This window comes from Atractosteus spatula, chromosome 2 (genome assembly GCF_055471065.1).
Source record: "Atractosteus spatula isolate fAtrSpa1 chromosome 2, fAtrSpa1.hap1, whole genome shotgun sequence".
Classification (NCBI taxonomy): Eukaryota; Metazoa; Chordata; class Actinopteri; order Semionotiformes; family Lepisosteidae; genus Atractosteus; species Atractosteus spatula.
The window spans coordinates 43,525,275-44,038,874 of NC_142707.1; the positions used below are offsets into that span (position 1 = coordinate 43,525,275).

Genomic DNA, 513,600 nt, shown 5'->3' on the forward strand with positions numbered 1-513,600 from the left:
GCCAGCGGAGAGAGAGAACAGGGGAGGGATGTTGGTTTTGTATAAGGGGCGGGGCTATGGAAATGAGGTCTATTTGGGAATGTGGAGTTACATGTTCTGGCTGTTTGTGAATTATCATTGTTGAGTATGGAGTGTTGAGGTATTGATTTTGTGTAATGCTTTATGTTGAAAATTGAGGTGGATTTTGTCTAAGATAAAGAGGATAAACTGGGATGGGAGGAGGGTTTGGTTTTGCATAAGGGGCGGGATTATGATAATTGCAGGAATTTGAGAGAGTTTAATGGTTTGATATATTTGATTTTGTATTGTGGTTGTTATCTATGTTTTTGGTTGGTATTATGTTTATATGGTTGTTTTTGTTGGTTGGTCGTTATTATGGTTATTAATAATACAATCTATAGTTGAAATCTGAGCCTAAATAAAAAGAAAAAGCATTTTCAGAGAGCAATTACGCTCTGTTTATGTAGAATAAGTGATTAGGTTTATGAGCAATCTAATTACTTATTCGTTTAAAACGCTATATAAAATAAAGTTTATTATTAATTTGCTGGACAGAGTGGTGAACATTAATATGCATAAGACAAAGATAACGATTTACGTTAAAAGACATTTAATTAAACACGGGTTTGTGATTTAAATGGGAATGGGGATGACGGAAACTCTTAATCTAAATAAAAATAAAATGAATAAAACAGGTTTCAATAGTTAATAACCACTTTTTATGCACGAAACATGGGTGATTTTTCTTCCTCCTGATCAGTTTAGAAATCTGTGTACGCTGTAAGGTTTTTACTTCTTAATTAAACTTTTAAAATACACATTTCGAATAGAAAGAAATCCTTTTCCTGGTACAGTATGTATAGCAGACCAGCACGTCTTTTTTCTCCAATCAGAGGGGTGTCAGATGGTGTCAGCCAATCACCATTCTGAAGCCCTACCATAATCTCTGGTATAGGGAGAACCCAGAATTCTGTCCCATAGTTTAGATACAGTAGATGATAGATACTTTTATTGATCCCGTGAGGGAAATAAAGTAAATCATTTTCATTTTAGGAAATTATTAAACGCTTGGTTAAAAGCAAAGGAGATTGTCTGTTATAGTGGACATAAAAACAAGAGTTTGCTGCGGCGTTATTGGAAACCCAAATTAAACAAAAAATTGCTGGCATTATATCCTAGAAGACACAGACCGGCGCCAGACCGGGAGAATGCCCGCAGCGTAAAAGAAAATGCCTGATGAACTAGGGATTGGACAGTTTCCAAGTGCTTGTACAATCGATGGAAATGTTCAAATAAATGTGCAAAAGAAATAAACAAAATAATCATTTATTTCTTTATCATATTGGCTAGCTAATGTCTTCTCTTTGCTAGTTAGTGGCTGTGTTTCTGCGTTGGGTAGCAACGGGTGACTGTTCTCAGGCGGAAGATGTAAACAGCTTAATTTTCGTGTTAAATAATGTTTTTAAATTAAAATTCATTCTATACAGCAATCGCATATTTGGGTACCGTTTCATAAAACTTTCATGCTTAAAATGTTTAGGGAGAAATGGAAGACTGGTGTGTATTTTTTCTTTAAACTACCAAGACCAGCCATACACAGTACAGTTTACATACAGTAATGTTTATGTTCCTAAATTAATATCGTTTATGACCTTCAGATGTGTTATGCTCCTCTTCTTTTTATCCTCAGCTACTAAAATTTCCCTTAAGTGTTAAAATTCCATATAAATATTCAATACTAAGCAGATTAAAATGTGCACAGTAAAGAGATTAAATGATTATATCATTTCACTACCAACCAATGCACCACGAGTGCCCCTGTCAGTCATTTTGGCCAGCCAATCACTTACTGCGGTGCCCTGCGGTGGCTTGTGGGTAGTTTACCGTACCGCGGGTTTGTACCGTGCATTTTGAATGGCTGCATCTGTAATCCACCCGTTGTGCTGTTTCTGTCTAAAGTGTAGTGGTTAGCATTATGCTTTTACATTGTTTATTAAAAAATAGTTTCACTGCTGTGAAAACAAACTTAATAGTTTTGCTTAGAGGATAATGGTGACCACTTGTGATACTTTGAGAAAGGATTGAGAAAATGTTGTTCTGGTAATGAAAAGCATAGCATTAAAAGCAAACATTCATGTGTCATCAAATATGCCTCTGATGGAGGACATAGTGTTAAACTGTCTTGAGCAGTCAAATATACATGCAAACTCTCAATTATAATTATATATTTATGCAAGTCTACATATAAGCTTACTGGTTACATAATGCAAATGTTCTAATTCAGTGCCCGCTTTCGGTGTCTGCTTGGTAGAAGAACCAAAATGTTTAATCCTTAGTATCATAGTAAGAATGAAATCAACTGGTCTCCATCTTTGTTTTGCAGTTTTTGTTTGTTGCAATTGAGCATGCAGCTGGAGATGAGATGAAGCCATACTTAGTAGCATGCAGCTTAGTATGTACGTACAGTAGCTCTACACTATATCCACAAGTTCATATAGGATGGTATTTTACAGTCATCATCTCACCAAACAACACTGGGTCTGAATAAGATAACTTCATTTAATGATGATGTTAATACATTGACAATTTATTTTGAAAAACTAGTGTTTTTTATTTCTTATGCTGTAAAGCTTCCCAAACTTTTGGATTTATGTCTCTTTTTATATCAATTTGTTTACAATTTCTCTAAAATTAGGGGAAAGTAAATATTGACAGAGAAGACACAATTAAAGGGTTACAAGTAAATCATTACCACAATTTGATTACAGGAAAATTGAAAAAAAAATTAAAGTAAAACCATTCCTGCTCTCTAAACTCAAGCTAAAGTTTTAAATTTATTATCACCTCCTTTCGACACTTTTTTAAATCACTGAAGTTTTTTTTTCAAAGGGGCTTGGTAGGTAGGAGGAACAAAATACATCTGTTTCCATAGTAACATTGGCTCCCATTATGGAAGGCAAAGGCAAACAAAGTTACTAAGTGCAAATGTAATTTGAAGAGGGCTTTTGTTGGAAAACTGCAATTGGAGTTCAAACTATCCAATCAGAAGAATGCAAAATACAGAAATATTGTCTTGATCGCTAACCCCTCCTCTTAAGGGCGCTCCAGCCCTTCCTTGTTCCCTCCCATTATCTGCACCTGTTCCCTATTCCCGCTCCCCCTTAAAAGCCAGACGCAGACCTCACTCCGGGTTCCTCATTGATTTCCGCATCGTGAGAGCCCCGGGTCCTGCTGCACCTGGCTCTGTTATGGTTTTATCTTTTTGTTCCTGATCCCCTGCCCCGCCGGTCCCGACCCGGCTCATGGTTTTAACCCCTGGATGGATCTCCTGGCTTTGGACTCTTCTCTCCCGTTTGGATTCCCCATTTGGACTTTGGCTTTGTTTGTTCGCCCGGACTCACTTCCCCCGGACACCAGCTCACCTTGGACACGCCCCCCTGTATCCTGACCCTTTCCTGCATGACTTTCTCCCTCGTGTATCTTCACTACTCTGGATCGCGTTGTCTGCATAGGGCCCAGAAGGAACTGCTATGTGACAAATATGTTGCTGCCTCAATTATTTCTGTAGGGTTAAAAGATTCTGCTTAACGTTTCACTTTTTAGTACAAGCACCATGAGAGAAATGTTCAGACTGCTTTTATTTTACTTAATTGGGGTGGCAATTCTAATAAAGGTAGTCCTTGTATATATTTCCTGGTAGACTGGGGAGGAATGATTACAACTGTTTTGGGTTCTATGGATTCAAATAACTACAAAATATCACTAGATGTTAGAATTGACAGACTTAGTCATGAGGAATGTTTTGAAATCCATCAGAAGGTGGCAACTTAAGCCCATCTGTACAGTATATAGAGGCATCGCTCTAAAAATGTTCATAATAGAGCATTATTCTTTTTTTGTGTTCACTTGTTTCTTCTATTAGTTCTGAAAGCCTTAGACAAAATGTGTCTACCCTGGACCAAGGCACCGAGGTAGGGAAGCAAAGAAAGATACTCTGTTTTATTTTCCCTTCAGTGATGGAGGGAGTGAGAAGGGGACACCCTGGCTAGTGATCTAGAAGGTGATTCTGACAAGGTATGATAAGTATGGTATGTACCACCACAATGTTAAACATTCTAAATAAAAGAAAAAGTTCTATTTATCAGCAAAAATTCCACCTTCTCATTTTGAGTCTACACAAGCACTTTAAAGTGACAATATAGTATGTATTCTTTTGTTGTCTATATGAATTTTCTTTTCTTCCATAGCACATGCATGTTTTTGTTTTAGCAGCTGATGCACCCAATCCTGCCATGCCTGAAACTTCAGCTTCTCACATTAAAACTTTTCTCTCACATTTCCCTCTCTCTTATTGGTGTTTCATCTTCTTTCAATCTTCAGTGCACTGTCCTGGTACCTTTACAAATAAACAGAGCAAAAAGACATGATTATACTGTTTGAATGTGCATATAGTGTAAATGTTTGTTTTTCTGTGTGGTATTAAAACTTTGCTGGCAGGTCATCATGTATACGTACATCACTCAATGAGAGTTTGTAATCAATCAATAGCATTCCCTTTAAGACATAATAATAATAATTGCTTACATTTATATGGCACTTTTCTGGAAACTCCACTCAAAGCGCTTTACAGGTAATGTGGACTCTCCTCCACCACCACCAGTGTGCAGCACCCACCTGGATGATGCAACAGCAGCCATAGTGCGCCAGAATGCTCACCACACATCAGCAATCAGTGGGGAGGAGAACAGAGTGATGAAGCCAGTTCATAGATGGGGATTATTAAGAGACCATGACTAGTAAAGACCAATGGGAAATTTGGCCAGGACGCCAGGGTGATGCCCCTACTCTTTTCAAAAAATCGCCCTGGGAGTCAGGATCTTGGTTTTACCCATCACTATACTGGGGCATTAGGACCCACACAGACCTGACCTGACACACCTGACGGCCCCACTAACACCTCTTCCATTTCTGTGCTCCTTTACCTTCTCACTCACTTTAAGAAAAAACTACCTCAAATCATACTTCTGTACCTGTTTTTTATTTAAAATGCATAAAAAGTAGATTTTTATTATAGTATATTAGCAGTGCAGGCTCTCATTTCCTGCTGGATTCCAAGAGGACAATGCTGTTGTACCCTTGAGCACAGTACAATACCCAGATCACTCCAGCAAACCTAGCAGTATAAATATGTACAAATATTTGTATAAAAAATGGTAACTGAATTCTCTGGAAGTTGCTTTGAAGAGATTAATTAGCTAAATTGACTGCAATATAATACTTTTATTTTTTGCAAACAACAAAGTAATCTGTAGTGAAATTTGTAAGCATTTCATCTACCATCAGCAAAAATCAACCTACTAATGTAAAGTATTTTGACTTCCAAACTGATTAACTGGCTTAATGAGGATGAACTTCTTCGGGTTTTCTTTCCATCTTAATCATCGTATCCTTTTTATGTATTGCTCATTATGGTTGAACACTTCCTTTGAACACCCTCAGCCATCTGCAGGTTATCACAGTCAGCCGAAACAGCCTCGAAATCATCTAGCCAAGCTTATTCTTTTGCTTAAGTAATAACTCTGGAGAATTTCCCAAATAATATTCCTTGTTTCCTTCACAAGCTAAACTGAAACTGAAAACATTTGGTTTGATTCCCCACAATCAACAAATAATTAAAATGTACACAAAAATGTTAATATGTTGTTTCATGTGTTGCACGGTTAAATACATGTGCAAATGGCCCTGAATTCAGACACAATCAATCATTAACAGATACAGTCAAAGCAAAATACAAATTTGCCATCCTAATTGAATATTTCCCTATGCTGAATGTGGGACACCTGGTAAAAATACTAATTCAAGTGAAATCAACAGCAATCAGACAAACCTGTGATGTAAACACATTCCAATTAAATTCAAATTGACTGAATCCACATTAAAAAATAACTACAACATTAAAATCAAATAAAATATTGTAATTCTATACTTGATATTAAGTGATTAGTGCTCTTTATAAGAACTGTACAAGCTCCACCCTCATCTTGATGCCACCTACAGTATAGTATGATCTTGTGGTCTGTGTTTCTGTCTTCAAATAGTATTTCAGTGGGTCCTTTTATCTTCCAGTAACTTGTTGTAGAAAGAAAATCAGTGTAGATCAAAATTCCACAAACAAAAGAGTCTTCATGGTAGTTATAGTGAGATTTTTTTTTTAAATTACCAAACTGCATTAATTACTAAAAAGACATGTTCACCAGGGGCTGCAGCACCTGGCAAACTCATAAAGAACTCTGCTGCCTTAACTAGATCTGTTAGCCTACCAACTTATAATGTCCATCTATTGAAAAATGTTCTGCCATCTTTCAGAAACAGGTGCTTTCTGACTGTTCCAGTCAGATAAGTGACAGGAGATTAGTGGTTTTGCATTTACCCATTCATCAAAAATATTATTCTCATCTATCAGACTTAGAATGGGAATTCTTGTGTGGCAAGTCATAAGGCTACTTTGCATACAATCCCACAAAGGCATGCGTCTCAAAAGGGCCCACTGAAGCTGAAGCAGGCTTTCAGTGCTCCAAGTAATTTGAAGTTGCTGAGTTAAAAGTCTCAACCACATTGTAAATTTACTCGCTTTATTTGCCCACCCTCAAACAAATTCTTAAACAAATCTTGCATCACAAGATGTTTGTGTCTGATGTGACAAACTCTTTCAGATCTTCTTTATTAAAATTTAAAACTTATTCACATAAGAATTGTTTTTCTCAAATACCCCTACCATCTTCTGAAAAGTGACTGCTTACTGTCAAAAGTAAGCCACAGTTTTTTCAAGGGTCTTTAAAGACTTTCTTCAGCTGTATTGTGCATGTGCAGGCTCTTTTGACAGAACATATGCCCTGAGCCAATCAAAAGTCAAATGCTGTAGTCAAAGAGAAAGGAATCATAAACAATTTAGCTAAAGTAACACAAGTCTTTCATTTCGTTCTCCAGCACAAAGAATGTAAATGTGAAAGCATTTTAAATAAACTTTAAGGGTACTCATCCAGTAAAGGGGGACAGGTTGAACTCTATAATGGTTCAATACATTATCATGTATGTAATTGACTGCTACTGGGATCCCCCACAGAGTTACATGTTATATAGCACCACATTAATACTCTGTAAGCAACTAGGAAATGTTCATGCGTCATAACCAAATCTTGGACTGATTCCATTATTAATGAAATGTATAAAGAAATAGACAAACTAATCTTCTGTAGTGCCTTGCAAAGATAATTACTTTGGGACTGAACAATGATAAGATGAAGCATGACCAATGAAGAGAAATGATTCTTATCAGCTTATTTTTAAATGTACTGAAAGTGAAGTGAAAAATATATTTGTGTTGTAAATATTGATAAGCACACATAGATAGAAATGTTAGATGAGAAGATGCTATTCAGCCTATTTGTTACATTTTTTGGCTGTACCACAGTAATTCAAGGAAACTTTTTGAAAGAAGCCAAGGCATGGGCTTGACTGATTAGCTAGTTCTACCCTTTCCCTTCCCTTTCATGTAAAAAGACCTCAATGCTTTACCTTTGGTTTGTGTTTCACTTTCTATTTCTTGAACTCTATTAGCTGTGACTAATGCTTTTCAGTTTTGAATAACATCCCATCATAGATTTCTATTTCAAAGACTAAAAGGATTAAGTTTCCTTTCTTTTTGAAAAGAAGTTACCATCAATGGGATATCACCAAACTAAGAAAACCTCAGAGCACTTATACCAGCACTGCAGAAAGGGCAGCCAAAACTGAGACATCCTGCAGTAACTCCACTCATTCTCCCCAGGGAATTTGGAATAATCCGTTATTATACTTCTTTTTAGATATTGACATGAGTGGGCAAGTGACAGCCTTCTACTGTACTTGTGTTTCAACAAGTTTCCATATATCTGACTTGAAGCTGACTTTTCCCTATTTTGATATTTACTCTGTGTCTGTCTAGTGATAGAAAACTGCTAACAACTATTTTTTAGGGGGGCATGGGATTTCCTATGCTATTAGTTCTGTTTTTGTGCCATGTTTTTATTGTTGTTTCTACCCCTCAATCATTATACATTAGGTAACATTTGGTGACCACAAATGTACATGACATTCTAAGGGAGTGCATTATATAATTATAACATTACATCCTTTTATTTAAAGTCTACACTATCATAACATTTTGTCTTTTTCATTGTATTCATTATATGTCAATATAAACACCTTTTTTATATGTAGCATATTCTATCTCTGTGTTTTACATTTTGTATTTATAGTTTAAGTTTTTGCTACCTGTATATGTCACGATTGTAGTCCCTCCCCCTTAAGGGTGCTCCGACTCTTTCACTTCGGACTTGATTTTGTGCACCTGCCCCCTGTTCCAGCCTCCTTCCAGCCCACCTTAAAAGCCAGACGCTGACATTAATCCGGGCTCTGAATTGGTTCCCACATCATGCAAGCCCGGGACCTGGCTCCATTATGCTTTTAGTTTCTGTTCCCATTCCCATTCCCGTGCCGGTTCCAACCCAGTTCACGTTTTTAATCGTTTGTCTAGGATGGACCTCCCGACTTTGGACTTTTGCCTCCTTTTGGATTCTCCCTTGGACTTCTTCCTCGATAGTTTGCCTCGGCCACAGCTCCCCCGAACGCCAGCGCACCAAGGACACGCCCCCTGTCTTCATCCCCGTATCCTGCATGCTTTTCCCCCATGTTTTCCCCACTCATTCCCGGATTGTGTTGCCTGGATAGGGTCCAATTACTTTCTTTGCATTAACATTTTCCATTATTGTTCTGGATGCATATACCTCGTCATAGATGGGTTTTTTTTTGCTCTTGTAGAACTGAAATAACTTTTTTTTTTATTTTAGCCTCCATTGCAATATATTCTTGAGACAGGCAGTTTGTTCAAATCACTGTCTGAGAGAAAGAAGTTGTCAGTACAATTATGAAACCTGACAGCTGGACTCCTCCCTTTTTAAACCTGTATTCCATCATAGCATCAAAGCAGGTGTGTGTGGCAGCATGAGAAAGGCATAACACAGCATACCAAGGAACTTTACATGGTTTCTCCATAGAAATCATTTAAACAAGCCAAAAGTCCAAGCTGCTGAACTTGAGAGCTGAGGGGCTAGCCATAGAAGACTGGCTTTAGAGTGACCAAACAACAAGTCAATTGCTAAACAGTAAAGAATTCCTTTGTTTTTGTTGTCAGTGTCTTCTGGATTCACACTGTGAACATTTTTCTGGAATCCAAGCACTGCCAACTAATCCTAATACAAACACATTTGTAATTGAAAGAAAAAGTATAAGTACTTAAATGTCCCTATTTTCCTTCAAGAAAAGGGTGTGGACATAAAATCTGTCACTATGGGGATGGTCATATTTGATTGTCTGGTGACCAAAGAACAGGTTTCTCTTAAGAGCTTTGAGTGGAGAGCTGTTTTGGAATTCCAGCTGAAAATGATAAAAAAGAAAAAAAAGAGTCCATAATTAGCCTCTTTTTGTAGTTGCCTGTCAGACCTAGCTGGGAATGTATGTGGTCACTATTCTTTGACCTGATTATCAAGCATCAAATTCTTAAATCTGCATTGTAAAGAAGCACAGAAGAGTATACTAATACCAACTGGAATATATGTGAAGACGTAACAGTATATACAGTATGTGCCACTCAGGCAGACAGGAGAGGTAGAAGTTAACATCACAGTAGAAGTGGAGAAACGGAGGCAAACTGGGGAGCAAGGCCTGAGCAGAGTGCTTTCAGAGGCTGAGCAGAGCACACGCACTGGGAACGAGGCTAAGCGGTCTGAGCACAAACAGAAGCTAAGGCTGTAAAGAGCACGCAGACAGACGTAGTACTCTTCTCCAGTTGTGGTCATGCAGGAAGGGGTGAAAGCCAGAGTAATGAAACTGAACACTGTCCTAAGAACCAAGAGGGATCCATGAGAACTGTCAGGTTACAGCGAAAAGAGTGTCAGAACCAGAGAAACACATCACAAAAGCGTAGTAACAGGAACAGGCAATGTCTGAACCAAGGTAAAGTTGAGGAAGCCAGAAACACAGGGTGAAATCTGGGAGCAGATCTAAATAGGGGAGGTTACGATTTCAACCAAGGCTCGGGTTGGATAAGAAAGAAACAAGAGCACCAAACTAGGGGACACAGGAACTTGGAGAACTGGAGAACAAGGCTCAGAAACGGATTCTCTAAATGACTGTATGCTAGAGTCCAGAGAGCAGACCTTAAGCACTTTGCACCATCTAAGGCTGGAGTGCTCATAATAGTGCACAGGTGATCAGTCTTTCTGTCTGATTATATGTCCGTGATAACCAGTGTTGACAGGAGAGTGGAGGTGTGGCCTATTACCATAGTAATGTCAGCCCCATGATGACAAGACAGAAAGAAGTTCAGTCTTTGAAGAATGGGACCTAATTCAGAGGGAGGTATGGTTGAAAAGCTGGAAAACATGTACAATAATAATGCAGATAAGAGGGAAATACAAGATTCTCTTGGCAAAGCAGGGCACAACAGCCACTTACAAGGAGTATGACTAAAATGAGACTAGAGCAAATGCATTGCAACCTTTGGACTTTTGAACTATATGGGATTTTATATTGCACTTAAAAGAAGTGCTTAATATTTCTGTTGTGTTATATCAAAACAGGAAAAAAGAGCAAATCTGATATATTTGTGGCCTAGTAAAAGCCATTTAGTTAAAATTGTTGTAAAGGTAATTCACTTTAGATGTCAAAAATGTGAGAAGTGCACTTACATACTTAATATATGAAATAAATCAGTCAGGAAGGGAGCAATAATTCTGTAATAAAATAGTCATATTAGATAGATACCATTGGCAGGTGCTGGAAGTAGTAGTTTATGGAAAGAAGAATGAAGAAAGTGGGCAAAATTAACTTCAGTGAGATATCATAATCAACTTCGTACATGATGAAATATCTGATATAAGCCTTTGATTTTAAATGGAAGAACATTCATCTCTGTAAGACACATAGAATTTTATTTTTATCCTAGGTCATTGAGACTGTAAAAAATATTTTTAGCTTTAAGTAGGCAACCAGATTTTTCAAAAGCATGGTTTTGGGAATGTTTTGAGAAAAATACAATAGACTAAGCTTAATGTTTCTTAATATTCAATTAATTCCTTCTTATACATACCACAGCAATAGTCTGGATTTGTAACTGGAGAGTTGAGAGTTCCAAGATGAAGTATTGTTGTTGTTCCCTTGACCACTGTACTTTTTCATATAGCACATACAGTTAAAACAAAAGGAAACCAACAAATGTGGAATATATAAAAAATAGCACAAAGAAACATGAGGGATTAGAAATGTAGAAGATTCAAGGAGCAGATACACCAATTAAATAAAGGCATTTCTAAAGAAGAAGGTTTTGATCATGTACAGATGCAAACCCGCGGTACGGCAAACTACCCACAAGCCACCACAGGGCAAGGTAAGAAGCACAGAAGTGATTGGCTGGCCAAAATGACCGACAGGGGCACTCGTGGTGCATTGGTTGGTAGTGAAAAGATTTAATCATTTAATCTCTTTACTGTGCACATTTTAATCTGCTTAGTATTGAATATTTATATGGAATTTTAACACTTAAGGGAAATTTTAGTAGCTGAGCATAAAAAGAAGAGGAGCATAACGCATCTGAAGGTCATAAACGATATTAATTTAGGAACATAAACATTACCGTATGTAAACTGTACTGTGTATGGCTGGTCTTGGTAGTTTAAAGAAAAAATACACACCAGTCTTCCATTTCTCCCTAAACATTTTAAGCATGAAAGTTTTATGAAACGGTACCCAAATATGCGATTGCTGTATAGAATGAATTTTAATTAAAAAAAATTATTTAACACGAAAATTAAGCTGTTTACATCTTCCGCCTGAGAACAGTCACCCGTTGCTACCCAACGCAGAAACACAGCCACTAACTAGCAAAGAGAGGACATTAGCTAGCCAATATGATAAAGAAATAAATGATTATTTTGTTTATTTCTTTTGCACATTTATTTGCACATTTCCATCGATTGTACAAGCACTTGGAAACTGTCCAATCCCTAGTTCATCAGGCATTTTCTTTTACGCTGCGGGCATTCTCCCGGTCTGGCGCCAGTCTGTGTCTTCTAGGATATAATGCCAGCGATTTTTTGTTTAATTTGGGTTTCCAATAACGCCGCAGCAAACTCTTGTTTTTATGTCCACTATAACAGACAATCTCCTTTGCTTTTAACCGAGCGTTTAATAATTTCCTAAAATGAAAATGATTTACTTTATTTCCCTCACGGGATCAATAAAAGTATCTATCATCTACTGTATCTAAACTATGGGACAGAATTCTGGGTTCTCCCTATACCAGAGATTACGGTAGGGGTTCAGAATGGTGATTGGTTGACACCATCTGACACCCCTCTGATTGGAGAAAAAAGACGTGCTGGTCTGCTATACATACTGTACCAGGAAGAGGATTTCTTTCTATTCGAAACATGTATTTTAAAAGTTTAATTAAGAAGTAAAAACCTTACAACGTACACAGATTTCTAAACTGATCAGGAGGAAGAAAAATCACCCGTGTTTCGTTCATAAAAAGTGGTTATTAACTATCGAAACCTGTTTTATTTATTTTATTTTTATTTAAATTAAGAGTTCCCGTCACCCCCATTTCCATTTAAATCACAAACCAGTGATTAATTAAATGTCTTTTAACGTAAATTGTTATCTTTGTCTTATGCATAATAATGTTCACCACTCTGTCCAGCAAATTAATAATAAACTTTATTTTATATAGCGTTTTAAACAAATAAGTAATTAGATTGCTCATAAACCTAATCACTTATTCTACATAAACAGAGCGTAATTGCTCTCTGAAAATGCTTTTTCTTTTTATTTAGGCTCTGATTTCAACTATAGATCGTACACTAATTACTAGCAGTAAATACTAATGTTTTTCTCCCTCTTACCACAAAAATATTAAAAATAATGTATTGTAGCTGGGTATCCAACATGTGTCTGTTTTTCCGTAGGGGGAAGGGAATCTGATCTGCAAGGCCATTTGGCTACAAAAGTAAAAAGAAGGCGCTCTCTCTCTCTTTTGATTATTACATCCAATAATCAAAAATGACACAATAAACATAATAACCATAACAACGACCAACCAACAAACACAACTATTTAAACATAATACCAACCAAAAACATAGATAACAACCACAATACAAAATCAAATATATCAAACCATTAAACTCTCTCAAATTCCTCCAATTATCATAATCCCGCCCCTTATGCAAAACCAAACCCTCCTCCCATCCCAGTTTATCCTCTTTATCATAAACAAAATCCACCTCAATTTTCAACATAAAGCATTACACAAAATCAATACCTCAACACTCCATACTCAACAATGATAATTCACAAACAGCCAGAACATGTAACTCCACATTCCCAAATAGACCTCATTTCAATAGCCCCGCCCCTTATGCAAAACCAACATCCCTCCCCTGTTCTCTCTCTCCGCTGGCATTTGTAATCATTTTTATTTTTAAATACATTTTAGCAAAGTCATGTATTTTAAAAATCTTAAGATTTCTATATTTATGTCTTTATTTAGTGGTTTCATTAGTGACAAAGGCTAAACTTTCTTGGAAAAATGTCTTTTATGTAAACCATGTTTGCTATTAATTCATTTAGGGCTAGAATATGTTCATTGTCTTCCAATGAAAGAAGGGTTCCTTTCGCCATAGTCGGGTTGACATTAGTAGCTTGCCATGCCCGGACTGTTACACCAACGCATTAGCATGTTAAAGCGATTTCATTGAGGAGCCTAGCTTTCTTAACTAGTAAGTACTGTACTTACTGGGTTTTTGAGGGGGGGAAGTGTCTTTCGCTGGAAATCTTGCCCCCTTCTACTTTGAAAATACCTGTGAAACCGGTTTAATTCGCCACAGCCAGCACTCCCGCAGAGAGGGGGGTTGTACTTGCAGTGTATCAGTATACAGTAAATGGGAAAGCCAGACCCGACCGCTCTTCGTTAATGTCTAAGCCGGAACACATCATTATATCTCATTTTGTATTTCTTAAAAAAAAATCGTTTGCCCAGCCTAACACTATTGTTGTTATTGTTTTTATCCTGTAAAGCGCTTTAAGGAGCCACCTTTAAAGGCGCCATATACAATAAAGTTCATTATTATTACTATTGTTAATTTTCTGGACAGAGAGGTGAACATTATTACGCAGAAGACAAAGATAGCGATTTACATTGCATTGTGCATTGTGCTGCTGTAATACAGTTTTAAATAATTAAAAGTCTAAACAGTATCAGCTTTATTTATGGGTTTCAAATAAAGGCAATTTAAATCAATATAAATGTCTATATTGTAACGCATAGGTGACTATTCATTGTTATTAAAATGACTTAAATTCGATCATGTTGTGATATTTAGAAATATAAATTTGTTTGGTGCGAGTGAAGTTTTATTTAATCTCTGAGCCAGGGAAACGTTTTATTTTTTCAAAGAAATGTTTGTTAAAAAAAAGTCATGGCTCCACCTGGATTCGAACACACAACGTGTGATGTAGGAGTCAGGAACCTAACCCACAGCACCAGTGGCAAGGTCACATGAGGAGTGTTGAAAAAGCCCTGCAAACATTATCAACAGACATCATACAGCGTGTACTATTCTTGTGTTGCGGTACATGAATATAATTATATCGTTATTAATTTCTTTAGATATGCGATTCCATATTATATTTCCTTTTAATCAAATTCTTAAAGTATGCTTGTTGACTCCGGTATCACGTTAGTTAAAGACTTCGATGCTTAAAATGTTTAGGGAGAAATGGAATACTGGTGTGTATTTTTTCTTTAAAGTACCGAGACCAGCCATATACTGTATGTTTATGTTCCAAAATTAATATCGTTTATGGCCTTCACACGCGTTACAGTATGCTCCTATTCTTTTTATGCTCAGGTACTAAGATTTCCCTTCAGTGGTAAAATTCCATATAAATATTCAATACTTAAACGGGCACAGTAAAGACATTAAATATACATATACATACTGTATACAGTACAGTTTGCATACAGTAATATGTTTATGTTCCTAAATCAATCTCTTTTATGAGCATGTGAAAGGCATGGTGAATCGGAGATTCTCAAAAATTACTGTACTTTTCATGATTGGAAACAAATGTGTGATTGCGAAATGCTGTGGTGTTGTTCCTTGACAAAGACGGTCAATGAAAAAAAGAATGTGGACCAGGAGAAAATACTTTGAGTTTACAGCTTGTCCAAGGTCATTCATTATTAATACTATTAGTAATATCTTCGTTAAAGACTTTGATGGCGACAGCTCAAACATGAGAGGTTGAGCTTTATTAGCTCCACCTTGCGGAAATTCCGGATACTATTATTTTACTTGCGGTACTATAGGAGAATTTACGGTAACTCGCGGTAGACTGCGTAAAGCGCACCGCAAAATAATGCGGTATCACCCGCTTGTTTTGAATGGCTGCATCTGTATGTACAGTATAAGATAACATTATTTGAGGAACTGCAGCTAAAAGATAGAATAAAAACTCCATTAAAAAATGTACAGGAATACAACATTGAAAAATACATCTGTAACATCATATTGAAATTATACCTATGTGTAATGAATATACCCCTGCGTATAACAGGGATCTCAGCCGCCCGTGCTGGGGGAATTCTCCTTTAGCTCAGCTGGCAAGTTCCCTTGTCGGGTGACATCGGAGACCCAGGTTCACACCCAGGCAGTGAGAGACAAACTGGCAGGGCAGGAGTGGCAAGGGCGGAAACCAAAAGAACAATTACATATGATAATAGTGCATTCCAGGTGTTTAATTGTCCAGGACTGGCACCTCAGTACATCTGTGCAATTACTTCTTTTATATTATTCCTTAGCCTTCCTTTCTAATAGCTTTGATTACAAATTCTATTTCAGTGCTGAAAAATAAAAAATATTCACATAACACTTATAGCAATATTTTAAATACATTTCTTTTTTTCTTAAATCCTGTTTTTTTATAAATTACATAAGAAACTAAAAAAGGAAAATTGTAGAGAGTTCTAAAAATCATTCGGGATGTTAATTATTTTTTTATTTGGTGATGTTTTGAATTGTGATAGTAAAAAATACATTATTTATATTTCATTTTGTTACAGCATTGTCACGATTGTAAACCCCTCCCCTTAAGGACACTCCAGCCCTGCCTTGTTTTCATTCATCTCCAGCACCTGTCTCCAGTTCCAGCCCCTGTGTTATTTTAACCAGACATTCCTGCCTATCGGGGCTCAGCTTTGGAACATGGACACCCGGAAGCCCGCCTACCAGCGAGTCCAGGAGCGGCTCGACGACATAGGCTTCACTACGGTGTCCTGGCCATCCGGGTCCGGGATCAGGGAGCATCTGGTCCCGTTACCCCCTTTTATTCCCCTGACCCTCCACTGGATCCTGCTCCGGTTTTTAATTCTTCTGTGTGTCTGTCAGGATGTATTACCCGGCTTTGGACATTCACTTCATTCTTGGATTTGCATTGGACACCCTTGGACTGTTCGCCTCAGCCACACCTCCCCTGAACACTAGCGCACCATGGACACACCCCCCCGTTTTTCTTCCAGCCCCTAGCATGCCTCTTTCCTCGTGTATTCCTCACTTCCCTTCGGATCGTGTTGTCTGCATAGGGCCCTGAAAGAACTGTTCGTGACCAGCATGAAACGTAAATAAGAAAGGTTTGTCATGAAGTTATCTCTTACTTTTTTCTAATCTGAATCCAGGGATGAAAGCTGCTCTTTTAAAGATGAAGGAATTAAGAAAGTAATGCTTAGCAAAAAGTAAAAGAATAAAATAAGAATAAGGGCCTCATTCACTATTGGGCAGTAAATTTTCTTAAATGTTCATTAAAGTTTTGTAACCATTTTATCCTTAATTGGGTAAATGCAAATTGCTAGACAGATATCCTTTCTTCTACAAAGGCCAAAGAGTTTAGGGTTGTCAGTTACAAATCATTCACATAAGCTTTAGAGGTGTGATTTGAGTTGATATGCTTTAATAATGTAATTCACCTGGCTGCAGACAATACTGAACATGCCAACGATTAGACTTTTGGAATTCCCATAACAGAAGCACTAGAACCCTTCACCATGGGAAACAAGCACTTGTAGGCTTCTTTTGGTGTGCACCACACATGTACTTGTCTGCTTGTTGAGGACAGGGTTAAGGATGACTCATCGGGCCATATGAGATTTTTCCACTGCTTAGTAGACTACTGTAGTGCATGTGCTCTTTACACCACTTTATTCGCAAAAGTGTGTTTTTAGTTATGTAAAAGTGGTTTATGCACTGCAACCCAAGTGAGTAATCCCTCTCGGTGAAGTTCAGAATCGACTGTTCTTGATAAAATTGCCTGCTCGCACCTTAGATTGATATTTGCACTCAACAGCTCATCTGTTGCTCATCTCTTTTGACTTGCATTCTGGACCAATGCGTGGACATCATAGTTGAAGAGCATATGCTTTCTCTTTCCCTCAGATGTCCATGCCATCATAACTTTAGCCACTTTTCCTCATGAAACATCAACAAGTTGAGCAGTCTTCATTACTGAAGCTCCTGCCAGATGTGCCCCAACAATCACCCTTCTCTCTAAGTAATTTAGATATCTTCTAGCCGTGGTAGCCAAAATAGTGGGTTAAGTGGGTCTGCCTAGCATTTGTATATACTGTATGACCCTAAGATAAGATTTTAATTACATAATTAACTCAGGGAACACTACAAAGGTGCTTCTCACCTGTGTGAAAGCACTTATTTTTCAAAATAATTTGTATCCTCAATTTATTCAAGTGGTTCCATTATTTTGTAGATTGATTAACTTTGATATTGTAACATGGGCAATAATCACACAGAGAAGTGATAATGGAAGTGTTCTTTTATTGATTTGAAAGGCATAGCATGGCTATTCTTAAGAACCTACTCTTTCTAGCCAATAAGAGAAACACTACTGTAACAGGGAGTGAAGGTGCAGGGTCTTGACTAATACAGGCCAGGCAGTTCAGGTTGGGAACCCGAACTTCCTCCCACCCAAGTCCCAGATTTAATTTCCCTGATATCTTCCCACAATCCCAGACAGGTTCCCATCTATCCCATCATGCACTTCTGAGGCTGACATCACCATTGCTTGTCCATTCAGTGTCCCATCACCACCTGATGAGGGCGCCACAATACAAAAGGCTGATTGCCTGTTGTCTCAGGTAATACAAAGACATAAATAACATCAGGATTAAACATAAATCAACTATAACATGTGTTATGGCTTACTTCATAAGTTAAATTAGTCTCAAATAATTAATCACATTGATATTCTCAAAGCCAAAAACAATATTCAGTTACTGTCATGATCAAACATTATTATACATAAGTTTTTTACATAATATTTGAGATAATGTGAACATTAAAATTTTACTGATCATAGACCTGCTGGCTAAACATTACTTGTAAAGTTTAAATTTCCCACTAAAGAAGTAGCTGGGCTGAGCAATTCTCTGACCCCTTGCTGCTGGTTCTGTGCAAGGATCCAAGAATCGCTTAGATTGATGACAAAGAAGCTCCACATCGATGCGCTGAACTTGTTTTTATAACATCAGACCTGGATCCAAACACAATTGAGACTGGTGAGGAAAACTAGGTTTGTTTCAGGTTGAAGCACTATTACTGAATATACTCTGGTATTCAGACTTTCAACAAAAAGATCCCACTACATTATTTCAGTTGATCAAGCAACATTTACAATTGGTTTGGGAGACACAAGAATTGCCTTGCACAATTCTGTTTACGTACAGACTCATTCTCTTGTGACCTGGAGTCTTGATCTAAAGTTCAATTTAGACAAAATATTTTAAATGAAGCATTTAACACAACATGCCTTTATTTAAATTCTATGCTTTTATCTATGTATTCTAGTATTCTGATTGTCTTTTTTATTGCTTCCCCATATTGAGATGTACATGTACTGTAAATGATGTGTCAACATAAACACCTATTTTTTTCATAATTTACCTCTTGTAGTTCAGCTTTTCCTATTTAGCATTTATAATTTAAGGTTTTAGTACCTGCATGCAAAATGCCCCACTTGTTTACAATAAATGTCATCTATCATGTGTTTGCCCAGTCATGACTTTTATCTAAATGATTTTAAATTTCATTTGCTGTGCCAGCAGCCATATCACCCTGCAACTCAAAACTGGCAGCCCACTGAAGCTAAACAGATGTGAGCCTGGTCAGTACCTGGATGGGAGACCTCCTGGGAAAAACCAAGGTTGCTGCTGGAAGAGGTGTTAGTGGGGCCAGCAGGGGGTGTTCACCCTGTGGTCTAGGTGGGTCCTAATGCCCCAGTATACTGATGGGACACTATACTGTAAACAAGCGCCGTCCTTCGGATGAGACAGGAAACTGAGGTCCTGACTCTCTGTGGTCATTAAAAATCCCAGGGTGTTTCTTGAAAAGAGTAGGGGTGTAACCCTGGTGTCCTGGCCAAATTTCCCATGTCTCCTAATAATCCCCCTCTATGAATTGGCTACATTACTTTGTTCTCCTCCCCCCCCCCCTCCCACTCTGATGGCAGGCGGAGCAACACACCAGTTGGAGTATTTCTCGTTCGCAGTTAATGGCAAGATTTGGTTCAAACCACCAAATGGAGACTGGTGTGCCGACAAGCGGACCCTGCTGATGTGGGATTAACGTTAGGAAAGAGAGATTTTAAATTTCATTTGCTGCTTATACAGTGTTTGGTAATTCTCCTAATTCCTTATCATCTGCAAACTTGTGTAGTTTACTATTCTAGAATCTAGACCATTGATATGTATTAACAAGAGCTGTGGTGCTAATAAAGACCCCTAAAGTACTCCACTAATTACATCATCCCAATTAGAGTGAAATTGAGAACATTACCCTTTATGTGTATTCAGGGTTGGCCCTAGCCTTTTGGGGGCCCTAGGAAAGATCTTGGAAAGGGGTCCCTCCAGATCATGGTTCGTGCAGGCATTACTGTTATTCAGCACCCAAGGTAACCTTATTTTACTATTTAGAACAATTAAATAAATGAATTATATAACTAGAAAACATATTAACCAACTTTGAACCAGCTTTGAAGAACACACAATAAGTTAAAATTAAAAAAAGAATGCTCAAGTAATCAGTTTGCCTAGATTCCATGGGGCAAAATCATTGATAAAATACGTGTAGTTGACCCAACTGCATTATTGGTGCTCATGATGGCCAGTCCACTGAGATGGCCTTGTGCCATGGCTGACCTCAGGCATGTTTTAATCAACTTGAACTCTGAAAAGCTCCTCTCTGTTAATGCCACTGTCTCTGGGATAGAGATTGCAACCTGAAGGGCTACAGGTAGGGGTGTAAAAAGTACTAAAAAATGTACTTAGGACAGTCAGTTGTTTTTTTTTAATAATCAGATGGGTTATGTGAATTCTTCCTACAATATGTTGCTGCAGTGTACATAGTAAACAGAGTGACTAAACTACACAACCAGTGATGCAAATATTATTTTTCTTCTTCTCAGTAGTTGTACTTGATATGTTAAAAATATAAATTTAATATTCATAATTGATAAATCAAGTTCTTTTCTTATCAACCCAAGAAATTTGACAGAACATTCCAAATCCCTGAGATTTCAAACAGTTCCTTGCATTTTTTTTCCATCAGCCCCAACGTCCTTTATTTTGACAGGATTTTTTAAATTTTCTTAGTGGAATATAAACTTATATTTTCTGAGATTAACGTTTATGTCAAAGGAAGGGGTATTTTTATATTGTTTTTAAAATAATAGTACTACACTATATAAACCTATCATTCACTGACTTGTATTCAATTAAATATTAATTACATTGTTTTTATTCTGGATTTCTTTTTGCCCTTGAGCTAAGTTCTTAATTCCTAGTATTTTGGTTTAGCTTGTTGCTGAGATAGGCTTTTATTCAAATTATTCAATTGAAATTAATGGAATGGATAATTAAATCCTCTGATAATTAAACTAAACTAAATAAGTGCAATTGCTTGTTATATCAACAAATGTAAACACAAACTGAAAAAAATAAATCTAAGCAAATAGTTTGAGGTGAAATAGACATTATTTATATTAAAAAAATATATATTAAAATATATTTGAGTACAGATGCATTGATTTTTCACAACTCCTACCAGCTCACAAGTTGTTTCTTTCACTAAAATGTGATACAAACCATTCTAATTTTCACCTTTTCACTGTCCTTCTGAACTGCTAATTATAAGTATCACACTCACCAGTTCTAATAAATCTGAGTTGTCCTTGATATGGGCAGATTAAATTCTCTGAGAGCTCAGTTTAAGATGTGGTTGCTATATTGTTGTTTTGGAAATTTAACAGAAATGGGAACCATAATTTTTAAATCTTAAGATAGCATTTTATTAAAAACAGAGTGATTGTAAGACGTTTAACTCCATCTTAGTCTTAATTAAATGTGCAAGTGTCACCCTCTTAAGAGATTTCACTAAATCCATCCACTTTATATATATATTTATACTCTGATGCACTCAAAAAATAAAAAAAGACATGGAAAAAAGGACAATGAGAAACAGAGCAAGGTAAAATCCTAAATGTTTGTTATAAAAAACTGTTAATAATAAAATTCAAGCACAAGTAACAGCCTCTCCTAATTGCCACTCTTTTCCCTATAGAAAGGCTGAAGAAATACATGTGGGAGAGGCACATTTGTTGCCAAATGTTCATTTTTTTAATAACATTAATCTCATTGTTTCCATAGGGGAAGACTACCAGGGGAACTGCACAAATCTGTCCTGGTACCTGTCCAATCAGAGCAGAAATTGGAAACCAGCAAGATAACTGAATACTTGAAATCTCTAACAGATCTCTAAATAGAATCATTCCTGGTTCTGAAATACATTTTTTTGTTTCTTTTTTGATTTACCCACACACTCCACCTTTGGTCGAATCCTCAAAGTCCCAACACATTGGTTTGACTTTGTCTTTGTCTCTGGTCAGTAACTAGGTTATTCAGTAGCTGGCAAGAAGGAGGAAATGGGATGTGATGAGAATTTCAGTAAATTGTAGGGTTCCTAAATGTAAGTCAAACAGATACAAACATTCCTTTGTCCTAGTATCCATTAAAGCTGTCAACGCAAATGTCAAGGATAAACACAATTTTGACTCTAACAACCCATTTGAATGCAATATGTTTTGTGATTGATGTATTACAAATGTTGCATGTTGTTATGTGTTACACATGTGCAACAGAGTAATCTGCAAAGGTTTTCTTATTTTTTGTAATAGCATAATATGCAATCTACTTTTTCTTTTCTAGTCTAGTTTTCTAGTTTTTCTTTTCTCCTTCTTTTTTTTTGTTTGCATTCTATTTAAATGTACAGGAGTGCTGTGTGTCCATAAAAACTTTCCCTCAGGGAACAATAAAAATCTTATCTTAAAATCCCTGACAGAATACAAGCATTATATAAACGGAATAAGTTTAACAAAACAGAGGGCAGGGCAAAATGCAAATGTCTCAATGAAATGTGCTGAACACTCCAATTTACCACACAGGCCCCTGGTAAATTATACTGTAGCGCTCTCGGGTTCACATGGGTATGAGCCCTCGCCGCTGCCACCTCAGGTCAGCCCCCCACCGATGGGGACTCAAACCCAGGCCTCCGGTGTCACTCAACAGGGACCCAGCCAGTTGAGCTAAAGGGAGATCTCCCTACTGCCCTGTGGCTGCAATCCCTGCTATTCACAGGGAAGGGCGATGACGTCACCGCGCTGGTAAGCTGGCTCGAACAACGTGCAATGGTGACCGTATGCGTTACAATACTTACTTTTCTGTTCCAATCACAACAGCAACAATAAGAAGAAAAAAGTCACAAACACTAACAGATGTCTTCCAGCCAGGGCACGTCTACTTCAGGTAACTAGAGGTAAGGGAGAAAGGTTAAAAAAATACAATGACACAAGTGCTTTGTCTCAGCACTTGGCTTTTTTCCCTTCTTTCTGCTTTCTGTTCTTTTATTCAATAAGAAGGTGTAACATCTGATAGTATTCCTGTCTGCCAAGAAGCTGAGGTGCAAGCCACATTTTTTTTCTAGTTTAGTACTTAGCAATGTGATTAGCATTGCTTATTTATTAGATGCTGTCAATGATTTAGCGCAAAGAAAGTTTCTTCAGGACATGCACATTTGGTTAACCAGAGGTTTTATCTGAAAGCATATCACATGAAAAGAAGCTTTATTTTACATTCCGACACAGAAGGAGAAAATCGATCACTTTATAAATGTACTACAATTACTAATTAAGACATACACATGATAAATCCAAAAGTAAATAAAAATGAGCCAAAATGTATGGAATAATGAAAAACTACAATAAACATTATATTAATTACAATCACTACCAAAATATGTTGCAAGGATAATATAAAATGTACTTATCTACCACATACAGGTACTGTATAAGGAAGATCCTTTTTTTCTAAACTTCAATGTTTTTAGTTAACTTAGTTATACAAGTTTTGTTATACAAATTATTTTAGATCTAAGTCAGTTTTCAGTCCATAAGGCATCCAGGTATTTTTCAGTTCAGTTAAAAAATAAGAGCAAGGAATTGCCACCAATTGAAATGTAATGAAAAGCAGCAGTATTAATAAAATAAGGAGGTAATGCAATCAATAAGGAAATCAAATAAGAATCAGGTCCTGGCTCCAGCTTCCTATGCAAGCACATTATAAAGTGTAAGAATAATTTCACCCACTAAAGTCAGGGATCAGTGAGTGTTACATTGCAAATGTGTCTCTTATTACTGCTAATGTAATTACCCAAACTTAAGCAAGACAAAAATATTTATTAGCAAAAAATTATGGTATATATTACATACACTATTACACAATATACAACACTTACAATATGAACAGAAATGAACAGGTCTGTAAATTCTAGAGCCCTACCCTCTATATACATAAACAGCCCTAAAATATTGCCACTGTAATCTTAATATAAAAACAGTTTGTAAAGCAAAGATTGAACCTGTATCCTATTCAACAGAAACAGTCCTAGCCAAGACTAAATCACCCTCTCTAAACAGATGCTCGCAAATGAATACGTACCCATTTACCATTTAATAAAATAGGAGAGACTTTTTAAGTATGCACATTCCACAGTAAAGTAATTAGAATTTTCAGATAAATAAGACAGCAAATCTCTTTAATAATAAAGCTCAGAGTCTGGTGCTCTTTCAGTGTTCAGATCTGATTATTATGTTCAGAATCTGATTATAAGTCTGATTCAAAAGAGGAACACTCTTATAGCACAATCTTCTGATGGTGAGGGTGATGGATAATGATGAGGTCTCCCTGTTTTCCACTTCCTTCTGTCTGTTCCTCTACAGTATTTCTCCTCATGGAATCTAGCATAATGACCTTGTCACAACTGTAGTCCCTCCCCCTTAAGGGCGCTCTGGCCTTTTCACTTCGGACATGATTTTGTGCACCTGTCCCCTGTTTCAGCCTGTTCCCAGTCCTCCTTAAAAGCCAGGCGCTGACGTTGATCCGGGCTCTGCATCTGATCTCCGTATCATGCGAGTCCGGGACCTGTGTCCTTTCCCCCCCTGCCGGTTCCGACCCGGTTCCAGTTTTGATCTAGTTTGTTTTGGATGGACCGCCTGGTTTTGGACTTTTGCTTTCGTTTGGATTCCCCCTTGGATGTTCTCCCAGATTGCTTGCCTCGGCCACACCTTCCCCGAACACCAGCGCACCAAGGACACGCCCCCTGTTTTGATTCCCGTTTCCTACATGGCTTTTTCCCCTGTTTTTCTCACTCAACCCCGGATTGTCTCATCCGCATAGGATCTGGAAAGAACTGTTCGTTACAAACCTCTCTAGGAATGGTCTGATCACTGTTGAACATTGATGTTTTTAGAAGGGGAATTGCAGTTACTCAGACTAGTTATTACAGTAAATCCTTGTAACAAATGAATTGGTGGTATTACAAAATGTTACAAATTCCAAATTAAATGCAAAACAGAATTAAACATAAAAATATTTTTTAGACTTTTGTGAAAGTACTGTGTAGTCGCCATGTTTTGGAGAGTTTGCAAGAATGTAACATGAAGTGGCCCTTCCTGCTCACTAGTCACTGTAATGACTTATATAATGCTATATATGAACTAATATGTACAGAATGTGCAGCAGACATTTCACTGCAGAAATGTTTCAACGTGATCTGAATGCAGTAACAAAGTCAGGAAAACAATCTCGAAGTAGAGATTTCTATTGGATTAAAAGAAAGTCTGCTTGTTTACAATATATTAATAATAGGGCCGCTTAAAGTCACCTGAATCACAGAATACGGCACTGTGCTTACCTAGAAATTTTGTCTATTTTGTGATGCAAATTTGTCCACGTTACTGTGTATATTTTATTTGCATTGTGGATTGAAATCACTCATCAATGCCAATTCTTTCTAAAATCAAAATACAAAAAAGACATTGCCGCTCCCCTTTAATATGACTGACATAATGATGTGCGGTGCCCCGGGGGGGAATAGGTTTATGTAATAGTTACGAAAGTACTCACACCACACCCTCTTCTCTTATTTCCGTGAAGTTTTCTCCTGTTCTTCCGTTCGTCTGTCTTCCAAGTCAGTCCGCAATCCGTTTCCTCTATCCGTATTCAGTCCGTGTTCCAGAAGTCCGTAAAATCCCACAAATCTGCGCTGAGTCCAAATCACTAACCGTATGCTGTTATCCTTTATTTATTCCGTAAATCCGTTGTGCTTAACTCTTTTTCCACACCAACCAAAACTCCACGATCTCCTCCAAAACGTATTCACCTACTGGCTTCCGCGCCAGTTCACTGTTTCCAGGCCATATATATTTTGTCTCCTGATGAGACCCACCTGCGTCTCGTTGTCTTTCAGACTGAGTCCTTTCCATCTGCGGGTCAGCTGGTTTCTCTTAGCGGCCATTTTGGTCAGGTCTAAGTCAAGTATAGTGAGCAGATTGTTCCTAAAATACCTGTCCTGGATGACCCTTCCTCTGGCCCTCTTAGAGATGTAACAGTGACTTCATTTAATTTGAGTTGATTATTAGGATAATCCGTTTCTTGGACAATGCAACTGTGTAAATACAGCAAAACAATTTCCATTGATTCAAGCCTTCAGAATCCTGTATGTTATTAACCTCACTGAAACTTGGTTTCCCCCAGCCACAACAGTACACTATTAATATCACCACCACTCCTAGAGATGTGAACTTTCTCAATGTCCACATACCTATGAGAGAAAATTGCATGATTAGCTTCAACAAAATAAGCAGCCTCTGGGTTAGTCAGACTACAGCACCTTATGGAGCTACAGTGTTCATATATTCTTTATTTCCAATGAGATTATAGTTTTATCAGTGCTTGGTTTTCCACTTGAATACAATATTATATAAATAATAGCCTGTTTATTGCATTCAATAAATTCTTTATATGAATGTTTTTACTTGTCTGAGAACGTCTGCAGTATTCACATTTTATGGTGCTATTACACTGAGCACAAGATCCACATCAATAATAATCATCAGGCAAAGGTCCCAAACTGTTTGATTAGTTGAGATTAAGCAATCTGCCTTAATCAAATGATTCAATAAATTCTGTCTGTGTCTGAAAACCACCAATGGGCAATCCAAATATGTCTCTATGTCCTATCCGATTACAAGATATACAGTACAGTACCTTATAACACCTTCCGTATTATACTTAGTATATTAGTATTGGATATAAAATAATATACAGTAGTATATAAGTATTGAATAAAAAATCACGTTTAGTTTATAGAAGTCCTTCTCTCTTTTGTTAATTAATCTTAATTAATTAGCTTAAAGTTGTCTTTAATTATCTCTAAAAATTCATCTACTGTAGCAACTAATAAATAATATATATATATGCCCTAAAAGTTAGGATAGTTTTTGAGATAATATACAGTATAGAAACTAGAAAATATTTGTATCCTGTGCAATAGAACTTATTTCTTACATCCATCTTTTCTCTGATACTTTATCCAATCAAAGGTGACAGTCTTCTCGGAGACCTTTACTAAAATGAGTTAATTTTTCAGAGATGAGGCCACAAGCATGGGAACAGTCCTGCATAGGACCATAATTCACTGTCCTTAAATGTCACCAAGTTAAAGAGGTTTTGTAAAGGGGAATGGACTAAACTTAGCCAAACATGATGCAGGAAATGATGAACAGCTATAGGAAATGTTTAGTTTTTTACTCAGTATTATGTGCTCAGTTTGTGCTGTATAAAGTGGTGTTTGTGTTGCTTTGGTTCCGGACATGAAGTTCTTTTTTTTCAGCTCCTCTACAGTGGCTTAGGAGAACCAAACTTTTTTTTGTTTACAGATGCAGCCATTCAAAACAAGCGGGTGATACCGCATTATTTTGCGGTGCGCTTTACGCAATCTACCGCGAGTTACCGTAAATTCTCCTATAGTACCGCAAGTAAAATAATAGTATCCGGAATTTTCCCAATCATGCAAAGTACAGTAATTTTTGAGAATCTCCGATTCACCATGCCTTTCACATGCTCATAAAAGAGATTGATTTAGGAACATAAACATATTACTGTATGCAAACTGTACTGTATACAGAATGTATATGTATATTTAATGTCTTTACTGTGCCCGTTTAAGTATTGAATATTTATATGGAATTTTACCACTGAAGGGAAATCTTAGTAGCTGAGCATAAAAAGAATAGGAGCATACTGCAATGCGTGTGAAGGCCATAAACTATATTAATTTTGGAACATAAACATACAGTATATGGCTGGTCTCGGTACTTTAAAGAAAACATACACACCATAACATGCATGCTCCATATACAGTACTATATAAAGTATAATGGCTTTAAAACCATATAGTATTATACTGTATTTAAGGATGAATAAACATAAACACATAAACACTACAGATGCAGCCATTCAAAGTGCGCGGTACAGACACGTACCGGAGGTAATTGTGACGCGCGTTGACGCAAAATACCGCGGTAAGTGATTGGTTGACCGACAGGGGCACTCGTGGTGCGTTGGTCGGTCGTAGAAAGATTTAAATGTCTTTACTATGCCCGTTTTAGTATTGAACATTTATATGGAATTTTACCACTGAAGGGAAATCTTAGTAGCTGAGCATAAAAAGAATAGGAGCATACTGTAATGCGGGTGAAGGCCATAAACGATATTAATTTTGGAACATAAACATACAGTATATGGCTGGTCTCGGTACTTTAAAGAAAACATACACACCATAAACATTTTAAGTATCGAAGTCTTTAACTAACGTGATACCGGAGTCAACAAGCATAATTTTAGAATTTGATTAAAAGGGAATATAATATGGAATCACGTACCTAAAGAAATTAATAACGATATTATTAATGTATTCATGTACCGCAACACAAGAATTGTACACGCTGTACAATGTCTGTTGATAATGTTTTGTAGGGCTTTTTCAACATTCCTCATGTGACCTTGCCGGTGGCGCTGTGGGTTAGGTTCCTGACTACCATCTCACATGCTTGGTGTTCAAATCCCATTAGAACCATGACTTTTTTTTTAACAAACATTTCTTTGAAAAAATAAAATGTTTTCCTGGCTCAGAGATTAAATAAAACTTCACTCGCACCAAACAAATTTATATTTCTAAATATCACAACATGATCGAATTTAAGTCATTTTAATAACAATGAATAGTCACCTATGCGTTACAATATAAACATTTATATTGATTTAAATCGCGTTTAAATCGCCTTTATTTAAAACCCATAAATAAAGCTGATACTGTTTAGACTTTTAATTATTTAAAACTGTATTACAGCAGCACATTGCACAATGCAATGTAAATCGCTATCTTTGTCGTCTGCGTAATAATGTTCACCGCTCTGTCCAGAAAATTAACAATAGTAATAATAATGAACTTTATTGTATATGGCACCTTTAAAGGTAGCTCCTTAAAGCGCTTTACAGGATAAAAACAATAACAACAATACTGGGCAAATGATTTTTTTTTTAAGAAATACAAAATGAGATATAATGATGTGTTCCGGCTTAGACATTAACGAAGAGCATAACATGTGGGCGGCATAGTGGTCGGCTCTGGCTTTCCCATCTACTGTATACCGATACACTGCAAGTACAACCCCCCTCTCTGCGGGAGTGCAGGCTGTGACGAATTAAACCGGTTTCACAGGTATTTTCAAAGTAGAAGGGGGCGAGATTTCCAGCGAAAGACACCTCCCCCCCTCCAAAACCAATTAAGTACAGTACTTACTAGTTAAGAAAGCTAGGCTCCTCAATGAAATCGCTTTAACATGCTAATGCGTTGATGTAACAGTCCGGGCGTGGCAAGCTTCTAATGTCAACCCGACTACGGAGAAAGGAACCCTTCTTTCATTGGAAGACAATGAACATATTCTAGCCCTAAATGAATTAATAGCAAACATGGTTTACATAAAAGACATTTTTCCAAGAATGTTTAGCCTTTGTCACTAATGAAACCACTAAATAAAGACATAAATATAGAAATCTTAATATTTTTAAAATACATGACTTTGCTAAAATTTATTTAAAAATAAAAACGATTACAAACGCCAGCGGAGAGAGAGAACAGGGGAGGGATGTTTGTTTTGCATAAGGGGCGGGGCTATGGAAATTAGGTCTGTTTGGGAATGTGTAGTTACATGTTCTGGCTGTTTGTGAATTATCGTTGTTGAGTATGGAGTGTTGAGGTATTGATTTTGTGTAATGCTTTATGTTGAAAATTGAGGTGGATTTTGTTTATGATAAAGAGGATAAACTGGGATGGGAGGAGGGTTTGGTTTTGCATAAGGGGCGGGGTTATGATAATTGGAGGAATTTGAGAGAGTTTGCGGGCTATTTTTGGTTTGTATTACGAATAATTCGTACAAGATATTGAGATTTGTTGATAATTGGAGGACGGTTTTGCTTTAATAGTTTGATATATTTGATTTGTATTGTGGTTGTTATCTATGTTTTTGGTTGGTATTATGTTTATATGGTTGTTTTTGTTGGTTGGTCGTTATTATGGTTATTATGTTTATTGTGTCATTTTTTTTTCAAAGTAAAGTTTTTTTACTTTGTCTTCTAAGTATATTAATAAACTTTCAGCATAGCTTTCTCCCCGTTTAGATTTATTTTTCTTGGGATTTTGGGATCAAACGTGGAAAGATTAGATTAGTTATTGTTTTTATTCTGTAAATACATTTTAGAAAAGTGTAATCTATACTAAAAAGCTGTATTTATTTAATACCACTCGATACTTATATTAATGGAATTTAGTTGATACTGTTTAAACTTTTAATTATTTTCCATAATATTGCTATTCTAGGCAAAGAGCGCTTCACCCTGCCTGCTGTGGGAAGAGTTGGCTTATTCCTTCCCTGCCTCACCGAGGACAGACCCTGCCAGGCCCTCGTCGACACCGGTTCGACCATCACCCTGCTGCGGCCTGGTGTCCTGCCGGGCACCGAGGCAGCCGGACCCCCATGGCGCTCACCGTGCACTTTGGGGCTGCGAGGGTGAAACACCCCTTCTACCTTGCCCCAGTCTGTGTGGACTGTATCCTGGGATTGGACTGGTTGCAGCAGGTGGGTGGTTGCCTTGACTTGGGCGTGAGGGACAAGGTGCTGCGCCGGGTTTGGCGGGTACCGTCCAGAGGCGAGGTCAGGTGGCAGTTTGTGGTGTTGTGGTCGCTCTGTGGGGCAGTTCTCCAAGCGGTGCACGGCCAGCTGGAGGCTGCCAAGCAGTGACCTCGCCGCTGGAGGGCACCTGCCACCCCTGGCGCAGCACCCCGTCCCTCACCTCCAAGGCCTCCCACAGTGCACAGAGTGCCTTACAGACCGGGTAGGGGCAAGCTTATTAGGGGTCAGCTCTGGCACGCTCGCCCCGACACCCGCGGCTCCGGCAGGCCCAGGCGACGCACGCCGCTGCCACCTCCGCTTCCCGCTCCGGTCATCCCACACACCCCGGACACCTCCCGCCCCGCCCACCGCGAAACTGATTCGTTCCCCCTGCAACACCAACTCTCGCCGGCCCAAGTCAAGGCAACCACCCACCTGCTGCAACCAGTCCAACCCCAGGATACAGTCCTCACGGACTGGGGCAAGGTACTGTAGAAGGGGTGTTTCACCCTCGCAGCCCCAAAGTGCACGGTGAGCGCCCTGGGGGTCCGGCTGCCTTGGTGCCCGGCAGGATACCAGGCCGCAGCAGGGTGATGGTCGAACCGGTGTCGACGAGGGCCTGGCAGGGTCTGCCCTCGATGAGGCAGGGAAGAAATAAGCCCCGGCTGTGGCCAACTCTTCCCACGGTAGCAGGTGGGGTGAAGCGCTCCTTCTGGCTTTCCAGAGTGGGGGTAGAGTTCCTCAAGGGCGGCCTTCCCCTCTTTAGGTCACCCCGCTCCCGTTTCCCGACGGCCTCCGGAGTCCCTGGGGCTCCAGCGCCCGGTACTCCCGTGCGATGTGTCCCCTCTACCCACAGCGGTGGCAGATGACCAGCCGTCCTCGCTCTCCCAGCATCGCCGCACTGGGTGTCTCCTCCTCCCCATCTGATTCCCCGTGCACCCCTCCGTTGGTGCCCACCGGTCTCCTCGAATATGGCATCAGCCTGCTCAGCCAAAGCCAGGGCCTGCTCCAAGAGGACCGGCGCGGCCAGCATCACGTGGCACTGCACCTCAGTCGGCGCCAGGGCCCAGAGGAACGCCTGGAGCGCTATCTCCCGGTGGGCCTCCTCCGGGAGAGTAGGGTAACCCTGGCGGGCTAAGTAGGCCACGTCTGCGGCTGTTACCTTCACTGTTACCTGGATACCTCTTTTTTTAGAACTCACTCTTCCCCTTGCCTGTCTGGCTTCTTTTAATCCTTCTGTGCCCGGATTGCAGCGGGTAAGATATTTTTCCAAGAAAAAAAGAGAAATTAAAAAAAGAGAAATTTCACCAGAGCCCCTTCTCGTGTCTAATTTTTAGTTTAGAAGGATTCAAGCAGGATTTTGGATGAAAGGCAGCGACCTTAATTAAGCCCAAATCATAATTGAACCCATTCAGAGCCTACATTACATTTTAGCGTTTCATTCTGAGCAGAAGACCCTCACACCTGAAGAAGGCTTCCGTTTTCTCCTCTTTTAAGCATGTGTACAATGCTGTAATACAATTTAAAATAATTAAAAGTTTAAACAGTATCAACTAAACTCCATTAATATAAGTATCGAGCGGTATTAAATAAATACAGCTTTTTAGTATAGATTACACTTTTCTAAAATGTATTTAAAAAATAAAAATGATTACTAATCTAATCTTTCCACAATTGATCCCAAAATCCCAAGAAAAATAAATCTAAACGGGAAGAAAGCTAAGCTGAAAGTTTATTAATATACTTAGAAGACAAAGTAAAAAAACTTTACTTTGAAAACAAATTGACACAATAAACATAATAACCATAATAACGACCAACCAACAAAAACAACCATATAAACATAATACCAACCAAAAACATAGATAACAACCACAATACAAAATCAAATATATCAAACTATTAAAGCAAAACCGTCCTCCAATTATCAACAAATCTCAATATCTTGTTCGAATTATTCATAATACAAACCAAAAATAGCCCGCAAACTCTCTCAAATTCCTCCAATTATCATAATCCCGCCCCTTATGCAAAACCAAACCCTCCTCCCATCCCAGTTTATCCTCTTTATCATAAACAAAATCCACCTCAATTTTCAACATAAAGCATTACACAAAATCAATACCTCAACACTCCATACTCAACAACGATAATTCACAAACAGCCAGAACATGTAACTCCACATTCCCAAATAGACCTCATTTCCATAGCCCCCTTATGCAAAACCAACATCCCTCCCCTGTTCTCTCTCTCCGCTGGCGTTTGTAATCGTTTTTATTTTTAAATAAATTTTAGCAAAGTCATGTATTTTAAAAATATTAAGATTTCTATATATATATGTCTTTATTTAGTGGTTTCATTAGTGACAAAGGCTAAACATTCTTGGAAAAATGTCTTTTATGTAAACCATGTTTGCTATTAATTCATTTAGGGCTAGAATATGTTCATTGTCTTCCAATGAAAGAAGGGTTCCTTTCTCCGTAGTCGGGTTGACATTAGAAGCTTGCCACGCCCAGACTGTTACACCAACGCATTAGCATGTTAAAGCGATTTCATTGAGGAGCCTAGCTTTCTTAACTAGTAAGTACTGTACTTACTGGGTTTTTGAGGGGGGGAGGTATCTTTCGCTGGAAATCTCGCCCCCTTCTACTTTGAAAATACATGTGAAACCGGTTTAACTCGTCACAGCCTGCACTCCTGCAGAGAGGGGGGTTGTACTTGCAGTGTATCGGTATACAGTAGATGGGAAAGCCAGAGCCGACCGCTACGCCACCCACGTGTTATGCTCTTCGTTAATGTCTAAGCCGGAACACATCATTATATCTCATTTTGTATTTCTTTAAAAAAAAAATCGTTTGCCCAGCCTAACAGTATTGTTGTTATTGTTTTTATCCTGTAAAGCGCTTTGAGGAGCCACCTTTAAAGGCGCCATATACAATAAAGTTCATTATTATTACTATTGTTAATTTTCTGGACAGAGAGGTGAACATTATTACGCAGAAGACAAAGATAGCGATTTACGTTGCATTGTGCATTGTGCTGCTGTAATACAGTTTTAAATAATTAAAAGTCTAAACAGTATCAGCTTCATTTATGGGTTTTAAATAAAGGCGATTTAAACGCGATTTAAATCAATATAAATGTTTATATTGTAACACATAGGTGACTATTCATTGTTATTAAAATGACTTAAATTCGATCATGTTGTGATATTTAGAAATATAAATTTGTTTGGTGCGAGTGAAGTTTTATTTAATCTCTGAGCGAGGGAAACGTTTTATTTTTTCAAAGAAATGTTTGTTTTAAAAAAAAGTCATGGCTCCAACGGGATTCGAATACCAAGTGTGTGAGATGGTAGTCGGGAACCTAACCCACAGCGCCACCAGCGAGGTCACATGAGGAATGTTGAAAAAGCCCTACAAAACATTATCAACAGACATCGTACAGCGTGTACAATTCTTGTGTTGCGGTACATTAATATAATTATATCGTTATTAATTTCTTTAGATACGCGATTCCATATTATATTCCCTTTTAATCAAATTCTAAAAGTATGCTTGTTGACTCCAGTATCACATTAGTTAAAGTCTTCGATGCTTAAAATGTTTAGGGAGAAATGGAATACTGGTGTGTATGTTTTCTTTAAAGTACCGAGACCAGCCATATACTGTATGTTTATGTTCCAAAATTAATATCGTTTATGGCCTTCACCCGCATTACAGTATGCTCCTATTCTTTTTATGCTCAGCTACTAAGATTTCCCTTCAGTGGTAAAATTCCATATAAATGTTCAATACTAAAACGGGCATAGTAAAGACATTTAAATCTTTCTACGACCGAGCAACGCACCACGAGTGCCCCTGTCGGTCAACCAATCACTTACCGCGGTATTTTGCGTCAACGCGCGTCACAATTACCTCCGGTACGTGTCTGTACCGCGCACTTTGAATGGCTGCATCTGTAGTGTTTATGTGTTTATGTTTATTCATCCTTAAATACAGTATAATACTATATGGTTTTAAAGCCATTATACTTTATATAGTACTGTATACGGAGCATGCATACTGTATATGCTTCATGCATTCTGAATGGTTGGCTCTGTATTAGCTCCATGCAGATAGCACCCCAGGAATTGAACACTATTCCCCAGCAATGCTAATTATTATGTCACTGTGCCACTCTTGTTATCTATAGATTATTATAATTAGTAGGAGTAGTTAAATGTAAGAATTGTATTCTTCCCAATTGTAAAGTTAATAAAAGTCAAAACAAGCATTCAAAAATACAATCAATGCAAGTATTGAAAGGTAATGTAGTCGACTAAAATCTCAATACAGGGATATATTTGTGTAAAGACTCTGTAATCATAGGATTTGAAAACATGTCATCTGAACAAGAACAAAATTGGTTGATAATCAATTTTTGACCAAAACATGTACAGTAAGTTCATGTTTTACATGTAAGTTCATGCCTACAGTAAGGCAGTTATCTTGGGTTAAGCAGAATTCGCATTTTATCTGTTTGTCACTAAAATGATACCTCACAAAAATTTGGAAATGAGCAGCCAAACAGTTTTCCTCAGCAGTTTTTAGGGATGTACCGTATATTAACAAGAGACATAAATGGCGGTTGGTTGGTCTGGGTTATGCAAGAAAACAAAATTGCATTACATTTTAATTGTTTTGTTACTTGAATAATACAGCTGTCAAACCTGCATTTCACAGCAGGTTTATACAATATCCCTCTAACATGTGTGATGAAACCTGTGAAATCCCATGTCACTCAATGCACACAAAGGCCCTATATGGGCATATACTGTATATTTTGTGTGCATGTGAATAAAATCTGCTATAGAAGTCACTGCTGAATTGATAAGCATGTTGCTCTAGAATGGCCTCAAAATAAATTTTATTTAGTAAGAAATGTCAATGCTGCATTTGAGGCTCAATGACTATAAGGCACCACTGTTAAATCATCTTACGGATCAATGGACAATGTAGACACTACACTATATACTGTATTACACACATGCTTAAACATATTGTAACAAATATGGGGTTAAGTAAATGCAGAAAAATGTAAACAGGATAAACAACAATAATTAAAATAAATAAGTGTAACCCCTGAGTGCTAACTCCTTATGCCAAGAATTTAGTTGTTGGTATAATGTAAGGTACCTGAATACTTTATTCTCTGGCACTTAAATAAGCAAACTCAAATAAAAATCTTTATTAACATCAACACAACTACATGACACACAATGTCACACACATAAAATTTAAAGCTTAAAACATAAAACTTAAAGCTATTTACACAAACAAGGCATCTCAGAAGCCTGCATTCCTACAGTACCTCTCCGCTGTTAAATTTGACATGCTCTCCGACTAGAAGTTGTGTCGAGTCATGTAGTGTGACGCCAGCTTTAGAGAAACATCAATCAATATATTTTCTTAGAATTTAAACCAAGTAATTCAAATAAAAAACTAATGAACTGACACGAATAAGTGTCTGTAAATGTTTTACCTTATTGATGGAAAGTTAACAATAAAGCTATGAAATGTAACTATTTGTTTGAGCATTTTTTTGTTACTTTTGATTGCTTTTTAAGCTGCATAAACAGTATTTAGATATTAATGATTCAGTGTCTAATGCTTTAACTTTGATGTACTCTTTCCATCTTGAAACATATCTTGTGACTTTGGCTTCCCACTGTTATTCCCCCAGCACTCCACACGGTTTCTGATTTTATCTGTCCATACCACCTGTGACTCTGTCTGATTCTTTAAAATACAGTATTGCATAAAAAGTGAAAGCACCACAGGAAATCTGTTGCTATGCTCTTGACTACCATCCAGAGATAAATGTATACTTCTAAAGCTTTACCCTCTCTGGAAGGTGATGAGAATATTTTGTATTGAAAGGAATTGGAGACTTAATACTTCCAGATCACAAGCCTTGCATCTGTGCTGCTCAACTGGTTACATTTCCACCTCAATGCATGTTTTTTTTGCTCTCTTTTCCTATTTTAGTTTCCTTTTCTCAATAAAAAAATCTTAATTGTATAATTTATTGTTTGCAATTCATTCCAAGAATTGCATATGTGTAGAAAAAAATGAATTCATAAACATGAAGATATTAAAACAGCATTACATTTAATTAATCTTTTTATTATTATTTTTATAGTTTGAATGGGTCCCCTCTGTGCACCACATCACACACATGCATGGAAGTGCAATGGAACACTAAGTGAAATTTATTAATAGTTTTTGCCTGTAATTTTAATATATTGCTTTAAACTGACAACACAAATAAGAATATCTGTAGTTTTAGATGGAAATGATTAATTGTGTACAACAAAACTGACAAAACAATCTAACCGCTTTTAATTAGTTCAGAGTTAGTCAGTGCTGGATTCATGAGTGGTTACACGCCAAGTACTGTACTGTATATAAATTAACGATTACAGAAAGGAAAGAGGGACATAAAGAAAGAATAAAACGCATGAGCCATTATGGCTTAAGAGCAGCAGCAGGATCCAGTTGCAGAACACTATATTCAGGTTTTTTTTGCCTATAATGGTAGGCTTCACAACTGGAAAGAGAAGTTCTAATGTCACCGTTCAGAGGGGTACAACTGAGGAACAAATAATACCTATGTATTTTGGGTCTCATGCTAAGGAAATTGGTGCTGTTTCATTCTGTAAATACATATTACAATAGAGATTGAACCAATGTTGAGATTTGAAAAAAAAATACAAACAGAACAAAACAGCATCTGTAACTCTGTAAAGGTCACCAAAACTTGTGAAACGAAGACAGGCATTTTCTGTTGCACTTACTAACTGGGATTGTCTGAATCACCACATTTACATTTTAGAGGGAAATTTGAAAAGATTGATTAATATGAACATGCACCTGTTAATTTGGATGTGTAACCTCTTTATCTTAAACAGCAAGCTGATGCATCACTTTTTATTACTTAATAAGATGAATTGCTTTTTGTAAAAGGATAAAACTGCTTGGTAGAATTTGATGCTGTGATTTTTAACATACAGCAGATGAAGCCAATTTAATTATGCATCAATTTACAAAAATATACTTTAATTTCAGGATTTCTTGCATAAAATAACCAACAACAGAATTGTGATCTGTACACAGCTAGTGACAATGATTTTTTTTTCTGAATTTCAGAAATTGTTATGAAGTGTTTTACACAGACGTGCTAATCTGCCTTTCAGTCATGCAGTCCTTCAGACCCCCCCCCCCCCTCAGGTTTTTTACCACTTGCTCTGGAATGACGTGACAAAGACAAATGTTCACAATACTTTTGATTTTGTGTGGCATTATTTTACACTTCCAACATATTTTTAAAAGATCTATTTAAAACAGAACAGAAAATGTTTTTTTCTCAGCAGCCTTCCTTCTAATGAAGCAGTTGGCTTCTGTGTATGCAAACTGGACCCAATGCAGATAATTCAGACCACCAACTATAATTCAGCCCCTAAATCTGTCCAACCAACCAGAACCTGGGATAAAATTCTAGCTGTCCTTCACTAGTAGGGATTGCAGCTAAACTATCACAATGCTGTGTTGAAATCCTGTTTCTTTAGTGCAGCATCTGCTTTCACTCTCTTCTATGAACAATGTCCCAGAAAGGATCAAGGAGAGGGCAAATCCTGTGTTAAAGGGAAACTGACAATGCACTGCCTATCTATTGAGTTTGGTACATGCTTTTATTCTCTGCACTTTCTAGTGGTCCCTGTTTTATTTACTATGATCACCTAAACATTCCCATCTACCATTTAAGTTTTTTTTTATCTTAGCTCATGCAACCAGCTCCTAGAGAATGGATTGCCTGGCCAAAAATACATATATAAATATCTGAGCTATGCAGGTAAAGGATAACTTTTATTCTTATTCAGTTTAGTATGGTACAGATGGGCTTCTCTAAAGCTGTATGGAGAAATCAACATGTGTTTCAGCATTACCAGGATCAGGGGATACGCTAAAGAGACAATTGAGGTACTGTAATACACTGAGACTTTTTTTTTCTGGCTTAGAAGAAAAAAAAAACTTTGCCTGGAAGGTCAGAACTGAGTAAAAACGAGTGGGGAAATCTACTTTTGCATAGGGTCATCTGACTTGGGGTGAGAGGAAAATAAATTTGAGTACTAGGTGATGGTGTGAGACAACAGATCAAAAATAACCTGCAAGCTGGAGAAAGCAAGCAGTAAATGCAGCTATTTAGGTTAAATATGAATTATAGCAGAATATAATAATACTGTAATTCTAAATACTTTACTTAATAACAGGTGTATGGTACAGAGAAACAACCTACTTGCATGTATTGCAGACATGGGCTCAAGTATCTTACTTTACTGATGATATACATAAAATAGAGACTATAATAATACTTTCAACCTCTAAAGTGAGAGTCTGAAATTTATAATAATTTATAATTTTATAATATTTTTTATAATAATTTATAATTTTAGAAAAGCAGATGAAGAAATAATTAAACGAACTGGGAATACATGGTTACAGAATCAATATGAGAAGATTGGTCATACTTTGATAACAATGTTAAAGGCACAAAATTAAAAAAAAATAGAATGATGAGAGTACTCTATATACATACCATGTACTGTAAAAGAGCCCAAGATTTCTACACCACAACACGACCAGGTTACACTATAATATATTGTTGGAGTTTGTGGCTAAAAATAAATTTTAACTGTTTTGATACTTCAAACTTTATAAGATTAATTTCTCTTAATTGGTTTTAAAAGACAGGACAGACAGAGGCCTAATCAGAATGCATAATAACTTTCTTTTAATTAGCTACTGTACAAACCAGAGGAAAAAATAATAATACACAAAAATGTTACAATAAACCAAGTGAGTTAAAGGGAAAAATAAATGGTGTAAAAGAGAAAATATAAAAATACAAATAATAAGAATGTAGGCAATACTATAAGGACATAAATGATGTAAAGATAAAATGTAAAGATATAAATATAATATGAAATATTATTTTTAAAAAATCGGTAAAATGTGTTCTGTTATTATGGGATACAATTACTTAATTAACTAAACTAAACTAAAGTTTTACAATATAGTACCTAAGCTGTATTAGTGCTAGTCCCCACAAGCACTTTATGCAGTACACCTTATTTTGCCATTCCCCTTTTCTGCTACAGTTCAGTGTTTAAGTATGTTTCATTCTCCACAACTCTTAATTGTGTTTTATAGCTTGAAACGTCTTATATTACTGTATATAAACTTCTTATTATTTTTGCTGGGCAAAACAAAACTGCGTGGTTGTATATGACTATTAAAGAAATTAACTTTACAGTTCCATTTTTAATAGAACATCTATTATTATGTAACCTTATTTTCATAACCTCAATTTTGTGATTTTTGTGTTTTTGTTATTTTTGTGATTTCTGTGATTCTCGTGATTTGTGTGAGCTCGCGGAAAAGACATTTCATTGCCAGCAACTACTGCTGCATGCTGTATTGTTGTGCATTTGATAAATAAACTTTGATTTGATTTAATCTGTTTTGTTTGCATTTGAATTTTGTATCTATGTAAATTTTAAATCTAATCAATATGCTAACTAATTATAAAAACTATGGTGATAGTAGTTCTAATTTCTATTTGCCTGAGTTATTGCCACCTCAATAATAGTAATAGTAAAAGAAGAGGTTTTACTATTACAGAAACTCTCTGCAACATAGATAATGACACAGTAGAATTTTGAAGTTTGGCTTTCATATACTGGAATTTTAACACTAACTATATCAAGATATATAACTACTGTATATGTCACCGCTGAAAGATTGCTGACCCCTGGGGGTGACTAGGGTACTCCTGAAAGAATTAATCAATGCTGAGCATCATTTTAGAAAATATGTGAATGTATATTTTTCCCTTGAAAGTTATCATAGAATGCAGAGGCATACTCATGATGAAATATGTGTACTGTATATACATGTATAATTAATTCTGATTAAAGGAATATCCTGTACCAACAATATTGTGCCTGTATAAGAGTCAGACGAAAAGAGCAATGTATATTAATAATTAGTGTGCAACCACTTTCAGCTTGAGATCTATCTGTAAAATTATTAAAAAATATAGTGTCAAGCTAAATTTAATGACATGGAAGCAAAGAAGTAAAAAAATTCCAATCAAATTAATATCCCCAAGCTTTTAATTTACCATACTAACTGAATAAACTTCATGATCTGATTTTTTTTTCAGGCTCACTTGTAAAGGTAAGATAGCTGTAGGATAAATAATTAATATCCTATTCACTCATTAAAATGAGCCAGTAAAACCTATGACTGCAGCTTGCATGACACTGGGTTGTTTGTTCTGGTTGATCAGTATTTTATGACTTCAATAAAGGTTGACTTGGCAAAAAGGCTTTGTACAATGCATGGTTAGCTAGAACAATTTATGTATATCATTTTATTTCTAAACTATTCTTTAACTGTAACAAATTTTCATTAATTAGATAATTACACTGGGCATGGAAATCAAAGTCCTTGATTTAATAAATAAACAAAATTATTTTTCAAAATAGCATTCATGAAATCTAACACTAAGGATCATAACATGTGGTAAGAAATCTGGTTTTACTGCACTCAGTATTTATTTATTTACGGGTGTATTCTATTAAATGATTACCCCACATGTACAGAAAACTTAATAAAATTGTAGTATTTATTTTATCAATCAAATGAAGGAATCTTTTGTTTATCAAAGATCATGTTCCCTAAAGAGGGCATGTGTTTTAGTATTAACATATTGCAGTATACAAGGGAAGGGTGCTGTAATGGGACGTTTAAACAGGCATTAAACTGATGCACAAACATGGCCAAAAGTCAGTGCATCACATTTTCAGAGGTAATGTTTTCTCTCCCCAACATGGCAGAAGCTGATGCACTTCTTGAAAGCCTCAACGTATTCATTTGAAATGTCACTCAATCAATTGTCTTTGTCCAATTGGTTAGGTGACTAAGGATGGTAGATCATTCCCCATTGAGTTGTGGAGACTGTGGTTCAGACATCACATCTCCACTTACTACCCTCTATATATCATGCCTTGCAAAAGGCAGACCCTTCTTATCATTAAATAGCACATATTAAATTACAACATATTTCTTAAACCTGACATTTTATTCAAAACCTACAAAATTATGTGCTGTCCACCGAAGGAAATTAAAAATGTAATGATCATAAATCCATAATCGTTATTCATAAAAATGAGTGTGAATTTATGATCATTATATTTTTAATCTGTATAGTATATACTGTATAGTATAGTAATCTGTGAGGAAAATTGCAAAAAGGTCATGTTTTATATAGTGGAGTATAGTATGAATAAATAACGTATGTAGCCTAGTGGATCTGACAAAAAAGAGTAATACATGCCATAATTGTTACTCTGCAGAGCAGCTATTAGCAAAGGGATGGACCCTATGCAGGCAAGATATCGTGAATTACTGAATTAACAGAGAAATCCAAGGTCTAAGTCTAAGACTAACAAAAGGTCAAAAGCCAAGCCGAAAAGGAAAACTAGGTAAAAGATATCCAAGACAAAACGAAAAGGCAAGCCAAAAATAAAAAAAAAGTCTCAGGAAGGTATCACAAAGGAGAAGATGTGTAGCTCTCAAGGTTTAAACCAATACTGAGCACTGTGGGATCAGAAAGCAGGGTTTAAATAGACTGGAGAGGGGAGGTGTGGTGATGTTAGAGTACTAGGATTGGTTAAGGATGTCTGATTGATCTACATCTCCCCTGAGTGGATGAAGTAGGAGCCAATGGTTTAGGAGCCCTCTGGTGTTGGGAAGCTGGAACTGTAGCAATAATAGTCCAATATGTCCTATACTGTATCTACAGATGCAGCCATTCAAAACAAGCGAGGTATGCTGCAGTACAACGTTGTGGGCTTTGCATCACAACGCGTCATAACGCGTCATATCGCATCATACCACATAATAGCAGCTATGATAATAGTATCCAGAATCACTGCCAGGTGGACCTAATAAAGCTTAACCTCTCATGTACAGATTTTAAGCTCTCATCAGAAAACACCCAGTTTCGAATCTCGATCAATGCTGAGGGACAATTTTTATCCAGTTAAGAATTTAAGTTGTATACTCTTTAGACTTTTAATTTTAAACTGTGTATTACAGCATGTTAATCATTAAACATTAAAAAGTTGGTATATTTTATAAAAGCAAGATTGCTCAGTTGGACAAAAGTACACAGTCTTCCACCTTCATCATAAATATTTTAATTATGCATAAATATTTTGCATAATAACTTGGTAATTTCCATGGGTTCTGGCTTTAATGTACTTGTTCTAACATTATTAATGTAGCACTCTCGGGTTCTGATGGGTATGCGTCCTCGCCGCTGCCACCACAGATCTGCACCCCACCACTGGGGACTTGAACCTGGGCCTCCAACATCACTCAACACGGAACCAGCCAGCTGAGCTAAAGGGAGATCTCCCCTCAGCCCGGTGGCTAAGGACTCTGCTATCCACAGGGAAGGGCGGTGACACCACCACGCTGGTAAGCCAGTTTGCACAACCTGCAATGCCGGCCATATGCGTTACATTAAGCTTAAATTGTACTTCATAAAAAAGTTATAACGTTTTATCTATTTCCAGGAATACGTACAGTACAGTAGTAAGAACACCACTTTCTGTTACTGTAAAAAGATAAATGTTGTAGTGATTTAACATCACTTGATAGCTATATTAATATGGAATCAAGTAACTAAGCAGCTAAAGTATCACAAGTTATATGTAAGATATTACATAATTATATTGTTATTAATTTCTTTAGATACGTGATTCCATATTATATTCCCTATTAATCAAATTCTTAAAGTATGCTTTTGTTTACTCCGATAATGAGTGTATTCGCAGAAAAGGTTAAAACATTATCACTTTTCACAAAGTATATATACTTAATATCAGAAGGAGCATGTAAAAACATTTCAGAAATAACCACATGTAAAACTTTGGTGCTTAAAATGTTTAGGAAGAAAGTGGAATACTGGTGTCTATTTTTTCTTTAAACTACTGTGGTGTCTCCGGGGGAATAGATAAATGTAATAAGTACGAAAGTACTCACACCACAAACTCTTCTTTTATTTTTGTGAGGTTTTTTCCTTTTCTTTCGTTCGTCCGTCTTCCAAACCAGTCCGCAATCCGTTTTCTCTGTCCTCGTTCAGTCCGTGTTCCAAAAGTTCGTAAAATCCAACAAATCCGCGCCGAGTCCAAATCACAAGCTGTATACCGTTATCCTTTATTTATTCCGAAAATCCGTTGTCCTTAAATCTTTATTCACTCCAACCAAACTCCCCTATCTTCTCCAACACGTATTCATCTACTGGCTTCCACGCCGGTTCACGGTTTCCGGGGCATATATATTTTGTTTCCTGATGAGACCCACCTGCATCTCATTTTCTTTCAGCCTGAGCCCTTTCCATCTGCGGGTCAGCTGGTTTCTCTTAGCGGCCATCTTGGTCAGGTCTAAGTCAAGTACAGTGAGCAGATCGTTCCTAAAATACCTGTCCTGGATGACCCTCCCTCTGGTCCTCTTACACTACCAATACCAGCCATATATAGTTTACATGTTTATGTTCCTAAATTAATATTGTTTATGATCATCAGACCCATTATGCTCCTCTTCTTTTTATGCTCATGTCACGGACGTCCAAAGGGACTAACCGTGGAGAGCTGGAGAGCGGAAAAAGACCCATATGCGTAGCGGCAGAACGGGAAAAAGGCCCGGGCTCAGCAGTTCAGGAGTCAGGTAGAAACCAATGCCCTCAGGCAGCGGACGTGGGGCGACCTGGGTGGTTAGGCGGGTTTCAGGACATCTGAACGTCAATGCTGAGCGAGGGCAGAGTGCAAGACCTGGAGATATATAGCCCAAGGGAAAGAGAGGTTCTGGAAGGGCAGCAGGCAGGAAACTAGGGACAGGACAGAGTAGGAGCGCCCTCTGGCTGCAGAAGGTGTGACAGCTCAGCTACTAAAATTTCCCTTTAGTTGTAAAATTCCATATAAATATTTAATACTAAGCCGATTAAAACTTGCACAGTAAAGAGATTAAATAATTAAATCTTTTCACTAACGACCAATGCACCACGAGTGCCCCTGTCGGTCATTTTGGCCAGCCAATCACGTACCGTGGTATGCTGCAGTGGCTTGTGGGTATTTGCAAGCGGTACGGGTTTGTACCGCGCAGTTTGAATGGCTGCATCTGTATATAGTTTAACTCTAAACAATAATGGTACCTAAGAAGAATACAGTAAAACCTTGGTACTTGCAAATGAGGACTTAATACCATATGGGGAAAATAAGTTACAGTTCTACAGCTCCTGAAACAACCATTTTCATAGTTATATTTTTGTTATAACTATATAACATTTTCATAGCTATATTTCATAAATAGTGCCAGCAATTATTTGTAACTTAAAAAAGGGAAACTTAAAAAAAGCTTTTTCCCCTCTATAATTCAAATTCTTGCATGTGCAAACATTAATTAGATCACTGTTATGATAGTTTAGCTTACCCTGTATTACAGTTCATTTTCTTCTTTCTTAGTCTACTAAGAATTTCATCATTAGATCTTGTTTTATTATCATTATAAATGCAGCACTACTGTACTGTAATTACATTTATTACACATACTAATAACAGACAAGAAAGTAAATTAAGTGTACTCACTCTCCTCCCACTCAACAAACTCACTCCTGTGATTTGTCTAATTTTCTTTCTTATAATTTATTTTCTTATAGTTTTCCATGAGACTCAGGAGACCTCAGACTGTGATAACATAGGGGACCATGGAGTCTCATACAGGCATTTCTCTGATAAGAGGTTTGCAAACAATAGACATGTAATGCTTTCTTCAATGAAAATGAATAAAGCATAACCCATCTTTGTTAACCAAGCTATACATTTACTAAAAAGAGAGATGAAGATGGGGTTACAGTAGATCTGCAAGATGAACGTGCTGTGGAAGTGGACTCCCTCATTTACTCTTCTACTGCACAGCCAATGAATAAATGAATTTGGTCCTTGAAAAATGTTGCACAAGCTAGTGAATATTCAGGTTTTACTGTTCTTTTATCCAAAAATCTTTACGTACTCTTCAATTAACAAAATGGCTTACTTTTTTAAATAAAATGAGAAATTACATGATCATCAATCCTTGGACACTCTAGAATACAGGGTTTCAATAGCTTTCATTTTTTGTTATTATTTCCAAAAGTATATAGAGTAGTTTAGTTGTAAAACTGAACTGAAGCTGAATGATAAAGAAAATCATCCTACAATATAAAGCCACAACAACAAAATCTAATGGAAATTTCAATGTTATTTAGAGGATTTTATGTACTACATTTTAATATGTATAAGGCTTTTCTGAGACATGAAAGAGATTCAGTTTTTGGTAGCCACACATCAATCTGTAAGGGCTCACAAAACTCTTAAGGCAGTGCAATGAAAGATTTATGTTACAAAATGAGCCTATAAAATGTGGCTCCAGAGAGAATGTTAAATTAAATCACTAATTGACAAGAACATACATGCAAATACGTAGCTAAAACATATTCAGATTTTTGCCAATGAAGTTTACTACAAATCTATCAAATAAATAGCTTATTTTTTTTCTTTTTAAAGCACATGGCATGGCACAAAAAAGGCCTACATCATGTAGCACTCCCAGAGATGCAAAATACTAGAAAGAGTATTGTGTTCAACAAAAGACAGTTTCTGAAATACTGATGTTCCTAATAGATCTCTCCTTGCTTTAAATAGGCAATGTCACTCAATCCCAGATGGACTGTACAAAGAATTAGAAGCTTTTCATTTAGCATTCAGACTCAGGCTTATTTCCATTAACTAATTACAAAATTAGGACAGTATTTAGAATTTGAATGGCTTACCAAATCACAGTAGGTTCATATTCCAATTATTTCTCTATGCATAATAAACATCAAATGTGTTCTAATATCAGTAATAGATTGGTATTCAGACAACTTCTCATATCAATTGATTTAATACAGTGAAAGCATTTTTATTCCTGTTTCCTGCTACACCTAATTGCTTCAAGTCACATGTGAGATCTTTTAATCTCCCAGATGTTTATATAAAATCACAAAAATTGTGTTCAATATTTAATGACAGTAGCAATACCATTTTGCAGCCTGATCTTAAAAGAATTCAGATGCTAAGCTAGATATGGTGAAGATGGTACTTACATGCAAGACTTGTAAGGAAAATATCGTTGCTGCTGGAAGTGGTGAATGCAAACCTGTAGGTATCACTTTTTCTTTTTAACTGCAGTTTCTATCACCAATGTCCCATTATGGTGACTTGATACACTGTGCTGTATGAGATGTCATCCTCTGGATAGGATACTACACCAAGGCCCTGACAGCTTGACAATTTTAAGATCAAGTGCAAGTTCAAGTTTATTTGTCATTCCGGCCATATACAAGTATACAGAGGAGCGAGATATCGTTCTCCAGGTCTATGGTGTGAATACAGACAAGACACTGACAAGACAATGCTATAGACAATTTAGACATAGACATTTCTGACAGGGTACAGGGTACATAAAGTGCAATGTGCATAGTGAAATTTACTTTACAGGATTGTGCAAAGAATTGTGCAAAGAATAAATCAGACAGTATGCCTGACATTAGGCAAAAAAGAACTTAGTTTCCAGATTTGGAGTAGGTGCAGTAGGTACCAGGGTGTTGAGGAGCCTGACAGCCTGTGGAAAAAAGCTGTTATGGAGTCTGGTGGAGCTGGCCCATATCCTGCAATACCTTTTACCAGATGGTAGGAAGGCAAAGTGGTTGCAGGAGGGGTGGGAGGGATTGTCCAGAAATACCATGGTTTACAATGTGGCTTTGTGCGTGCAGCGTTTGTGGTAGGTGTCCTGAATGGACGAAAGGGAGGCTCCAATGATGTTTCCTGCCATATTGATAATTCGTCGCAGGGACTTGCGGTCTGAGACCTTGCAATTCCCAAACCAAATGCAGTTTGTTAAGATGCTCTTGATGGTACCTCTATAGAATGTGGATAGTATGTGGGGGGGTGCCCTTCTCAGTCGCTGCAGGAAGTGAAGACGCTGTTGTGCTTTTTTAGCTAGGGAGGTGGTGTTGATGGTCCAGGTGAGGTCATCTGTGATATGCACACTAAGAAACTTAGTACTTCTAGCTGTCTCCACAGGGTAGTCATTTGTCATTTGTCATTACAGAAGTTGTAGTGTTAACCCTGGTGTCCTGGCTATACAATTGCACTTGGGGTTTGTAAAATTTCATTAAACTAAATTACCCCCTTAAATAAACTGGTAAAGTAATGTCTTATTTCTCAGTATTATCTGATGTGTAGTAAAACTGGTGACACATACAGTAATGGATGCCTCATGTCACTCAGGTGTGTATTTGAACATCAGACATATAAGACTAACTGACATTGGCAGTTCAGAGAAGCTCCAAAGTCCATTGATAATTTATCAATTCTCCCCCCAAAAGATATAATCTCAAACACAAAAAATTCTCAAATACAGATGCAGCCATTCAAAGTGCGCGTCACAGACACGTACCGCAGGTGACGTCGCTCAGTATGACGCAAGATGACGCGTGGCACCGCAGTACGTGATTGGTTGACCGACAGGGGCACTCGTGGTCCGTTGGTCTGTCGTAGAAAGACTTACAGTAAAAACGTCTTTGCTGTGCCCGTTGTAGATATTGAATTTTACCACTGAAGGGAAATCTTAGTAGCTGAGCATAAAAAGAATAGGAGCATACTGTAACGCGTGTGAAGGCCATAAACGATATTAATTTTGGAACATAAACATACAGTATATACTGTAGCTGGTCTTGGTACTTTAAAGAAAAAAATACACACCAGTATTCCATTTCTCCCTAAACATTTTAAGCTTTGAAGTCTTTAACATGATACCGGAGTCAACAAGCATACTTTTAGAATTTGATTAAAAGGGAATATAATATGGAATCGCGTATCTAAAGAATTTAATAACGGTATTCGTGTGCTGCGACAGGGCTGTGTAGGGCTTTTTCGCCTGCCTGTTCATGCGAGCTGTCTTCTAGCCGACTGGTCTAGGTGCGTGACTAGCAACTGGGAGGTTGTGTGATCGAATCCAGCTGGTGCCGGACTTTTCTTTTAACAAACATTTCTTCGAAAAAATAGAATAGCGATATTATGGACAATAAATTGACTTTTATATTTCAAAATATTGCAACATGAACGATATTTGCGATATTTTGAACATATCTTCCCTTCTGACAGCGGTTCCTCCTTCTATTGTGTGTGTGTGTGCAACAGAGTAAATTTTTATAGAGAAATGGAGGCTGGACAGTATGCGTTACAATATAAACATTTATATTGATTTAAATCGTGTTCTGATTTAAATCGCAAACGCGTGTTTAATTATGTGTTTTTTAATCATAATCAGGCTAATGCATTTCTACATTTTCTGTATGAACCAGCTTAGAGGTTCATACAGAAAGACAGCTTGTGTTTAAATTGAGTGTAAGGTAATTTATGCTTCTAAAGTCATGGTCAGCATTTATTATTGTACTGTGCTGTAAACTTTTTCTGTGCCTAGTCACATTATTTTATAGCGTTTTTATTGCGTTATTAAATCCGGTGGCGCTGTGTGTTAGAGTAGTTTCCTGACTCCCTTGTCACATGGTCTGTGATTGAATCCCATAGAACTATGACTTTATTTTTTAACAAACATTTCTTTGAAAAAATGAAACGTTTCCCTTGGTCAGAGATTAAATAAAACCTCACTCGCACCAAACAAATTTATATTTCTAAATATCACAAAATACGTTCATTGTCTTCCAATCGAGTCGAGTTGACATTGGAAGCCTGCCACACCCGGACTGTTAAACCAACGCATTAGCACGTCAAAGCCCATCGAGGGTATTGAGCCAGTATTGCCTTTAGTATTCCCCCCTCTCCCCTCAATTCAATTCAATTCAAGGTGTTTTATTTGCATGACAGATGGGTACAAGCAGTGTTGGGTATGTATATTGTAACGCTTACGGCAGACAGGCACTGTGTAAGAGCCGGCGCACCAGAGCAGCGCACCGAGGGAGCGTCTGCATTTCTAACTTAGTTTTTAAAATTAGTCAAGCAATATGAAGCATCTCCTTTTACTTAGTGCCTGAGCATAAAAAGAATAGGAGCATACTGCAACGCGTGTGAAGTCCATAAACGATATTAATTTTGGAACTTAAACATACAGTATATGGCTGGTCTCGGTACTTTAAAGAAAACATACACACCAGTATTCCATTTCTCCTAAACATTTTAAGCATCGAAGTCTTTAACTAACGCGATACCGGAGTCAACAAGCATACTTTTAGAATTTGATTAAAAGGGAATATAATATGGAATCGCGTATCTCAAGAAATTAATAACGATATAATTATATTCATGTTGCAAAAGAACTGCAACGGACATAAAAACTCCCTTGCTTTTAACAGAGCGTTCCATAATTTCTAACTACGAAAATGCCAGGTGAAAGGATTTGTAAACATATTTTGTTAAAGCAAGTCAGAACCCATTCAGAGCCTACATTACATTTTAGCGTTTCATTCTGAGCAGAAGACCCTCACACCTGAAGAAGGGGGAGGTGTTTTTCGCTGGAAATCTCGCCTGCTTCTACTTTACAACCGGAGTGCTGGCTGTGACGAATTAAACCGGTATTACAGGTTACAATCACAGACCATGTGACATGGGAGTCAGGAAACTAACACAGCGCCACCAGATTTGATAACGCTATGAAAACGCTATAAAATAATGTGACTAGGCACAGAACAAGTTTACAGCACAGTACAAAAATGCTGACCATGACTTTAGAAGCATAAATTGCCTTACACTCAATTTAAACACAAGCTGTCTTTAGCCCTCTAAGGTGGTTCATACAGAAATGTAGAGATCCAGGCTCAGAACACACAGCTTCATTAGCGAATACATATGCAGGACAACTAGAGAAGACGTTTTACAGAGGATGGATTTTTAGAAACATCCCATCAGTGACATCACTGAAGTCAACTCCTAGGTACTGTAACTGTCGTGTGGATAGTTTCACAAGAATCAGACAAAGGTTTAAGCATCGCTTGTTCTAGATAAAACTGCAAAAAAAAACAACAACCCATAATGTACTTCTTTGCGGCTCTGTTTGCCCAAATCATATATTCACAACGTGAAATCTAGAAAATAATATTACGTAACCAAAATCCGCAATATGGAAACAGAACCTGTGTAATTGTTGATAGATGATGTACTCGTAACATTTTTTCAAGACGAACTACAACATTTAAAAAATGACTTGTATGTACTTGATATCTCTAATCAATCCACGGGTCCCAGCACGAAACGAAAGTAAAACGCATACCGTTTCGCGCTTCTTATTAGTTGCTCAAAAGTAATTTGACCGTATGAAATGCATAATATAAACCTAGAAACATATACGTGAGTAGTACTTAAGCACTGTAGTATCGGTGTTAAGACATACCTCTCAAATACTGTAAATCAAGTTAAAAATATCTCAAGATTCTGGTCATAATGAAACCATGTTTCGTGTATGTTTTCTTTAAAGTACCGAGACCAGCCATATACTGTATGTTTATGTTCCAAAATTAATATCGTTTATGGCCTTCACACGCGTTGCAGTATGCTCCTATTGTTTTTATGCTCAGCTACTAAGATTTCCCTTCAGTGGTAAAATTAGATATGAATATTCAATACTTAAACGGGCACAGTTAAGACATTAAATATACATATACATACTGTATACAGTACAGTTTGCATACGGTAATATGTTTATGTCCCTAAATCAATCTCTTTTATGAGCATGTGAAAGGCATGGTGAATCACTGTACTTTGCATGATTGGAAAAAAATGCGTGATTGCGAAATGCTGTGGCGTTACTTTTACAAAGACGGTCAATGAAAAAAAGAATGTGGACCAGGGCAATACTTTGAGTTTACAGCTTGTCCAAGGTCATTTATTATTAATACTATTATTAATATCTTCGTTAAAGACTTTGATGGCTACAGCTCAAACATGAGAGGTTGAGCTTTATTAGCTCCACCTTGCGGAAATTCCGGATACTATTATTTTGCTAGCGGTATTTACCGGTAACTCGCGGTATTTACCGGTAGCTTGCGGTAGACTGCGTACAGCGTACCGGAAAATAATGCGGTATCGCCCGCGCATTTTGAATGGCTGCATCTGTACATAAAACGTGTGTCCCTATCATGTAAAACAGTAACGATTCTGTGTTCAATTCAATTCAAATGTCCAGTCACATTATACATGCAAAGCTGTGTCTAGAAATGGCTCATCAAAGGGTTCCTGATATTTTCAAAGCAACTACCTATGGAATAACTGATCGAATAGGTAGAAATCACTGTCATTTTGTGAATTCTGACTATTCAGAGAATTAGGGGGGTTCTTAATTCTCCTTAGTTTTTTCCATGATTTTTGGGGGCTTTTTATTTATGCTGGTCAGTCAAGTGAAGAAGACAAAGCTTTTTGTCAATTTGTAAGTATAGTATGTACATATCAGAAGTATGCGTAAAAAGGGGAAAAATATATTCATATTGTCTAAGCACCATATACAGTATACTCATTCTAGCACCGCCATTAAGTAAATATAATTGTAAAAATAATAATGGATTTTTTATTTTTCCAATATTTTTATATATTTATTTTATTTTTTGGTAGGGAAAGAAAAGCATTCCAGCTCCAATCTTCATAGAAATACATGCAGACTTTTTTATACTTGTTATTATTTTTATAATCATTTTTTTTATCAAAGGTAATAGACAAATTAGAGAAGACCACAAAAGTGAAATCTACATCCAAGGTTGCACCATAACTTGAAAAATTGACATTTGAAGAAAGAAAAAATGTGTTGGTTTCTTTTTCCTGTTTTTTGTCCTGGATATTTCTAATGTGTACACTAATTAAGATATATAAAAAATTGAAGGTTCAGACTTGATGTCCAAGGGGTGCACTATAATTCAAGAGCCTAATTAAGCTTGTAGTATAGTTTCCAAAATAATTCAGGAATATTAAAGTGTATCCATTGAAAGGGAACATTGACTGTGGGTTCCATTTGGTCTAATTTGATGTTGCACTGAAATAAGTTTTTAGCAGTTCACACACAAAGTCGGAGTCAGGTCCAACTGAGTCAAATGGGTGTGGAGAAATGTGGTTTGCTCTCTGGTGTATTTATGTATATTCAGAAAAATCTAACCTTAGTTATTTTAGTGATCAAGCAGATTTGGATTGTTTGATGTCAAATTGTCAAGGTTCATTTGAAAGAGCAGGGAAGTGAGCTGTAAAGTGAGCTGTGCAGTACAGGTACCTACTAAATGTGGAAATTACTGTTTGTGTTTGGTTGTGATGTCTTCAGGTGTAGTGTATTTCCCAACTCTGTAGATTCCTGCCTGGTTGATCATCTTTTGGATGATTGACTATGGCCTGCAGCACAGATCATCAGCCAGATGTGATGGTATCTGTATCTGTATCTGTACACACAGGTGCCAAGGGATAGGCATCTATCATTAAGAGTACCACCCTGCTTTGTGTCACAGTCCCAGGATGTACTGCTCATGAAGGAGGCCCATCTCTTGCATTCCTTCAGGCTTTAGACACCAGGGCTACTCTGTACCAGGATTAATGTCCTTCCAATACTCTATAGTATATTATTTGGCATTGATTTGACATATTATGGTCATTTTTACCCGTAATATGTCCATGTCCATGTACATTACCAATGTATTCTGGGTTTTCAGGATTGTATATAATATACAGAATTAAATAATGACTTACTAATGACTTATCTTTATACAGTCGTAAGTAGTTCAAGTAGGTAGCTGCATCTGCATGCGTAGGCTGCAAAGGAAAATGTAAAGGTTTATTCCATGCTGAAAAGAGAAAAGAAACATAAATTTTAGGCTGTAGAGCCTTTTTCTGGTGTGTTATACAGTCAGATATTATCATAGTCATATACATCAAATATCACATATATAATCAAAGCTATATATATAAAGTTATATTTAATATAGTTACAAGTAATAGGTTTATTCCATTCAGAAAAGTGAAGAAAGAAAGAAAGCACAATGTTACGGCCATGGAGCCTTCTTCAGGTGTGAGCAATATTTCTTTTCTCATTTTATGTACATACTCACTATTTTCATTTATCATCAAAACACTTTCACAATATTTGATTGATTTATTAAAAGTACAATATTTTAATATTGTATTATTTCTTTTTTAAATAATACTACTTTAGTCTTAATATCTGAAATCCCTTTTTTATGACCTTTCTAGTTTATCTAATAGCCCCCTGATCTTTAATAAGTACAAATTTAGCATTTTTCCCCACATTTCCAGACTGCAGCATCAGCATTCAAAGATAATTTATATAGATTTATTAGCAATAATATAGGGTTATCATAGCAGTAAATATCTGGACTAATCACAGTTCCCTGAGGAGATCAATTTTCCATTGTAACCTTCTCTGAATACTCTTACCCTCACTTGAACTGCATGTTTAACCAGAAAGTCTTTAATACAACTGAACATCCATCCTTTTATTCCTAACTCTTTCATTTAATACAAAAGCCCCTCCTACCACATTGTATCATTGTCTCTTTCAATATAAATGTAAACTGCCATTAAGATTTCACAATTTGACAAGGAATAATGACATCTTAAAATCAGATGCTTTGTGAATGTTTATTGAGTATTTCTGTATGCTCAATAAAGTTTTGAGTAAGTTTTGGCTTAACCAGCTTGGTAAAGGGTAGCCTCTTGGCCATCAGATGAGGAAGGTCAGAAACCCGTTCAGAGGAAGTTAACCAAGGTAACTGCAAAAGTGGAGATGGGGTGGAGGTGAGATTAATGCAACACAAAAATCTGAGAAGAGGTGTGTGCAACAGTTCTATATAGCAAAAGTTTATAATGACTGTGATTTAAAACAGCTGCGTGAGGTTGGCTTTGTCATTATCCGTCCCAAACTTCAGTTAAGAAGTTTCATAAAGTATAATTATCCAACCTTTTAACCTAAAGTTTTTAACGAATTCTTCACATAAATGTGCACATAATTTTCAATGGAACATAGCAATAAAGCAATCAACTGTTATGATGCAAGATAATCCTTTCCTGGCTTTCCAACCAATTTTATGGAGGCACACCATTTCCCGAAACTAAACAATTGTAGAAAAACAAACACACTATCCTCCAGATGCCAAAAGACTTCATACTGAACTTAATCCCTACCTGGAGTTGTTTTTTAATATTGTGCATTGCCTGCAGTTCATACAAAACAAATCAGAGGATTATCACTATTTCACTTTTCTAAATGAAGTCCAACTAATAACCAAGAAAAAACTAAAAGTATTCAGGAAATCATAATTAATAGAAATCTTAGCAAATCTTAAAATATAGCTTTTACACAATATTAACAATACATTTTTATTTAAATAGGAATATTTGTGGCCTTATTTAATCAATATATTCTCTTAATATTATCAAATACATACAATACACTATATCTTTCACTATAGAATCACAATTCCTCCAATATATCTTTTTGCATTGCTTAATAAGTCAATGATGCTATGTAATGTACTGACATCCTGTCCAGAATATAATCTGCCTTGCCAAAATAGACCCTGAATTGGATGAAGCAGATGTATGAATAAATCATTTAATAAAGGGCTTTCTTCTTACAATGCACCAATTCATTAAATTGGGTTATAATAATAATAATACACTTACTGTATATAGGGCTTTTCTGGACACTAAACTCAAAGCACTTTTACAGGTAATGGGGATTCCCCTCCACCACCACCAATGTGCAGCATCCACCTGGATGATGCGACGGCAGCCATAGTACGCCAGAATGCTCAGCACACATCAGCTATCAGTGGGGAGGAGAGCAGAGTAATGTAGCCAATTCATAGAGGGGGATTATTAGGAGGCCATTATTGGTAAGGGCCAATGGGAAATTTGGCCAGGATGCCGAGTTTACACTCCTACTCTTTTTCGAGAAGAACCCTGGGATTTTGAATGACCACAGTGAGTCAGGACCGCGGTTTTATGTCTCATCCGAAGGAAGGCACCTGTTTACAGTATAGTGTCCCCGTCACTATACTGGGACATTAGGACCCACATGGGCCACAGGGTGAGCGCTTCCTGCTGGCCCCACTAACACCTCTTCCAGCAGCAACCTTAGTTTTTCCCAGGAGGTCTCCCATCCAGGTACTGACCAGGCTCACACCTGCTTAGCTTCAGTGGGTTGCCAGTTGTGAGTTGCAGGGTGATATGGCTTCTGGCTTCCAATCTTTAATAAGATTAATAAGTTGAGTTTTAGATAAGTTGTAAGTTACCCATAACATGAATACATACAGTATACAGAAATACCATTCATGACATGGGAGTGATCCTCTTTTATTTTCCCTAACTGCATCAGTGAGTGAGAGAGTGGAGACACAGGAGAGCAAAACTGCAAGCTCATCGGGGTTTATTTTCTTTTAATGGTTAACAGGTGGGTAGAGAACAAGAGAGATTAATTGGATTTTCCTGTAGTGGGCACGGTTTTGTCATTATCTGTGTGTTTGTACTTTTCCTCTGTGTTTGTTTCCTCTCCCTATCAATGTCTTCAAAAACAGAAACTAGGGCAAGAGCAAATTAACAAGGATGAAGGAACACAATGTTCAATTTCCACAACTTAACAGGGAGGTGATTGGTGGTGCTGAACAAGTTTGGACCAGACCTTGGGTAAAGGTGGCAGAGTGATAGGATGCCATGACTCCTGGAAATCTGCAAACTGACAGTTCTCAAACAACCCATATTGTTTTGCCAAGCTTTCTTCTGTAATCTGGACTCACCTACCCCTAACTAAGACAATGGCAAATCCCCACTGAGTAGGATTAGCCAGCCAGAGAGATTGCTCTCTTCTTGCCACAAACCCCTATACAGAAAACAGTCAGAGCAAGGGAAGCTGCTTTCTACAAGAGCTGAGGAAACAGGAAGAACTGATCGAGGAAAAGCCAAAGGGGACATTAGTAACAGAGGTCAAGGTACTGTGATGGGACTTTGTTTTTCTGGAGGCAAGGATCAAAGAAACAGGCCTGGAGAGCTGATACTGAGGCAACAGACAGAGTGCAGCATGTAGCCTGGGGAAGGAGTTGTAGTGCTGCCATTGCAGAAACTATGGAATATGGGCAATGCAGAATTCTTTTTTTTGTGAAAAAAAAACTCTTTCTACTAACACAGACTACTGCAGATCAATGGTGTCTTTCAAATACCTTTTTTCTCTCTGCCTAAATGGGCTGCTGACCCTCTGGTAACAAGTGTGCTACCAAATATAAGAAAATTACCAATTTCAATTGTATGCATACAGATCCAGCGGATCACAATGCGCGGAATATTTTCAAAAATGCATTAGGCATGGTGCATCATACCGCAGTATACCGCATGCAAATTGAAATAAGTTAATAGTATCTTTAAGCACCTTGTAAAACCTTGTAAAACGGCCAGGTGGAGCTAATAAAGCTTAATGTACAATCTCATGTACAGTATTTGAGTTGTCGCCAGAAAACACCCAGTTTTGAATCCCGGTCACTGCAGAGGAACAATCGTTTTCCAATTAAGAATTTAAGTTGTATACACTTTTGTACAACTAGACTTAACTAATTAAACAATTAGACTTGTAATAATTTTAAACTGTGTACTACAGCATGTTAATCATTAAACACTAAAAAGTCAGTATATTTTATGAAAGCAAGATTGTTCAGTTGGACATAAGTACACAACCTTCCACCTTCATCATACATCATTTAATTATTCATAAATATTTTATGCATCAAAGTCTTTAACTTGGTAACTTAGTGGGGTTTGGTTTTAATGTGCTTGTTCTAACATTATTAAGCTTATATGCTGTTAAAAAGTTATAACGTTTTATCCTTTTCTTAGAATATGTAGTAAGAACACCACTTACTGTTATTGTAAAAAGATAAATGCTGTAGTGATTTAACATCACTAGATAGTTCTATGAATATGGAATCGTGTGACTAAGCAGCTAAAAACTTTTATTGTCCTTGTAGTGGTAATGAACAAAGCACTACACCCAATGATTCAAAGTGCGATCGGAGTATTACTTTTGGTTTGTTTCTTATATAGTGAATACAGGCGCTCTGTTTTATTAAAAGACACTCTGACTCAAACCTGTGTTGTACAGTGATATAGACGTGGGTAATGTCATCCCCATTAAACAATGTGCTTATCGTGCAAATCCTGCTAAACTAGAAATTAGACACAAGAAGAGTATTATTGGATAATGTTGTGTGGCTCTGGCTCTGAGGAGTTTTGGAGGAGGCACGTTGTGTATCGCCTCTTTTTACACTTGTAAGAACATTCCGATGTTAATGTGAGACGGAAGATATTATTAATAACCTTTTAAATCTGAAGCTGTTAACTCTACTTCACACCTTCATGTCAAGATCACAGTTTCAAAATAAAAAAACATCAAACCTTTGATTGGATGAGAACGTTATGACTGTTTTGCAAGGATGTGAAAAGTGATAATTTGTTACAGTTACCATCAGGAGGAAAAAAAAGTTTATTTTTTTATGTATTTGTGGCTGCTGCAGTGGCTAGATAGTTAATACTTCAAAATTGCTTCATCAGTCTGTCCATGGGAGGAAGGGAGCTCTCCTTGGCAGCTGACACTCCTCCATACGCTTAAGTGAAAAAGTTATAAAAACTCTAATGTAAACGTCATATTTACAATTTGTTGAAAATAAAAACGTAAAGTTCTCTAAAGCTTTCTCAGTCAAGAATGAGAATTCACGTAGGGAGTTGTATAAGCATGCGTAGGCTGCATAAGATCAGCTAAAGAGGGAAGAAAAGGCTTTCAGAGAAAACAATGTTTCAGGTGTGAACAATACAGATCCCCAATTCAATTGTAGCCTAAACCTTTCCCCACACACTCTGCCCCCGCTGCGATTGGAATATACACAAACAAAGCACTTTGCCAATTCAAGGCAAAGACTTTTGAATAAGTGTATGGAGAATTAAATATGTAATTACAAGGAAAGGAAAAGATGCTAGAGTGATATTTAAAAGGTGCCATGTTAAGGTTATTTTTATTTCTCATTTTCGGTATGGCTAGTTTTAGATAGTGTGTTTGGAAGGCCTGGACTGAGTTAACTAACAGTGAAGAAACCTGACTTATTATCTAATACTGTCATAGAATTTGGATTAGGGGAATTATGTTTTTTATGGTCAACATGCAGCTAAAGGACTTGTATGACTTGTATGTGTTTTATTTTAAATTTAGCTTGGTTTGGGTTTTTTTTCTTTTCTTTTCGTGAATGGGTTATGGAGTATGCACTAGGACTGCATAGGGCAGAGTAGAAGGGTGTTATTATGTAGGCGTTTCAGAGAACGTAGGAGTTTCAGTGCCAGCCATATGATCTCTGTGGAACTTGAAATGCTACACATAGTATTTCAATAGTTTCAACAAATCAATTAGAAAAAAAATAAGGGAAAGAAAGCACTTTTTAAAAATGATTAATAACACAATGATCACAAAGATGGAAAAGATTATAGCAATGGATATAATAATAAATAATAAAAATAAACAAATAAATAAAAAATATCAAGTACTACAACAGAAAAAGAATCATTAAGAATTAAGTAAAATCACTACAACAATGGCAATTTAGACAATGAAAGGAAAATGTATATTTCATTCATGTGTTTACTAAGGAAGTAAGTATCTTGCCTTTGAGAAGCACAGAGTTCTGTATCAAATAGTATTAATGTCCATTATAAAAGGCAGAAAAAACTCAAAAACTTGGAACACCTAAGATTAATTAATCTCAAGGTCCCAATGGTATAGTAGTAATTGTACTCAAGGGAATAAGATATTATTCAGAAGTGATTGATACAGCACTTCTAATAGTCACTCAAGACAGTAGCAGTAACAATGGACTGGGGAATCCACAAAACAATTTATTAAATTGGATCAATTACTTATATACTGTACCAAAAAGTCTAAAATTCTATTACAAATAAGGTTATGAAAACTATTATAATAAGTAGAGGGTCTCCCTGAGAAAATAAAATGTTCTTGTTAAATCAACTTGTTGGAGTTCTTTGAACATGCAGTAATAGTACTGGATCATCAGATACAGCACATAATTGAATTAGGAGTGCATGTTTCAGTGGTCTGATACAGTCATTGGTTTGCAGAACCCTTTCGGGTTCCTGTAATGTACCAGTGGTCCGCTTCCAGAGAAGCTTGAACAGTGAATTCTTCAGAGATTTCATTTTCACCCCAGTTCCTCTTCTCCTCCAACTATTCCAATCTTAAATCTTCAGAAAAATACCAGGAGGGACATAACTGGTGCAATCCAATTTAAGGCTCCCAGAATAACTCTCCATTGCAAAAATCAACGTTTCATTATCCTGCCCTGGGACAGTCTTACACACTTAACCCGGCTTTGCCGTTTACAGTTAGGCTTCTCTTCTTTGGAAGATTCATGTTCCATGTTCCATTATGGTGTGCATCACCTAGTTTAGCCATTTTAAGTCCAAATTTCAACAAAGCTACACTAATCAACCTGCTCTTGGAGATTTGGATGCTCTGAAATAAATTTAAGAAATCTACTACTAGCAAATCATTTATACTCTCCTCTGGATCCTTCTATCACAAATGAAACTCATCCCTCTCAATGTTCCAAAACATTATAGAAACTGGACCGACTGGCTAGTCTGCTGATAGAACAGCACAAGAGCTAAATAATTACTCCTGTATAATCTAAATTCACTACAATTCAACCTGCTTCTGAAATAACATGAAATTATCACGTTAGAGATAAATAAGTATAAAAGCGTGTGAGTTGGTTCTTGGTGGAGCTGATTTTGTGACGGAAATAATAACCCATGTAGTCATTCACAGCATCAATGTTACATCTATGATGAGGTAAAAGGTCAACAGTAAAGTAGAAGAAGAGGCCTAGGAAAACCAGAAAAAAGTAAGAAAAGAGACAGAGCATATGAAAAGCAAATAGCAGGCATGGTAAGAACGACATCTACATTCTGTAGGCAGACACAGTTGGGAGTAGAGTACTTTGCAGTGTTAAACTATTTTTTCATAGCAAATGACAGAACAAATTAGTTAGAAAAGAGCTTTCCTTTTGAGTTCTGTAGGAATTTGAATGTACAATTTAATGATCAGTTTTATCAATGAGCAATCACACCAGACTATCCGCTAAACACCATTCCTGTCAATAAATTAGTTACCATAACAACATGCTATGGAAGACAATCAGTGCCACCAGTTAGACTGTAAAACTAGCTTTTGCATCCTCCTGTGATTAGTCTTAGTCCCTGATTGCTAATCCTAGCATTCTCAAGTTTCTTACCTTCCGTATCATGATTTTACTTGTTTTCTTTTCAATTTCCTGAATTACCCCTGAACTATGCCTTTTGATTGTTTCTGGTTTTGCCCCTGGCTTGTTTGTCTGACTTTGGCTTCTGATTTTCCCTGTGGTACTTTTGTCTGAGTTTTCCTGTGTGGACCTCCACCTGTTCCTGGCTACAATATTGGATTACATTTCTATCTCTTCAGTGAACCTGAGCCTGAGTCTCAGGCCTGACCAATTCACTGTTACTGTGAGTAGACCAGTATTACAAGTTCAATTAAAAAAAGAACAGAGGGTGCAAAAGATTGCAATTATGATGAGAACTTGATGAGAGGGTTTAGTTAGTTTGTTCCAACAAAAGGAGGTAGTTTTTGGAATATGAACTGACTTCCGAAAAGACACAAAGTATTGTCCAGGTCTTGAAAGTGGAAGAGTAGGCATGCAGAGAAAAGTGCACAAGTTGTTTCAAAAAGGTTGCAAGAGTTGTACGAAAAAAGGAAACTTGGAGGACAAACTAACACATGTTATTGGTGCAGAGGAGAGCACATGGCACAGCATTGTCATTCCAAAAGTGAAGCTTGTCACAAATGTAGAAAAAATGTGCACAACTTAAAATTAGTACTTAAAACGGGAGCAGCCACCAAATGCAGTTGGATAAAGGAAAAATTCAGAGGACACATCATTACAAAAAAACAAGAGGAATGGGAGGATGTTTTCACTATTTATAGCATGACTGATCCAAATAAATCTATGTTTAATTTTGAAACAGACACTAGGTGTAGTGTCACCCCAATTTTAATCTGCAATTAAAAATGTTGAGAATGCACATGAACATACAGTATTACTACTAGAGTACTCAGCACTATTACCTTTAAGTTGCACAAACTACGTTCAGCTTTCTTCGAAGTGAGCATCCTGACAGCCAGAAGAAAAGACTGACCTGCAACTGGTCTGTGGATACAGATAAAGACTCAGACATGACCACAACAGTGTGGTTGAAGTTACAGACCTTGAATCAATAAATGGCAAACTCTCAGTCCTCTAACTACTGCATCAAAATCTCAGAGATCTGAAAACCAGTATTGAATTTAGCCAATCACCGACGTAAATAGTCGAGAGACAGACCAAAGTGTTGTATGTGTCTGTCAAAATAAAGCAACAAAATAAACAATTTCAGACCTTCAGAGTCATGCACAAAAAACTTAATTTTCACTGGAATATCTGAACACTCACCAGACAAACAAGAAAATACAATCGAGGAATTAATGCCAGTATCAAACCTCCATCAGAAACTGTACACAAAATAACTTTCCACCACCATCATGCAAATTCATGTTTGCATGATTTACTTGATCTTTCAAGCACACTCAATGACAGAAAACATTGCAGTTGCCAGCATTACTAAGGTGAAGAGGGAGAACCCAGAAAACATGTTAAAGCCTTTTATAATACAGAAATTCCAAGTGTCTTAAGATAGTGTCTTTTTCAGACAAGTGTCATAGACAACTACTATACCTCTGTCCCCCAATGCCTCAGTGTTCATTGACTTGGATATAGGTAAATATTCTCATTCAAAGCAGAACTCGCATTCTTGGAAGGCACATGGAGAATAACAACAAACAGGCAAAGCTAATAAAACTACAGATGCAGCCATTCAAAATAGGTGGGGTATTTCACGGTATACCCCGGTGGGCGTGTCGCGTCAAAACGCAGTATCACGCGGTATATCGTGTCATTTGACGTCATGCCGGAAAGTATCCGGAATCACCTTGTAAAACCGCCAGGAGGAGCCAATAAAGCTTAACCTCTCATGTACAGCATTTGAGCTTTTAAATTTAAACTGTGTATTACAGCATGTTAATCATCAGTCATTAAAAAGTTGGTATATTTTATGAAAGCAAGGTTGCTGAGTTGGACAAAAGTACACAACCTACCTTTATCAGAAATATTTATGCATCAAAGCCTTTACCGAAGATATTACTAATAGTATTAATAATGAATGACTTTGGACAAGCTGTAAACTCAAAGTATTACGCTGGTCCACATTCTTTCTAACCGTCATTTTAAACGAAAATACTTTTAGTTTTTTCTTTGACAAACACCACAGCATTTCGTAGATCTACAGTAACTAACAAGGACAGGATATTAGCTAGCCAATACGATAGAGGAATGACTTTTTTTGCTAATTTCTTTAGCACATTTGTACAAGCACTTGGAATCTGTCCAAGCCCTACTTTGTCAGGCATTTTCTTTTACTGCAACGGACATAAAAACTCCCTTGCTTTTAACAGAGCGTTTCATAATTTCTAACTATGAAAATTATTTAAACTGGTACACTTATCATTCAACCAGAGCTCAAAATATCACAAGGATCCTCAAGAGTACATCAAAGACTGTATTAAAAGATATTTGTATCAGATACATGAGAATCCAGGCTTTTTTATCAACGCTTTCTTTTCCGTATACCAGATATTATGGAACCACTTCAGAAGGGTGTCAGCCAGTCAGATTCCAGGAATCGGTACTTTAAAGAAAAAATACACACCAGTATTCCATTTCTCCCTAAACATTTTAAGCATCGAAGTCTTTAACTAACATGTGAAATAGCGTGTAAAAAAGTGGTAGTTTTAAGCTTTTCTGCTAATATAATATGGAATCGCGTATCTAAAGAAATTAATAACGATATGATTATATTCGTGTACTGCGACAGGGCTGTGAAGGGCTGTTTCGCCTCTCTCTTCATGCGACTTCCCTAGTAGCCCACTGGTCTACGTGTCTGATTATTAAGCTACAGGTTGTGTGTTCAAATCCAGCTGGCGCCTTGACTTTTCTTTTAACAAACATTTCTTTGAAAAAATAGAATAGCAATATTATGGACAATTAATTGACTTTTATATTTCTAAATATCACAACATGATCGAATTTAAGTCATTTTTGATAACAATGAATAGTCACCTTCTTCCCTTCTGACAACGGTCCCTGCTTCTGCTTCCTGCTTCTATTGTGTGTGTGTGGGGGGGGATCCCTTTAGATCTCCCTTCAGATTTAAAAGGTTATTAATCATATCTTCGGTGTCGCATCTTACCAGTGCAGCTGATCTTTTGCTGTCTGGGTCAACTATCATAAAGCTTTAGAGAACCTAACATTTCTATTATCAACAAATTGTAAATATGACGTTTACATTGGCATTATTAATTTTTCACATGGGTGTATGGAGGATTGTCAGCTGTCACTGACAGTGGACCCCCCTCTTAGTCTGCGCACACGATCTTTTAAATTTATATAGAGAAATGGAGGCTCTACAGTATGCATTACAATATAAACATTTATATTGATTTAAATCGCGTTTTGATTTAAATCGCAAACGCGTGTTTAAATATATGTGTTTTTTGATTCACAATCAGACAAATGCAACATAAATTGATATCTTTGTTTTCTAAGTATCTTAATAAACTTTCAGCATAGCTTTCTCCCCGTTTAGATTTATTTTTCTTGGGATTTTGGGATCAAACGTGGAAGGATTAGATTGTAATTTTTTTTTTATTTTTAAATACGTTTTAGAAAAGTGTAATCTATACTAAAAAGCTGTACACCACCTGTTATACAGATACATATTGTAATACTTTCGGGTTTGGATAGGACGGACACAAAAACTCAGACTTGCGGAGTTAAAGGAAGTGAAAGCCTTTATTTTTCTTCTCCATCACCACCTGCTAGCCCGGCTCTCCTGCGCCCCTGCCCACCAACAGCGCGAGCCAACACACCGCCCGCACGCCCGAGAGAGAGAGAAAAGAGAGAGAGAGTAAGACCCAGGGGTGCAGAAGCAGGGAACTATTTACAAGGAAAACGGATACCTCCCCGGACTGTACGCCCGCTTCACTGGGGGACAGCCGCACTGAACAGCGGCCTTCCTAAACCCCGCCCTGACCACTTTCAATCCTGTCCTGCTCTTCCCCGCGCACCCCAGCCGGGCGCTTTCCGGCCTCTGCCCGGGGCGAATGTATATTTAGATATTTAGACCCAGCGCAGCACCTAGAGAGCGTCTGCATTTATAACTTAGTTTTTAAAATTAGTCAAGCAATATGAAGCATCCCTTTTTACTTTTAAGTCCCTTAATTATCATTGAGCACAGCTTTCTCACCACTTAGATTACTTTTTGATACCATCCTTACACAAAGCAGAATCTTCTTGTATTTTCCGATGACATACAAGTGGAAAGATTACAGATTTTAATCGTCTTTAATTTTGTTACGTTATACGTTTTAGGAACGTTTCATCTATACAAACACCACAAAACTATTCTCGATTGTATTTCTGAATGTTATGTTACACCTACAGTAGTTCACTGTTTTAAATACATCTAATTAAGAAAGTTAGGTGTAAGCACTTTAGATCTTTTTTTCTGAACCAGGGAAAATCTGATCATGTTTCTCTATAACAATAATAAAAAACTTTATTTTACATATCACCTTTAAAAGTGGCATCTCAAAGCAATACAGTAGATGTAAACCACAGATTACAAAGTAAATACCCAGACAAACGCAAATGCGTTTTTAATAAAATGCTTTTATTCATTCAGCAGAGAGAGAGAGAGACATCCAGCAGAGAGAGACGCACACACAGGTTTTCATTGACAAAAAGTAATTGTTTTTTTTACATTCCTCTTGTCTAACAGGAATGTTTTGTTTGTGGACAGACTTTCCACAAACGTGAGACTGTCTTTCTCAGACTCACATTCCCGAATGTCCCCCGCCCCGGTCACCAATCCTAGGAAGAACACAAAACAGCCTGTTAATAAAATTGTTACAATTTTGTTCGGTCAGTTCTTCCTCCCAGAATTTATAGATCGCATCGATCAGTTCCTGCTTTGTGACGGGCTTAGCAGTTTTCCGAACGTAGTCTTTCAGCGAATGCCAAACCATCTCTATCGGATTTAGATCTGGGGATTCGGCTGGAGTTTTCACCCAGTTCACTCCTTCTGCTACAAGCCTCGCCCTTGCTGCTGTGTGTTTTGGATCGTTGTCTTGAAAGAGACGGTGCCTTGATCCAAAGTGCTCCCTGATATATGGGGCAGCATGCTGTGTGACCACGACTTCCTCGAAGAATTCACGGTCCATAATTCCTTCGAAAATAAGAAGTGGTCCGTGACCTCTTCTAGATATACCCCCCCAGACGTGAACCTTCAGTGGGTGTTTGGGCTTTGGCTTGTCCACATATCTCCCCTTTTTGCAAAATGACATTGTTGAAAACTGTTCCAGAGCCACTGTTGTTTCGTCGGTGAAAAGTACATCATGAAATGCCTCCCCCTGTTCAATCCATTGGAGCGCTTGTTTGAGTCTTTCCTCTTTGTTTTTTAGCCTTATCATGTGGCATGTGTTGGTTTTTCTGTATCTCCATCCAAGCCTCCTGCACACTCTTCTTATCGATGTCGGACTAACGCTCACACCGAGGTCAGCCCATAGCCGTCTTTGGACTTGCATCGCCGGTAGCTCATCATTTTCATCAGTCAGTCTGTCGATAGCTAGCACAATAGGACTTGAAAAAAAAGAGACCAAGAGTTAGTTTTAAAAATAATGTGCGTAGTTGTATTTACATGCAAGAAAAGTATTTTTAGAAAGTTATTTACCTTTGAATCGTCCTCGGTTTAGATTCTCTTTGCCTCCTTTCCCCTTTATAATGTCATCTCACTGTGCTTTCACAAACGAAGATGTCCATCGAAGCCAAATGCTGTACAATGTCCCGTGTTGACTTCCCATTTCTTTTCATCTTCATTATTTGGTGTGAGAGAGTCTTCGTGATTTTGGCCATAGTCCGTCTCCTTACCAAAGCGATACAGTGGTGCAGCTTGAATTCTGTACCTGTATACTGTATAGTATGGTACAGATAAAACTTAAACCATACCGATGAGCTAATACCAGGGAAAGACACTCCTATTTTATTTAGAACACAATACGCCAGGAAATGTGTCTGATGCATTAGCAAGTTAAAACAATTGCGTCGAAAACCTGGGCATAACAGCTGTTACTTTTTCTGATCACTCGCTCTCTGGATACACGTCTCACCTGTCCTGTTCTTTGTTTTCCTAATTTGCTGATTATGCCTGCTGCGATCCACTCCTGCCCTCACACCTAAAGAAGACTATTTTAAATTTCTTTGATCGGTCCATTGTGCAGTTAATCCTTGTATGTGCTGTCCTTAAGGTGATATCACATAAAGGTGATATGTAAAATAATGTTTTTTATTATAGAGAAACATGATCAGATTTTCCCCGGTTCAGAAAAAAAGATCTAAAGTATACTAGTTTGTCACTCTTCTCATCCCCTCTTTGCTAAATGGCTTTTGAATAGAGTCACATGAAGAGAGAGGTGAAACAGCCCGACACAGCCCTGTCGCAGTACACGAATATAATTATATCTTATTAATTTCTTTAGATACGCAATTCTTTTAATACAGTCTTTGCTGTGCTCTTGAGGATCCTTGTGATATTTCTAGCTCTGGTTGAATGATAAGTGTCGCAGTTTAAATATTTTTTGTAGTTAGAAATTATGAAACGCTCTGTTAAAAGCAAGGGAGTTTTTATGTCCGTTACAGTAAAAGAAAACGCCTGACAAAGTAGGGCTTAGACAGATTCCAAGTGCAGTTTTGCAATTTACGTTGCATTGTGCATTGTGCTGCTGTAATACAGTTTAAAATAATTAAAAGTCTAAACAGTATCAGCTTTATTTATGGGTTGCAATTTACAAAAAGTCAAAAACCGCACTCAAAATGCAATTTAGAGCTTTCTGGCAAGAGGAGACACCCAAATTAATAATGTAACATGCCACTGTTTGTGCATGAACAAGGTTATACTGCTATTTCCTTAGATACGTGATTAAAAAAAAAATTTTTTTTTTAATCCCCGGCGGAACCGGGCATCCAATAGGAATCAAGTAATAGGTTTATTCCATGCTGAAAAAAAGAAGAAAGAAAACACATTCCATAAGAATCAGCGCTTTTATATATCGCCTTTAAAGGTGGCTTCTCAAAACGCTTTACAGGATAAAAACAACAATAACAACAACAACAACAATATTGTATTTCATTGCACTTTGACAGATCGTCCTTAAATCAATTGTTGACTCTTCTCTCTTTACTACTTGTTTGGAGTGACTGAGCTCCGCTCTGTACCACACAATGATCCCCCCAGAGTCTCTGCCCCGAGTGATTTGGGGTTTTTTGACAGAGGGCAAAAAACTCTCTCTCTCGCTTGCCCTCCCCCCTGTGTATTGTCTGTTTTTTTTTGTGCTGTTCTTTGACAAAATAAGGCTCCCCAGATAATGTGAATCGAAACCTGTTTTTCTACCTTTTATAGTCGTGCGATGTGTAAGCAGGAACACTATCTTACATATGAAAAATACATAATATAGCTCCCAAACAAATGCAAACATGTTTTTAATAAAATGCTTTTATTCACTCATAATCTGACAATTTCAGGAAGACTAAGGAAGGACTAAGGGAATTGTCATCTGTTGTTGAAGCTCTGTGAGCTCGGTGACTTCGAGACCACTTGCTATCCCAAGTTGTTTGAATCGCCACAATTCAAATAGAGAAAAAAGAGCTGACTGACAAGATTTAAGATGTGGCTGTCAATGTTGGATTAAAAAAAACACGTTGCCCGACGTTAGTTGCATTGCTTGAAAAATAATTTTATTTCGAGAGACTGGATAAGTAATTCAAGTGTTTTTTTAACTTCCTGAAAAACAAGTAATAATTTAACAATATGTGCAAACGTTTTATGATATGTCGCTGTTGTGAATGTCTGTGGAGTGTATCTTATTTTCCTGTCTGTCCTGGCTGTGCTCTCTCGCTCGCCCTCCCCCCCCTCTCTCTCTCAATTCAATTCAATTCAAGCTGCTTTATTAGCATGACAGATGGGTACAATCAGTGTTGGGTATTTACTTTGCTTTGAGATGCCACTTTTAAAGGTGATATATAAAATCAAGGCTTTAACTTGCTTTAACTCCCCAAGTCTGAGTTCTTGTGTCTGTCCTATCTGAACCCAAAAGTATTACAATATGTATCTTTATAGCAGGTGGTGTACAGCTTTTTAGTATAGATTACACTTTTCTAAAATGTATTTAAAAAATTAAAACGATTACAATCTAATCTTTCCACATTTGATCCCAAGATCCCAAGAAAAATAAATCTAAACGGGGAGAAAACTATGCTGAAAGTTTATTAAGATACTTAGAAGACAAAGATATCAATTTATGTTGCATTTGTCTGATAGTGAATCAAAAAACACATATATTTAAACACGCGTTTGCGATTTAAATCAAAACGCGATTTAAATCAATATAAATGTTTATATTGTAACGCATAGGTGACTATTCATTGTTATTAAAATGACTTAAATTCGATCATGTTGTGATATTTATTAATATAAATTTGTTTGGTGCGAGTGAAGTTTTATTATTCTCTGACCCAGGGAAAAGTTTTATTTTTTCAAAGAAATGTTTGTTAAAAAAAAAAGTCATGGTTTCGGCTGGATTCGAACAGTCACCATGTGACATGGGAGTCAGGAACCTAACCCACAGCACCACCGGCAAGGTCACATGTGGAGTGCTGAAAAAGCCCTACAGAAACATTATCAACAGACAATGTACAGCGTGTACTATTCTTGTGTTGCGGTACATGAATATAATTATATCGTTATTAATTTCTTTAGAGACACGATTCCATATTATATTCCTTTTTAATTAAATTCTAAAAGTATGCTTGTTGACTCCAGTATCACGTTAGTTAAAGACTTCGATGCTTAAAATGTTTAAGGAGAAATGGAATACTGGTGTGTATTTTTTCTTTAAAGTACCGAGACCAGCCATATACTGTATGTTTATGTTCCAAAATTAATATCGTTTATGGCCTTCACACGCGTTACAGTATGCTCCTATTCTTTTTATGGTCAGCTACTAAGATTTCCCTTCAGTGGTAAAATTCCATATAAATATTCAATACTAAAACGGGCACAGTAAAGACATTTAAATCTTTCTATGACCGACCAACGGACCACGAGTGCCCCTGTCGGTCAACCAATCACGTACTGCGGTATTTTGCGTCAACGCGCGTCACGATGCGCGAGGCCGTAGCCAATTACCTCCGGTACGTGCCTGTGGCGCGCATTTTGAATGGCTGCATCTGTATATACTCCAGAATTTTTGCCCCCCTTGATAAATATGTATAAAACAAATAATGATTTCATTAAGCACTGAAATATATTTCCAACATTTGGAATTAATTATCTTGAATTGATGAGTCAATGGAATCAACCAAGAGAAAGAACTATTACATTATAAATTATTTTCCCCAAAATAAATGAAACACAATTATTGGCACTCCTGCTTTTAGTACTTGGGGGAGCCTCCCTTAGCAAGGATAACAGTGATCTTTTCCTGTAATGCTTTTTATCAGGTTGGTGAACACATTGGGAGAGATCCTAGACCATTCCTCCACCATATTTTACAGTAGGTTGTGTTTGATTGTATTTGAAGGGATCTTGACGGGTGCAAATAATTTTGGCACCTATGTTTTTCAGGTAAAACAGCATTTTTTGTTGACAATTGAACCTTGAAATAAAAAAATTGTTTTAGAAAAACAGGACAAGTATAACCCTAACATATGAGTATTAAATACCTGTCACTACCTACGGTATGTGGTTTATTTTATTATTTTTTATTCATATTTATAAAAGGGTGCCAATAATTTCGGAGTCCATGATAACAAGACCACCATAATACTACATAGGTCACATGATTCCCCCCCTCACATCTCAATGCAGTGCAGTCTCACTAACCTGAGAGGTATGAGGATCCACTGCCTTCAGCTCTCCCCCCTCCTACGTCTAACCACCAGATTCCCTTCCAATACTTGTCCGTACCCTGTCTTCAAAGCCAGATTTAAAATATTTGAACATTTTACCTCCATTTCTTCTGTCACTTTCTCTATATATTCAACTATTGCAGTGTGACACAGATGCATTTTGAACGCCTGCAGCATCCTTTTCTAATTTCCCTCGAAAAGACTATTACAACACTGTCACAGGAAGCCAGCAATTTACCTCCCAAGGCAATCACAGCTGCAGTAGATTAGGACCTTACAAGCCACAGCTGTGATCTTTTTTGTGTAACAACCATTACTCTCTAACTATGGGTATAAAAGAGGACAGAGAATGGCAGGTAGAGAGCAAGGAGAGTGCAGGAGAAATGACCTGGACAGAGAGAGAAGAATAAGAAGTGATGCAAAGTCAGAAAGAAATTCATTTAGTTTTTTTTCCATTTTTTTTTTATTTGTTGTGTTACCCGTGCTACTGTTGTGTCAAATATGTGTCCAGGGTTGTCCCACATTCTGTATAGCCTGTTATAGGCACGTATGCATGCCTACCAAGTATTTTGCCTTCACTTCTAGACTATTATGTTATTTCAATTTCTCTTTTGTCCATTACTGTTTGGGTAGCCTCTCATTTGGTTTCTCTGTGGACCTCAAGACAATTTCCACATATACACTTTTGGCTGTTGCAGGTGTCCTAAAATATTCAGTACATTATATAAATTTATTTAATCTGAAAATCTCCATTTTGCATAATAACCACAATCTACCTACCACTCTTGAACTCGTGAGTGATTTTCTCCTTATTTACACAGTCTACTAAGACAAAAACTTCAGTTTCAGTTCAGGTCTGTTTTCATGAAACCCAAAGTTTCTCAGTATGGAAAACTCTAGGAGTTTGCTACATTTTTTGGGCATCATACCTGGATCATATTCACCAAATGCTTGAAATTGCAATATAAAAATAGCCATCTCAATTATGCCATGTCTACCATTCTTCAAGGATGTTCCTTTAATTCATATGATTCATTTTTATGCAACTTCTTTCTACCTAATAAATCCTCCTAATTTTAGCATAATTTTGGAAGTGCACCAACCAGACAATTCATGACATTTATTTTAATCTTATCCAAAGTTTATGTTTAGATATGATTCTTGTTGAGGTCTATCTGAGCAACACTTATCTAACACTAAAAAAGTGGATTGTGATGGAGAATTAATGCAACATGCAGCCCTTGAGCATATGGGCAGATCCGAGCATATTCCTATCTAATAGATTAAATGTCCTGTTGAAGATTGGAGAAGATTGTCCTTAATGCCAGCAGAATCCAAGCAATCACATGTGACAAACCTATTATAATAATCAATAATACAGTGTATAAATTGCTTTTTAATGGGGAACCTTAAAAAGTATTTTAATTGCTGTATGTATATGCTTTATCAAATGCATGTAGCTTGTCAGACTACAGTACATTTTAAGAAAAAAAAGTATGGCTACTGTCTTGTGTAATTATCTATATATCTAAGTTTACAAAATGTACTTATTTCTGGAGAATAGCTGTCAAAACTCCACATACATTTCTAATGAAATACAGATGTTGGTGTCCCATTGAAACTAATGACAAAGGAAATGTAATATTAAAAGTGAAGGGTAAAAACAATGACTCTAGTAAGCATATTTACATTTATTTTAAATACACAAAAATCAAAACCTTCTAGAAGATTAAAATCTTCTTTTGTGTTAACAAAATGCAGTGCAGAGCTACAGAAAACATTCTGCAGTGACACGTTTGACCTTATTTCTACAAATGGGTATGAATTCTACAGATCATTAATCACTCCTAATGTCTAAAGATTTTTAATTGAATTTGTACCTGAGTTCAAGGTGACATGAACTGGATGCATCCTAGTTTTCAAGTCATTTTGTAACCTGCACTATATACTTATTCTATGTACTATAGCAACCCAGGTCCAGAATGGAACCCAGCTCCAAACGCAGAACTAGGATTTGTTTTGGTTGACCCCAGTTACAGCTGGAAACTTGGCTCTTGTTGGAAGTTCTCATAATAATAAAGCATTAGGAAGAAATGCAAGACCTAACTTGTTAACCTAGTTTTCCACCTTATACTAGGCACACCAAACTGTAATATTAAATAATATATGATTATTTAAAATTACAGTTTACATACATATCATATATCATATCACTGTATGATATGATATTAATACAATCATTGTTAAATTGGGATTCAACATGCCTTTAAATCATTTTCAGATTTGATTGGGTAGGGTTACTTCCTGGAAAGGCAGTGAGAATGAAAAGTGTCTTCATTCAGCAGGAAGACTAAAATAATTAAACAGATTTAATTTTTTTAATGAAAACTAAGGGCTTTTCAGACAAATGAGAATCTTCTCTTTTTGCTGTTTTATGTAAACTTTAGATATAATTTTTGCGTAGTGATTTGTTTTCCTCTTTTATTATTCATCTTGATGTTTTCTTGATGTTCGAGACGGAAAAGCAAGACAAATCAAATATCTAGAAAACTAGTGGTATTTCAGCTCTTAATTCTGACAGACTTATTGGTTCTACTTAACCAGTTTTACCAGTTTCACAGCTGTCCACAAAAGTATAGAGGCATCAAAAATCTTTACAAATTATGAACAAAATTTGTTGAATAGATCTATTTAAAAAAACATGCATGCATTGAGTGCAGTTTTTTAGGCTACATCTGCACTCGAACAACTTTCAAAATCCATGCTTACACTACTAGTTTTAATTTTGAACAAATCAAGCATTGCCTCTAAAACCAAAAACATGAGGACTGGATTGAGGATGTCTGTGTGAAAACATGTAGAGTGCAGATGATTCACAAAAATAAGTCGGGAACTTTTTCTAGTTTGATCACAGTTATTCTCCAATGAAAACGTAAAGCATTTAGAACAATACATTTTATAACAGACGGAGCAAAATGGATATGCCAAAAACTGAAAGAGTTGGCTAACCTTCCACAACTCCTTCATGAATACAGAAGGACTGTCTGCCAAAAACACAGAAGTTAGTGTCCTACTATCTATAAACTCCAAATGCCTTGATGCCAGAATATCAGTCATCTCATCAAAGTTCTTCACAAAGAATTCTAAGTCTTGAAGAATATGTTTACAGATTACATTGCTTGGTAAAGAAAACCAAACACTTAAGAACACCATTAAAACTCTCACTATGCAAATGGATATTGTAATTAAAGAATTTAAAGAACTGAGAGAAATCATCCTTGACAAACAGTCATGCAGCATGCATGACAACCTAATCCTTTCAGGAATACCTTTCAGGAAATAAAATAAATTTTACTTGGTGCTCTGTATAGGGAAAAATACACAAACACCAAAGGAGCTGAGAGGAACAGATTATGGTCACAATTTCCATGAGGAATATATGAGAGATACAAAAAACTGTTTCAAATCAGAAAACAATTTCTGGAAAAGGGGAAGCACGCATTGATCACTGTGAATAAATTTGATGTCGATGGACAGCTTTACCAGGATAGAGATGTCACCCCTTGGTGGTCATAAACACTGACAACCATGTTGATGCCATTGACAATTATAATTTATTACTTTGGCCTTCTTAATACATGCATGTACAAATGCATGCACATACATACACATGTATTTTTAACAGACTTAATCTTGTAATAATGCTTTCAATTTAATTTGTAACTTAAATATTTGTGACACTGGTGCGTAGGCAAAAAAGTCCAGAATTTTCACTAATTTAAATTTTCATTTATACACTTAGTAAACAAAACTCACTTAGCAAAATCTGAACATCAGAAATTAAAAACCTTACAATTGAATCAAGCATTTCAGCAACTTACAATTCTAAGCAAAGAAACATCTCATAGTCTACTATTGCAGACCCAAATGGGTATATTATAATAAGTGCTTCCATTAAAACCAATATTGCCATTATAAATATTTACAGACCAAAATTTGATAACCTTCTTTTTTATACAGTTTTCTCATCATTAACATCAAAGGAATCAAAGGAGTATTTTTACTTCTTACTGCTTTATCAGTCATTGTCCTGTACTTCGTTTTCACCAGATGTGTGTATCTCAATGTCTATATCTGACATTTCAGATACGAAAATTGAAACTCTCACAATTAGTGATCTTGCCCCTGTTTTGTTTAATTCAAATAATAAAAAATATAAACAATCCACTACAAGATGGAGCTTTTATACATTGCTGCTTAAAGATGGGGGCATCCGTAAAGGATATGATTTTCAAGAAATTTCATCCACTTTACTTTGGGGAAAAAAAAATCAAAGGCCTGAATAATGCTGTGGCTAAAAATGATATTGAACAAATCCAAATGAATTAAGAAAATATAATCTTCAATTAAATGATATTTGATAAAAATCAGAATTCCTAATACAGAGATTTAGATATAATAATTTTGATTTATATAATAATAAATCAGGCAATTTAGCCTAATATTAAATTAAAATCAATTATTATTATTAAAATCCATAGCCTCTTATTGCTTATTAACACTGAGGTCAAAATAAGCAGCAAAACATTAGCCATCCGAATTGAAACCGTCACTCCATTCATAATCTATCCAGGATCAAAATTGATTTTTTCAAAGGAAGACACTCTTCAAGCAATATGCACTGACTATTCAATTTAATTAACTTATCATAAGGTAATATGAAAACAATTGTTACATAATTAGATACAGAAAAGAATATCTAAATTAAATGCTATGCATAACTTTTTGTTTAGGAATCATTTGATTTGATCCAGTAATTACCTTTTTTCATTCTACACAGGGGGACCAGGCAAGGATATCCACTCTCACCTCATTTGTTTGCAACAAGGGAATTCAAAGCCTTAAAACACCTCACAAAATGAGCCTTTATGCAGACAATGTATTATTAAATTTACCAGACCCATAAAGCCTTTAAACACATTCTCTAAAATATCTCATTTCTCTATACTGTAAACTGGACTAAATCCACAATTTTACCACTGTTGTGATGGTTGAAATGCTTCGACTCTTGGTAACCTTTACCTTCACCTTTGACAACATTAAGTATTGACATTTCCCCAAAACTGTCACACTAGTTTTAACTAAAACCTACTACTACCATCTGCTACTAAAAATAATAGGAGATGACCTACTGTGCTCCAGTGGTTGAAGGAGGAACAGTCTGTGCTTAAGTGGGTTGTGTTGATGGCCAGCATTGTGTTTGAATCCCCCTCAGATTTCAGCTTTGGACTTTCTAATCCAGACAGTGGGGCAATATTGGTAATATGGTAAATGTTGATGTATGTGGAAAGCAAAAAGGGCACTTTTATGATACTATTGTATGTCACTGGTCTGTGTGTGCATGGATGATTCTGGGAGATGAACAGAACCTGTGGTAAAGTAGAGGGGGCCTAGCACCCCGTTTGTGTTGCTAGATGGCATAGTCGTATACAAGGCAGCAATAATTTTTGTTTGGGGAGTCACTTACCTCTGTATATACTGTACAGTAATTGGCAGAATAGCAACCAGTAAAATGATAATCCTATCTAAAATTAATTCTCTTCACAACCCACCACTAACTGATTTTATAACAACTAAATTCTACTGGAAAAATAAAAAAACCTAGAAACTCAAAAAGAATTAGAGGCACACCATTTTAACAATTACTACCTGGCAAAATAACTACAATACATTACTAAGTGGCTCCACCCAAACCATCAGAATAATATTTGCACAGAAATAGAACAGTTAGAATGCAAGGAAATTTCACTCTCTAACTTGCCATTTCATAACACTACTATAAAACATTGATTTTTTAAGAACACTGTAATCTCAACAACCCTGACAACTTGGTGGAAAAATCAACAAAATCCCAAATTGACACATATTGTAGTAAATATCCTCCTACCTGCTTTTAACTTGGAAAAAAACATTTTTTTAGCCCTAGGAAACAAAACATATTACACATCTCGACCACATCTTTCAAAATAACACCTGTACAACATTTAAAGACTTGGATCAGAAGGACGATATTGGGAGACAACAATATCTTCAATACCACAAGTTAAAATCTGTGAATTAATCCAAAATTAATATAGCAATAATTTACAGCCATCTTTATTAATAGGAGAAGTAAAAAAACTTCTAAGAAAGACCTTTTTTAATTAAACCAACTATTATCTTGTGTTGACTCAACAATACCACTCCCAATTACAGAGTGGGAAAAAGATTTTCAATCATTCCCAGTACCAACTTCTAGACACAAATCTGCAGGAACACCTTTTCAATGACCAACAATTCCAATATACAACTTATTCAATATAAGGTAAAACACAAGTACAACTTACTCGGCATAAGATGCATAAGATGGGTTCATAAATTCAGATACATGTTCACACTGTACACTGCTCACTCCAGATAACTATCCATGTCACCTGGCTCTGCCCAACAACACATTTCTGGCAGCCAAATGTCCCTCCTTATGAGCCACAGCATTTGTCATCTCTCTGTTTACTTGTAGATGTCTCAGTAATTAATCCACAGATACATAACCCCTGAAAGATTCTCATTGTCTTTATTTCCATTTCTATGAAAAATTAGAAACACACTAAATGTTACACAATGGTTAAATTGTTTCACAGAAGACATACTATATTAATGGAGAAAACAACAGCTTCTATTAAAAATCAAACAACACATACATTTCAGAGAAATTTGGGCTCCATTTATTTATTTATCATTTATTCATTTATCAACTTTCAATGTTCTAAAGGCAAAATATCTCCATTGCCCAGCAGTGATAAAGAAAGCTTTCCATGACCCAAACAAAAATCTGGCTTGCTTTAGCTAGCAATCATACACCCACCTTTCAGAAGAGGTAATTGAGAAACAACTCATCTGTGACAGAAGGTGGCCTGCATATTCAGAATCTTAAAAATAATATTGAGAACTTCAGAGAAAGATTTGTCACATTAGCCATAAAGATCCTGTAGCAATATTTGTTGGAGTGTGGGGAAATTAAAACAAATATTACAGTGCAGTCTAACATACTTACTCAATTTTTAAAAGAAATTACATGGAGCCCAGAAAAGCTTGAAAGAGCCCTATTGAGAATCATGCCAATCTGGAATAATATACAAAGCAGCCACACAAGAATTCACACTTGGTTTGATAGATGAGAATTATCTTTTTGATGAATGGTGTGACACCTTGGGGTGCTGTTAACCTCATTCCAGCTCATTTTGCTTGATTTCTAGCATATGGAAGAGACGGCACACAGGTGCTGATAATTTAACTTAAACCATTGTTTTCTTTCTTATAGGCAGTTTTGTTTCTGGGTCCCTGTCACCAGCCAGTTGACTGGGCTTTGACTTAATTATAGGGAACTCTGTAACTGATCTTGGACTGTAAACAAAACAGGAATTTATTTTCCCTCAAGTAATACAACAAGCATTGGGGGATGGCTCACCGGAGCTCCTCCAGTGTCCACCTTCCTTTCAGAAATCAATAACTATATTCATCTTCCCCAGCCCCTTATATAGCGCCTCTCCCAGAAGGCCATTCTTCTTTAAAGAAGCTTCTCACATTTGTATAATATTGGTGAAATAAAATATCAAAGTATTTAATTACAGACCAAACTAAATTTGATTTCCAAGATTCATTTTTTGAATTAAAAAGCTTTGATACAATTACACAGAAAAATACCAACATTTGTTTAATTATACTGTATATGACCTCCTGGCAACTTTTTCCCTTCATTTCAGGACCCTTTTTATTATTTCATATGTGGCAGTTAAGTACGATCAAATGTAAAGGTAACTGGTAGCCATGTTATCTTCTCCCATTGGACTTGGAGGTAAACACAAACTCCAAGAATGATGGAGCACAGCAGTAAATGGGGGGAGGGGAGAAAGTTAAGTACCACTCACACTTCATATATATCACATACACCCACATAAAGTAAGGAAGTAATAGTCACATTTACTTGGTCAAAATGTAGTGATCCAAAGCTACAGACTGGGTCCATGTGCAGCTACTGAAAGCCAGGGGATTGCAAAATAATCCAAAGTCATGGTCAAAAACAAGCAGAGGTCAAACATAAAGAGATTTGGAAAAACAAACTATCAAGGAGAATCCATAACAAAGTCATTACAGTCAAAAACCCAAAAGTAGGGAAAACAGCAAACACAGTTCAAGGGAAATCCAAGAGCAAAATCAAAGACAAGCAAATTTCAGTAATAAAGTAAGTATAGGTAAGACACCAAGACCAGGCAAGACCAGGATCAAAATCACTAAGACTGAGCAGGGGCATGTGGTAGAGGTGGATCTTAAATACTCAGGTTAAGTGCATACCAGTGGGACTGATTTCTTTTCTCATCCAGTCGTTGAGACAAAGTGTTGAGTGACAGGTCTGCTGATATTGATGATTCTGGAATATTTCAGTGAGGGAGGGTATGACTGACGGTGCAGGAAAAGTCTTGGAGTATATATTATATTTTATGTATACAAAGAGATAGGCTACACTGTCAAAATCCCGATAGTAAATCCAGGACTTCAGTACTTACAAGAAAAAACATTAACTTCAAACCAAGTTCTAACTATCTTTTCATCATAATCAGATAATTCAATTACCAACTTTTAAAGAACATGGCATATTTTTTTTTTTCCTTTAAACTAAGAATAATAATTTTAGTAATTAGTAAATAGTAATTTTTTTTCTAGTTTTCTTACCTGATTACCAAACTGTGACAAATCAACAAGTCTCTATTAAAAGACTTTTAACTCTTTTGTTCCCCAGATTTTTGTACCCTAAGTATAAAACTTTATTGAGAAGACTTACCCCAAATTCGCACCCAAAGCGACACATCAGCATAGCAAAAGCATACTGTAAGTGACTGCCCGTCCAATCCACACCAACTCCGATAGTTGTGTTCCGTATTCAAATGCTACAGGCGGGAATAGAGGAACATCAGCTCTCGTTTGTTTTCTGGAAACAAGACCAGACTGGAATGGTCTAAGAACATTGAGGCCATCTACAAGAAGGGACAGAGCCGACTTAACTTCTTGAGGAGGCTCAGGTCCTTCAATGTATGTAGTAAGATGCTACATATGTTCTATCAGTCGGTGGTAGCGAGCACCATTTTCTACGCAGTGGTATGCTGGGGCCCTGGAATTAGAGCAGTGGATTCTAAAAGGCTGAACAAGCTCATCAGGAGAGCAAGCTCTGTCATTGGGTCTGACCTGGACCCCTTGGAGGTAGTGGCTGAGAGAAGAATGGTGTCCAAACTAGAGGCCATCATGGACAACATCTCCCATCCCCTCTATGACAGGCTTGTAGAAATGAAGAGCACGTTCAGCAATAGACTGATTCATCCACGGTGCGACAGGGAACGCTACAGGAGGTCGTTCTTGCCGTCTGCCATAAGACTGTACAACGCATCCACCTTGCGTCTTGGCAGAGGCAAGATCGACAGTGACCTGTTTCTGGACTAAACACATCTACACATCTACTGCTACATCTGTTCTCTTTCTTTTCTTTTCCCGTTTACAACCATTTTTTGTGCAATATATGCCAGGGACCCGTGCAATACATTTATATTTATATCTATATCTATATTTACATCTATATTTATATTCATATGTGTGATACAATTTTTCTGCGTACTGTTCTGTTCTAGTTTGTTCTTTGTGTGTCCGGACTGTGAGTAACTCTTTTAGTGCACCCCTCACTGTACTGATTGTATTGTATGTATTGTACTATTATTATTATTGTATCATTCGTTACACTGTGGCTGTGTTGTCTGTGTAAAGCTGCTGTTGCACTGCAATTTCCCTCACGGGATCAATAAAGTATCTATCTATCTAAAACGATATTTTGTGGTAATTTCAACGATTTCTGGACTACCTGTAAGTACAACACAGTGTAGTTGATTTAAACCCGGCATGAGTGGGTGGACAAACAACAGACCTTTGTTTATTGTGGCTAAACAACCACAATACTTTACCCGTGTCTGGATCATCAGCTGGTTAGTGTGCTCGTGATAACAAAGTGAAAAATTGCACTATATCAGTGGACCACTCTGAGCCAGCATGATCATAATATTGCTTTAGATTGTGCTTATACAGTTCACAGGGTATAGAAAATGTGAGTTTTGTGTGACTTGAATGGATCTCTATGGGATTTAAGCATCACTTACGCACGCAAATGGAAAAAAATAGACTCAGAGTGTAAAAATAACGCTGGAGGACGGAGGGGACGGATGTCTGGTGGAGTGTGGATTGAAACATCGGTTAAAATAGAAGCTTATCTGTTCCTTGAGTCAAACGAGAGACGGACAGCTAAAAAACGCTTCAGAAACGCTTTATGCTCAATTAACTCTTGGGAAATGGCCTTATTAATCAATGAGCGGATTAAGGAGATATGGTCATACTGTAATACTGTAATACTATGATGAAAAAGTAGTTAATGGAGTTGTGGATGTGAGTTTTGTAGGGCTCAACAGCATTCTTTACATTCAGAATACCAGTAAAATAATTACTTGCAGCAGCTCACAAGGTAGTTGTTTGTTACACATTTCAAAAAAGTAAAATGACAACAAGTCCACTGAGAAACTCACCAGAGAAATACTAAATACAGATAAGATATAATATAACACAGCATTGAGGTTCGGATGTCCTGAGACCCGCCTAGCACCAGGTCACCCTACATCTGTCGCCTGAGGGCATTGGTTTCTATACGGCATTCCCTGAACAACTGAGCCCGGGCTAACCCCTATTCCACCCCTACGCATAGGGTCTTTTTTTGCTCTCCTGCCATTCCATGGTTCATCCCTTCCGACATCCATGACAGTTCTAGCACAGTGACTAAATTCATATGAACTCTTTCATATGAATTCATATGAAATCGGAATGCCTTTTTTACTCAATAAAAACATACTAAAACTTAGACTTTTTTGGTGGCATCCATGCTTCATTACAGCAATGGTTCCAGGAAAATGAGGCATGTGCAGATTTCAGGTTTTGAATCCACATACAGTACAAAACATTCTTAGCTCTCTCCAAATTCAATTTCCAGAGTTCCAGACAAACTGTTCTTTTTTTTTTTGGTGTTTGGCTATGACAGATTTTTTCTTTTACCAGTACAACATGATGTAATGCTGTTCATTCAACAAACCTTTTCAAACAGATTTTGCAAAGTTGACTTTCTCATTGATAATGTATTAATAAACACCCTGGGGTCAGATTTAGCTGATTGACAGGCCACATCTGGCCCAAAGGCCATGTGTTATCTAGCCTTGGACTAAACCATATTCTGTAACTCAGTAATTACATTAAAGGTAAAACATATGACAAGGAAATTGATGTTTTTATACATTCTTTCCCATAAGATGTAAAAACATTTTACTGCTAACAAACGGTTAATGTAATAAAAAACAATTATCTTATCATTGCAAATTTGTGTCTCTAATATATTCATAATATATTTATATATATATATTAATAATATATTTAATTGTTTTTTAACTAATATATTTTTTCCTTTAGAGAGAAATATATTTAGCAAAAGGTTCAGGTAGCCTACAAATGGTATTTCCATGTGAGGAACAAAATGTTCACATGAAAGGGGAGAGAACATTGGTAACCAAGGTAACAGGCAAAGCACTTCATAAGAGAAACATCACAGGCTTATGAAATGAAGGTGGAAGTAACAATAAGCAAGCTTTTGAACACTAACAGGATCAAATCAGATATTTGAAAGATTACTTCATATTTCATGTTATAAAGCTCTTATTATTAAATGTCCCTATCTGGTTCATAAACATTAAGCTTGAACTACTGTACATTCTACAGGTATGGTTATATGACTCACTACAATTGTTATGCCTTGAAAGCTACAAAGATCTAGCTACCAAAGTGTTCTTTTTATTCACTGAAGTAATGGCCATATGGCAATGCTTAATTGATTGATTTACAGCATAAGATGTTTTTCAATTTATTGTACCATAAATGCTAATATTCCAGCAACTGTAATAGTATTTTTTATCATCGTCTTATTCCCTTATTCCCATTTCGAGATTATGTATTAAATCATGTTCTACTCTGATTTTTGACCCAGCTACCTACTGTATCATGATGATCTCACTATGGTAGATGTGCTGTAACAAGATAATGCACCACAATATTCACCTTTATACAGTATATGTATATATGTCAAGGAATTTTAAATTTCAAACTTCACTTCATCTCAATCATTTCCAGTTACATTTTGGAAAACTTTGAAGTTGTGCTTGCACAGCTTTGAAAAAAAATCTAAACTGTATGCAAGTTATTACATAAAGTCTTTTCAAAGTAAAATGTGATAACTAAGCTTTATAGTGTTTTTCTTTTGTAGTTGATACTTCATTCCTGATATATACAGTACGTATATAAGAAGATGTGACAGATACAGAACAGAGGAACTCCCTTTAGTTGTGATAATAGAGCATTTTTGTCTATTTTGTCTTGAAGTCTCTGTCTGAAGGGTTTTTACTATCAAAATGCCCATAATCTTCCAGGGATGTATACCTTTCTGTAGTCTTATTCTTATTCTTATATTCTCCATATTTATCAGAGCATCTAATACAAGATGATTGAATTTAGTTCAATAATTTTTGTATCACAATTTTAAGTCCCTATAATGTAGCAGCTGATTCTCTGAGCAGTCTTTGTTGGTTTATGCCACTGGAGTTAATAACACTGCTATAAATAGTGTCTGGGGACAAGTAAGTGATACTTTTCCCTCTGGACTAGAATTCCTAAATTGATGTCCCAGCATAGTGAATGGGAACACTGTTTCTAATAGATGAGATCTCTATCATTAACTTGATGGATACTTGATCAATAAAGATCTAATAACATTGTTGGTGAGAATTGGGGTGATAGGTAATAACCTTGGTATTCTGGCTGAACCTCACTTTCCTTGCACAAACTGACCTCCTTAAAGCTCTCTCTTAACTCAATTAGTGATGTTTTTCCACAGTTTTTACCTTAAATGTGTGCATTTAAACATTGTAGCTGCTGGCAAAAAAATGTATGAAGGTGAAATATATACTTTGTTAATCTTATTCTTTTCTTGAAATATATTGGGTATATAAAAGGGAATTACAAAATGTATTCAGAATGCAGGTACATGCATACTGCTGTTGAGACACAAGATATAAGAAATCGTAATGTTGATGCAGTTGTTGTAAGGTATATTGACAATGAGTTAAATAAAGACATACTTTTAGGTTACTTGGCTTCTGGGAAAATTGGGCCTGGTGTGAGTGTGTGCATGACTGTTTTCCCAGTGATGGACTGACATCCCATTCAGGGTGTATCCTGCCTTGCACCATTTGTTTTCCTGGATAGGGTCCAGTTCCTCCACAAGTACTGTATGTATTCCATAAAGTGGTTAGAAATGGATTGGTAGGTATTTCTGTTGGTAAGTGCTTGATGGTCTGGACAATATACATTTAAACATCTCACAATTCTAATTCGATGCAGAGGTGAATCTGAAAAGCTGGATATAATAGAATAGAATAAATAGATTAAATAGCAAATATGTTCTTTACTTTTTTCTCACAAGCTGTTGAAAAGAAAATCTGCTTTTATAGAAAGTTTTTTTTCTCTCAAAACTAAACCTCATCCATTTGTTTAAATTGAATGGCAGCAACTTACTCTACAATATAGGTATTTATGGTAGGACAGGAGGCCTGACCAGCACATACTGTAATTAACATAACAAAATGCCAAGAAAATATGTCCAAGATTAAGCATTGGCAAAATCCTGACAGATGTTAAATGTTGGTATTGCAACATTTCAGCACTTAGACATCAATTGGCATCAAGTATGCTCTTTCCATGTTTCAACTAAAAGCCCTCTGTAGTGAATTAGAGAATGCTCTATATTTGTTAAATGGAAGAAATTATTATTCATATTCATTGCATGAGGTGCACTTTACTGAAATACACAGAATATTAAGATTCCTAAACATGCAATGCATTTACTGAAATCTAATGGTGCTGGATTGAGACTTTACACATCAAAGCCCTTTTAATTACTTTTCAAGAACACAAATAACAGGTGCCACAACTGAACATTAAATTAATTTTTGTTGAATGAATAATTACATAAAATATATCTGTTGTAATAAGTGCTACTTGTAATATGCTGTATTCTTTGTTTAAGAACATAAGAACAACTGTAATTACAGCTAACATTACAGCCACTAACAAAGCATCTCATTTGGTTGCTAATAGCTAAATGATGTGAAACTTTCATGTACTCACTTCCTGAAAAAAGCCAGAGTATCTGCTTCAATAACATGGATGCATAGCCTGTTTCAGACTTCTGCATAATCCTTTGATTAATAAAATTGGCTGCAGGTCACTTGTTTCTTCTAGTTCTTATTTTTTGATGGTTCTGAGAAAGTCCAATGAGGCTTTCTCAATTCCTTGAAAGAGTGTTTTATATTGTTACAGACAGTGATTACAAAAATTGTGAATATCAGAAATAGGCTGAGTGGATAAATCAATAATTAAAATAAATGATCATAATTGTAATAATCATAACTCATAATCATAAAAAAAATATTTTTGCAAAGAATACACCCGAGTGGTTGATATAATTTGAGGTATCTAAGTGCTTTCTTTCTCTGGCATAGTTTGGTCAAAAATGTAATGCAGTAATTCAGACACACTGGGTTAAACAAATATTAATTAATAATGATAATACACACTAAACAACACACACCATAAACATACAACACACAAGTTACACTATTTACAAATTTACTAACAAAGTGTCCCAGAGGACTATGTCTTGACTACCCCCCCAAAAAACAGACTGCTTCCAGGTGTAACAAAACTTCAAAATAATGCCTACACAGGCCAAAAGGAGAGATAAAGCTACCTTCTAAACCAAAAGAGAATATGACATGTTGTTAAATATCTCTCTGTAAACCCAGTTTACAAAATGAATGGGAATGTATCTCCCTATTCTAAAAATGCAAAGGAACAGGTAAAGGTTTATTCCATTCTGAACAGAATAGAGACACAACGTTTTCAAGGTTCCACAGCCGAAACATTGTGTCTCTTTTCTTTTCAGCATGGACTAAGCAGGTTCCTTTGCAGCCTACGCATGCTGATGCAGCTACAGTACCTCCTTGAAATTTAAAAAATGTGCCCAATTACCAGAAAAGGCTGTTTTTAACCAAAGAATTCTTTACACAGCAAATCAAAGGTCCTAAAAACAACAGAATACCAAGGTCTGTTAACAAGATTCAAATACTTAACTCCAACCTGGTCTTTCCAGATGATCTGGACAAATACCTCATGCCTCTCACTTGTCTCTTGTTGTCTCTCCTGTTTTATTTCTTTTCCTTTTCTGTCTGTACCTGCCAGTTTCATGCTGTGCTCCTAGATTGTTGATTACACTCTTAATCATTTACCAAGAACTAAATTAACTAAGGTACACTTTACAATTGCTTTGATTACCGAATCTCGCACCTCTACATCTCATCAACATCTCCTTGCTTTGAAGTTCCAGAGAACTGAAAATGTTACCTCTAGCCAGGTGTTGCCCTTTGTATCTATATTCTAAATGACACTTCAACAGTCAAATTAGTTGTACTGTAGTATTATTTATATCAGGTCCTTTTTGTGTTTTGCATTTAAAAAGGTTCACTTCTTTAAAGCTATCATGGGTAGTGCAATCATTTACTACTCATGAATGTATCTGTTTTATCCAGATTGATTCAAAAGAGCAATATTTCTGTTTTAATTGTCTCCAATCTCCCAGGTAGAAATGTGGGCAGATAGAAAGTTATTTTCAATAAGGTCTTGCAGAAGCGACTCAATAGCAACTCAGACGTCATGCCGAGTAGTGTATGTTGGGGGCTGTTTCAGCTCTTAAAATTTGTTATTGTAACTTTATTTTTCTGTCAAGACTCTTTCTCTGCCATTTTTTTGTATCTTTGCAGCAGTTATACTACACAAAAATGTACAATGTCAAAAAAGAACAATTAAGTATTGAAATAATAATCAATATATAGTTCTACATGTATTATTTCTTCATCCTTCTTAGGCTCACTGTGCACTGATCCCTTTTCTAGCTAAGACTGGGTAAAATGCAGGATTATACCCTGGAATGCACACCATGAGAGAGCTAGAATCCTGGACGGAGTCTGAAATAGTGTATAAGAGTGGAGTCAGACAACTTAATACATGAATGGGTAAGGTGGTAACCTGGTGGTGTCAAGATGGGTGAAGAACATAGCTGTTACAACGTGCCACCCACTAGGATCATGGGACAGACTGGATGGTGTTATGGACCAAAGAGCAAGGGCATCACAGACCAGGGATAGTAGCCAGCGCTCTGCAAAATGGGTTCCACTTACAAAGAAGGAAACAAAATGGAGAGTTGCAAACATGTCAGGGCTGGTTGGTCTGCACCTGGAGCCAGGCAGGGCAGGGTGCACGTCATCAGGGTGGTCTACTGGGGATCACACCAGGAAGTGGGTTGAATGGTACATATGTTCTCTGGGGGGTCTCTTCCAGAGTGCACACTGTCAGGGTGGACTGGAGAAGTGCACCGGGTTGGGGCTAAGAAGTGCGTTCACTGGGGTCTGGGTCCAGTGCAGAGTCAGAGGGACAGTTCAGAACAAGGAGTAGGCAGTATGAAGCAGAGTCTAGACACAGGGCAGGAGTGCAGACTGGACGCAGGGCAGGATTGCTGGCAGGGAGCTGGGCTGTATGGAGCGCAGGTTTTTGAGCAGTCAGTCAGAGGCACACCAGGAACCAGTTTGAGTGTAACTACAGCAGGCACTTCCTTGACCACCTAAGGAATAGAATTGGTGCTGAATCCCTAGTGAGAAAGGGGAGAAGCACCAGAACTTAGGGATCCGACTTCCCAGAGTGTGGGACAGGGCTAAAGGGGCCACACCAACACTCGTGCAGGACAGGGCACACGTCGTTGGGGCAGTCAGCCAGGAGCACGTGTGCTTTCGAGGTGCTCTCGACTGGGTGAAGCAGTGCACTCATTGTGGTCTGGTTCTGATGCAGAGCTCTGGCCACACTGCCACACCTAGCAGGCTGGATTAGGTTTGGAAGGCACAGCAACAGATGGGGTCCCCAGGAGGAGTCTGGAATTGTTGGGAAACAGGAAAACAGGAACAGGGAGAACGCCATTGGAAAGTGCCAAATGATGGTTTGGAAGTTGAGTAATGTCAGATCGCCGAGGAGAGATATAAAAGGATTTTAATATCACAGAGTACCTGCTACTGTGTGACATTTTTTACTACAGCCAGGCACTCCGCAAATCCTGTCTCCTCAGCAATCAGTGGAGGATGAACAGCATTTATTTAATCTATTTGTTATATGTTCATAATGTTAACAAATTACAGAAAACATAGCCCCAAATATTCACTGGAAAATGGCAATTATTTCAATGCAAGCATGTTCTTTCCTTAACAAAATTTTTAAAAATAATTACATTGGTTCAGTTTCAATTTATTTGAACCCTTCAGAGAAAGAATGATCTGTGGGTTTAATTTGAAACACACAGACTTCTCTGTTTGAAGGAAAAGTGAAATTGATTTCTTATAGGCAAGTTCTTTTCTGCAAATGGTAATTTTTCTTTCTTGTGCTTTTCATCAACAAATAAAAAATATATTGCTGCATGGCAGACTCAGCTGACATTTTCAAAATTGGTACTGCTACTGTAGTTAAATGCACAGTTCCCTGAATTACATGGTAGAGGTGAGAGACTTGGTAGTGCCTATTACTGAATGCAGATCATATTCAAAATATTACCTAAGACATGACCAAATGCAGATCATAACAAAAAAATGGTATGGCTGTGAATTAAATGAGAAATATTAAAATGAGGGTGGCACAGTGATTACTATTGCTGTCTCGCAGTGCAGGGGGACTGGGTTCAATTCCAGACCTGGGTTGCTATCTGCATTGAGTTTATACAGTATGTTCTCCCCATGTTCATATTGGTTTCCTCCAAGCGTGTTCAGGTTTCCTTCCACATTCTAAAAACATCCTGGTAGGTTAATTGGCTTATGGGAAAACTGGCCCTAGTGTGAATGTCTGCCCTGGGATGGACTGGTGTCCTGTCCTGGGTCTACCCTGCCTTCTACCCATTGGTTGCTATGATAGATTCCGGTTGGTGAGTTAAGATTAATGCCAGGTATAAAAGCCAGACTTTGTGTATCCAAAGAGACCGTACCTACATTCCAAAATGGTAGGACTGAGCCTTAAGAACTGAGACACATTCAAAAGCATCAGTTTAGTAAAATGCAATTAGAAGGCATTGTATCCCCCCTGAATTACAGTGAATGGAGCTGATAGTCTATATACCGTACCTTAATCAGATGGAAGTTTAGCAATTTGTGGAGACCATAAGGTCACTGTAAAACTATGTCTTGAGTGATGATCAGTAGCAACAAATAAGACCATTGAAAGTGCTTAGGAATCTATTTGTTTCATATGGCCTGCCTGACGAATTAGTGATAGACAATAGTCCTCAAATCATTTATATTTCCTTTTTAGCTTTTTATTTCTTGCAACCAATGGATTGGCAGGAATTCTAGTGCAAAATTTCAAATGGGCTGTTGTAAAAAACTAAGCTATCAAAACATTGCAGCATTGCATTGCAAATGTTGTTTACAGTTATGGTTACACATCATACTACTGAGAAAATACCAGTTCAGTTGTTTCTGAGAAGACTGTTACTAGACTGTTACATTTAAAACTTTATTTTGTATTAATTTCAGGTCAGATAAAAAAGAATAGGGTCAAGAACACACTCCTTGAAAAGTTTTCACAGTTGATCAATCTGTGTTAGTAAAAAATCACAGAGGAGCAGAAGGCATAAATTGGTTGATAGCTGAAGTCAAGAAAAATCTAGGCCCAGTTACTTACATGACTGAATTAAAAGACTGAACCAGATGCTTGATATAGATATGGATAAAGCAAAATGTAACAATACCCTAAAATTTTTAAAATAAAAATCTGTGATGAATATACTTACAAATGTGCTTAGTTTATGGTGCCATCAACATTCTGCCTAAAAAAGAAGTAACTTCTGAACACTCTTCAGATTTGTAAGTTGTTAAAAGTAAGTTTAAAAAAAATCTAAAAAAAGAAATGCCTTAAAAATGGTATGAGAGTTACATGGGAGAAGCTGTAGAGTGTGCTATGATGTAAACAAAGGAAATTAAAATGACTGCTGTGGTGTGCATGGGTCCTGTTTTGATTGATTTTCAAATTGTAACATTCTGTATGGTGAGTAGACTATTATAAAAATGACATTGCAGGGACTCAGAACTCAATCCAGGAGCATGTAAGTTAGCATCTGTGTTGTCAGTGGTCTTAACTAAATGTTTTCTCATGCAAACTCAATTTGTGAGGAGGAAAGCGTAAACCGGAAATATATAGCCCCAGACAAAGACACACTGGAAAGACAAGCACAGCGCAGGGAAATTAGGAACAGGACAGAGTAGGAGCACCCACTAGCTGTAGAGGGCTTGACAGTTTCATGTATTAAATGTAACAAAACTTTTCGACAGAATATGTCATGCTTTATTTAATTTTATGTTTTATGTTAGTTATTTTTTCATGTTAATTTTATGCCAACATACAATATATCAACAATCTTTTTAGACATTTTTTTCATATAGAATAAGTAATGTCAATTTTATTTAGCAGAAATACAATTAAAAGGACAAATAAAATGTATAGTAATTGGTAATAAGTTACTACTGTACACACATGATGATGATCATAATAAACTTTATTTTATATAGTGCCTTTGAAGGTGGCTTCTTAAAGCACGTTATACTGTATAACAATAACAATAAAAAACACACATCATGCACAATGAGAATACTGTTACGACCACGCACGGCACCTGTTATTTAACGTAAGAAAAAATTGACTTAAAAGGAGCGTCTCACTTCATCCTTTTACATAACCAAAACCACAAAACCTTTACAGAAAAACTTTTATCAATCGAAAAAGGTTCAACTAGAGCTTCACAAAACCGATTTCAGAACTAAAAAAAACCCGGCAATTTAATCAAACTATGCTTGTGCGCCGCATAGTCGCAAGCAACCACGGTGTAAGTCAATATTTACTTTTAAGTCTTACGTCATATTTAATAGTTGTTTTCCAACAAAACCACAAAATCTTTACAAAACCTGTTATCAATTGGAAAAGGACAACCAGAGCTTTAAAAAAAACAATTTCAGAACCAAAAAACACCAAGGCAATCAATCACAGACACTTTTTATCTGATGATGCACTTCCAAACTTCCAAAATGCATCGATAAGGTAATCAATAAGCCAGCAAAACATGACTGCAAAAGCAAAAACCAGCAAAAAAATATATATCCCATGTTTTTACCTTATTCTGAAGCATGATATATATCCACAAAAGGCCAGACTAACCCACCTCCAGACCTGGAGGAAACTGAACGTTATTGGCTTTAGAAAAGATATTTGAAACTGGATTTCCAGAAATAAGGTGATCTGATTGTTGAAAAACGTTGTCATTCATTGTATTTTCAGCCAGTCAGAGCCCTTAGGGGGGGAGACTTCCTCTAGAAGCCTCAGTCTTCCACCTGCCCTCTAGCCATCAATCATTGACTCAGAAGGGGTAATCAATCAGTTTCTTATAAGTGGTCCTTTTTTCACACCAGAAGGCAACACTGAGATTTTTTTTCAATGCCTAACAGCAGAAAAAACGCTCTCTAGCAGTGTCTGAAGGTTTTTATAGCAATTGCAATGGTTTTTATTGTTATTGGTTTCAATATTTTTATGATTTATTTTGGGATGCGAGAAATTCTATTCCAGGTCCAGTCTTCACAAAATATTATGTCGATTTTTTTCAAATTGATCAATCTGTCCAAAATTTATATCCAAGCTAGTAGACACCTAGGAAAAGGCCTACAAAGTATTTTCAGCAATCTGACAGGCCTAGAATTGAAAATTCTGACTCCTGAATACCAAAACAAAATTTCCGCCTGCTGTTTTTTTTGTCGTATGTTTGTCTGCTGAGTGGACACATCAAGAAATATGAAGATGAAGGAAATTTTGAGTCATCCATGTTTTTATGTCGGAGATGGAATTAGATAGCGTAGAGACAGCCACATCAGTGCTGGGTTTGGTATGGATGTAGATTTGAATACTATCAGCATAGAAGTGATAGTTAAGGCCGTGTGATCTTAAAAGCTGACCAAGTGGAAACATGTAAATGCTGAAAAGTAGGGGCCCAGTATCGAGCCCTGAGGAACACCAGACTTAACGAGTCCAATTTCAGACTTAAATCTGCCAAGAGAGACAAAGTGACAGCGATCAGTGTGGTAAGACTTGAAACATTTGAAAGCAGTGTCAGAAACTCCACCGTCTCAAGACGAGAAGGTAAGACATTGTTAACAGTGTCAAAAGCACAACTGAGATCAAGAATAATGAGGATAGAAAGCGAACCAGAATCAGAAACTGTTAGAAGATTGTTTATGACTTTGACCAGGGCAGTTTCTGTGCTGTGAAGTTGTTGGAAACCAGATCAGAGGGGTTTGAAAAGACTATTTTCAATGAGGTGGTTATTTAACTGAATTGTAACAGCCCGTTCTAGAATTTTTGCAATAGCCCCCATGTCCAGAGCCATATTTGGCTTTTTTGGCACGGGGGTAATGGCAGCAGTTTTGAGGACCATTTGAACAACACAGAGGATGCATTTATTATACTGAAGACAATGGGGCAGAGAGAAGTGATACAGGACTTAAATAAAGTGGTGGGAATGGGATCTAATATACAGATGGTGGATTTCATGTGCAAAACCAGTTTATTGATGGATGCAGAGTCAAAAAGAGAGCAGTAAGAAAGAAGGGGACCAGTAGATCAAGCAGGGAGGAGGTGTGGAAATGATATGCATTGTGGAGAGAATGTGATCCTGGATGTTCTTGATCTTGGAGCTAAAGAAATCTAAACATGTGTTGCAGAGTTGCGATGAGGCAGCAAATGTGGTGGGGTAGTTTGGCTTTAGCAGTCTATTGATTGTGGAGAAAAGATGCCTGGGGTTATTATGGTTATTTTCAATTATGTGAGAGAAGTAGCTAGATCTAGCAGACTCTATTGTATCCTTATTTTCAGACAAGTAAACTTTTCAAGCCTGATAATGTATGTTTAGGCCAGAAAGACGCCATCTATGTTCAAGTTTCTGGAAGACTGCCTTCATTGATCACAGATAGGTGTACCAGGGGACAGATGGTAGATAAAAGAGTGCTATTAAGCAAATGTATTTTATCCTCTAGAGGTTCAGAGCTTGAGAAACAAGATAAGGAAGATAGGACACAAATCATGAACTTAGGCTGATCAACTGATCACCAGTTGTGAGAACTTAGGGGGAGAATTGAGGAGAGTGAGTGTTAGAAACATGTAATTCCAGATTGAAAAGAATAGTTAAGTGGACGTAGAGGCCTAGTTCAAGGGAAGAGAAGTAAGAAAGAAAAGAGTAATTTGCAATGGTTAAATCAAGGGTGAGTCCTTTACTGGGCTTAGAACAGGGTTAGATCAAAGCATCCCAACACAGCTAGAAAATTCTTAGCTGAACTGGAAGACTGTGAGTCAGTGTGTATATAAAAGTCCCCAAGAATAAGAATCTTATTACTGTAAATCTGAGGCATAAAAGCAAAAGTACAGGAAAAAAAAGGTACAGGTAGGTGGCAAACTCACCTACAAAGGCTTCATTAGGTTTGGGTGGTCAATAATGGCAGAGTGGGGAACAAAGGTATTTAAAACAAGACATTCAAAAGAAGAGAGAAGAGATATAGTAACAGGACTTATACTGTAAAGAAGATTATAAATAACAATAATGCCCCCACCTCTGCCTGAAAGATGAGGGAGGTCAAACAACCCGTTGGTTGAACAGGAGAACATAATTTTGTCTGTACCAGGTTTTGGTTAAGCTAAGAAAGAAATGTGAATCAACCTGATTTTCACTGAGCAATGGCAGTAGGTGAAACACTCGTAGATGTTTTTCTTCATACAGTGTCCCTCATTTTCAATTGAAATCATCTCTTAGTTTTCTTAGTTTGTGAGCTAAAAATATACTGTACTTTGTCTATTCAACAATAAAAGATGCCACTGTCCTTGTCAGCTTTTTAAATATATTTTAAAAATATAATATATTTCTTATACCCACCTGATTTAAAATAGTCAGATGTGTGTTTTTCATATCTAAGTTTGCAGCTATAATTCCTGTGACCACACAAATGTGGCAAAGAGCAAGTGTAGGCATTTATGTTTTTATTTATGTGTCACATTATACATTGCCCCATGCACAAGGTTTAGTGCAAATTGGAGGACAGGAGCATCCCTGACAGTTAACATTGCATGCTTATTGTCACAAACAGTTCTTTCCGGGCCCTATGCAAGTGAGTAAACAGTAGGAAAAAATCATGCAGATAAAGGGTATGGTGACAGGGGGGCGCGTCCAAGGTGAGCAGGTGTCCAGGGGAAGTGAGGAACGGGGAATCCAAAACAGAAGAGAAATCCAATGCCAGACAATCCATCCAAGGGAATTAAAAACCAGTAGCCAGGTCGGGACCAGCGGGGGGAATCAGGAACATTAAAAACCATAATGGTTAAAACCATAATGGAGCCAGACGCAGCAGGATCCCGGGCTCTCACGAAGCAGAATTCAATGAGGAACCTCAAGTGACGTCTGTGTCTGGCTTTTAAGGGGAAGGGCTGGAGCGCCCTTAAGAGGAGGAGTAGCGATCGTGACACTTATAAGCTCCCAGGAGGCCACAGGGTCTAGCCAGTAACATGACTCAGGCTGAAACCCATGATCATAGAGCTCATCCTGCACTTGGTGAGCTCCTTTACCAATTCTGCCTTAACATACTAAGTCACATTTTTTTTAAGATAATCATCTTAGCCCATTGGCAGATACCTTTGCTTAATTTATACTCAAAAGCAAGTACGTCTCTCTCGCTCTCTCCATATGACACTACCTAACCACCAACAACCAACCAAACTCTTAGGCAGAGGAGCCAGCTTAAATACCTTGTAAGCCCCTCCCCCTCTAGAACAAACAATTTCTCTAATTCAAAGTGGTTTTTCCCCTTTCCATAAATAACCCTTGAGAACTGGGGCTAGGTTTGGCCTTTTGAGGCCACCAAAGGCTGACTCACCCTGGAAGTACTGACACCAAACAAACAGTAAGTAACATCCATTTTGAGAGTGCTCTCCATTCACACAACAATACTCACTCATACCTGTGTTTAACTATATGAATGTATGTGAAATTAGGTATGTTTATGTACATGACTGTATATGAAATTAAGTAATAGCAGTTACTAGTAAAGCCCTGAGTGTGCACTCTCAGGAACTTATCTAGCAACCGCTCAATGGAAGGTGTATGAATGTTGTATTTTCTGTGCTATCTGTACCCCGTGACAGACTCCTCTGTCACACACTCATAGGAATTAAATTGATATCAACTCAGGTTCAGGTAAGAATTTCATTCTCAAGCCGTAATACAGAATGTTGAATACTCATCCAATCTGTGTGGATTCAGATCTACCGTGGACGCAAAGAAGCAGTGCAGGCTTGTTGCTGTGTCCAATCGGCGCTCTCTGGCTAGGTGCCAAGCAGTGGTGTTGTGGCTGGAGAGAAGTGGGAGAGATTTCTGCTGTAATGCGCTGCTGATGCTCTCTGAAGACCGGCTAGTTAGTTCTGGCTTTACTAGCAAGTTTGTGCACAGGAGAAAAGTAGGTCACACTCTTTAGGCAGGAAGAAGACAGTTTGTTCCTGATGTTGTGCTAGTCCTGCTACTCCTGAATCCTTAGATTCAGCTATCCACAGTTCCAACCGTAGTTCCCTTGTTGATCAGGTGAGCTTTCGCGGTGGGTTCATGAGGCTTGCTGCTGGGCTTACCTCGGGTGGATCCTTTGGTTACACGCTGGCGACCTCCGTTCTCGGCTCTTAGAACAAAGGAAAGTCCTGCACTCGGACATACTGCCCATTACGTGGTTGTCTGAGCTGAGTCTGAGGATGTTCAGGAGGCGCTGAGTCGAGAATGTCTGGAGGTGCCTCGAGCAGACCTATGCTGCCTGTTTTACCTGGAGGAGCTACGGTCGTTCATTGGTTGAAAGTTTCATGGGCATCCGAGACCCACGTGGGGTTAACCTGCCCTACCAGTTCCTGATTGGCTGATGATGAGTAACAATGTACTCTGACCTTAGAGTTGTAAACAACTTTGGATGATACTCTCTTGGAATTTCCCAGACTGTAAGGTGCCAGAGATGATCATTTTTTAGGGTGGCTGATGTGTCTCAGCTTTAGGAGTTGTTCCTTATCAGGACACTCTATCAGCTAGAAAAACACCTTAATTGTGAACCAAATGGAATGGCCTCTCTGTATCAAGCACCACTGAGACGAAGGAGAGAGGTACAGGCAAAGGAGCAGCAGACTTAATTCCTGTACTTTAATAAGCCTTGCTGCTACACAATATACATTGCCAATTCTCTTCTCTCATTTCTAAATTGGCTTCATTTTCAGTAATATATTTTAAAATGTGTCACAAATTTTCCATGGATTTTCTTAAAAGTCCAGTTTACATTGCCTGAAAAGTGTATAACAACAGAAATCATTGTCCATTATGATGTAAAAAAAACATTTTGCGAATATGAAGGTGAGGATTTTACCCTTTTTAAGTGAACGTGGTCAATGTGAGCGTTTCAATCAATCTCAAACGTTCATATCTATACATAAAAACACAGATTTATTTATTATCATTGTTGTTACGGGGGGGGGGGTTGAAAATGGTGTATTTCAGGAACTGACTCAGCAATATAGTTAATAAGTAAAATGATTATAACCCCCAACTTGTAAGTGATTTCTCCAGAATATACCCAAGCATATTCTTGGTCTAGTTAGAGGCATGTGAATTATTTTTATCTGGCTCAGCTTTAGTGAAAAGAGTAATAATCCAGGCACACTTGGTTAAACAAATATTTATTGCTGATGACAATAACACAAACTACACTACACACAACATAAACATACAACACAAATTCCTGCATGTACTGTATACAGTATGTACTGACAAGGCATTTCAGAGGCCTAACATTCTAATTACCCTGAAAACCCCAGACTGCTACAGTACCATGTAGTACGACTCTTAAACCCTACAGAGACCAAAATAAGAGAAAAGCTGCCTTCTAAAATAAATGCAATTCATCTTGCAGTTAAATCTCTCTTTGCAAACCCAGATACCACAAAATAAATGGGAGTTTGTCTCTATATTCTAAAAATGCACCTGCATACAGGAAAGGCCATCTTTAACTAGGGTATCCTTTACCCAGGAAACCCAAACACAGAACAGCAAGTTCTCTCCAGCAAGGTTCAAATACATAGAATACTTACAGTAACTCCAATTGGGTTTTGTCTAGATGATCATGAAGTAGGGGCTCTTGCCTTGCAGAAGCTTCAAATTCCAAGTCCTCCTGACTCCTCTCTCTCTCTTTTGGTTTGCTCTTCTTTCTTTCCTTTCCTTCTTCAGGGAAAATATTCAACCAGATTGTTCTACATCAACAATAAACAAAGAAAATCAGACCACTATACAGACATGGAGTACAATCAGATAAAGGTTTAACTAATGTGTAAATAATTCAGGGACCTCCTCCCTTTTAATTCTGGAATTCTTATAAACTTACATTAGTAAGTTTTATTGATAATAGTTTGGCAAGGCATTGAAGACAACATAAAATAGCATGAATTTAATATTCTGTTTTCTTATATTGCCTTTATAAAAAAACTGTTGAACAAAAATATTACATCTACAACTAATTTTCATTAAGTACTGGACATAATCAGTCATAAGTTCACGATTTAGACTGGAGTAGAGGTGGGACGGAAGGATTTTACACATATACACATACGTATAAAAAATCTTATACAAGAAAAATAAAAATTTAATAATTTTTAGAAAGTAAGATATGTTTTATTTTTTTAGATGAGGCTAAGAATCACTGTTTAAATCAGACCTACTGATTGTAATATATTACTGACAAGCAGTTTTCCACCCAATTTAATTAAGGACAGTCTTCTAATCAGCCAGTTATGCAGAATGTGTTGGATTCGTGGTAGTGAGGAGAATTATAAAATAAATGAACTACCAATCAAAAAAAGATGAGACAGACTCAATTAAATTTAATCTGCTTTTAGATGGTATGACACTCCTGTTGTACTGCTGAACAAGGTACTTTGCCATGCTAGTTCCACTCCACAGAACTCCAGCTACTGTATACAATACAGGGGTATTTGTACAGCTGGGGTATCCCTACAATGGACCAGCATCCCAATCCAGAAATCTTCAGATAAGGCAAATCCTGTTGAGCACTGGCCCAAGTATGGGTTTTATTTTTGCTTATACTATGGATTGCATAGAAAAATCTTAACATTTAAACAACTAAAGGGTTGAGGGTAATCATGAGCTATATGGAGATATTTTATCACCTTTTTCCAATTTCACTAGACTGCTTGGCTTATCATAATAGTCTTGAATGTAATACCGTATTTTAAGTAAATTATATTACTTATACTGACAGAATATTTTGCATTAAAACATGTAATAGTGTTCATGTTCTTTTATTCGTACCTGCTCCCATTGACACCTGGTTTGTGCACTTGAAGCACCTTGGCAACTGACTAAAACTCTATTCAACCTGTTAATTCACTGGTTGCCATGATTAGGATGAAGATCAACTCTACCTGTCAGTACTTAAACCCTTTCCTTAATCAGTGAGGTATTTAAGACCAGCCATGACAGTACCTCTCTGCTCAGTGATAGAGTCTCTACTCGTCTTGGCATTCTTTAGGTAGTCCTTTGCTGATAGTTTTCTCAAGTGTCATTACTTGGTGCTTGAGTTCATCCTCTGAATTAACCACCGTGCTTTGTCCATGATTAATTGTGCTTCAATGCAGCCTACTTTGACTACACTTTAGACTTTTTTTTTCTTCAAACCTGGCTTGTTTCTACCACTACATTTACAGATCATATGTGCTTTCGCCTTTTGAATTGTTGGCTTTGACCCCTGTTTCGTGGGCTACAGATTCAGATTGTTAGTTTGGCCTGCTTGTCTACTTTCTGATCACAGCACAGCACCTACATTTTGTTTTAGCCTCCTGTTTCAAGACAGCTGAATTCTTCAGGTTACTGCAGCAGTATTACACTTTATTTTCTCTTATAAACAGTATGTAGGGAAAACCATCAGGCAATAGAAGTTCAGACTTAAAGAAAGCCCATAACTGGAAACCAAAATAAAAAAAAGGATCCAGCTACTGTATACCTTTTGCTTCATGTTTTTAGTAATAACCTCCATCTAATGAGCTATAGAGATAGAGAAATGGAAAAAACAGGATAGGAGTAGTGGTTATATCCTCAAACATGTATTGTATTTAAGTACAGTAATCATTGTGGAATAAACTAGTAATTGGATTTTGTTAAATTGTCAATAATAAGACATCTATCCATCTATCATCTTCTGTAAACATTTGTTGTTTCTAGTTCATTCATCCAGACTGTGAACTGTGCATCTGATGGTTTAGGAGGGTTGCTTGATCATATACAAGTTCTAGGAGAAGCACACATATAATTAAACCTTAGATCCTATTGTAAGCACTTTCAAATTCAAGATCTATACCACGGGTCCTCTATTACAGGTGCTATTGAAATACTGAGAGAGAGTATAAAACAGATCTTGAGTTCAAGTAGTTGGTGTGTTCTTATTACTAATATTCTGGATAATATTCTAATATTCTGCTCTAGCAGACCAGTAGGCATCACCTGATACTTTTTTTGTTGTTGTGAGGTACACTGAAAGTGAGCATTGGAGATGATTCACTGTCCCAGAAGCTTTCAAAAATGTGAAAAAACATTTTTTTCTCCATAAACATCATAAGCGGGCTCTCAAGCACAGCCAGAAGTCAATGCAACTCAATGAAAAATTTATACTTCTCATTAATTTCTGATATTTATTTCAAATCTCTGGGAAGGAGGAGAAAATCATTCTGGGCACATTAGACACATTAGAGAAGACCTGGAAACAGAAATTTTCATCCTAGGTGTTCCAGTACTTGAGATATTGCCTTTTAACGAAAGACAGTAAAATGTGTTTCTTGTTTTTCCTGTTTTTGTTTTTGATATTTATTTCTACTGTATGTACTGAGTAAGACATATTCAAAATATGAAGGTTCAGAAAGGATCTCCAGGGTGTTCTCTTTAATTTAAGACCCTAACCTACTGTAATTGTTATACTTTTCAAGATAATTAAAAGTATTAAAGGATACATAAAACAGTGAATGTGGCATGTGAAAACGTTTGGGTCAGTCAGTACTTAGTAACACATCCTTTGGCAAAAATTACAGCTTCCAAATGTTTCTTGTAATGTGGACCTGTGGACCACTACTCCAGTGTCAGCTAAACCTTTCTGCAGGTTCTTTGCAGTGATATGTGGGCTCTACTTTGCATATCTGATAAGTTTACGAGAAATTCTATCAGAGATTTTTCTGGGTCTTCCAGATCTTGCTTTGACTTTAACAGTTCCCCTTAGTTTTCATTTTTTAATTATGTGTTCAGATATCTTTTTATAGCCTTCCTTTGCTTTGTAAGAGTCAATTATCTTTATTTTCAAGTCCTCAATCAGCTGCTTAGAGACGTCCACAGTTGTTCAGAGTAGGCACAACATCCTGAGAGGTTAGAAGGATTCGAGTATTTATTCAAGTCTTTATTCATTTTTTTGTTAAATTTAGGAAATAGTAATTGTGCATTAAAATATGGAGAAATGCAGTATGTCATGTTTTTAAACCCTGCAGAGGAGGTGTTAACTTTTTTTCACTTAGAGATAGATTTGCATACAATTGTAAAAACAGTGGTTGTAGACCAAAACCAGAGGTGTCTTAAATACCCTGACCTTTTTCTCCATACTTTTCTCTTTCCATCACTCTGGTACAGGTAAATCTTCGTCTCATCTGTCCATAAGGCTTCGTCCCAGAACTCTAGAGGCTTTTTAATGTACTTTTTTATCAAACTATAACCTAGCCTTTCTGTGGCCTTTCTTACCAGTGGTTTTTCATCTTGTGGTGAACCCTCTGAGATTATACTTGTGTATTCTTCTCTTTATGGTAGTCCTTGACACATCTATACTTACATCCTGGAGAGTGTTCCTGATCTGTTCAACAGTCGAAAAGGGTTTTTTCTTCATGATTGAAAGTATTTATCGGTTATCCACTACTGTGGTCTACGAGGTCATTTGCTATTGTTAAGCTCGCCAGTGCATTCTTGCTTCTTAACAATGTACCGTGCAGTTGGTTTTGACACACCTAGCATTTTGGCTATGTCTCTGATTGATTTATTCTGATTTTTCAGCTTCATGATGGCCCACTTTAATGGCACTAACACTCCTTTGGGCCTCATTTTGAGAGACACAGCAACAAACTCCAGATGCAAATGCCACATCTAGACTCAACCCCAGACCTTTTGTTAGCTCTCTTGTGCATGAACTAATGATGCAACAACACACAGCTAGCCAAGAAACAACTGAGCAGCCAATTGTCCGATTACTTTTGGTCCACTAAAATGGGAGGACTATGTATACAAAACGTTGTGATTCCTATATGTTTAACCCAATATAGACATAAATACCTTCAAATTAAAGCTGACATTCTGCACTTTAACCTCATGGTCATTGTTTCATTTAAAATCCAATGTGCTGGAATACAGAGCCAAAACAACAAAAAATGTTTCACTGTCCAAATACTTATAGACTGCACTGTATGTTTTATTTATTTTTTATTTTACTTTGTATTGTAAAATATCACCAAGGTAATCAAAATTTTTGGTACACGTTAAATGTATATGTTGTCACTTCAAAAGCTGTTATATGTCCAACACAATACATCTTTAATGTATTTTACTTGTATGGCATTTATGTAATTTACAGTAGCAATGTATTCAGGTACAGATGCAGCCATTCAAAGTACGCGGCACAGACATCGTGACGCGCGATGACGCAAAATACCGCGGTACGTGATTGGTTGACCGACAGGGGCACTCGTGGTGCATTGGTCAGTCGTAGAAAGATTTAAATGTCTTTACTGTGCCCGTTTTAGTATTGAATATTTATATGGAATTTTACCACTGAAGGGAAATCTTAGTAGCTGAGCATAAAAAGAATAGGAGCATACTGTAACGCGTGTGAAGGCCATAAATGATATTAATTTTGGAACATAAACATACAATATACTGTATGGCTGGTCTCGGTACTTAAAAGAAAAAAATACGCACCAGTATTCCATTTCTCCCTAAACGTTTTAAGCATCAAAGTCTTTAACTAACGTGATACCGGAGTCAACAAGCATACTTTTAGAATTTGATTAAAAGGGAATATAATATGGAATCGCGTATCTAAAGACATTAATAACAATATAATTATATTCATGTACCGCAACACAAGAATAGTACACGCTGTACAATGTCTGTTGATACTGTTTCTGTAGGGCTTTTTCAACACTCAGTATGTGACCTTGCCAGTGGCGCTGTGGTCTAGGTTCCTGACTTATACATCACACGTTGGGTGTTCAAATCCAGCCAGAGTCATGACTTTCTTTTTTAACAAACATTTCTTTGAAAAAATAAAATAGGGTTAGTGTTAGGGTTACTGTCAAACTTTAAATCAACAACTGATTTAAGGACGATCTGTCAAAGTGCAATGAAATACAATATTGTTGTTGTTATTGTTGTTTTTATCCTGTAAAACGTTTTGAGAAGCCACCCTTAAAGGCGCTATATAAAAGCGCTGATTCTTATGGAATGTGTTTTCTTTCTTCTTTTTTTTAGCATGGAATAAACCTATTACTTGATTCTTATGGATGCCCGGTTCCCCCGGGGATTCAAAAAAAAAAACATGGAATCGCGTATCTAAGGAAATAGCAGTATAACCTTATTCATGCACAAACAGTAGCATGTTACATTATTAATTTGGGTGTCTCCTCTTGCCAGAAAGCTCTAAATTGCATTTTGAGTGCGGTTTTTGACTTTTTTTAAATTACAACCTATAATAAAACAAAAATAAAACAAAAACAAAAACTATCCGACCAAACCAGAAAAAGAAAAAAAGAATCAAGAATAACGGACACAGCGCGAGCCTGCATTCTCTCCTTAACCGTCCACACCACACTTTTCCCTGGGTCATAGATTAAATAAAACTTCACTCGCACCAAACAAATTACCACACACTGATGTCGCGCTGTGTCCGTTATTCTTGATTCTTTTTTTCTTTTTCTTGTTTGGTCGGATAGTTTTTGTTTTTGTTTTATCAATAAAGTTGGATAATCGGCCAGTGAAAGCTCTGTTGTCCTTCACATGAATGCCTGAAACATTTTACCGAACCCAGGATTTTACAGTATTTTTTCTTTAAAATACCAATAACAGCAACATACAGTTTACATAATATGTTGATGTTCCAAACTTAATATCATTTATGACCTTTATGACCTTCGTTATGCTCTTAATGTCTAAGCCTGAACACATCATTATATCTCATTTTTTATTTCTTTTTAAAAAAAATAAAAATCGTTTGCCCAGCCTAACAGTATTGTTGTTATTGTTTTTATCCTGTAAAGCGCTTTGAGGAGCCACCTTTAAAGGTGCTATATACAATAAAGTTCATTATTATTACTATTGTTAATTTGCTGGATAGAGAGGTGAACATTATTATGCAGAAGACAAAGATAGCGATTTACATTGCATTGTGCATTGTGCTGCTGTAATACAGTTTTAAATAATTAAAAGTCTAAACAGTATCAGCTTTATTTATAGGTTGTAATTTAAAAAAAGTCAAAAACCGCACTCAAAATGCAATTTAGAGCTTTCTGGCAAGAGGAGACACCCAAATTAATAATGTAACATGCTACTGTTTGTGCATGAATAAGGTTATACTGCTATTTCCTTAGATACGCGATTCCATGTTTTTTTTTTTGAATCCCCGGCGGAACCGGGCATCCATAAGAATCAAGTAATAGGTTTATTCCATGCTGAAAAAAAGAAGAAAGAAAACACATTCCATAAGAATCAGCGCTTTTATATAGCGCCTTTAAAGGTGGCTTCTCAAAACGTTTTACAGGATAAAAACAACAATAACAACAACAATATTGTATTTCATTGCACTTTGACAGATCGTCCTTAAATCAGTTGTTGATTTAAAGTTTGACAGTAACCCTAACACTAACCCTATTTTATTTTTTCAAAGAAATGTTTATTAAAAAAGAAAGTCATGACTACGGCTGGATTCAAACACCCAACGTGTGAGGTACAAGTCGGGAACCTAGACCACAGCGCCACTGGCAAGGTCACATGATGAGTGTTGAAAAAGCCCTACAGAAACAGTATCAACAGACATTGTACAGCGTGTAATATTCTTGTGTTGCGGTACATGAATATAATTATATCGTTATTAATTTCTTTAGATACGCGATTCCATATTATATTCCCTTTTAATCAAATTCTAAAAGTATGCTTGTTGACTCCGGTATCACGTTAGTTAAAGACTTTGATGCTTAAAACTTTTAGGGAGAAATGGAATACTGGTGCATATTTTTTTCTTTAAAGTACCGAGACCAGCCATATACTGTATGTTTATGTTCCAAAATTAATATAATTTATGGCCTTCACACGCGTTACAGTATGCTCCTATTCTTTTTATGCTCAGCTACTAAGATTTCCCTTCAGTGGTAAAATTCCATATAAATATTCAATACTTAAACGGGCACAGTTAAGACATTAAATATACATATACATACTGTATACAGTACAGTTTGCATACAGTAATATGTTTATGTTCCTAAATCAATCTCTTTTATGAGCATGTGAAAGGCATGGTGAATCGGAGATTCTCAAAAATTACTGTACTTTGCATGATTGGAAACAAATGCGTGATTGCGAAATGCTGTGATGTTACTTTTACAAAGACGGTCAATGAAAAAAAGAATGTGGACAAGGGCAATACTTTGAGTTTACAGCTTGTCCAAGGTCATTCATTATTAATACTATTAGTAATATCTTCGTTAAAGACTTTGATGGCGACAGCTCAAACATGAGAGGTTGAGCTTTATTAGCTCCACCTTGCGGAAATTCCGGATACTATTATTTTACTTGCAGTTTCACGTGGTATTATGAGGTACTATGCGAGAATTTACGGTAACTCGCGGTAGACTGCGTCAAGTGGACTGCAAAATAATGCGGTATCACCTGCTTGTTTTGAATGGCTGCATCTGTATGCTGATGCTGATAAATTTAATTTATATTGAATTATGTTTATAAAAAGAATTTTCATTTGTAAAAGAAAACCTGTTGTATTTTTTTCTTCTATTTGGTATTTTTTACAAAAAAATTATAAATTCAGATTGTTTCCATGGTTTTTAACGTTTGTAGAGGACAGAGCAAAATTTGGAATGTTGATAGTCTGATTTTCATGTTTGATGTAACAGTTTTGTTACTTTTTAAAAGCAAGGATATTTCTGAAAAAATCTCTCAAAAATTGATTCATAGTGATTCCCTTAACCCCATACAGTAGAGGGATGGTTGAGGAATGCTTTTAATAAACAGGTGACACAAAATCAGATTGTGCAGGTACTGTATTTATCCTTAGATTTTGATAATGAACAAGTTGTATGCAAATTAATTTGTAATTCAAAAATCAAAAACGCTTTCAAATGTATCAGAAAGTGTCACGGATGTTGGAAGGGACAAAACGTGGAGAGGCAGGAGAGCGGAAAAAGAGCCATATGCATAGTGGTGGAATGGAGGATTAGCCCGGGCTCAGCAGTTCAGGAGTTGTATAGAAACCAATGCCCTCAGGCTGCGAACGTGGGGCGACCTGGATGCTAGGTGGGTCTCAGGACATCCGAACATCAATGCTGAGCGAAGGTGAATCAGTGACCAGGAAGTGTATAGCCCCAGAGAGGGAGACACTGGAAGGGCAGCAAAGCACAGGAAACTAGGGACAGGACAGAGTAGGAGCGCCCTCTGCAGCTGACAGAAAGTAATAAAAAAAACTTGCCTTTCAGTTTTATTATTGCTAACAATTTTTATGCAAAAGTAAATAATAGTGTATATCTTTCTAGGCTTTTTTGACTGTGGCACATATGAAAATATTATGCTCTTTTAGGTTTATTTTTCTACCACATTGATTTTTGTCTCATAACTACTGGACATGAACAACAGCCAAAACATGTGTAATTTAAATGAATGATTAGTTCTTCTAAAAATACACTGTTGTTAATGAGATTAAAATTCACTGTAAAATGTAGGTTACTGCACAGTGTGCCATAGATTCATTTTGAGGAAGTACAGGGGCTTTAAGAGAGTTTTTGTGACATAAATCAGCTTTATACATGTTAATCATTGTACTCTCAAACCATTAAACTCTATTAAAACCAGCCAATGCCAGGATTATTATGATTTTCAGACAACATTACCCTTTAAAGGTAAAGGCAGCTATAAAAGGCAACATAAAAATAAGACAAACATCTTGGTAGGAACTCAATATTTTAAACATGATATCTTAATGCAAACACTGTATTAATTTTAACAATTAATTTTAATTTTAATTTTGATGAGGATTTTAAGTTGACTTTTATTCTACACCTATGAACATGGTTAGGAAAAATCTAATATGCACAATATTTAAAATAATTAACATACATCTGTTGTTAATGAGAATGAATGCAGTTTCTTTCTTCACATAATAATATATTTCAAAATACTGTATATCTAACAAAGTTATGCTTCATAAGACTCCCTAACATCTGAGGAATGAACCAGGGAGGCTGAAACAACAGTGAAATTAGGGTAAAGGGATGGATGCTAGAACAGATGTGTGTAGGGTTGTGTGTAGCCCAGCTGTATTTGTACACATAGGAATGTAATGTATTATTCAAATCCTAAATGTTCAAACTGGAGACTTCTAAAAGTAAGATAGGTTGCGGTTTATCAGAAGTACATTTGAAATGACAAACAGAAAGAAATATGTTGGTTGCATAAGTATTTAGACATGTAAACTCAATAATGGGTGGAATCACTCTGGCAACAAAATTCTTTGAGTTAAAACTCTAACAACTTTACAATGTGCAAAGTATACCCCATTCGTCTGCGCAGATTTGCTCAGGCTTTGCTCTGTGCATTTTTCCTTCATTTGTAACAACTATTACACTGCCTGCTGTATTACAGACTGAAGAACATTTCTTGTATCTCAGCAATTGAAATCTGTAACTCTTCCATCGGCCTACGAATGACATCCTTAACCGTTTTCCTCTTTGCCTGGATGCTCAGTTAAGAGGGACTGCCTGATATGCTTTCAGTTGTTTGATAAGATAAGTTCACTTTATTTGCCATATACAATTTCTTGCATTAGGAATTCATCTTTTTGCATACCCCAGCTTTCTTTCCATGATGATTGTGTAGACCAGTGGTTCTCAAACTGTGGTACGCGTACCGGCAGTGGTACGTGGAGTGCCGCCAAGTGGTACGCCAAATGACCCTGGAACTGTGTCGTGTGCGCTGAAAAATCGGGACGGGTTTTCATATTTTGTATTTTAATACGTGTCGAATACGCAGCCTACGTACTACGATACAGTGCGCGCTAATACTTCAGTGGACACAAGAGATACTCTGTAATTCTATACCACTCTATAGGAATGCGTGCTACGGATGCAAGTGACCAATTATATTTAAAAAAAGCTACTGTATCTCCAGCAAATAGGGAGAAAAGAGAATGTGCGTGATTTCGGAACTATGCCAACGTTGTAAACACAGGAATGCATAGAAATACGTGCTACGAACGCAGGTAATCTTGTGAGCACACGAAAGCATGATAACAGAAAAATATTTAAGAACTGTTCTAATTTGAGAAAAATACACCGAGCGTCTCTGTGTTTCGCTCCCATGCGCATGAAATAAAAACTTTAAATAAATACGGAAATAAAAACGGAAACGCGGAAAAATCCAAGCTTGCGTATTGCTAAAGCAGGTAAGCTACACTATTTTTGAAGAACCTTATTTACCTTGGCAAAAGAGCTGACACGTATTATGTGTAGAGAAAAAGCTGCTAAACAGCTCGACCTGCTACCCCCCTCCCCCTGAAAGACACAGTCATTCATAGAATTATTGAAATGAAGGATTATATCAAAAGTACACTGATAGAGCGCGTTAAGATGAGCAGATGTTTTTCACTGCAATTAAATGAGTCTGTAGTCGATTTGGACAATTTGCTCGTTTACGTTAGGTACGAGTTTGAGGGCATGTCCCATGAAGACTTTCTGTTCTGTAAACCGCTACCAACAGGAACTACAGGAGAGAACATATTTCAGCTTCTGAATGAATTTATCGAAGAGAATGGCCTCGACTGGATAAAATGGGTCTGAGTTTGTACAGACGGTGCTAGAGCAATGACAAGCCGACATAACGGTGTAGTTGCACGAATTAGAGAGGTTGCTCCAGAAATTAATGTACGCATTACAACATCCACCGCGAGACCTTTGCCGTCAAGAAAATGCCTGACGATTTAATATCTGTTAGACTCTGTTGTGAATTGTATCAAAGCTCGAAAAATTAATTCACATCTGCTTTGCTCAACTAAACAGGCTCACCCCTCTCACTGAAATGGTGCTTTTTTATTAGTTGTTGTTAATGTTTTTTTTCTGTAAAACACTTTGAGAAGCCACCTTTAAAGGCACTATATCAAATAAAGTTTATTATTATAATATTTATTATATGTATGTGTGAGTGTGTGTGCACGCGCGCTCATGTTGGTCATTGAGAATTTCTGGGGTTCTTATGAGATCATGACTTGTAGGTGGTACTTGGATGCTTTGGTTGGATTAGGGGTGGTACTTTTCAATGACTTTATCCCTCACTTACTTTAAAAGATCCATCATGTTTAAGTCTTTGCTTAAATTCATTATCTGACCAAGGGACCTCACAAACTCAAGTAATTTTTTTTTTAAATCATAAGAATCACAATTATTGCACACAGATAGAGGCCACTCAACAGATTGAGTGTTCATTAAGTTAATTTTATGTACCTGGCTCTGGCACAGTAAAGGGAATTTAGAATTGTTTTGCAATCATGAATTTTGCATTTTTCATTCATTCTTCTTTCTTTTCTTTTCAATGTGAAGAGAAGGATGTATTAATTGATACTTCAAATGTCATGATTCAAAATTTCAAAAATTCAAAAAGGCAACAATTTGGGAAAACTGCAAGGGTCAGAATACCTTTGCAAGACCCAATAAATATATAGCACAGTGCACATTTTATAAATCAAATATGCAACTAACATTACTTGTTTTACTAGGTTTTGTTCATGTGCTTATGTTAAAACAATATTTTAGTTTTCATTTCAATGGTTTTTGAATTAACTGTAAGACCTCAGACCTAAAAAAGAACGTGAATTTTGTCAGTCAGTAAGATTAAAGTGGATGCTATTGAACAGTTTGATTTTACTCCATTTATCTTGCATTTTTTTCAGACTAATTGTCATTCCAGGAAAATATAAAACCTCATTATCTAACCCTCAGGCTTCAAACAAAGCTGAAAAATCTGTGCCTCTGTATTTGCATAATATTTACCCTAATGGTTTTTCCATTAAGAAAACACTCATATGCATAATAAAACATGATAAGATGGAAAATAATACGCATCTGGTGGGATATAAGGCATAATCCCTAAACCTTTAACTTGTAAAAATAAATTTGTGTATACCTGTTTTAGCATCAAATGCATAAAAGATGGGGCAATTTCTTCTCACAAAAAAAATAACTTAAAGTAATGTATAAAACAATAAACTTCTTTATTGTCTGTAGTATATTTAGAAGAGATTTACAATTATTAATTGTTATTCAGAGAGTTCATCTGATTAAATGTCATAAATAAGCAAATGATTTTAAACCCATTAAAGGTTTTAGTAGCATGCACTGTTTTCACCATCAATTATGTCTATAAGTTCTTGATGATTGTGCATAGGTTTGAAAATGGCATGAAAATGTTTAGATTTAATAGTTTTATTTTGTAAATCATCAGTGCAGCTGATTGATCCAAGGCTAACTTCCCTTGAAAAATGCTAGGGAGTCCACTTCAACAACATGGCTGGGAAGCTTGTTAGATGCTCCCACAGGTATTTGTGTAAAGAATTGCCTCTTGTTTTCAGTTTTAAATGCAGTTTCACTTAGTTTCCACTTGTGTCCTCCAGTTTGTGTTTGAGTCTGTTAGTTGCTTGAAGGCTGACTCTGCTAGTGTCTCTGTTAAAGGATTTTGAAGAGCAATTTTTAGTCTTCCCTGACTAAAAATGAAAGTGTGAGCTTTGCAACACAATATCTTCCAACTTAATAGGCAATATGTAAAAATAATATTAGGCACAGTGGTTTTAAAGAACATATAGCAACAAGAAAGTGGATATTAAATGTTTAATGCAACATATTTGCCATACAGACAATTATTCCATGTTCTTCTCCATAAACCAAAGGGGTTTCCCCATTTAATCATATTACAACTAAGAAAGTCATGTTCATTTTTCTAGAGTAGTAGAAAAGGATTGAGAAACATCAAAAGCAATCAAATATTGCTCTTTTTCATAAACATCAAAGCCCAGAAACAGACACTTGTGCTCTAACATTTATTTACACTGAGCTTACAGTGGAGTTACCATAAAACAATATAGAATAAATACATTTTTGACTTACACATTGTCTAGGTATTAACTAAATATTTATGAATCTTCTAAAATCTTGCTTACTTGTACATTCCTTAAAATATACTGACATTTTTAACAGCAAGAATTTGCACTGTTCGCTGAGGGTCATTTTCAAACATGCAAAATTCAGACAGCAAGGTTGCTAATTAATAATACTAATTACTTGCATCTATGTAGCATTATTTATCTCAGAAGATCCCAGCCCAATTACAAAGCACTTCAGGTACAGAATTGATAAATTACTAGACACGTTTATTTAAAGAAGTGGTTTAGGAAGGCTAGACTTTTAAGTACAATATAGTTTTCATGCAATATAGTGGAGTGATCACCACTGCAGTTTTGTATAAAACAGGAATTCTGGACACTATTAGTCCACTACCACCATTTGCAGCACAAATCTTGTACTCCTCTGGAGGTCTACCATTCAGTGTTAACTCTAAGTTGCACATCTGTGTGGCTGCACAGTAACGTTGAAGATTCTGCACACCAAAGCATTATAAGCTGCACAATTTAGGAGGTAACAGCTTCTAATTTCATGTAGGAAATTCTGATTTCTTGTACTGTGGAATCTTCAGACTAAAACCATTCACTCCTAATTGGTAATGCATTTTTAGAATAGGGAGGTTGATTTTCATTCACGTTTGAGTGAAGGGAGATTTAGTTCTGAGTTATTGTCTTTTATTATACAGGGTTGTACTCTTTTTGGCCCATTAAGGTAGTACAGTACATAGTGCTTTCTGAATATAAGGGTAGAATTCTGTATTTCTGAGTATGTAGGACTTATTGACTTGTACATACAGTATGAGTTACAGTACATATATATATATTATATATATCGTTTTTTCTCAACAAAGGAAGTCAACTTCCTACAATAATAAGAAAGCAAGATTTCTATTACAATGTTGAGATTACTTAGCCAGAATTGTGTATCCGAGACTAGTCAGAACAAAGTCCTCTCGCATAAGCTTATGGCATAAGCTTTGAGTAACAGGATAAAGTAAAGTAATAAATATTAATTGGTCTTATTTATTATAGAAACTGTAAACAAAATGATTCAGCTACCTGAATTCTACCTGAAGTTTTTATCTTTCTTTACATTTTTATGTTATGAAGCTCATTTTTGGATAATTGGACAAACATTAAAATATGCTTGTCTCTGCAGGGACACAACATCACTTACAGCATGTACTAAATTATATCATTTGCTCCAGCATTCTGAGTCTAATAAGTGATTGATATTTTTCTTTTAAAGTTTTTTTCATTTGTCAGAATTGGACAAATAGCTTATTTGTAAAGCCTTGTCAAATGAGATTTGAGGATTAATTCATATATCCTAATCAATTTATTTTTTGTATTCAATGCCCATTTATTGTATAGAGTAATGATCAATTTTGTAATAAAAATTATAGCAGGTAATGAATGTGCATGGAAAAACATAAACATAAACATCACCATTGCCCATTTGACCCTCAGATTCAGCATGTTCCATATTTCTATTTCTTTATCTCTGAAAATTCATTCTTACTATCTTACTTATAAAATCACAGATTTTAACTGTATATAAGTCTCTGATTTGTTTCTGTGATTTTATTTCTCAAGCTTAATGTTTTACAACATGCAGCAGGTACCTGCTGACAAAGACCCATATCGATAGCTGTAGTAATTTTTAAATATTGCTCATATCTATCAAATAATGTTCCACATTTTCCATGTATATTTTATGTCTCTTTCTTAGTTAAAAATACTAAGAGTCTGCTCATAGAGCGGTGGCACTGTGGCTAAGGATCTGCGCCTGTGGCTGGAAGGTTGCAGATTCAAATCCGTCAGCTGGCAGAGGAATCCTACTTTGTTGGGCCCCTGAGCAATGCGATTAACCCCAACTGCTCCAGGGGCGCCGTATAAATGGCTGACCCTGCACTCTGACCCCAAGCTTCTCTCTCTCTGCATGTGTTTCTCATGAAGAGCAAGTTGGGGTATGCGAAAGACAAATTCCTAATGCAAGAAATTGTATATGGCTAATAAAGTGATCTATTTTCACTGATCATCATAACTGTACTGTTTTGTATAGTCTTATCAGACTCACAATCAAGAGTTCAAAAGGTGATGCTGACCATTAAACCAAGAATCTTCCAGTATTACTCAATGTTATCTGTACTGAATTGTCAAAATAATAACAGGATTGCACGTTTATGATAATTACCATATTTAACTTAGTACAGTATATAACACAAAATATTGAATATTGTAAACTACTCAACATATGCATAACGCAGCCAAGATCAAACCAGTGCAAATGTATTTCAACCATTCATGTTTTTCAACCTTTTTTATCACTTCTAATTTTACTGTCAGGGGAATTACTTATTTTTTTGCTTTTACAACACCTAAAGCACTGGCAACATGTTTTGATGATATGATGATTAAAATTAAGGAGGATGTTTAATAATAAATGGCGATTAAACGGAAGCTTTGGAGGAGTCTAATTCTAATCTAGCACTTCCGCTTCCCTATGCATACAGTATATGTCCCTGGCTGCACTGATAAGTTGTTTCACAACTCAGAAGTCCAGGACCCTATGTGGATTCCAAGGTCAGGGTCAAGAGGTGAGCAGAAGTCCAAAGCCAGAAAACAATTTTAGTATCAAGCACCAGATACACAATCCAAAAGCTACGATCAGAAAATAGGCCAAAATCGAGAAGACAGGCAAGGAGTCCTGGAAGAATTCAGCAAAGGCTAGATCAAGAGCTCAAAGAGTTGACAACAATACTGAGCTAAGCTTGAACAAAGAGCAGGGTTTAAATAGGTTTGGGGAGGGGAGGCGTGGTGATGTAGGGACACTGGGCAAGCAGCAATTGGCTACTGCCGTCTGCTTGATCTGCACCTCTGCTGCACAGATGAAGTAGGCACTAGAGTTTTAGATGCCCTCTGGTGGTGGGATGCTGGGACTGTAACACACACATGAAGCTGTGCTCATCTTTTCTAGCGTTTCATTTGGCCACAGACAGATGTGTTTTGAGCTTGGCATTGCTACGACCTTTTCCTCATCGAGTTTGTCTCCTACAAACCATCACCAGAATTGCATACTTACTTCAGTCTCCAACCTCAATCCTCTACTGAATACAAGGGGCTTTGCTACTGCCATGCCATGTATGCTTTTCTTTCTGTTTTCTTTCATGTTTCTTCTTTCCACAGACTCCAAACAATTGTGGCCAATTTAACTACCCTTTTCACATCTCTCTATTCCTAATCCTGCTCCCTTTTACTTTCTGTTTCTGGCCAAGCATCCAACCTGTCGTGCTTACAGTTCCAGCCTATATTCTTTGTTCACCTCTCCCCTTTCCCAACCCTGCTTTACACTGTCCCTGGTAGGAGTCCCCTAATCGCTGACATCTACTATACGCAATGGGAGCAAGCATATTGGATCAGTATACTTCCCTGCTCATATAAGCTCTGTCCATATACTGTATAGCACTGTGCTCATTTTTTCTAGCAGCTATCAATGTACCCCAACTTTACTCTCCCCCAAGCATTAATGCCAAAAATATGAAGTACGCCAACATTATCATATTCCTCAGCTCATTTCGCCTATTAGAATTTGACCGAACTACTGAAAAATCACTAAGTAAACAAGATCGCAAGGGAAGCAACTACATTATTGTATTGAAAATAGATTTGTACAGCATAAAGGCAGGTATTAACACAAAAAAAACATTTAGCCTAGTGAGGGATAAGTTTGTATTTTATAAACTTGCAATGATCAATGCTAAAAAACATCCCATACATGGAGGTATTTAATGGGTATTGCTAAACTGATGTTCTAATGAAGTTATTATAATTATTATGATACAGATGCAGCCATTCAAAATGCGCGGGCGATACCGCATTATTTTCGGGTATGCTGTACGCAGTCTACCGCAAGTTACCGGTAAATACCGCAAGTTACCGGTAAATACCGCTAGCAAAATAATAGTATCCGGAATTTCCGCAAGGTGGAGCTAATAAAGCTCAACCTCTCATGTTTGAGCTGTAGCCATCAAAGTCTTTAACGAAGATATTACTAATAGTATTAATAATAAATGACCTTGGACAAGCTGTAAACTCAAAGTATTGCCCTGGTCCACATTCTTTTTTTCATTGACCGTCTTTGTAAAAGTAACACCACAGCATTTCGCAATCACGCATTTTTTTCCAATCATGCAAAGTACAGTAATTTTTGAGAATCGATTCACCATGCCTTACACATGCTCATAAAAGAGATTGATTTAGGAACATAAACATATTACCGTATGCAAACTGTACTGTATACAGTATGTATATGTATATTAAATGTCTTAACTGTGCCCGTTTAAGTATTGAATATTTATATGGAATTTTACCACTGAAGGGAAATCTTAGTGCCTGAGCATAAAAAGAATAGGAGCATACTGCAACGCGTGTGAAGGCCATAAACGGTATTAATTTTGGAACATAAACATACAGTATATGGCTGGTCTCGGTACTTTAAAGAAAAAATACACACCAGTATTCCATTTCTCCCTAAACATTTTATATATATAATATATAATATTGAATATAATATTGAATCGCGTATATATTTTATGAAAGCAAGATTGCTCAGCTGGACAAAAGTACACAACCTACCTTTATCAGAAATATTTATGCATCAAAGCCTTTACCGAAGATATTACTAATAGTATTAATAATGAATGACTTTGGACAAGCTGTATACTCAAAGTATAATTTCTTTAGCACATTTGTACAAGCACTTGGAATCTGTCCAAGCCATACTTTGTCAGGCATTTTGTTTTACTTCAAAGGGCATAAAAACTCCCTTGCTTTTAACAGGGCGTTTCATAATTTCTAACTACGAAAATGATTTAAAATGCGACACTTATCATTCAACTAGAGCTCAAAATATCACAAGGATCCTCAAGAGCACAGCAAAGACTGTATTAAAATATACTTGTATGAGATACATGAGAATCCAGGCTTTTTTTATCAATGCTTTCTTTTCCGTATACCAGATTTTATGGAACCACTTCAGAAGGATGTCAGCCAGTCAGATTCCAGGAATCGGTACTTTAAAGGAAAAATACACACCTTCCATTTCTCCCTAAACATTTCAAGCATCGAAGTATTTAACTAGCATGTGAAATAGCGTGTGAAAAAGTGGTAGTTTTAAGCTTTTCTGCTAATATAATATGGAATCGCGTATCTAAAGAATTTAATAACGATACGATTATATTTGTGTACTGCGACAGGGCTATGTAGGGCTGTTTCGCCTCCCTGTCATGCGAGTTGTCTTGTAGCCTACTGGTCTACGTGCCTGATTAACAACTTGCAGGTTGTGTGTTCAAATCCAGCTGGTGCTGGACTTTTCTTTTAACAAACATTTCTTCGAAAAAATAGAATAGCGATATTATGGACAATCAATTGACTTTTATATTTCAAAATATCGCAACATGATCGATTCTAAGTCATTTTTGATAACAATGAATAGTCACCTTCTTCCCTTCTGACAACGGTCCCTGCTTCTGCTTCCTGCTTCTATTGTGTGTGTGTGTAATAGAGTAAATTTTTATAGAGAAATGGAGGCTGGACAGTATGCAATACAATATAAACATTTATATTGATTTAAATCGTGTTTTGATTTAAATCGCAAACGCGTGTTTAATTATATGTGTTTTTTTAATCATAATCAGGCTAATGCAACATAAATTGATACAGTATCTCTGTCTTATTTTTAGTAAATAAAGTGCATTTTTGCACACTATATGTGCAAACGTTTTATGATATGTCGTTGTTGTGAATGTCTGTGGACATGTGCTGGCTGGACAGGAGGCTCCACTGTACACAGAGAGCTTAGAAGACAAAGATCAGACCTGGGCGCCGACAGTCAATCTGGACAAGACCAGTTATGGTTTTCCAGAAAAAAAGCCAGACCCCAGGGAAACAGCTACAAATTCACACTTAACAACACATTAACACCTAACAACGGGAGCAGGGACGAATTAGGCCAGTACCCACTATTGTTAAACATACAGAAAAGGATATTAAAGTATTGAATATTAGTATTGGCTTTAGTATTAGCCATACAGAACATTAAAGTGCCCCTTTTCCATTCAGCGGGTGCCTGAGCCGCTGTGTCCTATCTTCTGACAGTCGCCGTTGTGAACAAACATTTCTTTGAAAAAATGAGACGTTTCCCTTGGTCAGAGATATAAATATATAATATATAAATAAATTAAATTTAACTAACGTGAAATAGCGTGTGAAAAAGTGGTAGTTTAAGCTTTTCTGCTAATATAATATGGAATGACGTATCTAAAGAATTTAATAACGATATGATTATATTCGTGTACTGCGACAGGGCTGTGTAGGGCTGTTTCGCCTCTCACTTCATGCAACTGTACCAGGAAGAGGATTTCTTTCTATTCGAAACGTGTATTTTAAAAGTTTAAGAAGTAAAAACCTTACAGCGTACACAGATTTCTAAACTGATCAGGATCATTATCTTTGTCTTATGCATAATAATGTTCACCGCTCTGTCCAGCAAATTAATATTAAACTTTATTTTATATAGCGTTTTAAACGAATAAGTAATTAGATTGCTCACAAACCTAATCACTTGCTTTTTCTTTTTATTTAGGCTCAGATTTCAACTATAGATCGTATTATTAATAACCATAATAACAACCAACCAACAAAAACAACCATATAAACATAATACCAACCAAAAACATAGATAACGACCACAATACAAAATCAAATATATCAAACCATTATACTCTCGCAAATTCCTCCAATTATCATAATCCCGCCCCTTATGCAAAACCAAACCCTCCTCCCATCCCAGTTTCTCCTCTTTATCATAAACAAAATCCACTTCAATTTTCAACATAAAGCCTTACTGCTTGCTGGGTTTTTGAGGGGGGGTGTCTTTCGCTGGAAATCTCGCCTGCTTCTACTTTACGAGTACAACCCCCTCTCTGCAGGAGTGCTGGCTGTGACGAATTAAACCGGTTTCACAAGTATTGTAGGAAGTACAGTGTTAACTGGTAGATGGGCACCTCAATTAAGTCGCTTTAACATGCTAATGCATTGGTGTAACAGTCCGGGAGTGGCAAGCTTCTAATGTCAACCCGACTCGATTGGAAGACAATGAACGTATTTTAGCCCTAAATGAATTAATAGCAAACATGGTTTACATAAAATACATTTTTCCAAGAAAGTTTATAATAATGCGATCTATAGTTGAAATCTGAGCCTAAATATAAAGGACAAGCATTTTCAGAGAGCAATCACGCTGTGTTTATGTAGAAAAAGCGATTAGGTTTATGAGCAATCTAATTACCTATTCGCCTAAAACGCTATATAAAATAAAGTTTATTTAGAGATGAATGATCAGTGTCGCAGTTTAAATAATTTTCGTAGGAGGGCTTGGACAGATTCCAAGTGCATTTTTGCAATTTACGTTGTAATACAGTTTAGAATACAGTTAGTCTAAGCTTTTTCAGCTTTATTTATGGGTTGCAATTTAGAAAAAGTCAAAAACCGCACTCAAAATGCAATTTAGAGCTTTCTGGCAAGGGGAGACACCCAAATTATAATGTAACATGCCACTGTTTGTGCATTAACAAAGTTATACTGCAATTTTCCTTAGATACACGATTAAAAAAAATAAATTTTTTGAATCCCCGGCGGAACACACTCCATAAGAATCAGCGCTTTTATACAGTATATCGCCTTTAAACACATATATTTAAACACGCATTTACGATTTAAATCAAAACGCGATTCAAATCAATATAAATGTTTATTTTGTAACGCATAGGTGACTATTCATTGTTATTAAAAAGACTTAAATTCGATCATGTTGTGATATTTAGAAATATAAATCTGTTGGGTGCGAGTGAGGTTTTATTTAATCTCTGACCAAGGGAAACGTTTCATTTTTTCAAAGAAATGTTTGTTAAAAAATAAAGTGATACACCAATGCATTAGCATGTTAAAGCGACTTAATTGAGGTGCCCAGCTACCAGTTAACACTGTACCTACAATACTTGTGAAACCGGTTTAATTCGTCACAGCCAGCACTCCTGCAGAGAGGGGGTTGTACTCGTAAAGTAGAAGCAGGCGAGATTTCCAGCGAAAGACACCCCCCCTCAAAAACCCAGCAAGCAGTAAGGCTTTATGTTGAAAATTGAAGTGGATTTTGTTTATGATAAAGAGGAGAAACTGGGATGGGAGGAGGGTTTGGTTTTGCATAAGGGGCGGGATTATGATAATTGTAGGAATTGGGAGAGTATATTGGTTTGATATATTTGATTTTGTATTGTGGTCGTTATCTATGTTTTTGGTTGGTATTATGTTTATATGGTTGTTTTTGTTGGTTGGTTGTTATTATGGTTATTAATAATACGATCTATAGTTGAAATCTGAGCCTAAATAAAAAGAAAAAGCAAGTGATTAGGTTTGTGAGCAATCTAATTACTTATTCGTTTAAAACGCTATATAAAATAAAGTTTATTATTAATTTGCTGGACAGAGCGGTGAACATTATTATGCATAAGACAAAGATAACGATCCTGATCAGTTTAGAAATCTGTGTACGCTGTAAGGTTTTTACTTCTTAAACTTTTAAAATACACGTTTCGAATAGAAAGAAATCCTCTTCCTGGTACAGTTGCATGAAGTGAGAGGCGAAACAGCCCTACACAGCCCTGTCGCAGTACACGGATATAATCATACCGTTATTAAATTCTTTAGATACGCGATTCCATATTATATTCCCTTTTAATCAAATTCTAAAAGTATGCTTGTTGACTCCGGTATCACGTTAGTTAAAGACTTGGAAGCTTAAAATGTTTAGGGAGAAATGGAATACTGGTGTGTATTTTTTTCTTTAAAGTACCAAGACCAGCTACTGTATATACTGTATGTTTATGTTCCAAAATTAATATAGTTTATGGCCTTCACACGCGTTACAGTATGCTCCTATTCTTTTTATGCTCAGCTACTAAGATTTCCCTTCAGTGGTAAAATTCAATATCTACAACGGGCACAGCAAAGACGTTTACTGTAAGTCTTTCTACGACAGACCGACGGACCACGAGTGCCCCTGTTGGTCAACCAATCACATACTGCGGTGCTACGCGTCATCTTGCGTCACGCTGCGCGACGCCACCTGCGGTACGTGTCTGTAACGCGCACTTTGAATGGCTGCATCTGTATGAGAATGTTATCATATATCAGATCAATTTGCATTAGTTTAGCTTGTTATATCTCCAACATGTCAGTAGAATATCTCACTCACCAGAAGAAAGAATAATATACATCAAAGCAGAAGTTGCTCTTGGAGAATGAATCTACAGTCACTGTGTGTAGAATATGTGCAGCTACATATTTTAGATTGAGAAAATGTGACAAATATATTACTGATCTTCACATCTTAACATTTCTCTTATGACTAATAAAAACTACTTTACTGTTCTTCTGGTTCATATAATTAAGAAAGGAATTATAATTTGGTAAAGTCCAAATTCTTGTCATATAATTAGAAAGGACAATTTATTAAACATTCATACCTTTTAGTTTCATTGCACTCCAAGGTACAGTTCTACAGCAGTAAATTAAACATTATGAAGCTCAAGTGGGATGTATTGTTTAATTAGCACATCTGTTTTTCTTAAAGAGTAATAAAATTTGATTTTTAATTTTACTTTAATTTCATGTAAAAAAGGGAAAAATGAAGGCACTCAGTAAGGAAAAAAAAAGGAAGTAACTCAGTAAGATCCAATATGCAGACATAGAAAAGTGAAAACTGGCCAGAACAGCTGGTAGCACTGGGGTAGATTCTATAGAGTAAGAATAGAACCTCCTGAATTAGACATTAGACTATATTTAATGTCTTTTATATTTGTATGTTTTATAAAATGTTGTTTATAGAATAGAATAGAACACATCAGTGTCTTCCTGATCCACTCCAAGCCTGATTCTCTGTCAGGGTCTCTTTAGTCTGTAAGCTTTATAGTTGTACAAAGCTAAACAACTATTATATTCCTCCACGTTCAATTTACCATAATTTCTTTTTGATTGATGCATTTTAGACAAATAGAGCCTTCCTATGAAAATTCAGAAAAGACAATATGTCATAATCTGCTTTGTCTTTCAGGCAAATGCGATAACTTGCTCCTTATACTAAAGTACCCAGATGGCCCAGAGGTAGAAGATTATTTAATTTTATCCAATTTTAACATTATATATTTCAAAAATGCAAATTTTCATTACAATTTCAGTGCATGGTGCAATGAAATCTGCTTTACCAACATGTGGTTTTGTTACATCAATGGTGCTGGAATGGGTGGCCCCCAAGGAACACTAGCTTGCTGCAGTAAGTGGAGTTATTTGGAGCAGTAGAGGACACCCTCTCTTTTTTAACTAAAATTTCCAAATCACTGCCTCATTATGGTGACAGGGGATTTTTATGTAAGACCCGCCATCCTTCCAGTGAAACGTTAAGCCAAACTACTAACTACTTGGTCATTAAGAATCCCATGGAGCTATTAGTAAGATCAGAGGTGTCCTGGCTAAATTCAGCTTTGGGGCGTGCAAGTCTGGCTGCCCTAAATGTCCTCATTGATTCAATTTCTCAGTTCTCCACCTGATCTTCTGTGAAGTGGGGTTGCTGGTGAATGATAACTGCAGTCTAGTGGTAATTAATGCCTCTCCCTTTGGGATCCTTATAGAATAAAAAGCAGTGTACAAAGCAAACAATTATTATTAATTATAAATATTGTTGTTATTCAGTTTAAGCCTCAGTAGTACTTTTAAAATAGGATATACTGTATATTTTTATGTGTACTCAAAGTCTGGAAAAAACAATGCTTTTCCAATGTGCATGTGAAGATCATTGTATAAACATGCCATGCAGGATTTAAAGGTGCTTTTTTATGCTAAAATCTTGTCAGTTTGTTCATTAGGAATCATTTAAAATCTTTATAATCTCTGAAGGATCAACATAACATTATGTTAATACTCAATAAGCCACACGTCAGTAGTCAAAGAGATATTATAGAAGACAAGAGAAAGTGACAGATTTGAAGTCTAAAAGCAGTATAACATTTCTTCTAACATTTGATAACTAATTATACTGAATATACTATTTTTGACTGATTATTTCAGTAGTTTTCTATGTAATCTTCAATATAATTTACACAAAATTGGAATTCTACCTGATTATTTTAAATCCAAAATAAATTAAGAGATATCCTACATTCTACAACCTATTGATGTTTGCGTTGTCTGACTATACACTGGTGTTGTCAGTACCCTGTCCCAAATCAGTAATATTGGAAGACTTGAAAAGACTGAAATAACCCTGGCTTCTGCATCCCAATACTGTTATTCAGTCACAGTCTCCTCCTTGCAGAGTTTAGAGGCGTAGATAGAAGATAACAAAAACGATGGCACAGCCACAATTGCAAAGATGTGCAATGGTGTTTATTATGAGGAACTATGTTCCCAAAGTCCACACCCCAAAAAAAAAACAAAGTGAAAACCACAAACTAACCATAAAAAAAAACAACACAAAGCTATAATACGAAATATATACATTAATTACTGTACAAAAAAAAACACTAGATTGTTGCAGGCAGCTCCAATTCTACCCCACAATCCACCTTCTCCTAACTCCCCCCTCCTATCTTGAAGAGCCCCTTTTCTAGGTGAAACTCCTCCCCCTAGAATATTCCACTATAAATCACAAAAAATAATTTGACAAAATAATAATCAGAATTCTGATATACACATTTCTACATTAAATATACAACTAAACAATGAACATATTATTACCAAAAATACAATATCATACTCCATTTCGTACATAACTGTTATTTTAGAAAATACTACCCCCTTTTAATGGTACCTTCATACAAATCAATACACGCATGCGCAATCCTGAAACAGGCACTACTAAGCCAGCCCCTGTTGCCATGCCAAAGTTTGGGTCCTACGGGTTTGTGGGAGAAACCATTTTACCGGTGAGAAATCCAAACAGTTTATTTATTTGAGATGCATGAGTTGATTACCAATTCAGTTCATTTCACTTCTAAAACAAGTGTTTGGTTTGAGTTAATGATTAATTTTGATAAGACAGGAACAAGCTTACTTTGCTCTGTGTGTGCACCCACAGAGCAAGCAAAGCTATCCCCTAATTCCAGACTAGTTTGTTTTTATAGGAAACCAGTGTTATCGCCTTTGTTTTGATAGTGGAATGTTTGCATATGTGTGTGTGTGTGTGTGTTCATGTGGCTACCTCTAGAGTGCCAGGTGATCTGGAAATGGAGTCTGAACATGAATGCGATCCTGAACCTGAGACTCCAATAGTGGTCCCTCTTAACTCCTGTTGGACAGGAATGTGTTCTGTCAATGAGGACAAAGACCGAGCAGAAGTCTCCAATTATGACTGAACTGAATATCTGGATGTCATCAGGATGTTAACTGCAGAGAGGAGAAACATGCCTACAATGGCATTATACTTACACTTATTTTTTAATTATTCTGTGAGATCTTTTACATTCTACATTAAAAACATTACATCTACTGTACATTTTCATTTATTATTCATTCATTTTTCCTACATATAATATTCATTTTGATTGTACTTTGGTTTCTGTCACTATATTTTTGTTTAATTAATGTTTTGTTGTATTTATCCCCTACTCACATTTTCCTGAAGCTTATATTGTAGGTTACCATTCTTTTTCCTAAAATTTTCATTTGTAGCAACTCTCTCTCTCACCCTAGCGTTAATCCCGCATCAGCAGGGTCCGCTTGACGGCACGCCCGTCTTCATTTGGTGGTTTGAACCAAATCTTTGAGCCATTCTTTTGTTGCCATTAAATGCAACCGAGAATACTCCAACCGGCGCGTCGCTCCGCCTGCCGGTGGAGGGGGCGGGGGGGAGGAGAACAAAGTAATGTAGCCAATTCATAGAGGGGGATTAGTAGGAGGCATGGGAAATTTGGCCAGGATGCTGGGGTAACACCCCTACTCTTTTTGAGAAACACCCTGGGATTTTTAATGACCACAGAGAGTCAGGACTTTGGTTTTATATCTCATCTGAAAGACGGCATTTGTTTACAGTATAGTGTCCCCGTCACTATAGTGGGGCATTAGGACCCACATGGACCGCAGGGTGAGCATCCCCTGCTGGCCTCACTAACACCTCTTCCAGCAGCAACCTTAGTTTTTCCCAGGAGGTCTCTCCCATCCAGGTACTGACCAGGCTTACACCTGCTTAGTTTCAGTGGGTTGCTAATTGTATGTTGCAGGGTGATATGGCTACTGGCTCATTTGTAGCAACTGAATGTATAATTTAATTGTCATAAGAATGACATTGATCTACTGTTCTGAACAGATTTTCACCATCCTAAACGCAATAAATTCCAAGTTTTACATTCAAAAGACTGTATAGAGAAAAAGACATACTTTTCATTCTTTCATTGACGTATTGGCAATATGAAAGCATCTTTATAATGTACGTCACAGCAAAGAGCATTCTACCGAAATGCATTCCATTCCCATGACAGGAGAAAAGATCACTTATAGTAAATCAAAGATGTGAAATGTGGGCATGCATAAATACACACATTGCTGGTATTATGAGCATATTGAAAAGGGTTTTGATTCAGATGGAAGCCTTAAAGTAACAAGTCAGCTTTCTAGAATCTTACTGCTAGTCTTTTAACCATATAACATTGTTATTAAACAAGTACACATATTTTGTTTATGTTTTCTCACAAAATTAGCAACCTTATCCGTGTCCACAAGTCCAGTAGGTTAGGTCAAACCCCAGTTAAGGAGGAATTGAGGTATGGTTTGCACAGTGATTGTTACTGGGGGTAACTCACCTGGCCACAGAGAATGGGCTGTAGGAACCCCTTCCCTCTTTTCATCTTTTAATGAAGGATGAGCCAGGGAGCTGCTGCAAGAGCAAAGATGGGGTGGAGGGAGGGATTTGAAAGTGTAACATGGAGTCAGAAAAATGATATTTATATGTCGCTAGACAGAAGTGGGAAAGGTTAGCCCTCTCCCTGAGATTTTGTTTTAAATGTAATTTACGTTTATCATATGCAGCACTTTTGTTTAGAACAACATACAGTTTCATACAGAATGATGATATTAAACAAATCTGAAGGAAATCCCAGTTACCTAATAGAGGAGAGACAAAACATTTTGAAATTTTTGGTCTGGCCTTGCCAGGCCCTTGATCTTAACTGTGAAAAGTTCCAGAATGTACTCAAAGGGAGAAAGATGACTGCCACCAGAACAAATTATTACTTACTGGCTCTCACAGATTATTAGTGCCAATATACCACTAAGGCTGTGAAATATACAGTATTGAGCTTATATGAAGCAGTGATGGCTAATATGACATATATACTGTACAAACCAATGTTTGCAACAATATTTAGCTTTTTTTGAAAAAGGTAATATAATTTCCATATTAATAAAGAATTCATTCTTATTTTTTTTATTTTGGTAAAATCCAGCTTCTTCTGTATGGTTTACCATCAGGGAATTTATAGTTTTCCCCTAAACTAAACATAACCAAACCATGTATTAATTGTACTTAAAATGTATTTATTACTTAATCCAATTGATCAAATTGTTCTTTTTAATTTATAAAAATCTATTAAACAAAATAATAATTAAATGATATAAGCTTTTTTTCGACTCCCACATACAGCAAAAAAAGAAAAAAAACAAATGTCACAGATTTTGTTGTGGGAGTAGATAGCATTTAGAAAAATGTGTCCATGACACCATACTTCAATAAAATGGCTATCTCCCTGAGCATACATGAGAATCTAAATGTCATTTATCCATCGTTATTTTCTTCCCCTCACATTTTCAGAACTGACAAAGCTATAATGGTCTGTTTTGCTCCAATTATTTTTTTTCCTCCCGAATACCTCCTTTCCAGAAAGATAGCTTATTGCTGAGTATCAAATATATGGCCATGTTATGAGAAGTAAAATTGTATTGGAAGACAATATTGCCTAACACACTGTGCTATAAGCTATTAGTCATTCACCTTTATTAGAAGGAAAAACCTTGTGAACTTAATTGGATGAAAAAAATCGGGAAAGAGAAAAATCCCCATAGGGTTACATTCACCAATTAATTATATGGGGAGTAAAATGGATGGCCCCATAGTCTCGTTCTGTTCTAGTTACCTGGCATGCAGCCCTAGTCCCTGGTGGATGTGATTATTCTCTTCCTTTGAGCAGAGCTTTTTGTATTGATTGATGTACAGGCAAGCATGTAAAGGCTGAATGCTTGCTTTTGTTGGATTAGACCTTTGCGTCCTGTCAGTTACTTAGCGTGGTGTGATACTTAATTTTGGGATTGCAAGGACAGGACTTTCAGATTTCAACAAGTAGGTTAGCCAGTATGGCAGTATGTTGCATCATATGCCATTTCAGATTAGTCTTGCTGTGCATTACAAAATGTGACCTTTTTCTTAAAATATTATTGCTTTTGTTTTAATTTGTTGTTAAAGACTTAATTTTCAAATTGCAGTTTAATTAAATCTGCCATGCCAAGATACTAATTAAGATGGTTATGTTAAATAAAAATGGCATTTATCATCCTTAATTACAGTACATTTCACTGACCTTATGCAAATAATATTATTATGGTTGTTGATTATATAAAAAAGCTGTATTCCAAAGCAACAATAAAAATTATTAGAATATTTCAGATTCATAAGTGTTTAGTTGTTTATTGATGTACAGTAGTTATTGGTACATTTGGTGCAAATCAGCATATTGTTATAAAATAGTTGCAACCTTTGTAAAGCCTCATGATTTCTAGTTTCTTCCTAGTTTATCATTCTTTATGGGATAATAATAATACCAGCATTTATTTTTTTTCTAGATAATTTATGTATTATTCATTATTAATAAAAACAAACATTAAAATAGAGTTATTCAAAGAAAATAGGAATTGACCATAGGAAGACAATAGGAAGATATAATGCATAATATATCTTTCCTTTATAAGTAAAGAAAACTACATTTAGACCATGTTATAATTAGCTGTAGAGGTTCCAAAGACAAATTGAAATTGGGTAGAAAAATCATAGTACAGTATTGTGATGTTTCAATGCAGTACTGTCTGTAAAACTACAGCAAAAGACTTTATATATAACAGAGAAAAATAAAGTGTCCATATTAGAGAAGACCATTTGGTCTATTTAGCTGATTAGATTGCTTGTATTTGATTGATCCAAGGATCTCATTCAGCTGTTGTTTGAACAAAGCAATGGTTTTGGCTTCAACAAAACAAGTGGGGATCTTCTTCCAGACTCCCACAACACTTTATATAAACAAATGCTCCCTTTTTCTGAGTTTTAAATGCTTTTTTACAATGAAATAACTTTTTGATCAGAAAAGAAAATGGCACAAATATTTGTGCAGATCAAAATGATCCAGGTGATGGGAGCTTTCATGCATGTGAGTTTGTCACTTCAGTCCTATGTACAGTAATTCATTATTAAAAGATGCTTTTCACAATAGGAGATAAAGAACCATATTTAAGATCATACAAAACGGCTATAAAATCATTTTATTCCATAACTATATAATCTTGCCTTTTCTCATAGCAATTATCATGTTTTATGTCAAAAAACCCCAAACTGTCTACTTAAGATTGACAGAAGAGATTATAGATAAGGAATATCTTATTTTAGGAATAACATCCGCTAAATAAACTCTTTGTGACTTACTGCCTGCTACATATACTGTACATGATTTAAATGTCTGCCATCTAAAAATGTAACCACTGTCCACTTTTAGCCAGATATAAAAGTGATGTAACTCATTTTAGTGCAGGAGGAATGTATAATTCAGAAAGTATAAATGACACATTTCAATGCAATTATGAATTGAGCTATATAACATGTGACAGGTACTCTCTGTTACATCTGTTTCCTTTGTAATTGAAAAAAGTCTCTTATCATTATTAATGTTAAATTACTTTTTGTTTTACTGGATAAATTACTTAAAATAATGCACCCAGAGGAAAATAGAAGATGCAGTACAGAAAAACTTTGAAAAAAGAAAAATAACATGTGACTATTCTCCACCTGGAGGACCTTGTGCTTCATCACTTTCCAGAATACTTCATCTATATAAGCCAAAACCCATATTACTTAATCTGAATATTTCACTAATGGTACACTTGCCAGAAATACCCTTTGGGACATATGTGAATGATTCATTAACCCTGCTGATTGTTCGGCTTCTTTTGCTTATGCATCACTGAATCTGGCAATTTCCATGATTCAGCTGTGTTGGTAAGAAACATTAGTTTCAAGTTGAGTAGTATTGAATCAGCATCTCTGTCTTCCCTAGCCTTGTCAAATTTTAAAGCATAAATTTAAGTTCTGGCAAGTGCACAAAGTAGTACCATTTGTGACTAATATTTTGAAACTTAATGCTTTTATAAGAAATATTTTTTCTAAAAATTTATGCAGTTTTTTGTGTCACTGTCTTAAAATATAAACACATCTTTTTATATTTAACATGCTGTTAAACAGAAAAACAACTAAGTCTCATTGTGCAATGTGTGCCAGCTTTCCACTGGCACCGATAAAAAAGAAGTACTGTAAAATAGCTTTTATTTTCAGACATAATCAAGCAAACATCATAGTCTTGTGACAATGTAAAGAATTAATGATCACTTTAATCTCTAAATAATAATGAGTTGCTGAATTTTGGGGTGAAAAAAGTTAAATGTCAGCAAAACCTGCAAAAAAATACAATACATTGAGTGTGTAAATATTTACCCTCTTTATAGTATCAAACCTAAATAGGTTCAGGTGCACAAAATTACTTTAACAGGTCACTGAGACAGCTCTATGTTAATTCTTGCAGTCACAGCTGGCAGATGACATACTACTAATTCAAACCAGTAATGTCTGCAGCGTTGGCCCACATGACTCAGAGTGAATGTTCCCAATAGTCAACAGACTTGAAAGCCCACTAATAAAATAAATTTAAAAAGATAAAATGCATCCAAAGACCCTGACAATCACACCAGTTTGGTGTCATAAGTGTTCATCAGAGTATGACAAGAATGACCTCTGGCCTAGCACTCAGTAATGGTGAGCTTATATTCACACTTAAAATTAAAGGTGTGCAAAAGAAGAATGATTTCTGCTTTTTTACTGACTATGATACAATGAATCATAGGAATTATTTAAAATGAATTATAGCTAAAAAAATCCCTAATCCATAGTATCTCCGATAACCAAATCAGTTCAATTTATATATTTATTTAGAGAGTACTCTTGAATATACTGCTAGGCTACAGCTTAAATTCTGAAATAAACAAAGTATTACTGTATTTTGTATCGCCAAGCACAATTCACAACCTTATGAATTAATTCTCAACCATGTCATGAACAAAGTAGACACTGAGCTAGCTGTGGGTAATATAGAGCTTTTAAAATAATTAACATACATTCTCTGTTTTTAATCAAGGTGTCATGTATAGACATTAGACTGAATACTGTGCTTTGCACTTTCTAAAAGTGTTGTTGTTAAAATTAAAAAAGTACAGTGCATTGTAGTTTGGAAGTATTTTCTACTTGTAATATACTGTACATTGTGTGATTTATGGTTTTTATGTAAATTTTGTAAATTCAAAGTGAATTGTGTATATATTTTGAAAATTTTCTTTTCCGTCTGATGGCTTTTCAGCGGTTATATAAAATGGTTTAATCGCAAAGAAGCTGGTGTATGACAGCTTCCTCCATAATAACTGGTGTACATAATAAGTTTAGTCTTATTGGTGGCACAGCACTAAAAACTAATGGTGTTGGAAATTCTGCTAAATTAGTATTTTCTGAGGTCTATGGTGGTAATATTGATACATGATTTATTCTCAATTAATTTTTCTCAGCATTTGTATTGCTACTTTTGTTTTTTTTTTCTTCTTACTGTTGCTGATGTGATGGGTTTCTTTATATTTCTTTCATAGTTTCTCTACAGTTTTCAAACTGCTATAAGAAAAGAAACATGCAAAATGGGCCGAACAGTCTTGTTTGTGACCCTTCTTTTATTCTTATATTCAAATGTTTCTAGTTTCTTTTATGTAAAACAAATCTATCTTGTTTTTATTTGATTATAAATCCAATGATGCACAAAAAAACCTTTTCCACCGCCCCTTTCCCCAATCTTCCATCTGTCACGAGGCAGGAGCAGCAGGAGGTAGGACCCTGTGCACGGCTACTCCAGTGGAGTCTGGTCGGGAGGTAGATAGAGTTTCAAAACAGTATGGTACCAAACGAGAGACGAAGTCGTGGTCTTAAACGAAAGCGAGGAGTCAAAGCCAGAAGGGGTCCGAATAGATGAAGTACCAAAACGAGAGGCGAAGTTGTGGTCAAGAGGATTGCGCTGAGTCGGTAGCCAAAAGGTAACACAGATGAAAGGAGAGACTAGCAACTAGTTTCTGAGCTCAGGGAGGAGACTTCAATAGTGAGTGAGGTAAAAGAGGAGAGTGAGGGTTTAAAAAGAGTGTGGTGTTAATTGGTGCGTGGGCATTTAGAGTGACTAGAGGTCATGGGAATGCAGGAGCGCTTGCATGCTTGCGTGCAGTTCGTGATGCCATCACTGTTAACCCCTGTAATTTTTCCACAAAAACAATATTCAGATGACTAAAATTCTAAAACCACCCAAATTCTATCATATTTTTTTTATCTATCAGATGAAAATGTTATATCAAAATAAAAATGTAAGTCAATTTAATGGGTATCTTCTTTAAGTTCAATGTTTTCTATTTTATGTTAAAAGTTTGTTTGTGTTACACTTGTTTTGTCACTTGCTCACATACAGTATCATCTGCCCAGTGTTTGCCCCATCTTGAATTTTAACTTAAAACATTTAAATTTCCTTTGCATCATTTACAGTGTTTGCTAATCATCCTATGATATCATAGGCAAATGTGTCTAGTTTAAGTACACCAAAATCTAGATTATTGATATGAATTATTAAAAGTAATAGTCCTAATAGAGATCCCTGTGGTACCTCATTCATTTCATCACCTCAATTTGAGTATTCACTCATTTTTTTTTCATGTAGCAGTTCTTTATTATTTTATGCCACCTGTAATTTAAGAATCTGAATTTTAAATTCTTACAGACAGAAGAAGACCACAATGAAGATTGAGACACAATGGTTAACACCTAACTGGTGTCAATATTACCACCTCCTAGATCTTCAATCCAAGGGACATTTACTTAGTTTTGCTGGGTGGGAGAAACACTTATCAAAAGATTCTTCTGGTTTACCTTACCTAATTACTTAAATTCTGGGTAAATGAAGTGTCAATTAACAAATCAAAAAGACATAATATAAGAAGGAAAAGAGAGAGACCACAAAAGAGAAGAAGAAGAGAAGGAACTTGAAGCTTGTGCCAGGCGAGAGTCTCTACTTTATGGTCATCTGAATAAAACCCGATAGGAGCTAAGTATTTGAACCTTGCTAGAGAGGTGGCTATTCTGTGTTTAGGGAACTTTGAATTCTTAAGTCAGGAATACCTCGATTAAAGACATCCTTTCCTGCTTTGGGGTGCATTTTTAGAATAGGGAGATTGGCTCCCTTTTATTTTGTGGCATCTGGGTTTGCAGAAAGAGAGATTTAACTGTAGGTTGTATTGCATTCTGTTTCATTTAGAAGGCAGTTTATCTTATTTTTTGTCTTCTGTAGGCATTATTTAAGAGTCAAATACTTGGTAGCAATCTGGGGTTTTCTGGGTGGTTTGGTCATTAGGCCTCTGAAACACCTTGTCTGTACATACTGTAAATATAGTAACTGTATGTGTTGTATATTTATGTTGTGTGTACTGTAGTGTTTGTATTTTCATTGTTAATGAATATTTGTTTAATCAAGTGTGCCTGAATTGTTAGTCTTTTCACTAAAACTGTGCCAGAGAACATAAAATGTACATACCTCTAACTATATCAATGACATGGGTATATTCTTGGAGAAATCACTTACTGTACAAATTGGGGATTATGAATAGTTATTTTAGTTATTGACTCTAAGCCACTTGGTCACTTCCCAATTTTCACCATTTTTGTAACTCCCCCATTTGTAACAATATCATCAGGTTAAAGCAATATGTAATGTTAAGTATTATTAATGAAATAAGAGGCAGCAACAGTAGGATAATAGACAGTTTGAGCTAGTAGCTCCAAAGACAAGGTAAAAAACAAGGTAAAAAAGTCATCATTGAAAAAAGCTCAGTTATCCATTAAGATTATTTTTTTCTTCTGGTATGACATTTTAGTCATAACAAGTGCAACAATTCCTCACAAAACAATTCCACTTTTGGGAATCAAACCCAAATTCATAACTGCAAGGTCACATCTGTGACTAGGCACAGCCTAGATATCCTTCATTAGCTGTTGTCAAATGTCTGTCATGATTCCCTCCACTATTCTTCTTATGGTTGTAACAGAAAGCTGTAGTCCTTTTCTTTGCCAGTATATAAATAGGACTAACTACATTTTGGATCTGCTTTCTAGGCTTTTAGGTGGCATGAAAATATATCCATTATAGTTCAATAGTTCCATATTCATTGCATAGTGTTATGTAATTAACAATGTGATTCTGCGTGGTAGATTAATCTTAGAAATCATTCATTTGATTTGAAGACTGAAAAAATATTCAGCATAAGGTGCCATAATATTTGAAATAATAATCTTAAGGCTGTTTCTTGTGTATTAATTGATTTACAGTTAATGATCTACCTTCTACACAGTAAGCCTGTAATTACTGATTGAGAATTGAGAATTAACTCAATGCATAAATTGGGAAAAATAAAATCATAGGAGATGTAATTTTAATAGTAATGCTGTTCTGAGGTGAAATAAGACAGCACACATATAATACATAACAAAATCAGAATGGAAAGCACATGACAGTGAAGATAAAGAAACTGGAACCTGCACCAGGGACACCCTGAAAACAGAAAGAATGGAAATTGAAATCAAAGGGCTTCTCTGTCAGCAGCAGCAGAAATATTACAAACCTGAATCAAGTAGAATCTTGGGATGAAGGGTTAATGGGGTCATGTACTACAAGAGAATGAGTTGTAGCATAGTATATTTTCTAATACAGCAAATGTACAAATGTAGAACTGGAAATCAGTTTTAAATAGAAGGTGTCACCATGAGAACAGATCAAATTACAATCCTCAGATCCTCAGTAAGGCTTCTTTAGATGTTGCATAATCACATGGGCCAACAACATGACTGCAAACCTGAAATGAGCTACTTCTTACATCTTCAGAATAAGCCCATTATTGTTGCTTTTTCCTGGTGCACCAAAAAGTCTGTTTACATTGTTGAACTGTATTTCAAGGTTAAGGCAATGTTATTACAGACTTTTTGTTACTTTCTAGAAGTTATCCTTTTCTGGTTAATGGAGAATACGAAACTTTAGTTAAGGACGTCTTAATTACTTTCAGAACCCGCTTAGATCACCTTCATCGAAGTCCTTGAAGTTATAGTGTTAAAGTGATTTTGCAAATTTGCAGGTATCCAAAGTATAGAAGTTTTTTTAGATCAGTGTAGAAAAAAGTATAGTATATATCGGTATCTGCATTAAAATAAAAAAGAGTTTGTCAAACTCAGCTGTTAGCAGTTAGCAAGCAAAATCTGTGGCTCACAGTTCCGCAGAAAATAAGTAATTTAAATAACGTATGTATACTTTATGTGTATAGAAATGTTACAATTACAATAGCTATCTACTTATTTCAATGTGAAAAGGTATAGAAACACACAAAATTGTAAAATTGGCAGTTATTGAAAATGAAGAAATATTTTATTCCTTCAATGTTTTCTGAAGTCAGTCAAAAACCATTATTAAAATCAAAAATTGTATGCCAAAAACTATGTAATCTATCCATCTTCTAATGGCTTCTTCCAATACAGGGTCAGAGAAGAGCTAGATCGTATCCCAGCAAGCAACAGTCTCTTGCCAGTCCACCACAAGGCAGAAAGACACAGACACAGACATGCACATACTCACACCAGGGCCAAACTTTCCAGAATCCAATTAACCTACCAGTATGTTTTTAGACTGTGGGTAGAAACCGGAGCACACAGAAAATACCTAGGTTTGGAAGTAAACTCAGGGCCCCAGCCCTGTGAGGCGGTAATGCTAACCAATGTGCCACCATTGTAAAATTATTTTAATTATTTGACTATATAACAAGAAAATGTAAGTATAACTTCCTACATATTTTTCATATTCTGTCATTTTTGTAAAATATTGTATTCTGAGTCAAAGATCTGAAAGGTTTAAAAATATACCATTGTGCACTGTATGTCTTGCTTCTGAGAGACTACAGCAGAATGTCACTTTTCTTGTGACTGTAAATGTCTGAGTATCAGTGTGGAACCTCAGTGAACTGTGACACTCACAAGGACGGTGCATAACATGTGATACTGAGAACAATGTGCATGTTTATAGTTTTTGATAAAGAGGCAATAGTATATTTAACTCTCCAAAACGTCATCATTAAACAAGATACAAAACATTTCAAATGAACTAGCATACTAATATTAATATTAATAATCTTCCACAACTCTTTATTAAAAAAATCCTATTGTTTTCCATTTTAATTGCTGTTCTTCATAATTTGCACTAACATTATGGCCAGCAGCCATATCACCCTGCAACTCAAAACTGGCAACCCACTGAAGCTAAGCAGGTGTGAGCCTGGTCAGTACCTGGATGGGAGACCTCCTGGGAAAAACTAAGGTTGCTGCTGGAAGAGGTGTTAGTGGGGCCAGTAGGGGATGCTCACCCTGTGGTCCATGTGGGTTCTAATGTCCCAGTATAGTGATGGGGACACAATACTGTAAACAGGCACCGTCCTTCGGATAAGATGTAAAACCGAGATCCTGACTTTCTGTGGTCATTAAAAATCCCAGGGTGCTTCTTGAAAAGAGTAGGGATGTAACCCCGGCATCCTGGCCAAATTTCTCCACTGATAGCTGGTGAGTGTTCTGGCGCACTATGGCTGCCGTCGCATCATCCAGGTGTAAAGCGCTTTGAGTGGAGTGTCCAGAAAAGCGCTATATAAGTATAAGCTATTATTATATTGTTTATTCTGAAGAATACTTGCCAGTGACAATATTGTACTAGGGAGTCAAAATCAACTGGGTACTGCTGTTACATGCACACTTTGCATTTTGACAGGATGTGATTGTAAGTCGCTTTGAAGATTAATATCTGACAAGTGAATAAATGTAAATTTAACCCTCTCTTTTCAAATTAAAAAAAAATATTTAGTTCTTTTTTTATTTCATTCTAAGTTTAGGGCACTGCCTCAAACATGAGAACATATTTGATTACTCTGATTTGTATTAAATTAGGCTTTCTTTGTGCATTATACAAAGTTTAATCAAATCAAATCAAAGTTTATTTATCAAATGCACAACAATACAGCATGCAGCAGTAGCTGCTGGCAATGAAATGTCTTTTCTGCGAGCTCACAAAAATCACAAGAATCACAAAAATCACAAAATTAGGGTTAAAAAAATAAGGATACTTAATACTTAATAATAGATAGTAATGTAATAGAAATTGAATAAAACTCAATATGAATAGATCTGCTACGTGTCCATGGTGTATGCAATATATTATGCCCAAGTAGTGAGGTATGCTGAATACAATGAAAACTGTATGTCCATGTAGCCATTACAGGTGATTTGGAGCTGCAGGTTGGCTGTTTAGCAGTCTTATTGTCTGGAGGTAGAAGCTGTTCTGTAATCTGTTGGACTTTGACCGAATGCTTCGGTACTGTTTACCAGATGGTAGGAGAGAAAACAGTTTGTGACTGGGATAACTGGGGTCTTTGAGAATGGACCTGGCCTTCCTAAGACATCTAGCTGAGTAGATATCCTGGATGTTTGGTAGCTCACAGCCGTTAATGAGCTGCGCTGAATTCACCACCCTCTGCAGTACTTTGCGATCCCGGTTGGAACCGCTCCCATACCAGGCAGTCATGCAACCAGTCAGGATGCTCTCAATAGTGCACCTGTAGAAGTTGGCCTGGATATGTGACTGCATGCCAAACGTCTTAAGCCTATGGAGAAAGAATAAGCGCTGCCGTGCTGTTTTGACCACTGTGTTGGTGTGGTGGGTCCAGGTTAAATCCTCTGAGATGTTAACTCCCAGGAACTTAAAACTGCTGACCCTCTCCATTGCAGTCCCATTGATAGAGATCAGTGTGTGATCTCCTCCCTGGTGTTTCCTATAGTCTACAGTCATCTCCTTAGTCTTACTGATGTTCAGAGAGAGGTGTTCAGTCCCAGGTCTTGGAGCTTGATGACAAGCTTTGAGGGCACTATGGTATTGAATGCTGAGCTGTAATCAACAAACAGCATTCTCACATATGTTCCTTTCTTATCCAGGTATGAGAGGGCAGTATGGAGGGCAGTGGCAATAGCATCTTCTGTTGACCTGTTCTGGCGATACGCAAATTGCAGTGGGTCTAGGGTGTCAGGCAGTGAGGAGGTGATGTATGCTTTGGCCAACAGCTCGAAGCACTTCATGATAACTGATGTGAGTACAACAGGGCGGTAGTCATTCAGGCTATTTTAATATAAAATACGATTCATCAGACCAACGTTGAACGGTTCTTAACGCTGGCCTCTCCTGTTTAAGCTTCTGCTTGTAAACGGGAAGTAGCAGAATGGAGGTGTGATGGGATTTGCTGAAAGGAGGTCGGGGGAGGGCTTTTTAACCATCCCAGAAGGGAGTGTAAACATTGTCCAACGTGTTTGTTCCGCGCGTCGGGCAGTCGATGTGTTGATGTAGATTAGGCATTGTTTTCTTCAAGTTCGCACTGTTGAAATCACCCACTATGATGAATGCCCCCTCAAGATGTGTATTCTCGTGTCTGTTAAGGTGAGAGTGTAGTTCATCCAGTGCCTTTGTGAAATTGGCCTGTGAGAACTACCTATGTGAACTCCCTCGGTAGATAGAAAGGGCGACATTTTATTGTCAAATGTTCAAGATGTGTAGAATTTGATGTTGAAATTATCTCCACGTCTGTGCACCAGGAACTGTTTACCATGAAGCATACCCCGCCGCCTTTGCTCTTACCCGAATCCGTTGTTCTGTCCTGACGGTGAATAGAAAATCCTCCCGGGAGGATAGCAGAGTCCGGAACAGATGGGTCAAGCCAGATTTCAGTAAACGCCAGCACGTTGCAGTTCTTGATGTCACATTGGAAAGCAAGCCTTGCTCGCAGTTCATCCAGTTTATTGTCCAGTGACTGAACATTATCAAGAAGTACACTTGGGAGCAGGGCACGATTGCTGCACTGCCTCAATCTTACCAGAACGCCCGCCCATTTACCCCTCTTCCTACGATGTTGTCTTCTTCCCAGTACAGGTACAGGTGAGACACCACAGTCCAGATAGTCAGCAGTAATTATTGGTGTAGATTTAACTGCGCCAATATTCGATCTTATGTCTATAAGTGTTGTCAGTCATATCTAATCACCAAGCAAACAGTATGTGCAGTTAGCAGTACGAAAAACAACAAAAAATAAAGAAATAGACAAGGACGAATGGGAGCTCACAGGATGGCTGCCTTCCCTGTTGGCGCCATTATATTAGACATTATATGTTTACATTTCTTGAATTCCTATGCATTTAAAATATAATTTAAACTATTTAAAATTATATTTTAAATTAAAGTATATTGACAGTTGCTTAGTTAATTTTAGTTTCTATAACTCTACAAGTAGAATCCTATGTCTTACACCAGTGGTTCTCAAACTTTTTGGACCAAGTACCACCCCTGATCAATCCGAAGCATCCAAGTACCACCTACAAGTCATCTTCTCATAGGATTCCCCAGAAATTCTCAAAGACCAACATGAGTACGTGTGTGCGCACACACACATAATAAATATTATAATAATAAACTTTATTTGATATAGCACCTTTAAAGGTGGCTTCTCAAAGTGCTTTACAGAAAAAAAACAGGAACAACAACAAATAAAAATAAACAATAAAAAAGCCTGTTCAGTCGAGCAAAGCAGATGTGAATTCGTTTTTCGAGCCTTGATACAATTCACAACAGTCTAACAGATTTTAAATCGTCAGGCATTTTCTTGACAGCAAAGGCTTCGCGGTGGATGTTGCAATGCGTCCATTCATTTTTGGAGCAACCTCTCTACTTCGTGCAACTACACCGTTGTGTCAGCTTGTCATCGCTCTAGCATTGTCTGTACAAACTCCGACGTATTTTATCCAGTCGATGCCATTCTCTTCAATAAATTCATTCAGAAGCTGAAATATGTGCTCTCCTGTAGTTCCTGTTGGTAACGGTTTACAGAACAGAAAGTCCTCATGGGACGTACAGTATCCTCAAACTCGTATCTAACATAAACGAGTGAATTGGCCAAATCAACGACACTTATAGACTCATCTAATTGCAGTGAAAAGCATCTGCTCATCTTAACGCTCTACCAGCGTAATTTTGATATCATCCGCCATTTCAATAATTCTATGAGTGACTGTGTCTTTCAGAGGGGGCAGCAGGTCGAGCTGTTTAGCAGCTTTTCTCCACACAATACGTGTCAGCTCTTTTCCCAACGGTAAATAAGATTCGTCAAAAATAGTGTGGGGCTTACCTGCTTTAGCAATCCGCAAGCTTGCATTTTTCCCCGTTTCCGTTTCAGGAGTCTGTCTCAGAAGTTAAAAAGTTTTTATTCCATGCGCATGGGAGCGAAACACAGAGACGTTTGGTGTATTTTTCTCAAATTAACCTAGAACAGTTCTTAAATATTTTTCTGTTATCTATCACGCTTTCCCGTGCTCACAAGATTACCAGCGTTCCTAGCATGTATTTCTATGCATTCCTGTGTTTACAACATTGGCATTGTTCCAAAATCACACACATTCTCCTACCTCTCTATTTGCTGGAGATAAGTTTTTTTAAATACAATTGGTCACTTAGGTTTGTATCACACATTCCTATAGAGTGGTATAGAATTACATTGTAGCTCTGTGTCCACTCAATATTAGCGCGCGCTGTATCGTAGTACGTAGGCTGCGTATTCGACACGTCTTAAAATAGAAAATATGAAAACCTGTCCCGATTTTTCATCGCACACAACAAAGTTTCAGGGTCATATGGCGTACCAGCTGGCAGCGCTCCGCGTACCACTCCTGGTATGCATACCACAGTTTGAGAACCACTGTCTTACACAATAAGTGTAAGAATCATTAGACTAGAATTACTTAGTTTCATTTTGTTAAGAACAAGCACTAAAATTAGAAATTTTCTCAGACAATGGGTATTACCCTGACTGCTGGAAGAGTTTTCTTGACAGTATACTGTATGAATTACAGCTCTTGTTCCATTAAATACAATTGTTAGAATGCCATCAGAGCACTAGTATCAGTAACACTTCTTCTGCCTCTTTTATGCTAATACTTGTGAAATGCTTGAAATAACAAGGAGAGACAAAGAGTTTAATTCAAGAGGAGGTGGACTTTTCCTATTAAAATGTATTCATGTTTGTTTTTCTAAATACCCTAATTGCTTGTTTAATGCCATCAGATCAGCAGATTTACTTTGCATAATGGTTGTGTATGATTTATTTGCTGTTGACTAGGCCTCAAAACTATGTAATGAATGTGGTTATATTTTTAACCTAAAAATGAATACAGATCTGTAAAAATTTGGGGTTAGATTACAGATATAGAAAAATGCAGGGACTTTGAGTTGAACTCTCTGCTCACAGCAGTGTAGGATCCCTTTCAAAACTCTAAAATTAGGACTAAAGTAGAATTCTAAATTATTTTAGTACTGACTGATTATTGAAATTTTTTCATGTTAATCTATGGTCTGTTGCACACTGACTCATTACAGAACTTCACAAATAAAGTCAGATTTTAAAATTTTTAATGCACTATTTTGAACTCTTTGAATTCTACTCTCCCAGCTAAATGTGCTTTTATAAATATAATTACATTTGTTTACAAAAATAATGGAAAAACAGATACATTTGTAAAATAATCATTCTTTTCAGCATAAACACATTTATACAGTACACACCTCCCTTTTTTATGCAAAAATCTTTTGCTTACCAGATATGAGTGCTCCTCATACAAGTACAGTAGCTTAAGATGCTACATATTTATTCAAATGTAGCATCTGAATACATATACATTCAATATGTTAGCTAAATTAAATAGTAAATATATATATACTTTATATTTTGTGAATTTTCTTTCTGTTGTATCCACAGTATCACAACGCTTCTGCAATAGTTTCAAACCTTTCTAGCAATTTGTAAAATGACTCTGAGATGCTGATACAGATTCTACATCAGGAGAAGGCTACAAATCCTACATTCAAAGATTGTTGATCCCATCAACATAATAGACTTTTCTGCCTTGCTAAATGTGAAAATGAGATCTGAATCATTCAGAACAAGTACCATATTCCTGCTGAATAATTTATACTCCATTAATAAACATTAATTCAGTCAAGTGAGTATCTATTTATCTATAAGAAGGTAGTTTTTGTTTTTTGAATATATTTTTTACACATTTGTATGTTCCTTACTGTCTTTTATCAAAAATATGCAAAGCAAAATGAAAGCTTTTGTGTTTTTGTTTTGAGTATAATAGATGAAAAAATTATTGGATGAGTACATATTGAATCAAAATTTCTAAAGTTTTTTTAATAGGATAACTGAAGCATAATTGTTTGATTTGGTCTATAAATAATTAAAGTAAAAGAATTATACAGTGTGAAAAAACAATTCTAAAAAATAATTTAATAGATTTTTTAAAATAATTTTCACATACAATATATTTGAACTTTCAATGTAATTTTAAATGTATTATAGATGTATCATAGCCAATATACAGCAATCAATAATACAGGATAGTTGTTCCATAAGGAAAAAACAATGACATACTGTAAAAGATATATGATTTGATGACTAAAGGAGAAAAAAAGAACAAAAACAAGTAGCTGTCTGATTATGAGATGCAAACCGGACTTTTTGAAATTTGAGAAACTGCAATACATTCCTAACCTAATCCCATTAAAATAATGAAGGTAGGGCAGATTTTATTCATTTTTAACCAAATTAGGCAACTGGCAAGTAAGACCTTCACAGAAATTTTACCATGTGAGAGATGAACTTGATTTTTGTTAGAACCTTGCATTTGGTGTAGAATGAATTACTCCGCTTGTGTCCACATGCTATACTGTACAGCCTGTATTAATCAGGTGTGTTACTTACAGAAAGACATCCTCATGGTTTTTGCTGATGGCATTGCTCTTGGTCCACGGAGTCATGAACATTACAAACAAGATGACAGCTCAGATCAACTCTAGGTCTATTTTGCCAAAATGCTTAATAATGCAGGATTAAAGAGCATTTACCAGTGCCTGCGTAGCTTAATAGAAAGCTTGTTCCTCTCAGATTTTAGGTCTACCTGGTACAGTGAGGGTAGTAGTCACCCTATCTCTGTGTTTATCTCAACTTGAAAATTATTCAGTGTCTTTACCACACCATTTTATAATGGAGATGGATTTGGGCTCAATCTACTGAACAATCAATCCAAAGTAGCTGCATCACCTAGCTATCCAGCAATCTGTTGTGGTGGCAAAACATTCTACTTTACTGATAGCATGAATCAGATTGGTTTTAATGTTTATAGCAGCCTATTCTTGGTATGAATAGTAGGTCCTCATACTGAAGAAAGATATAAGATGTGAAAAAGGGGTTAACTGATTTCTTTCTGCACAAAGACTTCTTGTAACAAAAGAAATTCCATGCTTAGGCACCTTTGAGATCTGGAGATTTGGAGGGATGGGAGGTAACTGATATGAAATTCCAAGTGCAAGATAAAGACCCCCCCCACTAAGGAAAGATAAAACCGACCATTAAAAGTGTTTAAGGTCTTAGGAATGTCCAAACATAGGGACATTTGCTATATAAACTGGAAGTTTTGTACCTACTATATATTTTGAAAAATACTTCGGTCTAATTGTTTCTTGCATGAAATAAACTCAGTTGTTCAAACTTCATCTCTGGTTCTAGACCTTATTTGTCTGTTACTACAATATGGCACCTGAAGAGGGACCTCCAGGAAGCGCAGGGCTTCCCACCGGCAGGAGAGACAGTCAGCGTGCATACTACAAAGAGGTAAGGACTCCTCTTTTATTAAAAGTCCCAACTCTCTAGTCTGACCGATTAGGAAGTCTCTGCTCCCTCCAAGGATTGCCTGAGATGAAGGTATAAATGTAAGTTTATGGTTTCCTCTAGACCGGGGAAGACACCGGTGTATGTAATGGGTGGTTGGCTGTAAGCTTACAGTTTAGTCTAGCAGGCAACAAGCCGCGGTATAGTGGACAGGCATTCGAAACTGGTGTATGCCTTCATTGCGCGTGGAGTTTTTGAACAGGTGTCGGCCTTATTGCGGACCTTGGAACTGTTTTTCTTAAAACTGTTGATCTGACTCAGTTGTCGAATATGTTTACGAGGGGCAGTGTTATACACCAAAGGAGCCAAAAGTCTCTGAAAAAAAGGTTTGAGATAGGAGTTAACTATCACTCATCCTAAGGTTCCCATCAGACCCCAAATCCAGCACTTAACATCAAAAATGTCTAAGGAATGTTGAAATTGTACAATTAGTACAAAACAATCAAAACTGTTAAAAAAGGTCTGGGAAACTTATAGACATCAGTAGAACAAATTTTCTTAAAACTTTTGATCTCACTCAGTTGTCGAATATGTTTATGAGGAGCAGCATTATAAACCAAAGAAGCCAAAAGTCTCTGAAAAAAAAGATTTAGATAGGAGTTAACTATCACTCATCCTAAGCTTCATGAGACCCCAAATCCAGCACTTAGCATCAAAAATATCAGAAGAGTGTAGAAATTCTAACCCTAAACCTAGCTAGGGCTTCAACAGAGCAATCCTGCAATCTGTCTCTGAAGAGTACTAAGCACCAGATTTAAAAAAATGATCTTCAAACTAAACAAAATTAGTCCAAAACACTCAAAACCGTTATAAAAGGTCTGGGAAACTGACAGACATCAGTAGAACAGATTTTCTTAAAACATTGGATCTGACTCATTTGTCGAATATGATTGCGAGGGGCAGCATTATACGCCAAAGGAGCCAAAAGCCTCTGAAAAAAAAGTTTGAGATAGCAGTTAACTATCACTCATCCTAGTCTTCCCTTGGGACCCCAAATCCAGCACTTAGCATCAAAATGTCTAAGGAGTGTGGAAATGCTAAGCCTAAAGCTAGCTAGGGCTTCAACAAAGCAATCCTGCAATCTGTCTCTGAAGAGTTCCAAGCATCAGATTTCAAAAATGTTCCTCAAGCTAAACAATATGAGTCTAAAACAATCAAAACTGTTGAAACAAACTTTGGGAAATGAATGGACTTGAGTAGAATTAATATTCTTAAAACTTTCAATCTGACTCAGTTGTTGAATATGATTGCCAGGGGCAGCATTATACACCAAAGGAGCCAAAAGTCTCTGGAAAAAAAAGTTTGAGATAGGAGTTAACTATCACTCATCCTAAGCTTCCCTAGGGACCCCAAATCCAGCACTTAGCATCAAAATGTCTACGGAGTGTGGAAATGCTAACCCTAACCCTAGCTAGGGCTTCAACAGAGCAATGCTGCAATCTGTCTCTGAAGAGTTCCAAGCATCAGATTTAAAAAAATGTTCAACAAAAAAAACCGTATGAGACTTAAACAATCAAAACTGTTGAATGAAACTTTGGGAAACTAATGGACTTGAGCAGAATTAATTTTCTTAAAACTTTCAATCTGACTCAGTTGTTGAATATGATTGCGAGGGGCAGCATTATACACCAAAGGAGAAAAAAGTCTCTTTAAAAAAAAGTTTGAGATCGGAGTTAACTATCACTCATCCTAGTCTTCCCTTTGGACCCCATATCCAGCACTTAGCATCAAAATGTCTAAGGAGTATGGAAATGCTAAACCTAACCCTAGCTAGGGCTTCAACAGAGCAACCCTGCAATCTGTCTCTGAAGAGTTCCAAGCATCAAATTTAAAAAAATGTTCCAAAAACCAAAACGTATCAGACTAAAACAATCAAAACTGTCGAAAAAAACTTTGGGAAACGAATGGACTTGAGTAGAACAAAGTTTCTTAAAAAAAAAAGTTTGAGATCGGAGTTAACTGTCACTCACCCTTGTCTTCCCTTGGGACCCTAAATCCAGCACTTAGCGTCAAAAATGTCTATGGAGTGTGGAAATGCTAACCCTAACCCTAGCTAGGGCTTCAACAGAGCAATCCTACAATCTGTCTCTGAAGAGTTCCAAAGAACATACTAAAAAAAATGTTCCAAAAACCAAAACATATGAGACTAAAACAATCAAAACTGATGAAAGAAACTTTGGGAAACGAATGGACTTGAGTAGAACAAAGTTTCTTATAACTTCTGATCTAACTCAGTTGTCAAATATGATTGTGAGGGGCAGCATTATACACCAAAGGAGCCAAAAGTCTCTGAAAAAAAAGTTTGAGATAGGAGTTAACTATCACTCATCCTAAGCTTCCCTAGAGACCCCAAATCCAGCACTTAGCATCAAAATGTCTAAGGAGTGTGGAAATGCTAACCCTAACCCTAGCTAGGGCTTCAACAGAGCAATCCTGCAATCTGTCTCTGAAGAGTTCCAAGCATCAGACTTAAAAAAATGTTCAACAGACCAAAACGTATGAGTCTAAAACAATCAAAATTGTTGAAAAAAACTTTGGGAAACGAATGGACTTGAGTAGAACTAATTTTCTTAAAACTTTTAATCTGACTCAGTTGTCGCATATGATTGCGAGGGGCTGCATTATACACCAAAGGAGCCAAAAGTCTCATAAAAAAAGTATGAGATAGGAGATAACTATCACTCCTACTATTCTTCACTTGGGACACCAAATTCAGCACTTAGCGTCAAAAATGTCTAAGGAGTGTGGAAATGCTAACCCTAACCCTAGCTAGGGCTTCAACAGAGTAATCCTGCAATCTGCATCTGAAGAGTTCCATGCATCAGATTTTAAAAAATGTTCAACAAACCAAAAGGTATCAACCTAAAACAATCAAAACTGTTGAAAGAAACTTTGGGAAACTAATGGACTTGAGTAGAACAAAGTTTCTTAAAACTTTTGATCTAACTCAGTTGTCGAATATGATTGCGAGGGGCAGCATTATACACCAAAGCAGCCAAAAGTCTGTGAAAAAAAAGTTTGAGATCGGAGTTAACTATCACTCATCCTAAGCTTCCCTATGGACCCCAAATTCAGCACTTATTATCAAAATGTCTAAGGACTGTGGAAATGCTAACCCTAACCCTAGCTAGGGCTTCAACAGAGAAATCCTGCAATCTGTCTCTGAAGAGTTCCAAGCATCAGACTTAAAAAAATGTTCCAAAATACAAAACGTATGAGCCTAAATCAAGACTGTTGAAACAAACTTTGGGAAATGAATGGTCTTGAGTAGAACAAAGTTGCTTAAAACTTTTGATCTAACTCAGTTGTCGAATATGATTGCGAGGGGCAGCATTATACACCAAAGGAGCCAAAAGTCTCATAAAAAAAGTATGAGATAGGAGTTAACTATTACTCATCCTAGTCTTCCCTGGGGACCCTAAATCCAGCACTTAGCATCAAAAATGAGTAAGGAGTGTGGAAATGCTAACCCTAACCCTAGCTAGGGCTTCAACAGAGCAATCCTACAATCTGTCTCTGAAGAGTTCCAAGCATCAGATTTAAAAAAATGTTCAACAAACCAAAAGGTATGAGCCTAAAACAATCAAAACTGTTGAAACAAACTTTGGGAAACGACTGGACTTGAGTAGAACTATTTTTCTTAAAACTTTTAATCTGACTCAGTTGTCGAATATGATTGCCAGGGGATGCATTATACACCAAAGAAGCCAAAAGTCTCTTTAAAAAAAAGTATGAGATCGGAGTTAACTGTCACTCACCCTTGTCTTCCCTTGGGACCCTAAATCCAGCACTTAGCGTCAAAAATGTCTAAGGAGTGTGGAAATGCTAACCCTAACCCTAGCTAGGGCTTCAACAGAGCAATCCTGCAATCTGTCTCTGAATAGTTCCAAGCAACAGATTTAAAAAAATGTTCAACAAACCAAAACGTATGAGACTAAAACAGTCAAAACTGTTGAAACAAACTTTGGGAAACAACTGGACTTGAGTAGAACTATTTTTCTTAAAACTTTTAATCTGACTCAGTTGTCGAATATGATTGCCAGGGGATGCATTATACACCAAAGGAGCCAAAAGTCTCTGAAAAAAAAGTTTGAGATAGGAGTTAACTATCACTCATCCTAAGCTTCACTAGGGACCCCAAATCCAGCACCTAGCATCAAAATGTCTAAGGAGTGTGGAATTGCTAACCCTAAATCTAGCTAGGGCTTCAACAGAGCAATCCTGCAATCTGTCTCTGAAGAATTCCAAGCATCAGATTTAAACAAATGTTCAACAAATCAAAGCATATGAGACTAAAACAATTAAAACTGTGAAAGAAACTTTGGGTAACAAATGGACTTGAGTAGAACAAAGTTTCTTAAAACTTTTGATCTAACTCAGTTGTCGAATACGATTGTGAAGGCAGCATTATACACCAAAGGAGCCAAAAGTCTCTGAAAAAAAAGTTTGAGACAGGAGTTAACTACCACTCATCCTAAGCTTTCCTAGGGACCCCAAATCCAGCACTTAGCGTCAAAATGTCTAAGGAGTGTGGAAATGCTAACCCTAACCCTAGCTAGGGCTTCAACAGAGCAATCCTGCAGTCTGTCTCTGAAGAGTTCCAAGCATCAGATTTAAAAAAATGTTCCTCAAGCTAATAAAAATGCATCCAAAACAATCAAAACCATTAAAAAAAGGTCTGGGAAACTGATAGACATCAGTAGAACAGATTTTTTTAAAACTTTTGATCTGACTTAGATTTCGAATATGATTACGAGTGCCAGCGTAATTAACCAAATGCAGAAAACCCCTACAATGGAAATGTTTGCTATTACCTTGAGTTGATTGCTATGCCCTGGTGTTTTAAATGTGTAGTGAGGGGGATGATTACATTGTGAAAGAAAGATAGCTCTAGTAAGGAAATAGTGTGGCTGGCATCTATTGGCCAGTTAGAAACAACAGGTGAGCATGGGGAACCAATTTACTGGGAGACATGGTGTCTATCATGGTGTCGTTTCAGGTATTCTGAAACGCAACAAAACAAATTATGGTCATGACCGCCAGTCATTGGAGATCTACCTACAAATGAGATAACCTGTTCCAGCAGCAGATTAATCACAACAAGCACCACCGCACGTGTTAAACCATCACCACCCGCTGTACCATTTTTCACTCATCTTTATTTAAACCCTCAGAACTCTCTACTCTCTGCTCTGTATTGATTTCTCTCCTAGAAACCCTCAGAACCCCTACCTTGCCCTTTTTTCCTAACTTGGATTCCTTACAACTAAGTATAGTATAGTGTTTGAAGATGTAGAAATAGAAGACTATGTGGGTCTTGTGACTTGGGGCAACCTTGTTGTGAAAGGCGCTATATAAAAATACATTGAATTGAATTGTGAGCACGGCAGAGAGGAAAACAAAAACTCCTGTTGAAACAAATAAACTTATGGGGGTCCTGGACCAATGGGTGCCCCATTTCCCCATCTGGGCAGATAGATATACAATAGATTATGGACACTGCTTTTTTACCCTTAGTGAAGTGGAAAAGCAGTGTCCATAATCTACTGTATATCTTGCTGCCCAGAATTCTACCCTGAGTTCTGTGACTGGGAAAAAAAGATGCTTTGAGCTACCTGTGTGGAAGTATATGATGTGGAAATGGTATACTGTAGGAACCGCTTGCTGATGTATGCAGATGAGCAGGATGCTATTTTTGTGGATTCCGGTTTCCAGCAATTGCAGTATAAGCTAATTATGACATCATCTTCATTGTGTTTGTACTTTTTGCCATGGTTTCAAGTGTGTGTTGGTCTATGGAGCACTGTGCTTGCTTTTTGAAAAGTAAAGATGCATCTGGCTTTTCTTTTAGATAATGCAATAGAGCCTCCTGGCATAGGAGATGAGAAATTAAATAGAGACATGATCTCAATGTGCAGAATATATTATAAAGGTTTTGCCCTGTCTGGTCCACTTGATACCATTGTATATAGGAGAATTCCAGCAGAGACCCATAATAGTGAATGGCAGTTGTCTTGCGGGTAGATGGTAGACACAGTGCTGGTGAGAGCAGTTGATGTAAATGTGGACTCAAAGCAAACTGATGCTGAGTGTATACATTGACAGGGATCAGGAAGGAGTCATGATGATGCTGAGTAGGGTTGAACTTGGATGTCTAAGGCTGCCAGGGTTTGGGGGGCAGGGTTTTCGAAGGCCAGACCTTGCCGCATGGATGTGAGGTTTGGGAGGGGTAGAAAATGGATGAGTAACCTTAGTGTAGCCAGGGCCACATGGCATCAGGGATGGTGGAATTGTTAAAATGATAAGACCGGACTGGACCGGAATTTAGGCTCAACCAGAAAGGGGGGAGAAGGTGATGGTGGGGCAAACGAGTAGAGATTTTGGAGTAAGGATAAGAGAGCAGAGATTTTAGAGAGAAAGATAGTGGAAACGGCCTCAGTTGTTCCAGGGAAAAGTGACATCAGGAGAGCTGTAACAAAAAGGAGACAGTGCAGAAGATGCCATAAGCCCATTGTTTGGGACAGAGAGGCTGAGGCTGAAGAGATGCTTGTTTCAGCTAGTGAGGAAACTTGTCCCTTCCTAGTTTGTAGGAGGTCGTACTTGTCTGGATTTCCAACTAGGAAAGTGCTAGAAAAGTCAGCAAGCATTAGATAAGTTGTGTTGTGTTTTCTAACCGCAGTACACAACAAAATGTGACTGAGGTATGTGAAAGGGAGAACAGGATGTGAGACTTATAAGTAATATAGGAAAGTGGAAGGACCTAACCTTCCTCCCATATTTCTGTGATAAACACTATTAAAATCAGAGGTGGAGAAAGCCGTCATATGTTGACATGTACTTGAGTAAAGTCTGATCTCCCTTACAGTCTTCAAGATCTGCTTTCCACGGGGCATCTCTAAGACATCATAGACTGTATTTTGTCCCCTTAATTACAGAATAGGTATGCAGAAGGACGACTCCCAACAATCACACAAGATATGGCATGCGGTTTTAGTCCCTGGTATATGATCTTAATTTCTGGAACCAGGTCTGTAAATACACATATTCTCTTTTTGTATTTCATACTTCTTCTGGATGATAAATCTGATCTGATCATCTAATGGTGTCAGAAACAGGTCTGTTTGACAAGTCAGACTGCAGTTTAAAGGTTATTGGCTCTATTTTGGGAGCATTCATATTTCCTCTCCTAGCATCACTGAATCGTGGCCTATCTTGGTAATATTTATATAGAATGCTCAACTCCTAGGATGCATGGTGCCAGTGGGCAGACAATGGGTTTTGGAGTGCTTCTGCTGGTACAGTAAAAGCCTTGCAGAATGAATGTCCCATTACAGCTTTTTGAATTGAATATGTGGTTGCTACCCTTTCCATCCACCCATTCATTTTTGAACCTCTTTATCCAATATAGGGTGAGCCAGAGCCTACCCTGGCAAGGAACAGACTCATGGCAGAATATACTCTCAACAGCACACCAGTCCATTGCAGGTTACACACAGAGACAAACACACTCACACTAGGGCCAATTTTCTCAGAAGCCAATTAAATTTAATAATTTTAATATGCATTTTGTCCCAGTATCTTTGAATGTCATCAGATGAAAAAAATAGGGAAATCTAATACAATTTGATACAAGATTGAATTTAGCAGAAACTTAAAATACACAAAAAAATCATAGTTTATCAAGTATATTAATATTATATGCGTTTTCTATAAAAACTGTAAAATATACAAGAAGATATAGTTGCTTTTATTTCCATATATCAGGTATTAATAAGAACAACAATAAGATAGTATTTAAAAAACAGTTAAAACAGATACAGACTTCTGTTTGGGATGAAGTTGCAAACTGCGTGGGCCTCTGAAAAACAGAGACCTGATAGGCCCACTGGAACATGAGATAGAAGAATAATTTCCCACAATGACCAGATAAACGCATCAACCTGCCAGGTAATCGAGGATAAGCTGAAATAGTAAATTGCTTGAATGTTAATGCTTTCTTGGAGATAGGGTGAAGGAAAATGATATTCTCTGGCTGATCTCCTGACACAAGCCAGATTCTACAAAGAAACTTTGTATAGTATTCTCATGACCTTTCAGCTGCACATGTAAAGGACAAACTATTTAACAGACCTTTATTAAAATGTATTAACAATTGGGAGTGTTAATGACTAAACAGCAATAACCTATTAAGAACCAGAAAAGTCCTATAATACTGTGTATGGACAGTTGATATACAATACATTCAGTTTACCTACTAAAGAATACTGCAAATGATTAGGTTATTTTGCATAAAGCTTATATACTGTACTTCATAAAAAGTTGAAATGTTTTATCCTTTTCTAAGAATTCATAGTAACAACACCACTTCCTGTTATTGTAAAAAAAGTTGTACTGATATAATACCACTTGATACTAATCGAAAAATATCACAAGTGGATGTTTTGGAAACATTTTGACATTCGTTTTATTGTTTAAAAAAAAATGTATTTTATAGTGGTAATGGGCAATGGACTGTAATGTAGCGCACTGCCCCCAGGCGGTTCAAACCCTGATCAGAGAATTACTTTTGGTTTGATGATACTATAAATGAGTCCCTGAGGCATATCATCCAAGTTTCAGAATTATAAAAAATAAACCTTTGATGACTTTGCATGAGAGAAAAACGTACCTTTTCAGAAGTTGTGTACTGTGCAAAGTAGGTGAATTTGACAAACAGCTAATGTTGCTTACAGAATATCTGACTATACTGTCTATCTGACTGTACTATACAGATGCAGCCATTCAAAATGCGCGGGCGATACCGCATTATTTTGCGGTACGCTGTACGCAGTCTACCGCAAGCTACCGGTAAATACCGCAAGTTACCGTAAATTCTCCTATAATACGACAAGCAAAATAATAGTATCCGGAATTTCCGCAAGGTGGAGCTAATAAAGCTCAACCTCTCATGTTTGAGCTGTGGCCATCAAAGTCTTTAACGAAGATATTACTAATAGTATTAATAATGAATGACCTTGGACAAGCTGTAAGTGTAAACTCAAAGTATTGCCCTGGTCAACATTCTTTTTTTCATTGACCATCTTTGTAAAAGTAACACCACAGCATTTCGCAATCACGCATTTGTTTCCAATCATGCAAAGTACAGTGATTCACCATGCCTTTCACATGCTCATAAAAGAGATTGATTTAGGAACATAAACATATTACCGTATGCAAACTGTACTGTATACAGTATGTATATGTATATTTAATGTCTTAACTGTGCCCGTTTAAGTATTGACTATTCATATCTAATTTTACCACTGAAGGGAAATCTTAGTAGCTGAGCATAAAAAGAATAGGAGCATACTGCAACGCGTGTGAAGGCCATAAACGATATTAATTTTGGAACATAAACATACAGTATATGGCTGGTCTCGGTACTTTAAAGAAAACATACACGAAACATGGTTTCATTATGACCAGAATCTGTCTTGAGATATTTTTAACTTGATTTACAGTATTTGAGAGGTATGTCTTAACACCGATACTACAGTGCTTAAGTACTGCTCACGTATATGTTTCTAGGTTTATATTATGCATTTCATAAGGTCAAATTACTTTTGAGCAACTAATAAGAAGCGCGAAACGGTATGCGTTTTAGTTTCGTTTCGTGCTGGGACCCGTGGATTGATTAGAGATATCAAGTACATACAAGTCATTTTTTAAATGTTGTAGTTCGTCTTGAAAAAATGTTACGAGTACATCATCTATCAACAATTACACAGGTTCTGTTTCCATATTGCGGATTTTGGTTACGTAATATTATTTTCTAGATTTCATGTTGTGAATATATGATTTGGGCAAACAGAGCCGCAAAGAAGTACATTATGGGTTGTTGTTTTTTTATGCAGTTTTATCTAGAACAAGCGATGCTTAAACCTTTGTCTGATTCTTGTGAAACTATCCACACGACAGTTACAGTACCTAGGAGTTGACTTCAGTGATGTCACTGATGGGATGTTTCTAAAAATCCATCCTCTGTAAAACGTCTTCTCTAGTTGTCCTGCATATGTATTCGCTAATGAAGCTGTGTGTTCTGAGCCTGGATCTCTACATTTCTGTATGAACCAGCTTAGAGGGCTAAAGACAGCTTGTGTTTAAATTGAGTGTAAGGCAATTTATGCTTCTAAAGTCATGGTCAGCATTTATTATTGTACTGTGCTGTAAACTTGTTCTGTGCCAAGTCACATTATTTTATAGCGTTTTTATAGCGTTATCAAATCCGGTGGAGTTTCCTGACTCCCATGTCACATGGTCTGTGATTGAAACTTGTAAAACCGGTTTAATTCGTCACAGCCAGCACTCCGGTTGTAAAGTAGAAGCAGGCGAGATTTCCAGCGAAAAACACCTCCCCCTTCTTCAGGTGTGAGGGTCTTCTGCTCAGAATGAAACGCTAAAATGTAATGTAGGCTCTGAATGGGTTCAATTGTGATTTGGGCTTGATTAAGGTCGCTGCCTTTCATCTAAAACCCTACTTGAATCCTTCTAAACTAAAAATCAGTGTTTGTGAGTTCTAAATAAAGAGGTATCCAGGTAACAGTGAAACGGGCGGACAGTCTGGGGAGATCGCCCGTTTTCCATGTAAATAGTTCCCTGGTTCCGCACCCCTTGGTGTTTCTCTCGCTCTCTCTCGGGTCACCTGATCATTAGCTCGAAAGATTTGAGTGCTTTGTGTATATTCTAATGGTAGTGGGGGCAGGGTGTGTGGGAACAGGTTTGGTTGAAATTGCATTGGAGATCTATGTTCTTCACACCTGAAACATTTTCTCTGAAAGCATTTTCTTCGCAGTTTAACCGATCTTGTTACAGCATGTTACAGTTACTATTATTAACCATATTAATTTTAAGTGCTTAATGTAAAATCTTGTAAAAATATATTTTCATTGTTCAAATATACATTAAGTCTGACTATCATATAATAAGTTAAATACAAAACTAAAGAAAAAATAGGGTTAAATATAATTCAAAATATTTTGCTAACAATGTTAACTGTTTATGAATAATAAAATGTATTAGCTAAGGAGTAGGATGGCACAGTTGTTAGTATGTTTTTTGTTTTGTTTCTTTTTCATAAATACAACAGTAGTACCTGATGTCTCAGTGGCTTTCAAAATTAAATTATGCATGCAAACCTGTGAACTAGAAAGATAACTAAGATATCCATCCATTTATAATGGTGGCAAAGTGGTTAGCATTGCTATCTTGCAGCACTGGGGTCCTAGGTTCAATTCCTGCCATCCTGTGTGTGTGGGGTTTACATGTTCTCTCTGGGTTACATGGTTTTTCTCCATATGTGTGATATGACTCCCTCTCGCACTCCAAAACATACTGGTAAGTTAATTGGTTTATGGGAAAACTGGCCCTGGTGTGTGTGTGTCTGTGTCTGTCTGTCCTGTGATGGACTGGCGCTATGTCCAGGGTGTATTCTGCCTTGTGTCCGTTGCTTCCTTAAAATCTAAAATATGAGCTCTACTTGCCACTTACAGTACCAACAGTACCAGCTAACTTTAGTAGTGACATTTTCATGGATCTTTTTAACAATAAAATTTACAACATCAGACTTCAGACACAATTAAACAGGCCTCAAAAAAGTCTGGTACAAACATTTTCAGCATGGAATAAACCGTTACTTTAATGGTATAAACCTTAAATGGATTCATATTCTCAATACGATTTGGTGCTCAGTAACATGACTTAGAAAATGACAGAAGACATACGTATCATGCTTATCCTTCTATTTTTCATAATCGTAAACTCCTTAAGGCAGTTACATTTTCTCTGTTCTGACCTGGAGTTACAGAGAAATTTAAATTCTAATAAGAGATTTGTAATGAGGAAAGTCATACCAATCACTCATACAGTACCAGGATTTGCAATTACAATACAAATACTTTCTTTCTGTATGTGTTTATTTTGCAGTTTGAGTCTATGGCATTCCTTTGGGGGTCTATACTCCAAGGCATGACTTTTTTATGTATAAACATCAGTATTTACTGCTATTAATTACTGTACGATTTATAGTTGAAATCTGAGCCTAGATATAAAGTTAGATATAAAGTTAAAATCTCGACAAAGCAATGTAGGAAATACAGAGAAAATAAATCCTTTCTGACATCTAAAATCAGTTTCGATCAAGGTCTCTAAAACGAACAAGAAAAAGAAGATTTTCGGAGGGCAATTACGCTGTGTTTATATAGAATAAGTGATTTATGAGCAATCTAATTTCTTGTTCGTTTAAAACAGTGAAATGTCAGCTGTAAAAGATCGCACCAGAAACAGCACTCTCTCTGCCTGTCATAGACGTTCAGGAAAGGCTGAATGAAGTCATGTCAAGTACAATAATTCGGAGATCAATAATAACAGTTGTAGGACAGTATATAAGGAGGATAAGGATTTTGAAGTTGACTCGAAATCTGATAGGTAACCAGTGCAAGGACTTGAAAACAGGTGTAATGCATCCCTGATAGGATTCTTGCTGTCATATTCTGAACATATTGAAGATTGCTCAGTGTGGATTTAATTTCCTCAGTGAACAGGATGTGCATTTATTAATTCTAGAAAAAAACTAGATTTCTCTAGTTCTTAGTTTCTCTAGTTCCCTTTAAAATAAACTATTATTCCACAATGCAGAGTATTACATGGCTAGTATTTACACATGATATTTGTGATTTAAAGAAATTAACACAAGCAGCTTTTGGAGATTTAAGTGTTGGCTGAGTTATTGCAGGATAAAAGACTAGAGATGTTGGCAAGAAGAAGATAGTTTGGGGAAAGCTGAGGAATACACTTATAACAAGAACACTTCCTAATGGGGTTAGGCATACTTTTGATGAAGATGATGAAGTTAACAGACTATATGTTTACATAGATACTGAAATAAGGATTGTATTTTAGATTATGTGTAGTTGCTGGCATTGAACTGTGTTGGATGCACATGAATTGAAGGAATGGGCAAACATAGCTGATGCGGATCCACAGAGCCAGCATATTAAGATGTTTATAATTAGAGGCAATTTGTTTAAATAACTAGGTATGGATACTGATGTGCAAGAGAGGTGGAAAGGCTGTTTCCTTAAGATATAAAATATTTTAATAAAATAATAAAATATTTTATTCTCAGTGAGATGCTGCCATTTCATAGTGGGTTTCTAACACTGTGTATAGTTCCATCCACACAGTGCCTTTACTTCCATTTCTAATCTCTTTATCCAGTACAGAGGATTTGGAGCCTATCCCAGTAAGCGACGGACACAAGGCAGAATACACCCTGGACATAGCGCCAGTCCATCACAGGACAGACAGACACAAACACACACACACCAGGGCCAGTTTAAATCTAACCTCAGAACCTTTCTTTTCAGAAGACTTAGTGTCTGTATCTGCTTCATTTTCTAATTTTGGTAGCACCTCTAACTGCTTGTCTTTCTTATATGCATTTACTTTGTAATCTGTGGTCCTTTTATCTGTTTTTACATCTACTGTATTGCTTTGAGATGCCACCTTTAATGGTGATATATCAAATAAAGTTTTTTATTATTGTTATAGGGAAACATGATCAGATTGTCCCTGGTTCAGAAAAAAAGATCTAAAGTATACTAGTTTGTCACTCTTCTAATTCCCTTTGCTAAATGACTTTTCGTACTAATCTGATCAATCTAACTGCCAGTTTTCTGTGCTTTCTCTATCCTGCTAGATTTGCAATTATTCTGAAAATTTTCATCTTGAAATAACTCATTTCTAAATACCTTTTTCACTGTTAACATCTTGCAGCAACTCTGCGACAAAATATACACTCTGACAGTTCATCCTGCTACCAACATTAAATAGAACAAATCTTAAGATTTCTATATTTATGTCTTTATTTAGTGGTTTCATTAGTGACAAAGGCTAAACTTTCTTGGAAAAATGTCTTTTATGTGTTGTGGAAAAAACTGACTTGCTTTAACAAAATATGTTTACAAATCCTTTCACCTGGCATTTTCGTAGTTAGAAATTATGGAACGCTCTGTTAAAAGCAAGGGAGTTTTTATGTCCGTTGCAGTTCTTTTGCAACATGAATATAATTATATCGTTATTAATTTCTTGAGATACGCGATTCCATATTATATTCCCTTTTAATCAAATTCTAAAAGTATGCTTGTTGACTCCGGTATCGTGTTAGTTAAAGACTTCGATGCTTAAAATGTTTAGGGAGAAATGGAATACTGGTGTGTATTTTTTTCTTTAAAGTACCAAGACCAGCCATATACTGTATGTTTATGTTCCAAAATTAATATCGTTTATGGCCTTCACACGCGTTGCAGTATGCTCCTATTCTTTTTATGCTCAGGCACTAAGTAAAAGGAGATGCTTCATATTGCTTGACTAATTTTAAAAACTAAGTTAGAAATGCAGACGCTCCCTCGGTGCGCTGCTCTGGTTCGCCGGCTCTTACACAGTGCCTGTCTGCCGTAAGCGTTACAATATACATACCCAACACTGCTTGTACCCATCTGTCATGCAAATAAAACACCTTGAATTGAATTGAATTGAGGGGAGAAGGGGGGGATACTAAAGCCAATACTGGCTCAATGGGCTTTGACGTGCTAATGCGTTGGTTTAACAGTCCGGGTGTGGCAGGCTTCCAATGTCAACTCGACTCGATTGGAAGACAATGAACGTATTTTAGCCCTAAATGAATTAATAGCAAACATGGTTTACATAAAATACATTTTTCCAAGAAAGTTTATAATAATACGATCTATAGTTGAAATCTGAGCCTACTTTAAAAATAAAGGAAAAGCATTTTCAGAGAGCAATCACGCCATGTTTATGTAGAAAAAGCGATTAGGTTTATGAGCAATCTAATTACCTAATCGCTTAAAACGCTATATAAAATAAAGTTTATTTAGAGATGAATGATCAATGTGGTAGTTTAAATAATGTGAGTCAGGAAACTAACACAGCGCCACCGGATTTAATAACGCAATAAAAACGCTATAAAATAATGTGACACAGTACAGCACAGTACAATAATACTGACCATGACTTTAGAAGCATAAATTACCTTACACTCGATTTAAACACAAGCTGTCTTTCTGTATGAACCTCTAAGCTGGTTCATACAGAAACTGTAGAAATGCATTAGCCTGATTATGATTAAAAACACATAATTAAACACGCGTTTGCGATTTAAATCAGAACACGATTTAAATCAATATAAATGTTTATATTGTAACGCATACTGTCCAGCCTCCATTTCTCTATAAAAATTTACTGTTGCACACACACACACAATAGAAGCGGGAACCGCTGTCAGAAGGGAAGATATGTTCAAAATATCGCAAATATCGATCATGTTGCGATATTTTGAAATATAAAAGTCAACTGATTGTCCATAATATCGCTTACCTATTTTTTCGAAGAAATGTTTGTTAAAATAAAAGTTCAGCACCAGCTGGATTCGATCACACAACCTACCAGTTGGTAGTCACGCACCTAGACCAGTAGGCTACAAGAGAGCTCGCATGATCAGGTAGGCGAAACAGCCCTACACAGCCCTGCCGCAGTACACGGATATAATCATACCGTTATTAAATTCTTTAGATACGCGATTCCATATTATATTCCCTTTTAATCAAATTCTAAAAGTATGCTTGTTGACTCCGGTATCACGTTAGTTAAAGACTTCGAAGCTTACAATGTTTAGGGAGAAATGGAATAACGGTGTGTATTTTTTTCTTTAAAGTACCAAGACCAGCTATATACTGTATGTTTACGTTCCAAAATTAATATCGTTTATGGCCTTCACACGCGTTACAGTATGCTCCTATTCTTTTTATGCTCAGCTACTAAGATTTCCCTTCAGTGGTAAAATTCAATATCTACAACGGGCACAGTAAAGACGTTTACAGTAAGTCTTTCTACGACAGACCAACGGACCACGAGTGCCCCTGTCGGTCAACCAATCACGCACCGCGGTATGCCGTGTCATCATACCTGCGGTATCTGTACCGCGGTGTCTGTGCCGCGCACTTTGAATGGCTGCATCTGTAGCTCTCATATAATTGAGCAGAAAGTGACCTTGCTCACACAAGCTCTCTGTTAGAGTTTGTGTTAACACACTGCACCCTTTTGAATGGATTTTTATCACCTTTATCACCTTTGTCTGTCTGGGGCGTGGGGGTGTATCCCTTCCTCAGTTTAACATCTGATACTGTATGTCCCCAGTAAACTGAGAGACTAAAACCAGTCTCGATAAAACCATCGATAAAACATCTGCCTTGCGACATTTCTCAAACTGCTCCAAAGTCGGGCGCAGAGTAAAATGCTCTAAACTGAATGCCATGATGAACACCACAGTTACCAAATAATATCTAACAATAATAATAAGTAATATTATTAACAACCCCAAGTGAAGGATGTGTGAACCAAGGAAAAAATATTGGCTCCACAAAACAAATCAAAGATTCTGAACAAGCCCCCAAATATGCTAATCCCACTATAGTTACAGCAAGGTGAAAGTGGGAAGCTTTTAAAACATTTTTTAAAGAAAATAAAAAATAAGAAAGAATGACATGTCCCTGCCTAACTTACACATTGCATGACTTTAAAAGCTTAAACTTTAAACAGTAGAACCTAAATTATATTCACCATTGTATTAACAGTTGCAACAGATACTTAATGCAAATCCAAAACCTTTTAAAACAGAAGCTATTAATTCTACTTCACACCTGGATGTCAAGATCACGGTGTGCCCAGCAGTTCTTTTGTTTTGGATTACACTATGAATGAGTCCCTGAGGCATACCATCCAAGGTTAAAATTTTTTTTTAAATCAAACCTTTGTTTGGATGAGAGAAACTGGTATTTTTTGAGAAGTCTTGTACTGATTGCAAAGAATCTGATTTTGACAAACCTTAAAGAGCTAATTTTGCTTGAAGACTTTAAAATCTGTCTGCCTGACTGTATTGCATCTTATTTCATTGAACTGTTTGGACACCTACGGAGATACCCAATCTAAATTTAAGGTCGACCACCCAATCTACGTACTGTAAATTTCTGGTTCACAGCTCCCTTGACCGCACTCGGCAATCATCCCCACCAGTCACCTTCGCCTGGCACAGAATTCATTTAACATCATTTTTTTAACCCTTTACAATTTCTCGCATTAGGAATTATCGCTACATCACCTGCAAATACATATCTAACAACACGCTCATTCAGGGCCCCTCAGGTCAATCACCCAGACGACATCCTGTGCCTCCAGCAACCTCATTTACAGTATCTCCTGCAAAAAATGCCCAGCTATCTACATTGGGGAAACTGGAAGGAGACTAGGAGACCACTTCAGAGAACATGTTAAAGCAGTGAAAATTAAAGATTTCTCCAAGCCCATAGTTTTCCATTTCACCTCAGACGGCCATGATCACACTGGGCTCTCTGTCTCTGTTCTCAAAGAAGGGTTTCTCAACTCCCATAGCAGAAAAAAAAACAGAAACGAAACTCATCCTGAAACTAGGTTCACACCATCCACCTTCTCTCAATGACCGACTCCTTTTCGTGTAATCTTCTCTATTCTCATGCAGGTTTTGACTTCACACCTTTTTCACCCTTCCCCACTTTGCACTTCCTGAGTGGCCTCTCTGCCTCTCTGCTCCTCCTGCCTCCTCCCCTCTCCCATCTTTTGTTCTTCTGTGATATTTAATCTTTGCTGTCTGCCCTGTCTTTCTCACACCTGAAGAAGGCTTCACAGCCGAAACATTGTGTTTTCTCTCTTCTCTTTTCAGAATGGAATAAACCTATTACGTGTTCCTTTGCAGACTATGCATGCTGACGCAGCTACCCACCTAAATTTAAGGTCTGCTTCTTTCACGGTGTTGTTATGCATAATGTTTTTGCACTTGTTAAACTCCAAGATCCTGACTGATTTGACTTTATATTTGTCCCATTAAGCTGAAACAGAAAAAGAAGGCATTCTGTAGTTAATCTTTTTGAAATTCGATTCATTATATTATTTGTTAATTATTATTATTGTTAATATAATTTATAATATTATTATTAATAATATTATTATATTATTATAAAGCCACTAACATCGACACAGGTGCTGCTGCTGTTTATAGCCTCTCTTTAATTTAAAATGCACTGAACTCTGCCGCAGGGATGGGGACCCCAGTACACTGCTATGAGAACATGAATGTGAATTGAACATTTAAATACTGTGATAAAATTAATACCCTGCAACTATCTTGCAATGGCTAGATAATTAATTTCTTTAGATATTTCTCTGCAAGCTAGTCAAAGAAGTAGGTGACTCAAAGCTCGAAGCCCAGTGGGTGCAGCAGCAGTATTGTCTATTTCGCAATAGACAATGAAACGCTCATTGTTTGTAATGTAGGGCACTGTGACTGAGGTACACTTTGATACAGTACAAATAAATGTATGTCCCACAACCTGTACTGTAGTGGCTTTAAAAGCATACAGCATCACACTGTATGCATGTGGCACATCTTTGTTCAAGTTTTAAAAGAGTAAGGAAAAAATGAGTGTTTTAAAAAAACAGGACATTTGATTGCTGATTGCCTTATGTTGAATCACAGCAATGACAAGAGAAGGCATGCTACTGAAAATCCCATCGCCATTGCCCAAGCAAAGCTGTCTATTCTACATAACAAACACAGCGGGGTGTAACTGCAAGCCTTTGTGACAAATAAAATGTATATTAAAGAAGTGTGGAGCTGCCTTACTAATATCTTCTGTATAACATTAAAAATGTTTTTACAAGTGTAAATCCACCAGTTTAGCCATTTTCCTACCGCTTTAACCAGGACTGGTAGCAGTCTCATCTACACAATTTTGTTACATTTTTTGACAGACTTCAAAATGTTTCGACTAGTGCTTTAAAATGTAACTGTGGTGAAAGAGCTATTGAGGACAGAACATATTTCCACCTGTGAAAATATTTACATATGTAGTTTATTCTTATCTGTCTGAAAACAGGAAATACAATGGGAGTTTCACAAATTAAAAAAAGGTATGGAACACCATGTCTCAAAAATAGGTGCTTTAATAAGAAAGCGAAGGTTGTGAAAACAGTGACAAATCACCCCGAACAAAATACAATTTCAAAATACAAGCAGTTTGAAATTATTAGTTGTTATTAAAAAATCCATATTGTTAACAGTGGCTAAAGGACTGGTACATTCCTAACTAGTTAAAATGATGAAGAGCGCCAATGAAGTGATTCTTGAATTTTTATCAAGAATTACACAAACCAGAAATAGACATTTTCATGTAAAATGGAATATGATTTAAATCTGAAATTACTGTGCTTTTATATGTCAATTTGTGTAATTATAAGTATTCTGTTCCATATCAACGATATTTAAGCAGAAACTCGAATACAATATACAGTATGTGACCGCAGAAGTGTTTATCTTCTGTGTTCATAATTTTGTTACACATCTTGTTTTATGTTGTGATGTTTCTACCCAACAAGTCTTATTATGAATGATTTTATTATGAACAATTTAAATATCAAAATGTATGAAAATTATTTATCTGGTGCTTTAATAAGATCTAGATAAATCTAGATCATTGTCAAGTCAAGGTTGTAGTCACCTCCAAAATCACTGGAGTGAGGGTCCATTAGGACATTATAGTCACTTAATTTTCTGTCATTTCTAACAACAGCAATAAAAGAAGCAAAAAAAAGAATATAAATTACAGGCAAATGGGAATGTATCAGTTTAATTACTTTGTTTATTGGACATTTACAGAATATAAACTCAAAGTATTTGGACTGCAGCTGTTTAATTGTCATTCTACAGACAGCTGTGATAAGAATAAGATTTATTTATACAATATTCAATTAGGCATTTTCATTTTTGTCACCCTTTGTTTTTATAAAAATCTTCTATTTTTCTGTGATATGCAATTTTAGAGAAATTATCTTCAGAATTCTCTAAGCAAAAAGACCTGACACTGACACTGTTTTCAAAAGGAACAGATAAATGCTACATTCTTCTGTTTGGCTTTTGAAAAATGCAGTCGTGCCTTATTATAACAAAATGCAAACATTTTTCTACCTTATTTTAAATGTCTAAAAATATAGTCAATAGTTGTATACTCTGTTGAGACCATTGCAATGCAATGAGATGGGTCAGCTGATTTGCTTTTCCCCAACCAGTGGACAACTGGGACAATTTTGTGATTTCTTCTGGTTCTAGCCAAGGATATGGTAAGTAAAGACCATCATTTGTAAAGTGTAGGCTAGGTTTTTGGAGGCAGAAAACGTTTGTTGTGAAATCAATGTAGATGTCTAGAGCAAAAACTGATCATATTAAGTTGCTCAGCTTTTGGTTTAATTTATAAGAATGTGCTAAACCAAATTTTATTAATTTAAATACAAAAGGGAAAATAGTAACTCTCTAGGTAAAATAAGGAAATAAACAACAAGTAGAGTCAAGGTTCTTAATTTGAAGGATGCCGTCCAAACGTAAGTATCTTAAATCTGCATCAGTTGAAACACAGCTTTCAAACTTTGAAATCTCTAGCCAAAATTATGTGGGTTACTCTTACTCTATATCCATTATACATATAAACAGTCGTACATACAGATGTCATAGTTGGCACTTACTTTTTTCTCCTGGAACAATAATGTATGAGCTAACAACCTAGTAATGAAAACTTATTCAACATTATGTCTAGTTAGTGGTTGTTAAATCATATTTCTCCTGTTCAAACTGATGGTGCAACAGTTTGCAGTAGTGTTGGGTTGTATTCATATTTTCCAAAACATAAGGAGTCAGGGGCACCAGTGTCACAAGTGAGAATATATAAGGCTAGTGTGCAGATTATTTCTTTTGGCAACTTATGTGCACCATTGCTTACTCCCAACACAGATCATTTTACCCAATTTTCCTAACTGTCTCACTGGAGAAGTTAATAGTAGTAAAAAATTCTAATTACTTGACAAATTCCTTTTTGAGCATAGAACAGTGCTCTATTTGTGTACGGTACTTGCCATAAAAATAATGGAAATTATTAAAAGATATTTCCTTAAATAGTAAGGTGATAAGGGTAGGTAACCAAACAAAGGTCTAATCATTAATTCAATTTTTAATTTAATCCATGCAAAGTAATATACTGTATATGTTTAACAATGGAAGGCTGGCTTAATGGATTCATGTGTGGAGTTTGACCATTGTAATCACCAATATATTGACTCCACTAATTCCTCTAGAAAATACAAACAATTTGATTTCCCTTGGAAGTCATGGTGTCACATTTACTTCTTCATGGTTTTCAAACTTCAAAGTATTAAACTGGTAGAAAGATAAATCTTTTAGTAATGTCAGCGTCGCACTACACAACTTTTCCTAGGATTTTCAGTCGTGGCCTTTATTTACATAATCATAAGAAAACCACAGTGAGTTGTAGAGAGTCGCACCGCACGCTCCCGTTACAGTCAGTTGTGTAATGTGACCCCCAGTGACTCAGTCATAGTGCTCTTAATAGCCCCTATGACTCTCTGCAACTTGCTACAATAAAATCAAACTGGTTTGATTTTCTCGTAGTGAGTCAGAAGCTGTAGGGGTGGGCAGTGTGCCAGATATGTACTTGTGAGATAATGTGCCCATTATATTACGTTATAGCACAATACTAATTTGTTTACAATATTTGTTTTAGAGGTGTTTTATATTTTTAACTGTTTTATTTTTGTAAATTGGTTCTATATTTATAAAGAATAATTATATTTTTGAAGATGTTTATTTGTGGAAAACAATGTGTTACATTTTTCAAGATGTTTATATGCTTTTTCTGCATGTTGTTTGTTTACTTTTGTGCAGTGCTTCTCTTATTCTGGTGTGCTCCATGCTGATTGGCTGCCAAAATGAGGTGATTTCGTGGTACTTTTGCAGCGTAATACAAGATTTGGAGCCGTGATTAAAAGTCATGAGGGACTTTCACCCCCCGTCGTATAATCTGACACCCTCTAAGACAGAAAAGGCAGCGAGATTCAGCAACTGCAGTCCTTAAATTTGACACGATCTCAGACTAGAAGTTGTGTTGAGGTATGTAGCGTGACGCAGGCTTAAGAGGACCAAAAACAATTTCACCAGAACGTTGGACCTGTGAAACTATATTGTAGATTATACTAGTGAATAATGCGTTTCTATTAAAATAAATTATTTTAAACTATTTTTGGCTCAAGGTTTTGCTAGGTTTTGATAATTTAATTTAACAAAACAGAGTGCTGCCTTGGCCTGTGGCAGCATGGCACAAGTATTCACACTGAAATGGCAATCAAAAGTCTCAGCTGTGGTTTGATTCATAAAGATGAACTGCACCAAACCGAACGGAACCAAACCAAACTCACAGCTACTGTGCAGAGAGAGGCTTCAGCCTGCTCTTATTCCTAGTATAACATTAAATTATTGCAGACACACCCTTATATACAATGAAAACGTATATGACAATTTAACATTCCAGTCTAATTAATTATTCTTTCAGTGTGTACAGATAAAGTTATTAACAAATTAAGTCTCTCAGGCAATCTGCATAGCAGCCTCTAGTCGCAGACCCTGAGTCATAGTGGCTTTGGTTGTTTTGTCACAGATTAAATATTTTAGATGTTTTCTTGTTTTGTAGCTGAAATTCCCTATTACACATTACATATTGTGGGACTTGTACAGTATGTCTGTCTCGCTGTCAGCCAATGTCTTGAATATGACTGTAGGTAGGTGTTACATTTTACATACTAATATCAGATCATTACTAAAGAAAACCACATATTGAATGAGCATTAAAAAACACTGAATACTGAAAGGGGGAAATAAATTCTGATTTAAAATAAAAAAATATTTAAGATGTACAGTATAAATATTACAACAAAATCTCAACACAAATGTGTGTGAAAAACAATTCTAAATGTTCTTACAATTCATTATTCAGTGAAGGATTATTTATGATTATTTGGAAACATATGGCCTATGTAAACATTGTGGTTACTATCATAGGCCTTTTAAATTGGCATGTAATTTTAATAAACAGATGTTTTAAATTATTAAATATGTATTAGTTAATTTATTACAAAAAACTTTTAATGAAACAAGACATTTTAATTTCATTACCCCTACGTTACTGTCAATCAAAGTCCTGTACGAATTTGTGGACAGCTGTTATACCCACGGCAAAACAAGTAAGTTACTACCCAATACCAGACACATATTGTGAGAAATTAAACTGAAAATCCAGAAAATATGTTTTAAAGAGATATTATTTCATTTGTCTCGTAAATATTTACATGTAATTTTACAATTATAATAATTATACAAATTTGTAAAGCACTTTTCATTCAAAAGGATCCCAAAGCATTTTATACTGTATACAGAGTGACAAATAAGACAAATGACTGATGTGCAGCACCTACTGTACTTGGATGATATATACTGTAGCAGACATTACTGTTCTACAGCCCTACTACATGACTCAGATAAAGAAGTGAGAAATTACTGTGAGAATGATGTTTAATAGTCTTGCAAACAGTGCCATGAGATCTTCAGAGACCAAGCAGTCAGAACCTTGTCCACACTCACCATATTAGAACATGGGTTTAGAAATTCTAACCCAGAGGGGACAGCACCACCTACTGATTCACAAACATCACTTACAGTAACAACCTGTTTTCTTTAGGGTTCCACTCCATCACTGTTTGTTGAGAAACCTGGATAATGAGTAATGTAGGTTCAGCCCAGACAGGAAAAACTACAGACGATCTTCTTCAGACTTGGAGCCACTGTGGTTATACTATGAAGGCAAGTTAGAATACCTGCATCCTCTAAACACGGCAAATGGAACTCTTAACAACTAAGTCAGAGGCAGAACAGCAGTAATAGAATGAACCACCAGAAATATCTAATTAGAATATCTACCCTCATGTTATTCATAGCATTGACATTTTTACTAAAGAGATACTCCAGTTTACTCAGTGAAAAATATTAGATGGAACATCGATGCAAAATTTAACCAAATTCTCTCTACTTAGCATTTTTTGATTTGACAAGGTTGTTTTGCACTGAATCATGAGACACTCCAGAAGATCCTCCAAAATCCATTAGCATTTCTCACAGAGCCCTTTTGAAGTCCAGACAACAATAAAAAAAAGATTGTGTTATTACTGTTGTAACAGACAAATAAGTGCTGAACCCCGAGATGACGTTTAAACAGCTGAGTTTATTGCATGCAAGGAACAATAAGACCAAAGTATTGTTCGAAATATAGGTACAAAACTTCCAGTTTATATAGCAAATTTCAGCCACTTCTGACGCAAATTGTTACCATGGTAATTGGGGGGCCACCTGTGTTTTGACATTCCTAAGACCTTGAACACTTTTAATGGTCGGTTTTATCTTTCCTTAGTTAGGGGGTCTCTAGCTTGCACTTGGAATTTCATATCAATTAACTCCCATCCCTGCCATAACTCAAAGGTGCTTAAGCATGGAATGTCTTGTGTCACAAGAAGTCTTTATGCAGAAAGAAATCAGTTAACCCCTTTTTCACATCTTATATCTTTCTTCATTACCCTATCTCAATGTTGTAGGTTTATGAATCCTGGTGGCTAGCCAAATTCATGAAAGTCTTTTAAACTCCAATGACCCAAATTATAAAATAAAACTATCCCAACTTTATTCATCACACTCCAAAACATTGATGATGCTGCAGTATTTGCCTTGACAGAAAATGATCTTCAGATTATTACTGACATATTTAGTGAGGATTACTGTATATGAAGTAAGGACTTAGACTTAAATTCAGATTGCCAAATCATGCCACACTCCATCACCAAGGTCCAAATGCACACACCTCGGTGTTGATTGACATTCAGTGTCTAAAGATATATAGAGCACTTCATTTTGAAGTTATGTTTCACAGAAAGCTGATATTGCCAAAGCAATTCCATCAATGTCTGAAATATGCAAGTGTAGCCTTTGTTTACCTGCGGAATTAAGTTAAAATGTAGGCAATATATAGGTAACTCTTAAAATTGATTCATATCACTAATACTTGAATCAAGTGGAAGGACAGACACAGCAAAATCTATGTTCTCTCTCAAACAGGCACAAGTATCACAACTATGATCATTGACCATCATCTCCATTGGGTTTATCATATTGTTCAAATTACTCAACACATTAATGACTTAACTCCCTTTTCTCTAAGCTTCGCAAACGCAGGTGTTATCAGTGGAGGCCTTAAAAAAACATTTCAGAAGAAAAAATCTAGAACAAGGAAAATAACAATATAAGATCCCAGGAAATTACGGCACTTGAATGAATAAAATGGGGGAAGAATATTTGTGAATATGCCCTGCACGTTAAGACACAAATATATCAGAACAATGAATCAAAGGCATAACAGGGATTAAACAAAAGCAGATTACAAGGTGGGAAACTCAATTCTAACATATTGATACATCTCAATAAAGGTATTTTAATAGATTTACAGTATGTGCACTGAATATTAAGTGGTGAATGAAGAAAATGAAAATAAAAATACTGAATGCAAAATACACCTTTTCTGAATTTTTTACCTGCTCTGTGATATAAAAAATATACTACTAATTCGCTTTCTTCTTTTTCAAAACAAGAGTAGAATATTAAGTGACATTCACTCAGCGTTATAAAATTTATATGTTCAAATTGATTCATTAAAAAACTAGAATGTGGCACTACATTAAAAAAAAGTTTGTGCTCCTTTATAAACTGAACCCCCCCCCCCAAAAGGAAAAGCTTGCAATTAAATAGTTTCCAATGTCGAGCAGGTTTTGTTTAAAACATTCACTCGGGTATGAGTACCCAAGTCACATGGTCCAAATTAAAAAAATATTCAGTCTTCTTGCTGAAACTCACAGTTCTGAAAGAACTTATTGTTAAATCAGAGAATGGGCTATTATTGTCTAATCCCATACAAATAAAGCCAGCATTCCTATTTGTCTATCTGATGTACTCTCTTCTATACTACGGCACCGGCTGGAGACTTAGATGGAGACTGGAAGACCACATTTGTACACTACAATCAGAAAGGTTTTATTAAAGGACTTCTTGGAAGTGATGATGCTCACTACCTCCTCTACATTATACACATGCATCCTCTGCACCCTTATTACACTGGATATCAAGAAATATTTTAAGTAACTTGAGTGAAAATATATATTCATGATCATATAAACTTAGTTTTCTTAATATGATTGATTCACCAGCTCCTTAACACAATGGTGTTAACAGTTCTTTCCAGCTCACAGTTTTCCTTTGTTGTCTTGCATTTTGAAATTAGCACAAGCTATCTATAAATCTACTGTCTACATATCAATTTCTCAAACTGCATTTTGCTCTATATTGATGATGTGTTGCTATTTCTAGAGTCTGTTTCCCAATCAGTTTCTTATTTACATTTTTTTTATTAATTCAGTGCTCTCTCATTGTATAAAATCATTTGGTTAAAGTCTGCATGAATGTCTTACAGTCTGCAATGGAGAAAAATATCTATTGTGGTGCTGGTCAAACACTTATGATAACTTGGTACTGAGATGTATTCTTTTTTACATGTTATCACTATAAAAAAAATGCAGTTTTTTAACAGGTGGGAGCAGGCTTCAACAGATGGATGCATTTCCCAATTCTCTTGAAGCTCACATTTCCAAAATAAAATTTAATGTTATCCATCTTTTTCCCCTGTTAGGATACAGGGACAGACTATGCACTATGGTTTTTAAATTTATGTGGAAATGAAATCCACTAGATATTAAATCTTTAATTTTATAATGGATCTATGAATAACTTTGCACTGCCAAAGTTTTATTTTATTTGCATTATTTTGCTGTGCACTCCATATCTGTATCTGTTTTAATCCTGGCACATCTGTCCAATAGTGTGAGTCCAATAAGGTCTGGTCTCTATACTGTATATACTGTACACTCCAACATATAATTTAAAAAAAATAATGTATTGGATATTATAGATTGTATTTTGGTCCTATAATCAAACACTTAAAAACAACTTGGTATTTAATAGAACAATAAAATCCCAAAGATATCACAGTTCCACTTTTCCAACTATTCAAATGTTTTTGCTACTGTATGTAGCCTGATATCATCAGATCTCAGAAACTACCATAAGTAAATCTAGATCTGGTAAGGGAGACCTGCAAGGTAAACTATATTACTGCTTTAAAACAAGTGTTGTTGGACCAGTATGTGGCACTCTTCCCCATGGGCCAGAATTTCTAAACTGAACAGTGCAGAATGACTTTCAAAAATGACTGAAGTAATTAAAAATCCTGTGGGACATTTCAAAAGAAAGGTGTTAACTTTAATTTAAGGTGTCCTTGGGTAAATAATACTCTAGCCAAGTCCAATAATAATGCTACTTTCGAGGTTGAAAATGTGAAAATACATACATTTTCTAGAAAATTTTTCAGAATCAGGAAGGTCTTCCATTTTGATTTTAGCTCCTTAATTCTCTTTTCTTTGACATTTACAGATTTTTATTTAATTCTTGTAATTATATGTATTGTAATTTTACTAATATTTTTTTAATCATGGATGTCTTTAGTTTGTACATACTGTGTTGTTCCATGGGTGCAATGGTTATCCATGCACCAACTGCTTCATCTTCTAAATTTAGGAGACCAAAAGACTTCCTTATTTTTCTCTTTTAGAAGCTTCATATAAAACATTGTCAACTCTTCCTATTTGGATTAGGAATAGAAAATTTGCTACAATATTAAAATTAATTTTTCTAGAAAAAATATTTATGACCACATATATTCTGTTTCTAGAAATCCAGATTACTGAGTAATTAATTAAACCCTTCTTGGCATTGAAGAGTGCAAATGCTAATCTTGTGAAATTTCAGATTTACAAAACTCGTGTGACTTTGACCTTAATTGTAAAGTCTATTTATTTTTTAGCACAGTGTGAGTGAAATCAGACTTTTGTTTTATTTGACTGTCAAACGGATAATGAAATATTTGGAAGAAGGCTCACACCTGAAGAAGGCTCCACGGCCGAAATGTTGTTTTCTTTCTTCTCTTTTCAGCATGGAATAAACCTATTACTTGTTCCTTTGCAGCCTACGCATGCTGACGCAGCTACCCACCTGAACTATTTTTGCAAATAGTTTATTTGTATAAATAATATTTATATACTGATGGAAAAAAAGAAACATAACATATTCTGGAATGAGAATTCTATAGTTATAGCTTATGTACTTTCACAAAAAGTTGTCAATTTGTTTTAAGTCCTCTGACCAGCAATACAGCTCATGCAGTGAGGCATTGCAACTTGCCAATCACATGAAAGCTCATTAGGTGCACTTTTAGCCAATGAGGTCCAGGTGGAACAATGCCTGATCAGGTCAGATTTAAAAAGACCTTAATTCAAAGCTTAGGTCACTGCAAGAAAAAGGCCACACTTAGTCAGTTTTCTGTGCATTCCATAATGCCTCAAATGTCACCAGAAGCAAGGGAGATGGCCATTGGCATGCTGCAGCCAGGCATGTCATGTGCCAGCACTGCCAGACACTATGGAGTAAGACGCTCCACTGTGTCCCGACTGCAGAAAAGGTTTCAGCAGACCGGCAGGACAGATCCGGTCCAAGTCCAAGATCCGGTCGCCCTTGAGTGACCACACCAGAGCAGAACCGACAAATCAGACTGGTCCATCTAAGAGATCGTTTCAGATCTGACACTTGTACTGCTGCTGAAACTGCCAGTAGACACAATACCCGCATCAGTGACAGGGAAGTGAGGCTCCATGCTGCTGGCCTTAGAGCAAAGCGACTTGTCAGAGGCCCTCTGCTCACACCTCCTAGACATCACACCTAACTGTCTTGGGCCAGACAGAGGCTGTGATGGACTTGTCAGCAGTGGCATCAGGTCCTCTTCATGGATGAGTTGCTCTTCAGCCTGTTCCATGCAGATGGGAGGGCCAGAGTGTGGAGGAGGAAGTGTTGCGTTTCTTTTTTCTATCAGTATACTGTATATACTTCACAGATAGCTTATGAGTGTTTGAGGGTGATCTTGCTAAAAAAAGGAATCTTCCCACCCTTCACAACACTCTGCTGCAGAAGAACCTGATAACAGTAACTGTTATTCTATGTGATGATGCTTTTAGATGTCTTTTGAAAATCTGTTACTAAAAACTAGCTTAATGTTTATGGCATAGTTTTTCCCATACAACCAGCAGGAACCTCTAAGATTTTCTTAAGGACATCATATTGTCATATTGTCAAGGACATCATATTGTCATACATCATATTGAGTATTATTTAACATTTTTATGGTTCTCTACATGAACTACTAATTCCCATTATTAAAAACTAATACATGGCATAGTATATAGTAATTAAAAGTCTTACAACATAATGTTATAAAATTAGTAAAACAAATGGTAGAAAAAGAAAACATCCCTGATTACTTTGTTAAACAAAAGATCATTTTATGGATGGCAAGCCACTTTGTAATATTTTCAAGCTAAAATGGACTATGAAGTAAATTCGTATTACATAATAGAAGCTTTGGCAGACAAAAAGGGCCAAATCATCAAGCTACAGTGCACCAGATGAATTATGTATTTTGAATACAAAATGCATTATGAAGCTAAGCACATCTCATAACCTTATTCATTGTTATTCTGTATGGTTTACTTCATACTTCTGCAAACTCTGCATTTTATATTTTTCGAGGTTTGCAATAAATGAGTAAATACATTCTTATAGACGATTATTAAGTCCTTATTGTTCAGCACACTGTGATGATCAATGCAAATTTCACACATTATTAATTTAAACACCATTCAACTCCCCTAGACATTCATGAGATATGAAAACCGAGCAACAAATCAGGCAATAATATATTTAATATATGATAAGGATATATTCATTATAAATTGTTCGTTTTAATTAAATCTTTTTGAACTTCTCCAAAGGTCAACTGTGTATTCTGTCACTCATTTGGTAGAATAATGCTGTTTGTTGCTGAGTTGTCTCATAACTTACAATCTGTTCAAATGGATAACATATTCAGATCTCAGAAGCTAAGTAAGGTCTAGTCATTACTGGTATAGATGAGGTCTAAGGAAAATCAGGTAGGAGACATAAGGACTTTCCAAATCAATGTCACATTATTGTTACTAGAAATACTGTTTTGCTGGAGGCATCATCCATTAAATAAAGTCATAATTATGACTCTATGGTCATTAAAACTGCATGCAACTATTCGTAATGACAGGGGTGTTAAATCTGGTGTCCTGAAAAATTTCACCCTGGACCTGTACAGTCTTGCAAAAATTTCTCCCTTAATTCAACTGGCCAAGTAACTTCTCCCTGATATTGTTCCAGACAGCACCGATCCCAGGAAATGGGGCAGACACTGTAGGTGTTACCAACCCAAGAGCTAGGGAGGAGTCCACGAGGATTGGCTGGATCACTGCACCTCAGGTGCAAGATTGACTGGCAAAAAGCCTGTCCATAGAAGTCCACAACCACGGTTCGGAAGCAAGGGATGCATGCGGAGTTGGAAACATCAGATTTGCACCAGATTCCTATGGTCAGACTCCTGGGGGAAAGGGCCACTTAAGGAAGTGAAAAATCCTCTGGATGCTGGGACTGGAAAACAAGAGGGTGAAATGCAGAAAAAGCTGGTGCAGGATGTAGGGTGCAGGGTAGAGGGTTTCAAAGAGAGTAAAAACAATGTATGCACGGAGAGATGCTTACTGAGCTATAAGGGTCTGAGACAAAAGGAATCAGTCTAGCTTATCTTAGTCAATTAATTTCTTGGTATATCATTAAGAGTCATCAACAGTCCAGGAACACAGTATAATAGACAGACAAAGAGATAGGCGAGGGGGGACAGACAGCAACAGGAACAACAGAAAGACACAAGGAGAGAGAAAAAAAGCATGTCAGGGGAGACTTTGTTTGGATCAACATTTAAGATCAGATTCTAGTTTTTTTTAAATATTTGAACTTTTTTTAAGAGAGCTTGCCATTCTTATATTTAGAGTGCACTGATTTAGTTTATAAAGAATCACTAAGTTAAAACCATTCTTTCCTAGTAAGTTAAAACTATTTGTAGAATAGGGAGATAGGGTTCCATTTACTTTGTAGCATCCACATTTATAGGAAGAGAGATTTAAATACCTGATGCTATGCATACAGTATATTTGCAGTTAATGTTACAATTTTCATTCTCAAAAACAAAATATGTTTTAATCAATTTATAAAGTATCACAAATGCAAGTGATCTCCAAAAGTTTTTCTAAATACAACTATTAAGTTTGTGAAACTATTTTGTAATGAAGAAATTATTTGTATAACGTTGACTAGGACATATACTGTAGATACAGAACGTAGGTCTTTCTTCCAAATACGGTAATAGTTATGTGCTGTGGTGTGTTACAGTATGTAATTCACTGGCCAAAGATGATCAATAGTTGGCACTTGTGGTGCGTTAGAAGTTAGTGAAATGATTGCTTCAGTCTACTGTGTACTGTGCATGTTTAAATCTGCTTAATATGGAATATTAATGTGGAATTTTACAACTAAAGGGAAATGTTCGTAGCTGAGCATAAAAATAACGGGAGCATAACATCTCTGAACGTCATAAATGATATTAATTTAAGAATATGAATATACATACTGTATATGGCTGGTAGTGGTAGGTAAAAATAAAATATACACAACAATATTCCATCTTAAAAACATGTACTTTTTAGAATTCGCTTAATAAGGAATATTAGTATCACATAACTAAAGAAATTATATTAATTTATCTACTGTAAATATAATATATATATATTTATCTGACTGTTAGTAGTACCATATTCCACGTTCTTCGTAAATATTTGCATCGATTTCTTTGATGCATTCCCCCAATCACTTGTGATTATTCTGGAATCATTTTGACATGTCTATTTCAGCTACTGAATGATACCAAGCTGCGCTTTGATAAAGTAGTTTTACTGTGTGCCTGCATTCGATTCCCGCTCAGGGTACAAGTCTTATTTTTAACAAATAAAGACTCTTTCTCTAAAAATAAAATTGTATATAATATGTATACTTTATTGACTTTTTTAATGATTTTTATCAATCACAATGTGTTACATGTTAAAATGATTAATGTGAAAACTGTCAACGGTGGTGGTAAAAATCAGTTCAACTAGTTTAATTCATTCAATTCAAGAAGACAAGCCTTTACAACAAGCCTTAAAATGAAATCATATATATTATAATTATCATCATATTATTATCATAACAAAGTGGTATTAAAAAGACGACTGAAACCAAAGTATAATAAAGTATAATCTGATCATTATTAACAATATTAATTTATTAATACATCTATTCAATTTATGTATTAATAATAAATAATAATTTCAAACTGCTTGTATTTTGTTCAGGGTGATTTGTCACTGTTTTCATAACCTTCGCTTTCGTTTTAAAATGCCCATTTTTGAGACACAATGTTTCAGATGTCAATAACTTTGCAAACAAATGACACACAGCCTTCAACCCACAAGCATTTTTAAGGTCATGATTTGGGAATTTTTTTTAATTCAGTGGTAGGATTCTGTGCTATTATGCAAAAGAGTCCAGGTTCAATTCCAGCTTTGACCAGAGTTTCTTTTTAACAAATCGTCCCTTGGGCTTATTAAACACTCTGTGCAATGAACTAATTTGTAAACTGTAGTCACATTTCTCAATATTAACTTATAACATGAATGAACCTCCATATAAACAGACCAAACAACTCGAGGTTCCTCGTAAACAACAAGAGTAAAATAACTGACTTTTTTTCACAAATTGTCCTCCACTCATCCTTATCAAAAACACAGTTCAGATCCTGCTCCCACTCAGTTTTACCCTAAGCACATCCGTATTAAGTCCCAACAGTGTCTTATACGGTATATACTGTAGATGAAACATAACCCTTTACATGTCGTGTGCATGAAATCTTCATTTCTAATTCTAATGGAATAAAGGGCAGTAATTGGCCACATTGTTGCACCCTAATGTAATTCCTGACCTGTAAGTATTTAATGAAATGTGTAGTGTATACGTTATACTGAATTTCAGCTTCAGCTGATCAAAGGTTATAATACAAATTCCTCATATAGATGCCCAAATGGTTGTATTCCTCTGTTGTACCATATTTGTGTGATCCCATCTTTTGAAAATCCCATCTCCTGCAATGTGAGATTATTGTGAAAAGGTGTAAGTGCATGAATAAATTGCTGGGTTTTAAGCCTTTTATGAATCTCTGACTACATCTTACAAATATGTCTACTATATGGGCTATTATTGATGCTCTTAATGATGTGAAATGAAGTGATAAAAAAGACACCAGCGAGACATGTACCTGCTATGAGATATTTTTCCTTGTGTACCCAGGAGGGAGGGATTTTGAAGATTTGCTTTCCATATCTGTATAATCATACAGTAGATGGTGCTACCCAGTTGTGAACTTAAATTCAGGTAAACCCACCCCTCTTTAACTTGGGACTGACATAACACTTTAAGTGCTACTTCCCATCTCCATAGAAAAACTGAAATGATATTGTTTTAAAAACTATTGGGGTACTGGTATCAGGAGATTCCAGAGGAGATAAATAAGCTTTGGGATTATATTTATTTTCATGCAATTTGCAAAAACCATCTTTCCAATTTTCCTTGCACCTTTTTAAGAAGTGAAGTATAATTGAATGAAAATGTTTAATATATAACTTATTAGTTATGTACAATTCCAAATTAAGTGAGTTTATAATCAGACCATAAAAAGGTTTGTTCATTCAAGGCATACTCTTTGCAGCTAAATTGAATGCCATAACCACAATATTAATTATATTCACTTTATAGCCTGATATTTCCCCATGCTACTCTAATAATTCATCAAGATTTCTAAGAGATTCTTGAAGGTTTGTAAGATACAGCATGATGTCATCTGCATACAACAAAAAGGAAGAGTTAAGCCCCCCACTCATACTCTCATAAGAACAAATTGCAATGGCCAGATGTTCAATTGCCAATGCAAGCTAAAGAGGAGAAGAGGTGCATTCCTGCCTAGACCATTTTTATGTGACGTTAAAAAAGGGGTTCATTTCTTGCTTTCTAAAAAGCAAATTATGTATCATTGCAGTAAGAAGAAAAGTAACAGATTTTCTCACTTATATGTCAGAAATATATTAAGAACAATAACTGCACCCTCTGTCTCATTTGGGATGGGAAGGCTTTGGTCTAGCAAATGCGGTCCAAATAATAAGCAACATAAACACTTGTGGGGTTAATCACCTCCCAGGAGCAGAGACTGAAACCCATGTTACCCAATTGGTAACAGTATGATATGAGTTTCAAATAGGAAGCTGCATCATTGTGAGTGGGGTGGAAAAGGACAGGTAATGGTTAATTCTAGCAGGGGCTTTTTACTTCCAACAGGAAAATATGTTAGAATATAACAGGTGAGTAATAATGAAAATATTAAGTCGTGGCTACAGTGAAACATTCACATGCAGCAACACCGAAATGATTTGAAGTAATTTTGCTAGCACATAAACAGAAAACATAATAATCATAGAATGTACATCTGATAAAGAAGCAACATAAATCCATAGGCCAATGGTAAGCAATTCCCTCAGATTTGCATCACTAGAAAGGTTACAATATTTTCGCAATTACATGCTGGGCTTCTTGTTGTGTAGCCCTAAATCCACTGCCATATTATGGCACAGGCCTCATTCTAGAATAAAAAATAAATAGTTCACCGACCAAAGATATTCTCTTACTGATGATTTTGACAAAAATTCAATATATATAAATTGCTTATATTGTGTAACACAATGCCTAGGGTATGTGTAGATATGATGGCTAACAGCTGGAGGCAGTAAAGTAATAATAATTCATATTCTCCTGTGAACTTCAAAATTCTGTTTTAAAGCACAATTAATTTAATTCCCCTTACTCCAATGTGATCTGCCCTCTAGTGATTACTGTCTAAACTAAATATTGATTATCACTAAACTTTAAGCGCCATTATTTTCTCCATTTGAGGTGGCATTTCAATTATTATATTTTATGTGTAGTTCTCAAGGTGCTAAAGCTTATAGTATTTACTTCATTATTTTTCATTAAAAAATTAAGTACTGTAGGTACAGTAGAATTATACACAAGATTAATATGCAACATTTGTATTTCTTTGCCTCTAGTGCCTTATCTTATCTGTGCCTTATCAACGTATAACATACGTTGGTTTCTGAAAACAAATCTGAATATAAATTACAAAACAATTTCTTTCTCACAGATTTATTTTTTTTACTTTTATAAATATACAAAAATCAAACTAGTGATAGATGCTTTGATTGACCTAAAACATAGATTAAAAGAGTTATGATTGTTCAACAAAATTATATTAAATGGGCCATTAGGATACAACAATGAACATTAATATTTTATCTGCATTTATTTGAATGTCCACTTAAAGATGATATTTGCATATTCTTCAAAGGTTTCAAAAGGTGACTTGGAAAAAGTGGAACTGTCTCTAAGCACAGCACTGGCAGTATTTAACTTTCTGAGAAAAATATTCAGATAATAACATGCATTTTCTGTGAATCACCTACAAGTGGGATGCCATCTACAAAGTGTCAACAGCTACCCCATTAGGTACAATTTTACTGTGTGATGACAGCTGCCTTGTGACTATTTCCTCAAGGGCTATGTCATACGATTATGGAAGAGCTGTTGCAGAAAATTGCCTCAAAGCTCTAAAAAAGTATATAGCTGTATCGTGATGCTCTGTGTGGAAAGATCTGGTGAACTGTACACAGTAATCTGGTCATGGTCTGCATGGTTTAAGGTCAGCTTCACTCAGTGTAAATTCAGGATTATGTTTGTAGTTCAGTCTCACAGGATCAGTAGCTGCTCAGAAATATGTGTCACTTTCCTTTGAAATGCCCTCAAGAAAACACTACTCCAAAGTTTAAAGTTATTAAGCAACAGCATAGCTGTTGTGCTTTTTTCTTGTTTTAGACAGGAGAACTTGTGAAACATATTCACCATATTCAGTGTGATGGTCACATATTTCTCCAAAGCAGAGAGCTGAAGAAGTTATGGTCAACAAGAAGAAAATATGGAATACATTTCTTGTTTTTATGTTTTGCTAGTTTTAACATCCCTCACTGGTCTTAATAAAGCATTGCATTCTGCACAGAACCTTAGACTATTTTAATGTATGTATGTGTCTAATGATACACTACATTTCTACTGTAAATTTCCCTCTTATTTCAGTAATAATTATGCAACATTAATACTTTGTGATTTGGACGGTCAATATTATTGTGAATTGTCTTTTTCTAGATATGCTGATTTATAACCATTTGAGTGACAGAGCAAATGAATGGAAAAGAAAAAGAAGCTTCAGTATTTGGGCTCAATATGGTACTGTTAGACCCCAAGTGTCTAGGGGTAAAGGGGTGTAATATTTAGGATAATTGTTTTGGAAGCAGGTGGGTTCTGGTGAGGGACTAGGAAGCGTGATAACAAAGGTGGGTGCAAAAGTGATGATTTTAAGTTGAATAAGTGACTGGTAAGACACAATAACACACAGGGGTAAGGAACTAGAGTGGTGCCAAAGATAGAATAACAAACAAAATGGAGCTGGCTAGGAAAGTGAGGGAAAGCTAACCTGACTACAAAAGAAAACCCGAAACACACGGTCTTCGGCGTCTTCAACACCGTAGCTAACCTCCACTGACTACCCAAAACCATACAAGACAAATGGCACTCACCCATACTAAACTAGTGTGACTAATACAAAATCAACTAAGTGTGCAGAATGTACCCAACAACATAAACTAACCTTATACACAAAAGTTCACACAAAAACACAAGTGAACTAGAAATACAAATAAGGGAAATGAGAGTAGACAACAGGAACAGGGTACAAAAGAACACAAAGGTTGAACATGTAACACGTTAGGGCAAGGAAATGGCAAAACAAGGATAAACGCAAACAAACGAAAGTACAAAGAAATGAACAGAAACCAACACAACAACAAAGCCAAAGCTATACGAAAATACACACACACACAAAGCAAAACAACAAACCAACAAAGCTGAAGAAAAAGCGAAACAAAGCGATAACCAAAGCGAAATGAAGCAAAGCAAAACCAAACAGGACTGAAGTCAAACGAAAGGCTTCTTCCTTCAGAAAACCTCCATGTTATATAGTGAAAAAGATGTAGTCTGATTGGCTGAGAAGCTGATTGATCATGATGTCATACGGAACAGTGGTGTAATGGTGGGCCAATGGGGAAGGGAGAACAATCAAAGGTCAGCAGTGTGGAACATAACAAAAAAACACACACAGACCACACACTGGGATGTAACAGGTACTAATAGTGATTTTCCTATTAGTTCTATTTTCAACAAGAATAAGAGAACAGTCATTCTTGTGCAAGCCTTTGTATCTGAAACATAAATGACATGAAAGCCTGTGCTAGAGGTGAAGGTCAGTGGCATCACTAGATCCTTACTATGGTGTACACTTTGTAGTACAGAGTTGAGACTTTCATCTTCACAAATGCCTACATCTTACACAAAATGATAGATTTTACTTCTTATTGGCATTTTTTGTGACTAAAAAGCATTTTTATTTTGTTTTTGAACATTAAAACTATGTATTTGCTCCATCAGATCTTATTGGTGGCATACCCTTTTGTATGTATTATGATTTTATGTTATCATTTATGATTTAAACTTCATATGCTGATGACCTAGTGGAACAAGAAAAAAGTTTCTTCAAAAAAGGGTTTTCAAAACAGATTTCTTTTTGTGCTAGATACAATGCTTTAGACTGAACTTTAGATAAAAGACAATGTTTTTCATCTTGTAATTGTATGCTTTTTAAATGTCAGCTATGAAAAGTGTGTTCAGATTCATATGCTCACAAAACACTAGAGTTTTAAGTTCAGGTAACAAGTAATTACTCAGAACTCAAATCAAAGGGCTTTCTGAGTAGTTCAGACAGTAATAATGTTTGTTTTAAATGCAGGTTGAGTTTTACAGCCAGGTCAAATGGTTCATTTCTGGTGTATGACATCAGCTGACTGCATTCCTAAAGCATTAGTGCAAAAGTGGATCCATGCAGCAGGACTCGATGAGATTGATTTGGAGAGACAAGCAGCATAGCAGCTGTTGGGCAGCTGTGAGTTCTCAGTATTGTCAATTAGTTGCATCACTCCAATAATTGATGCGAAGTGTATTGTGGGATTTATATTGCAAATAATCAAGGATTATTTAAAATATGATTCAAATGACAAAGGAAAATCATTTGTGGTTCCAAATTAGAAACAAACTGGATATGAAACAAGAAAGAAATAAAATATAAGAGAAAAGTACTGTAGTAGTACAGACTGAAAATAACACAGACTGAATATCCTTGTTCACAGCTCCCTTGACCGCCCTCAACAACCATCCACACCTGGCACTTTCCCTTGCAACAGAACTCGCTGTATCACCTGCAAGTACACATCCACCACCACACTCATTCAAGGCCCCTCAGGACAATTCCGGATCACCCAGACAGCATCTTGTACCTCCAGCAACCTTATTTACTGTATCTCTTGCAGTAAATGCCCTGCCATCTACATTGGAGAAACAGGAAGGAGACTCGGAGACCGCTTCAGAGAACACGTCAGGGCTGTGAAGATTAAAGATCTCTCCAAGCCCATTGTTTCTCATTTCACCTCTGACGGCCACGACCACTCTAATCTCTCCGTCTGTGTTCTCAAAGACGGTTTTCCGAACTCATACATCAGAAAGACCACCGAAACTAAAATTATTCTGCAGCTAGGATCACACATTCTCCCTTCCCTTAACGACAGACTACTGTTCTTTTAAATTTTCTCCATTCATTGGAAGTTTCATTTCACACCTCTTTGCACCCATTCTGACTTCACACCTCTTGATTGGCCTCTCTTTCTGTCCCCTGCTCCCGCCTCTCACTCCTCCTCCCTCCCAACCTTTGTTCTCCCGCTACTTTACCTTTGCCTACTGCCCTGTCTCTCTCACACCTGAAGAAGGCCCCATGGCCGAAACGTTGTGTTCTCTTTCTTCTTTTTTTCAGCATGGAATAAACCTATTACTTGTTCCTTTGCAGCCTACGCATGCTGACGCAGCTACCCACCTGAACTACTGAAAATAACACTTTCTGTTGTTAGCACATACTGTACCTGCATTTTTATTTCAGTATTTTGTGCAGAGACATTCCCTGAAGATGTTGAGATTAAAAACACTAACATATGAATTATGCTTTCTTTAAGGTGTTTCCTTATAACATTCACACATTATAGCTGACATTATGTGAAAACACTGAAGCAGATCATGCTTGAGTGGTTCTGGATAAGCAAAAACACATGGGAATTAGTACATGGAAATAGAAATACTGTACCTATGTTGCTACTACCTAAATACTTTTTGCATATCCCTGAAAAGAATACAACAAAAGACACAGCGTTCCTAATGAACAAAGAGTAAGGTTTTCTTATTTCATTTAATTTCTGTGCTCTAACTGCAGAATGTAGGGGGTATTATAAGTGGGTGTTTATATCCCATGATAGCCAACTGAACTATTTTAAAAAGATCAACACCATTGTATTTAACCCACAATTTATTATTTTAAGATTATTATATCTTCTAAGTATTTAACTAAATCTTGACTGATTAACTGACTTTGACCTTGAGATTAGTATAATGCAAGAAATGGGAATAATTTATCTTTCAAGATACTCCTTAGTCCCTGTAAACCATGATAATTAGCCAATTAGCACAACATAGGTGGTGTGTTTGAGATCTCTTTCTTCCTAGCAGCTAGACTTTTAGTCAGTTTTTAGTCACTTGATAACTGGCTGATTTTGTGCATCTCAGACTAATTGGATCCTTGGCTATACTTTGGGAAAATGCACTAAATATGGTCTCCTAGGTGGATAGTACTGTTTTCCTGGGGAAAAAAAAGCTTTTTAATATTTGCATTAGGTGTTTGTATTATGAAGATAACCATTTTATAACTGAGTTGCTTATAAAATGATATGTCATTTGTGTAGATAGTATAACTTTCTATTAATCAAATTAATATTCAAGAAAAGTTTAAAAAGATACTGGTCTTGTTCCTCTGAGTGAATAGATTGAAATGCTTGTTTTAAAGAAAAACCTTTCCATTTCTAAACATAAAATTAAATAAAATTAATTTATTAACCCTAAAATAATGTCCTTGCTACAGATTTTTATTTCTTGTTTTCTGGCTTTCCCGTATATGGTTAAGAAAGGAAAAACTTTTATTTTCTCTCATTCAAACCCTAATCTGATTTCTAAACCCGTGTTTCAGATTCATCACCTGCTGATGTCAAGGGTCAACACAAAAGTGCCCTTGAGTGCTGACTCACACCTGATGGAACTTATTTCAGATTAGTACAGGCATATGTGAAAAAGGTTGATAGCTCACAATGGAGAATTACTTTGAAGGTGGTTCAGGTCATTGCTTGTTACAGGTCCTTGTTCCTGGTACACCTAACATGTTGGGATTACTGCAACCCCCATGCCTCCTTTTTAATAATGAGGTAAAATAATACTTATGGTAAAAATTATCATTATCATATAAGGACTGTTTTGCCTAGATGAATGATATTAAAATACAACTGTAATATTTGTCATTAAACTTTTAAGTGAAATTATTTAATCATGATATTGTAGTTCACATAAAATAAAACAATTCTCTTTTTTTTTCAGCAGGGTTTTCATGCTCAATGACCCAAAAACAGTAAATATGAAATGTCATAAATATGACTGATAATTCAGTTTTATCTTCTGTAACATTTTTACAGTCATGTTGTACTTGTAATTTTATGCTGCATTTCAGAATTATGGTTCACATGTGTTATACTGATACACAACAAAAAAACCCAAATTATTCTGTTTATAAAGTGAGGACATGGATTATAATCCCTTTAATTTATAATTATAATTATGAAATGAATAAGGAAGACTGGTTTAAAACTATCAGCAGAATTTATGTTGTTTCTCTTGTTATATTAGACTATTTTCACTGCTGTGAGTTATAAAGCTTAGCTATATAAACTGAAAATATTTTTGCATATGGCCATTTTCTCTTTCAAACCATTTGACACTAGAAAACATTCAATTTTCTGTATTTTCTGTCTTATCTGTAAGATATTGAGGGTGTTTACACCCTGGGCTTTGCAGAATGACATGCTTTTAGAGATGTGCTTTTTTAGAGATGAAAGTAAGGCATACATTTCCATCAGTTTAAAGAGTTTTGATGTGCATGATATTCAGTGAATGTCAAAACTCTTAAAACTTTGCTATAAATTTATGATAGAAAATGGCCTTTAATCGAAATTGGACAAAAAGTTTGCCCAAATCTATCATAAAGTCTACAGCATTTTTTATAGCTAGCACTAAATAAATTAATGTGAAGATTCCTTTTTATTTTCAGTACAGACTCCTTCACCTGATTTAAATGGAGTCTATATTTTCTTGTACTTCTTCATAAATTTTCCACATATATATGACTTAGTTTTGTTGACCTATTAATAGTTGACAGTGTGTCAGCAGTACACTATGTGTGCAATAACCCATCTATGGATTTCTGTGGAATGTGATTTGCCATATTCTGTGGAATTTGAATTATATTCTTGACATAATAGAAACTGTTCCTTTTGGCAGTTTTTGTCAAGTTACAACTTTCTATGTTTCATATTTGGTGAAATTATCAGTGCTGTCTCTCAAGATACCAAAATTGTTGGTAAAAAAATAAAAACATCAAAAATAAAACATAGACAACACGTAGGATTACTGTTAATTTTGATTTCTCAATAACTGTGATGATATTGTGCCATGTTTGTTTGAAAATACTGGAAAGGTTTTTCACCAGTATTCATTGGTTATGTTCTAATCACTGTCTTGCAAAAGTGTCCAAGCCCTTGCACAGATATCACAAGCTTTCAAGCTCACATTCATGACATGAAGTGAAGACTTCATAATTTACATGTTATATACACAACCTAATCCACACATTCAAAGCACAAAACAAAAATAAGTACAGATACAGCCATTCAAAATGCACGGGCGATACCGCATTATTTTGCAGTGCGCTTTACGCAGTCTACTGCGAGTTACCATAAATTCTCCTATAATACCGCAATTAAAATAATAGTATCCGAAATTTCCCCAAGGTGGAGCTAATAAAGCTCAACCTCTCATGTTTGAGCTGTCGCCATCAAAGTCTTTAACGAAGATATTACTAATAGTATTAATAATGAATGACCTTGGACAAGCTGTAAACTCAAAGTATTGCCCTGGTCCACATTCTTTTTTTCATTGACCGTCTTTGTAAAAGTAACACCACAGCATTTCGCAATCACGCATTTGTTTCCAATCATGCAAAGTACAGTAATTTTTGAGAATCGATTCACCATGCCTTTCACATGCTCATAAAAGAGATTGATTTAGGAACATAAACATATTACCGTATGCAAACTGTACTGTATACAGTATGTATATGTATATTTAATGTCTTAACTGTGCCCGTTTAAGTATTGAATATTTATATGGAATTTTACCACTGAAGGGAAATCTTAGTACCTGAGCATAAAAAGAATAGGAGCATACTGTAACGCGTGTGAAGGCCATAAACGATATTAATCTTGGAACTTAAACATACAGTATATGGCTGGTCTCGGTACTTTAAAGAAAACATAGACACCAGTATTCCATTTCTCCCTAAACATTTTAAGCATCGAAGTCTTTAACTAACGTGATACCGGAGTCAACAAGCATACTTTTAGAATTTGATTAAAAGGGAATATAATATGGAATCGCGTATCTAAAGAAATTAATAACGATATAATTATATTCATGTACCGCAACACAAGAATAGTACACGCTGTACATTGTCTGTTGCAACGTAAATTGCAAAAATGCACTTGGAATCTGTCCAAGCCCTACTTTATCAGGCATTTTCTTTTATTGCAACGGACATAAAAACTCCCTTGATTTTAACAGAGCATTTCATAATTTCTAACTACGAAAATTATTTAAACTGCTACACTTATCATTCAACCAGAGCTCGAAATATCACAAGGATCCTCTAGAGCACAGCAGAGACTGTATTAAAAGAATCGCGTATCTAAAGAAATTAATAAGATATATTATTATATTTGTGTACTGCGACAGGGCTGTGTAGGGCTGTTTCACCTCTCTCTTCATGTGACTCTATTCAAAAGCCATTTAGCAAAGAGGGGATGAGAAGAGTGACAAACTAGTATACTTTAGATCTTTTTTTCTGAACCGGGGAAAATCTGATCATGTTTCTCTATAACAATAATAAAAAACATTATTTTACATATCACCTTTAAAAGTGGCATCTCAAAGCAATACAGTAGATGGAAAAACAGTTAAAAGGACCAAAGTAAATACTAGACAAACGCAAACGCGTTTTTAATAAAATGCTTTTATTCATTCAGCAGAGAGTGAGAGAGACATCCAGCAGAGAGAGACACACGCACCGGTTTTCATTAACAAAAAGTAATAGTTTTTTTACATTCCTCTTGTCTAACAGGAATGTTTTGTTTGTGGACAGACTGTTAGACTAGAGGAAAAGAGCGCCTCCTTCTACGAAGCATTTCGTTGATCCGATCATGAATTCTTTTCCAGTCACACGAAGTAAGGGTTGAGAATCTCAGATTCACCATGCTACTAATGGTTTCCCGGAGATTGCAAGGCAAGGCACTTTTGCCTCTGGACCCATCGAAATTTACAGACGTGGTCCACCCCCAGTAAATTTCAAAAGTCACAAGATTTCGAAACACGGGGGCGGCGTAGCGGTCGGCTCTTGCTTTCCCGTCCAATGAAAGGCAGGTTCCTTTTGCCGAAGTCAGGAGACATTAGAGGCTTGCCACACCCGGACTGTTAAACCAACGCATTAGCACGTCAAACCCCATTGAGGAGCCGGGCGCAATAATTGTTTTGTCCCTTGATTTACTGATCTGCATTAATTACAGAAATCGAGTTCCTGCTCTTTGCAGACGACCTGGTCCTGCTGTCGCCCACAGAACAGAGGCTGCGGCAGAACCTGGCACTGCTGGAGCAGCACTGTCAGACCTGGGCGCTGACAGTCAATCTGGACAAGACCGGAGTTATGGTTTTCCAGAAAAAAAGCCAGACCTCAGAGAAACAGGTACAAATTCACACTTAACAACAACACATTAACACCTAACAACGGGAGCAGGGCCGAATTAGGCCAGTACCCACTATTGTTAAACATACAGAAAAGAATATTAAAGTATTGGCTTTAGTATTAGCCATACAGAACATTAAAGTGCCCCTTTCCATTCAGCGGGTGTCTGAGCCGCTGTGTCCTATCTTCTGACAGTCGCTGTTGTGAATGTCTGTAGAGTGTATCTTATTTTTAGTACTATATTTTTATATTATATTCCCTATTAATCAAACTCTAAGAGTATGTATCGGCTTGTCCCCCCCTCCTGCCCCTCTCTGTGTACAGTAGAGCCTCCTGTCCAGCCAGCACATGTCCACAGACATTCACAACAGCAACATATCATAAAACGTTTGCACATATAGTTAAATTATTAGTTGTTTTTCAGGAAGTTACAAAAAACACTTGAATTACTTATCCAGTCTCTCGAAATAAAGTTAATTTTCAAGCAATGCAACAAACGTCGGGCAATGTGTTTTTTTTTTAATCCAACATTGACAGCCACATCTTAAATCTTGTCAGTCAGCTCTTTTTTCTCTATTTGAATTGTGGCGATTCAAACAACCTGGGATAACAAGTGGTCTCAAAGTCACCGAGCTCACAGAGCTTCAACAACAGATGACAATTCCCTTAGTCCTTCCTTAGTCTTCCTGAAATTGTCGGATTATGAGTGAATAAAAGCATCTTATTGAAAATACGTTTGCGTTTGTTTGGGAGCTATATTATGTATTTTTCATATGTAAGATATAATGATATGTTCCTGCTTACACATCGCACGACTTTAAAAGCTAGAAAAACAGGTTTCGATTCACATTATCTGGCGAGCCTTGTTTTGTCAAAGGACAGCACAAAAAAAACAGACAATACACGGGGGGCAAGCGAGAGAGAGAGTTTTTTACCCTCTGTCAAAAAAACCCAAATCACCCGGGGCAGAGACTCTGGGGGGATCATTGTGTGGTACAGAGCGGAGCTCAGTCAATCCAAACAAGTACAGTAGTAAAGAGAGAAAAGTCAACAATTGATTTAAGGACGATCTGTCAAAGTGCAATGAAATACAATATTGTTGTTGTTGCTGTTATTGTTGTTTTTATCCTGTAAAACGTTTTGAGAAGCCACCTTTAAAGGCGATATATAAAAGCGTTGATTCTTATGGAATGTGTTCCGCCGGGGAACAAGTATAACCTTGTTCATGCACAAACAGTGGCATGTTACATTATTAATTTGGGTGGCTCCTCTTGCCAGAAAGCTCTAAATTGCATTTTGAGTGTGGTTTTTGACTTTTTTTAAATTGCAACCCGTAAATAAAGCTGATACTGTTTAGACTTATATCAGGATTTAGACTTATATTAGGATTATATACTTTGTGAAAAGTGATAGTCTTTTAACCTTTTCTGTGAATTCGCTTGTTATCTAACAAATGCATACTTTTAGAATTTGATTAACAGGGAATATAAAATGGAATTGCGTATCTAAACAAATTAATAACGATATAATTATATTCATGTACTGTCTGGCGGAATAAACTGAAGAGGTTAGTTAATGCGACACGGAATTACTTTCCACCCCCTCTACATTCTCAGAGTAGAACAGACTAACCTTCTAATGAAAGACGGTCCACCCCCCACGGACCGGAAAAGTGCCCACAGGCACTTAAACTTAATATGGTCGGTAACAGTAAACAGTAACATGGTCAGAAGGAGCACGTACAAACGTTTCCGAAATAACCACATGTAAGACTCTGATGCTTAAAATGTTTAGGGAGAAAGTGGAATACTGGTGTGTATTTTTTCTTTGAACTACCAATACCAGCCATATACAGTCTGTAACGTAGGGATTTCTATATGTCTTTATTTAGTGGTTACATTAGTGACAAAGGCTAAACTTTTAGCTTCAGTAACGCGTACATATCTCCCCTTTTTATAAAACGACATGGTTGAAAACTGTTCCAGAGCCACTGTTGTTTCATCAGTGAAAAGTACATCATGAAATGCCTCTCCCTGTTCAATCCACTGGAAAAAAGAAAAGGAGCATAAAGCGTCTGATGGTCATAAACAATATTCATTTAGGAACAGCATCAGAGATGTTTTTAACTGCACTGCATCAGAGAGAATACCATAGTGTGTTTTTTTTTTTACTCCCTGGCGGAAACTGGCTTCCATAAGAATCAGTATGGCTCAGAGATTAAATAAAACTTCACTCGCACCAAACAAATGTATATTTCGAAATATAACAACATGATCGAATTTAAGTCATTTTAATAACAATGAATAGTCACCTAGGCGTTACAATATAAACATTTATATTGATTTAAATCGCGTTTTGATTTAAATTGCAAAACTGGGTTTAAATATATGTGTTTTTTGATTCACAATCAGACAAATGCAACATAAATTGATATCTTTGTCTTCTAAGTATCTTAATAAACTTTCAGCATAGCTTTCTCCCCGTTTAGATTTATTTTTCTTGGGATCTTGGGATCAAACGTGGAAAGATTAGATTGTAATCGTTTTTATTTTTTAAATACATTTTAGAAAAGTGTAATCTATACTAAGAAGCTGTACACCACCTGCTATAAAGATACATATTGTAATACTTTCGGGTTCGGATAGGACAGACACAAGAACTCAGACTTGCGTAGTTAAAGCAAGTTAAAGCCTTGAATTTATATATCACCTTTAAAAGTGGCATCTCAAAGCAAAGTAAATACCCAACACTGACTGTACCCATCTGTCATGCTAATAAAGCACCTTGAATTGAATTGAGAGAGAGATTTAAACTGCGACACTTATCATTCAACCAGAGCTCGAAATATCACAAGGATCTCAAGAGCACAGCAAAAACTGTATTAAAAGTATGCTAGTGACAAACTAGTATACTTTAGATCTTTTTTTCTGAACCGGGGAAAATCTGATCATGTTTCTCTATAACAATAATAAAAAACATTATTTTACATATCACCTTTATGTGATATCACCTTAAGGACAGCACATACAAGGGTTAATTGCACAATGGACCGCGCAAAGAAATTTAAAATAGTCTTCTTTAGGTGTGAGGGCAGGAGTGGATCGCAGAAGGCATAATCAGCAAATTAGGAAAACAAAGAACAGGACAGGCGAGACGTTTATCCAGAGAGCGAGTGATCAGAAAAAGGAACAGCTGTTACGCCCAGGTTTTACGCTCTCTCTCTGCTGGATGAATAAAAGCATTTTATTAAAAACGCGTCTGGGTATTTACTTTGTAATCTGTGGTTTACATCTACTGTATTGCTTTGAGATGCCACTTTTAAAGGTGATATGTAAAATAAAGTTTTTTTTATTATTGTTATAGAGAAACATGATCAGATTTTCCCTGGTTCAGAAAAAAGACGATTAAAATCTGTAATCTTTCCACTTGTATGGAATTGGAAAATACAAGAAGTTTCTGCTTTGTGTAAGGATGGTATCAAAAAGTAATCTAAGTGGTGAGAAAGCTGTGCTCCTCAAAGCGCTTTACAGGATCAAAACAATAACAACAATAGTGTTAGGCTGGGCAAACGATTTTTTAATAGAAATACAAAATGAGATATAATGATGTGTTCCGGCTTAGACATTAATGAGTACAACCCCCCTCTCTGCGGGAGTGCTGGCTGTGATGAATTAAACCGGTATCACAAGTATTTTCAAAGTAGAAGGAGGCGAGATTTCCAGCGAAAGACACCTCCCCCCTCCAAAACCAAGGAAGTACAGTACTTACTAGTTAAGAAAGCTGGACTCCTCAATGAAATCACTTTAACATGCTAGTGCGTTGGTGTAACAGTCCAGGCGTGGCAAGCTTCTAATGTCAACTCGACTCGATTGGAAGACAATGAACATATTCTAGCCCTAAATGAATTAATAGCAAACATGGTTTACATAAAAGACATTTTTCCAAGAATGTTTATAATAATACAATATATAGTTGAAATCTGAGCCTAAATAAAAAGAAAAAGCATTTTCAGAGAGCAATTACGCTGTGTTTATGTAGAATAAGTGGTTAGGTTTATGAGCAATCTAATTACTTATTCGTTTAAAACGCTATATAAAATAAAGTTTATTATTAATTTGCTGGACAGAGCGGTGAACATTGTTATGCATAAGACAAAGATAATGATCCTGATCAGTTTAGAAATCTGTGTACGCTGTAAGGTTTTTACTTCTTAAACTTTTAAAATACACGTTTCAAATAGAAATCCTCTTCCTGGTACAGTATGTACGTATAGCAAACCAGCACGTCTTTTTTCTCCAATCAGAGGGGTGTCAGATGGTGTCAGCCAATCACCATTCTGAAGCCCTACCATAATCTCTGGTATGGGGAGACCCCAGAATTCTGTCCCATAGTTTAGACAGATGATAGATACTTTTATTGATCCCGTGAGGGAAATAAAGTAAATCATTTTCATTTTAGGAAATTATTAAACGCTTGGTTAAAAGCAAAGGAGATTGTCTGTTATAGTGGACATAAAAACAAGAGTTCGCTGGCATTATATCCTAGAAGACACAGACCGGCGCCAGACCGGGAGAATGCCCGCAGCGTAAAAGAAAATGCATGATGAACTAGAGATTGGACAGTTTCCAAGTGCTTGTACAATCAATGGAAATGTTCAAATAAATGTGCAAAAGAAATAAACAAAATAATCATTTATTTCTTTATCATATTGGCTAGCTAATGTCCTCTCTTTGCTAGTTAGTTGCTGTGTTTCTGCGTTGGGTAGCAACGGGTGACTGTTCTCAGGCGGAAGATGTAAACAGCTTAATTTTCGTGTTAAATAATTTTTTTAAATTAAAATTCATTCTATACAGCAATCGCATATTTGGGTACCATTTCATAAAACTTTCATGCTTAAAATGTTTAGGGAGAAATGGAAGACTGGTGTGTATTTTTTCTTTAAACTACCAAGACCAGCCATACACAGTACAGTTTACGTACATACAGTAATGTTTATGTTCCTAAATTAATATCATTTATGACCTTCAGATGCGTTATGCTCCTCTTCTTTTTATGCTCAGCTACTAAAATTTCCCTTTAGTGGTAAAATTCCATATAAATATTCAAAACTAAGCGGATTAAAATGTGCACAGTAAAGACATTAAATGATTAAATCTTTTCACTACCAATCAGTGCACCACGAGTGCCCCTGTCGGTCATTTTGGCCAGCCAATCACTTACTGCAGTGCCCTCCGGTGCACCGCGGTTGTCACGCCCTCTGCAGCCAGAGGGCGCTCCTTCTCTGACCTGTCCCTGGTTTCCGGTCCGCTGTCCTTCCTGTCCCTCTCTTTCCCTTGGGCTATATATTTCCGGGTCTTGCACTCTGTCCTGGCTCAGCATTGACGTTCGGATGTCCTGAGACCCGCCTAGCACCAGGGCGCCCCACGTCCGCTCCCTGAGGGCATAGGTTTCTATACGGCATTCCTGAACTCTTTGCACTATGAGCCCGGGCCTTTTTCCCGTCTCGCCGCTACGCATATGGGTCTTTTTCCGCTCTCCTGCTCCCCACGGTTAGTCCCTTTGGACGTCCGTGACAGCGGTGGCTTGTGGGTAGTTTACCGTACCGCGGGTTTGTACCGCGCATTTTGAATGGCTGCATCTGTATAGTACATACAAACTTAAAATGAAAATCAGAAAACACACATTTATTGCATAAGTATTCAAACCCCATTCTATGGCAAACCTAAATTAATTAAGGTGCACAAAATTAACAATTGATTGAGTGACCTCTGTCTGTGTGCAATAATAGTGGTTCACATAATTTCAGAATAATTACATCTATCTCTGTAAGGTACCTCAGTCAAGTAGTGAATTTCAGGAGTCAAGTCAGATGTTGTTCTGATAATCTTGTATTAATAATGTGTTATGAAGGCACAGAACAGGAGAAGGATATTAAGATATTTTCAAAGACCCTTAAGTTATTTTTCAGTGTGTTTAAATCTATCATAAAGAAATGGAAGAATGAAGGAAATAGGGCCAGAAAGCCTTTCTAGCCAATCCCTTTGGCGATCTGATACAGCAGAAGAGCACAGGGTAACTTTCCTGCTGAAAGGAAGAAATTGAAGGGTACCTTCAAATGACATGTAACTACACCACCACAGATCACCAATTGGAGCACTGCAGGGCCTTGATAGAGCCACAGAGCCCATTCACCACGTAGGATGTCACCTACCTGGAAGGAAGTGCAAAATGCTGTTAGGAAGGCAAGAGCAAGATCAGCCCAAGGGCTGAGTGGAGTCCCTTATAAGACATTCAAGCATTGCTGAAAGCTGTTATATTGGCTCTGGAGGACCTCATGTTGAATTACTTCAGCAAGTTCAGAATGAGAGTCACCACTAGGGAATAGCATCTGAATAACACAGGCTACAAAAAGGAATAACCATTGGTTGTACCATCTCAGTTATCCTGTTTGCTCTGATCATGAATTTACTCACCAAGGGCACAGTTGCGTCCGCAAGAGCTAGACTGGTCAGTGTTTCATCACTGAGCTATGAGAAGGCCTAGGGGAAGGAAAGACACAACCTGGTCTAGGAAGAAATGTGTACAGAAGTTGAAGAAGAATAATCTACCAGCATGTGTTAGCAGGGAGCCTGGACTAGGTGGGAGCAAGCAATGGACTGCAAAATGTCATGGACAGTGCTTTGGCAAGCACATCAAGTTCATGAACCAGGCAGCCAGGCCCATTCAACCTGTTCTATTGAGGTCAATCTGACTCTCCATCATGCCTGTTGTGCCCAAAGAGAAGAAAACTGGAGCACATCCTAAGTAGCTGTACAAGAACACAAGGCAAGGGCCAGATTCCATCTGTACTGGCATGACCCACAGCAAGTGACTTCACACAGCAAGGAAGGCCATAATATTTGTCAATGCACGGGAGGGGGCAGAACAAGCACCCAGATCCAGTACAGGACTCCTGGCTATAGGGCATGGCTGGCAGCTGATGTGTGATACAGAAACCCAGCTCAGGTTTCCAGTCACCATCACAGAGACATCCTTAACAAGTCATCTTGCTGGGACCATGGGAAAAGTGCATGCAGGAGGCCAATGAAAGGAAGAGGACCAAGTACAAAGATATGGTTGAGCAGTGCCGTTTGAAGGGCCAGAGGAAAAGGTGCATGCCCAAAGAAGTAGGAAGAAGGGGCTTTGCAGAAAAATCCCTGAATAGGGCCTACACTGTGTTAGGCATCACAGGTGGTCAGAAAGTGAAATCCATCAGAGCTTACACTGAAGCTGTGGAGAAGGCATCAAGATGGCTGTGAATCAGTAGAATAAATCTATGCATTCAGGGTAGTGATACAGTACTTGGATGAATGATCAACCTAGGTTGGATTGTCTAGGTGAGGGTATCTGATGCTGAAAGACCTGAAATAATCAATGAACACAGGAAACATCACCGCTGATGTGTCCAAGTGCATTGCAAGATGTATGATACCACAAACTGTCCATGCATCCTTTTGAAATTGAAAAAAAGAGACTATAGGACGGGACTGAATACTTTTTCAAGACACACTATAAATGTTTTTATTTGATATGTTTTACTTTACTTTGGGCACTTTTTCTTCCCTCCCTGTAATAAATTGCAGTTTGCAGATTGCGAAGCACCTTCCAAATTAACTTTTAAAGTGCAGTAGCTTCAAGCACAATTTGCAATTTGATTATGTTGCTTTACACAAAGCCCAAAGCAGCTGTATCTTCTTTTCTGTTTTGGTCTTTGCCTACTTGCTATGGCAGGTTTTGCAGTTTGTTTATATCGTTTTACAAAATGAATGTAGCAGTTGTCCTATTTTTTTTCTATTTTGGTCTTTGCTTTTTGAGAGTTAACCTTTTACAAGTTGAGCAATTTCCACAATACTGAAATAACATTTTGTTTTGCTTTTTAAAACTGAAAAGTGTTTTAAAAGTGAAATATCCTGAGGGTCTACAGAGGATGGTAGAGGGAATTCAGACATTTCTTTAGAAACCTGTAGATGATAAGTTAAAAGGGTATCCTTTTGCTATACTTTTTAAATTTGTCTAATTTCAATTCTCTATCATTTCAATTCCAATGGAAAAGGGTGTTATTATGTAATTCAATTTTTCGGTGAAAAGTAAGTACACTTCCTCATGGTTTGACATGTTTAGACATACGTCATTTTCATCTAATCCTCACCTAGTACATAAAATGAACCTCATTTGACAAATAACACACACATACATTTTATTTTGCCATTATTTATTTTAAAAAATAAATCAGCCCACATTCAATAGCTCGGTGTAAAAAAATTAAGTGTACCAGTAGTTCGACCATCTCAGTTAAGAGGGAATGTAAAATCAGGTACACCAAAACATGTGAGAATAATTAGATGATCATCAGTAAGTGATTTCTACCTGTATATAAAAACAGAAATTGTCTGGTCTCAAGCACTCAGGTTTATGGTAACACATTATACTGTACATACAGTAGAACAAAGAAAATCTGTGACAGTGTTAGTGAAAGAATTGTTGCTGTTGATCAGTTTGGGAAGGGTGACTGTATTTTTTCAGACCAACTAAGAAGGATTTGATTGATAAGGAGAATACAAGTTTTATATTTGAGATTAACATTTGATTAAGGGGCAAGGTTAATGGAATGGTAGTCTGAGATATTGGATTTCATATTTCCCTTAGACATTATGACATTATTTGGCAAAATTTGACATTAAACATTATGAAAAAAACATATACAACAAAAGCGGTAACTTATAATGTGCGTGATAAAGTTGGCATGTTGAAACAACTAGCTAGCTGTGACTGACATTGCTCAAGAGGTGGTACTGAGTGCTGCCATGCATACGGTTAGTCAGAGCTCCCAGACACTTGCAAGTATGTGATGTCTCTCTTCCAGTTTGTGTGGTACCTCAGATAAAGCGTTATACTATCTGTGAATTGTTCAACAAAGGGTAGCACAAAGGTAGGTAAGTTGGAGCAGTCTGTTTATACTTCCTCATTTTCTCCTGTGGATTTTGTAATACAAGGATGTGGAAAAAGCACAACTGGGTATTCCAGATAAAGTAGGGGAAACAACAATATATACCAATATATATAATCATGACACATTATGTACTTGATTATGATTGGTCAAGTTTTGACTGGGCTTCCATTACGATCGTCCACAGCAGCAACGGAAGGAGCCCCTAGAAGACATTTTTGACTCAATGCACGGCCCAGTAAAAACACTGCACTAGTCAGAAGGAATCTCAGCCTTATGCATAAAGTTTGAGTTTCTTTTAATGTTGAGCTAAGAAAAGCAGCATTAACAATGAATGTGATTGCAAAATATACCCTGTCTGCTGAAATGGTATCTTTCAAATAAAAATTATCAAGGAACCAAAAGGGTGATCTGTAAACTTTCAATCTCTCCTCAAAGCTCTAATATAAACTGGATCTATGAGGAAAAGTGTTTGTACTGTAGTTTTTTTTGCAGGGAAAACTGATTGGTCTGTGAGTTGAGCTCTTTATCACAAAGTCAGATTCATTTTGACTTTACCTGCCCCAGAGCTGGATAAGAGGATAAATATATATATATATTATAATTACTTAACTGGATACAATTCATTCCTGCTTTGTGAAACTGAAAATCCAGCCTTTTTTCAACTTTTGTTTACAAAAATCCGGTTAAAGGAATAATCTGTCTTTGTGCAACAGCCCCCATCGGTGTCCTTTCTGGTATTTGGTCAATCTTGTCATAGTAGTGTCTTAGTTGGTGAGAGAAATTGGTAACTTAGCACAGGTTTATCTCCATGATTTTGTGCTAATCTAGGCTATTTTTTTTAGTTATAAATGACCATATTATTAGTTGTGAATGTAAGTGAAGTAGTTTATTACATTATTACATATTTAGTAAACGACTCTCCACTTTGCCTGAGATTAAAATATAAATGCACTTCTTGTGATTTATAGAACATTTTCTATAAAACTTTCCCATACTGTATGTACAGCCGCACTGATCTCACCTCCTTTGTTATTGAGTGTACTTGGTTTTTTTTTATTTCGGCATAGTCACTGTATTTCCACAATTTCTTTCTATAAAAGTGCTGTAATTTGTAAGTTATGATTTGTTATAAGTTTGAAGTGACAGGGATCACGTTGATCGGCATTTTGTAGTTATTAATGTTCCTATTTCTTTCAATGTTAAAATGTTATTATTGTAAAATCTTTTATTCTTTTTCTTATTAGTAAATTATTTATTATGTGTTTGCCAAATATGGTTAATAAATATTTTCTAGTTATATAATTCATTTATTTAATTGTTTCAAATTGTAAAATAAAGTTGGGGTTAGAGCTAATGATAGAAGTGTATGCGTAAAGATAGGGCTAGACGTGGTCTAGAACACATTATTTTTGATGTTTCAAAGTAATTGAAACCTAAATCATATATTGATTCTCTCTCATGCTGTAAACAGTGATATCTATTTTTCTTATATTTGGACCAAAAGGGCGAAACTTTAACTGATAATGTGACAAAGAAAGAAAAAAATGTATTTTCAGTAAATGTGGAAAGTATTGATTACAAAAATGTTCTAACATTTTTGTTAGTCTTTAAAATAACAATCATCAGAACAGTATGAAGGAAGACTTTGTCAAGAACAACAGTTTTGTTGCTGAAGATCAAAAACAGCTCTTAAAATACAGTACATATTAGTAATGAATTTCCTGTTTAAAGGACCTTGTCCCATGAAAAAACATAACTAAACATAAATATGCATTGTTTAATGTTTTGAGCAAAGTAAACTTATCCAAAACTGTTGTTCAAACAGCTTAGCAGAAATTGTTTTGATCAGGGAAGCCTAACTCTCTGACTAGACAAATGTTCATCAGTTCATCAGATTGTTTTGTGTTTCTTGAAAGAATTAAGAAAGTAAATTAAGATTTATTTTTGGTTGAACTTTTCTCTTGAAGTCTTAAACTGTTGGTGATTAAGTTAACTAAAGAATCTTCAAGGACAGTTGACTACTTCAGACATGAAAGGATACTGTTGGTCTAGAAAATTAACATTAAATAAAGTGGTCCAGTCACCAAACAAAAATCAAAACATCTAGTAAATGTGCTTCTTTCCCTTACAATGGTCTAATGATTCTGTTATGGAGGAGCACTGTCAGTAAATGCCAGTAAATCTTTCTTGAGACAGAGGTAAAACCCACCAACTGGAAAATTGATAACAGAGCTCATCCATAAAAAGGACAAAACTGAACAAAGTAATTAGACCAATAAATCTTACTATAATTACAAGCAAGAATATGGTACTAAACTATAAAATCATCTGTATTGCATTAATAATCTTAAAAATAGTCAACACTGACTTAGAAAAGCTAAGTATCAATAAAACAACTTGTGATCTTAGTAAACAACAAGAGTAATTCATACAGAAAATTTGATATATTAGAATTTTTTGAAGGTCTGTGATTTTCCTGATTAAAAATTAATCTCAAATTGTTCTTTTGTTAATTGATTGAAGTGGTTAATGGGCAGGAAACAGAATTTACAGAAAAGAGGTACTGAATGCTCACATTGTGAATAATGTAATTAGTGTAGTACCTCAGGATCCTGTATTTGGACCACTGCTCTGCTTATTTAATATACATTTACAGTCGATAGATTTAGTATATTGACTTAGAATCTGGTATGGTTAGCAAACTAGTCAAATTCACAAATGATAAGCAGCTAGGTGGACTAGAAAGCAATATACAAGCTGCAGAAGAAATGCAAAAAGATTTAGTTTCTATTCAAAATTGGGCTAACACCTAATAGATGACATTTAATGGAGACATTACAAACAGGTAGAAAAAAGATCAACTACAAATATAAAATTTGAAATGACAGTCTGAAGAGTCTACTAATGAGAAGTAATATGGGGTCTATGAACACACATGGAGCCGTGGTAGCTCAGACGGCAATGGTGTCTAGCTCCTGACTGGAAGGTCCTGCGTTCAATGCCAGGTAGGGGCAAGTGATGTAATTGCTCTAATTTCTTCCAGACTGTTCCCAGGTCCACTCAGCCTGCTTTCCAAATGAGTACCGGGGCTTAAGCCTTCGGGGGTAATAGGTCAGCCGGAGCGTGATGCTGACCACATCACCTCCACCTCCAGTGCCTTTATGGCCTAAAAAGGGACCTACCTACAGTACAATAAGAAAACACAGTGTTGAGATATATAGTTAAAAGCATTGAATTCAATAAGCATAGAATTGAAATGAAAATATTATTATATATGTATATAATGCGTTATTGAAGTAGAACTTTGTGTGTCTTTTCATTATGAATTAGTATTATTAAAATAGTCACAGCTAATTGAGATAGTGTATTGCTAAAAAGTAGACTCAATGAAAAAAGTTTTCCTGCCTTATTTGGCATGTTTTGAAGATAATGATTTTGAAAATTGCAAAGAAAGGTCTTGAATTCCCAAGGGATAAGGAAGTAAAAGTATCCAAATACAACTAATGTAACTTATGTAATGAGAAGTACAACCTCATTCATTTCTAGAAATAATAGTAATAATTAATAATAATTAATTGTTGTTGTGTACAAATAAATATCTCAGGAAATGAGCATAGTTAAATTAGCTTTTAAAGAATATGGATCTTAGTGTTTGTATAAAATACAGATAATTCATACTGCCTGCATCTTAGTATCCATGTGATCAGAAAATTAGTGGAAGAAAAGGCACCCATAATGTACATGTCAACTCTTCAACAGAATCAAAAATTTTCAACAGAGAAAAAATTGTGTAGAATTTTTTAATGTTTTTTTAAAACTTGTGCATCAATTTCAAACAGTAAACTGTGTGCACTCCATTTTGTTTTCACGACGTGGTCAAAATTAGCTTTTATATTTTTTAGTTTTTTTTTTCCATTTTAAACCATTTACACACATTTGTTCAGCACTGTATACTATCAGCCTATTGGAAATCAGGGGTGTAGAATGATAAGCAATATTGGTAGTGCACCAGGGCCTTTTTACCTGAAGTAAAAATATTTTCTTTAAATAGGATTCCTTTACACAATAAAAATAAGTTTCATTGAAAACTGGTGGTGCATATGTACTACCAGGCATGCTTGACACCACACCCCACAAGGACACCCACAGACAAGTAGAGCCCATGTTCAGTTTTGTTGATAAAAATTATTACAAAATTGTTCTTCATACAAAAACTATTTTCATAGAAATCTTGCATTTCCACAAATAAATGTGAATATTTTTTTTCAAAATAAATAAAAACAACTAACAAAAAACTTGTGAGGATTTAGATGTAGTAGGAGTTTACAGAAGTAATGTAGTCAATAAAAATAAATAAACCAATAAATAATGAATAAATAATTAAATAAATAATAGTCCCATGTTTACATTAATTCTGAGATGTTTTAGATAAGCAAGCTCCAAGCCAAAATTTGGGGAAAATTATAAAGGGTTTCAAAAGCTCAGAGACTCAAATTATTTAAATTTGATGTCTGAAATTGGGCCACAAGTTCTTTGGGTCTAACTCAGCATCTTCCTGTGGGCAGCAAAACAGCCTGTCTACCTTTCCTTAATGGAGGATTACCAGCTAAGCAACACAAAAATGGCAAATCACATTGTTTTTATGCAGTATATTTCAAATTAATGATAATGTAACCAACACAACAAATGGAAACAAAGTATTGCCAAAAGTAAAAATAAATTTACACTTAGTAGGGGGAAAAGTAGCATGAGGTAAAACATTGGCGCAGTAATAATGTCTTTCTTCTTAACAAGGTCCAAATTTTTGAATAATTTGGACTGGCTGTTTTGTGATATCAAGGTAAAGATCTATTACCAACTTTATATGTGATTTCAGACTATAGAAAATATATTTCAACATATTAAGTTATTTTTAAAAATGTTCATTCCCTTTCACAGTCTTTCCACTAGTTTCTTTCTGTTTTTTTGTGTGTATAATGCATATTCTGTTGGTTTACTCAACAGTACTTGATGAAAGCTGATTGTTGAAAGATCACTGAACTTGCCCATGAGACCATCAGTCACCAATTCACATTGAAACATTCAAGAGAAGAAAAGTTAAACCCAAACTACACCTGGCATTACTCATGTTCCGATGTTCATCTCAAATGTTTTTCTGTATTTTTCTTTCCTTTTCCATTCTGAATTGGAGTCCTTTTTGATAAGTTCCAACTCTTGTAACACAGTCATCTTCTACTTATCAGATGCATGAGGTAACTCACTTGATTTTGCTCAGGTTGCATATTTCCACAGGAAACATTTTCTGGCAAATTGTTTTGAACAACGATGACAGTTTGTGCTCAGGGCATCTTTCTCCTCCCATTCCCAACCCCACCCCCAAAACAGTTATGCCATGGTCTCCTTGCCTGGCAGTCTTCTGTCATTAAATGTGTGCATGTTGATAACTTCTTCTGTTTTTACCACGACAGGGGCCTGGGGCTTGTGTTTGAGACGACGCTGACACTTCAGAGACACTCTTAGCTCATCCACCATGGCACTACAGAAGGACCTCTGTGGAAGAAAAGAAAGGTTTGAAAACAAATCCCTGCAAACAAAGTAGTGCCTCTCTGCCAGCAAATGCAACATCCCACTGGAACTGGTTCATTGCCTATGAGCAAACAGGAATTTGGCAAGATAGGGTTCCCAGACTCACACTGAGCCACTGCCTTCTGAATACTGTATGTGCAGCATAATAGCTAAAGTGATTTTTCCACGGCAGATTTCACTTTGTCACTGAAAAGTCAAATCTGCCACGCAGCATGACTTGTTTATTGATGCATATTACATTTTCACAGACTGAAATCCCATGTATCTGCATGCCCAATTAAGCTGCTTCTTCGTTTTTATAAAAGCTAAAGTGGCATTTGCAAATCCTGCATAAGATAATGTCCTGCCTGGATTTAGGTTGCTATTCTGGGAATCAAGCTTTGCAAAGTTAAAAAGAAGACATCTCTACCCCCCAGTATATATTTCTTAGAACATTAAAACAATCAATAATCATTTTTTTTACTTTAGTTTGCATCTGCAAGTGTTTATTTGGGGTTTATTATTTCTTATTTATTATTACTAAATTTTAAAAATGTAAGCTTTCTGATATAATGTATGAATAAAAGGATATAATCTATAAACAAAGCATATCTCCCTGTTGCAAGCTGTGGTACCACACACTTTGCATTTGTGAAGAAGCTTCCATGGAGGCAATATTCAATGAACTACAACATTTTCACTGAATAAAAAACTTCAGTTTTCCATATTGTTGTTATTTTAAACCAAATTTATACATTATAATATCTATTTATATTTCCAAATCGCAGATACTGTTTTATTTTGTGAAATATCACCCTTTATTTCCACCAATAGAAATAGTTTATCAGCAGACACATAGTTCCTTTGCTATAAATAACACTGGGCATCCTTGCCAACTTTCATTACCTGCTTCCTTGTTTGGTAAGCATTACTCGAGGTCTTGTTAAAAACTGCTTAAACCCATAATGGCAGTAATCCTGTATCTTATAGTAGATGTCATGGGTCAATTTCCTGCCATCTAGTATGACAAATCAATCAAACCTCTTTATATCTTTTTGAAGTTCAGTCAAAGTGGTTGAAAGGCCCAGCCCTGAGCTTCCTTTCTAATCAGTTTTTGACTCCTTATGCCACTTCCCTGGGGTGCTTGATTGATGTAAAGCTAAAACCTGTCAATCCAACAGTTTAGACCCAGAGGCAAAGAACTCACATTCTATGAAGACGTCAACCAGGGAAAGATGCAATCTCAGATGCAGAGAATTTTAAAAAATGAATAAAATATCACTGAAAAAAGAAGGTCTTTATACTATTTATTTTAGAGTAATGGTGGAAAACTTAGTGATCTAAACACACGTACACATAGTTTTATAAATTATTCATGCTTATTCATCTTCAGCATTAGAATTGAATTGATAATATTTGTAATTAAGTGAAATTATGATAAACACTATGCTACGGAATTACTGCAAAGCTGATTATGAATGAATAATCCATGCGGCTTTCATTTTTAACAGGGGCCAGTTCATTTTCAGAAAACTTCTTTAGTTACCATCCTAAACAACATGGCCAGATGCTTGATGTTCTAGTATAGGGAAACAAATAAAATGAAGGGTTGTGAACCTCTAATGAAAATGAGATAGTTCTGCCTACTGACATTTTATGCTAGGATAATCAAGAAGGTACTCTAGGAGTCAGAAAAAAACAGAATATTTAAATTGTCCTATTTCAGTTAATGTCCAGTATTAAACAAACATGTCATCATAAATTCAAATACAGAGAATCCTTTTGTTTTCTTTGTTATAAATGGAAGGATTAACTTTGATTTTGTTTTTGGTGATGGACAGTGCATTTATGAATACAAATAATTGTGATTTTCGAGCCTTTCTACAGCTAATCAAAGCTCGGGGATGGTAACTACACACAGCTTTACCACCTCCCCAATTTTTATTTTGCTTAATTTCTGACGACTAGTTGAAATACATTTTTAGTTTTTGTCTGCAATATCCAGCATATTGCACTTTGCACTTGAAATTGTGATCCATCTTGAAGATGAACCACTGAGGCAAAAACTAACAGTGATAGCTGGTAAAATATGACATGAATAATTACAGATGGTCTAACCTGCTAGCATTCTACAGTAATGAAGATGTCAATTTTTTTTTCTTTGACAAAGTGCACATTCACAAATAAATTCATGATAGACAACTGTTTATTAGAATGCTCTCATTAATATAAAAGGAGAGTAGACCTTTTTCCATGGCTTGCTCCCGTGAAGCACTTTCTGCTGTCTCTTCAAGCTTGATGACAAAAATAGATGAAAAAGGTAATGTGAACAAGAAATGAATAAATGGCAGTAAGGAGGATAGGTGTTGCTCAAGGCCACCCTCCACTGAGATGAAGGCCAGCTGCTTATGTGAAAGCAATGAAAGTCAAAGCTATTTTGAAGCAATGAAGGAGGACCATGGCATTAACTTTTGTAGTGCATGTTGTAAATGCATTTAATTAAAGCAGACCATCAAAGTTAAAAAATATTTATAGATGGTTAATCAAAAACATATCTTCTATACTTCATGTTTATATGAGAAAAAGTGACTCTAAACAGTGGTTCTTAAGACACATTTTGACCAAATGGATGTCTTCTCAGATTATTCAAAATCTCAAAAAGCATATCTTTAGTAATTTAAAGTTAGGTTTCCCACTTTTTTATATTTTAACAATAGTTTTATTCACATTACATTTTATTTACCATACGACTAAAGGATATAAAGATCTATTTGTCAACAGTACTTCCTATTTAATATTAGTCTGTACTCCTGTATTGTTGTCTTATCTGTAACTTCCAAAATACCATGCCTGACATTCCAAAAGCCATATGCAGATTGGAGTTTTGTTTTTTAATCTAGAACACAGAGGCATTATAATACAATTAGAATTTCATACAAATTAAATAGCATTGTATTGTAATGTGAAACAGCATAGATCTAATACAAGTTGTATGCTTAAAGTATCTGATGGTGAAATTCTTATATTCATTGTTAAAGAATGCAAAACAATTCCTATGTATGAATGCAACTAATATAGTTTCACACCTTAAAATTCTTAGTAAAATAGTTATGTTATGTGTAATAGAAGAAAACTAATTTAATATGGTTTTCTATCCTTTCAGGAAAGCATTTGCGATTTGGCATCTCAATATGGAATGAATAAATCTCCATCAAAAGTAGATTTATAATTAAATAAAATGTTATGAAAATGTTAAATTATTTGGATCAGCTTATATTTGTTCATAAAGTATTTAATTATAATATATTAAAGAAAAAAATAATATACAGTTGAATGTTTTCCTTTTTGTGTTGGATAACTGTAGTCATTTTCACTATGAGTCTTATCTTTGCAATATGGAAAAAGATAAGATAAATTCAATGAAGACCTTTGAAGAAGCAAGGAATTTTTGTCTGTAGGGGCTGTGGGGCATGTGAGGGGTATTCAGGCTGGTATTATATGGAATGGCTTTTTGACTTAAATGTATTCAACCAAAATAGATGGGGATACATTGTCCTCTGAAATGTAACTAAACCACAGCTTCAGAGGTGAGTGAACACCACATATATGTGTCTGTAATACAGGATTTGTCAACCTCTTCTCGCAGGGGCAACCCCTTTTTAAGAAATCACCCCAAATTAAAACATAAACATAAAACATAATTGAAATATCTTATTTTTAATAAATAATAATACTATTCATTTGAAATATTAAAAGGCAAAGCACAGCCAAAAGATTCACCTCACCTTTTGTCAGAACATATGCACTATGTGAAAGTGTTGATTTTACACTTTGCTAAAACTAGAGGTGACCCTCCTTGAAAGCTGCACAGAACCTCAAGGGAGTCTCAACATGGGTTTACTGATTGGAAATACAATAAAATGCCCTGTCTCTGCATGGTTATGTTACTTGCATTTGATTACATTTTGCTCAGTGCCGAATTTTTTTTTCTTGTAAAGTTCTGTTCAGTTAGATGTTTTATCTGTTGGCCTGGTATGGGCCTTATAATGTGAATGGGTTTTAACCCTTCGCAGCTTATTGAATTTCTTAGTAATTTAGGGTAGTACTTACAGTACACCTTAAGTTTTATATCTGATATTGACATATCGATGAATCGTTTTCTGGATATGCCACCATATAGCATGTCATCAGGATTTGTGAATGAAAGCCAAGCATGTGCCCATGAAATGTGTGAAAATGTCAGAAAACCTTAAGGATTCTACAGTATTTCTACCAGCACGACAGATACTAAATGATACAACACTTCTAGGATCAAATGCATTGAAGTTTTCTTTATCTTTTATTAAAAGTTTTAACAAGCCATTTGACTTTGCAGTCAAATGAAGATTACTTGCATTACAAAATGAGCAAAAATGAAGACTACAGTAAATACAGTTTTCCATCATAAAACAAGTCCTTTTGAATTAGTAAATAAACATTGCTTGCATTTTGAGGTTTATTGCTCATCACATTATATAAGAAAGTGTCTTTTAAAATAAACACAAAATAAAAGTCATTATAAAATGCAAATTGCAGGGTATTTACTACTAAGCATGACAAAGACAACAAAGGACTGCTTAATACCACAGTAACTCTCAAGTTGGTACTTTGACCAACACAGTGTGAAAATAGCCTCTTTTCTTTTAGGGCCTTTCTGGAAAATTAAAAAGATACACAAGCATACTTTTACAACACTTGTAAGTGTATGATGTATAACGTACTTTATAGAGAAATTTCCGCCAGCCATTTAGTGCAGAAAAGGAACATGATCTCTTACCATTAAATGCTGTTCAGAAAGTGTTTTATAAAGTGTGATTTTAAAATGTTTACTTAAAACAGAAAATTCTTCTTTTCAGTAATATTTTTTTCACTTTCATATATTCTGCACATTGTTTATGCTTGAGATCCAGTTATCATTAGAATCAACCTCAATATTCAAGTCAATGTATGTTTCATTGAAACCAATAACAGGGACTTTCCTTGGAACACTACTTCACAAGAAATATATGTGATGCATCAATAATGGCCTATTGTACAACCTCCTTTATTGAATTTAAAGTCAATAATGGTAGTGGAAAATGTCTTTTTAAACCAGACACCCTTAGAGGAAAAAGAATAACTCACAGGTTCTACAGTATATGATCTCTGATACTGTCCATGCATCAGGTATAAACGTAAAATATGAAAAACACATGTTGACAAAAGCTTACAATATTTTTATAATGTCAGATATGAGGAATGAATTTCTAAAAGAAATTTAAAGTAATTAAAATTGAAAAATAAAAGCTAAGGTGCCTTAATTGCAGGAGGAAAATAAAGCATTTCCTTGAGTTGGGTTTAACATTCATAGCTGTTTGCAGTGATTTTCCAAGCAATTGCTTAAAGGTTACTGTTCAACTTTGATATCTTACAAAACTATTTTCATTGCTGTAGTTAATTATTGCCAACCTATAATTTACACCAAAATAGTATTGTCAGGAAATGGTGGTTAAGATCTGCATAGCCTTTTACTTTATATGAAACAACATTGATTGAAATGTATTGAAAAAACTGACAACTGCTAAAACGATGCCTCTGGTAATCATGTCCATTTTCAGGGTTTGTGACAAGCCAACATAAACATAAAGGTGCTAATTAATAGGCACTGTGACTAAATTTAAAATGAACAGGGCTCAGCTTAAATGACAACCTCAGCCTACCCATCAATAACAAATTCCAAATGTGTCATTTGATGACAAGTTTCCATTCTGCTGAAACTCTTAGTATTTACTAAAGGGATAGTTTGGGAATTTGTGATTAATGAGTGAGTTGTGTTCTGTGCAATGTTGATTTACATATAATTATGAAGAACTATTGCTAGGTTACACTACTATGTTTATGAAAAATGAAATAAGGTTTAAAAAGTAAAACTGACTGGCCCTGCCTTAAAACACTGAAATTGTAGCAGGCGTCATGATTAATCACCCTCTTCACAAAAAGGTTTGTGTTGCAAAGTTGTGATGCTGACTTTTTTAGGAAAAATGTTTACAGTGTGTCTCTAGAATTTACATGCAAAGGTTAACTAGGTTTATCTATATATATATAATATAGTGAATACTGTTTTCAGAATAATAAAATGCTGTGTTAAATTTCTTCTTTTTTCACCAAAGAATAAAAAATAGAATATTGTATCATCTTTAGGATCTAATTATCCAAGACAAACTTAGCACAGCACTCAATTTAAGCAGCCTTAAGTGTATTTTTTGTCATGATAATACACAAATTACAAAGACAATGACAGATTACCACTTCACCATATAACATAAAGCATAAATTCTAACTATATTTCATCAAATAGGCTATAAGCATTTTTTTTGTCTTGTTTCTTGCTCAATCCATGAGGAGTATGCTAAGCAAAAATGAAAAGCTACTAATTGGTAATATAGCAAAATTCTCATATTAGAATTTTAAACTGAAAATTCAACACATTTTAAGGCATTTGGCACAATGTTTCCTATCTGAGGGGCACATATTTTGCACAAATTAAAGAAATTGGAATGTTTTGAATGTGATAGCTTTAGCTTTGTGCTTTTTTAATCGACTATTTGCGCCACCCATTACTTATAAAACGCATGTGCACATAAACGATGGGTCTCCTACTTTAATGCAGTCCAGAAATTAAAAAATGTTGTTTTACCTTTTCAAGTTGTGCATTTTGTTTGGATTTATACAAGAATTCTCCCACTGCCACAAACACTGAGAGAACGAGGCCTGCAGCAAGCACGATAAAGATCCCTCCAATGTTTTGCACTCCCAGAGCACTGGCTTCCTTACTCTCTTCTTCTGGACAGCCATTTCCTCTCCACCACTTCTCCTTCATCATGTGCAGCTTCCCTTCCTCCTGCAACTGCAGAATTGCAATGGTGATCTTATCCCGGTAAGGAGAACCTGTAGCAAGTGAAAAGAAAATGTTTTTAATATGATAAACCACTATAAACCACCATAACTCACAGCAGCACTCCCTCTAGTAGTTTCAGCACTGGATACCATTAAACTGATTTCATTATTTGCCTCACCAGTGTCTGAAATGATGAAAATACAACTATATAAGACTGAATTTGTTTTTTCTTAAGTGTAACGGAACACATAGAACACATATAAATTAATTAAATGATGAAAAGCAAAGAAAATAAAGCAAAAACACAATGTTTTGGCTGTAGACGCATCTGAAGAAGGAGCTTTTTTTCTTCCATTTTATTTTTCACTGGAATTACCCTCTACGCAGTTTTCACACTGGTGTAGCTCCTTCCCCACTCTAAACTCTTTTGACTATGCATATTGCAATAACACTACTATTTTGTTGTTTTTGTAATGGCAGATTGTACTGAAAATTCTTTGGTAGGATACAAGTTTAGGATACTATAATTTTTGTTGTTTTCTATTTGGCTTAAATAAGGCACCTCTTAATATACAGTATGGTACTTCACAAGTTTATATTGTCAGCATTCTGAAGCCTTTTTCAATGTCATGTGAATGTAACATTTTTATTTTCGACCCACTGAGATTAAAAAAATACAGCAGGATTGATCCTACAAAACAAAAAGCTTTTACCTCAGGTACTATAGCTCTTTTATAACAAACTGGTGTCATCTTAACCATAAATGTACTTTGCTATACTGTACACAACAATAAATGAAGAAGCCAGCATGGAGAAAAATATAAGTCTTGGTTAGAAAAGGCCCATAGGGCACAATTTGATGAAAGCTGAGAAAGATAATGTTCTATCATCCTGCAAATAGCACACGGCAGACGTCATTAACCTTTGATATTATCTTAGTCCTTTGCTTGAGATTACCACTTCAATGGCAGTGCTTCAGTTTTCACAAGCACATGATAAAATATGTGAGAGTATATTAGTGAGAAAAGTTAACAGTTGTGTTCCTTTTGTTAAATAGATTTATTTAACTATAGTCTTAACATTCAGTTTTTTCCTAATTATTGGAATTATACCTAACACTTTTAAGACAACTTCTCATTCTATTTTTAGAAGAAAGAGTGATACAGTGTTATGTACAATATATTATAATTTTCTTAGTCAAAATCCAAATCTAAACATCTCATTCAAAAGATCAACCATATTAAACATGTTTAAAAGGAGGGATATTTGTAAAGCTCTTTAAACTAGCATTAGTTTACAAGAGAACAAGTAATAGGTTTATTCCATGCTGAAAAAAAGAAGAAAGAGAACACAACGTTTCGGCCGTGGAGCCTTCTTCAGGTGTGAGAGAGACAGGGCAGTAGGCAAAGGTAAAGTAGCGGGAGAGCAAAGGTTGGGAGGGAGGAGGAGTGAGAGGCGGGAGCAGGGGACAGAAAGAGAGGTCAATCAAGAGGTGTGAAGTCAGAATGGGTGCAGAGAGGTGTGAAATGAAACTTCCAATGAATGGAGAAAATTTAAAAGAACAGTAGTCTGTTGTTAAGAGAAGGGAGAATGTGTGATCCTAGCTGCAGAATAATTTTGGTTTCGGTGGTCTTTCTGATGTATGAGTTCGGAAAGCCGTCTTTGAGAACACAGATGGAGAGATTAGAGTGGTTGTGGCCGTCAGAGGTGAAATGAGAAACAATGGGCTTGGAGAGATCTTTAATCTTCACAGCCCTGAAGTGTTCTCTGAAGCGGTCACCGAGTCTCCTTCCTGTTTCTCCAATGTAGATGGCTGGGCATTTACTGCAAGAGATACAGTAAATAAGGTTGCTGGAGGTACAAGATGCTGTCTGGATGATCTGGAATTGTCCTGAGGGGCCTTGAATGAGTGTGGTGGTGGATGTGTACTCCCTTGACCGCCCTCAACAACCATCCACACCAGGCACTTTCCCTTGCAACAGAGCTCGCTGTATCACCTGCAAGTACACAACCTTTGTTCTCCCGCTACTTTACCTTTGCCTACTGCCCTGTCTCTCTCACACCTGAAGAAGGCTCCAAGGCTAAAACGTTGTGTTCTCTTTCTTCTTTTTTTCAGCATGGAATAAACCTATTACTTGTTCCTTTGCAGCCTACGCATGCTGACGCAGCTACCCACCTGAACTACTTAGTTTACAAGAGTATACATTCATTTCTTTTTTAGTCTCAAAACTCTTACAAATATAGATAGTATTTTAACTAGACCTCAGATATTGATTATGTTATAAATATATTACATTTCATTAAATGTGCATTTTTATATATACTTGTTATGATGAAGTGAGGCATCTCTAACCAATTGCATTTTCAGATTAATTGCTTCATTTTAATTTAAATTATGTGTACTGCATGCGTAAATTGAAAAGGAAGGACTGGCAATATCTTTGCATTGTACTCATTTTAAGCAGGCTTTCCCTTGGATATTACTATTCAATTCAAAGAGATAACTCAAAGAAGATGAAATGTGTTTGCACTTTTATATGTATTTGTTAATACAGTACATTTAAATTTAGGAATCCAGCTGTCAGTTGCTGCTCACTACACACAACATAAGTGCCAATCACTAATGCATTCAATCTTTAAATTAAGAACAGTGTGAAATAAGTGGCAGGGTACAACAGATTTAAAATAAGAAACATGGCTGTAATCACAAAGATCAAAGGGACGTAATAGTAATCAAATCCCTAATGCAATGTCACTTCACAACAGCATCAAAATACAAATGAGATACCATTTTACAACTGAAGACACATTTGTTTTAGCATATTAAAAGAGATTTTCCATTCAAATTCAAATTTGCAGAGACTCTCTTATGTTACTATTTTATTTTTAATACCTTAAATGCTACTTTGTATTTTGACATGGACATAGTGATTTGAATGTTAAACACTAAATGGAGCAATGTACCAACAAAATTAGATGGACCTATGACTCAAAAGATCACATTCTCTTTAAAAGAAAAATAAATGAAATTGATATATTTTTTACTTATGTAAATTAGATGACAATTAAGTCAAAATAATATGTCATCAATTATTGGTTTAGTGGCACATAATTCATATTTAAGTTACGTAGAATTCCATTCTTTCTATAAATTCCAGACGGAAGATGAAAGGCACCATCTTGGCTCAAACCAGACCCAATGGCCAGGATGACTGCTGAAAGTAAATGAAAACAAATGGTATAGTAAACACACCTGGGTTTTAGGTGTAAGGCAATTTGATATTTGAATGGAATTCCACAGGAAAGGAACTGCTGGGATAGGCCTGTGTGGAATCAGTCATGCTCCTGAGTAATTAACAGCCTTATGTCCTTGTGCAGGTGTATTTAAATATAATTGCTTGAAACAACTTAAACTTTAACGAAAATACAGTAGCATAATCAACAACAGAACTGTGCTAATCACAACAAAACTTTTGAGGTTGTGATTCAGGATCACCCACAGGAAAACCTTTTTTATAATAAATTTCTTTCCAGGTTTCCTGGGGTAATATGTAATTAACATACTACTTTAAATTTTGTTTTCTTCAAGGGATTTTCATTCCTTGACCAAAAATGATGTCTGGTGTTTCAACACAATATACTTCCTCTCTCAAAGACTTTGCACAAGAAAATCTGTAAATTATGACATCACAACTTCTTCCCAGGCTATGCTAAAGAAAAAAAACTCCAAATAAATTAGACATACAAGCCATTCTTGTCCAAAGGAACAAAGGATATAACTGCAGAAAAATAATGTCTTTTCAACTGCCATTACACTGTTTAAACTATTCCCAATAAGAACCTGTGCATGAAAAATAAAGCAAATCATTTAACACATTACCCAGTTTATTTTTGTGATGCCTACATGACACATAACAACATGACAGAAAGTTACACATCATAAACTGCATGTGCAAATTGCACACCCAATGTATTTATTGGAACAAGTAGAGTTATTGTGCTTTACAAGAAACACAGATGAAAGTGTACCCCATACACATTCAATGATGAGTGGAATCAAGAATTGGCTATGCATCAAGCTGGAATGTCCTGGAAAGCTGTTGCAAGCATTTTCAGATGTCACTGGAACACCATTAGTATACTTCTGAGACATTACAATGCCAATCATGAAGTCAGTGATAGAGCATGTTCAGGATATTCAAGTGTAATGACGCAAGCACAACACATAAATCAGGGAGAGCAGATGCAACATTGAAAATGCACCAATGTGATAGCCTCTATGAGGAGCAGAATACTTATATAGTTATCAATGCAAATGTCACCAATACTGATACTGACTTTGTGACTTGTATTTACACCCACCATTAGACGGTTATGGAGACCAAGATGTACCAACAACAAATGGCAGATATGTTTGCACTGTCTGAGGAATGCTTCCTCCATCATAGAATTATATTTTTGTAATTCATCAGGGTTTTTTTTTTTTTTCAGCAGTTAAGAAAATGAAATAAAATACACAGTATAATGACTACAGTGGTATTTGCAATTTATGACAAATTAGATTAAACATTACATTGAATTAGATCTTTTTCAGCTGAATCAAATAATAATTAATTGCAAGTAATTTTTCTGTTGTAGAAAAAGCTAAATGCAGTTTGAGAGTTTGTTAAGTTGTAAATAGAAGTTTGAGAATATATTTTATTCCATTTTGCTTGCTTGGTTATTGGTAACATAATGGTCTGACAATCTCACTCTGCCATTTCTTGAATGGTTCCAAGAAATCAGCTTCAACGGCAGAGCTGGATGGTTTGTTTCAGAACCAAAACTCTGTGAAAAGAACTTAATCCTATTTTCAATCTAAAATGTCCTGTATTTCCTCTTCATTAGCACTGGCATCCCTGACTCTTCTCAGGATTTTAAAGATTAGTATAAATGACCCATGCTATTTTCTCATGAGAAAGGAAAAAACATCCATTTCCTTCTTTTTGTCATTCCATACTAACTGTTTGTTCAAATCCCTGCTGCAGACACTACTGCTGTTGTATGATTGAACGAGGTAATTTACCCCACTTGCTCCAGTCCATCCAACTCCATACTGTAAGTGTGGAAAAGTATTGGGTAATCCCCCAAGCAGACTGGCCTTCTATTGATGGATGGGTTTCCCATCTGCTAAATGCTGCAGAAACCCAGATGAGCTCTGGCCCAGTGAGCTGGTGTGGATCTGGTACAGACCTTCCTTTTTTTACAACATGTACAGTATATAGAACTGCTGTACAGTTGTCTGCATTCAACTTAATTTGACAGGTGTCTGAACACTCCTAAATGTTGAATGAAAGACACTTTTCAGATTTATGTATTGGACATTCTTATTTTCAAATCAATATATGATCTCATATCAACTTTAGCACATTTAGGAAGTCAAAGTCAAGATGAGTGTTATGAATATGAAGGAAACCAGTCCAGATCCCTGTGGGACCCTTCTAAACAGTATCAGATTCTTTTCCCTTAACATCTTTTTTCATTTCTCTACACATTAGTTGAGTCTTCATTCTGGATTTTAACATATTTCTGTTCTGCAAAACCTCAAAACAAGTCCTTTTAGCTAATTCCTATGTGATACTAACATTTAAATACAATACCACAGTACATGTATTACACTATGCAAGTCCTGTGTCCTGCAACAATGCATAGATCTGTCATTAAAGTTTTGCTCTGAATCTAAGGTTCAACGGTATTTTCTTGGGGTGTACACATGTAGTGTTAGTGTGACTATCTTCAGTAGAAGGTCTAATTAAATAACTTAAGTTTATTAAGAGAGAAATATTTTTGCCTAAAGCAGAGTTTATACAATTTTCTTCAGCAACTATATACTGTAATCACTCGTGTTTTCTGCACTAATGCAGAAAAAGTAGCAGATTAAACATGAGAGGTAATGATTTGTTTTTCAGAAATGTGACAAAGTAGCAAAATGTTATACTTCGGCCAAACCCCCTACATAAATGTACAGTAGATTAATGTTATTTGTAAAGCAATTTATGACTGATGGAACATTTTCTAAATATTTGTGACTAAGACAATTTGCTTAATCAAGATCAATTATTTTTTAAAGATAACTTAAAAAATACTGACACAAGTATGTGTTTAATCTAGAATTAGCCCTAGGTCACCATAGGCACATCTCACACAATTGTTATGACTGTTAGATTCATATTCTGGTTATTATTATGTATGTACTATATATACAGTACAGGTACAGTTGCAAGAAAAAGTTTGTGAACCCTTTGGAATTACCTGGATTTCTGCATTAATTACTGATGAAAATGTGGTGTGATCTTCAAATAAGTCATGATAATAGACAAACACAATCTGCTTAAAATAATAACACACAAACATTTGTACTTCTTCTTGTCAGTACAGAACACATCGTTTAAACATTCACAGTCTAGGTTGGAAAATGTAAGTGAACCTGTCACGCTCTCACATAATCATGTCACATAATTCTGATAAAGCCCAGCGCTTTCCCACGACCTCAGTCAATCAAACACCAGCCCAATCCAATTCCCGAAAATGACAGCACACAATCTCATCATTCTATCACGTCTCTCACTTCTCACCACACCTTCTGTTTAAACTTCCTCAACCCTCACTTCACCACTTGGAATTAAACAGTCTACTGTTTTCCTGAGCTCTTCACCTGCAAAACCTTTTTTGTGAACCTTCTCTTCAGCCTCCTGGATTTCGACACTGCCTGCCTACCGGACTCCGACTTCGTCTTGCCCTATTGGATTTGTTCGCTACCTGACCTGCATAGGGTTCTTCATACCATTCGTGACAGAACTTCTAGGCTAATGACTTCTCCAAAAGCTAATTGGAGTCAGGTGTTTCAAACAATGAGATGAGATTGGAGGTGTGGGTTGGAGGTGCCCTGCCCTATAAGAAAGGCACACAAAGGTTGGTTACTGACAGATTCTGCTCTTCTCAAGAAAGAGTTGTTCATGTGAACCATGCCCTGATCAAAAGAAATATCAGAGGACTTTAGAAGAAGAACTGTAGAGATTCATAAAACTGGAAAAGGCTACAAAAGTATTTCTAAAGGCCTGGGTGTTCATCAATTAACAGTAAGACAAATTGTCTACAAATGGAGGAAATTCAGTACTGTTGCTACTCTCCCTAGGAGTGGGCGTCCTGCAAAGATCACAGCAAGAGCGCAGCATGCAATGCTGAAGGAGGTGAAAAAGAACCTAAGGGAAAAAGCAAAGGACCTGCAGAAATCTCTTGTCTACTGTAAGAAAAACACTGAACAAGAATGGTGTTAATGGAAGGACACCACGGAGGAAACAACTGCTCTAAAAAAAAACATTGCTGCATATCTCAAGTTTGCAAAAGACCGTCTGGATGTTCCACAAAGCTTCTGGAAAAATGTTCTGTGGACTGATGAGACAAAAGTTAAACTCTCTGGCAGAAACGTGTAATGCTATGTTTGGAGGAAAAAAAGCACTGCACACCAACACCAAAACCTCATCCCAACCGTGAAGCATGGTGGAGGGAGCATCATGGTTTGGGGCTGCTTTGCTGCCTCGGGGCCTGGACAGCTTGCTATCCTAGAGGGAACAATGAATTCAAAATTGTATCAATACATTTTACAGGAGAATGTCAGGGTAGCGGTCCATCACCTGAAGCTTAATAGAAGTTGGGTGATGCAACAAGACAATGACCCAAAACACAGGAGTAAATCAACAACAGAATGGCTTAAACTGAAGAAAATTTCAAGTCAGAGTCCAGACCTCAACCCAATTGAGATCCTGTGGCACGACCTGAAGAGAGCTGTTCACGTAAGGAATATCAATATCAGAAATATCAATGTATTGAAACGGTTTTGTAAGGAGAAATGGTCTAAAATTCCTCCTAACTGTTGTGCAAGTCTCATCAGCTGCTAAAGGTTATTTAGGAGGTTATTGCTGCTAAAGGAGGTTCTACCAGTGACTAAATACAAGGGTTCACATACTTTTTGCAGCCTGGACTGTGAATGTTTAAACGCTGTGTTCAATATTGACAAGAAGTACAATTGTTTGTGTGTTATTAGTTTACGCAGCTTGTGTTTGTCTTATATCTAATACTGTGACTTAGATGAAGATCAGACCACATTTTTATGAGTGCAGAAATCCAGGTAATTACAAAGGGTTCACAAACTTTTTCCTGCAACTGTATATACAAGGTAACAGAAAACAATGCCCCGTAAAAATAAACTCCCTTTGCAGGCATAGTATTTTCAATGTGGTTCCTTCAATCACCTGAAAAACTCTTAATAGGTGCATAGTTCAATGCAGTACCTATTTCATAGCTCTACTTGGGCTCACTAAGTTTCTCCAACAGTCTACTATGAAATGTTAAGACACGCAGAGCAATAATCTGAATTTCTGGATGACTGTGTTAGCTGCAAATTTAACAACTAAACCTTTGCAACAGTAAAGGCATATACATTTTTAATATGAATTATCTTTTGTGTTTCTTAAGCTGAAATTTAATTATTTTGTGCAATGCACAGGTGTAAGCACATTATTGTGGTAAGCAACTTTTCGGTTAAAAGTTACAAGCTACAAACTTGTCAGTGTTTGACAGGTATTTTCTCCTTCAGCGTATAAAACTCCTGGATAACAATAAGGCAGGGGAACACAGCATACATATGGTAACTGGTAATAAAAGGTTAGAATTTGCAATTTTAATGCCCTTTTCTTGGCTGCAAGCAAATTCCTCACAGGGGAATAATGATGCTAACATGATTCTTTTTACAACAGGCTTCCAGCTATATACAATGTGTGTTTGTTAATAAAAAAACATATACAGACATTAAAATTGATAGCCACAAACTAAAATGTAATTTCTGCAGGCTGTAGTTATTCTGACTCACATGACACATAGAAAACATTCATAAATTAAATGTCAATGTCATTTGAAGGATTTACATCCTCTTGAGGAAAGGTAACAAGACAAGCAGCTCATTTCTGACCACAATGAATGGTTCATTAAATCACTCCTTTGCACAACCAGTGAGGTTTATGATAATATCATGCTAATCAAATGAAAAATATCATGTTGAATTGTTCCAAGTACTGATGGTCTCTTATGTCCTATTAAGATGGTAGAGTTGTAAAAAAAGGAAAGAGCAAAATCATATCAACAAAACTTCATGAAATGAAGTAATAGTTACTTCATTTTATTGCAAAAAAACAGAAACCTCTCAGGTATTCATCTTTATATATACTGAAAGTTAAATCAAAATCCACAACAAAAGCCTTATGGTACTGCAACTACTAATTCAGTTTATAAGCAGCAAGCAACATCTGGTCATCTACAGAAAATGTTTTCAACAACTTACTGCCTTGTTCGATAACACATTTTAACATGCTGGGGATAACCCTCCCCAGTAAAGAACATGAGCACTAGGAGGAGAAAAACAGTCAACACTTGTCTGCTTTGTGGTTTGACTGTGTGGTTCAATCCATTTGCATAGGCTGTAAAGATACTTCAACATAAGAAACTGACGGTGAGTTTCCTTTGCTTAATTAGATGCAGGTGCTTGTTTAATGATCTATAATTTGTTGTGGGAGTTGTTTAATGCAAACACTTGGACTGACATATAGCATTGCTCGATTAGATGGGTTTGATTTGTTCTGTTTGGAGTAGAAAACAAGCTTTTACGGCGAAGGGAGGAGGAAATATAATCAGTGCTGTTTTGCATAACAACCCTTTGAGGGCTGTCATCTCCCTTTTCTAGTGCTGGAGTTGGGTAGTCACAGCCTACAGTCAAGATGAAGTTACCAATGTCCTGTGGTCATAATGAGTGTCAGAAAGAATTGGCTGTCTTCACCCTTTTTCATAATGTGTTTTTGTAAATAGTCAAGATAAGTTGTTTTTTTATCTGGATTCACCTTTTCCAGTTAAACTCATAGTTAGAAATTACGTAAATTGGAACAATCTATGTACCCTTGTTTTCAGTTCCAACCTATAAGATGTTAAGCATCCAACTCCAACATAACAGATCTAAAGAAAAAAATAAGTAATTCACAAAAAACAGTTCCTATGTAATTAAAGTATATTTCTCATTATAAATTATATTTCTCAGGAACAATTAAAGTCACAATACAAGGCGTGTACTTAAACAATTGAATGTGATGGGTCAACAATGACTTAAGCCACAAATCGTTAAAAACAAAAACAAATATGCCCAAAATTCAATAATTCAGTATTGACAACGACTTTTATTGGCGCTAATTATGCCCGAAGGAAAAAAAAATAAAAACCCAAACTATACATTCCTTAAAAATATAATGTATTCTTCTGCATCTGTACAGAACAGCTAATTTGGAACTGTTTTGTACTAATTAATTCAGCATATGTACAGTATACATTTTTATTATCTTGAACATTACAGCATCTTCAGATCTAGGAACTCCTTAAATTTAGCAAACCGTATCATATTATATAAAATGTTAAAAAAATGTCCATTTTAGATGGGCCAAAGCTGTCCATTACTGTTAAGTATACTGGAGATACACGACTCTAGGTTTTTTTTGTCTTTCACTTCCATCGATGCTGCTTTTCTTTAAAGCATGAGTAATGCAGAATGTGATGATGTTAAATTGTAATTTTATTTTTTTTTAGATAAATTGGATTTTTTAAGTGTTTGCTGAGCAAACATTATTTTGACCCTCATACACAAGGTTGGCCACTTGCCTTCATGAAATGTCTTTTAAAAGGTCAACAAACAAAACTCCAATTCAACTTTTTCTTTGAACAAGCATTTCCTGAAATGGATATTTGTTCTTTACTTGCCATAAGTACCAGACTCTTAAGAGTCTGAACATAGAAATGCAATCTGCTTAATATAAAAAAAATGTTCTGTTTTGTATAATCTGATTATTCAAAACATTTAGTATGAATGTTTGTAAATTTGTTAAAATGCACTTAGCATTTGAGTGCATTTTCTGTTTGGTTCTGTTTTTTCCTGTTGTCTCATTAAATCTTATAACTATAAAGAAGAAATAATATTTATCTTGCATATGCTTTGGTTCCTTTGTAAGAATAATTAAGTAATTAATAATTAATAATAATAATAATAATAGTAATAATAATAATAATAATTAATAATTAATAATTAAATAATAAGACAAATTCAGTCTGAATCAATATAACCCAAAGATTAAAACTAGACTAGTTGTGCTAAGATATCTGCAAGTAATACTTAGAATATCATTTCTGAAAGGTACCATGCTAAAAAAAACAGCATACAAATAATTTTTGTCTGCATCTGACACTGCCCGGGGCTGCTTACATAAGGCGATTAAACAATCTGTTGCAGTGAGGAATAATCAAACTAGTTTTCTCTGAAAACTATTAAAGACAAAAGATCCAATCTTTCTTTTATATTTTCTTGCCTGGAGTCCTTCCTTGGTCAAACATTTAGAAAATGAATACATAGTAGGGGTCTAGAAATTTGAGCTGTTGCATAAATTCAATTAAACCCCAGCAAGTGTGTTCTGCTAAAAAGCCTATACAAACAGCTAATGGCATTTTGTTGCCACACTGCCTCTTTTATTAGTACTAACAATGATTAATGTAGGAAGTTCAAAAGTCTGACATATGACATACCCATGGGAGTGCCAACTCCATACGCCTTGGAATCTATAAGGCCTCCAATCTGTGTCAGGTTACAGTTCCGCTGTGTAACAAACTCAATGGTCGTTGACTCCATTAAGAAGGCATAATCAGAGGTGAGCACACGCTGGATACCTTCTTCATTGTTTTTGACAAGTACAGAATGTCTTCGGCTGCTCATAAATTCCCACATCTTGTCATAAGTTGATATTTTGGTTTTCTGAAAGAAAGAAAATAATTATAATAAATCTGCGCTATAAGGATCTCATATGACAACAGGAACTGATTAATTATATCACAAAAAGGCTATAATATATGTAATCATTAGGATTATTGTAAGAAATTAAGATAATTTTCTAAATCTTTAACATTACTTATTGTTGAGAGCATTGGATGTGCAGCATAGCACATAATTTCCAACTTTTCTGTTTATGGAAAATGTGTGAAAACATCTTCAATCCAGTGCATTATTTAGCGTACAATAGAAGAAAAATTGGCAACATTGTCAATATCTAAACTAGCATTGCAAAACTACAATGCATTTCACTGCTGTCAAGATGCCAGACACTAATAATAAAAGCATGTCTAAAATCACATTAAACAAAAACTGTTTTCTTCATTTAAAATTTAAAGCATGCTTTCAGTTGCTAAATTTGAACACAACATTAATTTTCAAACACTTATTTGTTTTGTCTTTAAATGATTATTTACATTTTCCATTTAAAATTCAAGTACCAAAATGTTCTTATCTGCAGTTATCTAACCAAGAATATACTGTAATAATTATAGTGTGAGCAAAATAGGGTAAATGCTAATAAATAATATTAAGAACTTTCTACAGCTGTTTAAACTCAACACATGAGAATGGTTGTAAATGAAAGTTGGCTATTTAGTCCATCACACCCATGTAGCTGCTAATAATAACAGTTTGACCTGAGAATCTTATTCAGTCCTTTCTTGAAACAAGCTATGGGTATCAAATTTGACAATATGACTAGGAAACCTGTTACTGCCTCCCACAACCTTTTGTGTAAACTGTGCCTTTTTTTCTCAGTTTAAATGCATTTCCCCTTGCTTTCCACTTGTTTCTCTCGGGTTCAGGTTTCACTTTTGATTCTGAAGAATACTGTTGGGTTTAATTTGTAAAAGCTTTTAAGAATTTTGAATAAATGAATAATTCCCCTCTTAGTCATCTGTACTAAAACTTATAAGTACATTTGGTTCTTTCAGTATGTTGAACATGGACAATTCTTTAAACCCAGGAATGTATCTGGTCACTTACTCTGTATTCCAGAACAGCAATTACTTCTTTTCAACATGTTGATTAAAATTGTATATAATATTGTAAATGACGTTGTACTAGTTCACCATGCAATTTTAAAATGACATCACTGATTTCAAACTCTACAAATTTTAAGTTTATATATACATATCCCAAAATTCTGTTGATTTCTCTTATCGTCTTTTCCATAATAAGATCCTTTAAATTCTTTTCAGTCTTATATTTATATAATCATTTAATAATTATATAATTATAATTCTATCTGCATTTGTTCATGTTATCTGCCAGACATTGGATGAAATGTCACTAAAAAGGCAAAATCTAATGTCAACAGAATAAACAGCACAAAACACACATTCAATATTTGAATTCAAAACAAAATATTCTGTCTGTTTCTTTTATGCATTTTTTAATTCCTTATATACTGCAAGTTTTCAGAGGGCAGTACCCCCTATGACTAGTAAAGAAGGAAGCTCTAGTATACTGTATACTTATCTATACTATTGCTTTACCTTTCTTACAAAGTGAAAATACACCTGCATTTGCGAGACTCTAAAGAGAAATCAAGTGAGCCTTTTCTATTTCTTTTGAAGTACACATGATTGGCATTATCTATGTTGAACTTATTCTTCTGCAACTTTCTTCTACAATCAGTACAATATAAATCAGAAAAAGAGTCTTTGTGTGGATTGCAAGGGACCTTTAAAAGTTATTTTAAAGCCAATTATGTCATTTATGTGTCCACCTCTTATTATTTTGTGTAATGACTTTGTGGAACTGATCGATATTTTAGATCAACCAGCTAATTTGTGAATTGCCTATTGGATACCTTTCTGCTCATCCTTGACTAATCAACCTATTGAGCAAAATGGCTCCAATCTGCCAATATCAAATTATTTACTTTGAATAGATGATTAAGCTAAATGACAAACTATTCTCAAAATCAGTACACGCAATGCTAAAGACTTTAAAACTGTTAACTGTAAAGGATCAATTAATAAATATTATCATAATTTATTTCCCTACAATTTTTATAATACAAAATGAGAGTTGGTCAATAATACATTTCCACTGAACTAATCTAAGAATTTAGAATTTGCAAATATTATTAGTTATATTATGCCTCCTCAAAAATTGCCTGTGCTTTGCTGAAAGTGTACTTATATCCTTTTAGCTGTTTCAAAACCTGTAACAGAAAGATAAATGTAGGCCAATATTCATAAGCCAGTTTTTCCAAATGTGTTGTTATTGAATTGCTACTTTGAAATGCTGTTTTAAAGCAAAATAATAATAGGAACAAGTAATAGGTTTATTCCATGCTGAAAAAAAGAAGAAAACACAACGTTTCAGCCGTGGAGCCTTCTAAGGCTCAAGAAGGCCCTCAAGAAGGCTCCCACATCAACAAGGCTCCACGGCCGAAATGTTGTGTTTTTTTTCTTCTTTTTTCAGCATGGAATAAACCTATTACTTGTTCCTTTGCAGCCTACGCATGCTGACGCAGCTACCCACCTAAAATAATAATAGTACTTACAGATGGGACTTGTAAACCAGAAAATAAAAGTTAAACTTATTTTCATAAAATAAGCACAAAAACTATAACCTCTCCTTCTATACAGCTCCTGTATTTGTGGCAGCAATCTTCTTGGCCCATAGAACACAAGTAAAGGAACACTATCTATCCCAAGAATAGGATATTTCAAGGCGTTGTTCACTTAATTATTCTTTATTAAAATGGGTATGTGTTAAAGATTCTAAGCCATGTATAAAACCTGATGGACTGTGGCCTTCCAGGACCAGGAGTGAATTTCACTGGCCTAATAGATTCCATGTTGCAATAAGGATGATAAATAACCTAAAAAGCATTACAGTAAGTATTAAAATTTAGTATTTGAACTCGGTATTTGTTGTTTTTTATTATTCCTAAGGATTTCCAGCAACAGAAAGTCCAACATTTGTTAATGACAGCATCTGGACCACATGTTTTTGGCACATTTCTGACAAACTAGTCAACTTGCAGGCAATATATTGCTAAGACACTTGGGTGCATTTACACCTGCATTACAGAATTGTTCCACTACAATTCAGATATGTTTTGTTCCAGAATTTGTTCCAGAACAAAGCTTTACACTTGGGTGTTTAGCTCAAAGAAAACAGAAACCAGAGCATGCACAATATAATGATGTCCACTGCAAATTTTCTCCAGTTGTACTAGAGTAAGTCATGACAACATGCATTAAACTACAATATATGCTTGCTAGGCAGGAATATACTGTATATTCAACATTTGAAAGAATGGCTGGAGTGGTGGCACTGTGGCTAAGGCTCTGTGCCTGTGGCTATAAGGTTGCTGGTTCAAATCCTGCAGCCAGAAGAGAAATCCTAGTCCACTGGGTCCCTGAGAAAGGCCCCTCACCCCAGCTGCTCCAGAGGTGCCATATAAATGGCTGACCCTGTGTTCAGACACCAAGTTTCTCTCTCCCCATCTGTGTGCCTGTGTGTCTCATGGAGAACAAGCTGGGGTATGTGAAAAGACAAATTCCTAATGCAAGAAATTGTATATGGCTAATAAAGTGATCTTATTTTAATGAGAAGAAAATCTTGCGACCAGAATGTCAGGATGGCAACCCTGTAGAGTTCCTGAAACACTCTTCATCCATTTTTATGATCCCCCTTATCTTTTTTCATTTTGTGTTTGTGATTCCTTCTAATGGCAAGGAAGAAGGTTGATTCTTAACAGTTGATTCTCCCTGTTTCCCAAATTAAGCAGAACTGAAAGAAATGGCTGCTCTGTTGCAGCAGTCATTGGAACATCAGGAGTTGCTTATAAACATGGATTGGGGTGCTAAAATGCAATAGGAGTAAGTGAAGGGGCAGGCTAAACTGATACTGAAATTGTATTTTGCTTCCTTCATAGGAATACATACAGTAAACAGTAATATTGGACTGCCAAAGAGAAGTGAACATAGCTATCAAGTAGGAATTTTGAAAAATTTTAGCACAGCGGGACCAGGGCATAAAAATAGCACAAAGAAAATATGCAAATTAATCACATGGAGGATGCAGTAAGCCCCACATGTTTCTTTTCCAATAAAATATAGTGAACAACTGGCTCTGTGTCATAAAAGTATAAGCATTATAGATTCAGGGAGTGGATTTGAGTTTACCAGTTTCTTAATTTTTTTTTTTGGGGGGGGGACCTTTCTAATTTAGCAGGGACTGTGTATTCATTCAAGATATTTTTCCATGATTAATGTTTTTATTTTTGTCATGGAATATACTGTATGCAGACTCAATTCTTCTACTCAACATACTGTTGATATTTATTATGATGAAAAAAGTTAATGCCATGATACAGGAGTCTCATTGCAAACAACAAGATACCTGTAGAATTGCCAAAACATATAACTGTCAGTATGAAAAAACAACTTCTGAAAAATAAAATGTTTTAATTGTATTACAATGGTATTTTCACATCTCTCTATTTGGGTTAAGGAGTGACGAAATAGTGAGACTGGCACATTTGAAAACAAATGAAGTTAAAAATTGTTTATTTTCTTTCAGTTTGTGCCCCCCAAGGCATCTGAATCTGAATTTTTAAAACTTGTTTAAAATTTCTGCTGTGAAAATTTCTGTATTATCCAATGTACAAATATGAAGGCAGTCATGACTTACATATACTTTAAAGATACAGTAGACTAAGTGATAAGTATCCAGTCTCTGAGGTCTATTGTTTCAGAAATAGGAGGTTCATTTTGTTGTGGTAGATCTATGGTGTATATTTAAGCTCTCAGCTAAAGCAATAGTAAAGACTACGTTTTTGACTACAAAATTTACTATCAAATAATTTACTTTTAAATTTACCTATATGTTTGACTTTGGGCCTTTTTTTCTGTAATATAAAATGTTTAGATACTACATGTGTTGGTATCAGATCTCAATTTTTAGAGATATGTGTGAACTGTTTTCACATGCCCACTTCTAGCATTTTAATACCATGCTTTAACAAACTGAGATGTTTCACATGCAATTTAAATGTAAATTGAATGGTTTACTTGATGTTAACAGTAGTTGAGTCGATGATCCTTGTTTCCTATGGGGCACTGTTTTCATTAAAGGCTTCATTATACATAAATCCGCATCAGTGTGAACAATCGGCAAGAGGGCTAGCTCTGCCAAACTTTCAGTTTTATTTTCACTGTCTGTTTGGTCCATTCCTGATCTTTTACAGTACATCTTGATGCCCACTAGAAGAGAGTCTCTCCATAAAGTCTTCAGCATTTAATTTATGTTAGCATTAGACATTTGGTAACACAAATGTTGTTTTTTCTTCATATTTATGAAATTACATACTGTATGACCTGGTGTTTAATGCCAAGACTCACAAAATCCTAGAAAACATGACATTCCCATTTTCCTGTTTTCCATAATCATAAACTCCTTACAGGTCATTCCCCTTTCTGAGCTTCTTCTTGGAGTGAAAAATTTAGTCAAATTCTAGAACACATTTGTAATGAAGACTTTGGTCTTCATTCATTATAGGATTTGCAATCTCAGTGTTACCTGGCCCCTCTTTTATTTATATAATATTTCCCCCACTCTGCAAAGTTTATCTATGAAGTCCCCAGGGGGTTGGCCTGTCTACACATTCAGTGCATAATCTATTTTACTTGTGGGGCAAAACAAAGGGATTAGTTTCACTTTATTTTTTTATCTTTTTTTTCTGTTAAAGGCTTTATATAAACCCTTTGAGGCTGTTATATATAGCTCCAAAATACACACTTTTGCCACTTGAAATTATACTTATCTTATTTTGGAGTTAAACTAGAATTTTCAGAAAGAGAGAAAACAGTAATGGAGAATACAATATAGAGAATAGAATACAAGCTATTGTTTTTCTTTTCCCATTTTTTTTCTCTTTTTCTAGCAAGTTATGTCACCAAACTAATAAAATATAAGGTAAATAGTTATAATGTATTTATTGGAATGAATTGTACTTTTCTTTTAACTTTTTATCCATTGGGCATTAACTCGATGGAACAAACAACTTTTTTTAGTTGACTAATACAAGAATACACATAATAAAGCATGGTTGGTCCCATTATAAATAATTTGTACATTCATTCCATTTACTGTATGCTCCTATTAAACCTATTAATGTGCTTGCACTAGTTACATTTTGGATTCTGAAACCTGGAAAAATGAAAACTACTATACAAATTACTAATGAAGGCTTGTTATTATGACCCGGATTATTTTCTTTCCCAAACAACCTTAGCAATAACATAAAAGAGAATCGTTACCAGTGGCTCTGTTAATCTGGAGGTCATCCAATGCATAGGGCCAGCTTCTTCTAACTTTTTTATTTCTTGTTTGACAGGATATATCTTGAAGTTTTTTGGGATATTCAAAACATTGTTTCCCACTGGGTGCAGTTTGTGTAGATAAATATAACTTTCCTGCCATTTATGAAAAAATCCCCTTTGTGTTTCCTTCCATTCAAAACACCTTTCTGAAAATTACCTACAACTAAGTATAGATCTATCCATACTTAAAACATTGGAATTATGGAAACATTTATGTCTTATTTTTGTAATAAGAATATTATGTATTTTGCTATACAGCTTTATCTATGTTTAAATTTGTATGTGTTACTCTACAATGCAATAATACTTTGATAAGTAAAAATACTTTTTTCTGCATTACGAACTGTCAGTCTGATAAAATAAAATGTATTAATAAAACAAAATGTATAAGATCTATTTAAAATATTCTGTTTTGTCCTTGCCATGTATTGTACATACAGTACAGTGCATGTTTTTGTTTTAACCTGAACCCTTGTACAATGAAAGGGACTTAGATTATTGCATGTATCATCATCATCATCCTATTTGTTTACAATATCAGGCAGGAAAAAATAAGAAAATCCCAATAATTCATTACTAGACTTTACAATATTTCCAGTCTTTTATGACACAAGATATTTGGCTGCAAAACGACAATGAGTTTGACTTTCTTGTCTAGACTTGAGTTTCACAGTCAATAGATCTTACTTTGGCCTAAAGGCAGTCTCACTGAGCTTTTCATCTGACAAGTGCTTGACAGCATTCAATGTTGCTGTCTTCAAATGATAAATACTTCTGGTGATCTTCTACAACTGGTCCATTAGAATTCTTGAAGGTGCAGTAATCTGTAAATAGTAATTGACAGTCCTGGTATTGTTGGCGCAAATAATCTTTCTGTTCTCTACTTCATATCATTATATACAGTATATACAAAAAGAATAACATGTTCTTTGAAAGAAAATAACTAATGAATGATATATATAGATTATTCTAAAGAAGCAACAACTGCTCCCTCTAAAATTAGCTTCCTTCTGCAGCACAGCAGAGTTGGCTACTATACCTTTGTAATACAGAAGCACAAATTATGAAATGAACCATAATAAAAAAGCTCTATTATTCAATTTGAGACAGTTGTGATTTACCTGTCCCTCACTTATTGATTCTGGGCTTGAAGTTTGCTTTATCTCAATATCTCACAACTAAGCATTTGTCTTTAAAGAGTTCTTTAGAGAATTCATTAAAAATACCTCCCGCTTCAAGAACCCAAGAAGATTTCTGTGACCTTTATCTTTTTCTCTGAAAATCCAATCTCCTTCAAGTACCTAACTTCAATTTTCAAATTCTCAGTTGACCCCAGCGGTACTGAAATCCTTATGAAAGCTAAAAGCTTCAGCTTAAAAAATGATGCTTACAACTTTAAATATGTCTCATATTTCTAAATGCTTTACTTTGAAAAAATGATATACTCGGAATATTGTAGGACAGTTGTACCTGTATTTAGTGTGCTTTGTTTCTACTATTTTCTCCAATGTGATCTATACAAATGATTCCTAATTCAAAACTGCATCAATATAACAATTTATCTTTTATTGATGAGGTTACATGGAAGAGCTGCATCAGTGTACTAGCTGTAAAAAAGCAGTTCATTCCATGCTGAAAACTATAAAGAAAAGGCACAATATCTTGGATGTAGTGCCTTCTTCAGGTGTGGGGGGAATAAGAAAGATAGAAATACAGTATAAGGGTAAGGCAAAGAAAATATGAAAGATGAAAGAAAATATGAGAATGGATATGAGGAGAAAAGTAATGGTGTCTGAAGAAGATGAAGATGAAGAATAAAAATCTGGGATTTTGGATTAATTCCAGTGTAAGTGTTGAAGGCAGAAATTTGTAAATTAATTGAGACATATTGAAAAACACGAATCAATCACAGAGAGCTAGGGAAAGATGTTAACTTAATTAGTACACATTTTTGAATCCTTGTGAAAGAACACAAACAAAAGATCTCTCTGACTGCATCACTTTTGACCCTTTACCATTCGTACTTCTCTTCATTCAGTTTCCCTACACACTTCAGCATTCCTCCACACTCCTAAAGAAGGCTCTACAGACAAGACATTGTTATTTTTCTTCTTTTATTTAACTTTTCAGCATGAAATTAACCTCTACTTAATATTTTATTACTGTACAGCTATTCATATAAAGAGATGCCAACCACAGGCTTAAAGGCAGCTACAAAATATATAATTAAAAAAATCTTTTGCAAATGTATGTATGTTCTTAGATGCTGCAGGCGCTAGAACAGGAGTCTGTGTCAGTAACTAGTATATCTCACCTCAAAGTTCCTTATGTCCTTTCTTTCAAAATCACAGGAGTAGCATTTTCAGTTTGTTCCCATAGTTCAATAAAGCTCCAAGTATTCATTAATACTTTAACTCACAATTTAATGTTTTTTAATTTTTCATTTTCAATTAAATCAGTATTCATTCAATTGAAACGCATTAATTTTCTTTATGATGTACAACCATAACAACAGTGAAACCCTAAAGCAAATTTGCAAACTACCTGCTGCTCATAAGTCTCTGAACAAGAGCTCAGCCCCTAAGCAGGCTTTCTGAAATATCTTGCTTTGAACAGCTGGCATCAGTATGGTTTATATCTCCTTGTTGGGGAGTGAAGTTACCTGTAGAGAATTTAAAAGGCAAATGCTCCCCTATACACTCTTTTCTTTTAAACTCTGCCTCTACCATAATTTTGTAATTTGCATACAAGCCCCCTACTGATATGAATTAAAGCAGCCATGTAACAGCAGCAGAACTCCAGTTGTGAAAGTGTTCCCTGGTAATTAAATCCTAATGCTCTACACAGAGTACCAGTTTTGAAACCCAGGTGATAGGCTTAAAGGTCTATGTCTGTGTTCTGTGAAATAATGCTACTATACCTCCTCCTTTGGAGAGAAATGCGTTCTGTAAACATGTTACAATGTTTATTTTCTCTGCATGTAAACTCCATTAAAATAATCATACTTTAAATGAGTAAAGTGTTTTAAAGCACAAATGCCTCAGAAGAACAAATCAATTGTGGATCTGTATAGTATCATATGTAAAATAACCTTAGTTATTGGTTATGATAGTATAATACATTTTTTTTCTACATAAGATGGACATAACAAAACACTTCTTTCTGATAACCATTGCACTCGCTTAAAAAGACCGTTTGATTATTTTAAAACAGACTGCTTTTAACATATGCTACAGTTATTCCACACACTAACATGTGCTGTACTAACAGAGATTCTCACCTAGATACAATGTTTTTGAATCCTTCTTGATGTGATTTTATTATGTTGGTTTTTATATTCTTTAGTTTTGTACATCCTCTTCTACTGTTTACCTTGGATGACCTCTGATAACACTTATTGCAAACATTAGAGTTTCTTGTGTGATCTTTCAATATACATGGAGTTTATAACGAAAGTTTGGGAGAGATGACAACAACCAAGCTCAATCGAACTCAGTTGTCAGTAATTAGCAATCGCTCCCATCATCCTTCCTCCACCAAACTCTATAAATAACATGATTTCCTACTCTCCCTTTCATCCCACCTCCACCCCAACTCCACCTCTGCAGCTACCCCTTGGTTACCCTGCATGGGGGTCCTGGCCTCCTTGTCCTATGGCCAGGAGGTCGGCCATCAGCCAAGCGGTTTATGCCAATATCCACTCCATAATAGTTAATCAAATCTTTTTGTCTGACGCACTCTCAAAATAACAACTTGTCTTTATCTAATGACCATAAATGATGCTTCATGTACAGTACATGGGGTGTTTCAGATACATTTGAGAAAGTTATAACAACACTAATAAGATTCACATTATTGTACAATAACTTGTAACAAATATGCCCAAGGTGATAAAGATATTTTTATAACTATGTTAATAATGTAAAGTCACTTACTGCTGCCCTTTTAACTGCTTTATGCTCCTTCACTTTGCCTCAATAAGTGGTCTATAATAGGAATACTGAGTTAAAATCACTACCCTTGCAGATGTTATGAAATGTAACTACAGTACCTTTGTATATTCTAGGACGTCAAATTGTGTTGTTATAATTGATCAGGTACCTATTTTTTCTATTTACAGCTTGACTCCATAACTTCAACACATACTGTACTTATGTTGTTCCCTAAGGCACTGAACTTCCATTTTAACCTCTCATTCAATTTATATGCCGAACTTAAAAGGCAGAACAATAGGGCTTAATACTTACAGGTTAAAAAATGTATATAGACTGTTTCTGATTAGTGCTAATTGGAATAATTTCCTCTTGGAAATTAATGTATTTTGATGCTGTTTGGGGTAATGTATGTAGTCTCTCAGGACACAACTACCAGATGATTCACAGAATACACTTAACCCATGGTATGTCAATGTCCAGTTTATATTTACCTATAGATCTTATGAAGAGTACTCCATGTGTTTCACTAGTCCTACTGGTGAATGATTATTCAACATAGTTGCACAGACAAACCAAAAGAAGAATGTGGCTTCTGGGCATACTCTTACAGAAGCTAAAATGATGAGCACCCTGTGAATGCAGATCTGTTCACTGTGTTGTTTCTTTCCCAGTTTAGAAATTAACCACAAAATAATCACAAAAAGTTAAAATAACCTACAAGAGTAAGATTGTATTGCATAAAAAGCAGTACATTACTGTGCTAGTGACCATAATAGTCTAATTACGCTTGAGTGAGGACCTCCATCAGTGTGCATTAGGTACAAATGAACAGGTTATGACTGAAAGGTTAACTCTACACTGAACAGGAGAAAAAAGAAACACATTGTTTTGGCTGTTGTGTTTTCTTCAGGTGTGACTAAAAAAAAATTATAATTAGCAGTTTATTTATTTTTATAAAACCACAACTCACCTCAACTAAAACTGCAACTACAACTACAACTCAGCAGAATTTGTCAGAAGCAGAAATCTACATTTTAGATTTAGAGGAAACTCTACTTTTCATTCATTGTCTTCCATAGTTCTAGCTAAATGTCACTCACATCTACTTTCATTATATGTTTATATTTATTCTGGCTCCTATCAGGATTATTCCACATGTTGCACTTGAATTTCTTATCATGCTTCTTTTTCTGGAACATATGTCATAAAGATTCATATCATCATCTCTTTATATTCTGCATTTTTACTGGATATCCTGAACATTAATCACCCATGCTGGTGTGACAGACTTCGTTCTCTAGGCATGGGCAATAATTAGTCTTATTGTGAATGAGAGTACTTTAAAGAGTTTAAAGGGTTTCTCTGTAAAAAAACTTAAGACACTCTAGACATTTTTGATGCAGTTCATGTTTTGGGAAAAAGAAGACTGAGCTCTGTCATGGACCTTTCTCTCCAGAATTCTAATTAAGTGATGGGAAATTTCACAGTCCTAAAAAAAATGAAACTTTTACATACATCCATTTGAAAAAATATATAAAGATCTCTGCTTGGTGTGCAAATAATAAAAAAAAAAGATTTAGACTTGACATGTGGAGTTCAGTAGCTATACAAAGCCAGTTGCAGCTCAGTTTTGACAGGACTGGCTTCAGTTACAATATCAAAGGATTTCAAATGCTGTTGTGATTGATTTAACAAGACTTTTCTTTTTTTTCTCTTCTGCCATTCCCTGTTCCTAACTTGTTTTACTTAATCTCTCTCAGGCTTCATTGTCCAACCTTATCCTCCCCTACCTCTACCTTGAGGTGTGCCTTACTTGAATATTGTCATATCTGATTTCTCCCCTAATCAAAGGAGAAAGTACACATACTGTATCTTGTAGCTAAGAAAAATACAAGACATTAAAAATGAAACACAATTCAGATACTAGAAGTGATCAATAAGGTTTTCAGGGTATACCCTGTGAGTATTATCTAACTGATACTGTGTGCCATTGCTTAAAATCTAAAATATAATGTATGACAATAAGAACAATAAACAGTGCTACTGTTCAGGATGCTTCCAATGATTCTGAACATACTGGTGGTGAAAATTATTTTTATTATTCAATATTTAAATATGATAGAATTCACTTTGTATTCTAAAAAGAACCCAACATTGTGCACACTGGGGCTTCAAAGGCAGCATCCCCAAGGTACAGCACTTCTGTGCTGCATAAAAATAAAACCTAAAGTACAACATACAAAAGGTACAAATCTGACCAACTTAAGTGCATACTACATGTTTAAATATTTAAACATTATAACTTTGAGCCTAATAAAACTATAGTTTTAATTGATCGAAGCTGCCTTCATCTCCAAAGAGCTCTGTGATTTTTTTGCTAAGGTTTGCTACTTGACATAACTATCAAACTTTCCTTTAAACCCGCTCTCTAAATTTAGGACTACATCTGGATCATTACATATTTAATCAGTCTTCCACTTATGCATATGTCTGCATAATTTTAGATACCATGGATTTTATCATAGGTTCTTACATATAATACCATTTAGATTAATCAAGAATTGAACATGAACATTATAAAACTAGTGTTAGTACTAATCATATATATATAATTTGTTTGTATATTATGCATTTCATATTTAAGATGTGCATATTCTACTAAAACTAGCAGATGTTTTAAATATCATGTTTCCTTTCTCAAAAGTGCAGAAGCTTATTGGTGCCATAGAGAAAAAAATTATCTCATTTATACGATAAAGTATTGCATTTATACGAGAGCATTATTGCTTTTATACTAGAAAATTATTGCTATAAATGAGAAAATTATTGTTTAAATGTAATAGTTAATTTAACAACATTGCCTACTATTTTAATATCTTGCATTATATATGCAATAATATCGTCCTGTACAAAGCAGTGTAGCGGCAATGCTTGTTAATAAGACAGAATTAAGTGTTGCTGTGCGTTCCCAAATGAGGCCTCATCTCTCCCTTCATCTCTGTGGTGCAGCCACAGAGAAACTATTCATGCAGGCTGATTTAAAGATGTTTTCTTTTGATAAGGGACAGCTCCCAAATGGGGATGCACTTAGCTAAGCCTGGCTATCATGATCAATGGTCATCCATTGGCGCCTATCTGTCTAGGGAGTGCCAGATGGACATCTGGATTGCATTCCTAAGTGTCAGGAGTAAGTGACTCATATCTCACCTTGATCAACCAATCAGGGACTGGTAGGGCCGAGTAACCCACGTGGGACTGATGCCCATGGAACTTTCAGCCAATGAACGAGCTGAAGTTCCTCCAGGTAAAAACAGGCAACACAGAGCTCTGAGACTATTCGGACAATTCTAAAGAGAATTCTGTGAACTTTTTCGAAAGACTATTCTAAAGGGAATTCAAAGGAGAATTCCAGGGCAGGACGGCCCAGGAGCAGAAGGCTCCCAAGGGCAGGACATTCTCGTAGCGCGCCTCCTGACCATCCTGAGCCTCAGCCCGGACAACCACGGAACGGCCAGTGTGTCCGAGTGCCAGAACTTTCCTTTGTTCTAAGAGTCTAGAGCGGAGGTTGCCAGAGAGTAACCAGAGGATCCACCCGAGGTTAGCATCAGCAGCAAGCCTCGTGAACAGGTCGGAACTGTAGACAGCTGAATCACTATTCAGAACTAGCGCTTCATCAGGAACGAACCGGTCTTCTTCCTGACTTGCTGGGACCCACAGTCATCTTTTCTCCTGTGCACAAACTTTGCTAGTTAAATCCAACACTAACTAGCCGGTCAGTGAACATCTGCAGCGCACCGTCGCAAGCAGCACAGCACAGCCTGGCACAGAGCCAGAGAGCCCGCAGGAGATCTGAATCCCCAGAGATTGGATGAGTATTCAACTTCAATGCATTACAACTTGAGAATTCAATTGTTATCCCAACCAGTTGATATCAATTTAATTCCTAAGAGTTATGTACTTGTTTTGAGTATCTAATGTAGAAGTTATAACCAAGTTTATTTATGAAACGGTCTAAATGAATGATATACCGAACGTATGTCCTCTTGATATATGTAACTCTTTGTAACTGACTAAATATATACCTTTTGTATTCTGATAACCCTCTCGATAAGATCTGTTAGGTTTATATGCATATTCTATGTATTAATAAATGTATCCTCGTGTATTAGTACCTGTGTGTGTGCGTTGTTTGAGTTATATCGCATGGTTGGATTCTAAAGCCATCAAAAGAATCAATTTTGTGATTTACTGCTACAATTAATAATTGTCCCAGTAAATGCCCAAACCCTACAGAACTGGTGCCTTCAGAGAGCACACTACATTTAATTTGGCGTCCCTGGGTGGGCGTGGCAAGACTGAAATGAGTCAACCAAGCGAAATAATTCATATAAAACGCCGCGGGTTTCATACACGATAATACAGTGTGCTGAAAGCCGAAAGAAAAAGTTCCCCTTGCTCTTTAAGCAGTGCTTGAGTGTTTTGTGATCTTTTGCAATCTACAGGGTTGACTGAATATTTGATCTTGTGGTTTTCTGTGGTAGAACTGTGATTTCGTACTTAAAAGTAATACTCTTTAAGTTTAACGATGGTTGCTAAAAGGTCTGAATTCGAGTCGCTATTAAGCACTCTCTCTAGCAGCGACAGGTCTGACCACGATCTCCGCCATAACTCCGTCAGCGGAGAAGCTAGAAGAATAAATCTCCATTCTCTAAGAGAGATAGCGAAGAACATAGAGAGATTTGACCCCGCAGTGTCAGAGAATAATATCGAGAGTTATATTCAGGACCTCAGGTATACCCTGCAGTACCTGCCAAACGCCACAGAACAGGAGAAAGTGTTTCTGGTCAGGAAAACTACCAGCAGAGCTGAACATGAGTGGATGGCTAGGCAGATGAAGAAAGTCTGTAATAATTTTGAGGAGCTGTGTCAAGCACTTATCCAAGAATACAGTGCGTTTATTGACCCGACTGCTGCCCTTAACATTAAGCACGAGAGAGCCGAGTCCCCTCGCGAATATTACGAGAGACTTAGACGAACTTATTTTACAGGGCGAAATGATGAGGGTTGCGAAGAGAACACACATTTCAAGGGTTTATTCATCGCGAATCTCCACCCGTCAGTCAGAAAGATGATCGTAATGCATACAGATGCACAGACCATGAAAATGACTGATATTAAGAGATTCGCGCAGAAAGCCTGGGAGTATGATGTCCAAAGTCGCTCTGAGCAAAAAGCTGCTAAAGCGACTGTGTTCGCCGTCAGAGCCAGCAGGGTTAACTCCCTCCTGCTCGAAGGAGCACAGGCTCCTGAGCTGGCTAAGCCCCGTTCCAAAGCAGGCACACAGGACCGCACCCAGCGTCCTAAGTGCCATGAGAACACCGAGGGAGGGAAAGGGCTAGATAAAGCTGAACAAAAGGATTCAGTAGCCGCCCACCTGGCCAGGCTTGAACAAGCTTTATTAGGACAGGGACAACCGCTCCCCAAGGCTGCCGGAAGAGTGAATGAGCTGATACTCTCCACTGGAGGAGGCGGAGACCCGCCCCCTCTCCCTCCCTCAGTCTATCTTATTGAGCGGAAGGATTCCTGCCTGGATGAGGTCAGCCACTCCCAAGCGAGTGCTGACTCCACCCCTGAAGTCACAGAGCAGGCAGTAAAACAGAGAGGAAAAGCAGGAAGCTTTTACCTCAAGGCTGCCAAGGGAGATGTCTTACACAGTGAGACACTGATTGACACTGAGGTTGAAAGGTGTTTGATGTCACACGGCAAGCTCAAATGGGTAGAAAAAGAAAAGGGCATGCAACTTAGAGAGGAACCTTTGGTAGATCACCAGAAAGGCAAAGTGTGGAAACAGGTAAAGGCTCCTAAGCCTTCTGTACAGAAGGAAAGGGGGGCCAAGAGGCAGACTGTGCTCACACAGTGCCCACCGAACACAGAAGCCTATGTGAAGATTCCTTCTGTTCCCTCTGGACAAGAAATAAAAATATTTTCTTGTTCCCCGGATATACAGGGAAGTCGTGTCCCGGCCGAGGTTCCAGAAGCCTCCCTGCCACAGGAGCAGTGCTCCGAGCAGCCGCCTGATCCACCAGGTAAAGCACACCCCTTTTACATCCCTAAAGAGGAGCAGATCTCCCCACCTGGCGATGAAAAGGAGCTTTCCCTGTGCACCCTGGCACCCAAGAGGGGTCAGCAACACCACCCTGCAGTGGTGGAAGGGATCCAGATGGCAGGAGAGCAGGTTGGTGATGTAGCCCTCACCCTTAGCCCTGAGAGATCCTCTATCAGTGAGGATCTGCTTGAGCAGCGGTCACAGGGCCACCGCCAGGTGCCCCTGGTGCAACATTCACAGGTTAGACAGAGAGCCCAGCTGGACACTGGGACTACTGCGCTGTGGACACACCTGATCCCAGATGCCGATTCCCTCTGCCGTGACCCAGGGAACCTGCAGTCAGGTAACATTATTTCTCACAACTACCAGGTAGTGAGTGAGACTGACCCGATTGTTCCTGCCTCAACGGCAGGGTTGCCAACACACCCAGTCCCCCAGAAGGGACAGGGAATGAAAGCCGAGCCGATTTTCTTACAGCCACCAGTTCAGTCTGTCAGTCTGAGTCTGACCAACAGTGGTTTAGCCAGACTGGAGCTGGATGGTCAAGCCACCCGCCTGCCAGTGCAGAACATCGCAAAGAGGGGTGTCAGAATCCCCGCCTGCACTGACATGGGCCTGGTGGGTGATAGCGAGTTCAAAGACAGTGAACTAGCTATCCCAGTGCTGGGGCAGCTCCCTGAACCCCTAGCGAGGGAAGGGGGGAGCGAGCAGGTGTCCAACACCCACGCCCAGCGAACGATTGTAAACATGCCGATAGAGGGATTCCTCAATCAGGAGGTGTGCAGGGTGGACCTGAACAGTGAGAATGGGGTAACAATCCCAGATCACTCAGGTGCTCCAGATGACCACTCAGCCGAGGGTCAGGCATGCTCCACCGCTGCACCGCCCCCTGCAGGGTTCCTAGAGCACAGGCATGAACAAATTGAAAAAGCAGATGCCCTGGAAATGGAGGAGCAGCATCAGCAGCTGCGTCAGATCTCCCCAGATTTCCAGGATGTTGGTGCCCAGGATGCCACATGGCATACTGAGAAAGACACCATGTACACACTGCGCCAGCTTAGAAAGGTGACAGTCACTCAGAAGGAGATGACTAGGATCAGCCACCCTAAAAGATTTTTGGGAGGACTGGTTGCTGCCGCCACTGTTGTACATTTGCTATTTCTGGTAGGTTTGTGTGCTACTGGCACTCTCCCCCTGACTGCCCCAAGAAGGCAGGTGTCAAAAATGCCAGAGGGTAGTGACAGACTGTATCGACAGCAGCAAAAGTTGGAAAGCCTAGGGAAAACCCTAGAGGCAACTTCCTATGCAACAGGGTTAAATCTTATTCCCCAACCAGTGGACATGATTGTCGGTGTTATACAGTGGGTTTATGCTTGTGTGCAACAGGCCAGAATGGTGACACAAGACCTGTTAAGGGAGCTTAGTGCCACTGTAGCCAGTCTAGCCATGGCACAAATCCCAACCCACTTGATTCCACTCTTCTCAGTAGAGGAGTATGTGACATTAACCCCATCGCTCGTAGCTCACCCAGAAGGCGATCCAAGATTGAATTTGGTTCCAAATCTTGAGATGGGTATGGCTACCAAAGCTATCCATTGGCTGTGTCTAAAAGATTCACCAATGAAGGGTGTAAAGCTACTAATGAGCAGAGGGAGGTTAATGAACCCCATGAAGAGCAGGTGGGAAGTAAATGGGTGGTCAGCACACCACATTTAACAGTCACTATGACTTGTGACAGGCATGATACAGCTACCACAATGCAGCTACCTAACCAACAGTTTCCTGTAAGTTCCCGAGGAGGCCATAGTACAGCTTGGTGACTTAACACTGTACTGTCTAGAACCAGAAATATAAGACCAAACTTGAGGTCGTGGATGCCTTCAGGTGCCACACTATTGAATTGGATAGAAATCCAAGAAACAGTAAGCCCTGAAGAGGTACAGGTAGTTGAGTTTGCTTTTAATGGAACAAACCTCCAAACCACCCTGGCAGGTGCCCAACACAGGTGTTGTGGTTCATCAGGGGGGCTGGGAACAGGTACCGGTGTTATTGTAACTGCTGCTGGGAAGCTGGATCATGACTGACAGTGTACTCTGAAAGCTGTACTCTTACATCAAGATGTACTCCGGGTAGCACGAATGAGTCAAAGGTAGCATGTCAAAAGAAAGGAAGTTACTTCTTCCCAAATATCTGCCTACAGAGGTATCAGATACTGACAGTGAACTTCCTGATGTGTAATGCCTAGACTGAGATGATGTCTCCTACCGTGTTTATACATACTCCAGATGTTATTCATCCTGTTTGTTCCCAATGCTGGTTCCTGTATGAGTTCTTGAGGAGTAATGTGGACATTTAAGGTTAATGTTCTAATGACAAGGGACATCACTTAACTCTGCAAAGGAACAAGTAATAGGTTTATTCCATGCTGAAAAAAAGAAGAAAGAGAACACAACGTTTCGGCCGTGGAGCCTTCTTCAGGTGTGGAAGAAGGCTCACACGGCCGAAACGTTGTGTTCTCTTTCTTCTTTTTTTCAGCATGGAATAAACCTATTACTTGTTCCTTTGCAGCCTACGCATGCTGACGCAGCTACCCACCTGAAACACTTAACTCTGTTTTGTTTTGAAGGCAACAATGCCTCAGGACCTCGTGACCTTCAAAAAGGGGGGATATGTAGCGGCAATGCTTGTTAATAAGACAGAATTAAGTGTTGCTGTGCGTTCCCAAATGAGGCCTCATCTCTCCCTTCATCTCTGTGGTGCAGCCACAGAGAAGCTATTCATGCAGGCTGATTTAAAGATGTTTTCTTTTGATAAGGGACAGCTCCCAAATGGGGATGCACTTAGCTAAGCCTGGCTATCATGATCAATGGTCATCCATTGGCGCCTATCTGTCTAGGGAGTGCCAGATGGACATCTGGATTGCATTCCTAAGTGTCAGGAGTAAGTGATTCATATCTCACCTTGATCAACCAATCAGGGACTGGTAGGGCCGAGTAACCCACGTGGGACTCTGATGCCCATGGAACTTTCAGCCAATGAACGAGCTGAAGTTCCTCCAGGTAAAAACAGGCAACACAGAGCTCTGAGACTATTCGGACAATTCTAAAGAGAATTCTGTGAACTTTTTCGAAAGACTATTCTAAAGGGAATTCAAAGGAGAATTCCAGGGCAGGACGGCCCAGGAGCAGAAGGCTCCCAAGGGCAGGACATTCTCGTAGCGCGCCTCCTGACCATCCTGAGCCTCAGCCCGGACAACCACGGAACGGCCAGTGTGTCCGAGTGCCAGAACTTTCCTTTGTTCTAAGAGTCTAGAGCGGAGGTTGCCAGAGAGTAACCAGAGGATCCACCCGAGGTTAGCATCAGCAGCAAGCCTCGTGAACAGGTCGGAACTGTGGACAGCTGAATCACTATTCAGAACTAGCGCTTCATCAGGAACGAACTGGTCTTCTTCCTGACTTGCTGGGACCCACAGTCATCTTTTCTCCTGTGCACAAACTTTGCTAGTTAAAGCCAACACTAACTAGCCGGTCAGTGAGCATCTGCAGCGCACCGTCGCAAGCAGCACAGCACAGCCTGGCACGGAGCCAGAGAGCCCGCAGGAGATCTGAATCCCCAAAGATTGGATGAGTATTCAACTTCAATGCATTACAACTTGAGAATTCAATTGTTATCCCAACCAGTTGATATCAATTTAATTCCTAAGAGTTATGTACTTGTTTTGAGTATCTAATGTAGAAGTTATAACCAAGTTCATTTATGAAACGGTCTAAATGAATGATATACCGAACGTATGTCCTCTTGATATATGTAACTCTTTGTAACTGACTAAATATATACCTTTTGTATTCTGATAACCCTCTCGATAAGATCTGTTAGGTTTATATGCATATTCTATGTATTAATAAATGTATCCTCGTGTATTAGTACCTGTGTGTGTGCGTTGTTTGAGTTATATCGCATGGTTGGATTCTAAAGCCATCAAAAGAATCAATTTTGTGATTTACTGCTACAATTAATAATTGTCCCAGTAAATGCCCAAACCCTACAGAACTGGTGCCTTCAGAGAGCACACTACAGCAGCATTGACTTTAACAATAGATTAATATCGTGACACTACTCTTTTTGGAAAAAACATAATATAAAGGAGCATGTGTACTGTCTTTTGTAAACATGAAGTAGAGCATAATGTCAGTGATCATTCCTGCATTCCCATATATATATATATTCCCATCTTTGCCGTTTCTATCACAAGTAACTTTCATGGCTTTCCAAATGTATAGTATATTACTCTTCATGTAAAACTGCAAAAACATGTACTGTACATAGATTTTTGCCAAAGGATGAAAACTATGTATTGAACAGAATATATATATGATGACTTGATAGTAAAACTTATACCAGCTGTTATTTTTGGTAACAGTAAATGGCAAACCAACAATGTTCAAACTGTATAACAGGTTGTGTACTGTCCTGGAATTCTTCCTCTTTTTTTTTTGCATTAATCTATCTCTTTACATTCACATCTGTGCAAATGGACACACAAATACTGTTTCTTCTCCCCTTATATTAGACCTTTCCTGCATTTTGCTGTGTAATTCCAAATTCAAATGTATTTGATGTCAGCATACTGTAGTCTAAAAGCTTTTGAGGTTTTTGTGCTTAAAGATTAAACGAGTGATCAACAATAACAGTAACAGTAAGCCAACAGTAGGTATATGTCACGATTGTCATCCCTTCTTTTAAGGGTGCTCTGACTCTTTCGTATTTTAGTTTATTACGGGCACCTGCCCCCTATTTTGCCTGTTATTATTTAAGCCTGGCGCTCCCACTATTCCTGGCTCAGCACTGGAATGGCGTCCTGATGGTCTGGGTCCGGGGCTTGGAGCATCTGACCTCGTTATCCTTTTTTTAGCTGCCTGTTCCTGTTCTGGATCCCGTTACGGATTTTAACCTTTTTCTGTCTTGGATGGGTCTCCCGGTACTTGGACCCTGGACTGCTCCCCAGATTTCCCCCTTGGACTATTTGGACTTGTTCGCCTGCGCCATATCCCCCGAGCACCGGATCACGCCCCCCTGTCTGTCAACCCATCCTGATCCTCATTGTGTTTTTCCTGTTGTCCTTCTCCAGTTACTTCTGGATTATACTGTCTGCATAGGGTCCTAAACTATGCTTCATGGGAGCCTGGACCATCTTCCGTTACAGTATAAGGCTGACTGTGAAGTCATCGTAAATGTAATTTGTTCACTGTTAAAAGAGTCATCAAAAATCTATGTTCTGTTTAAAGAATTATACAGAATTCTGTTTTTTTCTTTTTTAAATCATCCTATAGTATGAGGTTGTCAATAACAGAAGACTTAAAGATTACTAATTTAAGCTTAGGTGCTGTGAGAAGTAGCCTGCTGCTCCCAAGAAGGGTTCCTTAAGTATTTTTCTGATTGAAAAGAAGTGACAGGAGACTGAATACTGTACTGTATAAATGTAATATCAGTAGGATATTAAATGCAATTCAGCAGAAGAATAAAAGGCACTGAAAAGAAGCTCATGCTCCTCTGAAGAAAATCACTTTAAACCTTCCACAAATCATTCATTTTACATGCTTAAGATTTTTTTAAGAATTGAATTTCAGTGCCATCCTTGCTCAACTCCGCTCACCATTTGTTACAGCATGTCCCAAGGGGAAAAGATGAAAGTATCCATATTCACTACACTACTTCCCAGGGGGAAACAGCAATGAAGTAGTGACAACTATTCCTGTAACCAAGAGATTTAAATCCACATTGGTGTACTGAACTGTTTTTCCTAAAGAAACAAACAATCTTTGCATCAGCAGGGGACAAACTGAATAAGCACAAGATCTAAAACAAAATTAAGCACTGATAATTATCTTCATGAAAAGTATCTAAAATATATCTTATTACTTATTATAACGAATACATTTTTACATCTACGATTATGGTTTTAAATCTAAACAACAGTAAAACATACTTTACTTTGAGAAAACTGATATCAGCTCAACTGAATAGCTCAATGTAAACATAAAAGTACTTTAAAGAGAATTAGTTCCACTCCTGGTGAAACCTACAGTATAACCCAATTTTTTATCTGGTTGGATCTAAATTTCTAAAAGCTAGATGAAAGGGTTTCAGTTCTCCATTAAAAATTACTAGTAAAGCATGAATCTGCAAGATCTGTATTAATCTAAGTTTATGTTTCTGAAATGCAGACTCCAAATACAATATTTTCAGACTTTCACTTAATTTTACATTTACAATTCATATTTCTACCTGTCATTTGTATTTTTTTACCTTTCCTTTTTGCCACTTTAACAAAATGTATGTTTTATCATTTATCCAAAAAAAGTGGGAATCACTGGCTGTCTTCACATTTAGGCTCACAGTGATGACCACAACACCCATGCAGGAAGTACAGGCAGCCTCCAATTCAACACTTCTCATGTAATTTCTATGAAATCTACAATGACTTTCAAGAGGTTCCATGCTGACTGGAGGAGAGGCATGTCCCTTTTTGTCCTCACTATGATCCTAAAGCACCCAGGAAGTTGGAGCAGTCTCTGTTCTCTAATATACAGTAGCTTTGACTAAATCCAACTCTAGTGCCGACAGCACAAAACTGGTTGAATTGCTTTGGGAGTTCCTTGTTCTATCTCAAGATATTTATACATTGAGCTCAATTTCTACTCTAAGTAGTTTTACCAGTTGAACTAATGTGGAATTCAAGTCATTTAAAATTTTGATAAGCTTCAAATTATGACATTATTTTGTTTTGAAAAGTGCCTTAATCCACAATTCATTCAGTGGAAAAGGATTTTAAATTTCCTGCTCTGAATATCATACTATTATTAAAAACGTCATATGCTACTACTGTTCATGAGAAAAAAGGAAGATGTTTTTGGTGTTAATGTCTAAATATGTTGAGCTCCATACCTTCACTATTCTTTTATCCATTTGTAATTTGAGGGGTTATATTTTGTTTTTGAAGGATTTGCTCATACTAATTCATTTATATGCAATGAAATCTGTTACTAATTATAGCAGTTCTGTCAATGTTTTACTTGCAAAAAACATCAGTTTTGATTATCAAAGATTTTGAGAATCCCCTGTTCTTGCAATAATGTATCAGTCCTTTGGATGTAGAAACTCACAAATTCTAAGGGCAAAAGCAGCAGATAATTGATCCTTCAGATCTACACAATGTTCCTACTCCTAGCATCACCTACAGTATCTCTAACTTCTCACTGCAATATGTTTTAATCTATCAAGATGTTTCACACATTAACCTTTTAACATGGCAAAAATCATGAACATGAAGTTCTTTGCTGGAACAAATCTTGAGCTCCATGGAATAATACTGGATCCTAATTTTCTTTCCTGACCTATGAAAAACCAGTCAAAATGACTGTCTCTGTGTTCTTGTGTGAAGCAAAAGCTATTTTCTTCTGTCATTCTAACCATGCCATCTGCATCATTCCTTAGAGTTGAGCCATCAATATTACTACAGTATGTTTCACTGCACCATCACTATTTCCTGAAATCTAAGTGTAAGCTGGAACTAAGTCTCTGGCAGTTATTCTTTAAACAATGGAGCACATTATTATTCTTTTATGATGACTCTATTAGTCTCTGAGGACTGGCAACTTTTTACTGATGCTGCATCCTCAGTAGGCTTTTCAGGTAATTATCAAGGCAAGTGACTTGCAGCTGAATAGCCAACTGAAATTCTTCTTTTTCCTTTTTGATGTTTCATCAGCTCTTTTAAAAGTATCATTGTTCAAACTTTTCTCTGAGACTCTAATTGGAAGCAGAAATTAATTCTTATCCACTCTGATCATCTAAAGGTAGTTCACAATATTAATAAAAGTCATACTTCCTTGTTATATATAGTGATACTCCTTATATGTCTTGTTTGTCTATTGCTATGTACAGGTACGGTATATCTATTTGTTTTATGAGTTGCTTACATCCCAGGTCACCTAAAATGTATTGTTGATTCCCTGTCTTGTTTTACGTAGCTTTTAGAAATTCAAGAAATTAGTTCAAAGGGAATAGACTGGTGTTCTAGGTAGTATCACCTCCCACACACTATTCTAATTGGACAACCAGGATATGTTTCTTGACTGAAACACGTTTCTTCACTATAATTTAAGCATTCCTTTTCCTGCTTCAATCTCTTTACCATATCTACATTTTATGCCTTTTTCAAGTCAAACCTACAGATAATACTATGCAAAACCATTATTGATTAAATGAAGGACATATGATTGTCCTTCCATTTCACATTCTAAACTTACACTTCTTCTCAATGGATTACAAAGCTCAGGAACCCCCATTCCATCTAGGAAACTATCACTAACTCCGTGCATTCTCACACAAGCAGTATATCAAGACATTTTGATCAGGTTATCACTCATTGCAGGTAGACAAAACCCTTGAACCTTTATTTCTTCCAGCTTTCTTGGCTGGAATAGAATTAGATGTACTGAATGTATGATTTCTTCAACCACCTCCCTGCATCTTTGATCTCTCTATTCTCACTAGAGACACTTTTACCTTCTATCTTAAAATGAGTGAAATGAATAAATCCAGGAAAGTAACACTGAGGAGCTATTAATCTCTTTAAATTGGATGCCTACCTTACCTACCCTAGCTCTTACAAACACAAGTGTTTTTCTCCAGGTCCATTTATCTCAGAGGGCTTCACCCTATCACCATTCTTTACTAATACAAGCATACAGTACAACTGTTTTTTCTCCACCTGAGACAAGTCTGAATGAAATATGATTTCTTGGTAGAGACGTTTTTAAATCATTCCTTTTATTTAGGAGCACTCACTTAACAAAGGAAATGAGAACTACCAGACAGCTCTATTAAACATCTGGGACAATGGACTTAAAAAACTTCACATTTACATTCAAATGGACCTTAAAGGTGTTCTTTTTAATCTAAATCAACCCTATATTCGGGCAAGCTATTGTCCCTAAATAAAGTGGGACATGCAATGTAATGTATTTCTGAATTTCTTTGTCCTCACATGTAGGAATCAACTTCTAAGCCAACCAAGTTAAAATTGTGTAAATGAAATACTTGTAAAACGTCTTTCCTGAAATGCTCTACTAAAGCCACAATTTCTGCAAATCAGATCTAGAGTATAAATAAAAGCCCCAAGACCATTTTTTCTTGAAGTTCATCAAGCTAGTACTTTTTCAACAATGAAGCATCATCTCGGTTTACTGGAGATGGGCAGGGTTCATATGACCAGGCAGTCTAAAACTAATTGAGACAAAATATCAATAAGGATTTCTGAAATGTAATTACTGAAGTTTGTCTTTATTTTCTGAAAACTGCACATGATACTGCACAACTGTAAAATATTGCAAACTGTCAGGGATGCGGAGTAGCAGTTACTGTAGGTCTCTGGACTCACAACTAGATGGCTATAGGTTTGATGTCCAAGTGGACTGCTTTTGTACCTTGGAACAACATATTTCACACTGATTGCTTCAGTAAAATACACAACTGTTTAATTGGGTAGAAATGTAAGTCGCATTGGATGAAAGTATCACCCAAATAATAAGAATAACATAGAACTGGTTAGCATTTCAAATACTGCAAGACGAAGATATTTAAAATAATCTTGACAATATCCAGAAATGGGCAGAAACCTGGCAAATAAAATTTAGTCCAAAGAATATTAAAGAAAACATGGAAATATTAATATCAAATGGTTAAAATGGTATAGGGTAACTATAAAATGTGTATTTTTGCTAATGTTTGCTAATGTATTCTTTCAGATCAGTGTCTTCCCTTCCTGATTCTGGCGTATTCCTGCCTGTTCTGGTTATCATTCCAGCTGATCTCCTTCTTAATTAAGTGAAGATGAAACATTAATTGAACTATGTTCATGTAATTCTACTCTTAAATAGGTGGGTGGGGTTAGAAATTGGAATGAACCCTCTACCAGGTGCTTGTTTTAAGAACTACCATATTTTACAATCTTTGTTTAAACGATCAGGTGGAAGTACACCAATGAGTCTACATATTATTAAGAATGTTTATAGGATATTATTTGACAGTGTCATTCCTAATTATTTCTGTGGGATTTCTACTACATTTTGTTCTCGTTTTAAATAATCTGGGCAAGAAAAAAAATCATTTGACATTTATCAATTTCATTTAATGTCTAACTGCACCATACTGTTTTAAAGCTTAAACCTTTTTTAAATAATTGTTTTAGTAAATGTGAAAAAACTTAAGATGGAGGTCAGCGGAAATGAAAAGTAGAAGGTACATTCGAGGACCAAGATTTGGAAATTGTGATTTAGACAAAGCGAGAAAAAACAGCAGAATCTAAATGAAAACATTTAAAATCATAAAATGCGGCACAACAGTAATGTTGCACAAAAAAACTCAAGGACAGAATGTGGATTTAATTCAGGTACTGTGTTTAAAGGTCTGAAAGGAAATGATATACAGTACTGTAGTCACCATAAAGAAATGCTCCTTGTTCAGCAAGGAAAGTGTTGCAGGGAAACAAAAATATACATTCATGGAAAATACAGGAAGAAATAAGGAAAAACATTGCCTTAAGTGTTTGCAACGAACTACCAAATTATGTAAATCTTTCCAAATGGGATTCTTGGTGATATTCTACAATACATCTTGCAACAAAAGTAAAGATGGACTGAATGACACACATTTGTAATATTTAATGTCTTTTTGAAATATTAGAAAAATGTATAATTCTTAAATTCCCTCAGAGTTTTAAAAATGTTTTTGACAATGCACTGAGAAATGGAAAATAGCCAACTACAAAGTTTTACTTAGATAGGGTTTATTTGCACCTTATGCACTGTGTGAGCCTGCTGTCCTTTCACCCACTGCTTACTCACTGACTCCCCACCTTTTCAAACTTTGAATTACACACTTAGCTCCATGATTTGCTTTGGAATGTATACCCTTTTAGTTCTTTTTAATTAAACAACTGTCAAATTAAACACAATTCTATTCTTTTGAGAAATGAACCATACCATAATTGTTTTTCTTTTAAAAAGATTCCAAAGCATACCAACAGAGATGGTTGCTTTCCTGAGGACAAAAATCCTTCTAAAAACATTTTTTAAACATTAAACATATTTGAAAAAATAAATGATTTTATTTTTGTAAAGCACTCATTTATTCAACATTTACATGACTAACACTGATCCTGTCAGAGCCAGATCCTAGGGTGCAAAGTGGGACAGACAACAATGTTACCACTGGATAAGATGTCATTCTATTGCAGGGCCATGGAGAAAGGGTTAGTTAAGAATAGCCAATCAAACCTAACTATCACATGTTTGGGTCTTGAGATGAAGCTTAGCAAAGACAAACATAAACATGGGGACAACATGCAAAAGCAACACAGAGATATGCCTGAGGTTGGAATCAGGATCTGTGAGGTACATACAATATGCATTATTTAAATATCCAATAAAATGGATTTTAAAAGGCATTTATGCATTTTATCTCTGCAGAGGGGATATACTGTAATAGAAGGCTCCTTTAGTTCCTGTCTCCATATACTGTAGATTCCAGGTGACAAGATCTACAGACTCATTGGTCATTGTGCATGTGGAGTCATATCACAGGAGTGACCTGACTGAATTGTACATTAACATTGTATTTCTTTTTACATAGATAAGATAAAATTGCCTATGGTGGGGATCTTTCCCATGATCTTAGAATTAATTGTCTAATGTGCTACTGATTGAGCTACTCTGTTTGATGGCACAAATGTGACATATCAGTCTTTCTAATATCCCATTAATACTATATGCAGCATAAGGACATTACTATTTAATGTGCATTCATTATAGTGTATAAATGTAAAAAAAAAATCTCTTTAAATATAATATTAAAAATGCAATAGAAAAATGGCATTCCTAATCAAAATAAATTAATAATGAGACATGTATTGTATCAACTAAATGTAAAGTAGCATTGCTGTTATAAGACTGGATTATGATTAAATGACAAAAGTCAACTTTAAGCACAGCAATTTACTAATCTAAAAATCAAAAGAAGATTCTGTTTTATATCTTTTTTATAAATAAATTATTAAAAAATGACAGTGTCGCTTGCAGAAAATCAAATTGTGTTAACAAACACTTCCTCAGATCTCAGAAGGCTGGCTAACTCAAAATCCCTAGCATCAATAAAAATATGCATTATAAAAATAAGAGGCACAGCTTTCAGTCACTACAAAACTATGAAACTGATGTACAGTATCATCTGTCTCAGCTTTTAAATCCAAGCTGAAAACTAATCTTTTTAGTCCTTATATTAACTATAATATTATTGACAGCTTCCAATGTCATAGGTTGTCATGTGAGGAGACAAAATTATCAACTACTGCTTAAATCATTAATCTCCTGTCCTAATGTACTCTTTCCAGTCTTTACTTCCCACTCTGCTACCTATATTGTGGTCCCATCAGCTGGTACTAATCTCCATCCTCCATGACCAAGACTTGGACTATCCCTGGTTTCACACAGAACCTTGAAATCCTAGCTGGACCAGGACATTCCATTATGAGATTAGAGATCACACATCCTCTGCTTCTCACACTGCATACTGTATATCCATTTTAGAAAACTGACCCCAACAAAATAAGCACAGCCTCTCCCTACATGGCTCACACATACAGTATATTGTTATTCAAATAACTGCCTCACTACACACAGCTATTGCCTTCAGGCAAGTCAAACCAGCAGGCCAAAGCTCTCTGCACATACTTAAAATAAACTGTGAAAAGTATGAAAATAAACCACTAATTTTCTTTTAGTCCTGTGTTTCTTAGTACAGGTTTCTTAAGTTTCTTAATTCCAATTACAAATTTATGACACAATTGTATGGAAGATTAAACTAAAGAAGGAATTGTGTTTTGGGATTTTATTTTCATCATACCCAGACAGCTTTTAGTACTGAAAGATTGTTTTTAATCAAGAAATAAAATGTGTGTGTGTGTGGGGGGGGGGGGTCCAATTATGTCTTTTAAGGTGATCCATTGATTTCTATAGAGTGCTTATTATTAAGAATTTAATAAAGTCGCTATTTTGGGGAATTTATGTCTTGATTCATTTTTTACCTGCTCCCTGAGCTGGTACACTAGAATCAGTATATAGGACAAGGTTTTCCATTATAGTCACACTTCTTTCCAACACATGAAATACACTTGTTGAAATACCAGGATTTTAATTCACTAAGTCCTTTCGTATTTGTTTCAAACCACAACAATACCAATGGTAGGTGTTACTGGAGAATAAATTTAGAAAATAAGCATAAGCCCTGTAATTGTTAGATTTCAAAAATGTGCAATAAATAGTGATTTACAATGAATGAAAGTGTAACTTTTAGAGGAGTGTAATGCCTTAAGAAATTCATAAGATAAGGAGTACAGTAGCTTTCATTTTGAGTTAGATTTTGGTCTTCTAGAAAGTAAAAATGAAAAGGGCTAGACTGGCAATCGACAGATTTACAGTATTTATATTCATCCATTTTCCTATCTGCTTTGCTTGTTATTAACCTAAATATAACGAAACATGCTGCTTTCAAGGCAGCATTATTGATGGTTGTAAAAGCAACAACATATTATTATGACAATTACAACAGTAAACAGTTAGACCAGCATTTCAGTTTGGGCAAATTGCCTACATATTCTATCTGCACTACAAAATGTCTCATCTGCTTCGATGTTTGATATGATTGCATTTCTCTGAAGTATGCACTGATGATATTAAACATTTTTTTGATGTAGTATTAAAAAGCTAAATATTTACAGATTGTGTTTTTGGATATATGTACAGTATATACAGTAAGAATCCATGTTTAAATAATACTGAAATTATTAAAGTATTAAATTATTAGTACAGCACCAACACTTTAATATCCATAATCCTATGTTTTGTTTATATTATATTTTTTGATGTAATGCATAGTCTAAATGGTTGATTATTCGATCAAAGTATTCATAACAGACTAGAAGCAAACGTCTCACATAGCCTAGTTAGAAATCAGAATTCCACAAAATTAAGGAATGGTAAAAAACTTAAAATAATTCAATTTTGATATAAAAATAATGAATCATTTATAACATTGTTAGTATCAGTACTACTCTCTATCAGACTAATTTTTGAAAGTGTCACGAAGTGTTCTTTCCGGACCCTATGCAGACGACATGATCCAGGGAAAAGTGAAGAAAATACAGGGAAAATGTCATGCAGGATACAGGAATGAAAACAGGGGGGCGTGTCCATGGAGTGCTGGTGGTCGGGGGAGGTGAGACCAAGGCAAACAATCCGGGGATGAGTCAAAAGCGGAATCCAAAGACAGGGCAAAAGTCCAAAGCCAGGCGATCCATCCTGGACTGACGATTAAAAACTAGAGCCGGGTCGGGACCGGCAGGGGAAACGGGAACGGGAACTTAAAACCATAATGGAGCCAGGTGCATCCAGGTCCCGGGCTTGCATGATGCGGAAACCAATGCAGAGTCGGGATAAGCGTCAGCGTCTGGCTTTTAAGGGGGAACTGAAAAGGGGCTGGAACAGGGAACAGGTGCGGGAGATGAAGCAAACAAGAAAGGGCTGGAGCGCCCTTAAGAGGAGGGGTTTGCTATCATGACAAAGATTTGCTTGCCACAAATAAAAGCTGTATAAGCTTCTCTGTATAAGTACTGTATACAGTGTTTATGAAAAACACATAACTAAAACTGGAGGACAGAAAGAAAAATGCAAACTAATTTAAATTCAATGAATAAATGTCTCACTTGGAAGAAAAACATGTAATCTGTACCTTCCTATTCCCATAACCCACTGAAAATAAGGGTTTATTGGCAAAACTTACATTTCTACCTCATTTGCATTGAATTAATTTGTAAATACCCAAAGCATGCTGTTAATCACTAATAATGGTCTACTTTAATAATTAAGTATCTGTCGATTGTGTCAGAGGAGATATATTGATCTCACAGTAAAAAATATATGTAATAATTTTCAACACTGTTGTGCAGAGTGCACAGACAGATCATATGTAAAAGAACTAATCCAAACTCATTACTCACTTTCAATCTCAGCAAACCCATTGAATTTTAAAAAATCAATTTTTTTGGCTTTCCTTTCTCTGAAATGAATAAATTAATTAATTTACCGAGGTGTTTGATACAATTGTCTGTAAACTTTGTGGTGCACCTGGAAATTGAAGATTGTGAAAGACCCTGTTCATCTTAATTTTATGTCTGTAAAAAACTCTATGCATATAAATGTAAGGTATAGAAATGTGTTTTTCATTGTTGGTGAGTCCACATCTTAAAGCAAAATATTGCACAGTTTAACAATGGATTTTATATCTTCTAAGTATTTATGAATAATTTACTGCTATTTGAAAATTTCACAGACATGGAACGAGAGGTCTGTAAATTTTAATTGGTCGATATGGTCATCTTTGTCATTGTGCCTTTTATTAAGAGTTTTATTAATAAAACTTTGAATCCTCTTTTGTTCCATGAGCAAGTTGCATCTATAATTAGAAAGTACAGGTGAGGTCCATTACTTTAAAAATCATAAAGAAGGCTTACAACCAACAAATTATTTGGTGCAGTATCTCAAGGTGGAACACAGATGTGTGCAACTTCCAGATAAAAATGATGATGAGAGACAAATAGAGATGCAAGCTGCCAGATGCATAAGTAACTAAGCTCGTGAACTGTTAAAAATCTACCCCCTAGTGTCTTGCTTTCAGCTTATGAAAGCAGCAAATTCACACCATTAATTTAGCCTAAGCAATACATATATTTATCAAATTAACACTTTATCAGTGAACCACAAACATTCAAAAGCATCACTTTATGTTATATTACAGCTAAGTCAGTTTTGAGATTACCTAGGCATAAACTAGGGATATGCATACCTGTATGTATGCTGAAATGTATTATATATACATATCCATATACATTCTATATATTGTATGGTGATATAGTTAGTACCCTAGCAAATAATGCATTTCATTTTATTTAAATGAATATTTAGAAGCATGTTTAAGCTTCAGTTGTTTGTCTTGAAGGAGATAATTTTAAAGTTAACAAAATTTGCCGCATTGGCCACATGGTTATTGGAGTGTCACATGAAGAGGTAATAGAAGCACTTACAGATACATTTATATGGCCTGATGGCATTCTGCGAATTGCACTTACGGAAACAAGAAAAGGTTTTATAAACTTTTAAAAAAACATCAGACACTCAAGACTGGGATAATACACACTGGAATTTGTTAATTTAACTCCCACCCACAAAAACAATGACAAGATCAAAGAAAGTGAATATGGACCAATAACTATTAATTCTATTGCATGTAAAGTTATGTAAAATATAATACGAACTAAACTAGAAAATCATCTGTATTGCAACAGGATCCAGAGGTATATTCAGCCCAGAAAAGGTAAGACTTGCTTAACTAACTTTTTAAACGAGCAATAATGGATACAAACTGAGCATGGTATAATGTGGAATATTTAGATAGACTGCATTTTGATAAAGTGCTAAGGTTAATTATTCAATTGTAGACAGTAAGTACTCAAAGTGACAAGTTTGGATTAAGATCTAGTTAATGGTCAGAAAACAGAGAGTAAAGATAAGGGTAAATTGAAGGAATGATATTACTTGAGTAACATTTATTTTACAGTAGGACCACCATTCTTCCTAATTTGTATCAATGATCAAGATTTGTGTATACTTAATAAAAAGTTAAATCCACAGATGAAACCAAAATAGGAAGACAAGCAAGCAATTTAGAGGCAATCCAAAAAGGCTCACAATATTTGACTGGGCAAATACCTGGGAAGTGACATTTAGTACATAGGTATTGAATTCAGGTGAAAGATCCCAGTTCTAGATTCCTCAGGATCAAAAGTGAAATGAACTTTGGATTCTTCCAAATTTCAGACAATAAAAGATCGGGTCTATATTAGAATATAAGAAAGGGTTTGTATTCTGTAAACAGCAGACATGAAATAAAGAATAATAATTAATGCACACATAATAATTACATAAGAAATCTTACTAATAGTTTAATATTGGCCAACACTATCGGTAAACAAATTCAAATTTTCTTCCTTTTGCTTTTTGATGCTGTATTTTTGGTTGAGATACCAACAACATTCAGTTTACCACACCAAAACATTTCATTCTAGCTTTTTTGTAATATTTTTATTTGCAATGCATAATGTTTTTTGCTTTCTTTACCTATGGGTGTGCATCAGCAGGATGCTTAGACGTTTTGGTGAACACCATCACTGTGAAGTAAGAAATAGTAACATACAGTAATTTGTTTGGCTTATCACCAGTCTGCTGGGTTACATGCAGTATGTTTAGTTTTGTTTTTATATTATAAGTTAATATTATTATTATTCATTATCTAAAGTGACTTAGATTTAGCAAATTCTGAAGACAATGTTCTACATAAAACCAATATCTTGATATATTACAACAGTATTAGTACTGCAAAAGTACATAAAATTAGATGCCATCAAAAATATGGCAGTGTTTAGAGAATTACTGTACAAAATACGATCCTGAATGTGTATTGCATGCAGGTAGCTGAAACATAAATTATATATATAAGTTGGGAAACTTAGGGCATATGGAAATGTTCTATGAAAAATATGTTTCTCTATATTAACACATTTTTTTCTTCTACACCATATAGGGAAGCAATAAAGAAGGCTGAGAGTAATTTATTATATATACTGTATTTGAAAGAAAAAAAAATTAATGTTACTTTTATGTTAAAAATGATACAATGCACTAGTAAGACCAATTGGAAACTACAGGAAAGTGCATTTAAAAATGAGGCTAGGGAGCCCTTTTTTGCACAAAGGGAGTCTGAGGGAAGTTACCCTTGATAAGTCATTATTTTTATAAGTATATTACTTTTATGTGGTTATAGGTTATAGTATACATTATAATACAATACTTCAAAATCATTGGCATTGTGCCTCCTAAGAGTGACACCATATAAGAAATATTTTTCATAAATTAAAGGACTTGTTAAATGGCAAATTAATGGAGCCAAAAAACCTCAACTATCTTCCTCTTTTGTCCTTTCATTTGCCATATAATATGAAATCAATTTTTATTTTTCATATTTTAGTTGGATAAGTTGCAACATAATCAAATTATGTTTAATATATACATATGTATGTTTATTCAATGTTTTTATCATTCCATGACATTGTGTTTAATTGACATGTGGTAAATGTGTGGTGACTGATATGCAGCTAAATACTGTCTAGATAAATACTATATAAACAATATCTGCTTATAACAAATGTATTAAACCAAACCTTCCTTCAATTGTACATAGAGAAAATATGTAATCAAAATAACCATATTATTACAGAAAAAGTAAGGCCCTGGAAGTATCTAAAAATTAAAAGAAAGGAAATACCCAAAGACTTCACAAGCACAGCCTTGTGAGCTCAGCTGATTCCTGGTAGATATTGTAGTAATATTTAAAACTATCCAATATTTTTTTTCTTTTAGTCTTCAGGCTATGCAAGAATGTTTCCAGTACTTTGCTCCCTCCCTTAAAACAGCAAAACAACTTACTGTATATTTCTAACTTCTAGGTAATGTCTTAAGAAAAACAGTAAGCTTCTCACTTAGAAATCAACAACCAAGGGAATAAGAGTGAAAAATAATAGCATTTCTTGGGTCCTAATAAGATGTAATTATATTAGCTAATAAGTGAGACACACAGTGGTAGCAGTTATTAAATAATTTAGAGTTATTGTTGTAAGTCCATAGGGATGTTACCACCATAAAAAGAATGCTATTTCAAACTGCCTAAAAAAAGTATCCCATGCTGGCATTTTCATAATTAGCTATCATTAAAAGTGTATTTTCCCAGAACAAATCTGAGTCAATAATTACATAAACTGCAGGGAGCTTCTTTTCTTTTCTTTTAAGTGCATACAAAAATCTCAAAAAGATTCCCTTCTAGGTGTACAGTATGGCCATGTTCATAAAGCTTTTGGGGGTTAATAACCACCAAATAATGTCAATGATCCGATAGCAAGGTACTGTAGTCTGCACACATTTAAGCCACCCCTGCAACTTATAACTGCCAACCCACTGAAGCTCAGCAGGTGTGAGCCTGGTAAATACCTGGATGTGAGACCTCCTGGGAAAAACTAAGGTTGCTGCTGGAAGAGATATTAGAGGGGCCAGTAAGGGGCGCTCAGTGATAGGGACATTATACTGTAAAAAGGTGCCATCCTTCAGATGAGACGTAAAACCAAGGTCCTGACTCTTTGTGGTCGTTAAAAATCCCAGGGTGTTTCTCGAAAAGACTAGGGGTGTTACCCCGGCATCCGGGCTAAATTTCCCATGGGCCTTTATCAATCATGGCCTCCTAATAATCCCCATCTATGAATTGGCTTTATCACTCTGTTCTGCTCCCCACTGATAGCTGATGTGTGGTAAACGTACTGGTGCACTATGGCTGCCGTTTCATCATCCATGTGGGTGCTGCATATGGGTGATGGTGGAGGGGCATTCCCAGTACTTGAAAAGTTCTTTGAGTGGAATGTTCAGAAAAGCGCTATGTAAGTGTAAGGAATTATTATCATTATTACATTTTGATGAGCAATGACATACCATTACCAAGCATTGTTTAGGAATACGCCACTTTTGAAAACCAGCAAACCTATCTTTAATACATTAATTTATTTAATATCTTACCCCAGTCTGAAATAATGATGAATATTTACCTACAAAAATGAGAAACTGTGAAGTAGTTTCTAAAGAAATAGTTAACATGTAACAAAACTATAAGACATATACAGTACAGTATATATTTAAGTTCTGTCCCAGGCCTCACTGAAAGATTGGACCTAACTTTTCAGAATTGTGCATGTGAAGGTTAGATTGAATAATTCTGTGAAATGTGATTAGGTGTTTCAGCATAATCTGTAGGTTGGCACATGCAGAAAAAAGCAGAAAATCACGGGCATTGAAAAATTCTTAACATTTGTAAGGAGCACCCCAAGCAAGTGATCCAGTATCAAGGACAAATGAGTTGACAGGCCATTTCATACTGAATTTGATGGGTCAACCAAAACACTGTGCATTATGTTTATTGTGCATTGTACATAAGATGTTTTAAATCACACTTGAATTATGAAGATGTGTGGAGTAGATGCCTAGAGCACAAAGCAATGAAATATTAAGTGCACTTAAGATTAAAAAAAGACAAAAGATGGGAATAAATTTAGATGAACTGGGCAGACAAAAAGTAATGCATGCTAATATAAACTATACAAAATAGGAAACACTGAGCTAGAATACGCAATGTATGTAAAAGACTTGTTTATGTCGACAGTTAGCTTACATCTTCCGGGCAATGTGGGGAAGGAATAAAAAGGCAAAGAAATGATAGGCTACTGTATACAGGGAAAAGTGTAGAATTCAAATCAAAGCATGCCATGTTAAAATTGTATAACGCACTAGATAGGCCTCATTTAGAATATTGTATACAATTTTGGTAACTATGTTACAAAAAAGATATTGCAGCTTTGGAAGTTGAGAGAAGAGCAACAACATACATTCTGGGACTTCAAAGAACGTCTTACACTGACAGGCTGAACAAACTGAACCTTTTAAGTCTTGAACAGAGAACAGAGAATATTCAAAATTGCCAAATGCACTGAAAAAAACAACCCAGACATGGTGGACCTCTGCAGAGTAAACAATGATCATGAACAAGATGAACAAGTGGAAATTATGTGGAAGTGCACTGAAAAGTGAAAACAAGAGCCACTTACCCAAAGGGATGGTGGAGTACGGAACAAGCTACCCAGGCATGCAGCTAATAATCTGGTTTTATTTCAGAAACAGTTGGATGGGATCTTTGAATTAATTAGCTACTAACTACCAAATAGGCTAGATAGGCCAAATGGCCTTCTCACCCGTGTAACCTATTGTATGATCTTATGACTGAACTCAGGGTCCAAACAGTAGTACATAATCAAGTTGAAAGATGCTATGTTTATTTCAGGGCATCAGAATGCCTGTATATATTCATTTCAGAATGTCCTAATAACTACACTAAAAAACGAATGTGTACAGTGTATATAAAATTGTGATCTGAAATATTATAGTACCATCACCTAAACAATTTAATTTACCAATATTCCAAATTCGAATTGTGTAATTACAATAACAAATAAACAGAACTAAAGAATTGAAGAACTAAAAGAAGTAGAATGGATATTTATTATTAAAATGATAGTGCACGGCACATTATTCTTTCAAGATTCTAGCCAAACAATGCGCTTTCAAGATTCAGAACTGAGTTCAACACCGTGGACCACCTGAAAGTACTATATTAGGACAAGCAATCTGAACATGCAACGAGTATTAGGAGCTCTTATAATTACAAGAGAGAATACTTATGTTTACAAACAATTTTTGACACTTCACAGAATGAAGCACAATTTACAAAAAACACAACACATTGTAACACATGTAAGTCTCAGGCCTGAATAAAAAAATGATATGGAAGCAAAATGCTAATGTGATGGACACATCACAAAATAAGACAGTCTAAATAAGATAGCAACTTACTGTATAATCACAAGAGACCAAACACTAGAAGAATACATCCAGTTAGGTAAGAAGAATAACCTGATTAGGACAGGTACTGATAATGGTTAATGGAAGAATTTTGGACAGACGTTCATCTAGCTGTAGACTGACGACTAAATTGATGATATACTGTATTATTCGTCATTTGTGATTTATTTTACATTTTATGAAGATCAGCAGTAAACTGAGTAAGTATGTTCTAATGAAATTCATGTCCAACTTTCTCTAGTGTCATTGTAGCCAATTTTAGTCTTGCCATGCAGCCTATTTTTAAGATTAACTAATGGCGGTATTTAAGCTTGTTCCAATTTGTCTGTAATACAAAACTGCATGATAGGCAATTGTGATTTTCAACACATTTCATACTGGATGAAATCTGACTAATTTCAGTTCCAATATTAAAAGATCATTGTCCATGAATGGTTGTTTCTACGTAAACACAACAGGCTAATTGCAAAGGATATATTTTAGCAACAAAAATATTTCCCAAATTAGGAAAGATCTGGTAATGTTTTTAAACATTAAAATGTGAAGATCTATTTAAAGTTCATATGGCTTTTTTTTCATGTACAGTATGTAAAACCAAACAACAAGGTCAGTATGTGCCAAAACCTCACAATGCAATATGGATTGATAAGCACAGCAGTCAAGTACCAATTGTGTATTTATAATGAAAGCAATTAAAATGCCTGTAGCTTTTTTTCTAGGTACATTGTGCCAATTAAATCTAAGTGCAATGGGCATTACCTAACCGTTCTCCCTATAAGCAACATTTGCTTGGAATGTATTGCGGCACTGTCTCCTCAGGGTTCTGCTGTCATCTAATGCATATTGTGCTACAGGCCAAATAACATATAAACATCACTGTAATTCATTCTATTTCTATATAATTACTTTTTTTCTATACACAAAAAAGTATTTTGTTTGTAAAAAATAGCTAAGGATTAAACATAGCTTTTTTATTTGTCAAATATGAATACTTAACAAAACCGACTTGAAAGTATACATGCAACTTTGTGGCATTATATGTTTATTTTAAACTGCATTACCAAAGACTCCTCATTATTTTAAAATTTATCCAGATTCAAAGCTCAGTCTGCAAACAATGGTCCATATGCAAGAAGTATCAGTGACTAATATTCATAACCATTCTAGAGCCGACTGAATATTTAACTAAATTAAGGCTTACACCAAATATTGTAATTTAGTTTTGCTTTTTTTTTCAATTGTAAAACTTTTTGTAAATGTAGTATTAATGGTTATCAATAAAAAACAATTGGTAGAAAATTCTAAAGCCTGTACAAAGAGAAAATTCAAGGTGCCTTTCCATGCAAAAAATTTGTGATGTTTTCAATAAATAAAATGTTAATGTATTTTTGTCATATGGCTTCATAAGGACTCTTTAAGACTATTGTTTTTTTTTCAAATACACATTAGTTTTATAAATGCAAGTCTGTAACAACCTCCGTCAATTAATAAGAAGATTATGTTAAACGTGTAAATGAATTCTGATTTGACTGAACAAAATGTGTTGTTATAAACAAATGGCACATCTTACAGTATGTTGCTCTTCTCAAATTAACTTTGACGCCATTAGTGGAAATACTAAAAATAATTATAATAACAAAGAACAGCTGCTATGTGTCAAAACATTTTCAACACTGTATTGTAGAACACTTCACTTAACTAAACTGAATTGGTAAATGTTGTTATTCACAAGCATAATAACTGCCATCATTGCTTTCCGAGAAATACTGAAATACTATGTTCAAACATAATTATAATTGTTTTAATTCACAATCTCATTGAAGAGGGGATACAAAATTTAGATAATAAAAACATTTTTTCAGTGAACCAATTATTTATTCAGTACCTACTACAATATTGCAGCTTCACTAAAATACATAGTTGTTTAATTCATGTAATATGGTTGATACATGACTAAATAGATACATGGAAAGTTTGTCAAACATAATTTAAATCTGGGCCACCAAGCACAGTCTCATGCAAAAAATACTAGTTTTAGAAATACGTGTTTCCAGTGGTTTGAATAATAGTTCAATATCTTACCCTGTTAAAACTAACAGGTTAGCAATGGAACACATCTTATTGTTAAACTTCTATGGAAGAGTGCTGTCCACAAATCCATGATGCTGACAGACTCTTATTACTTTTATTTTTATTTGATATTATTTTATCCAAAATTACATATAGTTGTGCAAATTTATACTGCTGAGTACTATACTGCATCAATTTGAGTGAAACATTGTTAGATACAAAAGTATTTAATAAGTAATTTTTAGTCCTGTGATTACAACCTTCCCACAAAAACAATACCAAAAGGTGAAATTTATGAAATTTATAATTTCACAAAACAGGACACAATAGGAAGGGTCTGAATATGTTTGCAACGAACTTTAACTTTGTTTATAACAATGGAAAATGGAAAAACGTATTACTATAATATACGTACCTATTACATACTCTATTAGGAACTGTACTACAGTCCCCAGTTTTCTGGTATACATTATACTCAAAGTGCTGTTTGTTTCTATGCTACCATTTGCCTGTCTCAGCTATAAGACATTGAGATTTTCAAATGGATAGTTTAAAAGGAGGTAAGAGAGAAATTATTTGTCTTAAAAATTCCAATATATAGATATGGGTTTTTCATAATAATATCCCAAAGTAGTATGAAAAATTCTTAAAATGTGAGATTCTCTCTTCCTTCAAATAATCATACTAATATATATTGTTACAGTACATATTTCAAACAAATGTATGTAAATGTGACATAATGTGGATGTTAATATATCTGAATATTCATTCATACCTTCTTTAACAATAACTGTTACCAGTAACAATTACAGAGGTTTTGAAACAAAGCATTCTTACCCTGAATCCAGTTTGATGTGCAGGGATCTCTTCATACTGAAGCAATGTCCTGCAAAGTGTCAGGACATATTTGACTGCCTTTAAAAAATTCACAGATTACTCAAGTAACCTACCTTAAAGAAAGTCATTGTTGCTCCATCTTCCACTACTCCATATTCAATTTTGGTCTGCTTTGCCAAGTCATCTGCTGAATCAATTGGTGACTCCATGCGCTCCACTGTTAGAAAGGCTGCTAGGTTAGCAGTATATGATGAAATGATGATCAGTGTGAAAAACCACCAGATACCTCCAACAATCCTAGTAGAAAGGGCTTTGGGCATGAGCTCAGAACCTAGTAGAAAGGAGGAGATTTTGTCAACCAAATAGTTTCATTATCTCGTAAACATGAAACTGGTATTAAAATGACCTTACTCATAAACTGTTGAAAAAGTTGAAATGGACCAGTGAAGGAAAGAATCTTGTCAAAGCTGATTAAGACCAGACTAGATATGGTGGTTAGAAACAGACTGAAATCTGTATGATACCATTAACATTGAAAACTTGGAACTCACATTTAGTATACCATAATAGACTTAAATTACCCATGGAAGAACAGCTTGACCCAGTCAGGTCTAGTACATAGACAAGCCACTATGCTTTTTACTCACGAAAATATAATTTTAGTCATAGACAAGGAAGAGGCCCTGGAATTAGAGGTCATTGGTTTTCATTTTAAGAACAGATCCAAGATGCAATATGAAGGCATACCTTTATTCAATATTTTTGGTTATGAATAATGTAATTAAGGTCACATTATGGACCTAAATAGCTATCACAATTTTAATTCTCTTAGTGGTTTTAGTGATGATTTGCATATATTGTTTTCATTGCTTTTTTATATATTTAAGTCCTTGACACCCATAAATCAGTTAAAAAGAATTAGAGGTACTTAGACCAACACACCTTCTCTGGGTAATTAAGACATGATTTTTCAGGAAACTGTCTCTTACCTGCATGTAATGAAAATGTGTAAAAATCTGCATAAAGGATATCTTATGAAATTTAGTTTTCTGGAATACACACATTGTTTACAGACCACTATGACAGAATCTGCTGCAAATCCCAGATGCAGCACACCATATTCATTCATATTCATACCAAATATGGAGAAAGAAAAATCAGAAAAGAAACCATTTCAGCAGTAGTAAAATGTGAGTATCTAGCACAATTCAACTTTATAGTAGTGATGCTATTAAGCTTTATAATTGTCGATTTTTTAAATCTGAGCTGATAGTCCTCTTTAACAGAGAAAGTAAAAGTGTCAGGGAAACAAGTCTGACTTCTGATGCAATTAATTAAATGAGACAGAACGTAGAAGCATTACCTTGAAATGGAGATTGAAAATGGTACATTATAAACACCCATAAGCAGCCCAATGATTCATTAAATTGGTCATTTCTATGCAAGGCAGAAGGCGTGGCTGCCCTTTGCACTACGACAGTGCCATACAGAAGCATTCTGCATACACAGCTTTGAATTTCCACAATGTCATTCCCACTGCAACAGCGGGTTTGAGTCGTGCTGCAAAGTGAATCTATGCAATTTGTATTAATTAGAGAGCCATTTCTTTCGTCATGTACAAGGCCTGGCGGTCACATGTCTGGTGCCCTGATTCTATTAATCTGCATTAAAATGTTAAATAAGAAAGAATTTAATTCATTGCTTAGTAGCTAATCTCTGGATTATCATTTTTTATTGTCACTTTATGTTTTCATTGCATACAGCTCTTTGATTGTGTGTTTTGTATTTGAGCCATTAGAAACCTTAGAACCCACACCTTTTCTTTTTTGGGGGGGCAACCAAAAGTTCATCTCATAACTGAATATTTGCACGTTGCTCATACCACAGTCAAATGATTAATCACATCCTTATTTCATGATACAATTCAAATATTCAGGATAAATGATATACTGTAGTTTCAAAACTTAGTGAACACAGTGTAACTGTTCTGTACTCAGTGCTGGCTGGAGTTGCCTGCTCATGATGCACTCAAACTGAATTGTACAGTAAACAATTAAAGCAGATTGAAAGAAAACATACTTTTTTTGTCATCTCTGCTATAGAAGCTTTTCTTTATCTGAGAAACAAGAGATGGAGTTGTCTGCTCTCAATATAGTCTAACTATGTATTCTCCAGATGACAACTGAATCAAATTGAAAGAAAACAGATTATATACTTTGCTGTAACTCAGTAAATGTTTGCTTTGTATATTATTAATGTTGTTACAAAATTTATTTTTCTCACCAAAAATTATAGATAAACTTTGCGATAATTCAGTTTAGTTAATCAAATAGAATGAAAGCAGTAAAAGTACTTTTAGATCTTTGGAATAAATGTGAAAAACAATAAATATAATTTAGGATTAGTAAATATTACATGCAAGATTAATGAGAAAATATGAGTGGAGGAAGGGGGATTGTTCAATGGGGTTCCGTTCAAGCAAAGAGAAGCTGTTAGAAGTTGTAATCTTGCAATCTTGCAGATTTGTTCTTGAAGCAACAGGTAACAGACTGTGGTAAAGTCAAAGAATTTTATATTTTAGAAGATGTAAAAAGTAGAAATTGGTATAGGGTTTAATTCTGTCTTTAAGGCTTTCTCACAGTCCATGTTCCTGTTACTCAAGGAATGAGTTTGGACATGACAGCCAACTCCAGCTCCAGACTTCTGCCTAGAATGCTGTAAGGAAGAAAAGAAATATACCTTGGTTCTCTTGCTCCCTCGGCCCTGCCAGTTGCACAGTTAGACATGATTGAAAAGTAAGAACATTACCCAGGATGCTCAGCGGTCCACTCTGCTCATTGACAGCAGAACATTACAAAACCACAGACTGGGAAAGAAAGAACAGTGGGAATCTCTGATGCTGAGGTCACATTAACCACAAGTTCATATCTTACCCATGTACCTGAGAGATGGTATCATGTAGGTCACTGAAACAGAGCCTGGTTGGGGCTGACTGTCATGTACCCAAGGTAACGTCATGTCCAACACTACATCCCACCGTTTTCTGGGGGTTGGCAAGCCATGGACAGGGGGGCCTCTCTACAGTGTAGTCTTGTGCAATGATAGGCACATGCCAAAAGGAACAGTATCCTCATTTAACCTAGGTTGTACCATTGATGTAATCACATCTTCTCAACCTTTGTCCCTACCTGACAAATTGGACTATACATTCAAGATCCACAGATCAAAATACTAGGACAGACATAGTCAAATACATAGCAAAGACAGTATAGACCATTCTGACTTCCTTGTTTTTACATAGTTAATTTCTACATATACAGTATATCACAATCACTTCAAATTAAAATATTCTGAATAATAACAGTATATTTCCAGTTTACTGAAGAATAACACTCAAAATAAATATAATAATAATATAATATAATTATATAATACTTTAACGGGCAGAATTTATTTTGCTTTACTCTTACTCTTGCTTACAGATAAGCTTTGAATAATCAACAAAAATATTCTTTTAATGTGAAAAATTGACTTATTTGGTTTAGGTAAATTGATGAAAAAACATGGACTTTACCTTAAATATCACTTAAAAATCCAGACTGAGAATTGTTCACATAATTTGTAATTAAACAAAATATCTGAATGTTACTGCAGTAAAATAAGTTGCATTACTTGTAGCCTTAGCTTATTCAGATAATTGGTGAGTATCTAGTCTGGTTTTGCTCCTTAACGGTGATAAGCATTGCTTTATAATGTCTAATACGACAATCATACAGTCATGCGTAATTGCATTTTACAGCATGCATAACAGTGACTTAAATTGTTATTTGCAGTCACAAGTGGTTTTACTTATAAAAAAGCAGAATATGTTCTAAAAAGTTTTTTTTTAAACAAAGTTAAGAAAAAACATTTTATCTATAGTCAGGAGACTAAATTTTTAACTAGTCAGATATATAATTCCATAATCTTTTCAAAAAGGTGAATAACTTTTCAGTAGGTTGCATTTGATACAAATTAAAACAAAAATGCAACGCATTTACCAGCATGCAGCTTTGACATCAGATTTAAATGAAACCAATGTTTCATCCCAGTGATGTCTAATTATAGCTCATTAATTTATCAAAGACAAAAATGGGTTCAGAAGATGTGATTATTTTTTACAGAAAAATGCAGGCTAAGAAACAGTATACTTTTCCTTTCAGCTGATACAGTACTTACCTGCATTAAAAGAACCTGTTGAAAAAAAATGATGGCAGTGCATGCATGACAGGGGAATGAAGACTTAACTATCAGTAATCACAGTTTGAAACCATTTCCTTCTCATGTTACCTTTTGTGGAAACAAGTACTAATACTAGCTACATGCACAGAGGCACCCATGCAAGCATTATGGGCCTGAAAGAGCAGTTACCCCCAGCAAAAAAGTGGGACATGTGTCCAAAGGGAGGAGCAGGCTGAATCGTGTACCTTGCTGCATGAGAGCTCCAACTCCAAACCAGAAACTATTTAGCAAGGTAAAATTGTTTTCCACCACGTCGGAGTCAGGATTGCATGGGTGGGGGTTATACCATTCATAGGGACTAAACCTGTGGTAATTGACAAAGAAAAACACATTTTTAGCAAAAGAATAAACTGGTAGAAAGTCTGTTAGCCTTTCAGAAACAAGGAAAGAGCGAGCAGTTAAATGTTAGACAACATCAGTAAGAATACAATTGGTAATAAAAAAAACAATAATTGTGATTCTACACAGTAGCGCTGGGACCACAAGTAGTTTGAACAGATCGCTTTTTCTTATTATTGAATGTATTAATTTACACATATATTATTATCATTATTAAGAGTCAAGATATGCAAGTATGCAAACTGTCAGTTTCTACATTAGCATGTTCTGTAATGTATTTAATTATTTCCTGTAGCATTGCTACAAAGCTTTATGATGAAAATACAGGGACGAATGTATATAAACAGTACTGCTATATTATTTTAAAATCAATATTGTGTCACTCCATAAAGGAATGTAATTAAAAGAAGGGTCCAGTTATTCAGTATTAAGATAATATATGGAAGAACTCTAATATTTACAGGATACTGATGTTTGGGTACAGTATGTAGTATATTCTTTTTAACAGATTAAATTCAATACTAAAGAATATAATCCACTCCTATTGTATTTTGTGCACTAGCTATCATTAAACATATGATTAAATTTAGTCAAACAAAAGTGCTAAAGATAATAATATATTTAATGAGAAATTAAATAAACGGTAATTCATACAGGTGATCTAGATCTTGATTACCATACCATTGCCCTTTTCCTGTTTGTTATACAAATTTATAAAAAATATGAGAAATTACAAATGGGTTACACTGGTTAATATTGAACTAGTATCTTAGAACATACAAAATTCTTATATTGCTATAAGTAGTTAAGTAATTTAATTCAATCAGTTTTTCTATAGTTTTTTACTATTTATGGTGTGACACAATTGGGCTTTCAAAGGATGTATATTATTCTTAAAATGCAATAAATACTACAGAAAAATCAAATAAAATGTTAAAAGACAAACCTTTGAGAATTATTGGAGCCACTCTGTTACAGAAGAGAATGTGACAAATTAAAAACTATTGAATTGATGCAATTTGACTAAAGTCTGTCACTTCAAAAATGTGATCCCAGTTATATTTTCAACTCATTAAAATTCAGTATAATCAAACACTCCATTTTCATCATCCTAACACAATATTAGAGTACTCCTTTCCTTTAAGCTTGCACTTTGTGAGCAAAGAGATTTTTCATTTATTTATGTTAAGTAAAAGTGACATTACATTAGTAAAGGTTGATTGGGTTACAATTAAATATTGTGACCTGATTTCTTTTGTACTGGAGTGATAAAATTAGGAGTCTAGATTTTCCAAGGTGACAGAAATCCTCTCGGTAGTGTTTTTTTAGGGTGTTTGGAAGCTTTTTTCTATTTTATTTGATTTTCTACTATTCTTCTGGCCATAGCCTGTTCTGGACATTGTTCATTGGTATGCAGTTTGGCTACAAAATACTGAAATCTAATTAACATGCACAAAAAATATTGAGTCATAATCTTTGCAGAGTTCACGAAGATCTGAGATACAAGACAAGTGTGATGAATATAAAAGTAATCCTATTGTATGCAATGTTATATCACCGATTTTTGCCAGTACAATACGGAGTGATTATCTGTCAGTTTATTCTAGAAAGTATAGTCTTTGTTATCTTGGGTCTTTTGAACCACTGAAGCAATAGGTTGTACAAGGTCAATACCAAGATAACTTGTAACAGAATCAGCACTCACTGTTCTGCAGATCAAAATTGACTGTGAGATTTTTCTAGTCAGGATTAGTCTGCTACAGGGTAAAGTGAAGCTATTCATGATAACTTTATACGAACAGAACTGATTCCAAATAACTTTGCCAGAGAGTGGATTTAAATGTCATCTATGAAATTCCTTCTGTCTGCAAATTATACAGATAAACATACCTTGCTTTCCAAGTCAATTGGTAATCCAAACTAAACAGTGAAGTACTTTCAGTAGAGAAACTAAGAATAGATCCTTGTGATTTTTAAGATGTAAGATAACGTTTTAGAAGTCAAGATCAGTAATGGAGATCAATTAATTTGCAGATGACCAAAACAAAACAAAAGGATCTTAAAGGCTTTGAATGCAATAATTATTGATGTTCTTCAGGTATAATATTTAATAGGATTGTTTTAAAACAGCATAATAACAGAATTTTGTGCAATTTCTTGTTTTGAATTTTCAGATGACAATGTGAAAACCATGTTTAAAATCATTGTCATTGTCATTGTTGTGTTGGAAGCGGGATTTAAGACATTTTAAGGAGATTTCTGAGCAGCAGCGCTGAATTTTCTTCAAGGTTGTGATTAGGTCTCCCTGGTGAACATCAGTAAGTGTGGCGCAGCTATGCAGAATGATATGCTGATTGTTACATACAACAGACAAATCGATGGGGAGGTCAAAGTTTGGTCTCGGCAGAAGTCTCTAATTGCTACAGAACTCCATTTGTAGTTAGTGATTCAGCAATCTGACTACACCACATAGATCAAGTCCTGGGACCTAACTGTCCTTCCTGCAGGATCATCAAGATATAACAGGATTCCAGAAGGTTTCCAGATTCCAAATCCTCATGCTATTTGAGTAACAACAACTTTCTTTGTGAGATGAGGATATTATAGTAATTGCCCAACTTTAGAACCATTTGGTTTTGGTGAGAGTAAAAAAAGCTCAAGTATTGTGTGGGATCAAGGGCTTGTTGTTTAGGCTGTATGATAGAACTGAAATGGAATCCAACAACACATTTTTACTAATAACAAAACACGTAGAGTATCCTAAAACTGATTCAGATTCTTACTGACTATCTTTAGAACATCACCAAACTGCAAATATTTGTGTTTTGTTAAACAGCTGTTTTGTCCTTAAACATCTTTCAAGTGTTCATTATAAGATATACTGTAGATATTTTTTACAGTATATACATGTTTCCATTTCACCAGTTAATATTTAACTATCTTACACTAATCAGCCGTATTACAGGTGAAAAGGTTTGAAAATATTAATGTTCATATGCTAATAATTCACAGCAAGGACTTGCTCGTGTTACACCATAACCGGGAAAGTTGCCCCGAGTATGAGTGATAAAATTCTGGCAGTGAAGGTCTGTAAATACATTATTGATTGACACTTTGTTGTAACTGCCTGAGCTGGCCTAATTAGCTGATTAGGAGATACAAGAATGAAAGGAATTCTGCATTCTAATTGGATCAGTCAATTGAGGACCTGGGACAGACACAATATCACTTTAAAAGAGAAGTGGTTTACGTTTTCGTTCTGTCGAGAAAAAAACATGATTAATTTAAGTCAAATAATCATTTGATAAAAATATTTATGATGTTGTTGTCTCCTGTGTGTCTCTAAGTAAATAACTTGATCTAAGTAATTCCATTAATGCAAATGTTTCCTCTGAAAAATGAATGTTTAATCTACCCATTTTTAAAAACAAAATACAAAATAAAATTCCAATAATCAGCTGGCTTACATCACAGTGAAGTAGTCTCATTAGTTTCTTACCTTTGTTATTCAAGCATTGATATTCAGTAGCCTAGACAGTCACTGTTATCACCACACATGCTCACAAACCAATATTTGTAAATCAACTTGCAAAGCAAATTTGATTTTCATATGGTTCTGAACTAGCCGGATATAAAGGCATCCTCCCTGGGGGTATGTGCAGCTGCTATTTGAAGTAACTATCTGTCAAATACACATAACAACCATGCAGATGTTAATTTTAGTAAAAATGACACATTTATCATAAGTGTCTGCCAAAAAAGGCCACTGTTTATATCTAGTAAAGCTCTTTTATCTATATGGCTTCTTTAAAATAAAACAGAATTTAGTATTTGATAGTTGGACAGGTCCTCTATGAAACCTCTACATCTACTGTAGTACAAGTTATAGTAAACAACTTACTATAGAGATTATGCTCTGCATAATCTCTCAAAAATGTATTACATATACAATATACAGTATTCTCCCCTTTCGAATGATGTTCTGTTTCATTAAATAACAAATCATGTATACACATTTTTTTTTTCAATAACCCTATCCTATATTTGCTTTGAATGTTCCTTCCCCTTTATTATGTAGTTTTTGTTGGGAGTTGCACACAGGTGGTGCCTATTTAGGTGTGTCATTATACAGTGTTTTGTGTCAATCAGTGGCAAAAAGTCCAAATTAAATATATTATGATTCCATAGTGTAACACAATAAATTTTGAAATAGCTCCAGGGAGTGAATACTTTTGATAGCCATATAAATGCTTCATTGCAAACTTCATGTGGGATCTGAGAGTTTTTTTAAGAAATGACTTCTTTCTTCGCACTTTACTATACAGACCAACTTTAATTGATTTTTTCTCCCTTCTCAACCATTGAACACTGTATCTCTTTCAAAGTCACCAGTGATCTCATGGTAACATCTGTAATAAATTTCATCCTGCACTGTTTGGAGGTACAACCTGATCTAAACAGTGTCTGGGTGATATGATAAATCTTTCACTTTTTAATGATCACTTACATCATGCTCAAAGTGCTTGCAGAGCCTTAAAATTATTTTATACTCTTTTCCCGATCTGTGTCTTTCCACAACTTTGTCTTTGATTTGAATTGAAAGCCAAGTAGTCTTCATAGTTGAAACTTTGCTTGAAAATCACTACCTAACTGAAAGACCTTATAGTGACTTCAGGTGTATTTATTCTGAAATCATATAAACCATTATTGGAAAAAAACACACCATTCAACTAATTGCCAAAGCAATTTTGTGAACCTTAACTCTTTTAGGCTTGCCACAGCAAATAGAATTAGTGCATACATTAATTTATTTTGTTCTTTGCTGTTTTTGCTGACATTTTTTTCACCCATAAAAGTGAAAAGTTAAAGCACTTAAGGTTTGATTAAAATCTTTAAAAAATGTAGATATCATTTACATATGTTGTCTTGAGCTTGATTATTTTTAGTTTTTGGTGCTGGGGGCTTGGATTTTAGAACTAAATCTGTAATTCCCCTTATAGAGTGTGTTAGGGGAACAGATATAAATAAAGATATGCCTTCAAGACATATGTCTTGGAGGCATATCTGTATCTAACTTGCATTTTTTGTGCCATAGATGTACACACTATTTATACTTAAAATGGCAGCAATAACTGTATTATTTACTGGATTCATTGACAAAATGTAATATTTGTGTAATAATATGTACAGATTCCTATTGAATGTTTTTCAAATGCTGATGAAAAACAGTTTGTAAATGGTATAGATTGACTGTCTCTTATTGTCTCATAAATTATTAGCTGTGCTGCATTAATTATTACAAATAATTTTATTTCTGATTTTAACATAGAAAGCCTCATATATCGATTACAAAATACAAGTGGTCATTACTCTTGACTAGTACAGAAATGGAAAACACATTTCTGCTTTGTTGTTTGGTGTAATTTTTTTCTTTATATTATAATGTATGCTAGTTTATTATAATTTGTATAAATTATATAGTACTATATAAATTATATCATATCATTTATTTTATCTGTTTACTAGTAATCCCTCTAGGATATTTCCAGTGAGATAAGGTACACAAATGGATGTCTCAGTAATGTTTTACCAGGGGCTGCATTTTTCATAAATATCTTCTCCTGGAATCCTACAATATGAAAATCACCAGTCTGAATCCAGACTGCTGAACTCCTCAGCTGTGAGTGTGCCTCTTGACCCTGCTCCAAAATCAGTGAAGTTCTCTATTAATTATACAGGAACCTGGGGGTTCCCAGGTCATGGCATGACAGAGACACGTTACTTGGCATGTGTCTTCTGGGTCTGCAGGACAGGATTTTATCTTGTCCTCAATGTTAATAACGGGTACAGTCACTGCACAGCTGCACCCTTTTATCTCAAATGCATCTCAAATCCATTTAACGCCCCTGTTACAGTTTGTTTTTGACTTCTTTATGATTGAATGAAACTATAGTATTTTACTTTCTTGAAAACACTTCAGAACTCCAAATAAGCATAAAATCTAAATATAAAATACAACACAGGAAATGTATATATATAACACGGTAATATAACACTGTAAATTCCTGACAGTATCTCAGATTCAGGTGAATCTGAAAAATGCACTTAGAATTTAATATATACCATTATTTCTAGACTTAATAAGACTTAAAATCTACAGTTTTGATTTGTCACGTACAATCTCTTCAATATAACAGAGTGGCTTTCTGATAAGGCAAAATTCATGCAAGAAACAAACTAAATAAAAGATTGAGATCATATAAAGTAATAATAATATGCAAGAAACAGATTTTCAGATTTTACTAATCATTTGCGTTTCCTCTCAAAGCCTTCTTCCAGAGTTCTCAGTTTTATCTATACTGTAAGAGTATACTGTAGTTCAAATCCAAGGTATTTAAACCTGCATTTACTCCTATAGCCTTTATGACCTGTCGGAAAGAGTTTTGGGGTGACCCTGCTTGTAGAGGATTTAAAAAACAATATGCCAGGAATTAAATGCTCCACTAGAGCTTTACAAATCAATTTTCAGACTGGCCTTTGTAACAATTACTGCAGAGTTAAGCTTGCTGTTTGATTTTTTTTTTCACAGAAAATAATTACAGTTCTAGCAGAATTCTGTTTTCCGTAGCCCTTAACAATTTATTATTGAAACAGTATCAATTAACTTTTTGAATTGCCTTTTTTAAGGTTTTCATACTAGTTGTGATTTAACACAGCCTATGGTGTGTATGTGACACAAACATTCATTAGAATAGAAGAAATTGTATACAGTATGTGTGTGAGGTTTAAAATAACATAACCCAAGGTTAATTAAATTTGCACTTGAGTTCTTATGCCATACTTCCATCACCTTCCAGCTGGTACAAAAAGTGAATTGTTGTTTTTTTGATTGGTAATTTTGGTGAGATATTTCACTTTGTATATTCCAACTATTTTTATTCTTTCATGAGCATTATTTGTGTCCTAGACATATAGTAGTGGTGGTACTGTACATATTCTTCAGTTAAGCAAAGAATAAAAAATAATTCTCTAAATTAAAACTTATTTCATCACCACTGCAGCATATTAAGAACATTTTCAGGAAATAGACACATAACATAAACTAATAATGGCAATAATATTAGAATATTAATATAATATAATATAATTCTTGGTCAAGCAGAATCACAAAACCATATGTTTAAGATTGCATATACTACAGCTTTATCCTATTTATCCTAGCTTTTTCTCACTTTATAAATCACTAGGCATCACTACATTCTAAATTCCATTAGTGCTAATCTCATATACTTCAAACACTTTTATTTTATTAAATCTGTATGTATGTCTAATTCGTTTCAAGTTTTGTTTGAATTTATAAAAGACTTGAATTATTTACATTCACTTTCATTCCCTAAAGGACATGCAGTCTTGTTACAGGTGGTACTGCTACTACTCCTACTACTACCACTACTCCTACTACTAATACTACTGTTACTTTCATTATATAACTGAACTTAATATAATTCAACTTAAACTGTAAATTAGAACCTACCAAATAACACAAGCAGCTTAAAACTATATTTTTCCACAAAATTAAACAAAATACAAAAGTCACTGTAAAACATACTGTATAGAGTAAAGTGCATATAAAATGGCTAACTACATGTTGCTTGCATTTAGAACAGTGCTTTGGTCAATAAATGTTTATCTAATGCCTTATTGTCTGTAGTGACCAAGAGTTCCATAATTATCTTATGTGTTTAGATGTGAAATTGCATTTTTTGTGAAGATACAAAAATGTTAAAATAAAACAGTTAAAAAGGTCAGCAGGCACCATACAATAGTGGCAGTTTACATAAACTATAGTTAAAACTGTCTGAATACACTCTGCAATAGATTGGAAGTATGTTTGAAAGATAACTCTAATAGATGTACCTGAATGTTTTCCCAAAGAAGTAGATGAAATCAAATTAAAATAGTAGATGGTTTTAATCATTATTACTGCTGTTACTGCTCAACTCCATGTCCCCCTAAGCTGCAAAATGTTGCCATTTAATTACCTAAATATCTAAATGTACTGTTTATTCTTTGATAAGAAATCAAACAGGATACAGAATATGATAAATAATCCACATCAATGAAAAATAGTTCCCTTTCAGAATCCAGAAAAAATAACACACCAAGATTGGGACAAAAGACAAAATAAACAAGGTCCCATTGTGTGACACTAGTGAGATGAAACACCCACAATCACTTGCACACAAGCATGCATGCATGCACCTGCACACACAAATGTTCTTAATATGCTTCTGATTTTTTTAATTTCCAAAGGAACATTTTTTCTCTTTCTTCAGGAGAATGATATACTGTGCCAATGATGTACTAGGAGAATGTCAAAATATATGCATGAAAAGCATGCTACCATATGCTGTTTTAAGTGCCGTGCCTTTGTCTTGCATATAAAATAAAAAACAATTGAAGGTTAAATACTTAGAAACTTACCCAATTCGTTCTTAAACAGATTATAAACAAATAGGTGCATATTCTGAACCAACTTAGATGACAGTTGCAGCTTTTCTCTTTCATATGATCATATTGCCAGTAACATTGAAAAATAAAGGCATTAACTCTAGAACTCTCAGGCTTAAAAAATATTGATACCTTGACCTAAAAGTTCCAGTGTTAATGGAATGTTTTTTTTCCTCCGCCATGCTTCAAATGCTAACCTGGGATACTATGAAAACAGCAGTAAAAATAATCAAATGAGCAATTACATTTGTCTGTCAGACCCACTTTGTGGTTTCACGGCCACACATAAAATTCTTAATTAAGTACAAATGACTAAAATAATAGATGAAGAAGAGAGTTTCAGAGGTCTCAATGGATCTGATCATAAGGAAATAGCCAGTCTCAAGTTTACTCCTTTCCACAGCTAAGTTAATTAAATAGCTTGTTTTGACAGCTTAATCAAGTTTGGTTCCACAAACACCAGAGCATCACTGTAAACAATATGTGGGTGTAACAGTACAGACACAAACTTTTTTAGTTAAGAACTAAACACATTATGTCACACAAAATGAAATGAGCATAATTACAAAATGAAGAACAAAGCACAGTGTCAGATTTTACAGTTCTCTAAATGATTTTCACAACATTTGTTGTTCAATGCATCATAGTTTAAAGTAGTTTTGTGTCCATGTATTAATGTATATACAGTAGATCCATCCATTTTCTAATTGCTTTATTCCATACAGGGTTGTGGGAAAGCTAGAGCCTATCCCGACAAGCAACAGGCACGAGGCAGAATACCAGGACTGGATGCCAGGATGCCAGTCCATCGCAAAGCACACACAGATACTGTACAAACACATACGCTAGAGCCAATTAACCTACCAGTGTCTTTGGACTGTAGGAGGAAACCTGGAGCACCAGGAAGAAACTCATGTGAACATGGGGAGAACATACAAACTAAATGCAGATAGAACCCCAGGAACTCATCCTAGATGCCCAGTGCTGCAAGACACAAATGCTAACTACTGTGCCACCTTGATCCCCAATTTATATACAAGAACAGAAAAATATATGTAATAGAAATCTTAAATACTCAACAATTTAGAGGACAGTGCGTTATCTTCTAACTCCAAAAAAAAACTTAATCAAGGCTTTTGCAGTGAACAACAAAGTGACTGACAAATTATTTTCAGCTAAAATCTGCATTGTTCTGGGAAATAAAATAATGGTAGTTCAGATATTAGATTGGATTTGATCTTACTTAGGCCCTTTGTTTGCAATACTTGCTGTGGGATTTGCTAAACACCCACATTCAGATAGTGCATTAATCCTAACTGATAATAAAAATGGTCACAAGGATATTAGCAATTAGCAATTTGCTCACATGCAAAGCAGTAAGCACTGTCTGTGAATATATATAAAAATGAGTAATATAAAAATTAGGTCTTAAAAAATAAAATTTCTTACCACATTAATATCCTACACTGAGCTCTCTATTAAAAAAATATAATACATACACTGCCCAGCAGTACTGACAGGAAAAAGACAGCTGCAGTGTTTTTTCTGTATTAACTTTATATTCAAACTGGTACTTCCTTGAACAAATGTAGACCCTAACTGTAATAATTATTTTCCATGATATAGTGTAATATATAAACTAATGAAAAATGTTACAGGGATTCTGCAGCTTCATTTACATATATTAATAAAACTGTGGAAAATTAATCTGCAATAAGAATGCTATTTGCTCAACCTTTTTCAGTGCATACCTAACAAACCACTTAAAGATGTTAGATAAAATAATAAAGTATTAAAGATTAATAGTTGTTTCATTCAGTCTTTTTCACTCGTGGATGAGGTCTGCTTTAACACTGCATGTTTACAGGAGAATTTCATTTCTTAACAACCGTATTGTAAATAATCTGTCATTTCCAGCATGAAACAGCATAGGTGTCTGGGACAATAGATGATGTCACATATGACATGCCTCACAGACATGACTGGTTCAAGTCCAAGCTAAGTAGGACACCTTAACGGGAAAACTCTGGGGACACCAGAATCGGCCTAGTGCTTGGGCTTAATGTCTCTCTGTAGAAGAAGACCTGCCTAGCAGCTTGGAAAAATCCTTAGTAGAGAACAGAGGATTTTCCAAGGCAGTGTGATTGGGCTCAAGTCATGCTGTAGTTGAGAAGGAAATTTATAAAGGGCATTCCCAACCCAGCTGAAAATTGGCCAGTTAATATAATTTTACAAACCATAAAACTGCGCATATTTATTATGAATAAAAAGAGCTTTGTTGTAAGTTTTAATCATGTACAATTTAGATTTTAGATTTGATTTGTTTTATATATAAAAGGCTAATAGGTTAGGAAAACATCCATAATGCTGTGTATTTTTGTAACACAAAGCATCTAAAACTAAAATAAAGTCAAACAAAAGTAAAAATCAGCTACAAGAATTATTGTTCAGTTCTGGTGTGTAACCAAGGCATTATCACACCCACTGTTTAATGAAGCCTCTTTCACTTGGTTCTCCTACACTGCAATTAGCAAGACAATATTGTGTTGTTAGAATGTGGGTAATTTATACAAAAATTGAGTCTGTCTTCCTAGAATCATTACATTGTAAAAGGTGGGTGAGGTTTACACAGAAGCTGACATTTAATTTCCACATGACAACAGCCTTCTTGACAGCCGATTAGATTCACATTGAACATCACAGCAAAACAGTTATCCATTTTAGAGTGCATAATAATTCATTGTTGCCCTTCACCGTACATTAAATGTCACCTCTTCTTGTGACAAGAATATAAAACTGTTTGCAATAAAGTCAGAAGGTAGGTCTAAGTTATTAAAAGAAGCTATTGCACATTTAATTTAAGTAAATGCAATGCTCCAAATACAGACCTTCATACATATGCAACTAATAATTCAGGAAGAATAATTCATTTTTTATCTCTCCGTTTAATCACATTATGACAATACTAGTGAAAAGAGTAATTAAAGACTGCCACTTTATGTACTTATCACTTTCTAAATTTACATTACTAAGATTTTTCATATGCATAATTACTTGTGTCTGAATGCACTTTCAACTAGTTTGTTTTGGGGGTATAGTTACTTCAATCTCCTCAAGTCACTTCAATATGTTTTTTTTTGTCTTGTACTTATGTTTTGAAAACAAAATAAAAATATTAAACGGATCAGTCTCATATTTACAGTATGTTAAAAAATTTAAAACGCAGATATAAAAATCTAACATTTTCTTGTCTGAACCTGTTTCATCTCTAAACAAACCCATAATATCACATTTCTAGCCTCCTTCCTCTAAAAAAGCCACTGGATTTGAACGTCTTTGGCAAAAGAAAAAGAAATAAAAAGCCCTAGTCCATGCAGTAAGGACTTTTGATATTGTGTGTTAGCAGCAGACAATGACAACTTTTGACAAGCTACATATAAATAACCATGAAATTACCATTTCTAAAGGTTCTAGCAAAGAAACATCTGACAATTGCTGCTCCTCAAAATATTGTTATTTCTAGCCCAGGTGCTTTCTGTAGAGATGAGTAAGAAAAGATAGCAAAGGCAATCCGTTATTCACTAATCATGGTCAAACCCAATGATATACATACACATGATGAAGAACACATGGCTTCCCTGTCTGCTATGCAGCAATATTTGAAGCAAGGAGAAGGAAAAAAAAATCCTTATAAAAGCATTGGAAGCGTGGCAAGTTACCCCACCTGCAAAGCCTGATGTGATAAACTACTTTCTCAGTGCTATTGTGACTGTTTCTATACGCAGTGCCTAATACAACTAATTTAATGCCTCTCTTCAGATGTTTTCTGTTACTCTGCATTATCTTGTCTGGACCACTGTGTGCAGTGAGATGATGTAATGTGTAAAATTCAGTTAACTGCTTCAATTATTCTTTGAGACAGGATTCATCATTTAAATCATGTCAGCCTACACAGAGGGACATTTTGGATGGAGCTCCTTGAGATATTATTTTCTGGCACCCACAGCCTGCTTTACAGTATATACAAAATAAAAGGTTTTTCAGCATTTAAATTTCATAAACGTGCACCGGCTAGAACTCTGCCTGCAGTCTTTGGACCATTATACACTATAGACTATTCTTTAAATATACTGTTTGTTACAGTAGATTTAGATCTCTGCGTGTTAAAAAAAATAAAATTTTGCAATGGAAAGATACTGGGTTCTGTATGTTTTTGTAAAATTATTAATCTACATTTTTTATTAATACATTTTTTTATCAACACAATTGTTTGATTTGTTTATTAATGATTAAATTTAGAGAAATGTAAAATAATTATTTCAAATCTTACCCAGAATGTCTTTAAAATCGTATTCTCGTTAACATGTTTGAACTCTTTCTTATTTCTGCCCCTGCATAAAGGAGGTCAACTTTAATGAATGCAAAATAGAGCTATTTGTAACTTAAGGTCTGTCAGATAATTTAAATAAAACCTAAAAGCTGCAAGAAAAGGTGTTTCCAATATTTCCTGATGCCAAACTGAATAATTTACAGTGTGCAATAAAATCTAGTGGCTTTTAGCTCAGTTTGCATGTCAAGCAAGGAAGCCCTGATTTAATAGTGTTTAAAATGCAAGAGTGTCTTACATTTACTTATATGTGGAATGTGAATTTTTTAAAATGCAAAATATTTCTTGGTTTTTTTCCCCAAGTATACTGTTGTATCAGCTTACAGAATCTTGATATCACTACTGCATGTAGGCCACGTTCTAGCCAGTGCCAATTTACCCTTCTCTTTACTAGAGAGAGATTCAAAACGTTTGTGGGGAAAACCCACAAGAGATAAATGGTCATATGCAATTATTAAACAGTTTCTAAAAGAATCACTAAAGCTGACATGTTACCTGGCTATGACAAACAGCACACAACTGACACCCAAGTAAGCCAGCAGAATATACATCCAGATATCAGGGGAGAGTGGATTCAGGAAGGAGAAAACACCAGGGTTTGTACCATTGGGCTTGCGGTACAAAATACTTATTCCCAACGTCATGAAAGGCTTGGAGAAGTCAATGACCTTCTCCCGGACATAGGTGATAGCCAGGGGAGCAACTGCAAGATCAGCTTTCTGTCAACAAAAACATAAAGAGAAGAAAAACAGACCATAAGTCAAGTGTGGAGGAGGGGTAGAGGCAATCAAATTAAGAAAACAGGACTTTACACATGAGAAGACCTGTCCTGTAGTAGTTAAGTGGAAATTTAAAGCCTTTTTGTAAAGCACTTGATTTACCAGCTACTGTTTCAGCAGCTCTTTCTGTTATAATACTTTTAATCATGTACAAGCAGCCCCTGCAGCTAAGCACTGTGGGACTGTGAGCACTGGACCAAAAAAGTGCTTCTTATAATAAGATGGATGACTACCAATTCCAAACTAGCATCCTTGATAAAAACCATGACTTATCTCTTCTAAGTTTGATTCACTAGAGATGAAGCATGAGCCATTCTTGCTATTATTAGGCAGCTAGGCTCCCATGGTAGTTGATAGAAAAGTTGATAAAAATAAAACCTTGCGTTCTCTCTGGAATAATCAGGTGGCCTTAATAAACACACTGTGCTTTATGACATTATTTCATTTTTTGCCTGAATGCTTTAAGGTTTTAGAATTAATTAAATCTCAGTTGGTAAAATACAATATCTACAGCTGCCAAGATTATTTTTATATGTGTATTTTCCAGCTTTTAAATATATGGGGAATACTATGCACTATGAAAAACAAAAGTAACAATTTCCACTGAAGTATGTTAACAATCCTACATTTTAAAGATGGCAGTATGTTAAATTAAATACAATAATATTAGCATTTGCACCTTTATTGTTTTTGTTTCATATAAAAGGCATCATAGAGACTGTAATTTAAGTCAACAAAGCTATTTATCCATTTAAATCTGCAACACATTTTACAAATAATTAAACTACATAAGTACTCATTCTATCTTCTACTATGAGTGTGGACACTACCTGTCCATGAATGTAATTTAAATTAAAATTATTTAATAATTAATAAATACGTATATTTTATAAATATAAGAATTAGATAATACATATAGAATAGCATAATACATATCTCTAATAATACATACTGTATCTACAAAATACCCAAACCAATGTAAAACCTTATCAGAGTACATCAATCCATCTTACTACCTTTAAGATAGTTTCAGTAAAATTAATTAGGCAAGAAAACTAGTATAAAAGGTCATGTTAACGGAAGTTATAAGGGGACATACTGGATTTTATTGTGTTCTTGCATAAATCAAACAGAATATATAAGAGATAGTCAAGAAATTCTTGTAATTATTGTTGATATTTTTTCTGTTTCTATTCCAATCTTTATGATTTTGATAAAGATCTTTGTATTTCTTTTGTTCTCTGACTCCCAGAATCCTGCTGTTTCTCATCACTACATGCTGAGGGTGTAAATGCAATCTCTCCTCCATTTCAACACAAAAGATGGAGTAAGATCACAGTCATTGTTATTTTCATATCAGTGACTGGTTGGGTACCAGAGTATACAATGTGTTATAACAAATCTTTAAGTCAAACATTGATTTCTAAAATTAGAGAAAATAAAAATGACGTGTATACCCAAAATCAAACAATTTTAGTGTAGTCAACAAAAAAACAACAGCAACATTCATTTCATATCATGGTTCATCACTTCCAGTTTAGAAAGAGTTCTATAAGAGATCAACAAACAATGGTGCCCATGCATTGAAGGAGCACAAAATACATTAGATGTATATTCAATATTCAAGACTGATTTCCTACGTACTTCTGTAATCCACTTTCTATTTTGTAATAATATGTTACAAAAACATTTATAAATTCAAATGCAAATAAAATATGTAGATAATTTCAAATACAATACTTTATAAGTTGGTATATAAAATCAAATTTGTACATTATATAATACTATATAATATTGTATGCTTTTTAACAATTTTACCACCCTAAACGCAAAGGCAAACAGCTTAGAATGATTCCCTAACCAGCTGATTTTAACTGTACAGTACATGAAATTTCCCCTTGTGAAAAGGACACATGAATGGCAAATCTTCAAATATCTGATTTGACGGGGGAAAATGGATCTTGAAAACATTTGCTCAACAAAGGAAGTTATAAAAAAACAATCAATAAATCTAAATTCTCTGTCGAAAGAGAAATGGAGAAAACTATTCCATACACAAACAAAACTGTGCTTGAACCTTTGCGGCCCCATGGGTAAAACGTATGAGAGAAAACAAAAGGTGAGAGATTGTTAAAAGTGTGTAGTCCCTGCAGAAAAAAACATGTTAACAACATGCTCTGGAGTTGCAGGTGCAAGAATTAAAGTAAAAGTACTGTAACTTGCTTATTTTAACACATCACATCTCTTCAGTGCAGTGCACCTTAATGCACTATTCACTGTCTACGCTCAAAAAATGTTTTGCAAGTATTTTTGATTCACTGCCTCAGAAGATCCCTCAGACATTCTGAAACATCATATGACTTAAGTGTTCACACTAAATTGAGTTTGTTCTTTCAGTTTCTTCAGGGAGGCAACTCTTACATAAAGGATTCAACATGGTAAATTTACTAAACAAACAGACAATATTAAGTACTAAATGTAAATTTAGAACTAAATGTAAATCGAGAGAAAAGGATTTCAAATTGATGTGCCACCTTTCCAGTTGCCTTAACGCTGTCAAAATGATATGGAAAGAGCTTAAGAGAAGAGTGAAAAAATGAAATGATGATTGAAATTATTATGATAGAACTGACAATTAATAATGATGCATTGACTGTGCTCATGCATCATATATGCCAGAATAAAAGGCTAATTCATACATCCCTACATATTTCATATATCCATGTGAATTCTTATTTCTTAAACTGAAAGTCTTTAGGAAACACAATCTCAAACCCAATATTATAGATACCTTGAAAGGATAAAGTTTGATTTAACAAAGTTTTGTATGTGACATCAATTCTTCATTTGTAAGCATGTTTCCGACTTATATAATATGTTATCTTGAAGTCAAGTACACCTACGTGAGTGATTATTACCTTTTGCGTTCAATTGCAGTTCCAATACCAGTATATAAAGGAAATTGTATAAACTAGCAGACACATAATGACCCCAGAGATGTTCTTCCAATTGAAGTTGTTGCAACTGGTAGATAAGCAATATTATTTAGCAACAACTGACAGTAATATACTTGTCTACCAAGTTCATCCCAAAAGTGATATAACCTCTTAGCTTTTTAACATGACAGATATACTTGTTATCTTGAGCAAAGTTCGGAGAAGTCAGATGCAATGTTTGTCAACTTTAACCATAGTTGAGATTCACTTTCACCCTGCTTCTTATTTTGGATAGTATGATAATAAATCATGAAAATGGTTCACACAGTTACATATTAGTAAATGGCATTAAAAACGCACCATTTTGTCTGTAAGTTGTTGGTACTATCCAGCTCTTTGAATCCAAAACTCAAAACAAAAGTACTCTCTTTTAAATTCTGACTATAAAGTTTGTTGCCAGCAAGCTCCAACTAGCTCTTTTGTACATAATCGTAGTGGTCCAAATTTTCAAAATACAGTACCCCAATTTAACAGGTACTGTAAATGATACTGAACAAGTAATTATTTCTATGTTCAATTTGTTTATTGGATATTTAGGAAAAATAGATGTTTCTAAAAATTTCAGCATAAAAAAAACAGAAAGCAGTTTCTCCTCAACTTCCTTACCCTCTAATTCTGGGTAAAAAGCACTTAATAGATGACTAATTTATGAACAGACAGAGCTAGACAACACAGAAACAACTCAGAAAATGGTATAGGTTTATAGTAATTACAAATCCTATTCAACTTTTTAAGAACTGGAAAGAAATTTAAAAAGAACCCCCAAACACAAGACTGAAATTAATTAGCCTGTGATCAAGAACCCAGTTGGAACAAAAAAGCATAACCACTGCCTTATTGGATAAACAAGAGTTTAGCTTACTTTGTCAAACTGAAATGTTTAACTCAGCTTTGACTGGAAAGTAATGTTTAACCTGTTACCAAGAGCCAGTTAATTTTTAGGTAGAGAATCTTCAACTGTTGGTAATGTGACTAAAACCTTTTTTACATTGGTAAATAAAGCCTAGCTTTCAACCTTTTAGGTGTGTGAATATACTGTATTACATAGATATGCCAACTATGAGAACCTGGATGAATATTCAAAACAACCTGTGATTACTTTAGCCGTTCTTCTAAATAAACCTCAAACAACAAAGACAGTTTCCATTTGATGAAATTAGTGATTTTCATTAGCAGAGTTTAAGACATCATTCAATCTTCCTAGAGATTGTGGTAGCTAATGTGTCACCATAAGTGTAACAATGCACGCTTGTAGAATAAGGTGCCATTTCATGGATATGAGCCTTTATGTGGCATCCCATCATGGGCCATGCAAGGTTGATATTCAGTTTAAACTCAACAATATGTTCCTTCACAACCTATTGAGTAACTAAAAGTTGTTTGGTGGTTGTTCTTTCAGGGACTCCACGGAAAAAAAAAATACTTCCCCCTCCCATTGATACTTCATACTGTACTGTATATGAAAGCAGATCTGCAACTACAGTGTTATCAGTCACCTCTTGTTACTGCAATGCAGAATAGCTACTGTTCATTATATGCTTCACAAAGGAGTCTTTAACATAAACAGCCCTATCTTGAATTCTGTTTGAAAGATGATCATCAATTTAACTATTTTGATTTTCTTCTCTCCACACTATATAAATGCAAGTTCTTTAGGGTAGAAGGCTTTTTCCACTAAAAACATCAAGATATTTATCTTTAAAAAGGGCAAAGATTTGCCTCCACATTTCAGCAGAAAGCTGTAGGTTTCATTAGTTATCATTATAGTTAACAGCACTGCATAGCACATAGCGCATTGTAACCACGGTTTATCTTGGTCATCAGTCTACATGAAGCCTAAATCATTGCACCTTGAGTCATATTGTACCTGGAGTCTTACTTGTTTCACCTTACTACTATTACAACTTTAATCGGCACTGTTTTTTTATAAACTTGGGGCTGCCATTAAAAATGTATTTTATAGATGTTCACTTTCTGTAATTGCATGGTTGAATCTGAACCTTTGACTGATCTCATTGTTACGTGATTTTTTTGTTTTCTTTTTTCAAATATTGTGTTTCAACCACTTCTACAAACTTACTGGACTGTAAACTGTTAGATTTTGTGAAAAAGCACTGGATTCTACTGCACCCAGTATTTTCCACATCAAAATCATGACCAATAAATAGGCACAAATGTGGAATTTCTCCTTGACATACAGTAGTTGTCAGTAGATGTCTTCTTCATCATCAGAAAAAAAAATGAAATTCAGGATGGAGTATAGATCATATCAAACTGAGGGTGTCTGCATTAGATGAGTCATTAACCTTTCGTGAAGTACTGCAACATCAAATGGGTGTTAACATACTTTCCTATTTAATCAATGAGTTAACTATTCTTCTATACATGAGGGTTTTGATTTACCCTAGTCGTTTGTGTTTACTTTAAGTTTTGAGGAGTTGTATATTAGACTGTAAAATTATCAGTATTGGCACAAATCATAATTTTTTAATGTTTCACTAATTCTAAAACCAAAACTAGGACTCTTAGCACTCTGACAAGTCCCACAGTCCCCCTCATCAATCTTTATTATGTACATCTGAACACTTACATGGTCCATGAGTTCTTTGACCATGCCATTCCACTGTCCAGTTGTTTCCTCCTGAGCTCCATATTTTCCGTCCTCCACCAGCTTGATCTCATATGTGAATCCCAGGATATTGGCCAGCTCCTTGAGAAGGTCAATGCAGTATCCTTCAAACCGATCATTCCCATGGAGTGGTTTATCAGACTTCTTAAACATCACATATGGCTCCTCCTGTAGAAATGGATAATAGCATAAGGTCAATTGCACTTGAAAAATGAAAATTGCATTTCGGAGATAGCACCTAACAAGAAGATTTTTATCAAATTTGTCTCAGTAACAAAAAGGTTTTGATGCCTAAAGGTAAATCCTATTGACTTTTCTAGCAGAGAAAATAATAGTGTTTTAAATGCAGTGATGACCTGTTGGTTTCCCAGTTAACTGCGTGCCTTTAAGAAAGTAAACCTTAATCTTCCCCCTTTTTTACTAGCTTGTATTTTTTATTTATTTTACATACAGAGACAAAGTTCACAAATACTCTTACATTGTGTAGTAATTACAACTTGGTTTATAATGGATATTAATTTTCTTTTTCCTCCCTGTTTTTCTGTTTTCCTCCCTCTCAGAGTAAGTTTCATGTACACATACAGTAGATTGGCAGTCAAAAGTATGGGGTAATTTGATAATTTAACCAAATTCAGCAATACACACAGACAACGCAATGCTGTCAAAAACAAAAATGCAAAGAGTGCATTTTTTCTGTTGAAAATTTTCCTCCTGAAAATATTGCTCTTTGTCAACAATCAACTACACATGCTCTGTGCAGAGGTATTACCATCTATATGTTGCAACACAATCCCAACAATCTCCCAGAGAACTGCTTGCCTTCTTCTTTTTCACTCTTCTGTGAAACTCTAATGGTGCTGAGTTCAGGGGACTGGAAAAGTCAGCACATTAATTTCACATCATTGCTATTCTTTCTGATTTAAGCTGGCGGAAGAACAGGACACATAAAGTAAGGGCCTATTATCATTCTGTTTCCTAGCATCATGCAATACATCCAGGGATGTTGTTTGTAGTTAGAGGGTGTATTTTAAACATTTTTAACAGCCTCAACGTACTTCCAGACTAAACCTAATTACCTGAAAGGACAACAGTTTGCAATTGATGTGTAGGCATTGCCAATTATATGGCTAAGATTAAGAGGAGATTGAAAAGAAAAATCCAGCAAGCATACATTTGCTCTGCAAGATGATAATGATTGAGTAGAAACAAAAACAATAAAAACAGCTGAAGGTGTGTAGCCTTGAAGGTGTTTAACTGTGATTACAAGCAAGAGGATATTATCTTTAAACTCAGAAGTTGGCCATGTAGGCAATAAACACATTGAAGTTTTCACCATAAAACTCATAACTGTATGGTGAAAAAAAAACAAAAAATGATCAAAATATGAGTTTATACTGTATTATATACTGTATTTTGCAGAAACTTATTTTAATAATGAAAGCAGTATATATCAATCCCAGAAACTGTAAAGTACATTTCACACATTTTTCTTAAAAACGAATAACTGATTTATAGAATTGTTATATTATATTATTGTTATATGTGCTGCTTTTTAGAAAAAAGTACATTTCTTTTTAGAAATTATGACAAAACATGATGTTGTGAATTTATAGAAGCTATGTTACTATGGTAACAGAACTAAATCAAACACTTAACTCAGGAAAAAGCAAAATTTTAAACACTGAACTATTCTATCAAGAAAATTCCCAAATGTCAGCCACTGGAGATCAGAGTTTGAGTATACAAGACATTGCATTTCAATTTTAAATACAATATATTACTTTATCTATTTTAAAATGTCTACAAAGATCATTTTCATAGTTACCATTACATTATAATTATGAAAAGACTAGGTTTTCAATAACAGTAATACCTGAACTCATATTACTATATAAATTTGTGTAGTCACAACTTACATTGTCTGCATTTATCAACGATTACAAGTGTCACCATTTTTAGAACGAAAAAGTAATGAACAATTTGTTTTTAATACTTTTCTTTAATATGAATACTAATTCAGTCCCTTTTGACTATTTTATAATTGCACTAATGCATTATATACAAAATATATTTAAGACATATAAGCATACATATATTTGACAATATAAAACAAATTTTGACACATTAATTCGAATCATATTGTATTAGTTAATTCAAGCTGTTTAGAGCAATGATATACACCCAAGAACCTACACTAGGAGCCTCTTTTTATAATTCAAATATTAAATCATTTTATTAAAAAAAACACTACCATTCACTGAAATAATTTAAGAGAAAACTTCAGCATTCTACAATTTATGCAAAACCCACATAATAGAGATGTTAAGAAAAGAAAATATAGAACAAACGCAGAGCAAAAGAAAACTTCGCAACATTTAAAAAAATGAAACATAAATGCCACAAAATTAGTGTGGCAAAACACAAGTTAGATAATTTATTATTTCATATAACTGAGCAGATAAAATATTAAGCATTCTGATAGCTAGGGGTACAATCTAAAAATCTATTACTATTGATCAGATATCCTTATAGACCATAAATATCAGCAAATTCAATAATTCATGCAGTACCTAGTGAGATAAAAATAATTTATTTCACTTACATTATGATATTTTATTTTTTACATTCAAACCCAAACAAAATAACAATTATCAGCTTGATTTTATGTGCTGTATTGGTACTGAAAACATAAAGCTGTTTCTGTCAGTTTCTGGAGTTTTCATTAATCATACCATCAATTTTCAATTTTCAAAGAGTCCACCTAACATTTCAAGTAAACTTTGCCCCCTACTTGTAAGGAATATGATATGTATACTGTATACTATGTAGCCATTCAAAGTGCGCGGTACAGACACGTACCGGAGATAATTGGCTACGGCGTCGCGCATTGTGACGCACGATTATGCGCGGTACCGCGGTACGTGATTGGTTGACCGACAGGGGCACTCGTGGTCCGTTGGTCTGTCGTAGAGAGATTTACAGTAAACGTCTTTACTCTGCCCGTTGTAGTATTGAATATTTATATGGAATTTTACCACTGAAGGGAAATCTTAGTAGCTGAGCATAAAAAGAATAGGAGCATACTGTAATGCGTGTGAAGGCCATAAACGATATTAATTTTGGAACATAAACATACAGTATATGGCTGGTCTTGGTACTTTAAAGAAAAAATACACACCAGTATTCCATTTCTCCCTAAACATTTTAAGCATCGAAGTCTTTAACTAACGAGATACCGGAGTCAACAACCATACTTTTAGAATTTGATTAAAAGGGAATATAATATGGAATCGCGTATCTAAAGAAATTAATAACGATATAATTATATTCATGTACCGCAACACGAGAATAGTACACGCTGTACATTGTCTGTTTATAATGTTTCTGTAGTGCTTTTTCAGCACCCTGCATGTGACCTTCCTGGTGGTGCTGTGGGTTGGGTTCCTGACTCCTATGTCACACGGTCTGTGATCGAATCCCACTGGAACCATGACTTTTTTTTTAACAAACATTTCTTTGAAAAAATGAAACATTTCCCTTGGTCAGAGATTAAATAAAAACCTCACTCGCACCAAACAAATTTATATTTCTAAATATCACAACATGATCGAATTTAAGTCATTTTAATAACAATGAATAGTCACCTATGCGTTACAAAATAAACATTTATATTGATTTGAATTGCGTTTTGATTTAAATCGTAAACGCGTGTTTAAATATATGTGTTTTTTGATTCACAATCAGACAAATGCAACATAAATTGATATCTTTGTCTTCTAAGTATCTTAATAAACTTTCAGCATAGCTTTCTCCCCGTTTAGATTTATTTTTCTTGGGATCTTGGGATCAAACGTGGAAAGATTAGATTGTAATCGTTTTTATTTTTTAAATACATTTTATAAAAGTGTAATCTATGCTAAAAAGTTGTACACCACCTGCTATAAAGATACATATTGTAAAACTTTCAGGTTCGGATAGGACAGACATGAGAACTCAGACTTGTGGAGTTAAAGCAAGTTAAAGCCTTGATTTTATATATCACCTTTAAAAGTGGAATCTCAAAGCAAAGTAAATACCCAACACTGATTGTACCCATCTGTCATGCTAATAAAGCACCTTGAATTGAATTGAATTGAGGGAGAGAGGGGGAGAAGGCGAGCGAGAGAGCCAGGACAGACAGGCAAATAAGATACACTCCACAGACATTCACAACAGCGACATATCATAAAACGTTTGCACATATAGTTAAGTTATTACTTGGTTTTCAAAGTGCAATGAAATACAATATTGTTGTTGTTGCTGTTATTGTTGTTTTTATCCTGTAAAGCGTTTTGAGAAGCCACCTTTAAAGGCGATATATATATACAGTGGTGTGAAAAAGTGTTTGCCCCCTTCCTGATTTCTTATTTTTTTGCATGTTTGTCACACTGAAATGTTTCAGATCATCAAACAAATTGAAATATAAGACAAAGATAACACAAGTAAACACAAAATGCAGTTTTTAAATGAAGGTTTTTATTATTAAGGGAAAAAAAATCCAAACCTACATGGCCCTGTGTGAAAAAGTGATTGCCCCCTAAACCTAATAACTGGTTGGGCCACCCTTAGCAGCAACAACTGCAATCAAGCGTTTGCAATAACTGGCAATGAGTCTTTTACAGCGCTGTGGAGGAATTTTGGCCCACTCATCTTTGCAGAATTGTTGTAATTCAGCCACATTGGAGGGTTTTCGAGCCTTAACCGCTTTTTTAAGGTCATGCCACAACATCTCAATCGGATTCAGGTCAGGACTTTGACTAGGCCACTCCAAAGTCTTCATTTTGTTTTTCTTAAGCCATTCAGAGGTGGACTTGCTGGTGTGTTTTGGATCATTGTCCTGCTGCAGAACCCAAGTTCGCTTCAGCTTGAGGTCACGAACAGATGGCCGGACATTCTCCTTCAGGATTTTTTGGTAGACAGCAGAATTCATGGTTCCATTTACCACAGCAAGTCTTCCAGGTCCTGAAGCAGCAAAACAGCCCCAGACCATCACACTACCACCACCATATTTTACTGTTGGTATGATGTTCCTTTTCTGAAATGCTGTGTTACTTTTACGCCAGATGTAATGGGACACACATCTTCCAAAAAGTTCAACTTTTGTCTCGTCAGTCCACAGAGTATTTTCCCAAAAGTCTTGGGGATCATCAAGATGTTTTCTGGCAAAACTGAGACGAGCCTTTATGTTCTTTTTGCTCAGCAGTGGTTTTCGTCTTGTAACTCTGCCATGCAGGCCATTTGTGCCCAGTCTCTTTCTTATGGTGGAGTCATGAACACTGACCTTAACTGAGGCAAGTGAAGCCTGCAGTTCTTTGGATGTTGTTGTGGGGTTTTTTGTGACCTCTTGGATGAGTCGTTGCTGTGCTCTTGGGGTAATTTTGGTCGGCCGGCCACTCCTGGGAAGGTTCACCACTGTTCCATGTTTTCACCATTTGTGGATAATGGCTCTCACTGTGGTTCGCTGGAGTCCCAAAGCTTTAGAAATGGCTTTATAACCTTTTCCAGACTGATATATCTCAATTGCTCTGTTTCTCATTCGTTCCTGAATTTCTTTGGATCGCCGCATGATGTCTAGCTTTTGATGATCTTTTCGTCTACTTCACTTTGTCAGGCAGGTCCTATTTAAGTGATTTCTTAATTGAGAACAGGTGTGGCAGTAATCAGGCCTGGGTGTGGCTAGAGAAATTGAACTCAGCTTTCCAAAGATGTGATAAACCACAGTTGATTTATGTTTTAACAGGGGGGGCAATCACTTTTTCACACAGGGCCATGTAGGTTTGGATTTTTTTTTCCCTTAATAATAAAAAACCTTCATTTAAAAACTGCAATTTGTGTTTACTTGTGTTATCTTTGTCTAATATTTCAATTTGTTTGATGATCTGAAACATTTCAGTGTGACAAACATGCAAAAAAATAAGAAATCAGGAAGGGGGCAAACACTTTTTCACACCACTGTATATGTTCCGCCGGGGATTCAAAAAAATTTATTTAAGGAAAATAGCAGTATAACTTTGTTCATGCACAAACAGTGGCATGTTACATTATCAATTTGGGTGTCTCCTCTTGCCAGAAAGCTCTAAATTGCATTTTGAGTACGGTTTTTGACTTTTTCTAAATTGCAACCCATAAATAAAGCTGATACAGTTTAGACTTATTTTAAACTGTATTACAGCAGCACAATGGACAATGCAACGTAAATTGCAAAAATGCACTTGGAATCTGTCCAAGCTCTACTTTGTCAGGCATTTTCTTTTACTGCAACAGACATAAAAACTCCCTTGCTTTTAACAGAGCGTCTTCCAATTTTCCCTAAACATTTTAAGCATGAAAGTTCTATGAAACGGTACCCAAATATGCGATTGCTGTATAGAATGAATTTTAATTTAAAAAAATTATTTAACACGAAAATTAAGCTGGAAATCTCGCCCCCTTCAACTTTGAAAATACCTGTGAAACCGGTTTAATTCGTCACAGCCAGCACTCCCGCAGAGAGGGAGGTTGTACTCATTAATGTCTTAGCCGGAACACATCATTATATCTCATTTTGTATTTCTATAAAAAAAATCGTTTGCCCAGCCACTATTGTTGTTATTGTTTTTATCCTGTAAAGCGCTTTGAGGAGCACAGCTTTCTCACCACTTAGATTACTTTTTGATACCATCCTTACACAAAGCAGAAACTTCTTGTATTTTCCGATGACATACAAGTGGAAAGATTACAGATTTTAATCGTCTTTTTTCTGAACCAGGGAAAATCTGATCATGTTTCTCTATAACAATAATAAAAAACTTTATTTTACATATCACCTTTAAAAGTGGCATCTCAAAACAATACAGTAGATGTAAACCACAGATTACAAAGTAAATACCCAGACAAACGCAAACGCGTTTTTAATAAAATGCTTTTATTCATTCAGCAGAGAGAGAGCGTAAAACCTGGGTGTAACAGCTGTTCCTTTTTCTGATCACTCGCTCTCTGGATAAACGTCTCGCCTGCCCTGTTCTTTGTTTTCCTAATTTGCCGATTATGCCTTCTGCGATCCACTCCTGGCCTCACACCTAAAGAAGACTATTTTAAATTTCTTTGCGCGGTCCATTGTGCAATTAACCCTTGTATGTGCTGTCCTTAAAGTGATATCACATAAAGGTGATATGTAAAATAATGTTTTTTTTATTATTTCTATAGAGAAACATGATCAGATTTTCCCCGGTTCAGAAAAAAAGATCTAAAATATACTAGTTAAGAAAAATAAATCTAAACAGGGAGAAAGCTATGCTGAAAGTTTATTAAGATACTTAGAAGACAAAGATATCAATTTATGTTGCATTTGTCTGATTGTGAATCAAAAAACACATATATTTAAAAACGCGTTTACGATTTAAATCAAAACGCGATTCAAATCAATATAAATGTTTATTTTGTAACGCATAGGTGACTATTCATTGTTATTAGAATGACTTAAATTCGATCATGTTGTGATATTTAGAAATATAAATTTGTTTGGTGCGAGTGAGGTTTTATTTAATCTCTGACCAAGGGAAATGTTTCATTTTTCAAAGAAATGTTTGTTAAAAAAAAAGTCATGGTTCCAGTGGGATTTGATCACAGACCATGTGACATGGGAGTCAGGAACCTAACCCACAGTGCCACCAGGAAGGTCACATGCAGAGTGCTGAAAAAGCACTACTGAAACATTATCAACAGACAATGTACAGCGTGTACTATTCTTGTGTTGCGGTACATGAATATAATTATATCGTTATTAATTTCTTTAGATACGCGATTCCATATTATATTCCCTTTTAATCAAATTCTAAAAGTATGCTTGTTGAGTATCACGTTAGTTAAAGATTTCGATGCTTAAAATGTTTAGGGAGAAATGGAATACTGGTGTGTATTTTTTCTTTAAAGTACCAAGACCAGCCATATACTGTATGTTTATGTTCCAAAATTAATATCGTTTATGGCCTTCACACACTTTACAGTATGCTCCTATTTTTTTTATGCTCAGCTACTAAGATTTCCCTTCAGTGGTAAAATTCCATATAAATATTCAATACTTAAACGGGCACAGTTAAGACATTAAGTATACATATACATACTGTATACAGTACAGTTTGCATACGGTAATATGTTTATGTTCCTAAATCAATCTCTTTTATGAGCATGTGAAAGGCATGGTGAATCGATTCTCAAAAATGACTGTACTTTACATGATTGGAAACAAATGCGTGATTGCGAAATGCTGTGGTGTTACTTTTACAAAGATGGTCAATGAAAAAAAGAATGTGGACCAGGGCAATACTTTGAGTTTACAGCTTGTCCAAGGTCATTCATTATTAATACTATTAGTAATATCTTCGTTAAAGACTTTGATGGCGACAGTTCAAACATGAGAGGTTGAGCTTTATTAGCTCCACCTTGCGGAAATTCCGGATACTATTTTTTTGCTTGCGGTATTATAGGAGAATTTACGGTAACTAGCGGTATTTACCAGTAACTCGCGGTAGTCTGCGTAAAGGGCACCGCAAAATAATGCGGTATCGCCCACGCATTTTGAATGGCTGCATCTGTATGCTGGAGGTTAAGATTGGTTTGAAAAGCAAACTTAATTTTCATCAAGAAAGATACAATAAGTGGAATTAGTTTTAAAGGGAAAAGTGCCATTCCTTAGACATTCATGCTATGTGCATCTGGAGAAACAAAAGAAAAATCAGGTACTATAAAGAGGTACTGGTATAACGTATACAGTATGGTTGAATACAGCAGAGTGTAGCCCCATATGATGTGGTACTGTATATAAAATACAGATGCAGCAATTCAAAATGCGCAGTAAAACCCCGTACTGCACGAAATTATTTGCAGAATCGTGGGGAGTACCGCAATATGTGATTGGCTGGCCAAAATGACTGAAAGGTGGCACTTGTGAAGCAGTGGTTGTTAGTGAAACAATTGCTTCATTTAATCTCTTTACTGTGTATGTTTAAAACCACTTAATATTGAATATTAATATGGAATTTTACAACTAAAGAGAAATTGTGTTAGCTGAGCATAAAAAGAAGAGGAGCATAACGAGTCTGAAGGTAATTTAGGAACATAAACATATTATGTAAACTGTATATGGCTGGTATTGGTTGTTTAAATTAAAAAATACACACCAGTATTCCACTTTCTTCAGAAACATTTTGAGCATCAAAGTCTTTCATTCGGTTACATACTGTGGTTATTTTGGAAAAGTTTTTGTATTAAGTTTATATACTTCATAAAAAGTTATAATGTTTTAACCTTTTCTATGAATAGTTGCGCCTGTTATCGCAGTAAAAATATGCATACTTTCTAGAATTTGATTAATAGGGAATATAATATGGAATCGCGAATCTAAAGAAATTAATAATGATATCATTATATTCATATAGCAAAACTTAGTACAGTAGTACATAGTACACTTTCTTTAGAAACATCTGCATCAATTTGACTCATTCACCCATGATTACTTGGAAACTTTTTGCCTGCCCTTTCCAACTTTAGCTTAAGTTTTCAAGCTGCGCATTGGTGTAATGGCTTTGATGTGTGACTCGCATGCATGAGTTTTCCTTTAACATATAAACTTTTCTTTGAAAAACAAAAAAAGTAAATATTATGGACAGTAAAAGTCCATAAAATGTGGATAATAAGTAAATATTATTGAATTTTTTGGTATTTCTAAATATCACAACATGTTCAAAGTTAATGTATTAATAACAACTAATAATTTCAAACTGCATTTTAAAATTGTATTTTGTTCGGGGTGATTTGTCACTGTTTTCACAACCTTCAATTGATTAAACGTCTATTTTTGAGACAGGGTGTTCCAGACCTCTGTTTAACTTCTGAAACTCCCTCTGTTTTTTTCTGTATTCACACACATAAGAATAAACTACATATGCAAATCTTGCACAGGCGTAAAGATGTTCTGTGCTCAATAGCTCTTTTACCACAGTACGCATTATGCTACATTTTTAAGCATCAGTCGAAGCATTCTGAAGTCTGTCAAAATCGTAAAAAATGTTACCAAATAGTATTGGTGAAACTGTTACCTGTCCTGGATAAAGTGGTTAGAAAATAGTTTGAAACTTGAAAAAAATATTCCAATTTTAATGAGGTACGGAAGATATTATTAATAATAAATTACCTTGTAAGGTCTGTAAGCTGAAGATTTATAGTGGAGAAACGTTGAGTCTTTTCTTTTCAGCTTGGAATTTACATTTATCCATTACAGTATATTCCATTGCAGCCACGTTACATAACACAGCTCCGTACTTCTCACAAAGGCTAGGAGTGTTAACACCCCGCTGTGTAATGTTATGTAGAATAGATATTTCTTGGGGAATGGGAACAAATTTTCAGTAGCATGCTCTGTTGTCATTGTTGCTCTTTAACATAAGGCAACCAGCAATCAAATGTCCTGTTTTTTCTTAACACTAATTTTTCCGCACTGTAGTTTTAAAACTTGAGCAAAGATGCGCCACATGCAAACAGCGCGATGGTGTATAGTTTTAAAGCCACTACAGTATAGCTTGTGAGAAATACATTTATTTGTGCTGCATCAAAGTTTAACTCATTCAGAGCGCCCTACATTACAAACTCTGAGCATCTCATTGTCTATTGCAACAGTATCAACAGCAATGTAGTTAAAAGGAACGTATCAAAACGTTTCCAAAATAATCACAAGTGAACGAGTTAACGGATTAGGTAATAATAGAGAAATCATAAGAATATGCCTTAGTTGTTTCATGTTAATCATGCAATCCAACTGAAAGAAGGACACTGAAATCAATAAGAGACTATTTTTTCATTGACAGAAAGTATCATCACACTCTCTTGTTTAATCTGATTGTTTTGTTGCTGTACAGACTGTTAAACCAGAGGAAAAGAGCGTCTCTTTCTTCGAAGCATTTCATTTATCCGATCACTTATTAGTTTTCAATCATACAAAGTAAGTTTTGAGAATCTCCGATTCACCATGCCTATAATGTTTCCCGGAGAATGCAAGGCAAGGCCCTTTTGCCTCTAGACCTATCGATATTTATACAGTAGATGTGGTCCAAGCCTGGTACATTTCAAAAGTCACAAAATTACGAAACAGAAAAGCGGCACAACGGTCGGCTCTGGCTTTCCCATCTGTGCCGATGCACTGCACGTACAATCTTTCATCCTTCTTGTGTGCTTGTGTCATTTATTTCAGTCCCCATCACTCTGCCCAGTGATATAACTTTTATATAAACAAGATCTAGTACTTGGTTCGATTTTCAAAAACCTTATTTTGAATAAAGCGTATCCCAGGTGTAAGCGAGTTCATAAAGCCAGAATTACTCTCCTTACATCTGCGAAACACCTGACCATATACTGTAAAGCTTTCAGTGCTTTGTTTGTGTATATTCCAATCACAGCGGGCAGAGGGTGTGTGGGGATATGTTTAGGCTGCAATTGAATTGGGGCTCTGTATTCTACACACCTGAAACATCGTTTTCTCTGAAAGCATTTTCTTCCCTCTTTAGCTGATCTTTTGCAGCCTATGCATACTGACACAGCTCCCTACGTGAATTCTCGTTCTTGACTGAGAAGGCTTTAGAGAACTTTACAACCATTTTTCTTTTCAACCAATTGTAAATATGACGTTTACATTGGCGTTTTTATTAATTTTTCACTTAAGTTTATGGAGGACTGTCAGATGTCAAGGAGAGCCCCCTTCACTGACAGACTGACAAAGCAATTGAGAAGTGTTAACTATCCAGCCAGTTGCAAAGGGTGCAACTGCAACAGCCACAAACAGAAAAAAATAAACTTTTTTTTTCATGGCAAATTGTAACAAATTGGCATGTTTCACTTCCTTGCGTAACAATCATGATGTTCTCATCCAAACAAAGGTTAGATTTTTTTTTATTTCAAAACCGTGATCTTGACATGCAGGTGTGAAGTAGAGTTAACAGCTTCAGATTTAAAAGGTTATTAATAATATCTTCCATATCACATTAACATTGGAACATTCTTACAAGTGTAAAATGAGACAATACACAACATGTCTCCTCTATAACTTCAGTTTACAGAGAAATTGCACCAGAGCCACAAAACATTGTCCAATAATACTCTTCTTGTATCTAATTTCCAGGGAGTAACCCTGTTACAAAAGTGAACAGCGCATCGGCTCCGGACTATGGTTAAACATACATATGATGTCTGGTGGAGTTTCACCGTTCTCTTGTCTGTAATCTGTAGAGACACAACCCATCAGTGTTTGGTACCAAAAAAAGGGGGGGCTTCACGGATTTCCTTCTTTGAACTAAACTTTGCTCCAGTAAATAATGTACAGTTTATCACCTTCTGCAATGCTTCTAGTTAAGCAGGGTTTGCACAATAAGCACATTGTTTTACTTGCATTGTTAAGCGCTTTGGGGCAACCTTGTTGTGAAAAGCGCTATATAAACATAAATTGAATTGAATTGTTTAATGGGGATGATATTACCCACATCTATATCACTACGACACAGGTTTGAGTCGGAGTGTCTGTTAATCAAACTGCATGATTTTTTTATCCATTTCAACTAAATGATGGGAATATAGAGTCAAATCTGTCAGAATCTCGGAGTTTAATAAACAAGAGCTTATTCTTGTTCGCATAACAAGAACATTGGCATCTAGACAATGTACATTAGTAAACAACAGAGAGCATGACTGGCTCAATTGAAGGTGTAACCCATCTGTCTTCACTGTTATGGTGCGGTTTCAACATATACTGTAGATAAGCTGCTTTCTGGTCACTGGCAATTGTAAAAATAACCCTTCAACCCTTAAACCCTGTTTATCTTAGAGAATTCCGCAAAGAAATCCTTAATCACAAAACCATCACTTAATTTATCCAGATACACAAATTCATGCCGGAGCCAACAACAAGCTATAATAGTGGATTATTTTTATGTATTCACTATATAAGAAACAAACTGAAAGTAATGCTCTGATTGTGCTTTGAACCTTTGGGTGCAGCACGCTACATTACAGTGCTTTGTCCATTAACACTAAAAGGACAATAAAAGGTTTTTTTTTAAATGAAACACGTCAAAATGTTTCCAAAATGTCCACTTCTGATATTTTAGCTGCTTAGTTACATGATTCCATATTAATATAACTTTCAAGTGGTATTAAATAAATACAACTTTTTTTACAATTACAACAATTGGTGTTCTTACTACGTATTCTTAGAAAAGAATAAAATGTTATAACTTTTTATGAAGTACAGAATATAAGCTTTATAATATTAGAACAAGCACGTTAAAACCATAACCCACTGTAAGTTGCCAAGTTAAAGACTTTGATGCTTAAAAAAATTATGAAGAGGGTAGAATACTCTTGGGTACGTTTTCATATTTAGCTATCACTACCATCTACTGTGCGTACATTAGATTACTGTATGTACAGTATTACATTACAGTACTGTTTATTTCTGCTACCAAAATTTAACTTCGGATTTTCTCTATGTAAATATAAAGCTGAAAAAGGCGCATCACGTTCACAAGCTACAGCATAATAACAGTTTAAAATTAATAAAAGTCTAAACAGTGTACAGCTTAAATTCTATAATTAGAAAAAGCTTGTCCCTCAGGATAGACTGGGATTCGAAATCAGGTGTTTTCTGGTAACAGCCCAAATGCTCCACAAGTCCCATTAAGCTTTCATAGCTCCACCTGGCGGTTTTACAAAGAACTGTAATCACAGTACTAAAAATATCTAAAATGCTTCGGAGTCCCGCAGTCTACCGCAGACTCATGCATTCTCGCAAAGCTGCTCAACCACAAACTACTGCAGTATCCCTCACGCATTCTGAATGGCTGGATCTGTATGTCTCTTCAGAACATTTAAATCTTCATTTATAAAGTATATTATATTACAATTCATAGTGACATAAAAAAGTCACACTGTGAAAATTAAAACAATGCTAATTTTGGCCTATCCAATCTTTATTTACTTTTGCTTTTACTAAGTATTAACTAAGTTATTTTGTATGGTTTATATCACCTTTCATGTCTTTAAAAGCTGAAAGACACTATTAGTTCACAGCAATTTTTTCTTTTATTATCACACTGAAGCTCCTAGCATGTACATAAGCCATGGCTTTTGTGTGCAGCTGTTTTTAATGGCCAGTTTGATTTAGATATATAATTTTTTTCAATTTCAATATTTTTATAAAGAAGCTGTTACACAGTATTGAATATCTCAATGTCTCAGAGCAGACTTGATTGTTTGCACCTCTTTGTGGTGTAACTACAGTAGCTTGGATACTTAGTTCCTTGTCAATTGTGTTATTGTGATAAAAGAAGCACACTGTCTTCAATAGTTCAGCTATTCACACCTTGTTTATGGAGTGGAGTCTGGAGTTTATTATCTTTCAGTACTTTGTGTTTTCTTAATATACTGACAGTCTAGCAGCACTAGACAGGAGGTGCGAAGAAGGATTGCTTTTCTCAATGTTATTTTTAATTATGAGCTATGCATCTATGGCAAAGTATAGTTTCTTGCTTGGCATACCATCATAACTGCATTAAAGTTTTGCCAAATTTGCCTAGCAATATGATTCAAGTGTAAATTTTAGATAACAGGCACACAGATTAGAAGCTATTTATATTTAAAATAAAATGTGTTGGAATGAGATGAGACTGAATAAACATTGATTATTAGCAGTTGGTTGCAAAATGTACAGATGCAGCCATTCAAAATGTGTGAGGTATTTCGCGGCATACCCCGGTGGGCGTGTCACAGTATCACGCGGTATGACGCAGTTAACGTGGTGTCACGTGGTTAACTATCCGGCGTCGCCTTGTAAAACCGCCAGGGGGAGCTTAACCTCTCATGTACAGCATTTGAGCCTTTAATTTTAAACTGTGTATTACAGCATGTTAATCATCAGTCATTAAAATGTTGGTATATTTTATGAAAGCAAGATTGCTCAGTTGGACAAAAGTACACAACCTACCTTTATCAGAAATATCAAAGCCTTTACTGAAGATATTACTAATAGTATTAATAATGGATGACTTTGGACAAGCTGTATACTCAAAGTATAATTTCTTTAGCACATTTGTACAAGCACTTGGAATCTGTCCAAGCCATACTTTGTCAGGCATTTTGTTTTACTTCAACGGGCATAAAAACTTCCTTGCTTTTAACAGGGCGTTTCATAATTTCTAGCTACGAAAATGATTTAAAATGCGACACCTATCATTCAACTAGAGCTTAAAATATCACAAGGAAAAATACACACCGGTATTCCATTTCTCCCTAAACATTGTAAGCTTCGAAGTCTTTAACTAACGTGATACCGGAGTCAACAAGCATACTTTTAGAATTTGATTAAAAGGGAATATAATATGGAATCGCGTATCTCAAGAAATTAATAACGGTATGATTATATCCGTGTACTGCGGCAGGGCTGTGTAGGGCTGTTTCGCCTGCTTGTTCATGCGAGCTGTCTTGTAGCCTACTGGTCTAGGTGCGTGACTACCAACTGGCAGGTTGTGTGTTCAAATCCAGCTGGTGCTGGACCTTCCAGTTTTATTTATTTATTTTTTAATCACGTAACATAAACATATTACCGTATGCAAACTGTACTGTATACAATATGTATATTTAATGTCTTAACTGTGCCCGTTTAAGTATTGAATATTCATATCTAATTTTACCACTGAAGGGAAATCTTAACATAAACATACAGTATATGGCTGGTCTCGGTACTTTAAAGAAAAAAATACACACCAGTATTCCATTTCTCCCTAAACATTGTAAGCTTCGAAGTCTTTAACTAACGTGATACCGGAGTCAACAAGCATACTTTTAGAATTTGATTAAAATGGAATATAATATGGAATCGCGTATCTCAAGAAATTAATAACGATATAATTATATTCATGTTGCAAAAGAACTGCAACGGACATAAAAACTCCCTTGCTTTTAACAGAGCGTTCCATAATTTCTAACTACGAAAATGCCAGGTGAAAGGATTTGTAAACATATTTTGTTAAAGCAAGTCAGTTTTTTCTGCAACACATAAAATACATTTTTCCAAGAAAGTTTAGCCTTTGTCACTAATGAAACCACTAAATAAAGACATAAATATAGAAATCTTAAGATTTGTTTTATTTAATGTTGGTAGCAGGATGAACTGTCAGAGTGTATATTTTGTCGCAAAGTTGCTGCAAGATGTTAACAGTGAAAAAGGTATTTAGAAATGAGTTATTTCAAGATGAAAAAGAAAACATACACGAAACATGGTTTCATTACGACCAGAATCGGTCTTGAGATATTTTTAACTTGATTTACAGTATTTGAGAGGTATGTCTTAACACCGATACTACAGTGCTTAAGTACTGCTCACGTATATGTTTCTAGGTTTATATTATGCATTTCATACGGTCAAATTACTTTTGAGCAACTAATAAGAAGCGCGAAACGGTATGCGTTTTACTTTCGTTTTGTGCTGGGAGCCATGGATTGATTAGAGATATCAAGTACATACAAGTCATTTTTTAAATGTTGTAGTTCGTCTTGAAAAAATGTTACGAGTACATCATCTATCAACAATCACACAGGTTCTGTTTCCATATTGCGGATTTTGGTTAGGTATTATCAAATCCAGTGGCGCTGTTAGTTTACTGAGTCCCATGTCACATGGTCTGTGATTGAAACCGGAAAAACCGGTTTAATTCGTCACAGCCAGCACTCTTCAGGTGTGAGGGTCTTCTGCTCAGAATGAAACGCTAAAATGTTTGTGTATATTCTAATGGTAGTGGGGGCAGGGTGTGTGGGAACAGGTTTGGTTGAAATTGCATTGGAGATCTATGTTCTTCACACCTGAAACATTTTCTCTGAAAGCATTTTCTTCGCAGTTTAACCGATCTTGTTACAGCATGTTACAGTTTACTATTATTAACCATATTAATTTTAAGTGCTTAATGTAAAATCTTGTAAAAATATATTTTCATTGTTCAAATATACATTAAGTCTGACTATCATATAATAAGTTAAATACAAAACTAAAGAAAAAATAGGGTTAAATATAATTCAAAATATTTTGCTAACAATGTTAACTGTTTATGAATAATAAAATGTATTAACTAAGGAGTAGGATGGCACAGTTGTTAGTATGTTTTTTGTTTTGTTTCTTTTTCATAAATACAACAGTAGTACCTGATGTCTCAGTGGCTTTCAAAATTAAATTATTTCTCCCTAAACATTTTAAGCATCGAAGTCTTTAACTAACGTGATACCGGAGTCAACAAGCATACTTTTAGAATTTGATTAAAAGGGAATATAATATGGAATCGCGTATCTCCAGAATTTAAAGACCAGACAATCGCAAACTCGTTTTCAATAAAATTATTTTATTAATTCAGCAGTTTGTGAGAGGGACATCCAGCAGGGAGAGACACACACACCGGTTTTCATTGACAACATTGTTTTTTTTTCAATTCCTCTTGTCTAACAGGAATGTTTTGTTTGTGGACAGACTGTTAGACAAGAGGAAATTTGTCTAACAAATTAAAAAACTCCATCCCGGCCTCTCAGTTCACCACCGCGCAGGACTCTGTTGATGCTGTCCCCGCCGGCTATCTCCCCCCAGGAAGCACAGCGGAATTCACAGATGCCAGTGGGACGAATAATTCTCCCAGATGTCCAACTGCTACCCATCACCCAGGAGATGGAGGGGGGGTTGTACTTGCAGTGCATCGGCATAGACGGGAAAGCAAGAGCCGACCGCTACGCCGCCCTCGTGTTTCGAAATCTTGTGACTTTTGAAATTTACTGGGGGTGGACCACGTCTGTAAATTTCGATGGGTCCAGAGGCAAAAGTGCCTTGCCTTGCAATCTCCGGGAAACCATTAGTACGATGGTGAATCGGAGATTCTCAACCCTTGCTGCGTACGACTGGAAAAGAATTCGTGATCGGATCAACGAAATGATTCGTAGGAGGAGGCGGTCTTTTCCTCTTGTCTAAGAGTCTGTCCACAAACAAAACATTCCTGTTAGACAAGAGGAATTGAAAAAAAAACAATGTTGTCAATGAAAACTGGTGTGTGTGTCTCTCCCTGCTGGATGTCCCTCTCACAAACTGCTGAATGAATAAAATAATTTTATTGAAAACGAGTTTGCGATTGTCTGGTCTTTAAATTCTGGAGATACGCAATTCCATATTATATTCCCTTTTAATCAAATTCTAAAAGTATGCTTGTTGGCTCCGGTATCGCGTTAGTTAAAGACTTCGATGCTTAAAATGTTTAGGGAGAAATGGAATACTGGTGTGTATGTTTTCTTTAAAGTACCGAGACCAGCCATATACTGTATGTTTAAGTTCCAAAATTAATATCGTTTATGGGCTTCACACGCGTTGCAGTATGCTCAGGCACTAAGTAAAAAGAGATGCTTCGTATTGCTTGACTAATTTTAAAAACTAAGTTATAAATGCAGGCGCTGCTCTGGTGCGTCGGCTCCTACACAGTGCCTGTCTGCTGTAAGCGTTACAATATACACACCCAACACTGCTTGTACCCATCTGTCATGCAAATAAAACACCTTGAATTGAATTGAATTGAGGGGAGAAGGGGGGGATACTAAAGCCAATACTGGCTCAATGGGCTTTGACGTGCTAATGCGTTGGTTTAACAGTCCGGGTGTGGCAGGCTTCCAATGTCAACTCGACTCGATTGGAAGACAATGAACGTATTTTAGCCCTAAATGAATTAATAGCAAACATGGTTTACATAAAATACATTTTTCCAAGAAAGTTTATAATAATACGATCTATAGTTGAAATCTGAGCCTACTTTAAAAATAAAGGAAAAGCATTTTCAGAGAGCAATCACGCTGTGTTTATGTAGAAAAAGCGATTAGGTTTATGAGCAATCTAATTACCTAATCGCTTAAAACGCTATATAAAATAAAGTTTATTTAGAGATGAATGATCAGTGTGGTAGTTTAAATAATGTGATTCAGGAAACTAACACAGCGCCACCGGATTTAATAACGCAATAAAAACGCTATAAAATAATGTGACACAGTACAGCACAGTACAATAATACTGACCATGACTTTAGAAGCATAAATTACCTTACACTCAATTTAAACACAAGCTGTCTTTCTGTATGAACCTCTAAGCTGGTTCATACAGAAAATGTAGAAATGCATTAGCCTGATTATGATTAAAAACACATAATTAAACACGCGTTTGCGATTTAAATCAGAACACGATTTAAATCAATATAAATGTTTATATTGTAACGCATACTGTCCAGCCTCCATTTCTCTATAAAAATTTACTGTTGCACACACACACACAATAGAAGCAGGAACCGCTGTCAGAAGGGAAGATATGTTCAAAATATCGCAAATATCGATCATGTTGCGATATTTTGAAATATAAAAGTCAACTGATTGTCCATAATATCGCTTACCTATTTTTTCGAAGAAATGTTTGTTAAAATAAAAGTCCAGCACCAGCTGGATTCAAACACACAACCTGCCAGTTGGTAGTCACGCACCTAGACCAGTAGGCTACAAGAGAGCTCGCATGATCAGGCAGGCGAAACAGCCCTACACAGCCCTGCCGCAGTACACGGATATAATCATACCGTTATTAAATTCTTGAGATACGCGATTCCATATTATATTCCCTTTTAATCAAATTCTAAAAGTATGCTTGTTGACTCCGGTATCACGTTAGTTAAAGACTTCGAAGCTTACAATGTTTAGGGAGAAATGGAATACCGGTGTGTATTTTTTTCTTTAAAGTACCAAGACCAGCTATATACTGTATGTTTACGTTCCAAAATTAATATCGTTTATGGCCTTCACACGCGTTACAGTATGCTCCTATTCTTTTTATGCTCAGCTACTAAGATTTCCCTTCAGTGGTAAAATTCAATATCTACAACGGGCACAGTAAAGACGTTTACAGTAAGTCTTTCTACGACAGACCAACGGACCACGAGTGCCCCTGTCGGTCAACCAATCACGCACCGCGGTATCCCGTGTCATCATACCTGCGGTATCTGTACCGCGGTGTCTGTACCGCGCACTTTGAATGGCTGCATCTGTATGCTTTTGCATAATGATTACAGCTGATTTTCTTCTCTTTCTATCAGAAATTAACAAATATAGTCAAAATATAAAATATAAAAACCAGAAAGTACTGCATTAATTATGTGTGCAAGTCAATGAAGATTTTTTATCAATATATTTAAGCAATGTTTTAAGCAATATATCAATTATGTATTTATTAGTAATTATTTCTAATGGATCAACACTTTGCCAATGCTTAACCAATAATGTGGAGAAGAGAGAGCAAGATCCAGACAAAAAAGGAAGATGTGAATTTAACAGAGGTGGATGTTCACCTTGTGTATTTTTAGGGATAGAGCCACAACAACCATTTCCTTTTTTACGGTGTTAGTATTGTACAAATCCCTTTCTGATGGCTAACATACAGATATAAAATCTAACATTCAAATGTCACAAAAAATGGAAAGCAGCTTGCACCTACTGTACACTGTCTTTTTTAGGCTTACACTTCTTTAACACTTTAAATTCTGTGAGGTGCGACTGTGGCCATTTCTGCTATGTTAATAATGCTTTCTTTATGTCCTACTGACACATTTAAAACTGACTACAACCAAGTGATCCTCTGTTGCATCATCTTTTTCAGTTCATTGTTTTTTATCCTTTTCTTGTTCCCAGGGTGTTTGAATAAAGCAGAGCACCAGAAACTACTTACCATAAAGACACAGTAATGGCAACAGTAAGCCCCGCTTATTTATTTGGAGTAGTTGTTTTTTTTTTTGACACATCAAACTTACAGGCTTTCATAAAGAGCCAGTTAGCTCCGGCAGTGGGTGGAGAAATAAACAACAGCAGATGGCAGTTCACCAGGCAGGCTGAAGAATACAATTATGTTTCCACAGGCTTGAGATCATCGCAGGTATTTTATGTAAATTCAGCCCAATTTTCTATTGTAAACTTTCTTTTTTTCCAAATTATTGGAATTATTGTTTAAAATGATTTATTCTGATTTGTTAAGCAGTTCCCATTCTTAACACACAAGCTAATTTTTGTTCTGATCCGATAAAAGTTCAGATAGATGGAGTTTCCAGTGACATACTTCTCAATTCCAGACAGCTTCTTCTCTGGGTCAGTTTTCTCATGCTTCCCCATCTCGCCAAAGATTGAGACCTGCTATCATTTTTCCAGTAGTGAAACCTTTATCCTCATAACCATCTCTGTCAGTTTCCCCTCTAAACCACAGTTTCAGATGATTACATATGTGCCTTCGCATGTGCATCACATCCTCTACACCTTCCATTACTCCTTTTCTTGCTATTAAGAAGTGGACTAGCTCAACGTTATCAGATCCTCCACATATATGACATTCTATTTAGAGGAAATACCTTGAACAAAGAACTCTTTTCACTATATTAATCCAATAAACAATAAACAAGCCTAGGTCCTTCACTATACTTCCACATCTTGTGAGGACATCACGCACCATGTCGCTACATTCCCATTTGCTGCAAGGACGTCTGCGTTGCCTGTGTCTCCACCTGCTGGGCCTCAGGTCATGCTTTGTCCATCTATTTCTATTGCCTGTTTTTACTTCGCCTTGCCTGTGGTCAGTCTGGGTTTCCTTTACATATTTGTCCAGTGCTCATTCTAGTTCTGCTCAACCCACCTTTCCAAAACCCCAAGCCCATGAGTCTCGGGTCTCAGTTCAACCCCCTTCCTCCATGTTTATTTAACTTCTGCTATTTCTTCTGCCTCAGTACCCGGCTTCCTACACAGCCCAAAATCATCACTTGTGGTGTCTTTTGGGCCCTGTTTCATCTGTCTCTGACTCTGAAGCTACTGACAATCCTTGGCCCTTGCTCTGTCAAGCTTTCTACACTCAGCTCAGCCAGCAGGCTTCCTACAATCCTCTGTCACTTCCCTGCAGTCCAATGTCAAACATGACACCCCCTCCAACCCTGCCGTACAACAGCAAAATTCTTTTCTGTTCAGAATCCTCATGCTCCTCTAGTAGACAACTCAAGTGTATCTGATTATCCCCTTAATATGCAATATAATTTCTGCAAATTTGTTATCTTCACATTTGTAGCTGTGGGGGTGAAAATTGTGCCTGATCTGTGTATCAGACCCATAGACTACTTATGGCTAAAGTCGACAATAGCTTTATGACCAGCCCCATGAGGGTTTATTTGCACATTTTCCTTAGAGTGTGGTTCATAACTTTTTATTTCCAAGCATTAACAGCCTGAACCCCATTTCCAATTTTGCTCTTCGACCTTGCTATTTCCCATATCTCAAATGAAGAAGACATCTCCAGTCCCTTCAAAAGTACGTCTCTAATCTCTGATTTTTGCTATGTCTTAGGTGTATTCTAGCAGGAAAGAAATACACTTTGTTTAAACCTTGGCTGTAGGGGCAACTGTATATTTTTGGACACCCTAGCTGATGCCCTCTCCTAGATTTTATTACATAATTATTTATTATATATCTTCTTATTCAAATATCATATTCTAATCTTACCACCTTTCCTCTAATGTTTATATTCCTCTTTTCGATATCCTTATCATCTCCTCCTTGATTGGTTATTGCAAGGAAGCAGTTAAAGTGAGGATATCTACAATTAGAATCTACCTGATAGGAGTCCTTTATAAACCCTTTGCCACTACTGTCAATAACAGCTGTGAAATAGGGTTTGTAAAATTATGGTACTTTTTTATTCTAAGATCATTAGAAATCAGAACAGAAAAGGCATATGAAAGCTACTGAAATAAGGAAATGGCATTTATAAAATTTACAGGATGCCAGGAACCTTCACATAGATTTTAGGAAGGTGGTAATCCTAATTAACAGCCTTTCCAGGAGCCTACAGTTCTGATACAGAAGGTGTTGCAATTTAGTGTCTCATGGGCATATCTGAAAAACACTGGCAGGGCAACATGAGGAAATTCACACTATAGCACTGTAGTTACCTTCTGGGTAAATAATGCCTAATGCTCTACAGGCATCCTGTGAAATTCATCTCTTCCTCACAGTTTAAAAAATAGATTTTTAATGTGTTCATGTAAGACTGATTGTATAAACATTTGATAGTAATACAGCTATAGCATTTTTATATAATAAGTTCACAGACGGATACATTTAAAAAAACATCATTGAACATTTACTGTTTAAAGGTACAATTTCATGAAAAAAGTTTTCAGAACAACTTGCATACCACAATGAATGAAGAAAATCCAAGGTCAAAGAGAATTTCAGGTGTTCTTTCATGACAAATGTAAAAGACAAGCAGTCAGGAATTTAATTTTGAAGTGGGTAAGCAGCTCTTTCATGTGGTTTTCTGAACAGCAAATGGAATGTTAAAATGTAATAAAGGAACCAAGTTAGAACAACTGGCCTGAATATTAGGTTCTGCTTTTAAATTGATAAAAAAGGTAAAAGCTTTTGTAGCTTCTAACCCTTCAAAAAACAGCATTAAGTAATAGTTGTTATAACTGTTGTGTACTTGTAATATACTTTTTTTCTGGTTTTAGAGGAATAATGTTTAAATACAATACTGAATAATGTTTGAATACAATCATTACAGAGATGGAATATACTTACAGGATATAGAAAGACACTTTCTCTTTTCTTAGACAACAATGTGTGTTTCAATATAAAATTATTTCTCTTTCAATTTTCAGTCAGTTTATTATTATATTTCTGTAATGCTGACAATGTAGTAAAGTATCATTACCAAAAGCCTAGACAAAGGCTAGCAGTAAAAAAAAATCCCTTATACAAAAGCTGATTGGAAGATTATGTTGCATAATGAAGAAATGCATTTTTCTAGCAACACTACATTATTACAGTGCAAAATCAATAACAATAAAACAAAGGTTTCACATCTGTTGAATCAAACGGGTATCTTATGATCCCAATGAAACATAAAATCTATTTTGTGGTAATAACTTTCTGACTGCCTGTAAGAATAAATCAGAGGCTAAATGGTATTGTTTTATATTTAGTAAATGCATCTCTTGGGCAAAATTAATTCTTTATTGGTTTAATTAGAAATCTGTTTTCCCATTAAAAATATAAAGCACCTTGTCGATCTTGTTTCCTACAGGAATTTGTATAAATATGGTTCGGTGCATGGAGAATCAAATCATTCATGAACATTGGCTTGTCAATTTCATTGTTAAATAGTATTCCTAACTCCCTGTTAAAACATTTTACTGCAGCAAATAATTCAACATTTACAGAGATTATACATACTGTCTCTCTAATAATGACTTCTAATTCACGCAGATGAAAAGAGTGGTAAAATAGGATAAGTTGTCAGTAAGATAATTATGAAAAAAACAAATGTAAACTGCAGACAAACACATCATTTGTAATACCTGCAATTTAATAACCCCACACTAAAATGGTGTATTTTGATGCCAAACACATAAAATACATATTAAAATAGAGGCCTTTAAGTGATCCATATAATTCAGTCAGAAGATAAAAAACATTTACATGTAATCTTATACAGTATTTACAATGATTACAACTAATTACAAAATATGTGTCACATTTGTATGAATTAATTGATTTTTATACATATATAGATTTAGGATTATTCAAAAGTGTGACCTGGTGATGGGTAAGAGCCACTAAAAGATCTTTGATTCAAGCTAAATTCCAACCCATCTCTCAAATTACAAAACTTTAGTTTTAGTTTTTTTTTTATATCTTTTAATCGTTTTGCTGTTAGCAAATTGAATTGAATTGAAGGGCTTTGAAGTATGCTTTATGATTGTGTTTTCTGGTTCTATAGATACTAATGAATAGTAAGTCACTCATAAAAACTTTTTTCAACAATTCTGACATAGCAGGAAAACATAGAAACATTGCATTTCTTAAAATGTAATAATACAATTTCAATTTAATAATTTAAAAATGATAAAATACGCACTCCACAGGCGAAGCATTGTGTTTCTTTTCTCCTCCTTTCAGCATGGAATAAACCTTTACTTGTTCCTTCACTATAAAATATGACTTACAGGTACACATATTTTACACATGTAACACTATACAGTATACTTACACACTATAACATATGAATGATATCCTAAGTCAGAAACTGCATTTGTCAGATATGCATTAATCTTTATTTATTTGAATCATCAATTGTTTTAAAACTTGACTCTCTGGCAGCAACTCCAGTACCTGCACAAGACCTGTAGACCTTCTGACACACCCACCCATAAAGCCATTTGTCTTCTAACACACTGCAAACCCCACAGTGCCTGACAGGAGAGAGGAGGATAAGCACATCTTTCACAGACTTTACTGGAAGCCTGTAAGTCACAGAGCTAGCAGATGAAGCAAGAGCCAAGAGGACCTTGGCTGTCTGACACCCACTCTGCCTGCCAATTGTGTGCTGCTGCTTAGGGATTTGTGGTTCAAACTGGCGACATTAACCTGTGCTCTGAGTGAGCACAGTTACTGTTTGAGCCACTCAGGACCCCCAATATGCAGAAATCATGTGCTGTTTTTCAAAGGGGTAACGTCTGTTAATATGACCGCTTAAGTCCTTATTTTTTCATAGTTAACCTGGATTAGTCAGTATTAACCTCTCACCATTGCTACAATAATGTGGAGAATGTGTAATCTAGGTAACAATGGCAATATAATTCAAATAAGGCATGTATGGAAAAGGGATTTTATTGGCTTTTAAGATCATAAAACGTCAAAACAAAAATATAAATTGTAGTGTATTTTGTTTCAGATTAATATGAATATAATTGATTCATTTAGTCTTTGAATTGCTGGTTATCATTATGACTTGAATACAAAAAAAGGAAAATTTCTGAAAAGCAAAACAGAGTTGTTTTAATTAAAACAGTGTCCTGTAGTGTTCTGATTTCTGTTGAACTTGTGCATTCCCTTCCATCATGTTTAAAGTACCACTTCCAGTTTTCTCTGTTACACATAAGCCAATCTATTGGATGTCTTCTCTAAACGTCATCAAGTACACCCACTGCCTCTGCAAAATCAGTTAAGTTAAATGTGAACAATGTTTGAATAAGCTTGGAAAGAAAGTAGAATATGATATAAAGTAATAAACAATCATTACCAAATAGTGCATTAATGTGAATTTTAATGCTAAACAATTAAATGTGTATCTATGCTACCATTATTTCTATAATTGTATAAAACAGATTTATAACATACTTTTATATATTGTTTTTAATGTACATTTTATAGAACTTGTAAATACCTGTATAAGGTTGATATTTTTTTAACTTTCTATAACATAATCACTAATCCACTGGGTTTCCCGAATGAGTAAACAAGTGGAGTTACAAATTCAAAACGTCTTTGGTCCATCTTTGGTCCTATTTGGTGCCATGACAATAGTCGATTGTCAGTTTGGTGTATTACAGTATGTGTAACTTTGGATTTGACCATCTCCGAAGTTCTTCACAACATCCAACTACACAGTCCACACAAGAAGCAGATAATTCTCTGATTGAAAATGCTGACCTCCTGACCCAGGAAAGTGCTTTTGAGAGTGTTACAGTTAAATGCTGTCATTGTATTAGACTTATCTATCACTATAACTTGTTAGTCTGATATATACGTATTATAGTCAGCAGTAAATTTCAATCATCAATATTTTTGTCATTTGGCATTTTTGTTCAGGATTTTTAGTTGAAGTTGTTAATTTAATATGCAGAACATACAGTATCAATGCTACAGGACTAATGTGACATTCCTATAAATTTAAACACTACCTCATGTCTGCATTATCGATCCATCCATTATGAGAAAGCCATCACTCCTGGTAAGAACAGATCTCATTGTACAAAAACATGCAAACAATTTAGAGGCACTGGTTAATCTAGCCAGTTTGTGTCTGGAAGAGACAGGAATTAGGAACACTTGGTAAAAACCCATGTCACCACAGGGACAACATATAAACACTGTGGAAAAAGTGCCCCAGTCTCAAACGAATTCCAGGTCAATCTGTGAGATATCAGCACAAATTGCCATGATACTGTCCCTGCACATTATTAAATTAACATCAGTTTACTCAGTTGATGTATAAAGAATGTGCCCTATCTGAGACAAACTTTAAAAATGAACTTGGACATACCTGTATCAATAAATTTAATGGGATGAGAATGATTTGGATGTTCTAACAAGAGTATGTATTATATACAGCTAAGTTAATAAGCTTTTTGCAAATGTTTTAATATTTTTTAGTGCTTTAGCATTTAATTATCTTTCCCAGTTGCTTTTAGTTTCTATATATTACCATTAGGTCAGATTATTTTCAGGCATTGCATTAATTTTCATTTCCATGTTGATAACACTCAAATTATAGTTTGAGTATAATCCGATCATGCTATATCTAGCACTATCTACCTTATTACTACTTTTGCACAGCAAAAAACATGTCTTATACCATTGTAGTCAGATTTTTCACTCTTTATTAAAACTTAATTTTAACATTCTATTGAAGGAAAGTGTATTAATTTCTTATTATTTATGCCTTTACATTCAGTAATTATAGTTTTATTAAGATAATTTTATTCTTTGGGTTCTGGTGGTTATAGTGTACATTTCAACTACTACAACTACTGTACTGTACAATGTATTATCTTCAAGAGTTCATTGCTATGTTACTAGGGTTAAATAGGTACTATGTATTATTAATAGATATTATCATTCTTATTTTAATTGTTCAGGGTAGCTGGGTCAGCATGCGCAGACTGCAAAGGAACAAGTAATAGGTTTATTCCATGCTTCCATGCTGAGCTCACACCTGAAGAAGGCTCCACGGCCGAAACGTTGTGTTTTCTTCTTTTTTTCAGCATGGAATAAAACTATTACTTGTTCTTATTTTAATGACTGTACTTTCTACAATTATTGGGTTAAATTTTTACTTGGGAACCAGTCAGAGGCTTTTACATGGAAAGGAACGGTAAATTTTACTGCTGATTTCCAAATTTCTACCTTCTGAATAGCTTTCATAGAATTATGGAATTATGTTCTTACACCAAGGGATATCTGCATAAGCTTTTAATTTAGCTACTTTACTGTTTTGATTTGTGTACATGCGTATCTATTGTTTTTGCCTTTGCCTTGCACTATAAAAATAAAGATAATTTTTTTAACATATAATGACAACTAATTAAATGGGAGTTGTTTAATTAAGTTTGGGAGGGATAACAACAACAAGCCAATCTTACACAGCTCCACCTAATCACCATCCTTACCAAACTAGCCCCAGTACATAAACTGAACTCAAACACTTCCCTTTTCATCTGTTTCAAGCATCTCTCCTCCCCCACATCTCCAACTTGCAGCTACCCCTTGGTTCACTCAGTCTGACTGGGATTCAAGCCTCCTCGTCCTACGGCAAGGAGTTTCTTTACCCATTAACCAGGTGAGTTAAGTCAAATTTTTCTCACCAAGTATTCCACGTATTTAGAAAGCATTTCAAGTTGGATGATGTTGTCTGCAGTGAATTTAATGTTTTGTAGCAGCGAAAAATAAGACTTAGAATTTCCTCAGCAAAATAACAGGAATTCTTTGCACTTACCAAGATGGTTGAAACAATCAAGGATCGGTTGGTCAAAGAGTCAGTAATGTTAGCCATTTTTCCTTTCTGATTCTCTGTCATATTCAGGCTACTTGCAGGATCCCAGGTTCCGATCTATAAAAGAAAGGTTTATAAGGAATAAATACCAAGTTTTTACCCCCCTATATACTTCAGTATTACACATTATATATGTATCATTTGAATCATAATTTAATTTTAATTCTAAATTTTGATGCTGTACAAAATGCAATAAGATTAAAACCCAAAGTTAGAGCAAGCCTTTGTTTGATTTGCACACATAACAATGACATTTTTAAATCTTAAATTTTAATGTCAACAGTAAGTATATTAACAGTAAATTTAAAAAAAACAATACTTTTTTTATACTTTTGTCTCTTTACATTTTGACTCTCAGTGACGTCCACTGTGTCCACATAGGGAGAAAGAGATAGTGCAGACTGGCCCATGTGACCTTCCCAATAATTGAGTCATCTTTTCACAAACAAGCTCTGCAGAAATGTATAGGAGGTTTAGATCGGATGTCACATGAGCCTGTAGTGGTCGCCATTTCCTCTCATATCTTCAGGAGGGGCAAGGTGGGGAAACCTTGTGGTTGCCTGGGAAATGAAGGGACGCTAAAGGAAACGCAGCGAACTGACCCGTAGCCAAAGAGATTTTCCTGCACTTATTTTATTTTGGAGTTACCTGTTCAGTTTGGGAATAGCCCTTTCAGTACATTTAAAGGGCATTAATAGTTCTTTCCTTGTACATCACAGTGTCAACCTCAGTCACTCACATTATAATATATTGGTGGGTCATAGGGGACGCTGTTTTGCTGGGAGCCAAAAAGTTGACTGGGTAAGTAATTAGGCTGACTAAACCCAACCCTACCTCTATGGAACTGAGCCATATGCTCATAGTTTAGCTTGGGGAATCCTAATCGCAGTCGGCTAGGTACATAACCCAGTCTTGAAAGTGTAACAAATGGCACAGCTTTAATCATTAAACAAAAAAGTAACAAATATTCATCCCAGCTTGAGTAGTCTTGATATGTCATGATGACATCAAATTTTTTAGAGCAATTTATTATCTTTTTGCCTGAACCCTGTTTTGCCTTCCATAATTATAAGTCTTTTGTGACACAAATATTTTACAGTTCAGAAGAAAGTAATTTTTTCAAATTCTCTTTTGGTCCACAAAACCTAGTTATGATCTGGAGTTAATGACCTTGGAGCACTTGCATATAAACAATGAGACCTCTGACTCCAAATAGTATATCTTCTAATTAGAATGCAGATTACTTCACAAATCTCATCGGAGTTGACAGCACAGTTAGATAATTGTCAAAAATAAACTCTTTCCACAAAACAAAACACTTTGGATGCTTTTAGAAATGTTAAAGCTGTAAAACTAATTGCATTTCAACTCTTTAATTAAGTCTTCATAAACCTAAAGGTTTCTTGAGGGGTTATTTTAAGTGTAAGTGTAAATTGTTCACAGAAGTGCAAAAGCACACACAAGCTGGATGGAGGTCAGTCCTCAACAAGGAGCATAAATTGCTTCATCTGCTCTAAGAACTGTGCATCTACATACTGTAATCACCTGACTCCCCAAGAGAACACAAGACACATTTCAAGTACCTTTTCAAGGCCCTCTTCCTTCAGGCTGATCACATCTAAATCAAAATCTGTCCTCAAGCCATTGGTTTTGTTGAAAGTTATCCGTCCTGTTAAGCCTTCCCAGTGGGCCTAAGGTAGAGAATAAATAGTTTTCATAAGTAAGGAACAAAAAAATGAACAAATTAATTCCTGACAAGATGGAAAATTTAATTATTCATTACAATTTAATCATTTACCTCATAGCTATTTGAAGAACCTGGCATTTTGCGTGCATGTGTGAATATGAGGAATTTGGGGGGTCTCAAAATTATAGAGACACTTCACAAACTTTTGTAATACAGTTCAGAAAGCGTAACGTATTGATTTACTGAGAATGTTAAGTCTTATCAAGTAAAAAAAGGAAGCAGGGGATCTTTTATTAGGAAATTGTACTGTAACATTTTCAGGTCATAATGTCCCTGTTAATAAGAAGAACTGTACTGTACGTACTCTTTCTTCACATCGTACAGTACATATATATTTTTTTCTGTTTGCTTTGAATAATCTCTCATAGAGAATATGTGCTGTTTGTACTTTTTCTTCTATGTTTCTAAGTCAGATTCATCTGTGGTGACATTTCAAATGTTTCAAATGTTTCATTATTTAAAAAAAAACAACTAATCCTTCTGAATAATGTAATTTAGTTTTAGTCTTTTTTTTTTCTATTTAGGGCCATTATCCATGTTGAGAAACCAATATATCCAATATATCGAAATATATCTACAGTGCATGTATTTTTAGGATATTGCATGATGCTGAAAAAAAAATGCTGAAAACGTTCCGTAACACATAAACTTTATATTCATGAAAACATTGTCGGAAGTATGCCTGTAATTCTACTATGGTACAACAATCACATGTACCTGTTCAAATATCAACTGTAATCAAGTCGACATAATGATCCTGACCTTGAAACATGAAATCAAAGAGAGTTTGTTTGTGTAAAAATACATGCTGGTATTATCATCAAATTTCACTCTAAGACTATTTTTCTGCATATGTCATAAGATAAAAGTATTTTTATTGTATTCTTTGTTTGAAGAGTGCCTTGGATTCTTTCTGTGATATTTTTGGCCTGCTTGATTGCAGTTGATATTAAAGAATATAAGAAAGGTTACAAATTAGAGGAATCTAGTCCATTTGGATCTGTTCTGTAAGACCAGCAAACCATTGGCCAACGGGTCATTGTAAATTAATGTGAAGAATAATTATTATTTCGTTGACAGCAACAGTGACACAAAGCAGAGTTATGAGCACAGCAAAATAGAAATACAGATGCAGCTGCACAATTAATTTAGGTTGGGATAGGAAATGGAAGACCAAGCTGCCCCAGACCTAGTTGGGGACTTTATTGCTTTCATTTTGTATTCATATCACCAAGGGTTTTATGGGATCAACTTGCATAACCAAAAAGCTAGATAAAATTATATCTTGGCATGTACTGTATCATATAATTATCTAGCCAAGAAAAAAATAACAGATGTAGACATGACTAAAAAAGCCAGATTTTAGGAGCAGAAAAAAATTATCATACAGTATATACTATTTGACTTACAGTAAGTATCGAACACATCTTAATCAAAAAAAATTATTTATGCAGATCTATCAAAACAATTGTAGAATATTGTAGTGGTACAATGCTCCCTACGAATGTGAACTTTTTTACTCATTTAATATTTTAAAATAAAATTTTAAGGAAAACATTTTAGAATCGTCATTTACATTATTAATGTTCTATTCCTCTTCTAGAGCAGAGCAAGATATTTAAGGGATTAATTGGACACATGGTATGAATTTAAATGAACAGAAAACCCCTGTGTGACTTGTTCATGCTGTGGACATGACAAAGTCAGTGCAGGTGAAAGAAAGCAAAAGACGCACTGAACAAAGTTCAAAGTTAGGCAAGGAAAACGTGAAATGGAAGACAATCTAGTAAAAGTTTTTAGATGTAATTCAGCCTCCTTTCTCCTTCCTCCTCCTCGTTCTTTTTTGAGTTTGGAAAGTTGTTTTTTAACTGATTTCAACAGCAGTAACAAGTTGTGCAAAAGTTGGTTTAATTATTATAAGAAAATGCACAGCCATATGTTTTTAACTGTTAGTTTGTTTTTAACTTCTCTCTTTCAAATATAAAATTGTAATCTATATATGTACATATTCTACTCAAACAACATGCATATTGGTATTCAATGAACCTCTGTAAAGTGCACATGCACTACACAATTATTTGTTACAATTCTCTTACAGTAGCACATATGGGGTACTATTTGTGAATGTGAAACTCATGAATGTAAAACTCTGATATTTTAAAATATGACACTTCATATCTTTCTTTTTTCCAGCATTTTAAAAGTTCTCAGTTTCTTTTTTCTTTGTAGGCTGTGATATTTTTTACTTTGCAGGGAGTACTCTTTTTCTGTATGCTAATCAGCATGAAGCCTTATGACAGATCCATTTTTAGCTATTTTCCATTTATAAAGAGAGGTTTAATACTGGGTAATTTCAGTTCCTAAGTTTTTATAATAAAGTTGCCCTTTCCAATTATGGCTTTCATTGATCTAAGAATTCAAATTATACAGAATTTAAGTAGTTTTATTCTGGACCATTTTAAAAAATGCAATATTGGTGCAGACAAATACACAAAAGTAGTAGAAAGTCTCAAAAGCTTTAATGTCTATATTTAAAAATCAGTCTCTATTTATTACAGTTAGACTTCACAATAAAGAATAATTTGGTTCTAGAATGATGTAGCGGCTATCATGAAAAAATTCAGCACATTATTTGAAACATTACTGCACTAATATACAATACGTATAACATTACCCTGTAACAGATTTATATCAATAGTTATATATGAGCATATAATTGAACCAAATGTCCTACCATAGTGCACTGTCAATGAAAGTAAACAAAAATTCTAGTAATACTATAAAATGTGCTATTGTAAAATTTAGTACACTGCACCTGGAGTTTTATGTATACTGTAGTTTATATACTGTGACATTGCAGTTATCATGCAGAGTTTCACCCATCTAAGAAAAAACCCAACACTTCACCCTATCAAAACGCAAGTCCCCTAAAAAGGCCTGACAACACATTATGTGAAGACTTGCATCTCATTTTATTTTTTCCATAGAAATTATTGAAACTTTGAGTAAATGTCTCACATATATTTAATGAATTACCTGATGCAGATAAATCCTTTGTGTTTCTTTTTACCTATTTGTAATAACTCAGGTAATGTAATTGTATTATTTTAGTTCATTTTCAAAGTAACATATTCTATATTATTCTCATTCTAATATAGAAGAAGATATTTTAAAAACGGAAATATGGTAGATAGGATTAAGGATGTCCTGTGGGACTTTGGCAAGGGTTTCATAGCTTTGCAGAATGGGATGTAATTTGGCAGGGCACTCTCACTTTTTCAGTCCAGAAATGGTGATTGGTCAGATGACAGTATATAACAGGAAGACCAAGGCTTAGAGGCAGCTCCAGTTATGTGCTTTCTCAGTTTCTCACTTTGTTGCATAGCAGCAGAAGACCTCTTCAAGTGACCATGCAGTCCAGTACAAGACTGAGTTTATTTTTTCTGTTTAGTGTTTAGTGAGCTTCCTGATTTTGGTTGAACCTGAAGGAGTCCAGAGTCCAAAGCGCCAAAGAAGAAGCTAAGTTTTTGATTTGTTGTTATCATGAATGTTTTGTCAAAGCACTGTAAATAAATGTACCCCTGCACTTGGATTTAGAACAGCATCCAGTTATAGAAAAATAATATAATGAATAATGCAAGCATAAGTAAAATGGGTTATTGGAAAGACTAAGAGAGATAAAACAGAATATTGCATTGGAGGCTAAAACAATAAAAGTATCAGTATTATAACAACAAAACATTAAAGAATGAAGTAAAATATGTTAAAGCCCATTTTTCTAGTAGGTCTAAAAACCTAGAAATTCCCATATACACAATCACAGGCAGTCAAACTCAGAGGATCAGATAAACAATCTTACTCAATTTTATTGAACATAAAATATTTTGTATATATAATATTTTTAACCTCAGTAAATATTACCTACAGTTGATGTAAAGAAAAATAAATATTCAGTCTTGTACCAAGAAGCCTTAGTATTTTGTCAGAGGGGGCTAAGCAGTAATATGTGACATTCAACTGAACTTTACAAGACAGTCTTACAATGCAACTGCCTTGTAGTTCCAATACAAAGGAACTGTGTCAAGAAGTCCAAATAATAGGATCTTTAAAGTCTAGGGAGCCAAGATTTGAGATGATTTGCAAAGTAGATAGAGTTCAAAGTATGCAATCACTGTCCTTTAATGTGTCAACTGTTACACTGAAGTGTCCCAAGTTCAGGTCATCGCAGGGGGCTTATACTGTATCTTCCAATGCAATGTTGAGGGTTTTATGATTCCTGCTCTTCAGTAATGGAGGAAATTGTCAGAGTTATCGAGGATTGAAAAAAGCAAGCAAACAGTGGAATAATGACATGTATCCTGAAACTGAGTAATAGTAAAATTAATCAAACTTATAATGCTGAAAAAAATGTATGTTGTCTAAATGCTTATAAATTTTTTAGTCTGTTTTTATGAGACACATACCTCTTTAATAAGAGCCATGAAGCGGTTTCCAAAGCGCCAGGGCTTGTGTCGGTTGCACTGCAGTGAGCTGACAGTGATCTGCTGAGACTGCTGGACAGCCACGGCCACCACATGCACAGCATCATACATTAAGGCAGCATCAGTCTGAAATTAAAAATAAATTGTCTCACTCGTAACCAGATCACATACACATGAGGACAAAAAAGAGGCATACAACATCAGAAATTCTAAACCACCTAGTAGAAATGATGAACGTCACAAAGGAAGTTAAGTTGTGGCACTCTAGTGTCTAATGATTTCAGTGAGAAAATTTACATATTCCACAGATTTACAATCTAATTAGGACTTGTCTGGGATGTTGGTAAAATATGTTAGCATGGATATAATATTTATATATACAGTATATATTGAGGTCATAGATAAAGGAGTCTAAGATCACATTTTTATCAAAATAAATTATTGTTTAATTATTTTAAACATTTTAGTTGAATGTTTAAGACTGCTATAAATTATATAATTCTACACCCTGTTAATCATATATTGCACAATTCTCAGTTCCCGATAAAAATTACATTATTTTTTCTGGTATTTTATTACTCTCCTCGTAGTAAATGAAACTACAGTACACAAACTGCATTGACATAATATAATAATATAATAACTCAATATTTGCTTCTATCTTGTAATTGTTTTGTTCATATTCAGAAAAAAACAGATATCAGAGAAAATTAATTATCACATAGCCACGGATTAAAGGTTTGTGATACATTTTAGTATAATATAAATGAGAATTGCTAAAGCTGTACAATTATAAACTGGAGTGAATTTTAGAGAAGAAGGTGATCATATGACTGAATCCTGGGGAAACAGATTGATGGAAACAATTGAGGCAAAAATGATGGCAGGTACTTGCAGTAATTTGATGAACCCAAACAATGAAAAATAAAAATATCTTGCCACCCCATTAGGAATTTATTTGGATCCCCTTGGGGTCAGCTTGGTTTGCTTAGTTGAATGACTGTCAAAATCAAACAGCAGTAGAAAACTGAATGTTTCAATGCTCATTAAGCAGGTGATCATTTAACCAGTCTAACCCAGATGCCTATTTCTATTTATTTATTCTATTGTCAATATCTATCAGCTACAGTAGATGTGACCTATAGTGTTAGCTGGCAAAAGTCTCAGAGGGATCAAGTCCTGTTGTGCTGCTGTGCTTTCTTTGCTGTCATAGCAAAACCAAACGCTGATTCCAAATCACTGGTGATGGATACAAGAAAAAATGGAAATATATTACAAAGCACTGAGACTATTTGCACATGTTTTTAATCAGCCAGCACTTAACACATATTAACTACTGCATCAATAAATTTGTTTATTCTATTGAAAACATTTTTTTTTTATTTAGGCTTTGTCTGAAATGTTTTTTTTTTCTATTACACACTTACTGAAGTAAGATTAAGAGGTCTGTATGTATTCTAAATGTGCAAGGTGAATCAGTCAGGGAAAGGATTAACTAGATTGTCTACACCTTTAGTCTCCTAGAAAAAAAAACAGAAAAATGGTACAGATAAGCACACTTTCACTAAGGTTATCTTCTTAAATAGTTCTGTCACTAGTAAAGAAGAGCTGTTGGCAGTAATGAAATCCATTCATTATTGCTATCAATCTGAAATGGCCACCACTGGGCTGTGACCGGTTAAGAGACTCCCTTTCTGCAGCACAAAACAGAAGGCTGACAAGGTTAATAAACTTTTTTTTTTGTTTTTGTAAAATAAGCCAAATTTGTAACATGGACATGGCTCAGAAAATACCACAGCAATAAGATGATGTTATAAAAAATGCAATGCTAAATTACTATGAATTTGTTGGGGAAAGTGAAAGTGTAATGGGAAACGCAGGCAGCATTAGGCTGCCTGCATCAGTAAATATGCTGTGAGTCATGTTTATACAACATTATGGGCCTGTCACTCATCCAACTACTCTGGAAAAATGTTGTTAATCACTTCTGCAAAACACAGTTCTGCCAGTCAAGTGACAGAACAGAAAATGGCAGACAATCACTGAAATGATAGGAGAGGCAGACCTGCATTAAAAATTCCTTGGCTAGAAGGTGGCTGCTCCTTCTGCAGACTGCTAAAATGAGAGTTGTGTCAACGAGAAGCAGTATCCCATGATGGCCATGTCCTCTTTTTATTAATCAAAGCAATTTTATAAACAAACCATATTCTTTGAATCACTAGGGATGCTAAACTAACATTTTGTAAACAAACTAAGCTCTACGTGCTGTTTTTTATAAGGTTTATATTGCATTTAGTTATTTATAATCCAATGATGTACTGTACTAACCAAATAGCAGAGCAGCAGGAAGTTTTTTAGTATTCATTAAGATTTTTTAAAGACTTTTTTTTTCAGTAGGTAGTACTTTTGCTAACAAACCAGGCAGGCTTTCATTACAGTCAACCAAAATAATGGTACCACACGGTCAATATAGAGTTGTGAATTATAATTCTAAGTTATAAAATGTATTCATCTACTACAGATGATGTAAGGCTTAGTAGTTAAGATACAGAAAGAAAATGTCATGTCTAGTTTGTTAAGCAAAGTACAAAAGGCTTTTATCAGACTAAGAAAAGTCACCATAAGATGAATGCAAGAGGCCATTTGGCACAACTCAGGGTTTTGCTTTGATTTGCAAACTGATTAGCTTCAGTTTGAAGGAAATAACTATTGCGCAGATCAACCCTATAATAAGTACATGCCACAGGAATGTCTTTGGCTTTAATTTTCTTGGCTAAAGAGGTGACTCTTAGGCCATATGAACAAGGTGTCCAGCCCTAAATTACCTAAGGTCAAAAGTTCAGTCTAAAAAAAAAATAATCCTGGGTTGAATTTAAGTGCTGCTGCAATTAGGTGGAATGATTGTGAAGCAGTGATCGCAAGTTGGACTCATTCAAAGCAATGTTGTAGGTAAAATTGATAAGAAAATGGGGCTTGCCTTTTTCCTAAGCTTTCATTCATCAGCTATGTTTTGTTCCAGGATCTTTTTTGTGTTAAATTACATTTAAAGCACAATTGTGAGGGCTCTGATATTAATTAGATTATTTTATATTTACCAGATGCAACCATAATTTATTTGGAATTGGTATATAGAGACTCCTAATCCAAACATCCATCAATAATAAATATAACGGGATTTTAAATTACTGTTAGAAATTGTAATGTTGATATTAAATGTTGACACCTGTACATGGCATTGTTTAAATAGCAAAAACAACAACAATAATAATAATAATAACATGCTTACTGAAATAGTTCTGAATCCCCAAATTACCAAATGCTATTGTGCTTATTATGATTTATTTTCTGTTTGCATAACAGCAGAAGATGAAAACAGAACTGCAGTAGAAGCTGAAGAATGCTTTTCCCATTCCACAACAATGGAAATACTGTTATACGTTTTAACAACTTGAGCTTTCTCCTCATAAACATCTCATTAAAGACAATTATGTCATTGAATTAAATTGTAGCTAAATAGTTTAAAAGCTTTTTCTCCCCTATGTCAGCTAATAAAATATATTACTCCTGAAACCATTTTTTCTTAATTCACAGTTGCTCTCACATCCCACACCCAATTTTACAGAAAGATTTAATAAATCTCCCTGACCGGGATTAATTTTTACTGTTTTATGAACTGTTAAATTGCATTGTATGCTTATTAAAGCTCGTGTTCTCTTACTTCTCAACATGCTCTCTAGTGAACTCTGGAGTAAAATTAAATACAGTGTTGGTGTTCTTTATAATTCTACAGCACCAAAGTGCATTGGAATTCTTCTGATGTTTCTTTTTTCAACTTCCAGAGCGTAAGCCATTAATATCCCACATATCTTGCAAATGATCCAAATTATTGCAAATGTAAATGGATTGTTTAAAAATACATGAGTTATGAGTCTTAAAAAATCCAGCATACAACCAGATAGACTCAAAATCTAGTACATTAAGTCTCAAGAAATCAACACGGATCAAAAAAGAAATGGAAAAACGGCTTTATCACATCAGCAGTTTTACAATGATTTTGCCAATTACTTTAAACTTGAAAACAATTCAGGTCCGCACTCTGGAATTCATTGTAAAATGCTCAATGCACAAATGTCACAGCCAGTGACAGTGCTTTAACTTTTTAGAAATTTAAACAGCTCCGTAAATGAAATATACATTGGGGACCATAACATCCTGTAAGAGAATTGTGTAGAACACATTTCCAATCATTTTTGTACCCTAAACAAATGTCAGCAATATATAAAGAATTAAGCTTACATTCACATGGGAAATTGAGTATACTAGTTTGTTTGTGGAGATGTTTTTTCAATGTACAGTATAATTCAGCCTACACATTTGCTGAATTTATATAACCTCACCAGCACTTCTGCACTTAAACATTCTAAATTAACATAGGGAGAATGTGTGTTTTTTTCTTATGTTGCTCAGTTTCAGAATTCCATTTGTGATGTTTTAAATTCATACCACTTGTGTTTCTAAAATAATGTAATAACTAAAATGAGTTGAAAACAGACCATTTCCAAAATAAAATACTATAGGTTTTTTAAAGATGCAAACAATATTATTAAAACTGCTTTTTTAGTCATTTATGGAAATGGAAGAATAGTATCCTCTAATTTAAATAGACATTTTATTATTAGAAAAACATGATCTGATGATTACATAATTATTGTTTAGAACATGTTCATTACAATTGGTGAGTGACAGTTTGAATTTCCTGTCTGAAATATAGTTTGGTCAGGTTTTTTTCAAAATACATGAGTGCTCTGACATGCCCATAAGCCAGGATTCTCAATATTTAAGAGAGGACAGTTTTTCAAATGAGGCTCATAAATAAACTAGCAAATAGTGTCCAATATTGTAATATTTGATTTTATATACCTGAGATGATAAATTTAATTATTGAAATTAAAGTTTATATATATACTTAAAGTTTATACATATACTATACTTATACTCTCAACTTTTTATAGGTGTTGTGTGGAAGATTATTTTCCATACCACTGGTTCTCATCGTGTATCTTGATGGTTCCACTAAAGTACAGCTGCGTTCCTATAGAGCACATACATCACTTGTTCTAAATTCATCTCTGGAGACCATGAAATCACATCACTTAAATGAGTCTGGATTCTTAAGCTCCACAAGGATGAGTTCAGATCTTTGTGTAACATGCACGAGTGGGACTTGTAAAACTATAATATGTAAGGTACTTTCACTGGTGTGTTAAACATGTGTGATTCCTTCAACTGAAAACACCATTTTTAACATACAGATGGTATTTTAGAATCAGGAAGATTCTACCAATGTCAGGTACAAATTATAATTTAATCTCTGGCTGTTTAAGTGCTTTGGTAGCAATTATGATTAACTAATTATTTAACTATAATTTTACTTCCTTTCATAGAAAATACTTTAGGTCATTCCAGACTTTCTTCAAATCACATAATATTTTACAGATTATATTTAAAAAATGCATCATTACTCTAATATATTGTGATTCCACAAGGAGCCTCATGGGATGTTACATTCCCTGGGAACTCCTAGATTTTTCTAAGGCTTTTCCCAAACCTAAGATGGTTATGTGCAACTCACAAGTGACTAGATGCCAGCAATCACCAGAGAAGGCATCATCTGTGCACCCTGCTCTAGGTCATATAGTGTACTGAACCAGGAAAGATTAATGACGATCGGGAGAACAAGTCTGGGCGTAACAGCACCCCCACATTAGCCTCTGAAAAGACTGCAAATCTAGCCTCTGTGCTATAGACTCTATCTTTAACTGCTAAAAAAGCCAGTCTCAGAGTTGAAGAGCAGCTTTGCTGCAATTGCAACAGCAGCTTGCCTCAGTGCAATTTTCTTCCCAGCCTATCCTAAAAGAACAACTTTGCCACTACAGCAACAGCGTTTGCCACAGTGCAGCTACCAAGCTAAAAAGCTCCAACTGCTCGGCAACTGCTATACTGTATATACAGGTAAACCAGCCTCAGGCTGAAGACCAGCTAGACTACTTGATCCTAAGCAGTTTAACTACCAGCCAAGCTGCTAGAACACTGATACAGACACAAGGGTAAGACTACTGTCCAACAACGACCCACACCCACCTATGCTGCACCTTGGGGCCAATGACCACCCACATCTACTGTGCTGGGTAGAAGTCATAATCCACTTACAGTAGTTCCAGTCAATAAACCACTGTTTAGGACTTGTGTGTAGGGAGTGTCTGTGCTTGAAGCCCCACCTGAAAAGCGGTGCCTCAATTGTGGTCTGCCCCAAGCAGCATCATAATATTTCTAATCACTTTTTAAGCAATGCCTTGCCATGTGTTTTGGGGAAAGCAAATCCAGCAGGGACAAGATAGACAGTCCTTTTTAACATTTTTAGGCTTAGATTTAGGATTAGGGGTAGTCAGTGGCATTTATAAATGGCTTATAAATGGAATATAAAGTTTCTGAACACTCCACTCAAAGCTCTTTACAAATAATGGGGACTCCCCTCCACCACCACCAACGTGCAGCACCCACCTTGATGATGCGATGGCAGCCATAGTGCGCTAGAACGCTCACCACACATCAGCTATCAGTGGGGAGGAGAGCTGAGTAATGAACCCAATTCATAGAGGGGGACTATTAGGAGGCCACGATTGGTAAGGGTCGATGGGAAATTTTGACAAGGATGCCAGGGTTACACCCCTACTCTTTTCGAGAAACACCTTGGGATTTTTAATGACGACAGAGAGTCAGGACCTCGGTTTTACGTCTTATCCGAAGGATGGCGGCTGTTTTCAGTATAGTTTCCCTATCACTATACTGGAGCATAAGGACCCACATGGACCACAGGGTGAGCGCCCCCTGCTAACTAACACTAACACCTCTTCCAGCAGCAACCTTAGTTTTTCCCAGTAGGTCTCCCATCCAGGTACTGACCAGGCTCACACCTACTTAGCTTCAGTGGGTTGCCAGATAAGATAAGATCACTTTATTAGCCATATACAATTTCTTCCATTATAAGTTTGTCTTTTCAGATATCCCAGCTTACTCTCCATGAGACACACAGACAGGGAGAGAAGCTTGGGGTCAGAGCGCAGGGTCAGCCATTGTACAGCACCCCTGGTTAAGGGCCTTGCTCAGGAGCCTAACGGAGTAGGATTCCTCTGCCGGTTGCGTGATTTGAACCGGCAGCCTTCCAGCCACAAGTGCAGTGTCAACAGGCCACCTTTTTTCAGGTTTCTGTCCTTAAGATATCAAAGCACTGATAAATGAAAAAGCACAACAAATCCCTGTTTCCTGTTGCTTGCCACACTATCTGTCTTTAAGGAGCAATAAAAGGCATCATCAGCATATGGTTGCTGAATTAATAAAATCAGAAAAGGCTTGACATTTGAGCAGCTCTAACCATTACCAGTCACATTTCTAATTAATGTCAAAGTTATGAATGCAAATGATTGCTTTAATGCTAAACAGCCTCTGTTTTAATGAATAATTTGAAATGAAATAGTTGCCAGCAATTAGACATTCACAGTCCAAGAAAAGCCAGCAGAGCACTGTTTGGTTCATAGATTCCAAACACGTTCCTCTTTGGAACAATGATGAGTGCCCCTCGATTTTAATTACACCATGTACATCTTAAATCACACACTACATGAGTTACCTTCCTACAAGCATATCCTTAACAACAAATTCTAATGTCCTTCAGAAAATAAGCTTTTTTTAAAAGGCTCACAAATAGCACATTTAATTAGTTTTTTCCTATCAAGCTCATCTGAATCTTCGATGAAACGATGGAATGATATGTACTGTATCTCACTTGAAAGACACAACAGAAATAGCACAAAATACATCAAGATAAATCTGAAGTAGGAATTAAGATTAATAGGGATCTTTTTAGTAATTAAGTAGTTTTTGTGTGTTAACTAAAATATTTTTATTTTATTTATAAATTGCATTATTTTGTTTCTCACACTTGAGAGTTCAATTTTGCAGCCATCATAGGTCAGACACATACAGTATACTAACACACTGACATCTAAGACCAAATTTCCCAGAAGCCAGTTAACTTCCCAGTATATTTCTGGATTGTGGGAGCAAACCCAAGCAAACACAAGGAGAACATACAAACTCCACACAGATTTTACACCCATTCCATAAATGCACCCAGGGCCCCAGTGCTGCAAGGCAGCAAAGATAATCACTGCACTATCATGCCACAATATTTTTGTTAAAAAGATTTTTGCTCCAAACAAGTATTTAAGTGCTTAAATTCTTTATTATTCAGTTTGCACTTGTAGTGTTATGGAAAAATGATCATTTTTCCTTTCATTCATTTTTATTTTCCTTGCATTCATGTTTTCCTGCAATTGTAAAAATCTGTATCTGTTGTTAATCTGCTGTTGCACATTTCTCCTTTATAAAAGAACCTCTGCCACTGCATAGGTAATAGTCTGTATTACATGTGTCATAGCTGTCATTTTGAATTTTGTTTCTTACAAATTATTACATTTGTATTGCAGACAGTGTAATACTTTTATACTTGGGCATGCAAATTTGTAAATTGTGCAAACTATTGTATGCCATGTTCATAGAAACACATATATTAGTGAGAACCTTATGTTTGACCTAGGTTTGTTGAATATTGCAATATTACACAAACTAAAACTGCTTTCTCTTTTAAAGACGAATGTGCAGCAGATGCTGATAATAATAACTGAATTGTAAGATTTTACCTGCATTGATTTACCTGTATACATTTGCCCCAACGTTTACAGTACATTTGTGAATGCTTTAAATAACTGACACAGAGACCAAACTGCAGAAAAAATCAGAAGACATACACCTATATTTGCTTTTCCTGTGCCTGATTCTAAGCCATTTAGAGAAGCTTCAAAGGTGGTGAAATGAATTCAGTCAGTGAATCTTTGAGAACTATGTGATGGATTTATCATTTATTTTTTGGAAATCTGACACTGTTTTAAGTATTTGCTGTTTAATTCATCTCTATAAATTAACAATAGCTTTCACAAACAGATATTTATTTTTCAGAGGCTAAAATACAATTTGTGTCATGTTTCTGAAATTAAGAAAGCTCAGAAGACAAAGCAAAATACAATGTGAGTTATCATCCTTGAAAAAATACTTAATTTTAGATCCCATAATGTTTCCTTGTGTAAAATCCTTCCAAAGAAGATAAAACATGTAGTGCTGAAATAAAATTCTTCAAATGTCATATGTGTAAAAAAGTCCATTCTGATGCAGTTGAAATCCAAAAATATGTCCAGTTATTGGCATGACATATGATAAGTGATGATTAATGTAAATAACGCTGCTGCCAACATCAAGTGACCTACTTAGCTTTTAGTTGATTTTTGGCACCCATCTCTTATCAAGAACATTTAGCTTTTTATATCTCCACACATTGTATTCTTGACATTCACAAAGGTCAGGATTGCCACAGAAGTGTATATTAATGAATCAAACCACTGCAATGATCATTAATAATGCACTTCTAAGATGCACTAAATTTTGGTTTAAAAACTAATAAGTAAGCAAATCACTGGATTCCTCAACAGAAGGGATAGCATCATATATAATGTGACTTAATTCTAAGAGAATTTAGGTTTATAATGCAGCATACCTATGCAGTACCTGAATTATATAGCAGCAGCTAATTAAGTTCTGATAATTAAATACAATACCTTTGAGGGTTTAATTACCCATTAAGCTAATTATTCGCTGTTAACTGATTTTTTTAATTAGTCCTTTTCATTTCAGAATGAAGTTAAACATCTGTATTTTATATTCTAATATTTTGAAATAAATTGATTTTTTATACTTCTGATTATTTCTTTATTATATATCATGTGAAAGTATTTCAGATCATACTTGATTCTCAAAACAAGAAACATACTCCTTGTATTGTACAATTGTACGATTCCTCTTACATTTTTGTATCAATTTTTAACAATAATAAAAATTTTCTCTTGATGGTTTTATCCATCCAAGGTCAATCAGCAACACAGCATGCATTCAGAAAGCCTAGAAGACCAGTGTTTTTTTTAATTAATTTCTGAGATAAATGTACAATAAACCTATCATCCTTGTTTACGCCTCGAAACAAACTACTCTTTATACTAAAATAGCACTGTTACATTAGAAAGCTGCATCTTATTTCAGGTAAGACCCTTCTGGCCCTTTATCACATCTTATAATTGCCTTTAATTTTACTGGAGTCAGCTCCTCCTACAAAGTAGCCCCCCGTTAAGCAAAAAACATTTCTAAAACCTTGGGATACAGGAATTTCTCCGCTACATTTTTCTGAGATATCCAAGACAGATTTCTTCAGCCAAAAAAACCATGACTACCAATTTGGATGTTTATTGTAATTACAGTAATGTCAAAATGTTTTCCTCCAGAGAAGACAAATACATAGTATAATTATCATTTTGAGTAATTGCTTTATTCTTAGAAGGCTGTGGAGAGCCCACGCCTAACCTATGGGGCACAAGGCAGCACTACACCCTGGATAGGATGGAAGTCCATCGCAGAACACATAGTGGATGCGAATTGAAGGGACCATTTCAAAACACCAATTCAACTGAATAGCATTCAGTTCGGAAATTCAGTTTGGAAACCAATGCATTCAGGGAAAACTAATGTGGAGGGCATGAAAGTCCCCACAGAACATCAAAGTGGAAGAAGCAAAACTGGGATGATATGAAAGACAGCAGCTCTAACCACCTTGCCAGTGTGTCGCCCATAATATAACTAAACAAAACACAAAGTTAGCATGGTAGACAGATATACTGTACATTTTTTTCTTCAATATAGTTTGGGAATTTTTTGTTTGACTTTATGGTGTATGTCAGTGTATTTATCTTGCTTATTATGTAAGATATGGCAACACACATCACTGGACTGAAAAGTGGGTTAGCCAACAGGAGTGCTGATACAAGACTATAAATCAATCCCTTATCACATTATTGCTTGGAATGCTTTAAATGGGTACTTCACTTGTACCATTGTCTATGTGACAACAGCAAATGACCGCAATGTGTTTTTAATGTGTATATACTGTACATAGGCATGCAGAAGGAGTTCCATTATTTTCTTTCTTTTTGTTGTAAATGTCTTTTTGGTGTTTTTTATTGCTCACATTTTCCATAGTTTAAAGAGCACATACCTTCAGACGTCTTACTGATATAACTTGGTCAGGATAGTAGTAGATTTTGTAGAACATAAACCGTCAGCTTGGTATATATCTTGACTTTCTGATGTCCCATGAGAGAAGGTGAGGTAATGGTCCAGAATTCTCAAAGAGAAACTGACATAGCCTGTCCACTTTTCTCAGAGGGGTGTCTTTGTCAAAAGGATTTGTACTTATCTATGTGGTGGTATTTAGTCCTGTGTGACTGCAGCTTTTGGCAGCTTAGATGAGAGCTTGACTGTGTACATCAAGCATTGGTGAAATGACTTACATGAATTGCATTAAGAATTGAATGCAGTTCCCTGGTAGTTAAACAGAAAAGTGTTTTAATATGAAATATTATTTTCATATTATTATTTTATTTTCATATTTTCATGCAGATGGGACATGTGTCGAGATACAATATACAATTGAACTCAACACAATGTATTGCTTCAAGTTCAATTAATACAATTAAAATGTTATTTACAGTATACTGTATGTTCAAAAGAATCTAAAAACTTAACATTTACAGAAAGCAATGTCTTATAAAAAACTTATGTCAAAGCTACAAAAAGCATTAATTAACTATTTTATAAGGTTATAAATCTTTGATAACTTAAATAAAAATTAAGAGGTATTGTGTCCCATAATTAATGTATGTAATATACCCGCACAACATAATATAATATAATCCTGAGTTCAACATAATGCTAACATCAGAAATCTATTTACAGTATGTTATAAGAAAATATTAATTTGTATTTGTAATAAAATAAAGAAAATAGTTAAATTATTTTAAATTCCTTCAAGGTTCAAAATAGTCTTTGTTTTTAAAAAGGAGAGAGGTGATCAAGATTTGATAAGAAACTACCCGAAAGTTACATCTACCTTTACCCTTTAAGTTCTAAATAGTACTGAATCATATTTTGAATATGGTACTTTGTATAGTCCTATAGTACTTTGTTTTCAATCTTATTGATTAGAGGTAAGGAAGCATCAAACATACATCAAAATGTATTCTTGTCTTTATCCAAATGCCTTAATCAACATGGCTGAGGGAACACAAATTCTGCTATTTCCATCTGGCATCAACTCACCTATATTGTTATTGACTCTTAGTGCTACAGGTTGAGAAACCTAGATACACAAATCTTCCACACAGTCTTCCATTTGAAATAAAAGGACAGCAAAAAACAAATAATAAACAATAATACAAATAATAAATAATGGTATTAAACAAACTTGAAAAGATAGTTCTTTCATTTTATTCAGATATTAAAAGCTGTACAATAAAGTTTCATTTACCCAGGACCTTTGTGTTTGTTTTTCATTGAGAGGAAAAAAGACACACAGCTCCTAACATAATTATTAAAATGCAAAGTCTAAAGGTTAATGGTTCACTGATATATTTTGCGAGCCACTGTTTTTTTTTAAATTTAATTTAAAAAAACAGAACTAAACAATAACATGTTTCTCCACAGCCCACCACTCCTGCTATTCATAGTCCCCTCCTTCACATTTCATACAAAAAGCCCCAAAAATTAAGTCAAAATGTTATGATACATCTGCAATAAGGGTTTGTCCTAGTCAGGAGCAGTACTCTACAGATGCAGCCATTCAAAGTGCGCGTTACAGACACGTACCGCAGGTGACGTCGCTCAGTATGACGCAAGATGACGCGGGGCACCGCAGTACGTGATTGGTTGACCGACAGGGGCACTCGTGGTCCGTTGGTCTGTCGTAGAAAGACAGTAAACGTCTTTGCTGTGCCCGTTGTAGGTATTGAATTTTACCACTGAAGGGAAATCTTAGTAGCTGAGCATAAAAAGAATAGGAGCATACTGTAACGCGTGTGAAGGTCATAAACGATATTAATTTTGGAACATAAACATACAGTGTATAGCTGGTCTTGGTACTTTAAAGAAAAAAATACACACCAGTATTCCATTTCTCCCTAAACATTTTAAGCTTCGAAGTCTTTAACTAACGCGATACCGGAGTCAACAAGCATACTTTTAGAATTTGATTAAAAGGGAATATAATATGGAATCGCGTATCTAAAGAATTTAATAATGGTATTCGTGTGCTGCGACAGGGCTGTGTAGGGCTGTTTCGCCTGCCTGTTCATGTGAGCTGTCTTGTAGACGTGACTACCAGCTGACAGGTTGTGTTTTCGAATCCAGCTGGTGCTGGTCTTTTCTTTTAACAAACATTTCTTCGAAAAAATAGAATAGCGATATTATGGACAATCAATTGACTTTTATATTTCAAAATATCGCAACATGATCGATATTTGCGATATTTTGAACATATCTTCCCTTCTGACAGCGGTGCCTGCTTCTATTGTGTGTGTGTGTGCAACAGAGTAAATTTTTAATAGCGTTTTAAGCGAATAGGTAATTAGATTGCTCGTAAACCTAATCGCTTTTTCTACATAAACACAGCATGATTACTCTCTGAAAATGCTTTTCCTTTATTTTTAAAGTAGGCTCAGATTTCAACTATAGATCGTATTATTATAAACTTTCTTGGAAAAATGTATTTTATGTAAACCATGTTTGCTATTAATTCATTTAGGGCTAAAATACGTTCATTGTCTTCCAATCGAGTCGAGTTGACATTGGAAGCCTGCCACACCCGGACTGTTAAACCAACGCATTAGCACGTCAAAGCCCATTGAGGGTATTGAGCCAGTATTGGCTTTAGTATTCCCCCCCTCTCCCCTCAATTCAATTCAATTCAAGGTGTTTTATTTGCATGACAGATGGGTACAAGCAGTGTTGGGTATGTATATTGTAACGCTTACGGCAGACAGGCACTGTGTAACAGCCGGCGCACCAGAGCAGCGCACCGAGGGAGCGTCTGCATTTATAACTTGGTTTTTAAAATTAGTCAAGCAATATGAAGCATCTTCTTTTACTTTTGAGTCCCTTAAATACATTGAACACAGCTTTCTCACCACTTAAGATTGCTCTTGATACCATCCTTACACAAAGCAGAAGGGAGATTTTAGTGCCTGAGCATAAAAAGAATAGGAGCATACTGCAACGCGTGTGAAGTCCATAAACGATATTAATTTTGGAACTTAAACGTTCAGTATATGGCTGGTCTCGGTACTTTAAAGAAAACATACACACCAGTATTCCATTTCTCCCTAAACATTTTAAGCATCGAAGTCTTTAAGTAACGCGATACCGGAGTCAACAAGCATACTTTTAGAATTTGATTAAAAGGGAATATAATATGGAATCGCGTATCTCAAGAAATTAATATGCAATAACTGAGTCAAGGGACTCAGAGGATCCAAGGCTAGACTGAGTATAATAGGCTTCGGGCTTCTATTGTGACATCTACTGTAAATTACAGAAATGTTAAAAGTAAACAAAATAAAGTAACTAAAATGTGGTCTAAAATCACCCCTTTAGACACCCCTTTTACTTCACTGGTGTCAGATATGAAAGGCAATAGTCTCCCGTTCTGTCTGCTGTGTGTTGCAGCAGAGGGACTCCCTGCCGCTGAAAGGGGCAGAGTAACTTGCATGCCCTCTAGTACAGTTTACACATGCACGACTTTAAAAGCTAGCAAGACAGGTTTCGATTCACATTAGCTGGCGAGCCTTGTTAAAAAAACGAATGATAATGTAACATGCCACTGTTCATGAACAAAGTTATACTGAGATTTCCTAAGATACGCGATTAAAAAATAAATAAATAAAAATTTGAATCTCCCGCGGAACACATTCCATAAGAATCAGTGGTTTTACAGTATATATCGCCTTTAAAGGTGGCTTCTCAAAACGCTTTACGGGATAAAAACAACCAGAACAGCAGCAACAACAATATTGTATTTCGTTGCACTTTGAAAACCAAGTAATAACTTAACTATACAGTACGTGCAAACGTTTCGTATGTTGCTGTCGTGAATGTCTGCGTACCCATAAGTATCTTATTTGCCTTGAGTCTGTCTACAGTATCTCTGTCCCACTACCCCCATCTCTCCCTCAATTCAATTCAAGGTGTTTTATTTGCATGACAGATGGGTACAATTCTTGTTGGGAATGTATACTTTGATATTTACACCCGGCGCGGCACCGAGGGAGCGTCTGCATTTATAACTTGGTTTTTAAAATTAGTCAAGCAATATGAAGCATCTTCTTTTACTTTTGAGTCCCTTAAATACATTGAACACAGCTTTCTCACCACTTAAGATTGCTCTTGATACCATCCTTACACAAAGCAGAAGGGAGATTTTAGTGCCTGAGCATAAAAAGAATAGGAGCATACTGCAACGCGTGTGAAGTCCATAAACGATATTAATTTTGGAACTTAAACGTTCAGTATATGGCTGGTCTCGGTACTTTAAAGAAAACATACACACCAGTATTCCATTTCTCCCTAAACATTTTAAGCATCGAAGTCTTTAAGTAACGCGATACCGGAGTCAACAAGCATACTTTTAGAATTTGATTAAAAGGGAATATAATATGGAATCGCGTATCTCAAGAAATTAATATGCAATAACTGAGTCAAGGGACTCAGAGGATCCAAGGCTAGACTGAGTATAATAGGCTTCGGGCTTCTATTGTGACATCTACTGTAAATTACAGAAATGTTAAAAGTAAACAAAATAAAGTAACTAAAATGTGGTCTAAAATCACCCCTTTAGACACCCCTTTTACTTCACTGGTGTCAGATATGAAAGGCAATAGTCTCCCGTTCTGTCTGCTGTGTGTTGCAGCAGAGGGACTCCCTGCCGCTGAAAGGGGCAGAGTAACTTGCATGCCCTCTAGTACAGTTTACACATGCACGACTTTAAAAGCTAGCAAGACAGGTTTCGATTCACATTAGCTGGCGAGCCTTGTTAAAAAAACGAATGATAATGTAACATGCCACTGTTCATGAACAAAGTTATACTGAGATTTCCTAAGATACGCGATTAAAAAATAAATAAATAAAAATTTGAATCTCCTGCGGAGCACATTCCATAAGAATCAGTGGTTTTACAGTATATATCGCCTTTAAAGGTGGCTTCTCAAAACGCTTTACGGGATAAAAACAACCAGAACAGCAGCAACAACAATATTGTATTTCGTTGCACTTTGAAAACCAAGTAATAACTTAACTATACAGTACGTGCAAACGTTTCGTATGTTGCTGTCGTGAATGCCTGCGTACCCATAAGTATCTTATTTGCCTTGAGTCTGTCTACAGTATCTCTGTCCCACTACCCCCATCTCTCCCTCAATTCAATTCAAGGTGTTTTATTTGTTTGACAGATGGGTACAATTCTTGTTGGGAATGTATACTTTGATATTTACACCCGGCGCGGCACCGAGGGAGCGTCTGCATTTATAACTTGGTTTTTAAAATTAGTCACGCAATATGAAGCATCTTCTTTTACTTCTGAGTCCCTTAAATACATTGAACACAGCTTTCTCACCATCCTTACACAAAGCAGAAACTGTCCGATGACTCACAGTACAAGTGGAAAGATTACAGATTTTAATCGTCTTTAATTTTGTCTTTAATTTTGCCTGTGGAGTGTATCTTATTAAGCTCTAAATTGCATTTTGAGCGCGGTTTTTTACTTTTTTTTAATTGCATTTTGGGCGCGGACAGCACATACAAGGGTTAATGAACTGCGCCAAGAAATTTAAAATAGTATTCTTTAGGTGTGAGGGTAGGAGTGGACCGCAGCAGGCATAATCAGCAAACCAGGAAAACAAAGAACAGGACAGGTGAGATGTGTATCCAGAAAGCGAGTGATCAGAAAAAGGAAATGGAAAACGCAGAAAAAGAAAACGCTTTACAGGATAAAAACAATAACAACAGTAGTGGCTGGGCAAACGATTTTTTTTATCGAAATACAAATTGAGATACTGTACTGTATAATGATGTGCATGAACAAAGGTATACTGCAATTTTCCTTAGATACGCGATTAATGCTTCGTAGGAGGAGGCGGTCTTTTCCTCTTGTCTAACAGTTTGTCCACAAACAAAACATTCCTGTTAGACAAAAGGAATTGAAAAAAAACAATTTTGTCAATGAAAACCGGTGTGTGTGTCTCTCCCTGCTGGATGTTCCTCTCACAAACTGCTGAATGAATAAAATAATTTTATTGAAAATGCGTTTGCGATTGTCTGGTATTTAATCTGGTCCCTTTTAACTGTTTTTCGATCTACTGTATTGCTTTGAGATGCCACTTTTAAAGGCGATATGTAAAATAAAGTTTTTTTTATTATTGTTATAGAGAAACATGATCAGATTTTCCCTGGTTCAGAAAAAAGATCTAAAGTGCTACACATAACTTTCTTAATTCGATGTATTTAAAGCAGTGAACTACTGTAGGTGTCACATAACATTCAGAAATACAATCACGTATTTGACAAATAAAAACGATTATAATCTAATCCTTCCACGTTTGATCCCAAAATCCCAAGAAATATAAATCTTGACGGGTAGAAAGCTATGCTGAAAGTTTATTAAGATGCTTAGAAGACAAAGATACTGTATCAATTTATGTTGCATTAGCCTGATTATGATTAAAAAACACATATAATTAAACACGCGTTTGCGATTTAAATCAGAACACGATTTAAATCAATATCGATTCCATATTATATTAGCAGAAAAGCTTAAAACTACCACTTTTTCACACGCTATTTCACATGCTAGTTAAATACTTCGATGCTTAAAATCGTTAGGGAGAAATGGAATACCGGTGTGTATTTTTCCTTTAAAGTGCCGAATCCTGGAATCTGACTGGCTGACACCCCTCTGAAGTGGTTCCATAAAATCTGGTATACGGAAAAGAAAGCGTTGATAAATACAAGTGTCTTTTAATACACTCTTTGCTGTGCTCTTGAGGATCCTTGTGATATTTTAAGCTCTAGTTGAATGATAAGTGTCGCATTTTAAATCATTTTCGTAGTTAGAAATTATGAAACGCCCTGTTAAAAGCAAGGAAGTTTTTATGCCCGTTGAAGTAAAACAAAATGCCTGACAAAGTATGGCTTGGACAGATTCCAAGTGCTTGTACAAATGTGCTAAAGAAATTATACTTTGAGTATACAGCTTGTCTAAAGTCATCCATTATTAATACTATTAGTAATATCTTCAGTAAAGGCTTTGATGCATAAATATTTATGATAAAGGTAGGCTGTGTACTTTTGTCCAACTGAGCAATCTTGCTTTCATAAAATATACCAACATTTTAATGACTGATGATTAACATGCTGTAATACACAGTTCAAAATTAAAGGCTCAAATGCTGTACATGAGAGGTTAAGCTCCCCCTGGCGGTTTTACAAGGCGACGCCGGATAGTTAACCACGTGACACCACATTAACTGCGTCATACCGCGTGATACTGTGACACGCCCACCGGGGTATGCCGCGAAATACCTCACGCATTTTGAATGGCTGCATCTGTAAGTCCCCTGGCACCTGAGCAGTAAAAAACTCCACATGTATAACATCAAGATCAACTTTTCATCCATTATTCATTTTATAACTGTTTTATCCAAATACTGGTGTCTTAACCTATCCCAACTGGTGTAAGAGAGGATACACCCTGGATGGGATGCCAGGTCACACACAGACACAAACATATATACTGTACATTCACACCAGGCCCAATTTTCTCAGAAGACATTTAACCTACAAGCATGTCTTTGGACTGTCTGAGGAAATCGGAGCACCTGGAGGAAACCCACTCAAACAACGAGAAAACATACAAACTCCATGCAGATCCCAACCCAGGAATTGAACCCAGGGCCCCAGACTGCAAACCAGCAATGCTAACCTCTGCATCACCGTACTGCCCACTGTTTATTTCCATTTATTTAAAATATAAATGTAATTTAAAAAGTAAAAATATGTTATGCTGGTTGAATCATGGGCCTTCACAAAGCTTTAAGTAAATACCCACTAAAGAAGCATGCGTCCAGTTAGAGATGCAAGTAACTAAAGGTAAGTCTGTATTCAAAAAGGTAAATGGTGAATGTATAGAAAAAATAGGCTAGATAACATATGTAAGTGACACATACAAGCATGCAACTTATTAGCACAGATCATATCAGAAGACTGTCTAGATCAAAAAGAAAACCTGAAGAAAAAGGGTGTCTGAGTATAAAAAGGTGGTACAGTACATAAACAGTACTAACTATAAAGAACTAGGTAGGGATTCAGAACATGTGGGGGATTGTAGGAGACACAACCATGGAAGCATTGTTGATTAAAGAAAATAAAGTATTTACTGTAAGTATTGTTATTATAATTATTTTATATAACTAAAATTATATTTTAAGCATTGCTCTCTTTAAGAGTCTGTACTTTATTTTCTCGCTCTCTCCTTTGATGATTAAACCTTTCTCAGTGTTCAAATAAACCAATTGTGGTGCATGGCTGCTTTTTCTAAAATCTCAGCTCATTACAGCTGGTTGTCATCCATGTACGCACATTAAGAATGCCTTATAGTTAGGGCGTTCTTGTGGATGCATTATGCATACTGATACCCTCCTTATTTCTATCTTTTCACACAATTCTACACACAATAGTAAGTATTTAGCATATTCATCACATAGAAATGTTCACATCCTCTTCTTTTTTGCATGTGTGTATGCATGTGCTTATAAGGTTTTAAGAGGCTTCTTGTCATGGTTTGTGAATACAGTCTTTCATTGTGTGCCTCTTATCTGTGAACCACATGTTCCTAACTGCAATAGGAACTTTTACTGCAAAGCAAATGAGCCACTGTGGATCTGTTTGGTTTAGGGACATGAATTTATGCATCCAGCCTAAGCCAGGTGAACCAGCTCTGTTACTGACAAATTGTTCTGAAAACTTCACATCATAGATTCAGCAACAAATGAAATGGATCTTTAGGGTCCTATACAATTTCACTGCTTTGAGCATAACAGCAACAAAAAAAAAACAATCATTGCTATTAAAGGAATGACTGCCGTACTTTATACGTATACGAATTGCTTTATTACAGCTTGATTTACAATGCCTAATACACCCTTTAAATTCAGAATTAAAAGACAATAAGCTAGGAATTGATGTGATTTATTCTATTAAATTCCAGCAGCTTTATCCAGACACTGCCACTGGGCATTAACAAAATGAAGCATGAAACAAAGCAATACAACTCATTTAATTAGCATGCTCAGGTAGTTAATAATCTAAGCCAGGATTTTAACTGAGCCATTCATCTGAAAAAACAGGAGTTACCAAATAGAAATTAACTTCTTCCCTGACTTACTTTGTCTTCATATCTAGAAAAATATTTATTACATATAGAAATCTATCTGCCACTAACACAGACTAAGAGTTTCAAACGAGCATATTTCTTTTGGTGTGTGGGTAAGGTGATTAAAATGGAAAACATCTGTTGCAAACCAGGAAAAAATGGTTTAGAAAACACATTTGGCTAAATGTGATCTACCCTATTCTTCAAGCTTTTTCCTGAGCATCCACATTTCTCATGATATCATGCAAAGGAAATTAGCTAACAAAGCTGGTGTGATGTAAATGGCTCATGTCTGATAATTTAATACAATGCTTTATTCTTTCTTTTGCTCACATAATTTTTCAAGTAGCATAGCTAGAAAACCATGTATTTTTAATTGGGTGTTATTTTGCAATCTGTAAATTGTATTGTAAATTGCAATTGTGTAACTTATTGTATCCTAACGTTAATCTAATCCCTATAAATTCCTTTCCTTCTACTCTTCTATCCCTCTTAACAAGCTCGCAGACAAAGCATTTCATTGCCGACAACACTGCTGTATGCTGTACTGTTCGTGCATTGATAAATAAACCTTGATTGATTGACTGATTGATTGATTGAGTAGTCTATTCCTTTTTTTAGGAAGACTATGCATTTTTAAGTGGGTGTAATATTGAGTAGTAACAAGTAATAGGTTTATTTCATGCTGAAAAAAAGAAGAGAGAAAAAACACAACGTTTCGGCCATGGAGCCTTTTTCAGGTGTGACACTTCGCAGCCTACGCATGCTGACACAGCTACCCACCTGTAATATTGAGTAGTCCATTACTTTTTCATTAGCCGGAAGAAAATATCAAACTTCTATAATACTATATACCTCTTGAGATTCTTGTCAACATTATGGGGGCATTGCATTTTAGAGATCTGTGCTAAACGGATAATACTGTTACAGGTATTGGAAGTAGCTATTGAGTTTTCCTAAGAATCTATTTTTCCTAAGAATCTTAAGGCAATGGTCCACACCTGGCTAGCGCCATTTGCAGTTCTTCGGACACTGAGGTATCTGCTGAGTTGTTGGAGGTCTGAGACACAACAATCAAAGAAATCCTAAGGTTGCCATATGTTAGTTAATTAAGTTTACTTGGTTTACCTTGTTTAATGAAGTCTTGATTAATCATTAGGAGTCATCACAATTCCAACAGAACAGGATACAAAGGCAGATGAGAGAGCCAAAAAGCAAGGGGAGACGGAGGAGAGGACAGACAGCAATAAACAAGGAGAGAGTAAGAGGGGTGCCGGATGAGAGGTTCTGGTTTAAATCAACTGTAAAGAAGAGATTTTAGTTATATATTTAAACCTTGTTAACCTGTTGTTTTTAGGAAACTGATTTCCTAAAAACAACTTTTTTTTTGGTTGGTCAGAATGTAGGCCTGTGAGACGTCTTGTTTGTTGTGTTGTGCGTTGTTTAGTTTGTGCTGTGTCATCATTAATAAATATTTGTTTATCCCAGTGTGCATGATTTATTACTCTTTCACCAAAGCTATGCCAGAGCACAAGGTTCTCATGTGCCAGTAATTATACCAACTCCTTAGGTACATTCTTGGCATAATCTGCATAATTTGGGGGTTATGATTATTTTACTTATTGGTTATCCCACTCAGTTTATTTTTGTAATCCCCATTTGTAACAATACAGTCTTTGAATACTCATTTAATTCTCTTCACACTTCACTTTTTGAAAGAATGAAGAATTTTACATTGCTTTTCACACTGTGTTCTAAAATCAGTGGTCTAAAAAAGGTATATTGCTGTGCAAAGGACCTACATGTAAACATATTAGATGTAATCAGGAGTTACATTATATGTAGATCTTCAGCATCAACAATTTACTCAAAGTTTCCACTAGTGTTCCTGCAATTATAATATGTTTGTTAATAATACAGCTATTTTGGGTGGGAAGACACCACGCTGGTCCACCAACTGTTCAAGACTAGACAATATGAAATGTAAATAATATGTTTGTAAATGTAGCACATCCATTATATTAATCAATCATATTTAAGTATGTTATTGTCAAGTGTTCCTCATCAACATACATTGCTTATATCTTCACATTCATAAAGCTAAAAGTCTATTTTTATGCTATAAAAAGTACATGCACCTGGATTGATTTAACTTAAATCAAAATGGCAAACTTTTCTGTAAACAATTGTGTTTTTCTGCAGAAAAAAGAAAAAACAGTAAGAGCAGATAATAAAATGTACAAGACATCTGCACAGCAATGCATATCTCTGTGACTTGATTTGATGGGCTTCATGTCTTCTGACCCATAGACAGCAGGTTTGATTAGCATCAAATGCCAGTAATGTTATCTATAATAATTCAGAAAGCTGTATGCTTATAATATTTCACATGAAGGTTCCCAACATATCTTTCAAGAGATATTGATTTTTTTTAAAACTAGAAAATAAAACAAATCAAAGGAAATACCTTTCTGGGTGGAAGGTTAAGTGATTAGTGTCTATCATCACTATAGATTATGACTAAAAGGAAAGATTGAAAAGGTCAGTGCTTTGATTTGAGTCTATCCAAAGTCATTTGCATTTACTAATATATATCTTTTGATCTTTTTTTCAAGTCAGCAATATGGCAACCCACCTAAAAAGATCAAATTTCATTTAAAGGTTCTTTCAAACCTTAAGGCAGAATAACACCCCTCCATTTACTGTACATATCACAGTTTTTCAAACCGGATGTTTAAAATAAATATAATTCAAGTCAAATTGTTTTCATACTTATTCTGTGTCTTTTCCATTTCCAGTAAACCTATAATCATATTTTACACCCACTTTACATTTTATTTTTGTGTTATTATAATACTTCTATTTGATATCATCAATAAATGCCATGCATGACAAGAGCTTCTTAGTGTTTCACTTAAAAATAAGCCTTGTTTCAGCCCAGCTCCATATATCTGAGATATCAGCTAGCTGGCACTTTACTGAAATATTCTAAATTATTTCGATCAATATTTGTCTGAACAGAGAATTGTGAATAAACTAAATATCATCCCAGGACTGCATTTTTCATACAACTGATATTCATTGAAATATAAAAGATACATAAAAAGGGTGTTTAATGCTTCAGTCCATAGGTATAGTATGTATGCCCTACATCAAAATGCTCCCAGTGTGATCTGGGATATTTGAACTACAGTACAATATGACAATTACAGTGCAAAAACAATAGGAAGTTAGAAAATATATAATATGTTTTTTATATTGGATTTTCCACTAATTCTTCTGAGGTAGGCTGACCTAAGAATGTGACAAATATCATACAAACGAAAGGAAATATTTGTCTTTGTAATAAATTAACATTCCTACTGTTGATGTTAAACACTAGATGGATATTTTTCAGTGTGTTTGAGCATAGGGTTGTGCTTATTCACAAAAGAATTATGAAGTCAGAATAAATAGAAATTTTAAAATAATTCACAATTGTGCATTGCAAGGCAGAAAAAAACATTAGCAGCCTGTGCATGAGATTATTAACCCTGATTTTCTGAATGCAGTCCCTTCCTGGAGCTACGTGAGTTCTGAAGTATGTTCAGGAGGTTTATCTATAAGATACTCAAAGATTTTACACATAATTAAATGAAGCAGGCCAATGCTGAATAACTATCATATGTCACAGCTAGAGTCATGCACAAGCATTGCATGTTGTTCAATATTAGAAATCACAACAACCAAAAGCACAAAAAGCTGATGTGTTACAAGAAAATGGAAGGTAAAAATAAATTTAGCCTCCAGGTCTCAAGGATCATAACTAATAATTAGAATTTAATTAAGTGACTTGTTTAAGAAGCCAGACTAATTTCTTATTTCACTTCTTCCATTGGGAAATATCAAATTTAATTGAGTTCTTGTGGTACTTAGAAACTCTGTGTTCTCCATTTTTACATCACTATTAAACCAGGGCAAACTATAGTTTTTAGCAACATACTGTAGTTACTGCTAATGATCAATATTGGACATTTAAAAAGGATTCCATTGAAATGTACTCTATTACATAGATCTACTTTACACAGCAACAGTTTTTACCAGTAAAAACATTTCTCTGCTCTTTCATATTAATTAAAAAGTAATTCCTTACATAAGTAGCTACCATTGATGTTAGGTTTTATTTTTTAAAAGTAACTTTTCCTATCTCTTACTAACAGCATCTTCCAAGTGTGCAGCATCACCATACTTCTTTTACTTGTTGGTATTTTCAAACTATGGAACACAAAAATATTATTTCAGATTTCCAGTAGGTCTCACGGGTCACTAATCTTTGTAAATGCAAGTATACAACAGAGGCTATACTAGAACTCTAGCTAGATTAATTTTTCTAAGCACATCTGGTGCCTATATAGAAATCCAATTTATAAAAATGATTTAATGCACCATGCAAATCAATATCACTATACCCCAAAACTAACTGGCAATAATAACATCAATTATTCTACACTTTTATTTCTCCAAATTACAGTATGACTTATTAGTAATGGGTGCCTTTTTGAATTGGCATCATTACTCTGTTCTCCCCCCCACTGGTAGCTGATGTGTGGTGATTGTACTGGCGCACTGAAGCTGCCATTGCATCATCCAGATGGGGCTGCACATTGGTGGTGGTGGAAGGGAGTTCTCATTATCTGTAAAGAGCTTTGAATGGAGTTTTCAGAAAAGCACTATATAAGTATACAGAATTGTTGTTATTATTACATTATTGTTATTATGTATTATATGCTTCTATCACAGTTTACCATGATCAGTTTACATGATTATTGTCCTTTTAAGTCATGTTACTGTAGTTCATTTAATTAGCTTTATGTCTTCTTATGATTTTATTGTACCTGAACTGGGCTACACTAAACTGTAATTTGAATACCAGGATTTATTAAATGCTTATAGGGAATGTGATATCATCCATGTGGATCTATACTAATGAAAAATGGAATATTATGATAAGACAGTATAGAGTATAAAATAGGAAAGCACAATGAAAACAATGTAAATTAGTGTACAATAGAAGTAGAAACCACAGCAAATGTGTTAAATTACCTTCCAGATAGACCACCTTTTTCATCAAGGCTTAATTTATTCTCTTTCTGTTTAAAACTATAAAAATAAATCTGAATTTTCAATCAATAACTTTTTTTCCCAGGAGATTTACCCTTTCTAGCCCTTCTCTCCCCCCTTTTGCGTATTTAAAAGAGATAGTCATTGAAAGATCAAACCAAAGGTGGCAGTAAATTATAGTTGGGACTGAAACACAATTGCAAAAACCTTTATGTAGGCAAACGTTTTTCTAAATACAGTACTGCTAGAAAATCGAAGCAGCAGGAGTTTGATTTGTGCCCGAAACAAGGGTTACTTTTCATCATGGTGGAGGCATGTCTTTAAAAGGAAAGTCAATGAACTATTAAATAGAAACTCATCTGTTTTCAAATTCACTTTAACACTATTACTTTTCTCCAGTGGGCCGTTATCTATGTCAGGGTCTTAATCTACTTATTTTCTGGTGGAAAATTTCCATGTGTTTAGAAAAGCTATTCATATCATAATGTGCAATCACCCCCTCTCACAAAATTCCAACAAGGCCAATGTTTTCCCAGTGTGGTGCCTACATCAGTACTGCTAACTGCTCCTAAACTTAAAAGGCTTACCAACATTACAGCTTCCTATACCAATGGCTTTATTCTAAAAACAATGTCTTGAAGCATTCTGAGATTAGAAAAGCAAAAAACAAGAAATCCCAGTTACTCAATATTTTGGAAAATCTGTGAAGTTTAATCTCAAGAGGCTCCTGTGACAAAGTTTTATACGGTATATGAATTGCAGAGTGTTTCTGTTCTCTAATGATGTACAACACCGTACCCTTCCTGAACCCCACCAATATTTATCTACACAAAGAATTTCAATAATGCATATATCAAATATCAGATACTTAATGGCTAGTACTTCATAACCTCTCTTTTTAAGGCAAGCACTTCTAATAGGAATGTAACCTTGTAGAAAAGATAATTAATATGCAAATGTATGAAAATTATATTAATAATTTAGTGATTTCTGATTATTTGATGGCAAATAACACATACTGTACATAGTTTCCATGTTAAAGTGCAAACTAGGAATGCATCTGCATACTTTCTCCATAGTATTTTAGTTCTTTTTGGCATTATGGCTGCTTTCTATTAATTTTCCTATTGTCTGTATGCTTGTGTTACAGTACGTCAGCAGCACTGTGACCTCTAACCTAAGTGAAATTCCTACTGTTGAAGGAAATTGATTTAAAGGAGAATTAATTTGATGACGGGATGCTCTACAGGTGTGCAAGACATAAAAAGTAAGCCAATGAACAGAGATTTAAAATTGCATTATACTGAACATATAAAATCTATTACCATGTTATTTTATATTGCAAATTGTTTGTTTTTTTATTTTAATTTTAGTGTTTTACTACGTAATCAGGCCAAAATCTTTATTTTACAAATTCTGTGTGATGATATGATACAAAACATACAAGTGTTTCTAATGCTACATCTTATTCAATCCACTCCCCTTCATTTGGAGTAATAGCTCACTAGTGCCATAGAGTTGCCATGACACACTTTGATAATATTTTCCACTTCACCACAGCCATTCATGCAGGATCTCTACAGTTTCCGACCACACTGACCCATTGGCTGTTGCATCTTTTAAGATAGAGTACGATTATCTTACACTGATAATGATGCCAATCACTTTAAACTGAAACCAACAAAGTGTTTCAATGAAATAAGGAGTTGGACATGAGGAACTGATACTTTATAGACTCCTAAATTAATTCAGCAATAGTCACTTAATAGCCATCATGCTAATGAACTAATAGCATCTAAAAAAATCACTTAAGTGCTAAAGTGCTTCCTCCTGCATTCTACTGGAGGAAGAGCCACAAACCAAGTCAAACCCTACCACACACTCTTCCATTATTTGGCTGTCTGTACTGATGTGAAAAGGTGCTTTATGTTTCAAATCACCTTCAAAGAAAGGAATTGTTTTATATTATAAAACTGTAGAAATTCTAGAGTTTTTTTACAGACTGAGGGGGAATTTATGTGACCAGTAAATGCAGCATTAATGGTGCTTTCATGTCTTTGTTGCATTATATATTATGTAAGACCACACCTGGCTTAGAGTTTCCGACATGATGTACACTACTTAGCTCCCCAGCATGTTTCAAAGGGCTCAGCAGAATATGGAAGGTTTTCCACTATGGTTGAATGTCACAACAAATGCCCTGTGGAGAATTAAATCCCCCATTTTAGCTTCACAGCTGTTGACATATTCTGTAAATTGAAGCATGTTCATCTGCTTCAGAACATGATTAGGTTGTTAGCCTAATATAGAATATAAAGCTTTTAAAAACCTTCACACCTCAACAAAATTGTCATACTAATTGGTTAAGGAAGTCATTCATAACTATGAAATATAATTGAAAAATATTCCGTTCAGTGTTTTGGTATTCATGCTGAATATCATCTCACGGACATCTTATGCTGAATCTTAGCTTTTCACTTCCATACAGTATAGTATAATATTTTCTCTATTGTTTTCACTATATCACCTTCATCTTCATTTGATAATGAAGAAAAACATCAACTGTATTCTTGTCTTATTTTCTGTAAATGTTTGAAAGTCATATATTTAATTTTTCAGTTTTAAATAAAAAAAGCAAAAGAGAAAAGTTAATTGTATTTTAAACTAATTACTCACTATAATAAGATTTTAGATATACAAATGTGTTTCTTCAAATTCATTAATATGTACATGGTATCAAACGAAACCTACAGTAAGAGCTTAGAACGAAAACTCTTATATTACGAAGAGTAAAAAATACGTGTGGATCACTCAGCCCACCTTGTCCATCTGGTAGTTGCTAATTTAATTATTTGATTATCTTATCCAATTGTTTTCTGAATGGTTTTGGCTTTGACAGAAAATTGTTCAGTAGCCTTTTCCAGACATCCACAACCTTTTGAATAAAGAAGTGCCTCCTCTTCAGATATGAATTCACTTCACATATTCACATACAGTAGTTTCCACTTGTAACATCTGGCTTGATACTGAACTTCACTGAATTGTTTTTTTTTCAATGCCTTTTGAATGCTTGGACCAAGTCCATCATACTCCTCTCTGTTTGAGACTAAAAGGGTTCAGATCTGGATGGATCTAAATTGCTACTCAGATCAAGTCCTGGGACTTCACTTGCTGTACTTCCTCCTTGCATTTCATCCTGATGTGAAACCATTCCACCAAGACAAAACATATGTTCATTCTGCTTAAATCACAGAAGCTTCCTTGAAAATGTGAAACTCAGAATGCACTACTCATCAGATCTGAGCTCCCTTGAATATTTGTGGAATGAACTGGGACACCATGTGGGCTAAGAAAACAGTGAACACGCACACGCGTATCCAGGCTCTATGAAAGCAATAGGACAGAATATCACAAGGCAACATCTGCAGCATAAAAAGTTCCAGTAGGTAGCTGCATCAGCCTGCATAGGCTGCAAAGGAACAAGTAAAGGTTTATTCCATGCTGAAAAGAGAAAACCGACAGTTAATAAATAGGAGCACAGAAGGCGGGAGTGGAGAGGAGGCAGGAACAGGAGAGAAACAGTATAGACACTCTATAGGTGGAGGTGAAGTCGAGAGCGGTGAAGAGAGGCGTAAAGTCAAAAATGTGAAAGAAGTTGAGAGAAGGGGGAAGGTGTGAACCTAGTTCATTTTGAGGGTTTGGTTTTGGAAGTTCATGTTGTCACTGCAAAGTCATCGGAGTCTGAGGAACTGTGAAAAATGGAGGGAATTTTTAGTATCTTTGGGGTGAAAGGAGCTGTACAGAATATAGCTGTGTGACACCAGTATAATGCAGAGAATGGATCTCAGATGAACACCTTCTATTGGTTCTAATAGTTGCCATACATGTTGCTAGGCTGGGACTTTCCCAAAAGACCCTTTTGTTTTCAGCAACATGAGTTACCGTGTCGGTTCAATAAGAATTCCATTTTCCTAATAATAAATGTGAATTTTAGTTACAAGAAACATTTTGCGTTTGTTATTTTATGATGTTGTGTAAATGAGAACAAAATTATCAATTGCATTCATCATAAAAAATAAATAATGTACTGTATGTTTAGACTAGCTAGTTTAATTTAAACAAAAACAGCAACAAATAGTTAAGCAATTCAGAAATACGTCCCTTTCTTTTGACCTTGAATGGGAGTGAGGTCACAGTGAAATTATAAAACACAAAATATTTGAAAATGAACATCAACTGCAGATCATGAAGTAAAGATTATTGCCTCTGATTATAATACTTTAAGGACATTGTCACAGATGCCAAAGTAGCATATATACCTTATTGTTCTTGGTTACACATTTAAGCAGTAAAGTAGATTTCTACATTCATTATTCCAATTTGTTCAACCATAAACCTGTGCACCAACGTGGCAAGCTGATGGCATAATATAAAGCAAATTAAAAACAGTAAAAAAATAACATCATATAAATGATTTAAATTATAGAGAATTATAGTTTGCCATGGATGTATTGAACAATAATACATAGTGGTTTGATAAACCAGCTAATTATGTCACAGCCATGACCACCCTACAGGCAAAAGCTAGGATTGCAGCCTGGATTTCCATAGTCAATACTGGGGCAAGGTTGACAAGGTATGGATGAATTGAGGAGACTGTTTCAAAAGATGACTCAAAGGATTCAAAAATACTGCTTTAGTTAATGAGATGGGTTTCAAATGGAAAATATAGGGTTATACTCACTACTGCACTACTGGAACGCTTTATTATTCCTGGACTTCCTCTCAGGAACAAACATTTCATGTTAAATCAGCAGAATTGACCATCTTGTGTCTATATATAAAAAATGTCTGGCACCTTGTTATAGATTGAAGATGTTATTAGTTGATTGTGATGTGGATTCCCCAACAGACAGTACACAATTGGCTCAGCACCACTGTGGTTATGGCTGAGATTAGTCAGGCAAGTCTGTTTTAGCTCCCAATGAAACATTGAGCCCTGCAGCTTCTTGGGGGCCTTCAGGCTGACAGTGACATTATAATGTCAAAAGATACATTTGACATAAGGAAAAAGCAAAGCAAAGGTATCCTCACTCAAGGATACAGTAACAGTGTCTATAGTGGGAACTTGAATCTGCAACCTGCCAGTCATAAATTACCCTCTATACTACACCGTTCCCTTACATTAAAAAAAAATAATTGTGTATGTGAGATTTCAAAATCTACAAGCACAGAGGCTCTGGGGGGTTTAGGCAACTCCACAGTTGTAGTGCTTTATGGGAAAAGGTTATATTGTCCATTGAAAAGTGCAGAACCTTATTTTAAGTAAAATATGACCTACAGTATGTCAGTAGATCTCAGATTTAGTCTTGGAGTAAATTCATGCAGGAGGTCCTTGCTGAACCTGAAACTGTCACGGAAGCTGGGAGCTAGCAGTGGAGAGAGACCGGCAAGACAGTAGGACCCTATGCATAACGGTAGGAACGGAGCGAACGAGAGGGTTCGTCTGGGCTCAAGGTATTAGGTGGAGTTGGAGTGAGACATAAGCCCTCAGGTAATGGACGTGGGGCGACCTGGTGAGGCGAGCCTCTCGACAACCAATCCCAAAGCCGAGCGAGGGAGGAGAGACCCGTAAATATAAAGCCCCAGACACAAGACACACTGGAAGTACAAGGAAAGCACAGGGAAGCTAGGAACAGGACAGAGCAGCAGCGCCCTCCGGCTGTGGAGGGCGTGACAGAAACTGAACCTTTCAGTGCCTTATGTAAGCAGAAGTATCCTAAAAAAGTTTGAAACTTATCTTACCAAAAAGTTTACAATAGAAACTCTCTTTTCTTATGAACATGTATTTAATAAAGGGATGCCCTGAAACTAAAAAACTTAAATTCCTCATCATTTAGATATATTTAAGAAGAAGGTTTAAATCTTTGACAAAATGTAATCCTTTTAAAAACCTCAATCATACCTAGAGTTGTTTATTTTAAGCAATTCAATATTTTATCGTCTATCCTAGTGGTTTTCATTTTTGTTTCCTAATCGTTCATTTAAATTTAGGTTTTATTATGTAATTATCAACTGTGTCTTTACATCTCAACTCAAACTGACAACCCCGTGATGTACAGATCGAAAATAATGAAGCACAGACAGACTTCTCTCAATGTTTGGTTTGTAGAACTCTAACTGCACTCACAACAAATGCCTTTACCACCTATACTTAGGAGCCTCCCATACTAGTGTTTTTAAAGTTATTTATTATTTTATGTGATCATATGATTTTGTTTACATACTGTACTGCTTTATCTGAAGATATTGTAATACATACGGCCGACATTACAGATTGTGCGAGCCGGCTTACCAGCGTGGTGACGTCACCACCCTTCCCTGTGAATAGCAGGGACCTCAGCCGCCGGGCCAGAGGGAGATTTCCCTTTAGCTCAACTGGCTGGGTCCCTGTTGAGTGATGCTGGAGGCCTGGGTTCAAGTCCCCAGCGGTGGGGGGGCTGACCTGAGGTGGCAGCGGTGAGGGTGCATACCCATGTGAACCTGAAAGCGCTACAATATTCTTTATTTACTGTTATTCAACTATTAGACCTGTGTCTTATCTCATAATGTATTTACTATGTATCTTTTTGATCTTTCTAAACTGAGTCCATATTTAAGTTATTGTTTTACTGCATAGAATAAGATATTGGCATAACTGTATATATTATTTTACCACAATAACACCTTCATTACAGAGTGTTTTACATAAGTTTAAGTATGTACGCATTAAGTACTTATGCATTTTATTTAGACAATGCACAATGCACAAGCAAAGTGGCTGAACATACTAAATACACTGTATATTTGCTTTAGAAGGTAGAAAGTTTGGTTTAATTTGTTACTATTAAAAATACAAAAATGAAGTTGACTCCAGGTAAACCTAAAACATTGAATTTCAGAATAATTTAATTTAATATGTGAATGGTTCTGCATAGGAGTGTGTCTATTGAAGGGATGCAGTTGTTTATAGATTTGAACAGAAATCTTACTAATCCACATGACTTTCTATATTTAAAAATGTACTGTAAGTTTAATATTGCATTATATTTTATATTGCAATAAACTGTTTTTAGGAGCATCTTTCCAAACTCTTTGACATTTCCTATAATTTAAGGCTTTAAATAATTATATAAAACCATTATGCCAAAATGCAATCAAGTAGAATGACGTTAGTTCATAACTTGCAGAACGCCTACAGAATCCTCTGTTTTCTTGTAATCTTTTTGAAGTGAAAGATAGCAAAGGACCTTGATCTTTTAAAAGTGTGCTACATGTGTTTGTGTTTCTGGTGAGCTTCTGGTTTCCTGGGAGTCCACTAAACAATAGCCTAGCACTGCTTCAATTAATAACAATGTTTTGGACATGTAATGATAACTATGGGGGTGGATTATCATTTCCCTTGTGACTCACAATATCCAGACACATCTGGTCATTTAATGATATCAAACTCTGAAGCTCTGTGGAATTCTCCATTCTTTAACGACAGTGGAACCAACATAGTGGATTAAACTGATAGTAAGAAATAACTGTTTTTCACAGTACAATATTTCCAATAACGTTTAGCTGATCTCATATTGAAGAACTGTATAGTCAGTGTTGTTGTAATTCGATAGAGACTCTTAAAAATGAATCTTACTTCCTATTTTGTTTACCTAATGTAGAGAAAATAAACTTGAATCACAGCATGCCAGACTATAAAGAAATATGTTTTTTCAGGATGATTGACTATAAGCAAGTTTAGATACTTATATAAAATAAAAGTGATTTTTTGTGAATTATTTTGTTTTATATACATTAGCTTGTTTCTTTGGTTCCATCAGTATGTTGCTTGGAGCATTAGTCAACTAATGAACTGTGCAGTACATTGATATAGCCTAGATATAGTCATTAAATGCGTTCTCTAAGGTAGTTGACTCCTATGAAAAAAATTAAACTCTGATATATTGTGTGTTTTATTTTAAAAAAGTTTTTTTGCTGATGCACCAGAAATGACTTTGCATAACTCCCAAACTTTCTGAATTACAGTTGGAGAAATTGAAGGAACTTTAAATATCTACATCGACTTGACTTCCAAGATGATAACAAGCCTTAAACATTCAAAGGTAAAATTGAAGAAAAAAGATAGGGATTGTTTAAATGATCAAGATAAATCATCTGAAATCAGATGTGTTGCATGTCCAAAGTACAGTTAAAAAAGACCCCACAGTACCTCATGTGAATTGTGATTGAATTGTGATTCAACCAAAGACATTGATTCCACAAAAAAGAGAACTGATCTAACAATTTGAAGAAAAAGAATCTCCTTCCAAAATATTATGAATTTAAAACAGTTTTGTGGAAAGATTTAGAATACATTGGGTCAGTCAAGCAAAACAACAATGCAGCTTTCTAAATGACTGTATACTATTGACTTTCTAATGTTAGAACTAGACGAATACTGCAAAGGGTGGTGTCCCTGACTACAGTTTGTAAAGACTAATTGGGATGTCTGCTCCTGTGTGGATTTGATCTTGACTGATCCAGGTCATACATACAGTAGCAGCTACACTTTCTAAGCAGAGTTGAAATCTTGAAACCTGCAACAGTGCAACTCAGGAATGATTGGAAAAGGAAAGACAAAAAGGATAAACTGATGCTTCAAGAGTTTAAGAGGATATTCTACCCTTTTCTTTTTCTTGCTTTTATTAGCAACGTGCGATTTCAAACTTCTCTTCAAAAAAAATTAAAGCTAAGCCAAAACATCAAAGTGAATGGAATCAGCAGTGACTCATTTATTCCATCAGTCACAACTTTGAAAAATGTTACAGATAGTGTAAATTTCACAAGTAGATACTTTTGCCTTGTATTGTTATATTGTGTGTATTTCATAGAGATAATGATTACACAAGAAAGACTACACTGGTGAATTGCATTGATAAGTCTGAAGAATGTGGAAAGCAAACTGGTTAGTGTCGACTAATGGCATTTTGTTTAAAAAAAACATCTCACTGGAAGGAGAAATTAATTGTAATCATGAGCTATTATATTCATTGCACTCAAATTTTCAAATGGCATAATTGTTTCCAAGTTATTCACACCTTCAAAATGTTTTTTATATCACATTGAATTCAATATGAACTTCTTACTTTAGCACATACTGTATCTTAAAGATAGCTTACACTTTACACTGGAAACTGCATGCTATTTACCTTTCTAAGTGCTGAATTCATTTGGCAGGAGTACCAAGTTTTAAGGGCCTCCCACTTATGTACGTGCAATTTCAGTCTGATTAAGTGTGCATTTAAGAAAATCGTATCCCTATTTCAGCTATAAAGAAGCATGAAAAGCAGAAAATTATAGGTTACCAGGTCTCAGGTCCTTTGCCCCCTTTTCCAAGCATGGAATTTGATCTTGATTTAAACATAAATATGCTAGGTCTTAAGAGAAGCCTTTCAATTAAAGCACATGCTCTGCCCAGCACACAAAATGAACAAGTTCAGAAGCTTTCAATGATTGATAGTTTCGTGTATAGGCCTCAAATATTAATAGAGTACTTGACTAAAACCTGAAAACTTTACCAGCTGGTCTCTGCAGGTATAAAAATAATGTACTCTTAGAATTTAACTGTCACGAACAGTTCTTTCCGGGCCCTATGCAGACGACACGATCCGGAATTGTGAAGAAACACTGGGGAAAAAGTCATGCAGGAGAGGGTATGGAGACAGGGGGCGTGTCCAAGGGGTGCAGGTGTACAGGGAGAGTGAATCCGGGGCGAACAATCCATGAGTAAATCCAAATGGGTAATCCAAGACAGAAGGTAGTGTCCAAGGCCAGGGGATCCATCCAGGAGATAAAACCATGAACCGGGTCGGAACCGGAGGGGCGGGAAATCAGGAACCGAAGGTTAAAAGCATAACGGAGCCAGACGCAGCAGGACCCCGGGATCTCACGAAACAGGATTCAATGAGGAACCGGGAGTGAAGTCTGCGTCTGGCTTTTAAGGGGGAACGGAAATAGGGAACAGGTGCAGGTAATGGGAAAAAACAAGGAAGGGCTGGAGCGCCCTTAAGAGGAGGGGTTTGCGATCGTGACAATAACAGTTGATATTAACTATTATATATACTCTTATACTACTGTATATATACTATTGTATATATTATATTATTAGTAGTATATACAACTATATAAACTACTACTGTATATTAAATATTAACTGATACCATTAAATTAAATTAAATTCAACTGCATTAATTAATTAATTTTTTGAAGAATTCTTTAAATGTTTGTGGCAGATAGAGCAGCACAGTGTATAGTATGTTAATATTTATATTAATTAAAATTAAAAATGTATAACGTGTAAAAGTTTGGAAATTGCACTTCAAACCTATTGGACCCAAATTTCTTCTGGTTTTCATTATCAGTTCAGTCTGTAATTATTTGATTGAACAGACTGTTCAGTCTGTAATTATTTGATTGAATTTTATTACTCTCTCAAATAAAGAAATTTTGAATTACTTAAAAATTATACTTGTAAAAATAAATCTCCTGCTGCATAAGAGATTAAACAAGTTTAGAATATCCAGCAAAGTAAATTTTTAGTTCAATTGAATGTTCTTGGGTTAGGATTAGATAAGATGTTGTAAGAAAATAGGAATAACTATGGTTATGTTTTGGAAATTGACAAAAATGTTTTGACTACCTCTACACCACAGTGAACCTAGAAACAATGAATATTTATGCTTATGATGTTTCAATAAAATTTAATTTGTACAACTGCACTACAGTTGTTATTATCAATTGCTCAACAATTGTATTATCAATTGTTGTAGTTATCAAGTCCTATCTTATACTGTAAGTTCAATATCAAATTAAACAACTATTAGGCGGGTCAGTATTGTTCTAGCTTTCAGTAGTCTGTGATGACAACTGAAGTTTTAGAATTTGTTTTATACAGTCCTTCATGAATCAATTCAGTACAAAATTATTTTGACAATCTTCTTCAATGTTATATAGTACATACTTTGCAAAAATAGCAAATGAGAGCATCCATACCAAATAGGGATAGATTGTGTATTGTTGGCAACACCTCTCTCTTTAAGGGCTCTAATAATTGCCAATGGAATTGACTAAAATAGATGTACACTGCATAATCTTAAAAGAAGCATGAAATTCTGAGTGTCAGGTGAAAATGGGAATAGAATAAAATAAAAAGGAAAGTTAAGATTGAATCAACAGAGGAAGATTTGCTGTAGAAGCAAAGGGAAGAGTAAAGTTTTCAGTACTGTTATTTAATGTTGCAGTTAAACACACACGCAGGAGACTCAGCAATTACAATTCTTTGTGCTGAACAACAGAACAGAAATATATCATAAGATTAAATCATGGGGTGAAGATTTATTAGCTGTACTACTGGTAGCAGTTGTAATTTTTAGCAAAATGCTGAATATGTGAACATTGCCTCTGCTTGTCTAGTTGCTCTGCCTACCAGCAGATGCATACTGTACCTGTACCAGACAAATGGGAAAGCACAAGGGTTTTCTCAACTGGGGAGCAGGGGTATAATCTGCTGGAATTAAAATATTTTCTTCTCCTGTTAAGAATTCCGACAACACTCAAGAATGTCATATTTAGAAATGACAGGGTTGGACAGGCAGGTAAGTATGTGAGTTGGGTTGACTTCTTAAGCCAGCAGGAGCTGGAGATGAGCAAGTATGAACATACTGTAGAGTAGGGGAGACCAGTTGATTCTTTGTGCGGATGTGCTCTGACAGTCACCAGGTATGTACCTCCTGAGAGGTAATTATAGCAGGAGCTCTGAGTGAAAGAAATAAAAGTGGAGACTGCTTCTGCCAGTACTATATACAGAAATACAAGAAATTGCTCAGTCCTTTCTTATACAGTAAGTCTGATTTTTAATTTATTCTATCCTTCAGAAACCACTTCTACACAGTTTTTAACACAACATTGTAAAGTATTATTTGATATTTTACTGAAACAATGTCAGCTCCAATAGAAAAAATAATGACAAAATACACAAACATCTGGTAGAACATTAGTCCAACATTATCTTCAGAAATCATTATCACCATCAATTCTTTTTTCTTGGTACTAATTTGTTAATAATGAAAATCACCTATGAAGGCTCGTGCACTCTTACATTGTAAAGTATTGTAAGCCTGTCATTTGTGCCACTATGGGTTCAACTTTTGTATTTGTTTTATTAATTTTTTGTGAAATGTACTGTACAGTATAATCAAGAATGTATGGTCAAGAACGTTCTTGGACCAGACACAAAATATAAAAGATGAGCAGTCTTTTGTGAAACATGATCTATTTTCAAAGACACCATAGCAAATTCAATAAAGAAAAACTTTAATATTCATTCTGGAATATACTGACAATAACACAAAATTGTGGCCCATGCCATCTGGTTGCTTCTTCCAGTGTTATATCTTCGATCCAGACCCTGAGTGTGGTTTTGCCTATACAGTAGTATAGCTAGGTGTCTGTAAGTTAACTGTAGCTTCAATATATCAAACAAAAACAAACCTTTTTGTAACTATTTGCAAATCCATTCTTTCCGCTCCTCTTCCCTTCTGCTGCTACCACAAATCCCAACAAAACATGGATCCTTTGCAACAGGTAAGTGTATTCTGTATTATTTAATAAAATTGGTATGCATAGGTCTATCAGCAGAATGTACAGTACAGTGTTTGTAATCAGGTAGATGATTCCCATCACTGTTGGATCCAGGGGTGGGAATAAAATTTCATTAGTTGATTCTCTAAAGCATGTGATCTCAATTGTTTTTTGATCTTCACCAACTTACAACTACAAAGTCTTTCATATAAAAGAATGTTTTTTTTGTTTAAATTCTTTCTGGGCCCAAAATGTCCTTACTATTTTGTTTAGGACAGGGAAGAAGATGGGTTGTTATGAGCTATTAGACTATTCCATTTGCATTCACGTGTGGCTGTAAAAAAATCTACGGTTTGACTTTCATCTGTCACTTTTCATGTACACATGAACACAATTGAAAAAATGACAGCAGATGTCATTATTTGAAATTTCTGACTGACAAGCCATCAACAATACTTTGAAGTAAGATTATGTTATAAATTGGGGGTGTAATTTGATCTGTTGTAATTAAAAATAAATAGGTCCTTTTAGCTTTTAATTACTTCTGATTGTGTTTACCTGATTTTTATGATGAAACCCATCATTCCTTCAAAATAATATTTTCCTCATGATACACTAAAATATGAACAAGTAAAGGTTTATTCCATGCTGAAAAGAGAAGAAAAGAAACCTTCTTTGGGCCTTTGAGCATGTGACACCTGTGTGACACCCAAAAAAGGCTCCGAAAACATTGTGTTTCTTTTCCTTTACTTGTTCCTTTGCTGCCTACGCATGCTGACGCACCTACCTACTTGATATCCTAAAATAGTTTGGTGAAGGCAATATACAGTATAGCAGTCATTAAATAAAAATAAAGTTTTCAAACATTTCACCTTTTAAACATCCAGAAACATATAAATCACAACTTAATACAAAATGAAAGCTCTCACCAAGGCAAAATCTCCTGCCTATTAAATCTCAGTAGGTAATGAAAGTCTGTATGGTGTGTTCAATTTTGCCACAAAGTTTTCAGTATGTCACAGACACGATTTCTCCTGATACTGTTCAGCAGCCTTCTGCACTTGTGACAGAATTCCCCTTGATCTTACATTTAAATCAATACAGGCTGCTGGCAAGGCTTGAAATGGCAGTACTTGGCATTACTGTATGGAAATTCAATCAGATAAATGAACCCACAGAGAGTTAAGTATAAAGAATTTTCCATCACAAACCAATTACTGCTTGGAATAGATTATTTTTTCCTTTTTAATTATCTGAGCACTTGGCTTTGCATTGTCTTTAAACTTCTATCAATATGTAATGCATTATTAATAATGTGCAATCATGTAGATAGAGTGCAGACTACACAAACTGATCATAGATGATTTAAGGAGGTTGTAGCAGGTTTAGCTCCAATATCTTAAATAAAACAAATGTATGAAAATTGTTCAATTAAATGTAAAACCTTAACATGGCTGCTTCTGTTTAATTTTTAAGGTCCAGATTCTGAACCCCATAATAACTGCTCCCCTTGGAGATTTCAAATTGACATTGGTGAAATAACTTTGGATTTTACTATTTTTCATAAAATCGTTATATAATCTAACAAACTGGACTTGAGGGAAGGAAAATAATGGTGTAGTCTAGAAGAGAAAATGGTTTCTATAAAGTGTTCCTTTATAATAATATTTCAGAAAATTAAAAAACAGCATACTATACAATATGTACTGTATAACAGTAAAAAAGAATTGTTTACATTAAAAAAATTAAATCTGAAGAGACAGGTGTTAATTATAAGATTTAGTCATGTGTTATTTTACATGTTTAATTATTGCACAAGAATACTGAGTTTAAGCGCATCTTTGGTTTTTCACAGTGGTTTCTCAGAGCACGTTGTGTCCTGCAGTCCAGACTGCCAGTTTGAGCTGATGGTCAAGATTCCCCAGTGAGACCGAGGAACCCAGTTAGATAAGAAAGGAGCTCAGGGGTTAGGACACTCGTTTTATTGTCCAGGTGTTTGTGAGTTGAAATGTCATTGGAGATTATGTTATTTTATGAACATGCACAAAGACCTAAAGATTTATGTTTGACTCTTATCGTTGGCTTATAGGAGTATGGAACAAGCCAAGCAGCCATGTTGTTGAAAATGATACTCTGTTTTCTTTCAAGAAACATGTGACATAATTGCATCAAAAACTACTAACCACCAAATGAGCCAAATGGCCTCTTTTTCTTAACCATTGTAACTGTTTGTATGTTCTTAAACAATAACAGGATTGATTTGGTCAGAATGTCTTCACATTGTTGCCCAACAGCAAAGCCTTGGATTTGCACATGCTTTATGAGCTTGCAGTATTGTCAATGAGAGATTACACTTCTCCTCCAGTCAGTGATAACTTTCCTGCAATGTTTTGTGGAGCCTATTGCATGTTTGCTGATGAGTAGGAACTCAGGAAGCATACTTAGAAGAGAGCAAAACAAATATCTTTAACAAGGTAGTGAAGAGAGAACAAACTGTGAAAGACAATAGAAGGCTGGGAAGTGGCAATCCTGTTTTACTTGAGTCCTACAACAACATGGTAAGTTATGGGTGTAGCTAGCATTGGTGTTGCTGTAATCAGCATCTGCCCCATGGATTGTTAAGGTAAACTGGATGTAAGCGGCCCAGATTTGGTAGGGAGAACCTCCTGTCGATCTTTATACTATGTGACCCACTACAGACCTAAACTTGCTTTTGTTGGGTGTTTATAGCTCATGAGATTAACATATTCTCTTTAAGGTAATGCCACTTTTAAAGCCTGCTTATTCTCCCACTGCAGGCTAGATTAAATATTCTTATGATTCAAATTGTAAACATCAACAATAAAAAACTTACTACTGTTTGAATTGAGGTTTAGGATAGGTATTCAGTATGTACAGTATGTTCATAAACAGAAAATTTAGTACTTGCCAAGCACACACCATGCCAAGAACTCTGTCAATCATACGCAACTGTAAAGAGCTTTGATGAAAACATATTTGATTAATTTTTGAATATTATTTAAAATATAAAATATATAAGAAATAAATTCTTAAATTATTCTTTGTGTGGGAGATCAGCAGTCTGACATTGGATTAACCACACTTAATAGGTGTACCGTGAAAACCAAATTAATTTCTGTGGATAAAACAAATTAGGCTGAATATGCAAGCATTGTGTAATCTCATATCGGAGGTATTCATGATTCCGTAAATGAAGGGGAGTGTGTTTGTTTCATTGTCAGTGACTATGTTCATTATCACTGACCTTGAATACAGCAAAAGCAACAAAAATGCTTCATTGCTCATGCTACATCTAACTGATAAAATTACTATTTAAAAACAGATTTAGGGCTTAAAAACAGTCAAGATGCAGCATAATCTGATCAAGATTAAAGTATATGAAGTAAATTAGACAGAAGGTAAAGCAATTAGCAAGGAAAGAAATTATGTTAATGAAGCTACAGTGCTTGTTAGGTCATTTTCATTATGCATGTTATACTTTGGCTTAGGGCAGGATATTCCTGGGAAGATTAATAGTTGCATAAGAAAAGGTGTAAAATTAGACTGCATAACTCAATGCACATTATAAACAACGTACACCAGCGCTTGTTATGATAGGAAATACCATTTTAGTTATCATAAACATATTTTCTATTTTTAAAAACATGATCAAATTTAGTACTTGCCAAGCACAAATCATGAATAACAGCATACCAAAAACCTGGAACATGTAGAAAACTGTAATGTCTGCATCTTTTTTTTCTATTTTTATTCTGGTGGGCTTGAGAGAGCAAAGCATTCTGATCTAAGCACTTTTGCTATACTGCTTTAGGTTGTATGCAATAACTTTAAAGTGACAATCTTTAACTCACACAAACTGAATTCTAATTCATCATACCCTGAGTGGCTTTAAGAAAGAAGATAGAGAAGACAGAATAAAGAAATGATGCCTTAAAGATAGAAGAAAATTTGACAAAATGTATTGTGATGTCTCTCATCTTTCAGGTGTTTTAAGATGCTGCATACAACCACAAGACACACTACAAGAGTACTACTCTGTGTAAATATACAGGTAGGTGGTCATTGTTTTTAGTATGCATGTCATATGTGGCTGTAGGATTGTTTGTTGCAAATCTACCCCAATCATTGCTTCAAGAGATTAATACCAGGTAGACAAGAGAGTGTTCCTGTCCCCAATGTACACTTATCTCTCAATTTTCCACAGAGGCCTTTTGTTTTGATTGCAAATCATACCTTACAAAGGCACATGTAATTTAGGAACAAGGAAAATAAAACAACTTAAATACAAAAGGACAACATCCTTTTTAGAAGCCATCATTTTTAAATGACTGTAATCAAATCAGCAAAGTCAATGTTAAAGCCTACCTTTTCTTTTGCTAAGACTTACAATGATTGTCAACTGGTTCTGATCAAAGGTTTGACTGGAATGTGCTCAAAAACAACTTTGAAAAAAATAAAAATTGTACAGGCTCTTCTATATTTAAGGAATAAAGACTTTGTCTTAACTGATGATGGTACAGGCAAAACAATGGCATTGTAGTTGTGCAAATGTAAAAACTAAGTGGCAAACAAGTGCAAATACAGCTGCATTTTTCAGTTATGGAAAGAGAATCATAAATAAAACTCTGGTAGTTAATCACATTTAAAAGAAGTTGCTGTGCAATACACATTAGGGATTGAATGATTGCCATTTTCCAAATTAATCAATGCAAAGCTTTAACTCTCATTGCATTAATTCCTTGACAAGTATGCTTCCACTGAAACCACACAGGAAGAAATGATTTGAGATTAATTTAAGTGCATTTTTTACTTTACTTTCTGAAATTAGAAAATCTTGCTTGGGTACCAGGTGCAAAGGTTGTGCTGTTTGCTGATTTACCCTCTGACTCAGCTGGTTTGTTGACATCCAGTTTTAATTGATTGAATCTCAGATGTTGCTGCCTCATCATCTTTGACGCCATATAAAGCATTACACTTCGGGGATGGTAACTCCAGCTCATACAAGTGTATGTTCAGAGAAAATATTTTAAATAGAGTTTTAATACTTGATGCAAATGACTCAATATTTCTAAATAAATTACAGATCAAAGTACATTAGAAAACAGAGATAATGCAGACTCTGGTGCATCTTGCTGCACATCATATTGCTCAAACATATAAAAGATGACTTAAAAAAATAAGCTTCAATAATTAAAACAAAACTCCTGGGAATGAAGCATCTCAGAAATCATTATTGTCACATACAAAGAGATAAATGCACATAGAATACAGATAGGATAATGACTGATGCCAGAACATTCAACACATGGTATAAAAGCACTCATTATTCTGATACCTATTATTCTTATACATTTTTTTCTCAGCTCTCCCTTTGCCTCGTAACACTACAGTGTTAGCATCTATGCTAATTACCTTAGTCAGTGTCACTCGATGCGATCTGTAAACGCAAAACCTAGTAACATGCATTTTATTGGATAGAACAGAAATTTTACTTACAGTATGTGTTGTTGTAATAATCACCTTTGACATCCTAAAACTTATGTTATAGTTAGGGTGAAAACAGTCCCAAAACAATTAGTTAAAAGCACGGTATTCCAAAGCAAAAAATGATCACTCATTTCCTGAATACTGAAAAAAATTAAAAACTAATCCGGCAATAACATAACATAGGTAATGGACAAAGATAAAAATTATGTTTGAGTTTTTCTACTGGCTAGTTTTGGAAAAAATATTTATTTATATTTGGGAAAAGTGAAGTAAATTTGCTCTAAGGAAAATGCCTTGAGAGCTGCCCTGTTAGTGTGTTATCAAGGTGATGTTGATGCTCAAAAATTCAGGTCATTGGCTCATTTCAAATCAAGTCAATGATCATTGCTCACCAAACCCTAACTGGAATTAGACCAGTCCACAGCAAGGCAATTTTATCACCTAAACAGTTGTTTTGGCAGGTGGCCTAAAATGGGATGCTAATTTTAGTCTTTCTCTGAGCACTAAGTATTCCATATTGGCAGCATTCCCAGCCAAAGAGAGCATTAATGAAGGAATGCTGAATAACTGTCATTACTGCCAGTGCTCCCACCAGAGAGCATTTAAACTCTGCACTGGGAAACATCTGATTAATATTTTTTTTGCCCCAGATGTTCCCACTAGCCATGTTCAAACCCAGATTCTCAACCTGCCACAAATCAAGAAATGAATCTTTAATCAACAAGAAAGTAACACTATTTAGTATATTTTAGTAGTAAAGAAACCATTTATAAATTAGTTATAAGAGATATACAGTATATCTGTTTAATTTCCATGCCATTCATTAGTGTTACGTATTACAAGGTATTTGACAATGCAATAATGTGCTCTTGAAGAATTACAGGTTATAATGGTTTCCTTGATGGCTTCCTTGCAGCCCCTATAATGAATTACCAATATCATATATTCTGCAGTGTATTGTGGATAAAACATATTTACTAAATATCAAGTCTATTAATAAGTCAAAGCATACTGTACCTTTATGTGCTCTTCTCACTGTTCTCTACAATAGGTTTAATTACATTAATGCTAAAAGACTATTATTGCAATGCTATTGATTGAGTTAGCAATACAGTTCATGCAGAATTATTATATACGCACTTAAAATACAATCTTGACTGTAACTTTTTTCATAAACTCTTACAACCAAAAGACTTCAGCATGTAACGATTCTCCAAGTTTGAAATCATACCGTCATAAATCCATCCAGCAAACCGGAATCTGGTTTGGGTGGTGCTTGAAGCCGTTCCATAGACCATTTTTCAATTATTGAGGCGACTTGAGTATTTTCAGTGTTTAAGATTCGGAATCCTGTCATGTTAACACCACTGTAGCGGTATGGCTCCACATCAAGGGCAAATAGGTCCTGGAAGAGATGCGCTTGTGTAAAAATTTGTGTAAAACAAATTTCCTTCTTAAAACACCCAAGGGATACATACTCATACTGTATGTCCAAGATATTCTATCAAAATCAAAAGTTAAATATAGCAAAAGGCTGTTTTCTTTTGTTATCTTATGGAAGAAGCTCTGAGTATGTGGCTTGAGTACCTAATCACCATCCAATTTTCTATAAAAAAGTTCAATAAAAAATATATTAAAAACATATTTGTGTTTTAAAGGGTTGTTTGATGATTTAAAAATAATGTGATTCTGGTTACTCATAGAAAGTTATAGATATTTACAGGAAGATGATGGGTCTGACTGCAGAACACAGATCCAGTCTGTTTAAGGGGCTAATATTGTACCAGATTTAGTACTCGAAGAATTTAAACATACAATAACTGATTTCAATAGTTATTTAATTAACGAGAGGATTTTTTTAAGAAAAGATGTTTAGCCTCCCAAAAATCTATATTTAATATTTTAATTTTAATTGCTGTTTCAACTACCAAAGCTGACTTCAGTGTTGTCTCTTTTTGTAAAATCTTTTCAGGTAGGTTATTTTTTATAGTACTAACAATCACATAAGGAGACTGGTTGAAATACTTAACCATTCTTCTATTTGTATTTATTATAAGTTCAATGAAATATAAGAATATAAGAAATAAAAGTAAACAAAGATGTGGACTGTTCTGTGTATCAATAGAAAAAATCTGATTAAATAAAATACATAATCATAATACACAGATACCAGCATTGGTGAATCTAGTTCTTTCAACACTTTTACATAGGTTACAAAAGGTAGCTGAAGTTCCAAAACAAAAGGTTTTCATCTGAAATTAATTTTCACTCTTCTGTTTCACTTGGTTGATTCCTGTGAAATATAATTTTCATTTATCTCACCTAGAGTATCTCATGTGTCAGAGAAGGAGAAGGAACACACTTCAGAGTGTTAACAGGAAAAAATAAAGCCATCAAAAGAGGCTTTATGGCACATCTTCATAGTACTCTAATCGTATTTAGCCATAAATGTTAACTAAACTCTTCCATTCATACAGGATTAATGATAATATTCTTTTTTATTCTTTTCATATCCAGGAGTCTTATACAGAAGTCTACAGAAGTTCATAATATGCTGATTAATTGATAATTCGGGCATATAAACATACTGTATGTGGAAAATATTAGATTAATAATATACATTAATAATTAATTGCTAAGCTTGGATCATTCTGTGTTGTGTATATTCTCACCCTTTAGTGGCTGCTTAACAAAAATGATACAGGAGACAAATTAAAGGGGGCAAAATGATACTGAAAATTTAAAATTGTAATTTAATTACGAATTGAACATTTTAAAAAAAGATACTAAATGTTTGTTTTCAAGTAATATATGGTCCAACACACAACAAATAAAATGAAAAAAGTAGGTTTAGCAACTAAATTGATGATAACCGTGCTTTTTTAAAATGATATTTGTTAAAAAATTACAAGGGAGAATATCATTGCATATTTAGTGGCTTTGTCTCTTGCAGTATGTTAAAATCTTTTCCATTTGAATATATTTTTAAGATTTAAAACTTCTGGAATGGTAATCTAAACAGTATTGAAATCTAGCAATATTACAATTTAATTCACTTACCAGTGTTGTAAAAATGTAATGGTAATATTCCGTCATCATACCCATAGCCAATGCCTGTAAAAAAATACAACCAACTACAGTATGTTTTCTCACACTTACAGTATATATCTCATAATAAAAGGAAGCACAGATTTTAAAATACTATTTTATTAACTTACATTTTATATTAACTTGGTTAGTAGTTAATATTCAGCTGTTTATACAAACTACATGGAAGAACAAACTAATTTGACAAATTAAATAAAATTGTCACAGAAAAAGACATTTTCTCAATTTCACATTGTTTTGCTTTATTCTTTATAGGAAAGCTCAATACCTTCCCTACAGCACATACATTTATTACTTTAATCAGTTCTAAAACAATTTTTCCATGCAATTGAAGTTTTAACAAAAGTTTTCAGTCCATTATTAGTAGTAGCATTATACTTGACATATCACAGTATATACTGCATTAATTTGCAGCATGAGCCTATACACAATCCACAATACTAAATAAAATTTGTTTTTACTCCTCTATCATTAAAAAAAGTTCAGTCTTTGTTTTTTATTTAAATCAACGTTTTGCAGGTGTCTGTAAGTATTGCATTAATGATTAAAAACAAACGCTGTTTTGCAAAAGTGTTTTTTGTGTTTGAATTAAGCAGATGTATAAAAAAGAAAACTGCTGTTCTCCTTCAGGCATCTTTATGGTTGTTCACACCCACTCACATGTGAGTCAATCCTGGAAGATCAAGATAAGCCTAAAGCCACATATTGAATTCATTATATTCCCATCTGCAGTGCTGAGATTTTTTTGAATAATTATAAAAGGCTAAAATAATATCAATGTGGAATGTATTGTTTATATTTTTTGTGTCTCATAACTAAATGGTTATTTCTCATTTGAGAACATGTGCACTTCATTCCTTCAGGTTAGAAAAGCATGATTTTTCAGCATTGGACTTATCTCTAAATGAATCCCCATTTAATTGTAGATCTACCTCTTTATAACATTTTGCTGAATACATTAAAAATATAATTGTGACTAAGAGACAAATTATAAGTAGTATTACACTAAAGTGAATTTTAGTAGAAATACAACCAAATCTGGGAGACTTTTTAAAGTAGCTATCGCAGTAACTGTGAAGATTCAGTGTGAGCAAAAATCAATCGTTTAAGCTACAGTATTGATATCTAAAAGTATTTATAATAATTTACAGCAACTCTCAGGTATTAATATTTTGTAGTCTGTAAACCTGTACTTATCTAGGGGTCAGAAGCTTTGGGATCTTATTATTAGATCTCCATATCTCCAGCCATCAATCTCAATGAAATTTATGTAAAGGCAACATAACACAGTTATTTAATTGACAGCCAACATGAGTTCAAGAGATTCATTTTATCCAATTAAGGACATGAAGGTGACTAAAAATATGATTTTTTCTCATGTTATCAACGTTTTAATATAATTCCATGTGTACATTTCAAAACTCAAACTGGAATAAATCTTCAGTTTTAAGATTGTCTTTGTTTATTTAAATCTTTTTGAGATTTGTGAAAGTACATCTAATAAATTTACACTAATTTCAAATTAAATACAAAATGCATCTTGTTAATATTATGGATAGTGGTACAGGAAGTTTAAAGTAAAAATCTGAAACTATTCAGCAAAAACGTTGTTCATAAATAATAATTTGTGTTCAATACACGTGTGTCAGCAATTATTATTTATTAAATCAGTGGAAGCAGCTTCCTCTGAAATTGCAAATCTGTGATAAGAGAAGGACGATTATTTGAAAAATACAACTTTAAAATTCCTGTTATGTCATGTACAGATAATTCCCACCTACTTATTATGACTTTTGTAAGAAATTAATTTCTCCGACGGCTCATTAGGGAAAATTATCCTACTTGCAATTGATGATAGGTGTCCTTGACCTTCATTATTAACTTGCTATTTTGCAATTGATAAAAAGCCCCTAAATGCTTGGGTGAGTCATGTTATTTTTAATATTTAATAAATGCCTTTGAGCAGGAAACATGAATGTCTTTAATTAAGTTACATTTTATAATACAATCCAATTTTAACTAGGCATATTTGAAATCTTACATCTAAAACATATTTAAATGATTTACCTTTCTTCACAGAGAATTAAAATAATCAAGGGATCTAGCACTTTTTTTAAAAAAAAAGCATTTTGAAAAGCAAAGCTTTTGGCCTAGAAAAACAATGACTGTCTCACTTCTACGTTTTATTTCAAATGGATTAAATTATTACCTCTGCAACAATGGTATTAAAGTGTAAAAATCACTATGGGTATGAAATCTTTTAAGATATATACCTGTATGAGATAATGGTACATTTTGGCAAATGTTAAAGTGTTTTTCTCCCAGTCACTCCCACTAGCTGACATACTGTACTAGGTGAAATAACTAGTGTGACATGTTTGTGTGAGACACATGACATGGTATCAGAAAAACCTTTAGAACAAATATGCACATTTCTTTCAATGTCATCAGCTCAATTACCGTAGCTTGATGCTCCTATTCAGGATTGATCAAGTTTAGATTCCAGCACAACACATTGGACATAGATGACATAAAAAAAATATTAGGTAATCACCTGTTTTAATATACCAGCTGCCATTTCGTGCCCACAGTCAAATATTACATGGAACTCTTTCCCTCTCTTCATTTCCTTCAGCAGGGGTTTGGCATCCTTTGTGTCCGCTGGTAGCTGTCGGATTTTCAATCGAATGTTGTAGCGTGATGGAGCCTTGATCAGCTCTTGTAATCGAATGAGACCTTGTGGGATTAAAAAAAAGAAAAGGAAATGTAACAAAAACATATGGGACCTTGTTAAGAAATGGCTTATCGCAACATATACAATTTACAGACTTCAATCCTTTCTGTCAAGCATACACGGTAATATGATACATAGCTTCTTGTCCTTTTAGAGCTGCTGTAACAATTTATGGTCTCCTAGAAACAACTTGCAGTTTATAAAGCCCTTGATTTTTTATTCCACCTGGGGATCTCTGATTTTCTTTAGAATCCATTCATATTTTTTTTTATTTTTAAGGATTTCCTCCTTAAAAATATTTTTTAAAAAATATTAATCTTAATCCTTAGTAGAGCACAGCTATTATTTTTGGATTCCCACACTAAACTCAATAATAAATCCATGAACATATCATTATTTATCTGAAAACAAAAACCATTTATTTTAATTTCCCAGATTAAAAAAAAAACTGAATGAGAACAAATAACTGTAAAATACCATTCACACTTCAGCAATGTTACCATGTCTGATTTTCTTTCTATTATATTTCACATATTCACATTTTAGGTTAGTTCATGCCACACAAATCTGATTATCGGAGCATGATGTAAACATCCCATTCATTATTCGGCAACAATCTTAGGGCAACCTATTACATATGTTTGGATAAACATTGAAAACAAAGTACATTTAACAAATGCAGAGTTATCAAAACATACACACAAATGCCTGGAAAAACCCTCTCAGTTTTCCCTCAAGTTATCTGAAACCTTTGCAAAACAAATGGAATGCACAGCAAAATCTCAAATGGTGGGCTGCACTGGCTAAGACTCCTCCTGTAACAGAGTGCACTGATGCTCTGTATGTCTTCATTATTGTGAGCACCCCGTTGCACTCCAATGATGCCCCACAGTGTAGAGCCTTCAGCCGTAACAAAGTAGCTCAGTGGGTTAGCACTGCCTGTAAGTCCTCAGAATGGGGTTAAACTCCTTGTAATAAAATAAATGCTACAGTATGTGGAACAATAATACAAAGTAGCAAAGAAAACTGCTCTTCACACGATGCCCGAAAAGGGCAATACAGAACTGTTTTAATAACCTTGTTCAGTATGGGTATAATTTAAAGATGCACCATGTGCTTGCAATCAAACATTTACAGTATGTTTGATCAACCTGACACAAATCAATTATATTATCATATGAAAAGTAACTAAAAAAATGAAGGTGAAAATAAAATCTATTGGTTGGGTTTTAGAATCTCAAAGAATTTCAACAGAATTTTTTGTCTTTTTTCTGTTTTTCAGGTTTTGGCTTTTTTCGGGATTCCAGTAGTGGTAGCATTTTGTAAGAAATCCACAGAAGTTTGGTAATCAATCTGGAGTCATGAAACATTAATCAAGCAAAAAATATAATACAATAGAGTAAATCACTCACTGCTGAATTTGCTGGTTTCTTAGGTTTAACTTTAAATAATTAACTACTATTGTAACTAAAAAATCCACTGAAACTTTGCAACCTAACCCCTCAATTTGACATTGGATGATATGAAAAATCACCCAAGTAATTTCTGTTACTTACAAAATGTATGAATGATCCTTGTTTCCAAAAAAGCTATGGGGTTATTTAGCCTTAATTACTTACACAAACACGTTTTGTAACAGCAGAAATAGCACAGATTTCCTCAGACAGAAGTGAGACCTCTAAGCCTTTTGAATATTGAATATATTCACTCTATAAAACTATTTAAAACCAATATACAGGAAAAATACTAACTTATTTTAGCAATACAGAAAATCTATTGCTTTATATAAATGTGTGCTTCAGAAAAGTATAACATTTTCATACTGTAGATACATGTACGTACTGCACCAATATTACCAATCACACCTTAAATGTACTCTTAGCACACTGTCGCATAATATAATGGTTAAATATAATGGTGTATCTTCCATTTAATAACCAAAACCAAATTTAAAAAAGCTTAGTTCTAAAACAAAAGCTTCTTTTATCTCTATAACAGATTGTCAATGTAAAAGTTTAACGGTGATATATTGTGGTCCCCCATGAAAGGACTGCAGTAACCATAGGTTTGCCACTAGAGAGTGCCAAAAAGACCTCAAAGACATTAGTAAAATAGTTTCTTGGGGGTTTAATAGTCACTGATTGGGTTTACAATTGGGATTACTATGCATGCACTAAGACAAGGGGGAGTCTTAAGTACTTTTTATAAAAGGATATATCACAAGAGTTGAGGAAGAGTAAAAAAGGATCAAGTAAAGTGAATTCCACACTGCAAAGGAGAAGAAACAATACAATACAATTGTAGGGGGGTTGATTAAGAGACCAACTGAGTGGAGTTGGAGTGCTTGAAGGTTAGGAGTTTTATTCTTGTAATAGTAGTTGGAATAGTTAAGAGGTGGTAGTAGCCACCCTCTCTAAAGTTGCTTTTGTTATTTTTGTAGATGTCTGTTGGTGTGGTTTTCAGTTTAGAAAATATTTTACCAAACCAGGCAACTACCAGGCTACCAAAATAGTGGATCTGAAGAATATAAAAACAGAGGCCTTCTGGCCCATCTAGCTTGTTTGATAGTAGTTGATGGATTCAAGCATCTCATCCAGCTATTTCTTGAAAGAAGCCAGAATGGTTTTATATTCCAAAAACCCTTTGGGTAAAGAAGCTGGTTCTCTGTATAAATGTACTTCCTCAGCTGCACTTCAGGAATAGTTACCAGGTCTAATTATAATTTTGACCATCACCACATAATATAAATCTTTAATTCTCCTTTCTTCATTAGATGTTTTTCAGTGCAGTCAGCTCAAATGTATGCAAAGTATACTTTGCTAAAAAATTATTGCTGTGACAAAAGCTTCCAATAAATCTACCTTCAGTTCATTACTTTTCTCAGATCAGCCTCTTTAGACCACTTACCAGAGTATGTATATCTATTATCTGTCCTCCCACACACTGAGACTAAAAACCAAAGCCTTAGAAAGAACATTATCCAAACCCCAAGATATTTATGCTTACATTCTTTAAAACATCCTTTGCCTATTGCTCACATTTCAATATTAAAAAGCCTGTTAATTCCCCTTGCTAAATGTTTAAATTTCTATTTCATTAGTCTTAATTTAAATTAAGATGAGCATGTCTAATTTTATTGGGGTAAAATGCAGGGAGCTCACATGTCAATCAATAAATGTTTCCTTATAGGACATAATAAACATAAATATATGTAAAAACTAACAGCAGCAACTTCTTTCCACCTTTTGTATTTACAGTGCCTTCAGAAAGTATTCAGACCCCTCCACTTTTTCCACACTTCGTTGTGTTGTAGACTTATTTCAAAATGGATTGAATTGATTCTTTTTTGCCATTAATCAACACCCAATACCCCATGATGACAAAGTGAAAACAAGTTTTTAGAAGTTTTTGCAAATGTATTAAAAATAAAATCTGAAATCTCCTATTTACAAAAGTATTCAGAGCCTTTATTATGACACTCCAAATTGAGCTCAGATGCATCCTATTTCTTTTGATCATCTTTGAGATGTCTCTAGAACTTGATTGTAATCCACCTGTGGCAAATTCACTTAATTGGACATAATTTAGAATGGCACACACCTGTCTTTATAAGTTTACACAGGTGACAGTGCATAGCAGAGTAAAAACCAAGTCATGATGTCCAAGGAACTCTCTGTAGACCTCAGAGGTCTAGGATTGTGTCATTCTGTCAATCTGGAAAAGGGTATAAAAAAATTGGCAATGCATTGAAGGTTCCCAGGAGCACAGTTCTTCCATCATTGTCAAATGGAAGAAGTTTGGAACTACCAAGACTCTTCCTAGAGCTGGCCATCCGGCCAAATTAGGTATTTGGGCAAGAAGGGTCTTGGTCAGGGAGATGACCAAGAACCCAAGGGATACATTAACAGAGTGTCAGAGTTCCAGTGTAAAGATAGGAGAACCTGCTGGAAGGATAACCATCTCTGCAGCACTCCATCAATCAGATCTCTATGGTAGAGTGGCTAGACGGAAGCCACTCCTGAGTAAAAGGCATATGACAACCCACATGGAGTTTGCCAAATGGCACCTAAAGGACTCTGAGAGCACAAGGAGAAAGATTCTCTTGGCTGATGAGACAAAAAATGAACTCCATGTCTGGCGAAAACCAGGTACCGCTCATCACCTGACTAATACATTCCCTATGGTGAAGCATGGTAGTGGCAGCATCATGTTGTGGGGATACTTCACAGTGGCAGGGGCTGGGAAACTGGTCAGGATTGAGGGAAAGATGAACAGATACCAAATACAGAGAGGTCCTTGAAGAAAACCTGCCCTAGAGCACACAATCTTGGACTAGGGCGAAGATTCACCTTTTAGCATGACAAAGATCGAAAGCACACAGCCAAGACAACATTGGGGTGGCTTTGGAACAAGTCTCTGAATGTCCTTGAGTGACCCAGCCAAAGCCTGGACTTGAACCCCATACAAAATCTGTGGAGAAACCTCAAGACTGCAGTTCACCAATGCTCCCCATCCAATCTGACAGTTTGAAAGAATCTGCAGAGAAGAATGAGAGAAACTGCAACAAATCCAGGTGTGCCAAGCTGGTAGAAGCATACCCAAGAAGACTCACAGCTGTAATCGCTGCTAAAGGTGGTCCTACAAAGTACTGAATTAAGGGTCTGAGTACTTAGGTAAATGGGAGATTTCAGTTTTTAATTTTTAATAATTTTTTATAAAATTCCTAAAAACTTTAAAATTATTTTAAACATTTAAAATGATCAAACATGATAAAAATACCAGCTAACACTTGCATAAGCATATGAAATTGCTTGTCTAATAGTTTCAGTATAGATCAATACAACATGCTTGTGTTAAGAACACTATCTATGCCAAACTATGCCACTTGTTATACTTGTGTTCAAGCTAATGATAACAAAAGATATTCACTCGGTCAGGGATAACTATTAATGTATCGTGATGCATGGCTGTAGAATTTTTTCATTTATTCAGAATTTTTTTTACCATTAAATAAAGACAGTCCCTTAAGTTATACAAGTGTTCACAAATTTAAAAGTAACTATTCACTAATGTAGGTGTTTACTAAAAGGGGCAAGAGTTACAACCTGGAAATTTTGCAGTGATATATTTGACTGATAATTATAACACCTAAGAAATTTTTAACAGAGTCAATTCAGCTCAACTATGCTGGCCAAGCAAACAAATTTGATAGTGTTGAACCTCTTTATTTCAAGCAAAAAAGTATCAGGCCAATTAGCTGACAGGTTCCTCAGGTGTTTGTTGTTGGGTAATTAGACACACATAAAAGAGCTTGGCTCTCTTTGATTTAAGTGTTTGGAGTCCTTGATATAAAGCCAAAAAACCCAAGACCTTTCTATTAAAGAATAAACAGATAATTCTAAAGGTAAAACAAAAGTAAAACTCAATCAGAACCAGAAATGATATGCCTAAATCAACAATTTGGAATCTACTTAAGAAACTACAGGTTAAGTTATCAATCAGCAGAGACACCTGCAATTGATGACAAGAAAAGCATTAGAGTAGCATTGATGGAAAACCCCTTTAAACAACAGTCAGTGAAATTAACAACCTCTAGACTGCAAGCGTGAAAGTATCACAATTTGCACTTCACAAAAGACTGAGACAGCAGATTTACAGAGACTAGACTGCAAGAAGTGAACTTCTCATCAGCACTAAGAACAGAAAAAAAAACAAATTAGAAATCCATACCTTCAGAAGTATAAAGATCGACGAGGAGAGTTTTGGAACAAAATTTCATGGATAGATGAGATCAAGAAACCTTTATCAAAGTGATGAAAAGGTTAAAGAAATAAAAAATACAGAATACCATTTGTGAAGTATGGTGCAGGTAATGTCATGGCTGCCTCTAAAACTGGTTCTCTCATCTTTATTTATAGTATAATGTTAACTAATCATGAAAATGGCAGAAATAATTTTAAAATTTACAGAAACAATTTCTTTCACATAAGCAGACATGATGCTTCCCCAATTCTTTGGAAAAGCAAAAATAGGTTTTGACTTTACTGTCCTAGTATTATTGGAGGGCACTCTTACACACTGTGGAAGGATAACCCAATGTTCTTAAAGAAACTACCATCAACAACTACAGCTTATCAATAACATTACTAGTCCAAAAGCAAAAAATAACATCCAAACTGTACATACACCACACAATTTCTAAAATAGTTAAAGCAAAAACAGTATGCAGCAATACTTTTGGGTGTTTCTCAAATTTCTAGCATAGAAACAAAGTGCAATCTTACAATGGAACAACATCTTAACCTTTATAAGTGGCAAGCAAGTGTGCAAGATTGAATTGCAACATGAGTACACTCATACCCCGATATCCAAACCTAATTCGTTCCCGAAAATCTGTTCGGAAGGCAGGAGATCGTAAATAGAAAATAAAAATTCCATTATTTCTTATGGGGAAAATTCCATCCCTTTCCGAACCGAAGACAAAAACTACCCTCAACATATAATACCATACAGAGACCATATATGCTTATAGCAAGCTTAGTGAACAATTCAGTTCTACTCAAATAAGCCAACTTTAGCTGTAAAATAATTAATAATATCATATTTACATTTTTCATTCTTTTGTAATTGATCGCTATCCAAGCAATCAGCTAGAACGATGTGCATACTGTTGTTGACTATTACGCTAAAGAATCTTTTTCACTTCCTTAAGACCCCATAATGACCAGCAACTACAAAACAAACACAAAAAGCACTGAAAATGAGAGCATATGCTTTCATTGTGATTGTAAACAAAGGACTGCTGCCTCAAGGTATCCTTAACCATAATGCCTGTTGCCCATGCAGAAACAAACAGCTGTGTGGAAACAGCTAGGGTCAACAAAGAAAATGACTTTCAGATCAGCTCTCTTCCTTCATGCCAGTACGATATACCAGATATCACTGAATGTCAGACATGACGTCCAGTTTTTAATTTGTCTTATTGTTTCTACTTTTTACATAGAGAGGCGGTTGGGATGAAGTTTTAAAACATGTTTTTTCTCTGCCATTATCAAGAATACTAATACAATGGCCTTGTAAAAACTCTTAAGCTTTATCAAATGGAAATTAAATAGACACCTATAACCCTAAAACATAATGCTTCTCATAGTTAGGATCATGTGGTAAATTAATTTAATGTTAGAAGAGAATAGCTGAAGACAGACATTTGTGGAACAATCCTTAGGCGGTCTTTTTCCAGCAGTGTATAAATAAAAGCTGAAGATGACTATAATGAGGTGTCATCTAAAGATATAACCAATATAATTTGTACCTTAGCAGCTGGTTGCATTACAGGTGACTTTCCTTTTCCAGCATATCTGCAGGTTTTCTATAACTCTTTAAAGCACCAGTGACTGAAGAGCTGGCAGAAGCTGTTAAATTTGTCCAGTTGAGCTCAAAATGAACTGCTTTAGTTCTTCAGAGAACAGTTGGAATGAAACTGTTCTGCAAATATACAAGTCCTCCAGGACCAGTATATCGGCTGTATCTTGAAAACTTTGCAAAAAGAATTACCTGAAGCAGGCTGTATTTAAGGCTTTTATTATTTTTACTCTTAAAAGGATAAAAGGCAAATGTAATGGAATATAGAAACTTGAAGGTATCACAATCCTAGTGGTATACTACACACTAGATGTAGCGGATGTTTAGATTAAAGAAAAAGATTAGATGCAATTTTAGATTTTGCACCTAATGATTACAGATATGGATAAAATGTAGCATAATGTTATTTAGTTTTTTTAGTGTTATATTCATTAACATTTCGAGTGTTACAGTATATTCACTCAGTCATAGGATCAATCTGAAAGAGAATACTGGATATGGAGTACACTGGGGTATTTTGTGATATTTTCCCGTAGTGCTCAATCATATTCAAGGTATAACTTTATATTGGAACATACACAAAGGAGTTTTTTTTGAGTAAACATAAAAGCTATTGATTTTTTTGTCAGGTCTGACAAGAGGTTGACATGGTCTCTGTTGAGTTACATAGCACTTATTAGAAATAATATGGTAGACATAATAAATGTTTTAATTTAATTTCAACCTTATGAAAAGCTTATAAAAGGTCAAAAGTATGAGAGTAAATATAATGTACCACAGACCTTAAGATCTCCCTGGATAAAAAAAAAAACAAAAGTAAAGAAAGCCTCAAAATAGTCCTTCCTTTAAATATCATGACTGCTTTATAAATTGTTTTGAAATGATGCAATAGAATGTTTCCATTCTACAATATTATTTTAATGATTTGCACATTTACAACTCCATGCTACAGTCAGTGAAAATACTGAGATACACAGTCACCTTTAAACCAACACAATTAAAGAAAATGGTAAACACATAACTCAGTTAGGCATAGGTCACTTGTAATTCCATTAAGAAATTGCATTTTTTATAATCAATTATCCCCTGAGGGTAGAAAATCAGAATGTAAAAGCAACGACACACAATAAAAGGAGAGTTATTCAAAATTTAATTAACACGGTGTAAGACCACAATGGTCTTTAATGACTGCTGCAATCCAAAAAGGGACACTTTTTTCTACTTTTTGATGGATTGCCAGAGAGCACCATGCCATTTTCCCATGGCAGTGTCTGCAGAACAGTGAGAGAAAATGACTTTTGTGGTCTCTTAATGATTCGTTATTCCAGGGCATTCCAGCGGTGTTCAATGCTATTAGGACCAGGACTGTGAGCAAGCCAAGAACTGCTTATGGTTGTTGATATTGTGAGTGCCAGGTTTTAGCCCTGACATCCTGGTGCAATGTCTCTCACACTGTCTAGTCTCTACACTTTTACAGACAGTTACGCATACAATAGGGGTACGACTACCATTCCATGTTGTTCCATGTTGAAACTGTCACTCCTGTAATACATAGCTAATTTGCATGTTCTACCAGTAATATCCTTTATGTGCATTTGGACAATTACACATGGTCTATAAATAGCTTTTGTGCTAATGTATATCAAAACTGGACTTTCTGCTTGGACCAATTGTTTTATCTATAGTATACTGTACGTTTCACCTATGGTAAACTTCACTAGCTAACACTTTTGTTTACGTCATTTAATGTTTCCTTCCATGGAATCATGGCATTCATCACACTTCAGTGACATCATTGCCTGTATATTCATAGCCTTGATTAATGCTAGCTTGCTTTATATTCCTAGATTGAACTGTAAAAGGAAATTAGGAATTGTCTTTTGTTTTAAGACCCCAAAACTATAGAACTATTTCCCTCCATTTTAAGGATTCAGGTTTATTTGAAATCTTTAAGTCTTCATTCAATCTGCATTTTTATAATAGTTCTTTTTATCCTATTCCTTTTAGTCCAATTCTATTATGTGAGAAAAGGTTGTTTTATTTTGCTTTATGTGTTTAATTCTGCCTTTTGTAACTCTTAAAGATTATTAATTATTATTCTGTAAAGTGGTATGAGTTGCTTTGGCAGCAAATGTCATATTAATAAATAATATGATTTTGTCTTTTTTGCTGTTAAAATGTTAATCCATGTTTGCCCTGTGAATTACAGAATAACAAAAATTACTGGAGAAAATTGGTCTTAATACAGGATGTATGATCTTCCAAGCAAGACTGGATGTGTCTTTGATATTCTATATTCTTTTGTTTTATATTTCAATACATTTGTTTTATATAATTTGTTTGTTTTGCTGATACATGTCTATAGTGTGTGCAAGTACTGACATGTCAACAATGTAGCATTTTCTTTCAGCTTTGTCTTTGGAGATTTACTCATTATGTCAGGTCTATTGATTTCCCTGTCTGTATGGTTTGGCATGTCCCAGAGTAGTTACAATTTCATTTTCGCTCACTCTTTGGGTTTTGTGTTGGGACTATTTCAGTGGAACAGATACTGTAGGTCATATTGAAAACACATTTTCTAATGAATATACAGTAGCCTGCTGCTTTGTTGTGTCTTTTGGTGTATGCAGTTTGGTATTCATTATTCAGCTTGTGCTAGTATGCAGCAACCTGGGGTTATGTGTTCAATACTTTTTTTTCAGATTGGTTGCATAAATCACACATTGAATTGTTGCTGTCCTTAATTATGCTATTTCAGAATGAACATGTTTTTAAATCTGTTGCTGCTAGGATGAACCCTTCCTTTTCAGTCTTTAGTCCACCACTGTTTAATCTTTGCTTTGCTTTTTCATTATCTACAGTATATCAGCCCTTTTCTATTTCTTATGGGTAAGCACCATAACATAGATTATCTTCCCACTCCCTTGACATTTGTTACTGTAGGACTTTTCTTCCCTCTTGTATTTTCTGTCCTTCTCTGTTTCATGTAAATTATGTTGTTCGTCTGACATCACATCAGTGTTTCCATGATATTTGATTGTCTCGTTGGTGATTAAACACGTATTCTTGTTCAGCTGATGCTTAGTCTGGAAAAGTTCATCCTTCTTTTCATAAAGAAACATAAGGAATCCAATAATAGTTGTGTTGTGTGCGTTTTCAATTTTATATTAGGGTTCTTTTTCCTTCTCAGTCTTAGTGTCTTATCTGGAGTATGGTACAGTATATGCTGCATCATCAAAACTTATTATTTTCAGTTTAGTTTTTGTAAATCTATTTCTATCCAGTTTATGTTAATAAAACTGTATGCCACTATGTGGATAACAGTACTAATCTGTTTGTTAACCTTTTCCATCTGTACTACACCTTTTTTATTTTTCTTTCATGAATCCATTTTGAATTGCACATGTTCTTTAACTCCTAAATATTTATACAGTTCTTCAAATTTAAGATTTCTTAATAAGCGTAAGCAACACGTAAGCAGTTGTTGTTATTTGTTTTGGTAAATCTTCCCACATGACATAAAAATGCAGATTTTAACTGTCATAATTGTATTTTTATACACCCTCATACATATACAACAGAACAGTAATGTTAAATCAATAGCAATTTTCTTTAAGTAAGTAATATAACTATCAGAATATATCCATTCTTATAAAAACAAATGACTATTATGCTTAATGGTAATTACGTTTGTTGATTAGAGAGCAGGCTTGCCTAAGTTACTGTATATTAATGCATAATGCATCGATGTGGTAAATGTAAATTTTTGATAATCCAAGCTATTTATCTACAGGTAAGAAACCTACTGCATACATAAATGATTCACAAAACCCCCAAATTTTCAGATGTATAGTATGAGAGCTGCTCAGCAGGTGAGTGATTGGTCAAGGGTTCATTTCGGAATTATTCTCATAAGATCCCTCTAATTTTAAGCTTGCGACCATATACCAAGTCACTATTAACCTCAGTCTGAAATCATCGTGTCCATTTACATTTTAATTAACAGGAGCATTAAGACGAACAAAAATCAATTTCACTTCAAGCAGAGTTAATAACAGCACTTTGATGTCAATGCATGGAATCCTTCTGGCCCAGATCAAAACCAGCAGCAAGATCACTGTGAGGACAGTTAGAATTGTGAAATATGCACTATACTACATTTCTAACAAGCCATTTTATCTAAAAACACCATTTTAGCGGAACATTTTTGCTCTTTTGGGGAAAAAAAACAGATTATTGAACAATATTAATTTACAGGAATAAAACAAAACACAAGGATGTATTTTTTTAGCACCTTCGTCTTACAAAATATACTTAAACATGCCTTACCTGTGCTGTCATCATACACCACTGTGACTGTTCTCCATTTGAAGAAGTGCACCAAGTCCAGGATGGCTCGACTGAGAGATGAGAAGTCAGGATAAAGGCTGACGTAGAAAGAGTCCCTGTTGTCTGAGACTTGGTGTTTCCATTTTGTCTGAATGTGAGGAACTCCAAGGGCATTGCAGATGGACTGTACAGCGTTGGCCGATGAACTATGAGAGGGGCCAAAGATGGCAGCAACCCCAAGAGACAGCTGATCACAGGCTGAAGAGGAGATAGAATTCTGTCAATGATGAGAGAAGAAAAACCAAATGTGCTAGCAAGTACTATTCAAATCAAGTATGTTATTTACCAGATATACTAGATCATTTTACTTCCCATTACCTAACAACTGATTAGTGTTTGCACAAAATAACTGTAGACATACTATTTGTATACTGTTAAAATAATGCTTTCCATAAGCTATGACAGGAGTTCAATATATCATATACTTAATTTCAGAACAATTATCTGAAACCAATTGTCTGTTTTTATTTGCGTTTAAATATATTTTTTCTGTAATTTGTTTCAGTTACATTTGATAAGCCTGACTAATTTAATTAGTACTATACCCTGCAGTAACTGTGGAAAATGAATATAAAATAAATAACTAAATCAATGTGACTTCAGCATTTAAATGTGTAAGATAGTTTATAGCTAACACACACTCAGAACACTCAGCAATTTGGTTGAATGGCTTTGCCAGCTAACACATAATTATGTTACTACATTCCTATAGTTTAATAAGGTCAGATATGATTTGTTGTAATGTTTTAGTAATGACAGACGACAATGCAAGGCATAAATATTCAGACATTATTTGTTGTTTGTTTAAATAATGCATAACTGTTTTCTTATGTTGGATTGTGAAGAGATCATTGTATATCTTTAATTACCACATTGTATTTACATTTCAATAATTAAAACCAGGTAGTAATCACATATAGCCAAAACAATTAACTTAGGAATGTGCATCATCCATGGCATACAGGATAATAGAATCTGAAAAGGAAGAAGTCACATAATATATTAGGTTATGAAGCATTACAGTCTACCAGGAAATGATCATTGTCCACACCTCCTGTGTAGGTATTTGGATATTTCAACATTATTGAGAGCATATTTAATTATAGATTTGAAAAAGATAATTAAGTGAGTAATAATTACTTCATAAAATACATATGAAAATAATTAAATCAATATAGTGCATAGTCAAAATAAGTTGCTGATTTCAGTGTCAAATACTGTATTGTATATTTCCTGCACCCTTCTAATTAAATATTAAGAACAATGCTAGACGGCTGTGCAGAAGTTTCATAGTGTTTGTTTTATCATAATTATGAAAACTGAAAGTCTCACAATTCCTTGATAGGCATTTTTTATTAGTTTGGAAGAATTAGAAGGAGATGCGGTGATTACAAAATAGGGAAATATGTTTCCATCCATCCATTTTCTAAACACTTTGTCCAGTACAGGGTTGAAGGAGAGCCACAGCCTATCCCAGCACCAAGCGACGAGCACAAAGTGGGATAAAAAAAGTGGGATAAGAGGACACATGTGGATGACATTTGAACAGAAATGTATGGTCATCCTTGAATGTTTTACCTTATGCTTCATACACAAAGTTGTTTAACTGAGTATTGTGCTGTATGTCTTTTAGGTTGTTTGTGCCATTTACTTCAAGCAGTTTTGAAAAAAAATGCCTTGGCACACTGTGATATGGATATAAAAAGTATCTGCATGATTTCTGAAGTAATCAGAGAGCAATTTTTAAGAAATAACTGGAAAGAGGTGGATTGCAGACACTCAAGCACAAACTGAACAAGCCAGGGGGATCTCCATAAAAAGCTCTGGATGACCTCCAACCTTTGACCTATTCCAAAGCACAAACCAGTGCTTAATTGCAGAATTACTTTGCACAGGAAGAAGCCACCTCTGGCAAAGAAACAATGTTACTGTCAACGGGTTTATGTGGAATGTTGTTGTTATGAATTACATCATAGAACAGAAACAGACCATTGTGAAAATAAAAGCACATTTTCATAAATGTACAGTATAACCAAAAAATGCACAGTACATTTAGAGTTTTTGTTTTTATCAAAAGCTCATAATGTACCAGAAAGGAAGCATTTTATGAAGACTGAGAATTGAATGTCCTGTGTATTTTGTTCTAAATACTTATGAAACAAATGACATTCTTTTAATTTTTAGTTGTAGGTTCTTTTTAATTTTGGAGCTCTTTTTTAATTTTTACTCTTACTGAACAAATGGCTGTACAGTATATTTAAAGTATCTCATGCGGTCTAAAAAATGAATAACACTGGAAAAATTAAATTAAATGCTGCCAAATTAAATAAAGCATGTAGTGCCACAATGTAAAACTATTAAAGGTATGCTAAAGCTTAGGCATTTAAAACATATGTGTTTAAATTAACTGAATACACATAACATTGTTGCATAGTAATTATCTTTAATCAGCATCAGTAACTAGTCATATACAGTATGTGTATTTGCAGTATGTGCATATTGTATATACATACAGTATACAGCCAGAGAAAAGAACAAAATACAAAGATGACAGTAAATCAGAACGGCAATTTCATTTACTACTCATAAAAACAGGGGTAATTCAACTACTATATGTTAAATATAATATTGAAAAAGCCAAACAAAGGTATGTGAATGAATTCAATTGAGTTGGAGTATCATTATTTACTTGATATCGGTGGTGGGTAGATACACTGTCACTAACAAGCCAGGCTTGTCATGTCATTGTTTTTATGAATTGAGCCAGCTGCACCTTTTGTTTCAGCAACAGGAAAAGTGACTGATTGCACATCCTGTACATATTGCTTTATGCCTATACAGGATTCTTTGACTTGTGTTGCATGCCTTTCACCATAAAAACCAATATGTAAGAAAGCAAGTGACACTGAGGGCTGAGAAGGGCTGAAACTTTTTTCTTTCCACCCTGCATTTACATACTACTATATATGTTGCATTGAAAGTAGACCTCTTCCAAGCATTGACAGCAGTACACATTTGGAACAAAGTTATTTAAATTAACAATAAATATAACCTCATCAGATATTAAGAGTCAAAGTTGAAAATCATCCTACTTTACCTTTTCTTGAGGCTTCAAAACTGTCGTAGATGTTTATCCTTTGGATGTCATATGTAAGTGTTGTGTTTGGCAGTAGTGTCCTGTTTCTATTGATTGTGTTTAAAGCAAATTTGAAGGCTAATTCCTCTGCTCCTGAAGGACCACTTTCAATGGATTCAAATATTCCCCCTAAAAAGAAAGAAAAATGTAGCATTAAGGCTTGATATTTTGAATTTCACCCGGATAAACATTTGTCATCATACAGAAGACAAACACAGTGCCTTGCAAATGCATTTGGATCCTTGCAGTTTTCACATTTTGTTGCTTTAAAGTTATCCACACAATCTACACCACACATTCACAGCAAAAAAGTAAAAAAGTAAATGGATAATTGATACAAAAGTGGGAAAATCATGATTGTAGAAATATTCAAACTTTTTCCTGTGTGCACAATTAGTTGAGTGGCCATTGTCTGTGTGCACTAATAGTGGTTCACATGTTTCCCAACAAATGTACCTGTCTCTGTGAGGTTCTTTAAGTGGAGAATTTTTAAGCAATGATTAAATCATGAAGACCAAGAAGTTTTCCAAACAGCTCTTTGATAAGTTTGTATAAATGCACAAACCAGGAGAAGGGCCTAAAAACATTTCAAAGACCATTAATATCTTTTTGAGGATGGTGAAGCAGATTATAAAAGAACTAGAATCTGTATCATACCACACACATTGCCGAGATAACGCATTATCTCCTAACTGAGCAGCTGGGCAAGGAGGAAACTGGTTAGGGATGCAATTCTGATGCCAATGGTGATTGTGAAAGAGCTCAGTGACTGAAGTAGGAGAAAATGTCGACAATATCCCAGTCACTCTACAAAAGTGGCCTGTATGGTAGAGTGGAAAATCCATCCCAAGTTGTCAGAGTCCTGTCATGAATACGATAGAGGAACTAGAAACAATTTAAAACTGCTGTCCATAAGCAATGCCCAAGCCACATGAGAGAGCTTGAGCAAATCTACCAAGAAGAACAGACAAGAATTTCACCAAGCTGGTGTGCAACATTAGCACACTTACCCAAACATACTTGTGACACCAATTGTTGCCAAAGGTGTTTCATCCATTTATTGAGTGCATGGGCCTGAATACTTATGTATCAATATATTTCAATTTTTTTTTCCTTTGCTAAGATTTACTGTAGCATATCTTACCGTCTTCTGTTTGAGCATTCTAGCATTGACTACAATATTAATCAGACACAAAGAAGTTTATGCATTATTTTGTAATACCACAAAATGGGACACCATAGGAATGGTCTGAATATTTTTGCAAGGCACTGTATATGTGTAGAGAGATTCTGACCACGCTTTTTAGCAGCTGAATAGCTGAATTGTCCTTCAGTATTACCAACATCATGATTTAATGGATATTTCCAAAGTTAGTTCTAAAAAGGCATCCTTTCCAATGGGTAATAATCTGCTGAATTTTTCCACCCATTAATCTGTCAGAAAATAGTCTTATTTTCCAAAGTGATTCTCCATTTTAATGCATAATTTTCTGTGATTTGTAGGAGCTTACATGAATAAATAATAAGCAATTTCAACCATTTCAATCTGCCAAAATAGTGGTTCAAGGTCAAATGCGCAATGTTCAATAGCACCATATATCCCAAAAATATGGAAAAACTGGAAGAAAATGCAAATGCAAACTACAGGAACTAAAGAAGAAATTTTGAGTTGGAAGGTTTATTTATTATTTATTATTTTAAATATAAATGCTGATGAGTGAGGATATAAGAAGACCAGGAATAGTCAAATAAATGCTACAAGTAGATTAGCTATGTATACAGTATATTCACGTACAGCACAAGTACAGTACTGTAGGTTGATGAAAAATATATATCAAGGAGATTTAAATTTATTGTATAAATTAAAGAAGATTTTCAAAGCTATAATATTACCAGATTACATAAAGAACATTGCTGTAATGTGTATATACAGAATATATATAAAGAATTTACTTCATAAAATACCAATTATAGTGATTTAAGTTATGGTTAAACCTGGGACTCACAAAAACTACTAAAGATCACTAAATGGAAGAAGTACATTCTAATATTGGTGGATAATCATCGACAGTAGAAGATGGAAAGAGCTTCCCAGGTGCTGAGTGGATGGAGGAGAATTTCTAGACCTACCAACATCATTTTAAGATGCCTAAAGAGGGAAGCTAAAGCATAAAATATACAGGTAGAAGTATGTTAAAGCAAATGGCCCAAGAAAGACAAGAGCAGTGTGTAACCTGATATTTTTCAACATAACAGCTTTTACTGCACATAGTTCTTAATAAATTATTGACATTCAATATACCAGATTAATGTCTACTGTGTCAGATTTTCACAATAATAGGGGGTTCACACATTCAATGCATTAAAACCAAAACATAAAGACATGTGGTTTACTCTATCCTTCAGAACGTAGTGCAAGGACAGTTAGAAAATCATAACTGTGTGAAAGAAGATGACAATACAAAGGCTTGAGGGGCAGCTGTCCCAGAGGCTAAGGAGAAGACTAATGAGGACCTAAGTTTGAACTCATGGTCTTGAATGTTGACTTCTTTTGTAGGCAAGTGTTTCTAGACAATTGTGAAAAGGCAGCCTAGTACTTTTATAAGTTAATTTAAATAATTACTTCAAAGTAAGAAATGAACAGTTCATATGGAATGAAAACTAGAAACCTTTGCCAGGTTTGATCCTTGAATGCCAGAAAATTTAAATCTGTCACTCAAAGATCAAATAGAACTTTATGCCATCTAGTCCTCCTGTGTTACATATACCATAATGTATCAAAAATTCATTTCTGAGTGAGACTCCAGTTTCCTTTAGAGGTGGATGATTTGTAGCAAGGCATAGACTTACACAGTTAATGGGGAAAATATTTAAGAAAATGTCCTCACAATAACAGAAGCACATGGTATCAATTTTTATAACCAAATGGCATCACTTATAAAATCTAAGTCTCAAAACTGTTTTTGGGTCTATTTTCACCTTGTGTCCAATTATATTCTGGTAGTGTACAGTAATAAAAAACAAATGGGAGTAATGGCAGTCTCTACAAACCAAAAAAATAAATGTACAAATGTGTGTGAGACGTCTTTATTGAGCTCAGGGTGGTTCATTCAGTGACCTAATGAGGATGCTAGTTATGTTCTTTTCTGAATGGCCAGTCACATAATCAATTGGTCATTTGGGACAGACACAGCATTATGAACAGTGGCCTGAAAGGTCAGTTTTGTGACCTTGTGCAGTGGTTGTCAGTGACTACCTTGGAAATAATTTAAATTTAAAATCTTTCATAATTTCATAAGAAAATAATAAATACAGTTTTTTTTTATGTAGAAGCTTGATTAGCAATTGTCTCTGTCCCAGATTTTTTAATTAAAATAAAAATATCTAAACTTCACCCCTCTGTTAAAAACGAAAATTGCATCATTAGTAGACACAGAGGAATTGTACAAAACGCAGTGCAGGGAGCAGTCAAAGGGATATCTGATCAGAGCACCATATAAGTCTATTCATAATCCCACTTAAATGGGAATACACAATCAGCACATTTTCTAAAAACATATTAAAAATATTCAGAAGTTGTTTATGCATGATGCTAATATATATGGTGTAAGCATCTCTGCTTTCAGGTTAGAAAACCAGGAACAACTGGAGGCAGTAAGTGTGTGGTACACTTTATACTCATTATAACTCTGCCCTTGGGAGCTATCTATTTTGCATGTCATAATGAGTTCCAGGTATTAATAAATGTCAGTTAAATAGGATTTAATGTCGTTGTGAGCCCTAGTGTACTAACCCTATTTCATACACAGATGTCGAGTTGCAAATATATGATTTATTACATAAGAACAACATAATGTTTAAAAAAATACACTGCTAGATAAACAGACATATGCAAAGGAATTCAAAAAAACAAAAGAGGAACCCAGTCATAGACCCTCCAGTTTCAGTAACTCCAATGAATTGTAAATGCAAGACTGACAGTCCAGGTAGGCCCATATATAGGCTGTGTAAGCATTTATTATATTCGACTAAGGTGTTACTTAAAGTGACAAGAACAACCAGTTCTTGACCAGTACCAGTACTATGTAATATAGTTGTTTTTTTTCAAATTCAGGAAACCAACACTACCAACAATTTGGCATGGTGTCAGATAGTACAATATGAACTCTCCTCATTTTCCTTTGCAAAGACAACATGCTACTGACCAGTACTGTATAGTCCTGTCATTGATTCTAAAACACAATCAAGAATGGACGGCATACTACAGTGATTCTTTGAAACAGCTTAACATCCATCAGAAAAGGCTTTTGTGGTCACTAAACCTTCTACACTTGTAAATTGTGTGCAGACCAATGGTGCCTACGTTTGCCATAAATTGCTATAGGTCATAGTAAAAGCTGTCATAGCTCTTGGATGTAAATGTTTTTACTTATATAGAGAACACTTGATTTGCACATGATACCTGGAATTGAGTTGCACAATTAAACGCTAGAAAGGAACAATTCTATTGCTATGAAATAACATTTCTAAAAATCAGAGTAGATTTGATTGAAACAACTACATTTTATACACAAATGTCAATAAAAATAATACTAAGCCATTTATGCCCTGTGTTTGTGCCAATAAACACATTTAAATAACTGGATGTGCAAAGTGGAAAAACAGTGCATTGCTATCATTATGCCATCCACATTTGAGAGCCAAGTCTATTGCCATGTTATGCTTGATTAATAATTCATATCCTGTAAATTTTGTATTGATTATGCATTAGCGGGTATGATTTATTAAAAAATGAGCCCCAGGTGTCTGTTGAGGCTTTTAATCAGCTGTCTTTGATGGATTTAAAGGTGAATGCTAACAACTAGGCACTTTGAGAATAACTGACTTAATTCACCATTGTTCTGGTACTATTAGATTTTATTTTCTCAGGCAGGGTGTTTTGATTAAAATGTAACTTATAAACCACATTAGATGTGGTGAAAAGTGGGACCAATGTTTTCTGCTTCACGCTATGGTTTAATTTATCTATGCACAAAGGGTTTCACAAAACTAAATGACAGATAAATGTAATGAGAAGCAACAATAAAAATGGCCACAGATGGAAACAGTGTTGTTTTTTTTCTCATTGTCTTTCTACAAATTGATGACAAAGCCACAAGCCTTAAACACCAAAAGAAGTCATATGCTTCCTACGGCTATTGATATCTGCAGAAAAAAATGAAATCATCTCTGACTCTTCCTCCAGGCAAAATGCAATTAGAACAAAGGCTCAGCAGAATATAAATTTCCTTTTGCTTGTAATGTGCATTTAGGTTGACCAGAATGTTAAAGCTACAAAGCAGTAGGTGTTAAGATAACATTCCCCACAGAATCTTGATAAAAAGGCAGAAGAAATCTAAAAAGCATTAAAGGATATGTTTTATCCTAAAAAGTATGAGCTAGCCAATACAGTTCTGTAAAAAAACTCTGAAATTGAATGCTATTCTGTCCTCAGCAATGTGGTTAGTCTTGTTACAGTATATGGTTTAGTTAGAGGAGATATACTGTATGCTATAGTACATATTACATGCACTGTGAACCTAAGTGATATATTAAAAGCTGTTTTAGAGATTTTCCTATGTACCAAACATGAAATCAATGTAAGACACTAAAAAAATGCCCATTTGATTTGATTTTCTTAGACAGCTACATAGTTCCCTGGTATGCTAATTAGTGCAGCTATTCCGAAGTGCAAAATTGGTACTGGCATGAATAAATGACAAAATGACTTATCCAAAAAGCTCCTGGCCAGTTGGGTGCAAAAAACTGTTACATTGTTTCTCAGTGGGAGATATTTAATATTAATTCATATTTCGTCTCAGTAAAGAAAAGCATTTTTGTTGAGCAAATAGCTTTGCAGTTTTTCACTAGAGTAGAATAGATTTAGAATTGATAGTTTTTCCTTGCATCCTTGAAATGGTTGAGAGCTATCTTCAGTATCATAGAACAGAATGCATACTGTTCTGTCAAGGGTGAAACTAGAAATGTGGATAATATGTACAGTTTATGTATGTAATATTTGGAACTCATGAAATGTGAATTTCTGCAGATGTTGAGTTTGTTTCATGGTAAGAGAATAAAAAATCCATTGTGTTGATAGAGTTTTATTTTGTAATGAAGCCTTTTAAAGGACATTATTGGAATGTCAGGAATGCCATTGGTGTCAGAAAGAAAAAGAGATCATTTTACAAATAGCAAATAAAGCTGTTGTAAAGCCTAAGCTGTGAGACAAAAAGAAAAAAAATAATTTAAACTGAAGTAGGGAGTTGTGCATAGGTATAAATAATATATATATAAGGATTGATGGGAATAAATGTCATTTTAATATGCATTTTTTGAATCTGTCAACGATTTCCATAATAGAATTGAGTATCATAGGTGTTGACAATTTGACGGGTAAGGATGTCAGAATATCACTGTTGCATAGCGCACTTGTAGGGCATACTAAATCTTTATTAATAGTGAAAGTGCAGTTCTGCAGGAACATACTTATTAGCCACAATCCTAAGTAAAACAAATAACATTTAGCACTCCAAGGGCTTTTAAAAGGTACTAAAGGCACTTTACGGTTTGAAAGCATCATGTTCTAAAAAAAATCACTTGAATAAATTGGACATGCAAAGTGCACAGAAAAATCTATAATTGTAAAGTCATTAAGGTTATTGCTTTATTACAAAATGTTTCTCCATTTAAGGCAATAAAATTAGGAAACGGTTTTGATTTCGAAGAAAGGAGTACTTTGAGTCTGGTCTATTAATGCCTTATGACGGTTTCAATCAATAGCAAAACATTTGGTGACAGTCATTCCAACAAACTGCAATGTAATAAACTGTGGGTATGATGAGAGTGACAGTTCTAAAACAAAGTGAGTGTTAACTCGCAAAGTGAGTGTTCCATTTAAACAAATGGACCGAGATTGTGCAAAAAAGGCTTTTCTGACATTAAAACACAAAGTATTGGAATGACACCAGAAACAAGCCTAGTGGTGTCTAAAAAACTATGAATACTTCACAGGCAGGTCCATGAACAAACCATGACAGCAGTGCACAAGAAACAACACCACATTTGTAACTTTGATAAGGAAATACCACTCACAGCTACATGCAAAATTAAATGACATGGATATTTCATTGCTGTATCAGGTTTAGGAGCTATTTTTACATAATCAGAAATATTAAGTGTTGGCAATTTCTGTTTAAATCAAAATCTGCATAAATAATATTGACTATTAAAATAAAATCACTCATACCTCATAACAAATAACCCCAATTTAGACTTTGTTTCGTCCGTAAATCCATAGAGCAGATTTCTTTCTATAGATTGCTAATTCACATATGAAACACCTACTGCAGCAAAATAGCTTCTATAAAGACCTTTCCAAAAGGATTTGGATGAGCTTTTTAAGAGAAACAAACTGAAATCATACCACACAGTGAAGACCATAGAAGACACACAATTTTCAAGCTGGGCAGTGCTGATGTATTTCCTCAGTCAACATTTATTCTCATTTTGATTAGAAATTCTTTTTCAGAAGGTATTTTTGATGGAATACTTAACAACTGAAAAACCTTTATGATGAATTCTGAAAGATTTGCAATTCATTTCAGTGTTTTTGGTTTCTTTCTATTACTGGTACTGCATAAGGCATCCTAAAAACAGATACTTATTGATTTTAAAAATAATAGGGGTGATAATACACATATTTTACAGTATTTAAACTGATGTAAATACCAGGTAAGGAATACTATACCTCAGAATTTACCTAATCCCATAAAAATTTACATTACATTTAAGGAAAGATATGGGTGCTAACGGCAGCAGCACTAATGTAGTTGATATTTTGGGGAATTTTCCATCCACCATGTTCCAGTATGAAAATTTGTTTCTTAAAGTTTTATACAAGATTAAAGTTTTGAATTTTGATTATGATGGCAATAATGACCACATGTAGCATTTTCTAACTGACCAACTTCAATATATTTCTACTATCCTATTTACAGTGGTGTGAAAAAGTGTTTTCCCCCTTCCTGATTTCTTATTTTTTTGCATGTTTGTCACACTGAAATGTTTCAGATCATCAAACAAATTGAAATATTAGACAAAGATAACACAAGTAAACACAAAATGCAGTTTTTAAATGAAGGTTTTTATTATTAAGGGAAAAAAAAAATCCAAACCTACATGGCCCTGTGTGAAAAAGTGATTGCCCCCCCCCCCTGTTAAAACATAAATCAACTGTGGTTTATCACATCTTTGGAAAGCTGAGTTCAATTTCTCTTGCCACACCCAGGCCTGATTACTGCCACACCTGTTCTCAATCAAGAAATCACTTAAATAGGACCTGCCTGACAAAGTGAAGTAGACCAAAAGATCCTCAAAAGCTAGACATCATGCTGCGATCCAAAGAAATTCAGGAACAAATGAGAAACAGAGTAATTGAGATTTATCAGTCTGGAAAAGGTTATAAAGCCATTTCTAAAGCTTTGGGACTCCAGCGAACCACAGTGAGAGCCATTATCCACAAATGGCGAAAACATGGAACAGTGGTGAACCTTCCCAGGAGTGGCCAAGCCGACCAAAATTACCCCAAGAGCGCAGCAACGACTCATCCAAGAGGTCAGAAAACACCCCACAACAACATCCAAAGAACTGCAGGCTTCACTTGCCTCAGTTAAGGTCAGTGTTCATGACTCCACCATAAGAAAGAGACTGGGCAAAAATGGCCTGCATGGCAGAGTTCCAAGAGGAAAACCACTGCTAAGCAAAAAGAACATAATGGCTCGTCTCAGTTTTGCCAGAAAACATCTTGATGATCCCCAAGACTTTTGGGAAAATACTCTGTGGACTGATGAGACAAAAGTTGAACTTTTTGGAAGGTGTGTGTCCCATTACATCTGGCGTAAAAGTAACACAGCATTTCAGAAAAGGAACATCATACCAACAGTAAAATATGGTGGTGGTAGTGTGATGGTCTGGGGCTGTTTTGCTGCTTCAGGACATGGAAGACTTGCTGTGGTAAATGGAACCATGAATTCTGCTGTCTACCAAAAAATCCTGAAGGAGAATGTCCGGCCATCTGTTCGTGACCTCAAGCTGAAGCGCACTTGGGTTCTGCAGCAGGACAATGATCCAAAACACACCAGCAAGTCCACCTCTGAATGGCTTAAGAAAAACAAAATGAAGACTTTGGAGTGGCCTAGTCAAAGTCCTGACCTGAATCCGATTGAGATGTTGTGGCATGACCTTAAAAAAGCGGTTAAGGCTCGAAAACCCTCCAATGTGGCTGAATTACAACAATTCTGCAAAGATGAGTGGGCCAAAATTCCTCCACAGCGCTGTAAAAGACTCATTGCCAGTTATCGCAAACGCTTGATTGCAGTTGTTGCTGCTAAGGGTGGCCCAACCAGTTATTAGGTTTAGGGGGCAATCACTTTTTCACACAGGGCCATGTAGGTTTGGATTTTTTTTCCCCTTAATAATAAAAACCTTCATTTAAAAACTGCATTTTGTGTTTACTTGTGTTATCTTTGTCTAATATTTCAATTTGTTTGATGATCTGAAACATTTCAGTGTGACAAACATGCAAAAAAATAAGAAATCAGGAAGGGGGCAAACACTTTTTCACACCACTGTAGCTTAAATGCCTTGCTTCAACCCTAATTAACCCAGAAGGCTGCAAATTACACTCTTGAGTTGAAGGCCAGTGGCAACAGGAAGCAGAGATAAGGTAAAAATGGCTTTATCTAGAGAGAAAACTACCTTTCTTTAACAAAGGCTCATTAGAAAAATAAACCCATAGTGAGTAGCCTGTGAGAAAAAGCATTTTCAGTAAAACCTCAGTATTCACAAGGGTTAGGTACCCTGAGGTTTCAGCAAATGTTGAATTCACAAATACAGAACTTAATACCTTATAGGGAAAGTATTACAGTGCTGTTAAACTGTGAAAAAACACTGCTGTCGTATTTTTTTTTTTCAAATGCCAGCAGCTATATCACCCTGCAGCTCAGAGCTGGTAAACCACTGAAGCTCAGCAGGTGTCAGCCTTGCCAGTGCCTGGATGGGAGACCTCCTGGGTAAGATAAGGATGCAGCTGGAAGAGGTATTAGAGGGGCCAGTAGGGGGTGCTCACTCTGAGGTCTGTATGAGTCCTACAGGGTAGGGGTGTTACCATGATGTCCCAGCCAAATTTCCCATTGGCCTTTACCAATCATGGCCTCCTAATAATCCCCATCTCTGATTTTGCTTCATTGCTCTGTTCTCCTCCCCAGTGGTAGCTGATGTGTGGTGAGCATAATGGTGTACTCTGACTGCTGTCATATCATCCGGGGGGAGCTACACATTGGTGGTGGTGAATAGAGAGTGTTCAGAAAAGTGCTACAGAAGTGTAAGGTATTATTATTATTAAGTGTTAACTATTTCAGAAATAGTGTTGGCAAGTATTGGTAGTAAGTATTTTTAATGAAAATGAGTACTGGAAATGGGAAAAAAGCATTATATTAAGCTTTATATTTTGTGGAGAGAAGTGAGAAAAGGTGATAGATTAAGAAGTAGTGTCTTATCAGTAAAAACATTACATGTGATAAAATAAAAGTATGTGTAATGTGTGTTTCTATCACCATAATCACGGGATTTTGGAATAACCAAAAATGTAGTAAATTTAACATATTTTAAGCTCATTAACCATCTTAATTAGAATCTCTATAGCTGTAAAAGATACCACATTGTGATTTACCAACCTAGACAAATGGTCCCAAAGAGGTTGACGACCAAAAATATCCATTTGGAATGCATGTTGGTCTTTTTGTGGAATATGGGCTCTTTAATTTACTTCAGGATAAACTGGGCACCAGACATCGTTATGGAGTGGTACACAACTGGCTAAGGGCTGGTTTGTTTAAAATTGGCACAGGTTTCCTTAATTTGCTACTGTATATGCAGATTGAGTATTGTCAGAGCTGCAGGGCCTTAGCTCATCTCTTTACTCTGCAGGCTTGTGTAATGTATGTATGTTGTTGATAGCATATTGAGGTATAGTAAAGTACTCATTTAATGTTATACAGTACGTTAAAGCTGGACCATGACGCACATACTGTAATAAGGAGTATATGATTTGTCCCTTTTTTCAGGGATACCCAGCTCCAGTCCTTGGAGGGCCAAAAATCTTCTGGTTTTCAAACTGAGCCCTTAATTACTTAATTAAACTAATTATTTGTTAAATTGTCCTTGTTCTTAAGAAGATATAAAGTTAAATGGATGTATAAAATACGTGGAATTGCTATACAGTATATAACATACATAATATTTAATATACATTGTCTAATCAGAAGATTTGATTGAAGAATTAAAAAGAAATACAAAGACAATGTATGAGTTCTATATACCTGTACACCAGATCTTTAGAAGAAATTAGAAACATATTTTCAGAACAGTTTGAAGGTGGGTCCCAAAGTATTTCAAAAGTGCAGCTTGATCAAAAATGGTTGAAGCTAAAGGAAATGAATGTTCAATTTAATTAGCGGTTTATTTCACAGTGGGGAATAAATACAGCTTTCTACGCAAAGCCAATATGTTTTCCCTTCAAAGGTAAAAAAATGGTTTAATTTGTCACTAATAAAAATACACAAAAGAAGCTGATTCCAGATAAACCAAGAACATCAGATTTTGCAATACATTTTTTTAAGTTACATTTAAATCTGACTGTGTAATATTGATCCTACACTGAAGTTTGACTACTGATGTGGTGCAGAATGACTTACTTTATAGATCTGCATGGAAATGAATTTATGACTTTTTATGTATATATGACTTTTATTTGTTATGTATGTATTATGTATATATGAATTTTTATGCTTAAAAAGATCCTTAATTAGTTAAAAGGAATAAGAACTTTAATATTTACTGTTCTAAAATTGCAGAAAATATAAACTTTAAAAGCACAAATGTATAAGTGCAATATGTAGCTGAAAATGATGATTTTAGTTAGGTGCTGCGTGTGAAAATGCAATATTTAAGTGTTAAAAAGGTGTCTCAAATACTTCAGAACAGCATGAATATACTCATTTCTGCAACCGAGATTAATGAGTAACAGGAAGGAAAGTACATGCACCTGCCTAGTGAAATGAAGCATGACGTTTCATGCATTGTTAATGCTTATACTTACACATTAATTTTGTATGTTCATATTTTGAACAGACAGAGATTAATTAAGACATGCATTTCTAATAATCTAGAGTTAAATCTCTCTATTTTGGCATTCTCGGCTTTGAGTCAGTTCATGAACTCTCATGCCTAATTTGGTCAATAAAATGTTTTTAATGCTCAATGAAACTGCCTTGCTTTGCTTAAAAGTTTGGTTTATTTCAAAATCTATAACAACTTAGCACACTACTGTAAATCAAATGCAAATAGTCCACAAATGTCGGGCAGTTAGATTTGCTATGTTTTCTTTTGCAGAGAATGAAGATAGAAAAAGGTATTCATTCTTCATTAATTCAGTGTTTCAAATTTAACATTGTGGTTTCCAGGACCCTGTCTATATAGACATACTTCCATAAAAATAAATAAAAATTCTGCCCTAAATAATGGCCTTTCAAATCTAAGACGGAACATTAATACAAGGCTGGAAAATAATAAAAAAACAAGTCTCACTGAAAAAAATGTAGCACATGTTATTTTTGTTATCAGTGACAGTTCACTTCACTGAACACAAAGAAGAAAAATGGTTGAAGACAGTTCAACCCTTAAGCTATAAGATTCTGTTTGAATTACACCATTAGTTGGATAATCCATTGTAAAACAATGCTGTAAAGAAGGGCTTTAATTCCACTTTCAAACCCTTCTTAATTCTATACACTCATAATACAGTGTAATAGCTCTGGGCTAACCCTGTTTAGCGGTTTACTGCATGAGCAACTTGAGATACAGATTTGGCTTCAACTCAGTTGGCTGGAGGAAAACTAGGCTGGCCATCGGAACAAGAACATCAGAACTCCCCACAAGGTGGAATGAGCCAAGGAGCTGAAGCAGGGACGATGATGGAGATGAGCTAGGAAAGCAAACCAATCAACACTGCTGTGACGGCCTGTACCAAGGCTGTCTGCCCACACAAAACTCACAATGATTCCAAAACGTATAGTCCAGAAGGCTTTATTTTAGGCCTTTTCAGGCCATAAAACAACTTACAAAAGCACTTAGAAAAAACTCCCCAAGACCAGTATCACCATGCACACCCTAGCGGCCACTAGTGGCAGGTCAGTTGTAATTGCAAACCTCTCTAAACCTGGCCTACCACACCAATATTTAGACTTAATTTAAAGATGAGATTTTGAAATAAAAAATGTGCCAGTTTAATACAAAAGGCATTTTAAAAGGCAGTCTATATCCTTCCTGCAAAAAAAAACAGTTTTAGAAATAACATTTGTGAGGAAATCACATTTTAATCACATTTAAATTAAGTTTAATGTGATTAAAAATCTTGAACTTTTTAATACATCCTCTTACTTTCCAGTTTAAAAAATGATCAATTTTAATCAGTTCTTGAAGTGGAAAAAAGAAGTGCCATTACCTCCGTCCCCTACTCCAAGAAAATTAATGTTGGTAAAATCTTTGCCCAAAACAGGCCTGCTTATTAGTTAAACGCCAGTAAAAACAACAAGAAGTACTCTCTTTGGCTATGGACTGTAAAGATAGAAATATGTTTCACTCCATCATAATTTGTCCTTATTTATCAAAGAAACACTGATTGCCATACTCATGCTCAATTTGAGAAGGGCTGGAATTCACTATGGAAGCATTATAATAACTGGACAGGAAAGAAACACAGGATTTTTTATCTCAACTCAATGAATTAATGTACAGGATTAAAAAGCACACGTATACTATAGAATTCCACATTACAGATCATAATCAGATCTGTTTATTTAAAATTGTAAATGACAAAGTTATCAGAGAAATTCTTTAGTTCCATTATTATTAAGTATCAGGACTCAACAAGAGGTGTCGGTATGCAAAAACCAACAGTATGTGCCCAATTCAAGCACTGATTTTAATGACAGCTCCATGGAGGAGGTGCAGATCAGGTTAAGATTGGCAGGTTAAGAACAAGAGGGAACGAGAGTAGGTACGAATTTTTGGGTTATATACAGTACTCTGGGTAACAAGAACTGTTAGAGAAAGAAATCTTAGCAAATTCGTAATCATTTAAAATAATTAATATTCTCCACAAAAATATTTATTCATAGCAATACTCATTCAGATAAAAGTTTAAAAAATGAATCAGTGACATTAAAATCTCAAAAACCAACTAAAAGACCTTTCTTTATAAAGAGTAAGACATTTATTTAAATTATTCTGCTGTTCAGCATTTTCTTTGGCATTCATATGGCTTTGTCAAATTAAAACATAAAAAAACTTAGGTTGGTGGCTTATGTTAATAAAGCAAGCTTATAAAGCAAACTGGAAGCAGTCTCATTTTAAAAAAAAGGAATGAGCAAAGGTTTTCAAGAGAAAAAAAACAACTATATAATTAATTTATGTAGTCTTTCTAAAGATCACAGTTTCTCAAATGGTATATCTCTGTAAAAAGGACTTCCACAGCACTTACCTTAGAGACAGTTTGTGGAGACCATGTACAACAAATTAAAAGGTCATGTTATACAATAAAGCTGGCAACTATTTAAAGCTTAGCCTTCATTAAGGCAGGTGTGATGGATTCTGTTGGTTCCTTCATTTGAATACAAGAGCAAAGTCAATGTTAGCGCATTGTGACTAATGACCATCAGAATTACCCCAAGGTCAAGACCGAGTGGGACTCAAGGCACCAGTGTACCCTTTGAAAAAATCACCAGGGATCCCAAGCAAGGTTGTAGCCAGCACCCTTTCTCAACACCCTCTCTAAAATGATCTAAGATTCTTCAGACCCGGATTCTTTTTAAAAGTTTAAATGGTAATAAGGATATTATATACAATACAACCAGCTGCTTCATCGATTGAAAGTATTCTGTTTTTCAGATTTTGCCGATTTACCCAGATACCCAGAAAAAAAACCCCATTATGTTCCCCACTGTTGGAGATGTTGTGTTTTGTTTTCTAATCTCCTAAAAGACAAACATAAAGTGAATGCTGAAAGACCTCTCTGAAAATTTTTAATTTTCTTTACTTGAAATATCTGTCAGCAAGAGGTAGCATTCTCCTGCATTTGACTAAACGGTGATTAATAACAAATGTCTAGCCATTAATATATATTTCATATATACATATATTATATGTAGTATACATTTTTAAAACATTAACTTCGAGCATCTGTAATGTCTGTAATCACAGTTCTTAATTTAATTCTAATGCTGTATATGAGTATTACATTTAATCACAAGCTGCACATTCCATCGTTTTAGTCTGCTGCATCTGGAAAATGGTCAGGAATGCAGTTACGCTTATGCTCTAGTGCCTTCCTATTTGGAAGTGTGAGCTTCTGATCTTTATGCACTTTGGGAACAGGAACGATCACCAGTGAGAAAACGTGATTACTAGGTGGCAGGGGGGTTAGTGTTCTGTGAATGCTGTTTTAATTTGTTTGGCACAGCACTACTGGAATTGAATTGCTGGGTGGGTGGGGTGTTTACAGTACTTCAAAGGGAAATGTGTAAATGGAAGAGCTACAATTTTCCAAAACTATTAGACTTTTATAATTCCATGGTGTCAAGTTATATTATCTTCTTTCAAGGCTTATCCTTCTATTCAGATTCCCATTTTCAAGGTTAGTATTTGCACAAAAGATGTCAAATGTCTCTGTTCAGGCACTTTTTATTATATATTTCAGCAAATAAGACTGTCATCCTGTTAAAAGTCAGCTATAACAGGACTCTCGTAATACTGTATGTTATATTACTCTTGTAAGTAATGTGAAACCTTATTTTATACACACACCAAGTACTTACATTTCTTCTTCTCTCTAAATTCCAGAATTACGACATGAGCAATTACAACTCACAAAATTGTAGAAACACCCAAAATATGACAGATAACTGATAGTGCAGAACAAGTGTGGGGAACATTTTCTCCACCAAAGGAACAGTGGCAGTGAGTTTTGATGGGTGTCATGGTGGTTTGGTGATTAGCATAACTGTCTCACAACTTCAAAGTCCTGAATTTAATTCCAGCTTGTCAAACCTGTCTATGAGTTTGCGTGTTCTTCCTGAGTTCATGTAAGTTTTTGTCAGGTTTCCCAGTTTCCCCCTCTTACCTCCCAAATGCATTTAGGTTAGGTTTGACTGGCTAATTTCTAAATTATCTAAATTCTCCCATATACCCTTATCTGGTTATTGTACCAAAGATAAATGGAATCAAATGATCTTAGTGGTCTCCTATAGTGTTTTATTTTGCTAGGTAATTATTTTTGAAAATGGAGTCTTTTAAAAAAAATACACACACAATGTAGTTATGGATTAATAACCTGGAGCTACATTGTAGGAATGATTATGTTGAGCTTTTGTAAAAAGGAAGTCGATGCTGAGCTCATCACAATCTATACTTTATTATCGTACATATTATGAATTTAAATAAAGCGAAATATACTTCGTGTATTTTACTGTCATAGCTTCAGCACAAACTTCCTTCAGGATGTTTGCAGATGTTTCCAGGTATTAACTATTAAATCCATTAAATCAATCTAATATATTAAAAGAAATTTCAAACAAAATGAGAAAAAGCAGTGCCCTGTACCCCAGAGGGAATGGGACATCTGTTGTAATAACTAAACCAAATCTTATTTTTATCATCAGATGCATCAAGAAGTACCTCCAGCGAAATTTAGCCAACGATCATTTACTTTCCAGCACAGAGTCTCAACATATTTCACCGAAAAATATGTGTAGAAACATTATAAATTGTTTCATTTGCACTGAAAAAACCTTTAAGGGAATCTCATGATGAATAAATTACTCCCACTTTCATGGTCTTGGCTTCTTTTTAAATGAGCCATCTGCTTTTAAATTGTGTTCAGAAGTTACCCAAGAGCTACATGACATGGTTAACCCTAGCTCAAGCATACTGTTTTCTGATTAAAATGACAAGGCTTCGGGAAAAGTTTTCAGTGATCAACTATTTAACATAAAACATTATTTTTTGGTTTCAGAATCCAAAACAAAGTGAATCTAATTAATTGGTGGAAATTCTGGATAGCAAAACAAAAGTTTAGAAACATAAAAATAACATCCAAATGGAATGTTAATGGAATAGGCAAATATTCCATGACTCTTTTTTTCAACTGCACTGAACTGTTTTATGCATGAACTAGTCAAGCACAGCAATAATATGATAATAATACGACCACATATTCACAGGATTTTTTTACTATTTTACTAAATTGTTTCCTCATATCTATATAAACTACATAATGTGTATACTGTATTAATGACAAATGCTAACAGTCTTAAAACAGACATTATCAGTACTACCTATATGGATGGATCTTTATTATACCTGACAAAGTTTTTGAAAAATTATTGGATATTCAGACATCTGTCCTCTGTCTGTCATTACCTTTATTCTGTTGGAAAAATTAACTATATGAATTATCTATCAATATCTTTCTCCATAAGAAATGCAACACCTCAAATATTTTTAAACATATATTTGTTTCAAAATCAAAACATTTTCAATTTATTACATATCATTAACTACTTTTAAAAGAAGAAGAAATTAGGTTTTCTACAGAAAGAAGATATATTTATACATTTACGTCATTAATTGTAATCAGAAATCTCAGGCACTAAAACTCCTGATGATTCATTTCTTTAAAAGAGGCATTTTAAATGAATTTACAATTGGTAGTTGTTCTTTCATGTACTGACAAAAAGCTTTGATACATACTGAAAATTATCTCACTGAGAATGGCACCACCAAATTATGTCTGCTAATTTGTCTTGATATAGTACAATATCAACAGCTCATTAGGCATCGCACATCCTCTAAGTGTATAATCAACATCTAAAATTATTATCAGCTCCTACTGCATTAGTTCTCACCTTTTCTCAGTTTCGGCACATTTAAAATTTTCCCTGTCAGCACAGTGCCATCTGGTGAAAAGCAGACAGAAGATTTTAAGAGCTAAAGCTGATGTGTTCATGATATTATGATTACAGGTGGAGCACTCTGTGCCACTGATTGGTATCAACAGAGAAATGCTAAATGCTGTATGTTTTCAGTAGTAGTGCTGCACTCAATACATGATTGTAATAGTAAATCTATTCAATTATCGCACCAATGAAGAAAACCTGGCAAGCCTCTTGTATTGAGGTTTTTTAAAATGCTAATCTATAGATTTTATTCAAAAGTTTTTTTTGTGATTGTCATTTGATCATTCTTATTTTAAAAACCAGCTACTATGAAAATGTTATCACATTTTAACATATTTTAAATTCATGATTTCTGACAGAAAACCTAACAGTGACATGATTGAAAAATGCGTATTTAGCTCCATGGACAATATCAGGTATGAGGAAATACGGGGAAGTATGACTATGAACAGAAAATAATAATGAACTGCAAAATAACATTTGCAATGTAAAGCCCATGCATGCTGTAATCACAAATTTATAATAAAATAAGGAACCACAATGGTGATATGTTTTGCTTTCCTTTTGTTCTTTCCTCGTTATCTGAATTTTCATGGAAAAGAGCAACTGCAGAGTATTGGAGATGGAGAAAAAAAAGACAGTTGTATGCAATAAGTTGTTTGGCTAAACAAGAATGCCATTATTATTCAGTACAGTGGAATGCATCTGAAGTACTGATACTTTTGAGTTCTGCTTGCTTTGTTCTGATTTTACAGGTGAGGAATTTTTATTCAGAATTCTGAGTGTGCAGAATAATAATTGAGTAAGGATCTCCATGTAAGCAAGCATTTTGCAGAAATAAAAAGGTATATCAATGTATCTGTGATGCTCGTATTATATTGTATTATACCGATGCGATCCAAGTATTGGGGCAGAAAGTAGAGGGAGGAGATGCTATTTTTAACCAGAACAGAAATAGCCCTTGGCAAGGCTGAGTTCAGGTTTATTTTGCACAGAAAGAGGCATTACAAAATGGCAGCTTAATCTCATAGCTAATTAAAGTCTGGGTGGGGGAGGGGAGACCAGCTACTCTGGTCTACTCTAGGTCTTGGCTTTTACCATTCACGCATCAACACAGAGCTCAAGAACGCTACCTGTTTTACCTACTTCACTTGTATTGAAACCCATCTCTGACTCCAGCTACCCATTTCATTTGGTAGCCTCAGCATCCCTGCATCAATAAAACACAACATCAGCGACATAATCATAAAACGTACCAGTTAAAGTAGGGGCAGCCAATCCACAATTCAGTAGTTTGGTCAAATTCAAATTAATGTGACACAATGGTAAATAAAAAGGAATAGCACGCTTACAATGTTTTGTGCATAAAAAATATTTAAGGATATTATTAAGTTTTAAATATAAAGTAACTGTCTTTGAAAAGAAGCGTTTGCCCTATGCATGCTTCATCTAATGAAAAGTCCAAGAATTCCTTTTACACAATAACTAGGAACAACTTATGTCTACGAATTGTGCTAAAGCACTTCCAAAATCCTTGTATTCTGAATTGGTGGATATGAGTTTAAGTGAGTATTTTGGATGAAGATGAGGAGGGGGTGGGTGTATAAAACTGTGCTGCAGAAAAATGTTTTAAGAAAGGAATTCAGCTGACTGTTGGTATTCAACGGCTCAGCTTTAATTTATGTGCATGGTGTCTGCAAGAACCTTTTAAGAACAAAAGAGGAGCAACAAAATAGATGAATATCTTTTTAACAGCATATCATACTGACCCTGGAACATCATTTTGTTAGTTGTTGATGCCATTTTAATGAATAGACGTCAGAATAAAGGAATTGGCCAAATATACATTATCCATGAAACATTTTATCTCTTTCAGATTTTTTTTTAACTATTCTAAGTATATACTGTATATATTATATACAAGTACAGATGACAGATTTAAACGTTGTCATCATGATGAATTTGGCAGGTCCACACTGGCAATATCGTGCAATTAAATATTAAATTTCCATTACATTTAACTAATGTTCAATTAGTAATTCTTTTTCACAAAATTATTATGTTTTCTACTGTATTATTTTGTTTGGTAATAAATGTGCTTAAAAATATAATTCCTAAAATGATTTCTAAAATGTTATAAACGGCCTCTGTAGTATGTAATGGCACTTTGTCAATGTTGTGAAGTAAAACACTTCACAACATATAGTAATTGTAATAATTCAGGGCCTAATTACAGTTAAAGCATTTTTACTGCTAATGAAAGTGCTTTTTCATTCTTTAGCCCAGAGAGGCGCCATTAAACGTTACAGTACATTAACAGGGACAGATTTTCCTTCAAATACTATTAAATAAACACTTGCCGAAGCGATTTTGACTTTATTGCTAACTAGACTCTTTGCTGTGAGGCAGAAACTATCTGTCCATACAAGCTTTAACCAGCTATTTCAAAGTGCTTCAAATAAATAACTAAGAGAACAAGCAATTCCATGCCTAGACCCTAGCAAACCACTAGAAGGGCAGCAAAGTATTCTAACATTCTTGAAGATGAGTGCATGCAGTAGATAAAAACACAAAAATAATACTTTTATTATTTTTCATTCATTAAAATTATAATACTATCATTATAATTTTTAAAAGGGAAATATGATTTGCATGTTAATGTTACCTGCTCAGAGACTGATACATTTTTCCTAAGTTATAAACATGAAACTGAATAAGTTTTTAATTAAAACTTAATATGTTTATGTTACATTATTATCTTATTGTCCTTTTGGTGTACACCAGCGAAGAAATATACACACTTTTGCATTCTTACAAAATTCTTAACACAATTGGAGGAATTCACAGGTCAGTCAGTCTCCATCTAGACACATAAGGCATCCTGCGGTAGTGCCACTGGCAGTCCATATAGTCCAAAAGCACAATGGAAAGCTTGGTCACGCCATCCATTTTTAATGAATTGACCCAATCACAACCAAAGAAACCATTGCCATTCCCTTTGAAGAGTGATGACTAATTCAAATTCAATTAAAGGAGAATATGGCCAGGTGGTACATGCACCAAGCTAAATTTAGCCAGAACACTGGGTTTAGCAATTGTACTCTTAGAAACAGTGCTATGGAATTTTTAATGACGAGTTAAGAACCATCTACTGGTCGACAAACAACACTGAAATCACTGCTAAATCTGACAAGGCCCAGCCTGGTTCTTGAGAGATTCTGTGTCCTTAAAAGCCCAAGCAAGGCTTCATTCTTCATTCTTCATTCTTGCAGAGGCTATGGGAACTACATTTCTCAAGTGGCCATGCAGAGCAAGTCTACACATAAGAGAGACACCTTAAACCCATTGTGTGTCAGCCTGTGAAAATTTAAGGTTGAGCCATGTGAAGGATGAGGCATGTGAAGCCTGACTGTCAGATCTGTGGAAAGATTGTGTCAGTGGCAAAGAAAATGCCTTTGAAAAGGATTGAACACTCTTAGCAATAACTCAACAGAGTTAACATTGTAGAATTGAAAGTACCCTAAGAGCGTGAGCAAGTTCAGAGAAAAAAGTGACAAAAACTGAAGCAAGTCTGAAGATTTGAGAAATTAGAAAGAAACAATTCTGTTTAGTGTTGAGTGTGGAAATGGTTTAGCCATCTACCCGTTAGATTGAATATAAGCTAATAATGTTAAGACTTTGAAAAAGGTGTTATTCTGCAAACATAACTAAAGTTCCTTCTTAATTCAATTATTTCTCTTTCTAATGTGTTATGCAGCAGAGCTACTTGTGCATACCTATGCATCACCGAGGACATAGTCACACTACAGTGAATTATGAATTATGTACAGTATTTCAATTCTTTTAGGATGAAAAGTGGTATAGACCTGTACCTTTTAAAATACTTCTTGGTACAATGCTCTGTTTATGAAGAAAAAAAAACCAAAACCAAAACTAAAAAGGAATCTATCTGAAAAAAAAACCAGTAAAATCTAACAACAAAAATTAAAGTTGTCGAAATATTTAAGAGAAAATACAGTACTTATGAGGACTATCATTTCTGAAAATGAAATGATATCTCATGAAAATGAGAGTGTTAAGGCACTAAACTAATTTTGTTTGCTTTGACATTTTGCTTTTGTCTTATTATCAATTTCTTTTTTGCATTTTGACCCATAACGTGGAAAGACAGCTTTAACTAAAAGGCAATGCAACAGTATGGATGTTAAGATGCAACCTATAAGGTGTGTGTGGAGGCTGGTGAGCATCAGGTTGATACTGGTTGCATGTTGGGTATGGCAATGTCTTACATAAGAACCCTATGCAAGAATAAGAATAAGATAAGGGCATCTGTGCAATCCTCTTTGGATCCTCTTTCGTGGTTACAATGAAGACCACTCATTCTTTGTCTTTATAAATATTATACTTTATAAAGAGCTTTAAATCATTTGCAGACTGCAAGAACACCTTCACCTACCAACCAATAAAGTGATCTTATATATAAGAAAAGCCAAAAAGAGCCCTGCTGTGAGGAGCAGGATAGCTTGACAATCACAATGGCTAGTTCTCCTCTGTTGGTGGTTTTCACCAAAAGGTGCAGCTATTTCATTAAGCATCACTAAAAGTGCACAGTATATGTAATGTACCCAATTAAAAAACATTAGTATTGGGCTATTCAGTTGAGGGTGTTTAAATGGTTGTGCTTTTGATGACATGTGCACATTTCAACATCTGAAGGGACATTATTGCTTCCTAAGTTTTCCTGTTTTAATCATGGGATACCATGGGACACTGCTTCACCCTCTCACTTAGTGACTGTTCTAGTCTCCACCATATTAATTTCTTCTCTCTTGAATTCAGTCCCATCCCTGTTACCATTATATGGAAAAGGGAACCAGAATGGTTCAAGACAGTCCTGACTGAGATGCCGTCTGGATTGTACTTTTTCTTTGAAAACATTAACACTTTCTTGGTTTTAGCACTAGAAAATGCTAAGCTCTAAGGCTGAATGAACTATTTTTTTAATACATTTCTCTTATGTGTCTGAATTCCATCTCAGCTATTTTATATTACTCTGATGACCAGGTACAGCAGGTCAACAGTTAGGCATCAGCATGACCTTACTGTAAGTGATGTGCTATACCGGGCAAGTCTGAATGATTCTGATATCTACATAACTGTGACTAATACATATTGCTAGTCTTGAGTCCCTGCTGGCAAAATAATTGGACAAAAGGGGGTTCTTGAGAACAAGATGTAAAACATTAGAAACTGTGCAAGTGGTATATTAATAATTCAGAGCATTGCTTTGAAATTTAAACAGTCAAGATGACTTTTTGAACATACTATAGTATAATATTTAAGTCTATTCTCTCACATCTATTTCCATATCAAAATGCTGAGTGCTATCCATAGCATCAGAACTGCAATTTGCCACAGTTTCCGTTAGCTAATTCTCCTAGAGCTCTTTTTTTAATGAAAACTATGACTATATGATAACAATGGGGGTGTTTGGTAAATCTGGATCTTTAAATGTTAAATTGATTTAAATAAAAGAGGCTTTGTCATACTTTAAGTAGGTAGAGTATGTACTGTTTCTGCATCAGCATGCTTAGGCTGCAAAGGAACAAGTAAAAGGTTTATTCCATGCTGAAAAGAGAAGAAACGCAACATTTCGGCTGTGGAGCCTTCTTCAGGTGTGCCATACTTCTGCCACACCCTTCCTCTGTACCATCCATAATATTGCATTAATTATCATAATACTGCAATTAATATTTTATATAGAGAAATGGACACAGTGTCAATGACATTGGACACTGTGAAGAAAACTAAAATCTCCTTTGATGACCTTTTCTTCCATTACACATACATAATAATTCCTAATGGTATTTCAATTTCTTGGTCTATAACATACTCATTACATTTTGTGTTTTAAATGTGTTTATAGAATTATGACACTGATTCTAAGACATTTGATTTATCTTAAATTGCCTGTGACTGCCTGTGAAAAGTGAAGTTAGAGTTGTAGTAACAGTGACTTGTTCCTGTCAAGTTACTGTTTAACAAGAATCCTAAATCAATCATAACAATTTTGGATATTTCAGTTATGATTTAATTTACTGGAAGAGATTGGACATGGACAGAAAGACCATAAGATTATTAATGAATACCAATGAGTTGAACTGATGCTATTTAATATCTGTATACTCCCACAGCAGTGTTTAAATATATTTCTAAATGAAGAATGACAGCTATGGCTGAACCAAAGCTACAATTTGGCAGCAACATTGTAAGTGTTGTGCATGCATATCTGCATATTTTAAAAAATATTATGCATATATTACTGACCTTTTAGTCTTTGTAATTTTCAGTTGGATTAAAATATTTCAGTTGTACAATGTGTACAGTTAAAACAAGACTGAGAATGGCATCTGTAAAAAGATAACCAGAATTTAAAACATGTAAGGTTCATACACTTATGCATTTAATTAGCAACGTAAAAGCTAGCCACTCATGCCTGATTTATAATATATGACACAGTACAAACACTTTTGGCCACTCTTGGCCAGTCTGTGGTTGTTAAATAAGTATGTTACACGTTTAAAAACATATACTGGAAAATATTAGATCCAAGTACAATCGAGAAAACAGAGCATTCATGTACACAAAAAACAGTCAAATTAGGGTTGTTTCTGAATAATTATTTGGCATATATCTCCTATACTTCTATCTGAGGTGGGTTATGCCTTAAATTACACATTTAGGTATGGATATGTATCCTCTCACAATAGTTTTTAAAAATAAAAATTGGACAACAATGACAATTTCACTTAAAGCCTACGAGACCAAAAAGGAGCGCATTAATATAAAATATAATATACATGTTTGTACTTAAGAAACTGACAATTGCAGATGTTGTGCAACAGCTAAAGCTCTACCATAATTTCATTCAATAATGATATCTCAAAAAACACAGAATGTCCTAGTAACAAACTTCGTGAGAGAAGATATATTCTGCCACAGCTCTGAAATGGCCCAAATGCTCATCAGCACACCATTATATGCATATTAACCATCAAATGATTTGCTTAGCTCTTTCATACTTGAGAAGGTGGAATACTTGCAGACATGTGACAAAGGACAAGAGAAAGACAAGATGTGTACAGCTAGAGATATGCTTGTGGGGCCTGAATGCATACCTAGCAACACTGTACAGTGTAAATTCACGGCAGATTTCAATGAAAATACATGAAACCCTCCCCTGTACGGGTGCATGTGTATGCTGTTTCTTTTTATTAATCTTTTCTATTAGAAATTTAAAAACATCTCCAGTGGCCCCACAAGTTTTAATCCATGGTTGATTTAGGAAATGTCCTCCCACCAGGGCAATGTGGTACTCATATTCACCATTTTTATTTTTAAAATAATAATGGTCTAATTGACAGTACTTGGAAAAGGTAAAGAAACAAATGCACAATCCCACTGACTCACCTCATAGTTGAACTCAGTACAAGAAAATCAGACTAATGTACAAGAAAAGCATGTTCACTGATTGCTAATTCCTGTTTCTCATCTTATTTAGCAAATGTGTAAATAATATTTATACACTTGTGAAGTACAAACATTTTGTGTTCAGAGATAATAAAACCATAGGATAAAATCATACTGTTTTAACTTTGTTAGAGATATTGTAAGTGAATGATGTGATTTATTGGTTTGACCATAAAATAGTTTTTTTGATTGATTTGTTTAAAGTAATTATATTGCAATCTCAACTCACCTACTGGCCAAAAGCTCATCGATGGAGACACCTTCACGTAATGTTTCTATTTATATTATTGGTGCTGTAAGGGTTGCTTTTCTGCTTCTATACTCTTGCAGGAGAAATCATGGTATGAGTACTGTTTCTGACTGTGAACAAAAAACAGGAGCTTTTTTCCTTCTACAAGCATACACTTTGTAACTCAAAATTATAACAGGTCCTACAAATACAGAGTGGCAAAAACAGTGAAACTTATTATTACTTTTGCTTTTGCAATCTGATTCTGATTGAAGACAGATCTTGATAATTTCTAATTACTACAGGAAGCTAACACTGTACATTTTTACTTAGCTAGAGTTCCAAATTTTAGCAAAGGTCTCTGTTCCAATACAGATGAAGCTGAGGAGGCTTACAGCATTAAGCACAGAGTCATGAGAAATAGCACCGCATCTCGCCCTTTTTATTTTGTCAAATAATCTGATGCAGGACTGTAAAACTGCCAGGTGGCACAGTGAATCCTTAAAGTACTGCAGCCTAATGTGGTTATCACACAAATCGTTAGAGTATTAAATGTTTATTAACCTATTAGTGCTTTCCTACTCTAATCATACTGTATGTGTACTGTCCTAAAGACAATTTCATCAACAATGAGTACATTGTTGAGATAGGATGTTGTTACCAAGTTACCACCACAGCTCTAAATGGCATACTGTACAGTATGCCACAATACTGTATAACGCTAGTATTGTCACACTCCCGTTTCATAGAATTAGTATTATTTAATTACACACAGTATACAGAATTAAGTAATTGTGCATAAATAGTAATGAGAAAACATCTCATTTTAATTTAGGTCTTGATTATAAAAATATATTACACATAATCTGTCTTGGCTTTAGATTCCGACAGCATCATACTACAATTACAAGCAAATAAACATGTACAGTAAAAGACCAAACAGAGGTCAGATTAAAAAAAATGATTTGAATTACTTTGTCAATCGTGTACTATACCACAAGGTCTGCACATTTAGATCTGGATATTTAAATTGCTCATGTCACAAATTGTCTTTGAGGTACTATACAGTATGCTCAGCTAACAAACATTTATGCAATATAATTTTAATGATCACTTGCTGTACAGTATCTCTGAACTTGCTTTCTCACCACAAAGCTCTCCTGACAGCTGATTGTCAACCAATGGACCAGTAGTATAATCGGTTCCTGGGACAATTTACATCATAAAGACACAATAAAAAACGCTGAATGAAACCTTACACGAAATTCAGTGAAACACACTAAAACAGCATATTATAAATCTAAAACATTAAATAATTTTAAAAGTATATTTTATAAGTTTATTTATATAACTTATGTTTGTTCAAATATATGATGCTGACATGGGACATGAAGTTTAAACGGACATGTTAAATGTTAAACGGTAACAACGGAAATGTAGTTAAAACAAGCACAACAAAACTTTTCCAAAATAACTACAGCAAGTTACCAAGTTAAAGAATTTGATTAGGAACATGTTTATGAAGAAGGTGGAATACTGTTTTATACTTTTTTTTTTCAGCTAACACTACCAGCTATAATGTATACATATATTCATAAATTAATATATACTGTAACAACATTCAGAAATGGTTATTTTTATATTCAGCTACCCGAATCTCTCTTTAGTTATGTGATTCCATATTAATATTCCATATTAGGTAGATTTAAAGAAGTAGCACAAATGATGCTACCATTTCACTAACATCTAACTAACCACAAGTGCCACCTATTGATCTTTGAGCAGTTCAAAGATAAATTCAGCAAACCAAATCATACCACAATATACCACAGTTTGCTTATCACAGACACAATGTGTTTTCTAGTAAATACATTCTGGATGGCAGCATCTATATGTCTGCAGATGTACTATTTCAGGAGACTGTGGTATAAGAATGTGACAGGCCAGGATGTCTTTTACAAACATTAATGAGTTGGTGTCCACTTGAAACATTACACTTGAATGCATCAACCTTCTGCACCCCTACAGCTAAGAATATTCCAGCCATAGCAGGGAGCATAAATATTGAGAATTCAATGTGCTCCTGGACTAACTAGTCAGTCATCTTCTTCTATAATGGGGAGCAAGTTAGAAAGTGAGAAAAATGGCTAAAGGTTCTTCCCTTTGTTCTTTGCAATGCGCAATGCTGATCCATGCACACAGAACCAAATTAATCATTGAACCCAGTGATAGGTTTTTCTGTAAACCTTCCGTCTGTAAAGTTTTAAATTTAAGTCACTGTATTTGTGATACACTTGGCAATAGCAATTCAAGTGATGAAGCTGAGTGGTTTGTGCATTTTCAACTTTGCTGTGTACACATAGCAATATGTCTCTTTGGTAAAAAAAAATCTTCGTTAGAAATAAAAACAGATGGCTTCTTGGCCTTTTCCAAATAGCTTAAAGTTAGAGAATTGATGTAAAATTTATATTTTATTAAAAATAAGTTCAGTCCCACTGTAAGAATTGTGTACATCAAAATACATTAAATGTTCAATGAAGTCTATCTCTTCTTGTCTGTTCTCCAACTCTCTATATGATTATCTGTCTCGATGCTGTCTTGATACTTTACATGGAAGGAAAGACTGAAAGGCAGAGAGAAAAGAAGCCTAATTGCTTCCTGAGGGACAGTACATTCTCAAAATAAGAAAAGCCCACAGCTCTGAAAGAATGCAGATACAAGTGGGTAATGAAAAGTCTTCCTTGTGAGTTTACTAAATAAAAAAAAATAAATATAGTACACTAAATCCAAAGAGCTGGTTACTCCTTAGGCCCTCTGAAATACATGGGCAATTTCAAACCCTTGACAATTGCAACCATTCTTCAGTTGATGCATTAAAGATGGTTTGACTACAAAAGACCAATTTATAATGACAAGGTACAACTCTCATACCTAAACAAAAACATAGCCAAAGGGATAGAAAAGAATGTTCAAAAATATTAAGATTTGATTTAATCTGTGCTCTTATCTTCCTGGGAAAAGCACAATATACAAACATAAGTGAAAATAACCTTCTATCTTGTTGCATCCATATCAGTAATAGCTGTTCCATCCTATCCATTTCACTTCATCAGTTTTATCCACAGCTACTTTTTCCTAAAAAGGGCTGTGGTGATCTGATCCCATACCAACAGACACAGTGTGCAAAGTGGGACTACAGCCTGAAGAAGACCCCATTCCATTATCGGCCACGCCCCCTTACAGTACATAGGGACTATTTAGGACACAAGCTAACCTGCATGTGTTGGATGGTGGGAAAATACAGAGCACCGGTGAAGCACTAGTACTAGATGCCACACCAGCATGTTGTCCAAATATCCTATCACACAGACATGAACTGATGTCACAAAGCTGAAGAAAACAATCATTCCTGTGCAAGTATTCTCAGTGGAGCAAAATGTGAAATCTAACGACCAAACAAGATAATAGAAATGCAAATATATAAATAATTCTATATATGTAATTAAAGGATTATTATTTTGGCATATGTCAAGTCTTGCACTGAAACATTCAGGTTAATAATTCAGCTTTCATTGCAGGTTTCTAAAAATATTTTAACCTCGTACAGCTTTTAAACATTCTCTAAAGGAATATTATGTCACCGTTTGAATAAGAGCCACTTCATGTTAAACTACATTGTGAACCTGGATTCTATTTCAGTTTTTTATGTTTGTGTTGATTTCTACCTACCAAAATGGCATGCAATGTGTACTGGAAATAATTTTGTGTAAAGAAACCCGCAGTTAAGTCCCTGGCAACAAATGACATACAGGGACCCTTGCTGGTATCCGAAACTTGCGTAATCACTATAAAACTAAATTATTAAAACCAAAGTACTTTGCACTTCATTGAGAAACCGGTACCACAAAAAATAATTTCATATGTTATTTTGTTTACAATTTGTTAAAGAGTTCCTCACATGCCCTGACAACAAAAGCCTATACAGACTTCGAAGGATATACGGCTAGATTAGGAAAAAATAACCTGAAGAGGGGGGTCACGTGGAAGAAATTTATTCAGTGATAATTTCAGATTTACTTGGTAAATATCAGACATTTAAACAACACATGAGTTGAATTTTGACATAGGCCTTCAACATATTTTATGAACTCTTTTTGTGTTATATTTGCATGCTTAGCCTGCTACCAAGATGCCACAGGCTTGAACCAAGTGAAATAACGAAACAAAAACTTCCTGAATCAATACAACGCAACTATTGACAATCATGACATGAGTTTTGAAACATTCCTGTAGGCACTTTTGAATTTAGCAACGAGTTGAAAGAGTTTAGGTCACAGTTAAAGATTCCTATCTGAGTACAACTAGTGCAAAAATTCTTGAGGTGGATTATGTTTAATGTCATTGGAGATCAGTAAAGAAAAGTAATATATGTTGTATTTTTGAAGTTTTAGAATCTTTATACCATGTCTTAGTTGGGTGGCACAGTGGTGCAGTGGTTAGCATTGCTTTTTTGAGCTTTGGGGTCTTGGGCTCAATTCCAGACCTAGGGAGTTACCTCCATAGCGTTTGTGCAGTATGTTCTCCCTGTGTTTGCATGGGTTTCCTTCAGGTGCTCTGGTTTTCTCTTGCAGTCCAAAAGCATGTTGGTAGATGAAAAGGCTTTCTTGGAAAATTGGCCCTGGTATGAGTGTGTGTGTGTTTGTGTCTGTGTGTGCCCTGTGAGTCCCGTCTAGGGTGTACACTTGCGCCTGTTGCTTGAGTTGAGCTCTGGCTCCCCTTCTGACCCTGAATTGGATAAAGCAGCTAGAAACGGAAATGGATGAATAAATAAATTTGATTGAATTGGGACTAAGATGCAAATCTAAGGTGTGACATACAGTAACTGCTATGCCCCTGATCAAGATACTTCCCTCAAATTGTTCCAGTAAAATGAAAACTTGTACTATATAAATGTATGTAGCATGAGATAATATGTAGCATGAGAGTCAGCTAAATAACTTAGTAATAATAACTAACAAAAATATCCATAGACGAATGAATGGACATTTATTATCAGGGAACTGGGGGCATGGGAGTGAACAGTGTCACTCTTTCCTGTTTTCAGCATTGGCAGGTACTGTTAATACAATGGAAAATATCCTCGTTAACATAAAATAAGAGAGAATTGCAATATTTCAGTGCTTCAGTGTGTGGTATTCTCTGAAGCAAGGAATTACACAAAAACATATTTCACATTTACTACATATGAATCGAATTAATTTTCTGTGCTCGACATGTGCAGAGAAAAAAAAACAGAAAAATAAAAATAACTCATGGTATCTACATCGTGTTTTTATTGTTTTGACATTGCCACGATTGGTCTTTCTCTGAACTAATTTTGATGTAATGGAAAAAAAAACAGTGTGACAGGCTGATCAAAATGATCACCAAAACTTTACCTTTTACATATCTTCCAATGTAGATACTCACGGTGCTTTGTCATTTTGGCCATTATAATTTTAAATGTTTAGGACAATACCATTAGAATCACGAGACCACTGAACATCCGACACGCATCATCTTTACTATCAAAAGGTGTGTGTCTGCTCGATTAAAACGTTCACGCTCATATAAAATGACACCATCACCAAGAATTCTGAAGAAAATCCCAGAAGACTCCGCATTTGTATCAATGCATTGTGAATTATATTTGAAATGCTAGTTTGTAATCCTTTGAACACTTAAGGGTAACCAAATAATAATTTTGGAAGTAATGAAGCATAAATACACTTTAAAATCAAACTCAATGCAATCACTCTGAGTGTTACATAGCAACAATTATAGTTGTTGATATTACTGTACCAGCTTCAAAACTGATTTATCTTCTTTAGCAAGTACTTTTTTCAATGCTATCTTATCATATTATGTTTATCAATTAAAAGGAATCTAAAGTGAAAATATCTAGAAACATGGAAAAGTTTTTTTTTACTAAATGTTTAAATGATTAAAGAACAAGATTTTGTTTTTCAATCCATATTATCTCTGGAGGATATTTGAAAACATGATTGTACTCAAAGCCTTGAAATGGTTTCAGGAAAAAAAAATAATAATCTGTACTTGTAGAGCTGTATCTCAGAATACAGAGTTGTTGTTTCTAATAACTGGCATGGCTCATTTATAATATGTTGTCATGATTTAGAGTAGGAAAACATATCAACTTGCAATCTGCAAAATCTGAAAATGTGGAATTACTTGAAAATGATAAAAACATCATAAAGTTTGCAATCTCTCATCTACTTTGTTTGTTAATGTGCAGTAGTTGTTCTATACTTCCATCAATATTTATGTAAAGAAGAATCTCCTGATCTCATTTTTATGTATACAAGCTCCCTGAATTCAGTTTCACCTCAAGCACTTCTTCCTTAACCTGACTAAAAAATGCAGTCACATTGTGCCATATAGTAAAAGAAACATTCAGGAAGCCTTGTGAGATAAATGTAAAACTAGCTCTACAAAGAAAGGGTGTCAATACATGGATATTTCATATAAACATTAGTTAAAAAGATGTTATCTATCAATGTTTAGGTCAGTACAATTTCTTTACTTGCAAATACTCATTTAAAAAGATAATGTTTTCTAATCATTTGTTTCAGGTAAAAAGATTGGATATATGTCTGCCACTGACAGGGTATTAACACCACAGCTATCAAAATTCTTATCTCATTTTCTTTGCTTCAGAATATTTCATCTGGACAGGCATGATCTTAAATACCAATTACAGACACAGAAATAAACAGCTATATGTACTGTATGAGAGTTCAGCCTTATTTTTTTTTTCAAAATTGCTAAAAGCATCAAATACATAGAAAAAATAAATATTATAGCTCTTGTTACACTATCAGCTCTTGGTATGTTAGATGAAAAATGCTTGTGTATATAACAGTAAAAAAAAAGAAGCCATAAAAGATGAGCAATACAAAGAAAAATGGATTAAAAATATCCCTTTATAAAATACCCAGACTCATTCTCAACCTAGCAAATCAATTGGCAACATGTGTTCAGTAGTGAAATGTTTTTCTTTTAATTGGACACTTTTTTTGTACATAAGAAAAATGATTCACACAGCCCACTGCTTACCACTTCTGCAAATTTGATACTGGCATTTCCAGGTGGCAGATGGTGACCTTATCTCAATGCTTTTTCTAAAATGATTTTTATTAAGCTTAAACAAGTGAGAGTGCTGCTAATTTCCTGCAGCGGGTAGAATGTAAATGAGTGGATCTAACATTCTGAAGAGTCCTGCTTCACCATATGGAATGAGTGCTCCTTGCCAACACAGACGTTTGCTAAGTACTATGCTCTGAAATATGTGGAAACCACAGGGACTCCTTGCCCTAGCCCTCTCCTCACCCTTCATTTTACAGTTTTGCCTAAAGGATATTTGCAGGTTTAAGTCACCTAAGCATGAAGCCTTTGCATCTTATTATTTTCTTTCTTTCCAAAGAACTCACAAAGAGAAGACAGCATTGCTTTATCTCTGTGCCTTTGTTATCAGCATATAAAAGTTTGCCAGGTATTGCATGGGAAACAAACACAAGAGGTAACAATCACCAGAGAGCTTAAAAGTAATGAAAGTCTACGTTTTTCTTTATAATTTTGTTTCTTGTGTGCTGGTGGATTACACATTCTCATCCCTGAAGGTTTTATCTGCAACTCCCAGGTGAAATACTGTTATCCTAAACGCATGTCAACTTTCAAATGTTCTGTTATCAGTTATCTGAGGCAGACAGGAAAAAGCCAGATAATGCTTACTTTAGGCTCCCTTTTCTTCTAAAATGCCTTGAGGAAAAGCTTTCTCTAAGATGACTGGGGCAAAGGTTACTTGCTCTGGTTATCGGCAAAGAGAAACGACCTCTGTAACAGAGTTGTGAAGGAACCCCTGTACAGAAATACAACAAAGAAGGGCTGGATACTGATTACAGAGGTGGTGGAGATACTCTCTGTAAGCCACTTAGGTGACAATAAAACCCTAGCAGTGCAAGTGCAAAGTCATCTAGCTCTCCAGTTTAATAAGAGTGTATAAATGAAACAGACTGTTATAAAAGCCAAATAGGAAGTACTTAACCATTCAGATATCGTATTCATAAACACAGCCAGAGATCTTAAGTCTTTCACTGAGATATTAAAAGCTAGGCACATTCCTCTGCTTTACTGATTAGGTAGGATGTTCAGCATGGGAATTTTTTCTCATCAAAGATGTCTATTGTACATTTTTTTGAAGCAAAAAAAACCTTTTTCCTATAACTCAGAAGACGTTATCTTGATGAAATGACAAAGGTCACCATTAATTTCTTAGCTAAAGCTCTTAATGTGAACAATACTCATTATAACAGTTGCTGTGAGAGGAGAACAGAATGCTGCCTGAATTTGACTTTTGTGATAATTAACTAGGAAGCCAAGGGCATTAAATTGTGGGGATAATGAATAGGTAGGTAAACGAAGGAAAATGCCTGGCTTAAGATGCCCAGGGCTGATTTTATATTCTGAGACATAGACTCTGCCTTTATTCTACTGTCCTCTTGTAACATCTTAGCCAGTTACACCTTTTACATATTACCTAGGAATTTTCAGAGAATACATTGTCCTGGACGTATACATCATAACCATGACATTAAACAGGTGCATTATATTACAGATTTATAAAATAATCAAGATTGTTCTATCAACATTCTTAGGGGAGAGCCAAAAGAATAATATTATAATTAATACACAATAGTGCAAACAATATTTTTTCAAATGTTTCTGTTTCAATGTTTTTATTATTTCTCTTGAATTTCCTGCCTGTTTAGTGCGCTAGCATTTGCTGAAAACAGTCATCCCTCGGTTTTTGCGGGTTCGTACTTCACGGTTTCATTTATTCGCGGGTCGCACCCCCCCCCAAAAAAAAATTCGGGGAAGTACACGGCAGGCAACGGCATTTCCGCGAACCCGCATGCATTGCGTATGATTCCGCCTTTGTACCTTTTCGTGTCTGTTAACTCTGTTTCGTTGTTCAAGTGAAGTTTTTTGTGCCCCATATCCATTATTTTTATTAAATATGGAACCTAAACGCGCTTCTAGTTCTTGTGCTAGTAATTCTGGACCTAAAAGAAAGTCCTCCAAGAAAGTGATGACTTTGGCAGAGAAAGTTGCACTTTTAGACACTTTTAAAAGAAAGAAAATGGTATTAGTAATTTGTTACCAAGAGTTTTATGCCTTTCCTTCGTGTCCCCCCTCCCTTTCCATGTGTCAAAAAATGCGAAAATTAAGCAATATGCTCTCAAATATTCTCTTAATTACCCTCGATTAAAGAATATTAAAAATGTTGTTTCTTTGGCACCAGGGTTGTTTTGGAGAGGGCGGCCAATTATATATTTTTGTTTTTCGCGGGAGGTCTTGGAACCTATCCCCCGCGAAAACTGAAGGATGACTGTACAGTATATACTTCTTGGCATGACCTCATGCTTACCTAGCAAAACTGCAAAATACATCTGGACATGTATTTCTTATTAGTTATCTTGTTGATTTCCAACTGCTTTGATGTTCTAGTTTTAAAGCTAGCATTAGGAATTCTGCTAATTTACGCGTGTGAGAAGTGGGTAATTTGTCTTGATTTGCTGGTAGGTAAACCATCCTTAGAACGTCCCATTTTCCATAATACTTTCATTACTTTGTTTCAAAACTGGGCCCATAGATCTTTAAAAATGTCACCGTATTCTCTGTAGCCTTGTTTATGACAGCACTTAGAATGCTAACAGGAACCAGTTACAACCCACTGATTTTAATACACACCTAGATTTGCATCATAAACATAAGGCTATTAGCAGTGTATAGTGCAGCTGCAGCACCTTCACCCGTCACCACTTCATGTTTATTTGTTCAGAAATCTGTGCCATTTTGAGAAATTATTTTATGAATTACCAGAATTGGGAGTATATACACATCCTCCAATTGTATTTCTCTGCTAAGAATCTCACAGCTGTATAATGTTATTACGCTGCCTCAGAAGAAACATGAATAAATTCAGTGCTTACCTACAGTACAAAAGAACATGGTGTCACATGTACAGTATTTGCTCAGCTGTGGGAAGAGTACTATGTTTTACCCTAAACCAACATTGCTGGTTTTGCAGTTATTGAGAAGATGAGTTCTTTAATGTTTTAACGACTTTCCCGCTTCATAGAAAAGTTAAAGCTCTTCACAATAATTTAAAGGTAAAGACAGGAAAAAATGTAAGCAACACTCAAATGAAAAACAAACATAACATATTCCCAAGTGATGACAAAGATATGTTAATATTGGTGCATCTCATGCAGCTTTTGCTGCTGTAATCCACACTAATTTTCTTTTGGTTTCATGCAGAGAACACAACTTTGTGAAAGCATTTCTTATAATTAAAAAAAACAACAGGATGAAAGATTCTCAGGCAAGCTATCACAGAGTAAACCACTTGTTTTGAGCTCACAGGGTATCTTATTTAAGTTTTATGAGTCTCAGCCAGGTGCTAATCAAAATTAAGGAAACGGCAGTAACTAATCAGAGCAGACAATAGCCTGTCTCTTTCATGCTACTGTGCTCATTAAAAAAAAAATCTCTACCTTGCAGAGTTATGTGTTGGAGCTTCATCTGCTGTCACAGTACACATACAGGGTCATGCACAAAAAGCAGCATGATAGCGTAATATTGTTTTTATTTTGTATTGTTAACAATACAGTGCATCTAAAATGGAGCATGTGCAAGAGAGCACGTGTAATAATAAATAATAATAATAAACTTTATTTTATATAGCGCCTTTAAAGGTGGCTTCTCAAAGCGCTTTACAGGATGACAATAACAATAAATAAGAAGAGTATAACAATAAATAAGGAGAATACATAAGATAAGACACAATTACAATATATAGAGGAGTGGTACTAAGGAGTGGATGGTGGTACTAAGAAGAGCAGAGGGGTAAAGAAAAGAACCAGTTAAGTAAAGGCTTTACTGAAGAAGAGGATTTTGAGTCTGGATTTGAAGGAGTTTAGAGAAGGTGACTCTCTGATATCCTTGGGCAAAGAGTTCCAGAGTTTGAGGGCATAACAGGAGAAGGATCTGTCACCCATACAATGTAGACGGGCTTGGGGGACAGTAAGGAGGGCAGAATTTGAAGAGCGGAGGTTGCGAGGTGGGGAGTAGGGCGATAATAGTTTAGACAGGTACTGAGGTGCCAAGCCATGCAGAGCCTTTTAGGTGAGCATGAGGATTTTAAAGTCTACACAGAATTTGACCAGAAGCCAGTGCAAGGACTCAAGGACAGGAGTAATGTGAACACTTGCACTAGACCTGGTCAGGATTCTGGCTGCTGAATTTTGGACATACTGCAGTTTGTTCAGAGTAGATTTTGATACCCCTGCAAGTAGAGCATTACAGTAGTCAATTCGAGAGAATACAAATGTGTTGATCAGCTTTTCAGCCACAGTTAATGATAGCATAGGGCGTAGTCTTGCGATATTTCTAAGGTGAAAAAAAGATGTTTTGACAGTATGCTGCACATGTGGGTCGAATGTTAAGCCAGAATCGAATATAACCCCAAGGTTTTTCAATTTTGATTGAAGCTCAAGTACAAAGCCATCTACAGAAAGGGTTACAGGACTGGCTTTACGAAGTTGATGGGGGGTACCAATAAGCATGACTTCAGTCTTGTTGCAGTTGAGATGAAGGAAGTTTTGAGTCATCCAAATTTTTATGTCAGAGATGCAATTAGATAGAATAGAGACAGCCACATCAGTGTCAGGTTTGGTATGGATGTATATTTGAGTATCGTCAGCGTAAAAATGAAAGCTGAGGCCATGTGATCTTAAAAGCTGACCAAGAGGGAACATGTAAATGCTGAAGAGCAAGGGGCCCAGTATTGAGCCCTGAGGGACACCAGACTTAACAAGACCAATTTCAGACCTGTACCCATTAAGAGAGACAAAGTGACAGCGATCAGTGAGGTAAGATTTGAAACATTTGAGGGCAGTGTCAGAAACTCCAAACACAGTCTCAAGACGAGAGAGTAAGATGTTATGGTCAACAGTGTCAAAAGCAGCACTGAGATCAAGAAGGATGAGTATAGAAAGAGAACCAGAATCAGAAGCTATTAGAAGATCATTGGTGACTTTGACCAGGGCCGTTTCTGTGCTGTGAAGTTGACGGAAGCCAGATTGGAGGGGTTCAAAAAGGTTGTTTGTCATGAAGTGGTTATGTAACTGAAGTGTGACAGCACATTCTAGAATTTTAGAAAGAAAGGGTAAGTTGGAGATGGGTCGAAAATTGTTAACATTGTCGAGAGCCTTGTTAGGCTTTTTTGGCACGGGGGTAATGGCAGCAGTTTTGAGGACTGTTGGTACAACGCCAGTGCTCATGGATTCATGTAAAATATTGAGGACAATGGGACAGAGAGAAGAGAAACAGGACTGGAATAAAGTGGTGGAAATGGGATCTAAGATAGATGTGGTGGGTTTCATGCATGTAACTAGTGTGTTGAGGGATGCTGAGTCAATAAGAGAGAAGCTGGAGAGAAGGGAACCAGAGAATTTGGATGAGGAGGGAGGAGGTATCACTATATGCATAGTGGAGAGAATGTGATGCCGGATGTTGTCAATCTTAGAACTAAAGAAATCTAAGAATGTGTTGCAAAGTTGTGATGAGGCAGGTAATGTGGTGGGCAGTTTGGCTTGAGCAGTCTGTTGATGGTGGAGAAAAGATGTCTGGGGTTGTTTTGGTGATTTTCAATGAGACATACTTTGAGAAAATGTAACATACTTTTTCATCTTAGAGAGCTATGGTGTGACATCTCTGGTACATACAGTACCTAATGGAGTTTTAAATGAAAATTCAGGAGGTGGTGAAAACCTAATCTAGACCACTTCTACCTACATACTTATAAATATTAAGCTTCTTGCTCAAGCTTGCACCTTTTACTTTTTACACCCCTCCCTCTGCTGCATCTTCACCTTTGCTGCTGCTCAACTTCATTTAGGGGGGGTGGGGTTGGGTTGGGTTGGGTTGATAGCACCCTCGTTACAAATGGGTTGTCATTCTCCTCAGCCAGGAAAGGTACCGCAGTAAAGCTGTCCTATTCCAGTCATGCCCCTTCTCAACCTCATTTAAGGATTGACTAAACTATTGAAATGCGAAGAATTGAACACAAATGCATACCGTGGCACAAATATGAAAGTGTACTAATTCAACATCACATACTTGTGCACATAATTAAGATTATTTACATTTACAATAGTAAGAAGACACTGAGCTGACACTCAAGGCAGCGATATAGCTTTTAATCTTTTTAAATTGCCACAGTGGATGTTAATTTTGAAGTTAAATGATAATTGGTGAAGGGTTCAATAATTCATATTCTCACACGCGTGTAATTAATTTTGACTTTGGTATATACAGTAAAGGGTGTGCATGGTGTTGTTGGTTGTTGGGTTATTTTAAACAGCAAAATGTCCTGGACTTAACGTCTCATAGCCATTCTGGGTTTTGAGACAGATATTATAGATATACTGTATATGGGACTATCCTGGTTAAAAGGGTAAAATCCTCAACCTATGAGTTAAGTTACAATAGATTTGTTGATTGCTTGATTGGTATTATTCCTTGTGATAACAAATACTAAGCACAAGTCATATGCTTTCATATAAATGCTGAGTTTTCATTGCTTACTACAGTACTTGAGTTCAGTTCAAATCACCAACAGCAGCTGATTCTATATAAATAGCTATTAAGAACGACAGGAGTTTAATTAACTCAAGAACAGCAAAGGATATGCCCGTGTCTCCCTTGAGTAATAAAGATTAAGAGTATGACCTCCCTGAGTATTGCTATTAAGGGTATTTGTAAAACCAATATTTATTCCAAATTAAAATGGTGCTGTGCCTTAAAATTAACATCACCTTCTGATAATTCCAAAAAATTGTATTTAGAGAACTTTAAGGAAGTGCATTAGGGAATAAAGCATGAGCCATTTGACAAATCAAGGGATAACTTCAGCATGGGAAGTCCTTTTTCAAGGGCTTGATCTTGCTGTGATTCTGTCAGATTGCCCTCAATGCTGTGCCTATCTTGACTGCCAGCAGGCAGGCACATACAAATGAAATGTCACAGAGGATCATGGATGACCTCAAACTTGGACTATTTATGTACATTTAGATGCATTGCACTACTGCTCTTTGTAGAGTGAAATTATCATTGCGGTGTTACTGTAATTACCCTGCATGTGCTCTTTGGCTGTTTATCTGTGCTTCTGATGTTTATCTCTATACTGGGTGGATAGGTATTTGCTTACATTAATTGTGAGAGTCAACCTGTTCTGTAGGGAGCTGACCTCCCTTAGCCTTAACATTCTACTATAATTCTCTCCCTGTCTGTCTCTCACAAAGGGCAAAGAGGAGAGCTACCTTCTAACTCCTGGAGTTTAATAGTCTGAACATTAGGCTATGATTAATTCTTCCAAAAACAGTGAGCTTTCAATCTGTTGCTTGTTTCCATGTAAAAACTGTTTCTGAACACTATAATATTATTGGTTACATATAAAAAAAATTGTTAAAAATATTCTCAAGAGGGAAAATTGTGAAATAATGATCTATTTCAATTCAAAAGCATTAAAACTACACAGCATTGTGTTTTAGGGAGCAAAGTACTGCACAATGTTATCTACAGTAACTGATTACTTTTTTGATGTCTGTCCTTAGCATTTTACTTATCCTGCCATTGTTAGGGGCAGTGCCAGTCCAGATATTTCATCATACTAAAATGCTTATATTTCTCCATGGATTAAGGCATCCCCTCTATTTTCAGGTTGAATGTGTTCTATTTCCATGCTTTTCCCTAAATAATACTTTCTGTTCATGAATTACAGCAAGTGCTATTTGGTTTTTGAAACTCCACACTTATTACAGGTGCTGTAAATGTGTTTATTAAAAGGATTTTGTGCTGAACAATTGCAGAATGTTCTAGTAAAGAATGATAAAATGATTCCAATGGTGTCAGAGAAATTATCAAATTAATCTTGCATTTTAGGATAATAAAATATTACAGCATTGTAGCATTCCTTATAAAAACAAGTTTTATATTCATTTTGCTTTTATCTATTTAGACTACGGATTTTACCGTCTTCCTTGCCTTTGGCATAAGATTTTAAAAAATAAACTAATAATGGTCCCAGACTTATCACATATTTGTAAAATATTTGACATTTAAGATGAATTAGAATAAAAAAAACATTTACTCCAATCATAAAGGTGACGCTCCTCTTATCTTCAAAACTTAAGTACACTTTTCTTGTCTTTATTCCAATATAAATTACCCAAAATAATTCAAATTTTTAGTTACCTCTAAGAGAAAAGGTCAAGCATTCAGCCCCATTTCAAGTCAGCTTCAAGTCAAGAGTCATAAATTAGCATGATGTTTGGAGAATGTATAAGGTACAACCAAGCGCATCACCGAATCACTGCCAATTAATACAAAAACTCTCTTTGCTCTAATGGATGTTTATCAGTACAATATATAGATCCTGTAGACCAGAAGTAAAAGTTTACTATGAAATTCCATACATAACGTCACATCAATGAACCTCCCAAATAGCAATGCAGGTTGAGCCACATGGCTCAGACATTCATCATGTGAGTCTGGGTCTGGTCACTAGCCAGCTGTGACTGAGCTTGCCCAAGCAGTGGTTAACAATTGGCTGAGCACTGCCAAGGGAGCGCTGGTATTAGTCTGCCAGGGTCCTCAGCTTTCAGTAAACTGACTTCTGTGACTTGCCCGATACCTGATGGCATGTGGTGATGTACAACACTTCCAATTGTGCTAACTTTCTTGGATGTTGCTGTGAAGTTTGAAGCTTGTCAAAAGATGACTAGATACTGTATACTGTATGTAGTGAGTGTGTTGGAGGTGCTACTGGTCCATCTACTCATAAAACCAAATTTTACAACATACTGTATATAAGAAAATCATCTATAGACTACATACTGTATTTTAATACCTTACTGATTAATCGATATGGAGAATACTGTATATGGTTGTGAAGCAATATTGCCAAATGAAATTTTCAAGTTTGGGATAATAGAGGTCTTCTAATCTAATTGAACACAGCTCATTCAGACAGGCAGCTATCTGCAGGTTAGATTTAAGAATCTAATACCTTTAGAATTAAGTTTTTGAAGTGCTATTTTTTTTTAATTTGGTGGTGAATAGTTTAGCTAGAACACCTTGTGACAAAACTTGTCATGTTTTGTTATGCATGTGCTTTTCTTTACACTAGTCTGTGGAATCATCTTTTGCTTGTGAGCCACACCTTCATGATGGTTCTAATTACTGTATTTACTTTTTTGAAAAACGAAAAAATACTCTAATATAGATCATGCTGGTTCTTATAAGACCAATAAGCTACTGTACGTAAAACTGGACAGACAAGGTGAAACAAATAACCCATGTCCATTTTTTTATTGTGAAGATGTGGCTTATTCCTAAAGATATTTGATACTGAGGTGAGCTACAGTCACTTCACTGGGAATATCGTGACTCAAATCTAAAGCCAGAGGCAATATATTCCAGTGGAGCATTCACGTTTTAACCCAAGAAAGGAACGTTTTCCCTACAACAAATACAACACACACTATATATGTGTATTATTAAACCATAAGCTGCCTTTTCGTGTTTTCTCTAAAAATTGATAGGTCATTGTATTAACTTGAGGAAATATATCAAAACTAGTTTTGTAGTAGAATTCAATTGGTTCAAATGTTAGCAGTTCAATAATTTCTAAGTGTAATACTTGTTAAAAAGTTCAAAGTTAATAAGAATTTAATTCTTTAATTTTACTTGTGTGCAATTAACCTACAACTAAAAAATACTTAAAGAAAAGTGTTAAATAGCACTGCATAAGTACTTTATGAACAGAAATTAAAAGGGTATTTAACTTGACAAACATACTGTGCAACTGAAGGTTGACATTTCTCCTACTGTACATGTCAGGTTCTGCTTTAAGTTCCAGAATGTATTTGTATTTTAAGGGAAACTTTGGCTTCACTACAAGAATTATTAAAATAGATGTATGCAAACATATTCACAAATAGCCAATTTGATCCTTTTTTATGATACTGTTCACAGGTGTGCTAGTGTTTAAGATTTAAGTGTCAATTTTAAAAATAATTTAAGCAGAGAAGTGAAGGTTTTGGTTTGTAATCATATAATTGTCATCCTAAATTCACAGGAAAAAATCTCATTTGAGCTTTTCAACAAACTTTTCAAAAACTGTGATTTGAAATTAAATATGCATTGAAATATGACAATGCTTGAGGATTAGCTTTGCTTAATTATATTGTAAATTACTCATATCTTTAGTATATCATAACATCAGAGTATAAAAGCATGGCTCTGACTTGGGCAAAAATATTTACCTATTTTCACATACAAGAACTGCCAATTTTGACTGCACATGATTTTCATAATGTTATAAATGTCCTCGAAGGTTTTCAAGTATAATATTTGGAAGTGTTTAAAAAACTGCAGAAAATCCCAAAAAAGATAGAAAAGGAACATGAAATAGATTAAATCAGAGCAATATGGCATGTTCTATACTGTGATGTATGACAGCATTATAATATAAAAATTATAAATAGTAATTATAAATGGAATTTATAATTACTTTTACTAATAACATAGCTCAAGGCTCTAAACTGGGTTGTTAAATGCTTTAATTTGCTCTTGCTGTTTGTTCTTGATGAAAATAGTGCACCGCTGTTTACTTGTTGTGCAATGTTCACTGTACCAAGGAACCAGAGTACACTGTCATTTACTAAGACTAATACAGCAGAAATATTCCATATATATACCACGAGTTTTGCAGTGCCCGGTAATTTACATGAGCTTCAGTTAGATTCAAACAAATGAATTAAATGTTTATGATTTATGTTTTAATAAACAGATTCAAAATACCAAGTAACTCACCGGAAAGAGTAATTTATTAATAATTGGGACTCCCCAATATAATTTGAACAAGGAGAAAAATAAGATGAAGTTCCCTCCTACCAGGGATAAACTTTAATATCACAAGTTTTTATTCTAATTCTCAGAGGTACTGATTCTACTAGAAACTCATTACAAAGTCACGGATGGATAGTTCTTGAGTTTGCTGACCAATAGAACATGCATGTGTTAGTGTGTATGTGAGAGGGAGAATTTGGGTTCACTAAGCACTGAACCTATAATATAAATATTGTACTGTATATCCTCTTATTTGAGTTCTTATGAGACATAATACTGTATATATAATGTCTATAAAAGTACAAATATAAAATTGAAATGTTTAAAAGGTACTGTATGTATTTTTTTACATCGTTCCATATATATTGAACCTCAAAAATGACTTGTAAATGCTAGAAATTCAGAAATTAATTATTAGGATTATGAAAAAAATATATTATTGGACCAGATTTGTTATTTTTTATTGCCCACAGTTTTAAGTTTTGGTTGCTAGATGTACAACAAATAGTTTGTTTTACTGAGGTGTGACTTGATGCTTATCCTAATTAACCTCTTTTCTTGAAATCTGTTTGAATATAGATATATAGTGTTATATGTATAAGATTGTAACTTTTTAATTTTTGGATTCCATGTTCTTTACAGTATGGTTGGTTTCAGTATATCTCTTTATAATATTATGCAGCTATTGAAAAAAAAGCTTTCTTTTCACTTTGGATGGCTTTAGCTGCTCCAGTTAAATCTGTAAGTGCTATTAAGAGCTATTAGCAGTGAAGTGCTGACAGTACAACTTTTCATTTTTTTCTTATGTGAGGAGTGTGCATACATCTGAATTCATCCCTCTTCGACATTCTGTAATAAACACTGATTTATTTCAGATAGTGCCCTCAGGTTTTCCAAGTAATTGCATTTGATGACATCCTGGACATGAATTTTTGAGCATATGTTGCCTATATTAAACTCAAAATCTAATTGCAATAGGTTTTAACATTAAAGGATCAGCGTGTGTTAGAGAATTTTGAGCAGAGGTGACTAACTAATTTCTTATTTTTTATGAAAATAGATAAAGAAGGTTCTATATGGGAACTTGAACTTGAACGTGGTTAGCATTGCTGCCTCAAAGCGCTGGGGCCCTCGGTTCAACTCCTGGTGTGCTGTGTTCACATGGGTTCTCCAGGTGTTCTACTTTCCTCCCACAGTCTTAAAAAATACTGGTAGATTAATTGGCTTCTGGGAAAATTGGCCCTGGTGTGTGTGTGTCTGTGCCTATGTATGCCCTCGTGTCCAGTGGAGGGTAGGTGCTGCATTACGCTCTTTACTTGCCAGGCTCCCCGCGACCCTGTATTGGATAAAGCGGTTAGAAATGGATGGACTGAAACATAAATTGATTGGTTCTATATATTTCCACAACTCCTCAGACCTAGAGAAGCATTTCAGTAGTTCAGGTAGAACCTAATAAATGCCCAAATGACACGCTCTCACATTATCAGTCACATCATTCAGATAAACACCAGTGCATTCCCACGACCTCAGTCATTTAGACACCAGCCTGATCCAATTCCCGAAAATGACGGCACACAATCTCATCATCCTATCACATCTCTCGCTTCTCACTGCACCTTCTGTTTAAACTTCCTCAACCCACCGCTTGGTATTAAACAGTCTACTGTTTTCCTGAGCTCTTCACCCGCAAAACCTTTTTTGTGAACCTTCTCTTCAGCCTCCTGGATTTCGACACTGCCTGCCTACCCAACTACCCGACTTCATCTTGCCCTGCTGGATTTGTTTGCTACCTGACCTACCAGAGTATGTAGAGTATATTTGGCTCTTAGCTAAAGGAACTGAAAGCTTCTCCATAAGAGCAAGAAAATCCATCCCAAGCAGTACTGTGGTGTCCATCAACAAGATGTTCAAGGTTAATAGAATGCCAGGAAGAAAACACAGGAAATCCACAGGTGCTTTTAAAAAAGTGGTTTCAAGGATAGCTCACACCCAAGGACAAAAATTGGGAATCTTTAAAGAACTCTAGCACGATCAGCCCAGTATGTCCAAGACTAGCACTTCAGGCTGACCTCATGAATCTGGGATCTGTGGCAGAGTTCCACGTTAACAAAAATAAGACACTTTAGTCAGGAGAATTAATGTTTTGTCAGCAAGAATTTATTATGTAATTTGTTACATTGCCAGATTTAGCCATTATGCCCCATCCTTTAAGACACCCCTGCCCCTGTTGAGATTAGAATGGAACAGAGCCAGGAAAGCAGGTGTAGGCTGGGGAGGAGGGGGGTGAATGTAAAACTATTGACACTCAGCACTATTGATTACTAGTGGTACAGTACCTCTCAAATATCTTATCTTGTCATTCATAGGGTGTGTTTAAATTATTTAATTAGTGTTATTAACTTGTATGGGGAGTGATGATGCATGGGAAATGGTTAGTGAAGTGGCACGGAGTGTGTTTTAATATGGTCAAATAAATCCTCTACAAGTAAAGCTATTTCACTCAAAAGTAAAATCTGTCCACATGAAAAGGCTGGTTGAATCACAAATTTAGTTTGTTGAACAAATCATCTTGATTTGTACACCCAACCTTAATTTTACAGTATAAGCAGAAAAAAGCTGATTTCAGGTAGCCAGTTCTGGAGGAACTGGAGAGGTACTGCATGGAGAAGTGATCATTTGAAGTTTAGCTTAAAAACCTTTTCATCCTTTATGGCATGGATTTTTGTTTCCATGCAAAGGAAACAGTAAGATATGCTCAAATTGTATATTGTAGGCCTCCATTGACTTCGAGCTCTTTGGGAGATGAACTCTGGCCAGTGTCCACCCTGATTCTGCAGTCTAATGCCAATTGTCTTCACTCCCTGAGAATTTTGCCTTCCTCCTCTTTGAAAACCAGATTCAGAGTTTTTCTACTGATGGGACTTTCAAGTGTCCATGGACCATAAATGGTTACAAAGCCACAAGAGATACGACCTCAATGTTACCAAAATCAAAGGAGTTTTCATAAAATGCTCATTTCCAGGTTGTGAATAAGATTGAACATTCTGTATTTAGAAAGAAATTAACTGATTTTGATGTTTTATTTATAGACATAATATTGACAGTTATACAAGTATTTAATTTTTTATATGCTTCAAACACAAAATGCAAATCAATACCTGTATTTTCATGTTAAATCAACTTTTACTTACAGTTCATTGAAGATATACATGTATTTCTACTAGTCTGTATGTAGTATCAGTATATACTGATATCAGTATATGGAGATTAAATCACAAAAAAATATTTAATCTTTTTTTGGTAGCCCCATACCCTCATAAGCAATTAAAACATTTAGGAACTACAGACTGCTTTTGCTCTTGGGGCTCCTCACTACTTCTTCTGCTGGTTTTCCTTCATTTCAGCTGTCAGTTCCAGTCATTGCAAAAGACAGAAAAGATTGTAAATAGATATCAAGCAAGTCTATATACTGTATAAAGGCCATGCTCAGCTTAAGTACAACAACAGACACTTAAATAGTCCCGTGTGGTAATACTTATCAATTATTAAAAACACTGGTGGCATACAAATTGAGACACAGTGTTAAAATTAAGAAGAGAGCAGCCTCCCAAGGTGACTGACTGAGTAAAGTGAAGTGAGCCAGTAAAAGTGCCAAAATGCAGGTTGAGCTCTAAGATTCAGAAATTGCACATTGGGGCTTGGGTCATATCACAACCTGTACATTGCTATATTGCCTGTGATGGAATACACGATGAAAGTTTCAAGGATGTACAGGTCTGCCTGTACTTTCATCTCCCAGGTGTGCAGTTACAGGGTTCACAACCACAAGCCACTGTGTGCAACACAAACTGGCACACAGCATACCGAAGAGAGTCTCCCTGTAACCAAAGCAATTCAGGATTCCTTTTTTAAAATAAAAAGCTTAGAATAAGTAATCTTGTAAAGAAAAATGCTAATGTTAAAACACCAAAAATATCACAGGCCAATCATGACCACACTGTATTAAAAAGCTTCAATCGCTCTGCCCAAGAGCTATATCATTGTTAGCTTTATGTTATATATATATAATAATATTTGTGTTTTCTAGGAGAGTTGGTTATTTTTTTAACACTTTCTCATCACCCTTTGGAACCCTGTATAATTAGCTTTGGGATCTGAATCCAGACTTAAACAAATATTGACATGAAGAAAATTCAAATCCAATCCTCAGATATCACCCGTAACACAACAAAATTAAACAATGCCTGAGTGGTCATTTCACTGCCGTAAAGAAAAGCACTGAGGGGGTATTGTAACTCCACTTGCTTATACCAGTTAATTGAAAAAGACAGAAGAGCCTATATTTAAATCCATGGAACATAAAATACCAGCAGCAGGGGACAGGAAAGTAATTAACAGGAAAACCTGCAAATGTGCCTTTCAGTATCACACCAACGGTAAAGTGTAATGTTAATTTAGCAAGCCTCATTTTAATGGTAAGAAAATTAAACAAGTAAAGATCTAAACCAACCACAGCACTGAACAAAAGGTTATAGAGTTTCTGTTTTCTGTGAAGGAAAAGGTCCATTAATTATTCAAAGAACATCAACATTATCCCGTGTTTTCAATTAGGATAATTGTTTTCTGTAATAGTCAACAGTGAACAGTTCCTGTTTCTTTAATTGTTTATTCATTTTCTAAATAATTACTTTCTGATAGAATTCGTTATCACTTGTCATTTGCATCAGGTAGCGATTAGGATAAAAAAGGAGAGACACTCCAATATCCACTGATCCTTCTACAACCCACATGCAATCAGAAACTTCAGTTCTTACATATTTGACACAAAATAAAACAAACTGTACAGATACATTTCAATACAGATTTAGAGAGGCTGCTGACTGGTTAGACCAGCAAAGTGGAGTGGAGGCTGACCTCTAAGACATCACTTTCTCAAGCTTTACTGTGCGTAGGCCTTCCTGAGTGGTAAAGTACAACTAAGTAGTTAAGTGCTTCCAAAGCTGGGCTGAGTAAGGGAAGATTGAGTCAAGGTGTCCTTAGCTTACTGTGACAGAGAACCCTTAACTTGTAGGCAACTGCGACTTTGCAGTATTGTCGCTGAAAGCCACATCAGTCTCTTCTCCAATCGATGTCAACATTATGCACTGTTGGATTCACTATGTGAAAAATGGTGGAGAGCTCTTACAAGGTCATAGCCCCCCTCAGAAGATCTACAAAGGTTGCTGCAGTAACACTTATAAGCAATTTACTATTGCAATTAAAAAGAGTATAAAAGTAACAGAAATTGTGATTTTAAATTATATAGAAATCGTACCTAGAAACACCAAGATATACAGACAGTATACTTGCCTAACTGGCATTCTGTATAACTGTATATAATATTGCATTTTAAAATATAAATGTCATAAATATGTTAATCATTAAAGGAAAACTCCAATATACAATTTTTAAGTAAGCCCACCTTGAGGTTTATTTACTGCAGACAACTTTTTTTTCCCCCAACTCTGTCCTAAGGTTCTGGCATGTTCTCCACAAGTTATCTTAATAAATTAAGATAAATTAATAAATTAAGATTTATTAAGTTATCTTAATAAATGACATAGTTGACTTAATTACCAGATAGTTAACCGAACATTTTCAATTGTGACCACTTAATTTTACAAGTAATTTTGAATTTTCAAAATGATGCAGAAAATAATCTTAAGGAAATAATTACTTCTACAGTCAGGTGGAGTAAAAGCTAGGAAATACAGTGCATCTTGAGGATTAAGCTTTGGACAAAAAAAAATGTTCCTGTAGAATCATACACAGAGTTAAAAATGAATGAGTCTGTGTCTGTGTATTTCCAGACCCTGTAAACAAGATATAAGGCAGAAAAGCACCAAGGTCTCTCTGATTATATCTAGAGAAAGAGCTCAAATGGGCTAGATGAGGCGGATGGCCTCCTTGTTTGCAATCCTTCTCATGTTCTCAACTCTAGCCACAGTCCTCCTGGGGAATAAACCCTGGGAGGACAATTTAGAATTGTTAGTCACATCTAATGTAATATTTAGGAGGTGGAGTGAAACCACAACACAGAGAAAACCCACATGAGCACAGTGAGAGCATGCAAATTCTATAAGGACGGTCCAGAATCAAACTTTGCACCCTGGAGTTGTTAGGCAGCACAGTTAACTGTCACACCAATGTACTATTGAAGACACACGACAAACAGAAAACAGTATAGAAGACCAGATGATTCTCATTTTGCATTCCCAAGTTATGAAGAAACACTTCAAGAGAAACAAAAACATGAAAAAGATATGTATTAAACATGTGGGACTGAACTGTATGAATCAGAAAATCCTGCAGTAGTGTCACTTGAAGCAAAACTCAGGTTTCACACAATTTAATATGTAACATGACAAAACAGTTTCTCACAGGACCACAAATTAACTTGAAATCAGATTTTTAAATTTCCTATTTCATATCATATTCATTTCCCCCAACTTTTGAAAAATGTATGTCTCAGATAAAATATGTGACCATTAACAGACTAAGCCATTTACTGGAATATCTGTCTCTATGCTTATCATTTAATATATACAATATCAAAGTATAATTAATATCTAAAATGTAAATGTAATTGTCATTCACAGCAGACTTTTTGTTCTTTGTTACAAATGCAATGAAATGCGTTTATTGTACCTAAGTGAGATTATCAATGGAGCAGTACAATGGATCAGTGGTACAGCACTTCTTTCTACACTGTAGAAAATAACTCAGCCCTGCCCTTCAAGTCTGTACGGCACTAACTCTGACTTCCCACGAACAGTGACAGTCTGCATCAACTGGGAATAAAACTAAAGAACAAGGAGAGAAAAAAAAAACATTTGTCACTGTCATCAATGTATTTTAAATTCACAGCTTGTCAAAGAAAGCTCCAAGGAATTCTGCTAACCTTTAAGCAGAATTTGTACCCAGACTTGTGGATGCTATCTTAAAAAGAAATAAAAAAAAACAATAACAAAATACCAGCAATGTAAAATACTGGTTTTAAAAAACAATCATGCAAATTGGCTACACTTTGAATGAACTACAGAACCAGGTACTCTTTTATGCATACTTTTGCTACAGCTCACATACTGTAGATTGAGCCCACTGCACTACTGTATATTCAAGGCTGTACTGGAAATGTTTATACTCCATTAAGGTTTTACGTTTTTGGACTCCCATTTGTTAGGAAGAAGTATCCATTATACAGTATATGACAGACGTAGACACCTTAGACAAGATCGAAACAAAGCACTTCAAAGTGACAGGAAAAATTAGATGAAAAGGAAACAGGAAGACACACAAATGCAACTCCCACCTTGACACTTGAACCATGCACTGGTGTTTCTAGCAGTCACAAAGGATTAACATTTTAGCATTATGTTACATTAAGCACCAGACAAAATGTTGCAGCAATAATCTGGATCCACCTATTAAACTATTCTGAAAACTAATTGAAAAACAAAAGAATCTTGCCGATTCCCTATTGCAGACAAAATTCACCAAATTCAGCAATATTGAAGTTTTTTTCTCGACATAAAACAAATGTGCAGAGAATTGAAAATGATGTAAATATGTAACATTTAAAAGAAATCTTGGTGATCTGTTGTCAGATAACTTTTATACGTAGTCCTACTGTTAGGACAATAAACGGCATAATGCCACAGTGTCACAAGAGTAAAGTGTACTCATTTTTAAGGAGAATCATTATTACTGGTAAAAGGGTTAATTATTTGTCTTTAAATGTTTTGTAATTAGAGATTAAATTGCAATAATTTTAGTAATGAATAGTAATAGCTTAGACTTGTAATCCATATCCCTCCACATATTTAGAAATGCATAAATATATTTTAACTGACATGCAGTTGTCTAAATCATTTTCTCTTTACAGAGGAGAATATCATGTGCTCAAAATACAATAGTTTATTATATTGTGTTCAATGTATTTAAAAATCAGCTACTGTATTTAGATGTAGTGCCTAGAATACAGGTACGGTACTGTATATTTTGGTTAATTTATTTACTCCTTAATTTCTCCTAAACATAAAACTAATACATGATACACCATGAGGATCTGGATCTGTGGAAAATGTTAATAACAGCAATCATGATGATCACCCATATTTGTTCCTGAGGAAGCTTGTTTTTGTGGGACCAATTTTATCAAAAATAATAAAAAATTGAATTTGTCTATTATTATATTGTAACGCATACGGCCTCCATTGCTTGCGAGAGCTGAGCCGGCTTACCAGAGCGGTGACGTCACTGCCCTTCCCTGTGAATAACAGGGGCCGCAGCCACTGGGCTGACGGGAGATTTCTCTTTGGCTCAAGAGGCTGGGTCCCTGTTGAGTGGCGCCGGAGGCCCGGGTTCGAGTCCCCGACGGTGGGGGGCCGACCTGAAGCGGCAGTGGCAAGGGCGCCCACGTGAACCCTGAAGTGTTACAATATTTATTGTAGTACAGTCTAAAGTAAAAACCTCATGAATGTCAGACAATTTAACACCACAAAATGGCATTATGACATTGTAGCTGCATCCTACTGTTTAATGTCATTTTTATATTCCACTAGTAGTTTTAGTAAGGCTCTACTGGTTCTACTTGGAACAGCAGTATGCCTTCAATCAGCTTCTTCACCTTCAGTAAGTCAATCGGTTTCTTAAAGTTCAGAAAGAGTTGAGAAGCTTCCCTTTACGCCAGGGGAAATCAAAGCTCTGCTCTCTTCTTTACAGGCAGTATTAAAGCTTGCTGTTGACCAGCAGTAGGCTTTAGCATCTTTGACAGCCCCTGGCTGTTTTGCGCCACAGTGACTTCTGGATCGAAGTGGAAAAAATAATATTTTGTTTTCTGTAGATACGAATCACTATGGATTTGAAAAATCAGATATAAACTTATATGTTGAAAGAGATTAGTAAAAGCATTATTTAGAATGCAAAAATAGTATTGTGATCATATAGTTTTAACCAACTAAATTAAAAAACATCTGATCTTTGTGATCTTTGTTTACATTGTTCCAAACACATAGCTTAATGTATTCTTAGTGTATCTAAAGTATGTAAGATATCAAAATTAATTTAAAAAGTTCCAAATTAAAGGTAAACGTTTGTTAATAGCAAAGATTTTATTAATAAAAAGAAAAGTTTTATGCTTTTAGCTAATGTCATGCCAGTTTTAATCCATGTGAGCATTTTTGCACCAATATGAATTTTACAATTGACCTGTTTTTTTGTACTTTCAAACAGTATCATTAGTAGCACAATGACACTATGGAGGAAAACGTCTTTAACTACAGTGTAAAGGAGAAAAAAGAGATCACAATCACAAACCTTACTAGTTCAAAACATAAGAAAAACATAAACTTATAAACCAATTTAAGAAGTTAACAAAATTAAATCTTGCCAAAAAAGCATTCAAACCTTTTCGGGACAATTTATCAACATGTTTGATGAAAAATTTTAATTATGCCAGAAACATACAACAAAATTTTCATAGACTTTGATAAATTAAAACTATAACATACATTCCACTTTGATTTTAATTACCCACAGATTTTTAGAAATTGTCCATGTAGATTTCTTTTTCCAAATGATGCCTTTAAATTACCACTTATTTTCTCACTTGGAGGAAATATTAAGAAAAATATGCAATCAATCGACTCAGTGGCACTGATGCTAGTAGTCTTATTCCCTTCAATGATAATTATTAGAGTTGAATGAGAGACACAGACATCAGATTGCAATTTGATTAAAAATACAAAAAACAGTTAGGCATGGGGATATATAGAAATATATGGAAAAATTACAATTCAGCATAGGTTGGGTGATACTAAATTTATGTAGCAGAGTTCCCTTGGAAAACAGAAATGTGTACTATTCTATTGATTACTTAAATATTTTTTTAGAGACATTTATAGTACTGTACATACGCAAATGTTTCATTCCCATCCTAACCTGTTATTTATTCATGAGATATTTATAAGGGACAGGAGATATAAATCACAAAACAGTCCTGACTAGACAGTGACTAGGTGCTGCAACATCATTTGAATGCCAAAAAACATCCCAGGCTCTGGATTTAAAGATATTGAGGCATCAGGTAAATTGGAGGTAGAGGAGGAAGATCTTAATATGGAGAAAAAATACACTCTATTACTACAACATATTGTTTGAATGTGAAATAAATTTCTTGTTTCTTCAATATTTAACAATTTATTCATGTTAAGAGCAGGTGCTGTGTCATTTGCAGTTCACATTTTGATTGCATTATTGAAAGACCGGGAAAGCCTAAAACAATGGGCATTCTCTGAGGTGTCTGATTAGCTATACAGTATATGGGCTAAGAGGCAGGTAAATGCAGATGATCAAGGGGGTTTTCTAGTGGTTTATTCTGGTTAACCATAATAAATGACAAACATTCATATAGCCATATACAGTACATAGCATGAATGCAGAGAAATGTGAGAGAGAAGCAGAGGAGAAAACACAAAGAGGAAGCAACATTAACGTCATCTTAATCATCCTCAAAGCTTGTGCCATGTGGTAAAGGCTAAGCAATCTGATTATTTTTTAGAACTTGTTGTCTTATTTATGTTGGTAAACACTGATTTCCTGTATTGTGGAATCCTCAGGCTAAAAACATTCTCTCCCAATTTGATTTTTTTTTTTGGAAAAAGGACATTGATTCCCATTCACCTTTGGGCATTCAGGAATGTAGGAAGGAATATCTCATTCTGAGTTGTTGCCTTTATTGGTGTCACGATTGTGCTCCCTCCCCCTTAAGGGCGCTCCAGCTCGTTCACTTTTTAGTTGATTTTGTGCACCTGATCCCTAATCCTGCATCTCTATAAAAGCCAGATGCTCACTCTGTTCCGGGCTCTGCATTGGTTTCCTGAACCAGCCGAGTTCGGGACCTGGAGCGCCTGGTTCCGTTCCCCCTTTTTCCCCCCGACTCCTCGCCGGATTCCACTCCGGCTTTTAACTTTGTTTTGTTCATCTTGGATTTTTCACCCGGCTCTGGACCTTTGCCTGCACTGAACTTCCCTTTAGACTCCCTTTTGGACTGTTCACCTGGACCACGCCCCCCGGAGCACCTTCGTCACGCCCCCCCCCGGTTCCTCTACCAGCCCAGTTCCTCGTCTCCTCCCAGTGTGTGTTCACTCCTTTCCGGAGTGTGTCCTCTGCAAAGGGTCCTGAAAGAACATTTCGTAACAATTGGGTTTCTGGGTCTGTAGGACATACTGTAGGCTTCTGAAACACATTGATTTGCACGTGTTAAAACGTAACTGGTATATAAAATCTTACATTGTGTGTTATATAGGTTGTGTAATCATTTTACATATTTTGATTAATTTCTCCAGTGCTATCACCGGAGCTGTGCTGGAGAATATAAATAACTTGTGCAATGTCTCACATGCCTTATTTTACCTAACACTTGGTTTATTATTTCCTTTCCTGTTCTCTTATTTATTATATTAATAATTATATTCACAGTCCACAACATTAAATGTTTAATTTACTGTAGCATGTTAACATTACAAATACAAATAACAACCATAATGTCTAATGCTATAATTGGTTAGACTACCACCACTTACTAAAATATGTCTACAATACCTTTTAACAAAAATACAAGTAAAAATGCATTGTTAGAGCTTTGGTTGCTACACAACAGCCCAGAAAAAGATAAAGAAGGTTCTATTTACTGTATATTTATAATATTTAGATTATGACCTTAAGCTGCTCAAAACAGGTTGGCTTTTGAATTACATGACTTCTGTTTGGGTGAAAAACAAAATTACTGTATACTGTACAGTACCTATTATGAAATGACAAACAACTTTGATTTTTTTAACATCCTACTGAATTTGAAATAATCTAGCAAATATACAGTAAGTATAAATTCTAATGAGCTACATAGTGGCACAATTGGTAGCACTAGGACCATGGGTTCAATTTGCTGGGTATGTACAGTAGTTTGAATGTTCTTCATGTGTTTGCATACCTAATTGGTAATTGGTTTGTGGGAAAAAATGGCTCTGTTCTAAGCGTGTATGACTATGTGTGCCCTGAGATGAACTGGTGTCCCATCCAGGGTGTATCCTGCCTTGCACCCATTGCTTGCAGGGAGAGATTCCAGCTCCCCCACAACCCTGTCTTGAATAGTGTTTGAAAATTAATGAATAGATACAAATTCTAATGTTAAAAAGAATATGTAAAAAGCAATTGTACAATATTCCACTTCTATATCCACCTATGTTCTGTTGATAATATTGCAATTGCTCAAAATATGTTAAATAGTGCAGGTTATAAAATAATAATGTTTCCAATAAAAAAAAGTTCTAAGTTTGTAATGAATTTTGTTACATTTGAGTAACTCATCAATTTGCTGCATGGCTCACACAATGTCACTGTCTTTCGGCTTAACATAAATTATGTCACTTTAGGACACATCCCTGATTCAGAGTCCTGCAAGTGCCCCAAGTAAACTGGCAGTACAAAGTGCCCCATAGCTCTATTTTCCTCTGCTGGTGGACAGTCTTAAGATATTTCTGCATGATAAGAATATAAATGTAGGATGCATAACATGCTATTGATGGCATATCTAAAGGCTGACAACACTGAACATCATATAAATATATTATATGTTATTTGCCTTTTTTCAGATTGGTACTGTACATTCCTAAGTGGTACTTCAAGTACCTCCCAAATGCTGTGTGTAGGTATGATACATCCCATTAACTTGTTAACACAACAAAGACAGGAAAGTCACAGCTGAACTTAACAGTGTTCCCCCAATTTGTGAAGATGATCACAAATGATGTAATGAAACTATTTGATCCACTAGGCGTTGTACCCAATACAACTTCTACACATACAGTAAGCTCTTGCATTTGTTTGACAGTGAAATCAGAGTGTTAGTGCCAGTGGCAATTTAGTTTTACGCTGCTGCTTAATAAGCATTATGAACTAATCAAATCTTTTAAATGCACTACAGCATGATTTAATTTACCAGACAAGTCTGACAGAAAAGGCATAAGAAAAATAATGAATACCAGTGACTTGAACTGACATTTTACATTTCTGATCAAAGACAGACATCTAACAGCAGCCTAATAAGTTAACATTCCAAAAAAGCTGTACAGATACCATTAAAACTTACATGTATACTAATTTATAAAGCTGGATGTTTCACCAGAGTATTGTTTTGGGTGAAGTGCCTTAATCAAAGGTACACAGGGCAGTGTCTTACTCTGGATTTAAACCCACAACCTTCCGGTTACATATCCAGAACCCACACCTCCACAATGCTGGCATATACTGTACATACTTCTACATGTCTTTCTCACATGTTATTTTTAAAAGCTGAAAACTTCATATTACGGTAGCCACTTCCTTATTTGTAAGATAAGGAAGGTTTGCCAGACATAGGTGTTTTAGAACAGCTGATGGTCAGTATTCAAAAGGTGTATCCCAACTCTCTGAAAGCTCCTAGAATTTGTTTTATGAGTGTACAGTTATGCTTATGTATAACTGTTGCTTCAGTGAGTGTATAGATTGATGCGATCAATTCCATTTCTAATTTTTGAGAAACCTTCTTTAAAAAGAAAAGATCAGTTATAGTCTTGTAGTGTGAAATGATCAGAGTCAGATTTACGCAATAAAAGATTTGAATGTGTACTGTAATTTCCACATGGTCCCTGGCAGTTTGCTTTTCAGTGACGGTCGGGTTTGTCTAGTCAATGTGCATCTTATGTGGTTATCCACATATAGTAGCTAGATGATGAATGAGGTCTGACAGGGAATGACTGCAGGGGAATTCACCGCTAACTCCTTACTGTAAATCAAACTGGTTGATTTCTCAATGAGCCAAAAGGTTTCACTGATACAACAAATTAATATTTTCAAAACTAGCACAGAAGAAGTAATGCTGGAATAGTTGGAACAGTAGTAGTAGTCATAGTAAAAGTACTCATAGTATTAATGGTTATGGTTATCATGCTATTTTACAGGCCAAAAGATGAATTGTAACATTCAAGTCTCAGACATGGCAGTTATATGAAATATTATTAATCCTAACAGTTATTTAGTTATACAACTGTATATTTATGATAACAGGAACTTGTAACAGCATTTTATCATTAAAATATCAATCCATGAGTGTAAGCATAAAAAGAGAAACAGCAGATAGCCTTTGCAGAATAAGTCATAGAAATGTAGAGTGTCAAAGATGCACAAGCAGGAACAATTGTGAGCAACTGTTTTTTGTTTGTTATTGTTCCTTCCCTAAGTTCCCATTGCTTGTCCTTTCAAGTAATTTCTTTGTAAAATCCTGTAGTAAAATTATGCTCTTAGACTAGAACCCCTATCTTCTGTAACAACTACAGTGAATTCCTTCCTGTCCTCAGAGCAGGTCATCGATTTAATGTCTGATCTGTTAGAACAACACCTCCAAGTGAACTGCAAGGCACCTTTCTCAAAAGGAAGACACACTGTGCTATGCTCAAGGACAAGATGAACCTGTGACTTATTCCCCTCCAAAGCAACTGTACTGCCTTTGAAATCATGCCAGATCTCATGAAAGCATTTACTTTGCCATCATTGCAAACAGGCGTGCTATTACATTTTTCCAGTAATATAGAGCATTATAGAAGTTCCTTAGCTATTTTGTCACAAGGTATGTAACATATATACCTGTCTCAATTAAATTATTTTTCCATAATAACATTATATTAAATTCTGATTCTATCATTAAAATATTAATACGAATGTATAATGGTAGATATGAAAATGTGAAAAAATCTTAAATTCGAGAAAACTAATTTAATTATAGATTTTACCAATTCCTTCAGGGATAACAAAAAGAGCATTGAGCAATTTTCTTACTATGGACTGCAAATTAAGGATCACTGAAAAAGACTGTCACGTACACAACCGCTAAAGTCAGCCACACTCATCTAATTTTCTGTTATTGATTTCTAGTGCAGAGAAGTCATTTCCTCAGAGATTTACATCAAGAAACTCATAGATGTCTAACTTAACCTCCAGGAAGATCATCAACAAAATTATCTCACCCCAATAAGTTCTTGGTGTTTAACACATAATGAGCTGAAAGAAAACATGGCCTTATGTTACATTAATTAATGAAAACAGAAATGCACCAGCCATAGAGTCAGGTGGAAGAGAAGCAAAGTGACCTAAGGAGAAGCCAAAAAAACAAAAGATAAAAAGCTAATTTCATTCCAAATAAATATTTTACTGGTATATTTTTTTAAAAACTGAAGTCAAATACATCAGTAACATTCATTCTTTAATTTTATTGTAAAATAATCTTTTTAGTTTTGGAAAATTAAGTAAAGAAGCAAAATTTATTTAAAGAATAATGCTAAAATGCTAAAAAAATTCACATTACTACATTGTAGGGCCAAACAAAAGTTCAAATGGTTTTGATAGTCGTTGTATTTGCATTTTCCATTTAAAGAATACTGTACATTTTTCATAACTTTTGGATTCTATGGGGGTATGGTGTTTATTTTCTGAGATTTTTTTTACTGTGTGACTTCCTGGCCATAAATAGTTTCACATTTCTATAAACCATGCAATGAGTGAAACATGAATATTTTAAGCAGCTTAGCAATGATTTAAATATATTTGCTGTGAATGTGCTGGCAGCAGTCCAAGACACAGTGTAATACCCACAAAGCTGGCAATTCTAAACTCAATTTAAGAAAGCTGATAATGCAGACTGGCAGCACTAAAGCAAATAAAGTCAATTAACTAAAATATTTTTGAAATTCCCCTTTTCCTGTCTTGAAATTAAGGGTAGATAAAGCTTTGCAAATAAACACAATACAGAAAAACAAATGCAGGAAATTGTAGAAATAAAATAATAAACACTGGGCACAAGTGGAATATTGTGCAATTGCTTAAGAAGAAAGCAAGGCTAATATATAACAATATCTATAGTACACAATTGTGGGATAAAACTATTTATTTATTTAAATCATTTGGACTTGCATTGTTACAATAAAACAATTCAAACAGCAGCTACTTGTAAAAACTCAGAGCAAAGAATTTGAAGAAGCACTATGCAAGTGATTAAACCAAATTTTTTTTATAAAACAACAGACATTCCAGTTAGGCAATTTTCTCACAATAACATCAATTATGCCATAAATCTGTCTGGTAAACTGCAATATATTTCATATCTACATGCAAAAATATTCTAAACAGCATTTTCAATTGTTGATTAATATTGGTTAGTGTCCTTGATATATGAAATAAGGTTGAAACACTTGCTCTCAACCAAGCTCTTCAGAGTTTTGCCTATTACAGATGTCAGGGCCCAGAGAACTCCATTTTCACCATGGACATCACACTTCTTTACTCCATCTTTCGCCAGTAACAATGGTCTCACAGTCCCCTAGCACACTCTTGATAAAGATGCAGCGCTTGATCCTCTTACCAGCTTTGTCCCTGACCACTACGAGAGATACATCAATGACTATGTCGATACCACCCCCTGCTCCAACAATAAGCTACAAAAAATTCTGCATCATTTCACCAAATTGTACCCATCTCTAAAATTGTATCATCCACCACTTTTCTAAAGACATGAGTCTCTTCATTAACTACCTGGAACTGTCAACTTCAGTCAACTGCAAACCAACTGAGTCATACAGCTATCCTCCTTCACACATCCTTCCACTTCAAACATTCTAAAAACTCTCCCTTTTTCACAGTTCCTTAGACTATATCAGTTATACTGGTGGCACTAACACCTGTCATCATGAAGTGCTTCGAGAGGCTGGTCATGAGGCACAATAAGGACACCATTCCAAACACATTAGACTTGTACCAATTTGCCTACCACCCCAACAGATCCACAGATGACGCAATCTCCATTGCCATACACACTGCCCTATCCCATCTGAATAAAAAGAACATGTACGCAAGACTACTATTCATCGACTGTAGCTCAGCTTTTAACACCATCATTCCAAAGAAACTAGTCAAGAAACTCAGTGCACTGGGTCTCGACACCACCCTCTGCAACTGGGTTCGGGACTGACAGGCAGACCTCAGGCTGTCAGGCTTGGAAACCACACATCTGGCATACTTACTCTGAACACGGGAGTCCCACAGGGGTGTGTGTTTAGTCCATTGCTACACCCACGACTATAAGGCCAAACAACACCAACTCCATCGTCAGGTTTGCCAATGACACCACAGTTGTAGATCTGATCACAGACAATGATGAGAGAGTCTACAAGGAGGAGGTCAATCTCCTTACAACGTGGTGTGAGGACAACCTCAACCTCAACGTCAGCAAAACCAAGGAGCTGATTGTTGATTTCAGAAAACTGCCAAATGGACATGCCCCTATCCACATCAATGGGACTGAAGTGGAAAGGGTCAGTAACTTCAAATTCCTTGGCGTCCATATCACCGAGGTCCTCACATGGTCTCTTAACGCCACCTGTCTGATCAAGAAAGAGCAACAGCGCCTGTACTTCCTAAGACGGTTGAAGAAGGCTAAGATATGTCCCCAGATCCTCACTAACTTTTACAGATGCACTACAGAAAGCACACTGACAGGTTGCATCACAGTATGGTATGGCAACTGCAGTATTGCTGACCGCAAAGCCCTTACAGTGGGTGGTGAAAACTGCCCAGTCCATCAATGGGGTTGCTCTCCCATCCATCCAGGACATTTATGACAGACAGTGCTTGTGGAAAGCTCTAAGCATCATCAAAGACCCCAGCTACAGACTGTTTGACCCTCTACCATCTGGAAAACGGTACCGGAGCATTCGGGCCTGGACTACCAAACTCAGAGACAGTTTTTACCCCCACACTATCAAACTATTAAACTCCCAGCCTCTCTCACCTATGATCTGAACCCTCACAGTGCCTTCTCTCTTTATCAAAACTCAAACACACATTGAAATCTACCTCTACCTTACATGTCAAGAAGCTCACTCCCCATAATTTCCTGTCCTTTAATTAATTCTGCTGATGTATGATTTTACACATCTGATGTTGTTTTGCACATTGCCTGTTACCTGTTGTTGTTTTGCACATTGCCTGTTGTCTCTGTCTTTCTTTTCTTATACAATTGTATTGTTGTTTTTTTTGTACTGCTTACCGTCTGAGAGCTAGCTAAATAGCATTTTGTTATACCATGTACCTGTATATGAGTATAATGACAATAAACTTATAGGTTTAAAATAGGAATTCACAGACCCAGAACCATATTCCACTTGTACTTACCTTCCACTGCAACACAATGTTTATACCCTGGATAATCAAAGTTAGCTTCTCTATTTTAGAGGATCACCCTGCCACATGAATATTTTTACCAGACATCCTTGTCATCTCATATTTCTGACCACCTAAACTGTGCAACTTTTTTGTCCACAGATACTTTAATGATCAAAGCCAATAGTTCTGCATTTCACCTCTCCCATAATTTTAATAACATTTCTGTCTGGATCCCTTTACATGGATTTCAGGATTTCTATTCAAGAAAACATTTGAAGTTAAAACTATCCTGAAACTTGCATCACACCTTTCCCCTATGTCTCAACATTAGACTCATTTTTTTAATTCCCTCTATTCATTATTCAGACTTTAGCTTGCCACATCTGTCCCTCTGATGCCCTTCATGTTCTTATACTGTACTTTCTCACCTGGATGTCCATTCTCACCTCTCCATTTTACACACTCTCACACACCTAAAGAAGGCTCTGAAACATTATGTTTCTCCTTTAAATTTTTCAGTGTGGAATTAACCTTTACTTGTTCCGTTACAGCCAATGCATGCTGACACAGCTGCCCACTTGAACAATTTCAACTTTAATGGACTAAATAGTAAAGCAGTGAATTTTAGTTTTCATATTGTGCATGTGCATTTAGCTACACACTTCACATTATAAAGAAGTGTATAACAAGAGAATGTATGAACCAATTATAATACTACTAACGCTACTAATAAATGCATACACAATGTTTGGACAAGAATGATACTAATACTGAATTTTAATGAGGATAATGTGCTTACCCATGTTGATCTACAATTGTGTTACTGCATAAGTTTGAACAATCACTCATGAATATAATATATACTGTATATAGACTAAACAAAATCTAAAATACCAAAATGGTTAGTTAGTAATCTAAATTACAAGTGCGGTTGTTAGTTTGTGAACCACAGCAGAAAGAACTGTATTGAAAAAAACTGTGAAATTACACTCTTCAGCTATAGAATTATGTTTAGATTTTGACAATACATTATGAAAACTCATTCATCCAGGGGCATACGAAGATTCAGGACTAATCTCCTTTTTTTCTTCAAAGGTTCCCCTCCACAATTGTCTCATTAAAAAATACCCCTTCAAGGATATAGAATATTCAGTCATCCCCAGATTAACATATTTATTTGAAATTATCTTTTACTTGTATTTTTATCCATTAAAAAAAGGATTAGGGGGCATTTTAAGTCTTGCATTGGATCACATAACTGGAAAAGAACTGTGCTGATTAAAAATACTTAAAAAATAATCTTATAAGAAATTTTAGAGGAAAAGATTTCCGCTGAGATTTGCATTTTCTTTATTGACATGTTCTCCAGGTCTTTTATTTTCTAAATATATTTTGATCACCTCTCAAACAATCCCAAATCTTAAAAATACTGAAAACTGATACTGTATATAAGTTACAAACTACAGTATTAATAAACTGAATAAGCTTCAAGGTGTGAGATCCCCTTTTAAATCAGTCTTCATAGAACAATCCACAAATGAGACATGGTACTTATAATTGCAATCACTTCTTTATTGTTTCTTTATTGTGTGACTCACACAACATCTTTTGCTAATATCCACTAAGATTACCACCCATTCACACATTTTAGCTCAAATAGGATAATGAAACAGTGAGATACAGGAAGAATTATTCTGATATACAATAACTATCCATGGATAATTGAACACTCAACTAATGCAACTGTAAGCAACTAAAATGTGAATTACCATGATTTGTCTATGACTGTGCTGAATGTTTTTTTTTCTCACACATTAATCTTATTATACAAGCACATTCTATTTTTAAAAAAAAAATACTTCTCCTGAATGATTTAAAGCCCTGCAAAATTAATGGGCGAAAAAGAACAACATGACTGACCAACATTAAATCCAAATCATAGGTTGTCGATAAAGTCACCCAATGAAACTTCTGTAAACAAGAATTAAAAGAGCTATGTCCGTTTTATAGTTGTTCTGCTGGCACACAAAGCTCAAATCTTATATCCTTTCTTGTGAAATGAAGAAGAACCCATTCTGTCCTACACATACTAAGTACTTGCACAAGATAAATATAGCAAATGCTAAATATGCTTTGTTTCTTTATGTTAAAAACAAAAACAAAATAATTAAATCTAGAGGACTCTTGGCTATGTTTAAGGAATCCATATTGTCAGATACAAACATCTGTTACCAAACTCCACCTTCTGATTTTCCTAAAACATTTTATTCCGTAATTGTTTTCTAAAGTACGTCAGTATCTTTTGGTATATTTTGTATCCTTTTAATGTTGGTCTGTTGCAGTTAAGCTTGGCCTTTCAAGACATCAATACATCAGTGGTAGAACATTCATAATTAGTACAAAATTTGTTGGTTTAAAATTATTTGTAAGCAGGTTTCACTCGACTGCATGTTACTTGCGTTTTATTGCGGTATTGGTCACAAAACCCATATTATACAGTATGGTCATGACCATTAAAGATGACAGAATTTGAACATTTGCATGCTAGTGCCATAATTTACTCATAAATAAAAATAATACAAGAGTATTTTCTCTAAAGGAAAGGTTCAAATTATTTTGCCAGATGCTTTTGGCTTCCAAAAAAAAAATACAAGTATTACAATACTGAGTGCAAGAAAATGGGTTTAGTAAGATATGTACTGTATGAATAAAATGAAGGAAATTGTTATGCTTCTAGAATACCAGCACATTGCATAGATCTTCAATATCCTGCAAAGGAACAGGTAAAGTTTTATTCCATGCTGAAAGGAAAAGAAAAGGGACATTTTGGCTGTGGAGCCTTCTTCAGGTGTGTGGTATTAAAATATTCTCAAAATATGAAAATATGAAGTTTAGCGTTCTCACATACTGTATGAGAATCTTTCCCTATTCAATATTAAATGGTCCAAGCATCATTGAACACCTAATGGCGACCTCCAAATTTCTGATCTCTGAAAGTTATTAATACTAGTTACAAATTGCCAGCATTTCAATATTGTTTAAAAATTCTATAGCTTATCCAGCACGTTATGCCTCAGAAATTGTATCTTGAAGCAAGTGATTATTATTTATAAACAAAAATAATGGGTTCTGAGAATTGTACGCTGTAAACAAATCCCTGGGGATCCATGTTTCCTGTAAATATTGTGTTAAAAATATATTTAGTAAGGAGGATGAAAAGAATGAGATTGAATAAGATTTTAACTGTTTCTCTAACTGGTATTGAAAATGCTTTGCATAGTTTGATGGCAACCAATAACTGTCACTCAACTATTTTATTGAATTTAGTCTATTTGATTCAAAGATTATAAATGTTTGATACAACTTGTTTAGAGCTTGATAAAGGTTTTCATTAGCTGGCTACAATTTATCCTACTTTGCAGGACAATGGGAAATAAATACAAGAACGTGAAGAATAATTGAGAGAATGGCACATTGCATTTTTTATTTTAAATGATTTTTCTGTTGTTTATTGCTACTACTGTAAGTTAAAGTGCATGCCTTGATTGGTACAAGAGAATTGCTAAACTAATTATATGAAATAGTTGAACAAAGAAATTTCACGTAATTTTTGTATTTCAGAATTGGTAACGATTAGTAGATTGTAGTTGATAAATGAGAAAATAAAAGACAATGATCTATAAGTTACCATTAATTATACAGGTGCAAAACATATGTTCATACAGTTCATACACACAGAAAAATAAAGCACCACATGCCAATTAAAAATGGGTAAATTCATTATGACAATGTTTACAGCTTTTAAGCTCTAAAAGAAACTACACACTCCTTATCAACTCAAACTATGCACATGAAATAGGTGGTTAAAAAATTACCACATCGAAGCAGTACATGTGCATACAGGTATTGAACATGTTACAGTATCAAGCATCTATTTAGAAAGTGCACCTTTTCAAAATATATAACTTCTGGACAGACAGATTTTATAAGACAACGTCCAATCTTAAATATTTAGCATTTATTTTTTAGTTTATATACTTTTAAAATATTTAGCAGTGAAAGCACAAACACTTATATTCATTACAACATAAAGTGGGTGAATTAATCAATGTCACAAGATTTAACTGAAGAATAGCTATTTCTTTCAGAGATCCGTAGTGTAAATTATTTTAAAATTCAGAGATAGCTACAAAATAGCCTAAGGCAATGTATACCATGAGATACTGAGGTGATCTCATGTATGTCCCACTGCTGCATGTATGAAAAATATGAAAGAACTGCTATAAATTAGTAGTTTAATCAAAGATGCAAAGAGACAGACACATGGAAGTTCATTCAAAAGGTTACGTCTCCCAGGCTTTTACCATACAGTACATCAAAATAGATATCACTTCTTGGTTGTGCTGTTTTACCTTTTCAATTGATATGAGCAGGGTGGCCCCTGGACATAGGCAAACTAGGCGACTGCCTAGGGCCCTGGGGCCACCAGGGGGCCCCTTCAATGTGCAACACAACATAATTGTAACCAGAATACTCAAATGTGAGTGAAAACTTCTCTAAGAGGCTCTTTCAGTTGATGTTCAGGTGGGTAGCTGCGTCAGCATGCGTAGGCTGCAAAGGAACAAGTAATAGGTTTATTCCATGCTGAAAAAAATAAAACACAACGTTTCGGGCGTGGAGCCTTCTTCAGGTGACACCTATATGCAAACAGGTGACACCTGAAGAAGGCTCCACGGCCGAAACGCTGTGCTTTCTTTCTTCTTTTTTTCAGCATGGAATAAACCTATTACTTGTTCTTTCAGTTGATGCTGTGGATCAAAAACTGACCAATCACAATCGAGTACGTAATATGTTTCTGAAGCGAAGAAAAGAAGAGTGGGATGAGCAATCTCAGAACAGAGGTACGTCCAGTAAAGTCACTCTAATAATGTATAAGACACATAATATTGTATTTCATTTGGTTTTGAGTCCGTAAGACCCATGTAACTAGCAAACGGCAGACTTCCCACATTTTCAAACTAAGTACATAGACTACTTGAGGTGTTTTAGTAGAAGTTAACAGTTTTCCGCAATTGCATACATACTATGTGGGTCTCCAGGCTAAAAATTGGCATTAAAACATCTTTTTTTTTTCTTTGCAGTTTCTCCCAAGAACTCAACCCGGAGCCCTTCGCATGGCAATCTCTCTCCCACTGACAGCGGCGGGACCAGAGAGGAGCTTTTCAGAGCTCATGTTGATTAAAGCGTACAGGAGGTCGAAAATATGGGCAAATTGACTTATGGATTTTTTTAAAATAAAACTTTCCTATCTGCTTAGCCTTACTGATCTTACACCCTTTGTTATTGAGTGCACTTGTTTTTTCTTTCTTACTTTTATCTCTCTTACGTTTCATACTTCTGCAATTCCTTTCTACAAAGGTTTCAGTGCAGTGCTTTTCAAGTCATGATTTGCTCAAATTTGGAAGTAACAGACATCCTGCTTATCATTATTTATTGTTATTATTGCTCCTTTCATTACTTTCATTGTTAAAATGCATCATCATTTTACCATTTTGTAAAATGTGTGCCATGATTAATTTATTTTATTGTTCTAAATAATAAAACATGGTCATGATGGGAGCTAATGATAGTACTGTACAAATCGTGATCTGGAGGGGCCCATTTCCATGGTCTTGCCTAGAGCCCCCAGAAAGATAAGTCCGGCCCTGGAAATGAGCAAATCAGTTCACAATGGATTCAATAAAAATGAGACCTCCTGTTTACAGTTTCTTCATTTAGCAATAAATGGACTGAGATGTCAAGACTAACAGTTACAGTGCTGAGCAACTTAATAATATCACCTTCAATAAAATAATGCATGGCTATTTTTATCAATGAAATAGTTCTGGATCTGAACTTCTGCATGGTTGCATTCTTTAATTTTCTTGGACAGAGAGTATGAGTCTTGCACTCTCACCTCAATATAATGAAAACATCAATGTTATTACATATTACATAATATAAGATTGATGAAAAACAAGAAAAGTATTTTGAAAAAGAAAACATTTTTTTTTTAGATTTTGCTACTTGGCTCTCATAGATTTTACAGTGTATTTACAATAAGCACAATGTTCCAATTGCAAAACTGTAATATATATTATAAAGCATATTAGTATATAATATTTTTTCACTGTATTTTTAAAATTACATTAACGAGTAGATTTTAGCCAATACATCCTCTTCAAAGATTTAGTGGAATTAAAAACATTATCATTATTATCAAAACTATTTTTTACTATAAATGTACTATATATTTTGGAATTAACAAATATCTAAGTTAGCTAACCAAAGTTAATTTGTAGTTATTTTTATAGAAATATTAAAGATGTTCCAGAACCTTCCAAACTGATTCTCTGGCATCTTAAGCTCTATGCAACCTTCTGTGCATCTCCTAGTGACACCAGCTAGCTGCCTTTTTTATAGGATTTTGTTAAGGGTAACATGTCTCATCTAAAGCAGGGTCTGTGCAATTGACTACAATTTTATACATAATGTGAATTTATTCCAGCCAAGAAGGATTATAGTATTGGCTCTCAATGCTGTCAGCGAGACTGCAAACTTTGTAGAGTCGTGTATGGGTGACAGAAAATCAGACATGGAATACAAGACATGGAATGCATTCTGTATTTTTAGTAGTTTACACAATAAGGCATTGCACTGTACATTATTCTGTACTGTAGTGTTTTGTCTTTATATTGCATGAGTTGGGAGGTAAAGATCAGACGGTAATATCAGACAGGTAAAATAAGACAAGCTTATCTGGGGCTACATTTTAAGTTCTTAACTGGAAAAGAATGGGGTCACCACATCTCTGTTGTTACAAATAGTTAGCCTGAATGGGGGATATGACAGTGAGATGACTGACTTGAGAAGTCAGTCTGGGTCAGGGAGATGGAAAAGGACATTGCTAGCACAATCAATGTAAATAAATTCACACAAAATATTATATATATACAGTAAATCCCCTGTATTCGCAAGGGTTAAACTGTAGGTACCTTGAAGATTTGAAGTTTCTGCAAATCGTAAATTTGAGAATTCGGGACTTAATACTTCATCGGAAAAAATAGGGGTGGTTCCACAGCTGGTGGAACCAGCAATTCTGTAGTAATTCTGTGTAATATTTTTGTTTTAACTTTAAACTATTTCAGAAATAGTGTTAGTAGTATTTTTGATGAAAATAAGTATTGGAAAGTCAAAAATATTGTTTTCCCCTATAATTCAAGTAAATGAAAGGACTTCCATCCCATTCAGCCAACTCACTCTCCTGTTCCTGCCATTTGTCTATTTCTCTTTCTCAATCTTTTCTTGTCTTTTTCTGGGAGACAAACAAGAATTGAGACTGTGATAATTTAGGAGATACCAAGATTGTTTTTATTTAACATTTATTTTATTTTGCAACACCGAGTCGCAGGCAGGCATTACTCTGATAATAGGTCTACACACAATGCACATCTAACACTTTCCTAAATGAAACCACATAAAACATTACCCATGATGCACCCCTAAATAAACATGTTAACTCTGTTAACCAAGCTATGCTTTTACTACTACAAAGACCAGTTCAGATCAGATTAAGTACTGTAGATCCGCGAGATGAAAATGCTGGGGAAATGGGTATCTGTATTTACTCTCCTACTGCGCAGTCAGTGAACAAGCAAATTTGGTCAATGAATGTGGAAATAGTGGTCACTAAAAAATTACATGAAGAGGCAAAATTGCAAATACAGAACTTGTGAATATCAAGGTTTTACTATATAAACAATCAATATATGGTAGTCAGAACTATGAGCTACTGGTTCTTTAAAATGATAAGCCTGAAATAAGGTAGAAGAGGAGGATAAATTAAATGAGTTACCATGGTTCCAAGGAAGGAAATAAAATGTATTAAGCTTGTATCCACTGTTGCTCTTCTCAAGGAAGTACATGCTTCGGAGACAAATAATGGCTTCTGAAAACTCAAGTGAAAACTGTCAAGTACAGTGATAGCAGTTTTCTAAACTGAAAAGTGTAAATAGCAGTATTTCGTGTAAGAATAAAAAAAAATGTATATTAGTTTAAGCTTGTACAGTGATACAGTACAGTGATAGCAGTTTTCTAAACTGAAAAGTGTAAATAGCAGTATTTCGTGTAAGAATAAAAAAAAATGTATATTAGTTTTTTAGGGAAACTAGGAGCACTGTTAATGCTTCCTGAAATGGAGTATAGATCACAACCAAAGGTATAGAATAGTGTACAGTTATAAAAAGTGACCAAGGCCAAAGGAAAAAAAACAACAGCAGCAAAAAAGAGAAGATTGCAAGACTAGTCATTACCAGGACTCTGTGTACTGCTAATTTTAATTACACATTAAATCTCATCATGTGAAAGATAACATAAAGGAGATTCTTTGAGTAACTGGCAGGGTTACAAGCATAGTTAAAAAAACTTACAGTTTATCAAAAGTAAATCAGGTGAAAACTTGCAGTGCAGTGCAGTGATAGGTAACTAGAGGACCGGGGGGTGTTTAAAGCTTACACAAACAACAGATCTAAAAAACGCCTAAAATAACCATCCTCAATTACCTTTACCAATATATCAATTACCTTAATCCTAAAATGACTTAAATCTTAGATGAAATATGATCTGGACAATGGTCAGAGTTATTATTATTATTATTATTATTATTATATTATTAGCATCATAAATACAGCCTAAATAGCAATACATTGTGCAAATTGTTAACAGAATACTATAGTATTCAAAACTGGGATTAATAAAACAGCACATTCTAGAAATCTATATGTGTCCCATAAAAAGTGTATAAACCACAAAACTTTATTTCTGTGACTACATCAGTTTTGTACACTGATTTTGTTTTTTGATGATTTCTTATCTGCATCAAATGCAGTATACACCTACCACAACAATGTGCGTAACTAATAATTGATTGCAACTTTATTTCTAAGCATTATTACATGGGTTTTGTCAGAATGGTGATTGTCATGTCGTATTAACACGGATCACTTGAAACTTGTTTTTTCTGATAAAATGAGACCTTCTGGTTATATTTGGTTCATGTGCTGCATTATTTAAATTATTTACTAATCCATGCAGTTTTTAAGATGCTTTCATTCCCTGTGTAGATAGTTATTGTGTGATATTTACAGTCTGTAGTTATTCAAAAAAGTATTTTTTCTGTTCATTCCAGCTTGTTACTTAATGCTTCTCAGTGTTCATGAGCATGTGCATTTTTTGTCTTTCACACACTGCCTTGGATACGTTCAAATGAGAGGCAATTTACAGTACACCACATGCTAGTTTTTATTCATACTAATCAAGATTTAACTTTTTTCACTCAAATGACTAACATTTTTCACAGTTTCAATTCTAAATACAAATGTGAAGAAAAAATGTTCCGGATTCTTGTGGTAGGGTCACTGAACAAATGGAAAATAGTTTTTGCATGTAAAAAAGAAAGTAAACAAAATCTAATACAATACACTGATTTTATCAATTCACTAAATACAGTAATTTAAACAGTACTTTGTTTTTACTGAGAATCACATGGAACCTCTTCGTATTGATGCTTTAAATATTTAATGGAATTCCTTCTAACAAGACATGTTCAAATTTATACAAAATGTTACCATGACCATTACTGTTACCATTATTCGGCTCTAGTCTGCAACTTAAAAAAGAAAATTAAGACAGATGAATACGAATACATCCTTATAAAACTGAAAAAAATACTACCTATCATAAAACACTGCTGACTCTTTCTTAAAACCAAATCTCCATTCAGAAAAGATAGAAATGATAATAGTTACAATGTTAAAACATATTTATTTCATTCTTTTCATCAAGCTCTTTACATATAATATACTGTAACATGGAGGAGCAGGAACACAGATATTACGCTGCTCCAATCAGCTTTGCAAGAAATGATATTGTCTAATACAAAAGCCCATAAAACAATAGTAATGTTGAGTATGGCTTCAATAAATTATATTGAAATTATATCAAACAAAAGCTTCCATTTTGAAATGTACAATGTTCCAGGTTAGGCACTGTCTGTACATGAATCATCTTCCTGGAATAACAGACAAACCCCATCATCTGCAAGGACAAACATTACAACTACAAATTGATAAATGCAATGTTTACTTACAGGTAACATGGAGTTGAAATATTTCAAGATATCCTGTTGCCTGGCTACTCGGTGATTAGGTATCAACATGGTTCAAAAATTGACACCAGCAGAGAAGCCTTGTGAAACCAGTTTGTTAGAGCTGCCAGTATACAATCTTAGATCAAGTAGCATCTTTGCCTGTCAAAATTTGATCCCATATGTGACTTATACATTCCTTTCCACATTCATATTCCTGCCAAGCTTTTTGGTTATATTTAGTGCTTGAAAGAACTGATCCCAGTTTTATATCATATATATATGAAAACAAAATATAGGTTTTATATCAATAGTTGACTGAACATACTATTTTCATTAAAAACTGAGTAGATTTTTTGATTATTTGAGTAGTATTGCACCTTGTAATAAAATACCTGGCTCATGTCTTTGACACAATAAAATACTAGTTTTATTCAAGGTAGTTTTAAGCCACTGAGTATTCAGTATTTGGTATTTAATGAGATAATCTATATCCCTAGGGTCTCGACAGTATATATGTAACTTTTCAAAAATACATCATTTTAATTAATATAAGAACAGCAAATGACCAGGCCTCATTCAGTAATTAAGAATGCCTTGTTGTTATTTTTGTGAATGATGTTGCCTGGAGAATGACGTACAGTATTTAGCTTTAACAATCGGCTCACTATTGCAGAGAAACCAGGAAGTTGTCTCTGTAAGGAAAAGCCCCTCCCTGAAAGACAGCAGCTCACATCACCAGTTCAGTAGTGTCGTGCCTATCTAATTGTTTTCAGACTACAGTGGCTACAGAATAAAAACATTCTAGGATGAAATACCCCACAAATCCGAAGAATAACCGTAGATTGCCATCTTCATGAAAATAATACATATGCTTAGAGGCCATCCAGGGGTACAAAGTAGACAGAAGAAAAACAAAATTGCCAACTCGTGTGTACTACAGCATCATGGGAAGGGGTAAGAGTTATAATTCAGAGATGAATGCCATTTTGCCTTTGACAGTCCTAACAGAAGATAAATTGTGCAGATGTCATGGTGAGCATTATGCTGACTGTTGCGTTGAGGGCAACTGTGCTGCTCAGCAGTACACTGGCAATGCCCTTGTACTGTACATTCCTATAAGCCAATCTAGAATTTTAGATTTTACAGTAGGAAAATGCACAGTAAAACCGCAAAGTGTGAGAGTTACAGTGGTACAACTTACAGAAAGAAAATAATGATGAGGACTTGCCATGGCCAAGCTTTTCACTTGACCCGAATACAGAAAAACATCCATGGTCTCAACTTGCCATGCCATTCAAAGGAGATAGCTGCAACCAACCAACATTTGTCACCTGGCTACAGCTGCACTAGAAGTTTGTCAGAATACTCCACTGTAATGTTTAGATTTTGACAGTGTTTCATATTTCTTGCTGATCATGTGTCTTGATTCTTTGAACTGTATTTTTGCTAAACTTTCTGTGATTTTGCTTGATATCTAGATTTCAATTTGTTTACTAGATCCATTAGACAAGAGAGTTGTATTTGTTTTGTGCAGCAAAAATAATTTCAGACTTGTAAATAAAATGTAACAAGATTTCAGAGTACTAATATAAACACACCCCAAAAATAAGCTGAATTGAAGAATGTATGCTTTTTTCTTCATCCATTTTCTTTTAACTAATTCATTAATTCACAATTTCATTAGAAGTTATGACTATAAATCCCCAATCCATCTTTTTTTCTGTGTTCTCACGTCTTAAAGTTTTGATGAAAACATTTTGATCAGATGTCTCAAGGGTGTGTTACCTTTCTTTTCATTTAGGTTTCTCATCTTTAGTTTTCTCTTTCATATTGAAAGTCTTTGAACATAGCATACAGATACACATTTTACTGAGGTCTGTCTACACATAATTCTGATTTTGTGTAAAAAAAAGACTGCTTGAGTTTGGGACAAATGAAGTAAAAATGTGGAAAAAAACAAAGTAAAGGATAATTCTGGATTGAATAAAAGGGGAAGGAGAAAAAGCATACTGTATTTCAGTTGTGAAATGTTCTTTAGCTGTTTGGGAGAAAAGGTATTATATATTTGTAGATCTATCTTTCCTAGCGTTAATCCCGCATCAGCAGGGTCCACTGGTCGGCACACCAGTCTCCATTTGGCGGTTTGAACCAAATCTTTGAGCTGACGTTGCCATTAACTGCGACCAAGAAATACTCTAACCGGCGCGTCGCTCCGCCTGCAGCCGGAGTGGAGGGGGGGAGAACAAAGTAATGTAGCCAATTCATAGAGGGGGATTATTAGGAGGCATGGGAAATTTGGCCAGGACGCCAGGGTTACACCCCTACTCTTTTCAAGAAACACCCTGGGATTTTTAATGACCACAGAGAGTCAGGACCTCGGTTTTACATCTCATCCGAAGGACAGCGCTTATTTACAGTATAGTGTCTCCGTCAGTATACTGGGGCATTAGGACCCACCTAGACTGCAGGGTGATCATATATTTGTAGATAATCTTTGGAAATGGATTAAGAAATACTGATAATAATCCTTAAATTTCTAACAATTTAAATAAACACTTAGTCCAAAACAGGGTTACAGTTAGCCAGATCCTAATTCAGCTGAAAATAAATGCAGGACAGGACACACCCTGGATAGGATGCCAATACATATTCACATGGGGAACAATTTAGAGAGCTAACCTAGACAGGTCGTGAAAACCTGTGGACTCTTTGAAAACCCCCACACCCACTGGAAGAATGCAAAATTAACGTGGTATGATGCAGTAATCCTAACTTCCACAGCCCTGTGTGGTGACCCCAAAAGTGACAAAAATGTTTTAAAGTTCAAATTCATCCTAAGTAACCAAAGTGTATTAGAATTCACTTGTATATTATTCTCCATTTTGAAAACATCGTTTTAACCTATATTTTTGTAATTACTTGATTAACTGAGAAACGATACTTGAAGTGATATATCTAAGTGCAGCATAAAAAGTAGAACATTATATAACAAGAGAGAACCTCAATATCAGATGCTATTACAGTATTTTATAAAACCTAAACTTTTTTAAAATTTCATCATTTCATGTTTTCATGGAAGCACTAGTGAAGTGCTTTATAGTAAAGACCAAGTTCCATTGAATCTCGGCATATTATAACAGTTAAATTAATTAAAAAAAATAAAAGCTATTTTAGCAGTTTTAAAGAAACTTAGAATGACACATTCATAAATAGGCAAAAAACATAATGGTGCATGTAAGGTTCTTCAAATAAACATTACTAGATTAACTACACCACAGTATTGGTAACAGTCCTTTTACAAAGTAATTATTCTATTTCCCCATACATAGCAATAAAGGGAGTTAATTTGTATTGACCTTTTAATTAAACTTATCCTGGACATTCTCTTTAGTCAGCGACAAGTACATATCATTAAGATTCTTATTACAACAGAATTGCATGCAGAATTGTTGTTTTCTAAATCCTATTAAGTCGAAATGGTCTTTATCGCCACAAGATCATAGTGACTTCAATCAACCAATTTAATTACTTTGTAAAAATTGTTAGTAGTGTTTCTAACAAAAAAACAGGAAGGCCTGTGATGTTATCACTATCCCTCTTTAATATCAGGCAGTCAATAGCAATACCTTTTCACTGTTTTCCAAATCAGATCTGTCTGCTTCCATAACATGCCCCTGTACAGCCAAGGATTAAAAACTGACATGCATTATATACATGTAAGTAATTACCCTGAAATGTATTTATACCAGCATTTCATCAGCAAGATATACAGTCACTGACATAAATATTGGCATTCTATATATTTAACAATTATATTTTAGTGTATAATAAATATTGCTTGTTATTAATCATTTGCCATTTATATCTCTAGTTATATAAATATATAAAGTTTATTTAAAAGTCACATATCTAATAAATTAATTATTCCTACTGGTAGAGATATAGAGTACCATATCTTATGACAGAATGTCTTAACATACTGTAAAGTATATACAGAAACACCTTGAGCAAAGTACAAAGTACATTTAAAATAAACATTATATGCTATAGCTAGGTTTATATAATCTTTCCAACTACAAGGTTTGAAATGTATGCATGGTAGGGGACACATGCAAATCAGATACTCCTATGTAAGTGATTAATATGAATTGTCTCTCATTGGAAAGACCTTACATCATTGGAAAAATCGCCATGATGTTTCTGCATTTAGTTTTTAAAGTAACTACCAGTAACTATCAGCAGAATTAGTTGAAACTGGCTTATGTATCTACCCAAATCATTGCACAAGAGCTTAAATGACTGTTTTATAGGGGATTAGAGGGGGAGACATGTTGTATTCAAAGAGGAAGGGTTACTTTGAAATTGCAGTTGCTATTACAACATGTAGAGCATATGTTAGAAACTACTGTCAACACAATACTGTCCAGTCACAACATCACTTGATGACAAAAAGTCAGTTGTTTCTAAAGTCTGTAATGTGGCCCTCTACATCTTTATGCTACTGGCACTAAACCAATGCTATACCTTTCAACATACCTCAGCAAACAATTTGTGTTTAATCCTGTATGTATATGTTGCGTTATACCCAAATGAGAACAGACTGAAATTCAACTGCCCTTTACCAAAATGCAAGATTGTCACTCATTTGTATGTCCAAACTAATGTTTGGTGGCATTGAATTATGCCATTACCATTATAGAACATCCTGATAACTACACTAATGGATCTTCTGTGATAGTTGTTGCTGAACAGAAGAAATTCATCAGTTGTTTCTCCATTTAACGATGCTGTCATTGAGTCATGACATGTGGTTGGCCAAATCTGGGTTGATCACAGCTGCCTCCTGTCAGCTGGTAACATAGCTGGAGTCTAGTCATGGGGGGTGATTGGACTCTGAATGTCTTAGTGATTTTACATTGCAACAGTCCCGTTGGCAACACTCCCAGAGCCCCTTCCATCTCTCTTTCACAGAGAAATTGCATTGCATGGCATAGCTGCAGTGTGATTAAAACTGGAAAACCTTCCTACCATTTATTCATGCTTCTATCTACTTTACACATACAACTTGATAAGCTCACATTTCTTGGTACAAGAGCTCCCACAGGTGTTGCTATTTCATACCCAGAAGTAATAAAGAGTGAAAAAAGTAACATTTTCTAGAGGCACATTAAAATTTCTCACAATAGTATGTTCAAATAGGTGAATCCATTGACATGGCTTAATTAATATTTTGGGGTGAAATTGTATTCTATGTTTCTAAAGTGTTTCAGTGTGTATTTTCTCTTTAAGTAGCAGCTTTCCAATATTTCAATGTGCATAATGAACTATATACAGTACATAGAGCCCTCAAGCATTGGATTAAGTTCATGTCCCCAGAAGCAGTGAAATAACCACTTTTTTTGGTAGTTCTTCTACAACCATAAAATAAACATCAGCCTTCTGTATAACTAAGTTACTAGATATGGATATTTCTGATCCAGTTAGAGCTTGTATTCTCCATAGTTGTATTACCTATCTGTCAAGACTTCACATTTAATTAGAGCAGTTCTCTGTTCATATACAGCGGTTGTGGATGTCATGGGGACACCAGGACAGGCTTACTCAAATTCATAAAGGTAAGATACAGTATGACTGGTAATTTGGCAGAACACAATGTATTAATATTCTCTCAATAAAACGTAACAGAGATGGTTCTGGCATTTTGTTGTAAATGATTTTATTTATTTCAGATATGTCACCCTTCTTCTCCTTATCAATCATTACTGCACATACAGTACTGTACCCTGTCAATCTGTGGCACCTGTCAATCATTTTCTGTTTATTAATGTCTGTTTTAGTCACTTCAGTCAACATTTTTTTCAGTCTTCTGTCAAGACCCATAAACATTTAATGAATTGTGCAAGAAGAGCATTTTGTTTTGCATTTTGATGAGTGCAGACCACCATTAACAGATGGAGAAAAATGTACCTCCTCAAGTGCCTTACCTCTGTTGCTAAAGAATGCCAAGTGTGTGTGCACCAGAGTTTGTGATCAAAATGTATTTTGCTGAGAAAAAGTCAGCTTTAAAATGCCCGAAACACCATATCTTCTTTTGCATTTTGACAAAGTAAACAAAAGTTCATAAATATTTACAGCATTTCCAACCTTCCTTTCTTGTTTGCATTTGTCTGTAATTTTCACTGGCAATTTTACATTTAAGCAGTCTTAAATGCTCATGCAGTCTAACTCTGTGATGGTTTGAGTTCGGATGTCTAAAGGTAACTGTTTTAAGTGATTAACCTGCCTTCTCTGGTTGTTACGCATTTGACACTGCCCTATGGCTTACTGTTGTCAAAGCCTTCTTTGGACTACAATCTCAGCTCATCATTTTTCATGGACTTGCTTTTTGGTGTTATTTATATGCACGCCTGTCCCTGGATTCAGGTGTTTTTAATACGTCTCATGAGTTCAAAACATGGAATGAAGTAAGGTGAAATGTGTAATACACTTATCACTGTAGTGTTTGCCTACATTATTCACCATTTAGTAGTGAATACTTACGGCTTCCTTGCCACAGTAGGCATTTATTTGTTCATACCTTGTATGACCAAACACATGTGAAACAGATTATATCCCTTCATATCTAAACCTAATAGGCCCGATCACTAAACCAAGTTGGGAAGGGAATTATAAGGAAAATGTTTTTGATGTCTGCAGAGTGCCTTTCTAAAAATTTAAATTAATTTTAAAGTCTTCAATAACCTTTTAGAAAAACAGTGGTTGTTTTCTTGATTTGACCACACACTATATAAATCCCTATTGAAAACCATACTCTGATTTGAAAATATGCACTGCTAATCAAAAGTCACTGATTCTGTTAGATGTGACCCACCTTCCGTAGAAATTTTAGACATTTTGTTTTAAGCTAGTTTAAATGATACCTTTTGATACTGCAGTACAAAAAGCAATTTTTTAGCTTTCTGGTTGTGTGGATCAGAACAAATGATGTTAACGACGAGGAACATCTGACAATGAGTCAATTACATTTGAATGGTAAATCTGATGGATTAGCTACTATAACAGTTCATATTGGCTGCTTGGTTACAGTGTACCCAGAGTTGCTATGATTGTGTTTTTGAAGATTCTGAATAATGAGATTTAAAGTTGGCTAAAGGATAGTCTCATCTAAATCTAAAATAATAAAGCTGTTGTAAACATCAAAAACATTAGTGAGGCTTTGATTGAATTGTTGCTCCAATTGTTTGTATAACTCCTGAAAGTGCCTCAGATATCTAAGATACACACTAGTATCTATGTATTTGAATGTAGTTTTAGTTTATATTTCTTCTGTTTCATTATAATAGTAATAATTGAAAACTAGGAAAAGAGCAAAGGTGCAATTTTGATGAAATCTGGTTACACCAAAAGCAATTTCCCATTAAATATGCAGTATTTGGTTAAAACATTATTTGTACGTTGATATACAGTACTGGCTACTTGTTCCTATGGTTATATATACTACATAAATGTATGTTAGTGGCTTAATGTATCCAATATCCATTCTTTCCGACTAACATCTTACTATTTTTGTGCTGTTTTTTTGTATTCCATATACACACTAGTATTAAAGTACGCTTAGGCTAGTTTTTATAGACTGCTAAAAAAACATCCTTTATATATCCGTGATGTTACAATGAATTTCTCTTGAAAAGAATCGCTTTCAAAACCTTGAAAGAGTTTTTTGAGGGAGAGACAAGTACAAGAACCGTCTATACAGCCGGTGGAAAAATGGTTTCTAATGCGTATCGTGTACGCCATTGTGAAACGTAAGCTGCTTTATCATTCTAAGACAGTATGTAGTATTTACATCTTAATCTACCTGTAAACACATTGGATTGCATTCCTGTAGAGTTGAACACAATGCCTTCTGTTTCTGATGCCTTATTATCTTCCACGGGAAAGAGTACAATATCTCAGCGTTTTACTTGACGGAACTGCTATTGTTGTTTTTACTATCTTTCGACCCGCTGTGCAGCATCCTTTCTAATAATCATTTGGTTGTACGTTATAAGGAAACATTGGATATGGACTCTAGAATCAGAGGTAGAGACGCGTAGTCACTGAGAGTAACAAGCAGGCATAGCGTGTGTCCAGCTCTAAATAAAAACAAAGAGCAACCACAAAGAGGCATAATGGAGAAACAATATTTTCTCCATTAGGTTCAACAATCTAATGAACAAGGAGCAGCGAGTCACACGGTTTGCTCTAAAAGCAAAGCTGTGGGATCTTGACGCATTCTGACACGTGTACAAAGTTCACTGCAATAATAAGATCAAATAATTGCGAAGACTCGTTGTTTAGACTAGAAGTCTAGTGTTAGTCATTAACAAAATTAGCTCGTAGCGCAGAGAACTTTATTACCTATCTTATGTTGTATTTTTTTGCAAGGCACTTAGAGAATGTTTGAACTGGCTTTGACAATCTGCGTCTTATTTTTTTTCCCCCAGCAGCACTCTAGTGCATACCCTTTGAAACTGACGGCATATGATATGCTAGTCCACAGATCGCTCAGAGTTAAAAGGCAGACTGCACTATGGTGACGAGAGGGCTTTGTGTAGAAGTACAGTAGCCCTTCCTTAGAAACCTAACGTTAAATAAGGCCTGTCCTTTTCTGTCTGTGGGACAAATAAAACTGGCAGCTTTTAGTTTCTATTTGTGAACATGAATGACACTGAAATGGCACATAAAAACAGTGCCATTAAAAAACAGTAAAAGGAAACGGATTGTGATTATCCGACTTCGACATTATGATGCAAAATTCAGTTTTTCGAGCTAATCTGTTTTTAATCCAAAACAATCATGAAACAGTGGATTTTGGACATTAGCATTTAAAAGGCACGAAATATTACATGTGTAACAATCTTGATGTCGCTTATGCGAAGCGCATGTTCCTAGTAAAACGAACAGGAATACGCATAGTTAGAACAATACATTCCTTGGAATGGTTGCCATTAGCAACGTACTGAAAGCAACACCTTAAGCAACCAATGGCTGAGAGAAATCGCTCACGTCTGTGTGCGTGTTCTGGCTACCACAACGAAGCAAAGAAAAAATAGTCTTTCTGAAGCAAAACTGTTCCTTTCATTTTGACTGCTCCAGAACTATGTACAGAGATTTCATAAACAGTACATGAGGCTTAATAAGGTACATAAAAATAAGCACACGGGCAGCATCACCATCTTAATCTACAGCAGCCTACAACATGTCTCGGAATGTACAGTAGAAACAGAAAAACTGCAAACATTATTCAATCAATGTTTAAACACACCATTTAAGCACACCTGCTGCACAGTTATTGCAACCTTTTGGTCATTGTGACGCAACTAAAGGAACACGTTAAATAATACACAGTGGACCCGAATTATTAAATGTACAGTAGTAATTTCAGACATTCGACATTATAAAAGTAAACACTATTCTTTTCTAACAATGGAAACATTTGCATGAGTCAGAATGAACGGTGTATCAACACGAAAATCAATTCACTTTTGGTTGTTTTACGTCGAAATTCCAAACTACAAAACGTTGAATCTTTTAAGTGCAGTGCATACAAGTGGGTTTTAGAAAACTTAGAGGAAAACATTAAAAGTGTTTTCAAACCGTTTCAGCAGCACTTGATCGCCATTAACGTAGGTCTGCCTTAAAATAACGTTATTTACTTTATATTTATGGAATTATCATTGAGCATCTTGTGTGAGGCTTTTACGTCTTTGACAGAACATTAATGAAGTTATATTTAACCTTGCTAAGTGTACACTAAAGGTCATAGTAGGCGGGATACATTTTCACCGCTAGCATGCTGTTTTCACTGGATCACGCTTTTAGCAAACTAAATGGATATCACTCTAACTCTATGTACAGTATATATAACATGCATATTAATAAAAAGAACTTCTACATATTCTACAAAGGATATTTGTCTACCTTGCTGTCAGGCGTACCCGGGAGTGTTTGGTGTTACCTCTTCTGTGATAATGTGTACTCGCTATATACAGTATTATTGGCTGAGTGAACATAAAACATCTTTAGGCAAGAGGCAGGAGGAAGCGTTTAAGAGACGTGCTGCACCACAGCCCATTTTAATATGCAAAATGCGAAGGGGCAACAAAGGGGTCATGGTTACATCTAAACTGTGTTTGAACACACCAGTTATGGCGTCCAAAATCATTCAGTCTGAGTGCATTCTAATTCATGAGTAATATTTTTAAAGAAAAAGAGTCTTACCAAATCTTAAAACGTGCGGCATCCCCTGAGAAAATCCCACACATAGTAATATCAGCAGAAGAAGCCTAACGGTGCACCTGAAGACCAGATTAGTTAGAATTGGGGATATAATCTTCATGATGTTTGTATAATGCACAGTGCTTATTCCCTGTATTGTTAGATTCCCCGAAGTTGTTTTATTGACGTTATGCAGGGTAATGGCCCTCAGTGAGGATCACGGCATGGTCACTTAGAAAAGAAAGCATATGCTTCCCAAATCCATTAGCAATCCCTGCATGTTCTTGTTTCACTGCGCCAAGAAGCAACCTTCCGATGCAAGGAATGGTGGGACATCCATGTTAGGCTGTGCAAATCCAGAAGAAATCCATTCACAAGCAGTCTGAAAAAAAGAGAGGATCGGTAGATATCCAAGCAACACAGTCTAAGGAAGACTAAACCACGGACGGCAAGATTGCAATAGCAATCTATAGGCAGCGGTTGTCTATGCTACCATTCTACTGCACTGCTGCACAGCGTCTGACGTGGAGCCAAGATTAGTGTGTGTGAGAGAAAAAAAGATAGCTTATTTCACCGGTGCTGACCACAAAATCTTCCGATTCCTATCTGGCACCCGAGTGATGTTACATCTTTCCTTTTTCTCGCTATGGAACTGGGGAGTTTCGTTTATTTACGTATCCACACTCTTTGTTTCTGCCAACAGAAGTCCCCACCGGTGGGAATATAGTGTGCTCTTCTGTAAAATCAATACATGAATTCTAATAGCTGGCTCGGCAGGTCGAAATCTGTTAGCCTTGAAGTTGTGTAAGAGGTATGTACCAAAGTTATGATAGGAACCGGAATGTTGCAGATAATACGAAAGAAAAGGGGGCTTTGTGTGAACTTTTAAGAGCATAGTAGCGGAGCTCTCTAGAAAGACACTAAATATTGTTATTAATACTGTTTATATTTATACCATCTATTAAACCCTGCAAATTTCAGTGAAATTGTATGAGGCTAACTTTAAGGAAGACTTTCATAAAGATTTACTTTATTCATTGCAGCAATAGAAAACTGTATCTATACATTTAATGTTGCCACAAATCGTAGAGAGCTAAAAATGCCTTTTTTTGTTAGTGTAGACCGAAACAAATAGCCATGAGTGTCGATGTACCTTTTGCGGTTTTACTATTAAAGTTATTTAAAGTTTTTTTGTTCTAGTTATTTTAGTCTATCTTTACGAAATCAAAATGGGGATGTAATACTCATTAACGCTAGTTTTACTCTTTATCGCCGGTTAAGAGTAACCACTTCTACTCGCTTTTCTATGCAGATTAATACTGAGGCTGATATTCAATGACGCTTTAGACTGCAGAATATAACATGGTTTATCCTACTGCAAGCCATATTTTTAGGAAATGTGCAACATCTTTATGTTTAGTATGAAGTAGAAATATTTTAAGTCGCTTTAGTATATAGCCTGTATACTGTACATATCCCATTAGATGTACAGTACTATATGAAATAGCGTCACATTCCTGTAATAAGCACTTCGAACGTCAACGACACATTTTTGTAAGCGGCGTGTCATTTATACCTTGTAGTCAGATAATCTAGTTTTAGCTTATCTTTAAATTGACTTTTAACAATATTTTTTAAAAAACTTTTTCAGAAGTTTGTTATAAAACCTATCAGGTCTTTATTCTAAAACAGACAATGTTGCTTTAAATTGAAGGCAATTTCGTGTTCCTTAAGACACCAGGCAACTCCGTTCGTTCAAATGAAAAAAACTGGTTTCGATAATCTACCTCATATGCTTTTAATCAGTTTTCACGATCAAAACCTCTTATGGCATTAAACACTATAATCCAATTTGAGTAGCCAGTCTAAAATTCATTACGTGTTTATTATCACAGTACTTTGAGAGTTTTATGAGAGATTACCATGGGTGCATGTTTGTGTAGATAAAAAGATTTGTAATCAACACGTCTAATGGAGACGGTAATTCCGAGACAATACGTTGTTCTAGTGAACTATCACTCGAGTGTCACAAGGCGTTGCGCTCGAGTACATGCACCAAACTTCATTATTACGGTTTGAACATGAGCTGGTGATGGAAGTTATGTTCAAAATCTTTTCGTAAAGGTACTTCTGGTACACTGTCTTTTCACATTAAATGCTACTGAGGGGCTGTCGAGTGATCTATCACAAGTCGCGTTGCGTTCCTTTTATGTTTTATGTTTAGTGTTAATTAGATAAACCTATATGCTCCACTACTTTATTTTTTTTCTGTTTCTTGATTGTATCTGAATAGGTCAGGATGTTAGAAATACAACCAACGCATTTACTAATATGACGATGATACGGTTTGTGGATTTTACTTATCCAATTGCATTCTGTATTACATACTGTAAATAAGTGGAATTTGGGTTTCAGCACCGCGAACAGCGACGCGTTGACTGGTATTTCTAAAGTAGTAATATCATGTCTGAAGCTTTCCTATTTTATGTTTTTGGCATGAAAGCGCTCCGTACTTATCAGGGCTTATAATCACTTACACGGCTTTATGAATCTCTTCATTTTTATTCGGCTAATAATAAACTACACTGGCACTTTTCAACAATTTACTTATAACCTGCTGAACCGCAGAAATCTGAGTTTAAAATCTTAAGTCACATGAAGTAGTTTTATTACAGTCTTTGCCTTAATGTACTGTTAGGGGCTTGATTGGTTTAACAGCACAGGCCAAGCTGTCAGTAATATTTCATTCAAGCCAAATCCCATCTTCAAACTATATCAGTTTGATTGAAAGGTGGACAAATGTCTATCCTCCAATCAATAGCTCAGGGTAAACATTTCCTGTTTCAATGAATAATGTATACATAGTTTTTCTCATGAATAGGAATGCTTTATCTTTTTTTGCTTAATGCCATACTTTCACCTCACTCCCTTTGGGGACACCCGATTGAAGAGATCAAATTATTGTTTCCTTCCAGAATCAGAAATTCATGCATTTTACAAGGAAAAGTTTTAAAGTAAACTTTTAACAAAAGCTTTACACTCAAACAAATATCACACATGCTTTTTAAGGTCATCCGCAGGTTTCTGTGTAAGGTTTAAGGAAAATACATTGTGTTTTGCCTCTCTGTGCGGTAGGGGGTTCGGAGGGTGGGGGAGGGGTTAGAGGGGAAATAACATTTAGTATTACAGTACGCTTTCCTTCTTAAACTTTCTAATAACTTGCTTTAAGCAGGTTAAATTTAATTGAAATGTTACATTCAGTATTAATTCGACGCCTTTCGCTTGAAATACTTAAGTCATACACTTATTACCTACATAGTATCACTTACTTTTTAAACTGTTGCAAATGGATGGTACTGTTCTATATTTGCTTAGTCTATACCGACGATTAATGAAGGAAAACTGGCAATTATGTTTCATTGTCATGTAGCAACTTGTATTGTAATTAAAGTATCACACAGTTGAGAAATTAGCTTTTTTTAGACATAATACTTTTAAACTATAGTGTGGTTGGTATTTATCTCATTTGGTGAGATAACAGAAATATATATATATACTGTTCCGTTAGCTTTTCTTCCTTTTTAAGTACAGGCTCATGTTTCTACGACCTCTACATTGTCTATGTAATGAAGTTTATATTTAAACCAGTCATGGATCCATACATTCTTTTATATTTATAAAGAACAATCCAAGAAATGTTTGGAATTTCAAGTGAATTTCTGAGCGTTCGTATGATGAGCCATACTACCTGTTTCTAAACTTGATTCCATATTGCGCACCACGTTAACACGAACGTCCCCTAGAATTTATATTGCAGACAAAACGATTCCTAACGTCTTTTAAGCAGCACAATACCAAGTGCATTAGCCCTGCAAGCAGAGAGTCGGAAGAGACATGCATTTTAAATAGGGGTCAAATGAAGACACAAGAGGTCATATCTCAACACGCTTTATTAACTAACAAGTCGTAACCTTTTAGACATTTACAACGGCATTCATGCCAAAGATTAACATGAACCGTGCCATATACGTATTTGCTAAAACGAAATATATAACACTCATTTATCAGTATATCGAAATTATTTTTAACTTTATTTACATTTTATGGTTTAACTTTCTCACAAAAAAACATATTTCCAACTTATTTTTTGCTATGGCAAAAGATAAGATAGAATTTTGACCATTTTAAAATAACATTTGTTGAGAGTTCTCGTCAAATGTTATATCACTACAAGACAAAAAAAATACATAACCACCAAATATTGTAACGTTCAAAATTAAAAGACTAAAAAAGGAGCGGAACATGACTGAGTTATAAAAAGGAGACAAGGTCAAATTAATTCCAATAAATAAAATGTTTTAAAGCCTTCTTACCTTCGGGTTTGAAAAGCAGAATGAGCTGTTTAGTGTTACAAGAGCAAGAGAAAGTAGTTCATTTGTTCCAATAGCTCAGTGGAATCAGTCCTACAGACTAGAGACTCGCTGTGTCTGTGCTGTGGAGAAGACACGCCTCCTGTCGGACAAAAAAACTCATTGCTTAAAGAAACAGCATACATCAAACCGAGGTTTTCTATCTTTAATCTGGGATGCTGAGGCGTTTTAATCTGTATTTCTTAAAGCATTGTTGACTTCTGTAGCACGAGAAATCATGTAGCGTTCACTAGCGTGTTTATAGGTGTACTTAACGCGGAGGTTCAGCACTCCTTCGGAGAACCTCAGAGACCCCCAAACGCATTAATAATGCCACTAGTGTGGGAAATGGAACTGTGACGAATTGATCAAACTTGTTGGGTGGAAAACTGTGAGTGAGGCACGGCAGAATGGAAAAGGTTAATTATTTCAGTAAAGAGGAAGTGTTTTTTCGGGAATTGAGCATTTGTAACAATTTAACCTTATATTTTCCCACGTTTTAATAAAACCTTTCCATCGTTAGTACGGATGCATGTATTTAAATATCAGTAATTAAAGCCTTCTAGAACCACTTACTCTGTTTAAAATATCTGTTAACTGTTTAAACCGTTTTATATAATTAATTGTTATCTACATTTTGATCTGTTTGGAGCATCATTCTAAGTAGGTTGTTGAAATTTACATGTATAGTTATTCAGTCAAAAGCTCATGTTATCTGTCTTATCTGCCAAAGCATAAACAGTAATATAACCAACACAACGACCTGCGACTCCTGCTTAATTTAATAAAAAACAGCCTTCCCTTTTTATCACAGACTATGAAACAATGCCTGCAGTTCAATGTGAACTCTGTCAGTGTGAAAACAGTTCAATAGCAATAAGAGATAGTGGTGATAAGAAATTATATAAATTGGTGGGGTTGCAAAATGAAAGGAATCTTTGATATGACCTCTTTCAGTTAACAGAATCAAAAGTGTAGTTGTAAAGTCTAAAATAGTCAATGAGGCCATTGTGAACTAGAAACAAGACAGTATAGATGTGCTAGTGAGTCTCTACAATTGTATGGTGTGACTTGCAGTTCAATTGGCACACACTGCTTTCTTTAATTACAGGCAGTCTTCCATGTCCAACAGGAAATTAATTATTCACCTAATCTGCCTGTGGAAGTAATACCCATAACCTGCAAAATACAAACAAAATGTTGCATAAAATCAGTTTTATTGCCAAGGGAGACAAAGTAGAAGAAAGTCACATGTATCGTGTAATATAGTAAATACACTGCAAGTTTAGTAAATGATTTGGAAAATTAATGTTTATTTATTTTGTATGAAGAAACACTAATTTTAACTAGAATAACACAATTACAGGTGGGCTGTGGTCAGACAATAAAACATTTGTGGATGTCTGAGCTGTGTTAAACAAAGCAGGAAAGGAACATTTGCTATTTAAAACATAAGAAAAGCTTATTATATTACATAAGAATAATTCATCCATAATATTTGCTGAAACAAAAGTGTTTCTGGTAAATGACAGTGTAAACTCCACATTTTATGGTTTTCTGCTGCATTTAATGACAGTTTTTGCAATCAAAGAGAGAACATCTCTCATGCTCAGCAGAGTATAGTTCCTCAATCGCTCAAGTGATTCTTGCACATTGATTTAATTTGTGCCTTGTTTTATTATAGTTATTTTCCAGCACTCATATTAATACTGTTTCTCAATGGTAATGTACAAATTAATCCACTGCTACAAAAACTCTTATTTAAAAAATATGTAAACTGATGTTAATTGTAAATATAGTACAAATATATCTACTATGCCTAAAAGAACAGCAGTACCAACCATTTGATTTTAGAGTAATTAGAACCATCCACTTCTTGGTAGCTAAAGCCAAAACAATAATTGTTTTTTTAAGCACAACAATGGAAACTTTAGCTACACTGTTTCTTTAAAAAAAACATGGAGTAAATGGATATGAAGTAAATTAACTACACAATCTACTGACAGTGTATAGTAAGCTACTGATCTTAATATCTGCTGTATGTAAATATATCTTATACTTATATAACAATCTGTTTTAGAATAGGTAAGTATGTGGCATCTTGGAGAAAATGTGAATGTTTCATAGCACAATAAACCAGTACATGAAAACATTAGTCTTTGTCAGTCTAATTTCCTTTTAAAATGTAAATGATAATGACTAATTTTAAAATGTCGCTGACAATCATTTGTTTAAATTAAGTGCCTAGACTAAATCAAAACTATGACCCACCCACTGAATGCAAATTTTGAGCTCTGTACTTTGTGGTGATATTTTGTGTGCAAGGGGATTTTTGTTTTGGGCCGAAAGAAACTCATCAACAAATGCTACTTTTTAAATTTGTGATTAGTAAGTGGATTGAAGCTCTGAAATAAAACTGTTGCACTTTCTGAAATGTTAACTTTAGTTGATAAGCAGTTTATTTGGATTAAAAATGAAGAAATAAGAATATGATTTAAAAATAAAAAATATATAAAAACTGAAAAACTGTACATATGCCTATTTACATATTTTCATAGTGGTTCAAAACTACCCTCCAAGAAGTACTATTTGTAGTATAGAATATTAAAATAAATAGCAAACTGGAATAATTGAAAATAATGGAATTTTACATATTCTTTATAGGCGATATACATTTTATGTAAGGATTAAGTTTAAGAAAAAGCTATTTGTTTTAGTTTAGTGTAATAGCAAAGGAAACACTATATCCAATCATAATAGAAACTGGTATTGTTACAAATGATGATTACTGAGCCATTTAGGGACGTTATCATTTTATAACGTTGTAATTTATTACACTATTAATCTGAATGTGTTTCATTGACTTTTCAGCAGTTGCTTTCAGGCCTTCTATATTTAGATACAATTTAGATGAATAACCCTTTTTTGAAGGGTGAGTACATTATTGTTGATTCTCACCGAATATCTAATACAAATGCCCTGTTTTGAAATGTCACAGATCTTTTCAGATCAGGCTTTCGAGATCCTGGAGTAACAGGAATATTATGCTAACTCTTCCTTTCAAAACTTTGACTAATTCTGCTGTGCAATTTCACATATAATGGGTTACTCGCTTTAAAATATAAGATCATAAAAAGTTGCAAATGAGAAGAACTCATTCAGCACTTCAAGGTGATTTGATAACTTAGTAGCAAGGGGAATCCAAATTTCCACCCAGCTGTTTCTTAAATAGCTTGTTTGGACCTCAACCACCTAAATCAAAAACCTATTTCAGATGCCTATAACTCTTTACATAAAGAAACATTTCATGTTCTTCATCCTAAATGAATTCATTTTTCTTATTGTGACAATGTGTCCTTGTTTCACTACTGAGTGTGAAAAAGTTCTTTGGATTGAAACTTTCTGTATCCTTAGGATTTTGTATATGTGGATAGAGTCTCATATAAATCTTTTTTTTTTTTACACTGAAGAGATTTAGCGCCATTATCCTGTCCAAGAGCATGAGGGAGCAACGTTGTTTGGGATAGCCAGAACTGGAAAACATGCTTAAGAATCACCGGGGGACTACATGTAGGACAGAACTACTGGACCGCACTATTTTGGGACATTTATTTGCTATCCGAAGTCCAAATGGGTACTTGCGATTGTGTCTGGAACGCGTGCCCTTTGGAATTGGTTTTTTATAATGTGCCATGGGATCGAAATAGACAATGTTAACTGTTGTATTGCTTGAAAATAAAAAGCGCACTAAAGCCAAACTAGTATCTGTTGCTGGTCTTTGTGTGACGGGTGGTTTCGGGAGATGAATAGAATCTGTGGAAAGGGAAGGGGGGTCCTTTACAATTGCAAGATGCATAGTCATCTACAAAGTAAAGAAATCCCTGATTTTGGGGGTTACTCTTATTGTGACAACACCTTTTGAAAAATGTACATTTCTGCCATACAGAGCATTTGAGTGTACAATGCAACATATAATTCCATCAGCAATCATCAGAAGCAGCTTTATTTGATATAATACTGGATGAAAGCCTCTAGGAGATTCTTCCATCTTTCCAAGGTCTTCTGAAATCTTGAAACATCAGAACACAGGATCACCACCAGTGAGGGGAGCCTAGATACCACAATTCTTTATAATCCAGAAGAGCTTGTATCTCACCTGGTTACTAGTGATTAGATAGTTTTGCAAACAGAAGCCTGAGGCTGAGACTGAATCGATATTATGCTGACTAGTGCCCCTGGCTGTACAAAGCCATGTGCTTAAAACTGTGAGGTAAGTTGATAAATACATGACAATGCATCAGCTAGCTAGATCTTGGTTGCATATTTTGGAAAAAGTGATTCTGTGTTCAAACATTTGGATTTTTCACCCTATAAACCAAATGTATCCCAGAGTGGTAAATGTGTTTGGCATGCTGTTACTGAGCTCTTAAAGGAGCAAAGGTTCCATTATCAGGGACTTGCTAGCATGAAAGGCTGATTTGATAAGTGCTAAGTGAATTGAAATGAAGGGTGATTACTGTGATGGACATAGTAAAAACTGGGATTTTGTATTTATTTTCGCTTTTGTGAAACTAAAATTCAGTTCTGAGGATAAGAACCTCCAGCCTCTGGTCCTCTCCCAATCATTGTAGATTCATCTCCAGTTGATGACAAAATTAAGAGGATCTCTAAAAAACAGTTAAATGGGATAGTGTGATTCTTAGGATTTCTAATTTTTAAACCATCCATTCATTTTCTATCCCCTTTATCCAGTACAGGGTCATGGGGGGTTGGAGCGTAACCCACAGCAATGGGTGCAAGGCAGGATACACACTGGACAAGGCACCAGTCCATCACAGGACAAATATGCACATATTCACACCAGGGCCAATTTTTACAGAAGCCAATTAACCTGCCAGTATGTTTTTGAACTGTGGGAGGTAACTCATGCAAAAACAAGGGAAACATACAAACTTCATGCGGAGAGCACCCCAGGAACTGAAGCCAGAGCTCCAGCGCTGTAAGGCAGTAATACCAACCACTGTGTCACCCTGCCACTCGTTCTTAAATCATTTTTCAAAATTAATTCTGAGAAAATAACACAATGCAACATTAATTGGGCAAACCTTGATAATAACAAAAAACATTCGATTGTGCTGTCACAGTTCTTAATCTAGCAAAATATAACCTAACCACATTTATTTCCAAAAGGCCAATTTCTGTAAATGACTGCAACCAAGTGTGATTTAAGGGGTTTTCCATCCAGCCTTATAATAAAAACACTGCTTTTAGAGCCAGCAGTAAAAGACATCATGACTGAAAAATAAGTAGTCAGGGGCTCAGCTGCACAATCACACCAGTCACATCTGAAAACGTATTAGTCAAATACTGTATATCTTAAGGTGCACATTACAGGATATTCCCAAAATACATGTCTATGCAGTAGATATATTGGTACCATAGGTACACCCACGAGCTCATCTGTAGCAGAGAGGTTTGGGATCTTAATGTCGAACCACTGGAATGGCATTGTGCATTTAAAAAGGAACTGGAGTCTGAATTTCTCAGACCAGTTATTATTTTGGTAACAAAATAGACTAATTGATGGTGTTGCAAAATTTCACAAATTCCAAATAAAGCACAAAATTGTAAACTTTGTGAAAGTACTGTGTGGTTGCCATGTTGTCCCAAACCATTTGTGACATAAAACCGGCACTTCCTGCTCACTTGTCAATGTAATGACTAATGTCATGTGATGTATGAGTAAAAAAGTAGAGGTTGTGCAGCAGACATTTCACCTCAGAGATGTTCCAACCTGATCTACTTGTCAGCAAAACTGTCTCAAAGTCAAGAGCAATATTTCTATTGGATAAAAAGAGATCTATTTACAAGCATGTTTGTTTACAATGGAATAGAGACAGTACAGGGTAGATAAGAGAAGAAAGTCTAAGATGAGAGAATATACAGACTTCTTGTGGACTTCTTGTCCAGTGACAGCTAAAATGATTAAATCAGATGTGAGGGTGGCCCATGGCCTCGTGTTAGTATGATAAGGGATGAGACTGAAATGCATAAACCCAGGAAAACCCAGGAAATGAGACTAATGAGCTCCCTCAGATCCTGAAAAATGTGCAGGCCACTATCATCATAGATGTCTCTGTAAGGATGAACATTTCTTGTAGATGAAGGTAGGTAGGTAAAGGGACAATAACTAGTTTATAAGAGGAAGTTAATCCATATTTAGGTGAAAGCTATGAAGCTTCACATTTTGTGAAGCTATGAAGAATGTGGTTGAATTTCCTCCATGTTTCCTGTGAGTTATCAATTACACAGCCATGCAAAGGTTGATAGCCAGGAAAATAAAAGATCTTGGAGTTTAATTGATTTAATTAATGCTTCCCCATTTGGTCTCTATGACACTGAAGTTCAAATTCCAACCACATCTCAAGCACCGTCAAATGAAAAGCCCAATAATACAGGGTTAGTCAAAATGTTGCCGACGAGTATAAATGCCAATTATTTTACTAAAGCTTCGTTTTCTCCTCCACAGATGGCGAAGGATTGTAAGGTAACTGTTAGAAACTTTGATATTTATGCTTTCATTTGAAACCTTTTTTGTCACAGTAACCCATGCAATTAATTTGTAATAAACTGTCAAAGCTGTCAACAGCATTTTGACTAACCCTGTATTTAAAATTAGGTAGAGCCAGACAACTACTTTTAGAGTGCTGTGAGGTTTTCAACCGTATCTCAGATGTGTGTTACCTCCACGGACGCTGACCCCGTGGACTCTGTATTTATAGCTATCTACTGGTAGATGGCAGATCCTCTGTGTGCTTCATTCACCAAAGGGAGAAGGGCCACCTTGGTCCCATGCTGCCAGCAACTGGTTTATAAGAATGTGTTTGCATGGCTTTTTTAACACATACTGTACCATACAATGACTGATAGACAATGTACTTTGAAATCTGACTTTGGGCTTAACATGTACTGCTAGTTTGATGTGCACTTCTTGTTGAGCATTATGTTATTTCATTCAAGTGGCTATTGCCAGTCTTGAAGTAATAATTCTACCAAATAACTATTTTTATAATGCAGTTACTATAAACACCAGTGGAAACACCCTGTAGTTTCATAAATCTGCCATTGTTGTTTGTTCCCAAACCACGGTTTTTTTTAGACCTTCTAGGAATTTGTGGTTTTACTGGGGAAAGGTAGGGGGCAAAGCCTGACAAGCTGCTAATGATATTCCTTATTTTGTGGAACTTAAATGTGATTTTCTGACCTGTTTCCAGGTTTATTATGCATACAGTATATGTAGTTTTTTCATTCTTTTCTCTGTCTCTCCCTCCCTCATATTTTGTCTATATATTTAATATACTTTCAAACTGTAGTTGACTAAAAATGACATAAGGATATATACTGTATGTTTTTCCACTGGGGACATGAATTCATGAACTAAGTATAACAAACGACTGAAAAAGACAAAATAAGCAAACAAGTCAGAGACCACTTAGCTAAGAGCTGTTAAGTTGGATATTTCTAGACCTCTGTGCTATCTATCCTCCTGTTCATCACTTCATATTAAACCCCCTTCCCAAAACGTCAGTCACTGTGCCATACTGTCAAGATGTTGTTTTCTTCGTAAGTAATTACTATAAAAGATAGAATTATTCAAACTGGAGAAAATGGAACGAAAAATAAATTCTCTTTAGAATCTGTAGATAATTGTCTGTTAATGGGGAATAAATGAAACATTTAAAGTGTTGAGGAGTGGTTGGAGATAGAACATCTACTGGCATTTTTCATTTTGATTTCTGTACATTTATGCCAAATAAAATGAAAATATGACAGTCTGGGCAAAAACTTGAATCCTTAACAGTCAATTAGCACTGAGCTCATTGCAAAACTAATCGGAAACAAAAAAAGCATCCTCTATCACTATGCCAGGTCATATAAGAATGGAACCTGAAAGCACCACAGCACCTGTGGAATAGCTAATTATAATGCTTTTTAGATGCAAGGGGTGTAACCCCGGTGTCCTGGCCAAATTTCCCATGCCTTCTAATAATCCCCCTCTATGAATTGGCTACATTACTTTGTTCTCCTCCTCCCCACTCCAACGACAGGCGGAGCGACGCGCCGGTTGGAGTATTCTCGGTCGCATTTAATGGCAACATCAGCTCAAAGATTTGGTTCAAACCACCAAATGGAGACGGGCGTGCCGACAAGCGGACCCTGCTGATGCGGGATTAACGCTAGGATGAGAGAGAATGCTTTTTAGATGCAAAGTATCCTGTTCATTAAGATTATTTTCTGTACATGGCAGGGGTGAAAAGGTGGGTGAGGTGGATTCAGTAGGTAACAAAAGTTTCCTGAAAAAATGCATATACTGTAGATGTTATGTATTAAGATCAAACGTTTTTACCAAAAACAGAAAACAGCAATAATGTCACGATTATAGTCCCCCCTCCTTAAGAGTGCTCCAGCCCTTTCACTTTAGACTTCATTCTGTGCACCTGATCCCTTTTACCCAGCCCACCTTAAAAGCCAGGCGCTGACGCTCTTCCTAGCTCTGCATCTGGTTTCCGCACCATGCGAGTCCGGGACCTGGAAGCGCCTGGTCCCGTTGAGGTTTTACCTCTGTTCCTGTTCCTAGTCCACCGGTTCCGACCCGGTTCATGGTTTTTAATTCCTTGTTTTGATGGATCTCCTGGCTTTGGACTTACTCTTGTGTTTTTGGATACCCTCTAAGGATTACTCTCTTGGATTGTTTGCCTCGGCCACACCTCCCCCGTGCACCAGCACACTTTGGACACGCCCCCCTGTTTTCAGCCCCGTATTCCTGCATGACGTTTTCCCAGTGTTTCCCCACTTCTTTGGATTGTGTCGTCCACATAGGGTCCGGAAAGAACTGTTCGTTACAAATAACTCATCACGATAAATGAAGACAGGTCTATTGACCTGACACTTTGTCTTGAGTCACATTGGGTCAACACATTTCTGTCTTTCAGTTCATGTTTTAATAAAGATTTATGTTGCTCCTTCTGAGTAATATTAATTGACCTTTTAAAAACAATATATAAAAAAGTGATTAGAGTTTCCCCAATTAATAATTGAAGAAGCCTGGGTTTTGTCAACAAAGTAATTAGATGTTTCTAAAATAAAATGTTATGAAGTTTCTTGATCTGACATTATGGTTTCTTGATTGTCATTATGGTGGAGGGTGTCTCACATTATTGACATTGAGACTATCAAGGAAGCATAGGGTGCCAGTCATGACAATACTGTCACAATCGTTACTCCTCCTCTTAAGGGCGCTCCAGCCCTTCCTCGTTCTGTCCCATTCCCCACACCTGTTCCTTATTCCAGCCCCTCTTTAGTTCCACCTTTAAAGCCAGACGCAGGCGTTTGCCCGGGGCTTCTCATTGATTTCCGCATCGTGAGAGCCCGGGGTCCTGCCGCGTCTGGCTCCGTTATGGTTCTAGTTTCCTGTTCCTGATTCCCTGCCCCGCCGGTCCCGACCCGGTTCTGGTTTTAACTTCGGATGGATCCCCTGGTCTTGGACTAAACCTCTCGTCTTGGATTCCCCCTCTGGATTTACCCTTGGATTGTTCGCCCTGGATTCACTCTCCCTGGACACCTGCACTCCTCGGACACGCCCCCTGTCTCCTGACCCTTCTCCTGCATGACTATTTTCCCAATTGTATCCTCACATTCCGGATCATGTTGTCCGCATAGGGCCCGGAAAGAACTGTTCGTGACATTTGTATTTCTTTTCTCAGGTGCTGGTAGCCTCTGTATTGTAGATGGATTTATGAATGCTGCAGAATATATTTTGTATTCTTATGCCGTATGTTACCCAGTACTAGCAATCTTATTGGACAGAATTATATCTTTAAGCACAACAATTGACCTTTGTTTTAGTCTGTTTTGGAAAGGGTGAAACTGCAAAATTTGACATTCTATACCATAGCCTAAGCAAATAGAACCAGTAGTTTCCCGTAGGCTCAATGAAAGGCTATGATGAGAGTAATACAGCAAAACCATAACTTTTATTTCTACTTTACATTTTTACTTCACAAACTATCTTTAAAGGAATTTCTTAAGAACATGAACCATTTCTTCATTTTTACATGAGCAGCTACAGAAACTGTTAATTAAGGAAAATATATGTTTTTTTAGACACACAGACAGGGAGAGAAGCTTGGGGTCAGAGCCCAGGGTCAGCCATTTACAGTATACAGCACCTCTGGAGCAGTTGGGGTTAAGGGCCTTGCTCAGGGGCCCAACAGAGTAGGATTCCTCTGCCAGCCGCAGGATATGAACAGGCCACCTTCCAGCCACCGGCGCAAATCTTTAGCCACAGAGCCACACTGAATCTTCATCTGGGGTATTTTCCTGCTGCTACCTACTACATTCTACATGGAATGTGTTGTGCAATGTAGTGGATATTGCAGTATCAAAAAGTGCAGTAAGTAGGGGGTAGGTGAGTTTCACCTGAGATTAGTTTGCACTTACAGGCTTGATTTGCAATAGAAAATCAATAGATATTGTGCTGCTGTCCTTGGACCATGAGGCAAGTAAACATAGATAATCAAAAGAAGTCCTTTAAATTAATGCAGATTGAACAAAATAACTGTTAAATGATTAATTCAGCCTTATTAAAACATAAATATTAAACAATATTCAGACCATTATGAGTAAGTTCATTAAGCTAGTATGCATGATCCAGGAAAGGATTATAGCATAAATAAAGGAAAAGAAAGGAGAGAAGATAGAACAGAAGGAACATTATCCATAATGCTCTTCTTCATAAAAAGCTTTAACAGTGAGAGAGAGTCTCTTTGAAATTAGACTTGAAGCTAAGCTCTGCCCAGGAAATCTGAATTCTGAAAGAGTACTGGTCTCTAAGCTTTGTTATAGAAGAGAGCTTACTTGATTTAATTAGAAGTTCTGTTTTTAAAATATCTTGGTTGAATCTTTGCTAAAATTCAAAAGGAAACTTACAGAATCAGGCATAAGAGTAGAAACTTTTGAAAGTTCAATGAGAAATATTGAACATGGTTTTCAGAAATGGATGACTCAAGAAATGATACACTTGTCATGATAGGGCTTGGGTAAGTCGAATCTGAGCATGAGCGAAACTTTAAAAAAAGCTTACAGAGATGGTTTACCAGCAAGACACACCCAACCACACCACAAAGTAAGAACGCAACTGTACCAATAAATTTACAAAAATAAACAGGATAGGATGAAATGATTTGTAGTCTCAATACATTAACAAGTTTTTATATAATCACAGGGTAAGTGCACACTCATCACAGTTTGGCTTGGAAGCTGCTATGTATAATGTATTCACTCAAGATTCGTGTATTCTTACTTAGCATTGGTTGTAGTCTCTTAAACCTGTGCTTAATTTGCACTGAAGCTCACTGAAGCTCAGCTCTTATTCCTCTTAACATGAGACTGTCCACACACTAGGACCTCTTAGCACAGCTCCAGTATCACCCAGGGTAGACTTAGATACAGAGTTGGTACATAAGTGGAGCACCAGATGGAGGTCAGACATGAAGAAAGCTATTCAAAAACTCTATTTTTTATTTGAGCTTTAATTATGAATTTGAAACCCTGATCATGTAAAAAGTTCTAAAAGCCAGTCACATACAGTATATTGTCTTTCAGTAAAACTACCAGAACAATGTCTTATAAATTTGAACTACTATCGTTAAAATTAATAAAGCCCCAAGCAACAATCAGGTGGGGATTCTGCTGTTGATATATTTGCAACTAGACTTAATATGCTCTTACTAAAAGCACAGCTGTGGAAAATAAGGATTGTGTTTCATCAAGTAAAAAATATTTAAATCTGATTAACGAAACTCAGGTGCTTTTGAACGTTTGGACTATTAACAAATTCTCATTCTCAATCTCATCAAACCAAACATCCATGGCTAATTATAAAAAAGAAAACAATTCTTCAGCTGCATAATGTGTTGGAAGGTAGGCTCTCTGGGTCTACAGAAAACATCAGCAAAAATTTCTAATTGTTTCAGTAGATTCAAATTGACATATCACTACAAGAGAAAAACCAAATTTTTCAAGATAGGACGACAGGTTCAGACAAGATGGTAGTTCTTCTCTGCAATACATTCCCTGAAAACTGTGGGGAATGACCTGCCTTCCTGGGTCACTTAACTAATTGGTCAGTTGGCATTTTAAAAACCAGGATAGTGATAGAGTGGTACAGGGATGTGGAATACCATAGTAGAAAGGCCAAGATGCCCATATTTATAAATTAATGAGCCACGATTGACAGGAATTGAATTGTAAATAAAAAAAACTCCACTGGAGACAAGGCCAAGTCCTTTAAAATGTTCCATTGTGATATTTTTTGGTTTTCCTTAAGACATAACTTAATCGTGTTTCTGTCCTATGACTTCAGAATATATTTCAAAATTGTAGGGCACAAGCGTGACATGCTATTGTGGAATTATGCAAGTGGACAACTGAAAAAGTTTGAACTTTGAGGAATCTCACAGACTCCTTCATATTAGCAATCAATGAATAGACAAAGCAGGGATAGGTAATTTCCTATATTACATGTAAAATGTGTAGAATTAGAAGTGAAGGAGTCTTCCTGAAACATTTAAACTTAAAAGAGAACTTTAAATTCTAAATAAATTTAATATTAAATCTTTAGTGCATTTCTCAGAACAGGTTTAACAATTTTTTTGCCTTCACTGACCACACTATCTATGAAGTACTGTACTTTAAATATTCACCCCTTTGATGTGGAATTTGAATGTACTTTGTTTGACCATACAAGTTGGTTTTACAATTTCCTTTAACAATATTCCAATTAAATCCTTAAGATGGCATTTTAATACATCTCTATTAAAAGATGAGGAATTTAATTCATTTTAAAAATTGGACTGACATCATAGAATTGAATGTGACACCCCTGAATGTTTACCCGCACTGCTCTGGAGGACTGCCAAGGTGGCTTTAAGAGGAAGTATCATATCAGACATACTGTACCACATAGAAGCTGGGAAAAAATAAACTAAGCTTTCTGAATCTCCTACAATTGTAAATAAAAAAAACCTGTTTAAATGATAAAACCGCTTGAAGCAGAATTTAATAGAATATATGAGCAGATTGAATTTATGTACAAAACTAAGGGAAAATAATTTTGAATTTGGTAATAAGATGATTACTTGCAAGTCAGTTAAAAACAAAAATGGAATCTAGCTAACCTACTTTAAGCAATGAACAACACACTTATTTCAGTATAATAAAACCGAAATAAAGCTTACTTACTATGTTGTAGTTATCAGCCCTTATGTCTTTTTAAAAGTAGGGTTAATTTATGGTAATCAAATGTAATAGTTCAACATTTACAAAATCTTCCACATGGTGTAACCCAGACATTACAAATGTAGGAAAATCCTTTCTGTTTAAAGCATGGCTACAAAAGGGTATTTCCCATTTGAGACACATCTTTCATGAAGGAGTAAAGGAAGACCACTCATTCAATAAACAGAGGGAAATATGCAATACCAAGGCATTCATATTACCAATATGTCCAGTTAAGAGAAGCTTTGAAGCCAAAAATCAATAACCAGTCTGATTCTCTGCTCCCATCCACAGGAGACAGGGACAGAAATTGAAACAATTAAAATACCACTTCCAAAATATATAAAAACTGCCAGTTCAGATGAATATAGCTATGTTTCTAAAGACAAGTAGAACAGGGATTTCAATAAGCCAATAGAAACGGATAGCAATTTGTCTTAACACACTTACTACTGTATTTCAAGGAAGAGTAAATAAACTTAATCTGATTTAAAATACAATGGTACATAGAGTGGACTACACAGACAACATATGCTAAAGTACCATGGGGATGTCAAAAAATGACATGCCAACAATGCTCAGGACATAGTACTGACCATTATACTGTATTCACACATTTTGGTACTGCCCAATTCAACAATTGTTGGTCCAAATCTTGAGAACACTGTCCAAGATTCCAGTCTCACCATTTTTTAATTTAATTTGTGACCTCTTACCTTTCATTCTACCTATTAAATTTTTTTAAATAAACCTGAAAACAAACAAATTTAAAACAGCCTTAGTGGGATAGCAGCTGAACAGGTAAGGTGAGTGTGACAGAGGAGCCTGTCACGAGGTACAGGTAGCATGGGAAATACACTATTCATTTACCTTCCATTGAGCAGTTGCTAGATAAGTTCCTGAGGGTGCACACTCAGGGCTTGACTAGTAACTGCTATTTCTTAATTTCATATACATTCACATACATAAAACACATACTTAAATGCAGGTGTGAGTGAGTGAGTGAGTATTGTGGTGTGAATGGAGAGCACTCTCAAAATGAATGATACTCACTGTTTGGTGTTGGCACTTCCAGTGTAAGTCAGCCTATGGTGGCCTCAGAAGGCCAAACCTAACCTCCCTTCTCAAGGTTTATTTATGGAGATGGAAAAAACCACATGCATGTGAAGAGAGGGAAATGTTATTGTTTGTTTTGTTTATTTTCTGTATTGTTTATTTGAACTAGCATCAAAAGAACTGTGTTATTAAGATATGTGATGTTCTTTGGTTAGAAAGGAATTAATTATGAATGTATAGTTGGTGAAATTATTATGAATTGGAGAAATGGTTTGTTCCAGAGGGGGAGGGGCTTACATACTATTTGAACTGGCTCCTCAGCCTAAGAGGGCGTTGTTGTTGGTGGTTGGTGAGTCAGGTCATATGACTTAAATCTGAGAGAAAGCACTAAGAAAAGGAGGATTTCTTTATTTGAAGAACTATTTGTGTTTCTTTTTGGTGTTTTGTTATTCTGGTGTGGGGGACTGGGAGCACTAAATAAACTGCACTTTATTTGTGCTTTGTGGCGGAGCCATTCTTTTATAAAATGGACTTACTTTGGCCTTCCTCAGGCCATTGTGTGACAGTGAGAGTAGGCATTCAATTAAGGGGGAATTTTAAGGGGACATTTTAGGTAGGCAGTGAAAATCCACAACGGCCTTTGTCTGGGCATCAAATAGTAGTATGGAATCACTAATGATCAAGAGTCAGGACCTCACTTTGGCATCTTATTGGACAACATTTACTGAGAGTCATTAAAAATGAGTATTGGACCCATTAGTTGTTTGTAATGCCTGTCAGTGTACAGTAAAATCATTATATTTTACTATAGTATTATAGTCCCCTGTATGTAAGTTTTAAACCAAGACAAATTCTAATGGATTACAAACAACATCCTCTGTGAAGAGTGCCTGAATTGTTTTGAATGTTTGGTGGCTGGTGAATAAATGACTCATACATTAAAGCCTATCTCATGATGAGATCAGAAATTCCAGAAATTGCACTGCTTTGCTCTCTTTAGAACCAAAAAGAATACAACATTTGTAAGACAAATCTAGAATTATTTTAATTCTGTAGGGCTCAAACTATGATAGACATTTAAACAAAAGCTGCCTGTTTGAACTATCCTCAATGAACAATAAGACAGAATAACCATGAATGAGTCATACTACTCAACACCAAATTAATCAGCATATCTATGTTAGGGTCACCAAAAGTGAATTCACAAGGAGCATAATTCAGGTTTTAACTTGGGAAACTATCTCTCCTTAAACACTTATTTTACTCCAACATAACAAAATTACATACAGGAGATACATTAAAATTAGTATATAACAAACTGTGTAATATTAAGAACACAAAACAAATAAATAACATCAAAAATCACAAGACAAAATTGTTTTTCTTAATAAATGAAGGCAGAAAGTTATTTATCTCATTAATACATTTCACAGGCCTCCTAAGTATCTCAGTAAAGGTGCCTGTTTCACCTACAAGTTGGTTTCTGTAGTCCAGTTTGTCCCAGTTGGCTGTAATCTGTCTGTGACTTTTGGGAAAGGGAAGGCTCATAATGGCTAGGGCTCCACAGCCTTCAGCTTGCTGTGAAAAAGTGAAATGTGTGGTTTATCAGATGCTTGGGAGCTTTAAGTGTTATCCAGTGTCCTCGCTCTCCTGCTGGAGTGGTGATTTTACAGTGTGAAACAGACATGGACAGCCTGTATATGTTTCGGAGAATGTGTGTTGTCATCACATCTCTCTGCTGCTAGTAAAAAGACTGTAGACGTGAACAGAGATGATTAAAAGCTGATGTTTCCCAATTAGGAAAAAACATGCTAATTCTAAGTTTATATTAGAAAATGTCAAGTCAATAACTTGAATTAAAATTAAGTTATCAAAAGTATACTTTAACAATTAAGAGGTTTACACTGCAGTCACAACACAGGTCATCTTCTTGTTTGTTTGCTTTTTTATTAGTATTTTTTGCACCATATGTCATTACAAATTGTTTGAATTTTTTTCGGTGAGAACTCCATAATTATATAGTCACCATGACTACATTTTACAAAAAAAAATCTCCATCATCCTGGAGTTCATCCAGGTCATATCTGTTATCTCCATTCTGGGAACGCTGCATATTCTGGAATGGGTCAAGCAAGAACCTGTCCCAGCAATGCAAGCCAGAGACTATCAAGGAAGCATAGGGTGCCAGTCGTGACAATACTGTCACGATTGTTACTCCTCCTCTTAAGGGCGCTCCAGCCCTTCCTCGTTCTGTCCCATTACCCACACCTGTTCTTTATTCCAGCCCCTCTTCTGTTCCACCTTATAAGCCAGATGCAGACGTCATCCAGGGCTTCTCATTGATTTCCGCATCGTGAGAGCCCGGGTCCTGCTGCGTCTGGCTCCATTATGTTTTTAACCTTCAGTTCCTGATTCCCCTCCCTTTGCCGGTCCCGATCCAGTTCATGGTTTTAACCCCCGGATGGATCGCCTGGTTAAGGATTTTTGCTTTTGTGTTGGATTCCCCGTTTGGACTTTACATGGATTGTTTGCCCCGGCCACACCTCCCCGGATCACCAGCACTCCCCGGACACGCCCCCCTGTCTCCAGACCCTTTTCCTGCATGACTATTTTTCCCCTTGTGTCTTCACAATTCTGCATCGTGTCGTCCGCATAGGGCCCGGAAAGAACCAGATCGTGACAAATACTGTATGTCAGGGCCTCAGCACTTGTTGATTTTCAGCAATTGTAAAAACAGTGGAACACAAAAGGATGATATTATATTGTTGTTTATATTTCTTTCTGATGTGGTCAGAAAAGGGAGCAAGCACAATTTAATTTTCTTAAAATAGTTGTACGAATTGATGTCCTGTCATTCAATGATTTCTGGAACTGGCATAGTGGGTTGTGACACCATGCTTTCATCAATCGATCAGAAAGCTCAATAACCCTTCCAGTATTGAAAACCAGAATATATTACTTTCCTTCTTTCCAAGGACAATAACTTGCAATGAAACAGAGGACATAAGAAGGAAGGCTCTCCTCTCCCCTTATGACCATACCCCACTGTAAACGCTGAATGTTGTAAGTGATAGCACACCACACACCACAGACTCATACTCCACTATACATGGTGGAGTACAAGCAATTCTGTAACATCTCAAGCCTCATTTTATTGTGGGTCTAGAACAAGGTACCCAAATGTGCTGCTAAAGCTGGTAACCTGATTTCATTCAATCAACAGCTGGATAAGATACTAAGATCAAGTTAGTTACTAGAAGCTATATGGGCCACATTACGTGCCCTCATTTGTAACTTTTCTTATATTCTTGAGACCTGCAAGAGATGTAACAGAAAAACTGGACGATTCCAAATGCAAAACTAATATGAAGGGAACAATTATTACAAGAGCCCATTTACTTTCACTGCAAAGAAAAGTAGGACTTCAAATACGCAATGAAGATTCCAGCTTTACAATGCACAGCATATGGAATATAGCTTTGAAGGGAAGTAGACAAGAAGAACTGAAGATAGGTATGACAATCTCTTTTAATTGGACACCAACATCTCCACCATGCAATTTAAGCACACTTTTTCAACACCCTTTCTATAAACCTATACTGCTTTGATGTAAATTTGAATTACACTATGTTATAATATGCTCTTACAACATCCACACTGGTACTGTAGATATGCTTCTCATAGTTAGCATGCAGTCAGTTTAATGTGAAAATAGAGCAGGGCTGAACTGTGAAACAGTGGCATTTCATGTTTTATGAAATGCGGGAGTATCTGATTGAATGAACACTGCTAGAAATTTTGTTCTTCTCCTATGAATATTATATTCAAGGTATTTTCTGATGTTCAGATGTATGGAAACCCCATGTGTAAAGGTTGAAGGAGATAATGTTATTGTTTATTCTTCTTCAGTGTAATTCCCATATTAACTAATTCCTTGACAGAAAAAAAAATATTTTGTAGTTTAGTAATTGTTCAATAAGCTGTATACCACTGCCTTTCACATATGCAGTGAAAACTACTGACATACTAAAATTAAAATTTAAATCATTTTCATGCACTCAACACCCACACCAATCACACTTGATAACTTTTTCGCATACTCAGGGCCATTCAATTAACCTGCTGATAACACTTTAAAAATAGAAATAGTGAAAATTGCCAAAATATGTAGTCCTGGAGAAAAAAAAAAACAGCTCTACAGTGACTGTCATTTATGGTTTACAATTGTTATACTTTGTAGGAAACATTGTGCTTACATGAAAGAGCTGCAGCTAAGACTAAATTCTAAATGCCACTGCTACAGTACATGTAAGGATTCACACCACATACTAATAATGTGAGATTTATTATCAACAGACATCTTTAGACTTCTGACACAGAAGAAATTCTCTGACCCTCTGTCATTCGCTTTGTTTCTGTAACTGTTAATTTGTATGAATGCCAATTTGTACAACACCAACAACAATAATAATAATAAGGTACCTGAAGGTGACACCTGAAGAAGGCTCCATGTCCAAAACGTTGTGTTTTCTTTCTCCTCTTTTCTTGTTCTATTACTTGTTCCTTTGCAATCTAAGCATGCTGACGCAGCTACCCACCTGAACTACTTCAACCTACATCTGCTGCGACCCACTATGCCTCCCTACAAATCTTTTTCTAGATCTCTTCATCATTCCTTCTCTTCCTCCCTGGGTCACTTGCTTCCCTCTCTTACTAAACCAATATTCCATCTCTTCACTCTAACCTTCTATTCCTTTACAGATGCCTTCAACATACAGTAATATCAATCCTAAAGGATTTTCTTTTGACTCTGATACCACCCAGAGTAACACTCGGAGACTTCTACTACAATTTTCTAGGTAACTAATGCTTTCTACCATTTTCTCCCTGAAAAAACAGATTATCCTTTCTGACACACCTGAAGAAGGCTCCACGGCTGAAACATTGTTTTCTTTCTTCTCTTTTCAGCATGGAATAAACCTATTACTTGTTCCTTTTCAGCCTAAGCATACTGACACAGCTACTCACCGGAACTACTATAATAATAATAATAAGGTACCGTAAAAGACCTTTGAAAATTATATTTATCAAAGTGCACATGTTTTTAAAACCATAAAAAATATATACTGTTTGTGATCATGTAGAGAAAATCATTGGACATTTCTTCATGAAAATATAATGGGAGGTAATCATCTTAATGAGACCATGCCTTTATAAATTTATCAAATGAAGTATTTCTTTTCAACTTTAGAAAAGGGATGTGTACACATTCTAGTTCTGTTTACAGTATTTTACAAAAAGGCCACACTAGATGCAACTTATATTCTCTGTTGATTTGCAAATAATTAATTTCCTTACAAGTTGTTAAGTAGAACAAATGCTCAGTATACTGTTTAAAAACATTTATTGGATAAAATATAATATCCTGTAGGTTTCACCCACAATTGCAGTGTTAAAAACATGTTATCACTTCCAATTTGGGGTCGCATACTATAAAGAATTCCTAATTAGTGTAAATGGACACTAATTATAACTTTCAGAGGAGCGTTAAGATTTGTACAACAGAAAATTGAAAGATATTTTAAACTTAAAATAGACTCTCATCTAATTTGTTGTCATAGGAAAAGACAGAACTGCTTGCCCTTGATCTGTATTGGTATTTAAAGCAATTATGTAAAAGCTGTATCTAAACCTTCAAATTAATTTAGTCTGGCCTGTTTAGCTTTAATTGACAAAAAATATGACCAGTGTTGTCCACATATTCTGAATTCCTTATATTTTTTGCAATAAAAGGAGTTATGTTTCATGTGATATTACTACAAAATGATTCTAACCTTGTTATAAAAACCCAAAGATATTCATGGCATTTTTATAATTTTAGCTTAACTATTGTGTTGACAGAAACACCAGTTTATTTTCCAGGCCCAGAACATCTGTTTGTATCTTTCTGTTCCTACTTCTGATGCTATTTTCATATAATGTGTGACTTCTCGTTTGTTTCCGACAAGGCCATCAGGCTATAAATGAGTAGTCTGAAGAATATGGATTGATAGAAAATACATGTACTTATGTTTTATCTTTCCTACAAGCAATATTCCACCATACAAGCTTTATGAAAGAGACTGATACACAATGTCCCCATTTGGAAATTAAGGAAATTAAACAAAATAGCTTACGGAAATGTTTGCTTTCAGGCCTGGGCACATCCACAAGAAGCTAAGAATGACACCTTTCTTCCTCCAGTTGCTTATACATTGTAAAAATGGCACTCCATTTTCAACCCCAAAACAATTTAGTTGTGTACATAAACAAAATGTCTGTTTTACCTCTTACTTTGGTAATGTATTTGTATTACGCAGAGAAATTATGTTTGCTGTATTTTATTTTCTAGAATATGAAAACTAGGAATAAAATGATGACATGACCATGTTGTTTCAATATTTTAGCATAATACTCTATGAAAACCTTTTCCATGAAAAACTAAAAGATTATTCACATACAATGAAAGTGAAGTACATACATAATAGCATAACTGTGAAACAAGCATAACAAATATTTTGATGCCCTAAGAGCCATGTAATGAAGTGCTTTAAATCAAATTAGATTTTCATTGTTCTGTTTCTTACATGTTGTGGTGTTATATTGAATTCTACTCTGTCATATACACAGTATGTCTAGACTATGGAGGCACAGTGTACCTCACAGCTGCTGGTTCCTGGAAAATTACTTCTCTCATCTTCTTAAAAATCCTGTATAGCCACAATGTTGTTTATAATATTGAAAAATAAATGTATCTGTGAAAATAAAACAAGTCTCATTTGGTTTCAGAAGAACACACAAATCGCTGTTCATGCCAGTTCACCTACTGTAAATCTGTAAGTGGAGTGCCTGCTGTATTTAGTTAGCATTTTCTTCCATGTACACATGGGTTATCGTTGGGTAGTCTTCTTTGATGGTGTCTCTGAATTGGCTTGTGTGTGTGCGTACAGTATGTGTGCACTCGCTCTGTTTTCTCGTTCACTGTAGTTCTGCCTAACCTTCTGATCCTAAATGTGGTTTTCTGATAATGGGTGGATGTTTAGAATATGAATAGTTGCATTTGATTTGATAAGCCATGCTATATCTGGCACTAGTACTCTTCAGATCAAAAAAGAAATGGGTTTATATGGGCTAAAAAACTAAAAATGCTGCCAGAGTCAGAAAGAAGAAAATATGTTGATTAAATGTCATATTAATGAAAATAGCTGAGGTGGCAATCTTTAAGACTCAGATCAGTTTCCAAATTGTTTAAAATGTAACACAAAATTTCCCCCAAAAAATATATATAGTACTGTATACTTAATGACATATGTAATACAAAAGCATTGAAAAATTGGTAGAAGCTCCAAGGTGTTTTTTTATGCAAGCACTTTGGTATCCTCACTCTATATGCAATTATCCAATAATTCTAAAATTAAATGCTTTGATTAATTGCTTTGTAATATTTTCCATTTGGTTTCCTACATTTTATATGTAATTTAAAAATAAAGTCTGTGCCCTCTTTTCCCCAATACATTTATTAATAATAACAGGAAGATTAAAAACCCTCCTTATTGCTACGCCTGAAATGAGCAGCATCTATGTTACCCTTCTGAATAAATTGAGTCATTTGCACTGTATTTTTCAGTTATATTTTACTTTTTTCTTCGACACACCATTTTTTACAAATTACAAATCTTGGAGAAAATGCTATACATTCTTTGAAGTTAATGGGGTTTGCAAACACTTTAAGTCCCCAGATTCACATTTGTTGTGGTCATGTTACCATGCATGGTAAAATATTATTTTATTATTTATTATTATTCTGATTTACAATTTTGCATATACTGTACAGTACTGTTCAATAGTGACTTCTACAGCATCATGGTTCTTTTCTTAGTAACTCATGAAAATGTTGTCTTGCAATAATTGTTTGCATGTGAAGTGCAAAGGGCTATGCTTTTTTGTTAAGACAGTTTAGAGAGCCCCAGGTTAGGCTGGGGGCTTGTTCTGAGTGTCCTCTACAAGTATCCAACAATTACATATCTGTCACTATGGCAAACCTGGCCTTTTAATGACCTAAGAGGTGAATAGGTATACCAGCCTGGAGCAGCTTAAGCCGGCATCACACTACATGACTCGACACGACTTCTAGATGGAGAGAATGTCAAATTTAATGACTGCAGTTGCTGAATCTTGCCGCCTTTTCTGTCCTAGAGGGAGTCAAATTATACGACTAGGTATCATGGGGGGTTACTAATTACACAATTCCCTCACAACTTTTCATCACGGTTCCAAAACTCATATTGTGCTGCGAAAGTACAGCGAGGTTGCCTCATTTTGGCAGCTAATCAACATGGAGCACAACAGGAGCACCACACAAAAGTAAACAAACAACAAGGAGGACAAGCATGTAAACATCTTGAAAATTGTAACACAGGCATTGTTTTCCACAAATAAACATCTTCAAAAATATAATTCTTCTTTACAAATCTAGAACAAATTTACAAAAATAAAACAGTTAAAAATAAACAAATTAGTATTGCGCTATAACGTGTAATATAATTGGCACATTATCTCACAAGTACACATCTGGCTCACTGCCCACCTCTACGACTTGCGACTCGCTATGAGAAAATCAAACCAGTCGTAGGGGCTATTAAGAGCGGTATGACTGAGTCGCTGGGGGTGTCACACTACACAACTGCGACTCTCTACAACCAATGTGATTTTCTTATGATTATGTAAATGAAGGTTATGACTAAAAATCTTAGGAAAAGTCATTTAGTGTGACGCCGACATAAGATGCCCAGGGCTGATTTTATACTGTATATACAAAGTAGGCCTACAACTTATTTTGGCTGTTGTCTCTCATCATCCTGAGTGGGAAGAAACAAGATATTGTAAGAGTGTTCTACCTGCCAAAAGGTCAAAAACAGCAGCATTTCAGACTAATTGTTTTAGACTAGAAAATAACAGATATTTATCATGGTTATGGCTGTGCTATATTATATTTGAGGAAAGATTTATTTCGTTTTAGTACCCACTAAGCAGAGTTTTATATCACTGGGATGTATTAGCTGTTTTAGTGAAATGGTTATCATAATAATGCACCAGTTTTGCTGACTGTCCTGTAGAAGTTTTTCTATTATAGAGAAATCAGTTTTTCCTCCCTAAGCCACAGTCTTTTTTTTTTGTTTACAGTAAGGCTTGTCCATAAACAAGGTGACAAATGTCAGTTTGTAAATATTTTTCTTTTACATTTGTGCTTCTTCATTGCACTGTATTATTATTGTGCCAAGGAACAAAAGAAAACACATGATCCATTTACTTGTTTTTTTTTCCTCATTCATGACAATGGGAGCATGTTATTATATATTTTAAAATATATAAAATATATAAAAAATATATATAAAAAATTGTTTTTACTTTACACCTCTCATTTGATACAATATTTTATCCACATAATTTGAGTTTCTCTCACGGTCATATTCCCTCCTCTAGAGAGCGCACTGACCTTTTATTATTAGTTTCATTATTACATGCACCTGTCTCTTGTTTTACCGGTCACTATATAAGTTATGTGTCTCCTAAGCTCTGGGGTCAGCATTGGAAGATGGATGCCACAAGGCTTGCCCGTTCCCCAGGCTCATGGGTAGCCCAAGGGCAGGTCTTATTCCCTGGCGTCCTGACCATCTGGGTCCGGGGCTTGGAGCAACTGGACTCGTCATCATGTTTTTAGCTTCTCAGTTCCTGTTCCTGTTCTGGTCCTGACCCGGTTCCTGGTTTTTAACTGTTTGTCTTGGATTGACCTTCAGGCTACCTGGACTTTGCATTTCACCCTGTTTTACCCTTTTGGACTCCCACTGGACTTGTTCGCCTGTGCTCCCCCTTGCACCTGGATCACCGTCGGCACCACCCCCGTCAGTCCTCCCATCCATTCCTCTCCATGTTTTCCCTATTGTCCTTCTCCAGTCTCTTCCAGATTTTACCATCTGCATAGGATCCTAAATACGCACTATGTGGGAGTCGGGACCAGCTCCCGTGACAGTTTCAGTCAGTTTAAAAAGTGAACATACATGTACATGTAATATAGAGTCTAAAGGCAGACTAGTATATGATGAATCTGATATTTAAAAGAAGAATGTGAGAACAATTTTGTTTTTCTTCTTATTAATGTATTTAAAAAACGTGACCATTTCCTCTTTGGAAACATCAATGGGACAAAAGCTAAAAGCTTTATGTCATCGAGATATCCCTGTTATTATTATTTTTCCTCCTCAATGTTGTTCAGTGTGATATGTGTTATGTTTGGTTCTATGTTGTTTTTCTATTTATGTTTGACATGGCTGCTAGTTACACTGTGGAAAGCAATTTATGAAAACACATCTTAAATCTGATAGCTAGAAAGTGAATTGGTGAAGTACATTAGTATGGCACTAAGTTCAAATGTCCTTTGGAGAAGCAATCTTTGTAAGCTGTCTATTCCTCAAATTTTCTTCCCTTTATCTTCGAGAAAACATTTCAGACTGTATTTGTTGGAATAGTCTGTTACCATATGCAACAAACAAAACCAATATACAGTAATGTATTTAATCACACAAATGTATGCAAAGAAAATACAGTATGCATGATTTTCAGAAAAATAAATAACCTGTTTTATGAGATAGAAATATAGATGTCTGTATCTTTCTTTTTTACAAACTTTATTTTTTTTTAATTTTCAAAAAGGAGCAAAACAAGAACAATTCACCTCACCAGCAGTGCTATCACTAAACACATTTACTAAATGTGTTTATTTACTAAAAGGATCCTGAAATTAAAATCAGACAGCTACAATAAAAGGACCAGCTAGTACCTTGGGTACAAATGGTAGAGAGCTCCATATAAATAATGACAAGACATGAGAGGACCCACATGCTAGGGTTGGGAATGTGGAGTCTCCCAACATATTATTACTATATCATTGTGCCACATTTGGAAATCAGTTAGGAATTGTTTTCTTGAGAAACCCAACCAATCTTGTTCAGGTACCTCTTGTAATCCCATAATCCAAATGTTATTTCACCTTAGTCTATCTTCCACCTTGATTACCTTGTGCTTCAGACTTTATAAACATGTTGGGCGTAATCAATAACTTCTTTGAGTCCATTGCTCATTAGATCTAAAGAGCAATTGGTGAATAGCTGTTTAATGATTAATTAAAATATAATTCATGTTGTCAACTACAAAAACAATCTGGGATGTCGCCACCACCTTCTCCGTTTCCACTAGCTGCTGCCACAGAGCATCCATCTTACCCAACTATTTTTTAAATTTCTTCTTTGATGAAGAAGAAATTGGAGATAGGTCCCTGTCATTTTAGGTAGACCAGGTTCCAAATGTAAAAAATACTCCCGCAGGGAAGCAGAAATGAAACTAATAAAGGGTATCAGTAGCTGGGCAGTTACAGCCATCTAGCAGCAGGTTCTTTTCTCATGCCATGTTTGCACATAACAAATATTCATTGTAATGAGAACCCTTTGAAGATTACTGTAATATATGACATAAGTGAAATAATAATGTTGCAACTGTTGCAGTTTTAGGAACGTCAAAGCAAGAAGTAGGGACTGAAGTGTTCTGAGACACAATGATCAAAAGGAGTTAGCTGGTTTACCTTGGTTAATTAAGTTTTTAGTAAATCATTAAGAGTCATCAACAGTCCAGGAACAGAGGATAAAAAGAAAGACAGATTAATAGAGGACAGAGGACAGACTGAAAGATACGGGGAGAAAGAAGACAAGAACAGTGCCAGGTGAGAGGTCCTTGTTAACATCAAGTATTTGAACTTTGTTAAGAGGGCATATCATTCTGTTGTTTTTAGGAAACTCATGTTCTGCATAGAGAGTCCCTAGGTTTAATCTCTCCATTTCTCTTTCCTGGTTGCATTTTTAGAATAGGGAGTTAGGTTTCCCATTCACTTTGTAGCATCCAGATTTATAGAGAGATCTCTGATTTCCTTTATAAAGAAACCCCAGGTTAAAAACGGTCTCTCCTTGATAGTGTATGCATTTTTTAAAATGGAGAGTTAGGATCCCATTCACTTTGTAGCATCCTGTTAAAAGAAGAGAGATTCAACTATACAGTAGGTCATTTTCTGTTTAGTTTAGAAGGCAGGCTTCTATCTCCTGTTGGCCTGTGTAGGTGATAAATAGGATTTTGAATACTTGGCAGTAATCTCAGGTTTTTGTCTGGTCATTTTCTCAAACCCCCTTTTTATAACATTAAAATGGAAGTAAAACTGTTTTGGGAAAAGCACTTTAATGCTGTAAATTAAGGTCATAAAAGGCAACTGTGTAGACCGCTCTTCCCTTACTTACATTCATGTTGCCAGCATGTAAAACCAGGCAGAAACAACTGGATCAAAAGACTGGAAAAGGACAAAGCCTAGGCAGCATGCATGTAGGCAGTGCGGCCCACCCAGGATAAGAGTAAACCCAGAAAGGTCTTAAACTGACAACATTAACAGGAATCACAGAAGCATGTACACGCAGATGGGCATGAAATACAAATGAACAATCAAATGTTAAGTGCAGTGCGCTGGTTACAATAGACATGCCTCTAAAAACTCACACACTACAGTCATTTGCTACTTATCTGCATATCAATTAATTACAGGTTTAGACAGGATCAGAGCCCAATTGTCAGCACATCTGCTGTAGAAGTTGTATTCACAGCTTCAAGTGTGAACCAGATTGTATTAATCTATTCATAACAATTAATAAACAGAATTATGTATTTCACAAAGCTATACTAAATGTCTTCTTATAAAACCTAGTATTTTCAGTTTAGTTCAGAAAGCAGGTTTTATATTTGTCATTTTCACTTTCTGATTTTGTTATTATGTTGTCCACAATTATTGGTTAATTTTCTAAGACAGTCTTCTCCAAGGGAATGCGTAAATCAATCCAGTCATTGTGTCCTGTGGACTGTATCAACGGAACACTGAAAACCCACCTTTATATTTTTTTGTAAAATGTGGATGTTCCTGAGTCAAAGTGCTATACAATTTAGTTTTGTTTTCTGAAGTGGGACAATTGATTTGTAACCTCTTTGTCTTTGTTAACAAAACTGTTACAGAGGCAGGAGTGTATTTAAGTATTTATGAGTTTATGTTTAACTATACTACATTATCATCATAATTTTGTTTTGCAAGCAATAAACATAACAATTAAAATACACTCAACACAAATACAGTATACCCTCTTTAAGAGTATACTGTATACATGTTTCTCACTATGGAATCCAGAATGTAGAGTTTCAGAATGTTCTCTTCACAGAGTAGACAAATTAGTTTAAACTTATTGTATATGCAGTTTTAACGGTTGGCAGGAGATTTCTGGCAACATCCACATAAATGGAACTTTGAACTTTGTGTGGCCAAAATCCAAGATCCTGAACCCACTGCATCCTGAATAGGCTTCTGCACCTAGTGTGCAGAAAAGGTCTGCAAAATGGCAAAGACAACTCCCAGCCTCTAATTCAGGGTTAATCTATTTCAGTCAAGGTCATTCTTCCTAGTGATTGAAGCAGTTATCTGATGGAAAAGCAACAAGACTGTTAAATGGAATGTCAGATGTTTTCAATTTTTCCACAAGGATATCAAAATTACTTGACACTGTATTCCATTTCCTAGTATCTAATAACTTTTCTTATTTCATCTCACATATTTCCAAGAGTGCAAAATAGGAAAGACAAGCATTTCTGTGCTTGTTCTGTATCTAAGCAAAATGAGAAAAGGCAGGCCACACAGGTTACTTTCACCTCCCAGCTTGTTAGCCTTTATAAGACATTTCCAAAACACTCAATGTGGTTTATGTCATTAAACCACATGCAAACTCTTTTATATAAACAAGGTAGAAATGCTGTGTTCTCCAAATCTTATAATAATATGAATTGTTTCATTACAATTAGTTTTTTATGTATAAACTGTATATGTACTGTATACTGTATATCTGGTTCCTAATTTGAAACATGGTTGATTTAATGTTTGTAATTTCAATATAAAGTGAAATAAATATTTTCCCCTCTTAATTATTACTGTCTCTAAGTCTTGACAAACCTTACCTTCTAATAGTCCATAAACATCATTTCACAGACTTGGATGTTTCACTTGAAATAATGAACAACAACCCCTATTATTTCTACATGCTACTTTAGGCTCAACACATTTAATCACACTGTATATTTTAATTAAAATATTAGCATTTCTTTTTGCGACATGTACAGTAACAAATGCTTTAACTACACTCATGTTACAGTAGAATTTCTTTTGACTGTTACGTACACTATAATTTCAGTAAGGGCCAGTAGGCTTTTGCCTGTAATTTCATCACTGTAATTTGGTATACTGTACAACTACTCAAAGCTTATTCCTTCAGACCTTAACCATGAAAACAATATCTCCAGCTTCTTTCTTTCTAGACAATACTATGTTCTGTGAAAAAAAGTAACTGAATTTGAATATAGAGTTAATAGGTGGTAGATTCCTACAAGATTGAGATTCTTGAATGAGCTACCATCCTCAGTCACCAGACCAATTAGCCAGGAAGTTAGTTATGTGATTGTACCAGAGGGCAAGGGAGCAGACAAAAAAAAAACAACTGACGAGCTCTTGGATTTGAAAGTGTGAGGTTTGTTTTCAGAAGAGTCCTGGAGGGCGATTATCTTTTGGAAGAGTATTTTTGAGAAAATGTTTGCAAGAAATGTATTTTGGAGCCAATAAGCAGCTTAACTGAACATACAGTGTGTGCTGATAGAGGGGGACACAGGAAAAATGTAGTAGCTCAATTAGATGTTTAGGTGTTTATTGTGTTTTATAGTGATTTAATAAACTATGGTTTATTTCTGTCACTTTGGGATAAGCTGAGACAACATGTGGCATCTAGGGTTCAAAGACCAGAGCAGTATGGTATGTGCAAGTCAGTATATGCAACCTGGTGCAAATCATGCAGATAAATGCTTGTGTTTCCAAAGGTGGCCAAACATATTATTTATCCATGGCTTTCCCAGATTTTATTTGTTTGAAATGTCTTTCTTTGAACCTCCATTTTGTCCAAAATGTTGGGTCCTGTACTTAAGTGTAAAAACTATGATCAGTGATAAACACCATAGTCAAGCTACTTTTTCCACAGTAAAGCAGACATGTATATGCAAAAGTGTGAAAATCTGCAGAGTCCAGACAATTGCACTCATACAGTTATCATTCCCAGCTGAAATATTTTCAATTCCAACTTGCAATTGCTTTTGTGCCGTTCTTTGTGGCAGCATCTAGTGGTCATGGTATTGTTATTACATCACCTCTTCAGGAAAATCTGTCACAAAATACTGTATATATACAGCACATATGTGCAAATACATACAATATACAGTGAATTTACCAATCTCCTGCACAAGTGTACTATGATGTTGATTAGAATAAGCATTCCATTTCGCTTTGACCTTTGTGTGGATAGGAGTCAAATAGAATTGCTTGAACAGGGACAATAGAGCGTACTTGTATTACTATGAGCCTATGAAGCCCCCTCATAATATGCTTCAAATTTAAAAATGGTCTTTTTCTTAGCCTGTGCACTACAGTGTCAATTTATTTGGAGGAAGCATAATACAGAAAAATAAAAAAGTAAAAAGTACAGGAAGAACAGAAAATTCTGTTTGTAAGCAGTGGCTTTAAACATTTTATTCCATCTGGCAAGGGGAAAATTCTCTTTTCAGTTGCTTTTTTTACGGTCTCATCCCCAGCATGTGAATATCCTTAGAGCTGGTGTCTGCACTATTCCATCCTCTTTCTTATAACAGCTTGGCAGAGTTTCTCTGATAGATCGGGTCTGAAGTCCTTCTTCTCTAAAGCCTCTTTGATTGTCTGTTGGTAGGGGGTGTTCCCTGAAGGTTTTGCCGTCATTTTTTTCTTCATTTCAGAGAAGAAGCACTTGTTCACCTGGTGATCCTCAGTTTTCATTTATCTACTAAAATCCATGAACCTGACTGATCTTTAGTGTGAGGGGCACGTGGTTTGCCATGTTTGATTTTCATCACACACAACATCTTCACGACTTATTAAATGAAGCTTCCACAAAGTCCACAGTATGAAAAGAAGCTTTTCTAATAAATGAATATCTGGGAAAAATTGATTTAAACAATGCTTGCTGCTCAGAACTACACTTCAAATGGATTTTTTCAACCTTGCTAAGCTATAAGAATGAACAATGGTTTTATTGTTTACAACATACAATATATTAAGTCATTCTGAAACCTGCTTTAGGACAAATTCATAATAATCTGCTGGAACATCATATTTTTTGGAAATATATATATATATACGGTATAATGAATAATAATTACTGTTTTACTGCAGATATGTATATTAACTCTGATAAGTACAACTTTTGAGTTTACCAGTCCAGTTCAATTTTATCTACTAAGAAAAGAAGCTGAGGAAGTTGTAATACAGGACCAGACATTTACCATAAAAGAAAAGTTGTTGAAACTACACTCTTACCAAATTCACCATTCTTGATATCCATGTATTTTCAGAAGTTCTGATATCAAGCTAAAAAAAGGCTAAAAACTGAGAATGTTATTCTTACGTAGTACTGCTGCTTTCTTTTCTAGAAAATTAATTAAGTAAAAAAAGTCCAACATGACATGAGATTATCTTTATTTCTAACAAAAATATCTGAAATAAGGAATGAGACTTGTTGCAGCACTGTGATGAGTAAATTATTTTAAAATTTAAAATTATTTATTTGATTAGCTGACTGATTAATTGATCTTCAAACCACTAAGAAAGCTTAATTAAAGCAAAGACTTATCCATTAAGGAATAATGTGATTATGTGCTACAATTGGCAGCTAAAAGAGTAAATACTCTGTTTTTCACATTGGAGTTCTCTGAGAGATTTGTTTTGAATTAAATGTTTTTAAATGAGAAATTGATTGCTAATCCTTGATTTGTTATATCGTTTATATTTAACCTATTCGTTGGTTATGCAATTTTTCTAGCTGCACTATGACTGCTAACTTAGTTGTTGTATGCTGTCAATGCTTTATGCTCAGTAAATATTTTATAGTTTAGAAAACCATTTTCTGAATCATCTCAATATGATGGATATTACTTGCAAATATTTTATTTGGTACATGACACGTCATAGTGGATTTAAAATCGATAAACCACTACTGTCTCTCATTCAAATTAAGACATTCTCTCATAGCATCTTTTGAAAGCATACTTCTCCTTCGGAGATGATATGCCATTAAGTATTACAATATACTAAATTAGAATAAGATGTTCAATTGCATTTCACTTTACATTTGGTATTATTTTCGCCAAAACAATTCTGTGTCTAAATGGGTCTCTTTATGTCTTATAGCGAAAAGGATTTTACATAGCTGTTAGATTATTAACTTGATATTAATATAAAATTCTGGCCTTAACAAAAAAAATCATACCAATTAATTATCTGAAAAGCTATTTGTTCCTTGAAACTGTAAGATAACATTTTCAGTTTCAAAGTTGAAAAGTATGCTTTAATTGTTCTTGAATAACAGGTCTGTTTCATAAAAAAAATATTAAGAGCATGAAACAAAAGAAAACAAATAATGGAAAATATAACATAACATATCAAATGATCATTATGTATCAAATCTAACATTCTGTGACAGACGATCTTTCATAGGAACCCCTCTATATATTCCTATTGTAATACCCAAAAGAATTACAGTACAGTATATACTTCCTGTGCAAAGTCTAGGAATTCAATTTTGTTACCAGAGGTGAGTTTTTAAGATATACAAGATCATGCCTGCGGCTGCAGGATAAGGGTCTGTCATGCAGTACATTTCAGAATGTTAATAATTATGATTGTTATCCAGTGCTTGTAGAATATCCATATTGTGCACTCAAACACAAACAAACTGTTTATATGATACAGAAGAAACAATACACTCAAGAGGAGCAGAAACATTTTAAGTGTCAGCTTTTGTATTTAATTAATTACATTAGTAAGAACCCTTTCATCACAAAGGATCCCAAATAACTTTGTTTTTTAGAAGGAACTGTACTGAAGTGCAGTGCCTACCTGTGTGATACTGTACGTGGTAGTCATCCTGCACCTGCAGCCACTCAAGCACAGCAAATCAGACAGAAAAAAATTGAAATTACCCCACCATCTCAATTAAGGGAAAACTTTAGGAAGATCTCATTGAAAAACCTGAAATAGAATTTAGCCAAGAGACAGGGGTTCATACTTCTACTGTTATGATCAGTTCCATAGGATCCTTAATAACCATATTTCCGCAATTAAGCAATTTAATATTTCATCTGATGGACAAATTAAAATAATTAGCCTTAATACATGCTTATTTTTTTATTGTGTACTATAGTAATCTACATTTGTACACTGTACTGTAGCACTGTACCAAATAAACATTGAATACACAATTTAAATTCCTGTACTTAAAGAAATACATATTAGTAATTGGAATTGAAAAAGAACACTGAGAGTAGCAGAGTCACACCAGTAACATCCTCCAGCACCTTAGTCATACACCTTAAAAAGTATTCTGTCACAGGACAATCCCAAAAATTCTTATGTAGGGTACACCCGGAGTGCATCTGTGACAGAGAGGATTAGGTATCATGGGTTTTTATCAGGAAAAGTCAGTATGGTGCACATACAGTACATTCTATTGTATGTGAAAAATAGATCTATAAAATAGATTGGGTGATGAACTATGTTAGAGGCAGAAAATGTCTTGTTTCAGACTGCCCCATTCAGAAATACTGTACTATATTCATATGAGAGTATTGAAACTCCCATATGAGAGTGAACTGTTTTCAGGTAAGAGAGGAATAAACAGAAGAGACTAGATCACTTGCAATGCAGACAGAAACAATTAGTTTTAGGTGGTTTGGGAGAGTGTAAAGCAGTGTCCTACTGTATGTCAGACACAGTGGCTCAGAGAGACAGAATTTTTCTCAGATCCTGAAACACGCGCAGGCTGTTGCCTTCTTCATGACGAGGTAATAGGTTATGACATTTTGCTAAGAACTGTGGTTTTCCACCACTTTTCCAGTAATTTATTTTTCTAAAGTTTCTAAAGTTTCTAAAATTAGCATCTCATAAACATGATCTTGTCATGATAGTACTGAACAGCTGAGTTTAATAACACCTGCGTAGGTTTAGCTGAATCAAGGTAATTTCAATGGGTATCCTGGCCAATTTCATACTGTATTAAGAGGTTTAGATATATATATACACTATATACTTGGAAAGCAGATTAACCAATTCAGTTCAGTACTACCTTCCTATCAACAACTACCAGCACACCTTTTGTTTAATTCAGAATGCAAGAATGAGTAACTGTTAGGAATTAATAGTGAGGACCCTATGCAGGAAACCAGGGTGATCTCCAGAGGCGTAGTCGATAGAACAATCCGAGGTCCAAAAGCCGAAGGTAGACAAACCGGTGCAAAAGTACAAAAAACAGAAGCGGAGCCGTAAGCCATGAGGAAGCCGAGAGTCAAAACCAGAATGAGAACCAAAGTACCAAAACCAGAAGACGTAGTCGGAGAACAAACCAGGGTCAGGAAGCCAAAAACCAAGTAGTAAGTATTAGCGAGAATCGGAGTAGCTCTAGCCAGCTAAAACCCTAATACTGAGCAAAGGGGAAAGTGTGAAGCAGCATTAAAGAGGCTGTGATAAATGGGCTAATTGGGAACTGTGCTGGAATGCAAGGTGGAATAACGAGTCCTCCGGGGGCGTGGCATAACATTAACAAATTTCTGAGCACTCTGGTCCCCTAATGTAAAGAAATTTGAAAATCATGCTGCTCACATTTCAGAATATAACAAAATAAGTACATGTTAGGGGAATTTAAAAGCAGCAGTGCAGAGCAACCATATCCCAGTGAGCTGGGAATATGTAATACAATACACATCCGTACCAAGCAGAAGAAAAGTAAGAAGTAAAAACAGAATTTAAAAAATTATTTATAAAATATGGATAGAAAATCTTAAATAGGGTCTGCAAAAGGTAATATAAGCAACTCTTCTAAATCTGAAGTAGGTGCATTACAGTGTGAACTGGAACTAAACATTATTTTATTTACAAAATGCCTGAAGACAGACTACCCTCCACGTTCAAATGAACTGTCAAAAACAAAAATATTAAGGCAGTTTAAAAAATTCAGAAATGAACAAAAATAGTGATTTTTGCAAATCCTGTTGTATTATTGAGAAATTTTGGAATTTCAGATTCAAAATAAAACACAAAATTGTATAACATAACAATATTTGTGATGGCAGTCTTTAGTAGTTTAATTTTCAAATAACAATAAGAATGGTCCAAATAAGTCTCTTCATCTTGACACATATACAGTCCTGTTGCATTGTAAACTGAACTATTTATAAGCAAAATATAGTCAAATACGTGTGCAATACATGCACTTGAACTCACAAGAAGAAGGCTCCACAGCCGAAAAGTTGTGTTTCCTTTCTTCTCTTTTCAAAGAGAAGGTTTAGAATAAACCTTTAACTTGCTCTTTTGTCCCTACTCTAGTTTCAGATCACAAAACCAAGGAGGTTTTCTACACCAAACCTAACCAAATTCTCTGTGGACCCCTAAAGAATGACAGCCTTATTCTACTTAGAGACTTTAAGTTTCTAAGCCAGAGTCTGAAGGGATGCCAGTCTCTGGAATGGAACCATTGACAAGCAGGGACATAAAACTCTCAACTTCAATGCCATTCATCTGCTGATGGCTGACTGCTGGAAACATTGTCTGAAAAAGAAACAATGTTAATGGAAAATCAACACTGAAGCACTGAAAGATGCAACCAGTAAAGAACATTATCAAGAAATCACTAAAGAAACTTTGGAAGACTGTAGACAAATATCAATAACGTCTACAAACTGACATTTGGTGGGTTCTGTTTACTCCCAATCCACTGCTAGTCCCACTGAGCAGTGGGATCCTTACACCCCCTCTAAAAAATAAACTCTCTGGACCACATTAAATACAGTAGAAACTTGGTTTTCATGAAGGTAAGGTACTGTTAATAGCAAATTTGCGAATGTGGGGCTTAATACCCGATGGGTGTCACGGACGTCGAAGAGGACTAACCGTGGAGAGCAGGTGAGCGGAAAAAGACCCATATGCGAAGCGGCGGAACGGGAAAAAGGCCCGGGCTCAGCTGTTTAGGAGACAGGTAGAAACCAAAGGCCTCAGGCAGTGGATGTGGGGCGACCTGGATGGTTAGGTGGGTTTCAGGACATCCGAACATCAATGCTGAGCATGGCAGAGTGCAAGACCCGGAAATATATAGCCCCAGGGAAAGAGAGAGACCGGAAGGACAGCAAGGCAGGAAACTAGGGACAGGACAGAGTAGGAGCGCTCTCTGGCTGCAGAGGAATGGGGAAACGGTGTATGGTTCCGAGGATCATAAAACAAGCACTTCTATAGTAATATTACTTATCAATTTTAAAAAACCTATTAGTAATTATTTATATAAAGTATTTGTAATGAAAATGAGTACTGTAGAAAGTCAAAAATTATTGTTTTCCCCCTATAATTCACGTGTGCTAAAATATCAGTTAGATCAGTTATGATATCATAGCTTATCCTGTATTATAGTTTGTTTTTTCATTCTTAGTTGTGTGCATTTTCTATATTTTTACATCTTTTTCATTACTATTATAAATGCAGTGGTACTATACTGTGATAAGTGTATTACAGCATAGTAATAACAGTCAAGAAGGTAATAATGTGTACTCTCTTTCTCTCTTAAGCAACTCACTCTCCTGCTCCTGTGATTTGTCTAACGCTCTTTTCTTGTATTTTTCATCTTATCCTTTTCCACGAGGCATGCAAGAACTGTGATAACATAGGAGACCTGTCAGGCAGCAGGAGGCAGCAGGAGGTAGGACCCTGTGCGTGGCTACTCCAGTGGAGTCTGACCGGGAGGTAGATAGAATTCCAAAGTGGTACAGTACCAAACAAGAGACGAAGTCGTGGTCTTAAACGAAAGCGAGGAGTCAAAAGCCAGAAGGGTTCAGAATAGATGAAGTACCAAAACGAGAGGCGAAGTCGTGGTTTTGAATGAGAGGAAGGAGTCAAAAGCCAGGAGGGTAATATTGAAGAACGCTGGGACAAGTAACAAGTTACTGAGCTCAGGGAGGAGACCTCAATAGTGAGCGAGGTAGAAGAGGAGAGTGAGGGTTTAAATAGAGTGTGGTGTTAATTGGTGCGTGGGCGTTTAGAGAGACTAGAGCTTGTGGGAATGCGGAAGCGCTTGCGTGCTTGCATGCGGTTCGTGACAAGACCATGGATTTTTTTGTTATTTAATGTTTCTTTTATTGAACAGCACAACACTGAGTTGTACACAGGCATTACTCCACAATAAAAATATTAATTTATTTTCCCTTGTTGATCTCATTCTGGTTGTCCGGATTTGGTTTTAAAAGTTCAACCATGTTTTTCGTTGATTGCAAAGTATTATAAAGTCATATAAAGAGTGGCATACACCATCTTATAGGTTTTAGGAGCAAGGAAAGATTAAGTTGGACCTAAGATAATTTTGCACTTTACTCCTTTTCCCCTTATGTTCAATATTTATTTATGTTGGTAATGTTGGTTGCAGAATAATTATCCTGCAAAAATCCAAAGTACTATGCTAAAACAAGGTAATATCTGTGTACAAAATTTCCTCTGATTCTTGCTGTCCATTGATCCTTTTACAATACACAGGTTGCCAGTGTGTGACAAAAATGTAAAAATAATTTCATTCCATTACATAGCATCCACCAAGGATTATACTAGATAGTAAGAACTTTTTTTAAATGATTCTCTTTTCTTCTTCTGAACATATTGCTGCATTCTTACTCATTACGATTCTAAGTAATTAGCAAAAAATGCATTTCATATGAAATATGGTGATTGTGGCTGCTGGGAAAATTGGGATGAGAGAGTGTGTCTGTGTGTGCCTTGCAACACACTGATGTCTGCAGTTGGCACCCATTCCTTCCTGAGATGCTGTAAGCTTCATCTCCCCAATGACCCTGAAATGGATGGATATGCTCATTGTACAAATACCTTTTCAAAGTATTTCAAAAGAACAATTCTGAATAATAGAAATCACTTTCTTTGTGATTTCCCCCAGTTTCTTCTTATCAGCCCAGATACTGCATAACCCAGGCTACTAACCTCTTTGTCTTTGCAAAACTCCAAACTACTGTAAGTAATTTAAACTATTTACAACTTGTCTATCAATGCAACACATATTCTGTCAGAGACTTTATCATGATTTTGCCTTGACTAATTATTTCTTTATGAGAAAAATGCTCAATGAGAAGAAAATCCAGACAGTCTGATTCTGTGGTTTCTATTTATCTAATTTTCTATTTATTATACTTTTTTCTACATTGCAATCAAGATATTTTGATTAGAAAAAGTCATGTTTATTCACTCCACAAGCATTCAAGCATGAAGCACTTTCACATCATTACATGGTTTTGCAGTCACATCATTTGTAAGTTAAATCACTGAAACGTCAGCTAACTTATTGAGGGATAAAAAATGCAGAATTGACAAATATTTGAAGCTTCCTACTGTGTTTTCCTAAAAACATCTAAACTACAAATTTGGATTTTAAGGCAACATATTTTTCATTTGGTATTCACCAGATTTTTCATAAACATTCCTAGACATTGAATGACGGTCTCAGTGACAGGGCATAAAATCCTTCTTAGACTTACAAAAGCATTACAAGTAAGTTGAGCTGGGATGCCAGTTTTACTGCTGTGAAACTGGCTGTTGTTTAATTATTTCACTCATTTTGAATGACATTTCATTTCTCCTCTTGCTGAGAATTAATTAGTATGAGATTAACTGGTCATAGAGAGCATCTTTTTTGTTATCCAGGGTCATGTTCTTTCTTAACACATCCTACATAACTTACTAAACGTGTACTAAAGACTAATTATTTCTGAGCCGGAAGTAACATATTCCAAACCTGCACCTCTTTTAGTCTGTTAGCTTTTGTTTAATAACGTTATTGTATGACTTAATCGGACTAGCTGCATTTGCATTTAATAAGACATTTACAATTCTAGAAGTGCAGGATCCCATCAGTAACCACCTTTTTACACACAAATTTTTGTTTAACCCAGCTCATTGCTTAAAACTCACATAAAAAACTCAAAACACAAGGACATATGGAGAGAAGGTCCATATGCACATAAGGAAAGTTTGAGCAGCACAGTGAGTGAGATGATGTGCTCATATTGGATGGAAAAGTAAAAAGTTTTGACCATACTACTTTTGTTACACATATGAACATTTCTTTATATTGTTATATTATGTTATAATTATATAATATTGTTATATAATAAATAGATATGACATCGTCATTGTGTTACAGAGAGAGGGGAATACTCCCAATATTGAAATATAAAATCAGTAAGTAGTAAGTAATTCTAAAATGTGGAACAGAAAATGAGAAAAAGCACTGCAAGTCACTCAGATGCAATAATTGGTCTGTTCTACAGTCAGACATTGTATTTACATAAGAATTCATCTACCTAGTAGATGGTTGAAAACAATTTTCACAATATCAAGCAACATGTTGATAGCAAACACTTTTTTTATCTTTTATCCCTGGGACTCTGCTCTAATTTTTCAGCCCCAGGAGTGATGAAACTAATCACATTCACAGATACATATTAAACTATTAAACTTAGATACATTTACTATGCCGTGACAATCATGTGTGATTTGTGAGTGCTCATCACATTTTGTGGACAATTGTGGGTGAAGCTGATTTTTCTAAATTGCAAGCAAATAAAATAGTTTCAACTGTAAGTGAAGAAATTCTGCTGTTTTACTAATATTCATACGAAAACATTGTGTTGTGTAAACAGAGATTTTTGAATGCTAATTATTCACTGCCCGTTCAGGTAAACATGTAGGTGTTGTAAAAATACGTGAAAATACAATATTTGGCAAAATGAGTTTGTGCCTGGAAAGCACCGGAAACAATTCACTGGCTTTGGGTTTCATTTGGGAGTTGTAGTGTATATGTATATGTATACAGTATGTCTATGTATATGTAAAGGAACAAGTAATAGGTTTATTCCAGCTAAAAAGAGAAGAAAGAAAACATAACGTTTTGGCCATGGAGCCTTCTTCAAGTGTCGTATGCAGTATATGTACAGTAATTGAGGAAATGTAAAAAATTCCATTGAATGATTGAATGAATTAATTGTTATAATAATGTAGGGGGTCATGCAGTAATGTCTGTCTGGGCTAAAATTCTCCCTTCTGATACATATTAATGAATTGATTATCACCTATGTTATTGAGGTAACGCTTTGTATGACAGAGTGCAGAAAAGCATTAGCTGTAATCATGGGTATGATGTAAAACAAATAAGTTCATGGTCCTAAAGAAGTTATTTCTTCACCACAGATACATCATTCATTGCATCTACAATTTATTTTAGAATAATCACATTCACAGGTACATTTCTATAATTATTGGAGCCACCATCATTTTCAACTGTCTTTGCAAGCATTCAAAATCAGAAACTCTAGTATATGTTTTTAGTGTTTTAGGAGCAAAAGTGACAGTCTCCTTTATCGGCAGTGAACAAAAGTTCCTTTAGATCAGGGGTGGTAAACACACCCAAGACCCATGGGCCAAATATGGCCTCCCCAATGATTTTAATCAAGCCCTTTTGAAGGTGATTTATCATTAAAAAATTGCCCTGCAGTGACAGAAAATTACAGGTGAAAATGTCAAATCCCATCAGTCATTTAGAACATAACTGAAAGAAGTACAAAATGTTTCAGTACTCTCCAGAAGAGCAAGTGTAACAGAAACAATAGAAAAACGAAAATAATAATCAGCATGGAAGGAACATTTTTTCAGGGAAAGTGAGAGAGGTAATATTTTTATTTCACCAACTTGAGTGACATATAAATTGAATTATTTGTAGTAGGAGAAATTAGAGGATCTTACCACCAGTTGTGAACCATTGTACAGTATAAAAAGCGTGTCTGTTTGCCCTTTTGCTAAAAATACTACAGGATGAAACTGACCTTGGGGGACCAACAGCACATTACTGCATTCTCTGACAAAATGCTTCCCAGAGATACAGGACATGCTCTACATAGCAGTGTAGAGGTTTTGTGAATTTACTGGGACAATCTATTAATTGTAACAGTAGTTCACCAGGTGATTCTTATATCGCTATTAGAGCATCAATCGTCAGAACAATCAGCAACACACAAACACACACAGACACACACACACACACACACACACACACACACACACACACGGATTCAAATACACGGAATACATTTATTAATACATAAAACTGTGCATATAAAAATATAGTCTGTCTCGATGCAGATGGCAGATCTTACTGTGAGGAGTACCAAGATATAGAATATATTGAATTCTCGAGATGCAATGTAGAATATTGGGTTACTTATCCAGATATGGATTTGTATTTCCCCAGGACACAAAGGAACAGCTGGAAGGCTCTGTCACAGCGTTCAGTCCGTCCTTCCTTGGCAACCAGTCCTGGTGCAGCCGGAGTTGAGGGGAGACGGAGAACTTTCTGCTGCTTCGCCAGTAGTGGTTCTCCAGGGTCCACTAGTTAGCCTTGAGCTGAACTAGGAAAACTTTCTCTGTGCTTCCGGCGTAGCAGCTACTTCTGGATGAGAGTATCCTTTTTTCAAGAAGGTTCCGACCGTATGCTCCATTGATCAGGTGGGCATCCAGGGCGGGTTGCTAGCGTTCACAAGGCTTGACCCCAGTCAGAATTTCAGAATTCTGTCTTTACATACTGTACGGGCATCACCCTGTCTCGGTGCTAGCAACAAAGTTGCAAGTCCCACGCTCAGAAAACAGTGCCAGCAGTCACGGGATAAAGTCTGAAAAAGCGCGAGAGTGGAGACAGAGGAGCAATGTCTGAGGCCTGTGCAAGCCCTTTTAACTAGAGACAATGCGGCTGTTGATTGATCGAGAATTTGGTGAGCATTGGAGACCGACATGCCCTGCAGGTTCCTGAGTGTTTGGTCACTTCTAGGGATGAGTAACAATGAACTCTGACCCTAGGCCTGCAATCCAGATGTTCCTAAGAATCTCAGAGACAGATAGGTGCCAGTAATGGCCAGTGGTCATGATAGTTGGGCCACATCCTCATTCTGGGATGGTTCCTTATCAGTAAGAAAACACTAAATCAGAAACCAAATGGAATGGCCTCTGTGTGTCCTGCATCACAGAAATGAGAGAGAGGGACCTTACAAGAGGGGGGGCTTAGAAATCCATCGCCAAAGCACCATTGGGATCTTCTGACCACACAGCTGTGCATTTAATTCCGACCTATAAAGTGATCTGACAAATACAATCACCAGTTATGTTTCTTTCTGTGAAAATAATGTTATACCTCGAAAAATCTTGCAATGCATATCCTAACAATAAGCCCTGGGTGACCAAATTTCTCAAGGCAGCTCATAATAGCTCATCAAGGTGACGCTGTTCTATTTAAGGAAGCACAAATGAATGTAAAAAGAGAGATTAAGAAGGCTA

At 35.5% G+C, this 513,600-nt stretch overlaps 1 protein-coding gene across 1 annotated transcript; it reads right to left on the reverse strand.

Annotated features, from left to right (window-relative positions):
* Positions 1–199,512: 199,512 nt before the first annotated feature.
* On the reverse strand, positions 199,513–471,951 carry grik2 (glutamate receptor, ionotropic, kainate 2). The gene is made up of 17 exons (XM_088906563.1): positions 471,519–471,951; positions 467,149–467,527; positions 384,462–384,629; positions 381,305–381,562; positions 369,434–369,615; positions 366,832–366,885; positions 365,003–365,176; positions 320,016–320,159; positions 315,389–315,496; positions 313,749–313,862; positions 285,014–285,220; positions 279,144–279,367; positions 265,597–265,715; positions 261,244–261,461; positions 219,849–220,074; positions 207,999–208,249; positions 199,513–201,268 (listed from the first exon to the last, which is right to left on the reverse strand). Exons 2-17 carry the CDS (start codon positions 467,264–467,266, stop codon positions 201,104–201,106), a joined length of 2,730 nt encoding a protein of 909 aa, XP_088762689.1. The 5' UTR covers positions 467,267–467,527; positions 471,519–471,951; the 3' UTR covers positions 199,513–201,103.
* Between the last annotated feature and the right edge of the window lie 41,649 nt (positions 471,952–513,600).

Coding starts and splice junctions, on each gene's coding strand:
- grik2 (XM_088906563.1), bottom strand. CDS start 467,266: ATGAAGATTATATCCCCAATTCTAACTAATCTGGTCTTCAGGTGCACC. Junction 320,160..365,002: donor TGCTGGATGGATTTATGACG/GTATGATTTCAA, acceptor TTTTAATTTCAG/ACTGATGCTGCCTTAATGTA. Junction 285,221..313,748: donor TGATTGTTTCAACCATCTTG/GTAAGTGCAAAG, acceptor CCATTTCTACAG/GAGGAGCCATATGTGATGTT.